The 420683-nt window shown below is 42.3% G+C and overlaps 3 protein-coding genes, 2 long non-coding RNA genes and 1 pseudogene across 11 annotated transcripts; 2 read left to right on the forward strand and 4 right to left on the reverse strand.

Moving 5' to 3' along the window:
- The first annotated feature begins 272 nt into the window (after positions 1-272).
- Positions 273-336623, forward strand: TANC1 (tetratricopeptide repeat, ankyrin repeat and coiled-coil containing 1). 5 transcript variants are annotated; one of them, XM_089659744.1, is made up of 27 exons: positions 273-567; positions 99623-99692; positions 147580-147762; positions 185440-185544; positions 193777-193907; positions 205735-205924; positions 222153-222413; positions 235124-235249; positions 239293-239574; positions 243447-243598; positions 244105-244336; positions 246174-246340; positions 253050-253657; positions 260785-260893; positions 269551-269673; positions 280507-280743; positions 283573-283758; positions 290578-290656; positions 307009-307142; positions 317079-317202; positions 320358-320533; positions 323055-323187; positions 325004-325095; positions 326332-326478; positions 327289-327360; positions 327557-327657; positions 331721-336623. In XM_089659744.1, exons 2-27 carry the CDS (start codon positions 99635-99637, stop codon positions 333048-333050), a joined length of 5538 nt encoding a protein of 1845 aa, XP_089515870.1. In that variant the 5' UTR covers positions 273-567; positions 99623-99634; the 3' UTR covers positions 333051-336623. The 5 variants fall into 5 exon arrangements, with proteins under 5 accessions (XP_089515870.1, XP_089515871.1, XP_089515872.1 ...); XM_089659745.1 differs by lacking the exon at positions 327289-327360; XM_089659746.1 differs by lacking the exons at positions 273-567; positions 99623-99692; positions 147580-147762 and adding an exon at positions 164119-164225.
- LOC149470780 (U2 spliceosomal RNA) lies at positions 144532-144647 on the reverse strand (annotated as a pseudogene).
- On the reverse strand, positions 191387-204427 carry LOC149470781 (uncharacterized). Its single transcript, XR_016307892.1, has 2 exons — positions 204109-204427; positions 191387-193881 (listed from the first exon to the last, which is right to left on the reverse strand). It is a non-coding gene; the product is annotated as an uncharacterized LOC149470781 (long non-coding RNA).
- Positions 195209-198394, forward strand: LOC149470782 (uncharacterized). The gene is made up of 4 exons (XM_089660449.1): positions 195209-196025; positions 196530-196764; positions 196862-198176; positions 198368-198394. The coding sequence occupies exons 1-4, from the start codon at positions 195209-195211 to the stop codon at positions 198392-198394; spliced, it is 2394 nt and encodes a 797-aa protein (XP_089516575.1).
- LOC149470783 (uncharacterized) lies at positions 208579-215304 on the reverse strand. Its single transcript, XR_016308002.1, has 3 exons — positions 214848-215304; positions 211132-211236; positions 208579-209015 (listed from the first exon to the last, which is right to left on the reverse strand). It is a non-coding gene; the product is annotated as an uncharacterized LOC149470783 (long non-coding RNA).
- Positions 264682-419255, reverse strand: WDSUB1 (WD repeat, sterile alpha motif and U-box domain containing 1). 3 transcript variants are annotated; one of them, XM_089659751.1, is made up of 13 exons: positions 419169-419255; positions 395675-395916; positions 395114-395521; positions 391846-392030; positions 390000-390092; positions 378360-378453; positions 376436-376469; positions 375213-375253; positions 362897-363003; positions 360242-360418; positions 359030-359170; positions 345211-345400; positions 264682-266174 (listed from the first exon to the last, which is right to left on the reverse strand). In XM_089659751.1, the coding sequence occupies exons 3-12, from the start codon at positions 395512-395514 to the stop codon at positions 345222-345224; spliced, it is 1452 nt and encodes a 483-aa protein (XP_089515877.1). In that variant the 5' UTR covers positions 395515-395521; positions 395675-395916; positions 419169-419255; the 3' UTR covers positions 264682-266174; positions 345211-345221. The 3 variants fall into 3 exon arrangements, with proteins under 3 accessions (XP_089515877.1, XP_089515878.1, XP_089515875.1); XM_089659752.1 differs by lacking the exon at positions 264682-266174 and adding an exon at positions 313444-317216; XM_089659749.1 differs by lacking the exon at positions 264682-266174 and having other exon boundaries at positions 342045-345400.
- Between the last annotated feature and the right edge of the window lie 1428 nt (positions 419256-420683).

The following is a 420683-nucleotide window of genomic DNA, read 5'->3' on the forward strand; positions in this document are numbered from 1 at the left end:
CTTTAAGAATACTGCTCTACAGTGTACTGTCACTTTAATGCTTTCAGAAGAAAAGTGTGGCAGGTCCCTGATGAGGAATGTTATGTATCATACAATGAGGAGATCTCTCCCTGATCTGTGCCCTCTGGTGACCCCCCGCCCCTCCTCCTCCTTACTACCTTCCACATTCCCACCCGGTGACATCTAGCGGCCGCTCTGGGTAGTGCGGGAGGCGGCGCTGGGGGAGTTCAGCTCTCAGACTGAGCCGCCCGGTGGGACTGAAGTGCCGGAGGGAGAGGGAGTGAGAGACCGGCCGGGGCTGTGTGTGCGGGTGGGCGATGACAGAGGAGCGCTGATCGGAGGAGTGCTGCTGATCGGATCACCTGGCATCGATCCGAAGGAGAAGTTCGGGAAGTTTGCGGAGAAGTTGGAAGTTGTATCGGAGAGTGCGGAGCCCTGTACGGGACAGGGAGAGGAGAGAGACCGGGGAGGGGAGGACATGTCCGGGCTCAGCTCCATCTACTCCACCACCATCATCATCTACAGCTCCCTCCTGTGACCTCACACCTTCTCCATCCTACTCCACAGGTGACATCTCCTCCTATGTGTCTGATGATGGCGCTCTAACGGGGCCCGACAAGGTGTGCGGTCTCCTCTCTGCATAATGTGGGCTATATCTTATTTGTCAGATATACGGCTATCTAGACTGCCAGAAGGAAAGGAGACATTCAGATGACTGCCAATGGAGGATGGTGAAGACTAGGGGCAATAGGGCAACCATGTCATCACCTTCCAACATTGGAAGTTCTTTGAGTGCCTACTTCACCTTCTGCTGCGCGTGTCTCCCTCTCTCTCTCTCTATATATATATATATATATATATTATATATCCCATGCGATATAGCCAAAGGTAGAGCAGGCACTTTAAAGGACTTCCAATGGAGGACAGTCAAGACAAAGTTGCCCTATTACACCTACCCAGGGGCAGACTGACAACTCATGGTGCCCCCGTGCAATAGGGGATCATGGGGCCCCTGTGAGCTTCCCAAACTCAAAAAAGCCTATGAAAAAGGTACCAGGGGTATCTCATGGGGCCCCCTACTGACCCCGGGCCCTCGGGCAGTGCCTGAGTTTCCAGATGGCCAGTCCGCCCCTGCACCTACCTATACCTTGTTTTCATTCTCCTCCGTCGGAAGTCATTGAGTGACAACTCTACTATACGGTATATCAAGCAATCCATGTTCATGCCTTAGTGCTCCTGTATTGAAGATATAGATAGAGTACGCACTTAAAGGTCATCCAATGGAGGATGGTGAAGACAAGTTGTAGGTGTGATATGGCAGCTTTATTGTCTTCATCATTCTCCACTTGATGTTCTTTGGGTGCCTACTCTACCTTACGCTATATTATTAATATATGAGGAGCACTGAGGCATGAACATGGGATTGAGTGAGATAGATATATATATATATATATATATATATTAGTGTAGGTATTCAGTTGACTTCCAATGGAGGATGGTGAAGACCAGGTGTAATAGGGCAGCTTTATCATCACCATCCTCCATTGAAAGTTCTTTTAGTGCCTACTCCACCTTATGCTGTGTGTATGTGGTATATTTATTAAAAAATATGTGCTCATCATGTAGTAATAATAATAATACAGCTGAAGGTAGAGTAGGCAATCAAAGGACACCCGATGGAGGATGATGAAGACAAGGTGTAGGTGAAATAAGGCAACTTTATTATCTTCACCATCCTCCACTCAAAGGTTGAATAGGTACTCAAAGGACTTCAAATGGAGGCTGATGAAGACAAAAAAAATTGCTTTTTTAGTTCATAGGCTTAGTAAAGCAACTTTTCAGTTGTCCTCCATTGGAAGTCCTTTGAGTGACTTTTGCTACCTTTGGTTGTATCATTTTGATGTGTGGAGCACCAAGGCATGTGCATGTCATTGAGTACTTTCTCTCTATAGTCCTATGGGAAGCCATCACACTATGTGTGAGGTAAATGCACTTGTCCCCACCCACTAAAAGAATCCATACAAATCCAAAACAGGCTTAGAGGTACTCACTGGTCTTGTAGTGGAGATAAATTAGTGTTTCTATGGAGCTCAGTCCATTGTCCTCAAGTGTTAAGAAAGGTGGACTGAGCTCCATAGAAAACACCATTGCTTTGAATTATCTCTGCTGCAATACCATGAGTACCTCTATACCTGTTTTGGATTTGAAAAGATTTTCTTGGTGGGTGAGCACCAGGGCAATTACCTTGCACATAGAGTGTGGTGGCTACACATAGGACTGTAGAGAGTGAGCCCTCAATGACCTGTTTTGGATATATACATAGTCAAAAGAAGAGTAGGCACTCAAAGGAATTCCAGCGGATTAATAAAAAACTTGACTGTTCATCATTCTGTCAGAAGTCATAGTTATATAGGTTGAAAAAACTAGAAAAAGCCCATCTATTTCTAACAACAAAAAACAAAGATTATATGAATTGAAATCCTTCATATACAGAACCCACATTTGATCCAGAGGAAGGCAAACAAGCCCTTTGAGTGTCTACTGAACCTTTGGCTGTATTATTTTTGTATGTGGAGTACCAAGGCATGTACATGGGATTGAGTGGTGTATTTGTGTATGTATAAGTGTTTATCACCTACTCTCCTCTCCTTTAGGCGCACCCTGAAAACCCATCTCTTCAGGGAAGCCTACCTCACCCCCTGCTAACTTGCTGACCTCCTCCACTCTTCCTACCACTCCATCCCCCACAGCTATCTCCTCCTGTACCACTATCCCATCCCTTCTAGATTGTAAGCTCGAAAGAGCAGGGCCCTCGATCCCCTCATGTTTTGCATTGTATTGGTATTGTTCTGTCACATGTTCTGTCCCCCTTTGTAATGTACAGCGCTGAGTGAACTATTGGCGCTTTATAAATACTGTATAATAATAATAATATATAGCCAAAGGTCAAGTAGGCATTCAAAGGACTTCCAACAAAGGATGATAAAGACAATAAAGTTGATTTACTACACCTGTTGCATAATAAAGCAACTTTATTGTCTTCATCATCTGCCTTCGGAGCTCATTTGAGTATCTACTGTAACTTTGACTATATTATTTCTTGGTGTGGAGCACCAAGGCATGTATTGGGATTGATTGCTAATAGCGCTCTTGTATTTTTGAACAGTGGGGTGCATAGAACTAGACTGATTTAGTTTTAGCGCATTCATTTGAGCCCATCTGTATGTGTTGGAATAATGATGACACTGATCCATGTTCAGGGTCAATTCATCTGTAGACTGGTCTTTCCAAAGACTTCTCCTCTGTGATGGGCAGCTTTTTCAGCAAATTTGGGTTTTCAGGGTGATGGGTACATCTAACAGTTGTGGGCAGTCTGGTGCAGAGAAGACTAGAAATGGTCCATGTAGAGCTGCTTACACACACCATTGTGATCCTCAGAAAACGTTATCTTTAATCCAGCTGGAAGTTACATATTTTAATGGCTATTGGGTGGGAAAATAATCAGGTTTATAGGCACACTAATAATTTAGCAGAGAAGATCTGGAGTCTTCTGTAGATATTCTGTGTATGGGCGAGTTTTTTGTGCATATATTGCATTGCAGATGTTTAATTCCAACAGATGAATGTCGTCTGGGATGGAAGATGGAGTAGTGAAGGGGCTGGGTGTGTATGTAGGTCTTGTGCTTTTATTGTTATCTGTGTAACAATTCCACATGAAGTCATACCTATCAGATTTGATCACAGATTACCAGATCTGGGCCTTCCCAGCCAAGATGGAGGAGTATTGGACAGCCAAGTTTTGCTTGGCAATGGACAATATTGGGGTGCCAACGCACTTGGTGCAAAGTGCAGTAACTTGTAGCAACCAACCTCGCTCCTCATTTGACCTTATTAGATCTTTTGGTCTAATGAAGTCAAACGAGGAGAGAGATTAAATTGTTCTGAATTCCGGCACTTGGCACATAGTCATTGTACTGCCTGATTAAATAAGAATGTACAGTATGTTTTTTTGTTTTGCTTTTAGTGCTGTTACTGGCAGTGTCTTCACCACACAGTGCTTTCAGTGGTTTTGTTGAGTATATCATATTAGTTTTAGCAGGGGGTGCATGTACTGCACAAATTGTCCTGAATGTTATTCTCAGAATGTCTTAGCTAGTCCATAATGAAGTCAGGACTGACTGATGGTAATATAAGCTCTTAGGGTCTGCATGGAATCTAAACCTTCACAAATAGAAAAAATGTGGTTGCAGTGAATTGTACATTTGCAGGGGCAGTAACTATGCCATAAAATATGGGGTGTACACACTGTTGCATAAACCTACAAAATAAAAAAAATAGTTTGTCATAAAAAATGCACAGCCAGATTAGCGGAAGTCATACACAGTTAATAGGGTGGGCAATGGTCTCACCAACATTGACAATTATAAGGCATAGGCCTGTCGCTGAACTGACAAGACTGTCCTTATTTGTCCAATATGGCGAACTTATGGCTAAATTCCTTCCGTTAACACAAAAAAGTGACAGATCTGTGCCAGTCCTGTGCAAAAAGCTGAAAATATCTGTGCATTACAGAGAGCAACCCAGCAAGTCAGGTTTAAAAGTGTTACTAAACCCAGAACCCTGCATTCAGTATATCCAGTCTCCCATAGCACACAGAACATGGAAATTAAATTATTTTAGTAAATATAAACTGCTAAATACCATTTCTTATCAGCAGTATATAGCAGTCTTGTGACTTTTATCCGTGTCCAGCGGAACACTGGTTAAAGCTTGTAGGAGGAGTTTTCATTCTCTACTGACTGTCCTATGAGGCTGCATAACCCCTGACACACTGCCTGGACAGTGCTGATTGGCCCTGTTCTGATCACATGCACTCTCCCATGAAAGGAAAAAAAAACATTCTCTAGCTATACACACTAAGCTGAGCATGTGAAGAGTGCCTCCTATGGCTCTGTTCTATCAGCAGATGGATTGGGGACAGTAGAAGGGGAGGATCAGAGAAGACAGGATCAAACAGCCTTTTTAAACAATGCAGAGTAATACCACTTTAGGTTTTACAGTGAGTATAACAAGCATACTTTATTGCATATACAGACTGATTTTATTGTTTTGGGTTTAGTGACGCTTTTAACAGACCTGACCACACCTGTAGAGTACCAAAACACTCATGTCTTCTTTGTGGTGTACTAAAGCGCAAGTCCATTGGGGAACCATTCAAAATGAATTATTTTTTTGAATGGCATTGCGGTAAATAAAGGTGTGAATCCACAGCTTTGGCTATTGTACACTAATCATAGCAGGTCATGCATTGTACACCTCCATTAAGAAAGAGCTTTGTAATCCTTTCACTGAGAGTGTGATTGGGAAATCATGTTTCATCTGCCGCAACATCCAATCACAGAAACCCTTGCATTCAGCGAAAAAACTACAAGGCCTTTTCTGAATGGAGGAGGTGTATAGCGAGCAACATACTATGATCATTGTACTACAGCTTGAACTACAAGTCTTAGTGCTGGACATTCAGTGCTTACAATACTGCAGGGACTACATAAAAGTAAAAGACCGAATGCAGCAGCAGGCATCAATAGTGGTAATTCATTTTTACATGGCAAATAGTCCAACAAAATGATTTTGAGAGTTCAGCTTTAATCCTGTATTGTAGTCTGAGGAGGCTGGTGTGCGACCTTAGCAGTTCGCAGCTTACAGGGTAGGCTGGGAGGGACTGGTCGAGTGCAATATATGGTGAGTATTTACACCTTTTCATGCACCCTTCGACATTATGAGCATTTAACACTTTTTTTTTTTTTTAATCTTGAAGTTGGGCTTTAAAAATGTGTGGACACTGGAAATGTAAAAGGCAGAAGTTTTCCAGCATGCAGATATGTTTTCAGTCTAAGGGCTTATCCAGACAGGTGCTGAGACCCATCCTCTCTGCTGAGCTGCTTATTGGTGCATGCGCATCCACCTGCGTGCAGGCAGCCCTTACAAATGAATACAGATGCAGTGGCTGCACAGACATAGTCACATTTCAAAATTTGTCATGCTGGCTGGAGTTGGTGTTTGCATTTGTATTTTGTGCACTCGCTCCTGCCCACATGTCACATTTCGACTGTGTGTGCGCAGCTGCTGCATCTCCACCCACTTCTATGGCCTGCCTGCATGCAGCTCCGAGATGAATGCACACACAACAAAACGGGATGGGTCTTGGTGCTCCTCTGAATGAGCCCTTAGGCTGAAAACATAACTGCATGCTTGAAAACTTCTGCCTTTTACATGAGCCTGTAATTATTTCTATAGTGATCCTCATCATCCGGGGTGCTGCAGTTATGTTTCAAGGCAGATGAGTATTGTAGACGTAATCTGTTGGCTAGAAAAGCATGTGACGAAAATTGCCGTTGGTGGCGGGAATTAACCTCTGCGTGTTTACAGCTAGCTGAGAACGAAGTAATTTATCATTTCTTGTATATAGTTAAACATATGACCTTCACGGGTGGCTGTACACGGTAGTTGCTTGTGTCTTGTTAATCTTCAGGTTATCAGTAATGGATTTCGATATAGGTAGCTAAGGGGTATGTATTAAATACATGCCAGGAGGGGGTTTTCTTTGGATAATTGCACTTAATGATATTTTGTTTCTGCTCCATTATGTAGCGTATCTAACAGTTTCTCTGCTGAAGTTAACCTCGGCAGTGTACGGCTGACCCCCTGCTAGAAAGTGGCTAATAGGCCATCACAGGTTAATTGCTGCAAGATGTCAGTCACCATGCCTTCAGGTATCTGCAAAGTGTGAGATTTCACTGTATTATCCCAGCTGTGGAAAAGAGGGAGATTCCTGGAATTCCTCCGTGCCTCTTATGCCTAGTGGGCAGTTCATATTTTTTGAAGATTTAAGTGTCCTATTTAAGCACTTGAAAGGAAACTTCAAGATTTTCCCATTAAATGCATGTGGATTGATAGCTGAGCGCTGCAATTGTTGGATTAGAACTAAGAAGTTTCAAATTACTAACCGGTAATTTAGTGTACCTGTCAACCTGACACAGTGAAGGTAGCAAGTATGGCCATCTACTAGCTGCTAATAAGACTGACGTGAAAATTGGATCTCTGTTAAAAGTATGTCAGTAAAAGAAAAAAAAAATGCTTTATATAAATAGTTGGATCATTCAGGAAAAACTTGTAATTATTCTCCTACTTGTGTGAAATTGCGAAGGTTTGCTACACAGTCGATTGTTTTAGGTTGGCTGCCTTTAGCTAAGGGTTCATGCACATGGAAATTTGTAGGCATTTTATATGCCTAGTGCAGTGGTGTAACTAGCACCTTCATGGCCCCAGTGCAAGAAACCATGAGCCTTGACCCTCAGCTAGGGTCCTCCCCTTCGAGCCTGGTGGCGGAATTCCAGGGCCCGGTCGTAACCTTGTGACCCTGGTAGTTCTGCCACTGGTGTCAGTAGGTTTTGTTTTATTTTTATACCATTTTTAAAATTTGGAAAATTATTTTTTGCTATTTTTTTAGGAGCCACGTTGGGGGTTCTTTGGTGAGATATTAAGGGTTCAGACCTCTGATGTTCCACCTTTGAGACAGCGAAAGGAGATTGTGGACACAGCCCTCAATCTCTATCTCTGCAGCCTCAGCTGCACTGAATGAATGGACAGGAATAGCTCTATACAGAGCTTCCCCTCCATTCACAAACTGAAACACCATTTACTATGCCTTAGCTATGCATGGACAGAGTCAGTGATCGGTATCGGGGGGTTGGGGGGGGCAAGGAAAGAGCACAAGGGCCAGGAAAAATCCTGGGGAGGGGGTGTTGAGGTTGGAGAGCACCTGGGGACAGCAGAAAAAAGCCGAATTGGGGGGGGTGCTGCATATAGAGGAACCGATCTCTCCATGTTCTCGCGGTTCCTCTATATGCAGCTGCCCTGCCACTCCTATCCAGGCATACAGGGGGGGGTCTCGCGAGCCCCTGCAGCATGGGGCTGGGTCGTACTCGACCCCTGTAGGGTATGCCTGTGGCCTAGTGTAAATTCTTTTGTATTATTATTATTATTATTATACAGTATTTATATAGTGCCAAAAGGTTTGCTCAGCGCTGTACATTATAGTGGGGGACAGTACATGAGACAATACAGTAACAAAACAATATACGAGGGGTTCGAGGGCCCTGCTCTTTCGAGCTTACAATCTAGGAATGGCTCCAATCGCACCGTACCCACACCAAAAAGGTGCAGGATAATTTTTTTTGGTCCAAACTAGAATCGGATTATATGGATATTCACACCTATGCGATCTGATTCTGCACGCTGCACCGTGTTTTGCGGAATTCGCACAGAAAATGCTGCAAATTCCGCACAGCATCAGTGTGAACCCAGCCTAAAGCCACATACAGCCATACCCTTGTATCACAGGCTGTATGCAACACATGCGACTACCAGTGTGCGGGAAAACTCCCAGAAGCTTCTGCAAGGCATGTAAAATGTCCATGTGCACAAACTCTATAACAAGAATGCTAGTTCTTTTGTAGGATTAGGGTTTACGCAAGTGTAAGGCTAGGTTCACATCTGTGCGGGTGGTGCCTCTGCAGATCCACAGAGAGATGCGGACCTGCAGGTGGGTGCCATTAGTTTTAATGGCCCGCTGCGTGCGCTGGAAAACGCAACGAGGTTCCTGTGTGGGCTGCATTTTCAGAAGAAGTGCAGGGACTTCTCTGCATGTCACAGGGTACGGGAGTCCATTTAAATGAATGGGCGCTCGTGCCCGTGCAAAATGCGTCCCGCACGGCCACATATATGTGAACCGGAGGTAAAGAGGAGAGAGACATAGGTGCAATATATAGTCTTCTGCCAGCAGCTTGTCAAATCAATGACAGGCTGAAATATGTGGCAGGTTGCTGTTCTGAGCGGTACTTGCGTTTAAGGCCCTATGCGTTTAGAGACCTATGCCCCAAATGCAGGAATTCCACATTCAGTGCATACTTATCTGAAAGCATAAGGTGCTAAATGCAAGTACTGCTCAGAAGAACATCCAGCTGCAACCTATTTCAAAATCAATGACGGCTGCTGCTGAAAAGACAGTCTGAAAAGCCAAAAGTTCCCTGCAATATCTAGTAGTGTTCTTTACAGTATTAAACTGAGCTTCTTAATCTGTTATTGTAAACTGTATGGAAAATCGGCCAGTGACTTTTGGTTTGTGTGCCCAACAGAAGCCGCTCTAATGACTGTACTGGCACCCGTACTGTGCGCAGGAGGCATTTTTATTGGCGTCTGCATCCACTCCCAGTTTCATGCAGTCAGCCTATGGTTGTGGTTGCAGATGCAGCGACTTCACAAAGTGGGTGCACCCCTCTGAACGCTCTCTTTTCTTTCTGAAATTGCAATGGAGTTTTGTCATGTAGACAGTAAACTTTCCAATAGTGCACAGCAGGGTTCCTCTTTAATTGTAAACACATTTATTAGTGCCTGCAGACATTTGGCTTGCTCATGGCCTCTATCTCTCAGGAAGTTCTTTCTTCTAGATGCAAACTTAAATTTCGTTCTGGCACGCTGCATTGTCCGGCATCGCTCGATGAGTCATAAAACAATATTTTATAGCAAGTGATATTTTCCATGGGAACCCAGCCAGATGTGGGAGTGGATGTGCCTTATCATGCTCTCCACACATATTAAACTGACATTTTGACAGGTGAAGGAAGCAGTTAATGTCAGAGCGCCAGTTAGATGTCTTTACCTGAATACGTGTGTGAAAGTGGTGAGAGAAGTGCAAGTTGGCCATTTTCTTCAGGACATTGCTGTGTTAATTCTAGCTTTAAAACACATGCTTGTTTAGCTGGTAATGAGACCAAGTCGCCAAACCTTTCCTTCCAACAACATTTCCAAAGGATTATATGTGCATTTAAAGTAGGATTCTGAGCTTTACCTAACTAGTTTTAAAACGCTCCCTCCCCCACTGCTTACACCTATACGAAATAACCTATGCAAAAAATATGTCTATACTTGCCTATTTGTAGTCTGCTCTGCTCCAGTAAGTTGATCTCCACTGTGTCAGCCAGTGCTGGCTGCAGGGGAGAAGAGAGAGCACTTGACAACAGTTGGTAATGCTTGGGAGCGGTGATGTTACCCATAGGATTCCTATGGCTCTTCCGTTGTTGGTGCTTCTCCTTTCTCCTGCAGTGGTGCTGGCATACATGGGAGCCAGACCAAAGTGGCCTGAAAATTGGCAAGAATGGGCATCTGTCTTACACAGGTTAGTTAGTATACAGTCCGGTCCATAAATATTGGGACATCGACACAATTCTAACATTTTTGGCTCTATACACCACCACAATGGATTTGAAATGCCATGAACAAGATGTGCTTTAACTGCAGACTGTCAGCTTTAATTTGAGGGTATTTACAGTCATGGCCGAAATTGTTGGCACCCTTGATATTTTTCCTGAAAATCAAGTATTTCACACAAAAAAGGTATTGCATTAACACATGTTTTGCTATACACATGTTTATTCCCTTTGTATGTATTGGAACAAATATAAAACAGAGGCAGAAAAGCAAATATGACATAATGTCACACAAAACCCCAAAAATGGGCTGGACAAAAGTATTGGCACCCTTAACTTAATATTTGGTTGCACACCCTTTGGAAAACATAACTGAAATCAGTCGCTTCCTATAACCATCAATAAGCTTCTGACACCTCTCACCCGGAATTTTGGACCACTCTTCCTTTGCAAACAGCTCCAGGTCTCTCTTATTGGAAGGACACCTTTTCCCAACAGCAATTTTAAGATCTCTCCACAGGTGTTCAATGGGATTTAGATCTGGGCTCATTGCTGGCCACTTCAGAACTCTCCAGCGCTTCTTTGCCATCCATTTCTGAGTGCTTTTTGACGTATGTTTGGGGTCATTGTCCTGCTGGAAGACCCAGGATCTTGGACGCAAACCCAGCTTTCTGACACTGGGCCCTACAGTGCGACCCAAAATCCTTTGGTAATCCTCAGATTTCATGATGCCTTGCACACAGTCAAGGCACCCAGTGCCAGAGGCAGCAAAACAACCCCAAAACATCATTGAACCTCCACCATATTTTACCGTAGGTACTGTGTTTTGTTCTTTGTAGGCCTCATTCCGTTTTCGGTAAACAGTAGAATGATGTGCTTTACCGAAAAGCTCTATCTTGGTCTCATCTGTCCACAAGACGTTTTCCCAGAAGGCTTTTGGCTTACTCAAGTACATTTTGGCAAACTGTAGTCTTGCTTTTTTATGTCTCTGTGTCAGCAGTGGGGTCCTCCTGGGTCTCCTGCCATAGCGTTTCATTTCATTTAAATGTCGACGGATAGTTCGCGCTGACACTGATGCTCCCTGAGCCTGCAGGACAGCTTGAATGTCTTTGGAACATGTTTGGGGCTGCTTATCCACCATCCGGACTATTCTGCGTTGCAATCTTTCATCAATTTTCCTCATCCGTCCACGACCAGGGAGATTAGCTACAGTGCCATGGGTTGCAAACTTCTTGATAATGTTGCGCACTGTGGACAAAGGCAAATCTAGTTCTCTGGAGATGGACTTGTAACCTTGAGATTGTTGATATTTTGCCACAATTTTGGTTCTCAGGTCCTCAGACAGTTCTCGTCTCCTCTTTCTGTTGTCCATGCTTAGTGTGGCACAGACAGACACACAATGCAAAGGTTAAGTGAACGTCTCTCCTTTTTATCTGCTTTCAGGTGTGATTTCTATATTGCCCACACCTGTTACTTGCCCCAGGTGAGTTTACAGGAGCATCACATGCTTGTAACATTCTTATTTATCCGCAGTTGTGAAAGGGTGCCAATACTTTTGTCCAGCCCATTTTTGGAGGTTTGTGTGACATTATGTCGAATTTGCTTTCTTTCCTCCCTTTTTTTGTTTTGTCCCAATACACACAAAAGGAATAAACATGTGTATAGCAAAACATGTGTTAATGCAATACGTTTCGTGAGAAATACATGATTTCCTGGAGAAATATCAAGGGTGCCAACAATTTCGGCCATGACTGTACATCCAAATCAGGTGAACGGTGTAGGAATTACAACAGTTTGCATATGTGCCTCCCACTTGTTAAGGGACCAAAAGTAATGGGACAGAATAATAATCATAAATCAAACTTTCACTTTTTAATACTTGGTTGCAAATCCTTTGCAGTCAATTACAGCCTGAAGTCTGGAACGCATAGACATCACCAGATGCTGGGTTTCATCCCTGGTGATGCTCTGCCGGGCCTCTACTGCAACTGTCTTCAGTTCCTGCTTGTTCTTGGTGCATTTTCCCTTCAGTTTTGTCTTCAGCAAGTGAAATTAATGCTCAATCGGATTCAGGTCACGTGGTTGACTTGGCCATTGCATAACATTCCACTACTTTCCCTTAAAAAACTCTTCGGTTGCTTTTGCAGTATGCTTTGGGTCATTGTCCATCTGCACTGTGAAGCGGCGTCCAATGAGTTGTGAAGCATTTGGCTGAATATGAGCAGATAATATTGCCCAAAACACTTCAGAATTCATCCTGCTGCTTTTGTCAGCAGTCACATCATCAATAAATACAAGAGAACCAGTTCCATTGGCAGCCATACATGCACACGCCATGACACTACCACCACCATGCTTCATTGATGAGGTGGTATGCTTAGGATCATGAGCAGTTCCTTTCCTTCTCCATACTCTTCTCTTCCCATCACTTTGGTACAAGTTGATCTTGGTCTCATCTGTCCATAGGATGTTGTTCCAGAACTGTGAAGGCTTTATTAGATGTCGTTTGGCAAATTCTAATCTAGACTTCCTGTTTTTGAGGCTCACCAATGGTTTACATCTTGTGGTGAACCCTCTGTATTCACTCTGGTGAAGTCTTCTCTTGATTGTTGACTTTGACACACATACACCTACCTCCTGGAGAGTGTTCTTGATCTGGCCAACTGTTGTGAAGGGTGTTTTCTTCACCAGGGAAATAATTCTTCGGTCATCCACCACAGTTGTTTTCTGTGGTCTTCCGGGTCTTTTGGTGTTGCTGAGCTCACCGTTGCGTTTCTTCTTTTTAAGAATGTTCCAAGCAGTTGTTTTGGCCATGCCTAATGTTTTTGCTATCTCTCTGATGGGTTTGTTTTGTTTTTTCAGCCTAATGATGGCTTGCTTCACTGATAGTGACAGGTCTTTGGATCTCATCTTGAGAGTTGACAGCAACAGATTCCAAATGCAAATAGCACTCTTGAAATGAACTCTGGACCTTTTATCTGCTCATTGTAATTGGGATAATAAGGGAATAACACACACCTGGCCATGGAACAGCTGAGAAGCCTAATTGTCCCATTACTTTTGGTCCCTTAACAAGTGGGAGGTACATATGCAAACTGTTGTAATTCCTACACCGTTCACCTGATTTGGATGTAAATACCCTCAAATTAAAGCTGACAGTCTGCAGTTAAAGCACATCTTGTTCATTTCATTTCAAATCCATTGTGGTGGTGTATAGAGCCAAAAATGTTAGAATTGTGTCAATGTCCCAATATTTATGGACCTGACTGTAGGTGTTAGGAGGGGGGAGGGAATGTTTTTAAGACTAGATAGGTAAAGCTCGGAATTCTGCTTTACCAGCAAAAGCCCCCCTTGTGTAGATATATAGAAGCACCGAGACTGCTGATGGGTGCCGCTATTTTGAATGTGATGTCATCAGCTCCAGCAGATTCAGAGGTATCACTCTGACACCCTATAGCAGCCTTTCTCAACTTTCTTACCACGGGGGGGAACACTTGAAAATGTTTCAGATCTCGGAGAACCCCTTCTGTAAATTTATATCTATAGTGATCACATGATCAGTAGGTTGCAAAGAGTCTGTAAAAAGAAAAAGAATGAGGTGTACCTAAGCAATCAATATGACACACTTATCTTCAGCGATTAATATTAATTCAAACAAATACTGAATATGGCGAAGAAAAAATTGCATTAGATGCCAGAAATGTTTAGTGAATCCTTGCATTGGTGGGCAATGCAGGCTAGAGATCAATATGCCTCTGCTCTCTCAGAGAACCCTTAGCAACCCCTGGAGAAACCCCAGGGTGTCATGCAACCTTGGTTGGGAAAGACAGCTCTAAATATTTCCCTTTGCTTCTCATCCCAGCTGCTACATAAAAGTTTTATGTACTTTGGGGGGTGAATCCTCTTCACGGTAGCTGTTTTTTGCAGCGACATGGGCAGCAGGAATGGTGAATATTTTGCCTTATTATTTTCAGGTTCTTCTATTATTATTATTGTTCAGGATTGGTATTGCGCCAACAGTTTGTGCACGAGACAGGAAGTTTAGGAGGGCCCTGCTTGTGAGCGCTTACTATATAAAGGGAAAATAAAATGAAGAGGTTGGGTAGAGATGGGCTAGGCTGAAGAGATGGGATTGCTTAAAGGTGGATAGCACAGGAGATAGCCATACAGGTTGAGGTAGAGAGTTCCAGAGGACGAGAGGCTCTTGAGAAGTCCTGGAGGTGACAAGGGAGAAAAAGGTCTTGAGAGGAGTGAAGAGAACAGTTTGGTTGATATGTTGATAAGTTGGTGATGTAGCTGGGGGATGACTTTGTATGTCATTGTTAATATTTTCTTTTCAACATTTGTTTTTGCACCATTGTCAATACCAGGGGTCTCCAAACTTTCTGAACAAAGGGCTAGTGTACTGTCCTTTAGACTTTATGAGGGCCAGACTGTGGCCAGTGGAAGTAGAAAAGGTCCCGACGTCAGTGAACAAAAAATAATGCTCCATTGTTTGCTGTCAGTGGGAGGAATTGTGCCCCATCATTGATGTCATTGGACCCTATCAATTATGTCACTGGAAGAAATTTTGCCCCATCTTTGGTGTCATTTGAAGGAGTTGTGCCCCCTTCATTAGTGTAAGAGGGGGGAATTATACCTAAATGTTGGTATCAGTAGATGAAATAGCGCCCCAAGGGCCAGATAAAAGCAAACAAAGGGCCGCAGTTTGGAGACCACTGGTCAAGATGATAGATTATTCCAATCCACAAATTACCTTACAAAAATTATTAGATACACTATATTGCCAAAAGTATTGGGGCACCCCTCCAAATCATTGGATTCAGGTGTTCCAATCACCTCCATGGCCACAGGTGTATAAAAGCAAATACCTAGGCATGCAGACTGCTTCTACAAACATTTGTGAAGGAATGGGTCGCTCTCAGGAGCTCAGTGAATTCAAGCGTGGTACCGTGATAGGCTGCCACTTGTGCAATAAGTCCATACGTGAAATTTCCCTTGCTACTAAAAATTCCACGGTCAACTGTTAGTGGTATTAAAACTGTGATCGCAGCTGTGAACAACAGCAACTTAGCCAAGAAGTGGTCGGCTACGTAAAATGACAGAAGGGGGTCAGCACATGATGAAGCGGAGAAGTCGTCAACTGTCTGCAGAGTAAATTGCTAAAGACCTCCAAAGTTTATGTGGCCTTCAGATTAGCACAACAGTGCGTAGCGATCTTCATGGAATGGGTTTACATGGCCGAGCAGCTGCATACAAGCCTTACATTACCAAGTTCAGTGCAAAGAGTCGGATGCAGTGGTGTACAGCACACCGCCACTGGACTCTAGAGCAGTGTAAATGTGTTCTCTGGCGGTTACCAGGAGAACAGTATTTGCCTGACTGCATTGTCCAAAGTGTAAAGTTTGGTGGAGAGGGAATTATGATGTGGGGTTGTTTTTCAGGGGTTGAACGTGGCCCCTTAGTTCCAGAGAAGGGAACTCTTTAAGGTGCCAGCATACCAAGACATTTTAGACAATTTCATGCTCCCAACTTTGTGGAAACCGTTTGGGGATGGCCCCTGTGACGGGCACGGCGTCAGACCCCAGCCCTTCTCACCAAATTCGTGACCGAAGGACTAGCCAATCTAAAACCGCGCTGTCACATGCGTAACAATGCCACGCCCAGCTGCTCCCTGCACAACGATTTTCCAGCTAATTGGACCACAATCTATGTACCGGCAGCCTGAATGCGCGTGTTACTGGGTCAGGTTAATTACGCAATTAACCCTTCACACTGCCACCACCTCCTTTTTATACAGAGTAAGAGGAAACTCAGCAATACACTAGGATGATTGGTTAATCGACAGTATACCGCTATCTCTACAGACCAGTTATACAGAGGGTTAAACACTCATAGTAGCGTTCTTCAGCGGCAGGGACTCGTAAGTTACATTTAAGAGCTATAGAAACAGTTCAACACTTTCAGAAAGTAAGATTTATTACCAAAAGGTTAAAGGGGTGCAGAAGAAATATTTACAGAAAGAAGATGTAACATATATATATGTATATATATATAAATATACAGAGCACAACAGCACAGCAAACAGATAACAAAAAGAGGTTTAGGTAAATAAGTACTTGCCAAATAAATGCCTGTGGTTAAGCAGTTTCAAGTCTTATGAGCTAAAAAGGGATTTCTGGTCTCGCACTCGGTTTAGTTGTTGCAGCAAGATTCTCCTTTGCTTTCTGTCCAATAGATGTTATATCGAAGACGGTCCTCACTTCTCTGACTACACACAAAACATAACAGCTTCTTTTTCTACACAAAATCAACTGGTATCTTCCTATCATGGACAAGCCAATACCTTATTTGGCAAAATAATTGTTAGGCAGGGCTCAGCATCATACGCTGCTTGCATTCCTGAGGGAGGGGGAAAGAGGAGATACATGAAGCCTTCTTAATACAGCAAGAGCCAGTGCCTGGCTCTTGTATGCACGATACTACACCTTCCCCCCCCTCAGGTGATGGCATATGAGTTTAAGAGCAATACCAAAATGTATAAGTTTGGGGCAAAATGCCGCACCTCTCCCTGTGGGCATGATTGTGACAGCCCCTTCATGTTCCAACATGACTGCACACCAGTGCACAAAGCAAGGTCCATAAAGACATGGATGAACGAGTTTGGGGTGGAGGAACTTGATTGGCCTGCACAGAGTCCTAACCTCAACCCGATAGAACACCTTTGGGATGAATTAGAGCGAAGGCTGCAAGCCAGGCCTTCTCGTGCCTGACCTCACAAATGCGCTTCTGGAAGAATGGTCAAACATTCCCATAGACACACTCCTAAACCTTGTGGACAGCCTTCCCAGAAGAGTTGAAGCTGTTATAGCGGCAAAGGGTGGCCCAACTCAATATTGAACCCTACGGACTAAGACTGGGATGACATGAAAGTTCATGTGCGTGTAAAAGCAGGCGTCCCAATACTTTTGGCAATATAATGTATGTGATTTAGTGCTCATTAACACGAGCAGCCAGGGGGGTGGTAAAAGTAGATGGTTGAACTGTGGTTTTACCAAACCACCAAGCATCACCGTTAAAGGCTGTAAATGTGCCACAACTGCCATGCTTTGTTTCATGGCCAAAGTTGAACCCCCTGTTGCGTTTGGTGGGTAGTACTGTTAGTGAATGCGACCTATTCATCGTTTAAAGAGACCCCGAGGATTGCTCTTCAGAGAGGCCAGGCAAGGGCTGAAAAAAGCCTTATGTGCGTCAGCATGGCTCACAAATCCATAATAATAATCCCCCTATAAACAAAGTAGCACACCATGTTTGTTCCTTGGTATTTGTCCTTTATAGAAGGATGTGAGTAGGCCAAAGACCTGGGCTTAATTAGAGCCTTGTTACCACACCCTACTTTGGCTTTTGCCCAAGACCTAGTGTGAGCATGCAAAATTGCTGGGGTTTTTGGGAGGTTTGGTTTTCTCACAATTCTTGGGGTTAAGCCAAACACTCAAGACATAATAGTATTAACAGCACAGCTGGAAAAGTTGTCCTGAGGCTGAAACATTCTTGATAATGTAGGTCAATACTCTGCATTGTGAATGTCCTCAAAACTAGAATGAAATCCTAAACCTAATCTATTACTTCCAGTTTAACCACTCTCCTGTTTAGAACATCCTGCCTTGGGTTGGTTGTGGTATTCCATATAATATACATAAAACAGCATCTTGTGGAGATTGAAGTAGAACCTATAAATAAAGCAATTCAGTGCTTGGAGGGCAAAGGGAATGTTCCAAGTGTAGTTACCGATAGCATCCAATCAACAGGTTACTAAAGTTGGCCGAATCTGACAAAGGCAATGATCACCAGAACTGTAGAACAGTCTTCACACAAGATATCATACCTTAAGGTATAGTGATTTGAACTACTGAAAAGATTTTCCCCCCAAAAAAATACATATGATGGTTTGTTCTCACAAGCATTATCTTGGTGGCTTTGCATTTATTTTTTCCTACAAGGAGCATGGAACAGCATGGTACCCACAATCAGTGGTTCACAAGCGCAGCATCAGGCTTCTGCAGACACGACCTCTACCTTTTTGTATGTGCCTGTGTACGGGCTTATGGCTAGAAAGCTGAAGGAGTTGTCCGTGGACTACGAAGGCACTCATAATACAGTTAATAAAATCATATTCAGTATAAATCAAACAATAATATAATAGAAATGAAAGTCCGCTCCCAAAGGAATATTCAGGGCTTCACTAGGGGGCTGGTGTAGAACCTTGTTTGAAAACGAAATGCCACAGTTTCATGCTTTAGTCCCAAACCACCTCAGACATAGATATATGAATTTCTTTACTGAAAAAACAGGATCTCCAGATTATAAGAGATCACTAGCTCAGGATATAGTAACCAGGTTATAGTAACAACCTCCACGTACACCAAGTTCTCTGCTGGCTGTCTGGAAAGCACAATTCTCTGTGGTAAGATTCAGAGGAAAACTCAAAGTATCAGTAATGTTGCTAAAAACACAAATTTATTCCATGTGAATATACTCACAAGCATCTCAGGGTAACAAAAGCTCAGAAACACCACACTGTGGTACACCAGCGGGTTTGATGACATCACAGGCTGCTAGCCCCTCCCTACGCATTTCATCTATGCAAGGGACATCCTCAGGGGACTGATGTCTGGGCATCATTTATTTATCTTTACAAATTAAGGGATCCAGCTGAAAATTTAATGTGGGTCACAAAATGGCCCAAAACAGGAAGTGATATGGTGGCCATCTTGTCATCACTTCCGTCTGGAAGTGACACAACTGGAAGTCATCTGGTGGCCATTTTGCTAATGTCTGTAACATGTTCCAATTTAGCCTTTATATGCCTGCCAAATGCTTACTCATCCATTCTTGCCCATTGCTCCATTTACACCAAGTTAATTTGGAACTAAACCCTTCTTTACAGCCAAATTTTCTGCCATCTTAGCCTCTGTTTGATCTGCGGTTGCCATTATGCTGCACATGTGATCATTTAGGACTCCAGCCATTTGATGGTTTGACTGTTCAGTTGAGATCACAAATAATAATGGCAGTTATCATTCACAACATGCCCTGAATGTAACTGCTTTGGGAAATCATTAAATTTGAGGGTTTAGTTCCGCTTTAAATGGTTTTTGAAACTTAATTGGATAATGGTGAACGATAAACTTACAAGTATTGTCAATAATGATGTGTCCAGATTTTAGTGAACTTGGGAGCTTTGGATCAGTTTATATTTCTATATCCTGAGAGTCTTACAGCTAACCCCCCCCCCCTTTTTATTTTCTTTCTCCTTTTCCCTTAAGAGTTGTTTCCTATTTCTTCTCTCTCTTTCTTCTCTCCCTTTCTTCTTTATTGATTGCTGAAACTTGAATATCTTGATGGTACTGGCACTCTCTGGGTATATCACTATAGCCATTGTTAGACACTTTTTTTTGCGTGCCTATCTGTGTTCTGATAGTGCTCTATATGTCGTTCCGCCATGTGGGTGGACTTTATTGCCATCTCGTTTTATGCTATTGTTTGCTTGTTTCTCAATAAAAATATTGAAATATAAATGGTTTTTGATATGAGGGAGTATTCTTTTCCTTTCCATGATGAAGTGACGGTAACTAGTCCCCAGAGATGTTATGTAGTGGTGGGAAGAAATTGCTAACCTAGCCTAGCTCTGATACGACCGACCTGAAGATTGGGGACACGAGAAAAGGTGGACGGTTACTTTTGCTTTGCTATGTGGGCAAAACAAAGGTTCACTTTAAGATATGCTTCTGACCTCTATGTGGCCTTGTTCCAAGCAAGATGGGTTTATAGTCCAGCGTATGTGGTTTTGTTGAAGGTATCACATGATGGCTGCTCTGCGTCATGAAGATAATCTTGTCAGGAGCGGTGATGTGTTTGATGCAGTTAGGCCTAATCATATTTTGTTGGGCATGATTCCTCTTATATGTGACTAAAATGGGAACTGCTGCTTTGTAATTCTCAGCTTTGTCTCAGTCCAACGTGCCAACAGACCGTCTCTTGGAGTCTAGATATGACTCTAACCTTTTTCCTTTCCCACATTTTACATTTAATTCTGTGACAAGCTGGGAACATGGAACATACAGCTGATAAAGCAGAGAGACTGTTTCTGTGGCTGACCTCCTCCCATGTTCTCCTTTATCTCTGTGCCTGTTTGGATAGTGAAAGACCTTTCGCAGCTTTCCACAAAGCCGTCAAAGAAACAATCATTCATTATATTGTGGTACTTTCCTATTCTGATTCAGCACTTGTCTAGCAGTGACAAACAGACACTCATTTTAGTTTGGTTTTCATTTTGCTTGTCTTTCAAAGGATGCCCAATTGATGACTCATGTGCCGAGTCTTGAATATTTTTACTCAATCCTTAGCAACAAGTCAGAACTTTTCTTTCCCAGTTCTTAGCCTAGACATACATTCATAGATTTCTTCATCCATGTTAAACAGCATGGATGGAGAAATCTCTGCTGTCAGCTTTTCAAGCAGCCACAACACCCTTGCAAGGGTACTCAAACAATGAGTGCATCTGATAGGATACTGTTACTGATTTACTGTTCGGCTCAGTTTTTCACCTGACTATTTTTGATTCTTCAAATGAAGTTTGCCATGCCGACAAGGTCACCCACAGCTCAAATCAGAACTGTGTATGGTCCGCATTAAAGTACAACTAAAGGCAAACTTTTTTTTTTTTTTAGTGTTGGATAGAGTAGAGAAGAATTAGAACCCCTGTCAGTTTTATTGCTGTCTGCGGACCATTTTCACTTTCATTGAAAGTGAAAGTAAATGAAAATCCCAAATTTTGGGTTGTCCCCAGAAAAATAATAGAGGGGAAATCTTCCAATGGGGACACTAGTTCTGATGACCTGAGGGTCTCCAAGGGATTCCCTTTAATTTGCAGAGATTTCCTCTCACTTCTGCTTTGGCTATGGGACAGAAAGTGAAGGGAAATCTCCCCAATGGGGCAAAGATGGCAAAAGTAAACCGAACAGGGGTTATAACCTTCCTTTACACTATCCAAAATGGCAAAAAAAAGTTTTGCTTGTAGTTCTACCTTAAGGTCAGTTGTCTGAAATCTGGTTATTGCACTTCAAATTGCGACCAATTTTATTAAAGTTAAACTTTCAGCCAACATGTCAAATTAAAGCGTAAGTACATGTTTTTGTAGTTATTCTTTTATTTGCCCCCCCACCCCATTTTGTGTGAAGAAAATCCTATTAGATTCTATAGAGAGACAGTCTTTTATTGGGACACATAATAGATGGCCTAAGGTACGCAAAACTGTAATCACAATATATTTCTCACTGCATTTTCTAATGTCTTCATGGGAGTACCCAACCCAGATCCCCTTATTCCTCTCTAAGGAACTGGCATGACAAACCCAGATGAAGCAGTAGGCCAGATTAGTAGGATTAAGTCTTCAAGGGGGCCAGATTATGTCTGAGGGCCAAGCTTATTTAATTCCCTTACCTGCCTTTAGGCAGTTATCATGTGGCGAACGAGCTAGGTGGGCAATCCTTTTTTTTTTTTTTTTTTTAATTCTTAAACCACTAAGGGCTACAGGAAAAAAGGGGAGCTAAGGGCCACATGCAGTCCATATAACACAAGTTTGACATGCATATAAATACAAATTCTTCTGTGCTCAGTTGTGCCTCCCATGATGGACCTGAATGGTTCTTTGCCACTGGAAAATTGTGAATTACCTGGTGTTCACTTAGCTTTGCAGACCTCTTCAGACTTAGGTGGTCCAAAACTGTACAATAAAATACAAAAGAGGGTACACCAGCCTAGGGCACCATTTTATTTTAAAAAGAAGAATAGGCAATTATGCTCATCAACGTGAATGCATTAAGGCTCATCAAATATACCAAGAGAGATATCAATCAGAACTATTGTACATGCCCCAGTTCAGCTTGGATGACATTTAAAAAGCATAACGCAAATGCTGACCTGTTTCAAGGGTGAAGGGTCCCCTCTTCCTCAGAGCTCTAAGTGGGGCACCTCTGCACACTGGAGCAGAAATGCTGGGATATAAGACGATATAAGTAAACACTCAGGCAGTGTACAACTGGACACTCAAAATGAAGATCCGACTCGTCCATGCACTCATCTTCAGTTGTCAATTACGGCTATGAAAGCTGGACACACGAAAACGGGACAGAAAGAAGATCAACTCATTTGAGCTTTGGTGTTGGAGAAGGATTTTGTGTGCCATGGACATCCCGTAGAGCTAATAGATCACTTTTGAAAGAAATCAAACCGACTATGTCACTAGAAGCCCAAATGATGAAGTTACAACTGTCCCATTTTGGTCAAGCTGTTAGAAGAAAAAGATCACTGTAGACCACTGGTGTCAAACTGATGGCCCTCCAGCTGTTGTCAAACTACAAGTCCCATGAGACATTGCAAGATTGACAGTTACAAGCATGACTTCCAAAGGTGGAAGCATGATGGGACTTGTAGTTTTGCAACAGCTGGAGGGCCGCCAGTTTGACACCCCTGCTGTAGACGGAAATGATGTTTGGGAAGATCAAAGGCACCAGGCAAAGAGGGAGACTAGCTACTGAATGATTGAAGGCATTGACTACAGTTGTAGGAATGTCACTGGAAGATCTCACCAGACTAGCACAAAACTGACTTCTTTTTAGATCTCCAAGTCGCTAGGACTTGGATTCAAGTTGACGGAACACATGATATAAACACTCATTCGTTCCTCTATTGCACAGTTACCTTTGATGAATCATCCTCGGTGTATCAGTAGGCAGTATCCTATAATAATCACCTGTTTTGAAATTTGTGACCTGTCTGTCTACTACTTCTTGAGTCAGTACAGGGGGGGCATCAGTGACTTGAACAGCTCTTTTTTGGTTTTGCAGTAACATGTTGCAACAAGAAAACTGTCTGTTGGGACTCAACTAACCAACCAAACAATGAGCACTGTTGCAATAAAACTGTGACACCCTCCAGCAGTATTGGTGTAAAACATCTTCTTTTTATCGTCAGTAAAATATTCATGAGTTCATGAACTAGCTCAGAGCAATACAATGTATCCCTTTTATTGTTAGTGTCTGTAGATGTAAGGCAAGACCGGACAGAAAGCTATTTTTTTTTAAATTCAAAGTAATGTTTGTTTAAAGGATAAGTTCGCCATTCCAAAAAAAAATAGATTAAATGCACATAGTTTTGCAGCTAAAAAAATGTGTATATATAATTTTTTTTACAATGCAGCCTGTTAAGCATTGCACCCACCATCAACAGATTGTGGGTGCAATATCAGGAGTCTGCAGATGCCCAGTTAGCTGTTTGCCCGTACCTCCTGTACGAGCAGACCGTTACTAAACCACAGGAAGAATCAATGAACTATGAGAGCGTTCACCAGGGCCCTTGCAGTCTATTCCTAACTACAAGCCATTGGCTGCAGTGGCAGACAGTACTTGTAGCTTGTTCACAAGAAAATTTGAATAAATGATGTTTGGGTAGAGCCCTGCACAGCCGCTTTCTTTTTGAAATCGTGACAGCTGGTGCGGGAGAAGATTCCCTACCCACTGTCACAGAGTGGGTGAGTGCATAGCCTCTTGAGTCCGCCCCAGTCTCAAGTCTTTTGCAGACTCGAACAGGTTTTCTTCCAAGATTGCCCTGTATTTGGCTCCATCCATCTTCCCATCGACTCTGACCAGTCTCCCTGTCCCTGCTGAAGAAAAGCATCCCTACAACATGATGCTGCCACCACCATATTTCACAGTGGGGATGGTGTGTTCAGAGTGATGTGCAGTATTAGTTTTCCGCCACACATAGCGTTTTTCTTTTAGGCCAAAAAGTTCAATTTTGGTCTCATCTGACCACAGCACCTTCTTCCAAATGTTTGCTGTGTCCCCCACATGGCTTCTCGCAAACTTCAAAAGGGACTTCTTATGGCTTTCTTTCAACAATGGCTTTCTTCTTGCCACTCTTCCATAAAGGCCAGAATTGTGGAGTGCACAACTAAAAGTTGTCCTGTGTACAGATTCTCCCACCTGAGCTGTGGATCTCTGCAGCTCCTCCAGAATTACCACAGGCCTCTTGGCTGCTTTGGCCTACTCTCCTTGCCTGGCCTGTCAGTTTAGGTGGATGGCCATGTCTTGGTAGGTTTGTGGTTGTGCCATATTCTTTCCATTTTTGGATGATGGATTGAACAATGCTCCCTGAGATGTTCAAAGCTTGGGATATATTTTTGTAACCCAACCATGCTTTAAACTTCTCCACAACGTTATCCCCGACCTGTCAGGTGTGTTCCTTGGCCTTCATGATGCTGTTTGTTCAATAATGTTCTCTAACAGACCTCTGAGGGCTTCACAGAACAGCTGTATTTATACTGACATTAAATTACCCACAGGTGGACTCTATTTACTAATTATGTGACTTCTGAAGGCATTTGTTTCCACTAGATTTTAGTTAGGGGTATCAGAGTAAAGGGTGTGAGTACAAATGCACGCCACACTTTTCAGATATTTATTTGTAAAAAATGTTCAAAACCATTTTATCATTTTCCTTCCACTTAACAATTATGTGCCACTTTGTGTTGGTCTATCACATAAAATCCCAATAAATTACATTTACGTATTTGGTTGTAACATGACAAAATGTGGAAAATTTTGAGGGGTAGGAATACTTTTGCAAGGCACTGTATAGTGGGACTGTGATAGTGCGGTGCGCAATCTGACACTAATTGACGCTTGTGGGAACTGACTAACTGACACTGACATCACCAGTGACACTAATACAGTGATCAGTGCTGTTAATATATTTATATATTGTTCTATATTGGCCAATCAGTGATCACATGCAAAGTAGTAAGCAAGATGTCACTTCTGACAGCATTGCTTACTACGTGTGAAATCTGTGAATGATCACAGAGGTCACATGGTACAAGGCTATTCACAACAGCCTTGTACCATGTGACAAGCTGTGACCAACCACAGCTCACTCAGTATTTCTCAATGACTGCAAGAATGCAGACAGAGAGAAAGAGAAATGATTGCTTTTACAACCTATATGGGTGTAAAAGTAATCAGTGTAAAAAGAAAAAAAAAAAATCTTCATCACCCCCCCCTACAAGTAGTACAGTGTCACCATTGTGACACTGTACTGCTAGGGTGACAGTATGTAAAAAAAATAAAAATAAAATAAATATAAAAAAAAAAAAATGTTTAAAAATTATACTTTTTGGTTATAAACTAATTTGGCTTTTTTTTTTTTAACTAAACCGATAACTGAATAAATTTTGGCCAAGATTTATGATGAAATTTTATTTATTTGCAAAATTTTATAAGAAAAACACTTTTTTTCAAAATTTTTGGACATTTTCATTTACATAGCAAAAAAAAAAGTTAAATCCCAGCGGTGAATAAATACCACCAAAATAAAGTTTTATCTGTCTCAAAAAAATGGTAAACAATTCATATGGGTACAGTGTTGCATGACCGCGCAATTGTCATTCAAAGTGTGATAGTGCTGAAAGCTGAAAATTGCCCTGGTCAGGAAGGGGGTAAAAGTGTCTGGACTGGAAGTGGTTAAAAAACATACTGTACTGTATATTAACAAAAACATAGGGTGCCCTGTCCGTATGACCAGTCTGGAAGTATGGAAAAAACTGAAGTAAGAGGAAGATACGATTGGTTAGTATAAAACAAATGATGGCACCAAGGCTCATGGAATCCATGCTGTGCTGAACAATGAGCACTGACCATTGGAAGCATTATGAAGGATACTCACTCCTGTGCAATTTATTGTGCTTCGCTACACCAGCAGCATAGGGCATCACAGCCGCTATGTGCAGAGGGGTCCAGTTGGATGGCCAGGATATTTGGAATTCGTTTTCAGTGTTCACTGTCTCATTTTTCGCAAAAAGGTGAACGTATCCTTTGAACTCAAGGATCATGACAGGTCATGGCACTCAGTCATATGTAGTTTGGGCAATTATCTCACCACCTGTGTTTGCCTGTCTATGGCATTTGAATTTCTGGTTTTCAAAAAAGTCTAATAGCTTAAGGCAGTATTTTTCACACTAGTTGGACAGCCAATGCTTCCTGTGAGCAGAGGATATATGAAGGATATGACAGCAGAATGTGTGGCCTGCAGAGGATCGGAATGTGGAATATAAATACATCTTGGGCCATTTTAGTGGCTTCATCTGAGCAGCCTGCATAGTTTGTGCAACACACAGGTTCCGGGGCTAATTCTAGATTGCCCACACAGGTTTACGTGGAAAACTTTACGTTCTAGTTGTGGATCGCAGCTTGTCATTTAGGAGATGTTCATGCTGTCCAAGTTCATTTTGGAACTGGAAAGGAATTTTAAGTAGTGTCTGTAATAATAGTAGACCAAGAAAAAGAGTGAAAGGTACATAGTGAAAGTATATGAGGGATTTTCTATTCACTATAGGGTTCGGGTTCAAGGACATGTGCCTGTAATTTAAATTTCACATAATTTTAGACTTTGGTATATTCTAAAGCAGTGTTCCTTGTGCAGTGTTTGGAATATCTCCATTTGTAATATTAAAGTGGTTCTCAGGGCTGAAGGTTTTTCTATGCATGAAAGTAAAAAAAACTTCTTTCTGCAGCATCTCCCCCAGCCCCCCTAATACTCACCTAAGCCCCCTCTTGATCCAGCGATGGGCACTGGAGTCTCGGCTATTCCGGGACTCCCTCTCCTCATTGGCTGAAACAGAAGCAGGACCCATTGGCTCCTACTGCTGTCAATTGCAGCCAGTGAGCCAATGAGAAGAGAGAGGGGGTGGGGCCAGGCCGCATCTCCATGTGTGAATGGATATATGGAGCAGCGGGTGCCCCCATTGCAAGCTACTTGGTGTTGGGGTACCCGACAGGAGGGATGGGCCAGGAGCATCCTCATGGGACCCGAGAAGAGAAGGAACCTGACTACTCTGTGCAAAACCACTGCACACAGCAGGTAAGTATAGACATGTTTGTTTAACAAAAAAAGCCCTTAGAATCACTTTAAATTGACACTAAACTTTGGTTAAAAAAAATCCATTCCTGTTTTTATTTTAAAAGAGAAGTATGGGATTTTTTTTAACTCGCCTAGGTGGATGCTGCATTGATCCAATGCTACATCTGTACCCCGCTGGCTCTAAGGGTGAGAATTGATCGATTAGACACCATTGATCACTCAGGTCTCCTTGTTGCCCCCCTAACAATCACTAGTGCGCTGGGTTGTGGAGGGAGCGGCTGGCTCAGGCTCTCGTCCGATCTTTAAAGATTTTTCCCCAGCCTGGGCCGGCTGAGTAATGCCAGCCATCAGCGGACTTTAGCCTGCTGTCGGCTGAAAACAAGTCGCAGGAGTGCAGAACGAACTGCACTCCTGTGATGCAGAGGAGAAGTACAGACAAACAAGCTTTGGCTGTACTTCTCCTTTAAATCAAAAAAGTCCCTTCTATTGCTCTTGGCCTCCTCCAGATCTCCAAATTCCTTTTTTTTTTTCGCTGCTGTAATCTGACTTCCTGTCAGAGGGTGACTACATTTGTTCTCCATGGTTCCACTATATGCAGAAATGTAGCCACCTGCTCATGCTTGCTCCCAAAGTGGACCAGGGACTATGGACTCTGGAATTTGAGGTGTACATAGAGCAGTTCCCATGACCCCAACTAACATGCACTGCTCATTCTGAGCAGATGTTGGGGTGCTCACATTGCGTTGAGGCAAGAAAACACAAACAATTTCATGAAAAATAGATTACAGGGCCATTAAATAGTGATATGTATGGGTTATTTTTGACAAATAATGATATTGTTTTGTGTAACTTTAAGCATCCTTGTATTAAATCTAATATGGTATGACACCTGGTGATATAGGCAGGAAACTTCAGGAAGACCCCTTTCCAGACTTCCCAGTACCCTTAAAATCAGTAAAATCAGCCGATATGTAAAAAAAGCACCGATACAGGTGCCAAAAAAACTCCGCCCCTTGCCACTGCCCTTTCCCTCACGCCCGCACACCTTCGCCTGCCCGCTGCTACAGCCATTGGCCGCCGCACGGTAGTTCTCAGGCTTACCTAATAAACCATTGAACGATCCCGGGGCTGGGTATAGAGATGAGAGAAGGAAAGATGGCCTCCACGCATCTCTATGCCCTTGGAGGACCGGAGCGATGTCATTTCTGGTTCCAGCCATTTTTTTTTTTTTTTTTTTGGAAGCACTAGATCAATGCTTTTTTTGATCCAATTCTTTACATTGCAGAGGAGAGATGTGGGGTCTTATTAACCCGATATCTCTCTATAGAGGACCTGTCACTAATCATTTCTATCTCAAGCGATGCATGCATTTCTTGTGATAAGAATAAAAGTGATTAAAAATTTTTTTAAAGGGACAGTGCAAAATAAATACATAAATAAATTGGAAAAAAAAAAGTTTAAAGTGCCCCCGTCCGAGTTCCGTGAATGGGAAACTACAAGTCCTGATGGCCTTTGCGTCTGTCAGCTTGTAGTTCTCAATGAACTACCAGGGCGCTGTTGAGCACTGTGGCCATTAATTCTTCCTGTCAGTGTGAAACTGTCTCCCCATATGATGTACGGACTGACAGCTCACACTGACAGTCTGCAGGAGTCCTGCATGGCACCAGCGATCTGCTGATCATTGATGCAATTCATTAAAGGCTGCTAAAAAATAAATAAATAGTAAATTCACATTTTTTACCTGCAAAAAATGTGCATTTACTATTATTTATTTATTTTTAAAGTCAACTTATCCTTTAAAGGGATAATGGGACCTGTCTCCTACCTGGAAGCATGGAAAATAAACATTAGTATTTACAGGAAGCAGACACTTCATATTTAGTCTCTCTCAAATGGCGATGATCTAGTTCTGAATTGAAATAGTAAACTCCAGAGCCTCGTGTTTTCCAATCCGAAGTAAAAAATATTGTTGCCCATAGCAATTGGTCTTCTTCACCCTTTTATGTTTTTTGTCCATAATATAGAGGATCTGATTGGCTACATAGTTCTTCAGACATGAACTCATAGGAGGTCTTAGTCCATGTCTTCCTCACAAGTTAAAAAAAAAATTAAATGAGAAAGCTCTGGCAGTTGTAGAGCTTATATTGTGGTTAATTTTAGACTTGGAAACCTGTTTGCAAAGCTGCTCAATGTAACTTTAATCCGCTGACATTGTTCAGAAGATTTATACAGATGAAAGGAGATACTTGCCATGTTTAATTACTACCTTCTTCTCCTTTATATGTCTAAAGGGAACAGTGCTTAAAACAGTAATAAACCCAAAGCCAAATATGCAATATATTGCAGCTTACCAAGCATTAGTTGTAGTGGCTACGCTAGTTTTATTTTTAGTTTTTTTCCCTCTGTTTTCACCTGTTGATCTGTCCAATAACATATCTTCTGTATTATAGTGCCTCCACTCTGGCTAAAGGAGCACAGGGGGCACCTTTGGACAGCAGCATTGTCAGTCTGGGGAGTGTTGGGCGTATTAGCAGATTTCATTACACTAACAAATTAAAGCTGAACTCCAGCTCATGATTTATAAGCATTTTTTTTTCCTTTCGGGATTATTATTATTATACAGGATTTATATAGCGCCAACAGTTTGCGCAGTGCTTTACAAAATGAAGGTAGACATTACAATCCAATTTGGTACAAGTGGAAACAGAGGGCCCTGCTCGTTAGAGCTTACAATCTAGGAATAAAGGTATTGCATACATAAATAAAACTGATCATTGTAAGCACCCCTGCCAGAGATTGCATTAAGGTAAAAAAAAAAACTCCCTTAAGAAGCACAGTTAATTATGATTACCTTGGAGAAAGGATGACTTTTTTTTTTGTGGGGGGGGGGGGCTGTGCCAATATAATGGACTTTTCAGAAAACATTCGCCCTTCCTGGATCGAACAGTGTGTTATGTGGAGTACACTGTTTACCTGCATATTTCACATACCCCAGATCCGGTCCTTGTGCCAAGAGGACAAGCCCTATTCTGTGTACAAAGATGCCAGTGTGTGTCTTTAGGCTTGTCTTGTCAGATACTTTCACTTCATCCAGCATCAACATTAAACAGTATAACTGCCAACATGGTAATTTCCAAAGACAATTTTATTATTTAATACTGGGCAAATGTATAAACACCATTTCATCGAGTTCATTCAATTAGTTAAATACGGCTTGTAGATATACTTGAATTCTGTTTTTATTTTAGTTCTAGGTAACCCCTAAATAGTAGCCATGTGGCTGGCATAGAAGGGGGATGCACTTTGGGCAAGCTGAAGCTCTGTTACTTTTCTAGCAGTGTCTAACACTGTGGACATGCTTGCAGGAGGTGAGAGCACAGCGATGACCTCATTGGTGTGCTGCTGCTCTTTCATTGTCCATTCGGGGCAAAAGGTGCATGTCCTTGAACAAATTGTGCTTCTTCAAGTGGTTTTAAACCCTTACATATACCTAGTGAAGTGACTGGCCTAAAGTGATGCAGAGAGATGAAACAAATCCTCCTACATCAGGGGTGGGCAACTGTGGCCCTCCAGCAGTTGTAGAACTACAAGTCCCATGAGGCATTGCAAAACTGACAGTTACAAGCATGATTCCCAAAGGCAGAGGCATGATGGGACTTGTAGTTCACCAACAGCTGGAGGGCCACAGTTGCCCACCTCTGTCCTACATAGATTGTACCTGTCTATCTGCAGTCTTCTCTTCTCTACATCTGTTCAAAGTGCTGAATTTATAAAGTTTTTCTGAGTGTTCCCAAAAAAAGGGGGCGGGTAGCTGAACTTACATACTGCAGAGCTCAATGAGGAGAGCTCTGAGAGCTGATTGGAGGGAAGAGGCACACCCCTTCATACAGCACACAGGAACATAGCTGAGGCTGTCAATCACAGACTGTGCCCTCCCTGTCACCATTTTTCTCTTGGTGTCAGATAAACTTGGCAGAAGTGATTCATGCTAATAGGAGAGGAATAAAGCAGCAGACAGTAATGACACAAAGTGCTCTTAATTGATACAAGCACACACTATAGAGGGTTGTACTTTGTTCCTATTTCATGTCTGAGGTTTACAACCACTTAAAGGTCCCAAGGAAACCTACAAATTCTCCCTTGCTGTGGGGTGGCTCACACCTTGCAAGGCTTAATTCATTTAGGTCTTGGGAGCTTGGAATAGTAGACTTACTGCTAGACCGGTCCCCACAGTGACTATTCTCCTATGTGCTCCAGAGGTCCGAGGTCCAGATGTTATCAAGACCGATGCAGTGTGGATGGTGAGGGACAGCCCACCGCTGGAACATGGGGGAGCTCTGTATAATGGGAGAGCGAAGGTTTGGGTATATAAAACTGCTTTCTCTGCCCTAAACAAGCACCTCCACTGCAAGGGAAAATTTGTTCTATTTCTTGGACTTGGCCTTTAACTGCACTGGAGGTTGGGGACATGGCAATATTGTCTGGCGACTATGCCTAGATTTGGGAAAGGCAGTTCAACAAGTATTTATTATAGCGGTTTGCCAAGGGTTCAGGATACAAAAGTCTAGTATTCACAATGCTTGGAGGCTCTTATCACAATACTTCATGGCTATCTAATTTGGATTATAAATTGACTTTTTTGCTTTCGGTGATCTCATTTGTGTATGATGCTATAAAATATTAAAAGGAGGAAGAAAAAAAGTTTGCTTGCAAAGAAGTTAGTGAATTCCTCCTGAAACCTTCTACAGAGGCTCCTGGTATGGGTTAAAGGATGATTTATGGCATTTTCCAGACTGACATGGAGCCCTACCAGAAACACATAATACAGTATATTTAAACCGCATGCAATGAAGGAAAAGGGAAATCTCAACAGTTTTTTTCCTAAAATTCTTTGTCCTACATTTCTTGTGATTTGCTTTTCATTATCAGCCCACTGCATTCAGATTTTAGTGTTTTGTACAGATTTCAGAGGAAAGAGAATTGTGACAAGGATATGTGAATAACAGAGAGTGGGTTACTGGAAAGGAAGCTGATGACATTTATTCGTTATTTAACAAGCAGAGGGAAAAACTGCTTTATTGAAGGAATTTCTGATCTCTACTGTACATTTAACGCCCCATTCACACCTCCTGCGCTTTAAAGTGCACATCAAAAGTCAAAACAACAGATGTGTCATAGGAACAAGTCACCCAATGAGGTCGTTCACATCTGTGCTCTGTGTTTGGAAAATGAGGCATATCTGTTTTTCTGTGTTTTTTTCATGTGCTGTGAGGCCAATAGAAATTTATAGCAATCCATTGAAATGCACATCTAGTGTCTGTCCCTTTTTTTTTTTTTTTTTTTTTTTTTTTTTTTTTTTTACGCATTTTCATTTCTTGCCAGCCCCTGGAAGTAGACCCCTATAATGTCTACAATAGTGATGTCACTACATGAAATCAGTCCTCATTGGCTAAACCAAAAAATAAAATACATGTGCATATGTGATGCAATGTATGTGTGAAAATGTGTATTAACACATCACAAAAGCACCTCAAAATGCAACAATGCACTAAAAGAAAAACCAAAACAGGCACAACTAGATGTGAATCTGGCCTAACTGTATACATTGCACACAGGTCAACACAAGGAAGTCATGAAAAGGATTGAAGAAACACTAGATTCCCATACACTGTGAAGCATTGCTTGTGACAACCTGTTTGTCTAGAGCATTGGTGGTCAACTTGACATAGCGGGACTCACGTTCGACCTCTGACATCACTAGGGGGATGCACTGATACTGGTATTGGTGCCGATACCAAGTATTTTCAGTGCCATGTCAATAATTCCTACAGCCCCCTTTAAAATTTTACAGGCACATTCTTAGATAGTCATTTAGAAAAATTCATTAGAGATATGGCATTTTCCTGGTGCTGCAGATAATTTTATACCGGTATAGCACAATTTAGTACCTGAAGGGGAGATTCAAATGTTTAAGGATTCAAGGGATGCCAGGTTTCTTCTTTTTTTTTTTTAACGTGAATCAGACCTGCCTACCTAAATTTCACATAGATGTCCTGGATATTCACTGGAATGAATTCTTTTCCCATACAAGGGGTGTTTCTGTGAAAATGCTGTGGGGTTTTTGTAAAAGGACAGTTTAGCTGTAGATAGTCATTCTGCGGGTTCTTCTGTACCCATCTGCTAGCATTGACTACATTTTTAGTGTGTTATTTATTTATTACAGGTACTTATATAGCACCGTCAATTTACGCAGCACTTTACATGTATATTGTACATTCACATACCTAACACGTCTAACATTTAAATTTGTGTGCACTTGTGAAATGGCAACACACTTTAGTACTCTATATTTTCTATAGGCAACCATTTTAAAGCCCCTTATAGGTCATAAGCATAGTGTTATGGAAGACTTAGGTGCTAGAATTATTTCTTTCATTCTGGCGTGCGTGGCAAATATAATATGTGCGTAGGCACCCCAGCGCGTGCATTTACTTTTGTGCGTATATGTAGGGGTGGGGGGCCTTTTTTTTTTTTTTTTTTTTTGAGGGGATGTTAATGTGCTTGCGTGCAACTTGATTTTTTTACTATTAAAAAAATATATTTTTTTACTTAACTTTTTTTTTTCATCACATAGGGGACAAAAATTTCCCTATGTGATGATTTTTTGGTGATATGTTCTCTTTAATGAGACATGCAGGGTCTAAAAGACCCTGCATGTCTGCCCTGTGCTCCCCTGAATGTAATGCAGTGTACTTCATACTGCATGACTTTCTTTCCGGGCCTCAATGGCCGGGAAATCTGTGAACAGGGATCTGGAAGTGACGTCATAATGTCACTTCTGGGTCAGGACAAGAAGGGGAGCGGATGTGTTTGCTCCCTGCCCTCCCCACTAGCCGCCGGCACCCACTGAGCCAGTCCCAGGTTTGCAGTTGGGCAAGCGGAGCCCGGGAGACTTAGTGAGCAGAGGGAGGTTCACACACGGGGGGGGGGTGAGGCTGACACAGCAGGGCTAAAGGTTGAAAAACAACCTGCCTGACTCCTGGAACTACATGACCCAGGCGTCGGACGATACAAATTCAACATCCCTACATACATACACATACAAGGGCCAATTTAGACAGGATCCAGTTAACCTCCCAGCATGTCTTTGGAGTGTGGGAGGAAACCGGAGTACCCAGAGGAAACCTACGCAGGCACAGGGAGAGCATGCAAACTCCAGGCAGGTGGTGCCGAGTTGCCAACAAGAACTTATTGCTCAATAAGAATAGATTAAAATCACCCATGTAACTGAGTCTTTATAGAAAGTATTTGGGATTAATTAATATGCAAAGTACAGTAACCCCCAGAAGCCAATCAGGTATTTCTCAACCAGGGTTCCTCCAGAGGTTGACAGGGGTTCCTTGACCAATGAAGAGTTTCTAATTCCCAGAAACCACTAATATCAATGATTTCTTTTTTTTTTTTTTAAGCGGTTTGTAGGCGGGCAGTTTTTCCACTTGTCAACAATGTAAAAGTATCCTCCTCCCACTGGCCATATACTGTAAGGCAGGGTTTCTCAGCCAGAGTTCCATGGAACCCTAAGGTTCCTCCAGAGGTTGCTAGGGGTTCCTTTAGCACTGAGCAGTCTGCCTCTCATAAGTTCCCACTGACACCACTGATCTTTTTAGCTATATGTAATTCTTCCCAATGGCCACATGTGTAAGGAGCATTCTTCCCACTGACCATCACACTAATGTATTATGAGTTGTAGATATAGTAATTTTTAGTAGGGGTTCCTTGAGACTGGAAAGTCATTTCAAGGGTTCTTCTGTTGAAAAGGTTGAGAGAGACTGATATGAGGTGTCCTTCTCCCATTGGTCACTAGTGTATGGGATTACTACACCAACTATTATCGGAGCAGGGGAGTGTAAAAAAAAAAAAAAAAATCTCTGCTCTGGGTATTGAATATGCTGGATACACATCCTTTATTCTTTTATATATTACCTATACAGCTGGGTGCTTTTGCATGTTGCTTTATGTATGCCATTGTTCTTTGCATCTTAAATGAGCCTCAGTTATTGAGCCCAATTTTATGGGTCTCAGGATCCTCACCTCTTGATTTCCCTTACAGAATCGAAATTCAGTGTTCTTTTCTCAGCGTGAGGCTGACATCTCCTGGATTAGACACGTGCCACATGATGTTTGAGTCACACTGAAAGAGGCATGTGATTGATTTAGGACTGTCTGGAAGCCTTGAATTTCTTCACATCATTAAACACCCCCACCCTTCAAGTCTGTCTATCTGGACTTCTTCACAGTTTATCTTTAGGAAAAGCAGAGCCCACAGTAAAAATACGATCACTATGTCACCTTGATTTTAGAAATTCTGTTCTAAAAGATGGTTGTACCTTTGTACATTGCCCTGCAAGCATTGTAGACTGCACTGGCTTCGGATGGTCTTGCGTAGTTTATTGTAATTGGTCTTAATGTTAACCAGAGGAGGTTCAGCTGTTAAGACAAAACTTAAAAGTCCACCCCTTTCTTTCTACAATCTGGAGTGTCCACAGGTTCTTTGCATCCCACGCTGCCATCTTGGATTTGGGAGGCGGCTGTAACTTCCTGATGACTCAAACCTGGCTTCCCTACCATACGTGGGTGTGGCACTAACAGTATGGAGACTGGCCCTTTACACCCCGGTCACATCGAGTGTGATTTGGCATGCGACTTGCAAATCGTATGCATAGTTGCACCCTATTGTCCATTATTAGAGTGGTCATATCGGTGCTGTTCTGACTTGGTCGGAGCTGCACCGATTTCTAAAGTAGTGCATGCACTACTTTTGTTGAGATTTGCATAGACATCTGTGTCAGATGTCTTGCAAATTGCAATTAAATCGGCAGGTCACACATTTTTGAAATCGTGTGACTTCACTGTAAGTCGCACTGTTTCAAAATCGGTTTTGATGTGACCGGGGGCTTAGTCTCTTTAGTTGTGTGATGTAGTTCCCAGAAGGCTTTTGGCGAGGGAGGGTAAAAGCAAATACCTGTTGGAAAAAGGTGCTTGCCCTCCTATCCCCCAAAAAAGTAGCCAAACATGCAAAAGCAAGGGGAGAGGGATGAGATTCTTTCATAGGCAAACTGTGAGTGAAGATCTGCTTTAACATCAGAATACTCTACTATCTACCACAGTCAGGGCCCTGAGGAGTCCCCAACTAAGATGAGGAAAGTTTGTCTTTGGATAAAACTTGCTTTTATAATCCACCTTTCTTTGCATAATAAAAAGGCATTGCCATTTTAGGATAAATACGTACATTTGACTGGAAGACCTTTTTAAACACAATCTGAAGCCTCTGAGACCAGGGGCAAAGTGTAGCCCGGCATAAAACACAGTATTGGGTCTACTGTCTCCAGTATTTAGTTTCTTCTTTCTTAACTCTGGGCAGGGGCAGCAGGTCATCAAGGGTGAGGTCTTAACACAAGCCTTATGGAAAGTCTTTGTAGTTGACATTTGGGGTCAGGGGTATACAGATGGTGCTGCTCTGAATTTAGACTAAAGGTCATTAAGATGGGCTGTGGTAGACTTCCCTTTTCTTGTCTTTGGATCATGTGCTGCCAAGTCTGCAGTAGTCCGATCACCAAGACTGTAATAGTCGAGCTATAGGTAGCAGCCCACAATACAATGCTTTAGCTAGCCACGTGCATTAGAATGCAAGCGCGTTTCTCATAAATCTAGATGTGTCCCTGTTATGGGGCGTGTTTTTGAGAGTTTGATGACACGGGGTTCCAGGGCATTTTCTAGGAATGAGGTGGAACATTTCTATTATTATTATACAGGATTTATATAGCGCCAACGGTTTGCTCAGTACTTTACATTATGGTGGGAGACAATACAGTAACAATACAGTTCGATACAAGAGGGATTTGAGGGCCCTGCTCCTTGGAGTTTACAATCTAGGAGGTTTCTAGATTCAGAATGTCATTTTTATTAAATGTCTTACACTATCAGATTTACCAGACTGATAGCATTGTACACTAGAATCATATTTGTTGAATTTAGGGCAGTGTGATGAAAACGTGGTATTTCCTATGAGTACCATAAGATTGCTTCTCTGTCTTGTTATGAACTCATCAGATGTGCAGGAACTACCTGTTCTAGCCTTATATCTGACAGAAATTTTTCATGTCAGTCACTGAGTGAGATCTAAAGGAAATCATAGAAAACAAAAAAGCCTTGTTCTTCTTTCTTTTTTTTTTTTTTTTAACCTACAGAGTGTTTAACCCCCAGAGCAGTTGTGTTGTGCCTTCCAGTATGACTGGTCCTGTCCAAGGTTAGAAAGAGAACCCTTAATTACTCTGGAGTGTCAGTCATGACAGGAGCCTGCAGGATACATCAAAGTTGCCAGGATATGTTGTTTTTACACAGTAATCCATCCCAGGATAAGCAGTTTTTGTTCTTTACGGCCGTATTCTGCTTTCTTGCATGTGAGAAGTGCACTACGCTTGAAAGTGACGATATCCTTATTTAAGTATTTGCTCCTTTATTTACGCACTTGTGTTCAGATTGACTCTTGGTGCAACTGGTGCTTTTAGATCTTGTTTTAATTTATATTGCTTTATTCAAATGGCATTTGTTCTTTAGTTTTTTTGTCCGATTAAAACTGTGTACCATTTCCTGGATGTATAGATGTGCCATTGGTTTTCACTTCATCTGGTCTGTACCCAATAGACTGGTAGTGCAGATCGTAGTAAAAAAAAAAACTCTTAAACTTTTCAGTTTATTGTAGTCAGATAAGTTAAAAATGTTGGTTTGGTAGGTCTCATTAAGAGCTGTATTTTGTTAAAGAATCAATCCATGTTTAATGTCAATCAACACTTCCACTGCTTCTATCTCCGGTGGACTCTAGCTATGACACTTGCAAGGCCTGGCAATTGCTTCAATTTTTACTGGAGTCTTCCGTTGTATATTGAATTATTGTAAGTATTTTACACTACAGGGAAAGCACATAGGGCAGCCATGCTCAACTGTGCCCTGTGGAGCTGTCTGACGTGGCTTGCGACCTCAAACCAGTGGCAACTTGCACAGTCTCCTTCGGGTGCAAGCCACTCTACTGAATGATTGCTGGTCCTCCATAATCCTGGTGGCTGTCATACACAAGCCACTATTGTGTTCTTCCCCCTCTTCTCTCTCTCCTTCCTAACACACAGACACGGGGAGGAGAGGAGCCGAGTGGATTACATCTAGTGGCATCCATACAGGGGTACTGAAGGTGGATTCTCACAGTTGTGGAATGAGCTTGGTGTTATTCCTGGAGCATGTGAGTGTACTATGTGTCATTTTATCTTTGCTTAATAAAGAAGTTTATTGCACTACTAGGGAGTGCGATTCCCTGGTTGTTTAGATAGTCCACAGTCCTTGCTTTGGCAATTCAAGGGAAGGCTGCAAAGACTCCCATATAGTGAAGGATGCATAGTTCGGAGCTTTTTCGGCTGGTCACATCTTAGCACGAAAGTAGGATTAATGTTGAACTAGTTATTAAGAAATATGATTTTTGTAATTAAACAGTGGGTAAACATCCAACAGGGATTGGTCCCACGGAAAATGATGATCCTGATTGTTTAAAATATTCATTATGCTATTCAAGTAAAACAAAAAAATTGGAGTTCTGAACTATTTCATTCCAAAATTGGTTACCGAATCACTTAAGTGGCCCTCGCTCTTTAAAGGGTTGAGAATCGGAACTACAACAGGGGCATTTTGCTGCTGGTGCCCCCAAGAAATGTAAAACTCAGTGAGGGTTTAGACTTGTGTAACTAAAATATTACTTTGATATATTCATTTTGTTACTGGTCTCTGTGGTGAAAATATAAGATTGACCTGTAGAATAAGTAAATCCAGAGAGGTAACTATTTCCATGTAATATGAAGGTAATTCCTGCACATCTGCGAATCTCTTCACACGTCCATCAAGCTCTAGGATTAGTTTGTGCTGTTTTCTTGTTCCTGCGATGGAAAGCACTGTGTCCAAAACCTAATTGGATAATATGAAATGTATGAAACTTGTCTGCCTTTTTGATGTTTTTACAGCACAAGTCTGAAGTGTTCCCCCAGTGGAATCGCAACATTCTTATTGTGTAACTAGCCAGCCTGTAAATATCCCCGCACAAGCAATTTATAAATATGTGCTCAGACATCTGTAGCATGTCCTGGCCTGTTGATCGTCTTGGCCGAATATAAATCCTGAATATGGGTCATTAACTAGCTGTAAAGAGATGGCACTTTAAATTGTTTGTGTAAAAGTTAGCACTTTTTTTTAGTGTTACTTGACTTTTAATACTTAAAATGATGTTGAGTTCCACCCTTGGTAACACCAAACCCTTACCTTGGTAAGACAAACCTCAATGACTTTGACGTTCTTTTGCCAAGAAGATCAAGACAAGTCTTTTGAATATGGTAGTATGGTAACTCTTGGGAAGTAGGCACATGATATCTCATATGAAGCTGAAATTATTTTCTCATTGTTTTCTGGGCTTTCTGTATTTTGTGGTGTACTTATTAGAGCTATAATGGTGCACATTGATTTTGTGACGTTATAAAAGTCCTTCATGTGGCCCTCCTGCACTAAGTCATGGTCCAGTACACCTCAGACATGCAGGAGCCTATTGACTTTGTATAGGAACATGCGCCAAGCATGTCCTTTAAACAATGTCCACAGTACCTTATTATAAACTGTGATTTAAAATATTCTAAAGGACCCCACACTTGGTGTTTTGTGTGAAAGCATACTCAGGTGCTCATTGGAATCTTTGTGAATACCAAAATGTAGCCAGGAACAATTCTCTGTGTTAGATGATTTTACTGGTTTTATTGTTTATTGCTAATTATATACAGTTTTTTGTGCAAGAAAAATTAGCAGTAGGAGACTTGCCAAAATTGTATGCACATCCATCCAGTCTCCTCTTAGACTTAAAGTGTTACTAAACCTACAACAGAAAAATCAGTAAAGCATGCTTGTTATACTCACTGTGGAACCTAAAGGGTTAATCCTCCGCATTGTGTAAAAAAACAAAACAAAAAGAAACTGCTTAATCCTTCTCTGATCTCCCCCTTCTTTTACTGTCCCCAATCTGTCTGCCATAGTACGGAGCAGCAGTGGCAAGTCTGCACATGCTCTGTTTGGTGTATATTACTAGATAGTTATTTTGTTGGAGAGTGCATGTAATCAGCACAGGGACAATCAGTGCTGTCCAGACAGAGGTCAGGGGTCATGTAGCCTCATGAGGCAGTCAGAGGAGAATGGAAACTCCTCCTACAAGATTAACCTGTGCTCAGGCGGACACTGATGGAAGTCACAAGACTGCTATACTGCTGATGAGAAAGGATATTTAACAGTTTAAATTGACTAAAATAATTGAATTTCCATGTTCTGCGTACTGTGGAGACCGGATATAGTGAATGCAGGGTCATTTGTTTAGTAACACTTAAAGCAGATGAACCGGACAAAATCTTTACTGGGTGGCCCTCTTGCCACTTTCCTGAAAATTATTGGCCAAACAGCTGCTGCATCCAAGAAGATACAGCCACTGTTTGGGTATTTTGAAGGCCGACAGGGATGACTGTCAAAATATATTAGCCACAGCAGGAAATTTGTTTTTATTCCTGTTGTATAGGAATGTGTTAGAATATGTGTGTGTGTGTGTGTGTGTGTGTGGTCAAACAAAGCCAATTAGAGGCAACACATGTAGCTAGTCACCATTTCTGTTGTATTTAACCTCCTACGTGATTCGATTATTGCAAGAGATGTCTCAATCTGTCTCATGAGTTGTCTTTGGGATACCTTGAGTGTGCTGAAGAGAGACACAGCCTCCAGGTACAGTTTTCCAGAGTTGTAGGTATGCATTGACTCACTCTTGCTGACTCACATCGAAATTAGTGAATCATAAAAAAATAATCATGAGAGAATTTCATGGCTTAATAATAAAATGCCAGGTAAACATGAAATCTAGCATATTAATATTATATTCCTGAAGGGATGGTTCAGTTTTGACCAGACAAAAGGGTTAGTTCATGTTTTTAGAAAAAATGGAAAAAGTTTCTGTTGTAGTTACCTCCATGAGTGATGAGCTGTCAGGGCTTATGCAGCTTTGTAGCAGTGCAGGTATTTGAAATCCCTTCCTTTTGGGATAGATCAGGTCAATACCAACCAATCAGAATCCATTTTGATAAAGTGACGCCTTGGATTTAAAAAATATGTAAACTCAATCTTTCATATTCCTGATATGTGCCTGCTGTACCATGTACTTGTATGAAAAAGTTTCCTGTTCTTTGTATTGCTTTCTTTGTGTGAAATCCCTGGTGTTCCTGTCAGTCCCTCTGCTTTCCTATTTAAAAATTGACCACACTAGGCATGAAAACACATTGTGGTCAGTTCTATAGCTGTGCTGGGAACTCTGTACTCTCCTTTAATGATCAGACTTCTGTTGACACCAGGGTGGATTTGATTTAAATCGCGATTTAAATCACTAGTCAGTAAGGTTTGATTTAAATCATAGTTTTCTACATAGACTAATTCTTGCTGGTATAACTTTAATATGCAAGTAGATGAAGATTTTTAGAATAACAACTTTTCATATTAGTTTTTTTATCCCCAGTTTAATAGGTTAATCATTCATATTTGGACAACTTTTCTGTTGTATTTAGGAAGGAGAAAAATAATCATTACCTTAATAATAACAATTTAAATAGATTTATTCAACTGAAACAATAACATTACAGCATATGTTATTTGCTTAAACACACATCCATGTTTAACTAATTTGGCTAAACAAAATATATATATTTTAAGAAACTTAGACTGTCAGCCCCTTCCTTCCTCACACTTAGTTTCACTTTCTTCTAGTGCAGATCTATTCCACTCCAAACAATCAGAAAAATATTGTTTCTATTCTATTCACTGAACTTCTTGAAATTTAGCACTGAAGGGGTTGATTCTGTATTCATAGGTTTGTAGAAGTTAGGATGAAGGTCTTTTTCTTAACTCTGTTCATGTTATAACATTTTTGCTGTGAAGAAGAGGCCTGTGATCTCCGCTGAGTCAAATTCAGTTTTGAGAACTGCAAAAGTAAACCGATCATCTGTGATAATATCTTGTAGGCAGAGAAACTGCCCAATAATCTTACAAAAACCTCTGGAAGAGCATGACATTGTGAATGGATTAATGGAATTTATTTACCAAAACAATTAAACATATACAGCCTTCTACAAAATTAAAAAACTAATCTTTATTTCATGATGGAATAACCTTTGGATGGTAATATATTTTCCTCAAAAATATTTAAGGGACCTTACAAATGGGTCTAAATGAACTTTATGCGGTATGTTTTGACTTGCTACATGATTTACAAATACACTGCTCAAAAAAATTAAAGGAACACTTTGAAAACACATCAGACCTCAATGGGGAGAAATATCATTCTGGCTATCTATACTGATATGGACTGGGTAATGTGTTAGGAACATAAGGATGCCCCATCGTTTGATGGAAATGAAAATGATCAACCTACAGAGGACTGAATTTAAAGACACCCCAAAAATCAAAGTGAAAAAACGATGCAGCAGGCCAGTCCATTTTGCTGAAATTTCATTGCAACTACTCAAAATGGTACTCAGTAGTTTGTATGGCCCGCACGTGCTTGTATGCATGCCTGACAACATTGGGGCATGCTGCTAATGAGACGACGGATGGTGTCCTGGGGTATTTCCTCCCAGATCTGGACCAGGATATCACTGAGCTCCTTTACAGTCTGAGGTGCAACCTGGCGGTGTTGGATGGACTGAAACATGATATTCCAGAGGTGTTCTGTTGGATTTAGGTCAGGTGAGCGTGGGGGCCATTCAATGGCATCAATTCCTTCATCCTCCAGGAACTGCCTGCATACTCTCGCCACATGAGGTCGGGCATTGTCGTGCACAGGAGGAACCCAAGACCCACTGCATCAGCGTAGGGTTTGATAGTGGGTCCAAGGATTTCATCCTGATACCTAATGGCAGTCAGGGTGCCATTGTCTAGCCTGTATAGGTCTGTGTGTCCCTCCATGGATATGCTTCCCTAGACCATCACTGATCCACCACCAAAACGGTCATGCTGAACGATGTTACAGGCAGCATAATGTTCTCCATGGCTTCTTCAGACCCTTTCATGTCTGTCATCTGCTTAGGGTAAACCTGCTCTCATCTGTGAAAAGCACAGGGCGCCAGTGGCGGACCTACCAATTCTGGTGTTCAATGGCAAATGCCAATTGAGCTCTATGGTACTGGGCAGTGAGCACAGGGCCCACTAGAGGACGTTGGCCCTCAGGCCACCCTCATGAAGTCTGTTTCTGATTGTTTGGTCAGAGACATTTACACCAGTGGCCTGCTGGAGCTCATTTTGTAGGGCTCTGGCAGTGCTCATCCTGTTCCTCCTTGCACAAAGGAGCAGATATTGGTCCTGCTGATGGGTTAAGGACCTTCTACGGCTATGCCCAGCTCTCCTAGAGTAACTGTCTGTCTCCTGGAAACGCCTCCATGTTCTTGACTGTGCTGGCAGACACAGCAAGCCTTCTGGCAGTGGCACATATTGATGTGCCATCCTAGAAGAGTTGGACTGCCTGTGCAACCTCTGTAGAATCCAGGTATCACCTCATGCTACCAGTAATGACACTGACCCTAGCCAAATGCAAAACTAGTGAAAATCAGTCAGAAAAGATGAGTAAGGCAAAATATGTCAGTGGCCTCGACCATTCTTGTTTTGGGGGTCGTCTCATTGTTGCCCATCTAGTGTACCTGTTGTTAGTTTCATTAACACCAAAGCAGCAGAAACTGATTAACAACTCCCTCTGCTACTTAACTGACCAGATCAATATCCCAAGAGTTTAATGAAGTGTTCTTGCATGGCAAGACCACTTACTGTTATCTCACATATATATTCTTATTTTTATAGCCAAATTTACCACCCTAACTCCTCCCACAGTTTTTACACTACATAGACAGTAATATACCGAAACGTGCGGATTACTTTGTGGAACGTTTTGCCGAATGGTTCACGAAATATCAGCGTTTTTGTGGTGAAATTGGTCCCATAGGAATGAATGGTGGAATGTTTAAAACTAGAATGGGAGCTGACAAAAGCTAGAGTATGAGCTGAAAAATCAGGACATGATTTCTAAACTGCCATCACTCCCTCATTTTCAAGCCCACCTACACAAATCATATATCAAAACGTTCAGCTATCCCTGCTGCCACTAAAAATGTCCACGGCTAAGCCATAGTCCTGATAGTTTTCACAATATGACCATTTGTTTGCAACTCACGCCGCCCATTGACATTCATTGAAACTCCACTCTAGCCACCTCAAATTTGAAGGGCAATTTCTAAACTGCGACTGTGCCTTCATTTTTAATATATCAGACATGCTCTGCATCAAAATGTAGGTCTGGGTCTTGTGGTTCTCACAATATAAAGCTCTTTGGTATAGGATTTAAAATTTTAAAACTACAACCATTTGAAGATGGCAACCGCCAGTGAAGTGAGCAAGTTGGAGCAGTTTGTTTTTAACCACTCTTCTCTGCCCTTGCTGTAGAGTGAGTTGCCATAGGAACCCAGGTGTGTGAGCAGGCAGCAGAGTGACAAAAGCTAGAGTGTGAGCTGAAAAATCAGGACATGATTTCTAAACTTCCACCACTCCCTCATTTTCAAGTCCTAGAATACTGGTGGAGGCAAGAACACTTCACACAATTTCCCCAGAAATTGTAGCTTTTCTAGTTGACTTGATGCTATACTCTGATTAAAAAGTGTTCTTTTAATTTTTTTGAGCAGTGTATATCTGCCATTGCTCGCCTCTTACATGGGGAATTTAGTAAGACATTGCCAAGTTCAGCAGCTTATTTTGTTCTCGCTGAAAATGTTATTAGCTTGAAGAATGAAAACTAATGGAGACACCGTATTGATGGACTGGTAAGTTGCAACACATACAGTTTTTTTTATTTTTTTTTTCCCTTGGGTTTGGTTATCCTTTTTAAGTTCAAGCTCATGAACTGTCACTGCTCCTACTTTATTACAATTACAGTTTTGACGTCCTGCGTTATGATTCTGTTATTGGCCAAAGTCAATAATCACATCTTGATATTGAGTAAAAACAATCTTTTTACAACGCAAGGTTTTCATTTTATGCAAAGTAACACACAGAGCAGAATATTGTTTCTGTATGCAAATATTTATCCTTCCTGTTTGATGAGGCATTTTGGTCTTGGTCATCTCTCTTATTGAAGGAGCGGTGACCCAGCCATAGAATATTCCTCTGTAAATAGAGAACTCTCCAGTACTCTGAAGAGATGTTTATTTTTGTGCAGAAAAATGTTTAGATCTGGTGGGGGAGCCAGAATGGAGCCCTCGGGAGCTATTCCAGGCCGGGATTGCTGGGATATTCTTGTTGTATAATTTATTCTGACGCCAGTCGTCATCCCAACGTTTTTCAAGTCCACAAAAAGAGATTTTAGGGTGCGGCAATTTTTTTTTTGGACATAGAGCCAGTGAGGGGGCAGACAGCTGCCGTATTTCTGTATTACAGCTGCAGCTGTTCCCACAGAGACCACATACTCACAACAGACAGCAAACCTAGGTCTGTATGTCCTCCTGTCTATTCCAGACATTGATAGATCGGTAACTACTGGGGATGAAGGCAGGGGCCTGGACTCTGCTCTGTGGACACAGATGTTACTAAGAACAAAGAATTCAAGTATTTTATTGTCTATAGTTATAAACTACAAGTGTTTTTACCCTTTTTCCAGATTGATGTTGATATGTATGATTTTATGGATTATGAAAGTTTTTTTTGTCTTAATTCTGTCCTTGAGTGTAAATGTATTTCACAAGAAAAAAATTAGGTTAAGTTGTTGAGGTCCCTAGATTGTACAGTTTTTTTTCTTCCAGCTTTTGAAGGATGCTGATGAGCCATGTCTGGATTTGTCAGCCATTTTTACGGAAGTGCTTTGTCCAGTGGAATGATCCTACAACAGACCATGTGACTACTGTGGTACCCCCTGTACTGCCTAGACAAATAATGATTTATTTAGTCTGCATTATACATAGAGTATTTTATTCAGCAACGTTAAAAAATAAACTTATAACACATAATGGACCAGTCTATACTTTTACATGACTTATTGAATAAGTTGATTGAATTCCATCTGAGAAAATATCTTCAGATGGAGCTCGAGACCTTGAAACCTCAACGCGTTTCAGCTCTTAGCGAGCTTTCATCAGGAGGAAAAGAAATGGTCTGAAACAGAAGCATATTTGGATAAATACCACATGTATATGCAAACAAAGATAAAACCGTTCACAAAGGCTACTTGTACATAAAGGGGTATACCAAAAAGGGTATACTAAAAAATACATAGAAAGATGCATCTCCTGTATGGTAAACCTCCAGTGGAATCAGGTGAAGTGCAAAGAAGATAAACATATTCAGATGGCATGAGAAAGAAGGACAATGGGCCTAAGGAAAAAGATACAATAATATGTGTAGCCAACTTGGAAAAAAAAGTGGGTTCATAAAATGGTTATAGCAGTGTGAGACTATACTGGTTACCTACCAGACTGAAAGTATTGTGAACTATATCTTTAAGGGTCACATGGGTGATCACAGTAGGTCCATAACAGTCAAAATATTGCATACACCCAGATATGTCACTTAACAGAGTCCCAGGGAGAGCAAATCTAGACAGGAAAACACAATAATTGAGACTAAGGCCCACTAAAGATCCATCAATTTATAGAATGGTTATGGCAATATCTCATTACCTACCATACTTTGAGTATCACAAGGTGTAGCTAGGGGTCACATAGGTGATTTACAATAGATTCATAGCAATGATAGTACTGCATGCACCAAAGACAAGTCACTTCTGGTCCCATGGAGCACATGGCATCTACTCCATTATCATGGAAACAAAGCACATTACCTAGTAAAGAAACCCACAATATTATCATACCCCCAATTTCTAAATATAGGTAATACACATTGCACAAAAAAGCCAATGCCATTCAAAATTTCACAGACTACCTGTCAGAGTTTAAACATATACATGTGCTTCCCAGATCGCCTTGATGGTAACAAACAGATCCATAACACATACAGCACTGAATGCCTTCTTAATAAGGACCCAACAAACGGTGAGGTGCTGCAAACCAGCCAGTAGTGATCAACCAGTCCCACGTTCATTAAAGCCAGATGGGTAACCCAAGAAGGAAGGTCTCAAACACTCCTCATTTCCTCCCTGCCCATCCAATTCAACATGGGGCGCTGATAGACGGCCAAAGAATCAGCCGCTGTGGTCACTGTGAGTGGTGAATGGGGAGAGAGTGTCATATCCGGTGCGACCAGTGCATAGTCTCAGATGGAAATGTGCAACCATGTTGGATCAGGTCAGGCAACAGCACCCAGAGTGCTGCCATGCAATTGTCCCAAAAAAATGGACAAATCCCCACCAAGCAGGAACACAGGCCATCGGGGGGGAAACAAACAACAACAAAAAAGCCCCCGTTACCGAACAGCACGGGAGCCAGGTGTGCCTGGCACTTAACCGGATTCCAATATAGGAGGACCCCATAATCAAAGGAACATGAATCAATCTGTAGAGCTACAATATTGAAGATACCACCAACTTACAAAAGTACCATAACATATCATTAACAATATTCATATACAGTGGGGATTGAAAGTTTGGGCACCCCAGCTAAAAATTTGTATTAATGTGCATAAAGAAGCCAAGGAAAGATGGAAAAATCTCCAAAAGGCATCAAATTACAGATTAGACATTCTTATAATATGTCAACAAAAGTTAGATTTTATTTCCATCATTTACACTTTCAAAATAACAGAAAACAAAAAAATGGCGTCTGCAAAAGTTTGGGCACCCTGCAGAGTTAATATCTTGTACTGCCCCCTTTGGCAAGTATCACAGCTTGTAAACGCTTTTTGTAGCCAGCCAGCCAGTCTTTCAATTCTTGTTTGAGGTATCTTTGCCCATTCTTCCTTACAAAAGTCTTCCAGTTCTTTGAGATTTCTGGGCTGTCTGTCACACACTGCTCTTTTAAGGTCTATCCATAGATTTTCAATTATGTTGAGGTCAGGAGATTGTGAAGGCCATTGCAAAACCTTCAGTTTACTCCTCTTGATGTAATCCCCCGTGGATTTCGAAGTGTGTTGAGGATCATTATCCATTTGTAGAAGCCATCCTCTCTTTAACTTCAGCTTTTTCACAGATGGCATCAAGTTACCATCCAAAATTTGCTGAAATTTTATTAAATCCATTTTTCCTTCTACCCGTGAGATGTTCCCTGTGCCACTGGCTGCAACACAACCCCAAAGCATGATTGATCCAACCCCATGCTTAACAGTTGGACAGAGGTTCTTTTCATTAAATTCTGAGCCCCTTCTTCTCCAAACGTACCTTTGCTCATTCCGGCCAAAAAGTTAAATTTTAACCTCATCGGTCCACAGAACTTGTTTCCAAAATGCATCAGGCTTGTCTATATGTTCATTTGCAAAGTTCAAACGATGATTTTTGTGGTGAGGACGTAGAAGAGGTTTTCTTCTGATGACTCTTCCATGAAGACCATATTTGTACAAGTATCTCTTCTAGTGGAATAGTGTACCACAAACCCAGTGTCTGCCAGATCTTTTTGGAGGGATCGTGCAGTCAAATGTGGGTTTTGAATTGTTTTTCTCACAATCCTGCGAGCTGTTCTGTCTGATATTTTTCTTGGTCTTCCAGATCTTGCTTTAACTTCCACTGTTCCTGATGACTGCCATTTCTTAAGTACATTCCGAACAGAGGATATTGACATCTGAAAATGCTTTGCTATCTTCTTATAGCCTTCTCCAGCTTTGTGAGCGTCAACTATTTTCAGTTTCAGTTTTCTAGACAACTGCTTAGAAGAACCCATGGTGCTGATTGTTGGGGCAAGGTCAGATGAGTCTGGGCATTTAAAACCTTTGAGATTGACATCATCTGGTCTTCCCAGACGATGATTGAGAACAATCCATGACACTGGCAGGTCTCAGCTTTGCAAAGGGGGCAGTGCATGCTAATAATTCTGCAGGGTGCCCAAACTTTTGCAGACGCCATTTTTTTGTTTTCTGTTATTTTGAAAGTGTAAATGATGGAAATAAAATCTAACTTTTGTTGACATATTATAAGAATGTCTAATCTGTAATTTGATGCCTTTTGGAGATTTTTCCATCTTTCCTTGGCTTCGTTATGCACATTAATACAAATTTTTAGCTGAGGTGCCCAAACTTTCGATCCCCACTGTAGCAGCCACATAACACATTATATTAGAAAAACAGATCAGATTATCCAGAATTTTATGAATTGACCAGTATGGATTTATATTTAATGTGGCAGGGATTTCAAATCCCTGACGCTTTCTGTCCTCTCCTACCACTGACACAAGGCATGGGATGCCTGCAGGGAGGTTTCCCACACCGCTCCTCTGTGAACTTGGGCTATGATAAGGCTGGGTTCACACAGGAGCAGTGGGGAAACATGCGATTTGGACAGGAATCTCATTCCTGTTCAAATTGCATGCTAATCTTTGCTGTGCAATTTGCGTCCATTATTATTATTTATTATTATACAGTATTTATAAATCGCCAATAGTTCGCTTAGCGCTGTACATTACAAAGGGGGACAGAACATGTGACAGAACAATAACAATACAATGCAAAACATGAGGGGATTGAGGGCCCTGCTCTTTCGAGCTTACAATCTAGGAGGGAGGGGATGGTGGCACAGGAGGAGATAACTGTGGGGGATGGAGCGGTAGGAAGAGTGGAGGAGGTCGGCAAGTTAGCAGGGGGTGGGGTAGGCTTCCCTGAAGAGATGGGCTTTCAGGGTGCGCCTAAAGGAGAGGAGAGTAGGTGATAATCTGATGGATTGGGGCAGGGAGTTCCAGAGGATGGGTGACACCCTGGAGAAGTCCTGGAGGCGGGCATGGGAGGAGGAGACCAGAGAACTAGAGAGAAGGAGGTCTTGTGAGGAGCGGAGTGTGCTTGCTGGGTGGTACTTGGATATTAGGTCAGTGATGTAGTTCGGGGCAGTATGGTGGACGGCTTTGTACGTCAGTGTTAGGATTTTGAATTTGATCTGTTGCACAATCGGAAGCCAGTGTAGGGATTGGCAGATGGGGGTGGCGGAGATGGAGCGGTTGGAAAGGTGAATGAGTCTGGCAGCCGTATCCATTAACGCAGATTGCACTGAAAAGTATCAGTTAAGGTATCGGTAGTATTTTCACGAGTACGAATACTCCTGAAAATGCTCGGTAAATGCACCAATATCGGTATCGGTGCATCTCTAGTACTCAAAACCAGTTTGTCTTTTAGAAATGGCGCACTATGATATGTAATTAGAGGTTCGGGAGGAACAATCTGAGAAATTTTGGACCCCTGTCTGTTGCTTAGCCTTGGTGTCCTTCTTTTTTATGCCATCTGTATGGGTTTATCCTTTTTGCACTTCACCTAATTCCATTGGAGGTTTACTATACAGGACATGCATCCTTCTATGTAATTTTTAGTATACTACTTTCTTTGGGTATGTAAAAGTAGCCTTTGTGATCTTAATGGCCTGCTCTTTGTTTGCATATACATGTGGTATTTATCCAAATACGCTTCTGTTTCAGACCATTTCTTTTCCTCCTGATGAAAGCTCGCTAAGAGCTGAAACGCGTTGACGTTTCAAGGTCTCAAACTCCATCTGAGGAAATTTTCCCCGATGGAATTCAACCAACTTATTCAAGTCATGTAAAATATAGACTGGTACATTATGTATTATATGTGTATTTTTAACTTTGCTAAATAAAATATTGTATTATATACTTCATGGTGTTGTTGACTGGTACCTAGAATTTCCCACCCTTCTTTTCTACTTTTTTTTATTCTATAGTATTTTGGAAAGTGGTACCCATATATCATTGGTAGTCCTAGACTTGGCACATTTAGTATTTAGTCTGCATTAACATTGTCTAGTTGTACTACCTTTTTAAGATAAGGCTAACGAACTAAAGGAACTTGACTTTGATGTGTTAAATATACTCACACACTTGGAAATGGTGTATTTCTGCAAATTAATGGACATATAAATGTATGATGTAAGTCCCAATCAAACATTTTGCTCTCCAGTTCTCTCTCCCCCTTGTGTATGCAATCTCCATTTTTGTTTTTTTTAACTTCCCATAGAAGCAAAAAAAATTCTCCTCCTCCCTCCCTTTGACATCATCAGTCGTTCTGCCCAGCTCTGCCATTAATACATAGAAGCCTTTAATTACAGCTTCTACAGGTGAAACTCGAAACATTAGAATGTTGTGCAAAAGTTCATTTATTTCAGTAATGCAACCTAAAAGGTGAAACTAATATATGAGATAGACTCATTACATGCAAAGCAAGATAGTTCAAGCTGTGATTTGTCGTAACTGTGATGATTGTGGCTTACAGCTCATTAAAACCCCAAATCCACAATCTCAGAAATTTAGAATATTGTGAAAAGGTGGAATATTCTAGGCTCAAAGTGTCCCACTCTAATCAGCTAATTAAGCCATAACACCTGCAAAGGGTTCCCGAGCCTTTAAATGGTCTCTCAGTCTGGTTCAGTAGGAATCACAATCATGGGAAAGACTGCTGACCTGACAGTTGTGCAGAAAGCCATCATTGACGCCCTCCATAAGGAGGGAAAGCCTCAAAAGGTAATTGCAAAACAAGTTGGATGTTCCCAAAGTGCTGTATCAAAGCACATTAATAGAAAGTTGTGTGGAAGAAAAAGGTGCACAAGCAGCAGGGATGACTGCAGCCTGGAGAGGATTGTCAGGAAAAGGCCATTCAAAAGTGTTGGGGACTTTCACAAGGAGTGGACTGAGGGTGGAGTCAGTGCATCAAGAGCCACCACATACAGATGGATCCTGGACATGGGCTTCAAATGTCGTATTCCTCTTGTCAAGCTGCTCCTGAACAACAAACAACGTCAGAAGTGTCTTACCTGGGCTAAAGAAAAACAGACCTGGTTTGTTGCTTAGTGGTCCCAAGTCCTCTTTTCTGATGAGAGCAACTTTTGCATCTCATTTGGAAACCAAGGACCCAGAGTATGGAGGAAGAATGGAGAGGCACGCATTGCAAGATGCTTGAAGTCCAGTGTGAAGTTTCCACAGTCTGTGTTGATTTGGGGAGTCCAGGGTCAACGCAGCCGTCTACCAGGAGATTTTGGAGCACTTCATGCTTCCTTCCGCAGACGAGCTTTATAGGGATGCTGACTTCATTTTCCAGCAGGACTTGACAGCTGCCCACACTGCCAAAAGCACCAAAACCTGGTTCAATGACCCTGGGATTATTGTGCTTGATTGGCCAGCAAACTCGCCTGACCTGAACCCCATAGAGAATCTATGGGGCATTGCCAAGAGAAAGATGAGAGACATGAGACTGAACAATGCAGAAGAGCTGAAGGCCGCTATTGAAACATCCTGGTCTCCCATAACACCTCAGCAGTGCCACAGGCTGATAGCTTCCATGCCACGCCGCATTGAGGCAGTAATTGCTGCAAAAGGGGCCCAAACCAAGTACTGAGTAAATATGCATGCTTATACTTTTCAGAGGTCCGATATTGTTCTATGTACAATCCTTGTTTTATTGATTGCATGTAATATTCTAATTTTCTGAGATTGTGAATTTGGGGTTTTCATGAGCTGTAAGCCATAATTATCACAATTATGACAAATCACGGCTTGAACTATCTTGCTTCGCATGTACTGAGTCTATCTCATATATTAGTTTCACCTTTTAAGTTGCATTACTGAAATAAATGAACTTTTGCACGATATTCAAATTTTTCGAGTTTCACCTGTATGTATTAAGATGTATGAATGGAGGGTGGGTTGATGATTGATAGGTCTGCCCTTTCCATTCTTAGATCGTGTTTCATAGAAGCTGTAGTAACGGCTTTTGAATGGAGGAGCTGAGGGGAAAGGGTATGCATAGTTGGGCACTCTTGGTGAGTGCCACCAGAAGATAAAGGTGGCAGGAGTAGGGTGGGGGGGGGACACATTGGACAAGGAAGATTTCGGCAAAAGGAGGAGACAGCAATACAAGGGACATATTTCACTGAAGGTTAGTAATGTCCCTTGTACTGTCTTTCATTTTTTTTGTTGTAGGTTAACTTGGGTTTTAAGACAATCATTGTGCTAATCTCATTCACCAAGTTAAGGGATACAAAATTAACTTGGGGGGTAAAAATGATCTAAGCAATATTCGTTACCCATAGGGAATGTGTTCTGCTTTCTTAAATTGTGCAACCATCATATGTATGTTTGACAGCCCCATTTTCTATTTTGCGATTTCTACACTTGTCTAGGTGTATGTATGACCAGTTTGGTTTGAATTCAAATCACTCTGCTGCCACTAGAGTTGTCATGTACATATTCTAACCACTACACAGCTGTGTGATATTAACACAGACGGCAGAAAATCTGAACTGTATGAACAATGCAGGCCTCGGGGTGAGGGTTTCTTATCATGTGTTTGCTTGTCTAGTAATTATTTCCTTGCTGCGATGTTTTCACAATGCTGTATAATTAATCATTTGATTGAAGAGGTCAAAAAGAGCTGCTGTGCACTGTATACACAGCGGAGTTCATTTTTCATTTTCACTTAGTGTTTGCACACTTATTGTTTGAAACGTCTGCCATTCACAAAGTAAACTGTTCGTTACAGCGTACTTGATTAAATGTGAAGGCACAGCTATGTGTAATGTGTTTGTGCATGTGCTGCTTATTTTTGGGAGTCCTGGATGCCATAAATACCTGAGGAGCCCTTGGAGAGGAATTCCAAGCTGATGGAAAAGCAGGATATTATTTCAAAGGAAACCTGTATAGGGAAAAACTGACATCCTTGGGAGCATTCTAGTTGCCTGGCTGTCTCCAGCTTCAATGTATTTCGAATCACTGACCCAGAGCAAGCGGAGGTGGGAAATTGAAGACCACGCCTAATCTGAATGCGTGTCCCAGGGTGATGACTCCAAAATTACTGATGCCAAAGATCATCGTGAGAGCTGGGGAAGTAGTATTTGCAGAAGGGGAGGACAGCAATGGCATCTCCTATACTAAAGCAGTAATAAATCCTCAGGGTTTTTTTTTTTTAGCTTAAATCCCAACTGCAGGCAACCAAAACTGATCCCTCCCAGTTGTGCTGTGTCCATGCTGCAAGAGTTAATTGTTCATTTAGGTCTAGTGCAGAGGTCTCCAAACTGTGGCCCTTTGCTTGCCTTTATCCGGTCCCTGGGGCACTATTACTCCCACTAGCACCCACACGGAGGAAACATTCCTTCCTCTGACACCAACAGTGGGCAAACATTATTCTCACTAACACTAGTAATGGACACTATTTCTCCTATGACACCAACAATGGGGAATAATTCCTCCCACTGATATAAACAATAAGGCACTATTCCCCCCAGTGATATCAGCGATGGGGCACTATTCCTCCCGTGATACAAATGTTGGGTTACTCTTCCTCCCACTAATGCCAATGATTGGGCACTGTTTCCCCCCCCCAGTGATACCAATGGTTGGGTACTATTCCTCCCACTAATACTAACCATGGGGCATTATTCCTCCTTCAAGCCCAAGACATTGTTTACTCCTACTGACACTGAGGCATTTTCTTCTCCCACTGACTATTTTGGCCTCCCTAAGGTCTGAAGGACATTAAACTGGCGCTTTGTTTAGAAAGTTTGGAGACCCCTGGTCTAGGGGAACAATAAAAGGAGATTTACTTGCCTGATCCTCCACTCTTCCCCACTGTTAGACCATTCCCTGCAGCGTCTGCTCCTTCACGCTGCACCAGTCTAGGGTTCTGATATTATCAAGAACCAGCACAAGGTCTGTAGCCCTTCATTAGACATGAGGAACGCAGAGGGAGAGACCATCTACGGATAGCGGGGAAGCGCCACGATCAGGTAAGCAAAATGGTTTCTTCTGTCGTCTAGACAAGCCCCACTGCAATGGATAATTAAAAAAAATTCCCAGAGTTGGGCTTTAACAAATTAAGCACAATACAATAAACATTCCCTAGTTAACTGCTTGTTTAAATGCTTACCCTAGCATTTGCAATTTATAACTTTCAATGCTGCTGGTATCCTGCTTTCCCAGTGCTGTTTCCTTGAACTGAGTTAACAGTGGACAGTGTAATCTCCAGCCAGTATGTTTGCCTGGAGAAGAGTTTCTAGTCTCTTCATGCAAGGGTGGCTTCATAGGGTGCTGCAAGAGAAAGGAGTCACCCTGAAACAAGAAACCTTGGTCAGTGTTCACGGCACCAACTCAAACAGGAACATGGTCCTGCATAATAATGGTCAAAGATTAAGGCATTCACACCTGAGAGCTTTTTGTAGCTCAAAGCTTGAAGAGACTCAACAAGCAAAATCCCATTCACTGTCAGATGTGAACGGGCCATTGGAGCGTCTTCGAGCTTTGAGCTACAAAAAGCTCAGTTTTGAATGCAGCCGGGAAGGATGAAGAAGCTGCATATTCAATAAGTGATTAAATCATCTGATGAAAGTACTTAGCAAACTGAGGGTTTAACCTCTTAGTGCCCCTCGGCTTGTGGGTCTTGACAGCGTGAGGCCACATACTTGTGTACCAAGATGTAAACAAACCTGTGCTTAGAGCACGTGCCCTGCATGCTCCCAGTACAGTTACCGGTGCCTAACGGATCATATCTGATCATGTGGCCCCTGTGACAGGGAATCACGGCAGTCGAATGATCAGAAACCCCTTAAAGTGCCAGGAGGAGTTGGCGTTAAGGGGTTAATATCACTATAAGTAACAAGGATGTTGAATTTGCATCTCCTGACGCCTGGGACATATAGTTCCGGGTCCCGGGCAGGTAGTTTTTTTTAAACCTTTAGCCCTGCAGCGGGCAAGCAAGCAGCTCATCTGTTAGGTGAAAGCATTAGGGTGGCTGTGCTGCCACCTGATTACGGTCACACAGCCCACTACAGTGCCAGCCTCCGCCCCCACCTTCGTAAACCTCCCCCCGCACGCTATGTCTCCCGGGCTGTTCACCAGTGGCTAGAGGGGAGGGAGAAGAGCGGACACGTGTGTTCCCCTCCCCTTCTTGTCCTCATCCGGAAGTGAAGTTATTTCACTTCCGGGTCCCTGTTCACAGATTTCTCAGCCATTGAGACTGGGAAAGAATGTAATGCAGTGTGATGTACACTGCATTACATTCAGGGAAGACATGCAGTGTCTTTTAGACCCTGGATGTCTCAATAAAGAGAACCTGTCACAAAAATCATCATATGTGATGAAATAAAAGTTAAGTTAAAAAAAAAAAATGTATTCTAAAAAATTAAAGTAACACCCAAGCACGTAACATCCCCTCAAACAAAAAAAATTGGAACCCCCACCCCCACATATACGCACGTACAAACGTAAAAGCACATGCTGGGTGCCTACGCATGAAAACGTTGATTTCTATACACATTTTACATATCTCTGCGAATGCCGGAATGAGAGCAATAATTCTAGCACCAGACCTTCTCCTTCTACTGATGACCTATAGGCGCTTTAAAATGGTCGCTTATAGAAAATACAGGGTACTGAAGTTTGTTGCCATTTCACAAGCGCATGCAAATTTAAGGTTTGACATGTTGGATATCTATTTACTCCTTATCGTTTATATTTTACAAAAAAATAGGGTAAACTATTGCTTTTTTGTGCCCTAAAATTAACTTAGGTGTATTTTTTTACTGAAATTTTGCATTTGTTAGACGGTAATACCTTTGCGGTAATACCGTGTGACATGAAAAATTGGAACTACCACTATTTTATTCTCTAGAGTCTCTGCTTTCAGAAAATATATAATGTTTGGGGGTTTTGTGTAATCTTCAAGCCTAAAATGGTTTTTTAAATGTGTTCAAAAAACGCAAAAACGGCTCTGGCAGTGAAAGGCATAAAGGAGAAGCCCGACACTCCCCTTTCCTAAGGAGCACCCAATCGGTGCTCATTACACTGCAGGGTCTCTCCTCTCCCTGCTAGTCCCCAGGTGCTTTTTCAAAAATTTCCGCAACCCTGAATTAGGAAGACAGCCGAGAATTGGTGCCAAAAAAGATTGCATTGCAAATTTTATTTTTTTTTGTACTAGCACCATAATGAAATCCCTTAGAGATCTAGAGTTAAGATGTTTCACCAATAATCACCAGTGAAAAATGATGCAGGCAGTGAAGTCAGACCTCCTAATCTAAAATTTTTGTTGCCAGTTACTTACACAGAGACAATCAGGCTCCTGCACTTCCTGTTGTACCAGTTGTGCTTCTCTGTTGCCAAGCCACCTTGTCACACAGGATAGAGACTACGCTTGGCTTTTGCTGCACATAGTCCACTCTTTTCACCGTTAGGTGACAACCTGCCTTGGGAAATGCCATATAGGCATGTAGACAGGATATGTGTGCACGAAATCACCAGCACTGAGCTGCAAGGAGGTAAAAAGGTAAAAACAAGTATTTTTAATTACAAACAAAAAAGGCATTTGCTCAGAACACATTGTTATAGAAAACTAAACATTGTTCATCTGGAGTTAAGGTCTACTTTACCCCTTTCGCTGCCACCAATGTATGCCACACATCTGCAATAGCAGTCGGGTTTATAACACACTGCCACCTGCTTAAACTACGGTAATCTTTAGGCCTACAATGTTTTTTAACCACTTGCTGACTGCTGTACATACATTATATTGCCAGAAGTATTGGGACACCCCTCCAAATCATTGGATTCAGGTGTTCCAATCAACCATGGCCACAGGTGAAGTGCGCAGAAGTCGCCAACTCCCTCCTAGATTGTAAGCTCCAAGGAGCAGGGCCCTCAAACCCCTTGTGTATTGTATTGTTACTGTATTGTCTCATGTACTGTCTCCCACTATAATGTACAGCGCTGAGCAAACTTTTTGGCGCTATACAAATACTGTATAATAATAACTGTCTGCAGAGTCAATAGCTAAAGACTTCCAAAATTCACGTGGCCTTCAGTTTAGCACAACAACAGTGTGTAGAGAGCTTCATGGAATGGGTTTCCATAGCCGAGCAGCTGCATCCAAGCCTTGCATCACCAAGTGTAATGCAAAGCGTCAGATGCAGGGGTGTAAAGCATGCTGCCACTGGACTCTAGAGCAGTGGAGACGTGTTCTCTGGAGTGACGAATCATGCTTCTCTGGCAATCCGATGGACATGTCTGGGTTTAGTGGTTGCCAGGAGAACGGTACTTGCGTGTCTGCATTGTGCCGAGTGTAAGGTTTGGTGGAGGGGGGATTATGGTATGGGGTTGTTTTTCAGGGGTTGGGCTTGGTCCCTTAGTTCCACTGAAGGGAACTCTTAAGGGGTCAACATACCAAGACATTTTGGGCAATTTGATGCTCCCAACTTTGTGGGAACAGTTTTGGCCCCATCTTGTTGCAATATGACTGCACACCAGTGCACAAAGCAAGGTCCATAAAGACATGGATGAGCGTGTTTGGGGTGGAGGAACTTGACTGGCCTGCACAGAGTCCTGACCTCAACTCGACAGAACACCTTTGGGATGAGTTAGAGCAGAGACTGCAAGCCAGACCATCTCGTCCGACATCCGTGCCTGACTTCACAGATGCACTTCTAGGAGAAGAATGGTCAAACATCTCCATAGACACACTCCTAAACCTTGTGGACAGCCTTCCCAAAAGAGTTGAAGCTGTTATAGCTGCAATGGGTGGGCCAACTCAACATTGAACCCTAAGACTGGGATGCCGTTAAAGCTCATGCATGTAAAGGCAGGCGCCCCAATACTTTTGGCAATATAGTGTATATGTCCTGTCAGCATGTGGTTATTACAAGCCCATGGCTGTAGATGTGGCCATAAACTGGGTGTCATTTTTTTACAGCCAGCGCTCAGCTATTCAGTAAATGTAATCTGGGTGGCTCTATAGCCACCTGATCATGTTTATGGCTCTGAGAAGAACTATGCTTGAATAGCTGCTTTGGAGGACAGGGAAACATTGGGGGTCTAATTGACCCCTAATGTCTCCATAAAGAGTACCTGTCACCTGTCCAAAGCTATCACATAAATGCCTTGTTAGCCTCTTGGGAAACAATAAAGTTAGAGATAAAAATGTAATAAAATAAAAATAATTTAAACATTTTTAAAGCACTTCTGTCCCCTCTGCAGCTACACCTAAGTTCAAATACGTGCACAGGTTCCGTATGTGTGCGTAAAAAGCATTTGTACCACACGTATTTAGTATTACTGTGAACAACAGAGAGCAATAATTTTAGGTCCATCGTTTACGATTAATTCTACATTGATAACCTGTAAAGGATTTTAAAGTGTTAACTATGAAACATTTTAGTTACTGTAGTTTGCCATTTCACAGACGTGCAGTTTTGAGTCTTGACGTGTTTGGTATCTATTTACTTGAAGCAACATCATCTTTTATATTTTACCAAAAGAATGGGTATTCTGTTGTGTTTGTGTGCACTGAAATTCATTTTAGTGTATTTCTAATGGAACATTTGCATGTGATAAATGGCTGCACAAATATTGTCTGAGAAAAAATTTGCAACAGCCACCATTTTATTCTCCAGGGCCTCTGCCTTCTGAAAATATATTTGGGGGTTCTAGGTAATTTTCTAGCAAAAATGTTGATTTTTAACGTGTGAAAAACTAAAAACTTCCCCTGGACAGCAAGTGGTTAAACAAAAAATGCAACATTGGCTTTGGTAGTGAAGGGGATAAAGGTATATCTGCATGAAATGTGCATCAGCACATGTAATTAATCTCAGAGCTGAAGAATTAGAAAATACTTCTTGTTAGGTTTGGTGTAAGATGACAAAGGTGCTCTTAGTACTTTGAATCTTGCATACAGTAATCCATTGTAATGCCAAGTTAATATTTAATACAGGGTATCTTCATTTTATTTTTATCTCTGACTGACTACATGGTACGCTGCCTGTGGTATTAAACATGGCATGGGGTGAATGCGGTGTTTTGATTCTTCCATTTCGCAGCAGGTGGCCAGAGCAGAGATAGTTGAACGCGTGCCAGTGAATCGCTGATGTGAGAAGATGTGATGGCGGCATTACGCAATGCTTCTTCTTAATTGTTCTGGACGACTTCATTTCTTTTTGAAGTCCCAATCTTGAAGGGGAAAAATATCGGTGCTCAGAAGTTGACTCGGAATGTGGCTCATGTGTGTCCTTTGCTTTCAACACCTTGGTGTGAACTTTGAGGTGATAAAGGGGCTTGTGAGTCATCTTTGTCTTGTGAGATGAAAGTTGTTTGTTCCAGGCCTACGGAGAAATGATGGCAGATGTCAGACACCAGATTTTTCCTCATTAATTTACTTCCTGGCTGAGGCAATCAATGATATCTGTTTTTTTCTAGAATCTGTATTTGAGCACATTTGTAAATTGTGTCCATGCCAGCTCTTCAGGAGTTTAGGACGCAACAGTCTTAGGTAAAACTGGAGTTGGTCACGTTCCTTGGGAACTTTATTTAAATCAGATTTTAATAAAGTTTGTGTGTGCACACTTGTGATGGATTTGGTAAAATGCCTATTCTGTTTCCTGTTTAAAATATACATTTTATACATATTTACTTTTATACTTTTTTATATTTCTAAATATATGTGTTGTGCATATATATATATATATATATATATATTTTGTCTGCTGGGCTTTGCAGTCCTCCTTAACTTGTTTTGTTCAGAGCGATGCTCTCAACCCCTCCCTTCGCACTGAGAGGACCTTATACTTGGGCTTTGGGAATGTGAGGGGGGTTGAAGAGATAACGGGATGAGAAGCAAGCATCAAGTTTCTACATTTCTCCTATATTTCAACCAAGCAAAATGTGCCCTTCAGAATGTGACTGTATATACGTAATAGTGACGTATACTCTATTGTTTTCTATGTATAAAAGGTTAAGCACCGCCCTGCAATAAACAGAGATGAGATGATGTGAAAGTGGTTGTACTGGACAGTTGTCCGTGTAATTATTTTCCGGCGTGCATGCAATCCATATCTCAAAATTAGGAACAGCAGCAGAAATCCTACCCTGAGCTCGATTGTGGTTCTCACAACCTTTTTACACTAACCACTGTTTACATCAACATCTCACCTTTTTATTACACTCTTGTACACTTGGGCCCCTTTCACATGGCGGGTCCAGTCAGGTCCACCTGTCAGTTTTTCAGGCGGACCTGATCGGATGGTTCATTTATCGCCATGGACCAGGGGGTGTCCACTGACCTTTTTTTTTTTACTTTTACATCTGGGTCCAATCTGGTCTGCTCAAAACAAAACAAAAAAAACAAAAGGAAGGGGATCTGTCCTCCTTTGTTTGGGCCGCATATGTCAAACCCAAGGGCCAAATCCAGCCCTCCAGGCCCTTTCATGTGGCTCTTGCACCTCTCCTACACCTGTGTTCCCCACTCGTCTCTGCCCCACCTTGTCTCAGCAGTTGGCAGCAGAGAGTAGGACAGAACTTCACCATCAGATCCTGTGCTTTTCTGTGCAGCTCAGGAGAGACTCGTCTCTGCTCCCCCCCATCTCAGCAGTCGGCAACAGAAAGGAGGACCGAACACCTCCTACAGATCTTGTGCCTCTCTGTTAAGCAGCACCCCCTTACCACTGCTTCCCCTGGTCCCAGCATTCAGCAGACTCCAGCCCTCCTCCTCCAGACCCTGCACTTTCTGCTTCCCAGCTCAGCATCCAGCTTCTTCCCGGCAGCAGTACAAGGGAAAGGGGGTGATGTAAGGGGGGACTTTTTTACTTCTAGTGGTGGGGGGGGGGGCTCTTGACATAGTCTTACAGATGCAACCACCCCTTTGAGGGCAACCATGATTCAGCCCGAGGTGAAATTGAGTTTGACACCCCTGGTTTAGAGGTTTTGGATCAGAGGGGAGTCGTGTGTAAATGGACAGTGGGGTCAGTTTACTCCCAGTTGCCCATAGAGCAGAGTGTCTGGTGCATTAACACTTTTGAAGAACTGTTCTAGTTTATATGTACATTTGCATTTGAATATAGGTACATAAGAATTATATATTTTATATTTTTTTTTTTATATAGTCAGTGATTGTATTATTCTATATAGGACTGGCAGGAGGTTTGATTTACAGATGTACTAGCGCAGCACTATTTTTTAGCGTTTTTGCATTAGCGTTTAGCCACGTTTTTCCACATTCGCTTTCTTTAGCGTTTTTTTTTTTTTTTTTACCAAACAAAAAATTTTTGCGGCGTTTTTCAGCATTAGAGCATTTTTACAGCTAAAAAAACTCTAGAAACCCACTAGTCCTGGGGTTTTCTCCAGACAAAAAACGTCCCTGCCAAAAAACGTTGATTACAGCCTGTGTTCATGGACATATAGGATAACATGCTGGGGGGTTTACTAGCTGTAAAAAAGGTCAAAAGCCAAAAACAGCAGCTGTAAACATGTCCATTGTGCATGAGGACTTTTGTTTAGATTGGTGAGTATGGGAATCATATGTGGTGCATAGCTGCTGGTACTCTTATTTTGATGTAATTTTATATGTTTGATCATAGGTATATATATCGGTATTAATTATGTAAACCTGTGCTAAATGGGGCACATATAGTGAAAAAGCAGCTAACACAAAAATGCAGGCAGCATATGATATAATTACAAGACCAATATGTAGCACTCGTACACAAAATATAATGTGACAATAGAATTAGAGTCCTCAAAGAAAGTCCATAGAATGTGACTGTAATTTATATAAAGCCCATATTCTTAGGAAGGTACTGTGCCACCAAAAAGAAGAAAGAGGATCCTCCACTGACACCAATTACAACCTCTTACCAGAGAATATGACCACAATTCATGCGGCCAAAAACAGCAAGTATGAGGAATCAATGGACATAGTGGATCCATAATGAATCTTCTCCCCCAGAGACAATTCCACAGAAACCGGAAGAAATCAGCATGTAAAATCAGTGAAGTTTCCAACCCACAAAATGGCTGCAGCTTTCATTTATCGCTAAATCTGGACATGTGTGATTGACATCGTTGGCCACACCCCTGATGTCTTTTTCTGATGAAACGCGTAGGGTAGAGCCGTGACTTATGACGTCAGCATGCCATGCATCGCGGCCCTTTTGTTGGTTGGAAACTTCACTGATTTTACATGCTGATTTCTTTTATGTATATACCTATTTTCAGGCTACTTCAGTCCAGTCACGTGACCTCCTCGACAATGGCTGGTAATACCTGGGAGCGGTGATGTCACCCATAGGCACCTATAGCCCATTCGTTGTTGGCGATCTCTCCTGCAGGTAGCGGAACCCACTTAAAGGACAGTGGTGGGTGGGAAGAGGTTAATACACTTTTCTTTGCTACTTTGTCAGAGGGTAGGGATTGGCTAATTTTTCTAACTGTACAAAGGTTTACATTTCACTGGAAGGCATTATCTGTGTTTTAAAATCCATTGTCTCCCATATATAGGTATGGCATATATTGACATTTGGGTGACGGTCATGTGGTTACTGGATAACGCATTGAATTTATACTGGCGGCCTGCCAACAACCTGCATTTGTTGTCTTTATCAAGTGGATACAACTGGTGAGACCTGAAAAGTGATCTTGGGTCATACGCCCTGTCATAGTCTATAAATATAAGATTTCCTTTCTGCACGAGCCATAAAACTGTGACCTGTCACTAATCCGAACATAGACTATATTTTAAAAACTGTTGATATTCTTTTGCGCATCAGCATTGGACAACAACTTGTGAGCTAGAGCCATCCCTGAAAGGAGTGCTTTTTTTTTGAATGGGTTTCTACCTAAAAAAAAAAAAAAATGTTTGCTTATGTAAAAAGGCAAAGTGCAACCTGCAGTAACCCATTGTAATAGAATCCATCTCTGCTTGTTTTTCATGGAAACTGAAGCCTATCATCCTTGAACTCCAGTGTTAGTGCCCATGCCTTGTAGCACTGGGGTCTAAGGTTTTGTCCCCATCAGTTACTAATTACTTGGAATTTCAGTGCATTTACTTGTCAGCATGTGTTATCCAAGGTTACTTTTTGTTATCTCTTGCAAACCCCCCAAAAAACTAAAAAACATTTAGGTTGAGTTATGGAATTGGTTTTCTTGGATTTTTAAATTCTGGTTTGTTGATACTTGACTGTCACACCTACCTATGTGGCCAAACATATGTCGATACCCCTCCAAATTATTGTGTCGAAGTGTTGCCCTTGAAAGGTACTGTTGAAGCATACACAGATATTTTTTGACAATGGTCCTCTTTCAACCTTGTGGAAACAGGTTGAAGGAGGCCCCTTTTTGTTCCAGCATGACTGTGCTTCTGTGCACAAAGCTCGGTTCCTAAGAACACGGTTTGATGAGTTAGGTGTGAAAAAACTCTAGTGGCCTGTGTGGGCCATTACTTCAACCATACTGTTTTGTGGTATGTTGGAACGGTTCGCCAGCTTGGTCTTCTTGTTCCGCATAAGTATTTTTGGTTTAATGGTTGCAGATTCCCACATACCCTCCTAATCTTCAGAATAGTCCTTCCAGAAGAGTGGAGGCTGTTTTAGCTACAAAGGATGAGCCAAATTTACATTATTGTTAGGCCCTTTTCACACAGGGCAGACTCCCGGTGGATTCCTCTTGCTCAACGTGGAAATATGTCTGCTAATCTCCCATTGAGCGGGGCGGGCGGGTGACAGGTCTGTGTCCACTCTGCTTATGCAGAGCCCACTCTGCTCTATGGGCAGATGGATGTAAACAGATCAGCTATGCATTTGCACTTGACGCCACCTCAGTCAGATCTGCCCAGATGAAGGTGAATGGATTCCCTTCTGTTTTTTTTCTTTTTTTTTTTTTTTGGTGGATGGCTTCCACTGGTGCTTCTGAGCCAATGAGGAGAGTGAGAGCCAGGAGAGCTGCTGATCTTGTGCACGTTGCTAGATTAAGATTGGGATCAGGTAAATATATAAAAAAAAAAAACCTCTTCACCCTGTAAAACTACTTTAAATCAATGGCAATGGTGTAGTATTTATAACAGCTGTCTTGTCTAAGGGAAATTCCCAAAACATAGTCTGTTGGGGTACATAAGGACTGAGTTTGGGGACCACTGACTTAAAACATACTGAAGACCTTTGATGAGCATGTCCACCAAAGCACGCTTATGCTCTGGAAGGGAGGTGAACAATAGCAGCCTCCTGACTTCCTCACTGCAGGATGCTTTGTTGTTCTGAGAGCCAAAATATAATAATGTTTGATGTACGGCACGCATTACTGTTTCTAATTCGGGTGAAAATGATTGCTTTGTTGTTTCACTAGCAGTACATAAACACTCGCAGTCAATTCTTTATTTCCTGCCTCAACAGCCATGGTTTCATCTGGTTATTCTTTTTATGCACTCTTCTTTAATGAAATTGAGCTATTTTTTGCTTTATAATATGAAACATGGGAAGCTGTGCAAACCATTGCAATAAATTCTTGCCTTTAATTCAATAATTTTGTACTGCCATAATGGCTGATTGTTCCAATTTGTGTGCAGCGAAGCATCAGATAGATAAAAAAGAAACAGATGCTGGGTTGTGCACCAGCGATTAGCAGGCAGCATTTTTTATTAGGAACTTGGAAAATTCCTGTATGGGATGGCTAGTGATTATGTTGTAGAAGATGGGGACTATTTGGAGGAATGTTATGAAAATGAAAAGAGATTGGAAATCGATGACAGTTGTATGGGTTTATCTTCAGGCTGTGGGGCAAGGGGGAGTAGAGAGGCACCATGTGTTTGTGTTTGTTTAGTGCCTGGACCTTGAAATTGCTTCCAGCCTTCCAGCGCTTACCAATCCTTCAGATATTTCACAGTTTACTTTAGCTTCTCGGTGGGAGAGTTCCGTATTCTTTTCTTTGACAGGTTGTGGAATGTCAGTGTTTCGTTATACCTCGTTATTTCAAAAGAATGTGCTTTGTGTCAAGCGGGGGGAAGGCTATCACCAGCTCTGCAAGATGATGGTAAAATAATATGAAAGGTCCATCCAGGTGTGCCAACTCTGAATTTTGGATCCCATCATGTTAAGGGTGGTCATACCAGGTACAACCTGTGCGGGCTGGATTGTCTTTTCCATGTACCACCTCTATGGAATGATTATTTGCCTACTCCTTTATAGGCCCATTTTTATGAACTGGTTATGGGTCCTGTAGTAGGTTTCACCTCAACCTTGGTGGATTATGGGAATATTACTTTTGAGATGCCACTGTGGTTCAAGACAGCCTGTATGTGTTTCAAATGAGAATATACAGATGATAGTCACATCAGTAAAGGAAGCCCTCCCTGTCCTGGAACCAGAATTAAAGTACACCGAAGCTCAAGAACAGCCGCTTAAAATGGTTGCAAACCTCAGACATGAAAAATCAACAAAGCATATCCCTCTATAGTATGTTCTTAATTAGAGCGGATTCACACATGTGCGGATTGAAGCTCAGGTTTCACAGTTAATTGATACAGTAGTTGTTCACAGGTTCATGTAAAGTTTATATCCGGTTCAGGACAGGATTCGCTCTGGATCTTACCTTGTTCACACATATACAGTTTAGAAACTGTTCCCATTGACGTCAATAGCCTGTAATCCGCACCTGAACCTGACCGCACTTCAGGAAATTGGACATGACTTTTTAAAACCATATGAATATGCACCGGCAGTCCACCAGACATATGTGAACAGGCACCTTAGGAACCAATGTTTTTTCACAGGTCATGTGGATTGGATGCAGTTTAAACCGCATCCAATCCGCATATATGTGAATGGGCAATTAAGGCCACTAAATGTAATTTCTGCCTGCTGCTTTATTCTTCTGCTATCAGCATGAGTCACTTTTGAGGAGTGTTCGTGACACCAAGAGAAAAATGGTGACGGGAGGGATTTGCAGGCAGATTGACAATCTCAGCTCTGTTCCTGTGTGCTCTGTTTAGGGAGGTGTCCCTTCCCTCCAATCAGCTCTCAGAGCTCCCGTGAACTGAGCTCTGCAGAGTGTAATTTCAGCTCTCCGCCCCCTTTTTCTGAACTCTCAGACAAGTTTTAAGAATTCTAGACTTTGAACAGCTATAGAAAAGACAGGCTGCAGATAAACAGGTACACATTATGAAGGAGGATTTGTTTCATCTCTGTATTATCTGAGGCCAGTCACTTCACTGGATATAATTAAGCATGGTGTGTGACTGTTCTTCAACATATGGTACTGGCAAACTTCATGTCATTGAAGAAAGAATGAATGGAAAAATGTGCATTCATGTAAAAGACATTCTTAATAAAAATCTGCTGCCATCAACCAGGATGATGAAGATGAAACGAGTATGTACATTTCCGCAAGACAATGATCCCAAACACAAAGCCAAGGAAACTCTCAATTGGTTTCAAAGAGAGAGAAAATAAAGCTGCTAGAATTGCCCAACCAACCAATCTATGGAAAGTACTAAAGATCAGAGTTCATAGAAGAGGCTCACGGAACCTTCAAGATTTGAAGACTGTGTGGAAGAATGGGCCAAAGTCACACCTGAGCATGACAGCTTCAAGACACCTCCTGTATGCCAATACCACCAGAGGATTTTGTACAAAGTATTAAATAAATTTCAGTTAGCAAGTTCAATACTTTTCCCGTGTCATTCCATTTTACTACACATAATTTATGAACATATTTGTTTTGGTTTCTTTGTATATATGGATTGCATGAGTTGTTACTGACGTGTTGAAAATTTCATATCAATAGCACCTTTATTTACTGAGAGAAATGGTGACATGTTCAATAGTTATTTTACGCGCTGTATGTAAAATCTACCAAACCATCCCAGCAGTGAAAGAAAGGGACCCCTTAAATGCAATAGGATAGCAGAGTGCTATAATGTTAACGTTCCTGAAGTGTAAAGTTCTGATGTCTTCTGCTAGCAAATGGTGGGGCCCTTGTTTTGAGTGTAGGTTTGAACAGGCTTGAATTAAATGGCAATCTCTAGCTAGGATCCGGTAGATTGTATTCTATAAAAGGTAGATAGGTTAACCGTGATGGCTCCAAATAGGTATCCTCTGATATACAAACAGGGGAATGGTGTCTGCATGCAGTGTCTATTCTGTGGTAAGGAGAATGTTGGATTTGCACCTGCTCACCAGACCTCTGGGAGGTGAAGCAACTGAAATCCGCAGTGGTGGTCCAGGCTCATGGCAGAGTAGAGTGGCGGATCACCTCCTGACAACCGATCAGGGCAGTGAGTAGCGATACTTGCAAGGTGACTAGCAGCGGCTGATCCAATTCCTGCATGATACTTCGGTCCCTGGAATGTTGAGGCTCGCCCTGTGGTCCTTGGTGCTGCTGGGCTGCCTAGCAGGATCATTGCACTGAACGGTGGTGAGCCGTGGCCTAGTCCTGGGGGGGAAAGAGACGCACTCCTCTCTGTCCAGCTCCAAATCCCTGTACCAAGAACCCCAGCTTGCCTGCTGCAGGAAAATATACCTGCTTCCCCAGAATGCCCTTTGGTTTATTTCCTACTGGTAAGTGTAGTCCAGACAATGCTGAAGAATACAGTGTAACTAGGCTGTGGGACTACAAGTCCCAAGATCCTCTGGTTATCAGATGCAGTTCCCATTCTGCTAACATGAAGTGTGATTGTGCTGAGCTGAACACTAGAGGGGAAGGAGGAGGATCTGAGTCTAGGCTGCAGATGTCCCTGGATTGCAGATTGACATGGCCTGGACTTGGCCACATAAGGGTTTACAACCACTATTTGCAGCTTACTGGTCCCTAGATGTGGCGGGTGCATTCATTTTTTTCCATGCTTTTTTTTAATTATTATTTTTGGCCTTGTGTTCCTGCCAGTAACACACTTCCTGTGCTAAGGTGACGATGTTCACTCACATTAAAGTTATCGATGAATGTTGTCACACCAGGAGAGAGAGTATTTTAGGAGTACAGAACACAACCAACTTTCCTCATCTTCGTAACATACGGGGAAAGTGTAGTCCTTACATGCTTCCTAATAACATTGTGATGACACTGTGGAGTGTAAAGGACTGTATTTCTTGCAGGATCAAAAGGTATGTTTTGCACCCATTTAACAGATATGATAAAACACTTTATGTTGGTATATTTAACAGACCAAAAGAGGGCAGATATGAGAGGTTCATTGTTAGGCTCTCTCCATAGTGTTGCATTGATGCAACATTTTACCATGAGTTGAAGTACGCTGTGTTAGTCCTCATGCACACTGGACGTTTTTACAACGGCTGTTTTTGGCTTCTGACTTTTTTATTACAGCTAGTAAACGCCCCAGCATGTTATCTTATGTGTCCATGCACACATAGATTGTAATCAGTATTTTTTGGCTGGAAACCCCCCCCCCCCCCAGAACTAGTGGGTTTCTAGAGGAGTTTTTTAGCTGTTAAAACACTCTAACGCTGAAAAACACAGCAAAACGCCACAAACCGGCATTTTTGGACTTTTTTTGACCAAAAAAAAATATTTTTTTTGGTCAAAATGCTAAAAAACACAAACATGGGAAAACGCTGCTAAATGTGGGAAAATGCTGCTAAACACTAAAAAAAGTCAGGTTTTCAACGTGACATTACACAGCTAACGTTAAAAGGTGGATAGAACCTCCTGCGCTTAAATGGAGAGAAACTACAAAGAAGCTGCTATCACCTAACCTGACTTCATAGGGTAAAAAGCAATCATATAAACATTGGTGAAGCGCTAATAAGATAAATGACATAAAATACAAATAAAAACAAGAAAAGAGTACAAGAAGATATGGTGGACCTATAAAGTGCAAATCCACTTACATCAAATAAAATGCTGCAAAATGTGGAGTAAGTGAATCTATAATAATACATATGATCACATCTCATGAAAATAGAAAAAATCCAACCCCCCGTCCACTTGAGGGACTAAAAGTGAATAAATGAGTGACCCCTCGGGGTAAGAACACACAACAATTGTGAAAAATATAATGTCCAAATGACGAAATCTTGGCCATATATGAAAATGAATACACATGCAAAAGATCATGCAAGACACATATAAACGTACAAACAGCACTGTGTATAACACTCAGGTGACCAAATATGATAGAAATCCTAAAGGATTGCAGGCACAGATGTGGGTGCTCGTGATGGGTGATCTTCAAACCAGGGTGACAGGAATCCTGAATGGCAGAAATGCCCCCTCACCTCCAAGCAGTGACCACAAGGGCCAAATCGCTTTATGTCTCCCACCACGATACCATGTCCAAACCCGGATGTTGTACAGGAAACTCGTCCACTAATGGTTCCAGGTCACACTCCCCATAGACGCACACCGTCAAAATGTAAGCACAGGACAGCCTCCATAGTGTAATCTGTTTATTAACCAGCAATAAATAAATAAAAAATGCACACTCACATAGATAAGATGAAAAAACACTTTGCCACCACTTAATATGGGTGTACTGTATGGATCCTTGTATAGAGCCCAGCCTGGCGTCCAACCGGAAGTGCGTCACCGGAACTGACGTACCGACGCGTTGCGTCACGATCACGTATACCCTGATGAAGTCACGCGATCATGGCTGTGTGGGTGGAACATACTCAGTATCGGCACTGATACCGGTATCAGTATCGGTGCATCCCTATATAAAATGATAATGTAAATATTTTTTTTCTGCATAAGATTTTTTTTTATTTTTTTCCCTTTGTCTCTAAGCATTTTCATGACTATTTACCTTTTGGGATTATTAATATAGCTAAAGCATTCCCTTCTATTAATACTAACCTGAGCAGACCGACGAAAAAAAAAAAAGGAAAAAAATCCAGCACTCTGTTTTAAATACTTGGAATAGTTTGTGTGTGGGGCTTATTGCTGCAACATTCTATGAACTTGGTGCTGAAACATTTTGAAGGATGCTGGCTCTTGGCAAGTAATTTGATCATTCCATCGGCGATCTCCTAACAGAGCAGTTATTGTTAAGGAAATATGATCTGCATTGGAGTATACTAATTAAACGGGTTTTCAAATTATTGTTGTGTTAGCAGAGTAGTAAAAGGATCCTATTGTCCATCTGAAAACGCATGTTTGAATTTGCCAAGATCAAAGTTTTTTAGTTATGCTTTATTCAAATAATACAAGTAAAAACGAGGTGATTTGCTTTCCCACAGACTTGTAACTCTAAAAAAAAGTAGATGTTCTTTTTTTTTTTTTTTCTTTTTCTTTAATAAGCGCTCCAATTTGGCATATGGACCCTTTTTCTGTTAATTTTCTCTTTCTTAAGACAACATTTCAGATTCAAAGTAAACACATTTACCAGTTGGAGAATTGTGCTTTGGGAAAGCTTTTATGTTCGGGAAAGCTTTAAGTTTGGAGGAAAAGTTGGCAAATATTTATATGAAAGCTTGGGGGACAGATTTGTAAAATGAAGCTCTAAATGTCGTGTTTTGGCCTCTTTTCCTAGCTTTGTTTGTATGGCACCAAATTGGGATTATGAGAGGTCTATAAATTATATATGCTGTAAAGACTTTAAAAGGAAAGCTGTCATGAAAGCAATGAGTAAACTTTCGTTTCTGACCTCTCCTGAAACTAGTTAGTTGTCTGGTTGTCATGTCAACCCTCCAGCTTTGGCGCTTTCTGTCAGCGACCCTAAAGCTGGTCATAGATGGGTAGAAAATTGCTCGCGGATTCCTTCGCATTTGATAAAGATCTGTTAAATGAGCATGCGATTGATACAAATTTTTACTCCCACCCAATGACATGTTGTCTTTCGTTTACAATATAAAAGGTACATTTTTTTTTTGGTCAATGCTCAGTGCAGTACAGTTGTGTGTTATTCCTAATCGATTTCACTAAGTCGAAATCATTTGTTGGCACTACAAGATTCCGACATGCAAGTTTGTTTTTTTTTTTTTTGCGCCATAAATCTTTTCATTTTGAGAATCAAAATGTGCACACTAACATTTAGAAAATCGAACAATCGAGCATTTCAGGTGATTTTTTGGGCAATTTTATACCCATTTATGGTCAGCTTTAAAACGCATTCGGAGACAGGAGAAGCATTTTGAAAATGCTAGTTGCCTTGCAGTCATGCTGACTTTGAGTTCAGCCCTTGGAGATTCAGTAACATTATTATTTTTTTTATTATTATACAGGATTTATATAGCGCCAACAGTTTGCGCAGCGCCTTACAAAGTGAAGGTAGACATTGCAGTTACAATACAATTTGGTACAAGAGGAACAGAGGGCCCTGCTCGTTACAGCTTGCAATCTACGAGGAAGGGTTGAGTGATACAAAAGGTAATAGCTGTGGGGGGATGAGCTGATGGAGGCAGTTTACTAGTTAGAAGCAGGATAGGCTTCTTTAAAGAGAGTTTTCAGGAATCGTCTAAAGGTGGATAGATTAGGAGATGGCTGGACAGATTGGGGTAGGGCGTTCCATAGGATTGGAGAAGGGCGGGACAGATTGGGGTAGGGAGTTCCATAGGATGGGAGAAGTCCTGGAGGCAAGCATGGGAGGAGGTGACACGGGAACTGGAGAGCAGAAGGTCTTGGGAGGATCGAAGAGAGCAGTTTGGTTGATATTTTCAAAAAAAAGTTGGTGAGCAGAGTTGCGGATGGCTTTATAAGTTGTTGTTGTTAGTATTTTGAATTTTCTTCGTTGGGGGAGTGGAAGCCAGTGGAGGGATTGGCAGAGAGGGGTAGCAGGCACTGAACGGTTGGTAAGGTGGATGAGCCTGGCAGCAGCATTCATGATGGATTGGAGGGGGGATAGCCTATGTAAAGGTAAGCCAGTGAGGAGGGAGTTGCAGTAGTCGAGGCGAGAGATAGCCAGGGAGTGAATTAAGAGCTTTGTGCTGTCTATCTGCATCCACCCATGTCTCCTTGTGTTATTTTGCTGAGAATTAATTTTGAAACACCCCCCCTGGCATTTCTGGCTATGGCCATCTTGAATAAGGGCAGATGATTCATGTAGCATTTACTTCCTGGAATCCATCTGTTGACATTTGCCTAGGCATGGAACTATGATATACTTTCCTATCTATTTACGGATTAAAAATATTTAAGGATTAAAAATAGTCAATGTTGATTGAGAGAGTGAAGTTACACTTTACGTGGCTATTATAGGAGTTACTTATGTCAGCAAATTACTAATTACATTCATAGATAGGTTACTAAAGTTTTCGTACCTGCCAGTATACTTGACCGTAAATTAACTCGGGCCATTGTTATTTTTAGTTAAATTAAAACCTGTTTTACCACCTGAGAGTGTGGAGATGTGTAGCCGCAATCTGACCACCTGTGTCTGCAGGTGGGCTACTAAAACCATTGATGTTACAAATATTTAGAGAGGCAGGAAATGGCACCCTAAAGACTTCCCTGGTGCTTCTTTATCAGAGAGGAAAGCTATAGATGGTTGACTAGGTTTTCTAGTCATTCTAATCATATTTGAACTCCTCTTCCCTGAAATTCAGCAAACCGTATCTGTGGGTGGCTCATAAACGCTAATTATCATTACTTTCGTTTATTGTCTGTGGACACTTTTCGGTTTGCCCATGGATGGGAAAGTATAACCAGGTGATGAGAAAGCTGTGCTTGCTCGTTTGAATCGTAGGCATAGTCATCCTCATGAACTCAATGGACATGGTGCACTCTAGTAAGAGGCTGGATGCCTTTTCTACGTAGGTAATAAAATATTCAGTAGTGGCTCAGATTTTCCTATACGCTGGATACATTTTCCACATGGTAGTGCTTGTCTTTGCTGGGTTTTTTTGGCCAAAAACTAGATGTTGCCATCAGTACATGGCCACATCCCAACTGTTGTTTCTTTTCCTCTGACTGGTTTTGCAGTTTAAAGAGCACCTCCACTTTCATGGAAAAAAATATTGAATAAAAAATGCAGCATATACAATTGCGTCACAAGTCATGTTGTAATTGAACATTATTAAAAATGACCTTTCATTTTTTAAAGTGTTACTAAACCCAGGACCTCACATTCACTATATCTGGTCTCCCACAGTACAAACAACATGGAGCAGTCTTGTGACTTCAGCAGAGCACTGGTTAAAGTTTGTACGAGGAGTTTTCTTTCTGCTCTAGGAGGCTGCAAAACCCCTGACCTCTGTCTGACCAGTGCTGATTGGCCCTGTGCTGATCACCAAGGGAAAAAAAAAAACCTCTCTAGCAATACACACTAAACTGAGCTTGTGCATGTGACTACGGGTTCTGTCTGCCTTATCAGATGGACATTTGAACAAGAGGAGGGGCAGAGAAAACAGGATCTTTTTACACAATGCAGAGGATTAACCCCTTAGGTTCCACAGTGAGTAGAACAAGTTTGCTTCACTGCATATACAGACTGATTTTACTGTTGTGGGTTTAGTAACACTTTAATCTGCAGCGTTGTGATAATCTGTAAAATGCAATATGGCAACCAGGAGGCATTCTGTACACAGATGATGTACAGAATGCCCTCCAGACATGTCATGTCCTGCTTGTGTGATTGGCTTGCTGATTTTTTGCACTAAGGTGCAAGTCAGATTTCAAGGATCCCCTGCAACAAAAATGGAATGTTTGGTGAGATACTCCCTAAGGAAAATCACATCTAAAGGAATGCAGGCCTGGCAACTTTTCTCATTAGATCCCTACAGGTGCAGCAGCTGATTGGTAATTATAAAGTCACTCCCATGCAGATTCACTCTGCACATGGACACAGAAAAACAGCTATTTCTTCAGAATAACAAAAGGTAGGAATCTGCAACAAAGTTCAAGATCCTTGCTATGTACACAGATCACCAGAGAGGAATGATTGTTTTTCTCAACAAAAGTGGGGTTACTCTTTAATAACTGTGCCCTGTGGATGAAGGTGACACCAGTTTCTTCTGGTCTTTATATTTGAGGCCCTCTCTAATACTATGTACTGGAACTTGCAGAATGTTGTGCCTTGCCCTGTCACTTTGTGTGTGGCATAATCCAGGTCTCTTTTTAATGGAGTGTAGGGGTGATGTGTAGCCTGGATGTATTTTTATCCAAGATAAGGGAGGAATGACTGATTATCGCAGCAGATTCCCCTCTGGCAGAATGTGTGGGACAGGAAGGAAGCCGCTCAGTGGGATGGTGACCAGCAATATTAAAAAAGAAGTAGTTTGGAAACTATTGCAGGAATGAAAATTTTGTAGCTGTATGAATCCACATGAAAATCATACTGTGGATCCAACCTGTGTTCTTTTTATCTATTTTATTTAAAGTGATTGTAAACCCTCACCTTGTAAAGCAACACATTCAGTTTAAAATAGAAATGAAAGGCAGAATATTTGTGTATACATATAAAAAAACAATAATACCTTCCCCCCCCCTTTTTTTTTAAGTGATCACATTCCCTCGGTTCTCAGCTGCATAAGAGCTAGGGGAGGAGAAACCGTAGTACACTGAGCTTCCTAGTGAGAGCTATGTAGCAAGGGATGTTGTCAGGAGAGGTCTGATCACTGGAGGAGAGCAGACTGAGTTCCCAGCAGCACAGCTAGAGAGCCGACCACGCTGTGCTCTCATGCCTAGTGTAGTCAGTTTTTATTTGGAAAGCAGATGGACTGGCAGGAACCCCAGGGATTTCACACAAAGGGAACAATACAAAGAGAACAGGATACTTTTTCATACAAGTACATGGTACAGCAGGCACATATCGGGTATATGAAATGTTGGGTTTACATGTTCTTTAAGTTCACATTCAGCAAGATTTTCCAATAATCCTCCTATGCAATTCCATATCCTCTTAAATTTTTACTAAACCCAGGACCCTGAATTCACTATATCAGGCCTCCCACAGTACACAGAACATGGAAATGCAATTATTTTAGTAAATATAAACTGCTAAATACCTTTTCTCATCAGCAGTTAGCGCAGTCTTGTGACTTCTATCAGTGTCACTGTGAAAACTGGTTAAAGCTTGCAAGAGGAGGTTTTTTTTTTCTGCTCCAGGATGATGCAGAAGCTCTGACTTTTGTTTGGACAGTGCTGATTGGCTCTGTGCTGATGACATGCACAGGGCCAATACAAAAACTCTCTAGCAATACACACCAAACTCAGCATGTGCAGTGTGTCTCCACTCAGTAGGTCTTATCAGGAGATAAGAGGGGGACACTGGAAAAAGGGGAGGATCAGAGAAGACCAGATGAAATAGCATTTTTACACAATGCAGAGGATTAACTCCTTAGGTTCCACAGTGAGTATAACAAGCATGCTTTACTGCATATACAGACTGATTTTACTGTTGTGGGTTTAGTAACATTTTAACAGCACATACCATTAATTCTAATGGCATGCCGACCGCATTGGAAATCACAACCATACTGGGAACCTCGGTTCCCCTGCGAGCTGCGATTTCCGAGGAAGTGCAGGGACTTGTGCCTGCACAAATTGTGGCCCGTACGGCCACACATATATGAACCTGTCCTAAATGGCCTCCCATTACAGATGCAGTAGTTGGGGATGGGGGGGGCCTCTGCACAAAAGCCGTTGGCCCTTTATCCCCTCTGTCCTTCATACCCTCTGCCCTGTCATTTGCAGGATGGGCTGAACATTACATTGATTCGCCCCCTAGTGGCCTCTCTGAACAGTTTAAACTGTGCACATGCGCACTACGCTCGCGCTTTCTGAGCACAGCTACAGCAGAAGAGAGCGCATTGCGCGGGCACAAAGTATGAATGACTTGGAGAGGCTGGTACTGAGCTTATCTGGAGTTGCTCCACAGTTTTAAAGCACAGTTTGAACGGCCTGCAGCTAACGGCAGGAGAGAGAGTATGAGGGGCCAGCAGTTTTTGTGGACAAGCCCCCCAACAGCTGCATCTCTAATAAGGGAATGTGCACCATTTAAAACAGGAGGAGTGCTGGTATGTACTACGTTTGGAATTGCATTTGGGTTTTTTTTTTTTTTTTGGAAAATCATACTGAAGCTGAATGTACACAATAGCGTTACTGACTGTGTAGACCATTGCCATTCCATGTCCTCATAGAAGCCTGTAATATTTTGCACATGCTATAATCATGTAGTATTTATACCCTCTATTCGTACCCACATCAGTCGACTTTGGTGCAACCCGACCTGTCGGATTTCTTCACATTTGGTTACTGCCAGGGGCTATAGCCACTAGCAGTAACCATTGCACTCTGCCTACTGGGAAGGTGCCTCGCGCCCTCCCTCCTTCATTGGCCAGGAAGGAAAGTAAATTGTGTAATCCTGGGCTTTAAATTTCCACTCGCTTGCTCGCCAATGGCGAGTGGAAATTATGGTGGGGGCAAGTGTGTCCCCCAGGACCGTCTTGCTGAGCAGGCTTGGAGCTCAGGCCGGATCTGTCATTGACACTGGGAGCCATCAGACTGCTCAATAGCTGAGTGCAGTGAAAGCAAAGCAAAAAGTGTGTGCTGTGCTCTCTGCCTCCCCCTTGAGTGCAGTACCCGGATCTGTGAGTGAACAACAAAGTATTGCAACTTTTTATGGGTGTGTGTACGTACGTGTACATGTTTGTATGTGTCTGTGTATGCATGTACAATTGTACATGTGTCTGTGTGTATGTACATGTGTATATCTGTACGTGTCTGTGTGTACAAGTGTCTGTGTGTATGTACGTACATGTGTGTATGTGTGTACTTGTTTCTGAGTGCATGTACATGTCTGAGAGTGTGTATTTCTGTGTATGTACATGTATCTGTGTGTATGCGTGCCTGTATGTGTGTGTGTGTGTACGTGTGTCTCTGTGTGTGTACGTGTGTCTCTGTGTGTGTACGTGTGTCTCTGTGTGTGTACGTGTGTCTCTGTGTGTGTACATGTGTCTCTGTGCGTGTGTGTACATGTTTCTGTGTGTGTGTGTACGGGTGTCTCTGTTTGTGTGTGTTTGTTGGTGGCGAGTAACTCTAAGGCCTGGCTAGTAGCTCAGGACTTGAAATGTTAAGCCCGGGTGTAATCTATGGCTTGCTTAACTATAAAAAAAGTTTGATAAATATAAATAAACAGCGCAAACATAGACCTTTAAATCAAATCAATATACAAAGTGCAAACATATATAAAAAATTATATTAATAGTGAAGTCCATCATGGTTAATAGACAACAAAAGTTCAGAAATCTCAAAAAAATATTTTGTGCAAAAAATTTTTTCAAATTCTTCTAATGTAAAGAAAAAAACTTCCACCTTCCACCCGTGCAAACCAACATCAAATGCACTCACCAGATTTAGGTGAATGAAACGCCTTTTAGGAATTTATATGGGATCCTAAACCCTCTTTCGTATCCACTCTATAGGAATCCTCACCTTCAGTGTAGGCTCCACCATACAACCGGGGAGAGAAAAATCTCAGATAGTGTAATATTGCAAAATACCATTTATGAATAAAATCAAGGATTAAGGCCACTCACATTTAAATCACTTTAAAAAGGCATATTTATTAGGACAAGCTTCTTCCAGATGGACAATGAATGTAAGACAACCTCCCATGGAATCTCACATCACAGCTCCAGGATACAGCAGAAGTTCCACAGAGACCAAACATACACAGATCCCAAAAGATGGCCGCTGGAACGCACCGCTCAGCGTGCGCTCCACTCACCGGAAGTGACGTCAGACGTACGGGGTAACAACCGGAAATGCGTCAACGCGTTTCGCCCCTCCCATCGGGCGTTCTCAAGACGTCCATTTCCTGTCTGAAGCTCCCTTACATACCCAACAGGGACCCACCCCTCCGTTACAATTGGTCAAAACACATCCCCAGGATTATCAAAAAACCACTCCTCCTGTTATGTGACGTGAGAGTCCTTTACAAATGAGGCATATACCTACACAACTTAAAAACCTTTTTAAATTATTCCCATCACCACTTAATTTTCTCCCAGCAACAACATGTATATTACCACATGTCCTTAGTGGGAAAAACATAAATATAAATATAATTTAAAAATTGCCTACATATTACAAAAAACATTCTTTATTAAATGAGTAATGAATGACATCACTACTGAATAGTAATAAAAATAAATATAAATAAAAATAATAATGGTTATAAAATAAAAATAAAGTTAGAATTAAAATTAAAATAAAATAAAAATAAAAAAATAAAAAAAAAATAAAAAAATATATTATAAAATAAAAATAAAATAAAAAAATAATATAAAATAAAAATAAAAATAATAATAAAAATAAAAAATATAAAATTTAATAAAAAATAAATAAATAAAAATAAAAATAGAAATAAAAATAAAGATAAAATTAAAATAAAAGTAAAAATAATAATAAAATAAAAATAAAATAAAAATAAAAAAATAAATAAATAAAAAAATAGAAATAAAAATAAAAAAAAAAGTTTATTTTTTCATTTTGGATAGAGTAACGGAGGGGGGGTTATAGCCCCTGTTGGATTTTTTTTTCTTATCACATTGGGGGGATTAACCTTCACTTCCTGTTCCATAGCTATAACAGGACGTATGGTGAAATTAACTTAATCCCTTGGTGACTCTCAGGTCACCAGAACCAGTGTCCCCATTTGAAGATTTCCTCTTTGCGTGATAAATTGAGCTGCAATTGCGGCAAACTGTATTGCGTGAAGCTTGTCGCCCAAAAAGGAGCAAGAGTTTCTTTTGGGCGACAAGCTTTATGGGATGCTTGCTGCGATTCGCAATGCGATTTATCATGCAACAATCGCGTCTGCACCGCATTGTGTTTTTAGGGGTTATTAAAAAAATGAATGGCATCTGAAATTTGTGTTGTGCGATTTGACATTTTAGCCGAGCGTTTTGAATTGCAGATAGAATTGCGGCGATCACGGTGTGACAATGTGATCAGATTAAGTGATAAAAGAGTTAAATTGGCCACACATTACCAACTCTGTCATGTGAGGACTTGCCGAAATAATTAATTAAAATTATATCCAGTCAGGTAGAACCTCACAATGCACAGCTGGTAACGTTTTTGTTGATCTGTCAGATCAGTTCTGAAACCAAATCTAACCGTGTGTTGTCAGCGGGAGGTGTGGCGGGTTCAACTGCAATTCAGCACTTCCAAGTTATATAAGTTGTAGATGCAGGTGTACATGTTCTGGTTTCAGCCTGAGTTCACATATGTACGGTGCGGTATATCGGATGTGATTCGCACAGGAACCGCATCGCATTCCTGTGCAAATCATATGAGAATTCTGTGCGGTCGATTTGAGCCATACAATGTGTATGGCTCAATCGTACCGCATCCGCACCAGAAAAGTGTAGGACCCTTCTTTTGGTCTGCACTAGAATTGGATCGCATGGGTATTCACATCTATGTGATCCAATTCTGCACATCGCACCGCGTTTTGAGGACTGATTTCAGGGTGTTAACATACACACCCGCAGCAGTTCGCATGAATGGGGTGTGATTCTGATGCAGTGCGGAATTCACACAGAAACCACTGCGAATTCTGCGGCACATCAGTGTGAACCCAGGCTTAAGCTGAAGATGAAAGCAGCATTTAGAAACAGAACATTTGTGTCAGCGAACTTCGGCAACCTGGTCATGCTAGTAAAACTACATATCTTTTGCAACTACTTGGTATATCCAGGTGAATTATACCTTGTTTTTTGGACACATTGGACCTTTGGTGGTAAGTGTTGTTCTTTTTTGCACTATCAAAGGAAAACTTGTGCCAAAGTGTAAACAAAAACTATTTTTTTTTTAACTTTAGATGTATGTTTTTTACCAATATCATGCCCAAAATAAATTCTCCTACTCATGACATGCATGGGATACCACATATTTGGATATTTCTCCACACAAGCATTTTTATGGGCATCTTGATCATATGATCAATGTGACGCCAAACCGTCCGTAGCAGGTCCTGTAAGTTGCAAGGTGGGGCCTCCATGGATTGGACTTTTTTTTTTTTTTTTTTTTTCCAACACATCCTGCAGATGCTAGATTGGATTAAGATTTGGAGCATTAGGAGGCCAAGTCAAAAGCATCAAAATTGTTGTTGTGTTCTTCAAACCATTCTTAAACTCAGACCAGGCTACCTCCTACCATTGCTCTGTGGTCCAATTCTGATGTTCATGTGCTAATTTTAAGGTGCTTTTGGCTGTGGACATGGGTCAGCATGAGCACCCTGACTAGTCTGCAGCTACGTTTCTCTATATGCAGCAAACTGCAATGCAATGTGTTTTGACACCTTTCTATCGGAAGCCTTGGTTTGGAGCTGCACGACTTTGGATACTCCGGTGGTTGCCTCTCTGGAGTGTTTTCCATCTACTCCCCACCGGCCTGGGTCCCGGAGCGCAGGAGAAATCGTTTTTGGTTTATTGTCTTACCTTTCTATCGGAACCAGTATTAACTTTTTTAAGCAATTTTGAGCTACCATAGCTCTTCTATTGGATGTCTACACAGGCCAGCATCATGTGCATCATTGAGCCCCGGCCACCCATGACCCAGTTGCCAGTTTGCCAATTTTCCTTCCTTTGGCCTCTTTTGGTAAGTATTGACTGCTGCAGACCAGCAACATCGCAGGAGAGCTACAGTTTTGGAGTTGCTGTGACCTAGTTGTCAGTTGAAATGAATCTTTCCGAGTGTAAAGAATGTTAACCAAAATTGATACATTATATTTAGCTACATTTGTTGGGTCAAACCTGAAAATAGGGGGAAAAAAATCTTAATTACCCCTTGTTATCTTAAACTAGTTCTAATTAATTCCTTCTCTTGTTTTCTCTTTTTTTTTTTTTTTTTTTATTCTTTTTTCCAACTTTTTTTTTTTTTTAAACCGTTTTTTCTTTTTTTTTTTTTTAACTTTATACTTTTCTTTGTGTTTTTTATGCCATTATTTTTGTAGCATAAGCCTACAAAAATGCAAAAAAGTTTTAATTTAAATTTTAAATAATGTTATCATGCTTTGTACCAAAAACATAATCTCAGTGTCATGATGCACAGGACAAAATATAGAATTTGGGCCCATTCACTCTAGGAACTTCTTGTGAATCGCACAGAAACACTGTGTAGTTCTTGTGTAATTCATATTCATTTTGAAGGGGCTGAAATCGCACTGCACTAAAAGTAGCGTATGAACTACTTTTTAAAAAGCACGGTAACTGCATTGCATGGCACTTTTATACCATGTGGATCCGGTGGTGGCTGGTGTGGTCAAATACACTGCACTTGTGACCTGTGTTTGGGGTGTTGATAACTTTTAACTGACCCACTGCAGCAGATTACAAGGGCATTGTGATTGAAATGCAGTGGAAGAAGACCATTCATGTATCCTGCTGCGATTTCAATGCCCCCCCTTAGTCCCTACCCGCCAAATGTTGAGGAAGAAGAATGAAGGGAGACTTTTCAGTCATATGACCACATCTAAAAACTAAAATGTATTTTAGTGCACTTTTTTTATGCTGGCACTCTTATATTTTATGAACTAGCTTTGAAGTTTGATTGGTCGAGGTTCATTACCAAGCCTTGCCATCAACTTTTATTTCAGAATTTTACACATTGGCCAGCTTGTCCTTTGTATCCACAAAAAGACCAGAATTTTTATTGACAAAAAAATAGTTTTTATAAATGTAAAATTGTTTTTATACATTTAAAATTAAGTTAGTCTTTTCTTTTGTCATGTTTTTATCCTCTATTAAATTATGCTGATTTATTTTGTTTAATGAAATTAAATGGAGACTGCCACCATTAAAGGATTTGTGCTTTTTATGTAAGTTTTGATGACTTGCAGAAAGGAAACAGGATATTGACATTACATGTTTAGAGCTTCAGGCCATCTCTGCTTGTCTTGGAAAAGACTTATAGTTTTTTTTCCAAGATAAAAAAAAAAATCCTGATTTAATGTTTCATTGTCTAAACAGCGGGTTATTTTTATTAGCAAAACATACTGAAACAGAAACAACATCAGGATTTAATTTATGGCTAGGCTCCATCGTGATTCCTCCTCCTCAAAACTGATAGATCTAAGGGGTAAGCCTATCATAAAATATTTTATATGGTCCAGATCTTCTGGTTTGTATTTGTCATCCTCCCTCTTTTTTTATTCTTTTTATTCCACAAAGAAATTCTGAACCAGAAAGAGTAGACCACATCCGTTACTATTTTTCAATTCATTTTCCCTTTACTGGTGCACTGAATATATGCATAGTGGGGAACATAGGCACCTAAAGTAAGCCAATGTACACTGCTCAGAAAAATTAAAGGAAATTAAAGGAACACTTTGAAAACACATCAGATTTCAATGGGGATACATATCATGCTGGATATCTATACTGATATGGACTGGGCAATGTGTTAGAAACTTAAGGATGCCCCATCGTTTGATGGAAATGAAAATTAGCAGCCTACAGAGGACTGAATTGAAAGACACCCCAAAAATAATAGTGAACAAATGATGCAGCAGGCTAGTCCAATTTGCTGAAATTTCGTTGCAGCAACTCAAAATGATACTCAGTAGTTTGTATGACCCCCACGTGCTTGTATGCATGCCTGACAATGTCGGGGCATGCTCCTAATGAGACGACGGATGGTGTCCTGGGGTATTTTTTCCCAGTTCTTAACCAGGGCGTCACTGAGCTGCTGGACAGTCTAACGTACAAACTGGCAGCGTTGGATGGACCGAAACATGATATCCGAGAGGTGTTCTATTGGATTTAGGTCAGGTGAGCGTGGTGGCCATTCAATGGTATCAATTCCTTCATCCTCCAGGTACAGCCTGCATACTCTCGCCACATGAGGATGGGCATTGTTGTGCACCAGGAGGAACCCAGGACCCACTTCACCAGCGTAGAGTCTGACAATGGGTCCCATACCTAATGGCAGTCAGGGTGCCATTGTCTAGACTGTAGAGGTCTGTGCATCTCTCCATGGATATGCCTCCCCAGACCATCACTGACCCACCACCAAAATAGTCATGCTGAACGATGTTACAGGCAGCATAACATTCTTCATGGCTTCTCCAGACCCTTTCACATCTGTCACATGTGCTCAGGGTGATCCTGCTCTCATCTGTGAAAAGCCCAGGGCGCAAGTGGCAGACCTGCCAATTCTGGTGTTCAATGGCAAATGCCAATCAAGCTCTGTGGTGCCAGGCAGTGAGCACAGGGCCCACTAGAGGACGTTGGGCCCTCAGGCCACCCTCATGAAGTCTGTTTCTGTTTGGTCAGAGACTTTCACACCAGTGGCCTGCTGGAGGTCATTTTGTAGGGCTTTGGCAGTGCTCATCCTGTTCCTCCTTGCACAAAGCAGCAGATTCCGGTACTGATGATGAGTTAAGGAGCTTCTACAGCCCTGTCCATCTCTCTTAGAGTAACTGCCTGTCTCCTGGAATCTCCTCCATGCTCTTGAAACTGTGCTGGGAGACACAGCAAACCTTCTGGAAATGGCACATATTAATGTGCCATCCTGGAGGAGTTGGACTGCCTGTGCAACCTCTGTAGGGTCCAGGTATCGCCTCATGCTACCAGTAGTGACATTGACCCTAGCCAAATGCTAAACTAGTGAAAAACAGTCAGAAAAGATGAGTAGGGAATAAAATGTCAGTGGCTTCCACCTGTAAAATCATTCCTGTTTTGGAGGTAGTCTCATTGTTGCCCATCTAGTGCACATTTATTTTTTTATTTTATTAACACCAAAGCAGCTGAAGCTGATTAACAACCCCCTCTGCTACTTACCTGACCAGATCAATATCCCAGGAGTTTAATTGAAGTGATGCTATACTTTGAATAAAAAGTGTTCCTTTTACTTTTTTGGGGCAGTGTACATGGTTGCTGTTGCTTGATACAAACAGAAATTTAAAAGAAACTACAAGTTCACACAGTGCCAATACTTGCAGTAGTAGAGTGTGGGAGATTGGCAACATCTTTAAAGTGTTGCTAAACCAACAACAGTAAAATCAGTCTGTATATGCAGTAAAGCATGCTTGTTACACTTGCTGTGCAACCTAAGGGGTTAATCTTCTGCATTGAGTAAAAAGGAAGTTTGATCCTATTCTCTCTGATCCTACCCTTCTTCTACTGTCCCAAATCCAGTAGAAGGGGGGGGAAAGGGGGCAAGCTTCACATGCTAAGTTTGGTGTGTATTGCTAGAGAGGTTTTGTTTTTTTCTTGGGAGAGGGCGTGTGATCAGCACAAGGCCAATCAGCACTGTACAGGCAGAGGGTCAGGAGTCATACTGCCTCATAGGACAGTCAGGGGAGAATGAAAAATTCTCCTTCAAGCTTTAACCAGTGCTCTAACTGCTGATGAGAAAAGGTATTTAGCAGTTTAAATTTACTGAAATAATTGCATTTCCATGTTCTCTGTACTGTGCGAGGCCAGATATACAGTAGTGAATACAGGGTCATGGTTTAGTAACACTTTGAGTTTATTAAATGTATTTATGATTTTATATTTTTCCAGTGCAGCTATATCCAGGTGAATGGTTGGCGCTAGACCGTTTATAACCTAGCACAGTATGTGGCCTGTTCTGCTTTCTATACATCCACTGGTTATTTAACTGGTCAGAGAGAATATAATTACGTATTGTACACTTTTCCAGGAGTCCTGCTGAGGCCATATAAAATCCTGAAAATACAACAGTAAAATTATATTATTGTAGTTTTGTTGTGTGGGTTCTCTGAAATCAAAGCAGTAGTGGCTCCTGCAGTCCTAATTAGAATTTACACTGGTGTGTGTTCTCTCTAGAATTATAGTTTTCATGAGTTGCCAAGCAGATACATAGTTACACAACATGGGTCAGGATACGGGAGGCCGTTATGGATGATTGTGAGTTATCTTATGGCGATTCTCTCCAGGCTGGACCTCTGGAATTCTTGTAATTACTCTTCGTTCTCCCGCCATCCTTAATTATAGCTTGTGAAAGATTGCTGCCAAGTCTCCCGCCAATGAGTTAAAGGAATACCTTTTCTTCAGACAGAAGTGTACCTGTTCATATGGCACAATATACCGATTGCATAAAATTCCAGTGTTCTATTGTCTTCTGTCCTGTCCTGTATCCAGGTGCAGGCTTTAAATATTTTAAATTTAAGCTTTGCTATTTTTTTTTTAACTGGGAAAGGAAGGCAGGACCAATTGTTTGCTGTGTCTTTCCTTCAGTATGTAACCCTGACAGAGACCTTTCCCACCCCTGGTCCCGCCGTGACGTCTCCCACCCCTGGTCCCGCCGTGACGTCTCCCACCCCTGGTCCCGCCGTGACGTCTCCCACCCCCATGGCCCCGCCGCGACGTCTCCCACCCCCATGGCCCCGCTGCGACGTCTCCCACCCCCATGGCCCCGCCGTGACGTCTCCCCCCCCATGGCCCCGCCGTGACGTCTCCCCCCCCATGGCCCCGCCGCAACGTCCCCCCCCATTGCCCCGCCGCGACGTCCCCCCCCCATGGCCCCGCCGCGACGTTTCCCCCCCCCATGGCCCCGCCACGACGTTCCCCCCCCCATGGCCCAGCCGCGACGTTCCCCCCCCCCCCCCATGGCCCAGCCGCGACGTTCCCCCCCCCCCCCATGGCCCAGCCGCGACGTCCCCCCCCCCCCCCATGGCCCCGCCGCGACGTTCCCCCCCCCCCATGGCCCCGCTGCGACGTTAATCCGCCCCCCCCTCCTGGTCCCGCCATGACGTCCCCCCCCCCCTTTCTCCTGGTCCTGCCACAATGTCCCCCACTTCTGGTAAAGCCATTGGAGTATATGTTTAACTTCTTATTCCTTCACTTGTGGTTGTGGAATTGTGGTTTTAAAGCTAGTTGGTGCACAAAATATTAATATGCTCCTACAGGAACATTTAAAGAATGTTACCCCACATTTCATGTTCCTTATATGTGCCTGTTGTGCCTGTGTTGAGATATTTTGAGGGGACAGCAAATTTACACTGTTATACAAGCTGTACGCTTACTACTTTACATTGTAGCAAAGTGTCATTTCTTCAGTGTTGTCACATGAAAAGATATAATAAAATGTTTATAAAAATGTGAGGGGTGGACTCGCTTCTGTGAGATAATGTATACTTCAATTTTTGGTTTGGTCTGTCCTCTTCCTTTTTAATCATTTCTTCCTAACACTAACAATATGTGCATCTGTGGACGACCAGACGGTTTCCTGCCTGAATGGACTTTCATTCTGCTGGAACTGGAAGATGAGGTGTGAAGACAGACAGCGCTGACACAAAATGTAAAACTAATATCACTGTCATTTTCTTGAAGTCAATGACTGATGCATTGCTATATTGCTGTCATCCTCATCCCCTTACGTACATTGCCCATGTACATCCTGATCACTGTTATGAGGAGGTAGAGACGTCATATAATTACTGACTTGTGGAAGCAGATGAGAGCAGATGATTTCAGATACCCCTTTGTGTTGTGGGCTACAGGGCCAGATGTATGTGCTTCAGGGCATGATGTCAGCTGTTGGAATTACAGAAAAAAAACATGAATTACTGGAATACGTCTGTACTCAATCTAAGCATGACAAATAACAGTGGATTAAAAATAATTAAAATTATGTTGGGAGAAGGAAATGTGGAAGTCAGAAGTTGCTATAATTTTCTATCTTGAACTTGAAATGAGAGTTGGATTCTCCTAGGTTGCTATGGCTAAGCCATTCTCTTTGCCATTCTTCTGGTTTGAATTAATGAGATCAGCCACATATGGGAACATTGATGATCTGTCAGCACTGTCTCCCGTTGGCAGAAATCTTGGTTCATTCACTTTTGGTGTAAAGCTGTACATACACGAATTTGGCTGGTTAAGCAGGGACCGGACACATTTTGACCAATGTGTGGCCGTCCCTGCTTGACAGAAGTTGATTGATCGACTTCTGTCAAAGGGACATGCTAGAAAATGTTTTTCAATCAGGAGTTGCAGCCAATCTGTTTCAATTGCTGATCAGTGTGTTCTTACAGTGGCGGGTCCAGCTGCCCGAATACAGTGTCCCATGGGGTAGGGGAAATGAAATTCTGTCATCCACCTTGCTTGTGTAGATTGAGCATTCCCTTCATTTTTTTCATTCAGCCTACCGATAAAATGATGAGCCCTCTATGACCTGCTTAAGTCGCAGCATGTAGTTTTTGCTTCCAGAGCAACATCTCAAGTAGTAGAGGTTGGCTCAGTTGGAAGGTGATGGGATTTACATTTACAGTGATGACTCCCTATGTTACAGTGATGATTCCCTATGTTCCCTGTGTGTTATGGAGTGCCATTCACCTACGAAAAACAAGGACTAGTGCAAAGCTGAGCAGTGGAGCTGATATGAACATGTTTGACACTGCATGTGTGTCTACATCAAATGCCATGGATTGGATTGGATGTGTGAGCCTTACCAGTATTTTTTGGAATATTTAGGATCATTTTCAACCCAAACTCCCACTGTGTAAACAACATAGGCTCTGTAGTTAGAAATATTTTATGTTCATCCATGGTGGGACTTTAATGTTTGAAGACAACTGAGGAGAAGAAACACACTTGGCCTATGTGTGTTGCATGTTTAAATTTATTCTGTGTGTCTTTTGCTTGCATAATACTGTGTGATCTAAGATATCTGATGGGGTGGAAAGATATTTAGGCAGAAGACAAAATATAGAGCCTTTCATAGTTGACCAAATTGCTGCTCATGATCTGGATGTGTCCTTCATGTGGATGTAATTGTACAGCGCTGTATCTGCTGTTTCCTGTTTAACTGCAGTTTTTAGTTTTTGATAAAATTACGGTATCTACAGTAGTTCACACTATGTGGAGCAATGGTCTCCTTTTATGCTTCTTTTGAGTGGCAAGTGTAAGGGAGTTTGGCATTAAAGGAAGTTCTGTCAACTGGCCCTGGGGGCCCTCTTTACCCTTAACCCTTTGAGAACCAAGGGACGTATTTGTCCCATGTTTGTAATTGCATGTATCATCTGATTAAGAACTTAAAACTTTTTTTTTTTTTTTTTTGGTTTGAGTCAAAATATTAGTTCTTATCAACAAACAAGAAATGGATCTAGCTTTTTGCCAATTATTTCATGAAATGGCTTAGTTACAGCAACTGAAGTGTACGAACTTTAAAAACAAAAAAATTTATTCTTTTGGCGTTCCAAAACCTTACGGTCCTCAAAGGGTTAATGTAAAAACAATCTGACATCTTTAAGTAGTATTGCATCTGATCTGCTACCAAGTTGTGTGCTACAGTGTTCCAGGGAGGTTCTATCCATGCAACCTTTCTATTCATTTAGGAGGTCATGGAGCTCTGGTAAGCCTCCACACATTCATTTTTGATGACTATTACAATGGTGGAGGATGCACTGATTTATTTGATTTCTCAGTGAAGAATGGGATCACCACATGGACTTAGCGTTACGAGTGGACATTTTTTCACTTTTGTATGTTGGTTTGTTAATGTTAAATCTTTTTTTGGTATTTGGTCATTGTACTATAATTACTTTGTTTAGCGCAGCACAGTAATTTTAGTTATTTGTGACTAAGTTGATATCACTTAGTGTGCCTGCAGCTGGTTTTCATAACTGTATTAATTAGGTTTATTTTACCACTTGCACGGTCTACTATTTCTATTTTTTTTAGAAGACAAAAGGCTCTGCTGAAAGGTGTCCTCTTCCCCTTCACTGTAAATCAGGAGGCATTCATCAGTAAGCTTTTGGGACATTCCCAGTCCAACTAAGGGAGTTATTAACTAAAACTGCATGGTTCAAAATCTGGTGCAGCTCTATATAGAAACCAATCTGCTTCCAGGTTTTATTGTCAAAGCTTAAAGTGGTTCTAAAGGCAGAAGATTTTGGCGCCTACTGCTGTCAATCAGTGAGCCAATGAGGAGAGAGTGGGGGATGTGTCCAAGCCGTGGCTCTGTGTCTTGTGGATGCATAGAGCCTGACTTGGGAGCGAACTTGCACCAGTGCGCCCATAGCAAGCGGCTTGCTATTGGTGGGCAGTGTTTAAGGGGAAGGAGCCAAGAGCGCTGGCGGGGGGCCTGAGAAAAAGAGGATTGGGGCTGCTCTGTGCAAAACCATTACACAGAGCAAGTAAGTATGACATGTTTGTTGTTGTTTGATTTTGTAAGCAAACCTTTAATACCACTTTGATTGAACAAGCTGAAGTTATAAGCTGATTGGCTACTATGCACACAGATTTTAAGTGCTTCGGTTTTAATAAATCTCTCCTTACGTGTGCAGTGTTAGGCCTGTTGGCAAAACCAGATCTTCGGCTGAGGCTGGTTTAAAGAACAGTAGTAAATATGTTGAAAGTCTGCTCTGCTTAGCCAGTGTACCTCAAGTTCCGGCCACGTTCCACTAGACTGAGCTCCATTGAATTTCTCCCAGGCTTCAGGTATTTCACACATTCGCTGCCAGCTGCACACGGGTCGCTTTGCCATGCCAAGCTTGGATTAATTTCTTCATTGCTGCTTCTAGTTAATGTGAAACAGGTGTTCTGTGATGACTTATCAGTATGGAAGAGTGGGGCCCTGTGTAATTCAAGCCAGGCACCTGCTTCCCTGATATTAAATGGGCACTGTGGTGACCTAAGAAGCTGTTCTTTTCCTGGCTAAATTCTTTTCCCTCTCATAAAGTGTGTTAAAAAAAAAAATATTGCAGCATACCAGTCCTTAGATATAATGGCTGCCTTTTTACACCTGCGTGTCTTCCCAGTAACACACTTCCTGTCCCAGTGTGACAACGCTCACTCACTCTACTGTATCTATGGGTACTGCCTATCCACTTAAAGTGACTTATTGACTTCCCATAGGTCATCTATTTATTTCAGGATGGGGACATCATGTTATACTATCTAAAAAAAGTGCACAGCACCCTATGTTTACTAAACGGCACGGATGCTCCTGTATTCAACATTACAGTATTATTATTAAGGAGGTGTGTAGCCCGCATGTTGTGGTGAAGAACCCCTTTACGGCAGGGCCCTGCCATTTCTATAACACTGTGGAAGTCACATGGTGACAATACTACGGCTATCAAGTTCATCTTATCAAGTATCATGGACATGACTGCTGCTGTTTGATACCTTACCACCTACTTTTGCCATACTAAACCTACCATAACTACTACCTGTTCTGGATATTACCAGCTAGTGGTTGTGGAGGCAGATTGTCTGTATATATCGCTTTACAGTCTATATATACCTGTTTAGGTTTTATTGGGCAACTATATCCTTTATCTGGTACTTATGATCAGCCATATACTGCATTGTTTGTTATGCCATTTTGGCACCATTTTTTTAAACACCCCCTGCATGGCGGTGTAACCATTGTGTCAGTGCTACATATGTATTAGACTAACTGTCACTATATTTGCAGCACTTTTTTATTTTGACCGGTCATGACGTCTGTTTTTAAATGATTTTAGGTCAATTTGGATGTATTATCTCATACTGAGGTGATGGCTAACTGAGGTATTTACCTTATATGTCCATATGTGTATTGTGTAATAAAGCATAATTTTTTTAAATTACTTTGAGTATCGCTTTCTGTCCATTATGGAACCGCTTTTTTGTGTATCTCTTTTCACATTTCTTTTTGTTGTATGGTTTTTTGGTTACTGGGCAGATTAAATATGTTTAGCGATACGTGTTATTTATAAGCCCTTTATTTTTAGAATTTTACTAGTCCTCTCTTTATGTGGACTGCAAACCTTCCCCCGACCCCTATCTCTATAAAGCCAGCCATAGACAGAGCTATTTCCTTTTCTGCATCCACGGGTTCTCCCAGTGGGGGTGGGGGCAGGGGGAGCCATCCCTGCCGGGAGAACACAGTGATTACTGCTAGCGGCCATAATAGCTGCTATCAATAATCACATGTAAAATTGGACAGGTTAGTTGTATCTAAGTTGATAGATCAATGAACTTGAATACATTCAGCCTGCCCATTCATGGTTCAAATCTTCGAGATTCGAACCGTCTATGGCTGGCTTAACATAGGAGAAGGTGTTCTGTCTTTCACAGAAGAGAACTGGGACTGCTGATAACATTGTTCAATGCACAGGTAGTTACAAGGATGTTGCATTTCTGGCTTGGTTAGCAGAGATTGTTTCTGTAGTTTTACAATATGTACAAAGCCTAAAAAAAAAATGAGATGCAGACACCACATCTGAGGACTGGTAAGCTGCAATATATTACAATATTGTTATTGAGTTGTCATGTCCTTTAAGGCCTTATGCACACGAGGCGTTTGCCTAGCTCTCCTAGATGCCTTTCCTCCTGGTAGCTGCATCTTGGCAGAAAAAATTCTTGACACTTATAAATGCGTGTAACGTATTTAGGAGTGTTAAATGCTTGGGCGTTATTTCATTTCATTGGTCAGTCATAATAATAATTTATTCAAGCCGTTGAAATGAATTAACACACGAGTGCTAAACGCGCCTAGCGGTAATACTTGTTTAGATATGTTTACACGCGGCAAGCATTTTTTCTGTCGAAACTTCCCTGCTCCTGGACGCGCTGGCTCTAATCTTGTCTGAGTGCATGGACATAAGCTAACATGCAAGGGCGTTTAGTAGCAGGAACAAAAATGCTAGATGCCCCTAAAAGCAGCTGAAAAAAACCATCCAGAGGCCTAAGGCCCCTTTCACGCGGGTGGTTAGATTTCAGCGTTTAGCTGCGGTTAGAGGAACTTACCACAGCTAAATGCAGACAATGCATCCCTATGGCTCCATTCACACAGTGCATTTAGCAACATTTTCATAACATACGGTTTTATGCATTTAGGAAAAATAAAGTTGACTGCATCCAGGAGCGATATACCGCAGCTATCTGTACCTGAAGTTAATCGCAATGCAAAGAAAAAATAAGTAAATAGTTGCATTAGAAAAGGCAAGAATTTACTACCACAGCTAAACGCAGCCGCATGTAAACGCAGATAAATGCAACGCAAGTGATCTCTGTGCCAGGAGAGTTGGAATTTCAAATTTAAAAGACCTGCATTTACAAGCAACAGAACAACCGCCCATGTGAAAGAGGCCTCAGAATGAAAGAAACACCAAGAGTAATGCAGAATTGAACAGCATGTTGCTTCAAAATGAAGATGGGTCCAAAACCAGTAAATGTAACCAGTGAAGGGGAATTCCAGCTTATTACATCATATTTTCAAAGATGTGCCAGAAATGTCACTGATTTATATGTTGTAATCAAAGCTGAAAGGAAATCTATAAGGCCCCATGTTTGAACTGCCATTACTGCGTCCTATCGGAACAGTTTTATAAATGTGACAGCGCTACAGCTTATTGAACTTGGCAAGATACCTTCACTGCACTGTTACTTTGACAGTTTGATGAAATATAACTGGACATTTTATATGTACCCAGGAGTGTAAAGCTGGCTATACACTGAGCAAGTTTTGTCACATTCATCAGGAAATTTACTTTGTTGGTGGTCCTATTGGCACCCTTCCGTCAGACATCCTTCTACTGAAAAGTTGAAGGAGCCAGGTGGAAACTTGTTGGCTGAACAGTGGCTGCATTTGGTCAGATACAGCTGCTGTTTAAGTATTCGGACAGCCACTGGCACTAAAAATTCACCTGTCCGTGCTGTGTTGTGTGGATGGAGAAATCTATTGGTGTATGGCTAGCTTTACTGATAAACTTGGCAGAGGAGCTGACACAAATGAAATGTTGCACTACTGTGTTGGTTTCTGTAGAAGGAGAGATGTGCTGTGCCACAACAAAGTGACTTCATTCATTTCCAAGACCAGTTCAAACTGGCCCCAAGGTATTGGACGTATAAGTATTAACCCAATGGTTCGGGTGATAGTTTAGTGTTTGGAGTTAATGCATTAAGGCACAATTAGGGCTAAGAGATAAGATAAGTTAGGGGTTCACTTTCAGGTTTAGGTTGGGTATGGGGAGTTAATTAAAAGTGATGAGTGTTAGGTTAGCCATTAAGGGTTATTTTTGAAGGTTAGGTTAATCCTGGTTATACACACAGCAGATATCAGGCATTTTATTTAGGTTTGTAATGCAAAAATGACTGAACAGATTACATCAACATACCCCCAAAAGTTTCAAATGTTTCAAGGTCTCAGCTGAAACTGTTAGTGGTAAGTTGTAATAAACCATTTGTTCAAATGATATTGCCATTAGTGAGGGGTTTGGTGTCAGTTTTGGTGGGGTAGGTTGGGAATTAAATTGGGGAAAAGGTTGTGGGTTATGTTAGGAGGGGGAAAAGATAGGTGATAAGTAACAGTTGAGGGGTGGTAGAAGAATTTAGGTTGGTTCTGGTGCTAAAAACCTAGCAAATGGAAGTGAAAATCTCCAAAGTTTTCACGTCATTAAATCTCCCATTACTCCAAAATCTCCATTACTGCTGCATTACTGTTATTACAATATCAAAGTGATTGCAAAGGTAAAATTAATAAATAAATTAACAAACATGTCACACTTACCTGCTCTGTGTAGTGATTTTGCACATAGCAGCCTGGATCCTCCTCTTCTGGCCCCTCCAACAGCTCTCCTGGCTGCTCGCCTCTTCTGAGTGTCCCCATAGCAAGCCGCTTGCTATAGGGGCACTTGTACTGGCTAGATCCCGAGCCAGGCTCTGTGTGTCCCTTGACACAAACAGTGCAGCTTGGCTCCGCCCCCTGCTTAAATATTTATGCGTTACCATACTTGTATGGTCGACATTACATATGATCATCAGTGCTTTTTACTGGTGTGTGAGTGATAACATTTTAATCAGTAGGGTGTATGTTTGAAAATATACATTTATGCATGTTATGTTATAAGCTGTACTCCCCATTTCAAGCATTCGATTTTACGGGAACACTTCACTGTTTCTAAAAGATGAACAAGGTTTACCAGTTATACTGAATGGCAGCTTCACATATCGCTTCTATTCATTTGTCAAGCAAAGAAAATGTTGGTCCTATAACAGTAACCAGATCTGTTTCTCTATTCTGTACCCATGTGGATTTGATCTATTTTTTCGTTGCTTTAAAGCGTTGGTTGAGTGCCAAAAGATATTTTTTTTTTTTTTTGTACATGGCTTCAAAGTAAGAGATCCCGGATGAGCTCCAAACTCTGATTATAAGTGGTATGTAGAGAATGTATAGTTTGTATGCTTGCTGTTTTAATCACAGTACCAGCAATCTCTAGTCATGAAAAAAAAAATCATATTTCACAATTTGTGTACCAGTGGCAGTGTTTTTCGGCAATCTGTGCAATATCAAAAATGTTGTTCATGCATAGATCTGCTATTGTTGCAGTCTTACTGTTTGATTGCTTCTGTTTACAGCTGAATATTTTTACCATTTTAGAAAATGAGAATTCTTGTTCTATTCTTGTAGTAACTAAGTTCATTTTTGTTGATCTCCAATTTTGTTTAGGCTGTTTTTTTTGGGGTTTTTTTGGCGGGTTGGTTTAAATTTTAATCCTTTTTTTTTAATCCATCCATAAAAACATTCCTATTTTGCTTTTTATTAAGCCTCTGAATGTAGCGCTATTACAGCCAGTGTGTTTATGCACATTGTGACGTTTAGATCACTATTCTAGAGCAGCGTCAGGGGCGTCAAAGAAATAAAAGGCTCAAAGCCTGTGCAGCATGTGCTTAAAGTGGTTGTAAAGGCTTTTTTTTTTTTTACAAATTCAAGAGAACCCTCAAGTAATTCAGTAGTGCAAGAGAAAAAAAAAATTATATATGTATGTGTGTGATTAATCAACATAGGTGAAATAAAAGGATAAGTGCTTGTTCACACTTGACTTTATTTCTAACTCTTGCTAAACGCCACTATTGCATTTGACAGGCGTTAGACAGGCATTTGTGAATCATTTTAAATGCTCCCAAAATGCCCTATGCACAGTTTTGAGGCGGTTGATCGGTGTTTGCCAAGCGTTAAAACCGCACCACAAACTCCTATACTGAAGTTAAACTGTATTAATGCTCCGCAAACGCCTTGCAACCGTGTCGCAACCGCACCGCAAATGCCTGCCAGGCATTTGCGGAGCGGCACCATAGACTTAAAAGTAGGCTTCAACTCCTTCTGACTGAACCCGAGGCGTCGGTTTTGCTGCAATGCTAACGCTTCCGTGTGAACAGCACTGTGTGCTGCCAATGTTCAGAATTTTCATAGGCGTTTCAGAAGTGTTAAAAACGCTTCCCAAATGCCTGTCTGATGCCTGCTGACAAAGCTAGTGTGAACGTAGCCTAAGGAGGGTGTTATATATATTGGCATAGTTCCTCATCATTTGGAATCTGGTAATTTGTGAAGTGGTGTGAGCTGATCATGGGAATGACGGGAATGGCATGAAGACCTGAGAAAAACCAGAGGAGTGAATTAATGTACAGCGCTGAGCAAACTATTGGCGCTTTATAAATACTGTATAATAATAATAATAATTAATATCGATGTTGATTTACCTCTGTCCCACCTGGGAATTTTATAAAGGCGATTCTAGCCAACCATGAGAATGGGGGGCATGGTAATTTGGTTAGTGCACACCTGAAAGGGAAAACGCCTTCTTACGAGCACGTGAGGATTTCTTTTTGGGTAATAGAAGAATTATTTGGTGGAAGATACATTTATGGACTTTTTATTTCACCTGTGTTGATTAATCACCCACACACACACACACACACACACATATATATATATACCATGTTTCCCCGAAAATAAGACACTGTCTTATATTTTGTTTGGCTCAATAAAACACACCAGGTCTTATTTTCAGGGTAGGTCTTATTTTTTAATGCACGGTTTGGACGGGGGTGCAGAGGTGAGCTGCAGGCAGTTGTGGATGAGGGTTACTATGGAGAGGGCCAGCTGATGACAGTTGTGAGCTGCAGTCAGGTGTTGCAGGGGTGACTTGACAGGTGAGTCTCAAACAGGGTGCAGATATGAGCCACAGACAGGGTGCAGGGGTTAGTTGTGGACAGGGGATGCAGAGGTGAGCTGTGGCTGGGGCTACAGGGGCAAGCTTTGGACAGGAGGTGCAGAGCCGAGCTGTAGCCTTGGGTTTGCAGAGGTGGGTTGAAACTCAGCTCACCTCTACACCCTCCCAGCCGCAGCTCACCTATGCACCATGTCTGCAACTCACCTGTAAATATACCTCTGCAACATCTGACTGCAGCTCACCTTTGCACGTCCCCCCATCTTCCTCCACTTCCCTCATATGGTTAGCTAGCTTTACAAAACACAGCTGTCAACAGCCGGCCCCTCTCTATAGTAACTCCCGTTTTAGGTCCTATCTTCCCACACAGTGCACCAGGTGCACTTACTCACCGCTCCGCCTCTTCCCCACTGGCCGGTGATCACCCCTGGAGCATCGGCTTCCATGCATTAGGCTGCAGAAGGAGATGCCCCGCCCCGAAACACACTGCATACTGCACCCGCAGATATCTGTTCCTTCCCTGTCCCACAGTGAGTACAGAGATGGGGAGGTTCTGTGGGAGTGGATGGTGCTGTCACTTACAAGAGGGATTGTCACTTGCAAGCACAAAAGCTGCGTTTCTTTGTTTATAAGAGACAGTACATATGGGTGTACACAGGGCCAGTGCCGGAGGTGGCGGAACAGTATTCCGCCACGTTCTGGCTGAAAAAAAGCCCTGATCACAACTAGGTCTTATTTTCAGGGTAGGTCTTATATTTTAACAATTCCCAAAAGTAGTACTAGGTCTTATTTTCGGGGAAACAGGGTATATCTATCTATATATATTTTTTTTTTCCTTGCGCCACTGAATCACTTGAGGGTTCTCTTGGATTTGTATAATTTTGTTTGAAGTGGCAGCATTGATTTTGATGTTTTTGCATTTTATTTTTAGTGACATTTAACATCACGCATCTAGCGCAGAAGTTCTTGTTTTCACATATATGTTTTTTTTATCTTAATGCATGCTCTGCATTAAGATGGTAAAACCTTTTAGGTGCAGCTCCCCCCAGCCACCCCTAAATACTCAACTGAGCCTGAACTCAGTCCAGCGCTGTACCTGAGAGCAGTTGACTCCCGCTGCTGTCAATCAAATTCAGTGACAAGGGAGCAGAAGATGGGGCTGAGCTGCACAGTGTGTGTCGATAGACCCACACAGCGGGGCTCGGGATCAAGCTCGCACAAGCACTCTCCCTAGCAAATAGGTGACTAGGGGGTTACTTGAACGCAGGGAGAGCCATGAGCATCTGCCTGGGGCCCCAGAAGAGGAGGATCAGGGCTGCTCTATGCAAAACCATTACACAGAGCAGATAAGTATAACATTTTGTTATTAAAAAATAAATAATCCTTACAATCACTTTAAATTTGTTTTAATGGGTAGAATAAATGAATATTCTAGCTAATCTAAACAACATCTAAGCAATCTCCGGTATCCATAATAACCAAAGATGTACTGGTAAAATATTATTCTTTTTATATAATAATATTTAAAGATTTCCCACAGTGTATCTGGAGAAAAAAGGACCTTTATGTTAGCAATAATAATTATATACAGTATAGTGCCAAAACCTAGAAAGCTAGATGTGGAAAGTCTAATTAAGTCTACATGTTTCACGGTGTTTCAAGCTATGAGAATGAACTTGTACGCAACAAGCATTGTATGCGCTTAAAAGTCCTTTATGCACCATTACACATGTTTTTTATGCTGGATTTTTTTGCTAGTTTCTAACAGCAGGATCCTGCAATTATATAAGTATTTAATCATGTCCCTGTGTATGAACCCTGGATCTCAACTGCATATGTCAAACTTGGTCACACCCTCTTCTTCCTCAGCTTCTCTCTTGAACTTTTTTTATTGTGACTAGAGGCCTTAAAATTATATTGAATCTTCATTTTTTAAAAATTAAAAAACAAACATCAATACTTACCTGCTCTGTGCAATGCTTTTCACAGAGCAGCCCTGATTCTCCTCTTCTGGGGTTCCCCACTGACGCTCCAGGCTCCTTGTCGGTGGGTGCCTCCATGGAAAGCTGATGCGAGCTCACTCCCAAGCTGCCCTGTTTTTGTCTGTTGACACAGAGTGGGCGGCTCGCCCCCCCCCAACTCCCATGTCAGTGTCACAGCATTTGATTGACAGCAGTAGGAGCTGCTCTTGTGCAAGATGCTGGATCTGGTAAGAAAAAGAGGGGCTGGGGGTGCAGCAGCACAGGGGGTTTTTCAGGTTAATGCATAGAACGCATTAAGGTGAAAAACCTTAAGGCTTTAGAACCTCTAAGGCAAGTTTTTTTTTAAGTGACCAAGTCCTTGTAAATTGCTCAGTTTTAGGGTTTTTTTTTTTTTTAGGTTTACCTATTTTCCTATAATCTGTCTATAGAAAGTTGCTACAAGATAGCTAGTTATCAGTTACTTCTAATTGGCATTGATCAAAGGTGCTCTGAATTTGATGAGTTTGGCCGCACATGTTATGATTTGCATTACTCATTTGTATTTTACTGTAATTGCAGGTTTAAGAAAAGATGTTAAAAGCTGTTTTAAAGAAGAGTCGGGAGGGCGTCAAAATCAGCAAGAATCAAGGTTAGTAGAAATGTTTTCATGCATTTTATATTTCTGTAACATTAGCAATCTTTTAGACCTACAAGCAGCTATAAAACTTGAAGGAACCTCTGCAGCCTCATTTAAAGCAGCTCTGTATTATAAAATTAACTAAAAGGAGCACCTCAAGTTATGGCAGACGCCATGATGTGTCTGCTATTGCCCTGCCTGCACTCACCTGCTCCCCTTCAATAACCCATTACTTCTAAGAGAGACACACAGTGGTACATTAGCCTCCACCTCCCACAATTCTGTGCTGGGTCCCTGTTCGGTTTCAAATTCTGATATTTATTTAGTGATACACCTCTTTTGGCCTAGTCTGTGCGGACAGTATGATCATTTGCTGACTTTGCATACTCCACATTTTAACAGTTTTACTTCACAAATACATTACAGTAAGTGTTTTTCCAGTCTTTTGAAGTATAAGAACACACTGACTTTCCTAAGTCCTGTCTGCTCGGAAGTAAAACTAGACTGACAGTAGAGTGAGAGGCAGGCAGTTCCACTGGCTGACTATAGAGCTGATTAGAGACCAGAATAGCTCCAATCGTCTCTATGGTCTAAGAGACCGGAAGCTACGAGCATTTCATAATTTCCGTTTCGCTGGACTTTAACAGCGTCATTTGTAAATTGGGGAAGCATCTGATCACACAGATCTTGGTGAGATCAGGTGATGTAAGGGCAAAGGAGATATCTAGAGTCTAATAGACCCCAGATTTCTCAAAAGTGAATACCTGTCAATGCCTATTGCAGTCACAGTGGATATTTAGATTCCCTGTGATAGCAATAAAATCAAAATGACAAAAAAAAAAAAGCACCCCCCCCCCCCCGCGCACGGGCTAACGTGCATGCTCAAGCGTTGACCCCGTGCCAGTATGTAAACAGCAGTTGCACCATGCATGTGAGGTATCACCACGAATGTCACATCGAAGGCAGTAATTCTTGCACTAGACCTCCTGTGTAAATATAACTTGGTGACCTGCAAAAAGGCTTTTAAAGCATCGCCTATCGATATTAAAATGTATGTACTTTGTCGCCATTGCACGGGCATGCGCAATTTTAAAGCATGTCATGTTCAGTATCTATTTACGCGGCATAACATCATCTTTTATATTCTGTCAAACAATTGGGCAATGTATTGTGTTTTTGTTAATTAAAATTCTAAAGTGCGTATATTTCCCAAAAGATTTGCGTTTGAAAAATCGCTGCGCAAATACTATAAGACATAAACTTTGACACCCACCATTTTTTTTCTCTAGGGCCTCTGCTTTAAATATATATATATCTTAGATTGTATGCCCCTTGAGGGTTAGATACTGATATGAATGTACAATATATGAAAAGCGCTGCGTAAATTGGCCGTGCTATATAAGTACCTGAAATAAATAAATATATATATAATGTTTAGGGGTTCAAAGTAAATTTTCTAGCAAAAAGACCCAGTGTTTTCATGTGAACAAAAAGTGTCAGAAAAGGCTTGGTCTTCAAGAGTGGGTGATGTGTGACATAAGCTTCTAATGTTGGCCTTGAAATGCCAGGATAGTAGAAGCAACCCCTCCAAATTACCCCTTTTTGGAAAGTAGACACTCCAAAGTATTTGCTAAGAGGCATGGTGAGTATTCTGCAGATCTCATTTGTTGCCACGTTTTTGAAAAACAAAAATTTATTTTTTTCTTTTTTTCATTTTCAAAACCCTTTGACAAAAATGCTATCTGTAAAATACTCACCTTGCCTCCTATCAAATTCCTTGAGGTGTCTACTTTCCAAAAAGGGGGCATTTGGGGGGTGTTTGTACTATCCTGGCATTTTAGGGCCTCCAAAATTGTGATAGGTAGTGGGGAAGTGATATGAGGAAATATGCCCTTTGAAAGCCTGACGGTGGTCATTGGATTTTGGGGGCCTGTATGTAGCTAGGCTGCCAAAAAGCCTCTCACATGTGGTATTCTCATACTCGGGAGAAGTAGAAGAATGTGTTTTGGGATGTTATTCCACATATCCCAATGGCATGTGTGAGCAATATATCATTTAAGTGACAACTTTTTGTAAGAAAAAAAAAGTGTCATTTTTGAAAAATTTGTGCCAAAAAGATATTCTTGGGGTGTATACTTTCCAAAAAGGGGTCATTTGGGGGAGGGGGGGAGGTTGTATTACCCTGGCTTACATATGTATTTGAAAATGTGTGCTAACTAAACCCCTGTTTTTAAACGCACGTTGTTAGACAGGGTAGTTTGGTTGTTGGCTAGCTGGCTGGCAAGTTGAACTGGGTATTTTCTTCCCCCTTTTTTTTGATATGCGATGTCTGTCCATGTTCCTTGCTGCAAAAGCCAGTTATAGACTGGCACAGTGACCACTGTTTTGTATTAACTGTTCTGTATCCTGACTGGAAGTGGGAAGGTTTTTTTCTGGAAAAATTTGTAAAAAAGAACTGTGGAATATGTTATTTTACAGTGATAAATATATCTATGACATGGTATAAAAACTATATAACATAAAGACCTTAATGAAAGATTTCTGAGACTGTAAAGTCCTAAATTATTGCAAGTTACTCTTTTCCAAATCCTACAAGGATGACAAAACACATCCTTTCATCCCAAAGACAAATTGGCTTTCAATATGTAAAACTATTCCACGCTGAATTTTTTTTTCAAGTTTTCCAAAATTTTCCATTTTTCTGGAAAAAAAACAGGGAAAAAGTTTTATTTTCTCTAAGCTTCAAAATTTATGGACATTTTACATCTCTAATCCTAACACCTATACACACTTTCATTTTTTTTTATAAAGGTAAGCTGGGGGCTCCTCTGGCAAGGTGGCCTGGGGCATTTGCCCCCATATAAATCTGGCACTGGAGCAGGGGAATATACTAAGTGCAAAAAAAACAGGCTGCAATGGCAGCATAGACCCCGCAGAGGCCAGTCACCAGGTGAAGTGCTTTCATATGGGAGTGAGTGATGTGGCTGGAGTTAGACTTACAAAATGTTTGATATCAGAATTTCATGAGTCTCCATTAGTGGATTGGAGGGGGGGGGGGGGGGCAAGTTACTAATGGGTATCTTTTAGAGAGTTTAGAGCAGAGTTTCAAAAATTTAAAACCAGTGGGCCATATTTTTCCACTAGATTTGATTCTTTAGAGAATTTAGGATCCAATCTGATCACACAAACACACACACATGTATTGTTTTAATGCAGTTTTCTCCTTGGTTTATAAATAGTCCCTATAGACTCCATTATATGTATAGAAAATTAAATTCTCTCTTTACAATGTGTCAGATCATGTGTCTTCTGCTGGTCCTTTGTATTATGGGTAGAGTAAAAGGAAAGGTAGGGTTGTAGGCACTCTATATATAGGTGTAGGTCAGATGTGCCAGCAGTAGGTGGGCATCCATAGCTATGGATACATGGAGGAGATGGTCCTGTCAGAGGAGTACTTTGGTGGACAGATCCTCCTTGTGTAAGATTAGGGCCCCTTTCACACTGATGCGGTGCAGCGTAGTGTACACAGGGTTTGGTGTGGGTTAGCTGCACTTCTCAATTGATTTCCATTATGTTCTGCAGCTTTGGTACGCTTTCTCAAAACACACCAAAACCACTGAAAGTAATAGAAGTTAATGGGAAAGTGCAGCTAACCCACATCAAACTCACAGGTACACTGCGCTGCACAGCATCAGTGTAAAAGGGGCCTAGGTATTTTTATTTTTTTGCCAGTAGGGTTTTTTTCTTATTGAGGGATGTCAGGCCTAATTGTGTAGGTCTGCTCTTTGTAACTGTGGCTGTATACTTCATAAAATTTCAAGGTCTTGTTTTCAGGGCGGTAGAGAACACACTTGTGACTCCCACGTCTACATAACTTGAATATTTCGGATATTGTGTTGTAAATTTCCTTCTTGGCATTCCCTTTATTGTTTTCCCCTGCTGCAGCAGAGCAATACATCATTATCAATTGGTTTTTTTACTTTCAGTCCTTTGACTTCATCATAAATGCTCTCATGTGAGCTTCTTGACGTTATTTGTGAATAAAGTCACTTTAGATATGCCAAGTGAGGCTGCATGAACCAAGTGCTGCTTGAATGAGTTTTCATCATTTTAAAATTTCTTCTATGGCTCGAGACTTCTCACAGCCAACCTTAAAGTTTTACTAAACCCACATCAGTAAAACTAGTCTGCATATGCATAAAGCATGCTTGTTATACTCCCTGTGGAACCTAAGGGGTTAATCCTCCGCATTGTGTAAAAAGGCTGTTTGATCCTGTTTTCTCTGATCTTCCCCTTCTACTGTGCCCAATGCATTTGCTGAGAGTACAGAGCTCTAGGAGTCACTCTACATATGTTCAGTTTGGTGTTTATTGATAGAGAGGTTTGTTTTTTTCTTTGGGAGGGTGCATGTGATCAGCGCTGTCCAGACAAAGGGGCAGGGGTTATCCTACTATGACAATCAGGAAAGAATGAAAACTCCTCCTACAAGCTTTAACCAGGGCTCATCTAGACACTGATAGAAGTCACAAGACTGCTCTAACTTCTGATGAGAAAATGTATGTAGCAGTTTATATTCAGTAAAATCATTGCATTTCCATGTTCTGTGTACTGTGGGAGACCAGATATAGTGAGGGCAGGGTTCTGGGTTTAGTAACATTTTAAATCATTTCTTAAAGTAGATGTAAATCCTGAATGTGACACACAGTGCTAAGAGACCCTAGTGCCCGGATAGGTAGGTGACAATATAGGCCTGTTCCTAGGGCATAATTCATTTTATATAATCTAATAATTCATACATCAGGGGTGTCCAACCTGCAGCCCAACAAAAATTTGTAAATTTACTTAAAAATGTTGGGTTTTTTTTGGCAATGTTTGTTCAAAATGTGTTTACACTAAGTCAGGGGTGGGCAACTGTGGCCCTGCAGCTGTTGTAGAACTACAAGTCCCACAAGGCATTGCAATACTGACAGTTACAAGCATGACTCCCAAAGGCAGAGGCATGATGGGACTTGTAGTTCACCAACAGCTGGAGGGCCACAGTTGACCACCCCTGCACTAAGTGAACACACGTGGCTGAAGAATAATTTGACAATGTCTCTTTACAGTACTTTTATACGTTTTATCTTCCCAAAGAAAAATATGCCACTCTTCACAATCACGCCTTATACCAGCAATGGGCAAACTACGGCCTGCGGGCCGTATATGGCCCGGCGGACCTTTTAATCCGGCCCGCGGAGCGGGATCCAAAAAAAAAAACAGCCAGGGCAGGCAAACATTGGCTGTCAGGATGTGTGTAGGCGGGGCAGCGTGACGAACGTGAGGGGAGCTAGGCTCCTCTCACAGTCCACCCTGAAGACCGGAACGGCGCGTGAACACGGCGAGAGGAACGCGCGGAGCAAAGGTAAGTAAATTGACACAGGGGGGACTTGGCTTACTACTTGGGGGGGAATAGTACTATGGGGGATGAAATACTATATGGTGGATGAATTAATATGGGGAATTAATTACTATTGGGGGGATGAATTACTATAGGGGGATGAATTACTATAGGGGGGATGAATTCCTATGGGGGATGAATTACTATATGGGGCCTTGTTTGGCTCGACCTACGTGTGTGAGCAGACGTTCAGCGTCATGAACATCAATAAATCCCGTCACAGATCCCAGTTAACTGACCAACACCTCAGATCTATTCTGCGAATTGCAACAACAAAACTAACTCCTGACTTTGATGCCTTAACAAAAAAGGGAGACCAACAACACTATTCCCACTAAAATTGAAGGCACTATTTTATGAAAGAAATACATTGCATAAAAGTTTTGTAAAATAACTCTTTTTATGCTTTTCTACCTTAAATTAATCTAAACATTTAATGTTACAAATTTTAATTTAATTTATATTAATTCACACATACACATCATTCATCTACTCTTGGTCCGGCCCCCGGGTCCAATATATGAACCCATTGCGGCCCTCAAGTCAAAAAGTTTGCCCACCCCTGCCTTATACATTCATGTTTTTGGCAGCACCTATATTTGTGAGCAACTATTTTCAAGGATGAAGCACACGAAGGACAAAATTAGAAACAAACTATCTCATGAGCCCCTTTATAATTTTTTTGACAAATGCTACTCCATCCATCCAACCAGATAGTAATGTGTTTAATTTATAAAACTTTGCCCTCTCTCTTACTTTTATAATAAAAAAATATTACTGAAAATGAAGTTTTATTACTCAGATGGGTACATTATCTATATCAGTGATCTTCAACTTGTGATCTGCCTGACTTATTCTGCTCATCAGCTGTCTTTGTCAGTATATTTTATGTGTGGCCCAAGACAATTCCTCTTCTTCCAATGTGGCCCAGGAAAGTCAGAAGGCTGGACACCCCTGATATACATCTATAATACAAAGTGGTAACGTTGGCACTTTTTGGACAGCAACATGATTTATGTTACAATATCCCCATAGAAAAAAAATTAATAGTTTGATTATTTGAAACCAGTAAACCAGTGTGATAGCATCAAAAGTGCTAAGTGGATGGCCAGCACTACTCCGCTTAAAAAAAAGTATAGGTTCACTTTAAACAAAAAAAAAAATGGAATAAAAATGGTGGTAGAAGGTTGACTATAAAATCGGAAATGAGCAGTTGATTTGAAATCATAGCTTTAGATAGCATCAAGGGATCATCTTGATAACAGAATGGCCTTACCGTGTCTGTCTTTGTATAAATAGCTTTACCACTCTGCTTTCTAAGTGAACAAGTGACTACAGGCACCTGGGAAAGGAGTTTAACAGATCCACTCGCGGCCACTTTGTTGAAATTTAAACCTTTTAAGACAAACTCTTCATATTTTGTAGCTCTGTTTGCCCATGTCTTCGAGAGCTCATCTTGTCATGTGGCCCACCCAGTGAGATGAAGAGAGTCCTATGTCTGGAGGCTAGGAAGATGTACATACAGAGCTGCTAATAATATAACTGGCAAAGAGTCTGTGTCCGTTTGACAGCACGAATTTAGCCACCCAGGCTTTCATGTGGTCTTCTCTTTCCTTGGCATTTCCCACCGCACTTATTTTTTTACATAGTTTTTAGGATTATAGCCAGATATGTCACAACCTGTTAAACATGGAAAACATTTGGTGCACATTTCCTAAACGAGGGTGTGTCATTTTTTAAATTTTATCCATTTAATCATCATTCAATCATTTTGATACAGACGTGTCATTTTGTAACCTTTGTGAAAACATCCCCCCCTCCCGCCCCCATAGCATTTTTCCATGGGAATTTGTTAGCTTTACCTGTAATTTAGTGCTTGGCACTTCTTTTACTGCAGTGAATGAATTAAAGTGATATTAAAGGCAATTTATTTATTTTTTTTAAATAACAAACATGTCATACTAACTAACTGGTTTTGCATAGAGCAGCCCGGATCCTCCTCTTCTTGGGTTCTCCGCTGGTGCTCCTGGGCCTTCCCTCCTGCCAAGTGCCCCCACAGCAAGCAGCTTGCTATAGGGGCACCCAGGGAGGCTCACTCCCGAGCCGCTGCTCTGTGTGTCCATTAAAACACAAAGCCGCTGCTCGGCCCCTGCCCCCAATCTCTCCTCTTTGGCTCATTGGCTGCAATTGGCAGCAGCGGAAGCCATTGGCTCCCATTACTGCCTGAGCCAATGAGAAGGGAGAATTACTGGAGAGCCGAGGCTCTTGTACACATCGCTGGATTGTGATGGGGCTCAGGTAAGTATTAGGGGAGCCAGGGGGGCTGCTACACACACATGGTTTTTCACCTCCATGCATAGGATGCTTGAAGATATAAACAACCTTGAGCCTTTACAACCACTATAACTACAGGGTGTCCCAAAAGTCTGGACACACAGGAAATATCACTATATGTTTTTATTTATATATAGATAACAGAAATCTGGAGTTACTGCATCACGTTCATATGAATCTTGCAAAGAAATAGAACTTTGCATCTCAAATTGTCGAAATCACATTTAAGATGTTATTGATTAATATTCCAATTAAATAAACTGTTGAAAGGTTTATTGAAATGTATTGAAAATATACATTTTTCCTATGTATCCAGACTTTAGTGACACCCTGTATTATATAGGATAGGGGGCTAAGTACAGTAATGGTGAGTTTTCTTGGTAGGATAGAGTTTAGAAGGAAGATTTTCATACAACAGAAGTCTATGTAAACAGAAATATACTATACATATGAAATATGAAGGCATGTGTCAGCAGATTCTTAGATTGTAAGCTCCAAGGAGCAGGGCCCTCCTATCCCTCTTGTATTGAACTGTATTGTTGCTGTATTGTCTCCCATTGTATTGTAAAGCGCTGAGCAAACTGTTGGCGCTATATAAATCCTGTATAATAATAATAATCAGACCATATTATTACCAGTTACCACAGTATTTTGAGTTAAAATATACTTTTTTTTTTTTAATTGATATAAAAAAAAGTTGCTTTGAACGGCCCAGGGAAAATATAATGTGGACCCTTGCTACCAGGAACATTGTGATTTATAATTTTTTTTTTTTTTTTTTTTTTTTTTTTATATAGCCCAGTCTATAGTCTGTGTGTTTTCAGTGCTGCGTTTTTGCAAAGGATCAGGGACTTTTCCGCAACAGATTGTGTTTTAAGTGCAGTAGACTTCAATGGATCCACAAAAAAAACGGAAGTGTTGCATTTTCAATGCGTTTTTAAGGCCAATAGGAAAGTATTGAGTGCGATTTTGATGCAACTTTACACTCTGGTACTGAAGTTGCATCAAAGTCGCTGCAACTTTGAAAAGGTTCCAGAGCTACTTGGATGCAACTTTGAGTGCCAGAAAGTGGAAAATCACATCAAAGTCGCACTCAAAAAAATGCAAAATGTGTCAAAAATGCAAAACACACCACAAAAATGCATCAGTCACAACACACACAAGTGTGAGGTAGGTCTTAAGGGACATATCAACTCATTGCCGTATTACTGACACATTCTTTGAAATGTTGATGCAATATAAGATTACTTTAATTAAATTTATACATTTTTGAATGCAAGATTTCCAGTATGCTTGGATGTTAAGGATCAGTTCACACTAGTGCCATTGTGCGGGCCACGGCACGGCAACTCCATTCATTTTAATGGGCAGCTGTGCCTCACGAAATGCAGAGAAAAGGTCCCTGCAGCCTTACAGAAATCGCAGCCCACACCACAGTGCAGTTCCAGTTCGGAGAGCGTGCCATTAAGATTGACTGCACCCGTCCCTGGGGCTCTCGTTTTGTGTGCGGGTGGTTTCAGCTGCGGGACCAAATGCGGGTCCCGCAGCAGCTTCCACACGCACTAATGTGAACCGAGTGTAAAGAATAGAGAGAGCAAGGGAAGGAAGGAAAACAAAAGTGGGTGGGAAGAATGGGGAGTTCCTCCAGCATCAGCAGAGCACGCTGAATGGGTGGGTGCTTGACAGGTGCATCCTACAGAGGTGTGCAGTGAATCTGCTTTGGGATATCACAGACGAACACTCTGTATACATCCCCTGAACTTGTGACACCACAGATCATATGAATCAGACCTGGATATCTGCAGTTGATGGAAGGGTTGGAGGGAGAAAAGATTGGAAAGAATGCAAAAAAGCAACTGAAACCGTGATATAGTGCTTTAGCTGGTTGCATTGCTTGTAGATATAGCCAGCCTTGTGGGTGTATTCAGCAAAAGCATTATGTATTTTACTACAGGCATTTATACAGTACAGACAAATTACACAGCTCTTTACATATATTGTATATTCACATCAATTCCTGCCCTAGCGGAGGTAACGATCTAAAGTCTCTAATGCATATATACACATTTTGGGGCCAATGTAGACAGGGGACAAATAAACTAGTATTTGTGTGGGAGAAAACCAGAGTATCTGGAGGAAACCCACACATTACTCACAAACACATGCAGGCTCCATCTTCGCAACATTGCCAAGATACGCTCCTTCCTCACCCCAGACACCACCAAACTTCTAGTACACTCCCTCATCATCTCACGCCTTGACTACTGCAACTCCCTCCTCACTGGCCTACCCAAGTGCAGGCTCTCCCCGCTCCAGACCATCCTGAACTCAGCTGCCAGACTCATCCACCTCACCACCCGCTCCACCTCTGCCACCCCCCTCTGCCTCTCCCTCCACTGGCTCCCGATTGCCCAACGCATCAAATTTAAACTCCTAACCCTGACCTACAAAGCCGTTCACAACACTGCCCCTGACTACCTCACCAACCTGATCACCAAGTACCACCCTACCCGTACCCTTCGCTCCTCACAGGACCTCCTTCTATCCTGCTCCCTGGTCTCCTCCTCCCATGCACGACTGCAGGACTTCTCCAGGTCCTCCCCCATCCTCTGGAACTCACTGCCCCAATCCATCAGACTGTCGCCTTCCCTATTCACATTCAGGCGCTCCCTCAAAACCCATCTCTTCAGGGAAGCCTACCCCACCCTCACCTAACGGCCATCCTCCCTCATTCCTCCCACCACTTCATCCCCCTCAGCCACTTCCTACTGTACCTTTACCCCCTCCCTCCTAGATTGTAAGCTCGTAAGAGTAGGGCCCTCTTACCCCTCGTACGTTGTTTGTTGTTGTTGTACTGTGCCATGTATTGTCCCCCCTATTGTACAGCGCTGAGCAAACCCTTTGGCGCTATATAAACTCGTAGTAATAATAATAATAATAATAACATGCCGAGGGAGAAGATGCAGGTATTGCCATGGTGGGGATTCAGGCCTATGAGCTTAGTGCTACTAGGCAGAGGTTCCAACTACTAAAAGTGACCTTGAGGTTAAAGGAAAAAAAAAAAGGGGGGGAGGCTTTCTTTTAGGAAAAAACCCAACCTGTTTCATTGTCCCATCACCCAAGATGTAGATCTTTGCTCGCTGGAAGAGCTGCCATGGCTAAAGTATATTCAGAACTCTGCACACTTCTGGATAACTAGTCCCCTGTTTTTTGTGGTTCAATTCTCCAGCCCTAAATCACTATAGGACATGATGGTGAAGTAGCAGCTGGTGGAAGGAACCACAGTTCACAGTGGAGTTCCAGGCTTCCAGCACACCCACAGATATGCCAGACGCTGAACATTCATTAGCCAGTTTGGCCTCATGTACACTGCTGCTCCTAAACTCACATTTAGGAGCTTTTGGCATTTTTTTTTTTTTTTGCCAAAGCCCCTGAACTCAACTAAATAAAAGCCAATGATCCCATGAACACATAGGCTTTTACCAGAGTTTAGGAGCAGCAGAGTTTAGAGGTAATAAAATGCTCCTCTCCTCTCTCAGAAAAATCACATTCAGGAGAGGAGTGTTTTGACAGGAAAACGCCAAACGTTGCAAAAACACATAAATGCGCCTTAACTCTAGGCGTGGTTAGCGTTTCGTCACATTTTCATTTCTTTACTCTTCAATAGTGGGAAGATGATCAGTATCAGTGTGGGTACAAGGGAAAGCATGATTTAAAAAAAAAAAAAAGCCCCCCTACATTCCTTTTTAACTTTTTAAACTCCAACTCATCTTCAGTGCTTTTATTTTTATTATAAAGCTTTGCTCTGGATTTCTAGCAGTGCTAGCTGACAATAGGCAGGAGCTCCTTCTTGTGAATGCAGTTCATATCTTCTCCTGCAGCCTTTGCAACCGTCAGTAAGACTTTGTCCTTTAGAGAAAAATATGGGACCAAAACAGAACTTCTTTTGTTCAATGTTAAGAACATCTCAACTGTGGCTTGTTGTGTGATGCTCAGCCCAGTTCTTCATCGCTGCTGCCAATTAATGTTCAACTGTTTAATTTTCAGCTTCAGGCTCACCAGCTACGTAAGTGATGCCAATGTTGCTGACATCAAAGCCCTTTCCCAGGGTTATGTGTGCAGCTCCTGGTTAATTAGTCACTTGCTCTGTGCCTGTGTTTTACATATGGCAGGTTTGAGTAACCTGTTGCTCAGTTTTAGCCTGTCTTGAAGCTTTAGGGCATTGCCAGTTTAAAGGTTGCCACACAAGGTTGTTTGAAACTGATGTAAGAGCCACAATGTGAACTGTGGAATGCTCATAGGTACACCGTCTCCTCAAGGGGTTTGTAAACCCTGAAAATGATCTTATTTTATTTGGACCTTCTTGGTCCAGTGAATATTCAAATGAAAGCATTTTGTTATAATTGTTTGATAAGTGCAAAAATAGCTGTTGGTTCTGCCAGATGTCTTGTCAACTAATAACATCCGCTGCACTGTTCTAAATTCATATCAGTTACATTGTTCTCAGTTATCTCTATGGACTACAAAACTTCTCCCACCAATGTCATAGATAAGAGGAGAGGGATAGGTTTCTGTTGTCCTGTTCAGTCTTAGTTGTCTTGGCACAATATGGTGAGTCAGCCTTGTTGTTCTATGGCAGAATAACCAGATTAAAATAAAGGAAACAAGGCCTGAAGAAAGAAAATGAATGCACCTAGAACAGCTATGGTGCATGATAAGCTGATATACACCAATCAGCCATAGCATTAAGTCAGGCCATAAGCGGTTCAAATCTTGGCTGGTTCAGCAGGAACCGGACGAGATTTGAACCATGTATGGGCAGGCTGAACGTACCCAAGTTGATTGATCAATTGATCAACTGGGGTACAACCAGCCTGCTGAATTTTACTTCTGGCATCTGAAAGTTGATGGCATATATTAGGCATCAAGTAAACATGTTGTCCGTGAAGTTGAAGTGTTGAAAGCAGAAATAACAGGCATCGCAGTTTGTTGTATATGAGGCTGCAAAGTCCCAGACCTGTCAAGGTGCCCATGCTTGACCCATGTACACAGCCAAAAGAGCCTACAATGGGGACATGAGCATCAGAGCTGGACCACAGAGCAATAGAAGAAGGTGACCTGGTTAGTGAATCAGATTTTCTTTTACATCATGTGGATTGCCGGATGCGTGTGTGTCGCTTACCTGGGGAAGAGATGGCACCGGGTTGCAGTATGAGAAGATGGCAAGCCAGCCGAGAAAGTGTGATGTTTTTTCCAATGTTCTATTGGGAAACCTTGGATCCTGCCATTCATGTGGTTGTTACTTTGACATGTACCACCTACTTGACCAAGTACACTCCTTCATGGAAATTGTTTTTTCTGATGGCAGTGGCCTCTTTCTGCAGGACAATGTACCCTGCAAAACTGGTTCAAGAATGGTTTGAGAAACACAACAAAGAGTTTGAGGTTTTGTCTTGACCTCCAAATTCTCCAGATCACAGTCCAGCCAGCATCTATGGAATGTGCTGAAAAAACAAGTTCGATCCATGGAGACCCCGCCTTGCAACTTACAGGACTTCAAGGACCTGCTGCTGATGGCTTGGTGCCAGATAGCGCAGCATACCTTCAGAGGTCTACTGGCGTCAATGCCGCAACAGGTCGGGGCTGTTTTAGCTGCGAAAGGAGAGATCTACTCAATATTAGGTGGGGGATCATAATGTTATGGATTATTGGTGTATAAATGAAAGAGGAACTTTACTCCATCCTATCCCATCCCATCCCCCTTACCTGCATATTCGGGTTTTGCACAAAAAACATACATACCCGGAGGTCCAGTTGTGTTTTCTGGGTATCCACTGCAGCACACCTGGTCCTGTGCTGCCATTTTCTAGATGTCATCAGCGGAACCAGTTTGTCTCTTCCATGCTCTTGCAGCCGACCCTGTGATGGCAAGCATGTGGCATGTCATCAGGGGGCTGGCTGAAAAAAACCATGCAGCGACACCCATCCTAATGTTGTGGATAGGATACGTGGTGTGAGTATCCAAAGAGGCTGCAAGCAACTGAATATATAATTCTTCCATAGGCAAAAAAACAGGAAGTATGGGAAAAAGTGTCAAAGAGAGGTGTTTTCCAAATGAATACATTTAATAATTAATAAAAACATCCAATTGTGTGAGAGGAGGGGGGTGGAAGAAAGTGGATGGGGAGGGTTAAGGTCTGCTTTACATTTTTTCATGTAGGTCCCTTTTTACAACAGACTGTGCTGCAAACATAATCAGTAACTGGTTCCCAGGAACAATAAAAAAAAATTGACTGCTATAACAGCTTTTCCTTTTATCATTGGATTGTCGCTTCAAAACATAATATTTTTTTTTCATAAAGATGTGATTCCTTAGAAAAGTATGGATGGGTAGTTGATGTTGTTGATAATACACTTGAGCTCCAGAATGTTTGTTGTTTTGGCACTGCCATTTTTTCCCTCCAGAGGATTTACCCCCACTTCCTGACCAGGGCATTGTTTGCATTACGGCGCTGCGTTGCTTAACTGACAATTGCACGGTCATGCAACGCTGCACCCAAATGAAATTTACGCCCTTTTTTCCAAAGAATTGAGCTTTCTTTCGGTGGTATTTGATCACCTCTTTTGTTTTTATTTTTTTGCTCTATAAAAGAAAAGACCGACAATTTGAGAAAAAAAACAATATTTTTGACTTTTTGCTATTAAACATGTCCAGTAAGAAAAATTTGAAAAATCTAATTTTGTCATAAATTTAGGCCAAAATGCATTCTGCTATGTCTTTGCTAAAAAAAAAAAATCCCAATATGTGTAAATTAATTGGTTTACGTGAAAGGTTTTTTTTACATTTTTACTAGTAATGGCAGCGATCAGCAACTTATAGCGGGACTGCGTTCTGACACTGGGGGGAACTGACTTGGTGTCACTGACATCCCCAGTGACACCAATACAGTGATCAGTGCTAATAAAAAGCACTGTAGTAATGGCACTGGGCAGCAACAGGTTAACATCTGGGGAGATCAAAGGGTTGACTGTGTCCTGGGTGTGTTTTACTATGGGTCTGTATCTGCTTCACTGTAAGCACATTGCTTTACGTGGCTGTGCTGTGCAGAGCCATTCAAAGCAGTGTGCATGAGCTGACAGGGAGGAGAACTGTTTTGTTTACATAAGTTCTCCCCCCACTCCACCTCCCAAACCCCCCTATCGGAGATCCTCTGCAATCACCGGGCATCAGCGAGTACTCATCGTCTGGGACCCAGTGATTGACAGCCTGTGCGTGCCCCCTACCTGGAAATGCACAATCACGTGTATATATACATAATTTTGCACACCCATGCCGCCCTGTAGGAGTATATCTGCTATAGGGCGGACAGGAAGCAGTCACTGGCAATAGCGCTATCATACAGCAATGTATGCAAATTACATTTATATCATTGTTTTCACACAAACAGAGATTTCTTTTGTTGGTATTTGATCAGCACTGGGTAATTATATAAATGGGAAAAAAGACTGAACATTTTGAAAAAAAAATTTTTTCACAATTTTTTTTATGTACCAGGGCAGTATAGCGGCATCATATAACTGGTGTGGCGGTGATCAGGGACACTAAATAGTGACAGTATGTTAAAAAAAAAAAAAACCTTTAAAAAAAAACCTATTTTCATCGGATTAATTCAGTGTCACCATAGTTATACTGTACTACACTTTGATTGCTATCACAGTGAAGTTCACTGTAACAGCAATGTTTTGAACTGTCATGAATGCGCTGTATTCATGACTGCTTTGATTTTACTACAATGATCTGTGACTGGCCACCAGCCACATGGTACCTTGTGCTGTGTGGCCCAAGTACCATATGATAGCTGTTGGCCAATCACAGCTCACTATAGGAAACACAGCTGTTATGAATGAAATTCATTCATAACAGCTTTGTTGACATTGTGATCACATGATTGCATGGCATGATCTCCCGACTGATCAAAGCAGCCGGTTACCACCCCAGGGAGCGCACAAGTGCACATGTGCTAAGCGACATACAGGTACGTCGTTTACCCTGTAGCTGCTGCCTATGGGTGGTTGGCAACTGGATATATATTTTACAGGATTCTGGTTTCTTTTAGTAGTGAAGCCATATGAAACTTATAAAATAGAAAAAAACATGTATATTGCCAAGTTCAATACTTGTCATGATTACCTGTTCTAAAGTGGCAATTTGTATGTAAAGTGTTTTGTGCAGTTTACCAGCATCTGGAAAATAGATTCCTTTTCTAACTGTAATGCATGTGCAATTTGTTAGAACACTTACCTGTGGAGAATGACCTTCAATGGGGAATGACCTTCGCATCTGGCCTCTGGTCAGTCAGTGCTCGTAAATCGCCTCGCACCCATTTTTGACCCTTGAGGAAGCCAAATCATTTCAATGTGTCGGCACAGTTCTAGTGAGTTTGGATCCTCTGGAGAGAGAGCTATACAATCTTGAAGATTTTATTGACCAAATGGCCCAAGGTGATTGTCTCAGTTGGGCTAAACATACAGATGTTATCTGTAAAAATATATATTTAGTGCATCTCAGGAGTACATGCACATTTATCTCCTGTGGTTTATCTCCTTAAAGAGGAGCTTCAGTCTCCAGAAAAACAAAAGGTCAACAGCTGACTTTTAATAAAATGATACTTACCTGTCCAGGGATCCAGGGCTGTCCTCTCCCGGGCCAGTTCTTCTCCGGTCTTCAGGTTCCGGCGCTGACATGTTAAATGTGGGCAGCCTGCTGTGGTTCCTTGCTGCTTCACAACCAGTTTCCCACCGCGCATGTGTGCGCCACACTGCGCTTTGTGAATGGTCCTGCAGTCTTCTGGGACCTGTGGCATGTCCAAGATGAAGGGAAAGGGGGGTCAGCTTCTGCTTGGATCACCCATGTGATTTTTGGAATTTACATACATTTTAAATGTTCTTAAAACCAAAAACATATATATGTGTGTGTGTGTTTGTTTTAGCTAATTTGTCGAAGCTGGACCAATGCAAGTATAGAGCGATCCTCACTGCCTTCCAGGTCTTGTGCCGAGTGGCTGCCCTGCTACAGAGTGAACACAGGGGCTTGGTTGCCCAACATGGGCACCATTCAGGAAATGCTCTGCATTTTTCCCATTGAATGTGAAATGTTTTCTGATTGGACGTGGTGTGGTGGTAGCGCCATGATATCCACTTTGTCTAATTAGAAAACTCCTTGTATTTATTGAGTAAAATAAAGGGCGATCTGGCAATCCCCTGTGGTTGGCATTGGACTCGGGAGACAGTGAGGATCACTGCGGTGGGGGTTGTTGCTACAGTGATACTCTGCTTCCACAGGGGTCAGCCAGATATGGAATATGTATTCCTACATTGGTCCAACCATTACCAATGTAACTGTGCTGTTGAGAAAATAAAATACCTGGAATTCAGCATTAATTGTGGTGGCTGCATTAGTTTTTTTTTTTTTTTTCTTTTTCAATTGATAGTCTGTCCATTTATAAGCATATGGTTTGTGTACAGCTGTTCACTTGTATGTGTGGCACAGGTGGCTCCCTGGTCAGGGGAAAATGTCGGAAATTTTGCACTAGAAGACTTTTTGGCATGTAACATCCATATGCTTGATGCCTTTAATATAGATGAACTTATTTAACAAACTCATGCAGAATTTCACATCGCTACATAACGTCCGTGTTCATGAGCCTACCATAAAAATACAAACGCTGAGCAAATACCCAACCACAATACAAATCCAGCAGATAGGACAGTGACAGGAGTTACTCCTGAGTCTGCCCTCCTCCAGTACTGAGAGCTCTGCGCTCTCTGTCATTACCACTGCCATCTTCTTTGCCTTTTCTTCCCTGGACCATGGATGTTCCCTCTTCAGCAGTTGGGTTACCACTGATGCACACTGGAGTTACATCTTTCCAGCTCCATTCTTGACATCTGTAAAATGTGGAGAAAGAAAGTGTGCAACGTGATGCTCCTCAAGTGGTGTAAAAATAAAAAAAAAATGCAAGTGTAAAAAATTCTTTTTGGCAGAAGAGACCTACAGTATCTTTCTCGGCAAAAAGTTCTGCCTCTCGTACTTTTTGCTAGTTCTGCTTTTATGCTTGTTCCACATCAACGACTTACTTTGAATTGAAGCCAGGATCAAAACAACCCTGGAGCCTGCATCTTTAAAAACAAGTCGACAATTGAAACTTCCATCATTTCTATCCTTTAAAGTGCAATTAAATTCTATATGCAGGAAACTGCTTTTTTTTCATCTGGGTACTTTGAACCCTATAGATTTTTTTCCCCCGATCCGTTGTAATGATTTAAGTGGAAATCTGCGAATTATGGACGAAACATAAAATGACTTTCATCACATCTGCGTTGCAGAACCTGATGGAAATAGCTGGAAGATATTTTTTCATTTCTTTGATTTTTTTTTTTTAGGTCTAATCCACCCGCTGCCTTCTGACAGCCGTCTTAAATTACATGTCTTGCATGTTTCTTTTATCCCTTTTTTTATTGGTACTGGCGGGAGGTCAGCTAGTTCATTACAGCATTCTGCGGCCTTGGTGGATCTACACCGATGTGGGCCTCACAAGTCCAGCTCTGTGGGTCACTCGCTGGAGATTTCCTCCTGGATTTATGGAAAAATCACTTATATCTGAGATCTGCTCAAGCATTTTATGAGATGTTAAGCAGAATGTGTCTTTCCCATCTATCATCTGCTGGCTTTGTGTTTTGAAGTTGCAGTCTTCCTGTCTCAAAAGGAGTTCAAGAAAATGTTTTGAAAAATTTTATATTTTGAAACTGGGAAGTAAAAAGTTTTAAGTATCTTTTTTCTGTTGTGGCTCTTCAGACTGTTTTAAGGGTCCATGCGCATAAAAATGCTGTATTTTACATTTTTTTTTTTTTTTTTTCAGGCTGTAGAATCATCACTATGTTAGCCTATATGTTCATGGAAATTCGGGAGTTTACAGGCATATTCTCAGAGGAACATTGAGAGGCAAAAAATAAAAAAACCTTCAGAGTTGTTTTTGAGAGGAGCTTTTGGGCAGAAATAAATGCTTAATGCTCATAAACGAGCCTAAATGCACATAAACGCATTGTTTAGGGGCATTCAACATTTTCAAGTGTACATTGAAATATGAGCAGAGAGAACGTTTTAGTAGAAAAAAAGCATATGAAAGTGAATTCCTATAAATTCTCCTAAACGCTTGTGCAATATGAGCCACTATGAACATTTTTTATGCTTCTTTTTTCTGCCCGAGGTTCTGGAATTTTTTCTGCCCCTAGTGTGCATGGACCCTAAGTGGCCATTAGACACAATTTTGTTTCCCATTTATACCTGCTAATTAAATTTTTACCTGGAAACAGCAGTCACTCACTCCCTAAGAGATTCTCTATAGGATTATATGCAGAGCCTGCTTTATAGCAGTGGTCTCCAAACTGAAGTCCAAGGACTGGATGTGGCCCTTTGCTTGCTTTTTATCCGGCCTTTGGGGCACTATTTCATCCACTGATACATAATCCCCCCCACACTGGCACTGGTGAAGGATCACAATTCCTCCCAATGACACCAACGATGGGGCACAATTGCCCCCACTGACACCAATGATGGGGCACAATTCTTCCCACTGACACCAAAAATGGGGCATTGTTTTTTTCACACTGATATCGAGACCTTTTCTACTCCTAATGGCCACAGTCCAGCCATCCTGATGTCACTGGCCCTTTGTTTAGAAAGTTTGGAGATTCCTGCTTTATAGCTGAGTAGGAGATCTAAATCCTTTTCCCAGTTCAGTGAAGGGATCAAAGCCTGCTGCACTCCATCTAAAAATGATGCTCTGTTTAGGGCAGAGTTCTTCTTAAACTGCAACAATGTTTGATGACTGCCTAGGGCAAGTATGTCAGATTCAATAGAAACAGTATGCCTAACTGAGTTGAATATTCTAGATACCGAGGACCACACCTACATCATTTCAGATCAACATGACAGCTCTTGGGTAATTACAGTTAACATTACTAGGACTTAAAAAAGTTAATCCCTAAGAAAGGGTCCATGAAACATTTTATTAAGTATTCAACTGCAGCATTGTGTAAAGCCAGACATAGACAAAGCCATTTTCTTTTCCTGTAACCATGGGTGCAACACAGTCCGTGTTGATGGGGGAATCCCTCCTATGGAGCCATTGTGTTCTCCTAGCAGGGGAAGCCGTCCACACCAGGAGAACACTGATTCCTGCTATCTGCTATAATAGCTGCTAGCGATAATCACATGTAAAATGTGACAGGCTGGTTGTATCCAAGGAAGTGCAGTGTTTATCTACTGGAAACCATTTTGTTTACATCTTTAAATCACTAAGAGCTGCAAGGGAGTGAAAAGCCACATATGTCCCCAAACAAACCACCAGTATCATATGCTTAGCAAAGGGAAAAATACTAGGCAAATCAGCGTTTGAGTTTATGTACAGTGCACAGTTGGCAGAATGGACAATAGTGGATAATACGCGTGTATTTTTCCCATTATACCTTCAAGAAATACTTTTTATAGGAAGCTGTTGTACATAATGATGATTATCTGTTTACTGCAATGGTAGAACTACCACTATGTGGTCCAGCATTTGGCAATTTGCATTTTGTGTGTCTGTATCCTTCATTATGTCGCACTGCAAATATTGGGATTTACACAGACTGCGAACAGTTGAATGTCAGCCCTTTACTGCTGAAATTAGCAGACATTAGATGCAACCGACTTTGATCTGAAGATCAATTCACTGCAGTCACTATCTGGAAATTCTGACAGTTGTGAATGCTGACTGCCAGAATACAGTAACTGGCAGGTGAGATTTAATAATCTGCAATGTTTTGTATAGATAAAGAAATCTGTTATATTTCTTTCATTTGGCACTTTAAGGATTGTAAGACCGGGGAAGTGCTCAGGATTTAGTGCAATACATAATGCTGTCATTCTAACCCTGGAAGTGTGGGAATAGAAAATAAACACACATACCTGTACGGCTGCAGCATTGGTCTGATGCTGCAGCTGTCCTCCGCCACTTCTAAACCCAAGAACTAGAGTGATCACATGATGACTAATCGCTCAGTTCTTGGTGCACTCTGAGCAGAGAGTGGTGACTGTAAGTCACCGCTCTCTGCTGTGCCCCTCCAGTTGTCACTGGCGCACCAGAGTGTGGAGGGGACTTACAGCGGCAAGAGGCTGAGCCAGCTGCTGATCGGGCATCTGGGTGGATCCCAACATTGTTGGGATCCTTCCATAGCCTGGTGTTAATTTAGAGGACTTTAGCCCACTGTTGACTGATTCTGGGTCACAGGAGAATACAAGTCAGTGCACTTTTGTGACCCAGAAAAGAAGTATGTTCAAAAAAAAATCTTTGGCGTAACTTCTCTTTTAATCAGTGATCTGCCTCTCAGCTTTTCAGTTGCTGCATGAGGTGGGTCCTTAACACAGTGTTGGGCTCCATGCACAATGGGCATTTTAATAACGCATTTACAGTCAGGTCCATAAATATTGGGACATGAACACAATTCTAACATTTTTGGCTCTATACACCACCACAATGGATTTGAAATGAAACGAACAAGATGTGCTTTAACTGCAGACTGTTAGCTTTAATTTGAGGGTATTTACATCCAAATCAGGTGAACGGTGTAGGAATTACAACACTTTGCATATGTGCCTCCCACTTGTTAAGCGACCAAAAGTAATGGGACAGAATAATAATCATAAATCAAACTTTCATGTTTTAATACTTGGTTGCAATTCCTTTGCAGTCAATTACAACCTGAAGTCTGGAACGCATAGACATCACCAGACGCTGGGTTTCATCCCTGGTGATGCTCTGCCAGGCCTCTACTGCAACTGTTTTCAGTTCCTGCTTGTTCTTGGGGCATTTTCCCTTCAGTTTTGTCTTCAGCAAGTGAAATGCATGCTCAATCGGATTCAGGTCAGGTGATTGACTTGGCCATTGCATAACATTCCACTTCTTTCCCTTCAAAAACTCTTTGGTTGCTTTTGCAGTATGCTTTGGGTCATTTTCCATCTGCACTGTGAAGCGGCGTCCAATGAGTTGTGAAGCATTTGGCTGAATATGAGTAAATAATATTGCTCGAAACACTTCAGAATTCATCCTGCTGCTTTTGTCAGCAGTCACATCATCAATAAATACAAGAAAACCAGTTCCATTGGCAGCCATACATGCCCACGCCATGACACTACCACCACCATGCTTCACTGATGAGGTGGTATGCTTAGGATCATGAGCAGTTCCTTTCCTTCTCCATACTCTTCTCTTCCCATCACTCTGGTACAAGTTGATCTTGGTCTCATCTGTCCATAGGATGTTGTTCCAGAACTGTGAAGGATTTTTTAGATGTCGTTTGGCAAACTCTAATCTGGCCTTCCTGTTTTTGAGGCTCACCAATGGTTTCCATCTTGTGGTGAACCCTCTGTATTCACTCTGGTGAAGTCTTCTCTTGATTGTTGACTTTGACACACATACACCTACCTCCTGGAGAGTGTTCTTGATCTGGCCAACTGTTGTGAAGGGTGTTTTCTTCACCAGGGAAAGAATTCTTCGGTCATCCACCACAGTTGTTTTCCATGCTCTTCTGGGTCTTTTGGTGTTGCTGAGCTCACCGGTGCGTTCCTTCTTTTTAAGAATGTTCTAAACAGTTGTTTTGGCCACGCCTAATGTTTTTGCTATCTCTCTGATGGGTTTGTTTTGTTTTTTCAGCCTAATGATGGCTTGCTTCACTGATAGTGACAGCTCTTTGGATCTCATCTTGAGAGTTGACAGCAACAGATTCCAAATGCAAATAGCACACTTGAAATGAACTCTGGACCTTTTATCTGCTCATTGTAATTGGGATAATGAGGGAATAACACACACCTGGCCATGGAACAGCTGAGAAGCCAAGTGTCCCATTACTTTTGGTCCCTTAACAAGTGGGAGGCACATATGCAAACTGTTGTAATTCCTACACCGTTCACCTGATTTGGATGTAAATACCCTCAAATTAAAGCTGACAGTCTGCAGTTAAAGCACATCTTGTTTGTTTCATTTCAAATCCATTGTGGTGGTGTATAGAGCCAAAAATGTTAGAATTGTGTCGATGTCCCAATATTTATGGACCTGACTGTACATCTAAACTCCTCGAGTGCCTAGTCTACACCCGCCTATGCTCTCACCTCAACGACAACAACCTCCTCGATCCCCTACAGTCCGGCTTCCATCCCCTACACTCCACCGAAACTTCCTTATTCAAACTCTCCAACGACCTGCTAACCGCCAAAGCCAATGGCCACTATTCAGTGCTCCTACTCCTTGACCTCTCTGCGGCCTTCGACACAGTCGACCACCTCCTCCTCCTCAAAAAACTACACTCCCTCAGCCTCAGAGATTCTGCTCTCTCCTGGCTCTCCCTACCTGTCACAACGCTCTTTCAGCGTTACCTATAATGCTACCACCTCCCTCTCACTCCCCCTCTCTGTTGGGGTCCCTCAAGGCTCTGTCCTCTGGCCCCTTCTCTTCTCCATCTACACCTCCTCCCTTGGCCAACTCATACACTCTCACGGCTTCAACTACCACCTCTATGCCGATGACACACAAATCTATCTCTTAACCCCCCACCTCACCCCCTCGGTCTCCGCCCGAATCACATACCTGCTGAGCGACATATCAGACTGGATGTCGCTCCACTTCCTTAAACTGAACCTCTCCAAAACTGAGTTTCTTGTCTTCCCCCCAGCCCGGACACCACCCCCCATTGACTTCTCTATCACATCCAACAACGCTACCATCAAACCCGCCCCGCAGGCCAGAGTACTTGGTGTCATTCTGGACTCCAACCTATCCTTCCAGCCCCAAGTCCAATCTTTAACAAACTCGTGCAGACTCCACCTCCGCAACATCGCCAAAATCTGCACGTTCCTAACTCCAGAAACCACTAAGCAGCTCATCCACTCCCTCATCATATCACGACTCGACTACTGCAACTCCCTCGTCACTGGCCTGCCTCGCCGCTGGCTATCCCCGCTTCAGTCGATCCTGAATACGGCTGCCAGACTCATTCACCTTTCCAACCGCTCCGTCTCCGCCACCCCCCTCTGCCAATCCCTCCACTGGCTTCCGATTGCGCAACGGATCAAATTCAAAATCCTAACGCTGACGTACAAAGCTGTCCACCATACTACCCCGAACTACATCACTGACCTAATATCCAAGCACCGCCCAGCACGCACACTCCGCTCCTCACAAGACCTCCTTCTCTCTAGTTCCCTGGTCTCCTCCTCCCATGCCCGCCTCCACGACTTCTCCAGGGTGTCACCCATCCTCTGGAACTCCCTGCCCCAGCCCATCAGATTATCACCTACTCTCCTCTCCTTTAGGCGCACCCTGAAAACCCATCTCTTCAGGGAAGCCGACCCCACCCCCTGCTAATTTGCCGACCTCCTCCACTCTTCCTACCACTCCATCCCCCACAGCTATCTCCTCCTGTGCCACCATCCCCTCCCTCCTAGATTGTAAGCTCGAAAGAGCAGGGCCCTCGATCCCCTCATGTTTTGCATTGTATTGGTATTGTTCTGTCACATGTTCTGTCCCCCTTTGTAATGTACAGCGCTGAGCGAACTATTGCCGCTTTATAAATACTGTATAATAATAATAATAACGCTGGTAAGGTTAGCTGTATAAAGTCGCGTTAAAAATGTGAGTTTTTTAGCGGTTTTGTATTCGCGTTTTGCTGTGTTTTTTCATGTTTGCATCTTTTAGAGTTTTTTTTTTTACCAAAAAAAATTTGTTTTGGTCAAAAGTCCAAAAACGCTGGTTTACCATGTTTTTCAGCATTACAGCATTGTTACAGCTAAAAAAAACTCCTCTAGAAACCCACTAGTTCTGGGATTTTTTTCCAGCCAAAAAATGCGCCTGCCAAAAAATGTTGATTACAGTCTATGTGTGCATGGACACATAGAATAACATGCTGGGGAGTTTACTGGCTGTATAAAAAAACCAGTCAAAAGCCAAAAACAGCAGTGTGTATGAGGACTCAAGCTCAGGGGAATTGCATGATGTTAGTAATGTGTGTATATAATGTGTCAGCGGTGTCTGGCTGCAGATCTCCCTGATGGTGATTCTGTAAAATGAAATTAGAGAAGTTTGTGCAAGTACTTAAATCGTAGTTACAACCAGAAATATTTTTTTCTTTTTTATAGGTTTTGAATAGAGGGAGAGTAAAAATTATTTTTCATTTTGCCAGCATTGAAAAGATTTCTTTAATTTCCTCTTCTAGTGACACCCATCACCAGTGCAGAAAGTATGAATGAATTTCCTCAACATGGACATCAAAATCAAATATACCATGATTGATGTCTCAACCCCTTAGCTTTTTAAATACACTATCTATAGATATTAAAAAAATATATAAATTGTTTTTTTAAAATGACCCATGCCTCTAACTTTATGGATGTACTGATCCCAGAGTACAAACCAGAAGTGACAGGTTAATGGCAGATGTGTGCTGTGTTTGAATAAACTCTGGCTGGTTTGCCCTGATCTGGTGGTTGACCAGCTAACTATTGTAAAAGGTTTTGTAACTGTCACTGAGTTCTGGTGATAAACATCCTGATTTATGACATATGCCTTCCTCTGTTCAAAGAAGGATCAAAGTCCCTTTGCAGGGGTCTCTGCTCATTAGAAAATGTCAAGGGTAGCTAATAAATTTCTGTAGGTTCTACTTTCCTCTTAACCTTTGTATGGTGCAGGACTGCAGAATGGTGTTTAATTTGCTTAACAGAATACTTTGATTCTGCAGATAAGAGATGATGCTTGCCATGTTCTTTCTTTCTAAAGAATGTATAAAGAAATTGTGTGTGTGTATTTACACTCAACGGCTGGTTGGACCCCCTTTTGCCTTCAGAAATGCCTTAATTCTTCATGGCATAGATTCTACAAGGTGTTGGAAACATTCCTCAGAGATTTTGGTCCATATTGACATGACATTATCACGCAGTTGCTGCAGATTTGTCGGCTGCACATACATGATGAGAATCTCCTGTACCACCACATCCCAAAGGTGCTCTATTGGATTGAGATCTGGTGACTGTGGAGGCCATTGGAGTACAGGGAACTCATTGTCATGTTCAAAAACCAGTTTGAGATGATTTGAGTTTTGTGACATGGTGCATTATCCTGCTGGAAGGAGCCATCAGAATATGGGGACACTGTAGTCCTAAAGGGATGGACATGGTCAGCAACAATACTCAGGTAGGCCGTGGCATTTAGGCGATGCTCGATTTTTACTAAGGCGCCCAAAGAGTGCCAAGAAAATATCCCCCACACCATCACACCACCACCACCAGCCTGAACCATTGAACCATTACATCAAATTCTGACCCTACCATCTGAATGTTGCAGCTGGAATTGAGACTTCTGAGACCAGGCAATGTTTCTCCAATCTTCTGTTGTCCAATTTTGGTGAGCCTGTGTGAATTGTAGCCTCTGTTTCCAGTTCTTAGCTGACAGGAGTGTTTTTTTGCTGCTGTAGCCCATCTGCTTTAAGGTTCGATGTATTTTGCGTTCAGAAATGGTATGCTGCATACCTTGGTTGTAACGAGTGGTTATTTGAGTTACTGTTTCATCTTGAAAGAGTCAGCCCATTCTCCTCTGACCCCTGACATCAACAAGGCAATTTTGTCCACATAACTGCCACTCACTGGATATTTTCTCTTTTTCGGACCATTCTCTGTAAATCATAGAGATGGTTGTGTGTGAAAATCCCAGTAGATCAGCAGTTTTTGAGATACTCAAACCAGTCCGTCTGGGCACCAACAACCATGCCACGTTCAAGGTCACTTAAATCCCCTTTCTTCTCCATTCTAAAGCTCAGTTTGAACTTCAGCAAATCGTCTTCACCATATCTAGATGCCTAAATTAATTGAGTTGCTGCCATATGATTGGCTGATTACCAATTTGTGTTACCAAACAGTTGAACAGGTGTACCTAATAAAGAGGCCGGTGAGTATGTGTATATATACATATATATATATATATCTATTTGTAGCCTGGACTGAGAGCTGCTATAGCTCATTCTTTGTGCTGAGAACGAGCAGTGAGCGCAATCTCAGCACATAAAAGATGGCCTCCCAGCAGAACATATGTGCTGTGTGTGGACATTAAAGTGACAGTAATAGTAAAAATAAATAAACAACAAACATGTCATACCTGCTCTGTGCAATGGTTTTGCAGAGAGCAATCATGATTCTCCACTTTTTGTCTCCCCTATCAGTGCTCCTGGCTCCTCCCATCCCCCCCCCCCCGGTTTAGTGCTCTGATAGTAAGCTGCTTGCTATGGGGGCACTTGTATATGCTTGCTCCCAAGCCCTGCTCTGTGGTTGACAGCTGTCTCTGAGCCAGTGAGATATAAGAGAGCTGTTGCTCTCATGCTCATTGCTGGATTAAGATTGAGCACAGGTAAGTATTGGCGAGGGGGGGAAGGAGGGGGGCTTGGAGCTGCACATAGGATGTATGAAGGTAAAAAAACCTTTACCCTTTAGAACAGCAATGGGCAAACTACGGCCCGCGGACCTTTTAATCCGGCCCACGGAGCTAGGCTCCCGCTAGGCTCCTCTCACAGTCCGCCCTGAAGACCGGTATAGCATGAAAATCTGTCTCCTATGAGGATCTGTCCCCCTTGACGTATCTGCGCATGTGCCGGAGATCGCCGATCGACTGCTAATGCCGGAAACTGGCACATGCGCAGATACGTCGAGGGGGACAGATCCTCATAGGAGACAGATTTTCATGCTACACTGGAACGGCGCAGGAACACGGCGAGAGGAACGCGCGGAGCAAAGGTAAGTGAATTGACACAGGGGGGACTTGGGGACTTAATATGGGGGATGAATTAATATGGGGAATGAATTACTATAGGGGGGATGAATTACTATATGGGGCATGAATTACTATATGGGGGATGAATTAATATGGGGGATGAATTACTATATGGGGGATGAATTACTATATGGGGGAATATTACTATACTTACTATGGATGACACATACACATCATTCATCTACTCTTGGTCCGGCCCCCGGGTCCAATATATGAACCCATTGCGGCCCTCAAGTCAAAAAGTTTTCCCACCCCTGCTTTAGAACCACTTGAAAGTCCATCTTTTTGCCACCGTACATATGTTCCTAGGGTCTGGTGTTTTCTTTGCTATTGACATTAGTGGTGTCATTGTGCCAAGATCAAAAGAGCTCTACAAGGCACTCGGAGAGAAGGTTGTGGATGCCTATGAGCCTGACCAGGTATTTAAAAAGATTGCTAGATTGTATGGAATTAATTGTTCCGCTGTAAGCAAAATCATCTACAAGTGGTGTAGATTTCAAATGTCTGCTTATTTGCCCAGAACTAGCTGGCCTAGTAAATTCAAGAGATTGCACCAATTTAACTTGGGGGGTTGTTAAAGGGAAAAGTTTTTGCTTCTCAAAGGAACCTTAGAGCAAGACTACAGCTTCCCTTAACCAAATAGGCAAAGACCAGAACTTCTGGAGCAAAGTGATGTGAACTGATTAAAAAATAAATGGTCAGTTTATAAGTGGTAACAAATTTAATGCAACAATAAACTGTGATCGATGATCATTATTGTTTTCCTAACTTTCCTCAAATTGTCCATATGCAGGACTGTAGATACGCCAACTAAGCCTCATCTGCCATCATCACCCAGGCTGTCCAGCAAGCATGTGCAAACAGTCCCAACTTCTTGTGTGTATTGCTGAGTTTGAATCTGTTTTGTTTTACCATATATTTCACAGCTTAGGTATTCGAAGATTTACAAGGAAAATCCCTTCTGTCTTATGTGCGTTCTCAAGAAAGAAATGTCGCACCCTTTTCAGAATGAAAGTGGCAGCTTGGTGTCACTGCGAGTTCAGGCTGCCTCCTGAGCACACATCGAGTACTCGGCTTCCTAAACACAAGATGGAGATGCCATTGTACCTGCTCCATCTTTGATAATATTGACTTTGTTGCCATAGCTGTTTGCCGGGCCTGTTGCTCAGGCCATCCTTCCTGTTGGAGCTGTGGAATGAAGCCCAGATAATGGGCTGTGAGATAGTAGGGTGGATGTAGCCAGCAGATAGGACATGCCATAGCTGAGACATTATAGACCTTGGAGGTGTGCCACTGGAATTTGGGAGGTAGTTGTGAACCATAATCAGTCTGTCAGCAGGAAAAAAGTCATGTAGGGCCTAAAGCACAGCACACAAGATAAACACCAAGAATGGACGGCATCCGAGTCACTTGAAAGCCTTGATTATACTTCTTTATTCCAGACATCGCGGCTCTGTAGTTAATGGCCAACTCTTTGTGAAGACATCACTGTTGTATCTGCTACCTACCTTATTGCAGAAGCACTCAGCAGCACAAAGGACACATCACACTTGATAGAAAGTAATGGTAATAGGCTTTAAGAGCAGTGTGTACATCAAGCTTTCGCAAAGCTTTCAGCTGGCTTTAAGCAGCTTGGAAGACTAGAAAGCAACCATCAGCTTCTTTTTAGGAATGCTAAACACAGATCTTAAAGTATAACTAAAGGGAATTTTTTTGGTTAGAGGGGAGAGGGATTGCTAAACAGATTTTTATTGCTCTATTTGCCCCACTAGGGAGATTAACCTGCACTGTTTGTCATGCTTACTGTTCTCACCAATAGTGAAACATCCCAAATTTTGGGTTGTTCTCAGAACAGGAATGGAAAGGAAATATTCAAATGGGGACACAAGTTTTGGTGACAACCAGAGACTCTCACATTGGATAGATTTTCCATAACTTCCTGTTTTCGCTATGGTACATAAAGTGTAGGGAAATCTCCCCAATGGGACATAGATGGCAAAGAATACCGCCATGGATTATAAGCCTCTCTTACTCTATCCAAAATGGAAAAAAAAAGGTTTTCATTTTGTTTCATCGTAGTTTCATCATTCCCTCTGTACAGAGCCCAGTGTTAATTGTTGGGGGGGATGGGGGGTCCTATACCTGGAAGCAGGTAGCGATGTACCAGTACAGGCCGCTCATCTGCAGTTCACTGTGGGTGGGCAGTCCTTAAATGGTTAATGGTAACCGGCATGAAGAATATATTACCCCCTCAAAAAAAGGAATTGCCAGTATGAATCTGTGAACAAATGGTAAACTCAGTTTCATACTGATGCAGCGCATAGTAATCACACTGTGTTCATGCAAGCTGCTGTGGGTGTCAATTAAAAGTTACAGATGCCCCCAAAAGCAGGTTGCAAAATGCAGTGTGTTTGGCTGAACAGGATCATATGGGTGTTCACACGGTTCCAGTGCAGAAAAAAAAAGAAAAGCTGCCTGCAACTTTTACATACAGATGCAGTGCGAAAAATTGCACTACACATCATCGCATGTGATTTACGCAAGAATGCTGTGGGATTTCTGTGCAAATCATATGCGGTGTGACAATGTGAACCGAGACAAATGCAGTTTTAGTCCTCTGTTTTTCATGCTGACCACACCAAGGTGGTGTCAACACTTTGCCGATCCTTGCTTCCTCTATAAAGTTACGGACCCCATAATTTACACAGCGGGGAACATACTTCCTTGCTGTGTATGATGAAACAAAGTACCTGTCTGCTTTGTAAAGTGACATGTCCCCACTATGAGGAAGAAGGGTAATAAAGACATCAACCATGGGTGCTCAATGATGGGTGCTGTTGCAGAACTACAAGTCCCATCATGTTTCTGCCTTTGGGAGTCATGCTTATAATGGTCAGCCTTGCAATGCCTCATGGGACTTGTAGTTCCACAACAGCTGGAGGGCCACAGGTTGAGCACACATGACATAAATGACATAAACTGAAAAAAAGGGTTATAAACTGTCCTATTAAAAAAAAAACAAAGTGCCTGTGGTATTTATGTATTACCATATGATTTTGCTTATTAAATTAGATTGACACTGCTAGCAGCCTATTTAAAGTGGCATTCAGCACTCCCATTTAGACTTTTTTTCTTCAAATAACCATGTCAGCACAAGGTCACTTGTATACAAAAGTATACCTGCTAAAAGAAGAGTGAATATGCATACCTTTCTGCCACTACTCTGTGGAATACCTGCTCCCCCACTGCACACTGTGGTTTCTTCCACCAACTCATATGTCACTACAGGACGTACAAACTGATGGGAGGAAGCATATCATAGGATAGGGAAAAAGGTATTGGATCCACTTACAGTGGTTGGGAGAGAAGCAAAGTGTCAGTGTCTTAAGATACAGAGCACCAGAAAGGTAGGTACCGGTATATTGATTACTTTTTTTTAGCAGGCATGCTGCTGTTAGCAAGAGATACTATAGTGAAGGGTCACTTTAGCATCCTTCATCTGCAGCTGAAGGTTGCTTTAAAAGCTTAACAAATTTCCTGAAGCTTTCTGAAACTTTTGCAAATTATTTTTAAAAGCTAAATAGCCTTCTGAGAACAAAAGAAACAATTCAGATCTACTTCCTCAATTGTTTTGCTATTTTAGACCCTTTGTTGTTGCATTGACTTTTTTTAATCTGTTTTTGGCTGCTGCCTTGACTTTTAAAATCTTTAGAGTGATACTAAACTCATGACAATGAATTAATGATATAAGGTCTCTCACAGGACATGAAACATGGTAATGCATTTATTTTAGTACAGCAGAACCGCTAAATACCGTTTCTCAGGAGTAGGAGGAGTTTTCATTCTTACCTGAGTTTGACCCCTGACCATCTGTCTGGACATGGCTGATTGGCTCTTTCCCGATCACATGTAACCTCCACTATTGTCTCTGTCTGTATGCTTTTTTGGGAGGTGGTACCTCCATCAATCAAGATGTGACATCCCACCCACTATGTACTTTTTACCTTATTGGGCATGGAAGAGGAGGGAGGGACTGGTCTGTCATTAGGATCTGTTTACACACACTAATATGTGATGTCAGTGTCATGTGACCTGAATAGCTCCAATCATAGAGAAAATGTTCTCCCTAGCAATACACACAAAACAGGACATGTGCAGACTTGCCGCTGCTACTCTGTACAGTGCAGTGTGCACAGATGGATTGGGGACAGTATAAGAAGGGGAGGATCAGAAAACAGCAGGATCAACCAGCCTTTTTACACAGTGCAGAAGATTAGCTCCTTATGTTCCACAGTGAGTATATCAAGGATGCTTTACTGCATATACAGACTGATTTTAGTATTGTGGGTTTAGTAACACTTCAAGCCCAAATAGGTGTTCTGATAAACAACTGTTCAACTTGTTCAACTGTAGATGGACTGCAGGTAGGGTGTTCATGCAGATTGTGACAGAGTACCTGAGATTATGATCATTATTGTTCCTACATCGATGTAGATCACATTACATTTTAGAAATCATTTGTGAAGAAAACTTTAGCATTGCGGACCTGTTCTGACAGCTGCAAATTACTCATCACTGGGTCTTATGTCTGACACCTCCGACATGGAGTCCCTGTGGCACAATAAAAGTCTGAATTCTAATCAAGGCAAAAATATCAACTAGATTAGTACTGTGACCAGATCACAATGCAGCATATAATTTCCTTTTCATGTGCACTTCAGCGGGTGGACAGAAACGTAATGGAACAAGTGCTTCAGGCCAAGACCGAACAAAAGGAGTCACTTTAGTTGTACTGATTAAAACTCCCAGGCAGAAATCATGAGGACATATTACTGTCAACAGTCTTTTCTTTGTCGGTCTGACATGTAACTGTACTGATAACTATACAAAAGTAAAATAAAAAGTGTTACTTCATACATTTATTTTACTCCATATTATCCCATTGACACAGCTGTAACACTTTCCATGAACATGAACTCGCAATCTAATGTCTATGTCATAGTTATACACATGTACATGAAAGGTTGGGGAGGCTTGGGTGAAAACCCACTTGGGTGTTGATGGTTTTTGGATCAAACATTTAAAGATCAGTAGCCTTGAAATTCCAGCAGATTTTCAGGAGTCTTTGGGGGTCCATAAGGTACAAACAAATGCATGTCTTTTATGTCAACTGTCCTATAAAATTTTATCCCAGTTTTCAAGTTCTATCCTGCTTGGTGATGTTGCCTATAATATTAAGGGAAACTATATTTGGTTCAGCTGTACTTTTGAAGTGTTTTTTTTTTTATGCCCATGTTTTAAATATGCAGTAAATGAAATCTCTTACAAACATTTAAAAGTGGTGGGAAACCATTTTTTCCCCTTTTTAAAAAAAAGAAAAAAAGTTGTTTGCCTGCACTGAGCAGTACCAAACTTCCTCTAATGGAGTCCCCCACTTTCCACTCCTCCTTTTACTGAGTGCTGTCATAGTCACATGGGATAAAAGGGGGTGGGGGGTGAGTCACATGCTTTCCCAGACCTGCAAGAATTGGATATTTCTGTTCACTCCTGGTAACCAATTAGAATCCTGGGGGAGTAAAAGAAAATTGAAACGTACGCGCTACTAATGGACCTGTTAACTTTATACCATAAATTCAAGAATACCCCCTTAGAACTTTAATGCAGCTAGTAAAATACCAGACATATATTCATGTATAAAACATATACTTTATTTTACAAAATGTTCTAAAAACTTCATTATGTACAGTATATGCTAAAATCTAACAAGATTTATTCAACATAACCCCTATATAGGGTCAAAAACAAAAAATAGTACACATCATAATCCCCAGTGGCGCCGACTCGTTTTAATCATTCCAATCCAAGATCTTCTTCAGTGGGTTGAGAATAGGGTGGTCTAGTACAGCAGATGGACAACCAACATATATCAGAGCAGCCTTAAATTGAATCCCGTTCCTCGATGGATGATGGCGTGAGTAAACTGAGGGTATACTAGTGGTCACATACACATCTAGGTAGAGGAAGGAGTCAGTCAAAACCTCACACCAGCAACAAAGTCACTTTTTGAGGTCACATTCAACAAACGAAGAGAGGAAAAAATTAGACCTGCTATTCCTCTTCCATGTTGATGGGGGAAGGGTCTGTATACAGTTCAATTGATCAAAAATTCACCACATCACTTCATCATTATCTTGGAAGGATGGGATAAAAATGGAAAACACCCTCTAGCAGGATGCCAATAAATATCCCTTAAAACTGCACCTAAGATCTTCAAGGATCTCAAGGATCTCCACCCCTTTCAGACAAGCCAGCCAATTTTTGTTATTTTATTGGTTGCATTAAAGTTCCAAGGGGGTATTTTTCTTGAATGTATTATATTTTGGGGACGAGCAGCCGATACTTTTTTAACATTGTATTATTGCAGTAATGGAATGGCAGCTGAAATAGACAGCCCCCCCACCCCACTGAAAACCAGTAACTGTAGGAGAGGTAGATCTAGTAGGGTCACTTCCATTTTAATTTAAATATGGATTCCCATGAATTACCTACATCCCTCTTCTTTTGCATTTTAACCCTTTTACAGGTCTGAAGTATCCTTTCATTGAATAACAAGATGGATATCAATGTGCAGAGCTCAGGAACCCACCGAAATCCATATTCACGCATAGGGCACAGCCATCATCACTGCGGCTTATGAATGAAGTGTGTTTCATTCTAGTCAGTGTCCTGTGTGTGTAATTTAGATTTAATATTTTCATAGGATTCCTCCAAGTTCTCTGGTTTCCCCCCCGCTGTCTAATGGGCCTCATTATTCAACCACAAAATCTCCTACCAAGATCCTCATATATTTGAAGTCTTGGGATTCTCCACTTCATTTCCACATATATGTTGACCAGGGAATTTAAGATTTTTATTAGAAATAAAATTAGACAGTGTTTGAGGAATTTTCTCAAGTGTCATTGAGGTTTTCCTCCTGCTGTTTCACAGGCTCCTCTGTAAAGGTTTTGGCTTTATATGTTGTGTGTGACTTACAGAACGAATGAGACTAATATTGTAAACCCTAACGATTAACTTATCTTATTTGCTCCCATCTGGTCTATAAAATATTCAATTAAAAGTGCTTTGTTAAAGCCATTTGATAAGTGAAACTAATACCTGTTGATCCTTTCAGAAATTAAGCTGGTAAGTTCCTGAATACTGCACAGTTATCAGTAAGGCTACGTTCACACTAGCGTTGTGTGCAGGCGGCAGAGAGGCGTTTGGGAAGCGTTTTTATCGCTTCCCAAATGCCTGGGACAATTCTGCACATTGCAGCACATGGTGCTGTTCTAACGGGAGCATTAGCGTCGCATCAGCGTCGCATCGCGGCAAAACAGACGCCTCTGGTCGAGTCAGGAGGCGTTGAAGCCTCCTATTCTAGTCTATGGTGCCACTCCACAAACGCCCGGCCGGCGTTTGCGGCGCGGTTGCGGAGCGGTAACACCATTTAAATTTCATTATAGGCGTTTGTGGCGTGTTAACGCTCGGCAAACGCCTAGCAACCGCTATTAAACTGCGCATGCGATGTTTGCGGAGCGTTTGCCGAGCGTTAAAAAACGCTCCGCAAACACCGGACCAACGCTTGCCAAATGCTATAGGGGCGTTTGGCAAGCGTTGGTAAAACAGTCAAGTGTAAATGAGCCCTAACATTGTTCCCAGTTCTCTCTGTGAACTTCAACACACCATGTTATTGGGGGGGGGGGGGGCAAGTGTTCTGTAGCCTTAAGATGTCTAATCTAAGAAAAAACAAATTCCTCCATCTACACAAGCGAGGTGGATAGAGGAATTCTTCCAACTAAGACATTGCTTTCTGACAGCAGAACTTCTCAGCTTTCAGAAAACACTGATTAGCGGTTGCAGCTGCTGATCCAGACTTTTTTGCATATTCCCTTTTGACAAAAGTCAATCAAATGATCGACTTCTGTTGAATGGGGACATCCATACAAGGATCAAAATCCGTCTGGTCCCTGCTGAACCGGCCAAATTTCACTTATCTGTGGTCAGATTAAAACCTCTTTCACACTGGTGAACAGGGGTGGTTAAAAACCCTCATCTCAGCCACCCCTCCCCCAACCCCAGCTCTCACCTACCGTGGACATGGTGCTACTGGGAATAGTACACATGGCAATGATGATTGGCATTGTAGCACAGCAATTTTAATGCTACATGCAGAATGTGACAAATGGCACCGCCTGTCATACTTTCCCATGTGAATGGGACAGTACAAGCTGAATTCTTGGCTCTCAATTGCAGTGTAATCCCCTGATGTAAAATTGTATGGCTATTTAAAAAAAAAAAAGAAAAAAACCCACTGATGAGAGTGTTGCCTCCAGAACGCCTGTTCTTTTCACAGCCGTCTGAAAACCAATCTACAATGGACCACTTTTCAAGGGTCGGTTAAGCTGGCCATAGATGGATCAAAATTCAGGCAGGTCAGTGAGGATCGGCCAGATTCCTGCAGAGGTTGCAAGGAATTTGTTGGTGCCTGCATAGTTCCTGGGCCAAAGCCAGCAGCATGACACCAATGATCTTTTTGCAGTCTGTAAGGGTTGAATTCTTCCTACCAACCACCAATATAATAGGCGTTTTCCTATTAACCCCTGTTGACTTTGTTTAAGTAAGGGTTCTCTGGGACTTGAAATTCTTTAAGGGGTTCGTCTCGAGTAAAAAGGTTGAGAGAAGCTGCTTTAGTGATGTAATCTGGTTAGCTTTCTTGGTTTGCAGGGTTGTGCCCCCCCAGTTCTTGCAAGATAGCATCTACATGGTGTCTGTGCTGCCCTGTGTTTGTGTGGGCTTCCTCTGAGCGTTTTTCCTAACATCTTAAAAACATGCTGCTATGTTAATTATCTCTCAACCTTGTTAAGTTGGCTCAAGTTCATGACAGTGGTAGGGATTTGTAAAATGTTCTAAAATGTGAAGTGAGTTGGCTCTATAACCTGCAGACCCTGGTAAGTAATTCATTTATAAAGGACAGCTCTGGTTTTCATGTTCAGTGCCACTACACAGAGTCAAAATTGATCCTTGTCTGTAAAAGCCACATAAAATCATATCTATATAAATCCTGTATAATAATAATCTGTGGTCCTGTATCGTACAATGCCTTGTAGATCATTACAAGCATAGGAAGAAAGCTCGCCAGCCTAGTGCATTACAATAGGACTTTACTATATAAAAATAAAGTGCCAAACTACTCACAATAATAATAGATGCATGTAAGTGTCCAGCAAGCCATCGGAAGCATGTCCATCCACTAGGGCTCAGCTTACACATTTTGAAAACCAATAATGTTCATGTGCATATTTTCATCATATGATATGCTTGAACTACCCAGACCCATGACAGGTTTCCTGTAGGCTGATGTCAGAGGGGTGACCATTGTGATCCTGCCACTGGAAATTGTGACAAATCGCTAGCAACAGGATTATAATGGCAGTCACTTGTCTGACAGCCTAATGGAAAACCTGTCATCACTAAGAGGCTGTCTGTTTGTGCCTTTTGGATTCGCTCCCTCTACCGCATTTCTCCGAAAATAAGACCTACTTACAGGTTTCCTTCTGGGTGAAATATAAGGCATCCCCCCGAAAATAAGGCCCCCCTAGGCTCTGTCTCGTAATGAAAATTAATTTACCGTAAACTGGTTGCTAGGGCCGCCCCGACTGGCATCTAGCAACCAGTGACGTTACTGCTGTGTGGAGGCGGAGCGAAGGTCGGAGTGAGCAGGAGAGAGATGCGTGTAGAAGAACAGGAGGATCAGAGTGGACGGGACGCGGCGAAGGTGGTGAGTGCTGGTCTGTCTCTGGTGGCACCGCCCTCATGATGACTGAAGGTTCTCAGTCAGTGGCAGACCCTGCTCCAGCCCAGGTCCAGGCCCCAGCCAGCCCAGTGACAGTCCCCAGGCAGGCCCCAGGGGGGAAATGTCTGATAAAGGGGTGGGGGGGATGTCTGGTGAAGGTGTTCAGTGGCACAGGGGTGGGGGGAGGGGGATCACTTAAAATGACACAGGAGGATCAGAGGGGGCAATCAAAATGACACAGGAGGATCAGAGGGGGCAATCAAAATGACACAGGAGGATCAGAGGGGGCAATCAAAATGACACAGGAGGAACAGAGGGGACAATCAAAATGACACAGGAGGATCAGAGGGGGCAATCAAAATGACACAGGAGGATCAGAGGGGGCAGTCAAAATGACACAGGAGTATCGGAGGGGGCAATCAAAATGACACAGGAGGATCGGAGGGGGCAATCAAAATGACACAGGAGGATCGGAGGGGGCAATCAAAATGACACAGGAGGATCAGAGGGGCAATCAAAATGACACAGGAGGATCGGAGTGGGCAATCAAAATGACACAGGAGGATCGGAGGGGGCAATCAAAATGACACAGGAGGATCGGAGGGGGCAATCAAAATGACACAGGAGGATCGGAGGGGGCAATCAAAATGACACAGGAGGATCGGAGGGGACAATCAAAATGACACAGGAGGATCAAAAGGGGTTACTAAAATGGTAATTTCCTTTATTTTCATTTAACAATAAATGTGTACCATATTCTTCTTCATGGAAAAATAAGACATCCCCTGAAAATAAGACCTAGCGCATCTTTGGGAGCAAAAATTAATATAAGACACTGTCTTATTTTTGGGGAAACAGGGTAGTAAACAGGCATCCCTTTTAGCAATCCTGCCATTGCAGATCTGTTTCTGGAGACAGCCTGTCTGGCATCAGCCTAAAGGTTTACACTAGAAAGCAACATTTGCCTTTCCTGAGTGAGCGGAATCATCCTTGTGTCTCATATGTTCCCCTCCCAGACACTGCAGCTCACAGTTGGGGGGGGGGGGAGGGGTCAGCAACAGAGACAATGCTGTCAATCCAGAAAACATTGGGTGGAACTAGGTGTGGCTAAGTGCTGACTGACAAGCAACAGGTTTGTAAATCACCAATGACAATGCTGATAGCTACACCCACTGCGACATCTTCCCATTTCACTAGAGTTCGAGCAGACACAACCTACTTGAGGGAGACAACTCTGCTCTGAATTCAGGAGCAGTGCAGCATTGTTACCATGCCATCACAGGAAACTGAATTAGGTGAACTTCACTAGCAGGATCAACAGGTATTTGTGTAACTTTGCAGAGGGACTAAAATAAAACTTAGTGCAGATGTATTTATAAGTAAAGTGGTTCTAAAGTCAGTATTTTTTTTTTTTGCCTTAAAGCAATTGTAATTTTTTTTTTCTTGGAACATGTCTTACTCTTCTGCTCCGTGCAATGGTTCTCCTTCTCTTCTCTACCCCGCTGGTGGTCCTGGTTCCTCCTGTTCTCCATGTGCCACCTTAAGAATCGGCTTCCTATGTTGGCACATGTACAGGCTTGATTACTAGCTGTGTGCCCATTGACACATAAGCAGGCCATACATGGGTTGAATACCCAACGATTGTTCAATCGAAAACATTGTTCGTTCTGTAATCCAATGGTGCCACCAATGATTTAGAAAATCTGTCGTTTTTCACATATTTTCCAGCATGCCCGATAAACGAAATGGGTAGGAACCGTGAAAATCGGCCGGTGCCATTGCCCCACTAACAGAGTGAAAATCGACCGATTATTCTTAAGTCCGATTTTTGAACAAAAAATCATTCAAAAATCGACCCATGTATGGCCGGCCATACAGTGTGGTTCGGCCCAGCCCTCCGCTTGGATTGAATTGAATGAAAGTAGCAGGAGCTGGATTCCGCTGCTCTAACGGAGTCCATTGAGTAGGGACAGAGAGAATGCAGAGAATGAATTTAAGGTAAGAAAATCCTTCAGCCTTTACAACTACTTCAATGCATTATCTGCATTAAGGTAAATAACCTTCTTGTGCAGCTCCCTCCCTTATACTTACCTGAGCCTGATCTCGATCCAGCGCTGTGCCTGAGTGCAGTGGCTCTCTTCACTCTCTCTCCTCACTGGCCATCAAGGCATTAGCAGGGGCCATTGTCTTCTGCTGCTGTCAATCTCAGCCTGTGAGAAAGGAGTCGGGGAAAGGGCCAAGTCACGCTGCAGGGTGCACGTCAATGGGCCAATGGACACACACAGCATGGTTAGGGATCAAGCCCACATAAGTGCCCCCATAGCAAGTGGCTTGCTATGGAGGCAGTCAGAAGGGGGAAGAGCCATGGGCATCGGTTGAGAACTCAAGAGGAGGTTTGGGGCTTCTCTGTACTAAACCATTGCACAGAGCAGGTAAGTGTACCATGTTTGTTATTTAAAAAATTATTTCCTTTACAATCATTTTAAGTGTTGCAACGCATATATATTTTTCCATGTGAGACAATAGTTTTATTTTCTGAAAACAACCAAGGAAAGTACCTTGATACAAAACTTATATTATATTCTTCAGCCCATATCAGTAGCCAGAATTTAGTTGTGAGCCACAAAATTAGCCCAGACTAATGCGATTTTGACTCTAATTTGGTGCTGCATAGTTTTTGTTACTTTTGCCTGTACATGCTCCAAGTATATCATTGAGAAGAATTTCTTGAATTTTCTGTAACAGCACAAAAATCAATATCTTCTAGGCCCTAGAACACCCCACTTCAGTGTAATAAACCCCCCTTGCCTGGAAAAGCCATTTACGAGTATCCACTTTATAAACTCTTATACAGGGACTTACACTATATATCACACTAGTGAAGACAGGCAGGAGGATTGTTGTGGGAATGCCATTGTGAAGCCAAATAAAACACAAGTAGAAGGCAGAAAGGGATCTTTACAATTAAGTGCTATTTATTTCTATGTTTTCCATCTGCTCCCTGTAAATCTTTCACTGCTTCTTCCCCGTTCAGAGGAAAAGCTTTCCTTTCAAAGCGTTCCCATGAATTCTGCTTCAATTGAGTCGCTTTTACTCAAATGGATTTCCGATCGTGCGCTCACTTCCTTCTTTCTGGCTCTGAAAGAACTGAAAATCTTATCCCTCTCCTGTCTGCGTGTTTTACTATCCTTCAGGGATGGTAACCATGATTTTATGGGACTGCTTTCAGAGAAGTAAAGTGAGATGGGATTTTGTGGAGTCAGAAACCAAATGTTTGTAAAGAGATTGAGAGTGCGCGTTTTATGAATTATGTTTTGGGAATTTTTTTTTCTGTTGCCTCCACAAGAACTTGATGCTAACATAACTCCAGTGCAGTATTAAGTGTATCTCTGCACAGACAGAGGCTCTGTTCGTACTTGTGTGGTTTCCATCAATGGAACATCTTTCTCCATGGACTGCAAACTGTGTCATTCAAGAAAACTGATCACTGCGATTCAGTGTAGGGTTTTTTGGGTATTTTTCTAATTTAAATGCCAATTCCAGGATGTAGAAATAAATCTCCCCTTGCAGTGGAACCTCCTGCAATGCACCGTTTAAATGGTCATTATATCTAGGGGATATATAAACAGGGCTGTATTGCTTACCCTGTTGCCAGCTCCTGTGCTGCACTCTTCTCCCCAATGCTTCAGTCTGTTGGTGGTCCCTTGGTGTCATCACATGAGGTTGAGAGTGCAACCATGGCCTTCAATGGCTTTGAGAGGAGGCTTCAAGGGAACTTGCTCGAGTGTAAAATAAGGGAAGTATTTTGTACCTATTCTGGCACCTCTGGACAGAATGGGCATTTGACCCTTGCAGTGTCGTGGCTCCAACTGCAAGGGTAGTTTTTTTGTTGTGTCCAGGCCTTTAACCTGAACTGGAACTTTAGTTTAATTTGGCTAAATACATTTCAGGTATAGCAAAACAAAAGGGGGGGGGGGGGTGGAATCTTAGTTTTTTGTTTTTAAAGCAGCCACAGCTTGTGTAGAAAAGTCTGTCATCTGTCAGCAAGCTTCAGAAAATGACCCTTGCACTCAGAAGTAAAAGTCAAAAGCAGCCTGTGCTGAATCTGCTGATGATTTTAGAGCTAATCATGGCAAATCAAACATTTTTTTGTTAAAGAAATAACCCAAAAAGAAAAGGCATCAAAATGCATGTAAAACACAAGGACTAATGTGTATGTAAGAAATGCAGGACTGTATGCAGTTATCAGTTACAGAGGTATGAATGGTCCCTAAGGTTTTGTTAAGATGTATAGTATTATGGATTAGGCCTTATAGATGTGTTTTGGAAATGTTTTAGAGCTCATGTGCAATTACACATGAACAGCTACAGACAGCCACACCCAGTGACAGCCTGTCATTGCTTTGTACATGCCTGATGTGTATGTGATGACAGTGGACCAAGAGAACTGAAAGTTGGTTTCCATGGATCTAACATAAAATGATTTTTCCTTCAGATTGTTGAGATGTTGTATAGGTGGTCTCTGTTCTAGTCTCTAGGCTGCCACCTTTCTAATAGTGACAAAGGAAGCACTGCCCAATGGGTGAATTATTGGACTTGGACTGTACTGAGGAGCGCCTGGTAAAACATTTGAAACATTTAATTTTTTTTTTAAATCAAAATAATAAAGTTATAGTGGGGAAATAAATTATTTGATCCCCTGCAGATTCTGTAAGTTTACCCACTTACAAAGCAGTGAAGGGTCTATAATTTTCATCAGTGGTGTATTTTAAATGATAGAGGTAGAATATCAACAAAAAATCCAGAAAAAAAAATGATACAAATGTTATAATTTGAGTTGCATTTCAGTGCATAAAATAAGTATTTGATCCCCTACCAACCAACAATAATTCCACAGACTGGCTATGTGCTCATGTGGTACACAGATTAGTCCTGTCAATTTAAGAAGGTGCTCCTAACGACAACACCTTATGTGTGGAAAAAAAAAATGCCTGTCTACAGAATCTAATGGGCAAGATTGTAGACCTGCACACGGCTGGAATGGGCTACAAGACCATCAGCAAGAAGTTTGGTGAGAAGGAGACAACTGTTGGAGAGATTATTTGCAAATGGAAGAAATACAAAATAACAATCCATCACCCTCGGTCCAGAGCTTCATGCAAGATTTCACCTCAAGGGGTGTAAGGATGATCATGAGAAAAGTGAGGGATCAACCTAGAACTACATGAGAGGAGCTTGTGAATGATCTGAAGGCAGTTTGGACCACAGTCACCAAAACAAACCATTCGTAACACAATATGCCACCATGGATTGAAATCCTGCAGCACCCACAAGGGGGCGCCCTCCTCAAGAAGGCACATGTACAGGCCCATTTGAAGTTTTCCAATGAGCATCTAAATGATTCAGAGAAGGATTGTGAGAAAGTGCTGTGGTCAGATGAGACCAAGGTTGAGCTCTTTGGCATTAACTCGACTCACCTTGTTTGGAGGAAGAAAAATGCTGACTATGACCCGAAGAACGCCATCTTTACAGTCAAGCACGGAGGTGGAAACATTATGCTTTGGGGCTGTTTCACTGCTAAAGGTACAGGCCAACTTTGCCGCATTGGGGGGGCAATGAACAGGGCCATGTATTGTAAAATCCTGGAGTAGAACCACCTTCCCTCAGCCAGAACACTGAAGATAGATCATAGAAGGGTCTTTAAGCATGACAATGACCCATACATTCCACTAAGGCAACAAAGGAGTGGCTCAAGAAGAACATTAAGGTCATGGAGTGGCCTAGCCAGTCTCCAGACCTTAGTCCTATAGAAAATTATGGACGGAGCTGAAACTTCTAAGTACTGATTCAAAACCCCTGCGCTACCACTCCCTTGTATGTGAATAAAAATATACTCAAAAATTAATGTGTATCTGTACTCAAGGTGTCAACTTGATTGCAGCAGCTATTGTCATGTGTTCCCACACCAAAGAATATCTAATTAAATAAAACTCAGTGCAATCAAAATTGTTTACACCTGTAAGCTACATAAAACCCCAAAAATATCATCATACATCCAAAATTAAATATATAAGAAAATGTTATATACAAAGAATGTATCCCCCAACACACTGTATAATACAGTGTAAAAAGTCCACTATAAATCATCTTCAGTTATTTTTTCTACGGGGTGTGCTGCCAAATATTAAATTGAGGGTGTCACGATATGAGTTCTCTGCCAGCCCAGTTATTAATTCCCAGTTATTAATTCCTTGTTTCTTTAATCCCTCCTGGCCATAGGAAGTGTATCCTCCAATTAGTATTCTACTCCTGTGTGCCAAAGGCCCCTAGCTGTAATTAACGCGCCCCCTCCACAAAAGGTCCCAAATTCAATCAGTGTATTCTCCCCACCTTTATCTTGTTTACAGCTACAAATTCAATTATTGTGTTTCCTTCCCTGTCCATCTTGCCCATTCTGGTTTGTGTCTAAATGTATATTCTTCCCCACTGTTTTTTTTTTTTTTTTTAAGTCCGCAAACGTGCAACTATAAACGTAAAAACCCGTAAGTGTTCACAAAAAAAGTGCAAGTGCAAAACACCACACGAAAAAGTGCACTTAGGGGTGTGCTGTGTCCTACCCCTAAAGGGGCTTGGACCGCTTACCCTGATCCCCCGGGGCACGAAGCTCCTGACAGGGACAAGGATCCCAATTGGTCCTCCTGGCCAAAAGGCCTGGTGGACCACCGTTCCTTGTGTCCAGCCGAAGCCAGACACACAGTACTTGGTCAGGGGGCTCTCCCAAAGAAAAGCCCCCTAGGGATCAGGGGAGGAAGGAACCAAAAGGCCACACATCCTCCCCCTAGACTTCAGGGTAGGCCCGAGGACCCACACCCTCCATCCGTGGAAACACACACACATAAGAAAGAAAAAGTGACAAACGTGGGAGGTGAAATAAATTAAATAAATAGAAAATAAAAAAGTGATACCGTGCCAAATTGTGCACAGACCAGGCCCTGAGGCCCGTAGCAAAAATTGCCCTGGTCCTAGCCAAAGGCCTGGTCCTTAGGGCGCTGTGCAAAAAGAATGTAAAAACAGTGACCATGTGCCATGTTCACACAGTGGGGTCCCACACCCATGTGTTACTAGTGGCACCCCTGAGAGCATCTACTCAGGGGGCACCGAGTTTGCGGACTTTCTGCCTCCTCAGCCCCTGGCCAGACCAAGGTAGATTCGTCCAAATCAGGAGGTACTGGGTCTTTCCAGTGTTCCTGGAGGAATTACTCCCAGGGCCCCAGAACGCATCATGGCGCTCCCCGGTTTCTGTCCCTCCGGTACTAGCCTTCCGGACCCCCATCATACCAGTGAGGGTACTATACAACAGCCATCCCCGCAAAGTTAGAATGGCCGGGAGCACCCCCACTGGACACTGATAAGAACAGATACTACACTTGATCTTAGCCAAAAGGCCGAGAAGCGATTCTTCCCCACTGTTATCCCGTTTACAGCTGCAAATCTATTTACTGTTTCCTTGACCATCCTGTCCAACCTGCTTTTGCCCAAATGTGATTGTCGCTATCTCCCCTCGGAGATAGCCGGTTCGCACCTCTCCGCGGAGAAGTGCAAACCTCCTGTGGAGGATATCCGGGTCCCGGCGCCACAGGGACGCCACACGGTCCGGACGTTCGTATCGTTTGCACGCTTACGAACACCGCCCGGACAAAGGCCGCGCTCATGTGAGCGCGACCCGTGTCCAGGGGGTTGTGCCTCATTGTCAAGCAACGAGGCACGCCGCCCACAGGCCGGCCCCGTTACCAGGACGACCGGGAAGCGTCTAACCCCGGTTTAAGAGACCGGTGCTAGTGTCTCCCGTTCGTTTGTTCTGCTGTGCAGCCACTCAGGGATCCCAGCTGCGGCGGGACTCTAGTGGCCAGACTCTGCCTGAGCCCCATTGGAGAAGGGGGACCCAGAAGCCACATCAGCTCTGCCTGAGACCACCACACCAGACTCTGTCAGCTCTACCCAGGACTATCACACCAGCTCTGCGTGAGTGTAAGTCTCCCCTGTGTTATTTGACCTGTTTAGGAACTGCCTCCTACCTCCCTGTTGGATTACAAACTGCTGTAGAGACTTTAACTTTGCCCACCGGGGCTGGATTACAAAACATTTTGGGCTCCCTCTCTGCACTAATCCTCATTGAGTGACTATTGTCTGTTTTAATAAAGCTTTAAGTGTTTGCCATCTGCCTTGTGTGTTCTATCCTGCCTACCCTCCGTCACAGAGGGTTCCAATAATTTTGTCCAGTTCATTTTTGGGGTTTTGAGTGGAATGTGGCAGATTTGGATTTAGTTTCTCCACCTTTTGTGGAGAAATAAATGCATAGAATGCATTAAGGTATGCATAATATCCAGCCAGCATGTTTGCTTGGGGGGAAAAACCTTCCTCTTCTTCAGGGCCTGAGCAGTCGGTATTAAAAAAGTCACAACAGAATGCACTAGGGGACCTGTGTTGAGGCTTCGTGAAGACTATCATCCCCCCCCCCCCCAGTTTGCACTCCTCTGACCCATTTTCAGCTGTCAGCAGGCTGAAGTCACTCAGCCGGTCCAGGCTGGGGAAAGATCCAAACTTCAAATTCAGGATCCATCCCAGAGTCTGAAGTGGCATCTGGCTCAGCCTCTTAGTGAGCCGCTGAGAGCCTGAGCCAGCTGCTCCCTCCCCCTCCACATCCCAGCTCTCCAGTGAACGTGGTTTGGGGTAGGGACTGAGCAGAGAGTGGTGACTGACAGTCCCACTCTCTGCTCAGAGCGGCTGTGACAACTCAGAAATCACACCCTTAGAGCTGGTGGGAGACAGATGCAGCATCATGCTAGTAGTGTAGTATGAACTGGCCATTACAATCTAGCCACACATTTTGCAATCTGATTTCACAGTAATCTTTAGCCTAGGTTCACACTATGGACCGCATGTGAATCGCACAGGAACCGCACTGCATTCCTGTGCAATTCCCATGTGATTCTGTGCAGTGCAATTTGAACCCATTATTTTTGAATGGCTCAAATTGAAACACATCTGCACCAAAAAGGTGCCTTCAGCATTTTTAGGAATGAGCTGGAACCGGATCGCATGATCGTTTTGTACCATGCAATCCAGTTCAGACAAACACACTGTGTTTGACACCTGCTTTTGGTTGTGTCGCTAACTTTTAATTGACATCTGCAGCAAATCGCAAAATGCTCGGTGTTTGTAATGCGGTGCGGGAAATGAACAGGTATCATTGCGTTTCCCGCACTGCACATGTGTGAACCGGGGCTTAGATCTACCAATCAGAATGCAGAGGAAGAACCTACTCATCCAAGCCATTCAATCAGCTTCAGATCAGATGGACCGTTGCAGTCTGCAGTTGGTTTATTAAGATTGTACAATTGAATAGTAATATGTGTGACCATCTTAACTGGTTTTGGGATTGCAGTGTCTTTAAATGTTGACAAGTTTGTAAGAATGGAAATTCCCGCTGTGCATGTTAGGCCTTGTTCACACGGAGCGTAGCAATGCATACCGTTTGCGGTGTTTACCTGCATGGGGGATGCATCGGTGTTGCTTGAATCCTGTGCAGACAGTCCCATTCATGTCAGTTGGGATGTAGTAGCTGCATGGACACACCTGCTGCTCCCAATCTGACTACGGTGTGGGTGCATGGCCTCGAATGCACGCTGTCTGTATTATAGAAAGTGCCCTCGCATGGATGTCAAATTAGGAGCAGCCACTGCTTCCCAATTGACATGAATAGGACTGCCTGCATGGTGATACATGCAACACCTGTGCAGGTAAACTGGGTACGCATTGATATGTCACGTGTGGACAAGACCTTGTGGTTCAGCAGGTCTAATCCAGAGAAAAAAATAATAACCCCAACGTCTGTGATGCAATAGATGGTAACCCTATTTTGTAATATGTAGATGTTACTACCAACCAACAGAACATAGGAGAGGAGACAGCCCAGACACTGTTTTATATGGTGTCAGGCCCAGAAATGAATGGTGCAAGTGTTGATTGATTTACTATACTGGTAGGTAGGTTTATCAACCAGCTGATCATATTTTATATTCTTTTGGTCTCAAAACATCTAAAATTGGGTAGACAAAAGTTCATTTCTGATGTCTGTGGTTTACTTTTACCATGTGTTTTAATAGGCTGATGGAAACGTATTAAATCCTACTTCTCTTAGATTGTAAACTCTAACAAGCAAGGCCCTTTGAGTCCTTCTGTATTCATTTGTATTGTAATTGTACTGTCTGCCCTTACATTGTAAAGCGCTGTGTAAATTGTTGGCGCTATATACATCCTGTATAATATGTCATCTATGTACAGCAATGTTTGGCGAATTAATCGATTATTTCCTCTTTTTTTTTCTAGCTGAAGAAAACACACAAAATATTTTATTCCCAAACTACAATGGAGATTATCCAAATCCCTGCATCCAGGGTGATCTATATAAAATGGGATTCACCAAGGGGGTTTCAGTTTCCTTGCCATCGTCACCATTACTGCCGCGCCAGTCATACGCTGTACCACAGCGGGCACCCAAGAAGTCCCCAGGTAAAACCCAGATTCATCTTACTATGTTCTTTAATTAGGATGGATTGTTTAGATTTAATTAGGATGGATGTCTTAGAAATTGTACTGTAGGCTAGAGTGTGGGTTCTTTATTTATAAACCTTGCCATTCACAGCACAATCTTACTGTACAATATCACTACAATCGGGATTTGTAAAACTAGTTTGTATGTATATGAACTTGGAGCTGTGGAGAGAGAGAGATCAGAGGGAGAACAATATATTCAGTTCAAGAACTTTTTCTTCTTGTTGCTTAGGTTTCTTGACTCTTAGAGCTTGTTCACACTTGATTATTTCTAACTTGCCAAACGCCCTTATAGTGTTTGACAGGCATTAGACAGGCATTTGGGAAGCATTTTTAACACTCCCCAAACGCTCCCAAAATGCCCTATGTGCGGTTTGGAGGCGGTTGATAGGCATTTGCCAAGCGTTAAAACTGCACGACAAATTCCTATAATGAAGTTAAATGGTATTAACGCTCCGCAGCCGCATCGCAACTGCACCATAGACTTGGATGGGAGGCTTCAACTCCTCCTGACTCGACACAAGCCGTCAGTTTTGACGCGACACTAAAGCTTCCGTGTGAACAGCGCTGTGTGCTGCCATGTGCAGAATTTTCATAGGCGTTTGAGAAGCGTTAAAAACACTTCCCAAACACCTGACGCCTGCTGACAAAGCTAGTGTGAACGTAGCCTTAGTCCACATGCACACATGACAGCACGTTATCCTATGTGTCCATGCACACATAGACTGTAATTAATGTTTTTGGGCAGGGGAGTGTTTTGGCTGGGAAAAAAAAACAGGACTAGTGGGTTTCTAGAGGAGTTTTTTAGCTGTAAAAACTTGGTAAAACGCAGTAAATCACGACAAACCAGCATTTTTTGGACTTTTGTGGACCAAACAAAAAACTGCTAAAAAAAAGCGGCAAAACGCTAATGCAAAAATGCTGAAAAACACGTTTTGTAACATGACTTTACACTGCTAACGTTACCAGCGTTTTTAAAACGCCCCGTGTGCATGGAGCCTAACCAGTTTTTCTCCATTAATATGGAACTCTAGTTCGTTTACGCACCTCATGGCTATTTTGTCAAAGATTTTAGACCTGCACTTTAGCTTATAGATATAATACAGATGGGGTCATCAGCATTTCTTTAAGGGCTCATTCACACAAGTGACAAAATACCACATGCTGATGTATACATGGTTTGGCTTTGTATGCAGCAGTATAGAAAACTTTGGGTTTGTTCACACCTGCAGTGTTCGGTAGCTGTAGTTACCAGTAAACATTTTGAAGAAAGCTGTATCCCAGACCTTATGTTACACTGACTGGTGTAAATGTCTGTGCTAATGTTTAGCGTGTATGCCAATTATTAGTACATGGACCGAATTTGCCACTGCTGAAGACCAACTTGTAAATATTAAATATGTGTAGCATGGAGCACTGCTGATTACACAATAATGTTTACAAGTTGACCATGAATGATTTTTTTCAACGGCATGCACTCAAAATGGCCTCAGCCTTCAGCCATTCAGAATCCACTAAGATCACTGTGATGCCGCTAAGTAAATGATTCATTTAGGGCCGACCTGTAAACATCAATAGTGTGTAATCAGTGGTGGCTGTGACACTAGCCACACATTTTTATTTACATGTTGGAGCAGCAGCACTGACCAGTATGGTCCTATCACGCTATACGTATGTAAAAATTAGTACTAATGTCACGTGTACAGCAAGATCATTCTGCTAGCAAGATCTGCATAAATCAGTATAGCCATGTGAATGAGGCCTGACAGGTGATGAACATTTTAATCTTCGCATAATACAAATTCACACCACAGACTTCAGGAAATACACTCCCAGGGACCCTGTGAGATGCTGTCTGCATTCTGTCTTTAGTGGAATACACAGAGTCCAGCACTGTTGTAGTGTTGGCTGGATAAAGTTGTTAGCCTGCTTTTCTTGTTGCTTGGAAATAGTTCTTTTAAAGTAACCTGTCAGGTGGTAGCCACTGCCAATGTGTTTTTTAAGGTGCATGCTCTGGGCCTGAGATCCTCATTCTTCCTTCACTGCTTTTCACGTCACTGACCTGGAACCGTCATTAGTGTATCAGTTTTCCTAACATATTCAGGTGTTTGTTCCAGGTCATTGATTCATCACATTGTAAATGAAGGACAAAAAGTATGGACTGGAACATGCACCTTCAATAATGTTATCTCTCCTGTTTCTGGCCTGGCATGTATCTTCTGTCAGCAATAAGTTTTTTTGCAGCACAGAACATTCCAGAATAAGTTCACCTTTGTTTGTTCACTTATTTCCCATTTATAATTCCTGGTATATTTTAGCCCAGAATGTTGAAGGACACATTAAGCATTGTGATGCAATACCATTTCCTGTCTTATGGCAGATATGACAGATGATGGGGGACTCTATAATATATTGTGGTATTTTTCCATTGCTTGCTGTGTTTATAAAGGTCGAGGTTTTAACGAAAGGATCAGGTTTCCTTAATGGCATAACAGACCTTTCTCTGGGGTTCTAATTTTACTAGTTTGTCAGTCCCATGCTACGTATTCACTTTCCTTTTGTTTGTGGTGTAATTTTAAAGGGCTGTTCCAAACAATACATACATGCCAGATCTATTACATATCATATTATTAATATAAAGATTCAACTCTTATTTTACTTTAAGCTCAACTCCCGGAATTACATCAAAATTTCACTTGCAGTGAGCCCCATTCCCCACACAATAATTATTGGGGTAGAGGTTTATGGTGTAATACTTACCTTATTGCCTCTCTGGAAGGCTTCCTCCATCTGTGGGACTGGTCCCCTGAGGGCTCTTCTCTAAGGTGCAGGTGTATGGGGATGTAGGGTGCTCCAGCTGGCGGTTGCATGTTGACATCATTAGGTACACTTCAGGGCCAGTAGCCCTGTATTATGTATGATAATGTATGTATTATGAGGACGGCAAGAGACGCTTGCAACACAAAGCTATGTATATAGGAGGTAGGCATAGTTGGCTCTCTTGATGATCGTATTAAACTCCTCCGCATTGGAAAATTACAGCTGAAGGTGTATGATGTGGGGCAGAGGACTTTGGATTTCAGCTATGACAGTTGGCACCAACACAAGGAATTCTTCTCATTAAATTAGAGTACCATACCTGTCAGAAATCTGGTGTCCTTGAAACTTTCGCTGGACCGACATAAAATCCCAAACTTTATCAGCTTTCCCGGGTATGTTCTGCCTTCTTCCCCTCTATGTGATGGAGATGTGGTGGAGAGGTATCAGAAGTTCAAATGAGGAGAACCCTAACTAAGGTTTATGGTGCTGCCTCTCCATAGGTTCAATTCAATGAGCATTGTAACCCTAGGACGGGAAGTGTTATTGGGCAGAATTACCAGGTGAAAATAAAGGAGTTTGACAAAATTATGGAAGCACCAGGTAAAAACTAAATTGTTACCTAATATGTTGTTGGACCGCCTTTAGCATCCATAATGGCCCAAATTCCCCTGGTAACTGACAGATATAAGTCTTGAATGGTGGATAATGGAATCTGATAGTTACTACTCTTCATGCAAAAATCTTTCCAATTCTCGCAGAGTTGCCGGAGGCGGAAGCAAGCTTGAACTTTATTCTCCAAAATTGACCATAGTGGCTGTATGATATTGAGGTCCATTCACTACAGCACCGAGGGAAGGTGCAACTGCATGCTAGTCAAACCACAGTTTGACAACACCAGTTGTGTGAATCGAAGCATTATCATCTTCAGAGGCTGTACTCAGGAAACAATATCTCTACCATGAGGTGAACATGTTTGGCCAAAATTTGTACATAGTCGCTGGCAGTAGCTCTACCTTTCATGGTGACAATGGGGCCTGCAGAATACCATGATATGGCTGCCCAAACTAGATTGTGCCGCCACCATGCTTTACCATTGGCACAAGACAGTCCTGGTCGTAAGATGTCACTGTATGTGACATCATAACCTTTGATACTGTACCTCGCTACATGGCAAATAAATTGCCAACTTCAGTCACAGAGGCACCAGCTAAGCGGGCACCAATTTGCCCTCTTTGAAACTCCGTAAGCTCTGACATGACTCCATATTATTAGCAGCGCATGCAGTGAATGATGAAAGTGAGGCTTCCCACCTGTTAAGCTAGGTGTCTCATCACATGGCGGAAGCAAAAGAATGTTACATCACTTCCGCTTTTAACATGAAACATGTCATCACTTTCACACCTGTTTCCATATTTTTGTCCAACCTCTGTAAAAGAGCCCTTAAAAAAGGACACAATTGCAGCCACCATATCTAAGGTTAGGTCACTACAAAAATGTGTGACAACGCGTGAACTGCGCCTTTTCTTTTTTTCTGTGGCATTAAAATGATCAAAAATGCACAAATCTTCTCAAAAGAAGCTCCAGAACTTGTTTGAGCTCTAGGCATTTGGCTTCAAGTGACTTGGAGTGGAGATGTGAACCATCTCCATTGAGAATAATTTATTTTTTTCTCCTCAAGCAATTTGGAGCTTTGAGCTACAAATTGCTCAGGTGTCATTGGAGACTTAATATTTCTTTCGGCAAATTAAATTACAGAATATTTGATAATAGACTGTGGCAGGGATAATTTTTTTAAAACTTCTCTGGGGCGGGGACTGGCCTGACTTATTTGGGGCGGGGACTGGCCTGACTTATTTGGGGAGGGGACTGGCCTGACTTATTTGGGGCGGGGACTGGCCTGACTTATTTGGGGCGGGGACTGGCCTGACTTATTTGGGGCGGGGACTGGCCTGACTTATTTGGGGCGGGGACTGGCCTGACTTATTTGGGGCGGGAACTGGCCTGACTTATTTGGGGCGGGGACTGGCCTGACTTATTTGGGGCGGGGACTGGCCTGACTTATTTGGGGCGGGGACTGGCCTGACTTATTTGGGGCGGGGACTGGCCTGACTTATTTGGGGCGGGGACTGGCCTGACTTATTTGGGGCGGGGACTGGCCTGACTTATTTGGGGCGGGGACTGGCCTGACTTATTTGGGGCGGGGACTGGCCTGACCTATTTGGGGTGGGCACTGTCAGGGTCTTTTTGGGGCGGGGACTGCTGTGGATGTCTCCAGGTACTTTGTAAAGGGGCGGTAGATGTACTTGTACTGTTTAAATAAAGGAAATGGTAGAACAAAGATCTGATTGGCTGCTTAGACCCATGTCTCTGTTTTTCTGCCGTTTGCATCAGTGATCCTTTCCATTTTCTAAAGCAAAGAGAGGTAGATTTCAGTTTTCCATAGTCAGATGGCTGGGAGGTGAACGCCGCTTGCTATTGTTTACTGCAAAAAGCACATTCCTTGTGGCCTTGTTAAATAGATCCATTAATGTTCTAGCAAGGGTAATGATGTTTAGTGTGGCTGATCTCCCTCTATAGCAGGGACTTGCAGGCCATGTACACAGCACAATTACTACAGAAGAGAAACTTGTTTGTTTAATCCCAGTTAAGCATGGCTGAGCACTCCTGAAAAAGCAGCGCACACGCACATTAAGCTAGAAAGAGATAGAGAAGGCCAGGATGAGCGTGCCTAACTTGTTCTGCTAGAAAAAAAGACTGCTAGGAAAAAAGACTATTAATATTATTAATAAATCCTTAAATGTATTTTTTTTCAAATATATTTAGTGTAAGAACCTAAATGTCAGCCTTGTGCAGTCTGTATGGTGGAGAGGGAAGGTTGGCGCTGGGTGCCAGGTGGGTGTTTTGCATGAAATTATATTCATAAGGAACATGCTGATAAGAGAAGAGCAGTCTGTGGCTGCTCTTTTATAGTCTAGACCAGGGGTCCCCAAACAATTCGGCCAATTTATTGTCCTTTATAGTTTAGAAGGGCCAGACTGTGGCCAGTAAGAGTAGAATGTGCCTCAGGTTTGGTGGACAGTAAAAAATTACTGAGTGACCGTGTGGTCTGTAGAGGAGGAATAGTCCCCCATCACTGGTATTAGTGGGAGGAATACTGCCCTAATTATTGGTGTCAGTGGAAGGAATACTTCCCCGTTGTTGGCATCAGCGGAAGGAATAGTTCCCCACTGTTGGTGTCAGTGATAGGAATACTGCTCCACTGTTGGTGTCAGCGGAAGGAATAGTTCCCCGTTGTCAGTAGGTGGAAAAGTTCTCCATTGTTGGTGTTAGGAGGAGGAACAGTGCCCCATCGTTCATGTCAGTGGAAGAAATAGTGCTGCATTGTTGGTGTCCGTGGAAAGAATGGTACCACATAGCTTGTGTCAGTGGAGGAAATGGTTACCCATCCATGGTGTCTGAGGAAGAAGTTATGCCCCATCATTGGTCTCAGTGGAAGGAATAATACCCCATTGTTGATGTCTGATGGAGGAATTATACCCCAATTGTTGTGTCAATGGGAGGAATTGTGTCCCAAGGGCTGAAATTTGAAGACCACTAATCTATACATCTGAGGTGGAGTGTGGCTAACACTGTATTCCTGAACTGTAAGTGATGTTGCGTAGCTGTCATCCATCTGGCTCTCCTGTGTTGGGACTGTGTTAATGTCTGCGGTGGATGGATAGGAATATGTCAGGTATTCTATGGCAGGTAAGAGTTGCCTTTTATTTATTCTGGCCATACACTGTACTTAGCCACTTGTTTGTTTTTTTGTTTTTTTTGCTGAAACAGGTGGAATGAAAAAACTGGTCTGATTCCCCCATTTATACATTCAAGGTGGATGGAGGAATCCTCCCTGCTGTGCTATTGTATTCTGTCAGTGGGGAGACTCTCTACTGTCAGAATTCACAGATCAGTGCAGCAGCCAACAGGGCAGTTGAACAGAAGTCGATTAGTAGATCGACATCTGTTCAAATGCAGTGGTCACACATGGGCTGAAATTTGGTGGGTCCCTGCTGAACTGGACTCATTTCAATCCATGTATGGCTGGCTTAAGTGGCTAGCACTGTGGCCTTTTAAGGCTAGGCTCTATTTCCTACTAAGGACTTTGTATGTTCCCACTATGTTTGGACATGTTTTTTTTTTTTGCAGGTTCTCTGGCCTTATCCTATAATCCAAAAGCATACTGCTAGGTTAATTGGTGTGTTCTAAAAGTGGTTCCTAGCTTGTGTGTTTTTAACTGCAGAGGGTATATTATGTTGCAAGCCCCACTGTGTAAAGAACTGAATAGTATAAATAGTCCTTTGAAGTCCGTACATTGCTTCAGAATATGGTAGCGCCATAGAAATTGATAAAATAACTAATGGTTGTGTTTTTCCTGAAATACTGACAGTATATTAACCACTTAAAGTCTGGACACTTTTACCCCTATCCTGTCCAGGCCACTTTTCAGCTTTCACACTTTGAATGACAATTGAGCAGTCATGTAACACTGGCTACATATTAATTTTTTTTTAGCATTTTTTTGAGACAGATACAACTTTATTTTGGTGGTATTTTATTCACCACTGGGATTTTTATTTTTTTTTGCTATATAAATGAAAAAGTCCAAATTTTTTTTAAAAAAAGTGTTTTATAAAATTTTGCAAATAATCTTTCTTCATAAATCTTGGCCAAAATTTATTCAGTTATCTTTTTAGCAAAATAAAAAAAAATATCCCAAATTAGTTTATAACCAAAAATTATAATTTTTCACAATTTTTTACATTTTTATTTTATTTCTTTATATTATTTATGGGGGTTTTTTTTGTTTGTTTTTTACATACTGTCACCCTAGCAGTACAGTGTCACCATAGTGACACTGTACTACTTGTGGGGGGTGATGAAGATTTTTGTTTTTTGCACTGATTGCTTTTACACCCATAAAGGCTGTAAAAGCAATAGTTTCTCCTTCTCTCTGGCTGCATTCTTGCAGCCATTGAGAAATACTGTGTGAGCTGTGATTGGTCACAGCTTGTCACATGGTTCAAGGCTGCTGTGAATAGCCTTGTACCATGTGACCTCTGTGATCATTCGCAGATTTCACACGTAGTAAGCAATGATGTTAGAAGTGACATCTTGCTTACTATTCTGCATGTGATCACTGATTGGCCAATCAGTGATCACATTTTCGGGACCTCACACAGAGGTCCTGTACAACGATCGGTGTTCCACTGTGTCCGGATCACAGTGCTGTGTGCTCTCAGGGGGTGGGGAGGCTATTTATAAACGGCCACCCGCCCCTGCACTGCTCCCATCCAGCCGTTTATATACATGGGCCGGATGGAAAGTGGTTAAAGCCCAGCTAAAGGGAAAGTAAAAATGATCCTTTGTAGTGGGTTTGCCTCTGCACTGCAACAGTTAAATGCTTAGTTAGGTTTAGGAGATGGGAAAAGCAGTTTTACTTACCCGAAACTCTGCTCATGTAGCAGCAAGTCTTGCCCTACACGTCATTTGTGGACTGTTTCTTGGCATCCGCATGTTCAGTGCAAGGCTATTTATTTACTTATTTCAGGTACTTATATAGCACTGTCAATTTACACAGCACTTTACATATATTGTACATTCACATCAGTCCCTAACCCTCAAGGGGCGTACAATCTAAGCTCCCTAACTTACATTCATACATACACATACTAGGGACAATTTAGACAGGAGCCAATTAACCTACCAGCATGTCTTTGGAGTGTGGAAGGAAACCGGAGTACCTGGAGGAAACCCATGCAGGCACAGGGAGAACATGCAAAGTCCAGGCACATGGTGCCGTGGTTGGGATTCAAACCGATGACCCTAGTACTGCCGGGCGGTAATGCTAACAATTTAGCCACTGTGCTCCACTATTGACCCTACATTGGACTTGATGACGTCCAAGGACCTGCAAATGTCACAGCATTGGCAAGAAGATGCTATGGATGCTAGTCTTACAGTGAGGATTATCCTGCAGAAGCAAAGGATCGGGCACCTTAAATGCTTTTCTTAATCCTCTCTAGACGTAAACAAGCATTTAATGCATGCATTTCTGAGGCAGCCAACACTGCTGTGGAGCATTTCTACATTCTCTGGAGTTCAGCTTAAAGCTCTAGTGTGTACAGGCTCAGTAAAGAGCATAGCTATCTTGGGTTTTGTATTGATTTACTGGGTGGATTTTGCCCTAGACAGATATTCCCATGGAGGAAAGCTGGGAAACAATAATATGACATTACAGTGTTTGCTTTGGATGTCCAAATCGGTTTCCACTAATAAACCTATTAATGGACAAGCAAGTTAGATAGACTGATTTTTTTCTCTATATTTTGGTTGCATTACTTTGCTTTGCTGATAAGGGGTCTAATGTAGTCTATTGTTTTTGTTTAAATAATACATCCAGACGATATATTTAGGCTGAACTCTAGTGCGGCTCTGTATTCATTCATACGTATATTTTCCAAATGCAAGTAGTGTAAGTACCTGAGATTGACCAGGTATCCGCCTCTTGCAGTCTCTGTACAGCAGAGTTCAGACTGGAGAGGAAGAAGCAGCATAGGAAGCCAGTAGGCTAATGTGCTGACAAGTAGCATGCTGCTAGGAGCAGAATGCAGAGCAATAGAGATGAACTCATCCCTGCGCTACTTCTTCTTCACTGTCCAGTCACGTGCTGGAGGCGGGTTCAGAAAACTGGACATCTAGTGGAAAAAAGGTAGTAGTGCAGGGCCAATTCCACATTAAAGTGCTTCTAAAGCCAAAAGGATTTTTAACTTAATGCATTACCTGCATTAACGTAAAAAATCTTACACTAGTTGTTCCCCCCCACCTCCGTCCCTAAATACCTACCTGAGTACTGTATCGATCCAGCGCTGCAGTGTTGGTTCTCTTTCTTCCCTCTCAAAGGCTCAGAGACAGAGCAGATCTTGCTGCTGTCAATCAAATGCTGTAAGGAAGGAGCTGGGAGCCAAACCACGCTCTGTGTGTCTATAGATGTACACAGCCAGACTTTGGAGTGAGCCTGCACGTGTGCCACCATAGGAAGCAGCTTAGAGAAGAGGAGGAGTTGGGATCACCAGCAGGGGATGCAAGAAGAGGAGGTTTGGGACCACTCTGTGCAATACCATTTTACAGAGCAGGTAAGTATAATATGTAATATAAAAATCAAATGTTTGCTTTTTTTCTAAATAATTGCACTGTCCATGACTCTGGCCAGTGGGGTTGGCACTTGGGTGTGCACCTGCATCAGAATGGCAGTGTGTGTGCAGTAACATGTACAAATACATGTCAGTACAACTGGGCGTTGGTCCAGATCCATGGCTACATTAAAGCCTAATGCAGGCCATAGATGGGTCGAAAATCGGCCGATTTTTCGTCCGAAAATAAAATCGGCCGATTTTCTGATCGTTAGTGGGCGATTTGGTCGGCCGTTTTTCGGTATTTTGGCCGTTTTTTTTTTCCGGTAAAGTTGGAAAAAAATCGGCCGATTTTGCCGATCGGCCGATTTTCGCGGCAATAATGGGCAAATCGGCCGATTTTTTACCGATAAAAAATCTGCGCATGAGCAGTGACCTGCAAGAGGAAGACAAAAAGAAGAAAAAGAAGAAGAGGATGAAGATGATGAAGAAGTAGAAGAAGAAGAGGATGATGATGATGATGATGAAGAGGAAGAAGAAGTAGAAGAGGATGAAGAGGAAGAAGAAGAAGACGATGATGAAGAGGAAGAAGAAGAAGAGGATGATGATGATGAAGAGGAAGAAGTAGAAGAGGATGAAGATGATGAAGAGGAAGAAGAAGAAGAAGAGGATGAAGAGGAAGAAGAAGAAGAGGATGATGATGATGAAGAGGAAGAAGTAGTAGAAGAAGAGGATGATGATGATGAAGAGGAAGAAGAAGAATAAGAGGATGATGATGAGGAAGAAGAAGTAGAAGAAAAGGATGAAGATGATGAAGAGGAAGAAGAAGTAGAAGCAGAAGAAGAGGAGGATGATGATGATGATGAGGAAGAAGAAGTAGAAGAAAAGGATGAAGATGATGAAGAGGAAGAAGTAGTAGAAGCAGAAGAAGAGGATGATGATGATGAAGAGGAAGAAGCAGAAGAAGAGGATGATGATGATGAAGAGGAAGAAGTAGAAGAAGTGGATGATGATGATGATGATGATGAAGAGGAAGAAGAAGTAGAAGAAGAAGAGGATGACGATGAAGAGGAAGAAGAAGTAGAAGAAGAGGAGGAAGAAGAAGTAGAAGAAGAGGATGATGATGATGAAGAGGAAGAAGTAGAAGAAGAGGATGATGATGATGAAGAGGAAGAAGAAGTAGAAGAAGAGGATGATGATGATGAAGAGGAAGAAGAAGTAGAAGAAGAGGATGATGATGAAAAAGAAGAAGAGGAGGATGATGATGAAAAAGAAGAAGAGGAGGATGATGAAGCAGGAGAAGAAGAAGAATGAAAAATTAGAGGAATTCCAGTATGGCAAAAAGTGTCCCTGCAGAGAGCTCCGCTATTTCTTTGACAGTTCCTTGACATTTACAGCGGTTGCAACAATGTATCTATTTGTTTCCGAATAAAAACATCTGTATCCTAAATGGAAACAAATAGATACAATGTTGCAACCTCTGTGAATGTCAAGGAACTGTCAGAGAACTGTCAAAGAAATAGCAGAGCTCTCTGCAGGGACACTTTTTGCCGGCTCTAGACGGGATGAAAATCGGCCGATTTTTTTTTTTTTACCATTGATGGTAACGTTGGCCGCTTGAACGACCGATTTTTCATTTTTTAAAAGAAAAATCTGCCGTTTTTATCCCCATCTATGGCCTGCATTACTCCAGATTTGCTTGAACTTTAAATAGATGGTTTGGACCGGATTGGTGCAAGCAAACTATTTAAAGTTCAATCAGACTTGAAGTTAGGCTTTAAAACGGTGGTTTCCAAACTACAGCCTGGAAGCCGGGTATGGCCCTTTGCTTGCCTTTATCCAGCCCTTAAGCCACTGTTGCTCCCCTTGACACCAGTGATGGGGTGCTATTCCTCCACTTGACACCAATGATGGGGCGCTATTCCTCCACTTGACACCAATGATGGGGTGCTATTCCTCCACTTGACACCAATGATGGGGTGCTATTCCTCCACTTCACACCAATGATGGGGTGCTATTCCTCCACTTCACACCAATGATGGGGTGCTATTCCTCCACTTGACACCAATGATGGGGTGCTATTCCTCCACTTGACACCAATGATGGGGTGCTATTCCTCCACTTCACACCAATGATGGGGTGCTATTCCTCCACTTGACACCAATGATGGGGCGCTATTCCTCCACTTGACACCAATGATGGGGCGCTATTCCTCCACTTGACGCCAATGATGGGGCGCTATTCCTCCACTTGACACCAATGATGGCGCACTATTCCTTCCACTGACACCACAGCCAGTCAAACCCATGAACTGTTGAGATTGGCTCTTGAAAGCTGTGTACTAACAATCAGATTATCGGGCGATTGCTCTGAAAACTGTATTTTCTGTCTGATTTTCTCATTGTGTGTACGGGGCATTAGGTTTGGGGTTTACATATAGTTTAACATTGTTTCTACTCTTCCTGCAGTGTTAGGTATAGACTGTCATGTTCCCATTGCGTCACTTAAATTAGCCAACATGTTTTGTTTTTTTAGGGAGAGTTGATACTGCATGTCTGCCTTTTGCTGTTGGTCAAACCAAGGTCACTTATAAGTGCAGTAAAGGAATGTCAATGTGACGGTCTGACTGTTGTAATGTCAGTAGAGCACAGTGTGTATGTGTGAATACAAATTCCCTGGCTGGGAGCTCTGCTGGTTCTGATCTGACCCTGGGTACATCCTCACAATAACCTGAGGTCATCCTCTCATTGCCTGCTATTATGTGGATGAGCGCACTTGCTTGGGAAACTCATCCTCCTCATTAAACTTTTCTTTAACCAGATTTTTTTGCATGCAAAGAGGTGACCAACACTATAATTATTCAAAGTACTTTAGAAGGTATTTAAAATGTATTTATGTATATGATCTGTTATTGGTATATGATATATCTCTTGGTTTTCAGTGGCCTATGCATTAAAAATAATGCTAAAATCTTAGGACAATTGTTTTCTGTTATGTTCTTCACCTACTTATAAACTGGGCTGCAAATATCTAGCCAAGATTGACATATGGGGAGACTTTGAACTCACCAGTACTTGCTAGGTGTCTTGAGACTTGGCACTCAAGTGGCATTTGTGTGGTCATTCACTCCTTTCTTCCCCTTCAATGAGATAAGTGTAGGATAAGACCTTTTATATAGAGATTGTCTAGAAATCTACCATGTGCAATAACAAGCACTACAGAAACCGTCATCATTACTTCCCACCATAACCCTAAATGACCCACAACAAACATTCGAACCTTGTTTCCTTTTTGGTAACGCTGAATCGTAAAAAAAAACAACTTTATAACTTCTTTTATTCCGAAACGTAGGTGTGGTGTCACTTAGTGAGTTTGCACTTGATGAAGAAGAAATGCATTGTGGGATTTAAAGAGACCATGTTATCAACCTAAACAAATGCAGATAAAAGCTAAAAAATTATCAAATATTTAAAGTGTTACTAAACTCAGGACCCTGCATTCACTATATCTGGTCTCCCATAGTACACAGAACACGGAAATGCAATTATTTTAGTAAATTTAAACTAACCCCCTTACAAAGAAGTAAAAAGATCAGTGCTGTCAGTGGGAACTTGTTAAAGGCTCAAGTAACCCCTAGCAACCTCTGGCTGAACACTGGTTGAGAAACCCTGCTCCAGAGTGTCATTTCCCCAGTACAGCCCTTTCCCTTACATGTCATAGCCCTCTCCTCTACCAGGAGTATCATATTACTGACTATGCTGCCCCAGCTCCTCAGTCCCTCCGTTCACCTCTCTTGTAGCTTTCAGGAGAGAAGTGGATGAGGATGCTATCCAGCAGCCATTCTCTAACCGGGTTCCGTGGAGCACTAGGGTTCCTCCGAGGCAGGGATGGGCAACTGTAGCCCTCCTACTGTTGTAGAACTGCATGTCCCATGAGGCATTGCACGACTAACCATTACAAGCATGACTTCCAGAGGCAGAGGCATGATGGGACTGGTAGTTCAGCCACAGTTGCCCACCCACTGCTCCAGAAGTTGCTAGGGGCTCCTCGAGCTTTCACTAGCTGACCTCCCATTTGATGTTCCCCTGGATAGTTCCAGAAACAATGCCACTTGATAATGTCAGTGGCAAGTCACCAATGATCTTTTTTAGTTCTCTGTGAGGTGGGGCACTCTGACTACAGTGTAAGGAGCGACATCTTCCCATTGATCCGCCATGAATGGCTTTAGCAGGGGTTCCTCAAGACTTGAAAATTATTTCAAGTGTTCTTTTGGGGTAAAAATGTTGAGAGAGGCTTCTATAGAGTGTCACTTGAGTGATAGCTCTGAGTCTTCTGGGGCTGATACATCACATCCAAGATGATGGCATCCAACAGCCGCCTTAGGACCTTTGGATGTTTAAACAAGGGAGGCTTTTACAGATAAATAACATGCATAAAATGCACACATAATCCTCTTACTGTATTTATTGCCAACAATATAATTGCATACAACATCTCTATCTGTGAAGCAACCTTTTCTTGACGCATTTCACCATTCTTGGTATGCCCTCAAGGATAGAGGAAGCCAGGAGTGGTGAAATGCGTCAAGGAAGGTTGGTTCTGAGGTGGAGAAATTGTGGTATGCAGTCATTTTGTTGACAATTAATAAATGTGGTAAGAGGAGCTAAGAGTGGCATGTGGCTGAATACATATTTTTCATGGGGAGTGGGGATGGACTATAGTGGCCAGCACCCTGCTTGTCCATATATAGGATGGGTAAGTCTTGGACGGTACTTTGGATTTGAATGTATTTCTGTCATAAGGGTCTCTTTAATGTCAGATTTGATGATGTCTTACAAGACAGAAGGTAGAGCACCCTTTAGGCCCTGTTCTCATATATGCATCTCCGCATGCTACGTGTGCGTGGGCACAGCAGCTTATTCATTTGAATGGACTGCTGTTCCTGCGTTTGCTGCATGAAAAGTTCCCTGAACTTTATTCAAAACACAGCCGCAAGGAAACCTCATGGTGCTTTGGTACCATGAGTTTCCACATACGAGTAACTGCACTGTGTTTTTCAGTGCTCGGGGGTGCCATTAATAGTTAAAAGCAACCCGCACATTTTCTTAAAGCAGCACGCTTTGTGGCTGTTGGAACATATGCAGTTTACATGCACTCGTGCATATACAGTTGTGCTCAAAAGTTTGCATACCCTGGCAGAAATTGTGAAATTTTGGCATCGATATTGAAAGTATGACTGATCATGCCAAAAATGCTCTTTTATTGAAGAATAATGATCATATGAAGCCATTTATTATCACATAGGCTGGAATGTTTGGCCTTGGTACAGAGACACAGGATGACACACATGGGTTAAAATGCCAATTAGAGTTTAATGTCCCACATCTGTGGCTTTTTAAATTTCCATTAGTGTCCGTGCATAAATAGTGAATGAGTTTGTTAGCTCTTACGTGGAAGCACTGACTAGGCTACATACTGAGCCATGGGGATCAGAAAAGAACTGTCAAAAGTCTTGCGTAACAAGGTAATGGAACTTTTCTGATCCCCATGGCTCAGTATCTAGCCCAGTCAGTGCTTCCACGTAAGAGCTAACAAACTCATTGACTATTTATACACTGACACTAATTGCAATATAAAAAGCCACAGATGTGGGGCATGAACCTCTAACTGGCATTTTAATCCGTGTATCACCTTGTGTGTCTGTACCAAGGCCAAACATTCCAGGGTATGTAAACTTTTGATCATGGCCATTTGGGTGATTTCTGTTATTATGATTTCAAAAGGAGCCAAACAACTATTTGATAATAAATGGCTTCAAATGATCATCATCCGTCAATTATAAGAGCATTTTTTAGCATGATCAGTCATATTTTCAATATCAATGCCAACATTTCAGAATTTTTGCCAGGGTGTGCAAACTTTTGAGCACAATTGTATATGAACCTAGCCTAGATCTACCATAAAAGAAAAGTTTGGGGAATTTTTTAAACAAACAAAATCTTATAATAAAATTGTTTTGTAACAGGAAGGCATTATTAAAAATCTTACAATTGGGAGTACTACTTTAATGGTGTAGAGGCATGTGAGATTTGCCTGCTATTTGCCATTAGTCTGGACAACATGGTAGGACTTGCAGTCCCTCAGAGGAGCCATTGACTGCCCATCTCTGCCGGGTTCTGGGAAAGACTCAAGCCTTTGATGTATCAGGCAACCTCTGAACTAGGTGGATGTTTGTGCCAGTTAGCTGTGTAGTCAGCACTGTTTACCCCTGAGCCGTGTTTGGTCATTGCACGCTGATTTGCTCAGCTGGGGAGAGAATTACTCCTCCTGCTGTGTCAGCCACATACGGGAAGCAGTGCCAGCACAATCAGTGTTAAAAGCTTACACTCATGTCCTATAGACGCCCTGGAATGTAAAGTCACAAAACAGGTAAGATTACACACTTTGTCCTTTGAAGAAGGCGGAAGTTTTATAAAGTCCGATGTCTGCTTCTTTTTTGCATTAGCTGTAAGGACTGTTGGCGGGATTCTTTATTTCCTACAACTCCTTGATGTCTTTTCATATATTAAAATAGAATACATTGTGGTATTATGTAAACCTAGTAAATGCATTTATCAAAGAAACCAGTACCTGTTGGGGCACATTCACACCAGCCGTACAATAATACCCTCTGTGTTAATGTACAGGTTGGTGTCTCTTTAGTTGCTGACTTTTAATAAAAGGACACTTACCTGTCTAGGACCCAGCACTGTCCTCACCAAGGTCAGTTTTTCGCTGGTTTTCGGGTCCCCAACACTGGCAAGGTGGCAGCTAGTCAATTCAACTGGATGTGGGAGCCCGGTACTTTTCACAAACCAGCAGGGCTTTTTTTTCAGCTAAAACCTGGAGGGCACACAGTTCCGGCACCTCCAACACTGAATGTAATGGCAAGTGGTGCTGGAGGGTCTGTTGATACTGGCTGCTGGGGGATCTATTGTCGCTGGCGGAGTTTATTTTGCAAGGGTGTCTATTGTTGGAGAGGTCTGTTGTTGCTGGGGAAAGGTGGGGTCTTATGTTCATTGGGGGGGTCAGTTGTTGCTGGGAGGAATATACTGCTGAGGGAAAGGTCTATGGATGCTGGCTACTGGGAGATTTGTTGTTCCTGTGGGTCTATTGTTGCTAGAATGGTATTTTTTTGGAGGGGTTCCATTGTAGCTGAGGGGAGGGTCTATTGGTTTGGGGGGGGGGGGATTTATTGTTGCTTGCTGCAGAGGATCTAGATTACTGCTTTTTTTACTTGGTACCACAAACTGATACTTGGTTTTGTTTTCCCTTAAAGGGGTGGTACTGGGAGGTGGGTAGGGGGTGGCACCAGGGGGCAGTGTTTGGAGGTGGGTAGGGGGTGGAACCAGGGGGCAGTGCTTGGAAGTGGGTAGGGGGCAGAGACAAGTGGTGACTCAGAAGGGGGGAGCTCCTGCACCTGTTCTCGAAGAAAAAAAATACTCAAATACTTTTTCCCCCTCAAAACAAGTTACGCACAAACGTTGGGGGGGGGGGGTCCACTTTAATTATTTGTGCTCTCCAAATTTGAATCAAACCTGTCGGCAGATACAAGAGACCCTCATGTAGTCCATTGTTGTAAACAAAGGACATGAATACACCTTTGAATGGTACCATAATGTGTCTTTCTATTGGCCTCCTTTAGTCCTCTGTAGGAATGGGAGGTGGGGGACACTGCAAGTCAGTTAGTGCTCTACGGAGTTATACAGTGCTGTCATTGTAATACTGGGAGCATAGTGACGAGGAGAGAGCAGAAGGACGATACTATCAGTGTTCTGCTGCTCCTTCATTATACAGTCACTAGTAGGGACCAATCCACAACCAACTGGAACTACTTAAGTGCAGATGAGAAATTTAATGTCACCGACTTCTGTCTGGCAGGGGTCTCTGGCTGAAGAGAAATGCATGAATATGTCTTCCTAGATGTTGGTGACTTCCATTGTAAACGTATTGTGGAAGTTTGGCAACTAAACACTAGGGGCAAAAAGGCAGCCATAGTAAGCTGAGGCTTAGCATTACACAGCACAGTTTAATGAAAGGAAGTAAATATTAATCATCATTCTATGGGAAACATAGGAAGCTGCCTTTTGTAGGTGAGATCCTGTATAGTTCCAAATGGTGGTCACCATGGCATGTAACCCTAGCAGGAGATAATGGCGACAGTCACCTGCCCTTCTGGAACTCAGCCTGCTGCAGTGCTGGTAATGAGAGGGAGAGGGCGCTGTTACTGGCTGTTGATACAACAGCTCTGTTGTTGCAGTATAACAGTGTTTCTCAACTCCAGTCCTCATGGACCCCCAACAGGTCATGTTTTCAGGATTTCCATTATTTTGCACAGGTGATTTGATCAGTTTCACTGCCTTCGTAATTACCACAGCTGTTTCATCTGAGGGAAATCCTGAAAACATGACCTGTTGGGGGTCCATGAGGACTGGAGTTGAGAAACACTGCAGTATAAAGAAGACTTCATTTTTTAGGCATGACCTCCTCCATAAGGTATAGACTAGCTCCAGAGCGGCTCATTTCCTGTTGTTTTAGGGCACACTCACATCAGGTGATCTGTAGATTTGACCCCCAAGGTTTATTCGACTGTGATGAGCTGTCTGCATTGTACTTGGGTGTGGTTTCCAGCATGGTATACATCTGTCTGGGGCAGAAGTGGTGATGTGAGTGTGCTTAACCCAGCAGAGTAGGGGGATGGGGGGGGGGGGTTACCCTAACGTAGTGCAAGGCAACCGTGCCAGATTTGAGTACACCATTAAAGTGGTATTAAGCCCAAAAGCAAACATTTATTATATTGCAGCTTATCAATTCTTAGATGGGATGGCTGCATTAGTTTTCTTTTTTTAGACTCTTTCCCTTATTTTCTTCTGGTGATCCTGCCAATAAGTCTGTTTTTCAACAGAACAGGCTGTCCTGCAGATGTAGCAGTTCGAGGGATGAGGCAAGCCATTTACCGCTGACAGGGGTGCTTACAATGATCAGCTTTTATTTATGTAAAACCTTTATCACAAAAGGAAAACAAAAACTGTAACTGCTTATAAAGTGTGAGCTTGGACTAAATTTGCTAATGTATGTAAATCTGCTAGTACATACAGCATTCCCCTCCCCCCAGACTGACAATGCTGCTGTTCAAAGGTGTCTCTGATTGTTTATCCAGAGTGGGGGCACTCTAATGCAAAAAGTGTTCCAGTGGCCATCTCAGCAGGTGAAAACAGAGGAAAAAAAAAAACTAATGCAGCTACCAGAACTGATGATTGATAATCTGCAATATATTGCATTTTGTGGTTTAATACAGTCTTAAACCCAAAAGCAAATTTATATTATATTGCAGCTTACCAGTTCTTAGATGTGATGGCTGCATTAGTTTTCTTTCTTAGGCTTCATGCACACTAGCATTTCTTTTCTTTTTTTTTTTTAAACTCACAAAATTCTGCAAAAAACCTTGGATAGTAATATTTTAGTAATGTTCAGAAGTGTTTAGGAGCATTTAGAAGCATTGACGTTTTTACAGTACATGTAGAAGGAAAAAAAGCTAGAAAAAAAAGCTGTTGGAAGCGTTTTATTAGCGTTTAGGAACAATTAGTTGTTTTTTGTTCTGTTGAAAAAATGCTAAAAAAAACCCTGCAAAAACAATTTTTTTTTCTGCTCCTAGACACTGAAGCTCAAACAGTGCTAAAAGCCTAAAGTAGTGTGCACAGACACATAGGATAACACTAGTTCGCTTCTAGGAGCAGAAAAAGGCTGAGAACAGCTTCTAGGAGCTTAAAAAAAATGCTAGTGTGCATGGAACCTAAAGGCTTTCTTTCCCTTTTTGCCACCTGGTGATCTGGCTAGTAAGTCTGTTTTTCAACTGAACAAGCTGCACTGCAGATGTAGCAGTTAGAGTGTTGAGACCACTGATGGGTGCTCACAATGATCGGCTTTTATTCATGTAAAACCCTTATTCTAGAAGGAACAAAACTTTTGCTTTATAACTGCTTTAGGGCTGTTTGACATTGTTCCTGTGTGATTTGGGTGCAGCGTGATTTCACCCAGTTCATTTGAATTGGCTGAAATCGCACTGCAGTGCACTAAAGGTAGTGTATGCACCTTATCCGATGTCATCGCAGGTCAGGAATTCAGTAGCTGGAAGCAGAGATTCTTCCATTCATGCTGTTTGTGTGTAGATGGAGCAGTCAGTTAAAATCCTCATATGTGTGGTTGGTCTGAGCAAGCTGTTATCATGGGTGGAAATAGTATTCTGGAAGCACAAGCAAGTTACTGAAAAGCCAACAATTCCTGGAGTGACATCTAGTGGCAGGCTTTTTTTGTATGGACTACAAATCTGTGAAAACTAAACACAAAAAACCTTTAGAAACAATGAATTCCCATTAGAGATACTTTTATACTATGGGTTTGATACACTACGTCCTTGATTGTTTTATTCTCCTGTGAGTGGAGTTTGGTTGCTCTAGGAAAACCTCCCCAGTCCATTGCTCCAGTGTGTCCCCTATGGTTAGAGTAAAACCCTGAAATGTGGATTTTAAAGGCTAGTTCCTTTTTTTCCTTTCAGTTCTTTTATTTATATATATATATATATATATATATATATATATATATATATATATATATATATATTAATATATTCTTAGATTGGGTCCTCATGCGAGATTACAGGTTTGCTATCTTATCTCTGCCCAGCTGATTTACGTCATAGGCACCAGATTGCTTCATATATCATTTATAGGTATCTGTCATCATAATTTAAACTGTTTGGAGTAGGAAGGCCATTCAGTTTCTCCATGACGTGGTGTAACTGTCAATTTTGTCATTGTTGCAATTGACTTTTCCCCTCAATGTTTTGTTTATTTTGGCTTCCAAAGTGTTTTTATTCACGCACTAAACCCAGGACCCTGCATTCACTATATCTGGTCTCCCACAGTACACAGAACATGGAAATGCAATTGTTTTAGTCAATATAAACTGCTAAATACCTTTTCTCATCAGCAGTTAGAGCAGTCTTGTGACTTCTATCAGTGTCCAGCAGAGCACTGGTTAAAGCTTGTAGAAGGAGTTTTCATTCTTATCTCACTGTTCTGTGAGACTGCAGGACCCCTGAGCTCTGTCTGGACAGTGCTGATTGGATCTGTGCTGATCACATGCACTCTCCCAAGAAAAAAAAAAACACTCTAGCAATACACACTAAACTGAGCATGTGCAGCTTGCCCCCTAGGTTCTGTTCTATCAGGAGGTGAGTTGGGGATAGAAGAAGGGGAGGATCAGAGAAGACAGGATTAAACATCCTTTTTACCCAATGCAGAGGATTAACCCCTTAGGTTTCACAGTGAGTGTAGCAAGCATGCTTTACTGCAAATACAGATGGATTTTACTGTTGTTTACGGTTTAATAATAATTATCTTCCTCCTAACCTTTGTTTCCCATTTAAATCCATGGCTTTGAATTTAAAGTGTAACTACACTGTATCTGAGCTCCAGAAACCAAAAGCACTATTTAATTCATTTTTAATATTTAAAGCAAGCTCCCCCATCTATCCATGTCTCCATGCTTTATTTTGCTGAGAAATCACTGAGAAAAACACCCTCCTAGCAATTCTGTCCATGGCCACCAAGGACAGATGATTCATGTACTGTAGCAATTACTTCCTGGAATCCATCTGCCTCTAGGTCAGGCATGCAGGCAGGGGGTGTGCTTAGCTGAGAAATCCTTCCTTCCTTCCTTCCTGAAGACTCCTGGGATGTATGACATCGTTTGGCTTGGCATGGAAACCAGGACATAACTGAAGAAATGTAAAAAAAAAAGGTAAAAAACAAGCAAATGTGATCTACTTTCCTATCTATTTACAAATGCTAGCAGCATAAGGATTCAAAATAGTCCATGTGGATTGAGAGAGCGAAGTTCCACTGGGGCAGGTGCTGTTACTAGCTAGCAGAATAAAGTGTATACATTCCTATTACTGCGTGTTACAATCAGATTGAAGAGGGCAGTTATGTCTGTGCTTGCTATTTGTGTAGTCTCCTATCATCCAGCATAAAAATGTGGTATTTAAAGAGTAACTTCAATCTTGTAAAGGGAAAAAAAACATTCCCCTCTGGGTGATCTATGTACATTGCAGGGATGTGTCCACTTGCCGACTGCAATACGTACATATAAGTTGCATCTGGCAAGGGGGTTACTGGGGTTATGGCTGAAGCTTTCAGCAATAACCCTGGTATTTTTTTTTTTCAGCAGGCGTTTCTCTTTATGATAAAAGCGATCCAAGCGGCTGGTTAGCCACTGGATCGCTAATAGAAGCTTTGGGAGGGGACGCCCACCTCTCCCGCCGCTTGGCTGTGTTTCCTGGGCTTACCATTTTTACCGGTGAGCCTGAGATCTGATCTATGTCATGACGTCACTTCCTGTCTGGGCCTGTAAACTTTTTTTTTTTGTGTTTTTTTAAAGCATAAGAGTGATCTTTTTTTTTTTTTTTTATCTAATGCTTTTAAAAGTAGAGAAGACATTTGGGGTCTTATAAATCCCACATGTCTCCATAAAAAGGACCAGTCATGCTTGTCTAAGAGATGTTTACATTCCTTGCAATAGGAATAAAAGTGGTTTAAAAAAAAAAAAAAAAGGATAGTGTGTAAAAAAAACAAAAAACAAACACTTATGTAAGTTGTGCGTTCATATGTAAACTGTGTTCGCACCATGCATGTGCGGTATCGCCGCAAACGTTCGAGCAAGAGCAATAATTTAGCGCTAGACCTCATCTGTATCTTTTAATGTGTCACCTATGGAGGTTTTTAAGTATCGCAGCTTGTCGCCATTCTATTTACTCAGCATAACACTATCTTTCATATGTACTAAAGAATTGTTATACTGTATATTGTTTTTTTTTTTCTATTCATTAAAGTGTTTTTTCCCAAAAAATTGCTCAAATACTGTTTGATATAAAAAAAAAGTTGCAATGATCGCCATTTTATTCTCTAGGGTCTCTGCTAAAAAAAAAATAAAATAATGTTTGGGGGAAGTAAATTTCTAGCAAAAAATACAGATTTGTACTTGTAAACAAAAAGTGCCAGAAAAGGCTTGGTTAAAATTATCAATCAGCTGCTGCACTTGCCAGGGCTCTAATAAAAAAAAAAGTGGCAGGGTCTGCATCCCTTTTAGATGTGATTTCCCTTTGGTAGTATCTCACCAAAAATTACATTTTTGTTGCAGGGGATGCCTAAAATCTGATTGTATCTTAGGCTCCATACACATTGGGCATTTTAATAATGCTAGTAACGTTAGCTGTGTAAAGTCACGTTAAAAGCTTGAGGTTTTTGTATTCGCGTTTTGCCTTGTTTTTTCACGTTTGCGTTTTTTAGATTTTTTTTTTACCAAAAAAAAAGTTTGGGGTCAAAAAAAGTCAACAAACTCTGGTTTGACGCGATTTATCGCATTTTGCCACGTTTTTCAGCGTTAAAGCTTTTTTACAGCCAAAAATCTCCTCTAGAAACCCACTAGTTCTAGGGTTTTTTTTCCAGCCATAAAATGTCTCTGCCAAAAAACGTTGATTACGGTCTGTGTGCAGAGTCAAAAGGAAAGGTTCTTTATAATATTAGTTTACTATATGACTTGCATAGCAATTGTATACACCAGGGCTTGAAAAAGCCGCTCGCCAAATGCGAGGGGAAATCCTTGTGTGGTGAGCACAGATGGAACGGCTCCACTTGCTGTCCAAGCCTCATTGTGAAGCCGAGTTCTGGTTTCCAACTTCCGGCTTCTTCGGCACCGCCATTACACTGGCAGTGCCGCTGAGGGGACAGGTGCAGGAGAGGTCCGCTCTCCTTCGCTGAGAGGAGACAAATAATGATCCATTATGAGAATAGGAGATTAACGGGGGCAAAAGTATTATTAATCTTATATAAAAGATACAAATGTTCCTTGAAAAAAAAAAAAAGAAGCAAATTAGAGTCAGTCCCTTCAAAGGGGCCTTCAGTAAATGAATAAAAGATGAATTAGAAAGATAAATACAAATACATATTAATGCAGCTCTGTATTGATTAATTCATCCAATGTATTTTTCTTTTTACATGCAAGCACAGTATGTACCTGTATTTAACCTGGTATCAGCCCCTGTACAGCAGAGTCCAGACTGGGAGGGGGAGAAGCAGCACAAGAAGCCAATCACGTGTGCTGCAGTGCTGATATATCCTGTACATCAGGAGGATGCGGCTCTCCCTGTGTAATCATTGGGCTCTGTATATTAGGAGAACACGGCTCTCCCTGTGTAATCATTAAATCATCATCAGTGAAAAATACAAAATGTTTACTACAGGTTTAAAGCTGTAAAACTTGATATTTTGATTGCACCCTATTGCTATTAAGCTATTGATATAATAAAGCCATGTTATAATTGCAGTTTTTTATATTTTGGACTCATTATTCTAAAGAAAAATGTAATTTCATAAGCTTTAAGGGGGCGGGGTTGGGGGACGGGCCGGGGGTGGGGTTGGAGGCGGACCTGGGCAAGGTTGGGTGGGGCAACTGGTGGGAGAGTAAGGTTTGTGCCTGGCTAGTAGGTCTAGACTCGAAATTTTAAGCCCTGTGTACACTATATTATTTTTTTTTAATTTGCTATTCTTTGCCCACAGGAGCCATGGCACAGTTGTCTCAGTGGGTGGCATACCGTCTATTGAGAGAGCTGTGCCGTGGCCATGACTCCTGTGGGCATGTGTGGGAGTGACGTAATCGTGGCTTGGCCATTCAAACAGTCACAACCCACGAACCCGGAAGGAAGACCGGGTGATGATGTATTCCCAGTCAGTGGTGACAGCGTGCCACTGGGGGGGATTGGTTTCATAGGTAAGGCTGTCATAAGGTGCTTGTATACTGTACATACAAGCACATTATGACATTACCCTGGAGGGGGGAGGGGGGGGGGTTGTAACGTGGTTTGCTACCACTTTAACCTCCTTAGCGGTTTTCCCGAGTGTAGCTCGGGGTAAAATTTCAATACCAAGAGCGGTAACCCCGAGCTACACTCGGGTTTACCATGCGGTGTTGCTCAGGGGGTCCCTGCAGCACTTACCTTGTCCTTCGCTCCCGCGATGTGTCCCCTGCAGCGTCCCCGACCATCTCCTCCGGCCGATGCCGGCATCCGGCTTCCGTGTTCCGGTCCCTGTGACGTCGGGACGTATGGCGGGAAATTTGAAATTTTTAAAAAATGTCATTTTTGCTGTCATTGCTGTTTTAAATGCATTTCACATACATTTTGTCCCTACTGCTTTGTCCTGTGCCCTGCCTGCATTTTGACTGTTCTTTCTGCCTGGAAACTTAGAAAAGTCCATGGCGTCCAAAAAGCGTCCATTTACGTCAAAAGCGGGTTTAGATCAGCTAGAGAACAGCGATAGTAAATCAGAACTACTTGCAGAATTGAGTGATAATGATTCGTGGGGAAATTCGTCATCAGACACTGAAAACGATTTTGCGACTTTGCTCAGCGATGTGCGAATTTGCCTCTGTATTTCAAATTTCAGTGTTTTTGGTTTGATTATATTACTGAATTAAATTTATTATTATTATATTATTTTTTATGATTATTAAATTATAATTTATGATTTTGTGTTTCAAGTTTTATCATATCCGGAATGTTTAATAGACTCTTGTTCATACAGATTTCAGTGAGTTATTCCTAAAAATTACAGCCTACAATAAAAAACTACATATTTCCATGCAAAAAAATGGTACCGCTTTCAGCACAAAAAATCAGAAAGAATCATACTGCCAAGGAGGTTAAAGGAGCAGTAACCTGGAAGGGGGTCTTTTTCCAACAGACAATTTTCAGTTGTCCTCATTCTGTCTCCAATGTCTACCAGTCACATGCTCTGGTTCCCAATGCGAACTGGTTCTTTTAATACGGAAACTTGTGTTCTCGCTAAGAATGTTGGACCAACTGACTGAAGTGTAGCTGACTGACACACTTGTGGTTTGTAAATCATTCAAACTGTCAGATTGAACAGACAGTCGTGGCAGATTGTGTGCACACAAGTGTTCTGCTGGATGTACACATTCTCAATGTGTCGCTGTAAACTCAAATATTGAATATTCTTGCTTCATGTTACCGAATAATGGCTGTGTGGACATTTCAAGTGATAATTATTGGGTTTTAGATGATCTTTATTAAAGTATATGTAAACTTTCACCTTGTAAAACAACCCATTTAGTTTAAAATAGAAATGAAAGGCAAAACATTTGTCTACAGATATAAAAATCATTATAAATACCTTTTTCCCCCCTTTCTTTATAAGTGACATCATATATGTGGAGGGTAAGTAGAGAGTCTCATCACTGGAGGAGAGCAAACTAAGTTCTCAACACAGCCAGCAAACTGACCACGCTGTGCTCTCATGCCTAATGTGGTCAGTTTTTAATAAGAACGCAGAGGAACTGGCAGGAACCCCAGGCATTTCACACAAAGGAAGCAATACAAAGAGCAGAGGATACTTTTTCATACAAGTACATGGTACGGCAGGCAGGTATCAGGAATATGAAATGTTGGGTTTTTACATATTCTTTAACTTCATGAAAACAAGTACAACAATGAATGCCAGAATATTTGTAGTTCTAGTTTATTTGTGAAGGGACCTCCTGACTGGTTGCCATGCTCAGCACCACTATTCATCCATTTCCAAAGCTCCTTATTCTATATACGAGCCCCCAGGACTAAATTTACAGGTAACTGTTGTGACATCTGTCAGATTGGATGGAATTAGGTTTCATGTGATGAGAACAAAAACAAGTATATAAACAGTGCAAGCTTAGATTAGAGGGTAATGTACTGTGTAAAACGTTATCAGACTAAAGCTAATCCACGTTAATGGGCACAGTATGACTGAGAAGAGTCATTCCATTAAGATAATTTGATGTGTGGTCTCTCACTCAGCGTATTAGACAGTCAGTGCTTTTTACAGCTTCCAAATACACCAAGCAGGGAAACCGCTTCGACACATGAAAACCAAACTAATATAAAGGTCATTACTTATAGAGGTTTTGTTTTGAAGTGGTTGCAAGCCCTTACATATGTACCCTTCGAAGTGACTGGCCTCAAGTGATAGAGAGGAAACCAAGCCTCCTATATAAGTTGTACCTGTTTATCTTCTCTTCTCTACAGCTGATCAAAGTCCAAAATGTGTACAGCTTGCCTAAGCTGTCAGGAAAAAAGGGGGCAGGGAGCTGAAGTTACACTCTGCAGAGCTCAGTGAGTTGATTGGAGGGAAGAGACACACCCCCCTTCAGAGAGCATACAGGAACAGAGCAGAGGCTGTCAGTCAGCTGGAGGGCCCTCCCCTATCACCTTTTTTATTTTGGTGTCAGGAAAACTTATCAGAAGTGATTCATGCTGATAGCAGAGGAACAAAATAGCAGACAGAATGACACTTAGTGCTCTTAAAGTGTTACTAAACCCTGGACCCTACATTCACTATATCTGGTCTCCCACAGTACACAGAACATGGAAGTGCAATTTTCATAAATTTTTTTGTAAATATATTTTTGTAAATATAAACTGCAAAATACCTTTTCTCAACAGCAGTATATAGCGGTCTTGTGACTTCTATCAGTGTCTGGCCGACCACTGGTTAAATCTTGTGGGATGAGTTTTAATTCTCCCCTGACTGTCCTATGAGGCTGCATAACCCCTCACCATCTGTCTGGACAGCGCTGACTGGCTCTGTGCTGATCACGTGCATTCTTCCAAGCAAAAAATACCTCCCTAACAATACACACCAAACTGAGCATGTGCAGCTTGCCCTTAAGGCTTTGTTCTATCAGCAGATGGATTGGGGACAGTAGAAGAAGGGGAGAATCAGAGAAGACAGGATCAAACAGCCTTTTTACCCAATGCAGAAGATTAACCCCTTAGGTTCCACAGTGAGTATAACAAGCATGCTTTACTGCATATACAGACTGATTGTACTGTTGTGGGTTTAGTGACACTTTAAGTGAAACAAGTACACAGTATAGAGGGATATGCTTTTTTTTTTTTTTTCTTCTTCATATTTCATGTCTGAGGTTTACAGCCATTTTAAGGTGCATCCAACAATGAGCTGCTCTTATTTGCTATATTTTGGTCTGTTAAATATACTATTGAAAGTATATTTCAATAGTGTTCAAAAAGCGCAAAAAAATACTTATTGATCATATCAGAAATTCAGAGCGGTTCTTTGTCCTGTGCACACTTCCTGTGTTATCTCAAGTGGCCCTCCAAGTTGCACTACCAGAACAGTTCATATGCTGTGGATGACAATGGGTGTGATTCAGTAGTAGTAGTGTAACACCAGCCTCCGTTCCCAAACTGTGCTTTCCACTGTGTCTCAAAAATCGAGTCCCTGGCTGATAGGGGACTAGCCATGCTCCAAGCATACCACAGAGGAGACAGACCGCAGCACACCTATGATGTTACTTATTGCAAAGTCACAGCAAAAGTCCCCACTTGAAGACTACCCATGCTAATGCCTTTCACCCGTTAGGACTTGTAGAGATTAAATGGGTGAAATGTGTTACTGGGAGGTTCTCATGTGGAGATTTGTTGCTGTAGATTTGTGCAGTAAACTAAGCAACTGTTGATGTCACTGGTATGTGGCTGGTTTCTCTCTTCCATTCAGCAGCAGTCCTGCAATTTTAGTTCATGAGGTGTCAGTGAGGAACTGACTGCATTTCTGGCCGGTCTACAAGTACTTTTCTGTACTTTCAGAGTCATCAAAAGGTTAAAATCATGGTGAAAGTTATTGCAAAGATTTACTGCATTTTTTTTTTTTTATTTTACCCTGATATATGCTTTAAAGGGACTTTTCCATGAGAGATTCTGGATTCTGAACTATTCTTTCAGGCCCACATCCAATCCCTGTCCAAATCATGCTGCCTCAACCTCCGCAACATCTCCAAAATATGGCCTTTTTAACCAATGATACCACAAAGCTCCTAATTCACTCCCTGGTTGTCTCTCACCTCGACTACTACAACTCCCTCCTCATTGGCTTACCTTAACATTGATTATTCCCCCCTCCAGTCCATCATGAATACTGCTGCCAGGCTCACTCACCTTACCATCCATTCAGTGTCTGCTACCCTTCTCTGCCAATCCCTCCACTGGCTTCCACTCGCCCAATGAATAAAATCCAAAATACTAACAACAACTTACAAAGCCATCCACAACTCTGCCCCCAGCTACATCACCAACCTGGTCTCAAAATACCAACCAAACCGCTCTTTTTGATCCTCTCAAGACCTTCTGCTCTCTAGTTCCTGTGTCACCTCCTCCCATGTCCACCTCCAGGACTTCTGAGCTTCCATCCTATGGAACTCTCTACCCCAATCTGTCCGGCTTTCTCCTAATCTATCCAGCTTTAGACGATCACTGAAAACCTTTCTCTTTAAAGAAGTCTGTCCTGCTTCTAACTAGTAAACTGCCATTTATTTCCTCCATCAGCTCATCCCCCCACAGCTATTACCTTTTGTATCTCTCAACCCTTCTAGATTGTAAGCTCTAACAAGCAGGGCCCTCTGTTTCCTCTTGTACCAAATTGTATTGTAATTGAAATGTCTACCTTCATTTTGTAAAGTGCTGTGCAAACTGTTGGCACTATATAAATCCTGTATAATAATAATAATTATGGAATCTGTCATTGCTGAACTGTCCTTTTTGAGAATGCTAGTTCCCTGGCTGTTATACTGACATGGCTTCAGTGCTTTCTAAGCTGACAGCCTGGGACAGGTATAGAGATAAGGAATATTGACCTTTTTTCTGACCTTCATTTTCAGCATACTTGGTCCAGGTCTGTTACTTAAAGTAGTTCTATACTCCCCTTGACTCCAGCGATGCAATGTCCTGGAGTTTCCCACTGGCTGCTGACATCTTTGAGCGTCCAGCTTCCAGATATTGATCACCAGGCACTCTCATGGACTGGACAGCTATGACATCAGTCCTGCAATTGAAGAGATTATCCTTTCCTTCCTGTCCCAGTGACAGTTGTCAGTGGTACAGGAGGTAAAGGTGGACACCCGTGTCAGTAACTACTTTGGGGAAAGTTTGCCAGAAAGGGTATGTCTACTATACGGGGTCACAGCCGCCAATAAGGACCTTGCAGAGGATTTAACCTTCGAAAGAATCTACAGTGATCAGTATGATTTTAGAAATCCTGGTCTTTGACTTGTAAGGACTTGGCCCCGCAAGACAGTCTTTTATTTACAATATCATGGCGGGAGGGGGATGGAGAACAGAGCAGACCATGTAAACATAGTTTAATTTTTAATCTGGACAGGTTTCTTTAAATAATGGGTGATCAGATTAGGACTTGTTGCTCAGTGTGTCTTACAACTTCTGCAAAGTGAAATTCCTCCTGCTAAGACGGGACGATTGATGAGAGAGACAGAAGTAAACTATTTAGGTTATACAAAGCACTAAGCTGAGGGTCTCCTTGCCACCTCTCCAGTCATTTCTGGTATGTTTAACGAGCAGAGCCAGGTGTCACCTTCTGGAGCCAAGCAACTGCAAACATTACCAGCAAGTGGGGGCAATTACATGCCTGTTCTGTGCTCATAAACATTGACAGAGGAGAACCATACCAGCCAGGAGCCAAGGCAAGACCTCCTGCTGTGTTGAAATCGTGGAATTTTAGGATTTCAAAATTTACTGCATAAAAATTCTGTTCAAATTTAGCACAGTGTTGGGCATATAGACATTTGCTTTACCCATGGGATAGAATACATCTTACTATGTTGTACTTTTCCTTAAAATGGTCATTAGCCACTAATTTCCCTTAAAGCTGAACTCTGAGATTTCAAAACAACCCTTTATGCGAGGTTCCCAATGCACAGCAACAGCTCTTTTGGCTGTACTTCTGTGGATCACAGGACTGCAGTTCATTCTGCATTCTCATGACCCATGTTCAGCTGACAGTGGGCTGAAGGACTGACAGTCACTGCTCTCTGCTCAGAGCAGCAGTGAGAACTCAGCGATCAGCAGTCATGTGATCGCTGAGTTCTCACCCTTAGAGCATTGGACCAATGCTGCATCCACTTAGGTAAGTTTTTTTTTTTTTGTTTTTTTTTTTTTAAAGCAATCCCACGCTTCTCTTTTAAATGCCCTTTTTTTCCCTAGGGAACTAATAAAAACCTTCTGTTCTACTATATCCCTTTTTTGATTGGGCAACCATTAAAATGCAGTTTCAATTTATCCTTTGGTACACCGGCAGCCAAGCTTCTTCCTTCTCCCTTTTTGATGTTCTCTGCATCCTCATCTACATAGCTGGACTGCTGATCCTGCATTGTATGTGATCACGTCAGAGTGACCAACGGGAAGCAGCTTTGGGTGATTGCTCCAATAGAGAAGCCTGTGGAAGCGAGGCTTAAGGGAAGCAAATCACTTGTTAATAATACCCCAGACATAAATGGGCACTTAACCCTTGTAGTGCAGGGGGACCTGTACTTCAAGGTCAGTTGAACTCCCCCCCCCCCCCCCCCAATGTAATCGCTTCAAAGCTAAAGTTTAGCTTTGAAGTGATTTTAAACCCTCAATTTTTTAAGCAATTTCAGCAGCCAATTTGATCACTTGCTGAGCATACAGCTTTCTTCATCTTTTTTCCCTTATGGAAGAAAAATATATTTTAAAAATAGTTTAAAAATATTCCTCCCAAATATATTGACATACATTTGAAATGCTACAATTTTGGCCATATTCAATATATATTGATATATATATATATATATATATAACTGTATGTTGAAATGCGTTTATTACAAAATATATGAAAAATATTTTTAAAAATACATTTCAAATATACTGTCTTTAAATATACAGATCTACATTTTTGGAATGCATTTACAAATAGATGTAAAAAATATGTTAAAATTACTTTTTTATATGCTAAAAAAAAAATCCGAAGGATATATTTAAAAAAAAAATATATTTTTTAAATATATTCTTCAGATTTTTCATCATATATTGAATATGGCCAAAATTGTGGCATTTCAAATATATGTCAATATATTTGGGAAGAATATTTTTAAAATATATTTCAAATATATTTTTCTTCCATGTGGGTTCCTTCTTTTTGTTCCAGTTTAAGCTGGTGCTATGACTGCTGCTCCAGGTTTCTTGTTTTGGGGTGACTTCTCTTGCAACATCCTATGGAGCCTATGGAGCCACCATTGCATGCAGGGACTAGACTTGTCTCTTGTCTCTTCATACATCAATAGAAACACATAGTTTCATAGCCTAGGATGGCAAGGCACTCCCCTGCTCCTCCCCCCACCAAGCTAACGGACTGCCTCAAGACTTTACTGTCCGCTGTTAAAGGAGAACTCTAGGCAAAACTTTTTTTTTTTTTTAATTAATTTTGGATAGAGCAAAGGAGGGTTATAACCCGTCAGGTTTTTTTTCCACCATCCGTGTCCCATTGCGGAGATTTCCCTTTACTTCCTGTCCCATAACCAAACAGGAAGTGAGAGGAAATCCCTGCAAATGAAGGGAATTCCTTGCCCCCCCCCTCAGGTTACTAGACCTAATGTCCCCATTGGAAGATTTACCTCTATTACTTTTCTTGGAACATCCTAAAATTTGGGATTTTCTTTTACTTTCACTTTCAACGATAATGCTAAACAGCACACAGAGAGAGAGTAAATCTCCATAACGGGGACACAGACAGCAATAAAAACTGACAGAGGTTTTACTCCATCTTTGCTCTGTGCATCTATACTCTCTTATTTTAAAGAATCCAGTGTACTGTAGTCATATTAGTAGATGATTGATTCTGATTGGTTGATTATTTTTTTATGGAGATAAGCTTTGAACAGGGGCCCTCCACAGTCTGCCTCCACTACTGCTGTAAGTTCCCTAAACGTCCAGTAGATGTCAGTATGGCTCGCTTTGCTTTTCTGTGTGCAACAGGAAGGAATCCATTGTGTTGTGTTTAATTGCTTCCAGCGATTGTTCGACATTCCTGTCCTTCCGACATAGTTAAATAAAGCAGCAAATAATAAAGTTTTAACAATCTCATTAGTTGCCTGCCACTGCCAGGCTTCCCATAGACACAGCTTCTTATTGTCTGAGAACAATCCCCATTGCTGTGGGTGAGAGATGTCTATTACATGTGTGTGCGACCTGGAGGCGCTTACTGTGATGTTTGGAATAGAAATGGGGCAGATGCAATAAATTTGGTGGTGTTCTTTTGAACTAGTACATTGTAATTAGTAGCACCCCTTGTGCCGTTTACTAACCGCCTCATTAGACTTTGTCCTTTCAATTACACCGGAATGTATTTACGAAAGCTGGAGGAATAAATATTAACTGTGTTATCTAGAACAGCCAATCAGATTCCAGCAGTAAAGTTTGCATTGCAGGTTAGAATTTAGAAGAAAACACAGAGTCATCACAGGTGCAAAAAAACCCAAAGCAAAACAAAAAAACTAATCATTAATCAGACCTAGCAGTAGTTGTATTATATTTAGCTGGTGTGTGTGTAAGATTTGGATGCCCTGTGTTCGATTTGTTTAGATTGGTGTTTAATAATTAATATGCACCACACTTGCTAATTTTAGGATACATGCAAAGAGAATACCAATAATTAAAGCAGAGCTAAACTCTGCAATACTGGGCTTTTCTTCAACAGTTGACGTCCCTCGTCGGCATCTTCTACCTTTGTTGGCCGGTGTTGGATGATGTCACTCTTGCATATCTGCAGGAGTAGAGTCATCCCGGCACATGGGTGCTGTGCCTGTGCAGCTCGGCATACATTCTAAAGCAGACTGCAAGCAGGTAGGTAGGTAGGTTTCTTTAGACATTGCATGCCTGTTCTGCAGTAAAGAGCCTGCCTGATCACAGTTTAAATCTCAGTTGATTCAGTGGGGACCACCTGAGATTTGATCCATCTATGGGCAGGCTGGTTGTAAGTCGATCAATTGATTGACATCAGGAGAACCAGCCTGTCAGATTTTTTTCATTATTTGTGAAATAAACCCAACCAGATAACTCATTAGTGCTGCTGTTCATGGATGCAAAACATCAAACTGCTAAAATTAATATAAATGATAAATAGTATCCAAAAAAATAATATTGAAAAATGTTAAATCATCAGTGAAAAATTGGAAAAAAAATATCATCAGTGAAATATATGAAAAAAGTCCACTATTCCAAATCAATGGTGAAGAAAAAGTGCTTCTATCAAAGAAACTGTGCCAAAGGAAATCCAACGTGCACGTTGGATTTCCTTTGGCACTATTTCTTTGATAGGAGCACTTTTTCTTCACCATTGATTTGGGACAGTGGACTATTTTTCACACACACACGTTTCACTGATAATATATATAATTTTTTTTTACATTTTTCACTGATGATTTAACATTTTTCAATATTATTTTTGATACTATTTATTATTTATATTACTTTTTGCTCTGTGTTAATATTGGTGTTAAGATTTTTTTCATGTGATTACTGCCAGCAATTATAGCCACCAGCAGTAACCATTGTGTTCTTCTGGCAGGGAAGGCTAGATTGCATAAACTATGGGCTGCGTAAGTTCTGCTTAAGTCTTATATTTTCTCATATTGGTTAGTTTGTGAGAGACTTTAAGCTGGCCATAAACTATGCAATCTGATTGTTCAGCCTACGTACAACTCTGTAATGTGAGGGCCTATCTTAAAGTGGAACATTAGGCCATAAATAGTATGGTAGATCTAAAGGAGATTGTAATGTCAGATTGCATAATGTGTGATCAGCTTTGAAGACACGACAGCATGACACAGGATATGAATACTTACCACACAGATCTGCATGTGTAAAAACCTTCCATGGTTGGGTAAGGTGGTCCAGGTGAGGGTGGGATGGTGAATCATCAGCAGAAAGAAGGAGGCCCTGATCTTATTATATCAATCCTTAATTAGACTGCATTTAGAATACTCCCGTGTCTTGTTCTAATGACCTCATTATCCAAAGGATATTGATCAGATAGAGCGTGACCAGAGATGGGCAACAAAAGTAATGCAAGGTCTGCTAATTGAAACCTAGGGAGAGCCTAGAAGACCTTGATAGCACAGTGGCTAAATGGTTAGCACTTCTGCCTGGCAGTACTAGGGTTGTTGGTTCGAATCCCAGCCATGATACCACCTGCCTGGAGTTTGCATGTTCTCCTTGTGCCTGCGTGGGTTTCCTCCGGGTACTCCGCTTTCCTCCCACACTCCAAAGACATGCTGGTAGGTTAATTGCCTCCTGACTAAATTGTCCCTAGTATGTGTATGTATGAATGTGACTTAGGGACCTTAGATTGTACACCCCTTGAGGGTTAGGGACTGATGTGAATGTACAACATATATGTAAAGCGATGCGTAAAATTGACGGCGCTATCTAAGTACCTAAAATTAAATAATAACATTTTATATATATATATATATAGCAACAAGAAGGGACATGACATGGTGCTGCACTTGTGATTATTATTACTATTATACAGGATTTATATAGCGCCAACAGTTACAATATAAAGGGAGATAATACAGTTCAATACAAGAGGGTTAGGAGGGCCCTGCTCCTTGGAGCTTACAATCTAGGAATCTATGACACCAGCAGTTTGATGGCTTGCCAGTTCTTTTGACTGCACAAGCAACTGTGGCTGCTGTCATTCACAGCATGCCTTCAATGTAACTGTTTTTGGAAACCATTAAATCAATGGATTTCCTTTATATAAGGTTCAGAAGGGGATTATTTTTAGGAGAAAGCTGAGATTCAAAACATGCGGATAGGACCTCAAACTAGCAACATGAAAGTTCCAGCGTAACTATAGGAATTAGTAGTGGATACTTGGAACAGACTTCCAGCGGAGGTAGTAAAGCAATCTACAGTAAATGAATGTAAACATGCCTGGGATAAACATAGGTCTATCCTCAGCCAAAAAAATGGTAAATAGAAAAGCATACTGAGTGGACACCTTGGTGGTCTTCTGCCATCTGTCTTCTATGTTTTGTGAATTGAATTCTAAGAAAGTGATGTTTGTTTGTTTGAATATTGCACCAGGGTCCCTTTAAATAATCCATTGATTACCTGCTCCATATAATGTATTTTAAACGGCTTGCCGCTATGTCTAGACCATACCGCAGAATTAAATAAAGATGGTTTGTAATATGTATTTACAGGGTCAAATAAAAACCGAGTATTACACCTGGAACTGTGATCAAGTAACAGAACTGTGATCAACAGAATGTATATGATAATACTATGTTTATCTAAGCGATATTGTATGAAATGTATAAATGTGTACTGTATATTACCAATAAAATAATAGCAATAATAAACATATCAATAATAAAAATAAAATACTAATTATTATCATTATTATTAGTAGTAGTAATAATAATAAAGTAGAACTATAGGCAAAACCTTTTCTTTTTTTTTTTTTTTAGATTAGAGTAAGGGAGGTTTTTTTTTTTTGCCATCTGTGTCCCATTGGGGAAACTTCCCTTCACTTCCCATAACCAAACAGGAAGTGAGAGGAAACCCCTGCAAGTCTGCAAGTTAAGGGAATTCCTCGGGAACCCCAAGGTCATTAGAACTTATGTCCCCTTTGGAAGATGTCCCCTCTATTACTTTTCTGGGAATAACTCAAAATTTAAGATTTTCTTTCTATTCTCCTTAATGGGGGCACTCGCAGAAATAAAAACTGAGAAGTGTTCTAATACTTCTGCACTCTATCCAAAACAAAAAAAAAAAAGTTTTTTGCCGCTGGTTATATTTTAATATTACTTTTATTATTGTTTAATATTTTTATTATTGTTTGATTATTATGATAATAATGATAAAAATAATAATTAACATAATAATAAAAGGAATATTAAAATAATATGAATAATGCAAAGTATTATTTTTTTTATATTCTTTTTATTTTTATATTAGATTTATTATTGCTGTTATTATTGTTGTTAGATACTAGCATATTATTATTAAAATAGATTTGGATACATTATTTAGTTTATTACAATATAATGTGTGTGTTATTTCTCATAATGTTTGCCAAGTTAAGCCATGTGCCTTGTTTTAAGCCCTCATTGCGGGATCTGGTAAAAAATAATTTGTTGCACCTTAGTGAATGGTGCCTATTGTGCCGAGTCTTGTTGCCTAACGAAAAAAAACAACTTTGCGAAGTTGCAAATTCTCAGCGCTGGTTAAAACCCCTCTTCCCAAAATGCTCCAGTTCAGCCAAACTTTGCCCACCTTTTGATGTGAAAGGACTATTGCCGCCTGATTAATAATGAAAAGTAAGTGCTACTAAGTGGTGTGGCAATGGCATTTCCCCTTTTTTGGAAGCCATCCAGGATCTCTCCTAGAAGGCTAATTGCTTGTCATTTCCCTGGGCACGTTTACATACCAGGAATGGTTGTGAATGCAGCCTGCAGACAGCAGCACTTGGCTGTCATTAGAAGTGAACTGCTCTTCTCTCTCTCTGCAGAAAAGGTTTTTTTTTTTTTTTTTTTTACCTTCATTCTATCTCCCTGGACTGAAGATTAGCTGTGAGAACCCAAGGCAGCACGTCATGAAGCTCTCACACATCCCATCTGGGAAGAATAAGACATGCCCAAACCTTTTTCATTGCAGGGCCAATGAGGAAGCTGAAGTATGTTGAGAGTCCCCGAGTGCCAGCAGACTCAGCTGTAATGCCATTGAGAAAAGTCTTGGAGCTGCCGGACCCCAACCAAAATGGTGAGTGCCTGGAAATCCTGTCCTGTCTGTCTTATCATTGCAGATCGGTTCATAGACTCTCCCTGGGATCAAAGAGCAGAGCATGCTTGCTATGAATGGAAGGGCTCATACAGGTCTAGGACCGCAGCTGTCTCCTGTTTTAACTCTTTAGCAAAGTTTCTCAGACTAACGTGAATTTATTGCAATGTCTTGAGACTTTTGGCAGTGACGGGGTGTGAAGACTGGCAGGTAACCCTTTGGTGATTGTGGGTTTTCTTGTAGGGGGGGTCGGGGACAATCTTCTGTGTGTTTTGTTTGGGCTAGTCCGCTCATGGACCGGCAAACTTCATTCACACTAGGAGAAAAAAAAAAACTTGATTTTCTTGTCTGTGTACCCTTGGAGGGATTGTGTTACCCTGTTTGCCATACTATATTATGCCAAGCTTATGTTAAAGGAAATTTGTTAAACCACTTAAAAAGCTACTCGAGAAGCCTCAGATAGAAGCTGTCGTGAACAGGATTCTGAGCCAAATGGCGTTCAGGGAAGGTGAACATATAATGCTCCATCGCAAGTGGCGTTCCTGTCCTAGGACAAGTACACAACCGTGAGAATGACAGCTTCCATCTGAGGCATCCCACAGGGGTGTTTGTGCTTTCTCTCATCTTCCCTTTAATGCATGCTTTAAAGTTCCCAAAAGCCATGTTGGTAAACTTTTTGTGGCTAGTAAGGCATGCTTGTAGGTTAATCATGAATTTCAGACTTCTTCATAGTGATTAGATTAATGACAACAGGTACATTTAACAAAAAAAAAAAGAAAAGCTAAGCTATCATATTTTTTTTTTTCTACAGCCGGTTGCATATGTGCATGTCATGTAATAATAGTATTTTTATTTAACTGTCTGGGCTTTAGTAAGGCAGTGCAGGGGTGATCAATAAAAGTGGTGGCCCATAACAGTCAATGCAATAGTTCAGAAACCAGGTCTCATTAGTAAAGTCAGATCAGCTAAGATCTAATTTTGGTTGATAATTAGTTACTGTACTGTGCAGGGTGTCCATTGCCTGTCTGCCTGAGCCAGCAAGGAAGGAGTTAAACAATCGCTCACCCTTGCAGCTGGCACAGCATTGTGGCTGCAGGAAACTGCCCTGAAACAGGAAGATTTACAAACTCCTCCTTGCTGGTGGCTCTGGAAGCCAGGAAGGGGTTAAAGCCTCTTCCTGCACTCAGGAGGCCGGTGTCATCAGTGCAGTACAGAACAGTGACCCCGTGGGAACGTCTTTGGCTTGACAACCTCCGGTGCAGCAAGGGTTAAACATACATATTCATAGGAGCTGCACAGCAAAGAGAAATTCGAAGTCACATTGTTTTATAATTGCCGGGAAAAAAATGATCCATGTCAGCGCATTTCACAGCAGTGAGTCTCTGGGAAGATCAGAGTCAGAGAGAAATCTGGAATATCTAACAAGCTAACAGTGTCATTATTAGGAAGATATAAAGTCTATCACATGACGTCCCACACCCCGCTCCGCTTTGAAAAAGTTAATTGCATTGCTGTTCCCACACAGTAACTGAAAGTGTTCTCTAACTTTCCAGGGGACAAAAAGGAAGGACCAACAAAAACTTTTACTTTTAGCCATGAAGAAGTCTTGTTCAAATTTCTGCTTGTTAAAGCTAGTGAAGGATGGCTGTTGATTGGTACTCTTGGATACTGTATGGCAGTGGTTCCTGACATTAGATATGTGTCATCCCTTCGACTTGGTTCACACTGCTTTGTATGTTGGTGCACTGCGGTGCTATTCATTCTTAAAGTATAAGTCCACCTTTTGTTATGTTACACCCGTATCCAGGATGTATGTAACATGTTACTGTTGCAGCAGCCCCTGCACTGATTCCCGTTGTGACAGCAGGCTGAGGATCTTCTCCCCACACCCGGTGTCACAATTTAAAAAACAATGCAGCCTATGCCTACCTGGCCTTAACATTCATTCACAGAGTTCTCTGAATGAAAGAACTACAAGTACCAGCAGCTTTTGCAGTGCTGTTGAGTGCTCTAGGTTAGGTAGTTGATTCTTCCTGTCATTGTGTAACTGCCTGCCTGTACAAGGTACGAGCAGACAAAACACTGTCAGTCTGCAGGAGCCTGAGATTGCACCCATGATCTGCTGTTTGCAGGTGCAATGCTTTGCATTCTCCTAGTAGAATTTTTTTTTTTCCACAAAGGTGAACTTACCCTTGACGTTCCGAGTTTACCTTAATAACAAACGTGCTGCAGTGCACCACATTACGCAGTATTGCACTGCCATGCATTGAGGTGCAATGCATTACAAAAAGTATTATTTTTAGTTAACTGGTGCAGTAGGCACCCCTTTCGAATAAATAACTGCCTAAAACCAACACACATTAACGCAGAGAAGAATGCATGTCCATGCATATGCGTTACTAGAAGTGTGAATCTAGCCTCAGGGAAACGTGTCTTAGGTGCCAGGGGTACTCCTATTTGGTCATTTAAACTATAAATGCCAGTCTGAAAGGTTAGTAAATACTAATTCAATATAAAAACAGCATTAGTTATTTCAGAAGCAGAAGGATTGGTGGGAAAACAGTGATGTACGAGGGGCATTCAAGTCAAACTTGAACTTTCAATTTTCTGGTATAAGAAGGGATGCTAGCGTGGCGGTACTACACACAGTAGAAAGTGGCAAGTGTGTCCTATTACTGATAGATGGCATACATGTTGCGGGCCAGTCCAGAGACAGCCAATCATGATGGCAGACAACAGTGTTAGTGTGTGCGTGGAACAGTGTGTGGTTATGAAGTTTCTTGTGAACAAAGGTGTAAAATCCACTAATCTCTACAGAAGACTTCAAGCACAGTACGGTGATGAGACGCTCAGCCGCAGTAAGGCTACGTTCACACTAGCCTTGGTTTCAAGCGGTAGAAAGGTGTTTGGGAAGCGTTTTTACCGCTTCCCAAACGCCTCGGACAATTCTGCCCATTGCAGCACATGGTGCTGTTCTAACGGGAGCGGTAGCGTCGCGGTGCAGCAAAACGGACGCCTCTGGTCGAGTCAGGAGGCGTTGAAGCCTTCTATTCTAGTCTATGGTGCCGCTTCACAAATGCCCGGCTGGCATTTGCGGTGCGGTTGCGACGTGGTTGCGGTGCTTTTTCGGAGCGGTAACACCATCCACACTTCATTATAGGCGTTTGTGGGGCGTTTTTAATGCTCGGCAAACGCCTAGCAACTGCCGCTGAACCGCGCATGCAGCGTTTGCAGAGCATTAAAAAATGCTCCGCAAACGCCGGACCAACGCTTGCCAAACGCTATGGGGGCGTTTGGCAAGAGTTGGTAAAACAGTCAAGTCTGAATGGTGTAAATGTGAATGGTGTAAATGTTTCAAAAATGACCGTGCATCCGTCAGTGATGATCCCGGCCGTGGTGGATTCTCAGCAGTCATTCCTGTGAACACTCAGCACATGGAACGCCTGATCCTGGATAATAGATGCATAACCTGTCGTGGAATTGCACAAGAGACAAATCTTTCTGTGGGAACGATGAACACAATGATGATGAAGTGAAGCCGGCTGCCCTAGGATGGTTTAGGTTGTACTGACAATTCTATGCCGAAGCTTTCCAGGCATTAATTATAGTGGTTCTAAAGGCTCAAGGTTTTTTACCTTCATGCATTCTATGTATGAAGGTAAAAAACCTCTATGCAGCATCCCCCCCCAGCCCTCCTAATACTCAACTAAGCCCACTCTCTATCCAGTGATGTACACTGTAGTCTCAGCTATCCCCAGACTCCCTCTTCTCATTGGCTGTGACAGAAGCGGGAGCCGTTGGCTCCCACTGCTGTCAATCACATCCAGTGATAAGAGAAAGGGGGCAGAGCAGTGTGAATGGATACACGGAGCAGTGGATGCCCCCATAGCAAGCTGCTTGCTGCAGGGGAACCCGACAGGAGGGAGAGGACAGGAGCACCAGCAGGGAACCCTGGAAGAGGAGGATCCGGTCTGCTCTGTGCAAAACCACTGCACAGAGCGGGTAAGTAAAGACATGTTTGGTATTTTTTCTTTAAAAACCATAAGCTTTTAAAATCACTTTAAACACTGGGATAAGTGTTTAAATGTAGCAGGGGAGTATGTTGAAAAATAAATGCAGTTTTCCACTCAATTTGTACAATTTGTTCTTTTATTAAATAAACTCAAAAGCCCCGGTTTGACTTGAATGCCTCTTGTATTTGAAGGTTATGGCCCATAAATTTACACACTTCAGGGGTTTTTGAGATGAGGTGAGACAAGCCAAGGGGTACTTGGTAAACCTTTGTTAACTAAAACAGTCATGCAGGCAAACAGCTAAACATACAGCTGAAATAAATATATGTGGACTGTTCTAACCGACATTTTTATGATCAGCCATTCTTTTTATCCAGACTCCCCTGCCCAGCAGTATTGCCAGGCCTGTGAATTTCCCAGCCTGCTGATTGGACAGGAAAGTAGCAGAAGAGCACTGCTGCGTTGTCAGCCATTGTGGGCTTCAACCGGATCCCGCTTTATTTGATTTTGCCATTTTTTCGTGAGGCAGAGTCTCTGATTTCTGCCTCAGTCTGAGCAGAATTTTTTTTAAAAATGTAGGTTTTACATCATTAAATAAATCTTAACTTTTTTTTGTTTAACATTTCCCCTTGTCGTGGGACAAGCAGATATTATGCAGCCCAGTTTTTGACACCCTAAAAACCTTTGTGGTTGCCCACCTTTTCGGAGCAGAACAGTCCATAGTGGATCATGGCAATAACGTTTTTTTTTCTGTGATTCAATTTGGCAATATATGCATTGAAATGGCAATACTGTGTAACGGCAATTCATATTTTGGGGACAGCATTAATTCTGTAGGGGGTGTGACTGTAGGGCCGTGGTCTCCAAACTGCAGCCAGATGCGGCCCTTTGCTTGCCTTTATGCAGCTCTTGAGGCATTACTCCTGCCACTGACACTAACAGTGGAACATAATTCCTGCCAATGATACCAACAGGGCACTATTCCTCCCACTGACACCATCAATGGGACATAATTCCGTCCACTGACATCAACAACCGGGCACTATTCTTCTCACTAATACCAACTGTGTGGCACTATTCTTCCCAATAATACCAACTGTGTGGCACTATTCCTCCCATAAACACCAATGATGGGGCATTATTCCTCCCATTGACACCAATAATGGGGCACTCTTTCTTCCTCTTAATACTAGTGATGGGGCACTATTCCTCCCACTGACACCAATGATGGGACACTATTCCTGCCCCCTAATACCAAAGATGAGGCATTGTTTACTCTCACTGGGCAGTGTTTGGCCTCCCTAAAATCTGAACCACAGTAAACTGACCCTTTTGTTAATAAGTTTGAAGGCCCCTACTGTAGGGGATGCAAAGAACCCAATCAGTAGAGGACCAGGAAAGAGAAGGACCCAACTAGTGACTGTGTGTCTTTTATTTACTAGTGTTGCTCTCCTGCAGAGTAATACCACATTCTCTTTTCTTTTTTTATTCCCTTCTCTGTTCTTATCTGTTGCTGAATGTAAGACTACTAGCCTTTGGTCACACCGAATCCAACTTCGAGATTGTACGACTCCACTTGAAGTCGCACTATTTAGGAGTCGGATGTCAGTGCAACTTTAAGTGCGACTTGCGAGACATCTGTGTGACTTCTTGCACAGATGTCTATGCAAGTCGTATCTGACCTTTCAAAAAGTAGTGCATGTATTGCTTTCAAACTCTGTGTGACTTGATATGACCGCTTCAATTGTGGAGAATAGGGTGTTACTTGAAACTATCTAATCACATGACAAGACGCACCGGTGTCACCGGAGTCTTACAGATTGGCCATTTTTTTAATAAAACAAACTCCACATCAGAGACCACCAAAGTTTTTATAGAAGAGTTCCCCAATATAGGTTTGGCAGCAAAGCCATCTGATAATGGCTTATGTTATTGGGCTCTCTTACATGCAAATACTTGTCTCCTTTACCTGCCCTGTCAGCTGGTCTTGGCATGTCATCGGCACCTGGCAGGGCCTCTTGACTACTTTTTGTTTGTCCCCTCCGCGAGACTCTTGTATAATGGAGGTTGCTGCAGCCAGCTTGTCAGTTCACTTTACGCCGGGCCCAGTAAATATGATATGACGGCTGGGGACTAGCCCGAGTCGTCTCGCTTTCTCTCTAGCCGCTTTGAAGTGCTGGTTTTGAGGGTTAATTAATTTGCCTAGGCAAGCCAGAGTTCACGCCAGCATCTCCAGATCTGACAGGAAGGCGGACGTAATTGGAAGACCACTAATGAATGGGTATGTGGGAGCAGGACGGGACAAGACTGACAAAGAGGCTGGCCCAGTTCCTGGAGGAATGTTCTGCCACAGACTTGGGAATTCTGCCATCATCCTCTGGCTGCTGAGGCACTACAGATCCCAGCATGGGGGTGCCAGTGAATGTAATGATCTATATTTGTAGTACTTGCTGCCCAAGTGTACTCCAAGTGTACTCTCTGACAATAGCTAGAAAAGTTTCCATTGTTTGTTTAGTTTTTTTTTGTTTTTTTCTTTTGCTGATTGCCATTGGGGATTATTCTTTTAACCAAATTGGCTATATTAGGACACATTTCATTTTGTTTCTAAACATGAACGAAGGGCTTTGCATATTATCTGCACTGCCAGATATGGAAATACTATTAATTCATTGTACTTATTGATTTCAAGAGCTTCTCAGTTTAAACACATTCTGCTTTCCTATCAGAGGGAGTTTGCCCAAACCCCTTGGGCGCCAGATGTCCTTTTTCAGGCCACCAGTCTAGTTTTTAAAGGGTTAGTCTACCCAAAACTAATGTTTTTAAAGGTGTTGGAAGGTCACCTGTTTATTAGATCTCTTCGCAGGTCTATTGCAGAGATCTGTGTTTTGCTTTGTTCACAGGGGGCATAATAATGCATATTCCAATGCGAAGGCCATGTTTACTCGCACAGGGAGGGTGTTCCGTGCATCCCTGTGCAAGCAGTCCCATTCATGTGAGTGTGGATGTATTGGCTGTACAAACATGGCGGCTGCTTGCAATATGACATCTGTGCAGATGTGGATGCATGTTATTGAACTCACACTATCTGCGTTCAGGGCCATGTCAGTGCAGCCGCTGCATCCCAAATGACATCAATAGGACTTGCCTGCACAGGGAATTTATGGAACACCTATGTATCCCCGTGCAGGTAAACACAGCTCACACACTGGGTACGCATTGATACACCCCATATGAACAAGGCCTGTGAGTTCCAGGCCCTGCACACCTGCTGTGACCATTACGAGAGGCTCCCGCTTTTCCTGTTGCATTTGTTATGTATTTTATATCATGTTGAATGAAATAGGAAGAGCCAGAACACACAAAGGTGAATGGGAATACCAACTCTTAGGTAGACATCAAAAGATAGAGGAGCTATGCCAAGGAGATTTCACTGATTGTGGTAATTAAAAGAGAAGTATAGGGTTTAAAAATAAAAATCTGGGTGAATGCAGCATCATCCACCGGATGCAGGACTGAGAACTGAGTGATCAAACACTGCTGATCGCTCAGTTTTTGGTTTTCACAGAGCAGAGAGCTGGTGACGGTCAGTCACCAGCTCTCTGCTCTGCCAACCAGCGCTCACTGAGAGGCTGAGCCAGCTGCCGGTCCAAGCATTTGGGTGCATCCCGACATTAAAGTCTTGAACTTTCCAGAGCCTGGACCAGCCAAGTGACGTTAGCCGACAGCGAGCTATAGCCCACTTTTGGCTGAAAACGGGTCACAGGAGTGCAGATCGAGCTGCACTCTTGTGATCCCCAGGAGAAGTAGAGTCAAAATAGCATTAGCTGTACTTCTCCGTTTAAGACCAAGAAGGAGCCAGGGGCTAACTCGGCCCACCAGTTACATATACAAGTAAAGCACTACTTTTGGTGGCCTGACCCTTTAAGGCCAGCTCCCATATTATATCTAATATTGATGATAGATTGGCCATACCGTCCATTAGAAGCCATGGAAACATTATTCCCTATCAGTTTCCAGCAAAAAATCAATGTGCTTTCTAATGACGACCTCAGCAATTCAGATATGTTGATTCTCCTTAACTGTGAGTCTATTACAGATATTTGATTTCCAGTTTGCTATTAGCTCATAATGGAGCTCTGTAGTCTTCTGCAGAAGAAATCCTCCAGCCTGACGTCTTTCCCATTTCACCCTCTCCATGTAGAATCTGCACTCGATAAGACCTCGGGTTGTTCACCGGCTGCTCAGGAGCTGATGACACGGCTGGGATTCTTGCTGGGTGAAGGCATTCCGAACACTGCGCGAGTTTCTATGGATGAGAAGAATGAAACTATGGTAAGTGTGCACCACTGGGGCAGGCTTTGTGGTTATTGGGTTTTGGCCTCTGCCCCATTTTATGCCTGCTATTTGAACTAACCGTACCCATTATCACTTGGGTGCAACCTCTTCCCTCACCCAGAGCTCTCTCCCTGCTTTCAATTTTTGCTTACCAAGCAGGCACTAACTGCAAGCCTGATTTCAACTTTCATCTCACATACGGCTAAGCATTACAAGTAAATGTTTTAGGTGATTGCACATCCTTACTGGAAAATTATTTCATTACTCTTAGCCTGGGTTCACACTGATGCGGTGCGGAATTCGCAACGTTTTCTGTGCGAATTCCACACAGCATCACAATCGCACTCCTTCATGCGAACCGCTGCGGGTGTGTATGTTAAGTTAACACCCCGAAACCTGTCCACAAAACGCAGTGCGATATGCAGAATCGGATTGCATAGGTGTGAATACCCAATGCGATCCGTTTCTAGTGCGGACCCAAAAAAAGGGTCCTGCACGTTTTTGGTGTAGGTGCGGTGCGAATACAAAATGTATGGCTCCAATCGCACCGCACACAAATCGCATGTGAGTCACACAGGAATGCGGTGCGGTTCCTGTGGGAATCACATGCGATATACCGCACCGCATATATGTGAACCCAGGCTTAAGGGATTACCTGAGTGATGCAAAGCATTTTTATACGTGTCTGAGTTTGTTTAAAGAAAAGTTCCAAGCAAATATATATTGATTGAAAAATTGCTGTTGTATTTTTTTTTTTTTTACCTGTATGCCATATAATCCTTTGCATTAATGTCTCATTACCGTGTGCCCATTTGCTGAAACTTCAGACCTAGACCACTGTAAAAGTGTTTTGCTAAACAGACCTGGACAACAGCTCTGTCGGTGTCATGTTTCAAGCACTAGGGGATAATCTTGACTGTTAAGACAGGTGTAAAGCACAGGCATTTTTAGAGACTCTGAATTGTATTTGTGCTGCCCCTAGCACTTGGCTGTGATAGTAATGCCCGTAGCGTAAATGACAGGAAAAAAGTAGCGCAGGGCAGGCATGACTAGGCCTAGAGTGGGTAAGGAAGGCTAGAAAGGGTTAAGTCAGTGCAGGGGGTTTGAAAAATGCATAGGTGGGAGCTGGTTGGTAGAGGGAGAACGTGGGTGGTCTCCTGGCACCTTTGGGTGGGGTGGTCTGGGTGGGGGGCGGTCATTCGGAAGCTGGACGTTGGTGAGTGAGCTTCAGCGAGCTCCCCTCACACCCTACCCACACCAGCATCATTAGGGCCTTTTCCCTGGGACAGTGGGCTTTTATGGATGGTCTGGTGGCCCAGCTGCGTGAGGCAGCAGCCTCACGTGGCATAGACTGGCTGCAGAGCCGGGTCTCTGCCTTTTTGCAGGACCCGGTCTTGTCCCTTGACCCGGGCTTATCGCAGGGCCCGGGCTTCCCGCCGGAGGAAGAGGGGCGGGAGCGCCCACGTGCTCGGAGGTCTCGGCCTCCGGAGCGCTTCAGCCCGGACTCCCCACCCCCCAGAGCTCAGCGCCGCATCAGGAGCCCCACACGGGACCCTCCGGCCCCGCAGGCAGGGCTCTCTCTGGCCTCTGCTCGCGGGGGAGCCGGGAGGAATCCTCAGCTTCGGCGGAGCTCGGTGGGCGGGGTTTCGCACGGAGGAAGCCCCTCCCCCCCGCCCGCACGGCAACGGAGACGGGATGGTAACGGCTCCTCCACTGGCAAGGTGCATGCCAGGGAGGGAGCCCAACGTGGGAGACGGAGCGCTGCGGCTGCCGGGCTGTCCCCTGCTGCAGTCGGTGGGCCTCCTGTACGGCATGGAGCGGCGGCTCTGAAGAGGATCCAGCAGAAGGGCGGCTCTGGGCAGAGTGCTGAGGAGATCGTGACAGGACGGAGACCAGGGACATCGAGGGGCGTGGCTGGTGCCGGGAGGCGGAGTCGGCTGCGGCACGGCCCGGAGGGACCCGTGGCTCCTGGGACGGGGAGGCCATGCAGCCGTCAAGAGGAGGTCGACCGATCGGAGGGCGAGCTGTCTGAACCCGATGCGGGGGTGACAGCTGGCCGCTCTGCAGCGATGGAGTCGGGAAGCGCGGCTGAGGGGACATCTCCTGGGCAGCCTGGTGAGTTCCCTATTTTATTCTCTTCTGCGCTTCGGGACCTGTTGGGGGGGGGCGCGGCCTCGGCGGAGAGGGATGTGGGCGTTCCCGCGTCAGGTTTAGGGGGGGGTCTCGGCGATTTGATGTTCGGCCTGAGGGATTTGTTGCGGCGTTTTGAGCAGGGTGGGGGTAGGGCCCCTGGGCCTGCTTCGGCGTGGCTTCCGCCGCCGGGTGTCGGGGTCCTAGAGCAGGAGGGGGGGGACAGGCGGAGCTCGGGGGTTTCTCCCCCTCCTGGTTCTGCGCCAGGGGTGGTTACAGCGGAAACAGGTGCTCTGGTTTCCGGGGTGGTAGATGGGGGCGCTGGGGTCTCCGGGACAGTAGGCGTGGCGGACTCGGCCAAGGGTGAGATATATGTCTGTTTTGAGGGCCCTTTGGGTGCGCACTTGCCGTTGGAGGTTCGGGAGCGGATTTGGAGGGGGGAGTATGTGGACATTTTCACGCTCTTGCCTTTGGAGCGTTTTCCGTTAGATGGGTCGCGGGTTGACGAGGGTAGGCGTGAGGACGCTGATAAGCGGCGTTTTCGTTTTATCCCGCGGACATTTGCAAATTGGATGCAGGCATTTGCGATCATGGCCAGTGTCATTGGGGAGAAGACTCCTGAGCATTGCTCAGCTCTCTTTTGCTACCTGGATGCCATTAGCGAGGCTAACAGGGTTTACGGTGGGACCGCATGGCTTCGATACGACGAGCAGTTTCGGCAGAGGCGGGCTGTTCGCCCTTCATTGCGTTGGGACCATAAGGACATAGGCCTTTGGATGCGCCTCATGACTCCCGTGCGGGCTCCCGGTTCGTTTTTTCAGGGTGGGGTCGGTGGTTCATTCTCCCCTGGACAATCGGCCTCAAAGCGTAGGGGTGTATGTTGGCAGTTCCAAGAGGGCGCGTGTCGTTTCGGGGGGTCCTGCCGTTTCAAACATGAGTGTTCAGGTTGCGGCGGCTCCCATCCTTTGTCGCGCTGTTTCAAGCGGGGTAGAGGCCTGCCCGGAGAGCATGCGAGTAAGAGGGACAACTCCGGTGAAAGTGGAAAGGATGCGGCCTTTCCTAAATAGATATCCGGATCGAGCAGCCGCCGGGTTGCTGTTGGCGGGGTTTTCGGAGGGTTTTCGTATTCCGTGTAGTTTGACTTCGATCCCCCCTTTAGCTCGCAACTTACGGTCGGCGGTGCAGCATGCTGAGGTGGTTTCGGCAAAGTTGAGTAAGGAAGTGGGGCTGGGACGTATGGGCGGGCCGTTTTCTTGCGCTCCGTTTTCAGATCTGGTGGTTTCACCCTTGGGGGTGGTGCCCAAGAAGGAGCCGAATTCGTTCAGGTTGATTCATCACCTGTCTTTCCCCAAAGGGGGGTCGGTTAATGACGCCATCGATCCGCAGTCCTGTTCGGTGTCTTACACATCGTTTGATGCGGCAGTTTTCTGGGTTCGTCGTTATGGGCGCGGTTCGCTTATGGCGAAGTCAGATATTGAGTCCGCATTTCGCTTGTTGCCGGTACATCCGGATAGTTTTCGTTTTCTGGGGTGCCATTGGCAGGGCTCGTTTTACGTTGACAAGTGCCTTCCCATGGGGTGTTCGATCTCTTGCGCTTTGTTTGAGCGGTTCAGTTCGTTCTTGGAGTGGGTGGTGCGGGATGTCTCCGGGATAAATTCGGTCATCCATTATTTGGATGATTTTCTTTGCGTGGGTCCGCCCGCTTCCAGGGTTTGCGCGGTTTTGTTGGCTACGTTGCAACACGTTGCTGACCGTTTCGGGATTCCATTGGCTTTGGACAAGACTGAGGGCCCAGCTTCAGTGATGACTTTTCTGGGCATCGTTTTGGATTCGGATGCCATGGAGTGCCGGCTGCCAGGGGACAAATTGTTAGCCCTACAAGGGGAAATTCGTGGGGTGGTGGGCAAGCGAAAAATTCAGCTACGAGCCTTGCAGTCGTTGCTGGGTAAGCTGAACTTCGCTTGTCGTATTCTGCCGATGGGGCGAGTATTTTGCCGACGGCTGGCGGCGGCGACGGCGGGTATTATTTCCCCTTTGCATTTCATTCGTTTAACTAGGGAACATCGGGAGGACTTGAGGATTTGGCATACCTTTTTGGATGACTTTAACGGACGGGCGCTGTGGATGTCGGGACCAGTCAGTAATTTTGACCTAGAATTGTTCACGGATGCGGCGGCTTCCGGGGGATATGGGGCCTTTTTTAAGGGGCGGTGGAGTGCGGCTCCGTGGCCTTCTTCTTGGGCTGCGGCGGGTTTCCTTAGTAACCTGGTGCTGTTGGAATTTTTTCCGGTGGTATTAGCGGTTGAGGTTTGGGGTGAACATTTTAGGAATCAGAAGGTTCGTTTTCATTGTGACAACTTGGGGGTGGTCCAGGTCATCAACCGGGTCTCGGCTTCCTCGCAACCAGTGGTTGGCTTGCTTCGCCATTTAGTGTTGCGTTGCCTGCAGCTGAACGTTTTTCTCCATGCTGTGCATCTCCCTGGGGTTGATAACATCTTGGCTGACGCTTTGTCTCGTTTTCAGTGGGACAAATTCCGAGAGTTGGCGCCGGCGGCGGAGCAACACGGGGTTCCTTGTCCCGACTGGCTGTGGGAGATTGCCTTGGGGTCGTTGCAGGTTGGATCCGGAGGTCGGTGAGTGAGGCGACATGGTCGGCATACTCGAAGGTCTGGCGAGAGTGGCGGGATTTGTTACAACAGATCGAGATAGATCCGTGGGGCCCGGAGGTAGGGGTGGCGGTTTTGTATTATTTGGCAAGGAACTTGGAACGGGGGGTGTCGGCTGCTGCGGTGGATAGGCGGTTGGCTGGCTTGGCCTTCCTCTTTAAGCTTCAAGGGTGTCGGGACTTCACGAAGGAATTTTGGGTGCGACAGGCTCTTCGGGGTTACCGTAGGGCTTGTCGCAGTAGGGATTCTCGTCGTCCGGTGTCCTTCGAGTTGTTAGGATCGTTGTTTGAACATCTGCGCTGTGTTTGCTTTTCAGACTTTGAGGTGTGTTTATTTCGGGCGGCCTTTGCAGTGGCTTTCTTTGGGGCATTGCGTGTTGGGGAGCTTGTCAGTCCGTCCAAATCCGTTCTTGGGGGTTTGTTGGGGGATGATGTCAGGGTCTCTGGTGATTGGGTGGAGGTGTTCGTCCGTCGGTCCAAGACGGACCAATTGGGTCGTGGTGCGCGGGTAAAGTTTTTTGCCCTTCCTACATCCTTAGTGTGCCCGGTGCGGGCGGTTCGTGATTTTTTGTCCCGTCGTCCGGTGGGGAGTGGCTCTTTTTTCATGCATGAGGATGGGTCCCCGTTGACTCGTTTTCAATTTGTGTCGGTTTTTCGACGCTGTTTGACGGTTGTGGGTTTGGATGCATCTTTGTATGCTTCTCACTCATTTCGGATTGGGGCGGCTACTGAGGCTGCTCGGTGGGGTTTGTCAGATGCGGCGGTGAAACGTATTGGTAGATGGGATTCCCAGAGGTTTCGCTTGTACATTCGACCGCATCTGTTGGGTTGATTAAGGTTGGATCCCGGGTTGGTGTCCCTGGGTTGGGGGGAGTTTGTTCTGTCTCTGTGCCGTTTTGTTTTTTTGTTTGGTTTTGTTCTGGTGGTAGTTCTTGCTATTTTATTTCAGATGGAGCGGTGCGCCTGGTGTGGATCCTGGGGCACTCCTACGTTTTTTGGGGGGCCAGGCGGGCGGATGTGAGGCCTAATGGGCGACAGTTGGGATTGCCTAGACAGGAGGCTTGTGTGCGATGGATTGGTGTGCCGGGGATGTTGTGGGGTCGTGTGGTGCCTGAAGTTCGGCGCTTTTCTAGTCTGGATAGGCCACCGGATGTTCTGGTGTTGCATGCGGGGGGTAATGATCTGGGAGTTCGGTCCATGCGGGAGTTGGTGAGGGACGTTAAGATGGACTTTCTGCTATTGCGGAGGGATTATCCGGACATGGTGTTGGTATGGTCGGATATGGTGGCCCGCGCCTCTTGGCGTTTGGCACGGTCGGTGGAGCGGCTTAATAAAGCGCGGATAAAGGTCAACAAGGAGGTGGGGCGCTTTTTTATTCGGAATGGGGGGTTGGTGGTCCGGCATTTGGAGTTGGAGGTGGATACCTGGCGGTATTTGCGGAATGATGGGGTACATCTTAACGCAGTTGGGACGGATTTGTGGTCTCTGGGTTTACAGGATGGTGTGCAGAGAGCAGTCCGTTTGTGGTGGGGCACGCATGGGTAAGGGCTTACCCAGCGTGTTGTGGCGGTTTGTTGGTCTTTGGAGGCGGGTATTATCTGGAAGGTACAGAGAATGGTGTGGGACCCATCGGTGGTATGGTGTGCCCGGGGAACATTCCAGTTAACCAAGGTTTAACTGGAATGTGGTGGTGCTGCACTGCGGACGGTAAGGTTGTCTCCGAGCTGGGTGGTTGCGGCTGGAGGCCGGTTGGTATATGGGGTCCGCAGGTGCATTTTGGATAATTTTGTGGATGGGGCCTTCGAAGACCAACAACAAATTGGTATGTTTCTGTATAAGGAATTGGTTTGGTGTTTAAAATTGTGTGGTTAATAATAAAAGGCCATGTTGGCCATTTACTCCAAATCGGTGTCATGTTTTTATTTAAATAAGAGTTATAGGTAAGGGGATCTGGAGGAACCGATCTCTGGTGCACTAGTCAAGTAATGCCCGTAGCGTAAATGACAGGAAAAAAGTAGCGCAGGGCAGGCATGACTAGGCCTAGAGTGGGTAAGGAAGGCTAGAAAGGGTTAAGTCAGTGCAGGGGGTTTGAAAAATGCATAGGTGGGAGCTGGTTGGTAGAGGGAGAACGTGGGTGGTCTCCTGGCACCTTTGGGTGGGGTGGTCTGGGTGGGGGGCGGTCATTCGGAAGCTGGACGTTGGTGAGTGAGCTTCCCTCCCACCCTCCCTATTTGGTGAGTTTTGGTTTCTTCTATGAGGAACGGGGGTTCTGCGGTTCAGGGGCGGTTTGTTGGTCTTTGGAGGCGGGTATTATCTGGAAGGTACAGAGAATGGTGTGGGACCCATCGGTGGTATGGTGTGCCCGGGGAACATTCCAGTTAACCAAGGTTTAACTGGAATGTGGTGGTGCTGCACTGCGGACGGTAAGGTTGTCTCCGAGCTGGGTGGTTGCGGCTGGAGGCCGGTTGGTATATGGGGTCCGCAGGTGCATTTTGGATAATTTTGTGGATGGGGCCTTCGAAGACCAACAACAAATTGGTATGTTTCTGTATAAGGAATTGGTTTGGTGTTTAAAATTGTGTGGTTAATAATAAAAGGCCATGTTGGCCATTTACTCCAAATCGGTGTCATGTTTTTATTTAAATAAGAGTTATAGGTAAGGGGATCTGGAGGAACCGATCTCTGGTGCACTAGTCATGTCTAAGGACTCATTCACACCATGTCCTTGAGCTTTGCAGATCAACAAAGGCTTAATACAATGGCACATAGAAAACAATTGTTTTCTATGTGCCCCTTTCATGCCGTACATGTGCAGTGATTATTATTATACAGGATTTATATAGCGCCAACAGTTTGTGCAGTGCTTTACAACATGAGGTCAGACAGTACAATTACAATACAATTCCATACAGGAGGAATCAGAGGGCCCTGCTCCTTAGAGCTACGTCTGGGAGTGCTGTGGTTTGCACTGCGTAAAAATGCAGCACGTTGCATAGAGATGAATATATTGTCATTTTTTTGACAGCTCAAAAAACCCCCCCAAAAATGTTGAAAAGCATCTTAAAGTGCAGCTCCACCCAAAAGAGGAAGTTTTGCTTTAAGCCTTTGTCCCCCGCTCCCCATTTAGGATTGGCACCTTTGGGGAGTTGAGTGGGTACTCGAATTTGACAGGTATTCACTCCCACTTCCACTGCGATCGCCTAAGTGATCAGAAGTGGAAGTTGTCCTCCCCGTAGTCTTTTGAGACACACGACAGGTCCCAGAAGACTACAGGGCCATTCACAAAGCGCAGCGCTACTCGCTCATGTGCAGTGGGCACCCGGCTGTGAAGCCGCAAACTGTCACAGCCAGGTGCCCACACTGAAGATGTCGGCGCCAGGGAGAGAAGACGGCCGGTGAAACCAGCAGTGGTGAGGACACCGCTGGACCGAGGGACAGGTAAGTGGCTGTATTTTAAAAGTCAGCAGCTACAGTTTTTGTAGCTGCTGACTTTTATTTATTATTTTTAAGGTGGAACTGCTCTTTAAACAACGTACTTCAGTGCACAGTTTAGCATGTGTGCTGGTGTGAATGAGCCCATGTTTTGATGTGTCCCTTTGGGCTTGTTCGCACTAGTGGTGCCCTCTTCACTTTTCAAAGTAGTGAGGAGGTGACGTATATATTTTTGAGCCCTGAAAACCTGCACCACTGTGCTGCAACCAGTTGAATGAGTCATATTTGGAGGGTGGTACTGCCTGCCACACACTGCTAGGTGGATAATTCTTGCTGCACCATGATGCAAATGTGTGCGCCCGTCTGCTACAATTGCAACTTAAGGGGGAACCATTGGGGAGGGGGCAGTAAAAATTTGGTTCAGGCTCGTGTTTACTTCACCCCTCCACCAATCACAAGTGTCTTTCAAACCTGGAAGGAAGGTGTTCAACCTGCATAAAGTTTGAGCAGCTTTCCGCACAATGTTTTATTTTTTTTTCCAGGTGGCCAGGCAAACAACCCAGCAAGCTAATTGCTGACTGCTGTCTCCAGTTCTAGTCATCCTGTCTTAGGATCAAAGATGGCTGCTTGTCTTTTCACAAGCTGTGAGAACCTGTCATCAGCTAATTAGCTGGTAGCTTGCTGCTTCCTTGTTAGAAGAGGAGTGTAAATAAAGCTGTAATAGGACAGAATGAGGATATTGGCAAATACAGATAAGGGAGTTCAGGTCCAAGGCAAGCTGAAGTATGGAGTGTTGAAATTCTGTGTTTGTTTTAGATTGTCAGGGACTGTGTAGGTGTGCTCGGCAGAAGCCGGAAACCACCGTCTCTTCTGCTCACTTGACCGGTCCTTATCTGTAGAACAGGTTCAGCCCGCATGTCCTGCTGAGCACAGTTTACATGTGCCAATGGAAAAAAATTATCACACGACTGTAAAATACTAAACATATTCGGTAAATATAAATCATTTACATATATGAGAGCCTATTACGACCAAGCAAACACGTTTTGCTGGTGCTTTACTTCTTAAGCTGCCCATACACCATGCAAATTTCAGCTTCCTGATAAACTGGCCTTAAATTTGCTACATGGATGGTCCTTTTGGCACCCTCCTGAACAGGAAGGAGTTGAACGAAAAACTTGGATCCAATCAGATATAGTCGTCGTTTGGGTATTTTTACGTTAGTGCTTTGCAGTGTAATATGGTACCTTATATAGTTGGTTATGAAAAATTTACCTCTGTGCAATATACTAAATGCAAGTTGAAGGAATGCATTTTCAAAACTATAAAGTCGCCTAGCCCTTCTACAGGCTGGTTTTTATTGCTGTCTATGACTCCTTTGATGTTTTCCTGTGCAGTCTGTTGGACAGGAGTGGTCTGTATCCTTATTGGGGAAATCCTCTTCACGTTTTGTATGGTCATCGCTACAGGAAGTGAATGGAAAACTTGTCATGTGACATTGGACATCAAAGTCGCATGACAAGTCGTACTCCATGTTTTCCAGTGATAACCATTCATAAATGTGCTACCTAAAGTTGCTGTGACTTCACAGTAGTTCCTGCACTGCTTTGGTCTGACTTTCATGCAACTGTAGAGCCATAAGCTTCAATGTTAACCCTTAAAAGTTGCAGGAAAGTCATACCTGAATGTTTTACATGCAACAACTGGTCAGACTTTGCAGAGGGACAAGTCACATCTAAGTTGCACCCATCCAAAGTTTCACTCCAAAGTCGCCCAACTTTGGAGTCCTACAAGTGTGAATGGAGCCTAAAACTGACTAGAGAGTTACCTCAATTTCTCTTTCAGTTACCAGTACAAGAAATGCCATATAATCCAGGCAATGACCCCTACCCATTCAAAGAGGGTGTGCCTAGATTTACTCTTTAAAGTTAAAACAGCTGCAGCCTGTAAAAGAAGATGTTGAATTGTTACCTGTTGGCTGGCACAGGGCATGTCCAGTGTCTTGCTTTTTGCATAGCCATGGGCACCAATGCTGTCCAACAGTTTTGCATGTGCCAGATAGCGAGTCCCAGTCTGTATGCTGTGGTTATGTCCCTTCCAATCACAGTGGTGACAGACCGGTGAAACCACAGTGCCCAGCAGCAGCATGCTATTTGATAGACAGGTAAGTATCCAGATTCTCTTTTTTATGGACTGTTTTTTGTTTTTTCAGCTTTTCATCCTAGTGATAGAAAATACACACAGTCATGTTAAAAACTATTGCACTGCAGCAGTTTGATTGGTTGGTGGAGTGTGTTCAAGCATTTTGTTAAAGCGGATTTCCAGGTGTGGATTTTCTTCCATAATTACATTGGTCCAGCTTGGAACAATATAAGTATGCATATGCTATACTTGTGGGATGCATGTGGAAGCGGGGAATTGCTGTAGTAGTCATGGGTACTACAGTGATTGCCAATGTCTTCCAGGTCCTTCACAGGGCGGCTGCCCTGCTGCACAGTGAACACAGGAGGTTGCTTGCTCAACACAGGTGCCATTCACAGAACATATTTCACCAAAAAGCCAGCAACAATGTTAAATCCACAAGCTAAAAGTCCATTTATTAACCTCTTCGCGGCGGCCGCACGCAAATGTGCGGCCTCCCGGTGTCTGCGCCTTGACGCCGAGTGGCCACACATTTGTGTGCAATTAAGAAAAACATATGTGCTGAGAGCGCGTGCCCTGCACGCTCCCAGCACACATGTCCGGTACTCACGGAAGGTCTTGATCTCTTTCGATCGGAACCTTTCCCGATCATGTTGTAGCCGTGACAGCGAATCACGGTGGTCACATGACCCTAAAACCCCACCCCGCCTCCTGGCTTCTGAAACCCTTAAAGGGCTGGGAGGCACCGGCGCCAAGGGGTTAAAAAAAGTTGGAAAAAACAGCCAAGGAGTCTAACACGTTTCAGCCCCGTAGAGCCTTAATCATAGCATGAGCTATGAAATACATTAGCTCCTTGAAATGTATTAGCTCCTGTCTGAGGTTAAGCTTGAAGGAGCTATGAGCCAGAGTACCAGCATTTATTATTCCTCAGATTGGAGTCTGGGGGTTGCAGTGCTGCTCATTTTTCTCCGCCATTCACAGAACAGCTCAATTTTTCTCAATGAATGCATGGCGTTCTCTGATTGAAACTGATTGAATGCACAGCGTTGTGTGAATGGTGCCTGTGCCAAGTGAACATGACTCCCTGTGGTTACTATGCAGCAGGATAGTTGCTTAGCATTGGACCCAGAAATCAGCAGTAATCACTATAGTAGCAGTGACTACTACAGTGATTCTCAGCTTCCACACCGATCCCTCAGTTATGGTGTATGCATACCACATTGGTCCAAGGTGAACCAATGTAACTATGCAAACAAATTAATACCTAGAGTTCAACTTTAAAGCTGGTGTAACCCTTAAATGTCTGACCCTTGAAGAATGTTGCTGTGCAGAATAAAGGGTTACAAATATATATTTTGTATGTCAATGTGCTAACAAAGAGAAAGTGTCTCTGTTGGATGCATCTTTCTTAGCAGGCATCGTGTGCCATGGTAATTAATGGTTGATTTCCTGCAGTGTACAGTGACAAGTCACGGGATAAGTCCCTGCTCAACGCTGACAAACAGCACAGCTTCTCCAAGCACCGCCAGTCCTTGCTCCACGCTGAACAGCTGCATCAGCAAAACAGCCGCAAACAGAACCAGTCCCAGTGGAACCATCAGCAGCCCAAGCTCCACCCTGGAGAGCAAAGACAGCGGAATCATCGGTAAGTGGCCAAACTGTCCTTGTAATGTCATTAGCTTGTGGTTTATTGAGCTGTATGGGACACCACATGGAGAATTAATATTGTGTTTCGGAATGTTCTGAACAGAAGCTTTGATTGTTAAACTTGTTAGTCGTTTTATGTTGACACCAAATTATGTTGCGCTGTGCCTTTAATGATTTAAAGGCACAGCACAACATGATTTGTTCACTTATCACAGCTGTACACAGACTTTTATGTTATCTCTTTATATATTTTTTCATTTGTGTGGTATTTGTACTATGCAAAGTTTGTATAGTTCTAGAATCATTTTATGTTGACGTTTTTTTTTTTTTCTTCAGTTTTTTCCTCAGTTCTTGATAACATACCTTGACAAGATATACGTGCAGATGATAGGGTTTATAGATAACACTGATGCACATCTTATATAGGTTATGTACAGTTGTGTCCAAAATTATTCAACCCCCACTGAAATTGAGTGTTTTGGCCAGTTTGACATTGCTTTTGATCATTCAGTCATCTTGCTTACATTTACATTAAAGAGGCACTTGTAGGTCAGACAAATATAACATAACAGTTATAATGAAATAACCACAAATGTCTTTTCTGTGCTCACAGCATTATCAGTTTTATTCAACCCCCAAGTGACATTCAATCTTAGTACTTAGTACAGCATCCTTTTACAGTTATAACAGCTTTTAAACGTGAAGCATAGCTTGACACAAGTGTCTTGCAGCGATCTACGGGTATCTTCGCCCATTCTTCATGGGCAAAGGCCTCCAGTTCAGTCACATTCTTAGGCTTGCGCACTGCAACTGCTTTCTTTAAGTCCCACCAGAGGTTCTCAATCGGATTTAAGTCTGGTGACTGCGATGGCCACTCCAAAATGTTCCAGCCTTTCCTCTGCAACCATGCTCTAGTGGACTTGGAGGTATGCTTGGGATCATTGTCCTGTTGAAAGGTCCAACGTCTCCCAAGCCTCAGGTGTGTGACGGACTGCATCACGTTTCCATCCAATATCTCCTGGTACTGAAGAGAATTCATGGTACCTTGCACACGCTGAAGCTTCCCTGTACCTGCAGAAGCAAAACAGCCCCAAAGCATGATTGACCCTCCACCATGCTTCACAGTAGGCAAGGTGTTCTTTTCATCATAGGCCTTGTTCTTCCTCCTCCAAACATAGCGTTGATCCATGGGCCCAAACAGTTCTAATTTTGTTTCATCAGTCCACAGAACACTATCCCACAACTTTTGTGGTTTGTCCACATGGCTTTTGGCATACTGCAGTCGACTCTTCTTATTCTTTGGAGACAGCAAGGGGGTACGCCTGGGAGTTCTGGCACGGAGGCCTTCATTACGCAGTGTGCGTCTTATTGTCTGGGCTGAAACTTCTGTACCCACATCTGACAAATCTTTTCTCAGTTCCTCAGCAGTCACACGGGGACTTCTCTCCACTCTACGCTTCAGGTAGCGCACAGCAGTCGAAGTCAGCATCTTCTTTCTGCCACGACCAGGTAGCGTTTCAACAGTGCCCTTTGCCTTGAATTTGCGAATGATGCTTCCTAAGGTGTCTCTTGGTATGTTTAACATCTTTGCAATCTTCTTATAGCCATTGCCCTTCCTGTGAAGAGAAATCACCTCTTCTCTTGTCTTCCTGGACCATTCTCTTGCCTTCACCATGTTTGTAACCACACCAGTAAATGTCTAGAAGGAGCTGAGTATCACAGTCATTTTAAAGCTGCCTAATTGGTGCTTATTATGCTTGATTGCTGCTCGGTGACATCCACAGGTGTTTTCAATACCTGATGGAAAGCACCTGTATGAACCTCTGTTCTTCAGAGTGGTAGTCTTTAAGGGGTTGAATAATTGTGGCAATGAAGAAACCACATAAGAACCATTTACTACTGTATTACATAAACAATTGATGTCATTTTAGTTGCATTTGGGTAGTTACAACGTCCTTGTAGGATTTGATTCTGAATACAATTCCAAATGTACACTATAGTCCCTAAACCCCTTTACAGCATTGGGGGTTGAATAATTCTGGACACAACTGTATTACAGTCATAAGAATACAGATAGAGAGCACATCCATGGCCACCACCAACTAAATTCAGAAAAAACGAATGTGGTATAATGTCTACCATGGCATCTCCCAATCCACCTCCTCTTATTCTACTGATCTAAAGTGATCAAAGAACTGAACTTTCTGAAAAAAGAAGGGGTAGCAGGATTCCTGTATAGTCCAAGAAGGGTAAGTAGTTGGGTATGTAGCATAAGGAGCATAAAAAAGAGGGGCAAGAGCAGAAAGTGGAGAAAACATAAAGGGCAAGGAAGCAAAAGCTTCCTTTGGGGTTAGCATTGTACGGATATGTGGACCATAACTTCAGGTCACCAAATATTTCATGAAGGGGAGCCAGAAATTTGAGAATGAACTCATAGGTATTGTTCTGTGGTCGTAAAATACCGCCAGCGTCTCCAAGTTGTCCTAAACTTCTCTGAGTTATGTAGATGTTGATGTATCTTCATTTACTGTAGTTTTGTACTGTTTGGATAGCATACAGGGTACACTGGGGGCAGCTGACACTATGTACAGTATGCCCATGTCATGTGACTATGGGGTCAGAGGGCTCTTGTGTAACTGCTGTTTCTCTTTATTGACCAGTTATGTGCTCACCTTATCATTTTTAGAGAAGAAAGCAGTTTATTCTTTTTTTCAGATTTTTATCTTTTGTTTGAGTATGCATATATAGCTCACCAAAAGGGGGTGACTTTTTCTCAAGAACATTGTCAGTCTACTGTAAATCATCAGTCTACTCAAAAGAGATTTTTCAGTCATGCATTGGAACAGGTGGGTTTGCGTTACGAATAAGTTTCCATACGTGGCAGGCTCTATCACCAACGTCTCCAAGCTGGACTTTCTGACTTTGCCCCTTCTTAATCTGGATGCTCACTATTCCTTTTTCTTTGGATTTCACCGAAATGCAAGATTAACGGCAGATCCAGCAAAGTGGGTGGAGTTGGGAATGTAGGCTTGATATGTCTTCAACAGAGTTCTCAAGAGTTAAGAGGCCAACAGATGATTTTGAATTTGCTATCAACAAAAAAAAAAGTAAATATAAATGTTTTGGAAGGAATTACATTTTAAAACCACTTTTGCTCATTGGTGGTCTTAAGGAGTTAATTGATGGTCCTCCTTTTATTGGCTCGGACATAATACTCATCTTACAGCTCAGTCCCTAATCCAAATGCGGCTAGACTGCTGCAAGCTTAGTATAATGGACCTGTAGACCGGCTTTAAACCTTAGCAGGGAGCTAAAGAAGATGGAAGTCTGAGCTAAAGCCAAAAAACTAAGCCTTTCCTGGAGGAGTGCCACTCTTCCTTCTATAGACAGCTTCAATCCCGCATTAATGGATTTCTTTACTGTATAGAGAAATTAGAGTTGCACACAGGTTTTTAGTGTGGCTATTCCATGGTTATGAAGGGTTTGAGAGGCCCTCCAAGATAGAAGGCCAAGTCTGCTTATCACACCTAACCTAGCCATATACTACCGGAAGTAGATTTTCAAACAAATGTTTTTAAGAACATTCATACAAAAATTCTCTGTACATTGGATGACTTGGCAAATGAAAGTTCTTCAGAATGTTTGCTTTTAACATTTAGTTTTAGACTGAACGAAAACCACATGAAAAAAAATTTCTATCCTGCTCCTTCAAATGTTCTCTTTCCAAATCTATTATCTTTCACAGAGGAAATGTAATGTTCCCTAATAACCTAAAAACATTAAATCCTAAGAGAAAATAGTCTAAGGACATTCTTCCACAAGAGAAAATGGCCTAAAACAATAGCCTGACAGCATTCAACCAGAAGAGAAGATAATCTAAAACAATAGCCTAACAATATTTGGCCAGAAATTGCTCAAAGCAAAAGCCTAACATCATTCAGTCACAAATAGCCTAAGAGCATTCAACCAGATGAGAACATTGATTTTACTCTATTTACACAACAGGCACATCTTTATAAGAGAAGTTCGGGATTCTAAAATAACAAACATACATACTCATCTAGGGGGATGCAGCATGGATCTGAAACTACATCTGTACCCTGATGCTTCTAAGACTGAGAACTGAGCTATCAAAGGCCACTGATCGCTTAGTTCTCGGTCTTCATTGAGCAGAGAGCTAGTGACTGTCAGTCTCCGGCTCTCTGCTCTGCCCCTCCAGCACTCACTGGAGTACTGGGCTATGGAGGGAACGGGAGTGGCTGACTCGGGCTCTCAGCTGCTTGCTAAGAGGCTGAGCCAGTTGCCAGTGCAGACATCTGGGTGGATCCTGACATTAAAGTTGGGATGTTTCCTGAGCCTGGACCGGCTACATGATGTCAGCTGACAGCAGATGTTAGCCCGTTGTCAGCTTAAAACGGGTCACAGGTGTGCAGAACTAAGTCCATTCCTGTGAACCACAGGAGAAATAGGGCCAAAAGAGCTTCGGCCCTACTTCTTGTTTAACGTTGTGCAGAAAAATCCCTAAAACTAATGTGTGAAAGCTGGTTAATTTGCACCGAACAAATGTACATTTGCTGCAGCTCTTATATAAATGACTCCTTAGGCTGTCTGACATCACTTTTACTAGCCTTTTTATTAAGGACAATCAATCTGTTGTCAGTATTAGAACACTAGGGCATTCACTAATTAATTAAACCGACCTATGTCTGCTGAGTCTCGGAACGTAAAATCTCTGTTTTAATTACAATTAAAACAGACTAAACTGTCAATTTTCCACTGCTCCTTACTCTGCAATGACAGGAGGTACTTAAAACAAACCTTCACCCTAAAAGGGATGTTCTGCTTTATGCCCTCCTCCCCTTTCTTCTACTTTGGCACTTTTGGAGGGGGGGGGGGGGTACCTGGTTTTGACAGCTACCCGCTTCCCACCTCCGGTCTTATCGCAGTGGTGATTCCACTGAAAGTTCTCCCCACCCCACATTGTACATTATAGGTCACAGAAGACTGTGTATGCACAGTAGGAAGTCTGTTGTGAAGCCACAAGGAATTACACTAAAGATGCCGGCATCAGGAACCCGAAGACCGGCAAAGAACTGGCCCGGGTGAAGATGGCGTTGGATCCCTGGGCAAGGGAGTGTCCTTTTAATAAAATGGCTTTTAATTTTCTCAAACAGACAAAAGCTCCTGTTTTAAAAGTACACTTACCTTTTTTCTTTACCACAGATGTGTGCTGACAGACCGGACAGATCATTACATTCAGCAACTGTGGCTTCAAGACTGTACATTAAAGCAGTTATACAGCGACTGCACCTAGGATTAGATAGGTTCAGTTTACAGTCAGATATTACATCATAAATGAAAATTGTACGCCTAGGTAGAATCCCCGTGGAGGTAGACCAATGGTGCTCCAAAACTTAGTGTCTTCTTGGCACTTGGAACAGTATAGGAGTATAAGATGAAGAGCCGGCAACTCGTTCTCCCGATAAAAGTACTTTACTCCGAAAGTTGCAGCCACTTACGCGTTTGGGCTACGAATAAGGTTTTTTTTTCCAAACTGCGTAAGCGGCTGTAACTTGCACACTGCACCCTTTATGAATAAAGTACTTTTATCGGGAGAACGAGTTGCCGACTCTTCATATTATTATTATTATACAGTATTTATAAAGCGCCAATAGTTCGCTCAGCGCTGTACATTACAAAGGGGGACAGAACATGTGACAGAACAATACCAATACAATGCAAAACATGAGGGGATTGAGGGCCCTGCTCTTTCGAGCTTACAATCTAGGAGGGAGGGGATGGTGGTACAGGAGGAGATAGCTGTGGGGGATGGAGTGGTAGGAAGAGTGGAGGAGGTCGGCAGGTTAGCAGGGGGTGGGGTAGGCTTCCCTGAAGAGATGGGTTTTCAGGGTGCGCCTAAAGGAGAGGAGAGTAGGTGATAATCTGATGGGTTGGGGCAGGGAGTTCCAGAGGATGGCTGACACCCTGGAGAAGTCCTGGAGGCGGGCATGGGAGGAGGAGACCAGGGAACTAGAGAGAAGGAGGTCTTGTGAGGAGCGGAGTGTGCGTGCTGGGCGGTACTTGGATATTAGGTCAGTGACGTAGTTCGGGGCAGTATGGTGGACGGCTTTGTACGTCAGCGTTAGGATTTTGAATTTGATCCATTGCGCAATCGGAAGCCAGTGGAGGGATTGGAAGAGGGGGGTGGAGGAAACGGAGCCCAACCCCTCTCAACCCCCCACCTCACCCCCTCAGTCTCTGCCCGAATCACACACCCACCGAGCGACACACCAGACTAAGATGTTACATCATGCCTTTCCAATCTGGTATCTTTTGGATTTGCTGAATCCACGCATCAGGCATTGTTATTTTCAGCTTGCAGTGTGGATGTTTTCTTTGATGTGTTTTGCATGATCTTCCTGTGTTCACCAATTGTATTCCGGTCATACACACAACCATTTATACCAGATTGATTACATAATCTGATGCTGTTTGTTTTAGACACATTTGCATTGAACGTTCAAAGTCTGATACACTGGTGATTGATTTTCAGGCAGCACCAGAAGAAAGTATTCCTATGCTTCTTTGCAGGTATGGCATTTTTAAAGCAAATTAGAGTAAGCAACAGGATTGCTTTAAGCCTGGGTTCACATATATGCGGTGCGGTATATCGCATGTGATTCACACAGGAACCACACCGCATTCCTGTGTGAATCACATGCGTTTTGTGTGCGGTGTGATTGGAGCCATACATTTTGTATGGCTCTATTCGCATCTCGCCTACACCAAAAATGTGCAGGACCCTTTTTTTTGGTTCGCGCTAGAGTTGGATCGCATGGGTATTCACATCTATGCGATCCGATTCTGCACCGCCTTTTGTGGACCACTATCGGGGTGTTGTTAAATTAACATACACACCCACAGCGGTTCACAGGGTGTGATTCTGATGTGGTGCGGAATTCGCACTGAAACCCATGCAAATTCCGCACTTCCTCAGTGTGAACCAGGGCTCAAGGATAAGTTCACCTTTTGTAACATGTTACACCCATATTCAGGATGTAACATGCAACATGTTACAGTTGTACTGGCCCCCAATCCTCCTATGTGACAGCTAGTGGGAGATCTTTTCACCCTGCTAGCTGTCAGAATTTTTTTTTTAAAATACCTGGCCGGACGCCTCATTTGTTCAGTGTTTTGTGAATGGGAAGACTTCAAGTCCTGACAGCCTTTGTGGCTGTCAGCTTTTAGTTCTCAAATAACTACCACAGCTCTGTGGTAGTTTATTGATTCTTCCTGCCAGTGTAAAACTGTCTGCTCAGATGAGATACAAGCAGGCAGCTTACACTGACCGTCTGCAGGAGGCCTGCATGGCACCAGCGATGCTTTCCAGGCTCCTAAAACAAAGCTAGTAAATGCACATTTTTTTTACCTGCAGAAAATGAGCATTTATTATTTTTTGTTAAAAGGTGAACTTATCCTTTTTAAAACTTACACAGGGATACATTCCCCATGATCCCAGTAGCTGAAACCCAACCACATCCTTCCTTGTATGCAATCATTTTATGGAACTGGATCAAACTGAATATTGTCAGGTTACATTCAAAATGAGTCACAGTGGATTTAAACTCGAGAACAAACATTGAATACACTACAGATTGCTAGCCCTTCGATGTATTAGCTGCATTAGTTTTTTCTTTTTGTTCACCTGGTGATCCTGCCAGCAACTCCCAAGTAACAAGGCTCACTTACTGTAGTGTATCTATAGAGAAGCAATGTTTAGGAGAGGAGGTGTTAGGACTACAGAACATCCCCCTCTTCTTACCTCCATAACATAGGAATAGGTGGTATGTAATTGAGTTGAACTGGGCAGGACTGATGAGACTGGTTGAGATATCTTTGCAGAGTGCTTACAACAGCACTGGACTTCTGGCAGGATCAACAGGTATTTTTGTACTGAACAAACAGTTATAACCACACACTTTCAGTTGTTTTTAAAAGACCAAAAGGAAGCAAATACCAGATGTTCACTGTTAGGGTTTACTTGCACTTTATGTATAAAGTTATTGTAGCTTGTTCCTTCACTTTGAATCAGTAATTCTGCCTTATACCTAAAGTACATGTAAACCTTCACCTTGTACAACAACCCTTTCAGTTTAAAATAGAAATGAAAGACAAACATTATATAGTATATATTAGTATACATATAAAAAAAAAAAGTATTAACACTCCCCCCCCCCCTTTTTTTTTTTTGATATGTGATCACATTCCCTCTTTTCTTAGCTGCATAAGAGCTGGGGGAGGGGAAAGAGCAACACACTGATCTTCCCAGTGAATGGCTGTGCAGGGGAATTGTGTCAGGACAAGTCTGATCATTGCTGGAGTTCCCAGTATAGCTAGAGAACTGACCACATTGTGCCCTCCTGCTCACTGTGGTCAGTTTTTAGAAAGACAGACTGGCAGGAACACAAAGGAAGCAATACAAAGAGAACAGAATACTTTTTCATACAAGCACATGGTACAGCAGGCACAAATCAGGAACATGAAATTTTATGGTTTACATACTCCTTTAATATCAAAGCGCTCACAATAGTCACATGACTATTCCTGAATTTCCCCCTTCCCCAGCCACATACTTTTTTTTCACACCAGGACCAACTAAGTTGGTCATAAACACGAAAGAGAGGAGGGATTGCCAGTTTTGATCCAGCTGCAGAAAGAGTTTTGTTTGGATGGGTGTGTAAATACACACTTTTTTGCCCAAGCATGGAAAGTACACAACAGGAATTCAACTCAAATCCAAACAAAATAAGTATGCTTGCAGTTTGTGGACACCCTGGTGCTGGCTATATCTCAGGTGACCGGTAAAGCTGAAGTTTACCAAATAAAAAAATAAAAACAACAGCTTTAGTCACATCACTTACCTGTAAAGAAGTATGTTTCACATTGTGCAGAGAGCGGGATCCTGGAGAGGTGTTCACTGCAGGGGATACCCTGTCCTCTTCTTGTCTCTGGACTTTCGGAACTGCAGTGAGTAACCACTTCGGATCTTCAAGCAGAACAGCAGTATAGATGGTCCGATAGGGATCTTCAAGCAGAACAGCAGTATAGATGGTCCGATAGGGATCTTCAAGCAGAACAGCAGTATAGATGGTCCGATAGGGATGCGCCCCCTCCTTCCTCCTCTTTGAGAAAAAGTTATTTTGTTGATTACATTCTTGTAACATTTCTGTGAATGGGAGAGCGAATCCTGTGACTGATCAGAATTAACTGTCACATGCTAATTCCAAAGGCTGTTTTTTTTTTTTATTATTATTATTTAAAATAAAAATGTATATATAAATATTTCGAAAATCATCTTCCAAGTGGAGTGCACATGACCCTCACAGTCCTCCTAGCCGCCTACTGAGCAGCTGCAGAGTAGTGCAGCATAGAATGGCGTTTGGCGACCTTGAATCTGAAAATAGGGCAGCTGCTACAAGACTGAGATGGCTTTCTGTGAAGGACAGCATTGTGAAGAAGGTGATTACAACCTTTTTTTTCTCTTAACAGGAGTTTGATATTTAAAGTGATTTTAAAGGCATTTAAAAAAAATGGTTATACTGACTTGTTCTGTGCAGTGGTTTTGCACAGAGCAGCCCACGATTTTCCTACTCTTGGGTCCCCCGCTGGCGCTCCTGGCACCCGGCTCCTTTCAAGTGCCCCCAGAGCAAGCAGCTTGGCTCATTGGCTGTGATTGGCAGCAGAGAGAGCCTAGTGCTCCAGTGGATCCTCCTCTTCTCGAGTTACCTATCGGCACTCCTGGTCCCTCCCTCCTGTCGGGTGCCCCCACAGCAAGCAGCTTGCTATGGGGGCACCCACTGCTCTGTGTGTCCATTCACACATGGATCCGTGGCTCGGCCCCACCCCTTCTCTCTCCTCATTGTCTCCCTGGCTGTGATTGGCTCCCACTTCTGTCTCAGCCAATGAAGAGAGGAAGTCCCGGGACAGCCCAGACTCCAGTGCACATTGCTGGATCGAGGGGACTTAGGTGAATGTTAGGGGGGCTGGGGGGGATGCTGCACATAGAATGCATGAAGGTAAAAAACCTTGAGCCTTTAAAACCACTTTAAAGCTTTTTAGTTTTTGAATAAGTGATAGTCACTCAAAATGTAGAATTACATATAATTAGGACAGGTAATTAAATTTGCACATATCAGGTCAGACTTTTTAAAAATTGAAGATGTTGGACATGGGTCAAGGCTGAAGAAGTTCAAAAAATAGATGTATATTTTAGGACTGCTGGACCCTTTGGGGATTATTTACTAAAACTGGAGAGTGATGCAGCTGTGCATAGAAACCAATCCGCTTCCAGATTTTATTGCCAAAGCTTAAAGTGGTATTAAAGGCTGACTTAAAAAAAAGAAATCATAAACACATCATACTTACCTGCTTTGTGCAGTGGTTTCACACAGGATAGCCCCGATCCTCCTCTTCTTGGGTCCCTCTCTTCTCCGTGCCCCTAGAGCAAGCATCTTTCTATGGGGGCACCTGAGCAGGCAAGTTCCTGAGCCGCTACTCTGTGTATCCTTTTACACTCTAGCTTGGCCCCGCCCCCTATGCTCTCTCCTCATTGGCTTACAGCTGTGATTGAGCCAATGGCTCCTGCTGCTGTCTCAAGCAATGAGGAGGAAGATTCCCCCTGAGAGCCACTCTTTTCATGCACATTACTGGATCGAGAGGGGGCTCAGGTAAGTATTAGGGGGGCTGCTGCACACACAAGGTTTTTTTTACCTTCCTGCATTGAATGCAAGAAGGTAAAAAACATTTAGCTTTTACAACCACTCTATTGAACAAGCTGAATTTAGAAGCTGCACCAAATTATGGGTGCTCAAGTTTTAGTAAATCAACCCCTTTGAGCAAGTGAGTCTAACTTCTGGACTTCGGAGGCAACTCTCTCTCATTAGGGATACCCCAGGATGTTCCCGGAACCATTTGTAGGGATTGGAAGAATGAGCACATTACATGGATTAGTTCAATCCTTCATGGCTTTCCCATACCCAACAAAAGCTTGATTTAGTGGTAGTTTTAGACTTCATTTTAGTGACAAGTTCACTTTTAAACAACCAATAGGAAGGGCCAAGATGGGACAGAACCAAGCTTGACTTTTGCAAATGTTTTTTTTTATTTAATGCAAGCTGTACAAGTCTCTGAATTTAACTTGGTATCTGCCTTTTGCCTTCCCCTGTACAGTAGAAGTCAGACTTGAAGGGGGGAGAAGCAGCACAAGTTTCCCATCAGTTATGCTGTAGTTCAAGGGGAGGAGAGAGCAGAATGACCGAAAGATGAGCTCATCAGTCTTCTACTTCTCCTTTCACTGTCCAGTTACAGGGTTGGAAATAGACAGGACCTGTAAGTGTTCCAGACCAAAGTGTCTATTTTATCCCAGGATCAGAACTGTATGTGGAATGTGCTATTTCACTGTAGTGTGTGTGAATTACTACATGTACAATTACAAGGGTGTCTCAGTGGTAAACCATGCAATCTTAAACAGTTAATTGATCAGAGAGTACCGAGTTTCTGTTTAATTTCGGAGCCAATTATCACCTTGCTGCCTCTTTTACACTTATCTTTAATTATCACTTCTAGTGTACTTATTAAAAAGTTTCTTAAGACAAATCTCCACTCTGGGGACCTCTGGGAGCATGGCTGAACACATTCCTTTAATTACATTTATGGCACCAGAAACAGACATTTTCTTTCCTTCTTGACATTGGCTTATGGTACAGAACATTTAAAGTGGCTGAACGATGTGTCAGTGCTGGTTTGATTACTGTCGTGAGCTTTTGGTGCATTTAGCTAGTTGCCCTTTTAAGAGCAAAGTAGTACTGTAAACCTATACATTGATGAAAGCTGATGTTTTTCTTTGGGGGGGGTCAGCCTATCTGCTGCTGAAATCGTTTTACTGATTTTGACACAGAGTTGAAATGGAGCACTGGGGATTATCTTTCCAGACTGACTAAGTTGCAGATTATGTTTTGGGATTTGAAGCATACAAGCAATATTTTTACAAACATGGAGTTAAAACTGCTGTGCTTGTGATGTAGAAAACACAAGGAGTTACAGCACTGCAATTTATAATGTTCCCGGGCAAAGCTACATTACTTGAATTTTTAAGCAAATGTTTGTTTTGCAATCTTAAAATATTGTTACTGTTTTACATTGAATTACAAAGGTTCAAGGCACGCATAAACTTAACTAATGGGGTCATAACTTTGGAAGGTTTTGCCGTGTCTGTGGAATTTCCCATCATGTGAAGTATATGACAAGGTTCTTAAGGTGGTCTTGTACATAACACTTTGTGTGCTACATAAAACTGCCAGTGCAAGCTGAAAGGACACAACTAGAGAAAGCTGTTGTTCTTGACTTGTTTTTGAAGGTGCATGTTCCAGGACAGTCATCTTCACTTGGTCACTGACCTGGAACAAGAATGTATATATTAGGAATCTTAACATGATATACGATAGCTTGCTTCAGGTCAGGGACTTGGCAAGAAGGGATGGAAGAGAAAGGATTACAGCTCCAAAAGATAACGGCAATAGCTCTCATTTCGATCCTAACAGGTTTCTCCAAAACCAAATGGAGGTGGAAGTGAGGAGCTGGATGCAAATCTTTTAAAAGCATGTAAGAGGTATTTGAGTCTAAAGGCCTAGATTCGGCAGCTCTCCACAAAGCTGGGATTCCCTGGGAATATGTATCAACCAGCTTGAGAAGTCTATGTAAAGTTGAGCGACTAAAAACAACTAGTTTATTAGTTCCTCAAGGGACAACAGAACTAGGAGTAGCTGTCATTCTTGGCCTGTTTTTGATAGCTCATGTTCCAGGACTGTCATCCTTACGTGTTCACTGACCTAGAACAAGCATGTACTTAGAGGTGAGCTAACACATGATCATAGATTGCTGCAGGTCAGGGACTTGCCAAGTAGGGAAGAAGTAAAAAGGACTACAGTTCCATAGCTTGCACCAGCAAATGCTAGTCAACAGCAATAGCTCTCATTTTTATCTTTACATATTTGTTTGAAAAGCAGATGGAGGTGAGGCACTAGATACAAAACCTTTAAATGTATGAAAGAGATCTTTGAGTTCAAAGGCCTAGGTACAGCAGCTCTCCACAAAGCTTGGATTCCCTAGGAATAGGCGTCAACCAGCTTGTGAGCACCAGAACCAACAAGAGTTCAGAAATGTAGTTCCACAAATGACAACAGTGTACCACAAGGCATTGAACACATTTCAGGGACACAACAATCCCTCGTAGTCAGAGTATCACAGTATCTAATGGACTAAAAATGAAAAACCTGCATGTGCCAATCAGAACCAGCAGGGTCCACAATAAGTGAGTGCCTGTTTTGAGTAGCAGCACCACATGAACATGATTATGCCACGATATCACTCAATACAGGCACTCACTCATTCGGTGCTCCTTTTGGCTTGACCTTACAAAGATTTCTTTGAAAAGACTGTGTGGGCCAAGTCTTTTCTATCTATTGCATTGTGTCCTAAGCAAATACAGGCTGTATTCACCCAGTGTATGAAGTAATTGGTGCCAAATTGGGCTCCTTTTTATTAGAGACCCTCACAGGATTGTGGGTAAATATTGTCAGCACTTTTGCTATAGTAATTGAGTTGTTTCATTAACATAAGACAGAGTGAGACTGAGTTGCACCAATCCCTGTTCCCAAAACCTCTGAGCTTCTCCAGTCCTTCTAAATGGCAGATGGCCATTCAAAGCCAATTTAAAGGCATGCCACAAAATTTTACTTGCCCTTGGTCAAACGAGAAAATGGTTTTTCAGTTTGGAGTAGTGGTGTTTTTTTTTTTTTTTTACAAGGAATGTATGTTTGTGCCATAGATACCTGCCAATGAAAACATATGCTGGTGCGTGGTTGATGGTTCATTCAGCTACTGATTGAATGTAAATGTTTGAATTAGTTTTGTATAGTATATACAGTATATTGCCTAAGTATTGGGACGTCTGCCTCTTTACACGCACATGGACTTTAATGGCATCCCAGTCTTAGTCCATAGGGTTCAATATTGAGTTGGCCCCGCCCTTTGCAGCTATAACAGCTTCAACTTTTCTGGGAAGGCTGTCCACAAGGTTTAGGAGGGTGTCTATGGGAATGTTTGACCATTCTTCCAGAAGTGCGTTTGTGAGGTCATGCAAGGAAATTTCACTTATTGCATAGGTGACAACCTATTACGGTGCCACGCTTGAATTCACTAAGCTCCTGAGAGCGACCCATTTTTTCACAAATGATTGTAGAAATGTGTCTGCATGCCTAGGTGCTTGATTTTATACACCTGTGGCCATGGAGGTGATTGGAACACCTGAATCCAATGATTTGGAGGGGTGTCCCAGTATGCTTGGCAATATAGTGTATTTAATGTAGGACATGCAGGAAGACTATAAACCATTTTCACTATAGGAAATGACTGTAAAAAAAACTCTCCACACCTAGAAAAGTCTTGCTTAATGGCTTTATGTGGTGAATTTTTAAAGTCCAACTCGAGATAGTTTCAGTTTTTGTAGTATTGGGCAGAGTAGGATAGGGTTAGAGCTAGATTTGTATCTGTGGATTAACAGATTAAACAGATTTCCCCTCACATCCTGTCAATACAAGTGATGGGAGATCTCTCAGGAGACACACAGTCAAAACTCACTGAAATATGGAGCAAAATTAGAACCTCTGTAAGTTTAGTATTACTGTCGGAGGTGAAATCTCTACATATTGGTCATGGACAACCAAAAAAAAACATCTCCCAAAAACATTTAGTCTTCCTGAATTAATCCAAAACATTAAAATCAGTTTTAGCCACCCTCATAGGTTTTTTTCTACTGGGTTTTTTTTCTTGCCTTGAAGTCTTTAGGCTGATCACAGGACACCACAGGGCCCTTTTTTTAAAAAAAAAACAAAAAACTTTTTTGCTTGTCTCTACTCAAAGCTGTCTAGACCTTATTGAGGCAGTGATTGACACTATGCTGATGCCCTCCCAATGGACTAGATATTACGCCCCACATTCACAATGGAGCCTTCCATGTTGAATGACACTAGACGTCATTCAACCTAGAAGAATCTTGTGGTCAAAAATGTGTACTACGGGCAGTATATGTATATGAAGCTACACTTGTAATGTTTTGTAGGGTATATACTGAAAAGCAGTGGTCCTCAAACTGTGGCCTGGGGGCTAGATGCGGCCCTTTGCTTGCTTTTATCTGGCCCTTGGGGTACTATTACATCCAATGATACCAACAATGGGCATAATTTGCCTTACCCTACTGAGACCAGTGAGGAGGCACAATTCCTAACAATGACACCAACAACTGGGCTCAATGACAGCAGTGATGGAGTAAAATTCCTCCCACTGACACCAGCGATGGGGTACAATTCCTTCCACTGGCACCAATTTTTTTTTTCCCCCGCTGACGTTGGGACGTTTCTACTCTCAGTGGCCACAGTCTGGTCCCCCAAAGTCTGAAGGACAGTAACCTGCCCCCTGTTTATAAAGTTTGGAGACCATTGCTGTATAGTATAGTATCTATGTAACAAAGTGTATATACAGTATCACTATTTTGCACCTTACAACCCCAGCTTTTGTTTCCTTTGCACATCGGTAGCCAGGTATCTGCATCTTGCTGGCCTTTTAAAGACCATTTTGTGCAGGTAGTCTTCAGAGTATAAAATCTTTACTCATTGGTCTTATTTTGCAATAGACAAGTGTTGAGAAACAAGGATGATTTGCAGAATGGAAGCGCTGTGAGTGTCATTTGGGTGTAAACACTCCTCTATATTCTGAACTTGGAGGGTTTGCCTTAGGGCTGCATCGGCAGTCCCACATGTATCATGCATGTGCGTGTAAAAGCCGCAGCCTTCATTTTATTTATTTACATTCCTGTGATGTGAGGCTGCTTGTATCACTGTGGAGGAGTGAGGCCTGAATGAGTTTCTAAAGATTCTGCGGAGTAGAACTTAAATCTCCCTCTAATGATGTCATCAGTCCAGGATTACAGGTGTGGTATCTCTTTGCATCCCTGGATAAAGGTTTACAGCCTGCATCCCAGAAAGGAGTTTCAGGACCAGTTGGCTGAACATTTAGGTGACATGTGGGCTTTTACCTTTCACGTATGATAGGTTAGTTGAATGAATCTGTAGTTTCCTTCTTTTTATTAAACTTTCTTTATCCCTTTTCAGCCACCATCACAAGTTCATCAGAGAATGACGACCGCAGTGGTTCCAGTTTAGAATGGAGTAAAGATGGCAGTCTGCGGACTGTAGGACATCAAGGCATGATTCACGAAAGGAGGACAGATAATTGTTCGCCCGTCGTAGAAGAAGAAACGTGCAGCATGGCAGAGAATTTGCCAAAAAGTGACTCGTCTGCTGGAGAAGGCCCAGTTTCCTACATGCAGAACTCCAGCTCATTGGTGATGCAACGACCCAACTCTGTGGCAGGTAAGAGATGAAATCTTAGAGGGACTGTTTGTGTTTCTGAGAAGTTTAGTTGAAGTAACCGCAAATGGATTAGCAGTACATATTGTTTATTTTGCTACTCTTTGTTTATTGGTTTAAAGTGAATGCATTTTACTGCTTGTCATTACAATTGGTGTCTTTGGAGACATGGTCTAGGTTCAGTCTAAGCATCTGAACGGTCACCGGGGCTTCACCCAGGTAACGGAACAATTTGGGTTCTGCCTTTCTTTAGAAGAGATGTTCTGTAAAGCAGAGAACCTAGCCTTGTCACACACTGTTCTTTGTAAAGATGGGTTTAGATTTTTTAAATTTTTTTAGTTTTTTATGCTTGGAAATCTTTTTATTTTGTTAAATCATATTACCGTGGGTTGGCATAGTAAGATAATGTTTAGATATTATCTGGGTTTACACTAGTGATGCACCATATTATCTGTCAAAAATAGGGTTATCGACGTTTTGCCGATTAAAAAAAAATGCCGATGTGTTGGTTTTTTTTTTTAAAGGATAAGTTCACCTTTCATAAACTGTTACGTTACACCCATATTCAGGGTGTAATATGTAACATGTTATTAAAGGACTGGTCCCCGCTCCCCCACTTTGAATGATAGCAGGGGATATTCCCTCCCCTTTAGCTGTCAAAAACAAAACGCTGCCATGCGGAGCTACGACCACCCGGCCATGTCACTCATTCACAGTATTCTGTGAATGAGAAAACTACTAGTCCCGACAGCCTTCGTGGCTATTGGCCAGTAGTTCTTAAAGAAGTACCACAGCGCTGTTGTAGTTCATTGATTCTTCCTGTCAGAGTGTATCGGCTTGTTAGTATGGGCAAGCAGATAGCAGATATACTGACAGGTCTGCAGGAGTCCTGCATGTCACCAGCGATCTGCTTTATCACTGGTGCAATGCTTTCCAGGCTCCTGCAACAAAAAATAATAAATGCACATTTTTTATACCTGCAAAAATATTTTTTTTTTTGTCAAAAGGTGAACTTATTCTTTACATTATTGTGCAGTGTATATATATATATATATATATATATATATATATATATTTATATATATGTTATGAAAGGACTGGCCCCTCTCCCCCACTTTGACAGTTAGCAGGGGATATATATATATATATATAGTGTATATATGTGTGTGTGTGTGTGTATATATATATATATATATATATATATATATATATATATATATATATATATATATACTTTCGGTTTGTAGCCAAGTGCATCCTGAATTTTTGGTTTCGGTCCAGAATTTTTCACATCATTGTCTATATGGATAATCCTATCATGCACGCTGGAAACCTAAAGCTGGCCCTACACAAGGGCTCATTCGAACTTAAATTCAAAATTCTAAAAAAATAGTTTGTCAGAGCATTTGATCTTGCCTTTATTGGGGTTGATTTACTAAAACTGAAGAATGCAAAATTTGGTGCAGCTGTGCATGGTAGCCAATCAGCTTCTAACTTTAGCTTGTTCAATTAAGCTTTGACGAAAGAAATTGAAAGCTGTTTGGTTTCTATGCTGAGCTGCACCAGATTAAAAAACAGGTTTCTTTTGTATCTAGCACATGCACAGTACAATATTTTCATTCAGTTTTTTCCAAATCACATTCATGGTTAAATTAACTTCCATTCAGTTTAGTAATGAGAAAATTTTTCCATCCTGCTACTTCAAATTTTCTCATCTCTAGCGATCATCGATTTGACCCAATTAATTATTAAAAAAAATCTAGCAAACATTCTGCAACTGAAAAATTTTGAATAATATTCTACAGGTGTATGTTGATCCTAAGTACATTAGAATCAGATTGGTTTCATGCTGTTCAACTGCCCACTAGGAATGGAACAACGTTCCATGTATCTACTAAAAACATCAAGTAGCATTGTGGCTAATATCTTATTATAATGGTATAATGTTTCTAAAGATGAAACCTTTGGATAAGGTAGGGAGAGGTCGACAACCCTGTTAGGTTTTTATAACTGTCTATGTATGTCCCTGCTGGGGAGACTCCCCTTCTCTATTTGACCTGATGACTGTTATCATTGAGATTCCAATTTAGAGTACAGAGTTATGCAGGCCATAGACGGGTCATTTATCAGGCGAATTTTCGTCCGCACGAAAAATCGGCCGATATTCACGCCGTTAGTGGGGCAATGCCGTCGGCCATTTTTCGTGGATCTTCTTGTTTCTTTTTATCGGTCATGCTGGAAAATGGTGGCAGCATCGGCAACGACCGATTTTTCGTTTTGGCCGATAAACGGGCCCGTCTATGGCCTGCATTAGTTCACCTTTTTATTTTTTCTGTAAGGGTGAACTAACACTTAAAGGCAGGTCTGCAAGATCTACAAATGGGACCTCCTATGGGTATTAGCTGAGGTTCTCCTAAACTCAGTCCTGTCCCATATCAATGGGATTGTTTTACTGTTGTGTGTTTGCTACACTCCTTGCTATGGTAAGCTTTTGCCTGTGTCTGCTGTCTTTTGTCTTTTGTTGGTCCAAGCAAGTTCCCATATTTTCAATGCAATTTTTCAGAAAGTTTTCCAGTGACCCCTGGCTGGATTCGAGATGACCTTCTTTTCTATGGAATCTTCATTCACAATGTCTGCATTCTGAACTGTAATGTCAGGCAGAAATGAGGAGGGGGTCCGAGCAGCCTGAATTGTGCCACTGCCCAGATTTGAATTTGAACGTTGTGATGTGGTTGCAAGCAATGCACACTTAGATTGCTTGTTACTAATTGTGCCACATTCCTTCTGGATGAGCCGGCAGAACTGGGATCCAGTTCGTCTCTCTGGGGAGGGCAGGAGATGCTGAGAACTGAGTAGGTGTGTGCTGGTCGTGTTTATTGTGTCAGCAAGTTAGGCCGAGAAAACAAACAGCAAAGCTTGTCACTCCCGCTTTAAATGGCGTTTGTATAAAGGGAGGAGAGATGAGTGAGATGTTCAGGCCCTGCAGTAGGGAAGTCATTTAAATGGCAGGTGTCTTCTCTCTACATTCCAAGTTATACATCATCAGTCTATTCAGATGTGAAAAGGGTGGATTAATCAAACACATTTCACAGATGCATTTCCTGTGAATAAGCATGTGTTTTGGCCTTAAAAGATTTAAAGCTGAACTCCAAGCAGATATGAAACACTAATACGTGAAGCTCTGTGTCATTTTTTTTTATTACAAGCAGTGTAAGTAGTTGAATTTAACTTGGTAACAACCTCTTGCAGTCCCTGTACTGCAGAGCTCAGACTGGGAAATGGAGAAGCAGCACTAGGGGCCAATTAGTTATGCTGCAGTGCTCATGTGCAATAAGGAACCTGTTGATAGGAGAGAACAAAGTGATGGACAGATGAGCCCAATGATCTGTGTTAAGCCATTAAAATGGTGTTCTACATTCTCTTGGTACACTGTACGTTGTAGTTATGTCCAGTCATATATTTGGGTGCCAAAAAGCAGTATTTTCCAAGGTGAGTTATTGAAAATCTCATATAATTCGAATATGTAGACTACCTGGTGTTCATTGGAGATTATACCGCCAATATAATAGTACACAATAGAAAGTGCAATGCTGAATCTCTGTTATCCTGTGAAATTTGTATTGCTAGTGCCTGTTTTTGTAGTGGATCATATATTGTTTAGGGCCAGTCATCAAGGCCATCCAGAGGATGGGAGAGGTTCTAGAGAAGTCCTGGAGGTGAGCATTGTAGGAGGTAACGAGGAGCAGAGGTCTTGGGAGTAGCGGAGTGGATGATTTTGGTCACAGTTCGAGATGAGTTTGGTGATATAGATGGGGGCAGAGTTGTGGATGGCTTTGTATGTTGTAGGTAGTATTATGAATTTTATACGTTGGGCTAGTGGAAGCCAGCAAGCAGGCAGCCAGTTCCAGTTGCTTGTTCAGCTATCCAGGAATTGGATCCTATTTCCAGGTAGCCTACAAAAAGTAGATTGGTAGTTCTACTGACTTGTTCTTCCTTCTCAGTAGATAATGTTCTTCTGGCAATGATCACAGTAGAATTCTTTTAATTTTTAGAGACCTGACCTCACATGACTCAAATTTCAGCCCATTCGTGCTAAAAATGGACATCATTTGAGCCAGGGGTGGCCTTGTCAGCACTTCCCATCTTGACTAACTTTCAATAGTAAAATAGAAGGAGCTGGTTGGAACATTCTCAGCCAAACGGTGATTGTGACCAATGAGATACAGGCACTGCTTGGGTATTCTGGCAACCACTTCTTCTAGCAAGCAGGAGAGATTCCTTTATAAATGTTAAGTGTGGATGGGGGAATCTATTGATTCCTCTTGTTCAGCTCCATGTTCTTAATGTGTATGGCTAGCCTTAGACAGCAATGCAAATAGAGGAGTATGACAAAGTATTTATGGAAACAGGATAGCCCAGTTATAAACGTAGGGCATTCATTTTGGTATGGTGCCTTTCCCTCTGACGACATTGATGGCTTTTAACTTTAAAATAAGCAATGGCTTTCCTTTACTATACCCCAAGCATAGCTCTTGGTAAGCTGTGAAAAGCACTGAACCAAAATCCTTAAAAAAAAATAAATAAGTTGGAGTCCTGCCTTTGATGCTCATGATCGTTTCATGTCCATAAAAACTGTAGCAATATAGTAGAATGTATGGGGTGTAAATTCCTTTACTTGCTTACATGCAGATGTGTGTGATAAGCATTTGAGTAATGCCCTTAAGTCATATTAGTCCTGGGAACCTTCTGCATACGCAGGCTGATAAAATGAAGATGCTGCAAATAGATACTGAAAATATGTGTGATTACACAGTGAAAGTAGAAGGAATTTTAGAACTGACTTGCGAGGAGGAAAAGGTCTTCCTTTGCTAGTCTAATTGTGCTCAGCACACACCACCCCACTACCACCACATTTTTCTTTTGCATTTTGAACCTTAAAGCTTAATTTTTTTTTTCCACATTATAAAGAGTAGCAAAGGGTTAAAAAAGCTGTTGGGTTTTTTGCCATCTGTATCCTAAACTGCAGCTAAAGTCTACATTTAAAAATTGTGAGCAGGCAGAAGCATAGTCTTCTTTAACCACAAGCCTACCGGGCACTTATACCCCCTTCCTGCCCAGGCCAATTTCCAGCTTTCAGTGCTGTCGCACTTTGAATGACAATTGCGCGGTCATGCAACACTGTACCCATATTACATTTTTATCATTTTTTTGTGACAGAGCTTTATTGTGGTGGTATTTAATCACCTCTGGGTTTTTTATTTTTTCTTAAACCAAAAACCACTGAAAATTTTAAAAAAAAAGTTTTTTCTTTTTGTTATAAAATTTTGTAAATAAGTGATTTTTCTCCTTCACTGATGTGCGCTAATGAGGCTGCAGTGATGGGCACTGATAGGCTGCACTGATGGACACTGATAGGTGGCACTGATACATGGCACTGTTAGGCGGCACTGACTGGCACTGTTAGGCGGCACTTGACTGACACTGTTAGGCGGCACTGATGTTCACTGATAGGCAGCACTGACTGGCATTGATAAGTGGCACTGAGTGGCAGCACTGTTAGGTGGCACTGACTAGCATTGATAGGTGGCACTGATGGGTGACACTGAAAGGCAGCTCAGGTGGGCACTGATATGTGGCATTGATGTGCACTGGTAGGCACTGATATGTGGCACTGATGGGCACTGGCACGAGGCACTGATGAGCACTGACACAAGATACTGATGGACACTAACAGGTGGCACTGCTGGGGCTACACTGATCATCAGGGCACACTGATCATCACTGCCCTGATGAACAGTGTACACGTCCCCTCCGAGGAAAGCCGATTACCGGCTCTCCTCTCCTCACGAGCTGTCAGCGTGACAGCTCGAGTGGAGAGAAATGCCGATAACCAGCATTTCCCTATTTACATGTGATCAGCTGTGATTGGACACAGCTGATCACATGACTGAGCCGACATCTTCGGCTCTTTCCGTGACCGGTGATCCGAGGGACACAGCGCACCGCCGATTGCCGCGCTGCGCGCTCCCTGAGCCGCACATGCGCGGTGAGAATGGGAGGACGTCATATGACGTCCTCCCAGAAGAGAACCACCTTGCGTCCATCATATTACTATATGGCGTGCGGGAGGTGGTTAAATATGTACACTGTGATATGCATGCACAGCTCAGTTAACATTCTGGCATGGTAGCTTTCTGCCAAGATGGTACATGTGCAGAAGTTGTATCATCCGCACTTGCCAATCAAGATAGCTGAGGAGACCGGCGCCCAGGGAAAAATCAGGGGATAAGAGGAGAAGGTGCCGGCGAGGGACCCTGCAGGCCTCAGGATGGTAGAGCGAAGGTAAGTATTGTGTTAGGTTCTGCTTTAATAGATTTTCCTTTGCTTCCTACCCTGATACTCAACGGGAAGTAAGGGATGTAAGAGAGATCCCTGTTTAGTCTGCTAACATCAGAAAAAAAAACATGCATAGATGGAAGGAGCACCAGACCAAAAAGAGTCCATATTCATTTATTGAAATTGTGTTAAAAGACAGTCAATGCATTTTGAGGGTCAAATGAACTTCCCCTTCATTAGGGCTTCATTGGTTTCTTGTTTTGACTGCTGATGCAGGTACTGCTGGCCAGGAATCCTAATCCACAGATTCAAACAGGGAAGCCTTCACTTTGAGTCCTCTCAAGGTTCTCTATAACTGAAGCCCTGATGAAGGAGGTGGGTTCCTTCTATCTCCTGGTTTGGTGATCCTTCCATATTTGCACATTTTTGTCTGGTAACCTGCTGGGGTAGCCTTGTCTATTGTGAGCAGCCTAACCTGAGCCAGTAAGCTCTCACTACCTTGTTTAAACTCGCATCAAAGGCCCAGCGCCTCTTGGATGCCCTTTTTTTTTCATTGTAGTCTATCATGGGAACAAGTGTCCCCATTGGAAGATTTCCCCTTTGTTCTTGTTCTGGTGCCCACTCGCAATTTTGGATTTTCCCCACTTTCATGTCTGGTGACATTGGTGATCAGGGAAATTTACACATACTTTAAAGTATCTGTAAAGTCAAACTTGCCTCATGGAAGAAAACATAAGAAACTCTCCATAAATATATTTTTCTTTAATTTATCCCCAAACACCTGACTGCTTGGTCCCCTTATCTCCCCCAGCTCCAAGGATTGGGGTTGGAGACTGACAAGGTCTCAGGCTGTAGGACAGGATCCAGGGATGACTGGCATCCCTGTATGCTGGCTGTGTAGGTGGAATTATATCAGCGGGAATCTGACTATGGCAGTACAGGCACGCCGTAAGTTGGCACAGCATCCAGTATTTTCTAAGCAGGAGAAAAGAGACAAACTTACCATGCTCGGATGGAGCTGCTTCCCTGTCTAGAATAGTCAGAAGTAGGAAGGGGATGTCTTTGATCACCAGTTACTTTGCAGTTTTTTATTTACTTAAATGTAATTACTTTTAGCTTAGTGAGAAACAAAGGAAAGCCATACCCAACATTTCAGTTTAGGGGTTTACATTGTTGTGTCCAGGTGCACAAGGGTATACAAATAAGAATCCCTTTATGTCCTGAAGTCAAAAATTATTTACAGCCAAATTTTTTTTTGTGGTTTTAGATAGATTAGGGAAGGGTCCTGTCAAATTTTATTGCTAAATGCAGGGAACAGCCAGCTTTTTAAAAAAAAACAAAAAACGGCATTTTACTGAAGCTCCATAAAAAAGACCTCCTTTATGGAACTTCAGTAAAATACTGGATTGGAATTTTTGGAGTGCTGGCGAATCTCTACATTTGGCTTCATATGGCACCTCCGTAGGCCATGCACCCCATAGTCTTATTGGCAATGGATAAGAAATCATTGTATAGATGTAGGAGGTCTGTGTGAATGAAGCCTTAGATTTTACCAGAACAAGAATAGAGGGGAAATCTTCCTGGGGAGACACTTGTTCTGATGACAACTTAAAGGGAGTATCCTAATCATTGAGACCCTTCCACCTCCTATGGCTTCTCAACAACACGAAGTGAAAAGCAAATCTCTCCAGCGGGAAACGAGCAGCCATAAAATACTTACAGGGGTTATAGTTCTCCTCTAATCTGTCAATAAGTTTGGGCCTTGGATACATTTCAACTAAAAGGCTTTGTATAAAGTAATTTACATGGACCTAAGGACTGGTTCGCAACAGCAGCAGGCCGGTGCTGATGCACTTTTTCCCCCTGAAGTTTATTGAAATGACACAGTGACATTTCTTTCAGTTCTGTTCACTAGACAACACACCGCAGTGAAGCGTGCTGTACTTTTTTAATGCAGTGGTGTGAACTGACTAATTGTACACAAGGCAGAATGCCTCGTATATGCATTGGCACTGCGCTGGGCAAAGCTGCCCAACAGAGCCAAAATGCACCCGGTGTCAGCAGGCCCCTAACTGTTTCCTATTAAGCTTTGTTAAAATGGGCCCAAACTGGGTTCCAAACCTAAGCTATTTCATACCAGATTCTCCACATCCCCACCATTTGCTCTGTCCTATTACCCAAGTTTCTAATTATCATATGTCAACAGCTCTGGGCTCCTTTCAGCTGCTGGTACCGAGCACAGCTGTGGAGGCGGCCATAGTCTCTGTCAATGGGTGTCATTCAGGCTGAGCCAGCCAGTCGTCCTCTGTCTGAATACAGTTTGTGCCCTTTGACAGAGAATATGGCTGTATTTGCGTATGGACAGCTGGAAGCAGCTTGGAACTGCTGACAGGTAGGTATAGAACCACCTTCTCACCAGTTTAGGTCATAGTATACAGCATATAGTATAGTGGAGGGGTGTAAAAAAAAAAAAAATAAGCTGAAGATCAAAACATTGTGTAAATGATGTAATATTGTCACGTATGTTACATTCTGATGTAAAATCTGTCCCCATGCTTGTGCCATATATTTTAAACCTTGAAATGAAAACCTTAAAGAGGTTGTAAACCCCAATGAGTGACTGGCCTTGGGTGATGCACAGCAACAAATCCTCCTACATAAGATGTACCTGTTTTTCTGCAATCTTCTCTTCTCTACATCCATTCAAAGAAAGCTTGTCTAAGGGGTGGATTGCTGAAATTACACACTGCAGAACTTGGAGAGGAGGAGAGCTCTGAGAGCTGATTGGAGGAAAGAGACTCACACCCCCCCCCCCCAATAAAGCTCACAGGTACAGAGCTGAGGCTGTCAATCTGCTGGAGCTTCCTCCCCTGTCACCATTTTTCTTCTGGTGTCAGGAAAACTTGTCTGAAGAGGCTCATGCAGATAGCAGAGGAATGAGGCAGCAGACAGAAAGGACACTTAGTGCCCTGGATTGAGACAAGTATGCGCTATAGAGGGATATGTTTTGTTCATATTTCATGTCTGAGGTTGACTTACACTTTAAAGCTGAACTCAAGGATATTGGAAAATTCTCCCAGTTGGGATGCACCCACAGTGCAAGGGTTCACTGCTCGTTAAGGTCTAGGAGGCATGGAAGGGTAGATTTACTTACCTGATCTTCTGATCCTCTGCGCTGCTAGACCAGTCCTTGTTTTGTCTCCTCCACTGTGTTCCTGATCTCATCAAGACCGATGCAAGGACAGGCCACTGCTGGACCATTATGGAGTGGAGGATCAAGTAAATAAAAAAGCCTCTCTTCTCCCCTAGAATCAAAGAACTGGTAATGCTTGCAGGGTGGGTGCAGTCCCACTGTAAGGGAGAATTTTTAAGCTTCTTGGAGTTGGGGTTTAAAATGACTTATCTTTTGTATGAATAGCCAAGTCTGCAGGCCTCTCTGTTCCGGCAATGGGGGTATGTAGACAGATTGTTCTATCAAAACATTTATAATTTGTTATTATTTAACACATGGAACATACTTTTAAGGACATGTATTTGTCTTTGTGAACTGGGTCTGAGATCACAGGCTACTTCAGGCCGTTGTCATCTTGATGAATCTCTGTGAATTCTGCTCAGTTCAAATAGACAAAATACCACCTACTTAATGCAATAATAAACATTGTACTCTTTGTAGACAGAAGATAGAAATAGCATCACTTATGACACTCATCAGCAGGAGAACCGTGGAGAAGTGATGAAAGATAATGGGTTTATCTTGAGATTGCAGACCACCCACTGCCTGACTCTGCAGCGAGATGGTGATGTGGTCTGAGGCTCACCGAGAATGGTGCGATGGAACATGCTGGTATCTGTAGTCTAAAGGCTGTGCGTGTGCTTAGATCAGATTTTATATCTTTATGTTCTTTGGATCTGTAAGAATGGCAAACAAAATGCATATGACATTACTAAAGGTAGTTTTGCTGTTGAAGGCAATATTAACCTATAGGCAGGGATTTTTAATCTTCAATAAAAGCTATTTTAGTGTTCAGATTTAAAAAATATATGTTTGAGATTTTTATCATTGCTGGGATTATCTGTTTCACATGGCATATAGCCAGTGTTAAATATACACTTGAAATGAGAGCTGGTTTACTACATGGTCTCCAACCTGGAGAATGGACAACGGAGGAGTAGCAACAACTTGCTGTGTCATCTCTCCTACTGTCAGCATGTCTTTTTCAGCACATCTGCGTCATGCAGCTTAGTCTGACCGACTGAGAGTATGGCCTCTCCTTTTCCCAGTCTGAGTTTTCTTGCAGTGGTTCCCGACCTCAATCCTCAACTACCCCAACAGTAGTGATGGACCGAACACCCCCCTGTTTGTTTCGCGGTTTAACATTTGAACCCAACGAAAACTCAACTGCAAACGTCAAACCGGGACAATTCACTAAGCGGCATCCTACCGCATCAGAGTATGCGGTAAGATACCACACAGCCACTAAAATGCTGCATGAGTTTTATTATTAAGTCGTGGTATTTTAGTAGTGAAAACATTTAATATTTCAGCTGAATGTAAAAAGAATTGCCAGCGATTAAAATGTTTTTCTTTTAATGGCGTGCCCCCCCTCCCCCCCCATCCATACAAAGTCCTTCCTGTCCGATATGGGTTTTGAAGGTAACCCCCATGCCAAAAAATTTTTAAGAAGTGTCCCCCCCCCCCCCCCAAAATCCATACCAGACCCTTATCCGCACATGCAGCCCGGCAGGTCAGGAGGGGGGGGGGGAGAGAGTGAGTGATGATTCCCCCCCCCCCTCTTCTGAACCATACCAGGCCACATGCCCTCAGCACTGGGGGGCTCCTCCCCCCACAAAGCACCTTGTCTCCCTTTTGTTGATGACAAGGTCCTCTTCCACGGTTGTGGGGGTCTGCGGGCGGGGGGGCTTATCGAAATTTGGAGGCCCCTTTTAACAAGGCGGCCCCCAGATCCTGGCCCCTCCCTATGTGAGTGAGTATGAGGTACATGGTACCGCTACTCATTCACAAAAAAAAAAGTGTAATCTGAAAAGACAGTCATTGACACGGCCTTTATTAAAAACAAAAATGAAAAAAAAATGTCCCCCGAAGTAGATCCAATTTTAATCACGATGCCCGCTGCCACCACCGACCCGAAAAAAAAAAAAAAACCCTGCTCCACTCTCAACACTGGCTCCTGCCATCTGACAGCTGCGCTGGCCTGACAGTTCTTAAATATCAAAGAGACAGGGACCACCCGGTGGTGTCAACTGAGTGATCCTGCCCCCTTTTGACATCATGCGCTGTGATTGGCCAAAGCATTGCACCTGACCTGTGATCAGGTGCATTGCTTTGGCCAATCACAAGCACTGTCGGTGCAGTGCATTGTAGGGCATTGTGTTCGCCGAACACATGAACGGCCAATGTTCGAGTTGAACTTATGTATCAAGCCCAACAGTTCTTGACTTCAGTATTTCCTTCACTTTGCACAGGTCTTTTAATCAAGGCCATGCCTTGGTATTTCTGATCGCTATTTTATCTAAAGCTATTTACCAAAACATGGCCTGTTGGGGGTACTTGATGATTCAGATTGGGAACCACTGGTATAGGGGATTAATTGAGGCAGATATTGAAAAAATACATTTAAAAGAGAATTCCGGGCTCCTAGCTACACCAGCTTGGACCACTGTAACTATGTACAGTATATACCAAAGCTGGCCAATGCCCCTGGAGGCTGGAAATCCCTGAAGTATACACTGATACTCCAATGGCTTCCACTTGCTTCCGGGTCCAATTCTGAGCGGGCAGCCTGATGCATTGTGAATACATGATGTCGACCATTCAACATAGGTGCCATTCAGAGAATGCTTTGCATATCCTGAATGAATGCAAAGTGTTCTATGATTGGAGGAGATGGAAAGAGTGACGTCACCGGCCCACCTCTCCACTTTGTGTAATTTAGGTGCAAAGCATTCTCTGAATAGTGCCTGTTCTGAGCAGTCGATCTGCATTCGCAGTGCATCAGTCCAGCATCTCGGGACGGGACCTGGAAGCAAGTTGAGATCACTGGAGTAGCTGTGTCTACTTCAGTGATTTCCAGCTTCCAGGGGCATCGGCCAGATGTGTCATATACATAGTTACATTGCTGGACTCTGGACCAATGTAACTATGTATAACATGCCGATGCCTGGAATTATTCTTCTTACTGAATAGAGAACTACATTGCAATATCGCTTCATTTTCTGCCCACATATAAGCGAGTTGCTTGGTCTTCAAGCCTGTTTATCCAGGTTCATGGCTAACTGCTGAGGTAACATATTGGTTGTTTTGTCGGCCTCTAGGTATGGTTGATATGCACTTAAACAAAATGTGTTTATTTTTCCAGCAACAAGCTCCACGAAACTGGAAGACTTGAGTTATCTGGACGTACAGAGAAATGCTCCTCTACGCACCTCCATCCGAATGCCCTGGCATAACACAGCAGGAACACGTGTGCAGCAGGAAATTAAAGGTAATGAAATCTCTACCTTTTACCCTTCAACCTGGATGTACAAATGGGCCTGCATGCCCTGAGGAATCTGTGGATTAAGGCAGTTTATTTTGGATTAAACCAATTAGACCCTGCCTTTTGTGAACCTGCAAAGCAGTTGCCTTCATTTCTTTGCATATACGAGCAAATGTGAATTTCTGCTTGAAACTGGGCAAATCATTGGATCTCCACAATGTTGTCAAAACGGCGTCCTTTGAGCTGGATCTTCATCTTTGGGAAGAGGGCATTTCAAGGGTTGAGCTCATTGAAGGTCTTCCTGATCTCTCATCGTCTTTCAGTGATGTTCTTCCACTCTTGAAGTGCGCATGACAATCAAATCACCTTGAACGACTCATTGCAGCATGGCAGTAAACTTACCGAATCATGTCGGATGTCTCTTTGGCAGCTTTGCGCTGAATTTCACATTTGCTTTTTGTTCTAATTTGATGAAATAGCAGATGTGGTAACACACGTGGGGTTAGAAGAGCACCAGTTACATAACTCCCAATGTACACAGAACGATGTCTTTTGGCACACTGACTTCTGAAGATTGGTGCTCCATGTGACTATGCATGCCGCCTGGCGCTGCCATCTGTTGACATGTTACAAAACTAGTCCTGAAACTTTTTGATACCACTTCATAACAAATATTCTTAAAGCCTAGCTTTGTGAAAAATCTATACTTTCCCCATCCTATCTTCCTAACCCTTCCTGCCAACTGGTAAATTTTCCTCACCTGCTGAAGCCGGTTATACTAACCTGAGTCCCCATGTAGGTCCCTTGCTGACACCATTTCTGTCTGTGGGGACTGCTAATTCAACATAGCGTGCTAACCCCTTGCCGTTTGGTCCACATCAGTAAGGCAGTGCTGTGTACACATGATCATGGCTTCAGGTAAGTAGAAAAGGGGATTTAGAAAAGTGGTTTTTCTGTTGTTTTAGGTTTTTTCAATCACAGCGATCAGATTCAAGGCGTGAAGAATGGCAGCATGTTTGTTCTTTATGTGAATACATTTTTATCAGCAAGTGTCATCGCAGTCATTGATGTTTGCTTTAAATGAACTTCTGTAATTTGTCTCCTTTTGGTCTGTTAACTATAACATTAAAATATTTTCTGTCTGTCTGCTAAGTGGAAAAAATATCGTGATCCTGCTAGAAATCCAGTGAGCTGATAACTTTCTGTGCTTTCTGCCTGTGCTGCACTGTTATCAGCTTGCTCCGAGCTCTCCCTATGCACTACAGAACACCTTCCTCCTAGGTGTCAAAGGAAAAAAAAGCCCGAAAAAAATGTTTGCCCTGCAAAATGCATTGGATGTCTTATATCTTCCAAATTTCTTAATTTTATTGGCTATAAATTATTACAGAATTTTAAGACATCCATCAAATGCTATCTTTGTTGATTTCACTTGGATTCTCAGGGGAGACGTTTATGGTGTTGTTTTTTTTTTTGGGGGGGGGGGGGGCAGGGGACAAATTAGTATTGTGAATCTAGTACCTCACACCTACTTCTCTTCAGAAAAAAAAAAGCTAGTGCAGTCACCAGATTTAAAGTGTTAATAAATCCACAACAGTAAAATCAGTCTGATAATTCAGGAAAGCATGCTTGTTATACTCACTGTGGAACCTAAGGGGTTAATCTGACTTGTGTAAAAAGGCTGTTTGATCTTGTCTTCTCTGCCCCTCCTCTTGTTCAAATGTGCAGGCTGATAAGACAGACAGAATCTGCAGCCCTTTTGCACTTGCTCAGTTTAGTGTGTATTGCTAGAGAGGTTTTTTTTTTTTTTCTTGGGAGAGTGCATGTGATCAGCACAGGGCCAATCAGCACTGGTCAGACAGAGGTCAGGGGTTTTGCTTCCTCCTAGAGCAGAAAGAAAACTCCTCCTGCAAGCTTTAACCATTGCTCTGCTGAATTCACAAGACTGCTCTAACTGCTGATTAGAAAAGGTATTTAGCAGTTTATATTTACTAAAATAATTACATTTCCATTTTGTGTGTACTGTGAAGACCAAATATAGTGAATGCAGGGTCCTAGTTTTAGTAACACTTTAAGGGCTCGTTCATACTTGGCTAGTGTCTAACTCTTGCCAAATGTCCCTATAGTGTTTGACAGGTGTTTGGGGAGCGTTTTTAATGCTCCTCAAATGCTCCCCAATCGAACTATGCGTGTTTTTGAGGCGTTGAATAGGCATTAATGCCAAGCATTAAAACCGCACCGCAAATGCCTATAATGAAGTTTAATGGTATTAACACTCCGCAAACCCATCGTAAGCCAGGCATTTGAGGAGCATCACCATAGACTTGAATGGGAGGGTTCAGCTCCTCCTGACTCAACATGTGGTGTCAATTTTGACACAACGCTAAGGCTTCAGTGTGAACAGCACTGTGTGCTGCCATGTGTAGAATTATCATAGGCGTTTGAGGAGCGTTAAAAACGCTCCCTAATGCCAGCTAACACAGCTAGTGTGAACTTAACCACTTCCTGTCCGGACACTTTTTCCCCCTTCCTGTCCAGGGCAATTTTCAGCTTTCAGCGCTATCACACTTCGAATGACAATTGCGCGATCATGCAATACTGCACCCATATGAATTTTTTACCATTTTTTTTAGACAGATAAAGCTTTATTTTGGTGGTATTTATTCACCGCTGGGATTTTTATTTTTTTTTACTATGTAAATGAAAAAGTCTAAATATTTTGAAAAAAAGTGTTTTTTTTTTTTATACAATTTTGCAAATAAATAATATTTCATCATAAATCTTGGCCAAAATTTATTCTGTTATTTTTTTTTAGTAAAAAAAAAATCCAAATTGGTTTATAACCAAAAAGTATAATTTTTAAACATTTTTTTTTTACATTTTTATTTAATTTTTTTTATATTATTATTTTTTATTTTTATTTTTTTTTTTACATACTGTTACCCTAGCAGTACAGTATCACCATGGTGACACTGTACTACTTGTGGGGGGTGATGAAGATTTTTTTTTTTTTTTTTTACACTGATTGCTTTTACACCCATATAAGATGTAAAAGCAATCATTTCTCTTTCTCTCTGTCTGCATTCTTGCAGTCATTGAGAAGTACTGAGTGAGCTGTGATTGGTCACAGCTTGTCACATGGTACAAGGCTGTTGTGAATGTACCATGTGACCTCTGTGATCATTCACAGATTTCACACATAGTAAGCAATGATGTCACAAGTGACATCTTGCTTACTACTTTGCATGTGATCACTGAATCGCCAATCAGTGATCACATGATCGGGACCTCATACAGAGGTCCCGTCCGACGATCGGTGTTTCACTGTGTCACGGCGGGCACCGAATCGTGGTGGAACGGCAACCCGCCCCTGGACTGCCACCACCCTGCCGTTTATAAACAGCAGGCGGACGGCAAGAGGTTAAGGGTTTGTAAACTCCAATATATAAAATTTTGTGAGCTTAGATACCTTTTAAAAAAAGACTAATGCGTCGAATAAAATGTTTCAGCCAAATTCATAAACATGCACATATTTTTGGGGTCAATTTTGATGGAAGTCAATTAATGGGCCAGTATGTTTTATATGGAAAGAGAATACCAGAGCATCTGGATGAAACCCACACAAATTCGACAAGAATGCACTTCTTTGCAGATAGTCTCCATTGTGGGAATCAGACCTATCCCCAAGACAGAAGTGCTAACCACATGGTAATGTTGCTGCCCATATTTAAAATAAAAAAAAGAAAAAAATGGATATTTTGCTGCATGAAAAATTTTTGAGGATTTAAAATGTTAGCTTGGCAAAAATGGGCTGAAATTATGAATTTGCACACTTCACTGTGCATTTGCAGTCTTCAAGGAATCTGGCTGCCTGAGCATTTTGCCCCTGTTGTCAGCCTTTGTCAGTTGTGTCATTTGCAGGAGCTTGATTGCATTGCCTCATTGTAAGTTAACTCTCGCTTGTCTGCTGTTGGCTGAAATGTTTTTGTGTTTGGCGATGTCTGGGAATGGAGGAGTTAACAGTTGGTTTCTTGTTTTTCTCCACTTTGCAGCACGCTTTGTCCCCTACAAGCCACAGGACATTCTCTTGAAGCCGCTGTTGTTTGAAGTGCCAAGCATAACAACGGACTCAGTGTTTATTGGAAGAGGCTGGCTCTTTCAGGAGACGGAGGAAAAGATGAGAAGTTCAGAGCTGCCGGACAACCGCGGAGTAGTAATTGTTGGCTCCGTTGGCTTTGGAAAGACGGCGATCATTTCCAAGCTGGTGGCGCTCAGCTGTCACGGGACCCGTATGAGGCAGATTGCGTCTAGTAGCCCTTCTTCATCTCCTAAGGGTAATATTATATGATCTCATGGAGTATCGAGCGTCTTTAAAAAGAGAGTGCCATGACTATGTATAAAATATATTTCATTTGCTTTACATTACTAAAACATAAAATGCAGTTCAAGCCAACTATTAAAGCTTAGCACAGCTAAATTACAAACAGAAATATTAGCACAAGGGACATAATTTGTAGTCAAGTGAGATGTGTCTTTTGTGTTGATTCCTCTTCTTTTAGCGAAAATCTTCCTCTGTCTTACCCCACTACCAGCTATAGCTTCTATGAATGGAGACAGAGGAACTATCAATCATCTGCCTACCCGCCCTCCATTCATTATTGTGTTCCATTCACAGAACCTGTGGTACAGCTTCTATGAATGGCATAGTCCGGCTCTCTTGATTGAGAGCCTGTAACAGCTCCTTAGTTGTTTTAACCCCCTCCACATTGGAATATTGCATGGGGCTGGGCAGGACGGAGGAGGACAGGAATCGGCACAAGGGGCATATCTAAACCTAACTAACCTATGCTTAATTAGTTAATTAGTTGTCAAAATGGCCCCTCCTAACTCCTATGCTAACTAACCTGTGTAAAAAAAAAAATAAATAAAAGTACCTATTTTTAGCCTGCTCTGGTCTGGTCACATGATACTGTTTCAGCCAGTGGCAGCTGCAGGGGAGAGGAAGCTCAACAACAGCTGGGAATTCCAGGAGCAGTAATGTCACCTATAGACTTCCATGTCCATTGTCAGCACTCTCCCCTCTGTGGCTGACACACAGGGGAGCCACGTAACTGGACTGATGCAGGCTGAAAATGGGTAAATATACATTTTTTTTTAACAGGTTAGCAGGTTGTTGTTAGGAGGCGGGAAGGGAATATTTTTAAGGCTAGTTAGGCTGGAGTTTTCCTTTAACTATGTGAACACCCTCAAATACTATTAAAACACTAGGTGTAAAGAAAATAATAGTATTAGACTCTTGTGTGGAGGCAGTGGTCTCTCTGCAGCTTTCCACTCAGCAAAGCTTAGCCTACCTTCTAATTGGAGAGTGTTAGCAGGGACTGTCAGACCTCTGTAGAGGGTCCACTGCTTCCACAACAAGGGTCAAATTGTGCAGCATATGCAGGCAGGGGACATGCTTTTCTACCGAGGACATGTATGCTTTCCAAAGAAAATAAGAGGTAAGACTTTGCATACCTTTTTAGCTGCACTCGGAATGTAGCTGATTTTAATTGACAACCCAGTTTGGGCAAAACCATACAAAAAACAATGACGCTACTAGAAATCTAGTGAAATATTAACATCCTGCAGTGAGCTAACTGTGCTTTTTCTGCTGTACTGTAATTCCAAGCAGTGTTGTCAGCACTACCTGAGTTTTTCCTGCTGGTCTATAGGACACCTCCCCTTTCTTTTAATATGAGGGGGAGGTGTTTGTACCCCAACATGACAGTACTCAGCCCACATTTGTTGAAAGCTTCCTTTTAAGAAACTGTGATAGGCTTACAATGCAATTTGAATCAGCTTTTAGTGTATATATGTCAAGGCAATTGTTTTTTTATTTATTTTCTCAATACCATATTAGGCTGGCCATACAACAGTAGAATTTTCCTTGAAATCTTTTGTTTTAAGAAAGTTTATTTTTATTTTCTAATTCTTAGTTGGGTCAAATCGATGTTTGTTTTTTGACAATGATGAGAAAATTCAACGGAGCAGGGAGGATAATTTTGAAGGTTTTTTGAATAACATTTATCAGGTCATCAAATGTAATATGTACTTAACATTTTTATATAAATGTTCATTCAATAATCTACCAGTGTATGGCCAGGATTATGGTTTCTGCTAAAGTGTTCTCAATGAGTGAGAAACTCAAAATAAATCAGATGCATCTAATCCGGTCCTAAGATTTCATTTAGACCGGTGTTGAGACCTGTTCGTTCTTAACTGCTTTTTTTCTGTGTCAGCATCCACTTCAAAGCAGCATTCAAGCAGCCCATTAAAGTGGATGCAGATGCAGTGGGTGAACGAATCTGAACACACAGAGGGAGATTTACTAAAGCTGGAGCACTCAGAATCTGGTGAAGCTGTGCATAGTAGCCAATCAGCTTCTAACTTCAGCTTGTTCAGTTAAGCTTTGGCAAAAAAACCTGGAAGCTGATTGGTTTCTGTGCAGAGTTGCACCAGATTTTGCCCTCTCCAGCTATAGTAAATAACCCCCACAGTGTCTGTGTTTGGATGCATGCACCCACTCCTGCCCGCATGTCAAATTTTGATATGTGATTGTGTCTGTACAGCCACTGCGTCTCCATGCACTTCTATGGGTTGCCTGTGTGCAGCTCCGAGGTGGATGCACATGCAGCAAAAGGTGCCTCAGCATGGGGGAAGAGACTCAGCGTCCATCTGAATGAGCCCTAAGACAGCTTGGTGATGCTGAGTATGGGGTGTACAGTGCAAACTCCTGATGACATTTTTATATTTTGCCTGCTCAGACCATTTATATATTATGTTTCCCTAAACAAACCTTATTATAATTTTGCCAGGAATATCAAAAGCATTCTTCAAATTCTGAGTTATAGACTAAGGTTGGGGCATTCTACATTTAGTCAGCCGAGTGCTGTACAGGGGCACGTATATAGTCAGCCTGCCATGTCCCGCATATCTTCGCTGCTGGACCGGCTTTCTGTGGTTAATTTTTAATACCTGGTTTTGTTGTGGAGAGGCACCTGCTTCTGCCAGGAAAAAGCTCATACTGCCTATAAACAGAAATTCTCCTTGGAAATAGGGTCTGCCTGCCAGATGCCAAGTCACACTTACCCTATTTTGTGATCATTTGACTGACACAGATGTTTGCCTAAACTTCAAGTCATCTGTTATATAGAAATTAAAAAAGGTTTTCAATGTTCAGTAAAAGAACTTAAACGTGTCACAATCTTGGGCAGTTCAAGCTGGGATGAAGATGCATAGGTAAAGGTTATCTTCAGTGCAAACAACATGTCAAAATGTTTGGTAGATCCAGAAATATAGGCAGTTGAAGTTGAATGAAAAAAATGTTAACATTTCTTAGAAAAGACAGGTATTTCCTGCTCTATTGTTGTTTTAACGTTGAAGAGGGCTGTGGGCCCTGCTAGAGTCTTTATGTCAAAAGTCAATATTTTCATTTAAAGTGACACTAAATCTAAAAAAAAATCCTAGTGTCTGGAATACATTTCTACATCATGACGTGCCTTTTTTTTTTTTTTTTTTTTTTTTTTTTTTTTAGAAAGTAAATTTTGGATAAAAATGCCTGTTGATCCTATTAGTGGTGGCAATGATCTGCAGGGTCCTCTACTCTGTGCAGCATAGCCATCTCATGTGTGCATGTTCTAAAGTTTGTCTTCGGTTTCCTCTCCCTTTGCTCTATTCAGATCCAAACAGCCTGGGTAGTGGGCATGATCAATCTGCCCTGCAGTAAATAGCTATTACAGGGGGACCTGCTGTCCATCAGACACTCTTTCCTGCCCTGTCATGTGGTGCTGCTGGTAATGTAGGCAGCTGGGTGCTTGACGGGGCAGGTAAAAGTTATTGACAGCAGCTCCTCCTGTCATTGCCTTTCTGAGCAGGACAGACTGAACCTGCCCACTGCCCGGACCACTCTGCTCCAAATAGTTTGATGCAGTCATGTGATCTGAAACTAAAGAAAAGAATTAAAGGTATTTTGGAAGTCTTTTTAAATACTTTACTTCATCATTTGATTTGGGAGTCCATTTCCAAGCTCATTGGTAACAATCGTGCTTTGATGTACAGACACTTTAATAGGGCTTGCAGTGATTCGTCCATCAGTATTATTTTATTGGTTAATGTACATGCTGCCAACAATGAACATGTTCTTAATGATTTATTTATTTTTGAACAGGTATTGACCACAGTCAGGAGATCCCTCTGTCACAGACATCACCACTGAGCCTAAATATGTGCGGGTCAACCACTATGAAAACATTGGGATCCAGAGGCAGTCCTGAGCACCAAAAAACAATGGACGAGTCCTTGAAACACCTGGCCTCAAAGGTTGCAGCTTTTCCTAATTTATATGTTATCCCCTCTATGAAAGATTTGTCACCATTGGTTATTTTACACGTTACATTTTTATATAAGCCTGTTGGCATTAATATGATCGCATTTACCCACAGGGAATGTGAGCATCGCTCCAGGTTGTTTCCTGTTCCACCCCCACTATCACACTAGCAGAGGCTGGCCCTGTTCATCACAGTCTTCATAGTATAGAAAGGTTTCTGGTTGGCTGCACATCCAGTAAAATCACCTTTATTGTAGCATTCTTCATAAAAGCATTCCATGGTAAAAACAAATGAGGGAACTGGCATAAACCGCTAAGGTTTTTCACACTAATCATTACCCTACAGGTGATTTTACTGGATGTGCGCCCAACCAGAATCTTTTCTATGCTAGCATTTACCCACACATGAAAAAATATACGCAATTTATTGGGACATTTTTGAACTCTTGTAACATGTGTTGCATCTGTAATAAACCTCTTGGTCTTTTTCTCTTTGCAGGTGGTTGCCTATCACTACTGTCAAGCCGACAACACATATACTTGCCTGGTACCAGAGTTTGTGCACAGTATTGCTGCCTTGCTGTGCCGGTCACATCAGCTGACAGCTTACCGGGACCTTCTCATAAGAGAACCCCATTTACAGAGCATGCTCAGCTTGCGCTCCTGCGTGCAGGACCCATTGACCGCCTTTAGAAGGGGAGTTCTGGAACCTCTGACAAACCTGCGTCGAGGTATGAAGGAAAGGAGTGATGGTGGGGAGATATGCTGCAGATTTCTCCATCAAATCAAGTCATCAGTTTTATCAACGTATAATTTACTGCACTACATTCAACTGTTTATATAATAAATAACAGGGTAATTTTGTTTGAAAAGGGCATAAGTGAAAATGCTTAGGAGAGTTAAGAAGCATCAATTTGATGCTGCTCCTTCAATGTTCTTCTGTGGGCTGGGACTAGATCGCATTTCCTTAGGTCCCCTTTACACAGTTGCTGTCTAAAGTGGTATATTAACGCTCATTACATTAAGGCAGCCCGTTTATTTGAAAGAGCTGCTGACTCACCACTACAGACCTAAAATTGAACCTGTTCTATTTTTCCCAACACATTACAGTACAATGCATTGTGTTTTGTGGTGTGCTGCAACACAACAGAGGTAACTTAGATTAGTTGTTTGGGGTGCATTCAAAATGAATGGCATGCAACATGGTACATGAAGAACCGCAAAGCATCATGAAAGTGTAAAGCTGACTGAAGCCAGCCATAGATCGAGTTTTGATCCATGTATGGACAGGCTGGTTGTACTGAAGTTGATCTCTCATTCAACTTCAGTACAGCCAGCGTATTTTTTTTTTTTCGTGTGATCATTGTATTCTGCCAACAGGGAAGTCTCCCTGCTAGCAGAATACGATAACGATGCAGGCGGGATTCCCCCATCAACTCTGTGTTGATGGGGGAATCAAGCAGTTGTCTTTCTTTCAACCCGTGGTTGAAGGAAAGAATATTGCATGATGTATGGCCAGCCTTTAAAGTATAACTAAAGGCAAAACTTTCTTTTTTTTTTGTTTTGGATAGAGTGGAGAGGTTTTAGAAAATGTGTCAGTTTTTATTGCTGTCTGTGTCACTATCAAGAAGATTCATCCTCTCTATTTGTCCTACCATTTGTTTTACCATTATCATTGAAGTTTTACCTTCAATGATGGTAAAACAAATGGTAGGACAAATAGGATGAGAGGATTTCCCATCTATTACTTTTCTGGGGACAAACCAAAAGGTAGGATTTTCTTTTATGAAAATCCCACCTTTTGGTTTGTCCCCAGAAAAGTAATAGATGGGAAATCTTCTAGTGGGGACACTAGATCTGGTGACCTTGAGTTTCCCAAGGAATTCCCTTAATTTGCAGCAGGGATTTCCTCTCTCTTCTTAGGCTATGGGACAGGAAGTGAAGGGAAATCTCCACAATGGGACATGGATGACAAATAAAAAATCAGACGGGTTATAACCCTCTCTTGCTTTATCCAAAATGAATAAAAAAGGTTTTGCCCATAGTTCCACTTTACATGCAGTTAGTCTTTAAGGAGTTTCAGGAGCCGAATATGCTGTCCATTGGGTAAGTAAAAAAGGAACACATAAATATTGCTGCATCATTTTCCAGAAAGCAAAGTTTGTATGTGACACTTTTGCTATTCCATATTTTGGTGTGTATATTTGTTACACAATATGTAGAACTTCCCTTAACTCTGTCTGCTTATCTTCATCTCACCTGAAAACCTGCTGCATTACAAATCATCTAGGCACCCACAAGTCTATGTTATGTTCAGTCAAAGTAGTCTGATAGCATTCATTGCAGCAAAGCACAATCACTGATCAGATCAAAATTGTTAAAGTTCCGCTTTAGGTTGAAAAACACTTCAACTCCATGGGCTAAGTGCCACAAAATATGAATTGCAAAAGTGTTGCCTGTTCTGAATTTTGCTTTACTAATAAAGATTAAATCTGTAATAAATCATCTTGAGAGGATGCCTCTTATGATAATCTGATATTCAGTCTTAATAAAACTTCCATTTTGCAGAGGGAAAGATCCCAGAAGAAGAATTTATCATTTTGGTGGACGGCTTGAACGAAGCTGAATTCCACAAGCCTGACTATGGTGACACCATTGCCACATTTATCAGTAAAATCATTTCCTCTTTCCCATTATGGATAAAGCTGATTGTGACAGTGCGGACTAATTTTCAGGTATAGAGACTATGCACCTGTTGATCATTTTCTTTTACTTTGATATAAGTACAGCACCATTAAGACCTGAATTTCCAGTGACTGAGGTCAGAAAGAGGTTATGTATTTTTTGGGCAGTGCCAGTAAACTGCTGCGTGTGTGAGCATGTTGTTACAGATCTGATTTTTTTAAGCCAAACGACTTGGAGACAATGAAAAATGCCCGTTATAGCATGTAGTTTTTAAGGAACCCTAATAACTATAATATTCTTTCTTTCTATAATCTAAAATTGTCATGTAACCTAATTGTTCAATACAAATGAAAACCCTTAAAGAATCACTCTATCCAGAATCAAAAATTAGACTTTGAGATGCCTACATAGAGCACAGCCAACTTCCTTAGTCTTTCAGTTCTTCTTCCAAGGAGCAATGCCTAGTGCACTGCATTCCATTTTATTGGTAATCTGGTGATTCTGAAGCATTTTCTGTACTGCCACATGTGTACAGAAGGCCGAACATAAAAAGAAAGCCCTGCACTACTTGTAGAGGTCTTGACAGTTTTTGTAGCCTGAAAAATCCAAAAACGCTTGTTTCCTCTAGGTCAGGGGCAGGGGCGGACTGACCATATAGAAACTTGGGCACATGCCCGAGGGCCTGGGGTCAGTAGGGGGCCCCATGAGATGCCCCTGGTACCTTTTTCATAGGCTTTTTTGAGTTTGGGCAAGAACACAGGGGCCCCATGATCCCCTATTGCCCAGGGGCCCCTGTTCAGGGGTCTCCAAACATTCTTAACAAATGGCCAGTTTACTGTCCTTCAGACTTGAGAAGGGCTGGACTGTGGCCAGTGGGAATAGAAAATGTCCCAGCGTCAGTAATAATGCTCCATCATTGGGGTCAGTGGGAGGAATAGTCTTCCATTATTGGTGTCAGTGGAAGGAATCGTGCCCATGCTTGGTGTCTGTGGAAAGAATAGTGCCCTGTCCTTGGTGTCAGTGGCAAGAATAGTGCCCCATCCCTTGTGTCATTGGGAGGAATAGTGCCCCATCCTTTGTGTCATTGGGAGGAATAGTGCCCCATCATTGGTATCAGTGGGAGTAATAGTGCCCCATCGTTGGTATCAGTGGCAGTAATAATGCCCCATCGTTGGTATCAGTGGAAGTAATAGTGCCCCATCGTTGGTATCAGTGGCAGTAATAGTGCCCCATAGTTGGTATCAGCGGGAGTAATAGTGCCCCATAGTTGGTGTCAGTGGGATGATTAGTGTCCCATAGTTGGTGTCAGTTGGAGGAATAGTGCCCCATCGTTGCTGTCAGTGGGAGGATTAGTGCCCCATCATTGATATCAGTGGGAGGATTAGTGCCCCATCGTTGGTGTCAGTGGGAGGATTAGTGCCTCTTCGTTGGTGACTATGGGAGGAATAGTCCCCATCGTTTGTGTCAGTGGAAAGATTAGTGCCCCTTTATTGGTGAGAGTGGGAGGAATAATCCCCAATCACTGGTGTCAGTTGGAGGAGTAGTGCCCCATTGTTTGTTTCTGTGGCAGGAATTATGCCCCACTGTTAATGCAAGTGGGAGGAATAAAGCCCCAAGGATAAAGGCCACAGTTTGGAGACCACTGATCTAGGAGATCCTTTGAGTTGCTGTATTGTGTAGTGTCTGACCTCATGCTGTTCAGACTATTCATAGTAGTGCATAGTAGTAAAGTGGGCTTCAGAAGACACTGTATTCTATTTAACAGTGAAACTGATCAGGGATCAACAACGTATATCCAGCAAATAATGAACTTTTTGCTACTGTTCATTAATTTTATTCAATGCGTTTAACTGCAGCCAAATTCCAAGAGCTCCCTATGTGGTGTGGCAGTGTCTGTTTCCTGATATCTGTGCTGTTGAAATTTTCTCTGTTTTATCTCCAATTAAATTTAAACTTTCCGGGCAAGTTGGAATGTGGTTTCTGACTCAAAGCAACCCCTTGGTTTCAGTAGTTTTTGTTGTCAGGCTTTCTGTAATTGATAGAGCCCATTGAAATGAATGGGCTGCGCTACATGTAGCACGCAGTAGTGTGAACCAAGACTAAGGACTAGATCACAGTAGATGCAGTTCAGTGCGCTTTTTTTCTGCATCAAAAATGCATGCAGTGTTTTTCATGTATTCCAAGGGCCCTGGTTCACACTAGTGCAGTCAGTTTCAGTCCGTTTGCGTTGCAGAAAAAAAAGTAGAACATGCTGCATTTATTCCTGCACAGAACGATACTGGAACATAGCAAACTGCACCGGAACTGTGTGCGGTGTGAACTGTAAGCAAAAATGTGTCTGGAATGCATTCAGAGTGCATTTATGTAGTGTGAACTGGCCCTTAGGGCCCGCACACCAGTCTGTTTCGTTTGCAGGCAGCAGTTTATTTTGGGCTGCGGTGATGTATGCCAGGGTCAGTGTTATGCATGTTTTATTGCACCACACAGCTCCCTATTTTATTTCACTTTATTTGAAGTGTACAAAGTGACTCTTCATGTCACCACACAGTAGAGCAGTGCATTGTGCTAGCTGTGCAGTGACATGCAGTGCAATATTTTGCAGCATGTCTTACACCTCACTGCACCGCACCCCTGAGCTATGTTGCAGTGAGAATGGGGCACCTAAAAAGTAGTTCTCTTCTATGTGTGCTAGCAGTGACTAACAGGTCTTTAAACGCCACTGACCTCTGCACTGTTTGTTACATTCCACTGACCCTGACCTACTTACTATATACCTCTAAACTCTGCACTATTCCCTCCTGTGCTCTGCATTACTTACTCCTGACATCTGAGTTGCCTACTGCTTACCCTGCACTCTGCATTACTTACGCCTGACCCCTAAACTGTATCTTACATACTACTGACTCCTGAGTTCTGCATTATATATTACTGATCTCCCTGTTACATACTCCTGAACTATGCAGTACTTGCTACTGCCCCCTAAACTTTTCAAACCTTACATTTTGATGGGGCCATACCAGATTATCTCCTTAAAAAAAAAAAGGTGAGCCACAGGCTGTGACTTTTGATCTTTTCCATGTTGTTCCGGTAGAACTCCAATTCTCCAAGGTTGACTATCCCTATTCGAAGGCCATTAAATAGTGGATGTGTATGGATTATTTTTGGAGATTAAGGGTAGAGTTTAATGTGATGACTGGAGTGTACCCTTCAACCATATCCCTCACTCCATGTGCAATTCATTGGTAACACAATTCGTAGCATATGAAAAGGAATTTGTCATTTTCCCTTCTCGCTTATTTTCAAAACTGGGTTTATATCCCCAGAAAACCCCTGAATCCTTCCCAAGCAGGCAGACATCACCGCAAGGTATTTCCAGCAAAATAATTACCTTGCCAGAACAATCTATCTGGTACTTCGGTGTGTCAGTTTTTCTCTCTAAGCTGCCATTATTATGGCCTTGCTGGTAATCCCACTTCACTTGCCAAAATACCTCTAAGTCATTGTTGATCCTGGCGGTTACATTACTTGCTCGTGTTTGTCTGCCAGGCAATTTACTAAATGCAATTCGAGGGAATGGAAAAGTGTTAGGCATTCTGGAGAGACAGCAGGCAAAATGATGTGGTTTTGTCACACGCCTGATGTTCAGCAGATTAATTTTTCATGTAGAGAAAGAGCTTGCCATCTGCCGGGCCCGAGAGCCAAAGTTTCATCTACCTGCAGCTCTGCAGCTGCTGATCAGCTGCTAAACTGGCGTCTCCTGCAAATGCTGGGCTCTGCAGTTCTTCTGCAGCTGCAAGGCATAAATTGCCTTTAATCATTGTAACCCATTTTTAGGAGCCTAACATTCTTTGTTCTTTTATAGTAAAATTTCTAAATACTAAGTATTAGGGAAACTTTAGGCAGTCTGTGAATGACCAACGCTATATAGATTACATGGCAGCTCTACTTAAATAGGAAACTCTGATCAAGGGTGGCATTTAAACATTGAATTGGTCTTTTTACTCCTTTGAAGTTGTTAGTAAAGGTGAAATTAGAGATTATCATTGTGTAAACCTATGTGTTGGTCATCCCCCATTTCATGTTAATGTTCTCCCTGTACTGTGCTCTCCATCTTCAATTTATTTTATTTATTGATTATTTACATCGTCTCTATATACTTTGCAAGACTTTAGAGACATCATTAAACTGTAATTTCTGCCTAACGCTAACTATTAAAAATATCCCCTCCCCCCTCCTGCTCCCTATCCTGCCTACCCTATATATGAGGGTGAGTCAAAAATGATCTGCACTCTAGCTGTAGAATTTATTTTAATTACCTTTTAAAAAAGACAAATACATAATTTTTTGACATAATCACCTTGATTTTCAATACAGTTTATCCATCTGTCAACAAGCTTTAGTATTCTCTTATTAAAAAATGTTTTAGGCTGAGCTGCGAGCCACGAATGCACCACTGTCTTCTTCATCAGAATTGAATCTTCATCCTTGTAGGGGTGCTTTAAGAGGACCATAGAGGTGAAAGTCCATAGGAGCAAGATCAGGATAGGGAGGATGCTGTTATCGGCAGTGGAAGGGCATCTGGCCCCTTCTTGATGGCTTGTGCAACCTTCCTTGAACTTCTCTATCCATTCATACACACTTCTTTGCCACAAAACACTTTCTTCATACTGCGCACAAAGTCTTTGATAAATAACAAAACCAGGTATGCCCTCTGACCACAAAAAATGAATCACTGCATGCTGCTCTCCTTTTGAAAAATCACAAGTGGGGCATTTGATTTTGCTTGACCACAGTTACAAATGAACTGACGTAACATCTTCCCCCCTGCACTGCAGTGACTGGGGAGACAGTATCCATGAACTGAAAGCGCTGATGAGACGGTGCGGCCAACATAAGCTTTAACATAACCGGAGTGTGAATCATTTTTGACTCGCCCTCAAAGAAATGTATACTTTTTTCAGTCTGCTCTGGTCCGGTCAGGTGATCCCTCGGCTCTTACTCCCATGTGTCATGGAGCGCTCGATAACTACTGAGAATTCTGGGAACAGTGAACATCACCCATAGGTTTCCATAGTCTTGCTGTTGTTGGTGCTCCCTCCTCTCCCTTGCAGCTGTCAATCACTGACATAGGGGAGGCGGAGCTGCGAGATCATGCAAGGGGAGGTGGAGCTGCAAAATCATGCAAGGGGAGGAGGAGCAGCAAAATCATGCAAGGGGAGGAGGAGCTGCAAAATCATGCAAGGGGAGGAGGAGCTGCAAGATCATGCAAGGGGAGGAGGAGTTGCGAAATCATGCAAGGGGAGGAGGAGCTGCGAAATCATGCAAGGGGAGGAGGAGCTGCGAGATCATGCAAGGGGAGGCGGAGCTGCGAAATCATGCAAGGGGAGGAGGAGCTGCAAGATCATGCAAGGGGAGGAGGAGCTGCGAAATCATGCAAGGGGAGGAGGAGCTGCAAGATCATGCAAGGGGAGGAGGAGCTGCGAAATCATGCAAGGGGAGGAGGAGCTGCGAAATCATGCAAGGGGAGGAGGAGCTGCGAAATCATGCAAGGGGAGGAGGAGCTGCGAGATCATGCAAGGGGAGGAGGAGCTGCAAAATCATGCAAGGGGAGGAGGAGCTGCAAAATCATGCAAGGGGAGGAGGAGCTGCAAGATCATGCAAGGGGAGGAGGAGCTGCAAAATCATGCAAGGGGAGGAGGAGCTGCAAAATCATGCAAGGGGAGGAGGAGCTGCAAAATCATGCAAAGGGAGGAGGAGCTGTGAGATCATGCAAGCAGGGCAGACTGAGAAAAGGTAAGTATACACATCTTTTTTACAAAAGGCAGCATGAGAGGGGAGGGCACATTTTGAAGAATACTTTATGCTAGGCAGGAATTCCACTTTAAGTATCCATGTTGTATCACTTTAAACACATCACAGGTTCAGAAAATAACTGTTGATGTACCAGAAATATAGGATGCTTTTGACGTGACATCACAAGTTTTCAGTGGTCAGCTCTGCTTAGCTAATTTCTAGTGGATTCCAAAGTGCTTCCCAAACAGATATAACAAAACACATTTACTTGAAAAACATCCTTTTTTATTGCATGCACAATTGCATTTTGGAATGTGTAAGAGACAGCGCACCCCCTTTTCTTCAACTAGTTGTTTTACATCTAGTATAATTTAGTGGATGCAGCAATCCTTATTTTCTGTTTTTGATAGCGCAAGGAAATCATTTGGTTTGTTTTTAACAAAACACATTGAGAAGACCAAAAGGGAGAAAATAAAAGGAGCTTGTTGGGGTTTACGTACATTTTAATATAAGGTCTCTCCACGCTTCTTAACTGAGCCTTTCCTGAGCCCTAAAACTAAGCTACCATGTAATTAACATGGTGTATCTCCCTAACTCCTAGTTAATTGAGTGGGGGAGGCATAGAGGAGATGGGCCAGCACAGAGTGTAATATGCCACTCCCAGAAGAGTAGAGGGCTATGATATGACAGAAGGGAGGGGACTGTATTAGGGAATTGGCACTTTCTGGGTGTCTATTCCCTAGCAAGTTTAGAGGTCCACTCCAAGCCAATAAAATGTTTACTATGTTAAGGAAAATGCTTCAAATAAGAATTTAAAATACTTGATTGTGTGCTTTTACATTCAGTTCTCCTTTTTATGTTGGTGATATTGTCTGTTGAAGTGGTAACATTTTCTGAGGTTAATGTGACTTTAACAAATGTGTACTTTTAACAGATCTCTCCTTTTTTTTTCTTTTTTAATTCCAGGAAATAACAAGTTCACTGCCCTTATCCAAGATTTCCTTAGATGATTTCCCAGAGAACAAAGAAATCTACAATGACCTGAGCGCTTATATACAATACAGAAACAACAGTAGCCAGGAAATTGCAAACAATATCTCTATAAATGGCAAAACAGATGCCAGCAGCATCAGTAAACTGACGGACCACCTGGTGACACGAAGCCAGGGCTCCTATCTCTACCTGAAGCTCACGCTGGACCTTTTTGAAAAAGGCCACCTAGTCATCAAGAGCTCCAGTTACAAAGTGGTGCCGGTTTCCGTGTCTGAGCTGTATCTGCTTCAGTGCAATATGAAGTTCATGACTAATTCCGCCTTTGAGAAAGCACTTCCTATTCTGAACTTGGCTCTGGCCTCATTACACCCCATGACAGATGAGCAGATTTTCCAGGCCATCAACGCAGGCTATGTTTATCCAGAACACAACTGGAAAGACTTCCAGCAGCGGATGGAACTTCTCTCATCATTTTTGATAAAAAGAAGGGATAAGACACGCATGTTCTGCCACCCATCTTTTAGGGAATGGCTAGTATGGAGAGCCGATGGAGAGAGTTCGCAGTTCCTGTGTGAACCACGGTAAGAAGGAATGGCATGTAATGATTTGTACACAGGAGGGCATATATTTACCAGATTACCTGGTACATGTCGGTATAATTCATTTAGTTTGACAATTAGAAATATTACCTATCGGCTTATTTGTTAGGGTGAGCTGTGGAAAACAATGAACCTCAATCAGAATTCTTTATTTTACTTAAGGACAGTAAACATATATTTATTTGTCTCTGTTACTTTACCTTAGACATCATTGTTGCTCCTTATATTCCTTATTAAAGAAGTAGTATCCCTACATACTAAGTGTGAATAGAATCTCCCAATGAATACATAACGAGGGCTGATTGATGGCACTAGTCTCTAGCAGAAGTCGTGCACTGTAGACAACCAACATCATTCAGTACAGCAGAGGGAAGGTCAGACCGAATTTCATATACAAGCACTGAGTGCTGGCAGGGATGTGTGACCAGCCATCGTGCTGACTGGCAGCATAGTATGTATAACGTCCTCCTCAGTTACGTGGATGTGCCTCCAGGAAGGTATACCAATGATGCTGGCGGGGCAAGCTGGAACACTGAAATAGATGGGTGGGGCAACAGTGCTGGCTATAGCTCCCCTATATGAACACCCACAAACTGGGCTTCAGCTTGGGGTGGAGCAACCGCCAGGCTTTTAATACCCAGTGTGGCCACCTAATACAACAGAACCAACCACCTTAGGGGTTTCAGCATTTTTAAACTGTGGTGACACTACCCCTTTAAAGTGGAACTGATCTCAGAGTTGAAAGTTTGCTGTTATAGAGAACAATTTTAATTTCCCTAAATCAGTGTTTTCTTATCTCTTAGTTAAACTCCCTGTATGTTAATGGATAAGTTCACCTTTGGAACATGTTACATGTTGTACCTTTATATTTGGGGTGGAATGTGTAGCATGTTGCAGCTCCTGGCGTCTCTTCCCCCAATCCCCCCTCCCTGTGACAGCAAGTGGGGGATCTTCTCCCTACACCCGCTGTCACAATGTTAAAAAAAAGGTGCTCCGCGCACACATCCGCGTCATTCATTTAGAGACTTCTGTGAATGAATGAACTACATCTACCTTAACCACTTGCCCTCCAGAGGATTTACCCACCTTCCTGACCAGGCCATTTTTTGCGATACGGATCGGTGTTACTTTAAATTTGAAAATAACGCGGTCATGCAATGCTGCACCCAAATTAAATTTATGTCCGTTTTTTACCACAAATAGAGCTTTCTTTCACTAGTATTTGATTGCCTGTATTTTTTATTTTTTGTGCTATAAAAAAAAGACCACTAATTTTGAGAAAAAAAAACTATATTTTTGACTTTTTGTTATTAAACATGTCCAGTAAAAAATGTAAAAAAAAATCAAATTTTGTCATAAATGTAAGCCGAAATGTATTCTGCTACATGTCTTTGCTAAAAAAAAAAAAATCCCAATACGTGTAAATTATTTGGTTTACGTGAAAGTTATAGCGTTTACAAATGGCGGTATAGATACTTGATAGATAGATATATATAGATATATATATATATCTATATATATACATACACACACACACACACACACACACACACACTAGTAATAAGCAACTTATAGCAGGACTGCGGCATGTATTCTGACACTGGGGGGGAAATGACTGTCACTGACATACCCAGTGACACCAATACAGTTATCAGTGCTAATACTGTACTAATGGCACTGGGCAGTAAGAGGTTAACATCTGGGGTGATCAAAGGGTTAACTATGTGCTGTGTGCTGCTTTAGTGTGTGCTTTACACTGTAGGCACACTGCTTTGTATGGTTCTGCTATGCAGAACCATACAAAGCAGTATGCAGTTGACAGATCTGTATTGTTGTCTCTCCCCCGTTGATAATACACGGCGATCACCGGCCGGGAACTGGTGATCAACAGGTGAGGCCGCCAATGCACGCCCTACCCGGAACACACACACACGTGTGTGTGTCTGTTTGCGCACCCCTGCCACCCTGTAGCAGTATTTCTGTATAGGGTGGTGGGAAAGCGGTCAAGTCTCTGCGGCCGGCGGCTTTGTAGTTCTCAAAATTACAATGGTGCTGGTGAGCGCTTTTGTAGTTCATTGTTTCTTCCTGCCATTCAGTAACTGCCTGCCTTTAGGATTGTACTGAGAGTCTGCAGGATCCTGGACATTGCACCCATGATCTGTTGATCGCGGATGCAATGCCTTACAGGTTACACGGTAAAAAAAATTCATGCACATTTTCTTACCTGCAAAAAGATGTGCATTTATTACTTTTTAGAAAAGGTGAACTTCGCCTTTAAGGATTTTATGCAATGGGAACGGCTACCTTCATTATTGATTCAGAGCAGCCAGTAAATCACTTCTAAAATATTAAGGGAAATCCTGAAAACTTGACCTGCTGGGGAGTGTCCAGCCCTAAACAACAGCTGTTCTTAACAACTAGCGGCAATACTTAGGCATGTTTTGCATCCTGTTTAAAATACATCTATTATTAGAGAAACAAGAGGTCCTCTGTTGCTGGCCTTGGTCTAAAAATGGTAGTTGTCTGATATTAAACATAAAAATGCTTGTTCTAGTCACTGACCAAGTATGTAGGAAAGCCATAAAGTCAGAACAAATGTCAGGAGTCCTTATCTGCATACTTAGCTCAGGTCAGCGACTTTAGCCGGCCATAGGTGGAGCAAATCTTGTCTGGTTCAGCAGGGACCTGCCGAGATTCAGTCCACCAATGGGCAGGCTGGTTGTACTTAATTTGATCCATCAGTTGACTTCAGTACAACTAGCTTGTTGGATTTTTTGCATGCGATTACTGCTGGCAGCTATAGCCACCAGCAGTGATCATTGTGTTTTGCCAGTAGGGAAGGCTCCCTGCAAGCAGAACACAATAGCGCTGCGGTAGGGATTCCCTCATCAACACAGTCACAGACAGATGAGTGGTTTTATAATCAGAAGATTGTATAATCTATTACTTGCTTTCGGGCCATATCACACTTTTGTGTTCCAGTGTGCTGCAATTACAGCACATTATAAAGGTTAGCACTAGGTATGCACCGAAATTTCAGTGGCTGTAACGTTTCGGCCGAAAACATCCCTTTCGGCCGAAAACATCCCTTTCGGCCGAAAACATCCCTTTCGGCCGAAAACATCCCTTTCGGCCATCGGCCAAAATGAAAATATAGCACCGATGTCTGTGCCGAAAAAATCCTTCCCCTCACCGTCGCCCGCTCGCCATCGCCGCCACTCAGTAGTTCAGCCTCACCTGAGAAACCATCGATCCTGGTGCTGGGCATAGAGATGAGTGAAGGAAAGATGGCCGCCACTCATCTCTATGCCCTTGGAGGACTGGAGTGATGTCACTTCCCAATCCTGCCTTTTTTTTAATTATTTTTTTAAAGCGCTAGATCAATACTTTTTTTGACCCAATGCTTTACACTGCAGAGGAGAGATATGGGGTCTTATTGACCCCATATCTCTCCATAAAGAGGACCTGTCACTAGTTGTTTCTATCACAAGGGATGCATGCATTTCTTGTGATCAGAATAAAAGTGATTTACCTTTTTTTAAAGGAACAGTGCATAAAAAACCCAAACCATTAAATAAAAAATAAAAAAAAAGTTTAAAGCGCCCCCATCCCCACGTTGTGGTAAATGCATACGTAGGCCATGCCCACATATGTTAACGGTGTTTAACTGCCTCCCGCCCGCCATATAAGGTAATGACGGGTGCAAGGCGGTTCTCTTGTTCTGGGAGGACATCATATGACATCCTCCCATTCTAACTACGCATGCGCAGCTCCGGGAGCGCGCAGCACGGCGAACGATGGTTGATCACCAATCAACGGAAAGACCTGAAGATGTCAGCTCGGTCATGTGATCAGCTGTGGTGTCCAATCACAGCTGATCACATGTAAACAGGGAAATGCCAGTTATCTGCATTTCTCTCCTCACGAGCTGTCACGCTGACAGCTCGAGAGGAGAGCCGGTACTAGTCATTACTCAGAGGGGACGTGTGCACTGATCATCAGGGCACTGATGATCAGTGTGCCCTGATGATCTGTGTAGCCCCAGCAGTGCCACCTGTCAGTGCTCATCAATGCCACCTGCCAGTGCCACATCAATGCCACATATCAGTGCCTACCAGTGCACATCAATGCCACATATCCGTACCCATCAGTGCCACCTATCAATGCCAGTCCGTGCTACCCATCAGTGCTGCCGATCAGTGCCAGTCAGTGCTGCCTATCAGCGCCCATCAGTGCTGCCTATCAGTGCCAGTCAGTGCCCCCTATCAGTGCCACCTATCAGTGCCATATAGGAGTGCTGCCTTTCAGTGCCCATCTGTGATGCCTGTCAATGCCCATCAGTGCCATCTACCAGTGCCTCCTCATCAGTGCCAGTCAAGTGCCGCCTAACAGTGCCATGTATCAGTGCTGCGTTTCAGTGCCCATCTGTGCCACCTACCAGTGCCACCTATCAGTGTCCATCAGTGCCACCTATCAGTGTCCATCAGTGCAGCCTATCAGTGCCCATCAGTGCAGCCTATCAGTGCCCATCACTGCAGCCTCATTAGCGCACATCAGTGAAGGAAAAAAATCACTTATTTACAAAATTTTATAACAAAAACTAAGAAAAAAACCTTTTTTTTTTCAAAATTTTCAGTGGTTTTTGGTTTGTTTAGCAAAAAATAAAAACCCCAGAGCTGTTTAAATACCACCAAAAGAAAGCTCTGTCTCAAAAAAATATAAAATTTCATTTGGGTACAATGTTGCATGACCGCGCAATTGTCATTCAAAGTGTGACAGCGCTGAAAGCTGAAAATTGGCCTGGGCAGGAAGGGGGTATAAGTGCCCTGTAGGCGAGTGGTTAAACCACACACGTGAGATATCGTCATGAACTTCAAAGCAAGAGCAAGAATTCTCACACTAGACCACCTCTGTACCTTTACACTGCTAACCTTTAGAAATTGTTAAAGCATCACCCATGGAGATTAAGTACCGCAGTTTCACGCCATTCCATGAGTGTGCACAATTTTAAAGCGTGACATGTTGGGTATCTATTTACTTGCCGTAATATTCTCTTTCATATTTTACAAAAAAATTGGGGTATATATTGTTTCTTTTTTGTTTTTTTTAATCAAAGTGTATTTTTTTCAAAAAAATATATCTTCATTTTTAAAAACTGTGCGTTTCGGTTTTCGACCAAGTGAATTTTAAATTTTCGGTTTTGGCACCAGAATTTTCATTTCGGTGCACCCCTAGTTAGCACATTGCAGTGCCATTTATTTTGACAATGCAGCTTTGGCGAGTCCTCTCTCTGACCTGCTTGTGATCTCATTGTGACCTGGTTATTACCTCCCTTATCAGCTGCATATGAAGCTGCACAAGCATCCCTATGGACTAGTATGGGGAAAAGAGCTATTCAGATGCAAACAAATACCCATGTACACAATCCCTTACTAGCGCCTGCTCCTTCCAGTCCTTAAGATGTTTCCCATTACAGCTGTTCTGAGCTCATTTAGGAAATCCTTATGAATGAGCCTTCATGTGGCCTCTGAGGGCCCTTAGGAAGTCTTGGTGTCATCACCCGGCGTGATAGTGCCTTTTCCTGTAGGATGGATTTGCCGGTAGCAGGGATATCCAAGGAAGAATCCTAGGAGGTAAAATTTGGCAGCTGATTTCAAAATCCATAAAGTGAAACTAAACTTCAATTTATAACTGTTTTAATACTCATAAGGGAAATAAAGGAACAGCGCGGTATATTTTATTAATGTACAGTGAATGTAGGCTAAAACATATTGACATGCAGCTCTTTGATCTTGGCCTAAACAGTAATAGCATGATTAAACACGTTACCTAAAATTATCCACCGATCCTTTCATTATATCGCAGCACATATCGTTTATTGGAGGTGGTAGCGGAATGGGAAGTGTCACGTGGCATAGCTGATTGTGTGCTGCATGCATTTCATAGAACCTATTATGTCGGAGCTCATACAGCTAATTAGGTGTAGAAACCTTGATCCTGACTGTCTTGCACCCAGGGGCGGACTGACAACTCATGGGGCCCCCGGGCAATAGGGGCTCATGGGGCCCCTGTGTCCTTGCCCAAACTCAGAAAAGCCTATGAAAAAGGTACCAGGGGCATCTCATGAGGCCCCCTACTGACCCCGGGCAGTGCCCGAGTTTCCAAATGGTCAGTCCGCCCCTGCTTGCACCATCATTCTTTTGGAACTTCATTGCTCCAAATGTCGATTATCTTGTTTTCTGAAAATTTTGTGGCAGAGATCATGTGACTTTTAAGCAATGGTGGACTGACAGCAGCCACTGCTAATCGCATGTAGTCGCATACAGAATGATCAGCTGCAGTTTTGGACAGATGACAAGCCTGGACACATGCAATCAGCAGCTGCTGCTGTCAGCCTGCTATTAGTTTAAATGGGCTGAGCGGTGCAGTACATTGTTTTAAGAATGATGTGTTTCAGATTATCTGACTAATCGTGATCAGTGTTACAGAAATGCTTTTCTCTCACCTGTAATCCTGGAATTCTCATTGTAACCACAGTGGTGACATGGCTCTGCTACATGGGTTGACATGGTGTTCAGGCAGGGGTGCTGATTGCTGAACAGCATTCCCCCAGAGTTCATTAGGGAGAGAATTTATGACCATTGCATTGGTTAGGTGATTGGCAGTAGAGCGCACAACATTTGTGACGATTTCAGAAAAATGTTAATAATTTCTGATCACTATGCAAATTTTATATGAGTACTCTGGAAGGGGGTCTGCTTTTCCAGTTGTCTGTCTGTGTGTATCGTTGATATGTTTTCGCAGCAGCTATTGGAAAAAAAAAAAAAAGGGAAAATAATTGCCCTAAGCCACTGAGATCGCCTTCTAGTGGTTAGTCTATAAATTTCTGTTTTATCCATTAACAAATTTGTTAAAATGTGAAATGTCACAAATGTTACTGCACTAACAACTAAAAATATAGTATGTTTACTTTCATTAGTGTTTTCCTTTAAATAAGGCAGTATTCCTTTTGTGTCTCATATTTAAAATGTTTTTTTTTTTTTTTTTTTTTTATTTGTTGTTTCATACCACCAAACCACTAGCAAAGTTTTCTGTCCTTTTGTTTTCAGAAGTGGACATTCCCTATTAGCATTCATGTTTTCGCGGCAAGAAGGAAAATTAAATCGTCAGCAGACCATGGAATTGGGTCACCATATCTTAAAAGCACACATATTTAAGGTACTGCTGTGATTTGCTGTGTGAAGTGTTTTGAACTAAGTGACTTTAAAGAGTATTTTCACTTTTTACAAAAAGACCCACTATATGTTATGTGCTTTCATTCACACAGCATACCTAAAATATTAAAACGGATACCTAGCAAGCTGCTTGCAATGGGGGCACTCAGCAGGGGGGAGGGGCAAGGAGCACCAGCTGGGGAGCCAAGAAGAGGAGGATCAGGGCTGCTGTGTGCAAAACCATTGCATACAGCAGATCAGTATGACATGTTTGGTACTAAAAAAAAAAAATAATGAGCTTTTGATATCACTTTATACCTGTTTCTAAGCTTAGCTGTAGGCAAAAGCGAAAAACTAGGCTTTACTACTGCTTTAAGCCTAGCTTCAGTAAAAACACAATATTCCTTAACTGCCATGAATTATGAATGGAAATTGACCCACATCTGGTTTTGTTTCTGGATATACTCTGAAAGATAATTTAATGCTTCACAGTCTTTTGGGCCTGTAGCAGCAGTGGCAGCATAGCTCAGGCACCATGTGCTTGGGCAGCAGACCAGTCATGCAAAATGCGGTTTCATCCATTCATCCCATTTTTATTTATTTAAAGATATTGCAGGATTTTATTTACTGCACAACATTGACTGATTATAGTTAGTCTACTTCTCAGGTACCCTTTCTTGATATCGTTTAGTGTATGTATGACCAAGTCCAGTAAAGCTTCAGGCGCCCAATGATTATATCATGAGGCTGGATCTCATGGATTGTGGACAGTTTAAACAAAATCTGTCAGGATTAGGAATGAGCTAAAACATGTTTGGACATGAATCCAAACCTACCTGTGCTATCCTGCCCAGAAGCTGGCGAGGAGGACAGCCAGTCGTGGCCAGTGGAGGCCCCTCCTCCTGCAGCCACACCAGAAAGATGTATACATGTGGCTGTGGAGCAGAGGGAGTGACTGCGTTGCATATGATTGGCTGTTGTCCACTTTTACTGCTTCCTGGCGGGATCAGACCTGTGTGTGAGCTCATCCCTAGTCAGGAACGAAATATGGAAGCAGCTATTGTAACGGAATCAGACCCCGACTGCACGAGGGTATTTCCGCTTCCCTGTCCGAACACGATCCACAGACACCACTCAAAGTAAAATCAGGAAATAGACTGCTTAATTTTAACACAGACACGAGATATAAACATTCAAGGGAGCAACCCACCTCCCTGCATGTGGACACAGGACGGGGCGAACCAAATCTAGCAACTAGAGACACATCAGCAGACACCCCCCCACCAAGCCAATACACAAACACATGCATCCCATAATAGTTTGCTCCCAAGCAAGACACACAATAGAACAATGGGATGCACCACATGGCAGTAAACAATGAATACCACATGCCACCTATACATGTCTACACAATATCAGGACATTCCACCTTGTACCCCTAACAGGCACAGGGTGACTTACACATAGGAGGGCTATGGGGAGCTGAGACAGGGGTCTCCCCACCCCTCCAAAGGGGGCTGTGTTCCATGGGCCCCCCACCCAAAGTCACTCCCGTGACAGCTACTGATTACGTTGTTTTTAAAAGTGCAAACTCTCGGTTGTCCTTGTGGTGAGGGGATTCACCAGATAGTGGAGCAAAGTTAAAGTGGATGTTAAGGCAGCAGGTTTTTTACCTTCATACATTCTATGCATGATGGTAAAAAAACTTTTGTGTCCAGCAGCCCCCCTATCCCCACCCCAGTTGGATCCAGCAATGTGCATGAGAGCAGTGACTCTCTCTCTCCTCATTGGCTGAGACAGCAGCAGGAGCCATTGATTTCCGCTACTGTCAATAAGAGCCAGTGAACCAATGAGGAGAGAGCTGTGTGTGTGAATGGATACGCAGAGCAGTGGCTCCAGAGCCCCCATAGCAAGCAGCTTGCTCTGGGAAAACTTGGCAGGAGGGATGAGAAAGGAGTGCCGGCGGGGACCCAAGAAGAGGTGGATTGGGGCTGCTCTGTGTAAAACCATTGCACAGAGCAGGTAAGGATGACATATTTGTTGTTTTTGTGTTGTTTTTGTTAAATTGCCTTTAATATAACTTTAAGAATGCCAGCTATGTAGGATGTATCTTTAAAAGCAATTCAGCAGCACAACTGACCACATATGGTTGTGTATGGTCAATGTATAATGGCTTCTGTTGCTCCTGCATTGAGCTCATCCGCCAAGCGTTTAGGTCTTTTGGGCATGAAAATCATTAAGTGACAATAGGACCCTTAGACATGGTAGCATCTTTTGCCCCCATCACTTTGACAAGGATTACAATAGGCACCAAGAAGCCACTCCATTTGCATTGTCTGTATTGGCATGATCCTTCCTCATCAGACACCAAGTGCATCCTCCGTTGTAAAGTGACAGTCGGGTGCACAGTTTTGATCATTTGTACTGTTTCTCTGGTATTCTGAAGTAACATGAAGGCTGTAGCTAGGCATCCACTGGGGGCCCTAAGCTTCTGCCTAGGTTGCCTTGTAAATGAATCAGCTCTACATATTTATGCAAGATTATTTCATGAATCTACCTGAACTTGAGTCAAATGAGGCAGTACGGTGTTAGTGTGTATTGGTAGGTTATGGGGCCATTCTCTATGCTGGAGATTTTCACTTGGTTAACCAACACAGGGAAACTTGCAGGATTTACAACCAATAATAAATAAACTGTTTTCACTTGTGTTTAATAATTCTAGCATACCATACCTTGTCATAATGTTCCATTAAGGAGTCTATTATCATAACCTGTATAGGAATGCAGCTGTAGAGTTAGGGCTTGGCACTGGTGCGGTTTGAAGGCTGGGCACTCCCTCCTGGCTGACAAACTTCCTTTTGTCTGGGTAGAATGGTTCCATGATATGTGCATAATGTCTCTCAGTGGTGATGGCTGATTTCAATCTTTGTCTTTGTTCAAAGGCAACGCGATAGTTGCAGCTTGTGTATTATTCTCTTACCTGTTGTAGTAGGCTAAGATTGTCTTGCACTATGGTGACAGAAGCACAAATCATAGTCTTCATTCATATTAGTAAGCAATAACTGGGTTACAGTGGACCTCCCAGTAACTATCACACTTCATATGCACTCACCGGCCACTTTATTAGGTACACCTGTTCAATTACTTGGTAACACAAATTGCTAATCAGCCAATCACATGGCAGCAACTCAATGCATTTAGGCACCGAGAATCAGAATGAGGAAGAAAGTAGATTTAAGTGACTTTGAATGTGGCATGGTTGTTGGTGCCAGATGGGCTGGTCTGAGTATTTCAAAAACAGCTGATCTACTGGGATTTGTACACACAACCATCTCTAGGGTTTACAGGGAATGGTCCGAAAAAGAGAAAATATCCAGTGAGCAGCAGTTGTGTGGGCGAACGTGCCTTGTTGATGTCAGAGGTCAGAGGAAAATGGGCAGACTGGTTCCTGCGACATTCAGATGGTAGGGTCAGAATTTGGCGTAAACAACATGAAAGCATGGATCCATCCTGCCTTGTATCAATGGTTCAGGCTGGTGGTGATGGTGTAATGGTGTGGGGGAGATTTTATTGGCACTAGCATGGTGTACCTAATAAAGTAGCCGTTTGAGTGTATTTTAATATGGTGCATCTGCTTTGTCACATCACATTACATTTTAAAGTGGTTGTAAACCCTTACATATACCCAAATGAAGTGACTGGCCTCAGATGATACACAGAGATTATACAAATCCTCCTATGTAAATTGTACATGTTTTTCTGCAGTCTTCTCTTTTCTACATCTGTTCAGAATTTTATACAGCTAGTCTGAGATTTCAGAGAGCAGGGGTTGGGCAATTAGTTATACACTGCAGAGCTCAGTGAGGAGAGCCGATTGGAGGGAAGAGACACACCCTCTTCATAGGCTGTGTGCTGGATGTCCCTTCCCTGTCACCTTTTTACCTCTTGGTGTCAGAAAAACTTGTCAGAAGTGAATTATGCAGATAGCAGAGTAATGAGGCAGCAGACTGAAATTACACAGTAATCTGGATTGAGACAAGTATACACCATAGAGGGATATGCTTTGTTCATGTCAGGTTTACAACCACTTTATAGCATAAAGGTCTGTATTTATTGTCTTTGAGCTCCATCATTTTACTTACAGTTGCATGGTCTCTACCACGTCGAGGACAAGTGTGCCCTGGGTCCTCTAAACAGTCCTACAATTCTAGCTGTAGGAGGCAGTATTTTAAAAAACATTTCAGCCATACAGTCTGTCTAGTAGTAGTTAATCGTATTCTACTGGACATATGAAATGTTGGCAACATTACAAAACAAGTCTTGCTGATTGTGACTAGCTACTACTAGATATTTATTTATTATTATTTATTTATCTCAGGTATTTATATAGTGCTGTCAATTTATGCAGCGCTTTACATATATATTGTACATTCACATCATATATCATAATAGTCAGTCTGTCTATGATGCACAGCGTTGTAAGTGCTTACTGATTCTTTGCTGGGCTATACATATCACACATTAGGTGCTGCAGCACCGTCCACAGCCTCTGCTTTCAGCTGTAAGCCACAAAGAAATTTATATCATGGCTGGCCCATCACATATAATGATGCTTTGGGAGCTCTGTTTTATATGAAAGGATGGGCTGAAGCTGGCCATAGATGTATGAAAATTTGGCTGGTTCAGCAAGGACTGGCTAAATTTTGATCCATGTATGGCCGTTCTGCTCAACAAAAGTTGATCTAACATTCAACCTCTGTCAAACAGGACTGATCGAAAACTTTGCTCCATCACCAAGCTGCAGCCAATCAACTGTAACCACTGATGAGTACATTCTGACAGCAGAGAAGTCTTGCTGTCCGGATACAATGTCTCAGAGGGGAGGATTCCAACATCCACCTTGCTTGTGTGGATGGAGGAATCTGAAAAAAACATACAACCCATGTATGGCCAGCCTCAGCTTCTGTATGGCCAGCCTCAGCTTCTCAAATATTTAGAAGCAATATCATACGTAGAATCTAGCTGATGCTTCTAAGCTGATCCTTTTTATGTTGGTACACAGAAAGTTTTTTGACAATATAAGATAAGAATGCCACATATGAAAATACCTGTATGAATTTTTATTTCCGTTTTGTGTTACCAGTAATAGCTGCTCACATCAGATTGGTTGGTGTAGACAATGGCTTCATTTTTGCCCCTTCTTCCATGTTGCTGCTTCGTACCCATTGTCTGTATCCCATGGCTCTCAATTGACTTAGCAGACACTCGCCAAAGGCACTGAAAGGCTGTAAGATATGGTGGGGAATTCTGAGGCGGTTTTTCTGTCATTTGTAAGTGAAATACGGCAATTCCTGTAAACACAGACTTTAAAGTATTTTAAGCAGCTAAAAATAATTGGCAATGATGGGAATTCTGCCTTATTGGTTGTGTAAGATGATGTAATGCAGTAAACTAAACTGAAAATGGCAATAAAGCACATATTGTTTTCCTCCCCTTGTTTTTCACTTCTTACCATAATGTCTTAATATGGTCTTTGTTAGCAAATTACCAGTAAATACTGAAAAAAAAAATCATTAAGGGAAAATAGATTTTATTATTATTATTATACAGTGTTTATATAGCGCCAAAGGGTTTGCTCAGCGCTGTACAATAGCGAGGGGGACAGAACATGAGACAATACAGTAACAATACAATACACGAGGGGTTCGAGGGCCCTGCTCTTTCGAGCTTACAATCTAGGAGGGAGGGGATAGTGGTACAGGAGGAAGTGGCTGTGGGGGATGGAGTGGTAGGAGGAGATTGGTTGTTAGGTGAGGGTGGGGTAGGCTTCCCTGAAGAGATGGGTTTTCAGGGTGCGCCTGAAGGTGAGGAGGGTAGGTGACAGTCTGATGGATTGGGGTAGGGTGTTCCAGAGGATGGGGGAAGTCCTGGAGAAGTCCTGCAGTCGGGCGTGGGAAGAGGAGTCCAGGGAGCTAGAGAGTAGGAGGTCTTTTGAGGAGCGAAGGGCACGGGTAGGGTGGTATTTGGGTATCAGGTCAGTGAGGTAGTTTGGGGCAGTGTTGTGAATGGCTTTGTATGTCAGAGTTAGTAATTTGAATTTAATGCGTTGGGCAATCGGGAGCCAGTGAAGGGATTGGCAGAGGGTGTGGCAGATGTGGAGCGGTTGGTGAGGTGGATGAGTCTAGCCGCTGAGTTCAGGGTAGACTGGAGTGGGGATACCATTTGTTTGGGTAGGCCAGTGAGAAGGGAGTGACAGTAGTCCAGGCGTGAGATAATCAGGGAGTGTACAAGTTGTTTAGTAGTGTCTGGGGTGAGGAACGTACGTATCTTGGAGATGTTGCGGAGGTGGAGCCTGCATGACTTTGATAGTGATTGGACATGAGGTTGGAAGGAAAGGTTTGAGTCCAGGGTGACACCCAGCACTTTGGCGTGTGTGGTGGGATTGATGGTGGCGTTGCTAGTCGTGATGGAGAGGATGGCGGGGGGGGGGCGCGGGCTGGGGGGAAAACTAGGAGCTCGGTTTTGGACAGGTTTAACTTGAGGAAATGGAGCGACATCCAGTCTGATATGTCATTCAGGAGGTGGTCAATGCGGGCGGAGAGAGAGGGGGTGAGGTGAAGGGTAAAGAGGTAAATTTTTGTGTCGTTGGTATAGAGGTGGTAGTTGAAGCCGTGGGAGTGTATCAGTTTGCCAAGGGTGGAGGTGTAGATGGAGAAGAGGAGGGGTCCGAGGACAGAGCCTTGGGGGACCCCGACAGAGAGGGGGAGAGAGGAGGGAGGTGGCAGCGTTATAGGTAACGCTGAAGGAGCATTGGGATAGGTAGGAGGAGAGCCAGTAGAGAGCAGTCCCTGATGCCAAAGGAATGCAGTTTAGTAAGGAGGAGGGGGTGGTCGACGGTGTTGAAGTCCGCGGAGAGGTCGAGGAGCAGGAGGACTGAGTAGTGGCCATTAGCTTTGGCGGTTAGCAGGTTGTTAGTGATTTTAAGTAGGGCGGTTTCGGTGGAGTGTAGGGGACGGAAGCCAAACTGTAGTGGATCAAGGAGGTTGTTATCAGTGAGGTGGGCACTTAGGCGATTGTAGGCTAAGTACTCAAGGAGCTTGGAAGTGAATGGCAGCAGGGAGATGGGTCTAAGGTTTTTTAGGCCAGTGGGGTCAAGGGAGGGTTTTTTGAGTATGGGGTTGATGTGTGCGTGCTTTAGTGGGGAGGGGATTGCACCAGTAGAGAGGGAGAGATTGAAGATGTGGGTGAGGGAGCGAATGATGGAGGAGGGAGGTGACTGGAGGAGTTGTGAGGGGATAGGGTCCAGGGGACAAGTGGTGAGGCGGGCTTCAGTGAAGACCTTAGTGACCTCCTCAGTGGTAGCAGGGCTGAAGGAGCAGAGTGTTGGAGATGTTATAGTGTGCGGGGTGTTAGGTATGGTGGGGGGCAGATTTATAGATACTTTCCTTTTAATGCATTATGTGTACATCAGGAAGTATGGTCAGCATATGTACAAACACGGCTCCATGCACACTAGCGGTTTTAAGCTCCTAGAAGCTGTTATCAGCATTTTTTTTTTCTGCTCCTAGAAGCTAAATAGTGTTATCCTATGTGTCCATGTACACTCTTTTAGGCTAGAAGTGTTTTTCAAGCTTCACTGTTTAGGAACAGTAAAACGAATTTTTTTTTAGCATTTTTGCTTAGCATGTGTACTGACAAAACGTTCTAAGCAAAGGGCCAGTTTTCTTTCCCTCAGATATTAGAGGGGCCGAAGTGCGACCAGTTGGAGTAAAAAATGTCTTGGCATCAGTGGGACTAACCAGTGCCAGGAATAGTGCCCCATCTTTGGGGGGAATAGTGTCCCATCGTTGGTGTCATTGGGAAGTATTGTGTCCCATCGTTGGTGTCTTTGGGAAGTATTGTGCCCCATCGTTGGTGTCTTTGGGAAGTATTGTGCCCCATTTTTGGTGTCATTGGGAGGAATTGTGCCTCTTTGTTAGTGTCATTGGGAGGAATTTTGCCCCATTGTTGGTGTCGTTGGAACTGTGCATCATCATTGATGTGATGGTAAGGAATTGTACCCCATTGTTGGTGTCAATGGGATTTATTATGCATCATTGATGGTATCATTGAATGGAATAGTGCCACAAGGGCCAGATAAATGCAAGCAAAGGCCACATCTGGCCCCCGGACCGCAGTTTGGAGAATACTGTTTTTAGCTAATCTGGAGAAAAGAACTGTAAAATACCTGTTGACAGTTCTGTGATCTCTCTGCCTGCTGGTCTTTAAACAGAGCCATGGTCGGAGTCACTCGACAGGCCCAGTCAGCCAGTTGGTGACATTTCTTACCCTTTGACAACATCATCATCACCATCACTTTTGTTCAAGGAGCTGGTGAGATGCCATAGCTGCGAATAAGTATTTCAATTAGGTTACATTTTTGGTTGAGAGTCAGCTCTGAAGCTGACGGAATTTAAAAGTAAAATGTTAAACTGATGATAACAAAAGCATTCAGTTATTATTTAATGATGTGTAGCTATCATTAGAAAACACATACTAGTTCAGATTTTATCAATTTAGAGTGACCAGTGAGGGTTACTATTAGACAATACCAATTTCTTTTGCCCTATTAAATAGTCTATTAAACATAAATCTGACAGTGGGTCTGTTTTGTTGCTTCAGGGACTCAGTAAGAAGAATGGGATCTCGTCCAGTACTCTTCAGGCCTTGTGGATTGGATACAGCACGGATGGATTGTCTGCCGCCCTGGCTTCTCTAAGGAATCTGTACACCCCAAATGTAAAGGTAATTGTGCTGTGAGGAGTGTGCTGTATGTGCACTTTGTATAGACAGTAAAAGGAAAATGCTTTGAGTGATTTTTCTACTCCACTGGTTGAAAAGTTACAAAGCTTTGAAGCTCAAATATGGGAGCAGCTCGTGCGTTTTGGATAGCGTTCAACCAGTGACACGGCACTCAATGCTTCGGTACAGTGATTAAGCCATGACATCATCCAGGACATGTGACCCGTGTCAGATCAGAGAGCATGATCAAGCCTTTCATGGCTAGAACAATATAAAGGTTGTCTGGACTCTCCTAAACTGTCCAACCATGTCTGAGAAGAAACTATAGGCCTTCGAGAAGTCCAAAGTGACCTGCTACATTTAATGATATGTTGAAAAAGCATTAGCGTGCAGAAACCCATAGCTGCTGTCACTGATCCACTTTCATTAGCTTGACTATACTAAGCTGTTAAAAAGCAGTGTTGGGAACTAAAGGCTGGAAAATGTAAGGAAGCATTATTTTCCCAAAGGGTGGAACCAACTACAAGCCAATGCTGAAAACCTTCAATTTGTTTTTTATAGACGGCTGCCCCATTTTTTTCCCCCCCGAGAAAGGGGAAGGAATTTGTTTGGCAGAAGACACATAGTAAGTCTGTTATACCAAATATTAAAGAGGGTGATAATTAGGTGTAAATAAAAAATAAAATGAAGACCAAATATTACAGTTGAAAATGTATTAAACATATCTCATTAACAGTGGAGCTCTCACATATTAAAAGAAAAACAAGTTCAAGCATATTAACCACTTGCCGTCCGGCCACTGTATATAAACGGCAGGACAGTGGCACTCCGGGGGCGGGTTGCCGTTCATAAACGGCACCCGCCATTATGGACTGTGCGCGCTCCCTGGGGGCGTGCAGCACCGCAATCTGGTGCCTGCTGTGTCTGGAGGACATAGTGGAACTCCGATCGTCATACGGGACCTCTGTGCGAGGTCCCGATCATGTGATCACTGATTGGCCAATCAGTGATCACATGCAGAGTAGTACGCAAGATGACATCATTGACAACATGAAATCTGTGAATGATCACAGAGGTCACATGGTACAAGGCTATTCACAACAGCCTTGTACCATATGACAAGCTGTTACCAATCACAGCTCACACAGTAGTTCTCAATGGCTGCAAGAATGCAGCCAGAGAAAAGGAGAAATGATTGCTTTTACAGCCTTTATGGGTGTAAAAGCAATCAGTGTACAAAAAAAAAATCTCCATCACCCCCAGTACAGTACTGTGTCACCATGGTATGTTAAAAAAAAAAACAAATAATATAAAAATGTAAAAACTTTTTTTTATAAATTATAGTTCTTGGTTATAAAATAAGTTGGGTTAATTTTTTTTTTACTAAAAAGATAAATGAATAAATTTTGGCCACGATTTATGATGAAATATTATTATTTATTTGCAAAATTTTATAAGAAAAACACTTTCTTTCAAAATTTTTGGACATTTTCATTTATATAGCAAAAAAAATAAAAATCCCAGTGGTGAATAAATACCACCAAAATAAAGCTTTATCTGTCTCAAAAAAATGCATATGGGTACAGTGTTGCATGACCTCGCAATTGTCATTCAATGTGTGATAGCGCTGAAAGCTGAAAATTGGCCTGGACAGGACGGGGGTAAAAGTGTCTGGATTGGAAGTGGTTAACATAGTAGATAAACAGATATCTAATCGATTTCAGGGAAAGTCCTTCATATATGCTAGGATGATCAGGACGTGTATGTAAATATTCTGTTATGGTTCAGTTGATCTGCTGTCATAGTGAACTTTGCAATTGTAGTTGTTCAACATGTTTCTCGGACAAAGGTCACCGTTCCCAAAGATACACAAGTTCTATAGTATCCTATCTAGTAAATTATTCTAGTGCTCCATGAATACCGAACTCTCAATCCATGAAAAAAACATTATTTTTCGTCCCCAGTTCCAGTGTGTAACCTTATGGGCTGAAACAGTACAAAAGCTCAGATGTGGGAGGCCCATTAGGTGGTGTGTCCCCAAATGAGAAAGAACACCAACCCTACCCATGCTGTGCACAGGGAGAGAGAGGACAAAAAACTACTTACTATATTTTTTGATTTCAAACTTTAGCTCCTTCTTAAAGTGTTACTAAACCCACAACAGTAAAATGAGTCTGTATACGCAGTAAAGCATGCTTGCTATACTCTCTGTGGTACCGAAGGGGTTAATCCTCCGTATTTAAAAAACAATCCTGTCTTCTCTGATCCTCCCCTTCTTTCAATGTCCCCAGGAGTCTAGGAGTCTTTCTGCACATGCTCAGTTTTGTGTGTATTGCTAGATAGTTTTTTTTTTTTTTCTTTGGGAGGTTGTGTGTGATTAGCACAGGGCCAGTCAGCACTGTCCATACAGAGGGTCGGGGGTCATGCAGCCTTATAGGACAGTCAGGAATGAATGAACACTACAAGATTGCCCAGTGCTCTATCGGACACTGATAGAAGGCACAAAGCTGCTATATACTGCTGATGATAAAGGGTATTTAGCAGTTTATATTTACTAAAATAATTGCATTTCCGTGTTCTGTGTACTGTGGGAGACCAGATATAGTGAATGCAGGGTCTGGGGAGACCTGATATAGTAAATGCAGGTTCCTGGGAGACCAGATATAGTGAATGCAGGTTCCTGGAAGACCAGATATAGTGAATGCAGGGTCCTGGGAGACCAGATATAGTGAATGCAGGGTCCTGGGAGACCAGATATAGTGAATGCAGGGTCCTGGGAGACCAGATATAGTGAATGCAGGGTCCAGGGTTTAGTAACACTTTAAGGCTCAAGAGTGGAAAAAATAACTAGCATAAAAATTCTAAACGACTAATATTAAATGAGGTCACTGCAGGTGTTTCTCTCCGGTCTTCTTGCATTACAAATAGTGTAATTTTCTTCTAACATCAACAGAGAATGAAATCATCTTCACCAGTTTTAGATTCCAGTCCACTAATGACTCCCCCTCCCCCGTTCCAACATCGTTTCTTCGACCTTGGATGGTGACATCAGCTGCTCCCTCCTGCCCCAAGGCTGCTTAGTTTACTGTGTCAAAGTAAAGTGTCGTTTTAATTTGTTGTCAACATAAGTTGTCTTTCTGGGACGGCAAGTAATAATAATATCTCAATAATGGCAATAACGTGTGCCATGCATTACCCCTTTATTAAACTGTTAATAGTTAAAATGAAACTGTTCATGGGGATCTTCATCATCGGAACCCCTGATACATCATAAGACAACTGTTACTTGTATAAACTGTTCATACAAACTTCAATTACCACTGAAAGGACTAATCTGTTTAAATGTCTTGTCACTGTGAGCGGTTTGTGTATTGTGTGAGGTCCGTGCCCATTCAGTAAGGGTTTTGCGGCCTTTATGGTACGGAAGTTCTTATAGAAAACTGGCTTTAAGCCCTGGTTCACACTGATGCGGTACGGAATTCGCTGCGTTTTCTGTGCCAATTCCACACCGCATCAGAATCGCACCCCGTTCATACGAACCGCTGTTGGGTGTGTGTGTTAACAACACCCCGAAGGGGGTCCGCAAAACATGGTGCAATGTGCAGAATCGGATCGCATAGGTGTGAATACCCATGCGATCCAATTCTAGTGCGGACCAAAAAAAGGGTCCTGCACATTTTTGGTGTGGGTGCCGTGCAATCAGAGCCAAACAAAATGTATGATTCCATTCGCACCGCACACAAATCATGTGATTTGCATAGGAATGCAGTGCGGTTCCTGTGTGAATCACATGCGATATACCGCACATATTTGAACCCAGGCTAAATCTGTTTCCTATTTCAATATAGGCCTGTTTTATTTTCTCAGCTCCTTCCCCGCCTACAAACCTTCCTCAGCTCATTCATCAAACCGTCTATTGCTGTTTAAATGTCTTTCTGTAGCTGTCAAAATGCAAAGTTTTGCAATTATAGTAATATGTGGTTATGTTTACCAGGGGCCTCCCCAACTGTGTGTTAATTGCAGTGTTTTGTTGGGGCCGTGTCTGCCGGAGATCGTTGTTGCTGCAGCAAGATTTATATTAGTAGTCGGTGAAACCTTATACCGGAATAAAGAGGCTAGACTAAAGGGATTTATTTTACTAGGCTTTCCACCTCAGCGGATATCTCATTGAGAATAATGGAAAAGGATAAAGCGTGTTGTGCATTGTATGTGTTTTCAGTGTGTCTAGAACAGAAGCCTTTCTCAACTCTAACTTGGAGGAACCCTTAAAATAACTTTTTGTCTTTCGGGAACCCCTGTTAATGATTATGTTTACAGCTTACAGTACATTATTGTGATGCAGAATAAATACAGTAAGTGTCTTTTGTGCGTTGCCTCTAATCTAGATAATGAACTTGTGTTGGGTGCCAAAGCTGCTGCAAACACTAATTATTATTAGACAGGATTTATATAGAGCCAACAATTTGCACAGTGCTTTACAATATAAGGGAGACAATACAATTACAATACATTTCAGTACAGAAGGAATAGGATGGGCCTGCTTGTGGAGCTTACAATCTAAAGGATGATGTGTGTTCATCACATGCCGTAATAGCAAAATAAATACAAATGTTGTTCTGCTAATAAAGTAAGCAGTTAGATCATCCTAAATACCACAAAGAATATATATGTGAAGATCAATTAAGATATCCATGTGCAAAATAGTTTATAAAGTCTCTTTAAAGGGAATTAATTGTGATCCTTGTAGTCTCTTCCTCTCCAATATACACCGTCAGTAGTGATCCTACTAGTAAGTGATCCCCCAATCCCAGTGCTGTAATTCCTTTATAACCAATTGTGCACCACCACAATCATGAATCCAAGGTGGACCCTCACCTTCATTGGAGGCATTTCAGGAGGCAGAGTCAGCACTGGAATCACTGCTTGCAGGTAGCAAGGTACCATGGGATATGTAGTCCTTAGACATTGAAAGTATACTGCAGAGGAAAAGCTGCAAAGCATGCAGGAAATCCAGGAAGTGGTGAAAAAAGTTGGCCAGCAGACATGCAGCACTCACCATGAAGGGAGATTTTCAAGTATTCTTATGTTGGATTGTCAAAAATAACTATTGCTTGTATTGCTATTTCAATGTTGAGTTTATAAAATTGAAGCGTAAGCTGGGACCAGAGAAGTCCCTAGGGTTGGTGTCACCTGGTGCGGTAACACGTGGTGTCACCCCTCCAGAGAGGAAGGGGCGTTGCCGGTGTAGCGGTAAAATGAGTATCCCGTGAAGACATGCATCCCCTGAAGCAACTGCGCATGTGCCGGTTTCAGGCCAAAAAAGAAGCTGATCTCCAACTTTAGCACAGAGCTGCCACAGTTAACCCCTAACAGGCTGTAAACCGCTGAAGCTAATCCCGCTGATCACTATGGGTTGCAAGATCAGTTAACCCCATATAGGTTGAACCTATAAATTTTTTTTTTTTTTTTTTTTTTTTTTTTTTACTGGATACATTTTATAGCAGAAAGTAAAAAAATGTTTTTTCAAATATTCTGTCTTTTTTTTGTTTATAGCGCAAAAATTAAAAACCCCAGTGGTGATCAAATACCACAAACAAAAGCTCTATTTGTGTGAAAAAAATGATATAAATAATTTGGGTACAGCATTGCATGACGCACAATTACCAGTTATAGTAGCACAGTGTCGCATAGCAAAAGTAAAATTTTCTGGAGCGTAAGTGGTTAAAAAAGTTTACCCAACTTTTCAACATCTTTGTGATAGTAAAAGCACATGTTTGCTGATGTCTTTCAATAGCCTTGTGGCTTAGTTAGGTGGACAGCTGAAATTGGTCTACTCATGAATTACGTATCTTGTCTTATTAATGGCATGCTTTTACAGTATCATTAGAGGCATTTGTGTTGTTTGTTTTTCATTGCCATGGGTACTCTATAGGCACAGATTTCTACAGTTACATGAGAAACCTTCACACAGTCCCAGCGTTCCTTGGAGCTGATGTAGAGTATTATTGCTGCCAATAGTCAGATTCGGACTTTAATTTTTTTACTGGCAAGTGCAACTGCTTCAGTCTATGATGTCATAATGGCATGAAAGCAGAATCATCAAGGCCTATATATACTGTTGATGTTTGCAAATATGAACCCGGGGGGAGGCACTAATAGAACGGTCACTGTCAGAAACTACAAATGCTGTATTTTGTGTATAGGAAGAACGCTGTGGAGAAGGAATGGTCTACTTTCAGCGGTGTAAAGCAGAACTACACTACATCTGAGCGCCACAAACCAAAAGCACTATTTAATTTATTTTTAATATTCAAAGCAAACTTCCCTATCCATCCATGTCTCCATGCTTTATTTTGTTGAGAATTCACTTTGAAACCCCCCCCCCCCCCAGCATACTAGCATTTCTGGCTGTGGCTATCTTGAGTAAGGGCAAATGATTCATGTAGCATTTACTTCTTGGAATGCATCTGCCCTTAGCTCAGGCAAGCCTTCAGGAGGTTGTGCTTAACTGAGAAAACCCCTCCTCCCTTCCTGAAGACTCCTGGGATGTGTGACCTCATTTGCTTTGGCATGCAAACAAGGTAGAAACTAAAGAACTGAAGAAAAAAAAAAAACCAGTGTAACGGAACCGGAACCCAGACCGCACTGAGTTTTTCCGTTATACCACAGCTTCCCCTGTCCGAACACCATCCACGGACCACACCCTTGAAATCCCTCAGGAAACAGACAGCACCCAGCTCTTCTTAAACAGGAAGCCAACTCTTTTTATTTTAACACAAATCACAGGATATATACAGAGGGCGGGGAAACACAATTAGGAACAGGAAATACATCATCACCCCTCCCCATCCCACCAAGACACACAACAATGGGATCCCATAATAGTTGGCTGGCCAGCAAGGCACAGCACAATGGGGGGTAGCACATGGCAAACAAACAATGGACAACCATGTGGCCTAGACAAAGGACAACACACAAATGCACAATACTGGGACATTCACATGTACACCCTGTACCCTTAAACAGGCACAGGGTGGGTTAAACATAATGGTTTGGAGAGATGATACAGAGGTCCCCCCACCCCCAAAAGTCACTCCCGTCACAAACAGTATAAAACAAGTAAAGACAATATGCTTTTCCTATCTATTTACTGATGCTAGAAGCATAATGACTAAAAATAGTTAATGCTGATTGAGAGAGTGAAGTTCCACTTTAATATGCCCCTGCCAAATCAGTGCCTGACCGCTCCAATCTATGGGGAGCATGAGCTTTGCTATTTGCAGAGCAATAGGTCTGACTCTGTAGGGGTACTCCAGTACTCTGCAGTGAGACCACTGCTTCCCTTGAAAAGCAAGGGTCCCACCCTGTGGCTGCTGGCAGGGGCAGGCTTTTATATTCAGGTCGTGGTTAACAAATTAACACTTTTTCATTTTGATAAACCTGGAACGTGTTTAGCTGATTTAAACTGAAGGTTCAATCTGCCTTTAAGGCAAGTTAAAAAGACCGGTCGAGTAGTTATATAGTATGTTATTGCAGATTGCTTTAAAGCAAACCTGTGCTTGGCACATACAGGGCAAAGCAAAATCTTTGTCACACGGACTGTCTATAGACCTGTGTAGGCTACGACTAGAGCGACTTATAGAGTACACAGAAATTTCCTTCACTCCAGACAGCTGAATGGAGCACTGGGGGAGTGAAAGAAATGTGAGTATGTGCTGCTGGGGAGGGGAGGCATGATGATTGCTCAGTCCAGGAAGAAAGCCTACCTCCCTCCACCAAGGAAGTAGAGGAAACTGCCACAATGTCACTGCACCAGCTAAACAACTTTGGATAAAAGGTATGTATAGAAGTGAAAATACCAGGGTAGGCTTTGGGGGGTGTTGGGTTTAGGGGGTTTTGAGATACTGCAGCTCAATGAATTAGAACCAGTGACTTTACTTGTGTTGGAAGCGTTACCCTATGAAGAAATATGTAGCTATTATTTCCTATGGTTGAGGGAGGCTCCAGCTTTGGCCTGGAAAGTAAATGCATTTTTAAGTATTTTCTTGAAAATCATACTTCACATTCTTCCACGAGCAGCGTTTGCCAGACTGTGCAATGGTTATGCTTAGTGGAAAACCCATCAGTCTTCTCAACACCTTACAGTCTGGCTTCTTCTATGGACTGGAATTGTAATCTGCTAGACTAATACCAAATATGAAATGGATCATTAAAGTGGTTCTAAAGGTTTTTTTTTTTTCTTTAAAATAACAAACATGTTATACAATGGTTTTGCACAGAGCAGCCGCGATCCTTCTCTTCTCAGGTCCCCCACTGGCGCTTGTGGCCACCTCCTCCATTGCCGAGTGCCCCCAGCGCAAGCTGCTTGAGCTGGGGGGCACTAGTGCATGCTCGCTCCCAAGCCAGCTCTATGTGTCTATGGGACACACAGAGCGTGGCTCAGTTCTGTCTCCCTCCTCACTGGCTGTGATTGACAGCAGTGTGAGCCAATGACTCTCCCTGCTGTGTTTCAGCCAATTAGGGAGAGACCCAAGGCTCCTGTGCACAGTCCTGGATGAAGATCGGGCTCAGGTAAGTATTCAGGGACTGCAGAAGAAGCTGCACACCGAAGCCTTTTTTACCATAGAATGCATGAAGGTAAAAAACCTTCACCCTTTACAACCACTTCAAGCATTGTGTATAAAGAGAACCAACCAGTATTCTTCTGTACTCAGGAACACATGTTGTTTAGAGTTTTATCATACTCAAGTGTTTTGAACTACTATGTGTGGCTATACATGGATCAAGTTCTTCAATCCGTGTATGGGCAGGCTGGTTGTACAGAAGTTGGGGCCATTTCCCTCCCACTGGCACCAATGATGGGGCACTTTCCCTCCCACTGGCACCAACTATGGGGCACTTTCCCTCCCACTGGCACCAACTATGGGGCACTTTCCCTCCCAATGGCACCAACGATGGGGCACTTTCCCTCCCACTGGCACCAACGATGGGGCACTTTCCCTCCCACTGGCACCAACGATGGGGCACTTTCCCTCCCACTGGCACCAACGATGGGGCACTTTCCCTCCCACTGGCACCAACGATGGGCCACTTTCCCTCCCACTGACCACCAAGCCTAGGGTATTGTTTACTCCTACTGATGCCAGGGCATTTTCTACTGCCACTGGCCACAATCCTGCCCCCTTTAAGTTTGAAGGGCAGTAAACTAGCCCTTTGTTTGAAAAGTTTGGAGACCCCTGCATTAAGGTAAACAAAGTTTTTAGGTTTAGTATCACTTTAACTGAACAAGCTGCATATCAAAGCTGAACTGGTATAATGCACAGCTGCTCCAGATTTAATACATTCCCCCAGTGAGGAGGGGAGAGCACACACTTGACCTCATCAGCGTGTTGCTACTCCACCATCCAATCACAGGCTAGGGCAGTCCTTGACCAAGCTGTATTGTTTTAAATGCTATAAAAAAAAGAGACGTCAGATCCTGGCTGTGCCGTATGCATGACTGGATTGTAAAACTAGCTGAACAAAATTTTAAATTTAATGGCGGGTAAAGCAGTTCACACTTACAAGGTAAATATTGCAAGTATGAGTTAATCTGTTTGCCTTCACTTCCACTTTTAGCTGTCAGCTGGTGGATAGCAAACACACCCATTTCCAAAGTCATTTTTTTTCTCTCTGATCTCTTAGTGTTGATCGATTTGGTTTTTTGCTTGTAATCACCATTACATTCCTTGCAAACAAGAATCCTCTAACGGGTTTTTATTGAATCCCCATGAATACCAGTAAAACGGAGCCTAGGACAGTGGAAATATACAAAGTGTTGTGATCCAACTGGATTTTCCTTATCTGATTATAGCCGTAAAGAGCAGTAGAAGACTATTGATGTTTTTTTATTGGCTACAGAATTTGTTGAATTAAATAAGTCTGCTAATCTCTAAGTTAGCAAGAAGCCTGAACCTCATAGCTGACATTGATTGAAAGCAAAACTGCCTGTATTGCCCATAGCAGATGATCAGTCCTTGCTTCTCTTGGATACAGTAGAAGATGAAAGGTTGAGGCCTATGGGTTGTTATGTACAGCACAGTTTACCTTTTAGTTTATTTTAACCTAAAACATGTGTTAAGTGCAAGTAAAGGGCATTATGCTCTTTGTACTAACCCTGCAAGGCTAGATCCCAAGGGATGGTCATCGGCTGAAGCTTAAAACCTCTGAGTGCATCCTATGGAAGGGATGCTAGAAAAGCTGATGCAATGCAGAAGTTTAAAAAAAAAAAATACCCCTGCTTAAATAATGATCCCGTCTGGCTCACATTTGACTCCCTTTTGGTTGTTCCAACTGCACCCAGGTAGGTATCTTTATTGCATAACAGATCTCGTATGATTGATAGGAAATAGCTGGCTTTACTGCAACCTGGCAATAACCCACCACTGGTCAGTCATTGCCAACAAGTCTTTGATGATGGAGTTCTGTAAACGTTTTTCCATTCTAAAAACATGTTGTAGAGCGCCAGTTTTCCCTATACTGTGTCAGGGGAGGTTTATGTTCCTTTTCAGTCTCAAGCACGTTTTAATGCACTTATATTATCTTACACCTATTATACGTTTTTCATCTGTCGGTCCTCCTTAATAGACCACAATGTATTCCCATGCCCTGCATCAAGAAAGCAGGTTAAATCTAGCTTATTGTGTTTCAGGGAATATCACAGAGCTGGTATAAAGTGCATACACAAATGTCTTCTGTGGTTTTGGCTCTAGCCAAGCAAAATTAATTTGCTGCAGCTGCCTATAGCATTCCTACATCCAGCAAAAAAACTAACACACTTCTTGATTCTTTTTGCAGGTGAGCCGACTCCTGATTTTAGCAGGGGCAAACGTCAACTACAGGACAGAGGTTTTAAATAACGCCCCGATTCAGTGTGTCCAAGCGCACCTCGGTCACGAGGAGATGGTCAGCCTGCTGCTGGAATTTGGGGGCATTGTGGATGGGATGTCGGAGAGTGGAATGACCCCGCTGTGCTACGCAGCTGCTTCTGGACACCTAAATATTGTAACTCTTCTGATCAAAAAAGGAGCAAAGGTGAATATAGAGTGGGGAATATAATGACGTACTTGTGATGCTTTTCAGGCAGTTTAAGTACACTAAAAGGTCTAGCGTTTAATTTATAAAACCCTTGTGACAGTTAGTGTTACTGAACCCAGGACCCTGCATTCACTATATCTGGTATCCCGCAGTACATACAACATGGAAATGCAATTATTTTAGTAAATATAAACTGCTAAATACCTTTTCTCATCAGCCGTGTGTAGCAGTTTTGTGACTTCTATCTGTGTCCAGCTGAGCACAGGTTATAGCTTGTAGGAGGAGTTTTCATTCTCCTCTGACTGTCTTATGAGGCTGTCTAACCCCTGACCCTCTGTCTGGAAAGTGCTGATTGGCCCTGTGCTCCTCACATGCACCCTCCCAAAGAAAAAAAAACTCCAGCAATACACTAAACTGAGCATGTGCAGAGTGCCTCCTAAGGCTCTATACTATGAGCAGATGGATTGGGGACAGTAGAAGGGGAGGATCAGAGAAGCCAGGATCAAACAGACTTTTTGCACAATACAGAGGATTAACAAGTATGCTTTACTGCATACAGAGACTGATTTTACTGTTTGGAGTTTACTAACACTTTACCAGTTCTATCACATGCTACAGACTCTGGTAATTCTTATTTGTGCCACTTTCATATTGTGTTGCCGTGGCTGCAACAATTTCAAAAAGAATTACCACCAGTTTGTAGATAAGAAACTGGCGGTAATGAGACCAACTCTAAGTTGCCATAAAGGACAAGCCAGAGTGCAGCCTCTGTGTTGTGAAGAACAAGCCATGTTTACATGCACCACTATCTATATAAAAAATTTTTTTAATAAGCTATTTAATATTACATTTGCATCCATTCACATTTTTACTCTTGAGCAAGTGTGGGTAATAAACTACGTAATGTAGGCATTTCTGTAATCATCCTGTCCTCCTGAAAACATGCTGTCCACCTGCCGCTAGTGTCCTAGCAACCACTGACGTAGGACTGAACATGGACAGTGAGGAGAACCTGATGGGTATGCTGAGAGACTAGTCTCCCATCGTTTTCACCTTCATTGTAATTGACAGGGGACAGCAGTGGGACAATTCCATAGCTGCTATTGGGCTACAGAATCTGCACGCTGCCATCCGCTCTCAATCACAAGGGAGGCAGCCTGAATGGGGGACTAGATTCGAAACATTCCCACTGATGGGGAACTATTGCCTCAGCATCAGACTCCCCCCAACCCTTAGCTCAACTCCCTGACCGTAGTGCCTGCCTGAGTGATGGGTGCAGTGGCTGGATAGAAGAGCCTAGTAACACTGACCTTGTTTGTTTTATTTGTTCTTTCCATGCTTGGCGTACTGAGCTGCATTAAATTTGGAGCGTTCTGTATGGATACTCCAGCCTCAGTGTTGGCCACCATGTGACAAAAGTTTGGATGTTTTGTCTTTTGTTTTGCTTTTTATTTTTCCTTTAATGTTCTTTATAGTCAAAGTGGAGTCTCCCTTTACAATCTACCAGATCATTTAGGGAAAATCTGTTGTTTCAGTAATCTCTTTCACATTTAGTAAATCTATTATGCTATATATAATATATGACACTTCCAGGGACTTCAGCCAAGTGTTGTAATTGTGCAATGCAGGAGTTACTATTGCTTTAATTACATTTTGCCTGCAATAATTATATGCACATTGGCAGTCTCCACCCTTGGATTGAACTGTGCTCTCTCGCTCATATAATTTACAATGGCAGACAGGCTTCAGTTAGAATGTGTGAAGCTTTGTCCATATGTGTGGAATTTGCTCTGTATGTGGCCCGTAAGATGATGTGGGTTATTGTGTTACTGGATCCCGGGTCATTAATAGGAATTTGTCAGAATGTGCCCCCTTCCACTCTAATATCCAGCAGATGTTGTGGCTTCCTCATCTAATGAAGCTCACAGAGGATATGCTTCCTGTGCTGATGTTGCTGGGCTTCAGCTATTCCGGCAGATGGGGAATATTGGCGAGACTCTACAAGGTCCTTATTGAAAGGTGTTCTCTTGCCCTGATTTATCAGAATGGCTGATAAAGGAATAATTGTTGTTGCCAGAAGGAAACCTACCAGATTCCATTTTTTTTTTATTGTCCCAAATTTGAATTTCCCTTGAATGGCAGATTCTGACTGGTTGCCATCAGCAAAACAATTGGTTCTTAATGCAGACACTGATAAATGTGTGTTAGCAAAGAATTCTCATTGGCATTGGCTGTTTTAAGCAAGCAGATTGGAAAAGATTAGCATAAGGAATAGAATAACTAAGGTCAGGTCTTGACATCTAAAGTGTATCCGTTAATAGTCACCCAAAATGTGTACTGGGAGAAATCATGCAGACATTATTATTATTCAATCTGTAAATAAATCAATAAATGCTAATTGTCATAATCACGTTCGGTGAGATGTGTTCAACATTCATTATTTTTATTTATTACAGGTATTTGTATAATGCCAACAATTGACAGGTGTAGAATAGAGATGAGCAAATTGATTTGCATATTCTGTAAATTTAAAATTATTATTTTGCTTGAATATGCGCAATTAGTCTCACAATATTATCAATGATTGCCATGATTCATGCACTGTCACATATTGTACCGTTCTGCGTGCGCAGATTCTGGTGAATTCCCAAAATTGCTAATTTGCGCAATTTTTGCATTACATTTCTTATTTGGGAATGGAGTATGCTAATTATAGGGCTTTGGCTTACAACAAATTTTACATAGAATTAAGGTTTGCAAACCCAGTGTATTAATATTTTGACTTAGTAATTTAATTAAGGGGTGTTCATTGATTGTATTTTACAGGTGGATCACATAGACAAGAAAGGACAGAGTGCCTTGGTGCACAGTGCTCTGAGAGGACACTGCAGTATCCTCAAGTTTTTATTGAATTGTGACTGGACATCTTCAAACCAACAGCCAAATTATGTAAGACGAAGCCATGCCCTCCAACAGTCTCTGACTGCAGCGGCCAGTATGGGACACACAGAGGTAAGAAACAATTCACCTTTGGCCCAGCCCATTCTCAGTTCTTAATGGGGTTGATACAAGAAAAGCTTAGTGGAATGTATGCAGTATGAATTGTAATCTTAGGCAAGTCCTTTGTGTTTCATGACCTTGTACCATTACACAGGTCACAGAACTCCAAGGTGGTGTCCTACAATACAGAGGGCAGATTCCTGTAGTGTTATACAAAATATGTTTAAGGATAGTAAAATAGAACTGCTTCTCACAACAGCCAGTCAGATGTCTTTCCCCATTCCAACTAATTGGATTCCATTGTTTGTTCACTCAAAAGAAGAAAGAGGAAATCTGCTACCTTTTTAACTGGAACCTATAAAAAAAAAACTTTGGGGGCTTCCATTGCTGACCCTCTTTGTGAAAATGGCAGTTGCCTGACTGTTATGCTGGTTCACTTCTAAAATATTTTGACTTCAACAAAATGGAGGCCATCTGGACATAGACACCCACTTCCTTTTGCATAAATGTGAATTAAACGGTAAAAGATGGCTTCAGTTCCTGTTCTGCACATGTAGAGCACACCTCGGATGCATTTCACCCTTTTCGATGCTTAATTGTAGAGACACTCCTATGAAACAGGCAGTTGGTGTCTGTGTGCAGGCGACCACTATTTTGTTGAAGTCTACTGGAACTTGACAAGCCAATCCTCTCGGTCTTGCACCAGTTTATCCACACGCTGATCTGACTAATATAGGTTTGGGGCAGCGACGGACTGACCATTTGGAAACTCGGGCATAGCCCGAGGGCCCGGGGTCAGTAGGGGGCCCCATGAGATGCCCCTGGTACATTTTTCATAGGCTTTTTTGAGTTTGGGCAAGGACACAGGGGCCCCATGATTCCCTATTGCCCGGGGGCCCCATGAGTTGTCAGTCCGCCCCTGGTTTGGGGGGTATTTTCATTGTTTTGGGCTTCAAAATTTTGAGCCACTAAACCAAAAAAAAAACATGCAGATCAGATATTCTGACTTCACTGGTATTCTTGAGTCAGTGACTCAAAGTATTGAAGTCAAGAGACCACCTAGCAATTAGCGTATTCAAAGAGAGGTCACACATTGCAGTCACCAGTCACAGTAAAGATTTATTTTTAAAGCTGAATTTATGTGTATATCAATACTTCTTTTACAGTTGACCTTTTGGATAAAAGTGGCCTTGGGTTGACAGGGTCACTTTAAGGGATTGGTACTCCTATTCCACTTACTGTAGTTGCCCAGAGCACACGCAGGAGGCTAAATGCGGTTAATACACAACAATTATTAAACAGCTTTTTCTTTCACACTGCCTTGGACAGCCATTAACTAACAGGTCCTGTTTCACAATGGAGATGGAAACCGGAGACATGACTTTTATGAAGCTGGCAGTTGGGTTCTCAGAACTGGCTGTCGTATCATTTGATATGCTGTGTGATGCAGTAAAATGGAATACAATGCTCCCAAAGTTCCAACTTAATCTCAGCTTTACCAGCTAAACAAGCCTAGCAAAATCATTAGGATACTGTGGTTAACCAAAAACAAATTCTTATTAGGATTCGCAGGTGTGCAGTATGCAGGCATACTGAATGCATTATAGTAGGGGATCACCCCTTTCCCCCACAAGTATAGAGCACATGAAGAAACATGCAGAATTTTGCTAACTAGGTAAATTGCTGTATCTGGTCTGTCAGATAGTAATGGTAAATGTGTGCGGTGTTGTGGAAAGTTTGTGTCTGGCCACAGAAATCCACCCTGCTTGAAGCATTATGATTTGGAGCTCCAGTAGAAGACCCCCAAATCTCTTATTTTGCACAGCTGCTTACATTCTATAATAGATATGGCTGTAGCTACCTATTGGGATTGGCCAAGCCCTGCTCAACTGCCTGCGACTTTCAAAGGTTGCATTCACACTTGAGTGTTTTGTAGCTTGAAGCTCGAAGCTCCAAAAAAGCTCAAACTTAAAAAAACTAATTGTTCACTATGGTGCCTGTTCACACCTGATCGCGCAAACAGGCACCATAGAGAACAATTTATTTTTTAAGTTTGAGCGTTTTTGGAGCTTCAAGCTACAAAACGCTCAAGTGTGAATGCAGCCTAATAGCAGTGCTTCTGATGGCTGATGAAACACGCTTACTGGACAGTGATGGCAGTTGGAAAGGCTGAGCTGAAATATTTCATAATTCAAACGGAAACCAAGTTAAAGAGACGGGGATTAATATACACCAATCGGCCATAACATTATTAAGTAAAGTTAATAGCATTAATTATATCTCATTATGGCATCTGCAAGTGGGTTTGATATATTAGGCACTAAGCGAACATGAAGTTCCTGAAGCTAATGTGTTAAAAGCTGGAAAAGTGGACAAGTAGAAGGATTTGAGCAACTTTGACGAGCCATATTGTAATGGCCAGACAATTAGGTTAGAGCATCTCCAATACTTCAGCTGTTGTGGGATGCTTTTGGTCTGGATTGGTCAGGACCTAACAAAAGTGATCCAAAGAAGGAAAACTGGCATCAGGGTCATGGACTGCCAAGGCTTATTGATGCCTGAGGGGAGGGAAGGTTGGTGCTTGTAGTCCAATCCAGTAGAAAAGCTACTGTAGCTCAAATTACTGAAATAGTTAATACAGAACTGAAGTCCCAATGTAAGAAACAGCAAGCAAGCAGGCATTTATTGCAGAAGAAACTAGCAATGTCTCTGCAATAAAATGCATCTATCTGCATGCTTGTTGTCTTCTCTGGCAATGTAAACTGAGCTGTGAATGAGCGCTGAGCTGGTTTCTGTGTATCAGAATGACAGCCTCCTGTACATGTGCAGGGGTGATGTCATCCCACGCAGACCGATAAGAATGACAGAAGACCAGCACACAGGGCAAGATGCGGGCGAGGGACAGGACTGTTAAAGGAAAGGTATGTTTTAACTCCTTTTAGTTCCACTTTAAATCTTGTATCTGATAGAAAGTCGTCAGAACACACAGTGCATTGCAGTTTGTTGTATATAGGGCTGGACAGCTACAGACCAGTCAAGGTACCCATGCTGATCCGTGTCCACAGCCAATGGGAACATGAGCATGAGAACTAGACCACGGAGCACTGGAAGAAGAATGGCCTGGTCTGATGAATCGCGTTTTAATTTAAATCATGTGGATAGGCAGGTGCATGTGCGTTGCTTACCAGGGGGAAGAGATGGCACCAGAATGCACTATGGGAAATCCAATCCATTCAGGCCCCACCTTGTAATCTAGAGGACCTAAATGGTCTGCTACTGATGTCTTGGTGCCAGATACCACAGCATATCTTCAGAAGTCTAGTGGAGTCTATGCCTCAATGGGTCAGAGCTGTTTTGACAGCATAAGAAGGACCTACTCAATATTGGGTAGGTTGTCAAAATGTAATGGCTGATCAGTGTATGTATATATATATATATATATATATATATATATATATATATATATATATATATATATATATAATTTTTGTTCTTGTTACTGCAAATGCATTGTTTCTGTCCATTGGACCAGCTGAGTAGTGGATCCCAGTGCCAAAGTCAACAGACAAATGTTTTCCAGTCCTTGTTCTCATGGATATATCATTTCCTTTATGGCTAGCTTAAGGATAAGTTCACCTTTTAACAAAAAATAAGACGTGGCTTTTTTTTTTTTTTGCAGGTAAAAAAATGTGCATTTACTATTTTTTGTTTTTGGAGTATGGGAAGGATTGCACCAGCGATCAGCAGATCACTGGTGCCATGCAAGACTCCTGCAGTGTAGTTTTGTGCTCATACCTCATACTGGCAAGCAGATATACACTGACAGGAAGAATCGATGAACTACCATGGCACTGAACAGCGCCATGGTAGTTCATTGGGAATTACAAGCCAACCGCCACAAAGGCTGTCGGAACTCGTAGTTTTCCCATTCACAGAAATACTGTGAATGAGTGACGTGGCCGGGTGAGCAGAATCCCACACTGCCACGTTTATTTAAAATTGTGTCAGCTAGCAGAGAGAGGGGTGGGGAGAAAATCCCCCACTAGCTGTCACATGGGAGAGCGGGGGCCTGTCCTTTCATTACATGTTACACGCTGAATATGGGTGTAACATGTTACCCTTTAACGTATAGCCAACAGTCAGCTCTCCTTGGTGAAGCAGTATGGAAGCTGTTTGCTGATATTTTGCTCTAAGTTACAGCATGTTGCTCTTCACTTTTTCCTGAGCAGCCTTTTCAGAGGGCTTGAAGTTTCTACAGGCTGACATCTCTAATCCATGTACTCTGTGTCCTGTGGTCGTTCTGAAGTTATAGGGCCTTTAATTATAACAATATGATTGTCATAATGCTGCCATCTACACTGTATTATAGGCTTCATGGAGGCACGCCTGCCTCTTGTTTTGAAGATCTTGGTGGATTGTGCAAGCTTTAGGTCAGATAAAAGAAACACTTTTAGAACTGTTTAGAGAAGCGAAGAGAAAGAGATGGGGTGACTTTAATGAAAGAACACATTGAAAGAAGATGGTATAATTGGATCTCCAAGCATATCAAATACATAAAAGACAATTTTGAAGGAAAATTTCTATTTGAGTAAAATATTCAGATTTGAGAACAGATTCTTTGTTTTTCTTTTATGTTATAATTGTCCTATTTGACTAAATCTTTGTGTAGTACAGTAGATAAATGTCCTGTTTTTCCTTCTAAAGCTGGCCATCTACAGCTCGAACTCCTGCTGAATCGACTGATATGTGGGCTCTGTTAGCATCCCTTGGCTTGACAAACTGGGTGCTGCGACTGCTAGAATACAATAGTCGGCAGCAGAGATACCTCCATCAGTGCTGTTTAATGTGGATGGGAGAACCTACTAGATTGTTTTCATTCAGGCCATGTGCTGAACACAAGAATCTGTGCATGTATTGCTTGCTTAGAGAGTCATGACCATCCATAATTTGTCTTTGGGAGACTCTTGCTGGGTGCAGTTGCTGTAACGTGTCTCTATCGGGTCTGCTTTTATAGGAGTATGTGAGGAACTCAGCATGGGCTGTGTGACAATAATCATTACTGTCAAGCCAAGTGACACCTGTCCTAACAAGAGTAGGGGGTGAGAATTTTTTGGTCAGTATCCTGGAGAGTAGTTATTTTGAGTGTTGAGTTATAGTAGATGTCCACTCAAAGGGAATTATTCGTTTTTTTGGTTCAGTGGTTACATCACTAAATGCTGATATTTCAGCAATGAGTGAACACTGCTTACAAGAATCTCACTGCTTCAGCTGCATCCTCTGTAATGTAAAACACAATATTTATTAGCAATACTGGGATCAGATTGTAATAGCTAGTAGAAGTGGGCGGAGCTGGGAACTTATGTACAGATACCTCACTGAGCCCTGAAGGGTTTTGGAATGCCAGAGCATCATACTTGTAGCATTTTTTTCTTTACGTCCCATTGATTCACTGGGTTTGTATTGTAACTTGATGCGGTGCTTGTGCAAAACACTGTAATCTCAGGCAAAATATTACAAGCTAAAGCATTTTAAGAAATGGCATTTTTCCCACATTAATTGCGACTGGTTGCAGCTGTTCCTGTCCAGAGTGTCGACATTTTCTTGGCCTTCATATTTTCATGCTTGAACGTGAACATAATTATGATTACATGTAGTTCTGCATAGTTCCCATAACATTACCCGTCACTGTACAGCTGTGCATTAAGCAGATAGAAGAGGGGGAGATGGTGATTGAACCCTGCTTTAGATCTCTGATGCTTACTTCTTGTACAGGTTCACATACAGATATAAATATTAAGGTGGATGTATTGCTAAAATTCACTCTGAACTTCAATGAATAGTGCACATGTCATCCTTGGCAAAGGTAACCTAGGCACTAAAGATCATTCAGTCTCTGTCTATTGGACTTGAGATGAGGCCGGAGATGAGCATGGCAAAACCAGGAACCTGTGTTTTCATATATAATGAGTAAAAATGGCTGTCCCCATGTACATCTGTAATTGCAAACTATACATAGAAACACTTTTTTTTTCTTTTTCCATTGATTTTGTATCTATATTCATTGCTCCATTAATTTACATTAACGTGGCCATAATGCAACACACCAAAGCAGACAGATGGTAATGGGTCCTTAAATCACTGGAGAGTTTTTGCTGATGTTTGTTCCCCAGTTAAGAAGACTTCCTCTTGCCATGTAATCACTGGGATAGAAAGTGAAGGGAACTCTTACCTAAGATTGTATGTCTTTTGAGGGTTAGGGACTGATGTGAATGTACAATTTATATGTAAAGTGCTGTGTAAATTGATGGTGTTCTATAAGTACGTGAAATAAATAAAGAAAAAGTTTACCTTTCATAACATTACATGTTGCACCCATATCCATGGTGTAATGAGCAACCCCTGAACCCCCCCAGAGCCCCTGTAGTGATAGCGGGCTGGGGATCGTCTCCCCACACCCGCTGTCACAATTTTCTTTAAAAATGTGGTGGTCATTCATTCACAGAGTTCATTGTGGCTGACGGCATGAGTTCTCAATGAACTGCCAGGGTGCTGATGAGAGGTCTAGTAGTTCATTGATTCATCCTGTCATTCAGTCACTGCCTGCCTGTACGAGATACAGGCAGACCACTACACTGACATTCTACAGGAGTCTAAGATCCTAATAGATAAAAATAATAAATGCACATTTTTTTTTACCTGAATTTTTTGTTTCGTGTTTTTTTTTTTATTTTAACTATAGGTGACGTTTCTTTTTTGTAAGTTCATTTTAAATATAAGATACACATTGTCCATAGACCTTCTTTTGTTTGACGCTGCTTTTCTCTTTTCCAGGTGGTGAGATGCCTCTTGAACCATGAGAAAGGTTCCCCATTAGACATCAATGAGAATGACACACTTTGGGGAGAGACAGGTAGAGCAATTTGTTAACTGCTTAACTCCACATTCGAATATTTGCTGCTCCATCTCCAGTGTTGTTAAACCTGTATTGTGTTTATACTACACTTATAATTAGGAGACTCTTGTAGCATTTGAGGGAAAATTTGGAATGATTCAGAATCATTTACCATGTTTTAACAAAGGAAATATCCTCTGTAAGCCAGATCATCCTTTGATAGTGCTTGCCGTATCATAATACTAGTCGTTTTTGTAACCACTTGGTTTGCTAATGTCTGTTGGGTTATCACAGGTGATGCAACCGATATGTATTGGTGGACCTTCTGCAGGCAGCCATGGTGTGTGCAATACAGACCTCACCTAGCTAGAACTTAGCATATCTTTATCACAGTGTGACTCTCAATGATATCATTGGTTGGAAAAATTTGATAGTTTGCTCCAGACTATAAAAAGAAAAGGTTTCTTCAACTTGGTTTGTAAAAGCCCAGCTGCAGCCTTGGATGTAATAGAGAGGTTTTGAAGTCTCTGTAGGGTTTTTATTGCTATTTTTGTTACTGTTGTGGAGATTTCCCCTCACTTCCTGTTTGGACAGGGAATTATAGGAAATCCTCCCAGCGGGATCATAGAACAGAACAAAAACACATTTTCTAGGGAAAGGGGTTAGACTGGTAATGACAGTACTCCTCCATTTCTGTACGGGCATCACAAGAACAGGAAGAGAGGAAAAATCTCCCCAATGGGGTCACAGTTTAAAAGAAAACTTGAGAGGAAATTTAAATCTTCTGAATTTTATTCAAAACAAAAAAGAAACAATGGCTGGAGTTAGGCTTTAACTCCACTATAATGTGCCATTGCAGTGGAAGCTCTGAGTGTAGTTTATACTAGGGGTGCACCGAAATTTCGGTGGCCGAAACGTGTTGGCCGAAAACACCCCTTTTGGTCGTTGGCCGAAATGAAAAAAAAAGCACCTATACAGGTGCCAAAAAAACCTCACTGCCGCCTGCCTGCCGCTCGGTAGTTGAGCCTTACCTGAGAAACCATCGATCCTGGCGCTGGGCATAGAGATGAGTGAAGGAAAGATGGCCGCCACCCATCTCTATGCCCTTGGAGGACCGGAGCGATGTCACTTCCCGTGCCACCCATATTTTTTTTTTCTTTTAAAGCACTAGATCAATGCGCTTTTTTTGTCTTATTGACCCCACATCTCTCCATAAAGAGGACCTGTCGCTAATTATTTCTATCACAAGGGATGCATGCATCTCTTGTGATAAGAATAAAAGTGATTACATTTTTTTTTAAAGGGACAGTGCAAAAAACCAAAAACATTAAATAAATTAATAAATAATAGGTTTAAAGTGCCCCCGTCCCCCCGTGTTATGCCCACATATGTAAATGGTGTTCAAACCACACATGTGAGGTATCGCCATGAATGTCAGAGCAAGAGCAATAATTCTCGCAATAGACCTCCTCTGTAACTTTACACTGCTAACCTGTAGAAATTTTTAAAGCATCACCCATGGAGATTTTTAAGTACCGAAGTTTCACGCCATTCCACGAGCGTGCACAATTTTAAAGCGAGACATGTTTGGTATCTATTTACTCGCTGTAATATCCTCTTTCACTTTCATATTTTACAAAAAAATTGGGGTATATATTGTTTTTGTTTTTTTTAATCAGTGTATTTTTTTTCTAAAAAATTTATATTCATTTTTAAAAACTGCGCATTTCGGTTTTGGTTTTCGGCCAACTGCATTTTGAATTTTCGGTTTCGGCACCACTACTGTATACTGTATCGATGAACCATAGTTCAGAGGGAAAAACCATGAGGGTTCTGCAACTTGATACTGCTTCCAAATAGCCATAGCAATGACCGTTTATCCCCCTAAAAGCTGGAGTAAGATCTGTGTATGTACAATTGCTTTGCAGAATGTGAGTTTACTGGCACATTATTTGAGTGCACACACCATTCACATTGACCCGTGACCCACCTTATGCTGGCCATTTGTTAAAATGAAAAATGACTCTAGGATATTTGACCCCTTTCTTCCTTTTAGCTGCCCTCTCTTGTACATTTACAAAGTACACAGCACACACACGGCTTCCTCGAGGTGTAGATCATGCACTAGCACCAGCAGGTGCACTTAAATCCACTGCGAGGAATTAGGTCATCCTCTGTTGCCTCAGCCTGTTGTTGAAGCAGCTATTTTCTCCCATCAAACAAGTTATAACAAAAGAAATATTCTCTGTGAACCAGGTCATCCTTTGACTTTGCCTTTTAGTATTCTGTGTTGGCAAAACATAGCTTTTCCCATGCCACACCTTGATTGTTAGCCCAGCACTGAATGAACCCAGATAAGATCAGCTGTTGCTTCGCTGTGTTCCACAGAAGCGGGGCTGACTGTTAAACATGATGGGACAGGATGAACAAACCGCCTGCCTACACCCTGTTGGGTGCTTTTATGGAGCACTTTTCCATTTATGCCTTTATCGTTAGAATTGTTTGAAATGGTTTCACCCATTTTCTCTCAAGCTAGAACTATAAAGGGGTTGACTGCCATAAGCGTATTCCTTCCCCACTGCTTTTTAAAGGGGTAAATCCAACTTTTTTAACCCTCTCTGGCTAACATAATTTTAATTAGGACAGCAAAATTATCAGATTTTGAATAGTATTCATTACCTGCTTAGTTCTGTTATGCTTCTATGCAGTCTTAAAGTGGTTACAAAGGCTACTTTTTTTTCTTAAAATAATAAAAATGTTATTCTTACCTGCTCTGTGCAATAGCATTGCACAGAGTGGTCTCTTACCTCCTCTTCTGGGGTTCCCTACCTGTGCCCCCATGTGAAGCTGGCTGATTCAGCGGCACCTGTTTAGGCTGGCCATACACTATACAATTTTCTATTTAATTTCTGCCCAATTTCCTTTAGATTTACCTTCAACTGTGTAGTGCAAGGGTCTGCCTAATTGGATACAACTGAGTGTTGTTAGGTTTGACCTCATATTATATGGTTTTTGGTAAATCTAAAGCAAAAATCTCAAGAAAATTGGATAATGTATGGCCAGCCTTAGGCACACTCCTGAGCCAGGCTGGGTGTGTCCATAGACACAGCACAGCTTCCCCCCATAGGATTTTATTGACAGTAGAAGGAGCCAATGCCCCTGCGTCCTCTGAGAGCAGGTAATGCACTGCTGCAGATGGCACAGTGCTGGATCGAGAAAGGACTCGGGTAAGTGTTGGGGGGGGTCATTACAAAATTACCCCAGTAACTGAGCTTTTGTGTAACGTGGGTATTATTGTAGTGTACTACTGCTAGTATCTGTTGCCATCTGGTGTCTGTGGCCTGCTCCCACAGTCTTAGAGCTTAAGCCCTCATGCACACTTGACGTTTTTACAGCGGCTGTTTTTGGCTTTTGACATTTTTTTTTTCTACAGCCAGTAAAGCCCCCCAGCATGTTATCCTCTGTGTCCATGCACACATAGACTGTAATCAACATTTTTTGGCTGAAAAAAACCCCAGGACTAGTGGGTTTCTAGAGGAGTTTTTTTAGCTGTAAAAACACTGTAATGCTTCAAAATGTGGTAAAACACCACAATCTGGCGTTTTTGGACGTTTTTTTTACCATAAAAAAATTTTTATTTAAAAAAAAAACAAAAAAACCCCAAAATACTAAAAACTGCAAATGCGGAAAAACGCAGGAAACCGTTGCTAATCGGGACAAAACGCCACTAAATGCTAATGCAAAAATGCTAAAAGAAAATGAAAATCTCACATTCTTAACATGACTTTACACAGCTAACGTTACCAGCGTTCTCAAAACGTCAAGTGTGCAACAGGGCTAAATGTTAAAGCGTACCTTCACCGCCTTCTTACATTTTCCATAATATTACTATTCCTCTTTCCTTTCTAACAACTGCAGATTAAAACTTGTTAAACTTGCCCTGTATTTCCAAATTTCCCATTTAGGCGAGAATGACATAGCCCCTGTATCTTGTAGCCTTCTGGGATACTCACACCAGGCATCCCAGGAATCTTCAGGGCCATGTCTGATGCATGGTACATGTGCCGCAGTGTGTCATCAGGGGGTCTGATGCAAGAAACTTGAAAAAACAGCTGGTTCCCGAATACATGAAAAAGGAAACTGTCGGTGTGAGATCTGGTGTGTAGCATCACAGTGGCAGATTACGACAGTCTGTGTTCTTTAGAGGGGATTTTCCTTCACTTCCTGTTTTTTGGGGAATTCAGGAAGTCAGAAAGTCAGTGGAGAGTTCTCCAAAGGAATGGAAATCCTCTCCTAGACAGTTATTACCAGAACAAGTGTCCCATTTGTAAGATTTTCCCTCTAATCCTGACTCTGTGACAACTCAAACCTTTTTTTAACATTATTTCCCAATTAAAATGGAGAAAGAGAATCTCCCCAGCAAAGGCACACACAGCATTAAATCCCTTACACAGGATCTAACCCTTCCCCATTCTACCCCCCGTCAAACCAAAAAAATGGTTTAGATACCTTTTATGCAACTAATGTATTATTTTATCAGGTTGAATAGTAGTAAAGGAGAGATTAAACATCTGTCCTTGGAATGTTTAACCACTAAGAATGTTGCAATGTGGTGATACATTTATCCCTTTCAAGAAGAAAACCTTTCTAATCATGGGACCTGACAACAGTTCTTTCCAAGAAACAAATGTGTTTAAAATCCATCTGACCTCTATTTATATAACCATGGGTATTCTTTGATCATTTATCTTCAGCTTAGCTGATTGGATGCACATGTCTCATGTTTAGTTTTTCTTTAGTTTATGACTTTGAAGAGGATGTTATGGTCGTATTTTGTGCTTTGGATCAATTTATTGTGTTGGATTCTGAAATGTAAGATTGTATAATATATCCCAACAGAAATGGGGTTGATTTATAAATGTTTAGAAAGTTAGTAAGTAATGGCAATGTGTAACATTTTACTGCTTTATTATCCATGAGACTCTAGTGCAGTTTAGGACAACCTAGTAGAGCTAGAGGTTCCATCAGCGCTCCAATCAAAATTTAAGAAGAATCTATCACAATGTGAAAAATATTAAAGGACAACTTCGCTTTCATACTGTGGCCCCTTCTTATTTCTATGGATGAGCCATACTCCAAGGGACCACTGGCAGCCACCAGTACTGCTACCCTTTGGAATGAATATGGCCATGATGCTTGTGGGCAGTATGAAAAGGTGCCTGCTGGAAATATTGCTGTATCAGTAGGGCAAGTTTTATCCCCTGAGGGATGCATGCAGTGGGTGGAGGTATTAAGTGCCGGTTCAAATATATGTGGATTGGATGTGGTTTGAACCGCAAGAAGGGCCAGTTTACTGTCCTTTGGACTCTGAGGGGACCAGTCTGTGGCCAGACTAGAAAATGCCCTGGCGTCAATGGGAGTAAACAATGTTCCATCATTGGGATTAGTGGGAGAAATATTGCCCCATTGTTGCTGTCATGGGAAGGAATAGTACCCCATCATTGGTGTCAGTGGAAAGGAATAGTGCCCTGCTGTTGGTATCAGTTGGAGGAATAGTACCCTGCCGTTGGTATCAGTGGGAGGTATAGTATAGTTTGGAGACCATTGATATAGAATATCAGCCACACGAGGAGAGTTTTGTTTTCAGGTGTCAGACGGACACTCTGGGGCATATTCATAAAGCTCTAAATGTGACAATCACCAAATATTCACTGAAAATGAAGCCTTCTGGTGCATGTGTATTATATTACAGAGAATAATTATTACTGTAGGTGAATGTTTAGTGAGTGTCACACTCACTGATTTATACATATTCCCCACAGTCTGCATTCTTAGAAGGAGCAGAATATTACAGAACTTCAAACCTGAATCAGTGACTGCATACACAGTATAATAAACAAATATGACTGTCCCCAAGTACATACTGTATATGATTATATACTGTGCATATCAAAAAAATGTTTATTAACCCTTTCCCAGTGGGCATACGCATATACAGTATGTAGTCTCATAGAAGTGGGTCTTTATCTGTGGGGCCTCATATATGCACCACCGTGTTTGTGCTGAAACTGCACTCCCAGCACAGAGACCGACCTGTCAGTGACAGCTGCAGGTGTCGTACTATCTATCTGGAGGCCGGTTCCCAATCAACTGATCGCTGTGTAGCCTCTGATTGGATATCACAGTGATCAGTCACTGTACAGGCCACTCCTATATTGTTTTCTCCTCTTAAATGGAGAACAAAGATACATTATATCTATTTTTTTCCTTTCTAAAGGAAAAAATTGTAAACAAAAACGTGTTTAAAAAAAAAAAAAACACACTATTGTTTCTGGACCCTACTATGGGTACAAACCACAAATACCATACACATATGTGGTATCGCTGCAATAGTCAGGAGCAGAAGAGTTTATTTTGGGTTGTTGTTTGATGTTAGGTTGTGGTAATAGCAAGAAATATACAAAAAATATTTTTTACTATTTTGTACTAGTTTTTCTTTAATAATAAATAAGTCAAGAGATATCCATTACCATTTACCACCAATTAAAAGCTCAATTTGTCCTAAAAAAACAAAAACAAAGTATAATCTACTTGGATACACGAAGTAATGATATGTACACGATGCCAAAGTTGCAAAACTGGTTTCAGGCATTAACCAATTCTTGCCGACCTGGCACATATATGCTGTCTAGGTAAACTCTTTACTGTTCTGAGAGCACGCTCCCAGCACAGTAACAAATGGGTACAGAAAGCTCCTGATGCATACTTGCGATTGGGAGCTTTCCAATAATATGACTGCCAATCACAGCAGTCACATGATCGGAATGCCCGCCTCCGTCTCCCAGCATTTAGAGCCTCTTAAAGGGCTGGGAGGCAGCAGCGGGAGTTAAGATTTGTTTTACTGTCCGTCTTGAAGGGGTTAAAAAGGTAACATATGGAGATATATATATTATAATATATGATATATAATTTTTTTGTAAAACTTTTGTGGACAAACCAGTTCAGAAATCGTGTCCAATACACATTCTGTAGCACTCCTGCTTGTCTCATACATCATAAACTGTATTTTCTCCACTTCCCACCATCCATCTTGACATTATGACCCTTTGTTCCAGTATACTACCCTCCCTGAGTCGGATGAATCCTTTAATGCATGTAATCCTTTAATGTACCATTTTTAATCCTGGAAACCAAACCAGTCTTAGACATGTATTTATTCTTATTGGTTTACAGTTTGAATGTTTTATCGGGACTGAAAACAAAGTAAATCCTGGCGAACACTTGAAGTGTTTGTGTTTTTATAATTAGAGGATGGTTTATGCAGTGTTAGTCGTTAATGTTTACATTCGGGTTAGGTCAGGGATGGCTCGATGTAAGGCGTCCTGTTCTGTCTCAGGCTTTGGGCCTACTTAAGATACCATTCTTGAAATTGTTATTACCCTCTCCTAATCCCACTGTCAAAACGCCGTGCCTATTCTTTTTGTTTCCGTTTTTTCACATATTTATTTAAACTTCCTGTCAGATTTGTTGGCCCGTGATCAAAGATGTGTCAGATTAGTCGCTTTTCCCGTCCCCGCCAGTACATAGTATATAGTTACCAGCATTTACTTTGCTGAGTGTATTGCTGATCAGATTAAATTCCATTTTATCCTGGTCTATAAGGAAGAAAATAGAGTTGTTGAAATCCTTACATTTTCCTGTCCGTGGAAGAGAAGCTACAATACTGTGTGGGATCTTAAACCCTAAAAAAATGTAGTAACTGTGACTACTCCTTCAGACTTAAAATCAGTGCACCACAATGCATGGTAGTGTGTTATTATTCATTGTGGTGCACTGCAAGAAGGTGCGTCAAGTGTGCACTGGTTAAGTGTTTTGCGGTGCCATTCAAATTTGATGGAACTTCAGTGCACACTGGGACATACTTTGCTATGTGTTGTGGTAATGTGCAGCACGCAAGTCCTCCAGTTTCAAGTTCTTCCAGTTTTGTTTTTTTTTTGTTCTCTGTCCTGTTTAGGAAGAATTCCCTTTTACTTAAAGAATATGTAAACCCAACATATTATATTCCTGATATGTGCTTGCTGTACCATGTACTTGTATGATAAACGTATCCTGTTCTCTTTGTATTGATTCCTTTGTGTGAAATCCTTGGTGTTCTTTCCAGGCCCTCTGCTTTACTATTAAATACTGACCACACTAGACATGAGAGCACAGTGTGGTCAGTTTGCTGGCCGCACTGAGAACTCAGCCTGCTCTCCAATGATCAGACTTGTCCTTAAAAAAAAATTAAAAAACAATATCCTGGTAAATTTCAGTGTTTGTCCTCTTTAGATTTAATGACAGTCAACAACCTTCATTACACCCACTTCCTTTGAGCCCAGGGTGTCATAGGCAGATCCCCTGGAGCTGCATCACCATGTCAGTCTGGGCCCACAGTACAATACTGCAGAGAGCTATTAAAGATCACCTACCACTTCCAGGGGGGAAGAGGAGGAGAACCCCTAGACATGACATGATTGGCCAGAACACTGCAAGATTTCAAGGATAACTAAACCCAAGAACAAAAATGCAATATATTGTAGTTTATAGTCCGTAGATGTGGTGGCTAACTTTTTGCTTTTTATTCACATTTTCACCAATAAACAGAAAATACCTATTGACCTTGCCAGAGATGCAATGTCCTTGAAACTTCCTGTGAGCTTCACAGAATATCTTCCTTCCTAGCTATCTTCTGAAAATACTACCAATTGCCCAGTGCCCCATGAAATGGAGATGAAAAGATACAGACATTTTTGAAGTCCATATCAGGCAAGCCGCCTTGGGTGGCCATGGCTGTCTCCATAGATACAGTGGAGGGGGGTAATGTAGCCACCCAGGGACAGGAACTGTGTTATTTGCCAGATTGCTAGTTGTTATAAAGCAAATGAAGGTTGAAGGGAAGAAATAAATGCAACCAGCACACCAAGGACTAGTGAGCTATAATATATTATATTTTTGGATTTGGGTTTCGATACACCTTTAGGCATGTGTAATGAGAATTTAAAAAAAAAAAATCTTTAACCCCCTCCTCCCCAGCACCATAAACGTAGCTATTTATTGCTCCCCAACTGCGCAGTCCAGCTCCTGGGAGAAGTCACAATGTGTAAGCTGCAAGGCACAGCATACACAAATATGTTCTCTCCCTCTCTGACAGCACTGGTGATTGCTGATTGGCCCAGCATTGTCACATAGTGAGAGTCACATGCTTCACCATATCTAGGCATACCGGGTACTTTTTCTTTCCAGCAGCTGACCTGAGTATTGAGGGGCATGAAACAAAGGTTACTTTGTGTCAATAGACAAAGCAGGTATGCTTTAAAATGAAAGTAAAGCTTCAGTTTTTTAAAATTAAAATAATAAACATGGTATACTTGCCTACTCTGTGCACTGGTATTGCACAGAGCAGCCCTGATCCTTCCCTCTTCGGGTCCCTGCCAGCGTCCTGGCTCCTCCTCTTCAGCGAGTGCCCACCATAGGAAGCCACTTTCTATGGAAGTGCTCATGCAGCTTGTCTGCATCTATAGACACAGACAGTGTGGCTTGGCCCAGCCCCCAGCTCCCTTGTCACAGAATTTCATTGACTCCCGCTGCTATCAATCTACCCAGTGAAGAGGAAGACAGCCGAGAGAGCCGCTGTTCTCATGCACATCACTAAATCAAGATCAGGCTCAGATATAAGGGGGTTGAGGGGGGATCCTCTGGCACAGAAGGCTTTTCACTTTATGCACAGAAAGTATTAAGGTATATAATCACTTTAAAGGAGCATTGTCTTTTAAAGAGCTTGTAGAAGTGCCAGGAAACAAATGATCATTTATAGAAAGAACCACAGAATTATGGAATCGTGGGAAGGAACATTCTTGTGCACACATCCAACAATTTCAGTTGCCACCTATAATGGGCAGCACAGTGGCTAAGTGGTTAGCACTTCCGCCTAGCAGCACTAGGGTTGCAGGTGTCAATCACAGCCAGGCACTACCTGCGTGGAGTTTGCACGTTCTCCCTGTGCCTGCGTGGGTTTCCTGCGGGTACTCCGGTTTCCTCCCACGCTCCAAAGACATGCTAGTAGGTTCATTGGATCCTGTCTAAATTGGCCCTACTGTGTATATGTATGAATGTGAGTTAGGGGTCTTAGAATGTAAGCTCCTTGTGGCAGGGACTGATGTGAATGTACAATATACAGTATATGTGTAAAGTGCTGTGTAAACTGACGGCGTTATAAAAGATCCTGTAATAAATAATACTTCTGAATGCATACAGGGGCTACATTCTGGCTGTATTGAATCCAGGCAAAGGTATTGTGCACCTGACCACCCCACTGCTTAAAATGTGATCATTCCCAGCAAACTGACATTCTATTCGCTGACGACCAGGCAGTATTTCAAAGGAATAAGCAGGTGGATTGGTCCAGGTACGGGCCAGGAGTCCTACTTCTGGGAGGACATTGCTTACTTACAATCATACGTTTTATATTGGCATTCTAAGAGTTAGTGGAAATAGGTCTGGCAAGAGGGATGACTTTCGATAAGAGTTAGTTCTCAGTACGAGAATAGCCGGAATTCCTGAGCATAGCTTTGCCATGATACTGTTTATTTAAGAACACTGTGGGTTAGCCAGTTTCCGAATATGGTAAAGTGGATTGAGGGTGTAGCTCACAGGCTGCCGCCATCATCCATGGTAAACAACAGGCCATAATTATCAGGAACATTCCTCTGCTTTCTTGCCTCCCCCCCTCTTGTTGTACTGTTGCTTCCTGTACTCTGTAAAAACTGAGCAGACACAACCTTTTCCTTTGGAACTCCATTGTTATTGATACTCACATGCACGTGTGTTGTGTTGCTGCCAGCTGTCCTCTTTTAACTATGGGCTGTCCTCAACTAAGAGCCATAGAACTAACAGTAACACATTTTTGCATTAACTGTATTATAACATGAAATAATGAAGACTGAAAACCTGCGCTGCCACTATACCCCAAAAATGGAAAAAACTACTAGAAATGAATCCCATCAACAGGAATGGCTGCTACCACCCAACTATAATACCAGATAGTGAAAAAACAGTGGGACAAAAGTGGTGCTGCGCTAATCCTATATATAATGAAAGTAAATTACATAACCCTAAACAGCAAAAAGAAAAGAAAACAAGTGAAAAAGGATGTTCCCAAAGATCTGCGATAATAAATGAATGAATTAATAAATGTAACCACGCACCCAACTAAAGATGGTGAACACACAAACGAAAAAAGTGCTGTTCAGATAATGGAAATATGGGAAAAATGCACAAAAGGATAAATAAATATTGAAAACAAAAAAATGGTGGTGTATAAACAGGCATTAGTTTTGCTGTTATGTTCCCACTTTTATATTTTTATATGCCAACAAAAGTATAAATACATTTTGTTGGCATATAAAAATATAAAAGTGGGAAAGTAACAGCAAAACTATTGTCTGTTTATACACCGCCATTTTTTTGTTTTCAATATTTATCCTTTTGTGCATTTTTCCCATATGTCTATTATCTGAACAGGATTAGCACAGCACTTTTTTTGTTTGTGTGTTCACTATCTTTAGTTGGGTGTGTGTTTAGATTTATTCATTCATTTATTATTGCAGATCTTTGGGAACATCCTTTTTCACTTGTTTTCTTTTCTTTTTGCTGATTAGGGTTATGTAGTTTACTTTTCATTATATATAGGATTAGCGCAGCACCACTTTTGTCCCACTGTATATTAACAGGTACATGCATGCGTTGGCATGCAGTTTTACATGTGTTGATGTGTGTCCTTGAAGTGAAACTGCACTGAATCTTAATACCACAAACCATAAATATTATAGAATTCATTTTTAATATTCACAACAAACTCCTCCATCCATGTCTCCATGCTTTATTAAATTATTTTGAAAAACACCTCCTGGCGGTTCTGGCAGTGGCCATCTTGAGTCAGGGCAGATGATTCAAGTAGCAGTTATTTTTCCTGGAATCCATCTAACCTTAGCTCTCGCTGACCTGAGAGCCCTCCCTCCCCTCCTAAAGACTCCTGGGATGTGTGACATCATTTGCCTAGGCATGGAAACCAGGAAGTAAATGAAGCAAAAAAAAAAAAGGTTAAAGCCAAATCAGATACTTGGGGCAGCACAGTGGTTAGCACTTCCGCCTCGTAGCACTAGGGTCATCGGTTCAAATCCCAAACACGTCAGTACCTGCATGGGGTTTGGGGGGGGAGGTCTTCATTCTCTAAGCCCTGAATAAATGTATAGAAACATAAGAGGACCACAAAAGTGTGCTTTTTTTTGGCAGTTTTGCAGAAATATTAATAATGTTTATGTTCTTTTGACATTTTGAGATGCAAGTATTGCATTTTTAAAAACAAGCTGAGCAGCCAAAACCAACCAGTTACATTTCAGCTTTCAGCACTTTGTTCATGCCAGCACATGCTGATTTGTGATTGGTTGTTGCACACCACTACCCCTTCTAAGTTATTAAATGAAATGCAGAGAGTTCCGGAGTTTTCCTTAATTGTAATATTTCCTTCTTTTCCGGGTTGTTTGAAGCATGAATGGCAGGGACAAGCTAATCTGTGGGCATATAAATAATCTCAAGTCAGACATTAACGAGACGATTGTCTTTGGCTAACACTCTGTATCATTCATTAGGCTGTACAATGACACCATAAAATTCTGAACTCGTACTTGGCACAATGGATGGTCTTGTAACTCAGCCAAATGCTAGCTAAATGGCTTCTCACTGCTTTTGTGATGGTTTGCTTTAGAACGGTGCAAGGCAAATGTTTGGCCACACTGAGCGAGGTCTTTGAAAAAAAGAAAATGCTCACAGCTGTACCATCTGCAATAAAAGTATTGAAAGGGAAATAAGGCGCTAAAAAGGACACAGTATTTCATGGGGCTCAATATAATGTTTGTTTTAGTTGCTACTAGCGTCTACCCCCAAAACCTAAGGTTATACCCATTAGATATACACCTACCTTTGGGTAGAAATAAAATAAATAACTTAAGTGGGGGCATGAGCAGTGGTGAATCTGTGACTCCCCTGCTACCTTGACCATATGCAAGCAGGTACGGGGCTGAATTTATGCTTTTGCTCCGTTTCATTCAACAATAATGGTTGTAACAAGACTACAAATTCCTACCACCGCTCTAACAAAGTTGTCCCAGTTGAGGGTAATGTAATGCTATTTCTTTGGTTTAGGCCAGAGGTCTCCAAACTTTCTAAGCAAAGGGCCAGTTTACTGTCCCTCACACTTTAGCGGGGCCGGGCTGTGGCCATTGAGTGCAGAAATTGTACTGGTGTCAGTAGGAGTAAACAATGGATTTTGGGTATTAGGGTGGAGGAATAGTGCACCATCGTTGGTATCAGTGGGAGAAATAGAAGTGTACAATCCCAACGCACACGTTTCTGCGTTAAAAATGGATATGTGTATAAGTGGGTGCTGCAGCGACCATTGGAAGGAATCAAACAGAATCAGCAAGGGAGAATGTCACCAGCACACCAAGGATCACCAATATGGGTCCAAAATGTTTAATGAACAATCTCTTAGATTGTAAGCTCCAAGGAGCAGGGCCCTCCTAACCCTCTTGTATTGAACTGTATTGTTGCTGTATTGTCTCCCTTTATATTGTAAAGTGCTGACAAACTGTTGGCGCTATATAAATCCTGTATAATAATAATCACATAGTTACAGCACGGTAACGTTATGGAGTCTTGCAGGACCCATTCATCAGGCATCTGACCAAGCCTGATGAAGGGGTCCTGCGAGACTCCAAAACATTGCCTTGATGTAAATATGTGATCGTTCATTAAAACTTTTGAACCCATATTGGTGATCCTTGGTGTGCTGGTGACATTCTCCCATAGTGGGAGAAATAGAGCCCCATCGTTGGTATCAGTGGGAGAAATAATTCCCCATCGTTGGTGTTAGTCTCAGGAATAGTGCCCCATGGTTTGTATCAGTGGCAGAAATAATTCCCCATCGTTGGTGTCAGTCTCAGGAATAGTGCCTCATGGTTGGTATCAGTGGGAGAAATAGATGTGTATAATCCCAACGCACACGTTCCTGCGGTAAAATGGCTGTGTGTATAAGTGGGTGCTGCAGTGACCATCGGCTGGAACCGAACAGAATCAGCAAGGGAGAATGTCACCAGCACACCAAGGATCACCAATATGGGTCCAAAATGTTTAATGAACGATCTTAGATTGTAAGCTCCAAGGAGCAGGGCAATATTATTGGTGTCAGTGGCAGGAATAGTTCCCCATCGTTGTACCAGTAATAAAGTTGAGTGGATCATCCTGAGTCTAGGGCTGCTTCATTCTTATATTATAACAAACCAGAAGCTTTTCTCCCTTGGGATTTAATGCGGCCATGACAATATAAATACAACATTTCTTACAGAATAAACAATAAAAACAATTTGTACATTTCTGGCATAGATGCTTACAATCTCTACCTTTCAACAAATGGTATACAATAATTATCAATAACAAGTTGGCATTCCAACCCCGTTGTACAGTAAGCAATTATAATTGTATTTGCCCCCAGGGGGAGTAAAATTACATACTGTACAAGAGGGTTGTGATGCCCACTTGTTAATTGTTGAAAGGTACAGATTGTAAGCATGCCAGAAATATACAAAATATTTTAGTTTTTTTCTGTAAGAAATTGTGTATCGTTAAAAATATTTTTATGTATTTATGTTTATCATGGCTGCATTAAAGTCCCATGGGGGATAATTTTCTGGTTAGGTCATTGGTATTAGTGGGAGAAGTAGTGCCCCATCTTTATTGTCAGTGGATGTAATAGTGCCCCATCGTTATTGTCAGTGGATGTAATAGTGCCCCGTCGTTGGTATTAGTGGGAGAAATAATTCCCAATTGTTGATGTCAGTGGCAGGAATAGTACCCCATCATCTGTATCAGTGGCAGGAATAGTGCCCCATCTTTCGTGTCAATGGCAGGATAGTGCCCCATTGTTGGTGTCAGTGGCATGAATAGTGCCACATTTTTGGTGTCAGTGGCAGGAATAGTATCCCGCCATTGGTGTCAGTGGCAGGAATAGTCCCCCGCTGTTTGGTATCGGTAGCAGGAATAGTGCCACAGCATTAGTGTCAATGTCAGGAATAGTGCCACGCTGTTGGTGTCTGTGTCAGGCATAGTGCCATGTTGTTGGTGTCAGTGGTAGGAATAGTGTCACGTTGGTGTCAGTGGTAGGAATAGTGTCACGTTGGTGTCAGTGGCAGGAAATGTGCCACGTTGTTGGTGTCAGTGGCATGAATAGTGCCACATTGGTGTCAGTGGCGGGAATAGTGCCACGTTGTTGGTGTCAGTGTCAGGCATAGTGCCACGTTGTTGGTGTCAGTGGCGGGATTAGTGCCACGTTGTTGGTGTCAATGGCGGGATTAGTGCCACGTTGTTGGTGTCAATGGCGGGAATAGTACCACGTTGTTGGTGTCAGTGGCGGGAATAGTGCCACGTTGTTGGTGTCAGTGTCAGGCATAGTGCCACGTTGTTTGTGCTAGTGTTAGGCATAGTGCTAGGTTGTTGGTGTCTGTCAGGAATAGTGTCACATCGTTGGTGTCAGTAGGAGGAATAGTGTTCCATCATTGGTGTCAGTGGGAGGAAAAGTGCCCTATCATTGGGAAGAATAGTGCCCCTTCATTGCGGTTAATGGGAGAAATAGTGCCCTGTCAGTAATAGGAATCATGCCCCTGTGTTGGTGTCTGTGGGAGGTCTAATGTCTTGCATCAGTGGGAGGAACAGTGCTCCAAGGGCCCAATAAAAGCAAGCAAAGGGCCGCAGTTTGGAGACCACTGGTTTAGGTTAGAACATGCCCTCTATATGAATGCCACTTGTACTCCTTTCTAAACATGGTGCTTTTTCTGCTCTTAATTCTCAGCACATCCTCCTATGTGTTTTGGAAGTAAATCACAGCTTTGCAGAAAAAATGTTTAATTCATTGCTATTTGTAATCATTTTAAGCAGAACAAATTATGCTCTTTTCTTTAGCACAAGGGCTTTGCTATATTAAATATTTCATCGAGCCAACACAATCTCCATTTCAGAATTTATTAAGACTGACATCTCTTGAGTCCCATTACACAAACCACACAGAGAGAGGCTCAATAATATACCCTTTGGGCATCCAAAATATGAAACATGCTGAAAAATTCAGGGGAACCTGGATCTGCATTCTTTATGATCTGTTTTACTGCTATTACAATGAATTATTTTTTTATCATTACTACATGTGTCTGCCAATTGGTTGTCTACTTACTGGATGTGGATATGTGACTATAAGTATTTATAATGATTTTATGTTTTTCCAGCTCTTACAGCAGCAGCAGGAAGGGGGAAACTAGAGGTCTGCGAGCTCCTCCTGGATCATGGAGCCATCTTGTCACGCCTTAATAGACGTGGGATATCTCCCCTGTTCTGTGCAGTGCGCCAAGGGCACTGGCAGGTATGTGGTGTTCAGTCTTTGCCTTTTCGCTTAGCAAATCAATGTTATGGATAAAGTTTTGTATAGAGGAGACAAGGATGCTGCAGGACACCCATACCATGATCTTTCCATGTATGGTGTACTACATAATCTGTCCACATGTTGGATAATAACGGTTTCAGGAGAACACAGAAGATCATCCACATTGTCCTCTTAAGAGGGCTGATACATTTTCCTATGACTTCCCTTTCTTTCTCTACTAATAGAGAGAACCCAACTTTCCCCATCATATGGTGGAGAAGGATCTGGGGTTCTGGTAGATCACAAGCTTAATAATTGCATGCGATGCCAAGCTGCTGTTTCTAAAGCGAGCAAAATCCTCTCTTGTATTAAAAGAGGTATAGACTCCAGAGAGAGAGATATCATATTACCCCGGTACAAATCATTAGTAAGACCTCATCTGGAATATGCAGTTCAGTTTTGGGCACCAATTCACAAAAAGAACATTGGGGAACTGGAGAAAGTACAGAGAAGGGCAACCAAACTGATAAGAGGCATGGAGGAGCTCAGCTATAAGGAAAGATTAGAGGAACTGAATTTATTCTCTCTCGAGAAGAGGAGATTAAGGGGGGATATGATCAACATGTATAAATACATCAGTGGCTCATATAGTGAACTCGGTGTAGAGTCATTCACCCTGAGGTCATCACAGAGGACAAGGGGCACTCTTTACATCTGGAGGAAAAGAGATTTAATCTCCAAACACGGTAAGAGTAAGAGCTGTGAAAATGTGGAATAGACTTCCTCAAGAGTTAGTTCTGGCCAGCTCAGTGGATTGCTTTAAAAAAGTCCTGGATTCTTTCTTGGATACACAGAATATAATTGCTTACTAACATTTATAGGTAAAGTTGATCCAGGGAATATCCAATTGCCTCTCGTGGGATCAGGAAGAAATTTTTTTCCCTGAAGGAGCAAATTGGATCATGCTTTGCTGGGGGTTTTTTCCTTTCTCTGGATCAACTGCGGATATAGGATTATAACTTTTTTTTTTTTTAATGGTTGAACTGAATGTATTTTTGTCTTTTTTCAGCCAGATTAACTATGTAACAATGGCTCATATACTGGCAGAATTTTTCTAAACATAATAAGCTGGGACTGTATGGCTCAGTGACTCCAGAACATTACTGAAATGTCAGAGGATATTTAGGGCCACCTGCATGTTGAATAGCGGAGTAACTGGCAAGATGTGTCATTGTGAATACCTAGAGACTTTATTGTTTTCAAAGAGAATGTCTTTGTTTCACAGTAATGACCTGCTGATGTTTCAAGGACATGATCTGTGATGAGAATCAGTAAAGCTGACCGACCATACACTGATTGAATTTCAATAAGTGTGTGGCTGCCCCTGCTGGACCTGTTGGAAAACTTTAGTAGATCAGTGGCTGCAGCTACACTTATGAGTGTGTTCTGATAATGGTGGGTCCCGCTGTCAGAATACAATATTTTGGGGATGGGGGCAGGGTTATTGGGTTCCTCCATACACTTCCTTCGTGTGGATGGAGGAATCTGTTGGGTTTTTTTTTCTTGTTCAACCTGGTGACTGGATGAAGGAGGAAAAAAAGTGTATGGCCAGCCTAAGACACCGTCACTCTGTTCCACTGCTAAATGAGAAGAATATAAATGACCAATATGGGGAATATTTACTAAAACTGGTGCAGCTGTGCATGGCAGCCAATCAGCTTCTAACTTCAGCTTCTTCAATTAAACTGTGACCATAAAATCTGACAGCTGATTGGTTTCTATGCAGAGCTGCATCAGATTTTGCACGCTCCAATTTTAGTAAATAACCCCCTTTGTATCCAGAAGTAGGTTCCACTGGAATAATTTCTATTTAGCGCCGGCACCTCCTGGCCCTTCTAAGGGGTTTCAGATGCCGGGAGGCAGGTTGGCGGTTTCTGGTTGTGTGACCGTGGTGATTACCTGTCACAGTGGTCACATGTTCAGAAAATTTCCAATCGCAAGTAGAGCTCGGGAGCTTTCCGTTAGCCACTGGTAACTGTGCCGGGATTGTGCTGATTGCATGTTTTTGGCACAATTCTGTTTACATTCTGGTACGCTTATATGCGGCATTAAAGCCCACACACCAAGAGGCCACATGCTTACAGCTGGCGAGAAGTTAAAGAAGAAATGAAGTCTAAATCTGCCCAAACAAGGTGGACAGAGGAAAAAAAGTAGAAGTCTCCAGTATTGCCTGTGGTCTCCATGCAGCTGATTTTTTCCCTACTACAGACACAACATGCCTAGTTGTGCATTGTGTGAATGCAGCCATCTTGGTAGAGGCAGGCCTTTGCTTCCTCCTGTCAGAGCCTTCAGCAAGGAGAACACATTGAACAGCACAGTAGTGACATCATCAGATCTCCTGAGACTAGCAGTTGGAGGCAGCAGTACACTTTTCTGTTAAAAGGCCTCTCTTATTGGAAGTGAGAACATGTGTCAGGGCTCCGGATATGACCAGAGGTATGTGAACTGACACAGGGAAACGCAAGCTTCAGATATGGTATAAATAAGACAATTTATTAAAGACTAACAATACAAACATAAACGCAGTGCACCAAACCCCAAGCTAACACAAATACATACAACAAGGTGAAACAAACCCAAACCTAAACTGATACAGATACACAGGTACATACACATATAGAGCACAACGTAATCAGGCAGGCCGGGTCGATAACTATCGGGCAGGTAGGTACAGGAGGAGCAGGCGGAGAGAATGGTCAGGGTCACAAGCCAGGGATCAAAACAGGAGAAGTCAGCAGAGGTCAGGATCAGGCAGGGTCAGCAACAAGTCAGGCAGAGGCAGAAACAAACAGGAACAGGAACGCAGGTTACAAGATACAGGGGCCCATGGAAAAACACACACCAAGGCACAGACTGCAGGTCTGGCCATCCCTTAAATACACCTCTGTAATCAGCTTCAGGTGTTTGGCTGACTGGAGGGTTGAGTCTCTGATTGCTGAGAGCACCCGCTGGCCAGCCCTGGTACTGCAGCCCACAAGGCAGGTGAGTCCCACCATTACTGGCAAGTCCATTCCTGACAACATGTATCGATGGGATCACTTACATTAATCTGACCACATTCACACCATGATTTATTGGAACAAAAATCCCCATAAAGCAAAAGATTCTATAAGAGAATTATGCCATTGCTGAACTCTGTCTGAAATTGCTAGTTTCCTGGCTGTCATTCCAATCCAATGAAAATGACACTTTTTGAGTTTTCAAGTGAGAGCAATCCTGATTCACATACTTGTTCAGGATCAGTGGCTCAAAGTTTTTAAAATTGAACTCTGGGATACACAAATATTGTTTTCTGGGATACTCAAGAGGCCTGTGTATTTTTCCTGGAATCTTAGTGTGCTTTGTGAATTTCTTCCAGATCCTGGTTTGTGCAGTAATCCAGTGTGAAACTTTGCCTCTGTACAGGAGCTTCCTGTAATAAAGACCAGTCACTGCTGCTTTCTGTCTTTATGCCAGGTGACTGGTCTTGCATCTTCCCCCTCCTGTAGTTTTCTGCAGTCTGTTGTGGGTGGGGCCTGCTGGATCCCTCCCACAGCTCTGCTCTCTGAACAGGCTGTGTACAGCATATTGATGATGTCAATGCTACTTTTACAAGGTAATATATGGGTTTGAAAAGGCACGTTGTGCACAAACAGTAGATTTATAGCTATTGTGGCTAATAGTAAATACAGTTAAATTAACGTTTTTTGTCCAGAGTTTAGCTCTAAGCCACTGGATCAACATGACAGCCTGTCAACTGGCATTTTGAGAAGGTGAGGTCAGCCGTTGCAGCTATTAAAATGCAGAAGATTGTTTTCCCTTAACATGTTCTCTGCATAATGGTAAAATACCTTCTGTATGCAGCTTCCCTTCCCAGCCCCCCTTATACCCTCCTGAGGCCGATCTAAATCCAGGGATGTGCATGAGAGCAGAGGCTGTCTTGGCTCTTTCCCTTCTCATTGGCTCAGAGACCGCAGTGGGAGCCATTGGCCCCTGCCGCTGTTAATCACAGCCAGTGAGGAGGGAGCGGGGCTGAGCAACGCTCTGTGTCATTGAACATATAGAGTGGTGCTTGGGAATGAACCCACATAAGTGCCCCCATAGCAAATAGCTTGCTATGGGGTACTCAGCGTGAGGGGAGGAGTCAAGAGCACCAGTGGGGGACCCAAGAAAAGGAGGGCTACTCTGTGAAAAACCATTACAAAGAGCAGGTACACAGGACATGTTTGTTATTTTAATTTTAAAAGATTGAGTATTTAAATTACTTTAAATAATTCTTAAAAGAGAAGTATGGGGGGGGGGTTTTCTAATTCTATTTACCTAGGTCAGTGGTCGGCAAGCCGCGGCTCGCGAGCCACATGCGGCTCTTTACAAACTTAAATGCGGCTCTTCTGTGTGCCGGGCGCCCGCTCCCCTCCCTCCTCTCGGGCGGCCGCCCGCTCCCCTCCCTCCTCTCGGGCGGCCGCCCCCTCCCCTCCCTCCTCTCGGGCGGCCGCCCCCTCCCCTCCCTCCTCTCGGGCGGCCGCCCCAAAAGTCAGGACTCTGCAGCTGTCAGGATGTAGGCGGGGCAGCCAGGTTGTAGGCGGGGCAGCGTGACGAACTCCTCTCCTCTCACAGTCCGCCCTGAAGACCAGAACGGCGCGGGAACACGGCGAGAGGAACGCGCGGAGCAAAGGTAAGTGAATTGACACAGGGGGGACTTACTATATGGGGGATGAATTACTATATGGGGGATGAATTACTATATGGGGGTTGAATTACTATATGGGGGTTGAATTACTATGGGGGTTGAATTACTATGGGGGTTGAATTACTATGGGGGTTGAATTACTATGGGGGATGAATTACTATATGGGGGATGAATTACTATATGGGGGATGAATTACTATATGGGGGATGAATTACTATATGGGGGATGAATTACTATGGGGGATGAATTACTATGGGGGATGAATTACTATATGGGGGATGAATTACTATATGGGGGATGAATTACTATGGGGGATGAATTACTATGGGGGATGAATTACTATATGGGGGATGAATTACTATATGGGGGATGAATTACTATATGGGGGATGAATTAATATGGGGGATGAATTACTATATGGGGAATGAATTACTATGGGGGATGAATTACTATAGGGGGGATGAATTACTATATGGGGGATGAATTACTATGGGGGATGAATTACTATATGGGGGATGAATTACTATATGGGGGATGAATTACTATATGGGGGATGAATTACTATGGGGGATGAATTACTATATGGGGGATGAATTACTATATGGGGGATGAATTAATATGGGGGATGAATTACTATATGGGGGATGAATTACTATATGGGGGATGAATTACTATGGGGGATGAATTACTATAGGGGGGATGAATTACTATATGGGGGATGAATTACTATGAGGGATGAATTACTATATGGGGGATGAATTACTATATGGGGGATGAATTACTATGGGGGATGAATTACTATATGGGGGATGAATTACTATATGGGGGATGAATTACTATGGGGGATGAATTACTATATGGGAGATGTATTTTCAGTTTTAAAAATGTGGCTCTCAAAATAAATTTCAATCGTGGTTTTGGCGAGATTTGGCTCAGTTGAAAAAAAAGGTTGCCCACCACTGACCGAGGTGAATGCAGCATCGATCACCTGCTGGCTGTCAAGGTGAGAACTGAGCAATCAAACATCGCTGCTCTCTGTTCTTGCCGCTCTGAGTAGAGAGTGGTGACTGCTCTTCTACCCCCCCCCAAACGCTCACTGGAGCTCTGGGCTCTGAAGGGGGTGGGTGCAACTGGCTCAGGCTCTCGGCGGCTGACTGAGAGTCTGAGCCAGGTGCCAGTCCAGGCTGCTGGGTGGATCCCAACCACCTGGTCGGGATCTTTCCCCAGCCTGGACCAGCTGAGTGATGTCAGCCGACAGCGGACCATATCCTACTGTTGGCTGAAAATGGCTCACGGGAGTGCAGAACAAACCGCAATCCTGTGATCCACAGACGTGCAGCCAAACAAGCTTTGGCTGTACTTCTCCTTTACAGCAGTATTAACCCTAGCAAGCATTTATTCTATTGCAGCTTACCAATTCTTAGATGTGATGGCTGCATTTGTTTTCTTTTTTAAGCGTTTCATCTAGTGATCCATCCAGTAAGTCTGTTTTTCAAAAGAACAAGCTCCCTTCCAGATGTATCAGTTTACAGGGTTGCAACAAACCATTTAACACTGGCAGGGCAGGGGTGCTTACAGTGATCAGCTTTTTATTCACAGAAAACCTTTATCCTTAAAGGAAAAAAAAACTGTGGTAACTGCTTATGAAGTGTTAGTTGGAGTTGAGCTTTAATTTGTTAGTGCATATAAATCTGCTAGTACATCTAACAGTCCTGCCCCCCTGCCCACCCCCGACTAACAATGCTACTGACTGTTGTGTCCCCTGTGCTCATACGCTCAGAGAGGGCACAGGAGGTGTGTTTCTCGCCAGATCACCAAGTGAAAACGGGATAAAAAAGAAAACTACTGCAGCCACTACTAATGATTGGTAAGCTGCAATATGTTATGTATTTGGTTTTGGGTTTAATACGCTTTTAATAATAAGAACATGTGAACATGTAAAAAAATGTGTTGATATGTGACTGATGTTTGTTTTAATAAAGTTTGCAATGTGTTGGTGTTTGTAGGGGAAGGCCCCAATAAATTGTGCTTGGCGTCTCTGCCTTCATGTAACCTGCATGTCTCCTAAAGCTTATAAATAGGAGAAAAGTGAAGTCACAGTTTGCAAACAAGAGTGTGTTGTCACAGTGCCGGGACTAATGTATTCCACTTCTCTGAAATCTGCTAAAATAATTTGAAGTGAAGGAGCGCTGTGACAGTGCTGGTTTTGTCCCTGGAAGACACCGCCATACAAATTCTAATGAGATAGTCCGCCGCTTTGTGCCTCTGTGGAGTTCCCCAGCTATTCCTTTTTTATATTTCTGCTCTTCTAGTGGAGACGGCTATTCATGACACTTCATAGGACTCCAGGGACAATACACAGTGCCACCACACAACGCCTACAGCTTTTATAGCTCGAGATGCTGACTTGGCCCCCGGCCAGCTCACAGTAACCATTAACAGCACTGTAAAGAGCAGCGCGTTGCACGGAATGTACACGGACATATAAAGATTGCTTATTTATGATTATTGCTTGTAGCGTGGATTCATTATACCCTGCTTACCATCGCTGCTTGTTTTACCATGATTATGCTGATCGAGAGATCACTGACCTAGGGCACCCCTACAGGCTTTATCAAGTAGTGCACTCAGTGTTGTTGATTTGACCATAAGGTCCCTAAAGCAAATGTTTTACTTGACATAAAAGTACTCTGAACAGTGTACAAGAGGAATTGGACCTAGAATGGGAAGTTATGCAGAGACTAGGAGGAGGAAACAGGGAGGAGCATAGCAGTGTTACACGGGAACAGGGAGGAGCACAGCAGTGTTACACGGGAACAGGGAGGAGCATAGCAGTGTTACACGGGAACAGAGGGGAGCGTAGCAGTGTTGCACGGGAACAGGGAGGAGCGTAGCAGTGTTACACGGGAACAGAGGGGAGCGTAGCAGTGTTACACAGGAACAGGGAGGAGCATAGCAGTGTTACACGGGAACAGGGAGGAGCATAGCAGTGTTACACGGGAACAGGGGGGAGCATAGCAGTGTTACACGGGAACAGAGGGGAGCGTAGCAGTGTTATACGGGAACAGAGGGGAGCGTAGCAACGTTGCACAGGAACAGGGAGGAGCGTAGCAACGTTGCACGGGAACAGGGAGGAGCGTAGCAGTGATACACGGGAACAGAGAGGGGCGTAGCAGTGTTACACGGGAACAGGGAGGAGCGTAGTGGATTTACACGGGAACAGAGGGGAGCATAACGGTGTTACACAGGAAAAGGGAGGAGCATAGCAGTGTGAGGAGGGTCAGGGAAGAGCATGGTGGTGTGGGAAGGGCGGCGCTCAGCAGAGTAAAGCAGGAACAGAGCGGAACTCATCAGTGTGGGGAGGGTGTAGGGAGGAGCATGGTGGTGTGGGAAGGGCACAAGGAGGTGCATGGCAGATTAGAGAGCACAGGGAGGAGCATGAAGGTGTAGCATTGTAAAGCAGGAACTGGGCAGAGTTCAGCAGTGTGGGGACGGCGCAGAGTGGAACTTGTGGTGTGGGAATGGCACAGGGGAGCATAAAGGTGTGCGGCGAGCACAGGGAGGAGCATGGTGGTATGGGGAGGGCAAAGGGAGGAGCATGGCAGTATGGGGAGGGCAAAGGGATGAGCATGGCGGTGTAGGGAGGGCAAAGTGATGAGCATGGCGGTGTAAGGAGGGCAAAGGGATGAGCATGGCGGTGTAGGGAGGGCAAAGGGAGGAGCATGGCGGTATGGGGAGGGCAAAGGGAGGAGCATGGCGGTATGGGGAGGAGGATGGCGGTGTGGGAAGGGCACAGGGAGGAGCATGGCGGTATGTGGAGAGCTCAGGGAAGAGCATGGTGGTGTGGGAAGGGCACCGGGAGGAGCATGGAAGTTAGTGGAGAGCAAAGGGAGGAGCATGGCAGTGTGTGGCGAGCACAGGGAGGAGCATAATAGTATGGGAAGGACAAAGGGATGATCATGGCAGTATGGAGGGCACAGGGAGATGCATGATAATGTGAGGATGGCTCAGAGCAGAGCTCAGCAGTGTAAAGTGGGAACAGTGTGGACCTCAGTAGTGTGAGGCGGGCACATGGTGAGCTTGTCAATTTGGGATGAGTGGAGTTTAGCAGTGTGAATAGGGCACATGGAGGAGCTCGGCAGCGTGTGGTGGGCACATGGAGGAGCTCGGCAGCGTGTGGTGGGCACATGGAGGAGCTTGGCAGCGTGTGGTGGGCACATGGAGGAGCTTGGCAGCGTGTGGTGGGCACAGGGAGGAGCTTGGCAGCGTGTGGTGGGCACATGGAGGAGGTTGGCAGCGTGTGCTTGGTACAGGGAGGAGCTTGGCACAAGGAGGAGCTCGGCAGCGTGTGCTTGGTACAGGGAGGAGCTTGGCCCAAGGAGGAGCTCGGCAGCGTGTGCTTGGTACAGGGAGGAGCTTGGCCCAAGGAGGAGCTCGGCAGCGTGTGCTTGGTACAGGGAGGAGCTTGGCACAAGGAGGAGATCGGCAGCGTGGCAGGTGCACAGGGAGGTAATAAGATGAACTGAGGCTCAGGCAGGACAGTGTGAGGTCGTCATCCTCCATGGAAGGCATTGTGGGATCACAAAATTTGCTGAGCAGAATTGAAGAATCACAAAGCACTGACTGACTTGTATTTACCTGAGTGGGAATATCCCTCATTGTCTTCCATTTTTACTTCATAAATGAGTTTTTTTAGGCCTACTGAGCATCTTAAAGCATTCTGTGTGCTCTCCTGTCTGTATCAGTGGTGGTAGGAATTGTCTTGATTCACTACATACAAAGTGTCTCCTGTGGTGACCAGCCAGGTATTATCTTCATTATTCAGCCCACACTACTAGAGAGATGACAGCTGGAATCGGGTTGCCGTAGGCGATAGACATTTTCTTCAGTTTCTAGCCTTCAGTATATTATCTCTGTTTGGCAATATGACATCTTTGCTGTTAATTTCATGCCCTTGGTATTTGATTGCTGAGCCATGTAATCCTCCTGGGCACTGTTGGTCTGTATTTAGCACTGTATCCAAGACTGATGGACCTCAGGGAAACAGATACATCATAAACCTATTTATTTCTATAGAAACTCATCCTTGGTTAGTTGTGTCCGATACGCAATGCTGAGCAGGGAGCAGGTAACTGTATGAGCAATGTCCCCGTCCTTTGCCTCTGGCCTTCCATCCTTTGTGCTTCACCATCTCTCTGTCTCTGCAGGTCGCCAGGCTTCTTATGCAGCACGGCTGTGATGTAAATCTGAGTGACAAGCAAGGCCGGACTCCCCTCATGGTCGCTGCATGTGAAGGCCATTGTGGGACCGTGGAGTTTCTTCTGTCCGAGGGTGAGAAACTGTCTCTAAAGTATAGAAATTGAAAGCTGAATTGCAGTACCATAAAATCTTTAATCAGCTGTAGAACTTAAGAGCCCCAGGGACAAATGGAACAATGAGATTTATTATAGAAGTAAAAATGGCCTCCTTAAAAAAAAAAAAAAAAAAAATGATATACAGTACATAAAAACATTTTTATACAAACGTGTGTGTGTATATATACATAACATTTTTTACATTCTCAAATTAAACAGTTCGTAAATATCAATAGTATATCATGTCAAATATTGTATATTAAAGGCAAAAGAAAATCATGCGCTGCCATATAATGAGAATAATAATTGATGAGCTGCTGCAAACACGTGTTATGTGTGTAAAAAACAGTCTAAATCTAATGAAAGTGTCACACTGCTAGCATAAATCAATACATATAAATCTATGAACAAAAACGTGACTGATAGTCCCAAAAGATAAGTGAAATATCGTCCTGCTGGTGATTGCACCCAAAATCCCAGTGCTGTGAATCTTCAATACATGTGAATCACCACAGTGAACATGGACTTCCAGGTGGACACAGGTCAAACAAAGCATCCTGTATCCCTGGCAGTGATATCTTTTAGACCAGCCATAGACGGTTCCTATCTCAGCTGGTTCAAGCAGGGCCTGGCCAAGATTTGAACCTTGTATTGGCAAGCTAAATGTACCAAAGGTGATCGATCAATCAACTTGGGTACAACCAGCCTGTTGGAGTTTCGTGAGATTATTGCTATCTGCTGTTAGTCATTAGCGGTAATCACTGTGTTCTCCCAGCAGGGATGGCACTGAACACTGATTGTGTCGATGGGGGAATTGTGATTGCAGGATAGGAAATTGCTCCATCTATGGCCTGCTTTAATGCACATGCTAGGCCCTCCCAACCCTCTTGTCTTGCATTGTAACTACTGTCTTACTTTATATAGTAAGGTGCGGCTCAGACTGCTGTAGCTGTATAATTCCTGTATGATAACAAAAATAATAACATCAAAGTTTCTGTGTCCTGGTGTTCTAATTCTGCTCCATTCTCTGCAATGTAAAGTATATGTAGCATGGAAACAGAATGCCATTCATTGTGGTTACAGCAAGTGGGAGGAGCTGGGAACAGATTTGCAGTATGAAAACCTGGAGTGCGCAACAGATTCTAAAACCTTTACATGCTGATATCCGGTCTAAACTGAAACATATCAACTTTGAGAGAGAGAGAGAGAGTTGCCCTTAAGATGTTTTATGTTTGGCCATCTTTTCACCACAATTATTGGTTAATGAGGTAGTTGTCAACTTTAAAAAATAATGTCCAGTGACACATTCCTAAGCCGCTCATTCACTATAATGAGGACAGTTGTCTGTTTGCAAAATGGTATAGTCCATGCAAACACATCAGCTGGGCTCCATGCCGACGGATAACAGATCAAATAATAATGTGGCACAAGGTCCAAGATGGTTTTCCATATGATTTTTAGGCCTGATGGACACAGGAGATTTTGTTTCCTCCCCTGAAAGCCTTTGCCCCAGGGGATGAAAAAAGTAGTGCTGTTGCCATGTTTTGAAAACACGTTTTGGCACATCAAGTGTCTGGGAGTTCATTCATTCCATTGGCCAGAATACTAATTCTGATCACTGAAATTAATAAACGCTCAAGCACTAAATGTGTTTTTTTTTTTTTTTCTCATCTGAATGCTCTGGCACTGGGTTTTTTATCTGCCTCGCCACACTCCTGCCTGTAAACATCTGTAGACACATATGTGTGCAATGTCACATAAACTATCATAGAGGGGCGTATAGAGGCAGAAAGAGTCAAACACCCTTTAAAGTGGTGTTTTTGAATCTGTGTTGCATGAGGCCTTCAAGTCTTTGCAAGAATCTTCCTGGAAAGTCAGCTTGGATTTGGTGTCACATTATTATTATTTGTGTTTACGTGTATATCCATTTCTAAAGGAGACTTTTCATGGGAAAGAATTAGGGATGCATCGAAATTTCGGTCACCAAAACATATTGGGCGAAAATAGCCGTATCAGCATTCTGCCGATAGGAAAAATTTAGCCGATACAGAGGACTGTGTGTACTGCAGATGTGAGGGGAGGGGGGCTGCAGAGAAAGGCAGGAGAGGAGCAGTGTATACAGTGACTGGCTGTCACTATATGTCCGTTCCAGTTTTTAAATGTAATTACCGGCTTTTTTTTTCCTTCACTATAGATCACAGAATTAGCTGTCACTTTCCCCCCAGCTAAAAGAAACAAAGTTTCCTTTCAGTTTCTTTCCCGAGATAAAAGAAACAAAAGTTTCATTTAGCTCCGGGGAAAGTGACCGCTAATTCTGTGTGCTATAGAGAAGAAAAAAAACCCAGGAAATTGCATTTTAAAATCGGCAACAATATATAGTGAGGGAGCCTCTCTGTATACACTGCTCCCTCTCTGTATACACTGCTCCCTCTCTGTATACACTGCCCCCTCACTGTATACACTGCTCTCCTGCCCCCTCCACTGCTCCTCTCCCCACCCCCTCCCCCCATACAAAGAGGACCTGTCACTTATGCTATCACACAGGTGACTATTGGTCACCTATGTGATGGCAATAAAATAATAAGTTAAAAAAAATAAATACAAATATACATGAAAAATACAAAAAGAAATTGGAGCCTCCCCACCCCCACATACGCAGACATTTCGGATTCGGTTCAGTTTTTGGCCACATGCATTCTGAATTTTCGGTATTGGTTTCGGCACCAGAATTTTCATTTCAGTGCACCACTAGAAAGAATGGGTGCTGCCTTTGTTGACTTTGTGCTGAAAGTGATAGTTGCCTGCTTGTTATGCTCAGTATTTGAGGCTCTGACCAAAAATAATTATGTACACTGCAGACTTGCTCTGGGTCAATGCCTTAAAGTGCTGAGGTAATAGAGCTAGCATGACAATCCATAAACTAGCATTTTCAGTTGCAGGAGACAACAATTCATGCCAGACTGCTTTTCATGTCTTTGTCCCAACAGGTTTCCCAAGCATGAAGGAATCTTCAAAGCATGTGCTGTCCTCGGAAACCTAGTTTTTCTAGATCTCTGCCAGTGAAGTTGATGACAGTAAGGGTAAATGTGACATCATCTATGTAACAGTTTGTTTTTTTTTCCCCTTTCTTAGGCGCAGACATTGCTGCAGTGGACAAGGAAGGGTTAACTGCCTTGAGCTGGGCCTGCCTCAAGGGCCACAGAGCCGTGGTCCAGTGCCTCGTAGAAAGAGGCTCCAGCATTGACCAGATGGACAGAAATGGCCGCACACCTTTGGACTTGGCTGCCTTCTACGGAGACTCTGAAATTGTACGTTGAATTGCTAAATATTTAAACGATGTAGATATGTAGAAAGGTTCACTTGATATATCATCCTTCCAGCAATGTTTAAGCAATCTTCTTGTGTTATAAACACTGGGCCGCTGCTACTGAAATTCATTTCTAATCTTCTATTTACATAGTGTACGGCTGCCAGCCGCTATATTCCTGCTGTAATAGGTTCCATGGCATTATAGATGCACGCTGTGCATTATGGAGAGGCCTCCCCCTTCCCGCGCGTTTGTATAGAGCAGGATAAGTATAGTGTTCTCTTCATAGAAGTTTATCTTTGCTGACCAGTGATGGGGGAGCAGCAGATACTATGCAGAAGACTAAATTCCCTGTGCTGACATCACACATACACAGCTCCGAGTAATCAGGACAGTATTAAGCCCTCCTTCGCTGTTGTTGGCACGAACAGGTGATAAGGAGTGGAATTTTCATCGGCTTTTCATAAATCTAGACTAGAGATATTTTGCTTGCTGCATGGTTTGCTGGATATTGGTCTTAACCTTTCATTTGATGCCAACAACAGACATCCTGGACAAATCCCAGTAGCTGCAGGTCTTGAGAAAATTGCTGTTTACATCTGTTTGGGTTACTCTTCGCTTGTATCAATTCCTTTTTTTTTTCTTGCCTTAAAAAGTCAGTCCACTAAAAATATTTTAGATGTGGGTGGATGGTGGTTGATTGACTCAGCTGCTGGCCTCTTCTCCTGCAGACTGAGACTTTTTAGTAGAAGAATGGCGAGTGGAAATGTATGGTCTGCTTTTTTAACTGACAGGTGATGGAGGGGGGCAGGGTGGTTCAGAATGTAGAGCAAAACTGTCTTCTGGTGTGGGCACCATTCTTTGGATGCGGGGTCCTCACATGAGCCACATTTTAGTAGACCTTCACATAATGCAGAGTGTAGGAACCATGAAGGGTGAACTTGGGTCAATCAGTGGAGGAATAGAGCATTTACAGCATAAGTTTATGAAATGCCAGACATTTTTTTTTTTTTTTTTTTTTACAAAGACTAAGGCTCCAGTCACAGTTACACGACTCCAAAGTTGTGTGACTTTGAAGTGCAACTTTGGCGCAATTTTGGTGTGTGCAACTTGGGTGTAACTTGTCCTTCTGCAAAGTCAGACCCACTGTTGCACCACTGTTGCATGTTAAACATTAAGGTACAACTTTCATGCAACTTTTGAGGATTAACATTGAAGTCTTTGACATTGATCTTCAAGTTGCATGAAAGTTGGACCAAAGTAGTGCATGAACTGCTTTGCAGTCTCTGCATATATGAATGGTTATCATTGGAAAACATGGGGCAAAATTTGTCATATGACTTTGATGTCCATGTGAATAGGGTCTAAAACCTATTACACACGAGAAAATCGGACGAAAAATACCGCTTTTGGAGCGATTGTCCGACAATCTGATAATAACATTTATCGAGAGCCGATCACGATAGTTCATACAAAATTATCCGAAGTAACAAGCATGAAGATTTTTCTTGTATGATACCAGAACTAATGATTTTTGTTTAATTAGTACAGTATTTGTACGAAAAAAAATCAGATGACCAAGAACATGCATGCTCAAAAAATATACAATACATTACATCACATCCAAAGTTGTATTTTGTTGTATCAGAATTTTCATAAAATTAGTAACCTTCATTTTCGATATGACTAGCATGCAAAAAAAAATTTAAAAAAATGGACGATCATTCATCTGATATTCTCATCATGTGTGTGAGGATTTAGGAAACCCTGTCAGGTTGTATTTATTGTGTCTTGTAAGGAAGGTTTCACTTTCGGTCTCAGAGACACAGCAAGAGGAGATCTTTCAAAGCAAGGAGATACTCTTCTTAGAAAGTTTTCACTATAACAGATATCCCCATTGGAAGATTTCTTCTTGCTTTCTATTCCTGTGGCAACTCAAATATTTTGGATTTTTCATCAGTTTCTGTTATGAAGACTAAGGTCACCAGGTAAAACTGGGAGGCCGTATCTCCCCACCATGGACACAGACAGTCGTAAAAACCTGTCAGAAAGCCTTCCTTATTCTATCTGGAACTGGAATAAAAGATGTTTGGCGTTTTTCTTTCTGTGGAGTGGAGTGTGGGGATCTTTTGACATCTGTTTTTCATGACTCTGAACATGGAAGTATATTTAATAATCATTCAAAATTAGGAATACTAAAGCTGTCTCTCAGATTACAATCGAATTGTCCAATCTCCAAGTTTTCCTAATTAAGTATGGATTATTTTGGTAGACCGTTACACCTCATTGAATTGTTTGGGTAGGTTCTGGCATTATAATAGTTCTAAATCTAAAGGAAATTTCAAAGAGGTTGAACTATCAGACTGTAATGTGTGTGGCCAGATTTACATAGATTTCCAGTTCCTTGTAAACAATACCATATACTGTATAGCAACATACTGCCTGCCCAGATATATTAGAATGGCTTTGTTTAATGTATGTGATGTTGAAGTCTTTTTCTGATGATCTTCCTCTCTGTGTAGGTGCAGTATCTGGTCGATAATGGTGCTATGATTGAACATGTTGACTATAGTGGAATGCGTCCACTTGATCGAGCCATAGGATGCCGAAATACAGCCGTAGTTGTGACTCTGCTGAGAAAAGGGGCCAAACTAGGTAATTATTACTTACACCAGCGTAGCACAGAAGCAAGAAATCTTAAAGTCCATGTTATATGGACTTCCCTGCCAGCGGAACACAAAGATTACTGCTGGCAGCTATAGTTTTCATCAGTGATCAAATGCAAAAAATCCAACAGGCTGGTTGTTCTGAAGTTGACTGATTGAGTTCAGTACAATCAAGCCCGCCCCTAGATGAATCGAACATCAGATGGTTCCTGCTGAACTGCCCAAGATTTGATCCATCTATGGCCGGCTTTAGACACCACACATAAGCTGAAGATTGACATTATGATTGCAGTGGGAATGTCTGCTCTGTGGGTTGATGTGCAGGACATAAAGGTACTTAAATATGAGAGAGAGAGCTGAAGTGGAGTGTCACAAGTTGTACAAAATGAAGGCAGTTGGCAGAGCAATGGTATGTTGTCTGCAGGACTATATTCTGTAAAAAGTATCCCCCCCCCCCCACCTCCTGTACTCAGCCATAAAGCACAGTAAGGGTGTCAAAGACTTTAAGCCGGCCATAGATGGAGCATGGACTGGCCAAGATTTGATCTATCTATGGGCAGGCTGATTGTACCCAAATCGATCCTTCAGTTGACTTGGGTACAACCAGTATGTTGGATTTTTAGAATGAGATTATTGCCAGCTGCTATAGCGGCTCCCCAGACCCCCCCCCCAGGGGAGAACACCATAGCTCTGCGGGAGGAATTCCCACATCAATACTGACTGTGTTGATGGGGGAATTGCAGGAATTTCTTTCCTGCAACCCGTGGTTGTAGGAAAGAAAATTGCATAATCTGTTGCCTGCCTTACTCATTCATTTACAAAGCTTTTTATCAGAAAATATAGGTCCACTATATGTTTCATCTGTGTTATTTCAGGAGTGCTTGAAATGTTCTAATTCCTGACCTACAGAAAAATACTAGTTCTTCAGTGTACAGCTGTATATAACTATAGTAATGTGGTTGCAGGCATAGTGCAGCAAAATAATTATGTCCGATCACCATTTGTAATGATATGTTTAATGACACAAAGTGTCACTTGGAGGAAGCTGAAGTCATTTTCCTGTCCTGCTGTCTTATTGTGTCAGAGACATCTGTTGAATCTCGCTCTGAACTCAAGGAAGCGACAATCGTTCTGCTGACACATGATTTATATGTAAAGTAATGGTACTGAGGTCACTGCATGGTACGCTCACTACTCTCAGACCTGGGACTATTATTGTTTGTGTAGTTTAAATGGACACTGCTATCAAAAATAGGACACAACATAAAATGTAATGTATACATAGCAGAAAAGTCACTCTGTGAAGTCAGCTTTGATAAATATCTGTCCTTCAAAATTGACTGTATGGGGGCTCTTTAAAGAAAAACATCTCAGAATTAGTTTTAATGCAATGCTGCCACCAAAATAGAAATAGTGAAAATGTGCCCCATATAGAAGGTATTCTATACTTCTCTTTACCGCTGCCTGCACCGCCATTCGAAGATGTATGGAAGAGATGCATAGAGTGGGCTGTTCAGAACATTGTTTCATTTACATTGTGAAATCAAGTCTAAATCTAACATTACCAGTGTTGAGGTGGATCTGTTGTTAGGTGAGTCTATATTTAATTGTATGAACCTCTGTGGCAGCACCTTCCATAATAACCAGTCCATATTAAGACAACCGATTTCCAGCAAGACCTTGTATTTCAAACAGCCCTCTCCTATGTTAAAGCTGGATCTCCTTGACCACCACTCTGTGATTATTTCAGTTACGCAAATAACATTTTCTATGTTTGAAGACCTTTTTTTTAACTTCTTTCTCAGGAAACGCAGCTTGGGCAATGGCAACTTCTAAACCAGACATCCTGATCATTCTGCTGCAAAAGTTAATGGATGAAGGCAATATCTTGTACAGAGTAAGCTCATTATCTTTTTTTTTTTTTGTTTTGTGACCTATACATGCATCATATGGGTATTCCTATACATGTAAAAATTAACACAATTGATGACTTTTCTGCAAATTGCAGATATCTCTTGTAAAGAAAGCCCAGACATTCACCACATCTGTTTTCATGAGTCAGCATGCAAGCAGCCATTTTGTAGGTGGAGCAAGCATTCCTAAAAATGCAGGCCCTTCATTAAAAACCTCTTGAAAGAAAATCTAGCTCCTGTATACCCAGAACCTCCCTACTTTGTAAATCAACCCACACTTGCTTAGTTTTTAATCTTTAGGTTGGGTTTTGATGGAAATACAATTCTTGTCAGAGTTGTGGGAAATTTCTCTTCCCTTTCTCTCCCTGTGATACTGTGAAAAGAATTAAGAGGAACTGCTGTCATTGGAACAGGAATAAACAGCAGTAACAACTTGATGGTCTGTAATCTTTCCAGACTCCACTAAAAAGGGATTGTTTGTTTAGTCTCTGTCCCCACTGACACTCTGGGAGGAATTTACAAAGAGTAATGCAAGTACTGTGCTTGCACCACTCTTCTGCACATACAAAATGGAGCAGAGGCTGCTCCTAATTAACAAGAGTTAAGAGGAGCACAGTTCTCTGTTCCACGGTGTCTGACAGACATGACACAGAGAACTTGAGAGCTGGAGCTGCATGCTTTGATCTCTCTGCCCATCCCTGCTCTGTGTTCAGCTCAGAACGGGAGGGAGGAGACTCTGCTTGTACGGCAGGCCATACTTGGCCGGAATCTGAGGCAGTTTTCTATATGGAAAACTACCGTATTCCCTCTGTCAGGTGCAGACCTGTAATACTTTCTATTTCACTCGGAAATAGAAACTGGGGCAGGTGCACAGATAGACTTAAACAGTTAATGTGGTGCACACCACTCCCAGCAGGTTCCTGTACCATTATAATGGTCCTGTCTGTTTCTGGGGCAGGAAGTAAGGAAACCTTTTCCCCAGTAGTGAGCGTGGCACTAAACCTTCCCCACTTGGTCCAAAACTAGTAAAAATGATAGTTGAAGCTGAGTTGTAAGCACAGGCAGCCTTTGTAGAGAAGTGCATAATTTGCTCTGCAGTAGACTGTAGAAAAGTTCGGTCACATACAGGTGTTGCCAGGAGCAAATGTTCCATGTTGCATTTTGGTCCAGGTTAGAAAATGTTACCTCTGCTGCACTGATTGTTGGTCTTTTTCCTATAGAAGGGGAAGATGAAAGAGGCTGCGCAGAGGTACCAGTACGCTCTGAGAAAGTTTCCCCGGGAGGGCTTTGGAGAAGAAATGAAAGCCTTTAATGAGCTGCGTGTTTCCCTTTACTTGAACTTATCCAGATGCCGCCGAAAAACAAATGTAAGTAGAGTACACTGCAAGTTTCCCGAAGAAAGGCTTGATGTTTATATTCTGCTTCCCTCCCACTCTGGTTATTGCAACCAAATGCCATGTACTAAGGGTATGGGGAGCATGTGACCAACTTCCCTTCCAGATATCGAATGCTCAGTTCCTGAATCATTGCCAAGCATTGTCACACAGAGGCAGGAGACAAAAATAAAAGTCTTCTGTAAGCTCTGACACTGAGCTTATACATGGCTCATTTCTCAGGTTTCTGGAAAGCAAATTGGGTGACAGAGTAGGAAGGCAAACATTGTAACATCAGGAGAAGTAGGGCTATCAAGATAGAGTGCCAGTCTACCCTGGAGAAAGCGATGGATTGACTTTGAGTATGTTGGAGCTGCTAATCTAAAATGTTATCCATACAGTAAAACCATGGGTTAAGGTACCAATGCACATGCCATCCAATCTGTTTCAGATTTGTCCATCCACAGTGATGGGCAGACCTGATCATCCTAAACATGTGGCTCCTAAGCTGAATTTACAGGTCATATGGTTACAGGTCGCAATGTCAGTGATTGCACAAGGACAGAGTATATACATGTAATGCAGCTATCTTCAGACCGCATTCCTCATTGGCTGTGTTGATATCCAAGAGGGTATCTGTTGGAGACAGCCCAGTACATCTGCACAGATGGCAATTAATTTGGGAATAGCTGGAAGGGTCATTTTTCCACTACCAGCAAAGCCACGTCGTCTTTATATTAAGCGGGGTTGTACTAATGTAGTTCTCTGGAAGGGCAGGTGAAGGTCATGTTGCTTGTTTTTCAGGTGGATGTAGGTACAGACCCTCCTCGTTCACAGGATCCCTCACCTAGTGTTTGTGGTATGAAAGGGCCTCAGGTACAGTATCCTTGTACCCCAAAGTTTGATACTTGCAGTGTTGAATTTGGCAATTGCAGTGACATACTTCTAACTCTTCCTGCACTAACATGTTTTTATATATAATCTGAGAATAACATTGCCTGGAAATGAACGTGTTTGGACCCAGAATGTGAAGTACAGTCTGTCAAGTTTTATCATCTGTTCCCCTGTATAGGACTTTGGCATGGCTGAAGAGCTTGCAAGCAAGGCGCTGGAGCTGAAACCAAAGTGCTATGAAGCTTATTACGCCAGGGCAAGAGCTAAGAGGAACAGCAGGTAAGGCAGCTTTCCTTGTTTAGAGTGAAACTCCAGTTCTCTTCATGTGAACTATATTCATTGCAGCAATTTTAGAAAACACTTGCAGATTTTTACATAGTCCTGTTTTGGACATAATGATGTGAGCAGAGCTTTTATCAAACATCGCTATCACCGCCTGACCAGCCTCCATGTTATAAGAAGATCAATAACCTCTGAATCTCTTAAAGGTGGCCATAGATGAATTGAAATTTGGCTGGTTCAGCAGGGATCAGCTGGTTCAGCAGGGATCGGCTGAATTTCGATACATGCGTGGCTACTGACGCTCAACAGAAGTAAATCTATCAGGTGACTTCTTTTGAATGAACCTGTTGGGAAAAAAAGCTGCTCGATCAGCAGCTGCAGCCAAAGGCAGCAGTCCTCCTGCTGTCCAGAATATATTAGCACAGTGAGGAGGATGCCTGCATCCACCTTGATTTGGTAGATGGGGAATCTGTTCAGTTTTTTCCATTCAGCCTGAACAAAAAAACAGCCTGAACCATCTGTGGACAGCTTAACTCTGCAAGACTCTGAAAGTATCTCATAAAAGATCAAATACTTATTACAGGGGATATGTGTAATTTTACTTAAAGCTCTGAGTGTGTTCAGTAAACAGAATAGCCCATCTGCTGGTTGTATGGCGACATTTACATTTTTTGACTGTTTTAGAAATTGTTTCTGTCTGAAGAATGAAATGGAAAGGATATTTTTAATGAAATTAATAAATGACTTTGTAGCCATTTATTACATTTAGTCAGCAATTACTATTTATATATAGGTAAGCCAGGATACTAAAGTATTTGTGCACCAAAAAGTGAAACATAAGTATAGGTGGAACTTAGTGGACAGAGTCATGTGACAGCTTCCTTCTCTTGGGCACTTTAGAGGTGTGATTCCCTGACATTTCTCCTGCTTCTGCACCAGCCTACCTTGGATCTTTAATGTAAAAAAAAAAAAGCCATTGCTGACCTCTAGGTCTCTGGCTGTTATAGTGCTGCAGTAGCTTTAATACTTTGAATTGACCAGGAACAAATATTAAGAGGGGCAGCACTGTCTTCACTAGCTGCATGCTTGTTCTGTAACAACAACTCACACTGGTACTCCTGCATTTAGCTTTTGTAAATGCAGGAGAAGATATCTGGGAAGTACAAACAATGTTTGAGCTTTATGCATAGGGCCATACAGGGACCACACGGCATGCACAGCATGTAAGGTATACAGCTGCACATTGAGAGGACATAGAAGATGCAGCTGCATAAAGCATGCACATGGTCCTATGTTCTGAATGCACACTATCTGCATTTGGAGCATATGTCCATGCATGTGAGGTGATGGGCACAACCCTGGCATGTAACCGAGTACAGCTGCATCTTCTTTTTCATCTCAATGAGCAGCTGTTCACTGCAGCTATGGGTTCCTTTAAGGTCCGTGTATATGAAGCCTCTCTTTTCTACATTTACATCTTTTAGGTGCATTTAGAATAGTTTGATCACATTTAGATGGATTTAGAGTTCCCAGTCAGATCCTGGATGTGCAAAATTCTCTTTTTTTCTAAATGCAGCTAAACCGAGTGCACCTAAACATAAGTTGACGCACAGAGTGAATGCACCAATGAAAATCACTGCATGCATTTATACAAGTATATGAGTGTCCTCTAAACACAGCTTTGACATTGCAGTGTGAATGAGGCTAAATGAATGACCCCAGAGGCACCCAGACAACTAGTTTTTTTAGTAGAAGGTCAGCAGCAGTGGGTACTCTCAGTAAAAAGGTTTTCCTTAGGGCCATTTACGTTTTTGTGTGTTGTGGTAAAACAGCCCATTTTGAAAAAGGCTGGCAACGCACCCTAGAGTGTCAGTATTTGGACATGATACTTTTCTTTTCGGTAAGGCAATGCACTATAACACAGGTTCATTGGAGTCTTATTCAAAATAAATGGCATGGCTTCACACCAATGCAGGTAATGCTCATCCCAGTGCACTGTACACCAAAACAAAAGTGTGATTCATCCTAACCTAAGCAGGAGAGCAGAGGACTTTCATGATGGTTCCTGCAGGAGTGTAGATCCTAGAGCTCGAGAGAGAGGTATTCCTGAGAGAGAATAACCAATTGGCCAATAAGCCAATATATTTTAGTTCTTGTGTATTAGGAATGTAAGGGGGCGGGGCTTAGGGCCAATCTCTGATAATACTTACAACAGCCAAGCATACGGCTGGCTTTATGAAGCTACTGCAGGTATGTTCAGTCACCTCTAGATGCCTTCACTTCATACCTGCAGCAGCTTTTCTCTTTTTGGTCTAATGTCAGTGTGTCTTTAAGTCAGGGCTTGAGGGCTTTGACTCTAGGAGCCAGCTAAAAAAGTTGGAAGACAATTTTTTTGTTTTTAGCGTAGCAAGGGTTGTCAGTGCCCGTGACTTCACACGAAAATCACTGCAAATCCGCACCACGTTTTAAGCACCATTGAAAATAATGAAACCTGAACCTGCCTTTTGTAATCAAAGTGATTCTGCTGTGATCCCAAAACGCCCAGGTGTGAATGGAGCAAATCCTGGTTCTCACACATGCGATTTTGTATTCATCAGTTTCGCATGACAGGCTAGATATTTTGTATTCCAATTGAGGTTAGATGTGATCCACACACATTGTGTTTCGAGTGCCACTATGAAAAGGGTCTTATGCGAGTTTGTTACAGTGCATTCCAGTGATAGAGTGGCATGTGGAGATAAGTGTTCACATAGGATTGCTATTGACAGGAGTTTTCACATTGAAGTCTATGGGAGGCACTTTTGCATTGAAGTCTAAGGGGCGCGACTTCCCATTGAAGTCTAGGGGAGGCCGTGTGTGAACCCAGATGCCAGGACGCAATTTCTAATTGCCATGGTGACCTGGAGTTTGCCGAGCTCTGCTTTAAGTGTTTTTAACCACTTGCTGACCACAGATAGCCGAATGACGGCTTCACTGCGACCAGCCAGTTCTGGGTGGGCGTCATATGACGTCCTCCCAGAACGTGCTCTCCTGCACGCCCCCCGCCGATCTCCGTGATCGCTGTGTCCTACGGCCACAGCTGATCACGTGGTATGGTAAAAGGCGAATCACAGCAGCCTTTTTCCCACATGATCAGCCGTGTCCAATGACACACTGATCACCGGGAAATGCAATTGCCGGTTATCGGCTACACTTTCCTCACACTGTCACAGCGTGAGGAAAGTACTGCCGAGAACCGGCAGTTATCAGAGGAGGGATCGGCACCGGTCATCAGGGCACTGATGACCAGTGCCCAGCAGTGCCGCCAGTCAGTGCCCATCAGCAATGCCAGCTTATCAGTGCAGCCTCAACAACACACATCAGTGAAGAAGAAAAATTACCTGTATGCAAAATTTTTATAATAGAAACAAAAAAAATTATTTTTTGCACATTTTTTGCTTTTTTGTTTATAGTACAAAAAATAAAACACCCAGCGGAGAGTACATATCACCAAAAGAAAGCTCTATTTGTGTGAAAAAATGATAAAAATTTCATATGTGTACAGTGTTGCATGACCGCGCAGTTGTCATTCAAAGTGCGACAGCGCTAAAAGTTGAAAATTGGCCTGGGCAGTAAGGAGGTATAAGTGCCCGGTAGGCAAGTGGTTAAGAAAGACCAATGTAAAGAAAATCAAGCTATGGTTTGACCGTGCACTGTTATTGTGACTGCACGGTTCATACCTGTATCAGTCTGGCCCTCAGCTAGGCTTGTGTATGGTTATTCTTTGTTGCTCCGGCACCAAAAAAATAATCACAAAGTACTTTTCATCAGTTCAATGTTATTGTATGTTTATGTAGCCTGGGTAATTTTGCAGACTTTTCTAAATAGAAACAAGTTAAAAGTGAATGGAACTAAATGATGACAGCAAACCATTGTTCAATTTATCTAATCTGCTTTCATCATGAAAATGACTCCTCTTGATGGGAATTGTTTGTTGTAGAAGAAAAGGTCTTATTGTACAAATGACTCCCTTGTGTCTTTATATCAATAATTCATGTGTTATTGTTTTCCATTTACACAGGCAGTTTGTTGCAGCTCTTGCTGATCTAAATGAGGCTCTGAAATTGTGCCCCAACAACCAGGAAATAAAACGACTTCTAGCCCGTGTAGAAGATGAGTTCAAACAGCATCAAAAGAGCCAACAGCAGAAACAGAGCCAGCCTCCTCCTCCACCAAGCAACGACTCTGACCAAGAGGATGAAGCTCTGGAAGAAACACTGGACAATCATCTGAGCCTTGAGGAGATCCAAGAGGATGATAGTCCCTCTTCAGACAAGCTCCCAGCCAACACAAAGCCACTGGATGTACCAAACAACCACAGAGCTGTGGAATACATTAACCAGAAATTCCATTCTGAATCTTCTGAGGAACATCCAGGAAAAAACATATGCCTGCAACAAGCTCTGGTGCAAAGGCCAACAAAGCAGGCACAGATAGTTAAAACCAACCAGCACATGAATTCCTTGCAATCTCTGTCTAGATCTACCAATAGTTTTTCTGCCCTGAAAAACCAGGCTTCTTCTACTTTAGCACCTCCAAGCCCTCTGCCTCTGAGACCATCATCTAACCAAGCCAGTATGAGAGGTCCAAATGTAGATGGGACACATCCTGTTTCTTCTGGAGCTCATGGTCCTGCTTACACTGAAAAGGTTCCATCAGGACATGCCATCCACAGGCAGCCCAGTGATATTGTGCAGTCCTATAAGGCTTCAGGTTCCTTTGTTTCTAAAACAGCAGAAAGGTTACTGGGGTTTCCTGGAGCCCAAGAAAATCAGTTTCTGTGTAACGAAAAACCAGTAGCAGTAACAGAAAGCAAAAGAATAGCATCCCACAGTTTGACCTCAAGCAGTAGCTTTTCTGAAGGTGTTAAAGGGCCTGATGTGCGCAGCAAAGAAAATAAGCCCAACCAAACTGTAAATGCATCAGCTGACCACAGACCACGAAACATACCCTTCATGGGGATCATGGACAAAACCTCCAGATCCTTGCAGCAGAATGTTCCGTCTGCTCGTAGTTGGCAAAACCAAACAGTAGACTTAAACCCAAATCCTCCTGGCACTGGGTCATCTGCAGGTTTTGAGAAGTTCACTCCTAGGCAGGCAACCAGCTATAGCAATCAAAATAAGACCATGCCAAACGTATATGGAGGCAATACTCACAACGGTGTATACTCAAAGGACTTTGAGGATGGAAAGTGTCTAACGTCCAGCCTCTCTCAAGATTCTAAGGCTGTTGCCCAGTCATACCAAGAGGCAATGTTAAGGTCACAATCTATTTTGGCAAAAGACAATAATTTAGGCTCACTGTCCTCTACGAAACCAAAGCGATCATTCATAGAGTCAAATGTGTAACAAGCACAATGTTTTGGAGTGTTTTTTTTTTTTTTTTTCTTTAAGACTATTACTAGAGCACTAAAGGTCATGTTGCTTTTTGGAAACTACTCCCACCTCTTTCAATGGTTCCTGGGACCTACTAATGTTTACTTCTCTTCACTGTTAAATCTCCAAGGATTCTGGATTTCTTGGCAGTAAAACTTTGTTTTTCATCTTTTAACAGTCTGGAATGTAAACTACTTTCTAAAGATCATTATGTGAGGTATTTTAGCTTCTTTACAAACCCTTAAACTATAGCAATGGCTGGGTTTCCAGAAAGCAAAGTTGTAATGGATATAGATTTGGTGATGTGGGGAAGTGAGATAAAGCCAAAGGCTGCTGGTCAGTACCTGTTGATACTTCTGGATTACAGTGACTCACTTGGAATTATTCAGAGAACAGTTCCATAGGAAACTGGTCTACCGACGCAGAACCAATGCACTAGATTCCTCATTTGGGTCTTTCACTGCCTGGTGCAGATAAGGAACTCCCAGCAGCCCTGGAGGACTCTTCATGTATTCGTTCTCTGGGACAGTACCAACAGACATTACTATATGTACAAAGCAAAACACAGCTCTGCATTTTGTTTGCAAAGATCCCACATCTTCTTTATTAGGAGATTCTGTGGGCAACATGTACCAACACTGACAGATCTTATGTACTTTAGCATGATTTTATCCGCAGTCAAAATAAGTAGAGCAAGCATTTAACTGGTTTGCAGTAGGTTCCACTGCTTCATTTTAAAAACCGGTGCATCAAAAAAGTAATGCAGTACATGGCCACGTGTCACCTCTTTGTGTGTGCCAGTCTTGAATTTAGTCCTAGGTCTTCCTCAGGAACACAGCATGCGCAGTGGATGATGGTGCGGTTGAATGTAAATAATGGGACAAGCAGTCTGCCAGAGTCCTTCATAACTGGAATGTCAGTGTTATATAATATTACAGTGGTGCCTTTAAAAAATCATTTTATCTGATAGCCATGTAAAATGATTTTATTGTTGGAAATATTTCTTTGGTGTTTAGTTGGTGCCTTATGCTAAGACTGGGAATGTAGAATGGGGTTAACCCCAAGTTCGATAGATGAATATCCAAAGACTGTTGAGTGGGTTTCTGTGGTAAATGAAAATTGGATCTGACAAAGGTGGTGTTCCAGTGTAATTGAAATCGCAGACTAAATATATGGCCAGATATTTAAAGGTATGAGGATAGAAAAGGTTATTAGCTCAGTCATCATTGGCTGAACTTCAACAGCAAGATACATTGAACTTCTTTACCTACCAAAAGATCTGCAATTTAGCCAATCATGTAATCCAGCCCCTGGAGCCAGATCGATGACCTCACATTTGTTTACTGCAGCAATGCAATAACACATCACTCCCTCCCATTCTGCTGACTGGATGATGGAGTATTACCTCATTGTTCAGATCTTTTTCTGCTGCTTGCAAGCTTCCAGTGTTAGATTGACAGCACCGTATGTCTGACTTGCTCACAGTTCTAGCTCTACCTCATCATCAGTCTAAATTCTGTGGTGCAGTGAATTACAAAAAAACTCTTTAAAGACCAATTTAGGTAGATTGCGTCTTGACAGATTCCCCTCCCTCAATGGTAGAAATATATATATCTCTAGGGCTGCCCCATTCCATAACTTCAAAACTGCATCCTATATTTCATAGAAGTTTCCATCTTGTAAATTGATAAGCAAGCTTTTGGACCATGTCCTCAGGCTAGGAACACCGCCTCAAGAATCCTCAAAATATATAGGTACTGCATGCAATATATACACAATATAACTCTAATTCATCACACCAAGCCGCATCAGGTGCATCCTGATATATTTACTCAGAAACAGAGGTCCAATTTTCATTTTGCATGAAAACCCCTTTAAACCTGCCAAGGGCTGCCTTCAGCACATAGGGGACTGGTTGGTTATGGGATTTACAATGTCCTGGCGACATGCTTTCTAAGAAAAGTCTAAAGAAGAACATTGCAATAATTATATTGATGCAAGGGGTGATTATCCAGTATGCAGAGGGCTACTCACCCTGCTTATCACTAGGATGCTGTACAGGCTGTGAATACTTAGTTCAGTTGCTCTGACAAGCAGCTGGATAGTGAGTGGCAGTGCGTGTGGCCTATTGGTTGAGGAGGGGTTTTGTTGGGGGGGGGGGTGCAGGACAGACCTTTTACATACACTATTCCCTTGGCTCAATATAATTATATTATTGGTTGTGGTTTGTTTGTTTTTTTCAATGGTTTTGAGCATCGTTTTAGCCTTTGTACTGCTGCGTTGGCCAACAAAAGAGTTACTAAAGTAATTGTGGATCTTATATATCTACATAAATGTATATTTTACAGGAATATCCTAATCAGTTATATTTTATACAGGGGAGTCACATTAGGTAAGGTGTAACATAATTTATGACTGTGCATTTTCTATAAAATAATTAGATTTCATTTTTGTTTGTACATATTGTATAACCTTATTGTTGTTTTAAAGGAAAATGTAGTATTGAAAGACAAGCTATGCCCCGCCCCAGCCCCTGCCTATTAACATAACCTGGCCTCAGAAGCAATGTACGCTGATCAGGTATCCATAGAACCACGGCCAACGTCCTCTTTGATTCAGTGCATGAGCTGTGCAGCTCCATAGGCTATAATGGGGCCCATGTATGCTATCACATATATGGTGTTGGGAGTCACCACTATAGCAAAGGGTGCATCTGAGGTCTGGCTGTTTTCAGGGCCTGGTATATTTCTTTTTCAATACTAAACTTCTCCTTTAAGAACTCATACTTAGCCATATATATAGCATGCATTTTTAGGCTTCAACAATGCTGTTTTTGCACTGAGCTAATATACGATTATGGCAAATCTCCATTCTGGCAGTTATCGCACTTTACTCTTGTTTTGTATAAACAAACACCTCTAAGGTGCTATTCTAGGGAAGAATTGTATATGGGCAAAGAAATGGTACCATAAGACTTCATGAGATGTATAGGGGGAAACTGCTTATATATTTTGGAATGTGACTATAATAACTTCAGCTAGGATTGTGGCCTAGTCCTGGTGTGAAAACTTTTTTTGTTTTTTGATTGGCTCAGTGAGGACGTTCTCCCCCAGTCATTAGACATATTGTTATCTTATGAATACCAATTCACCCAAACGAAATGGGGTTGCCTTCATGGTGCTTAGGTGACTGGTTCTCTTTAAGAGGACTCTATTTATATGTTCTTGTTTCTTAACTGCTCAGCATTGCAGTTTAGGGTAAACCGAAATTTCTTTGCATTCTATGCCAACTGTTTCAAATGTTCATTCTCTGTACATACACAAAATGTTTAGGTTTCCTGGAAACTTTAAGACCGCACGGACTTGTAAAGTGTCCGATCAGTTTAAAAAAATAAATAAATAAAAAATGTTAACAAGATAATTACAGATATGTTATGTCCCAATATAGCTTATTTATTTTTACAACTCGTTATCTTCATTTGGCTGTAGCTATCTTTTTTTGCACATCTACTGTACTTCCATAAGGAATAAAAAAACATTTTATAGACTTGTGTTTGTATTGAATTCTTAGAAGTAGACAAAGTCTATAGAAGACCTGCATTCCTTCACAAAAGAACTTGCAGTGCTAGTGGGACCTTGGCCTAAACCAATGGAGCTGATTTACTGAAGCAGTAGAGCATGATCACTTACCCAGTGAATAAGGTGAAGCTGGGCAACCAAAAACCATTTGTTTTTTCACATGATTGGGTATACTTTGCAACTTTTATTTTTTTACTTAGGTTCCTTTCAGACAGGGCAGACTCTGTGCCCGTCAGCAGGGGATCAGCTCACAGATCCCCTGCTGATCGGAGCAGAGCAGGTGGGTGACACATTTGTGTCCACTCGGTTTATGCAGAGCAGACATGGACAGAGCTCTTCTCTATGGTAGCCGGATATAAACGGACTCCACTGTCTGTTTAAACCCGACTGCCCACTGATCCCCTTCTGTGCTCTTTTAGCAGACTGGATCGGACCGAGAGGTAGGTGGGTGTAAACGGACCCATCTGTCCATAGGGTTGAATTGACCATTTGATCAGGTCTACCTGATTGGACCCGGCCTATAAAAGTGGCCTTAGTTTTACCTCGGGATAAACCCTCTGCACACTGCTATATACCCTTTTTAGCAAGCTTTGCTATGAAAAACAGGGATGGATTGTTCATACATATTGCATGTTTAAACTAGCCAACTGCATCAAAGTAATCCTCCTGGCCAGTCCTACTCTGCTCTGCCAATGCGAATGCTACTGTGGACACAATGCCAACATGGGGCTTTTGGGATCTTGTTTCTGTTGTATTTCGGGTCAGTGGTCAGACCTAAACCACGTAGCTCTCCCCCACTTTGTGTCTGTTTGCCCCATGTTGGCATTGTGTTTGCAGAGCAGAGTAAAAACTGACCAGGGGGGATTACTTTGATGCAGTTGGCCAGCTTAAACATGCATTGCAATATGTGTAAACAAAAAATCCCTGTTTTGCATAGCAAAGTTTGCTAAAAAGGGTAAATAGCAGTGTGCACGGGGTTGATCCAGAATTTCTAGTGTTAACTTGTGGTCACAATCCTCTAGCACCTGATAGATTATATGTATGTACAAGCTATTGGGATCTGAGCACAGGTATATCTTGTTTCTTTGTTTTACTTTTTCACTAAGCGAGTGCAAAAACCACTATGCAAATTTAATATGCTCCACTCATTTCTTAGAAAATTGCTTCAAAAACTTACTAAACAGTGAAATGCCCATGTGAGAAGCCTGCTGAGGAAGTGAACTTGAACCTGTGCAGCTTTCATTGAAGAAGTACAAAACCCAGGAGGCAGACACTGGATTTTAAATTTTTTTTGGAAAGTGAATGGAGGTAAAGAAATTGTCACTGTCATAATCGCTGTTGATTCTAGCAATTCTCCATTGGGTAAAGTGCATTTACAATTGCCTATTTTGGGTCACACTCACAGGACATCATTTGACGTCCTCCTATTCTAACCGCACATGTGTGGCGATCGGCGGTGCGCTGTGTCCCTCGGGCACAGCGGATCACCGATCCACGGACAGAGCCGAAGATGACGGCTCGGTCATGTGATCAGCTGTGTCCAATCACAGCTGATCACATGTAAACAGGGAAATGCCGGTTATCGGCATTTCTCTCCCCACGAGCTGTCACACTGACAGCTCGTGAGGAGAGGAGAGCCGGTAATCGGCATTCCTCGGAGGAGACATGTACTCAGATCATCAGGGCACTGATGATCAGTGTGCCCTGATGATCTGTGTAGCCCCAGCAGCGCCACCTGTCTGTGTCCATCAGTGCCAGCTCTCAGTGCTCATCCATGCCACCTGCCAATGCCCATCAGTGCCACATATCAGTGCCGCCTTTCAGTACCTGCTCATCAGTGTCCATCAGTGCAGCCTTATTAGAGCACATCAGTGAAGGAGAAAAATAACTTATTTACAACATTTTATAACAAAAACTAAGAAAAAACTTTTTTTTTCAATATTTTCAGTGGTTTTTGGTTTAAGAAAAAATAAAAAAAGCCAGAGGTGATTAAATACCACCAAAATAAAGCTCTATCTGTCACAAAAAAATGATAAAAATTTAATGTTGGTACAGTGTTGCATGACCGCACAATTGTCATTCAAAGTGCAACAGCGCTGGAAATTGGCCTGGGCAGGAAGGGGGTATAAGTGCCCTGTAGGCAAGTGGTTAAACAAATGTAACATACAGTGGGGCAAAAAAGTATTTAGTCAGCCACCAATTGTGCAAGTTCTCCCACTTAAAAAGATGAGAGAGGCCTGTAATTGGCATCATAGGTAGACCTCAACTATGAGAGACAAAATGAGAAAACAAATCCAGACAATCACATTGGCCGATTTGGAAAGAATTTATTTGCAAATTATGGTGGAAAATAAGTATTTGGTCACCTACAAACAAGCAAGATTTCTGGCTCTCACAGACCTGTACCTTCTTCTTTAAGAGGCTCCTCTGTCCTGCACTCATTACCTGTATCAATGGCACCTGTTTGAACTTGTTATCAGTATAAAAGACACCTGTCCACAACCTCAAACAGTCACACTCCAAACTCCACTATGGTGAAGACCAAAGAGCTGTCGAAGGACACCAGAAACAAAATTGTAGACCTGCACTAGGCTGGGAAGACTGAATATGCAATAGGCAAGCAGCTTGCTGTGAACAAATCAACAGTAGGAGCAATAATTAGAAAATGGAAGACATACAAGACCACTGATAATCTCCCTCGATCTGGGGCTCCACGCAAGATCTCACCCCGTGGGGTCAAAATGATCACAAGAACGGTGAGCAAAAATCCCAGGACCACACGGGGGGACCTAGTGAATGACCTGCAGAGAGCTGGGACCAACGTAACAAAGGCTACCATCAGTAACACACTATGCCGCCAGGGACTCAGATCCTGCAGTGCCAGACGTGTCCCCCTGCTTAAGCCAGTACATGTCCGGGCCCGTCTGAAGTTTGCTAGAGAGCATTTGGATGATCCAGAAGAGGATTGGGAGAATGTCATATGGTCAGATGAAACCAAAATAGAACTGTTTGGTAGAAACACAACTTGTCGTGTTTGGAGGAGAGAGAATGCTGAGTTGCATCCAAAGAACACCATACCTACTGTGAAGCATGGGGGTGGCAACATCATGCTTTGGGGCTGTTTCTCCGCAATGGGACCAGGACGACTGATCCATGTACAGGACACAATGAATGTGGCCATGTATCATGAGATTTTGACTGCAAACCTCCTTCCATCAGCAAGGGCATTGAAGATGAAACGTGGCTGGATCTTCCAACATGACAATGATCCCAAACATACCGCCTGGGCAACGAAGGAGTGGCTTCGTAAGAACCATTTCGAGGTCCTGGAGTGGCCTAGCCAGTCTCCAGATCTCAACGCCATAGAAAACCTTTGGAAGGAGTTGAAAGTCCGTGTGGCCCAGCGACAGCCCCAAAACATCACTGCTCTAGAGGAGATCTGCATGGAGGAATGGGCCAATGTACCAGCAACAGTGTGTGCCAACCTTGTGAAGACTTACAGGAAACATTTGACCTCTGTCATTGCCAACAAAGGATATACAACAAAGTATTGAGATGAACTTTTGATATTGACCAAATACTTATTTTCCACCATAATTTGCAAATAAATTCTTTCCAAATCAGCCAATGTGATCGTCTGGATTTTTTTTTCTCATTCTGTCTCTCATAGTTGAGGTCTACCTATGATGCCAATTACAGGCCTCTCTCATCTTTTTAAGTGGGAGAACTTGCACAATTGGTGGCTGACTAAATACTTTTTTGCCCCACTGTACTTGCACTCCTGTTTTAGGCCCCTCACACTTGTGCACCCCATTCTAATGAATGTAAATGTGCATAACTTTAACAAGATCAAACATAACCAAACAAGGAATAGGGAAAAAGGTGGAAAGAATTTGTCCTGTCGGTACACCTAGAACAGGGGTGGGCAAACTGCAGCTCTCCAGCTGTTGTGGAACTACATTTCCCATGAGGCATTGCAACATTACAAAACAGTTACAGCTATGACTTGCAGAGGCATGATGGAACTTGTAGTCCTGCAACAGCTGGAGAGCTGCAGTTTGCCCACCCCTGACCCTAGAACATAGACTGTAATCCTAGAATAGTAATAGTCTGCATGGACCAAGAGCAGGTGGATTGTAATACACAGTACATGATGCATTCATGCAAATGATCAGGCTCTGCAGGAGCAGCAACAAGGAAGACCCACCTGAATGGTCCCCTGGCAGGCAGCGTGGCAGTCTGGGACCCCTTACTGTTACTGACTGTCCATATTATTATGTGTGGGCACCTTGGTATTGGCCTTGCTGTCCAAGCTTATATCACCTTAGCCATCCTGTTGCTGGGGAGAGAGCAAAAAAAAAACCAAAAACAAAAAAAAAAAACAGTATTGCTGTAAAAGAATAACACCTTGCTGTTCTGAGGCAAGGGAACACCACCATAGAAACAGGTGAGTTTTTGTCCTCTTTAGTGTGATTTTTTTTTATGCAGAAATCCAGACTGGAGACCAAAAAGGTCAGCATTTACTTGTCGATGATCGTATAGCATATTTGTCATTGACCGTTAATGTGGGTACTGGATTGCAACAAAAGTAGTACGTTCACTGTCCTTAACTCACTGTAACTGGATTGCATGGTACTGTATGCAGGCTAATGCACTGGGGGAGATTTATTAAAACTGGAATCTGGAGCAGCTGTGTATGGTAGCCAATCAGCTTCTAACTTCAGCTTGTCCAATAAAACCTGAAAGCTGATTGGTTTCTATGCAGAGCCGCACTAAATTTTGCACTCTCCAGTTTTCGTTAAAAAAATCCCTACTGTGTTTGGGGTGTCGTTAGGATTACCTTGACACCAGCAGGGGAACGTACACCCAGTGTGTTTTGCACAGAACTTGGGTTTCCCATACCACGTTCTGGTGTGAAGGGGCACGAACATTTCTTACTTTAGCATTGTCCCAAAACCAGAAGTTGGTTTTTTTTTTGGTTTTTTTTAAGGGACTATCATGGCAGAGGGCAAAATGTAACACCGGGTTTGCAGCAGACAGAAAGGTGATCCTTTGATAACAAGTAATCAGCAGGGTGCAGGTATTAGTAAATCATGAAAGCATCACTTTATTGTAAAGAGCACGTTTACAGGTAATATCTCTACTCTAGCTCCAGCAGCAGTGAGTGGTGGATGCAATGTCAAGTAACAGTCCAATTTGCCTCATAGGCAGCTACTTGGTGCATAGAAGAAGACCCACCAGAGGGGGATGGATGGCCAGCTGTATCTCATGCCCCTGACAGACTGAGAGGTGTCCGATTAATTAGTGTTAATTAGTGGGCAGGCTGCTACGCGCTTCAGCAAGTAAAGTAATAGAGCTTGTAGGATGCGTAAAAAAAAAAAACACTACAGATGATGTACAATTTATTTTTATCAAGAATATAGCTTACATGGAATATTTCAATTGTTTTAAAATTATTATTTAATATATGTACAAAGCTTCTCATAAACCTTTTCTATATACAACATATATATCTACACACAGTGCAGGGTATTTACTACACATCTGACATGATTAGCTCTATACTATTACATACTTGTAAAGTACGCAGGCTGGGAACATTATTATGGTCTTAAATAAGGCAGTAACACTTCCAGAAAAATGGATATTCTTCAGGAGCAGCAGCTTGCTACCCTTGTGATTTGGTTCATAGTAATATGAAAAGCGAAGTAAAAATCCACTGGAATCACAGAGACTAGTAACAGCAACATTCCTGATATCCGTTAAGGTTTTCTGTTCTAAAAGAGACCTAAAATATAGTAAATCAGTCTGGAAAGTTGGGGGTGGGGGGAAGGGTTAAAGTGATTGTAAACCTCAGACATGAAGTCTGAACAAAGCACATGTTTCTATAGTATTTACTTGCCTCTCTCCAAAGCACTAAGTGTCAATTCTGTTTGCGTGTCTTGTTCCTCTGCTATTAGCATAAGTCACTTCTGACAAGTTTTTCTGACACCAAGAGCTTAAAGGGCGACAGGGGAGGGACCTCCAGCACACAGCCTGTGACTGACAGCCTCAGCTCTTCCAGTGTGGAAAGGGGGGTGGCCCCTACAATCAACTCTCAGAGCTCTTGTACAGTGTGTAACTGCAGATCCCACCCTCACGTTGTGAGTCCTGGAAAAACCATTTTATCTCTGAAATCTACAAGTATGCACAGGAAAACTAGCTGCAGATAAACAGGTACAACCTATGTAGGAGGATTTTTTTTTTTCAATCTCTTTGTATCACCTGAGGTCAGTCACTTTACTGGGTATAGGTAAGATAAGGCATTGCGAGACCATTGTATCAGTAGGGACAGTTTTATTAGATAGAGATATATATATGACTGTTACTGCTGTACACATGACATGTAAAGGGACCTGTAAATCCTAAAGAAGGATACCATGAAGGCATAAACTGTCCCCTTAACATCCCACTGCAAGTTTGGAAACCTATCAGCCTTCTATACACTCAATTCACAAAGCTTTAACACAAGGATGAAGCTCTCCAACTGTCATTTTCAAATCTCACTATTCTCTGCTGAAAATCACACCGTTTTTTGAAAATAATTATACTTTTTCTGGCATGTTAGCTTTTTTAAAGGCGAAGTTCACATTTTCCAGAAAATTGCCTATGCAGTTAAAGGGCTGCAGTAGGTATTGGAAAAAAAACAAAACTTTGCAGCTTTGGAAAATGTTCATTTGTAATTTGTCATACCTTTAGGCTATTTGGGCCCCCAGAAGCCTGGCCAAAAAACTTCCAACAAATCCTGCATGCCCTGCCTTGTTGCTTGAACACTCACTCTCGGCTTTACAGGAACCAAAACTAATGATTTTTGCATGCTAACAACAAGGAAGGACATGAGGATTGCTAACTGGAAGGTTTTTTTTTGCCAGGCTTCTGAGGAAGCCCAAATGGGCCTACAGGTATGGCAAAAAGTAATGAACAATTTACAAAACTGCTGTTTTTTTTTATTACCTACTGAGGTCCCTTAACTGCATACATTATTTTCTGGCAAAGGTGAAATTAAGCCTTTAATATGTGTGGGTAAAAAAAAAAAAACACATTGACCTCTGTCAAAGGATTACTGCATATGCAGGTTATGGTTATGCAGGCCACTCATTTTACATGGGCTACCAATGAAAAATCAGGCACATTTTTTTCTTTTTACATGCTTGTACAATATTTTTTTTTAAAGCGCTTCTCTTTAGCTACATCAGTGCCAATGTATGTTTTAAAATAGTGGGTTGGTAGTTGCGGTTGCTAGAGTGCCATTTAACCACTTCCCGACCGGCCGTTGTATATAAATGTCCAGACAGTGGCACTGCAGGGTCGGGTGGCCGTTTATAAACGGCCTCCCCGCACCCTGCTTGTGCGCGCTCCCTGGGAGCTCGCAGCACCGCGATCCGGTGCCCGCTGTGTCCTCTGGACACAGTGAAACACCGATCGCCGGACGGGACCTCTGTACGAGGTCCTGATCATGTGATCACTGATTGGCCAATCAGTGATCACATGCAAAGTAGTAAGCAAGATGTCACTTCTGATGTCACTATGTGTGAAATCTGTGAATGATCACAGAGGTCACATGGTACAAAGCTATTCACAACAGCCTTGTACCGTGTGACAAGCTGTGACCAATCACAGTTCACTCAGTAGTTGTCAGAGGCTGCAAGAATGCAGACAGAGAGAAAGAGAAATGATTGCTTTTACATCCTATATGGGTGTAAAAGCAATCAGTGTAAAAAAAAAAAAAAAAAATCTTCATCACCCCCCAAAAGTAGTACAGTGTCACCATGGTGACACTGTACTGCTAGGGTGACCGTATGTATAAAAAAAAAATAATACAAATATAAAAAAAAAAGTTTAAAAATTATAATTTTTGGTTATAAACTAATTTGGCTTTTTTTTTTTTTTTACTAAAAAGATAACAGAAAAATTTTGGCCAAAATTTATGATGAAATATTATTTATTTACAAAATTTTATAAGAAAAACACTTTTTTTCAAAATTTTTGGACATTTACATAGCAAAAACAATAAAAATCCCAGCGGTGAATAAATACCACCAAAAAAAATAAAAATCCCAGCAGTGAATAAATACCACCAAAATAAAGTTTTATCTGTCTCAAAAAAATAATAAAAAAATTCATATGGGTACAGTGTTGCATGACCGCGCAATTTTCATTCAAAGTGTGATAGCACAGAAAGCTGAAAATTGCCCTGGTCAGGAAGGGGGTAAAAGTGTCCGGACTGGAAGTGGTTAAAAATGTCACCCTGGGTACTACTTGTACACTCGCTCAATGCACGCACAATGCCTGCAATCATTCTGTTAGAACATACAGATCACAGACAAAATTCAGAGTGCCTCTGTGCCTTTGGATTGCAAATCAATCCCATATGTAAACACTCCTTGTAAAAGACTTTTTGTTTTTTTTTTACAATCTCCCCTTTCTCAGTAAATCAATGGTTATTAACAGACAAATGCCTCAGATCTTGTGCACTGCTATTTACAGCCACACAGAAGGTAATGTCAGTAACTTACTGATATAGAAATTAGGTCGCCGCTTGCTTGTCATTCTGGTCAGGCCTTGTCTCTAGCCAGCGGTTTAGCGCCATTTTTAGTGTTCGATTTGGAGTCAGAAGAAGATTCTCTAGTGGAAGGTTGGTCATAGGACTTGTCCTCCTCGTATTTATCCAGCTTTCAATCGCACTTCTCTCATAAGAATAACCATCTATGGAGTTATAAGAAAGGCACATTGTTAATGGAAACCATAAGACTGATTTATAAATGTGTGGATAAAAGTGGTTTTATTGCCAATGCCAAGCAGTTTCCTTTATTTGTTTGCTTGCCGGTTGCTCTGAACAACAGATCCAATGTTCCTGAAGCTTTATGTAATTTTTTTTTTTTTAATAAATTCCACAAGCTATGCAAACATTTCATGGCCAGCTGCAGACAGCAACAGGGTTATTAGCCAAGTATGAACCTTTCTCATCAAGCCCAGGAGCTAACTTTTACAGCCTGTATTGGAATAAGATAGAAGACAAAAAAAAGCTTACATTTTCTAAGCAGTCTTTGTAAGAATTTAAACAGCTCCAACTCCCTTGTTACAAGTTCCAGATTTCCAGTATGTGTCCAAAAATTACCCAAAATTTAATCCAGCTACTCTTTAGAAAAATTAAACTGTTCTACAGCTAGCCCTACACTGATTGAATTTTGTCTGATTCATACTGCAGCTGAAATTCATTCAGTGGATGGCCCTGTTGGCATCACCTGGTTTGATAAAATAGGAATTTTGACTTACCAGCAAAATACATTTCTTGGAGTACAGTAAGGGACACAGGATCTTCAGTTTTTACCAGGTGTTTTGTGCAGCTACCTGCAGCTAATTTGACAATGGCAAAAAAAAAAAAAAAAAAAAAATGGTACTAGACCATTCCCTTCATAACCTCTGACTCCCAATGCCAACAGGCCCACATAACTGGACAGGAGGGGCTTCATAGAAGTTAGAGCAGCTTGTAGCACCTTCCAGTAGAGACTGGCATCAGAATACATCTGAATATCCACCTGGTACAACTTAAACAACAGAGAACCCAGTGGCAGCCTTGTAAATCTGCTTCAAGGGCTTTTCAGTATCTATTAGATCTGCATCTTTAAGAGCACATGTAAGAAGGTAGATAATCCAGACCACACACAGCTCTGATCCAACATAGAATACTGAAGAGGAAAAAGTAGCAAAAAAAAAAAGAAGAAAAGTTCAAGAGCAAGCAAATTGGACCACTGTGCCCATGGACTATGATCTTTTGAAATTTGGACTCAGGACTTACTGTATTTAATATAATTTGAGCTCTATCTTTTCTTCTGTCTTTTTTTTCCTTCTAGGTGTGATGGTAGACTTTCCAGCACCTCCTAGCCTTCAAGAGGGTAGCAATAACCCAGTCTGACAGGCCCTTGTCTTAAAGGACCTGGGCTTCACTAGCCATGCCATCAAAGCCAGCAACATGAAGCAGGGGTCAGTGGAACTTGTCTGCCAGGATTCAGAGTATGTCCAAGTACCAGGTTTACCAGTGACAATCACTAAAATGTCCTCAGGCATCGGACTGAACTGTTGCAAAGGTCCACATCGGGGTGCTCTTGCAATTAAGGGGTCCAGCAATTGAAGGGACAACCAAATTGTCATGGGTTTTAGGATGTTGATAGGAAGACAGACCTCCTCCAACAACCAAGCCCCTGTACCAAGAAGGCATCCAGGACACCTCCTCATTGATAGAATGGCATCTAGCAAGAGTACCTTCCTGGTCTTTGGAGGAAAGGGCTTTCCTGACTCTAGCACCAGTCTGGAAAACCAACATGCCCCAGAGAGTCTTGCCGTGTGGGTCACATGCATGGTGTGGTCCAAGGACTGAGCCTATTTTTCCATGCTGCCAGAATGTTGTGATGCGAGGGTCTGCATTAAAACTGGGCATATGGTGCAGCCTTAAAGAAAGAGGCCATTAAACCCCATAAGGCATGAAGCCAGGGTCTGGACATGAGCACAGAGGAACAAAAGTTTATCCTGGGACAGGAAGATCCTGGACAGGGCCAGGTCTAACATAAGGCTCAGCTACTCTAAGTCATTTCCAGTGATGACTACCACAGGTTGAGGATGGTTTGTTTTGTTCCTGTTTTGGGGTTGTAGTTAATATGTGCAATTAGAGATCACACAAATACTTATAACTAGTGGAGGACCGAAATGAAAATTCTGGTGCCGAAACCAAATATTCAGGATGCACTTGGCTGAAAACCAAAACTGAAATGGACAGTTTTTAAAAATGTATATATTTTTCAAACACTTTTTTTAGGGAAAAAATGCACTTTAATGAATAAAAAAAAACACTATACCACACTTTTTGTAAAATATGAAAGATGATGTTACGCCGAGTAAATAGATACCCAGCATGTCATGCTTTAAAATTGCGCACACTTTAGTGGAATGGCGCTAAACTGTGGTACTTAAAAATCTCCATGATGCTTTAAAAAGTTACAGAGGAGATCTAGTGCTAGAATTATTGCTCTCGCTCTGATGTTTGTGGCGATGCCTCACGTGTGGTTTGAACACGGGTTACATATGTGGGTGTGGCCTACATCTGCGTTCACCACTGCATGGGGGTACGGGGGGGGCACTTGAATTTTTTTACTACTTTTTTTTTTTTTACACTGTCCCTTTTTATTTATTTTTTATCACTTTTATTCCTACCACAAGGAATGCAAACATTCCTTGTGATAGAAATAAGCAGTGACAGGTCTTCTTTATGGAGAGATATGGGGTCAATACGTCCCAACATCTCTCCTCTACAATATAAAGCATTAGATTAAAAATAAAGCATTGATCTGGGAAATGGGTTTGTTCACATGGTGCCGGAACCAGAAGTGGTGTAATGACGTCACTCCGGTCCTCCAAGGGCATAGAGATGAGTGGAGGCCATCTTTCCTTCACTGAACTCTATGCCCATATTTTCAGCGCCTGTATCAGTGCCTATATTCATATTGGCCACAGGGGTATTTCTGGCTGAAATGTTTGGTGCATCCCTAAGTATAACATTTATTAAAAGTAATTACAGATAAAGAAAATATAACAAGAACTAAAGATGCTGTTTCGCCATGGAATCCCCCGCCCACATTTCACGGCATGGCTGACCAGGTTCAGATGCATTCATGATTGAAAGTTCTGGTTTGAGACTACATATTTTCAGTGTAGCTGTGTGTTATATACTGGACTTGTATGTTGGGAATGGTCAACTCCCCTTACAAGCAATATGACCTTTTAAGGACTTGGTCAGTTTGTAATCACACATTCCTGATAGGAGATTAGTGGGCTGGCTTGTCCATATAGTCAGCTTACAATGAAATTCCTATGGTCAGCTAAGGTAACCAGAATAACCTGGATATTAGAGGATTTATTACATATTTGTGAGACCAACATACAGTTGCAAGAAAAAGTATGTGAACCCCTTGGGATTACGTGGAGTTTTGCATGAATTGGGCATAAAATGTGCTCTGAACGTCATCTAAGTCACAACAATAGAAGAACACAGTCTGCTGAACATAATACTACACAAACATTAGATGTTGCCATGGTTTAATTGCACATAACATGTAAACATTCACAGTGCAGGGAGGAAAAAGTATGTGAGACCCTAGCTTAATGACTTCTCCCAGAGCTAATTGGAGCCAGGTGTGAGCCAACCTTGACTCCAATCAGTGTGATGATATTGAATGTGTTGCTGACAGCTGTCCTGCCCTTAAAAACACACACCTGTTTTGAGTTTACTGGTTTCAAGAAGCACTGTCTGATGTGAACCATGCCTCGCAGAAAAGAGCTCTCAGAAGACCTACGATCAAGAATTGTTGAATTGCATAAAGCTGGAAAGGGTTACAAAAGTATCTCCAAAAGCCTTGATGTTCATGTGTCCACGGTAAGACAGACTGTCTACAAATGGAGAAAGTTTAGCACTGTTGCTACTCCCCCTAGGCGTGGTCGTCCTGTAAAAATGACTGCAAGAGCACAGCGCAGAATGCTGCATGAGGTAAAGAAGAATCCCAGAGTGTCAGCTAAAGACCTACAAAAATCATTGGCACATGCTAACATTTTTGTTGACACATCTACAATAAGGAAAACATTAAACAAGAATGGAGTACATGGGAGGACACCACGGAGGAAGCCATTGCTGTCCAAAAAGAATATTGCAGCACGTTTGAAGTTTGCAAAAGAGCACCTGGATGTTCCACAGCACTACTGGAAAAATATACTGTGGACAGATGAAACCAAGATTGAGTTGTTTGGAAAGAACCCACAACACTATGTGTGGAGAAAAAAAGGCACAGCACACCAACATCAAAACCTCATCCCCACTGTAAAACATGGCGGAGGGAGCATCATTATTTGGGGCTGCTTTGCTGCCTCAGGGCCTGGACGGATTGTTGTCATTGATGGGAAAATGAATTCCAGAGTTTATCAAGACATTTTGCAGGAAAACGTACGACCATCTGTCCGCCAACTGAAGCTCCGCAGAGGATGGGTGATGCAACAGGACAATGACCCAAAGCATACAAGTAATTCAACAAGACAATGGCTGCAACAGCACAGAATACGCCTTCTGGAGTGGCCCAGTCAGAGTCCTGACCTCAACCCGATTGAAATGCTGTGGCATGACCTTAAGAGAGCGATTCACACCAGACATCCCAAGAATATTGCTACACTGAAACAGTTTTGTGAAGAGGAGTGGTCCAAAATAACTCCAGATCGTTGTGCAGGTCTGATCTGCAACTACAGGAAATGTTTGGTTGAGGTTATTGCTGCCAAAGGAGGGTCAACCAGTTATTACGTCCAAAGGTTCACATACTTTTTCCTCCCTGCACTGTGAATGTTTACATGTTATGTGCAATTAAACCATGGTAACATCTAATGTTTGTGTAGTATTATGTTCAGCAGACTGTGTTCTTCTATTGTTGTGACTTAGATGACATTCAGAGCACATTTTATGCCCAATTCATGCAAAACTCCACGTAATCCCAAGGGGTTCACATACTTTTTCTTGCAACTGTAAATAAGGAATATGAAATATGAAGTTTCCCTATTAAAGATCCAATGGAAACTGTGCAGAGTCAGTACTTTCCCTTGGATTGTGGCTGACAGGGAGAGGGGGGGGACTGATACTACAGCAGGAGATCGTATCCCTTAAGCACAGAGCCCAGCCAAGGCCAGGACAAACACATTGGTGAAAATTCAGGGGTACATGAACAGGCCAAAAGGGAAAGGCAACAAACTGAGAATGCTGATCGCCCACTGTAAAATGTGATATCAGTGATCAAGAGGATGATGGGAATGTGAAAGTAAGCATTTAGGATGTCTCCAGAAAGGAGGAAGGCAATGACTGACCTGGCAGTTTCCATGCAGAACATCTGGACCTGCAGGAACAAATTGAGAGCTTTTAGATCCAAAATAGACCAGACTCTTCAATATGGTTTGGGAATGTACATGCCCCTCTTGGAAAAGAAGATGCTAAATGACAGCAATAGGATCCAACCATCTTAGTAGGAGGAAGGGAAAGTTCGAAACTCACTGACAAGTGGGAATGCCCAATCACTGGGCAAAGGGTTTGGAACCAGATTCAGCTAGTTTGGAGGGCCATGTCTTTCTACAAAAGAATGTTCTTGCCTTAGATTTGAAGCTGGAGGTTTAAGAGAGACAAAAGGAACCTCTTCTAACTTCAGTTAGAAGTCCATTAAGTGAAAGTTCTAATTGTAGTAGCAGGAGCCTTCCTTTTCTGGGGGAGGAGAGTACTTTTTCCCCCCTTACCCATTGAAGGTTAACGCTTGTTTAGCCGCTCCTTGGATATCTGCTCAAAGCGTTTCTTACATGGAAGTTCCGCTGACCAGCATTAAGCCAAAGGATCCTGCACATGTGGTTGAAGAGAAGACTCCTCCTGGAGACCTGGTAAACTGTATCCACCAAGCCATTCTCAAAGCAGCACCAGGCCACTGGTAGGATCCGTTAGCATGGAATTAAGATCCGAGGCCATATGCTTAGTCCAGACAGCAATGGTCTGACAGACGGTCATGGGATCAACTACAGCTTGCATGACGGGCCTGCTAAAGAGAAGAAAGCCTCTAACATCTTGTTGACAATGTCCTTAAACATGGTATTATCCTCTATAAGTGCTGCGGGGATCTTGTTAAAACAAGAGATGACAAGGTTTACTATAGGAACTGTCCACTTTCGCAAAAACAATTCTTCAATAGGGTATTGCTCTCCAGATGTTTTTTTAAGGGAATAAAATCTTTGGGTGAGGACAGGTTCCATGAGTGAGCAGACTGGGAGGGTCTTGGATTGCGATAACTATACTGATCCCACAATGGGAACCTTGGAGTAAGCAGACACAGGCTACTCTAAGGCTAAGCAAGAGCATACATCATCAAAAAGGGCAACAATGGTGTGCTTCAGTTTGTATGAAATTTCAGCTGAAGGCATCCCATCCTGATATGATTCCTCAGGAGTAGAGGGTGGGTCTTCTTCATCTACCACCTCAGCTACATTACAGGCTGCTACTGTTTCTTCAATCCAGTGGGGTCCGGAAGCTGTACTACTAGCTATAATGGCTGTGGTGCAGCCAAGAATCTTGATAGGAGAATCATCTTGGTAGGAATGAGAGAGAAAGAAAACTCCATGGGAAGAAGGTAAGCTTTTCTTAGAGTTAAGAGCTCTATCATATAAGGACACTAGCAAAAAACTGCCAGCATCCAATTACCTGAAGGTAGCTGCATATTATCTATGGTAAAGAATTAAAGATACTGTATCCTTTACTGTATAGCTAAGAAAAGTCAGTTTTTCAAAAGAGTTGGTGAAATATTCTTGGGCTAACAGCACCTGCATCCAATAATATTATTATTATACAGTATTTATTTAGCACCAACAGTTCGCTCAGCGCTGTACAATATAATGGGAGACAATACATGCGACAGTACAATAACAATACAATGCGATACACGCGGGGTTCGAGGCCCTCCTCCTTGGAGCTTACAATCTAGGAGGGAGGGGAATATGCAAGCACTGTTCAGGTACTCTGATAGCCACTGGTGCTGGCTGTAAGAATATAATAGCTGGCAGTACAGATTTATCCATTCATGATGATTAGCATAGATAGGAGAATTTAATGATTTCTCATGTGCAGCCCGTAACACTGAATGAGAGAAATTCTAATGTGTATGGCCAGCTTTACATAGCACCAGTTTTTATTGTGCTACACTACTTTGAAAAGTGTGATCTCTAAAACTAAGCGTCCATTTGCACCTATGCTTTGAATGGAACTCCAAAGCACCAAATTAGTAATAGGCAATGCAAATGTTCAAAAATACAAATTTTGACTTCTCTTTTAACACCCTGGCTTACCTCTGACCCTACCGAAAGATCTATTATGATACATGACTTCCATGATCTACAAGGAGGCTTGAGCTAGGCTAAGCTCAAAGTTATTTCCCCCTCAAAGACTGTATACCCTTTCCTTACTATACTGTGGCATGAATATTTACTGAGGAATTTTGTTTAAGTAAAGGCTGCTAAAGTTTTTGGCTTTGGTAATTTTGTTATAGTCACTAGCTTTGAAGGTGTGTGTGTAATATATATGCACACATATACATACAGTTATGTCCATATATATTTGGACACAGGCACAATATTCATATTTATGGGTCTGTATGCCACCAGAATAAATTTAAAATGAAACAATCCAAATTAATTTGAAGTGCAGACTTTCAGCTTTAATTCAAGGGGTTGAACATAAATATCAGGTACAAATCTTAGGAACTGCCACCATTTTTATACTGTCCCTCCATTTTCAGGGACTCAAATGTAATTGGACAAATTAATATAATCATAAATAAAATGTTCATTTTTAATATTTTGTTGAGAATCCTTTACTGGCAATGACTGCCTGAAGTCTGGAACCCATAGACATTACCAAAGACTTGGTTTCCTCCTTTCTGATGCTTTGCCAAGCTCAGACTGCAGCTGTCTACAGTTATTCTTTGTTTGTGGGTCTTTCTGCCTTTAGTTTTGCCTTCAGCAAGTGAAATGCATGCTCAATTGGGTTGAGATCAGGTGATTGACTCGGCCATTGCAGAATATTCCCCTTCTTTGCTCCTGGGTTTCTTTTGCAGTGTGTTTTGGATCATTGTTCATCTGTACTGCGAAGCGCCGTCCAATCAACCTTGCTGCATTTGGCTGAATCTGGGCTGACAGTATATCTCTAAACACGGCAGCCATAATCCGGCTGCTTCTGTCTTCTTTCACATCATCAATAAACACCAATGACCCAGTGCCACTGGAAGCCATGCATGCCCATGCCATCACACTGCCTCCACCATGTTTTACAGATGACATTGTGTGCTTTGGCTCATGAGCTGTTCCAAACCTTCACCACACTTTTTTCTTCCCATCATTCTGGTACAGATTAATCTTATTTTCATCCGTACAAAGAATGTTTTTCCAGAACTGGTCTGGCTTTTTTAGATATTTTTGGCAAAGTCTAATCTGGCTTTTCTATTCTTCAGGCTTATGAATGGCTTGCACCTTGTGGTGAACCCTCTGTATTTGATCTTGTGAAGTCTTCTCTTGATTGTAGACTTTGACAATGATGTGCCCACCTCCTGGATAGTGTCCTTCACTTGTCTGGATGTTGTGAATGGGTTTTTCTTTACCATAGAAAGGATCCTGCAATCATCCACCACTGTTGTCTTCCGTAGACATCCATGCCTTTTTATGTTACTAAGCTCACCAGTGCATTCTTCTTTCCTCAGAAAGTACCAAACCAGGTGTGGCTCTCCAGCTGTTGCAGGACTACAAGTTCCATCATGCCTCTGCAAGTCATAGCTGTAACTGTCAGTTTTGCAATGCCTCATGGGAAATGTAAGTCCACAACAGCTGGAGAGCCACAGATTGCCCACCCCTGTACCAAACTGTTGATTTGGCCACTCCTAATGTTGCTGCTATCTCTCTGATGGATTTGTTTCATTTATGAAGCCTTACAATGGCCTGTTTCAATTGCATGGACAGCTACTTTGAACGCATGATGTAGGTTTACAGCAATACATTCCCACACTTAGAATCAACTCCAGGCCTTTTACCTGTTTAATTAATGAAAAAAATAATGGAGTAGCCCACACCGAGCCATAAAACAGCTTTTGATTCAATTGTTCAATTACTTTTGGTCCCTTGAAAAAGGGGGGATGCTTATTATGAGCTGTAATTCCTAAACCCTTCCTCCAATTTGGATGGACATACCCTCAAATTAAACCTGAGTGTGCGCACTTTCAGCCCATATCCATTATATAACTATAGCTTGAATATGTTTTGGTAAATACCTTAAAAAAAACTAAAATTGTGCCCGTATCCAAATATCTATTTATTACTCCTAGATTGTAAGCTCCAAGGAGCAGGGCCCTCCTTTCCCTCTTGTATTGAACTGTATTGTTGCTGTATTGTCTCCCGTTATATTGTAAAGAGCTGAGCAAACTGTTGGCGCTATATAAATTCTGTATAATAATATATATATTATTAATATTACACAGGATTTATATAGCGCCAACAGTTTGCTCAGGGCTTTACAATATAACGGGAGCAGGGGCGGACTGACCATTTGGAAACTTGGGCACTGCTGAGGGCCCGCAGTCCGTAGGGGGCCCCATGAGATGCCCCTGGTACCTTTTTCATAGGCTTTTTTGAGTTTGGGGTACAGAGGCCCTATGATCCCCTATTGCCCGGGGGCCCCATGAGTTGTCAGTCCGCCCCTGAACGGGAGACAATACAGCAACAGTACAGTTCAATACAAGAAGGATAGGAGGGCCCTGCTCCTTGGAGGTTACAATCTAGCTTACAATATGTGTGTGTGTGTGTGTGTGTGTGTGTGTGTATTTGCATGGATGATAGGCATCTCAGACTGTAAGCTCCGTGAGTGCAGGAACTGATGTGAATGTTCAGTACATATAGCCACCATAGATGGCTCAATTTCCTCAGCTAATGAAGAAAACAAAATCAATCTCCACTGCTGGCTATTGTACAGTATTCAGGCAGCTGAAGATGTCTGAATACAGTGGCACCGCTGAACACTGACTGCATCTGCTAGGATGCAATCGCTGTTCCTCCAATAATTTTCTAGCCAGCTCAGGCAATTTTTAAATTGACCTTTGTCAAGCTGGGTGGTGCTTGCAGAGCCGCCCACTGCTCACATTTTGGCCAATTTAGAAGGAATCAGATGAAATGCTTATTGCACCCCCCCTCTTTATAGTACTAGATGTCCTTTTCTAGTTTCTATTCAGCAGCATGCAAAGTATTTTAAAAATATTCTCCTTCAGAAAATAAATTTCCCCCCAAAGCAATTGATAAGTGAGAGAAAAGAAAGATTTGGAGCAAATCTTTCACATCATTAATTACATTTTCAGTGCGAGTCTGAAATTGTTTTGTGAGCGTTCGTCATTGAACTGTCACAGGAATAATCTAAGCTTCGTGCACAAGTCCCCAGTCGGCCAGATGCTTTCATGTGTAAATAGGAAGCATAGAAACAAGGACGTGACTTGCTAATTAATTGAAGCTGACAATCTTTTCCTTTAGGTTTTCCTGGCTGCCTAAAAAACAAATTAACTCCTTCTATTGCAGGCCCTCAAGACTCATTAGACCTAAATATGTTAATAATAGGAATTGTATTAAGCATCTTAGCTGTAGCCTCCTTATCCCTAAACGCATTTACAATGTTGCTAAAATCCATTTAATATAGCTGCCACTTACATGCAGAAAGGTGGCCATTTTGTATAGAACTGTTGTTTAGCTGGACTGTTCACTGGAAAAGGTACTTACAGCAGTAGATGAAAACTTGCAATTGATATAGAACTGGGGCATCGAACAAATGTGATAATTGTAAAAACAAACAGGTTTGAGCCTGTAAAAAAAAAAACCCTGGTCTTGGGTAAATGGAAACCAGTCATGAAAAAAAAAAAAAAATATCATGGCCAATTGATTCCTTCCCTAAGCAAGCCAAGGGACATTAGGGAGGACTTACAGACACACAATTCCCTAATGTACACATTAAGAGCTGGCCAGACCAGGCAATCACTCTCCTAGGTAGACACCTCAATGGACCCTTATTGAAAAACACGTAGAATGCCATTTCTAAACAATCCTTTTGAAATTGTTAGTTGCCTGACTGTTGTGTTGATCAGAAGGCTTTGATGTTATCAGAGTCACAGACCTGGAACAAGAACACAGATTGGTAATTCTGACGATTTATCTCAGAACATGTTTTACTTGAACAAAATGCACTTCCCACCTGTCTGGGAAACTACACAGTATGCTGAGAGTGTGACTGTAAAAAATAGGCCTTGCCAAGCAAATATAAAGGCTCAGCAGATGGGACAATAGTGCAGCAAGAGATCAGTGTAGGTTTGCAATTTATAATAATCAAAAAATGCATATGCATGGGGCATTATACCACAAACACATACAGCACATTCCCCAGCATTCAGTATCGTTGGCTAATATGGTTCAGAAATCTAATATATCTCCTACTGAGTAAACCATATCCAGTGTTTGGATGCTCAGATTTACCAAAGCACTGGTGTAATCACACAGACCACACTAGCTTGTGGCTATTGACATCACTAGACTGATGTTATCCCATGCAAGACTATTTTCCCATGTGAAAAGAGTTTTTCCCACTGTGGAAATACGGTTTCCTAATTCCTATGCATTCAGAGCAGCAATCCAGGCTCCATTCAACCTCACACAGCTGAGAGTACCTGCGGCCCTCTCCATCTGACATAGGAAACAGATGGCTGAACACTGACCAAGCTTTAAATTAGAACTGCACACACCTGACTGTACTTGTTCAGCCAGTCAATATTGTTTACTCTTGTTCTGCCTGAAAAGAACACCCATGGTCATCTTTTTTTAAGGCAGTCCAAATAGCAATGGAAATAAAGTGTAGTAACATACAGCAATCAATTAGATTAAATGTAACTGATAGCAGTTCACTAAGGTTGCACTGGCTATTCTGTCACAGGCAGCAAAAGAACTGTTAAAGCAGAACTCCAGGCAAAAACTTCTTTACATGTCGATATCCTACCTTCACTGATTATGTCTTCCATCTTCTGGTTCACTCAGTAGTTGCCCTGAAATAGCCTATTCATTTTCAAATCAAATGCCCTTTGGTTTCCTGTTTGTAAGATCAGTGGCTGCTATGCTTCCTTTTCCCCAGCCACTGGTCTTGACACATCCCTTCTGTAGTTCATTCTCCAGGAAGCAGTGATGTAAATCAGCCACACCTGCAGTGATGGGCAGACCAGACCTGAGACACATTCTACATGTACAGGCCTAGTGTAATCATCTGCTTTCACTACAATTCCCTGCAATTGATGGGAACTGTAGTTTCCTTTTACTGCAGAGAGAGAGGAGAGGAAATTATGCAATCCCTGATGTTACACCTCCTTCTTCGCAGAGCAGATGCTGTCATCTTTGAATTTTCATGACCTCATCTCTGTAATTCAAATTAGATTTTTCTCCTAAATGGTAAGGATTTTCAAAATTGTATTAACTGTTTAGTGTTCTGTGTAGGGGGTGTACTAATAGGTGATTTTTTTTTGTCTATCCCGGAGTTCTTTAAAAAGCAAAGAGAACACTCATATGTTCCTATTGTATTGCCCCTTCCTTGGCCAGTGAAATGTCAGTGTCACTGCTCCATTTAACCAGCAAGGAAGTTACACCATAGGAGGAGGCGAGGGCTCCCTTTAGTGATTCTGTTGCTATGTGAGTTACTCATGTGACATGCCCTAAAAATATGATTTTTATACTTGCTGTAAAATCTTTTTCAGGACATAGGATTATACTGTAGAATAGAATAATAGTAATTCTTAGATATTTGGATTATACAGTTTTCAGGAGGTTTGGAAACTGGCAAAGAAAGAAAAGAAAACAGTTAATCTTGCCCCCGCATAACCCTACCTCCAATTGTAAGGCCCCAGTTTAGTGAGCAAGCAATCCTTAAGGTCATAATACAGAGAAAGGGGGACCTGCACCCCTCAATGGACAAGAAAAATAATTTACAGTAAGTGCAGTTTTTATCATCCACTGAGGATCACAAGAATGTAGCATATTTGGGTTATATTGCTATAACCCACCGGCATACCAAAAAATGTTAAGTCAGCTTCCATCTAACCCTGCCTCATTATGCAGTACTTATGGCCATAATACAAGAAACTGCACCGTAAGTACTTTATGCTGTACTTGCTAGGTTACTATGTCCCTAAATGAAACAGAAATGTAGGAATTCTTAGACATTGGAATCTTGGTACAAGATCATCTGAAGCAACCAAATCTCAATGAAGACTGGTTGAAAAAAAGGGACTAGGCAAATATAGAACTCGCCGTAAGCAAGAAAAAGGACACAGGATCAACCTGATGTTCTAGAACAGGGCAGGTAAATGCTGCTAAGAATTACTGCTACCTGATAAAATGATGGATTCAAGTGTGGAGAACAACCAAGCATCCACCAGGAGAAAAAACAAAGTAAGCAATAAAAAAAAACCTCAAGAGAAGAAATAATTACACTGACAAATTCCAATAAAAAGTGTAGTAAAAATAGACATTTGGCAGTTGGGTTATTTTTTTTTTTTTTTTGCCAGAGTCCAAAGGCAATATAACCCAAACGTCTAGGAATTATTAGCTTCTTGGGTCCTTCAAGGGACAAAAAACAAAAAAAAGATTCTGAACTGCTGCTGAGTGGTACTAAACCCTCCCCATTTCCCTCAGTGATTAAAACAGGTGGTGTGCACCTTTTACCTGATGCAATGACCGGATCCTTCATGATCTCCCATGTAATGGGGCAAAGAAATTCTTCAGGGATGTTGGAAGAAGCTGCTTTCATCTTGCTTCGTAATTCTTCTATCTTTCTCATAATCTTATTTCGCAGTCCCAGGGATTCTGCCAAGTTAAACATTTTGCAAATAATGGTACACAGTAATCTATACTTAAATACACAAAATAACATCTGCTTACAACATTGTGTTTTTAACTGAAACTCATTACCTAAGATGAAGTGACAACAATAGCTTGGAACATTCAGGAGACACGGCAGAAGATCAACATTTGCACACGTTGGCACTAAATAACTGCATGGAATTTTGAGGTTGTTACGTTAAAAGGAGGTTCTGAAGGGGCCCTTAGGGGATTCAAGTGATCTAGCTGTTCAAAAGCATTACAGCACATCATCATTTTATTCCATAAGACATCACACCATTAATATGCTATTTTTCCAGTGTGGAAATGAGTTATGGTATGTTTTAGCTAAGATGCTTACAAAAAAAAAAAAATCTTGCAATGAGACCAATATTCATGGTTGTCAGGCTGAATAAATATAACACCTATGTATGTAGGTATATATAGGCATTAAAAGGAGGCATCGGTGCAGAATTTAGGATTTATTTTTTTGTTACACATACCAAGTGCCCCCCAACTCCCAGTTCAGATGGAGTGCACTGAATCTCACAGCTTACTATGTTAATCACAGTCATGCTGGCCCAAATGTTGCATGTGATGTTCAGGCTGCATCCACCAATGATCCAACATTGCTTCCTCCGCCTGCACCCCTCTCCTACCTTGTGTGTGTATAGCGCAACCTGTGTAACATGGGTGCTCTTCTGCATCCAGCTTCCATGTGTATTTCAGGGGGTGAAGTAATTGGGGGAAACTGGACTTGAATTTTGAGAGGTTAATATGGGTAGTATCTTGTACACTCATAATTGGGCTGCCATAATGAACAAATTAGTGTCCCACACAAGTGTCAATACTACAGAAGCTCCTTCACAAAATCAGAGGCTGGTGAACAGAGACTTTCCCTAGGACAACCAATCAAATCTTTGCTTCCATTTTCTAAGTTGCACTGGAGAAATGACAGCTGAAATCTCACTGTTTGCTCTGGGAATACTACCAAGTTCAAAACAACCCCCCCCCCCCACCACACACACACTTTTATACAGATATAGAGTGACTTACCTATCTTCAGGTCATTGAGCAGCGTGTCCTTGGTGAGGTCAAGTAATTCTTTGCCATCAATATTGTTGGAGCTGAACTGCTGTTCTACCTCTGCCAGGCCTTCTGCGGAAAGCCAGTTCCTGACATCTTTCTCTGTCCAGTTCTCAATATGGCTCTCTGTTCTTCTCAACCTGCCAACTGAAAACAAAAAAATCCAGGAATGTGTAACCACTGGGAGGATGTCTAGCTTTCTGTTAGGCTGAAGTCTCAGTATAAAAAAGGCAATAACTCAACTATAGTACAAAGAACAGATAGGGGAAACTTCCAGCCAAAGTTCCAAGTAACCCATAAAGAGAAAGGTCTCCTGGGTAAGGTATTGAGGTATTGTACAGTAAGGCAGTGCAAAGTATTACCCGCTTAAGCTCCAGCCATGTACTCATACGTCACGGGAGTTTGAGCCATTATACCTGGATAATACCTGCAGCTGCAGGCATCATCTCACTACCATTTTTTTTAAAGCAGACGATCAACTCTCTTGTGATACAAATCGAAATTAGCCGCTCAATTGCTATTACAAGCAGCAGGAGGGGATGTCCACCCACGAGCCCATGCAGGCTGCCCTCACCAGCTTTACTGGGATCATAGAAACATAGAAAAGTGATGGCAGAAAAAGACTGGTCCATCAAGTCTGCCCATATTTGCTTTTTTCTGTGTGTGTTTTTGTTTTTTGTTTTTTTTCTGGGGGGGGGGGGGTTGTTTCGTTTTTTTCTGTTTTGTTAACTTTATTGTCTTAGTATAGATCTGTGCTTGTCCCAAGCATGTTTGAAGCCATTTACTGTTGACTGGCTCACTACCTCTGCTGGAAGTTTATTCCAAGCATCAACTACTCTTTCAGTAAAGTAGTACTTTCTGAGATTAGATTTGAACTTTCCTCCAGTTAGGTTAAGGTCATGTCCCCCATCCATGTTCTTGATTTTGGTGTTGAAAATATTGCCCTCCTGAACCCTATTCACCCTCTTGATGTATTTAAAGGTTTCAATCATGTCTTCCCTTTCGCTTGTTCCTCCAGACTGTACGGTAAGTTCCTGAAGTCACTCTTGATGTGTTTTATCCTCCAGACCTTTCACCATTTATGTTACCTGTCTCTGGACTCATTTTATCTTATCAGTATCTTTTTGGAGATCCCCTGTACCACCAGGGGACCAAGATCGAACAGCTGGCGCTTTGGCTGACTGGTCACAGAGTCGAACAAAGACCAGATCGGCTTTATGATATAGTAACCCAGAAATGATGACCTTTCATCACTTCCGGTGTACATAGAAATACATGGCTCCACTTAAAAAAAAAAAAATAGTATTTAGTCACACTGATGTTGGTGTGATTAAATGCTTTTAAGAGCAGAGGATGGATTTGGGGTCTTATTGACCAGATTTTACCATAAAGAGTGCCTGTCACATGCCTTTTGCTGTCACAAGGGACGTATACATTCCTTGTGACAACAATAAAAGTGGTAACAGTGTAAAAAAAAAATTATTAAAAAAAAAAAAAATTATTAAAAAATTAAAAAAAAAAAAAAAATTAAAAAAAAAAAGAAATTAAAATGTCCTTGACAGCCCGAGATTGCACCCAAAGGCAAATGCATGCAATGATCCCACACGCACCAAACAGCGATCATTCCACACAAGTGAGGTATCGCCACAAACATCAGATCATGGGCAGTAATTCTAGTACAAAACCTCCTCTGTTAATTTAAAGTGGTAACCTAAAGGCTTTTAAAGCATCACCCATGGATAGTAAAATTTACATTGCACAATTTTAAAGCGTGACATGTTTGGTATCTATTTACTCGGTGTAATATCTTTTATATTTTACAAAATATTAGGATATGTATTGTGTTTTTTTGCATTAAAATTCCAAAAAGGTTTTTTTTTTACAAAAAATTACATTTGAAACACCACTGTGCAAATACTGTGTGGCATAAAAAATTGCAAAACCCAACAATGTATTCTCTAGGGCCTCACTTTAAAAAATATGTAATGTTTGAGGGTTCTAAGAGATTTTCTAGAAAAAATTACTGCTAGTTACATGTAAACAAAAAGTGCCAGAATCCACATTAACAGAATGCTGTATGCTATAGTCAAGACATTGCTTTTGGTGTAACAATTGCCTTAAGCTGGTCATGCATAGGGCAATGATAAAAAAATAGACCATAAACTATTCAGACTAAGGCTGGCCATACATTATACAATTATCTGCAGATTTTTGGTTTAGATTTACCAAAAACCATATAATAGGAGGACAAACCTAAACAACACTTTCAGTTGTATCCAATTAGGCAGGCCCTTGCACTACATAGTTGAAGGTAAATCTAAAGGAAATTGGGCAGAAAATCTGCAGATAATTGTATAATGTATGGCCAGCCTTACATACATAGATCATTCATCTCTATAGAACCTGTAGTAGCAGCTCTGAAATGCAGCACAGGTGTTAGCCATTATGTGGGAATAAATGATGTCTGACACCACATAGGGCTGGGCACTGAGGTCTATGTGGGGACTAGACAGGAGGGGCCCATTTATGGTATTAATTACAAAACTATACTTGCACTTCATACTTCACAAAGAACAATCTAAAATCCTATCCTGTGTTTTTTTATGTTGTAAAGAATATAAGCACCTGTTGACTGACTGGCTGGTCCCAGTTTCCAGATAGTCACAGTCTTGTCCATGGATCCAATGGCCAGCAAAGGCTGATTTGGTGCTAAAGCACAGGCAGTCACATAGCTGTAGAAATCAAAGGATAATACCAATTACAACCATTTACAGAGCAACTCTGGATGATGGGTAAAATCCATCTATAAACTTCCAGTGATATCTGCTGAATATTTGTATTCAGATTGTAAGCTCCAGGAGCAGGGCCCTCCTATTCCTTTTTTATTGAACTACATTGTAATTGTACTATTCCCCCTTTATATTGTAAATTGAGCAAACTGGTGGCACTATATAAATGCTGTATAATAATAATAATTTGTGCATGTCTAGTGAAAACATTTTATTGGTACGTAGTCCTATTCCAGAGATTTACCTTCATTTCTCATCCCTGTGACAATGCCTAAAGTAGTTGGAAAGGCAATATACAAGCAATGTCCCCATGGCACTTGTTTAAAACCACTCTATGTGAAATTCCTAAAATAAAACAAAAAAAATAATCACTGACTAAATGTTTGTTTTTATTGTCTTTATATCTGGTAGCCTGACCCCAAATCCTCTGGCTAATGTGGCTTACTCAGCAGGCAGTGGGTAGAGACCACAAGGAAGGCCATAGTAAAGCGGTACAGGACTGATCACAGCTGACACTGATGAAGCTTCTTTAGAAATGACAATACATAATGGCTGGATGAATCACCCAACGCGTGTGCAAAGTTTTGTGGGGTGGGAAGCTTCCGGATAGTGACACTGCTAAGCCATTCTGCATTTAAAATTGGACACGGAGTGTTGTCTGCAAGGCACCAGATTTTGCATCAACACACAACTAGCAGAATCAAAAGGCACTTTCAGTCTAATTTCAACTGATTGTCCATATTGGAATTTCATGAATGTTTATTTTTCTGAACTTTGTATTACAGGATTTAATTTTTTTCCTGGTTAGTTGTGCACAAGTCATAGTGACCCTTGAATTTACTCATGACCACATGAACTTCATGCATACAGCTAGCTGAAATATATACAGGAGAACCTGCCAAAGGATTTGTAATGTTGTCAACTTTGTGATCCAGACACTCCTGCAAATCAACATTCTCAGATCTTTGACACATCAGCAGCAAATCTTGTCCAAGAACATGGGTCAAAACACACCGTAGCCTTGGGCAAGGAAGTAGCAGCAAAACGCTGAGGTCTCTTTTCCTACCAGCAGATGTGCACTGAGCAAAGCCTGATTGGCGCCTAGCACTGCTCCTCCCTTTCCTAGTCTGAAAGCTATTGCACAAAGCATTACAGAAAATTAAGAACAAGATGCAGCCAGGAACTTACACTACACATACACTGCTCAAAACAATTAGAGGAATGCTTTGAAAACACATCAGATCTCAATGGGTAAAAAACTCATGCTGGATCTCTATACTGATATGGACTGGGTAATGTGTTAGGAACGTAAGGATGCCCCATCGTTTGATGGAAATGAAAATTATCAACTTACAGAGGACTGAATTCAAAGACACCCCAAAAATCAAAGTGTAAAAATGATGCAGCAGGCTGGTCCATTTTGCTGAAATTTCATTGCAGCAACTCAAAATGGTACTCAGTAGTTTGTATGGCCCCCACGTGCTTGTATGCATGCCTGATGACGAATAGTGTTATGGGGTATTTCCTCCCAGATCTGGACCAGGGCATCACTGAGCTCCTGGACAGTCTGAGGTGCAACCTGGCAGTGTCAAATGTACCAAAACATGATATCCCAGAGGTGTTCTCTTGAATTTAGTCCAGGTGAGCATGGGGGACATTCAATGGTATCAATTCCTTCATCCTCCAGGAACTGCCTGCATACTCTCTCCACAAGGCAGGACACTGTCGTGCACCTGGAGGAACCCAGGACCCACTGCACCAGCGTAGGGTCTGACAATGGGTCCAAGGATTTAGTCTCGATAACGAATGGCAATCAGGGTGCCATTGTCTAGCCTGTGGAGGTCTGTGCGTCCCTCCATGGATATGCCTCCCCACACCATCACTGACCCACCACCAAAACAGTCATGCTGAGCAATGTTACAGGGAGCATAATGTACTTCTCGGCTTCTCCAGACCCTTTCACGTCTGTCACATGTGCTCAGGATGAACCTGCTCTCATCTGTGAAAGCAAAGGGCACCAGTGGTGAACCTGCCAATTCTGGTGTTCAATGGCAAATGCTAATCGAGCTCTTTGGTGCTGGGCAGTGGGCACAGGGCCCACTAGAGGAGATCAGGCACTCAGGCCACCCTCATGAAGTCTGTTTCTGATTGTTTGGTCAGAGACATTAACACCAGTGGCCTGCTAGAGGTCATTTTGTAAGGCTCTGGCAGTGCTCATCCTGTTCCTCCTTGCTCAAAGGAGCAGATACCGGTCCTGATGATGGGTTAAGGACCTTCTATGGCCCTCCTAGAGTATGGCCTGTCTCCTGGAATCTCCTCCATGCTCTTGAGACAGTACTGGAAGACATAGCAAACCTTCTGGCAATGGCACGTATTGATGTGCCATCCTGGAGGAGTTGGACAGCCTGTGCAACCTCTGTAGGGTCCAGGTATCATCTCATGCTACCAGTAGTGACACTGACCTGAGCCAAATGCAAAACTAGTGAAAAACAATCAGAAAATATGTGTAGGGAAAAAAATATCAGTGTCCTCCACCTGTAAAACCATTCCTGTTTTGGGGGTCATTTCATTGTTGCCCATCTATTGCACCTGTTGTTAATTTAATTAACACCAAAGCAGTTGAAAATGGTTAACAAACCCCTCTGCTACTTAACTGACTGGATCAATATCCCAGGAGTTTAATTGACTTGATGCTATACTCTGATTAAAAAGTGTTCCTTTATTTTTTTGGAGCAGTGTATAAAAAAATAATAAAACTAATGATTTTCACTGCATCCATCGTTGGTTTGTTATATCTGCCAGAGATAAGACTGGACTCTTGTTTAGACAGAGTTCTAGGCTCCTTCCATGCTGAACAGGCTACAATGAGGGCAGATTTGAGGTATGAATAACCAAATTCTGAATGATTAAAAGTGTAGAACATTAGACTGCATCAGGGTTAAACATACTTAGACTTATTATTATTACAGGTACTTATATAGTGCCATCAACTTACATATATATCGTACATTCACATCAGTCCCTACAATCTAAAGTCCCTAACTTACATTCATACATTCAGTAGATATACTAGGGCCAATTTAGACAGGATCCAATTAACCTACCAGCATGTCTTTGGAATGTGGGAGGAAACTGGAGTACCCGTAGGAAACCCAGGCACACGGAAAATGTGCAAACTCCAGGCAGGTAGTGCCATGGTTGGGATTCGAATCAACTACCCTAGTACTACCAGGTGGAAGTGCTAACCATTTAGCCACTGTGCAGGCTTGCACAGAGACTATGAAAGGCAAAAACCTTTAGTCAGCATAATTGGGAGCATGGTATTACTTGCTTCCAGAATACCAGCAACGAAAGGATTTATTACAGTGGGGTAACCTAGCGTACCTGTACTTTGCTAAATGTAAACAAAAGCCTAGTCCAAATCCCTAGTATGTATTTCAGTGGTAGGTTTTTGAGAATTAATATCCCACGCTCAAAATTGCAGGTATGACTTAATGGAAATGTCAGGCAGGCTGCCTCTAGATCTGCAGGCTTGGTTTTATACTTGAGCTATGCAAATACATTTTACAGACCATGTTGGCAAACGTATGGCTTTCAAGATTTGTGGCTTGGAGAGAGCATAACTGACATCCAGCCCTGATGAAATGACTTGTAATGCATACCCAACATTCTCAAAAACACAGTTTCTAGGGAGTCATAATAAACACAACTCAGATGCTTCAACCTGATATAGCATTGCCCTGTAACAACCCATCTGCATTATTCCATCTATAAAATATAGCACTGCCATGTGCCTTGACAAAACACATTTTTAACGTCTCTCCTTTTGGGCTGCTGTTTCGCAACACAGGAAGACATGACACACAGAACATTGCGTTTCATTGTTCTTTATTTGGCAGCAGAAATGGTTGCACAGGCAAAGTACACCTAGCGCACATTCCACAGGCAACAGTAATTTAATACGTATCCAATGCTCGGGCTACACATACCACCCCCCTGATGTGAGTGATCTTTGGGGCAACACATTCTACATCGGTTTACTGCTCCTCTCCTGACCATAGACAAAGGCATAGAAGTCATAGCAAATATCACTACAGAAAACTTGCAAACTGATCCTGGTTGTAAAGCCCAACTCCAGCTAAAACTTTTTTTTTTTCCGAAAAGTGAGTTATTTCAGTTATCAATGGAGCTGGTAAGAGTTAAACCTGTGGTGGGTTTTTATTGCGGCCTGTGCCCCCTCTGTGAAGAATCCAAGTAACTTTATTATTTTTTTAAGCCACTTTGGGGCTAGACGCAAGGGTGTCAAACTTGTGGCCCTCCACCTGTTGTGGAGCTACAAGTCCCATCATGCCTCTGCCTTTGAGAGTCATGCTTGTAACTGTCAGCCTTTCAATGCCTCATGGGCCTTGTAGTTTGGCAACAGCTGTAGGGCCGCCAGTTTGACACCCTTGCGGTTGCTTACTTTAAACGCCGGACCAATTTTTACATTACGGTGATGTCCTTATTGAATTGGCAATAGCCATAGCTTAGGGTAATGATTTAAGGAATTTGATCTTGCTGCAACATTATTGATTTTGCATTCATCAAAACTGGCATAATAAATTATTTTTAACCACTTCGCGCCGGCCACGCGCAAATGTGCAGCCTCCCGGCGTCTGGGCCTTGTTGCCGAGCAGCCGCACATTTGCGTGCAATTAAGAAAAACATATGTGCTGGGAGCGCACGCCCTGCGCGCTCCAAGCACACATGTCCGGTACTCACGGAAAGGTCCCGATCTCCTCTTTCGATCGGGACCTTTTCTTGATCATATGACCACTGTGACAGCGAATCACGGCGGTCTCATGAACCTAAAACCCCTCCTCCCAGCTTCTGAAACCCTTAAAGGGCCGGGAGGCGCCAAGGGGTTAAAGATCGAAACACAGCACTATTAGACCTAGTTCACACCTATGCAGGTTGCAGTTGATGCATTTTACTGGTTAGTTTTGCATTTTGTTTTTTTCCTACCTTTATGATGTGTTTTTGTGAGGTGTCTGTTATGTGCAAAAACACAGCAGAAACGCAATCACTGTGTTTTTTATGCATTTCTATTGATGTTTATGGAACCAAAAACGCAACCTGCTGCAGAATAAAAAAAAAAAATTTCACACAAATAGATTTCTTTTGGGGGTATTTATTCACCAAGTTTTTTTTATACTATAAATGAAAAAAAGACCAAAAATTCTGTAAAAAAAAAAAAATTGCAAACAGGTAATTTTTCTTCTTCACTGATGCATTGATGAGGCTGCACTGATAGGCAGCACTTATGGGCACTGATGAGGCAGCACTGGTGGGCATTGATGAGGAGGCACTGATGAGGCTGCACTGATATGTGGCACTAAAGGGCAATGACAGGTGGAACTGAAGGGCACAGATTGGCAGCACTGTCTGGCACTGATATATCAGTGTAAATGTCTCCTTTCACAGTTGCCAGTTATCGGCAGTACTTTCCTCACGCTGTGACAGCTTGAGGAAAGTACTGCCAATAACCAGCCAGTGTATTTACATGGTGATCAGCTGTGATTGGACACATGGTAAAAGGCCGCTGTGATTGGCCCTTTACCGTGTCATGTGATCCAAAAGGACACAGCGATCACAGAGAGCGCCAGGTGCGTGCCGTGGGGGGCGCGTTCTGGGAGGGCGTCATATGACACCCTTCCAAAACTGGACGACATCGCTGTAGCCATCACTCGGCTATAGCGCAGTCAAGAAGTGGTTAAAAATCATGTTAATTTCTACATACCCATCACTTTTTACTAAATTGATGGAGGATGTGGTCTGATGCGACCCTATCTTAGATGGGGAGAATTGCATCCGTGAAGATGATGGTTTTACCTATGATACTGTATTATTTCAGAACTTTACCTGCCTCAGTACTAATGGAGGAACTCCGGCAGTTCCAAACTAAAATTTTCAACTTTATGTGTACCAAGGGCAGTAGGTTGGCCTGGGCTATAATGTACAGTCAGGTCCATAAATATTGGGACATCGACACAATTCTAACATTTTTGGCTCTATACACCACCACAATGGATTTGAAATTAAACGAACAAGATGTGTTTTAACTGCAGACTGTCAGCTTTAATTTGAGGGTATTTACAGTTGTGTTCAAAATAATAGCAGTGTGTTGAAAAAAGTGAATAAAGCTCAAAATCCTTCTAATAGCTTTTATTTCCATACACACAAATGCATTGAGAACACTACACATTCTATTCCAAATCAAAACATGAAGAAAAATATCAAATTTGTGTTGTTCCTCTAAAAAAAATTGAAGAAAAGTGAATATTAGACTGTTCAAAAAAAATAACAGTGTTTGTATTCTTCTTTACAAACTCAAACATTCACTATATAAACTAAAAAATGTTTGAAGATTTTGCTTTCCTTTGAATTAATATTTAGTTGTAGTCGCACTGTTTCTGAGAACTGCTGTACATCTGTGTTGCATGGAGTCAACCAACTTCTGGCACCTGTGAACAGGTATTCCAGCCCAGGATGATTGGACTACATTCCACAGTTCTTCTCTATTTCTTGGTTTTGCCTCAGAAACTGCATTTTTGATGTCACCCTACAAGTTTTCTATTGGATTAAGATCCGGCGATTGGGCTGGCCACTCCATAACGTCAATCTTGTTGGTCTGGAACCAAGATGTTGTATGTTTACTGGTGTGTTTGGGGTCGTTGTCTTGTTGGAACACCCATTTCAAGGGCATTTCCTTTTCAGCATAAGGCAGCATGACCTCTTCAAGTATTCTGATGTATTCAAACTGATCCATGATCCCTGGTATGCGATAAATAGGCCCAACACCGTAGTATGAGAAACATCCCCATATCATGATGCTTGCGTAACCATGCTTCACTGTCTTCACAGTGTGCTGTGGCTTGAATTCAGTGTTTGGGGGTCGTCTGACAAACTGTCTCCGGCCACTAGACCCAAAAAGAACAATCTTACTTTCATCAGTCCACAAAATGTTGCACCATTTCTCTTTAGGCCAGTCAATGTGCTCTTTGGCAAATTGTAACCTCTTCGGCACGTCTTTTTTTCAACAGTAGGACTTCGCGGGGGCTTCTTGCAGATAGCTTGGCTTCACATAGGCGTCTTCTAATTGTAACAGTACTCACAGGTAACTTTAGACCTTCTTTGATCGTCCTGGAGCTGATTGTTCGCTGAGTCCTTGCCATTTTGGCTATTCCTCAATCCATTCGAATGGTAGTTTTTCGCTTTCTTCCACGTCTTTCAGGTTAAAGCATTTGCGATCATTTTAGCTGAGCAGCCTATCATTTTCTGCACTTCTTTAGATGTTTTCCCCTCTCCAATAAACGTTTTAATCAAGGTACGCTGTGCTTCTGAACAATGTCTGGAATGACCCATTTTCCTCAGAATTTCAGAGAGAAATGCACTGTAACCAGCATGTACAACATGAGAATGAATGAGAATGAATGACCTCACTAATAGAACTCCACACTACTATTATTTTGAACATGCCCCTTTCAATTAGTGATTCAATTACACAGAATCAGCAGCATGCATGTCATAACTCTTGGGTCTGTTGGATTTCTATTACTCTACTACACCTGCTAGTAAATTATTTGCCATGTAGAAATATCATTTCTACCAAAAACAGTGAATGATCAGGTTAGTGATGTCTGACTGCTATTATTTTGAACACAACTGTACATCCAAATCAGGTGAACGGTGTAGGAATTACAACAGTTTGCATATGTGCCTCCCACTTGTTAAGGGACCAAAAGAAATGGGACAGAATCATAAATCAAACTTTCACTTTTTAGTACTTGGTTGCAAATCCTTTGCAGTCAATTACAGCCTGAAGTCTGGAACGCATAGACATCACCAGACGCTGGGTTTCATCCCTGGGGATGCTCTGCCAGGCCTCTACTGCAACTGTCTTCAGTTCCTACTTGTTCTTGGGGCATTTTCCTTTCAGTTTTGTCTTCAGCAAGTGAAATGCATGCTCAATCAGATTCAGGTCAGGTGATTGACTTGGCCATTGCATAACATTCCACTTCTTTCCCTTAAAAAACTCTTTGGTTGCTTTTGCAGTATGCTTTGGGTCATTGTCCATCTGCACTGTGAAGCGGCGTCCAATGAGTTGTGAAGCATTTGGCTGAATATGAGCAGATAATATTGCCCGAAACACTTCAGAATTCATCCTGCTGCTTTTGTCAGCAGTCACATCATCAATAAATACAAGAGAACCAGTTCCATTGGCAGCCATACATGCCCACGCCATGACACTACCACCACCATGCTTCACTGATGAGGTGGTATGCTTAGGATCATGAGCAGTTCCTTTCCTTCTCCATTCTCTTCTCTTCCCATCACTCTGGTACAAGTTGATCTTGGTCTCATCTGTCCATAGGATGTTGTTCCAGAACTGTGAAGGCTTTTTAAGATGTCGTTTGGCAAACTCTAATCTGGCCTTCCTGTTTTTGAGGCTCACCAATGGTTTACATCTTGTGGTGAAACCTCTGTATTCACTCTGGTGAAGTTTTCTCTTGATTGTTGACTTTGACACACATACACCTACCTCCTGGAGAGTGTTCTTGATCTGGCCAACTGTTGTGAAGGGTGTTTTCTTCACCAGGGAAATAAGTCTTCGGTCATCCACCACAGTTGCTTTGCGTGGTCTTCCGGGTCTTTTGGTGTTGGTGAGCTCACCGGTGCGTTACTTCTTTTTAAGAATGTTCCAAACAGTTGTTTTGGCCACACCTAATGTTTTTGCTATCTCTCTGATGCGTTTGTTTTGTTTTTTCAGCCGAATGATGGCTTGCTTCACTGATAGTGACAGCTCTTTGGATCTCATCTTGAGAGTTGACAGCAACAGATTCCAAATGCAAATAGCACACTTGAAATGAATTCTGGACCTTTTATCTGCTCATTGTAATTGCGATAATGAGGGAATAACACACACCTGGCCATGGAACAGCTGAGAAGCCAATTGTCCCATTACTTTTGGTCCCTTAACAAGTGGGAGGCACATATGCAAACTGTTGTAATTCCTACACCTTTCACCTGATTTGGATGTAAATACCCTCAAATTAAAGCTGGCAGTCTGCAGTTAAAGCACATCTTGTTTGTTGCATTTCAAATCCATTGTGTTGGTGTATAGAGCAAAAAATGTTAGAATTGTGTCGATGTCCCAATATTTATAGACCTGACTGTATACCCCAAGGATCTGGGTGAACTGGGGGTCCCAGACTTCTGAAAATATTACACTGCAACACAAATTACACAATTATGTCACCTACACTATAGCCATTATAGGCCTGACTGGGTGTCTACAGAGGCCCGAGCTTGCTCCCCACTGCCCATAGACCTGGTGCTCTGGCTTACCTCAAAATACCGTAAGGCCATTATGCACCCTAAACTCTCCCATGCTATTGGCCTGAGGGAATCGACATGTAGACAATGGCCTCTCTGCTTTCCTCACACTGCTGTCGTATCCCTTTTCAAACACCCTCAATTTCCACCTTGTCCATTCACCTACTCATTTTAGCTGCTGGATGAACAAGGTGCTCTACCATATGGGACATTTTCTTGATCATAGAGGTTTACGCCCTCATATTTTGTATAGGATTTGGAGATGCCCCCGTCTGAGAATTTCCATTTACAACAAATACACCAATTTTTATGTACTCTACAGAAGAAAATCCCTGATCTTGCAATTTAAACACAGTTTGAAAACATATGTATAAAAGGTGACTCTTCGGCGTGATTGCATCTCAATGTTGTACAAATCCTTTGTTTTCCCCTCGTCAAAACTTTCTGATCAAATAGCTTGGGAGAGGGACTTAGGCATAGCCCGAGGCGGAGGATTGGCGAACCTGAACTGCACGTATACACAAGGGCATTATGAATGTTGCTCTGAATGAGGCAGAGTACAAAGTGTTAAGTTGGTACCTGGTGCCTGAACGCCTTTCTAAAATGTACACTGGTAAGTCACCCTCCTGTTTCAGGGGTTGTGGTCAGGGATATGGGTTCATTCCTTAATACACTCAGTTACTATGGTCAATATTCCTAAAAACAAGCTCTGCTCAACAAACCTGTGGAAAATATCTCGAGATCCACACAGATTTTAATGTATTATGTTTTTCTGGCGGCTAAAATCGCTATCACTACTGCTTGAAAATGAATAGTGATTGACTTTGCTTCAACAAATCAAAAGTCAACTTAGATTTTGTTGCATGAAAAAATTGTCAGTGTTCTGTCGGATAAACAATCTTTGTTCGACAAGGTATGGACCCCCTGGTTCTCTTATTTGCAGGTACTGGACACTTAAGGTTGCCACTGGATTGATGACCTGCTGGATTCATGGCCTGACATACCCTTGCTATCTTACCTTCTTCTCTTATTTTCTCCCAAATTCACTCAGCACTAGTTATTTCTCATGACAGTGCACATTGGTGTTTCTTATATGGGGTTTTGGAGATAACCTTTCTATTGTCTTAGAAATATATATATTTTTTTCTAGTATTTAAGGATGTATTTTAGTATTTTAACCACCCACTGTAACTTTATTAGTACAGCGTGGCCATGCTGTGCTGGATCACATATATATACATATGATCCAGCAGTACTGGGTATGGGGTGCACGCAAACCCGCTGCCCCAGATGTGCTGTCATTCGCTACAGCACAAGCTGATCAGGGGTCCCAGCCAATGATTTATGGGCTTGACCCGCTGAGCAAATGAAAGAAGAGAGCCTTGTGTTGGTACTTTTTTTTTCTCCCTGCAAAGTGGGGAGTAAAAACAGGCACATGGCTCAGTAAAAGCAGCACATATTACACTCAGTAAACATTGTCAGGCTCACAGTTAATCATATGATTGCCCCTAAAATGTTAACCCCTTCCCAGCCAATACCATTAGTACAGTGACAGTGTACAGTATTAGCATGGATTAGTGTCATTGGTGGTGTCAGTCAGTTCCCACAAAGTGTCAGTTAATGTCAGATTGCTCACTGCACTATTACAGTCCCACTATAAAAGTCGCTGATCTCTGCCATTACTAGAATAAAAAAATAAATAAAAATTCCAGTATATATACCTAGTATGTAGACGCTGTAACTTTCACGCAAACCAATGAATATACACTTATTGGGATTTTTTTTTCTTACCAAAGACATTAAGCAGAATACATTTTGGCCTAAATGTACTAATTATTTAGATTTTTTAATTTTTTTTATTGGATATGTTTTATAGTAGAAAGCTAAAAAAGAGAGTTTTTCAAAATTTTCAGTCTTTTCTCATTTATAGCACACACACACACACACACACACAAAACAGTGAATCAAATACCACTAAAAAAAAAAAAAGCTTTATTTGTGTGAAAAAAAATTATATAAATTCTGTTTGGGTACAGTGTTGCATGAACGCGCAATTACCAGTTAAAACAGCGCAGTACTAAAAAGCAAAAAATGGCCTGGTCATGAAAGGAGCTCAAGTGGTTAAGATACTTCTAAGATAAAGTGAATACACTTTTCCAGGTTCAGTGACCGTATTACACAACTAGTCCTTGCATCAACCTAACACTGTGAGCAGATTTTATGTTCACAATACTCTATTAACTCTTTCAACCACATATTCTATGCTTACCTACTACATTAACCATTTAAGCCCTGATGGAGGAGGAATTCACGAGCCCACAAAACTAACTGACTCATATCATACATGCAAGTAACTGTTGTTTCTGGCCCCCATAAACCAATGTGGCACTCTCTTTGTCCCCCTTTGTATTGATTCCAAAGCACCTCTTTGTGTTCCTTTTATTCATGGGGCTGTCTTACCAGAGACATTTGGGTTTATTTACTAAAACTGCACGGTGAAAAATCTGGTTCAGCTCTGCATAGAAATCAATCAGCTTCCAGGTTTTATTGCCAAAGCTTAATTGAGCAAGCTGAAGTTAGAAGGTGATTGGCTACCATGTACAGCTGCACCAGATTCAGAGTGCTCCAGTTTTAGTAAATCTACCCCAGTGTACTCTCCACCATAGACTTTGTATTCCACTGGGATATCTAAAACTGATGTTTGGATCCAAAGCCTCCAATCTGCACAAAATGATACTGTGACTAGAGAGCAGCTTATCATAATATATCATACTTACCGTGTGTGATGTGTCAGGATATGCAGGATACTTCCAGTTTTCTGAGAAATAATAATCGGATGATATTAGGATGTGACCTTACTCATGTGCATGTAAATAGAATGTCACATTTACATAAAACAAATTACACTGACATCCCCCTAGTAATATGGTTTTTTTAATTTACTGTAATTACATGACCACACATATGCAATTTAGGCATTTAAAATTATCTATAGAAATTTCTCTTTACAAAGTGTGCTCTTTAAAAAGGAAAACTCCACTAAAGGTCATTGAAGTGGTTTGAGGTGGGGGAGTGTGTACTGGGCTTTCATGTCTCATACTACCAGTGTGAAGTCATCAGAACTAAAGGCAAAACTTTTTTTTTTTTTCGTTTTCGACCGAGTGGAGAGGGGTTAGAATACCTGCCAGGATTTATTCACTACCTGTGACTCCATTAGGGAGATTACCCCTATTTGTCCTGTTTATCTTTAAACATGAAAGAAAATCCCAAATTTCGGGATGTCACCAGACAAGTAACAGAATGACAGTCTTCCAATGAGGACACTCATTCTAGTGACTTTGGTGACCACCAGGAATACCCTAACTTAGGAGGGATTTCCTCCCACTTACTGTTTTGACCAGGGGTGGACTGACAACTCATGGGGCCCCTGGGCAATAGGGGGATCATGAGGCCCCTGTGTCCTTGCCCAAACTCAAAAAAGCCTATGAAAAAGGTACCAGGGGCATCTCATGGGGCCCCATACTGACCCCGGGCCCTCGGGCACTGCCGAGTTTCCAAATGGTCAGTCCGCCCCTGGTTTTGACTATGGGGCAGGACGTGAAGGGAATCTCCCTAATGGGACACAGATGGCCAAAAATAAATGGACTGGTGTTATAGCCCTCCTTAATCCAAAACAGAAAAAAGAACTGCCCTAGTTCTACTTCAGAGTTTCCTCTGTTATAACATCACAGATTTTTAATGCACCCAGACAAAGCTACTTGACACCATTTGAAGCAGCCAGGGTGGTACTTTAGCAGTTCAATGGAATAAAAATCACAGAGGTGTCAGTGACATTCGGCACTCACTTCACCCTACTCCACTAATTCACTTTCCTCGATTCGCTTTTCCTCCACGGATTGGCACCAGGAAAGGAAAAATACAGTAAGTATTTGATAAATTTTCCATTATTGGTAGAATTGCCTTTTGACAAATGATGGAACTTACAAAGTGTAATACTTACGGTGGAAAAAATTATAACAGATTTGTCCACAGACCTAAAAAACAAATATAGAAGCAATTGATTACCTTTCAAAGATCTCATGCACACAGACAGAAAACTGATTTTAGAGGTATTTTTCCTTTTTTATACCCCTGAATGCTGCTCTATTTTAGCCGATGCGTTCATACACATTGGATTTGTCTGGCAACATTATGGTCCCCGGTTCGAATCCCAGCCATGACATTATCTGCCTGGAGTTTGCATGTGCTCACTGTACATGCATGGGTTTCCTCCAGTACTCTGGTTTCCTCTCACACTCCACAGACATGCTGGTAGGTTAATTGGATCCTGTCTCAATTGGCCCTAGTATGTCTATGTATGAATGTGAGTTAGGGACCTTAGATTGTACACCCCTTGAGGGTTAGGGACTGATGTGAATGTACAACATATATGTAAAGTGCTGCTTAAATTGAAGTGCTATATAAGTACCTGAAATAAATAAATAAAATAAATAAATTTATTTCAGAGCAGCATTCAGATGCATAAGAATAAAATAAATGCTCCAAACCTTTGTTTGGAGAGGAGCATATTGGTGTAATTCACACACATACATGTATAAACATGTATATTCATTCTAATGACTAGAGAGAACACATATTCTAGCCAAGAGAATGAGTTTAAGCACATATACAGTCGCACAAAATATGACCGTTCCTAACCCCGGAAACCACTAAGCAACTCATTCACTCCCTTATCATATCACGACTTGACTACTGTAACTCCCTCCTCATCGGCTTACCTCACCGCAGGCTATCCCCACTTCAGTCCATCTTGAATGCTGCGGCCAGACTCCTCCACCTCACAAACAGCTCCGTATCCACCACCCCCTCTGCCAATCCCTCCACTGGCTTCCGATTGCCCAACGGATAAAATTCAAAATGCTAACACTGACGTACAAAGCTGTTCATAATACTGCCCCAAACTACATCACCGATCTGGTATCCAAATACCACCCAAAACGTACTCTCTGCTCCTCACAAGACCTCCTACTCTCTAGTTCCCTCGTCTCCTCCTCCCATGCCCGCCTCCAGGACTTATCCAGGGCTTCCCCCATCCTCTGGAACTCCCTACCCCAATCCATCAGACTAAAACCTACTCTCCTCACCTTTAGGCGCACCGTGAAAACCTATCTCTGCAGAGAAGCCTACCCCGCCCTCAGCTAATTACTGAACTCCTCCACTCTTCCTACCACTTCATCCCCCACAGTTGTTTCCTCCTGTACCACTATCCCCTCCCTCCTAGATAGTAAGCTCCAAGGAGCAGGGCCCTCGAACCCCTCGTGTACGGAATCGTATTGTTATTGTACTGTCTCGTGTATTGTCTCCCATTATAATGTAAAGCGCTGAGCAAACTATTGGCGCTATATAAATCCTGTATAATAATAATATATGCTTCTAATCTTCATGATTCTGAAAGCCAGGGTAACTCTAGTAGGCACACAACTGATCAAGACTAATGCAAATTACAAAGAAAACATTTCCACCAGCCACTCCACCCCCACTACTGTCTACTGGAAACAAGGGCAAGAGGCTACAGTCTCAGCCAGGAGTCCTTTTAAAAACTCTGCTTAATCAGGAAATTAGATTTGTATAAAATGGATTTAGATACATTCTGCTGGTAAAAAAAAAAAAGATGAAAAATTCCAATACAATGCAAAGACAAAGCCTGCAGATTCCTGGTTATAGCAGTAAAAACAATGTTTTTCTAAATATATTTATCCAGACTAATGTCTTGTATATTCTTCCCTACTGTTTTTTCATGACATTCCCAGCGAATGACATCATGACTTCATAAACCAGCACACAGGCAAAGTATAATGGGAATGATCAATTGTTTGCAGCCCTCTAGTGTCACTTTTGGAGAATTACAATAAGATGATTGTTACCCAGAGACGATGGTCTGACCATCACTGGAAAAGGCACAGGAAAGGACAGGGGCTGTGTGTCCACTCAGTGTCAGTTTGCATCGCATTTCCAAGCCTATAAAAGAAAAGAAAATCTATAGACATACTTATTTTTATTAAGTCCTCCATTTTCAGTAAAAAATAAATAAAAATGTAACCCCAACAGTGTGGGACTATTGTTTTAATGTAGAAGCCTCCTTTAATACTCCAACCTTTTACAGTGTATAGACAACCTAATGAACTGCCCTTATTTGCTCCCTTTTGGTTTGTTACCTGTATTAGTGAAAATGTTTTTTTTTTTTTTTTAGATCTTTGAGAAGTTTAAAAAAAAAGAAGAAAAACTGTTGTTCCTACCAGAAATCCTGTGCTGTCCTGTGCAGTGTCATCTCATGTAGTCTTATCACCCCTGCCCAGTCCAACTCAAGTATAACAACACTGCTCCATAACTGATATAAAACCAGTCACAGTGAACGTTGTCACCCAGGTAAAGTAGCGTGGTGTTGGCAGGATGAACAGGTGAGAATAAATTAAAAAAGAAAACTAATGCAGCCACCACATCTAAGGGCAGGCAAGATGCAATATATTACCTTTTGTTCTTGGGTTTAAATATGCTGTAATTTTTTTTTTTTTTTTTATGGTAAACATTCACTACATCCAAATGTCATATTTCAATTTTGAGTGCATGTCGATGACCTGAAACATCTTCTAGCTTTTATAACTGTTAGGGAATGTGACAACTTGATCTCTCTACTTCATTTATGGTCCCCGTTCCCACAGCAACCAACTACACAAGGGCATTATAATTGTGCTATTCTCATACCGTTGGATTCCAGTTATTAAAATGGATCTAAACCCCAAAACAGAAATGTGTTATATTGCAGTTTACCAATCCTTAGATGTAATGGCTGCATTGTTTTTTTTAGGCTTTTTTCCCCCTCTGTTTTCACCTGGTGGCCTGGTCAGTAACACATTTCTGATCTTAGGGTGGTTATTGTCTATGGAGAAACAGCGGAGACACCCTTGGACAGCAGCACTGGGGAGACAGTAGTGTTAGACTAACAGATTTAGATGGACTTGACTAACAAAGTCCAGCTAACACTTTTTAAGCAAACAGTGGTATTCCTTTTGGGACAAAGGTTTTAAGTAAACAAACACTGAGCACCCCTGTCAGTGGTGAATGTTTTTTCTCAACCCTCTAGCTGACACTTTTACTGGGCAGCCAATCTGTTAAAGGAAATTGAAAAATAATACTTACTGGCAGGATCAACAGGTGAAAATAAAGGAGAAAAAGAATAAAAAAAGAAAAACTAATGCGGTCACCAAATTTTAAAATAGAGCTAAAGGTAAAGCTTTTGCTCACGTTATATAGAGTAGGGGAGGGTTATAACTTTTGTCAGTTTTTTTTGCCATCTGTGTCCCATTGGGGAGATTTCCCTTCACCTCTTATCCCATAGGCAAAAAAGGAAGTGAAAGGAGATCCCTCCAAAGTGAGAAAATCCCTAGTTGTCACCAGAACTAGTGTCTCTATTGGAAGACTTTCCCCTCTATTCCTGTTCTGGTGACATCCAAAAATTTGTGATTTTTTTTTTCACTTTAATTTTTGGTGATCGTGGCAAACAGGAGAAATAGAAAGTAACAGAGAAACTGACAGCAATAAAAACCTGACAGGTGTTCTAGTGGTCATAAAGAGTGGACTAGGAGTTGGTCTTCATGGCTCTCCATCACAGAATTTCCATCATTAGCCAATCGCAGTGATCATCAGATTTGTTACTGTAATAAATTCAGCCTGCTGTGAGCAAAAATAGAAACTCTGTGAAAGAGAACAAAGCTACAGTATAGGAATGCTGCTAGCAACCTCGGGTCATAGAGAGAGGACCAGGGACCATGATTACATGGGATTTAAAGGGTTAGTCCTCCCAAAATGACATTTCACTTTTTGGTAGATGCAGGAAAGTAAAAGAATAAAAAGGGGAATTACTTCTATCTTTTGGTCTTTTGGGGACTGTTGATTAGATGCATTAGAGTTACCGGGTCTACACAATTGCCATAACCATTATAAAGGGATCCAACTCTCGCAGTTGCATTATTTACTTTATATATTGGATAGTGGATCAGTAGAAGCCAGAACAAGCAAACATGGACAGGAACACCCAAGCTCTCATGTGGACAGACAGGAATTCTGGAAGAGAAATTTTACGGTTGGAATATCCAAGAGATATAAGACGCAAGGGGATGGTGCAGCCCACCAGGCTTTACCTACACCTACAATATATTTTTGGGTTAACTGATCCTTTAATCCAGCAACCTTTGCATCAGTCTGAATGTGAGTAGCTCATGTATGATGATACTTTTCTGTTCTCTTTTCAGTAAAGGGAAGGATCAGCACCACCCTAATTCTTACTGACAGTCCGAAGTCCAACTTTCTCACCCCTCATGTGGCCTACACCTAATCTGATAGAAGAAATGTAAAGTAAGAAGGTAAGGTACTGTATGTTGGCCATACACATATAGATTTTCACTTGAAATTTTTCGTTTTAAGAATATTCATTCAATTTTCTAATCATTAGTGAGGTCAAAGCAACCTTAATTTTCAATCATAGTTATGGGAAAATTCAAGAGAAGCAGAATAGAAAACTTTCCTCGATCGAACGAATGTTTGAACAGTGTATGTGGTTTTCGTTCAGAAATTATATTATTTTAAAATTGAATGTTAAAAGCATTGAAATGAAAGTGAAATTTTCGAATGACATTTGTCCATTATACAAAAGTACAAAACATTTTCGTATGAATATTCTCCTCCAAAAATATGCATATAGCCAGCATTACCTTTAGGTGTATGAATTACCTTCAATTGGGCAATTCATAGGCTAGAATGCTTACCGTTCTAATCAGGAACTGATTACAAAGAATAAGGTAAGCTCTGTAGGTTTTTTTTTTTTGTCCTCTAAAATTGATCTGATCATATATTTGATCCAATAATTGCATAGTTAGAAATAGATTTCACTTTGAATTGGTCCTATTCATTTTTAGCATAAAAAAACAGAGAAGCGTCAGTATATAAAATACCCTTTGTTGAATAACCTGGCATGTCTACTTTTCTCAGTTGTGTCTTTTTTGGGGCGTTTTTGATGTTCTGGTATTTCTGGGTCACCGTGGAAACAATATGGTATGAGAAAATGATCCACTGAAATTATGCAGTCTGAATGCCAGAATGTACACTGATAACTATAGACCCTATTAAATAATAATTGGTATTCTAAAGCAGTGTTTCTCAACTGGGGTTTCATTGAGCCATGATCCCACGTAAGGTGCTATGATCCCATGTGCTGTGATCCTATGTAATGTGCCCTGCTCTCATGTAATATACCCTGCCCCAATGTAATGTGCCCTGCTGCCTCCCATGTAGTGTGCCATAAAGACTCCCTGTGCTAAGCCCTGCTGCCCCCCTGCATACTGCTTATCTCACGTTTGACCCAGAATTGAGCATCTGTGCAGAAAAAAAGAGAGCACAAGTTTTACAATAAACAGGTATGTTTTCCTTTCAATACATTTTTATTGAATAATTGTGAAATAAGAAAATACAAACTCAACCGCTGCCTTATGTGCCAATTGAAATATAACAATAGAAGGTAACAGTCAAAAGCGGTCGTGCACAGACAAAACATAACTGTAGTAGGTGGCAATGTAAATGACATGTCAGAAGAACAAGAACATCAACCATATTGTGTCAGTAAATCAGCGTAGGAAACAAAGAAAGGACTATGCCTGTAGCCTAGTGTCCGACAATGTCAAAGGGGTTATGGCATTTGAAATATACAAGTATGTAGTCAAGTCAAGAAATGCACTGAACACATCACAGATCGTAAAACATCCCTACGGGAGAGCCAGTAAAATGAACACAGAGAAAAAAAAAAAGGAGAGGAAGACAAGGAAGGATCGGAAGAAAAAACATCAAAAGTGCTCAAATCTGGATTATGGGGCCTTCAAGGTTAAAGTGAAGTGAAATTATCTATTGGTAAAGCAGGATGGGCATGTCAGATCCATGGAGTCCATGTTTTAAGGAATCTTTTGTGGGTGTCTGAAAGAATGCTAGACAGTTTTTCATTAACCAGGAAGAAGTCAAGGTGGCAATGAAATTCCGAGAAGGATATAAACTGTTTCCAGGCTTTTGCTATGGTTTGTTTAGCCACCAATAGTTCCTGGGTAGCCAACATGAACTGGTGTTTTCACAGGCACGGGGGTGTAGAAGAACATACCATGGGTCTCTTGAAAAGGGGCAAGTTAATAATGAATGGAGGAGTTTTAAGACCTTCAAACAGAACCGAAAGAGCATAGGGCATGTCCACCATATGTGTAGAATGTCTTCCGGAGTATTACAGCCTCGAAAGGTATTAGGGGCAGATGGGTGAAGGTGCACTAGACGGGACGGGACCAAGTACCACCTTGTAACTGTTCTGAAGGCCGATTCCATTGTAAGAATATTGATAGAGCATGAGGTCAGGGTTGTCCACATCTGTGACCAGCAGCCCATATCTTTGGTGCTTTTAAGATTCCTTTCCCACCTGGAAACGTAAGTGTGGTTGTTGGGGTTCTGTAGATTAGTTAGCTGTGAGTAAAGGATAGAAATAAGTTTGGGGGAGAGGGGCGTTCGATGACAGGTATGTTCAAATAAATTGAGCAGCCGGGTCTTTGTCAGCAAGGAGCAAGGTCACTGTCAAGGTCCTAACTTTCCTCAGGGTTTGTGCTGCTCCATGTGCTGGCATCCATCTTGGGTGTCTGATAAGCATTGTGGGATCCTTTATGCTCTCAGTCCTCTGCAGCTCCTCCCAGGAGGGTGCGGCTTATCACATTTAAGTCTGTCGGTTGCAGCCGGTCTTTGCATTTGTGTCCTGTATGTTGCATTGCAGCAAGCTCTTGTTCAGCTCTCGTTGTTCTCCTGGAAACCGATTCGGCTTTGACAAAGACTCCTCTTGCTCTGACCCTTGGCCCGTTCTGACCATTCTCTGCTTGATTCCATTACCTGACCTCCCGTTGCTGAACCCGGCCCGTGACCCGAGTATTCTTGCCTACCGTCTTGTACTGTCTGTTCCACTGTTATCGACCCGGCCTGTCCGACCACGCTATACTTCTTTCCATCTGGCCCCTACCCGCTATACGCCATTGGCGGCAGCCGTACCGCAGCTGGGGTTACTCGGGGGTCGTGACCTGGTCTCAGGTTGCGTCAAGTCCATCCCCACCATCAGGGGCCCTGGTGAAGGGCAGCCTAGGGCTTAGACTCCGCGCCCTGAGGGACTTCGGTCTGTGGGTCACCAGAGGCTGTTGCCAGTCGGTGCGTGACCTTACCATAAGGCCTGCCTGACCATTCCACCGCGCCAGCCCTGACAGTCACCCAATATTTAATATTGTAAATATTGAAAAAGTTCAGTGTAAGGGGCTTGATTTTTGTCCTTATTTCTGCCCAGGTGTAAACAGAACAGCTCATGAGGAATGAGTGGACACACTGAAGTTTGTGGGAAACCCTCCAATGGAAAGCACTAGGGGACTCAAGGTTAGGAAAAAGCAGAGGGTTGCTCACAAGGGGGAGAAGTTTTAGATGAGGGGAGATTAGACCGCTGGTATATTTCGTAGAATTCCATATGCGCAACAAATGGGCCGATAAGAGGCTGATGGTTGTGGGTCGAGATCTCGGGAGGGGGGGAGCCATTAAACCGAGGTAGGGGAGACCAGGTGACAAGAGAGCACTTCCAGAGTAACCCATATGGGGACTTGTTGTGTGGCATATAAACAGGTACGTTTTAATATTGATTCTATTATTTCATGCTATTAAAAACATAGTTACTGTTATATCAACAGCCCACTGATCACACCAATGTTCTGTGAGCTGTAGATCTGAACATTACTTCAAGGGTTCCCCAAGATCTCAAACTTTTTGTCAAGGGTTCCTACAAAGTGAAAAGGTTGAGAAACTCTGGTCTAAAGGCTCAGTCACATTTATGTTTAGTCTATGGTTGCGGGGTAAGGAGTGCCTAGTACAGTCATACAACTTCATTGTTTGTGTCAAAGCCTTTATTAGTTAGGAATGAAAAAGTAAATCCAAAGTGTCTAAAGTATTAGCCAATACGATTTAGGTTATAAAATGTCCATTTAAACTAGGTGCTCTCCACCACAAAACCACTGAGTGATTATCTGATATACGACATTGCCATCATTATCAGAAGTTGAGTAACTTTGGACAAAAACATGGTCCTCATCAACTACTTTATCTGTACGGGTTCATCCTAAACAAGGGAAATGCGCCAAGAGGAATAAATACTGATCACCACTTGTGCAGCATTACCATACTATTAAATTACCTTTCATGATCAAATCATTGTTCTGGGACCAACCAAGGGATACACAACACTAATCTCATTCAAACCAAAGCAATCACAGAAAAAGAAAAAAAAAAGTTAAAAATAGATGAATAGCAGAGTTATACAAAGCAATGAGCTTACACAGTAAAGCACACACAGCACAGAGTAAATAGCACACAGTTAACCCTTTGATTGCCCTAGATGTTAACCACTTCCTGCCCAGTGTCATTACCACAGTGTCAGTGCTTTTTATTAGCACTAATCACTGTATTGGTGTTACTGGGGATGTCAGTGACAGTCAGTCAGTTCCCCCCAGTGTCAGAATGCAGTCCCGCTATAAGTCGCTGATCGCTGCCATTACTAGTATAAAAAAGAAAAAAAAATTCACTATCTATATAGCCATTTGTAGACACTATAACTCTCATGTAAACCAATTAATGTACACCTACTAGGATTTTTTTTTAGCAGACATGTAGCAGAATACATTTTGGCCTAAATTTATGGTTAAATTTGATTTTTAAAATGTTTTACTGATCATTTTTAATAGCCAAAAATATTGTTTTTTTCTCAAAATTGTCGGTCTTTTTTTTTTTTATAGCGCAAAAAATAAAAACCGCAGAGGCGATCAAATACCACCGAAACAAAGCTCAATTTGTGGGAAAAAAGGCCGTATCGCAAAAAATGGCCTGGTCAGGAAGGGGGGGGGGGGGGTAAATCCTCTGCAGAGCAAGTGGTTAAGAATCTGTGTGATGTACTGGAAAAACAAGTCCGATCCATGGAGTACCCACCTCGCAACTTACAGAACCTAAAGAATCTGCTACTGACAGCTTGGTGCCAGATCCCACAGTATACCTTCAGAGGTCTAGTGGGCTCCATGCCTCGACAGAACATGGTGAGTGGTCTTAAGGTAATCTCTGATCGGTGTATACATATGCCTGCATGACAGTGAGGTGCTCAGGAGGAGCAATAATGTTTGCCTGCTGGTAACATGTAAATGGTAATTGTGCCTGGAGTTGGGCTTTAAAGCCGAACATATACAAGTATGCAATAAAAAGTCAGAATATTCTGCCGCTGTGCACACAAAGCTGTTTGGTGTCTCCCAGGCATCTCTCCCAACCCAGATGTCTAAATCACAAGGGGGTTCTGAAGTCCACTGGCAATTGTGTGCTCAGACCTCTCCTCTCTGACATATTTTGTCACACAGGATTCTTTCAAAGTCACAAGACACATATTTTGAAAAAACCTTGTTCCCAGTCTTAGTCCGTAGGGTTCAATATTGTGTTGGCCGAGCCAAAGTCACATGACAAGTTGCACAAGTGGTATCCTATCACGGTACCATGCTTGAATTTACTGAGCTCCTGAGAGTGACCCATTCTTTCACAGGTGTTTGTAGAAGCAGTCTGCATGCATAGGTGCTTAGATTTATACACCTGTGTCCATGGAGGTGATTGGAACACCTGAATCCAATGATTTGGAGGGGTGGCCCAATACTTTTGACAATATAATGTACCGTTAGGTCCACATATATTTGGACACAGGCACAATTTTAGTTTTTTCAGGTATTTACCAAAACATATTCAAGCTATAGTTATATAATGGACATGGGCTGAAAGTGCACACTCTCAGGTTTAATTTGAGGGTATGTACATCCAAATTAGAGGAAGGGTTTATGAATTACAGCCCTTAAGAGTAGCCATCCCCCTTTTTCAAGGGACCAAAAGTAATTGGATAATTGAATCAAAAGCTGTTTCATGGCCAGGTGTGGGCTACTCCATTATTTCTTCATCAATTAAGCAGATAAACTCCAGGTCTGGAGTTGATTCTAAGTGTGGTATTTGCATTTGGAATCTATTGCTGTGAACCTACATCATGCGTTCAAAGGAGTTGTCCATGCAAGTGAAACAGGCCATTGTAAGGCTTCAAAAACTAAACAAATCCATCAGAGAGATAGCAGAAACATTAGGAGTGGCCGAATCAACAGTTTAGTACATTCTGAGGAAAGAAGAATGCACTGGTGAGCTCAGCAGCATAAAAAGGCATAGATGACTATGTTAGACAACAGTGGTGGATGATCACAGGATCCTCTCTATGGTAAAGAAAAACCCATTCACAACATCCAGACAAGTGAAGGACACTCTCCAGGAGGTGGGCACATCATTGTCAAAGTCTACAATCAAGAGAAGACTTCACGAGAGCAAATACAGAGGGTTCACAATAAGGTGCAAACCATTCATAAGTCTAAAGAATAGAAAAGCCAGATTAGATTAAAACATCTAAAAAAGTGAGACCAGTTCTGGAAAAGCAGGGAAGCAGAAGAAAAGGAGTGTGCCAGGTCAGGAGGAGTAAATTCAGTGAAAAACTGTAAAACAGAAGACTTACATCTGGGATTCCTTCAGTCGGCACGTGGAGTGGAAGGACGAGTTGAGGAGCAGGATCGTGGTGCAGTCAGGTGGATGGATGGGTGACAGCAGTGGGACCATGCAGGGAGCCACTCACAACTCAGTGATGTGAGTTGAAAAGTTCTGGAAAAGATTTCTTTGGACGGATAAAACTAATATTAATCTGTACCAGAATGAGGGGAAGAAAAAAGTGTGGAGGAGGCTTGGAACAGCTCATGATCCAAAGCACACAATGTCATCTGTAAAACATGCTGAAAGCAGTGTGATGGCATGGGCATGCATGGCTTCCAGTGGCACTGGGCCATTGGTGTTTATTGATGATGTGACAGAAGACAGAAGCAGCCGGATGAATTCTGCAGTGTTTAGAGATATACTGTCAGCCCAGGTTCAGCCAAATGCAGCAAAGTTGATTGGACGGCTCTTCACAGTACAGATGGACAATGATCCAAAACACACTGCAAAAGCAACCCAGGAGCTTTTGAAGGAAAAGAAGTGGAATATTCTGTAATGACCAAGTCCATCACCTGATCTCAGCACAATTGAGCATGCATTTCACTTGCTGAAGGCAAAACTAAAGGCAGAAAGACCCACAAACAAAGAACAACTGAAGACAACTGCAGTTACAGCCTGACAAAGCATCAGAAAGGAGGAAACCCAGTCTTTGGTAATGTCCATGGGTTCTAGCCTTCAAGCAGTCATTGCCAGTAGAGGATTCTTAACAAAATATTAAAAATGAACATTTTATTAATGAATTTATTTGTCCAATTACTTTTGGTCCCTTGAAAAATTGGGGGTGGCTATTCTTAATAGCTGTAATTCCTAAACTTTTCCTCCAGTTTGGATGTACATTCCCTCAAATTAAACCTGAGAGGGTGCACGTTCAGCCATATTCATTATATAACTATAGCTTGAATATGTTTTGGTGAATACCTGAAAAAAATCTAAAAATTGTGGCTGTGTCCAAATATATAACTGTATGTGTTTTTTTGGTCACAGGACAAGTTTTTTGGTCTTCATTTGCGCACATTCTTTACGTTTCCTTTAACCAATAAAATGGTTATAGATATACTGTTTGCGTGTTTGGAAGGTTTAGTAAGCACACCTGAATTTTTCTTTGATGTTTTTACACAGTGTTTTTCACACTTACAAAGCAGCATTTTTTATTATTTTTATTTCATTACTCAGAGGTGCTGATAAACAGTGAAGAATTTATATTATTTAGTAAACCTTACCTTACCTGCATTCCCTTTTCCACTGTAAGCATAGGATCGCTCCAGTGATCTTGAACTTATAACAGAAATGTTCCCTAGACTCTCCTGAGTAATAGAATAACTGTGATTCCCCCCCACAACTCTGCACTGCACCCTGTTTTTGAGCGATTTCCCCCTCCCCACTGTGCACCCATATAGTGCTCCCTCTTGTGTCCCTCCTTGAGCCTGCTGCTGTTCCCTACCTCTTTGTGCCTCTGATCACCCCCCCCATGCTGTGTGCTCCCCATCCCCCTGCCCCCTTCCCCACTGCCCATCAGCAGCTGCACTGGGGAGAGGATAAAATATTTAGGGTGCTGAGCAGGGTGGGAAGGATATGTGATAAACATGTCCCATCTTAAAGTGATATTAAAGGTAATATTTATTAAAAAAAAAAAAAGACAAATATGTCCTACTTACCTGCTATTGCACAGAGCAGCCCCGATCCTCCTCTTCTTGGGTCCCCCTGCTGGCGCTCCTGGCCCCTTCCTCCTGCCAAGTGCCCCCACAGCAAGCAGCTTGCTATAGGGGCACCCAAGCAGGATCACTCCTGAGCCCCTGCCCTGTTTTTCCATTCACACACAAAGCCATGGCTCAGACCCATCCCCTCACTCTCCTCAGAGAGAGTCCATGGAGAGCCGAGGATCTTGTGCACATTGCTGGATCGTGATGGAGCTCAGGTAAGGCTACTTTCACAAAGAAAGTTTTTTACTGTCATGCACAGAATGCATGAATATAAAAAACCTTGAGCCTTTACTACCACTTTAAATGAACACAGGATTGATCAGTTGTGATCAGTCTTGTTTTCATTCATAATGGAGGTCACATGTTTACCATTTCCTGTTTGTGAATGACCACAGAAGCACTCTGTGTTCAGTAGTGAGTGCAGGACTACAAAAACTGCAGCACATCAACACACTAAGGGCCTATTCACACCAGCAGGCATCAGTTATGGTGCTCTTTAGGCACACGTGCTGCAGTGTATTGTTACAGTACTTGAAGTACCTGATTTTTTTCTTTAAAACCTAAAAATTATTTCATTTCTATGCACGGCAGCACATTGAGACACGTTGTTGTGCACTGTAATGTGATACGTTGCAATAAATTGTATGCCTGCATCATTTTACTGTCACACTCATTGATGCAGCACACCACAACACTGTGGACTGGATGTTACTGCAGCACATAGGTGTGATGCCAGCCTCAATTTTCACCATTTCCCAAAAAAGGCACAATTTAAAATTTGCAGATAATTGTGATCTATTAACTCATTACAGTTTTATCTTTTAGATTTAGGGACATATGACTGAGATTCTGACACACAAATGATACACAAAACTGCAAAATTTGGTTTGCATTTGAAAGTTTCGATTACTCGCAGGCCTGAAGGGATTTAGAGACATCCTTCTGATCAGTCTGGTCACAGGCTCAAACCCACTGAATGAAGTACTAGGCCTAATGACTGATTCCTAGCAGGTCTGGGGAGGTTTAGTACCAAGTTAAGTGACTGGAGAGTGTGTGCAATCCTCAACAGCTCTGCTGCCCTGACATCATGTTTGTGTATTGTCCACATACACATATGGTACACTGTACACAGACAAGGCTGGAATTTACCACACTTACCTCTCTCATCACTATGTGAAACCAGCCAGAGTCGAATCTCATAGTCCTGACCACAAGAGACCATCTGAAAACACTCAGTGCCATGTAACCCGTCTGTTGAAGAAAGACATAAAACGTGTTTAAATGTAAAGGACAACATTCAACTGCCACCTTGTAATCTAGACACACCAATATTTGGTCCACTCAAAACAACAGAGCGAGAGATAACCTCCTCATCAAAGGCACTAATGATAAACTTACAGTTAAATCCATGCCAATGCAAAAACCAAAGATGAAGTGAATATTGCAGCAACCAGATGTCTGCATGCTACAAACAGATCAATGATAGATCTGAACGGTGGTAATGCATTACTGCACTTTGTATACTGCTCTTTACCTTATCAATTGTTCAGCTACATGTGAGATTTTCTATTGTTTGGCAGCACAAGTTCTCCCTGTGCGTGTGTGGCTTTTCTCCTGGATACTCCACTCCAGAGACATGCTGGTAGGTTTATTTGCTTCTGTCTAAGCTTGGCCCCCGTTTGTGTGCATGTATTCATGTGCAATGGGGACCTTAGATTGTAAACTACATAAAAGGCAGGGACTGATATCCAGTATGTAAAGCACTGTGTAAATTGATGTAATAAATACACAGCTTCATTTACAACACATAGATGCCAATGGCGTAGCAAATGAGAATGTTGTTAAAAGGTAAGAGTATGAGTAATAGACCTAGAGTGTCCCAAATATATATTCTGCTTGTACTTCATGCTTTGAATCTAAGGACTCATGGTAGGGTCCTTATTACTGCCTTTCCAAACAATCAGCCTTCTCTAACTGACATACACAAACCAACTATACTACCACCCTCCTTGGACCAGACCTCAGATCACAACCACATTGATTGTCCAGCACCTCCAACCTCACACAGGTAAGTATGTTGAGGAAAACTGTAGCTGGGAGCCCAGGTGTGTGCAGAGTCATGGCTGTCTGTATATACCTGGGCTCCCAGCATCAGTTTTCTGCAACATACTTGCTTCACAATGGGTGATTTGACTGTGTAAATGAGGCCTGACAACCGGGGTGGATAAAAATCGATTATTTTTTAAAATAAAAAATTAAAAATCAGATTTTTAAATCTGATTTATTTCTATTTAGATCAGATTTTTTTTATTTTTATCAAATGTATTTTAATAAAATGCTTTTGGAGTAAAAATCTATCTAAAGATACTTTTCTATTTAAGATTAATAAATTAGTTTATTCAGCATGAAATGGAGCTTAGTTATGTAGCATGAGGCTGTATATTCTGCAATATTTACATTTTTGGTAAACTCATTCAATGAATCCAAGCTCTGCAAGGTGAGATAACATGCACTGTATTGATGCATTCACACACTTTCACAGTAACCATGAGAAAAAAACATGACATAAAAGAATTTGAGTCGTTCTCCAGCTATGTGTGATTAACCTATAAACCTAAAATCGGTTCTGATATCGCTGTTTTACTAACCTGATAGCTTATTATTCTAAAAAGGAAACCTTCATTTGGTTTGCAATATTAAAGATTCTAACTACCAGCAAGAATGAGTCGGATTCCTTACATTTAAAGAGCACCTGTCATTTTAGATCCATCGTGGCATCCCCTCACCTGCTGCCGCCACGTCCCTCACCTTGTTGTGTCACTGCCGCATCACCAGCCCTCCCATTAAAGTGAATGGGATTGTCGGTGAGTCAACAGCGGGTCAGAGGAGGAGCCGCTGCAGGACAGCGATAAGTTTCACTTTAAATTGAGCCTTTTCACTAGCGATTTAAATCAAATCCACCCTGCTGACAATACACGATATGATCTACAGATGCAGAACTAACCAGTTACTGTCTGTGAGGAGAAGTCGCAGCAGGTCACACCCAAGTCATGTGCCTTCTCATTGTACAAGCATCGCATGTTCTCATCCCAGGCTGTTAGATCACCTGATGAGGAACCTGTGATAAATAGATTTCCTCCAGGGGCAAAGGCACAGGCCACCAGGGAACCATCCTTCACTAGGCCTGATCTGGATACAAGAAAGGAAGGAAAGGTTTAATTAATGCTGTTCACATGCTGGCTGTTATGTATAAGAAACAGAATAGAAGCAAAAAGAGTTGAGTTGCCGTGGCCATCAATCAGAACAATTTCCACTAAAGCCAGGTACATATTGTGTGGGTCTTTAAAGAAAACTTTTTTTTTAAGTTTTAGATATATTCTGGAAAGGTTAGAACCCCTGTCAGGTTTTACTGGTATTTGGGGAGCTGGTAAAGAGATTTCGCCATATTTTGGGGAACATTTTACCAGTCAACAGAAAATCCTCTTCTTGTAAAAAGTTTTTTTTCTGTCTTTGTTGCAAAGAGACTGCAGCTAACTTCCTGTCCTGGGGATCACCTTTATTTTTTACAAGGAAGTGAAGAAATCTCTCTAACAGAGCCCTTAATGGCAGTAAAATCTGACAGGAGTTCCAATCCTTCACTTCTCCAACCAAAACTAACACAAAAAAGTTTGAGCTATGGATACTGTGACAGACCGGGACAGGGACTTTTGGAGGGGACTAGAAGCTAGCCTTTTACCCACTGATTATGGCCCATGGAGGAGACCGGAGATATTATCTGCTTCTCCCGGTCAGAGCATGCATGGGAAAGAGCTCAGTTCAGCCTCTGAACCCATGGAGAGAGCAGATCATTCTCTAATGATGGACAACAACGTGATAAACGCTGAGAGCGAGGCTTAAATTCTCTGAATAAAGACAATAAAGCTTTCCTTATGCAGAGGATGGAAAGGTGTAATATTAATCTTGTACAGGTTAGAGGAAGAACAGTGGCGCTCCTGCAGACTGGGTTGGATTGAAAAGCTCCTCCACTTGGGACAGAAATATTTATCAACAATCCCACTCAAGAAATCTATGACTTTTCTAGTAGACAGAATACACAATTGAAAGCCAAACACCTAAAAAACAGCATGTGTAATGTACTTTGTGTATTCAGGGTTGTGGTTGCCGGACTATCTGGGGTGGGTTCCCCAACTAGTCTGAGTACTTGGCTGTTGATTAGCTTATTTTTAATTAGATCACTGTTTAATTAGGACACGGTTTGAAACTAACTGTTCATTAGATATACTGTTAAATGTACTGATATTACTGTTTAAAGTTTGCATTGTTTAGGACAGTGGTCTCCAAACTGCGGCCCAGGGGCCAGATGTGGCCCTTTGCTTGCTTTTATCTGGCCCTTGGGGCATTATTTCCCCCACTGCCAGCAACAGAGGGGCATAGTTCCTGCTGCTGACACCGACAATAGGGCACCATTCCTACCATTGACACCAATGATGGGACACTGTTCCTCCCATTAATACCAAAGACGGGGCACTATTACTCCACCTAATACTAATCATGGGGTATTGTTTACTCCCAAGTCAGGATATTTTCTACTCCTACTGACCACAGTCTGGCCCCCCTAAAGTTTGAAGGAGAGTGAACTGGCCCTTGGTTTAGAAGTTTGGAGACCCCTGGTTTAGCATAATCTGATCAAACTCTTGTGAGTTTGCGTGGTATAATTCTGTGTGAAATTTCAGTAAAAGACAGTTCCTGTTTGCACTTAAGCTAGTGTTATCCAGTTCTTGATCTAGATCAGCAAGTTACAGTGGGACTGTCATAGTGCAGTGGGCAATCTGACACTAACTGACCCTTTTTGGGAACTGGCTAACTGACACATACATCACCAATGAAACTAATAAAGTGATCAGTGCTAATACTGTACACTGTCACTGTACTAATGACACTGGCAGGGAAGAGGTCAACATTTTGGGGTAATCAAGGGGTTAAGTGTGCGCCTAACAAGTGTTAATGTATGTAATGTGATGTACTAAAGATCGCTTTGTTTATTCTGCAGGCAGAAACCTCTGTTCAGAGCCCTGTGTTGTTTGTCAACACAGGGCTCTAGGCTGTGACTGGAAACAGCCAATCATCAGGACCTGGCCATAAATCAGTGGCGGGGCCCTGCAGACTCAGTCCTGCTGTGTTCAGCCAAATGAGAGCAGGGAAGGGGGGGGCTGAACCCTGTACAGGTCTGTTTACTGGCCTGTGCAAGCCATCTGTCCACAATATATAACTGCATCAGGTCGCCAAGCGGTTAAAGACGTAAATGACATCAGCTATGTATTCCTGATTACATCACTAAATGTATTTTTTCAATGTACAAGTCATGTCTAAATTGACTAGCATCAGCCTCTTGGAATCCCCTGCACAACAGCACTCAGACAGAAAGGGAGGGTGCAGTTCTGGGAGCGAATCAGGTGAGCCGCATGCCAATTTGTTAAGGAACATGCTAATAGAAGGAAATAGAGTGGTGACCTCACCAATCTGCTGCTGCTCCTTCACTGCCTACTTTGCAGAGGACACCACTGTATTCCTTAAAGCGTAAGTAAAAAGTCTGCAATACTTACCTCTCCTTCAATGGCCCAAGTTTCCTTGTCGGCATCTTCTACCCTGCTTCTCTTGAGTGCTGGGCTGAAGTTGTCTTCATTGGCCAGCCCAGGTTGACATCACTCCTATGCATGTGCAGTTCAGTCATCTCAGATCTGTGCTGGAATGTGAACTGAGCTGCACATGTGCAGTACACAATGTACATTGTAAGGGTGCAGGCAGACAGGTTTATTTTATTGCAGAAGAGACATTGCATGTCTTTTCAGCAATAAAGAGCTGCCTGCTCACAGTTCTATAAATGGAGGCTTTAGTCCCACTTTAACGGCACGTGGTGTCATTCATCTGGCTGTGTAATGTGATAGGGTTGTATAAATCAATGGATAGAAAGAGATACAAATACAAATAAATTGGTGGTTAAAACAGCTCCCTGTAAAATATTTTATCTGCATATTTATCGGTTTGCCTGGAATTCAGCTTTGCCTCAACCTAGTAAATACTGCCTGGATGCAAACATTCTGCTAGCAGTTCCCTTAACTCCTCCTCATATTGTTATGTTTGCCTACTGTCACAAACTATTGCACATTGATAATGGCCACGTAGAAACTGCTAAAAAAGACAGCATGCATATATTTCAAGAAAATAATTCCCAGGAAAATAGTTACGACTAATGCCTGTAGAAAAAAATTTACCTGTAAAATTTCATCAGTGGTACATTCCACAATACCAAGGATCCGTCAGACCCACCGGACACTAAATATATGGAGTTGGGTGAGAACCTGCACACCCTAACGGGACTGCAACTTGGATGTTCCAGAGATGCCAAAACCTGCCCATTACACATACTCCAGAGGATGGTTCGGCCATCCGTAGAACAGGAAGCCAACATAGTCTGACTAGGAGAGAAACAGCAGCAATGAACAGCATATGTATGTCCTCTGAGGGGTGAGAAGGACACCTCGTTATAGTCATTTAGGGAATACACCCGGATTGTTTTATCCAAGGAGCACGTCGCCAAGAGTGAATCTGAGAAGGCACAACTGTTGACATCATCTTTGTGGTCAGACAACGTCTGAATCAACTCCACCATCATAACCAGCCTACAACAGAAAACACATTGTGTTAAACAAAAACAATAACCATCCAACATTAGATCTGAACTCTAGGTCGATATAAAAGACACAAGTTAATGCAGCTCTGTGATCAGTTATACATCTTTAAATGTATTTTTTAAATGCAAGCAGTGAAGGCACCTGAATTTGACCTGATGTTAGCTTCTTGCAGTGCCTCTATAGCAGAGCTGGAATGCGAGAGGACGAAGCAGGACAAGGATGCAATCAGTTCATGTGCAGACAAGAAACATGCTGACAGGAGGAGAGAGCAGAAATGAGCTGTGCTGCTTTTTTCACTGCCAGTCACAGGCTGGGGAGGATCCAGGATGATCTGGGCTCAGGGAAAGCAAGTTGAAAGAGGGTGGTCATCATATTGAAGACATCTAGAAGCAGGAAAAAAAAAAAAGTACTGTGGGTGAAATCTCTGGACTAAAGCTGAATATTGTAATGAAAGATGGTTTATTTTATCTGTTAATGAGCTATTAATTTCTATTTTGATATTTTTGACTGGAGTTTGGCTTTACCATATTCAGTAAGGAGTGCTGGACCAATCCTAAAAGACTGGTAGTCTATGGGTCTATAAAATGACAGCTGGCACTTAATACTTCAAATGATTTTGACTGTACTTAGTTTTGTACAGAGGCAGTCTTATGATGGGCTGCTTTTAAAAGGGAAGTATGGCCAAAACATTTTTGGTCATACTTCTCTTCTGGGTCACAACAGTGCACTTACTTTTGCACTCCTGTGACAAAAAATTAGCCATCAGCAGGTTAAAGCTCACTGTTGGTGACATCATAGAGCCGGTGATGTGAGAATCCACCCAGATGCCTGACTGGCAGCTGGCTCAGCATACTGCTGAGAGCCTGAGCCCGCTGCTCCAATCACTTCCATAGCCTGGTAGTGCAATGAGCGCTGGAGAGGCAGGACAGCCAGCTCTCTCCTCAGAGTGGACCGAGAACAGGACAGTCAGTGGTCATGTAATCGCTCAGTTCTTTGGCTTAAAGCCAGCAGGGGACAGCTGCACTATCACACTGATCATGCAGCCATTTAGGTGAGTATGAATGTTTTGGGGTTTTTTTTAATTGTCACTTCTCTTTTAAATCAAAATCACTAAACAGTAATGGAGCTATAAGTAGATATAATTTACATGGAGGAGCTCTTATGTCTTCAACTTGTCTTTCCCTCATTAAGAACTTTATAAAGCTATCTTAGATTGTAAGCTCCAAGGATCAGGCCCTCCTAACCCTCTTGTATTGAACTGTATTGTTGCTGTATTGTCTCCCGTTATATTGTAAAGCACTGAGCAAACTGTTGGCACTGTATAATAACAATAATAATAATAACAAAAGTTATGCATTGCTATTGCAATACTGCAAGAAAGCCTGAACTATGGGGGCCACCATTGATGCCGTACTTCTGAAAATGTGTGTTACTTTGCTGTCTCTGGTTGCAATACCTTCTTAGTTAATTATTTAGAAGAATGCAGATCAGGAAAGTCTGTGAAGTCTCAGATATCCTTCTCAGCATACCCTTTTCAGGTCAGTGATCTAAAAGTATTAAAATAAGATCAGCAGAAAGCCGGGTAACTAGCATTTTCAGAAGAACAGGTCAGCAATGGCAGCCTTCGTATTTCTCTAATGACAGATTTCCATGAAGCAGATTATCAGCTCAGAGAGGAAGGTGCAATTTTCACTTTACACCAAAACTGATACTTTTATTTTTTTAGTTTACATTGACTTGAACCTGGAAACAATTGCAAACTTTTAAAAGTAAACATTCCACTTAAAAGGATAAAATGTTTATTAAAAAAAAAGTGCACTTATCCTTTCTGCCTCCTTTGCCAAAACCTAAACTAACCCACCTTCCTCCTCCCAGAACAATTCCTCAATCTGACGAACCGAAGTCTCCAGTGTTTGTATACATCCAGCGCTGCAAGCCTCTGTCCTTGCCTCACCTGCACATTGCAGCCCTCTAGATGTCCCACCATCTCCCTTTGTCTCCATCCTCAGGACATGGCTCCATAAATGTCTAGGGAGATAAAATGTGCAGACGTGGAAAGGACAACGTGACTTGCAGTACTGGATGTGATCAAATACCAAAGGCCGCAGCTACCAAAGCGAGCAAAGTTTACATCTATGGAAGGGGAAAAAGAATTCAACTTAAGTCAGGCCAAACCCCACAAGAAAACCTCACAAGGTGCCTGTCATTACTTTAGCCATAGCTCCCAACTGTCCCTGATTTGGAACAAAGTCCGTCTGTCACTCCTTCCTCCTCATTTGTCCGTCATTTTGGTCTAATCTATATAGTTGAATATAAAATGCACTTTTTAACTTTCAAAAAGTGTTCCCCACTGCTAAACCTTTTATCCAGTTTCTATATTGCTGCATTTGTAAATTTCAAAAGCCAGTATAAAGGAATAGTAGTAGTAACAAGAAGCACTTGTGAGTTTAACTAATCATTGTTTTTTTTTAATTCTCCTTTAAGGGGGGTGGATGGGGGGGTATGTCCTATGCCTACATACTTTTGCTAATAGGTGTTTTTCATTCCCAACTCAAAAAATTGCTTTAACTGAATAGAAAATCCATCTTCGTTGTGCCTGTATGAAAATAATTTCCAACATTGAGGGCTCATAAACAAGGCATTTTGGTTAGGTAATAATAAGGATCTTTAGTGTTCCCAGGATTGATCTCCTCAAGCTTACCCTAATAAGTCTTATACCAAAACCACCACTCTATACCAAATGAGTTGAGGAACTAGGTCCTGCTGTAGCAGAAGAGGATAGGCAAACCATCTGGTCAGCAATGGCGAAAACGAGAAGAAATATATTTGCGCTTGAAAATTCTTACAAAGTGATTTCATTGGCACACCTGCCTAATTCCATCTTACCCTTTGTTTTAGGTGTTGTACCCAGTTAGGTTCTATGTCAGATATATGGTGGACCTGCCACAAGGTGACACGACTATAGATTCAGGTGTATACCTTTTGTAAATACTATATTGTCCCACAACCTTCCTAAAGGCCTTTGGGAGGCCCTATTATATAAAACTGTACAGAATGTAACCAGATATCAACAGCCTTTGATCTCTCACACCTTTATGGCCACTAGGCAATCTACAGCGTCGTCATGGAAAAAGACCTGTACTTTTGATGTCAAATGTGGAGTCACAGGTACCATGAGTGGGAAATTAACAGCACTACTAAATGATTCTCATAATACATTTTTTTTAATTGGCAAGTCTGGGTGTCATATGGTGGCCCCCAGAGTACTGATACCCTACTTACTTGTGGTTTCCTAAACTGATCACCTAACAGGAGGATGATGAGTATGCTTACCTCAGCCTTTCTAAACCTTTTTAACATGGAGAAACCCCTAAAATAACTTCCTGGGCTTAGGGAACCCTTGCTATTAAATACTATACCTACAACTCATGAAACATTAGCATGAGGGTCAGTGAGATGAATCTCCATTTCCCCCTCAAAGATAGCTAAAAAGATAATTGGTTTCAGTACTTATTTGAGAGGGATAAATTGCTAATTTCTCAGGGAGCTCCTATCAAACATTGGATGAACCCTGGCTAAGAAAGGCTGTCGTACATGTTCCCCCTTTCTTTTCTTTCTTCTTTGTTCTCTCCTCTCCATCTCGGCACCTTACCCTATCAGACTCCCTCCTTCCTTCTGACCTCCCTTACCTCTTTTTTTCCCCTCTCTGTGTACATCCTTATTGACCCTCTCTCATCCTATTACACTTCCAAAAGGGGTAGGTTTACTATCCACCTTACTTTTAAACTGGCTTTACACTAGTAGAGTTGTATTAAAAAAGTTATTTCAGGTCATAAGGTTTTCCAACCGTTAGGGTCAAATCAACATTAATTTTCAAACAGAAAGAAGATATGGAGATATCCCCCTAGGAATTTGTAGGGCAAAAAAAGTTTGTACAAAAGTAAAAAACAGTAAATTGTTTATTGCAAAAAGTTTTTTTGATAAAAAGAATCAAGTGATTCGGTGAGGTTGAACTGCAATACAATTCATGACTTAAAAGTAAAATGACATATGCATGTATATATAACATGACAGTCTGTAATACATCAACTGACAAGTGAACTAGCAGCCTAAAAAGACTTGATCAATGATAGTATCAAGACAAACCCAACGCGTTTCAGAGCTCATGTTTCCTTCTTCTGGGAATAAACGACAGGTAAATTGCACCACATCAGGTAGTAGTTACAAGATGATCATAGAGAATTAGGTGAAGATGCTTTCTGAGTGACACGCCTAGGAGAGGGCGGGCAGGAACACCCCAATGAACCATCCACCAGCAAGGTTCACACTACAGCAACCAGTAAGGGGGTCAATAATAGCATTGTGGTATCATATGGAGCTGCATCATAATCATCTAGCAATCTGCTTTCTGTTTCAATAATTGGGATGTTGGCAAAAATAGTGTAAATGGTGGGACATTTTACCCAATCTCCTAGTTTCTTTAATTTCAACTGCAATGACAAGAAAATTTGAAGAAGCAGGATGGAAATTTTTTCTTGAACAAAAGAATTTCTAACAGTGAAAGTGGTTTTTGTTCAGGAAAGTCCATTCGCTCCAAAAGTTTATGTTAAAAGCAAAAGTTTTTTGAAGTACTTGACATTTGTCAAATCAAATATACTGATTTTTGCATGATTTTTGAATTTCTTGTAAGAACATTTATTTGAAACTGTACTAGTGTATGACCAGCTTTAATTAGGACTTTTACTTTGAAAAGTATTGAAAGGTAGAATAGATCTAGTCTTAAATCTTTAAAAGAACTTGACCTGTAAGTGTTACCCACATTTAGCCAGATTACAAACTGCATTATTTTTTAATCTGTCAAGATAATCATTAATCAATTTTGACAGAACGCTCCAGTCAAGCATAAAAATTCTTCATTTGAAGAAACATAAAAAAGTCCTTGTTATGTAAATTTCTTTTTTAAGCTCTTGTGGCTTCATTAATACTTTTCTCCAAATTTCCATACCAACTAAGCTGTCTATCAAAAATTGACTCTGTTGGTTTGGGAAAAATTTAACACTGCTAACCACATCACCGTCATTTTTGATGAATAGATTGTGCATGTAGATGTGAAGAAATATACCATTTTTAAAAAGCTCATCATATACAACATGACAGATTAGATCCTCTCCAGTGTGGGTATTGATCTCTCAAAACTTTAGTCCTTGGTGATCTTTCTTATGTATTTTAGCAAAAAGATGATAGACTCAGTTTAGTGAAATCCTTTCATATATTTGTTATGTGCTCCGACAAACATTTAGCCCTAATAGTTTTTCCTACATACCAGAGACCGCAAGGACATTCCAGCAGGTAAGTTACATGAGTGGTCTGACTAGTGCTTAATTAAAAAAATGTATCCATTGTCTCTAGAATAAAAAGGTCTGTTTCCTAGGTAGTATATTATATAGTATATAAAAAACAAAGACTTTTTGGTTGGGGGGATTAATAGTACAGAAGACAAGTTTTCCTTTCAAACTGTCAGTTTTCTTATATAGGTTTTGATTATGTGGTGAAATCGGCCCCAGTACTTTAGTGTTATGAGAGTCAACACCCACACATTCCTGATGACGTTGAATTTGCAATACTACTTCTCAGTCTGAGCATCCAAGAAGATACCAGGGAGGCCTCTTGCTTTCAGGATTATCTGTATGCCCTAGTGCTTGGAGGCACTATGGACATGTGAGTGCTTTTAGCTGTTCTGTGGATTTTAACACATTTTATACCAGTTCAATCACTGAAAGGATTTTTTTTCATCTCTATATGATCTAAGTAATGTTTGGATGGAACTTCCTGTGACTACTGAATAGACTACTCAATTCTCTGGCTTATCTGGGGAAAGGGGGGGGGCACGATCAACTGTTTGGAGATCATATAATTATATTTGCTTTCAAATTAAGAGTGATGCACTGCCTACAATTTCCTTTGGAGTTGTGGAAGTGCAACTTTTGGACTATTTAGAGACATTTTGAAAAAATATCTACACACACATATTAGTTATTCTATACTATTCTATACTTAACTATTCTTCTAAGTGTTCCTTTTTTGGAGCCTGTGAAAATTCAAGCCAGTGATTTCATCGCCACTCTCCTTACTAAGGCTCATAAATTGAGACAAAGGCTGCGTTTCTGCCAACCAGCAGGGTGATAAGACTGTTAAATCTTTCAAGAAAGGAACATATAAAACAAAGTAATGAAAGAAATGTACTGACGTATGCACAGATTGCACCATTAGAGGTTTGTGGTTGGTTTGTTGCCTAGATTTGATGTGTATAGTGTTATTAAGCTCCTGTGAACAAATTGTACAGTATATACAGTATAGCTTATATCCTTCTATTGCTGTTTTCCCATGTCTCTGCAGCCCGTGTTTGCATCACAATCAAAATATAAGCTTTTGGTATATTCACTAATAGGGGGGCTCCACCACCATGCAAGGTCTCGTTGAAACCACCATGACTGTTGGACAGCTACGAGAGAGGAGGTGCATATGCATATGGGCTGCGCACAAGGACAAAGGAGGCCCCCTTATGTGGTTACAGTGTGAAGGCATACACAGTATGGCTAAGTGCAAGTAATGATGGCATTAAATTGCAGTATGGCTGGGCACAAATAATTAGGGACATTTAGTTCAATGCAGAAGGCCATCTGATGCTACATGGCAGGCAAGAATGCACAGAGACAAAAGGGGGAGAGGTTTAGCGTAAGGCACCATGAACATGTAGTTTAAATACAAGAGATCATCTGACAATGCAGTGAGCACTCCCTAATCAGGAAGGTCAGGAAAGTGATGCTCTGATCTGGAGCCGACGGCATTGAGGAGTACAAAATATAAGTGTATGCACACACATTTGCTGTAAATAATGTATAGGGGAATGTTTCGCTGGATGGTTAGAATGCAGTCATCAAGCATTTAAAACTACTTTAAGCTTCTTGCACTGTACTCTTTTTATAGCAGGTATAAAGAAAGATTTTCCCATATCAGCAGAAACAGTTGTAGAAAAATGATAGAAGAGCAGTCTGGGTAATGTTTTCCCAGCAGCAAAGGACAATCCTGTCATTAGCTGTCTTTGACATTGCTGCTTTCCACAAAGGAGACAAACGTATTGACAGTATCCACCAGTGTCTATGCAAATGAGGCTGGATTGCCTGAATGCACATTAATTACGGGGTTATTTATACCAGAAATGTTAATTTCTATGGGAATTATCACTTAGCATCTTATAATAAATTCATGGGGGATTAGCAAAGTTCACAAAGTAAGTAGTAAAGTCACCAAGTCACCTACAAAGAAATCCAAATTATAGTAGTGAATAGTGGCGTGCTATAACATTACTTTATGGGCCCCAAGCTTCCTTTTCTGCTGCTAGACAGATATTGCCAGCTTCAAAAAATAGAATTAGAATAGAAAAAGCAATGATTATTCAGTGTTGTGAATTAAAACAAAGGTCTAGGGGAAAAAAAGGCTCCACAACAGATCTTTAGCAACACCTAACCACACAGGACCTTACATAAGCAACTCCGTCTACAAGGCCTTGTTTACACATGCAGTGCTCTCTGCAGATCCAGGTTGGAAGTAAAAAGATACCCAGCATGTCAAGTATTAAAACTGAGCGTGATAATGAAATTGTGAAAAACTTCAGTACTCTAAATTTTCAATAGGCAATGCTGGAAAAGCCTCTACAGGTCATCAGTTTAGAGTCAACCATGAATATTGGCTCTAGAATTATTGCTACCACAATGGATGTGTGTTTACATTTGTATGTACAGGTATTAAGGGGTGGGCTCAACAATTTTTTTTAGATTTATCAAAACTATGTAACATGAGCATCTACCTTGTCTAACCAATCAATCTGTATCCAATCAAGCAAGCCCTTGCCCTGAATAGTTTTGGTAGATCTAAATGGGATTGTGCAGTCAGATTGTAATGTGTGTGGTGCGCCTAAAGGAGAGATTGTACAATCAATCAGATTGAATAATGTATGACCAACTTTAACAGCTTCCCAACTGCCCTTTAGCAGAACTGTTGCTACAGGGCGGCAAGGCTGCGCAAAATCCCGTAGAAATAGGGGATTTTGCATTTCCGGGTAGGGGGCGCGTGTCAATACCGGGTCCCGGCCTGAGATTCCCCGCAGGCACCCGATGATTTCCGAGGAACACGGACAGGGGAGAGGTCTATATGTAAACAATACAGATCTCTCCCCTGTCAGCATCAGCATTCTGCTTTGTATTGCTCTGCATAGCAGAGCAATACAAAAGCAGCATGCTTACATAGTAAAACAGCACATAATGTGAAACACACACCGCACACAGTTAATCCTTTGATCGCCCCAGATGTTAACCCCTTCCTGCCCAGTGTCATTAGTACAGTGTCAGTGCTTTTTATTAGCACTGACCACTGCATTAGTGTCACTGGGGATGTTAGTGGCAGTTAGTCAGTTCCCCCCCAGTGTCAGAATGCCTGCCACAGTCCCGCTATAAGTCTGTGATCACCGCCATTACTAGTATAAAAAAAAAATTCCAGTATATATAATCACTATTTCTAGACGTTGTAACTTTCATGTAAACCAATTAATTTACACATATTGGAATTTTTTTTTTTAGGAAAGAAATGTAGCTGAACACATTTTGGCCTAAATTTATTTTTTTACTGGATATGTTTTATAGCAGGCGATCAAATACCACCTAAAGAAAGCTCCATTTGTGGTAAAAAAATTTCATTTGGGTGCAGTGTTGCATGACCGCGCAATCGTCAGTTGAAGTAACGCAGCGCTGTATCGCAAAATATTGCCTGGTCAGGAAGGGGGGGGGGGGGTAAATTCTCTGGAGAGCAAGTGGTTAAGCTAGCAATTAGATTGTACAGTCTGCTTTAGCGTGGCCAAAACTATATAGTTTGAGGAGAAAGCTAAACCACCAAGTTGAATTAATATCAAGGCAGGACCTTGCACTACATGGTTGATGGAAGAACTAAAGGAGATTATATAGTGTATGGTCAGCTTTAGTTAAAAAAAACAAAAAAAACAAAGAAGAGCATACTTTATGTGTCAGTGCTTCTTTCATTCCTGGTGCAGTACAGATCAGACCTCTCAACCCAGTAAACATAGCAATCATAAGCACATTACAAAACAATAAACACAATAATGAACTGTGTACATGTATTATATACCGTATAATCTCCCTGAATGGCTCACCAGGGGAGAGCCAATGTTTTCTGTATTGCTCAGCACATCTGATAATTGCACTTGTCCAATGTATGACATCAATGTTTCTAGGGTGAATATTTTCCACATGACACCGCACAGATGTACAGTCACAGCATACATCCAGCCATACAATTAAACAGATGTGAAACAATGGGTTTAGGCCCCTATAACATGGTCGTTTCAATCAAATCCACCTGTCATTTTTCCAAGTGGACTGAAACAGAGGCTCCATATAAGGCGTCATTTACACAGTATGTACGAAAGCGTAAGCCTATGGAGGGCTGTGTTTACCCGCATGGGGATGCCTCGCATGGGGATGCCCCAGGCAGGCAATTCCACTTGTGTCAATGGGGATGCGGCAGCTGCACAAACTCAGCTGTTGCTCCCAATTTGACATTTGTGGGTGCAGGTGTGTGTCTCCAAATGAAGATTGCGTCAGTTCAGGGATACGCACCCGCACTTAAATGATGTCAAATTTGGAGCAGGAACAGTGGCTATGTCTGTGCAACTGTTGCATCCCAATTGACATGAATTGGACTGCCTGTACAGGGATACACAGAACACCTGTGTGAATGAAACCTAAATCTACCAATGGGCAAATGGGCCAAATGGACATGGAAAGGAAAAAAAATTTAGCGTCTTTTTCCATTTTTAACAGACCTAAATATGGCAGATCTAAGGTGATATGATGTAAATGGTCACACATCTGTTTACAGCTACCTGCCCATAAACCTAACATGGGTCGATCATAGGGTTGCCACCTAATCCCTTTAAAACTGAACACATATTAATTACACAGGTTCTGTGGCTGATTAACCACTTGCCCTACTGAGGATTTACTCCCCTTCCTGACCAGGCCTTTTTATGCTATTCGGTGCTGCACTATTTCAACTGGTAATTGCGTGGTCATGCAATGCTGTAGCCAAAATAAATTTACGTCCTTTTTTTCACACAAATAGAGCTTTCTTTCGGTGGTATTTTTATTGTTTGCGCTATAAACAAAAAAAGACCTGAAACTTTGAAAAAAAGTATTTTTTACTTTCAGCTATAAAAAATATCCAAAAAAACCCTCAAATTTCATCATAAATTTAGGCAAAAATGTATTCTGCTATATGTTTTTGGTAAAAAAAAAATCCCAATAAGTGTATATTGATTGCTTTGTGTAGAAGTTACAGCATCTACAAACTATGGTATAGATAATGGAATTTACATAGCTTTTACTTTCTGATTGCCCATCACATTTCTCTAGGTGCTAAAATACCAGGACAGTACAAACACCCCCAAATGACCCCTTTTCGGAAAGTAGACACCCTAAGCTATTTGCTGAGTGGCATATTGAGTCCATAGAAGATTTTTTTTTTTCCAAAAGTTTTGGGAAAATTACAAAATGTATTTTTTTTTTTTTTTTTTTTTTTTACACAAAGTTCTCACTTAAATGATATATTGCTCATACAAGCCATGGGTATATGTGGAAGTACACCCCAAAATACATTCTGCTACTTCTAGTGGGAGCCTAGCCACATACAGGAGCCTGAAATCCAATGACCACTTTGAAAGCCTGAAGGTGCATAATTTCCCCATTTCACTTCCTCACTACCTATCACAGTTTTGGAGGCCCTGAAATGCCACGATAGAAACCCCCCCCCCCAAATGACCCCTTTTTGAAAAGTAGACATGCCAAGGAATTTATTATTATTTTTTCTCACAAAGTTTTGAAATATAAAAAAAAAGAAAAAATATGTTTTTGTTTTCTTTCTTCATTTCCCAAAAACCTGTGGCAACAAATTAGATCTGCAAAATACTCACCATGCTTCTTATCGAATTCCTTGGGGTGTCTACTTTCCAAAAAGGGGTCATTTGGGGGATTTGGTGCTACCCTGGCATTTTTTAGGGCCTCCAAAACTGTGATAGGTAGTCAGGAAGTGTAATGAGGAAATAAAGCCCTTTAAAAGCCTGGAGGTGCTTAATGGATTTTGGGGTCCTGTACTTGGCTAGCCTGCAAAAACATCTCTCACATGTGGTACCCCCATACTCAGGAGAAGTAGCAGAATGTATTTTGGGGAGTAATTCCACATATACCCATGGCATGTACAAGCATAAAATCATTTAAGTGACAATTTTGTGTAAAAAAAAAAAAAAAATTTTTCATTTTCCAAAAACGTGGTAAAAAAATTAATTCTCAACATGCCTCTCAGCAAATAGTTTGGGGTGTCTATTTTCCAAAAAAAGGGTTGTTTTGGGGGGTGGGGGCATTTTATGCCCAGCATTAGAAGTTTATGCCACGCATCACTCAATCTTCTAATCACCTGAAGACCAAGTCTTTTCTGACTTTTTGTTCACATGAAAAAAAAAAAAAAAAATCTGTATTTTTTGCTAGGAAATTACTTTGAAACCCCAAACATTATATATTTTTTAAAGCAGACACCCTAGTGAATAAAATGGTGGGTGCTGCAATTGTTTAATGTTACATAGTACTCACGCAGCAATTTTTCAAACGCTAATTTTTTGAAAAACAAAATACACTTTTTTTACTTTTAATGCACAAAAACACAATATATTGGCCAATTATTTGGTAAAATATAAAAGACGATGGTATGCCGAGTAAAGAGATACCAAACATGACATACCTTCACACTGCGCATGCCCCATGCAATGGCGACAAACTGCATTTTTAATATCCATAGGCACTGCTTTATAAGCCTTTACAAGCTATCATTTTAGATTTACAGAGGAGGTTAATGCTAGAATTACTGCCCTTGATCTGACATTTGCAGCGATACCTCACATGCATGGTGTAACTGCTGTTTACATACTGGCACAGGGTCAAAGCTCGCTCATGCGACGGGGGTAAGGGTGCTTTTTTTTTTTTTGAATGGCTGCAGAGACATGGCAAATGAAATGAAAAATCTCATCCAGCAGCACTGCACACACCTGCTTATGTGTATTCTGAGAGCAAGACCCTGTTGCTGTCAGAATAAACAAGTCAGTACTGCAGCTGAATAACATCCTCATTTCTCAAGCAGACTTTTTCCCCCTTTCTAAGATGGGTATTTACAAGCCGTTGGGGGAAACCCCAGCGATTAGGTCGCATGGTGCCACATGCGCCAATTCCAAGATTGTACAAATCTTGAAATAATGGCACTCTTGAATAAAAGTTGTCCATGTATAAGTGGTACCCCATATGGAAAAATGGATGACACCAAGTCCTAAACTATCTTGCCATGTAGTCCGGGAATCCGGGGGCTCACCTTGACAATCTTTTCCCTCGTAAATCCAAAACTTATATGTATAGCCTGTTGCCCTCTCACAGGTCTTATATATCTTGACCCCATATCTGGCACACTTGCTGGGGAGAAATTGTTTGAATGCAAGGCGGCCAGAAAAATTAATGAGAGACTCATCAACGCAGATATTTTGCTGGGGAGTATAGACATCTGCAAATTTTTGGTTAAGGTGATTTATGAGGGGCCGAATTTTGTGGAGTCGGTCAAATTCAGGGTCACCCCAAGGACGACAGAGTGTATTATTGCTGAAATGCATAAAACGCATTATACTCTCATATCTATGCCTGGCCATGGCAGCAGATAACACAGGCATTTGATAAATCGGGTCTGTGGACCAATACAACCGCAATTATTTTTTTTAGTAATGCCCATGTTGAGGGTTAGGTCCAAAAAAAATAAAAAAAAAAAGTGTGTGGTATCCCCACCGTTAGAATATACCACCCTGCATCCACCCACTTCTAATGGTGGGCACACATGAAATGTTCTTTTTTCCGTAGGCTGAGCACAAAAAAAAGAATCTAACAGATTCCTCTATTCACATTGATCGATGTGAATGAAGTAATCTCTGCCAAAAAATGTTTGGGCATATATACTCTTTTTTTTTAACTGCGGATGAAGAACCTAATCCGAACAGCACTGCACACACTTATGTATATTCTGAGAGCAAAACCCAGTTGCTGTCAGAATAAACAGATCGCTGCTGCAGCTGAATGGCATTCCTGCAAAGAAAACAGCAATGGTTAACTATAACACAGTAAAACCATAACAGTAGAACAGTAAGTCGACAACAACAAAGAAAAACTACAACTATTTTTGGTTTTTAAAATAACAAAAACTTTTTTTAGTTTTTCTTTTTATGTTTTTTTTTTACACTGTAACAAGCAGATATTAGGGTCTCTCAAAATGCAATAGCCAGTTTCCTGACTACCTAACATCTTTCGAGACCCTGTGCAAATATGTGCCCTCAACTGTGCCGTGCTGTACCCTGTACTATTAGTCCACTAGTGTATGGTAGTGACGGAAGCAGTCCTTGCGGCAGAGACCAGGTTGGCCAGGATAGGAGGGACAAAAAAAGTGGGTGTCATGCCTAATTCCGTATCTGCTATAGACACATCTTTTTTGCGGTGTCCTTTAGGTTGGGGTACCAGGAATGGTATTGGGAAAGTGCCTCTCATGCAGCCGGCTAACTGCACCTGGGTTTGGGGTTTGGGCCAGATCACCTTCTTGATACAAAAAGGCCGTGATGATCTCTTCCTGGAATTTTAGGAAGGATCCACTACGTCTAGTTGCTTTGTAAAGCACAAAATCGTTATATAGAGCCAAATGAAATACATAAACAGATACTTTTTTTTTACCTGCGTCTGGCTTTTTGGGAAACAAAGAACAGCGTCATCATCTGGTCGTTGAAGTCCACCACTCCCATGTTAAGGTTATCATCATGGACACAGAGGGGCTTCTCAACAACACCAGCTGCCGTGGCAATTTGGATAGTCGTGTCTGCGTGAATGGAAGACAGGACAAAAACAACCCGTTTGTCCTTCTCCATCATCTGATCTATCTGTCAGGGTGCAGCTGCTGTCTACAGGTTCGTATTCTGAGGCTGATTGTTTCAGTGAGTCTTCCCCTGGGATTGGATTTTTGCAAACAGGTAATTTTTCTCCTTCACTGATGTGCGTTGATGAGGCTGCTCTGATAGGCAGCACTGATTGGCACTGATAGGCAGCACTAATGAGGTGGCAGGGATAGGCGGCACTGATAGGTGAAACTGGTAGGCGGCACTGACAGGCACAACTGCTGGGCACTGACTGGCACAACTGCTGGGCACTGACTGGCACAACTGCTGGGCTGCACTGATGGGCACTTGCGGGTGACACTGCTGGGTGGCACTGCTGGGCACTGATCATCAGTCCCCTGATGATCAGTGCCAATCCCTGCTCTGACAACTGCCGGTTCTCGGCAGTACTTTCTGATAACATGAGGAAAGTTCAGCCGAGAACCAGCAATTGCATTTCCCTGTGATCAGCGTGTCATTGGACACGGCTGATCACGCGGTAAAAGGCCGCTGTGATTGGCCTTTTACCACATCAAGTGATCAGCTGTGTCCGTAGGACACAGCGATCACGGAGATCGCCGAGGGCGCGCAGGAGAGTGCGTTCTAGGAGGACGTCATATGACGCCCTCCCAGAACTGGCCGGCCACAGTGTAGCCGTCATTCAGCTATCTGCGGTAGGCAACTAGTTAAACCACTTATCTTCTCTCACCTGTTCACCCGCTATGGACCAGAGCAGTTCTTACATTTCTGCTATGAACCTGTTTATTTGGAAATAACTTTGTCATTACTTAAGATAACAATATTGTTTTTTAAGGACAAGGCTTCCTTTTTATATTGTCTTGCAACATTTTTTTTTTTTTCGCAGTCCTTAGATCACGTGTCAAAAATAAATAAATAAATAAAAAATAAAAAAAAATAAAAAGGCCAACAGGCCAAAACCGGCCCACTAGGCCACTTAATGTGGCCCTTCCACCTCTCCTGCAGCTGCTGCACCCCCCTTGTCTCTGCCTCCCACCTTGTATCAGCAGTCAGCAGCAGAGAGCAAGACAGAACTCCTCCACCAGACCCTGGGCTTCTCCGTGAAGCTGCAGAGAGTCCCCCATCTCAGCAGTCGACAGCAGATAGGACAGAACTCCTCTTACAGATCCTGTTCTTCTCTGTGCAGCCTCAGCATCCCCTCATCTATGCCTCTCCTGGTCCCAGCATCCAGCGGACTCTGGCAGTTGACTCCAGCCCTCCTCTGGGGTCCTCCTCCAGACCCTGTAATTTCTGCTTCCTATTTCCACCCCCAGCTTCTTCCGGTCAGTAGCACAAGGTATGGGGGGTGCTTGACATCTAGTCTTACAGATACATCTGGACCTTTGGGGGCAACAATAATGCTGTTGTAGCCCACAATTAAATTGAATTTGACACCCCTGCCTTAGATGATAAAATGCAACAAAATGCATTATATCTTCTTTTTTTTTTAGCAATGTTGTTCGTATTCTATCCTCCTCTTTAAAATGACACTCCAATTATAGTTCCGGTTCAAAGCATTGCAAAGTTATTTACAAATGAAATAAAGTGTTTATTTTTTTTCAATGTTGCTCTTTTTTCATTAGGGAAATGTGTAACAACAGTATGAAAAAAAAACTAAAAGTTTACATAGTTAATAAAATAGAAACAAAAATATTAGCAGGAAAATAACAGCTGAAGAGGGGAGACTAAGGAGTTTAAGTGGTTGTTGTGACGATCGCGGTGTCAGACCCCTGACCTTCTCACCAAACCGAAGGACTAGCCAATCTAAAACCGCGATGTCACGTGCATAACAATGCCACGCCCAGCTGCACCCTGCACAACGATTTTCCAGCTAATTGGACCACAATCGATGTATCGGCAGCCTGGGAGTGATCGTTACTGGGTCAGGTTAATTATGCAATTAACCCTTCACACTGCCACCACCTCCTTTTTGTACAGAGAAAGAGGAAACTCGGCGATATCAGCTATAACACAATAATCATTGAGATAATCGTCAGTATAACACGGTTACCGCAGTCAGGTTATACAGAGGGTTAAACAAACACAGTGGCGCTCTTTTAGAGGCAGGAATTCGTAAGTTGCAATAAAGAGCTATAGAAACAGTTCAACACTTTCAGAAGGAAAAATTTATTACTAAAAGGTCAAAAAGGTCCAATAAAAATATTTACAGAAAAAAGATGTAACCAATATATATATAAATATACAGAGAACAATAGCACAGCAAAGAGGTAACAGAAAGGAGGTTAAAGGGTTAAAGTACTTGCCAATCAGCCTTGGGTTTGCAGATCAAGTTTCAAAGTAAAAGGGCACATCTCCCAGGTTGGTTCTGATGTTAAAAGGGAGAATTCTTCAACTTAACTCTCTTAGACCTGACAGCCCATTTTGTATTCCCCAACAGGGGGTGTCTCTGAAATCGAGGACCAATGCCCCGTTTAGGGAGGGATCGTCTGGGCGGATACCTAAACTAGAGCCAAAATCTCTCATAGTTCAAATTTTGCTCATAACTTTCCCTATGCACAAGTGACATTCCACCCGCGGGTAGATTAGTATGCAGACGCCTCTAAGGAACGGTTACATATGAAATACATATTTGAAGTGTTCAAGAGATGTAATTTTCTGCTGTCCTAGGTATTCCAGTCAGGGAGTGTGACCTATCAAACTGTTTGTCTTCTCGTGGCCAATCTGAAGATATACCTGGTTTTTACGCAAGTCTCTCATCGTCCAAGATATGAGACATAGGGGAAAATGGATTTTAACAGTGTTATCTAGTCTCTACTCCTCTGGAATGTGTTTGAACTCAGGGGAAGGCTTGAGTTATCTTTTTACGATGTGCTAGTTTACTCAGCTTCCCAGCCCGCCCGGCACCCAGCTAAAAAATGATTTATAGCTCGGGGCTTCTGCTGTGCCCTGGCCGGCCTGTGACACTTCTAACACACAGGCCATATGGCACTGTGTATGAACATAGAGGAAGGGAGAGAATGAGGGGGAATATGTTTGTACAAGATGGTTGACCCTTTGCCAAGATGGAGGTTGGAGCCAAAATGGTTGAACCGCGTCCATCTCTGTGTGTCCGCTTGCTACAGTTGTAAAAGCTCAGAAACCTGTGTGAGGTATCCCACTCACCTAAGCCCCCTCTCAATACAGTGATGTGCACTGGAGTCTTGGCTATCTGGGGACTCCCTCTCCTTATTGGCTGAGACACCAGCAGGAGCCATTGGGTCCCACTGCTGTCAACCACAGGCAGTGGGCCAATGAGGAGAGGGGGGCAAGGCTGAGTCATGACTCCGTGTGTGAGTGGACACATGGAGCAGCGGCTGGGGAGTGTGCATGCTCAGGTGCCCCATAGCAAGCTGAGTGCTGTGGGAGCACCCAACAGCAGGGAAACCTGAGAAAAGGAGGATCCAGGTTGCTCTGTGCAAAACCGGTGCACACAGCAGGTAAGACATGTTTGTTTGGTTTTTTTAATTAAGCCTTTAGAATCACTTTAATTAGGGCTTGTTAAAGTAAACTAAGGGTTAATAAAGAATTGAACAGGGGAACATTTTAACTTTTTTTTTTTAACTTCTCAGATTGCTTTAACGGACATCATCGCTAGATTTCAGTTCGTCCCTTTGATGTGCAGATGAATGAACAAAAAGATACAAATGTAACATGTTACTATGTATCTTTGTATAATTACAGTCTGGTATTGTTTATAAACTCTCACACATTCAGCAGATTCACACTGCTTTTTTGACAGCTAGAGCTGTCGACTTCTTTTCTGAATACGCTGTAAGGCTACATGTACACTAGGCGAACACAGCCACGGGAAAATGCAAAATGCATATGAATGCAGTAGCATGCTTACACGTTTTTCCATGGCCAGCAGTCAAAATGTTCTTATCCTGAATGTGATTCTTCCGCATTCAGGAGAGGGAAGTTTAACCTCACCGAAACGCAACAGCTCCTGATCTCTGCTAAAAGCCTATGTGTATATAGACACACAGGTTTTATGGAGTTGAGTTTTGAAGCCTGGGCAACCCCCCCACTCCCCCGAAAAAAAAAATTGTCAAATAGCTCCTGAAGCCTTAGGCCACAGGAAAATGCAAAACGTGGCAAAAAGACGTGTAAACACGGTACTGTTTTTGTTGCGTTTTGCAGCCAGAGTAGGCTAGTATACATGTAGCCTTATGCCGGGTTTGTTTATTCACAGATGACAATTATGCAAAATGGCGGGGGGGTCTATAAGCAGGGCAAAGAGACTGGCTGGATGTGCTACACACTCCCTCTGTACAATGATGATTTTTGGGGGGGCATGTGCAGCACGCCCAAAGTCTGCAACTAGTCAAATCAATTGCAGTCATGACCACCAGCGGAACCCTGATGAAAAAAACTTAGAGATTGTGCTGGGTCTGATGACATCACATCCAAGATGGCAGCATCCAGCAGCCATCTCATGATTCTTAGCTGTCTACACACACATTTATAGGTAAAGAACATGTCTAAAATATATTAAATACACATATACTGGGAAGTTCAATAAAGCATCTACAACAGATTTCTGGTGGTGGTTTCGGCATCTGTACTGTCATGTGCAATAAATTAAATTAGCTGCTACTACTGCCACTTTAAGAACCTGTTGCTATGGTATCAAAGGACTCCTAAATTACCGCCGGATCACAGATTAGGAATCTGACAGTACATAGGACCTGCGCTAAAGAGGTGTACAGAAAGACGCCAGTGCTTGGAGTCGGCCATGTCTGTGCTGGAAAGTGGTCATGAATATGACAAGTTTCCTGCATAGGGCTTGTGGTTGCTAAGACGCAGCCAGCGGCCAGCTTCCTGCTGACTGATCCCTGGCAACATTCCACTACCAGGTGAGACAGCTGAATGTAAACAAAGTGGTGAGATGGTTGATGACATCACTACCCACATTTTGCAATGCGCATCTTTGGGCAATGATGACTCATGCAGGAAGTGGACCTGATAGGGAAACTAGTCTCTCGGCTCCGCCTACCCAAACCCACTATTAAGCGCTGTCAGTCACAGGTAAGGTGGACCTTATGGGGGAATTGTCCCCCCCCCTATAAAATTCCTCAACCTCCTCCTGTCTGTATCACAGGCAGATGATCTGGTATGGACCCTCCAGTCTCAGAGCAGACACCTCCATAGGCCAGTGGTGTATTTAGGTTTCACGCTGTCCTACATAACACAAAAATTGGCTCCCCCCTATGGAGAGACCCTGACTCCAGCCAACACCCCCCTTCCCCACAAAGAGAGCCTGACATTGAAGAACAACACCCCAGCCTCCCCTCCCCCCACCTGAGAGAACCTTCCACTACCACTGCCCCCCATACACTGTCAACCCTCCCCCCCCCCCGCACCGCAAGAGATAAGCCACTCATCTTCACAGCTCCCCAGGAACATGAGTGAGGCTCTGCATACACCATCAAGCAGCCCACAGCCCCTCTCGGATCCCACCTGATCCCCGTGCTGCGTGTCCCTTCTTCCTTTCCTTCTTTCAGAGGACGGCACTGCCCCCTTGAAAAATGCTGCTGCCCCCCAGAAAAGTGCCACCCTAGGCAACTGCCTTGTGGTAAATACACCCCTGCCATAGGCTTCATTCTGGTAGGTGTCCTGCATGCAGGCTGCTTTTGTCTTGGTGGCTGTATCCGCCCTGAGCTGCATGCAGGTAGCCTATTATGGAGGTGGAAGCAGATGCAGCGGCTGCACGGACACAGCTGCATGCCAATATTTGACAGCTGCATAGAAGCAGTTGCACGCCCCGAACACACACTGCCTGCATTTGGGGCTGTGCAGCTACATTTTTGGGAAAAAGGAGTCAAGGGCTTATTTTTTTTTCTGCATTTTTTTGCACGTAAGGCTAGGCTTGCATTCCATGCATGTCAAGAACAGACGCATAACTGCAACACTTTCCCAACATGCACAGAAATGAGCTGCCCTTCAGCAAATGCGTGGCAGGCCATTAATTGTTAATGCCACCACCATGCATCTGCAGCACCGTGCGGTTCGCTGTGTTTCTGGAAAAGACTCGGGCTTCTTTTCTGTGTAGGACAGCCCAGTGAAATGAATAGGCTGCCCTACTTGCACACTTAGTCACACCCAGGGCTGCTGTTAGAAATCACGGGACCCTGTACAGTCTGCCTGACCTTGACTCTTACCCCTCTGTTCTGTTATTGCCCCCCGCTGTATTGCTTCCCCTGCTCTCCGAGCCCCCTACAGGAGGACCGGTGGTAGCACCCTTTCGGTGGCCCTGTAGGTGTGAACCAAACCTAGGGCAGCCCTTTGACACAAATGTGCTACCTTACATGCAACATACAGGGACGCGCTGAAAACATGCAGAAACGCTCATGTGCACCTGTAGGTGTGAATGGAGCCTAAGGCGACATTCACACCTGAGCGTGGTGTTCTGTTACAATATTTGAGCTTCAGAAGTTTTTGTATACAAAACAGTATCATCTGTAACATCACTTGTTGCTGTGATGGACATATTGGCCGAAAGAGCGCACATAGTGCATGTTTTTGTTTGCTCCAATGCAGGGGCAGACTGACCATTTGGAAACTCGGGCACTGCCCGAGGGCCCAGGGTCAGTAGGGGGCCCCATAAGATGCCCGTTACCTTTTACATAGGCTTTTTTGAGTTTGGGCAAGGACACAGGGGCCCCGTGATCCCCTATTGCCCGGGAGCCCCATGAGTTGTCAGTCCGCCCCTGCTCCAATGCAATTCTATGGGACTCAAAACGCCCCAAAATACACCAAACCAGTTATATTGAGTTGCAGAAGCAGCTCCAAAACTTTTTTAAGCTTCAGACATTTTGGAGTGGAGATGTGAACCACCACCATATAGATGCATTGATTTTTTTTTTCTCCCCGAGTCTCCGTTCACATCTTGGTGTTTTGTATCGCAGGTAGAATCGCCACCATTCTTTCAGTGATCCCAAAACACTCTGAAAAAATGACAAATTGCACCACGCTTGTTAAGGTGCCATTCATTTTCAATGGCACTTAAACGCAGGTGCGACTCTGCTCAAAACGTAATAGGAGCTTCTTTTGTACAACACGCTTCGTGCAGCAATATCGCACCCACATTTAGGTGCCATTGAAAATGAATAGCACCTTAACAAGCGTGGTGCGATTTGTCAGTATTGCAGAGTGTTTTGGGATCATGGACAGAATTGTCTACAAAACCCCCAGGTGTGAACAGAGCATCAGTGTTTTGGAACTTGAGTCTGGGTTCAAACTTGTGCGGTGCAGCATATCGTATGCAATTTGCACAGGAACTGCACCGTGTTCCTGTGCAAATCACATGCGTATTCTGTGCGGTGCGATTTGAATCGTACATTTTGTATGGTTCAAATCGCACCGTATCTGCACCAAAAAGATGCAGGACCCTTTTTTTTGTCCGCACTAGAATAGAATTGCATGGTTATTCACACCCATGCGATCCAATTCTGCACATCGCACCATGTTTTGCGAACCGATTTTGGGGTGTTGTTAACATACACACCTGCAGCGGTTCGCATGAACAGGGGTGCGACTATAATGCGATGCGGAATTTGCACAGAAACCGGTGCAAATTCCGCAATGCATCAGTGTGAACCCGGGTTCCAAAACCCTCAAGGCTGGATTCACACAGCAGTGTAGCGGGAACTCGCGTTCCTGCTTGTGAGCATTACCGCTCGTCACGTATAAGGCAGCCCATCCATTGAATGAGCTGCCTGACGTGTGACAAACGCACCAAAGAACTACAACCTTTTTTTTTCATGTGGAGCCTGGTGAGCTTTATTGGACTACATTCACACCTAAGGCCCCATTCACACTGGGATGTTTCCAATCGCAGGCAGAATCGCAAAGATTCCGACCACAATTCCAAAACGCTTTGCTAAAATGAGAAATTGCGGGATTGAGTGTTCATGTGCCATTCATGTTAATGGCACTTGAAAACGTGGTGTGAAGTGCGCTGCAATCACAGCAATGGGGGGGGGTCGCCCAAAAGAACTTCTTTTGGTTGACACACGTTGTGTGATGCGGTTTGCCGCGATTTATCATGCGACATTCGCGGCAGAACTGCACCTCCTTTTCAGGCACCTGAACATGTCTGTGATCTCTCATTTTAGCTAAGCGTTTTGAAATCGCGGGCAGTTGTGGCGATTCTGCCCTCGATGCCAAACAACTTAGTGTGAATGGGGTGTAAGCATCATGTTTTCAGGAGCAGGCAGTTTTCAACTCAGCCTGGGTTCACACTGATGCGGTGCGGAATTCGTAGCGGTTTCTGTGCAAATTCTGCACCGCATTACATTCGCACCCCATTCATGTGAACCGCTGCGAGTGTGTATGTTAATATAACAACACCCCGAAATTGGTCCGCAAAACGCAGTGCGATGTACAGAATTGGATCACATAGGTGTGACTACCCCTGCGATTCTAGTGCGGACCCAAAAAAAGGATCCTGCACCTTTTTTGGTGTGATTTGAGCTGTACAAAATGTATGGCTCCAATCACACCGCACAGAATTCACACGTGATTTGCACAGGAATGCGGTGTGGTTCCTTTGTAAATCACATGCAGTATGCCGCACCACACAAGTGTGAACCCCAGGTCAAAGGTGGGGAGTGCTGCTGAAAAAGGAGCGAAAAGCTGCTTTTTGAACAGAAAACGCACAAAAAAAAAGTCTTGAAAAAGTGTCAATTTTACCGCAAAGCTGACCCTTCAGTGTGAACATCACTGTGTGCTGCCACGTGTAGAATTTTCATAGGCCTTTGAGGAGCGTGAACAAACATTTCCCAAATGCCTGTCTAGCACCTGCTAACAAAGCTAACCAAAAGGTCATGTCACGCTTTCCAGGCGCTTCCACTGAAGTCTATGGGGACAACAACGCTCAATTCTGCCTGAAAAGAAGCTCATGCCGTTTTCTGAGTGACAGGTGTTGTGCTACAGGGAACAGAATGCTCAGGTGTGAACAGGGCCATTGAAAACAACAGGTTTTTGCAAGTTGAGCATAGACCTACAAGCAGCTCAGGTGTGAATGCGTGTGACAGAACACGTCTGCGACCAGCTATTGAGGTGCTATTAACAATGAATGGCACCACAAGCACAACACAGGCTTCTTCACCCAACCAGAAACCCCGGGGGAGAATGGAGCCAATTCATGACAAGTTTCTGTAGAGCCCAGACATAGCTGACAGACATGAGGAGATGGAAGGCAAACACGGAGCACCTCACACAGGAGCACCTCCACCTCACACAGGAGCACCTCCACCTCACACAGCACCACAAGTCACCTCCGCACACACCCCGACACCATGCTCACCCCGGACTCTACCACCTGCACACTCATTACAGGGGTGCTCACACAGACATTTAATTTTTCTTTCTCAAAATGTAAGGTCTATGCAGGAAATATATACTGGCAGCTACACAGCACTGACTACCGTGAGATATTCGCTGCGTGTTCCTAATATAGAGCCCGGGAAGGATTAATCTTCCCCCGCGCTGCGTGCATGGTGGGACAGTCCGAATCCCCCCCAAGTCACACAGAGCGCTTACCTGACTGTGCGGAAGCTGGCCGGCAGGGGGCGGGAATAGAGCGGATCGCTGAAGAGACGGAGGTGACGTCACCCTCCTCTCTCACCATGTTTGCTTGAGGGGCAGCGGGGTTGGGCGGGGTGACCGAGCTGTCATGTGACTAGTATCACCTGGTAGTCAGCTCTGTAGGGGATCAGCTCTTTCCTGATAAAATGTCCATTATTGCTACAGAGGGAAAGAAAGCTTCATTTGTGACACGGAGGGGTTTATTTACTAAAGCTGGAGAGTGTAAAATCAGGCTGACTTCTGCTTAGAAACCAATCAGCTTCCAGGTTTTATTGCCAAAGCGTAATTGAACAAGCTGAGGTTAGAAGCTGATTGGCTACCATGCACAGTTGCAGCAGATTCTGCGTGCTCCAGTTTTAGTAAATCTACCCCGGAGTGACAAATATAAGATGAAGTCCAGTTACATCTGTAGTACGATCTCCTGGTTTTTAACCATTCAAAGTCCAAGCCTTTTCTGACACTTTTGTTTACATGTAATAATCAGTATTTTTTTTTTGCTAGAAAAAGTCTTAGAACCCCCCAAACGTTATATATTTTTAAAGCAGAGACCCTAGAGAATAAAATGGTGGGTTTTGCATGTTTTTATTTGACACGTTATTTGTGTAACGGTTTTGCAAATGCAATTTTGAGGGAAAAAATATATTTTTTAATTCTAATACGAAAAAACAATACATAACCCAATTTTTTGGTAAAATATAAAAAAATTATGTTTTGCTGAGCAAATCGATACATCAGTGGTGTCCCTAGGGGGGTGCATGCCGCACCAGGTGACATCTATCACATGGGGTGACACCGGACCCTCTCCACGAGCTCCACAAAATGGAAAGTTTTAAAGCAAGCCGATAATCCCCGCAAGATGGATCAGATCTGCAGATTGAGCTTAATGGATCGGAGTCCGATCCATTATGCTCCCCAATCCGCAGATCCGATCCATCTTGCGGGGATCGTCGGCTTGCAACCTATATGGGGTTAACTGATCTAGGTAAGGCTGTGCAAGATGTGAGAGGTCTGTAACCAGGAAATGCGGCTGTGATAGCAGGAACCTCCTCCATCTGACAACACTTCTTGAGCATGTGCAGACCGGACGGTGTGGAAGGACCAGTTAACCCCGTATAGGTTGCAAGCCGACGATACCCCCAAGATGGATCGGATCTGCAGATTGGGGAGCATAATGGATTGGACTCCGATCCATTATGCTCAATCCGCAGATCCAATCCATCCTGCAGGGATCGTCAGAGGGGTGACAGCAAGTGTTAACGCACCGGGTGACATCAACCCTAGGGACGCCCTTTAGTTTCTTTTTAAATGATTTATTATTATTACAATATCATTTTAATTTTTTTTTTATCACTTTTATTGCTGTCAGAAGGAATGTAAACATCCAGCAATAGGCATGTGACAGGTACTCTTTATGGAGGGATCTGGGGCCAATAAGAATGCAAATCCCTGCTCTGCCCTTAAAGCTGAATT

This window comes from Staurois parvus, unplaced genomic scaffold (genome assembly GCF_062004578.1).
Source record: "Staurois parvus isolate SC_StPar_1 unplaced genomic scaffold, SC_StPar_1.0 ptg000031l, whole genome shotgun sequence".
Classification (NCBI taxonomy): domain Eukaryota; kingdom Metazoa; phylum Chordata; class Amphibia; order Anura; family Ranidae; genus Staurois; species Staurois parvus.

Coding starts and splice junctions, on each gene's coding strand:
- TANC1 (XM_089659744.1), top strand. CDS start 99,635: ATGTTAAAAGCTGTTTTAAAGAAGAGTCGGGAGGGCGTCAAAATCAGC. Junction 99,693..147,579: donor CAAAATCAGCAAGAATCAAG/GTTAGTAGAAAT, acceptor TTTTTTTTCTAG/CTGAAGAAAACACACAAAAT. Junction 205,925..222,152: donor CAAAGACAGCGGAATCATCG/GTAAGTGGCCAA, acceptor ATCCCTTTTCAG/CCACCATCACAAGTTCATCA.
- LOC149470782 (XM_089660449.1), top strand. CDS start 195,209: ATGGATGGTCTGGTGGCCCAGCTGCGTGAGGCAGCAGCCTCACGTGGC. Junction 196,026..196,529: donor GACATCTCCTGGGCAGCCTG/GTGAGTTCCCTA, acceptor GTTTTCCGTTAG/ATGGGTCGCGGGTTGACGAG. Junction 198,177..198,367: donor CGCTGTGGATGTCGGGACCA/GTCAGTAATTTT, acceptor TGAACATTTTAG/GAATCAGAAGGTTCGTTTTC.
- WDSUB1 (XM_089659751.1), bottom strand. CDS start 395,514: ATGATGGTGGAGTTGATTCAGACGTTGTCTGACCACAAAGATGATGTC. Junction 360,419..362,896: donor ACCAGCCAGTCAGTCAACAG/GTGCTTATATTC, acceptor TTTTGTTTTCAG/TTGGCAGGTTGAGAAGAACA. Junction 345,401..359,029: donor GGATCCGGTCATTGCATCAG/GTAAAAGGTGCA, acceptor ATAACTCCATAG/ATGGTTATTCTTATGAGAGA.